This window comes from Cibotium barometz, chromosome 42, assembly GCF_041138505.1.
Source record: "Cibotium barometz isolate CiBa-2024 chromosome 42, ASM4113850v1, whole genome shotgun sequence".
Taxonomy (NCBI): domain Eukaryota; kingdom Viridiplantae; phylum Streptophyta; class Polypodiopsida; order Cyatheales; family Cibotiaceae; genus Cibotium; species Cibotium barometz.
The window spans coordinates 40,406,411-40,983,126 of record NC_141087.1 but is presented as its reverse complement, the minus strand read 5'-3'; the positions used below and the strand labels follow the sequence as shown (position 1 = coordinate 40,983,126).

Genomic DNA, 576,716 nt, shown 5'->3' with positions numbered 1-576,716 from the left:
TTTTCTAAAGAAGTCTTTGGTTAGGTCTTGGCTTTGCGTTTGAAGGAGAAGGTGCATGCTACCCGTAACGTCATGTTAATGATTAAGACACTGCAAACATCAAGACTTGGCACACTCTTCGGGTCCCAGGATAAGCGATGGATCAGAGGGATCAGAGATCCAAATAGCTGACTGACTATGTCTCGACGGATCAGAGATCCAAATAGCTTACTATCTCAGGCAAAGAGAGAGAGAGAGAGAGAGAGAGAGAGAGAGAGAGGCTCGTTATTGGCCATGGTTTCTTAGGTCTTGATTCGGCCTTTAGAGCATTGTAACGAATGGTGGTACTACCTCACCCACAACCCATTCCTTCTTTGAGTATGGTGAGCGATCCACACATTACGCAAGCAATGGATGCATCACATGCCTTTGGATTCACAAAACTAGAGGCACCCTCTTAAGACTTTACAAAACTGAGAAAGTGTTATGTTAGTACCTTTCCGTCTGTGCACTTGGGTTGTTGCCAGCCACTACATTGATGACAAAGTGCAGCTCCACATTTTTGAATCCCAATTGAATTCAAATCTCTGGTTGGGCATACCCTCAAAGGCTCCTTTGTAACCTGTAGCTCAGTACAGATTGTTTCCTCGTCTCCAATGTGGACATGAACGGTCATCCCTCTATGTTTCTCAGAATCTGCTTTTGCTTAACTTTCTGTCCCGCTTTGAACCCTTTCACTTGAGAACAGAGAGCCTGACTCTATGCTCTTGGTCTATTTCAGCAACAATGATTTCTGGCAGCAACACAGAAAATTGCCTTGTGTATTGAGGAGTTATTATGGCCTACATAACAAAGCGGCTCAACATACAGAAACGGCTAATTTACCCATATGATCTCGGAACTTCTTTTATTTACCTGATGACTCTGCCTTTTCAATTTACATAATCATCAATATTCATCATATTTTGTTCTGAAGTTCTGGACTGGATATTAAAGCTTCATAAGCATAAGTTCTATATTTGTCACAAATACATTTACCTTGGGTAGCCAGGTGGCCCATAGGAACCACCAGGGTAGGCCCCCTGAGATGGGTAAGCCTGCGGTGGATAGGTCGTCGGTGGGTAGGCCTGCGGTGGATAGGTTGTTGGAGTATAAGGCTGGTTATAGGCTGGTGGAGGATAAGGCTGACCATACGCTGGCTGGCCGTATGCAGGCTGGCCAACATAGCCTGGGGTATAGCCTACTGTTGGCGGCAGCGCTTGGTCTATACGTGACATTTGTTGGGTGGAAGGGGGTTGCATGGGCCCAAACTTTCCATCCCGCTTGTCAAGTTCAACTTTATGTTGTGTCTGCAGGTAGTGAAACATCAGCACAAATTAGCACCATAAAATTTAGATAGAGAATGTGCAGCCGGATAGTTGTTGATGAGGCAACACCGAAACATATACCTGCATGCATGCACAGACACTGCAAAGACAAACAAACAAAAATGAGAATCCTTTCTCTCTCGCTCTCTCTCTCTCTCTCTCCCCCCACACATGTTCATAGATCCATGCATTCCTTAATTGCAGCTACAAAAAAATGGAACCCACGATTCCACAGCAGGCACAAACTCGGCAGCAAGAGAAACCCACAAAGTGAAATGAAAAAATAATATAAAATAAAACCACAAATTCATCCCTGTTGGAGCACAAACTGGCGGTACAGGGTTTCAAGTTCATCAAAGAGCTGGCGCCTTCTCCTGAGCCAAGCCCGCCCCTTTGTGTGCCTTCTCCCAAGCTTTCCCACCACCTTCGCACCCCTTCCGCCTCCTACCGGCTTTTTCTAGCGCTCTCCAACCACATTCCTCCCTCCTTTCCCCATCAGCTCTCTTTCACGTCCTTACCGCCTTCATCTTCCACCCGCTACCTTCTGCCCCTTCTGCTTTTGCCCCGCTCCCCCAGCCTTCGCCCTCTTACCTCTATGCCCTTCCCCTTCCTCTTCCCACGTCCCACCCTCCTTCCCACCTTTCCCATCAGCTCTCTTTCACGCCCTTGATGCCTGCCGCAAGCATAAATACATATAAATTGCCAACCTGCCAGGAAATGCCCTCATGCTCCTCTTGACTACCTTGGGTAAAATCCCTAGCATAAATCCTCACTGGACAATGCCCAAAAAAGTTCTTAATCATAGCCAAGACTACAGATTAAGTATAATTAAGCATGTCCACATGTTGTGCATGTGACATGTCTCCAATGATGTCTTGCCACTGCCTCCTTGCGAACTGCGGACACTGAACTAGCCCCTCTGCCTCTCAATGCTCAGCTAGCATACGGTAGAAACCACTAAGGAATTGCTTCTCTTCCTCAATGGATTTGGAGAGAAAACTCTAGAACTCACTTGATGACTTCTCCTTGTCCTCGAAAACTAAAATGGACTCACGGATGGGTTTTCGTTCTCGCGCATGCACCTTGGGCAAGGCCTCCTCAGGAACACCTCCTTCTGTGATCACATTCACAAGAGCTACGTGTGATGTCCTGCAGCCTGAATAGGGCTACGTTTTTGCTAAATCTAGCTGACCTTATGCTCTCCCAGATCTGGCCCGTGAGTGCCCACCATTGGACCCCCTTGATGCCCCTTCTTCCACCCATGCCTCGCAACTGGTCACCTTGCTTTCTTGCTTTGCCCGCCCTCTCCTTGGTGATGAAAAAACCGCAAACCTGAGTGATGATGATGATCATGATGGGGTTCTTTGCGATGGATCTCCACACCCTTGCAAGAAAAACATTTGCAGCCCTTCTTCTGTCAAAACCTAACGCTCTAATACCATTGTAACATGGGTGCTTGTGGAAGCGTGTTTATGATTGATTGATTGCAATTAGCGCTTAATCTAAGACTTAAACCCATTCACAACAAATTGCTGCTGCTTCATGCTCGATACATAGTAGAGAGAGATGACCTAATCTAGATGAAGTATCAATGGTAGCACTCAATGACTCAAATTGCTACTTCATGCTCAATACACAATCGAGAGAGAGGGCCTAACCTACCATGTATTACTAACATGAAGTATATACAATGCTGAATAGAGATACTCAATGATAGCACTGCTCCTCAATTCTCAATGACTCAGTGATGCCAGACTAATCAATGAATGAATATGATTGAGACCTAGACTCCTATTTATAGTGTCTAATGTTGGTGAGTTGGCTACTAACCATACCAACCTAATAATAATATCTCACTAAGTGTGTTCACACAATAACCCCATAACCCTATCCACACTGGGTTGCTCATTGCACACCTGGACAATAGCCCGCCAATGAGATGATAGCTAAAATGATAAACGTGTTTGTCTAGGACCACGAGGTCTTGGGTTCAAAACCCACAAGGTGCTTCCTCGGAGGCATCACCTACAAGTGGGTAAAAAAGCCCATGTGAGCGGACATCTACATGTGGTGAAAAACAATAACTACAGGAGGATCTTGGACCTAAGCCCATCCATTTGTGTGTGTGTGTGTGTGTGTGTGTGTGTGTGTGTGTGAGAGAGAGAGAGAGAGAGAGAGAGAGAGAGAGAGAGGACTTGCCAAATAAATAAGAAGAGCTCCCAAACTTGCCTCAAATGTGTGTACACCTCATAATGCCACTTGTCAAGCTAATGCATACACTTGTCCCAAATGTGTCTACACGTCATAATGTCACTTGTCCACATATCTATCTTCAATTTCCACCCACTTGTATAAATAGTGTGAATCTTATTACTCACGAAGTGCCCATTTAATAACTTGTCCACACATCAACAAGTGAGTGTGGACAAGCCAATGAGAGCTTGTTTCTGTGCTAAATCCTTCTCCAGATTCTCGTGCGCCTACCAAGTATGCTTCCCATAGGGCTTCACATCGGACACCTAGGCTAAGTGACTATCTCCGCCTCCAAGGAATTGTCTCCAGCACCTAAACTAAACTCTAGGCACCTACACCAAATCTTTTCCCACGTGACACCTGGACCAAGTGACTATCTCTACCTCCAAGCAACTGTCTCAAGCACCTAATCCAAATTCCTTCGAATAGAATTGCTACAACACAGCCTGTAGGTGCTAGGAGCACAAATGGTGAAGGAAGAGGAGACGTAGAGAGGGCTGATTTTTCATTCCCAACATGAGTGTGTAGAGAGCCCATCCATTTGTGTGTGTGTGTGTGTGTGTGTGTGTGTGTGTGTGAGAGAGAGAGAGAGAGAGAGAGAGAGAGAGGGCTTGCCAAATAAATAAGAAGAGCTGCCAAACTTTCCCCAAATGTGTGTCTGCACCTCATAATGCCACTTGCTAGGCTAATACACACACTTACTCCAAATGTGTCCGCCTCATAATGTCATTTGTCTACATATGTGTTTTTAGTTGCTCAAACCACCTTGTATGAACAATGTGAATCCTATTACTCATGAAGTGTCCTACTTATAAAATGTCCACCCTATTAAAACTTGTCCACCGGGGTGTCCATTTAATAACTTGTCCACCCATACGAGCTTGTTTCCATGCTAAATCCTTCCCTATTCTCAAGCACCTATAAGGCGTACTTTCCACCCGACACCTCGGCGAAGAGACTATCTCTACCTCCAAGAAACTGTCTCGGGCACCCAAATCAAACTCCAGGCACCTAGCTCTTTGTACTAGATAATCCTCCATCCAAAAGCTTATACTTATTGAATATTCGGTCATCCTGGAGTCCACCAGATCCCTTTCACACTCGAACATGTTCCATAATATGAAATATCCAAATCTTCTTCTCAATGGGAGAACCGTCGCTCGCATTCCAAGACCACGCACAACACCAGTGCTCCTACACTAGGACCAACCTCTCTCAAGACACACACAAGCAATGTTCAAATATGTGCATCTCTATATGGAGCAGGTGCTTGTATTAAGGCATATGTATTTTTCTCAAGTTTACTAATCGTGGGCTGTTTTCTGCTAGTCGGCCAGCTTCATGATGCTAGTTCATGATGCTAGAGTCAACCAACTCTCCTGCCCTTCTATATAAAGACTTGTTGTATTCATTCAATCCCAACGCATATGTACGTTCACCCATTTGTTGGCTGTACTACCCCTTTAAAACCTCTGCTATGATAATGGAACTTGATCATTGCTTACTCTCTCTCTCTCTCTCTCATGCTTCCGCCTATGCCCACTCATGGTATCAGACGTCTAGGCGACCCCTTCCCTACCTCATCTGTGTTTGCTTGGAGCAAGAAGTGCTGCTACGTTTTTCAACAGCTGGCTGCGTTTTTCTTCTCCTAAGTATCTTCCACATCAGCATTTCTTCTATGGGTTGTCCCTACTGCAAAGCTTCCAGCTAGGTATCAAGGGGCAAGCTACAAGCAGCTGCGCTTTATTCCTTTGGAGGCTGCATTTTGTTCTTCTTCGGGCTCCTCTCCCCATCATCATTTTTCATCTTGCGGTGCTCATGCCACTGCATCAGTTGTGCCTCTAGGCAACCCCTTCCCTCCTTCATTTGTGTTTGCTTGGAGCAACAAGTGCTGCTGCGTTTTTCAACAGGTGGCTGCGTTTTTCCTCTCCGAGGTATCTTCCACATCAGTGTTTCTTCTATGGGTTGGTTGTCCCTACTGCAAAGCTTCCAGCTAGGCGTCAAGGGGCAAGCTACGCTGCGCTTTTTCCTTTGGAGGCTGCATTTTGTTCTTCTTCAGGCTCCTCTCCCCATCATCGTTTTTCATCTTGCGGTGCTCATGCCCCTGCATCATTTGCAAGGCATCGCAGTGCAACTTTGGTGGGCTGCATTTTTTGCTTCTTCAACTAGTTTCTGCAGCAGCGGCTGGTGGTGTTTGGTTTGATTTTTGCAGCAAAGACAGTAGTGGGAAGCTGGTGTGTTTGTGTATGGTGCAGCCAGACAAGTGGCTTCAACGGTTCGTCTTCTTCTCCCTTCCTGTTGGGTGTTTCCTGGAGGTTTTTCAATGCTGTCCAGCCCCTTCTTTCATCAGTTTACTAAGGGGGCTGATTGCTCCTTGTGCTCTTATCCGTTGGATGTGCTTAAGAGAAGTCTTGGAGTGTTGAGATTCGAGGTTTTCAAGCAGTTTTCTTGCAGCAGTGGTGAAGATTGGTAGTTGTCAAAACCCCAAAGGATCACCTCATAGAACGCTCCTGGTACACGACTCAAAACCTGCAAAACAAACCAAGCCACCTGAAGGGGGTGCAAGCCTGACTAACCTCCCAACCTTGACAGCCATGGGCAAGCCCACAAGTCTTGGTTGTCCCCACCGAGCCACGAGCTAAGCTAACCAGTTGGACGTACTGACCAATCTCTACCTCGTGACGTCCCATACTGCCACAAAGCTACCCTCGCGGGCCTCGAGACTGCCAGCGGCCTTGGCTCCATAAAGCAGGTGCATGTCTGCACTAGATTCAAGCTCCTGACCATAGAGCTCTCACAAAGACTTGCCACACTCTATGAACTATTGCCTAACCTTGGCCACCCTTTTATAGGCTCTTGGCCGGTCACCGGGCGTCCACACTTGGGCACTTGCCCGTCCATACTTGGGTGCCCGCCCGTTAGTTTATCCCTAGCCTAGCTCGCCAATCAACCTGCCTAGCTCCAAGCTTCCCCAAGCCTCGAAGCTAGTCTTGTGTGCGTGTAGCACACGGTAGATACACACTGTGCACATGACATACTCCCCTTTCTCTAAGAGCTCACTCTTGAGCTCACTAAAAACCCAGGGTAATCCCTCTGAAGGGTAGTCAATGTCTCCCATGTAGCGTCCTCCTCAACACGATCCTTCCACTTGATCTTGTATTTCGTGAGAAGTGTATTACGCAATCATCTTTCACGAAATCCAAGGATCTTTTCCAGTTCGTGTGGAACAAATGACATATCCTCAACATCTATGATTTTTTGAGGAGTAACTAACTAATCAGTTCCACCCAGTACTTCCTTAGTCTACTGACTAAAACACGGGATGAACTTTCACATGAGAAGGTAAATCGAGTTCATATGTAACTGAACCAATCCGTCGTGTAATACAAAATGGTCCACAGTATCTAGGGGATAATTTCGGAGATCGACCTATTCGTAAAGTCTCGAAATCTTTCGGAACTCGCAAATACACCATTGTTCCGTCAGAGAATTCTCTGGGTGAACGATGTCTATTAGAATAAAATCTGTCTCTGTCTTGAGCACTTCTAATAGATTCCTTTGCAACTTGTGACATTTCTTGCATATCTTGCAAAAAATTACGTGCTGCATCATTTTGAAATCCTGAAAATCCCACTGTAACAGGTGATCTAGGTTGAAAACCATACATAAACATGAAAGAACTAAAACCTGTACTCGTATGCTTAGTACTATTACATGCAAATTCTAACATAGGAAGATAATCCTCCCATGAACTCTATCTTTTGGAGACATGCACGAAGCATATCCTCAAAAATCTGATTCACTCTTTTAGTTTGGCTATCAAATTGAAGATGATCTGAGAAACTCAAATTCAAAGTTGTTTCTAACTTCTCAAAAACAAGCCTCCAAAAGTCACTTGTAAACTTAGAGTCCCTATCACTGACTGTGTCATGCGGTAACCCGTACAGTCTAAACGATTGCTCGATAAACTGCCTTGCTAATTACGTAGCTCTAATGGTCTTCCGTGCCGATAAAAAGTTAAAAACCTAGCCATTTTTGTCAAGCAATCCATCACAACCCAATAGAATCGTAGCCTTGACGTATTCTTGGCAATCCAGTAATAAAATCCATGAAAATACTTTCCCATTTATTACCTGGGATTTGCAAAGGATGCAACAGCCCAACCTGTCTAAAGCGTTCAGCTTTATTTGCTTGACAAACTTGTTGACACTTGAAGACATAATCTTCTACATACCCTTTCATCTTTGGCCAATAAAATGTGTGTTTTACTAAAGCTAATCTTCTACATACCCTTTCATCTTTGGCCAATAAAATGTGTGTTTTACTAAAGCTAATGTCCTGTGTACCCAAGGGTGTCCAACAGAAGGGGCGTCGTGACACTCCTTAAGAATCTGGGACCTAATGTCCGAGATCTGTGGTACAAAAATTTTGTCATTACGGAATAGTAAACCATTTCGAATCATCCACCGATCTCCTGCAGCCTGAATGGTAGGCTGCTCAGTCATTGAGTCTTGGTCAATCAATGAGCTCCCGTTCTGGATCTTCTGCCAAAATCGACCAAAATAACTATCAGTCTTTAAAGCCCTCTCAATGACTGAAATAAGTCAGTAGAAATCTCGGTGAACGACAAAGTATTCACCTCTCTAATTCGACTAAGCGCATTTGCTACACTATTCATGGACCCCTTTCGATAACGAATCTCAAAATCAAAATCTTGCATTAACTCAGCCCATCGAGCTTTCCTTCCTCTCAAATCATCTGCATCACACACATACTTAATTGACAGATGATCAGTCAATACCACAAACTTGGAGCCATATAAATAATGTCTCCAAACCTTGAGAGCGTGAATCGCAACATAAAGCTCCTTCTCAAGGATTGGCCAACGAGATTGAGTGTCGTCTAGCTTTTTACTCTCGAAAGCAACAAGTCTACCATCTTGAAATAGAGCAGCCCCGATTGCATAGTCACTGGCATCAATCTCAAGAACATAAGGCCGGCTAGGATCGGGTAATGCTAAGATAGGTGCTTCCTTGACTTTATCTTTCAAAAGTTTGAAGGCCATATCGAGATCGTTATTCCAAGTGATAGACTGATTCGACTTATGTCCACGACCTTTCAATAGGTCGGTCATCGGTAGTGGGAGCTAAGAGTACTCCCGCACAGATTTCCGAAGAAAAACAACAAAATCAAGAAAAGAACGAAGTTGTTTCACTGTGCGCGGTATAAGCCAGGCCACCATCCCCTTCACGTTGCTTGGTTTGTTTTGCAGGTTTCGAGTCTTGTACCAGGAGCGTTCTACGAGGTAATCCTTTAGGTTTTGACAGTGGTATCAAAGCAAGCCTTGAGAACGAGCAAGTCAGTAGGTAGAGAAAAAACAGGTCAAAGAAAAGGTATGAGTTCGTGCACATTGCTGTTTTTTCAGATTTAGCGTGTTTTTTTTGCATTGTAGGAACCCATGATGGGGATTATGGTCTTGTTAAGGGTTGTTTTGCTTAGCAAGAAGAAGAGTTGTGTTTTCTGAACAAGAGAAAGAAAGAGAAAAGAAGTCTGTCAGCTGTAAATATGTGAGAGAGAGAGAGAGAGAGAGAGAGAGAGAGAGAGAGGTATCGCCGGTTGTTAACCTTGGAGGGCTGGTCGGCGTTTATGTGGCTGTGTGGTGCTTGAGTGGCTGCGCAGCCCTTATGAGGGAAGAAGCAGCAGAATAAGCTCTTGCACCAGTCACGCATGGGTGGTGCACGCAGGCGGGTGGTACACGCGGGCGACGTCCGGCGCACGCAGGCAGGCAGGTAGGCGCACAGGCGCGGCAACTCCAATCGGCACTTGCAAGCGGGCACGTCAAGTTGCGCTGAAGTTGGCGCCAGAGTTGCAACAGAAAAACGTGAAAAAAGCACTCGACAGGTGACAGTTTTTTTGATATTTTTAGCTTCCGTTTTTTTTTAACTCCATGCCTTGCTTTCGTTTTTTTATTAACCTTAGAAAAAAGAGTTTTAAAAACCCAAGCCTTGCTTTATGCGTGTTTTTTTTTTAGTGTGTGTATATATATATATATATATATATATAACACAAAAGCAAATGCTACATATGCTTTTGGGGAAGCCTATAAATTCCCCTCAAGAAGGCTTCTTGCCACACATCTCTCAAGCTCTCTAGCACTCTTCCTTGTACAAGGCCAAGCTTTTCTCTCATCTTGCCCTCTTCAAGGTGTCGACCCAAGAATCCGAGATGGAACCCATTCCCGAATTTGTAGACCTGTCGGCTACGGAAGCCACTGATGGCGATCTTTTCGACGATTTTGTTTCAAAATCTGATTTCCAAGAGTTTAAAGTTACTTTCGAAGCTTCTTTCTCGGAACATCAAGCACAACTCGCCACGCAGATGCAGGCTTTATAGAACTCCATCTTTTTATTGACCACTACCCTATCTACTCTTTCGGATATGGATACTTTGGCTTCTGCTTTAGGCCCCAACATTACTCTGGAACAATTTGGGAGCAAGCAAAAGCAGCGTACCAAGGAGATTGTGGACACTTGGCTACATAAGTGGCAAGTCCATTTCCAGTTTCATCCATATGACGATGGCAAAAAGATTCAGTTAGCAGCAGGTTTCCTCTCAGGCAAAGCTTTGCTTTGGTGGAAAGAACTCGAACCTAAACCGACAACCTGGGCACAGTTCAAAGAAGTCTTCAAGAAAGAATTCCTCAAGAAAGAGGATGACTATGATATCGTTGCTCAGTTTGCCAGTTTAACCATGATATCGCAGAACCTCACTTATGAGGTCTACCTCCAGAAATTTAGAGACTTGCAGATGAAAGCCACGAAGATGGATTCTACTACTCTCTTGGGTTTCTTCATAGCCGATTTACTCGACTCGTACCGTTTACAAGTTCAAGACAACAAATGCAAAACTTTGGACGAGGCCATTCATTCCACTCGTATTTATGACGATACAATGGTCTCTTCCAAATCTAAACTCGTAACCGAGCGGGGGAACAAGCACAAAAAGAAGTTCTCCGCACCGATGGCTAGCACGACAGAAGGAAAGTCTTCGCACCGATACTCTGGAGTGTTATATTATGCATCTAGATGCATGTAGACATGTTATTAGAGATTGAGTGGTTTAAGACTCTTCAGGTCCAGATAGATTGGTCTAGTCATACTTTTTCTTTTAAACATAGGAACACCCAGTTCTGTATCTTAGGCGATTGTATACATCCCTCTCAGGGACCTCTTGTAAATATAGTTAATTTTGAAAATATAATGGATTCTTCTTTGTATAATGCTTTCCATTGTGTCTTGATTTCACTTTCTTCATTTCTCATACCTACTATGGATGTTAAGGAATTGAGTGTGTTTGAAAGCAACGAATTAAAGAAGATACTTGATTTGTTTCAAGATGTATTTTCTAGGAAACTGCCATCAAGCTTACCACTTGAAAGGACAGTATATCATCGTATTGACCTGGTCCCTGGTGCTCAACCTGTTAGTATTCCACCTTACAAGATGAGCCAAGCTAAGGAAGATGAGTTGGCTAAACAACTCAAAGATTATTTGCGGATGGACCAGATCCGTCCAAGTAAATCACCTTGGGATGCACCTGTGTTACTCAGAAGAGAAGAACAACACCTGGAGAATATGTATAGATTACAAGAGATTGAACAAGCTGACAATCAAGAACCGTTATCCTCTCCCTAGGTCAGATGACCTGATTGGCCGGTTAGCCGGAGCCATAGTCACAGGGGACGGAAGGGACAAGGACTTGGAACGGAGGGACGCCGAAACGGGACGTACCGGCGACCGGGACGACGGGGGACGAACGGACGTCGCCTAGAAATCGTCACTCACAGGGAATGGGGACAAGGACGCCTTCAGGAACGGGGACGCAGGTGGGGGACAGCTCTATGGGGGGACAGCAGGAAGCCGTTGCGCGATTTTCTGCCCGTTTTTTTACCCGTTTCTAGCCGTTTCGTTCGTCGTTTCTAGCCGTTTATGGCTGTTGGCTTGGCCGTTCGGGGATGGCTTGGGCCTTGGCCCTTGAGGCTTGAGGCTTAGTCTTCTCTCTCTCTCTCTCTTGCCCTTGAGGCTTACCTCTCTCTCTTACATATCTATATAAGAACAAGCCTCTGCAAGGCTACAAGCACACACGACTTTCAAGCTTTCAAGCTTCTTCTAGATTCCAACTTCCAAGTTCCAAGCCTCTCACACAAGGCCCGCGAGCCGCCGCCCTACTATCTAGACTCTCTCTTTCTCACCTCTCTCTCTCTCAAGCCTCTTGAGTCTTCCAACTTCCAAGCCTCTAGGCTCTCTCTCTCTCTCTCTCTCTCTCTCTCTCTCTCATTCCTCAAGGCTCAAGAGTCAAGCCATCTTCAACCATAGCATCCTCCTCACGTGCCGGGGCTTCTCGTAGAAGGACAACAGGATGAACATGGTGGGAGGAGGTTAACTACACCCCATCCGCTCATAGAGGCGGTTCTCGGCCATAGGCATGCAAGCTTTGCCCATACCGGTGAACGGGTGGCGCCGACAAAGTGCGAGCCCACCTCTTGCATGAGAGTGGACATGAGATGAGGTTTTGCACGAATGTCACGCCCGAGAAGAGACGGGAACTTCTTGACAAGCTTGGCGTCTACGAGGCGGTCGAAGCGACAAGGACACCACGAGTGGCCGTAGATCCCGCGACGATGGGGAGAGGAACTCAAGTCTCTACAATGGAGTCATGTGGTGGATCGGGATCATGCACACCATCACCTTCACCATCAAGTCGGAATGTTACTCCATCCACGACGCCGGCACCCTCCATCTCCACGGCCTCTCAATCATTACGTGGCCCACAACGACAATCTACACTTGGGGAGAATTAGAACCCCAAGTTGAAGGAGGAGGTGGATATGGCGGTGGCCCGCTTCTTCTTCCACGACCACATTGCCTTTCAAGCGGCTAGGTAAGTGCAATCGATCATTGCCAATTCATCATCCTAGTTCCCTTCTCATTAGTAAATTACATTCTTGAAAGGTCGGAATACTTCAAGGTCATGGTTAAGAAGATTGGGGAGTATGGCTCAACCTATACGCCCCCCTCATCCGAGAGCTTGCGCACTACATTGCTCGAGAAGGAGAAGCACATTGTAGAGCAAGCGGCCAACAACACAAAGCGGCAATGGGAGAGGAACGGAGTCTCCCTCATTGTGGATGGATGAAGTGACACCCGCAAGAGGAGTATTCACCGCGTGGTTGCATATTCCCGCGGAGAGATGTACTTCATCTCATCTCATGATGCATCCGGCACCGGGAAGAGCGCAAATGTGCCGGCAAAGTGTGCTACCACCATGGAGATCGTTGGCCCCAAGCATGTAGTGGGCTTTGTTGTGGATGGGGAGCCTTCCAATAGGGCGACGGGAGCTATTCTCCAAGGTATGTGGTATGTATGGACATGTCACGGTGTCCTTTTGTATGGCTCATTGCCTAAACAACCCCTCAAGGACATCGCGGCATTGCCATGGATCAACCCGCTCATTGAGGAGGCCAACACCATGGTCTCCTTTGTCCTCAACCACTAAAGACTTCGGCATGAGTTCAACAAGAGGTCCTGTCTCTCTCCTCAAATATTCCGACACCCGGTTTGTCTACAACTTTCTTATGTTGGACCACTTGAAGGATTGTAGCGGTGCTTTGAGGGGCTTTTCCTTAGCGACGAGTTTGTCGCCATGCAAGAGTCCTGTACAAACACTGGCCAAGAGTGTAGGCTACGGACGGATGACGCCTCTTGGTGGGAGCGTGTGAAGACCACAGATGCTATGGTGAGGCCCATAGTCCACCTATTAAGGATTGTAGACGCTATGCAACCATGCGTAGGCAAGGTCTACGAGGCCATGGATCGCATGATAGAGAAGTTGAAAGACTTCGTGCCTGACGAAGACACATACGAGGAGATCCATGCCTTGTGTCTAGGAAGGTGGTATTCCTACTACTCTCCATTGCATGCAGCCGCTTCTGTGGTGGACCCAGAATTCCAAGGCAACAAGCAGGAGAGCGACCGGGAGGTGAGCGCTGGATGGGGGATTATCTTGGATCGTCTTGTGCCTGATGCATCGGTTAGGCGCAAGATCAAGGACCAGCTTTCGATGTACAAGTCATTTCATGGCTCCTACGGCTGTCATGATGCACAGGTTGACCGCTCCAAAGTTGGTGTTGCTCTATGGTGGGAGGACTTTGGTTCGGATGGACCGGAGCTGCAACACCTTGCCATCCGCATACTTAGCTAGGCCATCAGCTTCTCTTGCTTGGAGCAACTTTGGAGTACCTACAGTCACATTGCCTCTAGGAAGAGGAACCGACTCGAGGTAGAGCATGCCAATGACCTTGTCTTCGTCAGCGCGAACTTGCGAATGCTTTACAAGAGCGTGACCAAGAAGGCCGATTTCTTCACCGAGTGAAAGATGAGTCAACAGTGGATGAAGCAGAAGTTATGGTTCCAGAACAGATCTTTCTGCACCGTTTCAAGCATGGCTCAGGCCGAAGACTACAACAATTCCTCACAAAGTTTCAGGACCGAGGAACTCATGAAGCGGCATGGCTCAACAAAGAGTTTTTCGAAGACTATCCAGCGTTATTGACGGATTATTTGAAGGCTATGCAGCTTCCGTCAAGTTAAGCAGAAGGGGATGTCACGTGCATCCCGCACTTGGATGCCACGTAGATATTTCTGTACAGAAGGTGCAGGACCTGGGATGGTGAACTGGTCCCATGTGAGCCCAGTCCGGGACGAGTTAGCCAGGGATCCATCTCAGATGTCCGAGGTCAGGTGTGCATTGTCCTGCGCAGGAGTCTAATGTCAAGTGTGCACTGTCCTGCACAGGAAACAGTGCCAATCCGCGCTGTGAGTCTCCCTCTAGAATGATGTCAGTGATACTCTGTATCGGGTATGGTACCGGATGCCAGATCACTGAGTAGTTAGTGTTTAGAACAAGGGGCCAGCCCATAGGGCTACCCCGGATCTTAGCGTGGGCATGGGAATGGTGTGGAACCACCCCCATGAGGGCCAAGAAGGCCCAAGCTGAACCCACCAGCCATGGAGGGGCTGTAGGGCAGCCCTAGGGCAAAGATAAGGCAATTTCCAGGAGTTTACAACCTTTATATGGCTGTAGGGCAAGTATGGGGCAGCCCATACGGGCTGCCCAGCCCTTGGATTGTGGGCAAAAGCTGTGTCCAAACCTTTGGAAGTAGGCACATCATGTCCAGCCTTTTAAGGAAAAAAAAAGCAACATTTTATGTGAATATTTTCAGCATTTTATGCTGAATTTCTCGTCGTGGGAGCATTTAGTGCTGGCCGACTGCTGTAGTTGGGCTAGTATAAAAGGGAGAGCCCATGTTCCCATTCATTTATCTCATCATTCACCAAGTGCTCAAGCAATCCAAGGGGCCAAGACAGCCAAGGGCTTGCTAATGCAAAGGGGTGAAAGACTGCAGGTCAAGGGCAGAGATTTCTCAGCCAAGAAAAGGTCCAAGATTGCTGTATTTTCTTTCAGATTTCTCATCATTCTAATAAAGCAAATACACCATCCGTACAGAGGGTAATTGGGACCCAATACTGTGTCCTCTCCCTCTCTCTCTCTATTTTCTGCACATCTCCTTTCAGTTTGTGCATTAATTTCCGTCGCGAAAAGAGTGTTGAATTCTGAGTTTTGAAGTTACTGATTCTTCTCTGAAGCTTCCGCATATTACACATCGTATCCCAATAAAGGGTGCCTTAAAACTATACATATATATGAAACCATAAGAGCATAAAGCCCAAGAATCACTTAGACAATGATAGCCATATAGATGCACCAAACTACCATCTCTCTCTCTCTCTCTCTCTCTCTCTCTCTCTCTCTCTCTCTCTCTCTATATATATATATATATATAAAGGGAGCCTTAAAACTATACATATATATGAAACCATAAGAGCATAAAGCCCAAGAATCACTTAGACAATGATAGCCATATAGATGCACCAAACTACCATCTCTCTCTCTCTCTCTCTCTCTCTCTCTATATATATATATATATAGAGAGAGAGAGAGAGAGAGATTTGTCCAAGGACTGGACTGTATGTATGGAGCATCCTTTACTTGAGGATATATATATATATATATATATATATATATATATATATATATGATTTGTCCAAGGACTGGACTGTATGTATGGAGCATCCTTTACTTGAGGATATATATATATATAATCCAAATGAAAACTGTATAAACCCCGCTATTCATCCGTTAATAGTGTTTTTCCTTGAGACAATTCAAGACAAACAACACACAATTCTCCTTATACGGACATACAAGGATAAAGTGTTCAAGAGCACTTACAATAAATTACAAACTACACCAACATTGCAAAACTCAAAGTATACTTAGCTTTTCTTTGCCAAGCTTAGTCTTGTGACTCACCATGCTTCCGCAATCAAAAATATAACTCTATACTAGTAGAGCCTTTGAACTTGATAATGTGATCCATGATACTTATATTGTAACATGCAAAAGAACTGCCAGTCTTGATGTTGCTGAAACAGTGTTTTTTGTAAATATGTATCAAGATGTACATAGATCCTAACCAATCATGGCTTCCAAAAGGTAACATCTATGCCTATAAACTAATTATCTCGCCTATGAGGGATTAGATGACTAACGACTAAACTGACCCTTGCTATTTATAGGCTCACGAAATTTCCCCTACCACAACCTAAGGTCAATGGGGGAAGCTTCACAAAGAGTCGTAGGCTCACAAAATTGCCCCTACCACTGTCTCCATAGTCAATGGGGGAAGCTTCACATAGGGTCATCAAATCACATGCATAGAAGGCGAGACGCTTTTCTACGCACACGGCCAGCCATGGAGTAAACTACCCTTCCCAGTTCCTACTTTGCCTCTTTGGAAGGCTATGAGCATGTACGTTTAGCCTATCGTTGTTTGATTTTTGACTAGAAGAAGGATCTCAATCTAGAAACATGTAGCTAAATCTACCACAAGATATACTAAAAGAACACTAAAGGGTGGTCCTAAATACATGTAAGATTCGCTTTCCTTGCTTTTTCCTTCAAAGCTGCAAGCCAACAGCTATCCTATTCCAAGAAGGGTCCAAACCATATTGTGTTTCACCCGCTCCTCAGCTGACCTCAGAAAACCACACGTACAATAAAAAGAGATCTTGGTGAGCACATGAGAGCCATATGTTATATTCCAAAATTGTTCGTTTCTACCATTTCCACTTCATTCCCCAACATCTTACATTTCCTCGCTGCATAGCCTATTAAATGACTTATTTTTCACTCTCTTTTCACCCACCTTTCTATCCCTCTCTGAGCATAGAGCACACTTGTGTAGAAATAGAAATGGCAGAAGAGGAGAAGAGAAGAAAAGGGGAGCAGGGAAGGGGTGGAGAGAGAGAGGGAGGAAAAAGGAAATGAAAGAGTGTAGGACAGTCACCACCAAAAAGAGTTAAGACTAGGAGCATGGTGCCGGCTCTGCTAAGCTTATTGGCTTAGTGATATCCACTGCACGTGCAATGCAAGAAAAGGCACCTTATCATTGCTGCAACCATTATCCCCAAACATGAAAGAATTGCATAAATCAAAGACGTTACCACGTCTAGACTCCACAGTTACATCCATGAACCCCTCAGTTATCCTCCACAACCCCAATGGTGATCTCATCCCATCCTCACAATGCCGATTGCCCCAAATTACATGTCCATGGTGCTGCCAGCTTTTAAGGTCTTGCAGACGAAAGAGTTATATATCAAATCCTATGAAATCTGCTTGCATTTTAGACAGAGCATCTGGCCCAGCCACTCATTGCCTATCCTCTCTTCATTGCAAAAGCAATCATGCAGCTGTCATACAACACATCATCGTTGTCACATATTTGAAGGACCTTCCGACGTCAGAATACATCCAATCTATTATTACATCCCTGAATCTGTTGTTTGCCCAACATTGCAGTCTGTTTCAGACTCCGAAAGTGCCTGTAACATGCAGCAGCTCTGGGATGTCTTGTTTCAGCCCTAAGTACTGCATAGGCACTCTTGATGCAAGTCACCAACAAAGACAAAGCGAGGAGAGAGAGAGAGAGAGAGAGAGAGAGAGAGAGAGAGCTCTGTTTTCAGTATATTATATAGTACAAAAAAGATGTAATAGTCTTGTACAAAAGTCTGTGGCCTTTGGGTTTTTTAAAAAAAATCGTGTGTGTGTGTGTGTTTTTTAATGTGCGAGTGTGTTTATTTTTTTGGTTTAGGTATATATATAGCTATATAAGAGAATTTTCGGGGATATATATATTTTTGGCCTTCCAAAAAGAGGCTATAGACCTACTCTAAACCTCAAGGATCCTATCCATGACCTGACCCCCAAGTGGGAGTGGGAAAGAATCATGGCCTAGCCTTCTATAGGCCCAAAATATGCCCAAGAAGCTGGCCGACCGGCAGTCGGCCAGAGGACAAATCCCATATGTGTATATATGCTGTCGAGATTCTTCTTAAGCCTTCATAAATCTGGCCGACTGGATCTAAGCCCTCCTGGTTGTCTTCTGTGCACACCTAAACCCATGCTAGAGCCCTAATCCAGATGTTTATCTGCTGCCTATCAGAATTAGCCTTGGATTAGGCATGTCCATGCACATGACAGTGCCAAAGCCATCATCTTTTACCCACTTGTGGACAAATACCCTTAATGGTGCTCCTTCGCAACTCTAGCAATTGCTAAAGTTTATCATATGTTCCTACACTGCCAAATATTTTAGCCTCAATAGTGCTAAAACCACTACAAATGCCCTCCTTTCACTGTCAAAAATTTTCTTTCCTGATCTACATAGAACTTGCTTTTGAGAGAACATTAGCACAACACACAACAACCACGTCCACTTTAGCTTTGAAAAAGACTTTTCTTGTCCATTTTAATGAAGTCTTAATCAAGTCACTGCTTACATGCAGATCAAACATCAGGAATTATAAAGATCAACAATGCAAGTATCTAGGCCAATACATACGTGCAGTATACAGCATTGGATAGACAGCTCAGCAATTGAGATGCATCTTCTAGATCAGGACTCCCAACAATAGCAGCTACAAGAGAAAATATGCATGCAACCTGTTGTAAGCAGAACATAAAACCCTGCACAATTCAAGCGACGACAAAGTCAAGAGCTGAGACGATATCAAAGACAGATATGAGCAACCAGATACTGGAATTACCACTTACAATTATGCAATTGTCACACTTAGTTGTCTGTATGTTGAATTCATCCTGCAATAAGAACCTTGTTGATTGCACAGAATTTCCAAAGCAGCACCACACCTGTGGCAAACATTGTGAACATTCGTTTATCATGCAGCTACCTGCTTTTCTACTCCAACTACTATTTTGACTTCAATTAGTACAAAATAGTACATGGCAAAGCTTTCAAGGCTTAAAGAAACACTTGATCATCAAATGAATGTAAGAGAACAGCTGAATCAGCATCCCGCATGGTGGAACCATACGTTAAATAATAGAGTACATGTACAATATGGAGTATGGAAAGTCCTGAACAAGTATGGTATGTGCAGCAAGGTGCCTTTTTTACATATAAGGATACTCACATACCCATATAAAATGTACATATGTTAGACATAGCTACTATATGCTGTTTGGCTAGCTATAGAATAACATTAGTATCCTTATATACCTAGATAAATCCAGGAACATGCCCAAATTCACCTTTTAGGAACGTGCATGTTATATACTCATGGTAATCAACCCACAAGACTATATAACTATCAACTCCATTATGCATAGTATGGACTAGATACTACAACATCCCCACTAACGTCATCAGTGCCCAATAGTGGGTGTAGAACCCTGTACCAAGATATGCTCTCACACATGCACTCTACACACACACATAAGAGCATATATTCACACAAAGCTCTTCGTACCAAGTTTCTGTCAAACTTCCGGAGATGCAGGCAGACTCAGCCATAATGAAGACTTAGTTTGAAAACTCAAAAGTGTAAATTCTGAGTTAAATGCAAACACACAGAGGCAAGAAGCAACAGGGAGCAAACAACAAAGAGGAAGTCTTTGAAAACCCTACATTTTCCACTGCAATAATCCATTTCCATACCCTGCAACAAGGGGTTTTCATGCATGTTCCAATGCCTGCTATGGTCAACTCATCACTTGGCACACCTGTGACTTCTGGCATTGATGAATGCCCACCGTCCATGAGACTAGAGTGGTTATCACAAACCATTGAAGCAAGATGATAACAGTTTCTCTCCAACTTAAAATTGGCACAGAATTGATGAAGGGCACGAGTCACTACATAGAAAGTTTTAGATAGAAATTCATACCTCCGTGCATAGGCAGAATTCTGGGCACTCACTTTCTCCACAGCTGCCACTGCAGGGCATGTATCCTGCACAGCAGACGTACCTGCAATCACACTACTTGCATGAAGTCACTCACAAAAACATCAAAGTATCAGAAGGAAGGGCAGAAGAGAAAGGGTGGAGGTCTAAAATAGCACAAGTTGAGGAATGTACCTGGACATGTCATCATATAGAGCTCTTTTTCGCAAGAGATATGAAGCACATGGTGAACTGCACAGCATGTCAAGGTTAGTTTCAAGTTTATCCATGCAGGATAATCAAGACAAAACGAACAGCACAGCTTGAATTATTAGAAAAAAAGCTGCCCTGTGACACAACGGCCAATGTAAAAAATGTCGAATTAGCATACAGAACATGACAGGGAAGAGATTCCATGCCACCCTGCATGTTCAGACAAGCCACAGTTATGACAACAATCATAAATTCTATCCAGGAATTAGGAAGACTTACCACCAAAGAGCAAAGCAGAAATCTGTTACACACACAAGGACAACAAAAAAACCCGAGTGAATTGAAGGCAAGGTAGCCGGCAGTACGTACAACGAAGTAAGGGCAATGCGTGTAAGCCGTGTCGTAAGCAAAAACGGTATGACGTACATGGGAGATCGGCGGTCATGGTTCCGATAAGATCAGTATGCCAGAGATTCCGGAAGTTCTGGCGAGCCTGCATTTTCTCCAATGCCTCCTGCTTCGACATGTTTACACGCCTTCCAAACGCTAACCCTATGGTGAGATATATCAGATCGTGGACGATACACGAAAAGAAGTAAACCCAAGATATTCGTCCCTAACTGTCAGCCCTAGCTCGAAGTCCTAGCCCTAGTCACATAACCCTACACCTCTCTCAACCCTAACCCTGGCCCTTTCTCGCACGCTAACTCTAGCCCTGACTGTGTCCCTAACTCCAGCCCTAACACTTGCCCTAGCCCTAACCCTAACCCGCCCAAAAACTTCACTGTTACGAGACGGTAAACAACAGCCCAAAGGAATAAAAGGCTTGAACGGGAAGATCAATGCTACTATGCACCTGCAAGTTGAGAAGGTCAAAAGGAGTGCTTCCAAGGCCCTGAATCAGATCAGATTAGGTTAGAGTGCGCTGCGGAGTCCGCAACCCACCCTTTGTTTTCCCGAGGAGCACATCTTTGTGTGAGACTCGAGAGAGTGAAAAAGGGAATGTAGCGGTCAAGTTGCAACAACGGCGCTTCTCGAGGTTTCCTTGAAATTTAGCAAGTAGACGTTGTTGATATAAAGTTTTGGTTGTATGCATAAGTGCATAAAGTAAATTAGAGTTTAATCTAATTTAGGTTAATTTAAATTAAATAAAGAATGATAAAAATGAGGAGGTTATGGCAAAAAATTTTAAAATTTTATGAAAAAAAAAGTTTGTTTTTATGTTATTTTAAAAGAGTAATTCTCATCATTTTTGTATTTAAAAGAAATATTCTAATTACTTCATGTACATATTCACCTATGAATATGCATGGATATCACTGATATTAATTATTAAAATTGATTTCTATGCATAGAAAGATGCATAATGAAAATTTTTATTATTATAAAAGTGTTATTCTTATTAAATTTAATTTCTATGCATAGAAAGATACATAAAAGAATTTTTTTATTACAAAAGTGATTCTTATTAAAATTGATTTTTATGCATAGAAAGATGCATAAAGGAAATTTTTTTATTATAAAAGTGTTGTTCTCATTAAATTTGATTTTTATGCATAGAAAGATGCATAAAGGAATTTTTTTTATTATAAAAGTGTTATTCTTATTAAAATTGATTTTTATGCATAGAAAGATACATAAAGGAATTTTTTTTAATTATAAAAATATGATTCTTATTAAATTTAATTTCTATACATAGGAAGATGCATCATGGAAATGTTTTTTTATGAAAGTGTTATTCTCATTAAATTTGATTTTTATGCATAGAAAGATCCATAAAGGAATTTTTTTATTACAAAAGTGTTATTCTTATTAAAATTGATGCATAGAAAGATGCATAAAGAAAATTTTTTATTACAAAAGTGTTATTCTTATTAAATTTGATTTTTATGCATAGAAAGATGCATAAAGGAATTTTTTTATTATAAAAGCGGTATTCTTATAAATTTTGATTTTTATGCATAAAGAATTTTTATATCAAAATTAGAATTCTCTTAAATTCTATGAGTTAGTGATAAATGAATAATTAAATACTCTAAGAGAGAGAAATTTCTATCTTTTATATTCACACGGTTTGTAAAAAGAAAATTTAGGAATCTATCGAGATCGAAATATTCAGATAAATGATTAATTTATTCCTCATTGGAATTCGTAACTAATTTAGAAATCAGTTAAGTGAATATTCAAAGAAAGAAATTCAGTAAAATAGTAACTGAATTATCAAACCTTTTCGAGAAAGATAGTTCAAGAAAAATTTTATCCGACTCGAACCTTGAATCAAATTATGACCAAGACCAAACTCTTTCGTCAATTTCGAGGAAAGAAGATGTGACCAGTTTAGAAAAATACACTCAAAACTCCCGCCAAATCTGAAACTAAGTTTGAGACCCTTCGAATTGATCTGTGGATCAAGGTTACTGAATTCGAGAAATTCTAGTATGAAATTCAGAATTCCGTTCAAGAAGTTTTGGGGATACTGATTCAAGAAATACTCATTATATTCAAAAGAAAATCAAACTGAAAACTTGCATATAGAAACTCTGTTTTCTTAAAGGACTGTCTTACGCCAGAATGCTGGAGGGAGCATTTGGTATATGTTTTTCTTAAAGGACTGTCTTACGCCAGAATGCTGGAGGGAGCATTTGGTATATGTTTTTCTAAGGGAAGTTAGGTTGCAACAGCTGCTGGCGGGGAGTGTTCAAAGGACAGCTCACGCGGCAAAGCGTGCCCAGGTCTTGACCAGCCTCGGTATGGTTGAAAAATGGTGCGCTTCTAGTACGATGGACGAGGGCCGACGAAGCGATCCTTGAGTGAAGTGCTAGGACACCTAAGGAAGATCTTGGAGGATTTTGACCAAGCGATGCACAAGCTCGCGGTGCCTAGGACACCCATGCGTATGTCGTGAAAGATATGTATGATGGACGAAATGATTATTGTAAATTGTTACTGGATCTCGTTGGCTGACCAGTTAGTCTTAACGGAGAGTCCAGAGAGTGATACTGTTTTTTGAGAAACAAGGGACTGGATAGAATTTTGGAGTTATGACATCTGTAACCAATAACTGTTTGTCAATGGATTATTTTATATGTTAAAGTTTTAAAGAGAAATGTGCGTATCTGTATTCGAAAGCAAAAGTTAAGAAAGGCATTCAATTATGGGTGGGTGAGTAATTGTTTGGTTCTACCGATTCTAGCGGTTGGGTGGTAGCTAACCCATGGATGGGTGAGTAATTGTCTGGTTCTTCCGATTCTAGCGGTTGGGTGGTAGCTAACCCATGGGCCGGATGGGGTTAGGCTAGAATCAGTAGAGTTTTAATAATTAAAATTAAAATAATAGAAATACGCTTAAAATTCGAGTAGTTAAATAAAACCCTGAAGAATTTCTCAAATGAGTAGATCAATGGCTATGCCAGCCTGACTTCGATTAAGAAAAAAGCGTTGATTTTCTCAAATGACTAGATCAATGGCTGTGCCTGATTTCGGTTAGGAAAAAAGCGTAGATTTCTTCAAATTAAGTCAAGGATAGTTTTTCCTTCTATTTGGTTTAATCAGGTGAAGGATAGTTTAGTCTCTTGACCCGTTAAAAAAATTCGTTAAGAAAATCAAAAAGGTGGAATCGTCCTCGTTTTTCGGGCAAGAGAAATTTTTCTGGTTTCGGTTTCGGAATGACCACCAAATTAGTCTCGTGTCCGGACATGCGAGGGCGAGGCCCCGAGTGTGGGAAACCGTGCCTCGTGCAAGAGGAAGCCACTTACGGTGCTAGCAACCGGGAATCCGGTGCGCAGAGGGGACAGAGGGGTCTCACACCTCTTCTTTTGGAAGGAGGATAGCGGAAATCCCCATAGCTTTCCTATTTTTTATCTAAGCATTGTATAGAGCAAGAAATTTTGAGCAACTTTTCTTTTTACAACTCCTAAATACGAGCTATAGTTTGACAGTTATAATGAATTCTTTCTAGCCCCCATGTATAACAGGTGTGGAACTAACCATCTTTACAAGGATTGTCCATCAAGAGGTAGGTCAAGCACTCTAGCAAATGACCCAAATACAACAAGTCTAAACTTTATGACTGTACAAAGAGGAGAAATTCAAATAATTCCTCTTAATGCGCTCACAAGGTTGTAAGCTAAAGCAAAGGCAACCTATTACACAAAAGGAAAAACCCCTCAACAAGGCACAACCACAACTGCTCAACTAGTCAAGGAAGAACAACCAAAGTTCAAGAGTACAAAGAAAGCCATTTAGGTGGGCAAGGGAAAGGAGAAGGTAGCCATCCAAAGTGGGTCAAATGAAGACATGGCCACAATAAGTTCATCTTTTAAAGCTTTAAGGAATGAATCAATATAGAAGGAGGCCTAACCAACCTTCATGAACTAGCAAGGGTCAATGAAAAAAGTGGACGATCAACAATAAAAGGAATTGGTGAATATCTTGACTCAATAATTGAAAAACAAAAGTTAGAAGAAGCCCAAGCCTTGGTCCAAGAATGCTAAGAAAACTTCAAGAAAAGGCTCCAAGCAAGCAAAGGTCGTGCCACCATCATCCACCCAAATTACACTCACATATTACCCTTAAGGAAACTTGTAGATACACTGGAGAGGGTACAAGAGAAGGTGTCCACCCCAGATTCAGATCCTAAATCAAATTTTCTAGCTAGAATGTTTCGTGAAGACCTAGTTATCCAAAGCTGGAAGAGCAAAAAGACAACTTGTCTTCTTATGGTTTTGTGTGGAACTAGAATTATTAACAATGGGACATATACATGAACCGAGGGACATTGCATGATTCACATCCTTCTTGTCTACTGAAATTAAGTTGTCCATAGCCACATTGTTGTGTCATAATACAACCTTATGGAGAGACCTTTCTAATTGGATTAATGGTAGGCTATATGCAATAGAAGTACATGAGGTGGACCATAAGGCTATCTCATAAACAAAACCCAATGTTGACAAGGATGTAAATTGGGGAGACCCTTCATGAGGGAATCCAAATTGGTGCATTATTGGGCATTAGATCATATGCATGTGCGTAGGGATTCGCAAATTTTAAAGATAGATCTGAGAACATGGAAAGCACATCCCATAGAAGGGCAATTGTTCAATAATGATTCAGTCACAACGGAACGGACCACATTTGTACAAATATGCCAGCCCTCGATGGGAAATTCTAAGGAAGAAGAGTAAACGGAAATGTATGTGTCACTTCCTCCTCCAGACTTCAATGAAAACTGGATGCGTGTGTTAGTGATCATATATGTGATGCAACCCAGGGAGACCCAATATGTGGAATTTGGAACTATCCCCACGACCTCTGTATGTATGGTTAATTGGCAAACCATTGATGAAGCATCATAAGAGGAGACCTCTAGTATGGAAGAAACCATAACACAAGGCCGTTACCAATGCTCAACGCCTCAGGAGGTGGCGAAAACAGAAACGATATATTGCCTGACGAAATGTCCTATTACGAAGAAAACCCATGGATACCCAATGGCTGAGATACCTTGAGGTCACTCAGGTACACAATAAGCTTTCTAAGGATTGGGGTGAGGAGTTAAGTAAGATATCATTGGAAGGAAGACACAAGGAGAGAGTAACCCTTCAAGAGCTAGAAACACCTAAGCTTACAAAAGCTGGGCGTCAAAAATGCAATAAAGCCTTGGTAGAAGTGGAACGTGAGGCTAGAAAGATCATGACTAAAACAAAAAGTGAAAATGAGGACAACCAGACTTGCTCAGTACCCGACCACTTCAAAACCTATACTGTTCATGAGCGAAGAGTGGTCCAACTGATGGCAACAAGGGTTAAGGAGGATGGGTTGTCCACATCATACGATGGCCTGATGGAAGTCAAGGAAGTTAATATTACATGACCATGGGAGGAAGCCAGACCCGTATACATTGCTAAGAACTTGACTTCGGCTGAAGAAGATTAGCTCGTTACTCTCCTTAAGGAATTTAAGGACTGTTTTGCCTGGAATTACAAGGAGATGAAGGGGGTACCACCTGAGGTAGTGTAGCATACGATTCCAATCATGGAAGGGTCAAGGCCAACTAGGCAAAAACCATACCTGATGAATCATAAACGACAAAATCACCGACAACTCGGGGAAACAAAGTTGTAGTACTCCAAAAAATCCTCTTTCTCAAGAGGGTTTTACAAGATTCCCTCTTCCTATGTTTCTATTGGTCTCGGGGGGGTCACCTTATAGTAGTCTTGTGTATAACGTGCGTTCATAGGGTACTTTAAAAATCCCTTTTTTAAAATTTTAGGTTACTTTTTATACCCCTTTTGTAAATTTTGAAAACAAATAAAAAATCCTTTCTGTAAATTTAAAATTTTAACAAGCAATGGATATTGACACTCCTTCTGTAACTTTCAAATTGAAATATGATCATGCATTGTCTCTTACTGACACAATGAAGCGCATAGAAAGCTTCATTAATCATGGGCATGAGAATTCGGTTAACAATGAAACCAGAGTAATCTTTGGAGCAGTTTACAGTCTTTCCAAACCTGTAACCAAGTATATAGCAACCGTCAGAAAAACCCGTTACTCAACTCCTAGGCTATCTCAGAAGGTACTGGAGGAGGCAAGAGCCAAGCACGAGGCCAGTACTGCCAAGGACGACAGCTTCATGCATCGAGAAAATACCCCTCCCCAAATTTGAAGGCCTCACATCTCTATCCCGTCCAGTTGAAGGCTCCCTGAAGGAGCTCTAATTGTTTGAAGAGGGTATGGGTGATTATCCCCCAAGTGTTTGTCACTATCTCTGTCGGTGAAGTGTGTATTGCAGCCATAGCTAGTGTCCAACGAACACATCATAAATACAATGTTTTCACACTACTGACCAACTCCCTCTTTGCCTTGTTGTAGTGCTCCATGCCACTGCACTGTTAAGTATAAACTGTCTCAACCATGACATGAGTCTCAACGTATGAAGCAAGACCTGTCCCTCAGTTCTCAGTAAGTCGAAAACTTGTTATCTCAGGGATCTGTTCTGCTTAGAGTACTGAGAACTGGTACGAGTCAGAATTCCTATCAGGTAATAGAGAATTGGGTAGTGTGTCCTCCCTAGTAATATGATAGGACAAGCTCAACTTATTTTCACGTCGGAAGCTATGATTGCCATCATAAGTCATCTCATATCCATTTTCACAAGGACGATCCATCCTGCTCTGCTTGTGAGTGCCAAAATGCAAGAAGGATCAGTGGTTGGCAATAGTACCAAGAATGAAACTCGAATGAAAAGGCTTGCTTCTTCCTCTAACCTCCTCAACAGCAAACAAAGTCTTACTAGATGATTTACTGTCTACAGATCCAAGAATTGTCAGAAATCTCTTCTCGACATAGGCTTAGGTAGAAATTTTTTATTACAAGCTTGATCAAAATCTCAAAGTTTGCATCATTTGGGTCTTCAATAAACAAACAAGAGCACAAAAAGAATAAAAACACCACTACCAAGTTCACCATATGCCTTTCTCCACAACTAGCTAGAACCATAACAAAGCCTGGGCATGCTTAAACAAGTACAAAAGCATAGAGGCCTTCTAGGTTACACAGTCTTTGCATGCTCAAATGGATACAAAAGTACAAAAAACATAGAGGGAATTAATTACACAAATATGTATTGAATAGCTTAATGCAAACACCAAATACATGAAAGGGCCGAGTAAAGTAAAAACAATATGTGTCACAAGTGCCGTGTTCCACATGCGTATCCCAAAGTGAAGGAGGACTGTATGCACCTTGTATGAAGCGAGGAAGAATCTGGTCTTTACTCGTCTGCAGTTGCAATAAACAAATGTATCACATAGCTGAGTCCACAAATCGCCTATTGTCCTTGAATGGATGTTGGGATGTGGCAGCACGCTGCTTTGATCTACATGAGGTATAATAATTCCTCATAGCTTGTCACAAATTGCTTCGAGTTCCATGATATGCACTAGTGCTTATTGCTGCCAGTATTAGAGACCAAAGCGAAAGCACACATTGTCAAATAGAAGTGCTATAACATATGCATAAAAGAGACATAAGAACTTACGTGCTTCGTTATGATAACGAAGTGTTTTGTGAAAGATACAACACAAACATGATGCCAAAACGCTGCCATTTTCAGAAACTTGTACCATACTTGTAAACTTATCATACCTCAGTTTCTTATCAAACCTCAATTTTTCTAAACGTTAAAATGTCGATACCAGCTATAGCGTGCAGAATGTCTTCTCCATTACCATAAACAGGAACACTTATTGCCAGGCTGAGCATAACCTGCACCATACTTGTAAACTTATCAAACCTCAGTTTTTCTAAACCTTAAAATGTTGATACCAGCTGTAGCGTGCAGAATGTCCTCTCCATTACCGTAAACAAGAACACTTGTTGCCGGGCTGAGCATAACCTGCACCATACTTGTAAAACTTATCAAACCTCAGTTTTTCTAAATGTTAAAATGTTGATACCAGCTGTAGCATGCAGAATGTCCTCTCCATTACCATAAACAGGAACAAGTCTTACTAGATGATTTATTGTCTACAGATCCGAGAATTGTCAGAAATCTCTTCTCGACATAGACTTGGGTAGAAATTTTTTATTACAAGCTTGATCAAGATCTCAAAGTTTGCATCATTTGGGTCTTCAAGAAACAAACAAGAGCACAAAAAGAATAAAAACACCACTACCAAGTTCACCGTATGCCTTTCTCCACAACTAGCTAGAACCAAGATCACTTGTTACCACTTGTTGCCGGACTGAGCATAACCTGCACCATACTTGTAACAATGCAAACCTTTACTCTGCTCGGGCTCTTGTTGAGACCATGCTGCCCTCTGCTGTTTGGACAAGAGTGATTGCTGTTGCTGCTGAAGCCACAGTGTATCCTGCTTCTTGGACCGCATTCCATCCTACACTTGAGACACCCCTATATTTTGTTCTGGAGTCCTTGCTGCCCCTTGCTGTTGCAAATACAAAGCCCGCTGCTGCATCCTGAATGTCTTTTGCTGTTGTGCTTGCATCCAGCTGTTGCACCCTCACTGCCTCCTGTTGTTGTTGCATCCTAAAAGCATCCTGCTTTTGTGCTACCTCCTACTGTTGCCTTGTTGCTTCCTCCTGTTGCACCCTCACGGTGTCCTGCTGCTGCAACCTCATCCCTTGCTGCTGCTTGAATTGCAATGCCTACTGCTGTTTGAACTGCAAAGCCTGCTACCGTAACAACTGCAACTCTGTCATTCCAAACCCTCTTGTCTTCTCCATTACCATAACATGCCGTTTGCTGCAGTATGTACAATGCTATCAGTCCTGAATACAGCTGCTGCTCATGTGGAGAGTTCTGATTCTTTGTACGCTCTTTTAAGAGCCAAACTAAAGCAGCCTTTGCTTCAGACTTTGTATGTGGGCTATGCAAAACTTCAAAAGCGTCGTACATGGCAAGTCAATCGAGCTAGGTACATCTGACAGGATAATTGTCACCAAATCATCCTGTCAATTTAAAAAGTCTCGTGGCTGAGACACTTCCTCAATAATATACATGAACATTTGCTGCAAAATTCTAGATAGCCACCAGCTAAAGAGTGTGGTCTGCACACTCGGTAGTCGACAAGCTAAGATCCTTCCACAACAACACATCATACCAACATCTCACATCCGCAAAGAGAAGACCACACCTCACAACCAGCATATTTCATTAAAGAAATACTTGGAAGCAAAAATATTGCATCAAAAAGTTGAAACTATATTGAACACGATGCCTACATTAATGATAGCAAGATAAATAGGAAGAACAACATGCTCCAAAACCGCGTGCACTTTTTACATGTTCATATGTATGGATTGTCGAACTGGTTACACAATATGCATGATTATATGACTCTGAAAACTTTACAGCATGCCGATAGAGCATCCCAAAATGATCAATCCACGAGATGACTGATCTGAAGACAACACATTTCCAAAATTGAAGTCGCAAAATGGGATAACCAAAACTCCCGCCAACTGTTACCTTGAAGGACCATTCACTGCAAGAAACAAAATTTGTAAATAATGGCAATAGGCAATACAAAGCTTACTGAAAAAAACAATTACTTACTTCAATACCTCTTTGAAAATTTTGCAGGTAAGTGCTACTCAACATGTTTAACAAAGTCGTTGAAGATTTTATAATCACTCTCATCAAGATGGTATTTTTCACTCGACACATTGTACGTCAAATTTGCCAATGCTAAAATTGACTCAACGGCAACCATATTCAAGTCCGTCAGGTCATATGTAAACATCCGTGATCCTTTAATTCTTTGATACCAACCAAGCTGTACTTCTATGCCTTGAGGCCGATTTGACAAGTCAAAGCTTCGTTTATAGTCCACATACCTACCTCCCACTTTCATCCTCATCTTTTGAACTCTTCCCAAGTACCACGTGCCTTGAGATACATCCATTTGGTTCAAGCTTGTGGGCTTCCCATTACGCTTTAGATGCTTGGTACTTGCTTGTCCTTGTGTGTCATCCACAAAATAGACAGCACAATCACTACCTATCCCAAAGAAATTTGCATTGCTTGAAGATTGTTGTTTTGATTTATGGGAAAAATAAACACCCTGTCTTACTCTTGTTAATCGATCCTTTGACAATGTTGAATTCCCATTTAATTGGCTAACCAATGTAGATTTGAAGATATACTTTCCATCAACTTCTACAGTGGGGTTAATCTTTTGTCTCGTTGTGATTGTCTTTGAGTCATTTGCCTCATCTAAGATACCATCAATTTCATGTCGTATCTCACTAACTGCAATGACCTCATCATTTTCATCCGGATCTCCTTGAAGTTGCTGGTCATCCTTTGTTGGCTGTTGAAAATCATCATAATCATCTGCTTCTCCCATATCAGCATCCAATTTTGACCATATCGATTCTGTATCCACCCACCAAGGTTGTGACCACCACTTCAAGCTCTCTCCTTTGTTGGCAGGTTTTAATCCCAATGGCTCACACAGGTTTTGAGCTTTTTGTAAGCCCTCTTTCAATGCATCCACTATTTTTTCATCCGAGGAAACCGCTTCATAGTCACCTAAATCTGCTTCTAAACTTCCTTCTTGCTTATTCAAACACTTCCAAATATGTTCTTGTTTCTTATGAGCTCGTGAAAAAGTCAACCCATCTACACTGCATTCGTGCATAGCAATCTTGTTCAAACTACCGATACTATGCAAGAGGTCTCCAAAGTCGAAGGCTCTTTCTTGTCCAATCATGCCTCCGATCTTACTAAAATAAATTTCAGCTGCATCTGACCCTGTGAGGTGTAATGGACACTTGAGAGATGGATAAAAGTCTCGAAACATCTTTATGAGAAGTACTACAAAATGGCAAGAAAGCTGAATATCTGTATAGACCTCTTTACTAATGAAATTTTGCTTCAAGCTGTGTGATGGATGCTGATGAATCCATAACCTCCAAAGCTTGAAAAAGAAAGTAACCTTGGCTGCTAATACCACACGTTCCCTCAAATTTAAGTATGAAGATAAAAAAATATCAATATAATCAGCGACAATCTCCAAATATGCCCTTGTCCCTTGCATGCTTCTCTCCTTCTTCTGAAGCTTCATTAGACAACTTTGCACCTGTCTGCTTGTAATCCTTTGAGCTGCCCCCCAATTTTGGCGATCATTTCTTTGTATATCCCCCTCTTGAAGTTTGTGTTGATCAATTGAAAATGCATGGTAAACCATTGCAACATGATTGAGTGTAATCCAAACCTTTCCTATGGCAAGTTGTCGAGTAGGACTATCAAGCGGACTAATAAGCTTCTTTCCACCATGTACAAAGTCTTGATCATGAAGACCATACACATGACCATCTACCATTCTCCCTCTTAGCTTCCAGCCACACCAATCAATAAAGAACTGGTCTTGGCTCTTTCCAAGGTAATCCTTGAGCATGAGCTTACGACGCCTGCTATCTCCATCTGAAGCATGTCCAATTATCGGTCCAATCACATCCTTTAGCTTTGCATTCCATATCCTCTCCACAAGATTCCACTGGTTTCTAACAAAAATGCTATCAAAGCGATTACATGTGGCTTGTACCATTAAAGCTAGTCTAGGGAGGCTATCGTGAAGAGGATTGACCATGAGAAGCCTGGCATAGCTCCCCACAACATGGTTCTGAAAAGCGTCAACTATCTCTTCATAGCCTTCTGATCCGTCTCCCACAATGATCATGTCGTTTGAAGAACATTGATGATATTCTCCTTTTTTCCCACAAAATCCAATAAGGGTATCATCCTTTGCATTCCATTTGCATTAGCACAAATCCACTTAAAGTTACTTCTTTCTTGCATACATTCTCTAAATGACAAAAAGAAAGGAAAATCCATTTACATGTCGAGATTATCTTACCTTATGCGACGTTTTATGGTTGTTTCATCTTCTACAATGATGATGGGAACCAATGAGGTTACTCCATGTTTGCTTTTTGCATCCATGTATATCTTCCCAACCGCATTGAAAATGTATTCATGCTCTCCAGAGACAAATTGGGTTGCCTTTTTGCCTTGTCTTCTTGTGGTGGACATGTATGGCCCTCCAAGGTTAGTACTCAAAAAGTCGTGTAAGCGTGGCCCACCCCATAGTTTTATGACCTCAAACATTGTTTTTGTGGACTCAGAGAATCTTTGTGCCTGCTTAGCTTTTAGTGCATTCTTTGCAACATCTTGAAAAAAGTCCCACAAGGCTGGTTTACCTCCGAATTTGCCTTGCCTATGGGCCTCAATTATGTTATTGCAAAAGCGTCGGACATCTTTCCTATGGATGCATTCAATATTTGCTTCTTTGAGAGACCTAATTCTCACAGAAAGCACAACAAGCCTTGCTTTCAACCACCACAACTTTCTTTTTGCCTCTTTCAATTTTGACTTTGACTCAAGTGCAACGCTCTTTAGCTCTTCACCACTGAGATAGTCTAATCTCCTTCCACCACCTGTGTTTCTGACCCCTCTCTTTTCTTTAGCAGTGGCTTCTCGTTGAATTCTCATACGAAAATCATGACAAGTGAGGACTTTTTTGCAATTGTCACAAGTAAAGGACTCAAATGGCTTGCCACAAGCTGAAATACGAAAGCAATTTTTGTGTCTATAGCACCCATCTACTTTCACTTCATTACATCCATCATATAGAGTAGCTTTTGTGTACGGCTCTGGATACCACTCACTTCCTATTTTTAAATCATGCAACATAGGTTTTATGTCTATCTCAATCCCTTTACAAGCCACAGTACTTTGCCATAATCCCCAACATAATAAATTTGATTTGCATGAAGAGAGCATATACGAGTCACCTTTCCGAGTAGAAGGTGTTTCTGAATGGGATGGTGTGCCACTTTCAATCGGCTTGAGAAAAGAACCCAATGATTTTTGACGATGATCTGCATCAAAAAGCTTCTTTGGCCGTCCAAATGTCCTTGCTGATCCATAGGGTGATTGGCTTGCTGATGTTTTGTTCACGACCATAATATGAGACTTGGAGTTGATGTGCTCGGTAAGAAGAGTTTGCAAATCTGGTCTTCGTGGACACAAGTGTAACCATTTGTTATCATACCTGCAGACAACTCTTACCCTGCTTTTATCCTTGTAATCATGTAAAGTTGCCTCAATCAGCTGAAAATCAGATCGTGCGAGATTTCGAACCCAGAATGCTTACACATTAGTCATCTCACAATTGGCAGTAAAGTTCAAAATGCATTTAGAAAAACTTTCGAAAGAGTAGCTGAAAACCGAAATAAAATGTAGCTCAACAAAATCTAACAAATCTCGAAAATGTATTATTGAAAGTTTATCATTCAAAAGATGAGCACTTGCCTTCATGAGTGCTATTGAAAGCATGCATCTCCTCAACCGCTAACAAAATTGCAGTCTTATGATCTTCACCACTTTCTCCTACGTCTTTGAAGCCATTTGTTGTATTCACATTCAGCCCCGATGAGCTAGATATTTTCTTTGATGAGCGTGACTTTCTAACACATGGGTTCGCATGAAGTTAGAGAGACATGAGTAAGCTGATTGCTTTCTAAGGTATCCTGACCCATAAAAGGTTCCACATTCATGGCACCATATTTGAATCAAAGCATTGCCATTGAGATCTTTCGTACTCAGCTCAAACCTATCATCTCTCGATGGATTTTGCTCCTTCAACTTCTTGCGTACCTTCTCACATTGTATCTGCCACATTTGTAGTGTGGACATTGAAATGGATGTGCTCTTTAGCATGTTATAATCATACTCCGGGCTGCCACATATATTGTCTTCACTTCCACCAAATTTATTGCTTTCTTTGAGGCCTCTATCTTCCATGTACTCCTCCAAATCTTCACATTGTCTCTTTGCAAGTCTGTCTTCATCCTGAGCTCCATCAACTTTGGTGTTTAAGCCTCTCTTAATACCTACAACTTTGGCATTCTCTACTTGCCATCGCTCTTCTTGTATTGGGTTCAATGCACAAGCTTCACCATCATCATCATCATCAATAATGAAAGTGAAAGAACCATCGACAAGCCCATCTGCTATAATCTCCTTTCGTAAATCATTGTATGTGGAATCAGCCGTAACTCGTATGTAACCAAGAAGCTTTTTCTCTGAAGACCCATAATCCAAAACTTTCATGCGATTCTTAGCAGCCATGAATGACCAGCTTAGATATCTAAAAAAGACCATAAGAAAAGAGAAATATACTGATATTAAGACGATTCTCATAAATATGCAAAAGTTATGGACAATTATGCAGAGCTTGTTACATAGGCAGTGTACAGACTGAACAGCTGGATTCCCTAACGGAGAATGTACAAATTGTATACATGTAGCATTCAATGATTCAAAGACTGGGGAGAGCCTTGAAGGGGGGGAGAGAGAGAGAGAGAGAGAGAGAGAGAGACCTCGTGGGCAATGGGCACAGAAGGCGGGGCGAGTCACGGACCTGAGAGTGAGAGAGAGATCCGACAGGCTTCGGTTCTTACCGGCGCAGAAAAACCACCGCAGAGCTTCACGCTATGGTCCAGAGTGCAGAGTACCGTCGCCCCCTCCTTTACGAGCTCCTTTATTTACTATTTGAAACCACATGCGTTGCCTTTAGAAACCCCCCCTCCCCCCACCCTTCTCTCTCTCTCTCTCTCTCTCTCTCTCTCTCTCTCTCTCTCTCTCTCTCTCTCTCTCTCTCTCTCTCTCTCTCTCTCTCTCTCTCTCTCTCTCTCTCTCTCTCTCTCTCTCTCTCTCTCTCTCTTTGTGCGTTCTCCAACACGAGCGCACATTACAAGTGCCCTGCATCTCTCTTTTCCCTAGCCCCCCCTTCCTTCCTTGAAAAACAGTAAAAGAACAGTAAAAGATATGGGATGAGCTATCTATCTATGGGATGAGGGCCTTGTGCGCTCTGTTCCTGCGTTGAGGGGACAAGCGGACTAGAGATTCAAATTCTAGAGGGTGGTTATTGACATCTTTAATGCAGGTTTAAAGACTAAGGATCATTGCTAAAGACTAGTATAGATGGCTTTAAAGTTTTACTTTCAACAATCAAATGACTGGTAGACGAAAAAGCTTTTAACTAGGACTACAAGACTACTTCTGAAATTTTTGGACTAAAAAAACCCATAATGTAAATCTACATATGATACATAGATATATAACCCTTTTGTTTATTAAAAACTGTAAATCCATGGACTAAAAATACCCCTTATTTTGAACTCACGTAGTATATTACACATCCTACTATGTGACCCCCCGAGCTATTGGTTTTCCATTAGTTGTACATAATTGTACTGATGTTGTCCTTTCTGTGGTATCAAAATTGTTTCCAAATAACCCTCCCTCCATGGGATGATTTTTCTATGTCCGCACATCTATCTTTAGGATTTGTGAGTCGAATGTAAAATGTATCCCAATCGTGAACTAGCTTAGCACTCCTCATAAAAGGTCTGCCCAATATCACATCGTACGAATCCACATGTCCAAGAAAGTTCATGATCACAAACATATGGCAGTAGCGAAATGAGAAGACTTTAATCTTCAAGTTCTACAAAACCCCCATAGGTCGTGGCATGGTATTATTTGCCATTTTCATAATGAGGTTTGTTTGCTCTAAGGTCGGTTTTCCCCACTTTTCCCAACATTGTTTCGTGATGATGCTCATTCCTACTCCACCATCAAGGATCACAAGAGCATGATAACCCTTATGCACCACTGGAAGTGTTTCATTCATGTCAGTACTCTCATAATACTTTCCCATTTGGTTGACCAAAACTTGAGCTAATTTTGGTAGGTCCTCCTTTCCTTTAACCAATTCCAAATCTTCCTCGACAGGCAAGGGTAACTATTCCTTGGTTGGTGGATTGGATTGCATTCTCCCTTCCACCAAGTCTTTTAAATCAGCCCATAGTTGGGGGTTTCCCTTTAACTAGGTTCCAATTGGAATTTTTATTTCTGTAGAGAGAAATGTTGTCAGCCCTGCCACATCTCTAGGAGTTTGGACTTGACCAAAATCATTATCACATAAGGCTCGGAGTCAAGATTTATCAAGTCATATAAAGGATAGTCTCCTCTATCCTCAAACATTCTTGAGAGAATGTCATACAGAGGATAGTCTCCTCTTTCCTCAAACATCCTTGAGAACAAATCGTTCTTCCCCTGTCCTTTAGGGTCAGTCTCACCCTTGTTCTATTCTTGCACAGGCTCTAGCATATTTAATTGTTTTGATTCCCACATAGTGTTTTGTCTAGGGTAGACCATTTTACTGGCCTGGCTGGCTTGCAACCATTCCCTCAAACTTCTGGCTCATTGTGTTCTTTCACAAGATTTCGCACATTCAATTGTTTTAATTCCCATATAATGTTTTGTCTAGGGTAGTAGACTATTTTAGTTAGCCCAACTGGCTTACAAAAACTTCTTTTGGATTTCTTAACTAGGGCTCATGCGACCTCCAGTTTCTCTACCTCCTTTTGAGCATTTGGGTACTCATCAATCGATCTTGGTGTTTTGGGTTCAATGGCTAGTTTGGCTTCTTCTTGTGACACCACTTTGTTTCTTCTTATATCAACACATTCTCTTGGCTTGACTAAGTGTGGTGGATGCAGTATCGATTGTACCCTCATTAGAACCATCCTATATCACCAAATGATAGAGTCTCCTCGTCCCAATTTCTTAGCCCTTCTTCTTCTCCCTGATGTTGTAGGAGCATAAGACTTAGCTAGAGATTCTACATCATTTCCTGGGGTCTTTCATTCTTGCACATGTGTTATGATGTTAAGTGGTGTCACTGCTACCGTTTGATGGCACCCCAATCATTCAAAGTCCTATGATTGGGTCAGTGGTGACAAAGTTTCTCTTGTTCTTTTATAAGAACAGTCCTTAATTAGGTGGTCAATTTTGCATTTCACACAACTCAATCCTATGTGTGTACTTACTTGTGTAGTTTGCATGTTTATTATATTGACCGTGTGAGGACACTCAGCCACATGGTGAGGTCCTTTGGCACAATGGTAACATTGTACTGGTGGGCCCCTCTTTGTAGTATTAATATCCTTGCCCTTCCATTGCATTATAGTCTGGAACACTAGTAGTGGTGTGTTTCCTTGTATCAAAAATATTTCGGGGTTACCTCCCAAAGTCATTTAAATACTCCATGTTTTGTTAAGGTTCCTGTACATAATCTCCTTCTTCTGACACCTCTTCAATGGTCATTTGATTCAATGGAATTACTCTAGGTACCAGTGGTTTTGGTGGTAGGACAAGTGGTAGTATAGGCACTTCACGTACTCTATACATTCCCCTCATTTGGTTTTTCACATTTGACACACTTGCCCTTGGAGCATTCCCTTGCCCAAGTGGTTCTAGTAATGCTAACGTACTCTATACATTCCCCTCATTTGGTTTTTCACATTTGACACACTTGCCCTTGGAGCATTCCCTTGCCCAAGTGGTTCTAGTAATGTTAACGTATAAGAGGCAACTCAGGTAATTTGCTGATGTGGGGTATAAATGCTGGTATCATGGTTCCTAAGTCACATACAATGCATGCAATACATCAAGGGGCGAGGCCTCAACTGAGGACACTCAATGCTCATGTGTTTTTGTTAGCATATATATCGAACACCCTACCAACTCCCGTCTCGGGTACAGATGCTAGTTAATAGGCACATCCCTTAGCTTTATTTTATCTAGAAGCGTTGTACTTAGCTCATCTAAGTTCATATCCTTAATTCATCTCTTTGACATTATCGTGCTTGTTCGGCTTGACACATGTGACATAACTACTGAAGTGATGTATTTAGAATCATCAAGGTGAGGCAATTCAAGCATGTTATCCTTGAAGTCGATGGCTAATTAACAACAATCATCTAGCAGTGTTGTACTTAGCCAATCTAAGGTCATATCCTTAATTCATTCGTGCTTATTTGGCTCGACACATGTGACAGAACTATTGAAGTGATGGATTTAGCATCATTAGGTTGAGGAAATTCAAGCATGTTATCCTCAAAGTTGATGGCTAATTAACAACAATCATCAAGTGACGTTAGCTTAGCCAATAGCAATTAGTCATGCATCCTTGTATCTCTTACTCCCCTATGAAAGCAAGGTAACAATTGCTCATATGTTAGCCTTTGTCTAGGGTTTACACCTTGAATTCAAGTTTTTTAGACGCGAGACATAATCTCTTGATAGATTTGTGCTCTTCTTGCTTAATGTTGTATAATTGAGATATAGGGCTCCACTTGTCTCTACTTCATGTAAAATTTGGTATGAAGACATTTATAAGCCGTATAAAGTTAATCCTATCTCAACAGACTTAAGCAAATGATACCATTGGTTTGCTTTCCCTTCAATGTAAGAGAACACAAATATTTTTATTTGGTCACTAACAAGCCCACAAGTTTTGCACACCAATTCAAATATCTCAAGGTGTTGTATGGCACTGCCATCACCTGAGAATTTCTGCATCAATCTCACCACATGCATAGGCTTGACTAGTGTTGTCGTTTGTGGTGCTGGTGTGGTACCTTACTCCCAAGAAACCCCCCTACCTATTTCTTCAACCATTCTTAATAGGTTGGTAGGTATTGAGACTCCCTTGTGAGGGGTCACTTGATTGGTTCCCTTGGTGAGGCCTTGTGCACTAACCTTCCTATGGCTGATTCACCCTTACCTTGGTCTCTAGCAGCTCTAGCATGTCATGTATCCTTAGGTCAGGTGGTATTGGAATAGCTCTCACATATTTATTAATATCATAATAAAAATTTGCTTCTCCCTGGCTTCCTTCCTAGGAGAAGCATGTTAATGGTATTGGAATAACTCTCACATATCTATTACTATCATTCAAAAACTACTTCTCCTAGGCTCCCTTTCCTATAACAACATGCCTCTCATATACTCTTGGAACTTTGGGGTCCTCATCATCATGTCTACTTCCACCTTGGTGTAGGTTTTCTCTCAAGATAAATCATCATTGCTTGTTGAGATAGGTGATGTGAAAGTGGTCAGATCTTCCTGAGAATCCTTCGGAATAGGTTCTAGAGGTTGAGTGCCTTCTTCCTTAATTGCCCATTCAATCTCTTTAGCACTGTCTCATGTGACCAAGTCTTCCTCATGTCTCAATCCACTGAGGGTGGACGGCCCTTCCCCACACATTATCACGTCAAAGCACATCTCTCGGCCAATTCCCTAATGGAGATCTAGGCTCACTTTCACATGTTCAAGCTTCTTCAGTTGGGCTTGTGCTTCCCTCAAATTTCTTCAATTTCTAGCTCCTTGGAAGTAGGAAAATACATTTTACCCATCCTTTAGGCTCTTGAGTCCCTTCTAATTCTGGGAGTAAGTTATATAGCAGGTTGAGGATTTCTCTCCCTTTGGTAATAACCATTCCTTTGCCGATTGTTGCCCTGGACACTTATAGAGTCCCTTCTAATTGTAGGGGTAAGTTGTATTGTGGGTTGAGGATTACTCTCCCTTGGTAACCCTTCCTTTGTCGATTGTTGCCTTTTACTCTTGGGTCTTCTAGCGTCTATTTTCCTATCTAAGCTTGATGGCTATCCCATGCTAACTTGTGGAGCTTCTCTTTTAGGCTCATAGTTGTATCTTAGCCCATGATCCAACAGATAGTGTTGGAGAAGAAGTACTCTTTTCCCTTGCCAATTCCTTATTAAGAGGGGTTTCCATGCTTTCCTCACTACTTGATGGTTTAATAGAATTTAGTCTCTGCAAACCAAACACACCCCTTTGTACACTGACTGAGCGAGCTGACCCTAGGCTTCTTTGTTGGTAGGAGGATCCCGATTGGTTTGATGTACTATCATCCCGATTGGTTTGATGTACTATCATCATGATTGGTTTGATGTACTATCATCATGGGCAATGTCATCACCAACAAGTCTTCCTAAGCTTAAGTGCATGAAAAGGTTTTACCTGGAAAAAAATTCTATATGCAAATAGTTGAAAGCACTCAAATCTGTAATTACTAGATTCTTGTAGAATCACAAGCATGATCATGTTAGGAATCACAGTAAATTTTCCTTGCAATTTCAGTTGTTTGAAGCTAACCCTAGTGTCAAGGTGTCCTTAGGAATACCCTTGAGAACTCAACTTGATAAAACTTAAAGTCTCAGTAGTAGTTGACATGATTTTGCAGGGTCTAGAATCATGACTGTGATCCTTTGCAAAATCATGGCGATGATTTTTACCCTAACAAGTTCAATGGTGGTACATCTAAGTTCCTTGATGTCCCTAGTAACTATTTCAGTAGTTAGAACTCCAATTAGATTGCCAACTAGATCAAAAGGCCACCAATGGAATAGACCATATCCACATCATATGTCCTCTTCGTCTTCTTTCCCTCTCCATATCTAAAATCAACAAATATACATAACCACATTTAAAGTAAGTAATGTTAAACTCTTATATAAGTGAAAATGCAATCCACAATTACACATGCATAAATTGCAAGGGGAAATGAATGTACTTTGTGTCTCCAAGTTCTTATTCTTTGGCTGGCCTTTGTATCCATGTGCCTCAACATCAACTTTCTTTTGCTACTCTGCTAATATTTTTTGCTCTTCCTCTAATCTCTTTGTTTCTTCATCATCATTTACATTATCAATAGGCCCAGAATTTAGACTTGCATTCTCCCTTCTCCTCTTCAATGTAAGTTCCCCTTTTATGTCTAATCACCATGAGAAATGCTTTATTTTCCAATTAGAAAGCAAGAAGGTTCATGTGGGAGATCTATTTTCCCTAAACACAAGAGAGGTTTACATATAATATACAAGAGGACTCAACATCGGCATACATCACCCCCAAAGACTCAACTATCTACTCCTTTTTAACCTTATTCAAGATTTACAAAGAAATTCCCATCTTTCATCCTCACACAAGAAATAAGACTGATCCCACGAGATCTAATATCCCAGTAACAAGCAAGCCTCCATCATGGCCTCAGTAGTGCAGCCCCGGGGGGATTGTTTTTCTAACATACCTCCGATGCTTTGACCAAACCTTGATAGTAGGTCTAGTGCCAAACAACCGGATTCTCAATGAAGGCAAAAAAAGTGTGATCCATCTGTTTTTCCTTGTGGTACCATCTGTGAGTTTTAGGACCAAACCTTGGAGGCTGTTTCTTCTCAATCCAACACCTCGCCTGCAGCCAACACTCCATTATTAGGGAAAGAACCCTAGTATGCATGAAGCTCAGCCAAAATTAGGGAAACAATCAAGGCAGCTTCTGAATTAACAAATCCAATTCCAGAGATCTAATTTTATTTACATTACATACAGACACCAGCACATGCATATACATTTATACATCAGCTCAGTATCCTGCAATCCTGTACATGTAGTCCTCAAAAACACAATTTCATTTCTGCTAGTCTAGATTTCCCATAAGATGCAAGTTCTGACAATGTTAAACACCAACCCACTATGCTCATCTCATTAAGTGCCCACTTCCCAAGTAACTAGTCCTCCAAAAAGTGGTTTGAATATTCAGACCCCTCTCTATCCACTTAGTCAAGGTTGGACATTCCCAAAACACATGCTTGCCACTTTCTATTGAAGTCCTGCATCTAGGGCAAATGGCACTAGCCATGTTCCTTTTCTATAGCTTATAACCAATAGGTAATTCCCACATGCTAACCTTCCACAAAAAAACTTGAAATTTCCTAGGGACTTGGCAATTCTGGATCAAGTGCCATCTCTTTTTCCAACTAGAAGCACTCCACTTTACATTCCATATTTAATTGCAATATAGAACATTATCATCCCGTTTTCTCGTTAATGCATAAATATCCCTAGTTTTGCCCTCCTTCAATTTGACACCATTAATCCAAGTCCAGTCCTTGATCTAGACTGAAGTATCAGTAGCTGTGGAGCATAATTCACTATGCAACATCTCCATCACCTGAGTCATCAAGTCTCTCTCTCTCTCTCTCTCCTAGTTAACCGAAACTCCTTAGATAAGAGGTTCACCTCTTTCCACCTAGCCACATCCCTGTCCCAACAGTCAGCTAGATATCTAATACCTTTGTTATTGAGAATCTTTGCCACATTAGTATCAAGTGCAACTAGGGGGGATTAAACTTATGAGTCCCATAACCCCAAGGACAGCATGGAGTTCCCAGTTACCCTCCCCCCACCATCCCAAGCTATGAAAGCCAAATTATCTTTCCAGCAATTATTACAGAGCATTTTGTAAAAATCTGAACATGTGACTTTCAGAGGAGCATGTGAAAACAATTTGTCTTTCCGGTTTAAGTTCCCCCATTTGCCCTTGGTGGCCAGCACATCAGCCATTTCCACCAATTCCCTTATGATTAAGCCCAAGTAGAATTTTGAGATAGCACCCTAGGCAGCATCAAAGTCCTTCTGGTATAGCAAAATGAGTGGGCAAATGAATGATACCAATGCCCCTTTCCCTTTTAGGCACTGACACCTTCTCCCAAGCCAACCAAGTAGGAACTCTTTTCTTACCAATGCCATTTCTCCATAGAAAGTCTCTGATAGGGCTATGATTTTCTTCCAATGACACTTCCCAAATTTTAACACATGACTTAGAAACATGATATAAGCATTCAACACCCAGTTGCAGATATCAATTCCATTATGGAAAGGAAGTTTCAAACCTTCCCACTTTTTCAATTTCTCCACAAATCTATTAATGGCCCACATTACCAGCTGTTAATTTTAGTAAGTCCAACCCCAAAAGGAACCCCAAGTAGTCTGACAATATGACCCTTTTGCACCAACTCACATTCCAACCTTTGAAGATCAAAATCATTGTCTTCAGTCAGGCTTATGATCCTAGACTTCAGAATATTACGTTTAGAACTTGATGCATTGGCATACTCCTGTACAAGCTCTAGGGCCCATCTCACATTATTGTTCTCAGCCTTTAAGATTAACAGAGAGTCATTAACAAAACATTGAATTACCAGATGCTCACTGTGCTTGAGTTTTAAACCTATAACCTTCCCTTCACTGCATGCTTGCTCTAATTACAAAATTAAAGGGTGAGGCAATATAAAAAAGTAGGGGTGCTAATGGGCAACCTTGTTTGACTAACCTGTTGATCTCAAATCCCCCCTACAACTCTTCCATTAAGAAGTACTTTACAATATCCACCCAAGGAGAGAGTATAAATGCATGTAACCATTTTAGCTCCAAATCCCATTTTTTCCATCACCCTAGCAACAATGAATGACCACCGTATCCTATCATAAGCCTTCTCTAGGTCCAATTGCATCATAATGCATTTCTGCTAAGTTTTAATGGCCACATCTCTACCTAGTAGAGCAGCAAAAATATTGTCATAAGCTATGCTATTTTTTTGAGATCACCTCTTGCAACATAGGAGTGATTCTGAGGGCAATCACCTTAGCTATAATTTTTTACATCACAGTTAATAAAGTAACAGGCCTCCAATGCCCAAACCTACTACAAGTAGTCTATTTAGGGATGAGTTTCACAAGTCTTTCTTTAACGACCTTGTCCCAAAGACCCAATTTTAAAACCTTTCTTGCAGATGTCAGCCACCACCTTTTTTAATGAAGGCTAGAAGGCTATAAAGAACTCAGTTGAGAGACCATCCCAACCAGGAGATTTCTTCATACTTAGCTTTAGCAAAGCACATCAACACTCATCAACCTTAATATCTCTTTCTAACCACTTAGCTTTGTCAGGGTCCACCTTTTGACTTAGAAGGCAAAGCAATCTGTTTTCAGGTTGAAATCTCCTCAAGGAGTAGTCCTCTTTCAGACTCAGGGTTGATCCCAAAAACTTAACCCATTTAAGAGCAAGTGATTTGGTGTCCTTTACAGGATTACCATCCTCATCCAAGATGTTCCCCACAATCTCTCATGATGATTGAAGGAGAAGATGAAAGTGATGATGAGGAGGAGGAGGAACACACGGGTCACTGCTGTGTATGGCTTGTGAACTTTGAAGTTTGAAGGAGGTTGAGTTTCTGTTCAATACCAGGGAGGGGCGGTCAGTGGCGAGCGCATATACAGTGCTAGGTTGCACCCCGTTTTTTTTTCCACTCAATGCTTATCTTGGGTCAGTAATGTTCATCATGTTAATGTAGTTTCCGGGACCATTTCCACTTCCTCTCCGTCCCTCTAGCTAATCTGAACAAGACCAATATCCTTTCTTGTTTCATTCAGTACCCGTTGAGAAAATTGTTCTATCTCAACATAGAGTTACCTCTCAAGCAGTGGACTATAAGGGTTATAAAAGATGATAGAATTCAGATTCTCACCACTCGCATTCTTCCTACTCTCATGACCTCGACTACTTTGGGCCTTCCTAGCCTCAGCCTTACTTTGCCTAACATTGGCTTTGGTTTTAACTTTATCCCAGTCCCCTTGTCTCTTGTTCTCCCCAATTTCTAACACTACTTCCTTCCCTTTAGATTTTAACTTCTGAGTCTCCAGAGGAACGCTTTCCTTGTTGCTTCCCCCTCTCGATTCACCACTTTAGCCTCCTCCCTCGTGGATTCTAGAATAGGTTAATCTTTTGCAATATTCCCAAAGGCCCCACATCTGAAGCATGCACGAGGGAATGCACCAAACTTGAGGCCTAACTCCAGTTTACCCAGTTGGCCTAGGTCTACTTCCACGGATTTCAAAGTCTCGTTAGTTGGGTTCCATGTGATGCACATGCTATTACCTGTTTTCCTCCTACCTCATCATCACGAGGAACATATAACACCAAACCCAGGAACTGGGCTATGTTACACAACGCAGGTCTAAGCCAAGGGGGGGTAGTCCTATCGCTTCAACCCAAACCGGACATGCATTCTGTAAACTTTTATTGACATCAAACAAAGGATCAAACGGAAAGACATGCACCAACCTAGATAGAAAATCTTAGACACAGAGCAGTCTTGCAAGATACTTTCCTGGAGCCATTTGCCTAATTCGCCGTTCGACGGAGGCTTTTGCCCGAGTAGAAAAGAAGCACACTACACATAGAAAATAACCCTACCTAGCTTCTAATAAACTCTTGGCTCAGCTTTAGGCATACCTTACTTTTCACCTGGTTATAGAGTCTTTTGTTTAGCCAGTCAGGAGGAATGCACTTCCTCTTGACGCACTCCACCTCGACCTCCTCACCTTTGCACTTCATCTCCTCCTCCGCCTCTGGATCCGAGTCCCCCCATCTAATTGACCCCTCATCCTCACATAGAAGCCATCCGCTAGAGGTCACCACCATGCAAGACCCAATACATCGACCACTCGTCGACGTACGATGGGCATGCACCCACATGAGAGGATTAAACACTCCACTAACCCACTCCCCTTTTGCATGTGTGACACTAGTAGGATCCGATTGCACTCAACCTATTGATTGAAGCCCCGCCTCTTGTTCCATATTAAGTTTACCCCTTTTTATGATGGAGTAAGACTTAGTTGTAGCTGTAACACCCACCAAAAACACACCTCAAGCTTTATGTATGTTGCATAATGCTCATACATGATGTATAACATGTAATAAGTGTCTTAACCACCACAATCATCCATTGAAATAGTTGCCACTCCTAAGGAGAAAAGGGAGAGCTTAAAGTGTTTCGTGTAATGGGGGACACCTGAACACCTTCCACTAAAGAACGAGTGGGAAAATCTATTACACACATCTGATCACTCATTGCTTTGCCTAAAAATGGCCTATACTGTCCAAGAAAATCCCTTTTATAAAATTCCCATTTGCCTAGAGGTATGTAGTCATAATCCCAAACCTCCATAGTCTATTTTTATGCTAAGAGTGGGCCACCAATGGAAAGGCTGGAATGGGAAAGTGGCTCATATCCACATGATATCTCTTCTTCCTCTTCTTGCCCTCTTCACATCTGAAATCAACAAATATACATGACCACATTTGAAGTAAGCAATGTTAAACTCTTATATGAGTGCATGTTTAATCTATAATTACACGTATCAATTGCCAAGTGAAATAAAATACTTTGTGTCTCTAAGTTCTTATTTGTTTGGCTAGCCTTTGTAGGATGTGCCTCACCATCAACTTTCTTTTGTTGCTCTGCCAATATCTTTTGATCTTTCTCTAATCTCTTTGTTTCTTCAGCATCATTTACATTACTAATAGACCCAGAATCAGACGCATTCTCCCTTTCTCCTCTTTAATTGGGCAAAAACTAGCCCATTCTTTTAATTGATTCATGATAATTATTCATTTGGATGTTTGCATGGTAGAATAATCATCCTGGAACAATTGCTAAGCTAAGTACCAAGCAACCAAGCAAAAAACCCAAAAAAAGTAGGAAAAAGCGAGGAAAACAATTTGCTAACTGATCTTATGACTTGTGTAATATCATTTGATTAGTATTTTATCGAGTTTAGGACTTGTGTAAGGCTAGTGATCTTTATACTACTTAGAACATTAGTATTATTTAGCTTTTAAGCCTGGACATTCCTTGAGTGGTTGGACATTATACATGTGAGGCTTTATATGTCATTTTTGAATAATATGAGGCTAAGTCTTTTTTTCCTAGTGAGAAATCACATAATTACAATTGAGTCTAATTCTTCTTATTCTTTTGTGGTGATAACTTGTGTGTTTGTTTGCTTTCACTTTGATGCTTATATGCTTGTGGATATGTACCCCCACACCACCTGAAGAGGTCTGCTCTCATGACATATGTGCTTATACAACGGAAATAGGGAGGGGGAAAACGATTGGGATAGCACCAGTATCATCACTAAGATAATTTAACAAGATAAAGCCAATCCACATATTAAAACTAGTGTTTAAATTTGACTGGACTAGAGTTCCCATTTCTCTTCTAGTAGAAATGTTTGATCAAATGTGTGAAACATGTGGTTGGGCAAAGAATAAAGTGAAGTTGAGTGCATTTGGCCTCACAATGGAAGGATAAGCTAGGCAAACATGTGGTTGGGCAAAGAATAAAGTGAAGTTGAGTGCATTTGGCCTCACAATGTGGAAGGATAAGCTAGGCAATGATCACATTGAAACCCAAGGATAAGGTAGCGTTTAATGCCTAAAAGATATCTTTCACAATTGAGTAAGTGATACCTACACTCTTATTATGCTAATAGAGATAACGTCTCTGATAAAACATTGAGTGTAAGATTCTTGTAGGGACTCCAAGATGCATCCATACCTTACATACACAAAGACATAAGGCCTTTGAGCCATGTTTCTAACACCATTGAATTTGACGATAAATTCATCAAAACCCTCTCACAAAGAGCTCCCTAAAAGGAACCACATTAGAGACACCATTGTTAGATATATGGTAGTACTACATTGTGAAGACATGTATGTATATGCCATGGGAACTTTTACCCCACTAGTTTTTTCCCATCACCATCTAGGTGTGGATGATCACATTAGAGTTAGCTAGTATATAAGCAACCTCATCCTCAGTTTAGGATTCTACTCATTTGTACTTTCTATTTGTACTTGTAGAGAGCTTCGTTTCTCTCCTTTGATCTTGCCAATTTCTCTCAAAGTCTACACCTATATGTTCTCATCTTTGAGCATTGTGTGTGTGCGAGTCTAGCTCCACTCTATGAGCTAACAATGGTATCAGAGAAAATCTTTCCAGCTTGTTTTTTGGTTCAATCTTCATAGTCCAAGATTTCTATAGCCTTTTTTTCTTTTTGGATTATTCCATCAATTTTTGTGTAACTCTTCTCCAACAATGGATTGTGAACTGTAAAGAGCAAGATATGCTTTCCATAAACTTTGGTTCATAATAGTACTATAGTCTCTTGCAAGTGATTCATCTTAAAAGACCAAGATCTTTAGCCTTGAAACCTATAATGAAATCCTCATTATTAGTGCCTATTACTAGCATGTCATAAATAATAACAAGCAAATCCTGCTTGTCCTTTTTCACATATAAAGTGCTTTTTGTTGGACTATTTTGAAATCCTTGTCTAGTCGAATAGGCATGAATCTTATGGTACTAAGCTATGGGAGCTTGCTTCAAACCATATAAAGCTTTATTAAACACCTTCTATTCTTAACTAGGTTGGGAAAATCTAAGTGGTTGACTCACATAAACTTCTTCCTTTAAGTCACCATTTAAGAATTGTTTCGATGTCCAATTGGTACACTTTTTAACCATGATGGGCTACCAAAGCAATAACAAATTGGATAGTATGGTCTTACGGGAAGTGGGATCAAAAGTTTCATCATAATCAATCCCTTTCTATTGGGCATAACCTTTTGCAACAAGTCTAGCCTTAAATTTGTTAATGGATCCATATACCTTTGTCTTGACTTTGAAAACTCACTTAGTATTAATAGCTCTCTTTCTAAGTGATAGATCCACTAAACCAAAGTACCATTTCTTTGAATGGCATGAATTTCATCATGCACGGCTTTCACCCAAGTTGGATCTTCTTGAGCCTCTTGTAAAGACTCAAGTTTATCTACATCATGTAGAGAACTAAGAAATGCAAACTTAGCAATAGCACTAGATCTACTTCTACTCTACAAAGGAGTAAACAATCTGCTATCTTGCAAGAGATGCTTCTAACCCATCTAGGCATAAGCCTCAATTACTGATCTTTTTGCATTTACTACATCATCCAACTCATATGAAGTTAGTGTATCAAACCCTTGAGCGTTCCCCGCTTACAACAATAAGGATCAGTAGGCAAAATCTAATGAGAATTAGCAAATACTGACATAGGTAACCCATCAAAGATGTCCAAAGAATTAGCATATGCATGCTTATTAAATTCCATCATTGGATAGATAGATTCCTTTGTAAAACTAACATCCCTATTGATAATAATCTTCTTAGTGAGAGGTTGTAGAGACAATAACCTTTGCTTTCAACACTATAACCAAAAAATGCATTTCACTACCTTTGTGATCAAGCTTAGTTTTGCTTTGTGGTGGCACGTGCATATGCCAGACAACCAAAAGTACCCATGTGCTCAATCTTAGGTTTTAAATTGAACCAAACCTCATAAGGAGTGATAGTCTTCAAAGCTTTAATGTGCTCAATCTTAGGTTTTAAATTGAACCAAACCTCATAAGGAATGATAGTCTTCAAAGCTTTAATGGGGCACATGTTCAGCACATATGTAGCAACAAGAACTGCTTCCATCTTGTGTGGAAGCTGCTAACTTTTAACCATGCATCTAACCATTTCCATGAGTCATGTTTCTCCTCTGGGTATACAATTTATATAACATTTCCATGCATCTAACCATTTCCATGAGAGTCATGTTTCTCCTCTAGGTATACAATTTATATAACAAGATGATGTATAGTCATTAAGCAGATAAAGTACATTAAGGCACTACTCAAGAGGTTCAATATGGAAAGTTACAAATCAATCTCTACACCAATGGAACCTGATGTAAAGCTTAGTCTGTAGGATGTTGGTGACCCATTCGACATAACCACTTATGATCAATTATTGGATGCCTAATCTATTTGTGCAGCTCATCGCGGAAGACATTGAATATGGTGTGTAGTTTCTCTTCACCTTGTCCATGCTATTTTTTGTGGAAAGATGCCAACCATAACTCTATGGTTCTTCTTATTTCATGTGTTATTGATCAATGACTACAATAAGAATATATGGGTATTTAAAAAAAATAAGGTTGAGGCTTTTGTAAAGTTCAAAACATGGCTACTTTAAGTGGTTAAGAATGAGAAAGGAATTAAGATGAAGTTTCAAATTGATCAAATTAGAGAATGCACTTCAATAAATTCATTGGCAAAATCACACTTCAAGGAGCAAAGAATGGTATTGCAAAAACATAAAATCACACAGTTGTAGAGAGGAGTATAGTCAAGGGGGAATAATTACCTTATCTCATATGGGACAAGTCAATTTATAATGTGGTGCATATTTTAACATGAGATTACACCAAAGCAATCAAGGGGGAGGACTCTTAAGAAGTCTACTTTGGTAAGGGACCTTTGATTACATATTTTAAGACTTTTGGAAGTGACTATTTCATGCGAGAAAAAATTAGACAAAAGAGACCAAATTAGTGCTAATGCTTGCTAATTAAGGCTTAATTGCAGTGAATTAAACATAGATTTAAGTCAAGGCAAGTCTTTAGAATACTAATACCACTCCAATTAGTCTAATTGCAATTAGACTAATTTTTAGTTTTTTGAGTTTAATTGCAAGCAATTAGACTCAATTTTTAGTTTTTTGCTCTCTTTAAGTCCACTAATCACACTAACTAGTAGGTTAGTGATAATTAGTGAAAATTAAGGGATAGTTATGGTTTTTTACGTTTTTTTATTTGATTAGTGCTCTATCTAGTAATGCTAACCCTTCATGGCTACCCTTGATTCTCTCACCAGTAGATTCCTCTCACCTTTTCACTGCTACTACCCACTTAATTACAGACTCCCTTTTATAGTCTCTTGCTAGTAGGACTTGTTCCCGCACACACCCATTCACTTACATATTTTAACACCTCCCCTCAAGTGAATAACTCTAGCACACTTAGACCCTATACCAAGTTTCCCTCTTACTTGGTAGCCCGCGACGACGACCAGTGCCTCAAGTCCCTAACTCATAGTCCTTGTTGACACTCTCTCTCTATGTGTCCAAGGCTACTACAAGTGCCCGTGACCTTGACTAAAGTGCTCACACATACATCTACCACTTGGCCTATATCATCGGTGGCTCAGAGGTGGTTTTACTCTATTGGGGCAAGTTACATTGGGTTGTGGGGTTTCTCTCTCTTAGAAAAGATGTCCTAACTCCTCTTCCTTTTAGGAGTCTCCATGAAGTTTGCCGATGTCGATCCTTCTTCATTTGGTTTGCTGGAGCAGTAGCCATGTGTCTTGGCTTCCCACAATTGTGGCAAGTGAAGGTCCTTCCTCCTCCCCTGCCTCTTCCTCATCCTCGTCCTCGTGCGAGGCCTCCTCAGGTGTAGAATGCTTTCTCCTCTCCAGTTGTTGGATCCAATCCTTTCTTCTCTTTGACTTTGTTCTCTTTCTCTAGTAGATCTCCTTCTATCTCATGCAGCTTCAAATCCGGTACATTCTTTAAGGTTGCTGCAATGTTCTCATACTCTCCCTTATCCACACTCTTCACAGAAGCACTACTAGTGCCTCGTCATCTTGATGATCCTTTGGAGCAGCTTCTTCTTGATGAGGTGGCTCATCTTGTTCTTTGTTGATGTAGCTTTGAAGAGCTTGTCGATGGCTCATCTCCTTTGCTTCTTCTCCTCTTTGTTTGATGAAGTTCTCAAATGGGTTCATGGTAAAGTGTACTTGTATCATGTGCACAAGCATGATCAATATTTTCATGATAAACATGAAGGCTAATGAGATCCCAAATCCATTATTTCCAAGATGGAACTTGAAGGCTAATGGTTGCCTCAATGACTATGATGCATGAAGTACATTTTCATCAATGAAGAGTGCCATAAGAGATGTGAGAGGTCTTACTGACTGCATAAAAGCAATGGCAGTGTCTAGCTCACTTGCATGAAGTGTAGGCATGTAGTGATGCACGTGATGATGATGATATGAAATGGGTTGGTACATCATACTGAAGCATGAGCTTATTACTCCTTAAATCTCCCCTTAATGAGATTAGGTAAGTACAATGAAGTGCAAAACCCTAAAACACTTAGAAATGAGCATGTGAAAATGATGTAACTTTGTGTACCAAAATCTCAATGATGCCCAAGGATTTTTTCAATGTGGAGCTAGGACAAGATTTAGCAGTGGGTTAGCATTACTTTAAGCACCATAAATTCAAGATTAGAAATAATAATTAGTGCTTAATCTTAAGATTACCAAAATTGCTCTGTGAGTACCATAGAACTGAAATTGGTTGCTAGCGATGATTTTACGTGATTTTGACTACACAGGCATGTTCGCAGCATTAGAAAACCCATGGGACTAGCTCCATTTCTCCCAATTCCAAGGCATGAAGGTAATTTTACAGTTTTACTCTGAAAAAAGGTGCGTGCAGATTTGTGATTTTTGGCTGCTCCTAGCGGGTGATTTGATGACTTGAAGTGGCACGCCTAAGCGTTGGAGTGTTGGCAAGAAGATGTGTGGGTTTTGTAAGCAATGGATCTATATGGAGGGAGAGATATACGCTCCAATGAAAGTGGGTACTGCAAAAAGTGAAAACAAGGTTTATAAAGCTATTATCTCCTAATTAATAATTAAGAGAGTGATTAAGCTTAAACATAGTAGCTGAATGCTAAGCTGGCTCTGATACCAAGTTGATTTTGCAGCAATTGTGATGAGCTATAGTGGATCAAATCTAAGGATAATTTATAGGTTTTACATCCACAAGATGCCAAGCATCTAATCCCACTGATTTCTCCTTGATTTGTGCCACCTCCCTTACATCTAGGGGCACCTTTTCCTAGAATCTTTCCACACCCCTATATTCACTCATGCTACCCTTGATTCTCTCATCAGTAGATTCCCCTCACCTTTTCACTGCTACCCACTTAATTATAAACTCCCTTTTACAGTCTCTTCTTGCTAAGAGTTTGTTCCCGCACACACCCATTCACTTGCATATTTCAACAAGAGGAACTCATTCGGGAGGCTTTGTAAATTCCAGCTGCAGTCAAGGTCCACGCACATGCCATTGACAAGATGCCTCTGAATACTATGCTCAAGAAAATTTCATACAATTCAAATGGGGCCGAGCATGAAAATATCCAAGATGAGGCTACAGAGAAAGCTTGCAGGGCCATGTCCTTGATGATGCAAGTAAAGCCAGTGGACAGATACAACAGAGTTGGTCTCAATAGGATTGCAAAAGCACATGAGGTGAAAGAACACGATTGGGCATACTATCTACATAAGGAGATGGAGAACTACTTGAAAGCCCACCAATCTAAAATATGTAACCCATACCTCCTCACACAGGTTCTCAATCACGTAGAAAAAAAGCCTCTCAAAGGAGCCCGAACCAGAGGAACACATGCAGTTGGCACCGATACTAGACCAGCCCAAGTTAACAGCTGAAGATGTGTAAGAAGGGCATGTTATCTCTTAATGGAGGCCAAAGAAATCATAAAGCAAATCAAGAAGAAAGAGTGCAAGAAGAAAACAGATAAGAAGATAAGGGGAGTGCTTCCGGATGTGGTTGTTGTGAGGCATAGAAATTAGAGGTAGAAGTGGCCAAGGAAATCCACACTTCCACCAAGAGGCACTTCAAGAGAACATTCTCAGCCATACAACACAGGGGCCCCTACAACAAATCACTCCTTCGACAAGCCCATCACAACTCATATTTACAGATCTATCTCCTCTCAAAGAATCAAATCTGGTGAACAAGCAACACCAATACAGGCTGAGGAAAGACAAGGTGTTGAGGGGGCCACAACTCTAGTACAAGATCTAGAGGCCCCAATGGTGGACATAGACAAAAGACAAAGAACTCCAGAGCCATCCAATTCAAGCAAGAGAAGAAGATTGGAAGATGAAGAAAGACTACCCCAGCTAGCCTCCCTGCTGCTGCAGAACATAGACTATCAACAATTCTTGCAAGAGACCATGGAAGGACTTGACGAGCTGCTCAACCAACCACAGAATCGGTTGGAAGTCGAATCAAGCACAAATGCAATGTGGGAACAAGAACAAAAGGTTTGGCGGTGTCACCTCTTGACAACACATGCTACACAATCGTAACATCGCCCTCTGAAGAAGCAGGTAAAAGATGCATCCACACAGGTACAAAGGTTAAAAGCCAACTTGTGGGCAGCTGAAACTACCCACAAGGATGTCATCATGAAGAGTTTGAAAGCTACGGAGGAGCAAGAGAAAAGGTACAATGCCTTGGAAAATAATAACATGGTCTTAAGCCAAACAATAGTGCAAAGAATGGAGAATGTTAACCTCAACACCACTATTGGAACAAGCGAAGGAGCAGCTCCAGAAAGAAGTCACCCACACAAAGGAGCTCAGTACACTTCATGCACAACAAATACAGGAGTTACAAGCCAATGCCAGGGCCAAAGAAGAAGAATTGCAATGCCAAATCCAGCAGCTCTAACAGCACAGCTAAAAGCAGAGGAGGAAAGGGCAAACCATTTACAACATGAAAGGGAAAAAACAAAGTTCAAGGCCCATGCAGAAAAGATCAGAGCACTTAATGAAATAATAAGTGCAAGCCAAGCCGAAGCATAAAGAAATGAGCTGGCACACCAAGAGACAGTGATGCAGCTTACACAACAACTACACGACACTCAGAGGCTGGCTGCCCAAAGGCTCCAATAGATTACTGAAGCTTAGGAAAGGGAAGCAACGGCCCGACGGGCCCAAGAAGATGCAACAAGAAGATTCAAAGAATTAGATGCTGTAAGGATGGTTAGAGAAACGTCAATTTCAAACCTCCTTTAGCAACACAGACTCCCACCTACACAAGAGTTAGAGCGTCAGTGGCAATCCAAGAAAGAAGTCAGCACGGCCGGAGCCTAGCGATGATCTTTGTTTCCTCCTTAGCATGCCTCCGAGTTGGGTCAGCTCTGCCAATAACTCCTCGGGCCCCTCCTTAAACTCTTTCCTTGTTTTTGTTTATACTAACACTCTCTCTACTTCAGTATGACATAAATCTAGCTGAAGATATAGGCCTAGGAGAACTAAAATTAATCAAACAAAATATTGAAAGAGATGCTGATCCTACCATAATAATGGGAATTTTGAGGGGAGACATAATATTAACTAATCCCCAAGACATCTTTTTCTACCCTCTACATCCTATAGTGCTAAACCTTTGTGTTGGTGTTGCGTTCTCCAAAATTCAAAAATTTTGGACAATAGTATCAAAAAATTAGACCTGTTTGTCCCAAATGACATTCCAGAGACGCCCGCCAACTATGAGGTAGTAGCACATAGTTACCAATGGGTTATAAGTCATGGGTGGCTAGAGGTATATAACACTCACCAACATCTAAATTTATGTGAGTCCACTCTATATCATCCTTTTGGCATTCTAAAACTCTACTCTAATATCTACAAACATTTAGAAGCCATGCTAACAAATGTACAATACAATTTTGATGCTACTCACATAGAATATCCCACTATCAATGCCGAAGAAATTCCATACTTTACAAGAATTTATTAAGTCTCATAAGCCTAGCCACCCACCCCCTAGCACAGGAGGTCAGGGTCAAGAAGAATCCTCTTCTTCATTTTCAAAATAAACTTACCCTGTCTATTCTAATGTCGCTCTAGTAAGCTACTTAATCCATATCCTAACACACCACCTACTAACACCTCTCAAGCTGACTGCATTTTCTCATCTTTCCATCCTCCTGAGATAGATTTTCCCACTAACCCCCTCGCCCCTGAGGAGGTACTGGCACCTCACCCATCTCCACCACGGGACTCTCAAGAGGTATGACATCATATCCCACAAGATAATCTTGAAGCATTTACTGATGATACCATTTTGGATTCTTTATTAGCCTTGCAGAGTACGAGGGGTTCATTCGTGCACTGGCAACCCTCTGTTTGAAGCCAAAGTTAATGTTCAAAGTCCTCATGCAGATAATTCCATTTGAGCCCACAAGACGAATCATGCTAGAAGCTTATTCAAAAATCACTCCAACAAAATAGCATAATGTACTATACCCTCTCTGTGCTCCATGTCCTGACTTGGAAGAACTACTTCCATTGGCTGGAGAGGGTACATTAGGGGTGAATGTGGCAAAGCACACAAAGCTGGCAAATCCTCAGTTAGCTGATTTGCTGGAGGTACGGATCATTACATTTATGATCAGCTACTGTTTTCAAAGGTGGAGGAAAGCAAACCCTGTGCACACTAGAGGTGGCATGCCACCATAGTCACCAATGAAGAGCATCCCTGACTGGAAGACTTTGGAATATAGCCAGACTCGTGGAAGGAGTACCTGGCAATTCCGAAATATAGCCAAGTGTATATGGGCATGCCACCAACACTGCGGGTCGATCCTTTATACATGCTAGTTAAAAGAAGATGGACATTGCTGGAATTTCAGGAAGCCAAGAGGCACGACTCGCATGTGTGCTACAACTTCCCCATTTTCATACCAACAACATTTGCAAACATTCAGGAGCAAAGACAATAGATGCTTACATGGATAAGGGCATGGCACAGAATTCCACACCCCGCTATTGTGGCTCTAGCGTCAGATTTTTGAAATTGGTGGTGGTGCTAATAGAGCAACCAAAGGAGCCCTACGACGGCTATGAAGCAGAACATCTGAAGTTCGACATAAACCAAGGGCCATCCACCACCGACTGCGATGTCTTCCTGGCTACATGCATATCACTTTCGAAGACATGGTAGATATAGGATTCTGGAGATCACACTTAGCATTCCGAAACGAACACTCAAAAAGCTTTAATCTAGGAGGAACTTCTATCGACATGAGTTCAGCGACCAGGTCTTTAGACCTCGGTAAACAGGTTCTGCGAATAGAACCTACATTAGGAAGGGGGAGATGTTAATCTCATTTTGGATTAATAAACATGATCCTCCAATTGAGGACATTAATAAGTGTCATGAAATGGCACTATAAAAGTTGTACATTCTGAGATATTGGCCACCCAAGGCGTAGTAAGTAAGTTTTTGGGTGCCCAAGTGTGAATAAGGACCAAATGTATATAAGGTATTTTCTCATATAATGAAAAGACACAATCCCCTTTGTGCTATAGAGAGCTCTCCCTTGTGCCTTGAGAGAGATTAAGGGAGAGAGAGAGCATTCTAGCATTGTTCCTCTTTTATGCTTGTGTGATTCATGCTTCTGTGAGAGAGTGAGAGAGAGAGAGAGTGCCATTGCCTTATGCGATGGTGTGAGCGACTCTACAGTGACAGTGTGGAGGTGGAGCTTAACAAGCGAGCTTGGAGGCCTCAAGGGACTCAAGTTCGAAGCATTGGTAAGTGCCCTATGACAATTTTGTGATCTATTGCTCATCCTTTAGGTGAATGTGTTGAGTTCCCTCTTGGAGGTGTGGTAGCCCATAACATTATGTGAATGTGAATGGAGAAGAAGATATGTCGAGCTTGGAGGCCTCAAGGGACTCAAGTTCGAAGCATTGGTAAGTGCCCTATGACAATTTTGTGATCTATTGCTCATCCTTTAGGTGAATGTGTTGAGTTCCCTCTTGGAGGTGTGGTAGCCCATAACATTATGTGAATGTGAATGGAGAAGAAGATATGTCACTCCGTGCTTGTGTGAATGAGGTGAGAATGAGAGCAAAATGTGATTCTTGTATGAATAATGCTTGTCTATGAATAATGGTCATGTCTAGTGGCTAAGTGTGGATAGCTTATCTAGTATTAGCTTAGTGTGAACATCATCACTTATAGCTATTGTGGGTTTGTGTGAATGAGAATGGAGAAGAAGATATGGCAATCCATGCTTGTGTCTGAGTGAGAATGAGAGCAAAATGTGATTCTAGGATGCATGTGTATTTGTCCCCTCTCTCTTTTCATGGTATCAGAGCCTAGGTGCTCTCACATTAGGGTTTTGTTGAAGCATTGGAGTGAAGCAAAGGGAAACTATGAAGTGAAGCCTGTGAAGCAATGGATAAGCCGTTGGAGAAACCGTTAAAGCTATTTCAACACTAGATCTGAAGCTTGGCTAAGAGGTGAGTGTACTTGTGAATTTGCAGGACATTGGAGAAGATTCAAGCAAGAGAAGTTGGCTACGTGTGATCTGTTGTTGGGAAGCTTTGTCCTTGTGGATAAGGTGAAGCATTTGCAACAAGCAATTGTGAACAAGCAATACGTTGGCAATATATTGAGGACTACTATGTATGCATTGGAGTATGTTTAAGCAAGTGGTTTGTACATTAGAGCTCTAAACTATACACAATAAAGCAAAAGGGCTATGCCTACTAATGTAACAAGGGCTATGCCCTTCTTAACTATACACAACAATGTTGAAATATACAAGTGAATAGGGTGTGTGTGGGAACAAGCTCTTGGATAGAGGCTGTAAAAGAGGAGATGTAATTGTGAAAGAACCTGTGAAAAGGTGAGAAGAATCTACTGGGAGAGAATAATGGGTAGCATGAGGGAATTTAGGAGTGTGGAGATATTCTGGGAGATATTCAGGGAAAAGAGAAGAGGTGGAGAGAATCAGGCAAAAGGTGGAGATATTCTGGGAGTGAATCATGGAGAAATCAAAGGGATTAGATGCTTGATGTAAACTCTATAAATTGAGGCATAGCCCTAATGAGAATTTGCTGGTTTTTGAGTATCCATGCCTACATTAATCTATTTGCTAATTATTCACTAATTACGTCTTAATCATTTGCTAATCACTTTGTTAATGATGTTGATTCTAGTGTATGATCCACCATAGCTCATCATTATGCTCAAATTTCAACATGGTATCAGAGCCATGCCTAGAATCAATCAGATTTATGAGCCCATTAGTTAATTAATTAGGATTAGTAGGTAATTAGCAAAAAAAATCAATTTTTAGTGAGTTTTTCACCTTCCTCTTCACCCCCAGCCAGTGGAGGATCTCTAGCACCTAGCACATATCAAATTAGGGCAAAAGCTTCTAACCATAGCTAGCTAACATCCTTAGCTTCAAGCCCATCAAGAAAACACAGCAAACCGCCGGCGGGTTCAGGAGAACTTCACGTTTTTTCCAGCGCTAATTTTTCTGAGTAAATTGCAGATCTCCACTTCATCAGTTCAAATTGATTCAATTCCTCCTAGCCCAAGGGGTAATCAAGCATGCTCTACAAGCTGGTGAAGACAGAATTCAATTTCATCAAGTCTACATTGAGATCAAAGCTCTTCATCAAATCTGTAGGTGACTTTGGTAAAACAGAGATTAAGCTTTCATTATTTGGTCAAATCTTATGGTTCTTGGCTTAATCCTCTACTAGACTCATTGCTATTGATGCCTTTGAAAGCATTTGAGCTCTTTTGAAGTGGAAGGCACCAGATCTGGACTCCCCGCATACTCTGTTTTCTGCACACAAAACAGAGCATTAATTTGCTAATCAGTGATTAATCAGTGCTAATCACTGTATTTTGGTGCAATTGAGGGTTCAAATTAACCATTAGGTATCTGATACAGATCCCTATAGCTTCAGATTGCAAATCGGAGTTGGTTTGATACTCCAACCATCCCGTACAAATTGGTTACCCTTGATTTAATGTAATTTCTATGAAAATTGTGCTGATAAAATTGTGAAAATCATCATTTTGCATTTAACCCTTGGTCAATGCCTGTAAATCTCACTCAAATTCAAGATTATTCACAGCCAGAGTTGCATTTGGAATGTGCATGAGAATGAATGCTATACGCATTATGTATTGGGCACATTGCATCAGTGTAAAAATGGAAACAGACACTGCCCTTGTCCAGATTAAGGCAAGAGGTAAGACCTCCCGCATAAATTTGGGTCTGCATTGCATAATGATAAAAGATAAACATAAAAAGCCCAAAGGAATTGTCAGCAAAACATTGAAACATGTTGCTCACATGGAGCAAAATGACCTGAGACGGAGGAGCTCATGGCCCCAGCCATGAAAGAAGAAGAATATCTCTTCCCAAGAAGAGGATCCACACCAAGAAGAAAAGCTGAAGGAAGACATGGACACAAGAAGAGAAGCTGCCCCAAGAAGACTGAAAGAAGAGACGGACGCGTGGAGAGATGCTGCCACACGACAAGAAGACTGAAGACAAGAGAAGATGTGAGGCTCCAAAGAGTGAGGAGCCATGTGAAAATCTCTGAGAGAGAGAGAGAGAGAGAGAGAGAGAGAGAGAGAGAGAGAGAGAGAGAGAGAGAGAGAGAGACCCCACAACCCAATGTAACCTGCCCCAATAAAGTAAAACCACCTCTGAGCCACCGATGATGTAGGCCACGTGGTAGATGTATGTGTGAGCACTTTAGTCAAGGTCGCGGGCACTTATAGTAGCCTTGGACACATAGAGAGAGAGAGAGTGTCAAGGACTATGGAGTTTAGGGACTTGAGGCACTGGTCGCGGACTGTCAAGTAAGAAAGAAACTTGATACAGGGTCCAGGTGTGCTGAGATAACTTGAGGGGAGGAGTAGACACTGGTCGCGGACTATCAAGGCAAACTTGGTATAGGGTCTAGGTGTGCTAGGATTATTCACTTGAGGGGAGGTGTTGAAATATACAAGTGAATAGGGTGTGTGTGGGAACAAGCTCTTGGATAGAGGCTGTAAAAGAGGAGATGTAATTGTGAAAGAACCTGTGAAAAGGTGAGAAGAATCTACTGGGAGAGAATAATGGGTAGCATGAGGGAATTTAGGAGTGTGGAGATATTCTGGGAGATATTCAGGGAAAAGAGAAGAGGTGGAGAGAATCAGGCAAAAGGTGGAGATATTCTGGGAGTGAATCATGGAGAAATCAAAGGGATTAGATGCTTGATGTAAACTCTATAAATTGAGGCATAGACCTAATGAGAATTTGCTGGTTTTTGAGTATCCATGCCTACATTAATCTATTTGCTAATTATTCACTAATTACATCTTAATCATTTGCTAATCACTTTGTTAATGATGTTGATTCTAGTGTATAATCCACCATAGCTCATCATTATGCTCAAATTTCAACAAACAAAGCAAAGGGGCTATGCCTACTAATGTAAGAAGCTCACAAAGTGTAATAGTAGTAGTAACAAGCAATGGTAGTACCAAACATTAGCACTGATTTTTGGTCATTAACAATATGTACTTGAAGCTTATTGTGGCTAAAAAAGGTAGAGAGGATTTCTAGCAAAGTATAATAATACTGGCTAGACTGCTTACTATACAGAAGAGCACAAACAGCTATTAAGCTCCCTATGTGCAAGGTATGAGCACAAACATCAACTATGTGATATACTAAAGCTACTAAAAGATACCTTGGAGGCTTGGAAGGTGGTAGTAGAGCACAATGATTTAAAAAAAACGAGCAGCATAAACTCAACATAAATTTGAATAGAGGTTTCTATGTGCAATTATAAGTTTAATTGAGCTATTGAGGTGATTAAATAGTAGTGTTTGATGCTACCAATACTCTGAAATAAGTATATAAGCTACTTGAGGTCATATCTAGCCTCCCTCAGCAAAAATGAGTTCTTTATTTGATTGCCCAACCACCTCTGTAGACCTATAAATGCAAAACAGAGAACTATTTTCCATGGGTTTTGATCATTGCAAGCCCTGGTGAGCTTACATATGGACATGGACATGATATAAGGGAAATGGCTCATACACTAGAACCCTTGGAGAATGCATAGATAATTAGTTGGTGAATTTTTTTTGAATGCAAATGTGTTATAACTCTGCAAATAGAAAACAAAGAGATATTTGTGTGAAGCATACAAGAGCTTGGGTCTAAATGTACACATGGAAGCATCTATTATGCAAGCATTCGGGAGTATGCATACATGGACATGATGTAAGGGCAATGGGTCATACACTAAAATCCTTGGAGAATGCACTGAGCATTGCTTGGTGATTTTTTTTTTAATGCAAACATGGTAACTCTACAAATAGAAAAGCATACAAGATCTTGGGTCTAAATATACACATAGAAGCATCTATAATGCAAGCATATGCATTTGAGAGTATGCATACATGGCATTGCGGACATGTATTTGAGATATAGCATGCATTCTAGAGGTTTTTTTTTGTCGAGAATGTACAGTTGGCATTATCTTTGACAACAATTACATTTGCATGTGGTGAAGTAGTTTGCATCTATACCACATTGGATGGCATTGGATAGGCCCTGTGTTCATTGAAAGCATTATGACTAGCAGAGATGGGTGATGGTCCCATACCAATTGTTGGAGAGAAGCTTGACAGGAACAATTTTCAGATTTGGAAATATTGCACGATAAACTTTGTGAAAGGCAAGGGCTATTGGAGCTTGGTGTTAGGTGATGACACAGGAACTAGGGTTCTCGTGGTTAATGTAACTCTAGCACAACTTATAGCATATAGAAATTGGTTAGAAAGAGCATTCAAGGTGAAGTCAAACCACTTGCGTGGTATGGGCAATTCTTGATCAAATGATCAATCCCACATTTAGTACAAGTGAGTACTGACATGTCATTGGGCGAGCCACCACTTGTTGGGGTTGGTGTGTATGAACTCGGTGACTCGATGCGGCCCTCCGTAGCCAAAGCATTATAGCGGTTCTCTTCTCAGGCTTGAGTTCATGTCCTTGCCCTTCCATTGTACTATGGTTTGAAACACAAGTACTGGCATGTTATTCTGTAAGAGGACGTAATATTCCGGTGTGACCTCCATTGTTTCTTCGTAGTACTCTCCACTAAGTTCTACTTCCTGCACCATATCAACATCTTTTGACGGCTCTTCAATCAATATTTGATTGATTTTAGCCTGTGGTGGTTGTGGTGGTAGAACTGGTGGTGGCAAAGGTGAAGCATCTTGTACCCGAAACATCCCCCTAGGTAAGTAGGAAGAGTTGGGTTGTCCAGCAGTAGCGGTGATATGTACAGGTGGTGCAGGTAAAGCCAATGGGGCTCTAAGTGCTGGTAGCTGTGCAACATTTTAAAATCTTGGATATTTGCACATTGAAGTGTCATGATTTCCTAATTTTACATAGTAGGCACAATAGAGTAATGGCCTTGCTCTTAACTGTAGACACTCGGTGGTAGTGATTTAATTTGCACATAGAGCACCATACCAATTCCCTGCAAGGGTAAAGATGATTATGCCCAGATGTTTCTCTTTCCTCTTTTACTTTCAATTTCTCTAATATGGCATTACTGAGCTTATCCATCGTCATGTTTTCGACTTGCTTGCTTTGAGTTCCAATTTCTTGGTGGCTCGAGACGACACGTGAAGTCGTAGTTGTTGTTGAAGATGTTTAACATCTTCTAGTTGTGGCAATTCCAACATATTATCTTCATATTCGATTGGCAGTTTGTGCATCAAGAGTAGAAGGTCAGGCTAGTACCAAGTAATCATGCATTTTGTGGTCTCTAACCCCTCTCCAGGCAATAACTGATCATCAGTTAACCTCTCCCAAAGTTTTCACCTTGAATTTAAGTGCTTAAGAGACAAGACAGTCTCTCATCGAGTCAACTTCCTTTTGTTTGATATTATATAACTGTGCCACATGGCTCCATCTATCACCACTACGGGCAAAACTGGGCAGTTCTTGAGTCTTGTGAAGTTAACCTTATCCTCATGCTTGAGGGTTCGGAACCACTGATGAGCTTTTCCTTCCAAGGTCAGTGAGAAGGCATGAATCATTATCACATCACTGACTATCTCGTAGGTTTCACATGTGGATTTAAAAATCTCTACATGTTGGATAGGAACCTCGTCCCCAGAGAATTTTTGGACAAGTTTGGAAATGATATGTGGTTTCATCTGGGAGGGTCAGGATTCTAGAGCAATGCCTAGTTCTCTGACTATTCCCCGGCCCATCTTTGCCACCATATTTAGCAGGTCAGTCCTTGTGGTGACTGCATTAAGGTCCATGGTTGGATCTATCCTAGGCCTTTGAATTGCTCCCCCCCTTCCTAGACCTCACCCCTTCCTATATTGGCTCTTCTAGGTATTTCTGGTCCATGGGATGGTCCAGTTGCTGTACCTTGGAGTGACTTATCTCATGAGTTGCCTCCGTACATCTTTGCAAAATCAAAAGTCCCATGTTTTGTAGGAATGTAGGGTGATTGATCATCTGCTCAATATCCTTTTTGGTGTACAGACGGTCCTCTACTTCACTCGCCACTCTTGCTAGGTTATCCTCCTCTTCTATGGTTGTAAACCCTTCCTCCGCTCTGGATTTCTCATTTATGGGTTCCAAGTTTAGAATTTCTCCCTCACTTCTTTCCATAACCAATTCTGGTTCCTTCCCTCGTGATTGGAGTGGGTTAAAACTTCCCGTTTCCGTTTGCTCAGCTCTCGTCCTTCGAGTATCGAGCTCTTGTTTCCTTAAGCTCAATTCTCGTATAGCTGTCGTTCCACCTCGCTTCGTTTGAGGTCTAGCTCTACTTCCTCAGTGGTGGGGAAGAATATTTGACCCGTCTTGGCCGCACTATTCGACAACCTAGAATTCGACGTTTGGATGGGCACTTCTTATCGTGGACCGAGTCCAGTGCACTGGTTGACGGACCCATGCCCGTAGATTGCGCTTCTTCATGATTGGTTTGGAGACTAAAAAATCCCCGAGCGATATCAATGATACCACTGGACCTGGTTGGGGAGGGTGGTTTCTCCTCTTCCCCCCAAACCTAGGGTATCTTAGCCCTTCTTCCATGGACTCTTCGCTACTAGTTTCAGTGGTGTGGGGGGGTTAGGTTTATTAAAACACTTAGGTGTGTGCTTGCAAAATTTCATGATTCCACACTTCTTTGATAGGAAGATCCTGGGTGATTCGATGCACTATGTCAGGTGTAAGATCGTCTCCGATGAGTTTTCTAGATCTTAAGTGCATGTATGTACGATTTGATAAGCTACTTGTCGACCCAATTTGATTTTTCTTCTGATTCTATCTCTTTGTTTCTGAAGCCGTGAAACTGTAGAGAATGGTTCATGGCATGAACGTTATTCTGCACTTTCACGTGCTCAAAGATTTTTGCCTTTCGGGTCAGATCCCCTCTCTTTGATATAGGCTGCCCTCTCTTATCGACCTTTGTGGCCTTGGCTTGATTATTCATTGGATTTGGCCAACCCATGAGTCTACAAAAAAGGTTCACATCGTGAACAAAAAAAGGGTTCACGCTGTGAAGAATTTCAAAAAAGGGTTCACACCGTGAAGATTTTCAAGAAAAGATTCACGTCGTGAACGTTTTGCTGAACTTTCCTGTGATCAAAAATTTTGGCAGGCTTCGTGGCGTCAGAGGTGTCAGGATAAGCTTGCCTATTTTGGCAAGGTAATCCCATGATTTTCAGCATTAATTGTGGCACTGATTTTGCGAGCGTGAAGTTGCAAAAAATGTTGATGGCATGAAAGTTTTTCTGCAGTTTCACGTAGAAATTTTTGCGTCGAAAGTTATGATTTTGGGTGCGTAATACTTATCTGTTAACCCATGGCGGACATTGCGACATACTATATTTTACGTCATTAATTTAAATATTCTGAGTCATGGGCCGGGCTTGTCGGCACCATATGTTAAGGATGAAGGGATTGGGTGATCGCCGATGAGAGGCGCACCTTGGATATCAGTAGGATAAGGGTTAGGGTCGGCCGACCATGTATGGGCGCCCAAGTGTGAATGGCCAAGTCACCTATATGAGTCAAATGTAACCCTAAAATCCTCATTCTCATGTGTTGTGAATACAAGAGTGCTCTTGCCTTATCTCTTTGGTTTCCTTCTCCTGCGTTTGTGAGAGAGAGAGAGAGAGAGTGAGTGAGAGAGCGATCGAGCACTGTGTAGCGGCACGGCGGCGGCGGAGAGGCGGTAGAGCGGCGACGGCGGCTCCTCCTTCACGGCTGCGACGCGGGAATCCTTCAAGGCGGCAGTTAAGCGGTGAGTGACACACCTTTTGCATTCTGTTTTGAGCTTGCCTTCCTGGTTGTATGCTTGCAGCCATTCGTGGCTCGCATACGGTGTCCGGCAAGTCCCCAGCTACGACTTGTGCGACAAAAGCGCACATTTTTGGCGCCGCTGCCGGGGAGTTGCCCTGCACCAAGCTCCAGTTTGCAGCTCGGCTGCTGCTGCGTGAAGTTTAATTTACACTACTGTAGGAAAGGCGTCTGTGTTGCTGTTGTGGTGTTTCTGTGGTTTTCAATCTCTGTTTCTGCAAGTTGTCTTCTGCATTTCTGTTATCTGGTTTCTGCGTGTGAGAGGGATTTCTGAATCCCCAGATCTGTGCTGTGTGTGCGAACTGCGCCGCGGCCAAGGTTGAACCGTAAGGAAACCCTAGAAAACTTATTCCACAAAAAAAACAGAAAATAAAAAATAAGAAAATTATAAAAAAGAAAAAAGAAAAAATTAAATTTTATTTTCAAAGAAAGAACCAAACGTGTGGAGAGGAAAGCTTTTCTAATTGGAGAAAATTTTTTTGAAAAGAAAGAACCCAAACGACCCACGACCCACGACCCCGGTCTCGGTCTCGGTCTTTTGATATATATATATAGGAGAGTGAGCCTCCATAGCTTTCTCTCAAGTGAGAGCTTATGGGAAGTCGTGCCCTATATGTAGCCCACTCCCCAAGGAGTAAAGTGAGCATGTGGGATAAAGCCCTCACCCTTTCCTCCACAAGCAAATAGGCTTTTGCCCCTTTCCCCCCAAAGGAAACGGACTATTTTGAGGATTACAGGAGCTCTAGATAGGCGAACACGGTGCTGTAAAGCACACTAGGACCCTTTAAACGATACGCTCGTTTTGAGCTATCACACGCCCTAGTCCAAGTTCGACCGTAAGTAAGGGGGTCAAAAACGGGTTAAAAACAACACAAAAACAAGTAAAAACGGGGTGCGAAACACCTAAGAAACCACTTGTGTGAGTTTCAAGGGTAGTTACCAACGCACGTAGGGTACCCACGTCACATGCATCTACGCTCTGGTCGGGTGCTGGAGTCTGAGCCACTAGAAAGCGTTTCAGTCTACGCAGGCTCACACCATCCCTCCACGTTGGCATCTTGGCCTTCGGCTGGAACCCAAGGGAGTGCAACCCAAGATCCACGAATAGTGGATAGTGACTCATCCTCCGACTCAGAAGCCATGGAAGGGCACCCTACCAAGAACCCTGAGGAGACAAGCCAAAACATGCCAGTGTGGGCCCCACAGCCCGGATCTAGCATGTTTAGTCGTTTAATAGAGACCTTTAGTAGAGCTACACGCTCTGAGCATGCGACAAGCGAAGTAAATGAGGAAGGAGGGGTAGTAGATTCGCCATTCACATCTTATGTGGACCCTACCCTCCCAAAGAGTGTCCATGTGGATATTCTACCCACTTCGTTTAATGAGGGCCCTACTGAGCTACCACATTCCGATGCTCTTCCTAAAGTAGAGGTCCCTAGAAGCCAATCCATAAGAAGTGACATTGCGTCCACTTCAAGAGAACCGTTTGGCACACCAAGTCTAGATGGGATATTTCTCAATGAAAATTGGGAATATGATCTACACACAGAGACTCTAACGGACCTATACACGGGTTACACATACCATGTAGGTTGGTTAGAAGTCCTACGATCTACATCTAGCGCCACTAATCTAGAGGAGCAACAATACATGATATGTGAGGTGATTCATAGAATTATCCAAATTGAGAGGCAAAATAGGGGAGTGGACCTAGTTTCCACTGGCCCTATGAGGTTTTTGGATACGGGCAAGGCCAAACAACCAACCCTATCACAATTGGAGACTCCCTCGGTGAGTCCCATAGACCCTTCATATGTTGTTTCGCCTGGAGTCTCAATGCAGGTTGAGCCCACGAGTAGTAACTTTAGTTTTCCAACCTTGGCTCAACTTTCCATTAAGGAATCCGCAATGCCTACCCCAATGATGAGCATGACAGAAAGCGCACCTGTTACCACTGTAGTTAGTACGACACCACTACCTAGTGGAACAGTACCTACAACAGTGCGTGCCAGTGCCTATCGACCCTATGTACCTATCGCTACTCATGCTCAGGTAGCTCCTACGCCTCTTAGTATGCCAATGGCGTATGCTCCACGATCGCCTTATCATAACCATTATCCAAGGGGAGCTAGGCCTAGTCACATATCATATCCTACGTCATTTGCCAACTTACTCAGACCAACGCCAACTCCTATCAGCCAGGCTATCCCAGAAGTGCCTCCACCAACTATGCCTGCTCACTTAGGTGATCTCGCAGCATTTGCTCAGACGATCGGACGATCCATTGCAGAAAACATGCGGGGTATGCCTGAGAGAGAACCTAGAAGCAAGGCAGTACAAGTGGCTAAGCTCACTCAAAACTTCAGTGGTAACGAGGATGTTAGGAAGCACATTGAAGTCTTTGAACACGTGTGTGATTCCTTGGAAGAGCACAATGAGCTGCATAAGTGTAAAGCTTTAGGCTTAACCTTGAGTGGGAAGGCCGGAGATTGGTATCGAACCTTAAGGATTGAAGAGCGCACTCACTACCCCACTCTCAAGAGACTGTTCTTGAAAGAATACATACGCGAGGGTGTGCTTTGGGGGGTAGCATCTCAACTCCAAAAAGCTGAACGCGAGGAAGGGGAGTCAGTGAGAGACTTTATAAGTCGATTGAAGCATCTAAATTCTCGCTGCACTCCCGATGAACGCTTCAATAACAAACAACTCCTCGATAGATTCATCCGAGGATTGCGCCACGAGGACATTTACAATGGCCTAGTCATTAGAGGTCTTACAACGTGGGAAGCAGTCACTGCCAATGCAATCCAGTTAGAAGACAACTTGATGATTGCAGGTAAAAAGGTGTCTTCAGAAACAAAATCCGTTAGTTCGCAAGTATTTGGGCACGAGCCAATGACGGTAAAACCAATTGCCAATGAGCCCAAGATATCTGAAATGTCTGTGATCGACCTTACTAAGGCTCTCCAAGAATACTTTAGGGGTAATCAAGCTCCTCAGAATAGCCATATGTACCCAAGAAGAGAGCAACAATGGTGTTCGGTGTGCTTAGGACCACATAGCACGAGTGAATGTCCCACATTTAGAGTCAAATTCAATGGGAATTGCAATGCATGTGGTAAGTATGGCCATCAATCTAAAGATTGCCTAACACTTAAGCGAATGTTGGCAAACCAGGCACCACTGGCTTGGTCAAACACACCTCAAGTACCCGCGCTAATGCCTGCACAACCTATCGAGCAACCGTCACAGCACATAGTTCCAAGGAATCCGAATGTAGTCCAGTCTGTGCCGTTACCACCGCCAGTGCTAGGACCACAACCTCCACATCCAAGGATTACTCCAATAAACCAGATGGGTTGTGAGTCACATAGTGCATGTGGGGATTATGAAGAGGAGATAGACCCCACTGCTCCATACGGGATTGATACGTTTGAAATGATTCCCCAGTACTACATGGAGGATCATTTCGGGCAAGTTAAGCCTGTATATCAAGCGGCTGCTCTCGCCACAAGAGGGCAAAACCTTAATACCTTGGCGAGGAGACCACCTCTTCAATGTTACGAGTGTGGTGGACCGCATCGTATAGCGGAGTGCCCTAATAGGCTACAGAAGATCGCTACTCAGATGCAACCAAATCAAGGGAGCACATCAGGAATGCCGGTACTTACATGTAATCGTTGTGGCATAGATCATTTGATCGCTCAATGTCCACATAATCCTAATGCACCCAAGATTACGCCATTGAATTTGGTTGAGGTCACCAACCAAGCACGAGGAACCACACCCATTGTACCCGTGAATGTAGTTACACGGTCAATGCTTCAAAATCAAAACTACATTCTTGAAGAGAGGGATACTGCATCAATCGCTCAGGCAAAGAAAAAGAAAACACGGCGAAAGAGATCGCTTAATGCCACGAGCTCCAAGCCTAGTTCAAAGACTAACATAGGGACAGGAGACGACCCCGTGTATATGAATGATCCTGAAGATGATTCCGATTCAATAGAAACCATGGGGACCAAAGCCACTACCTTAAGGGAGGAACCCACTCGGGAGCTCAATGAAGGAGAATCAAGCGAGTACAAAAATAAGGGAAAACGGAAGGAAACTTCCTCGGCCCCACAACCAAGTCAGTTAATGCCCCCTCGACCACCCAAACTAACTAAGACTCCCCAAGACAAGCCACGTGGGCCAAAAACCCTCAAGAAAAAGATTGGAACTTACCCAAACCCAGTTGAGGAGATTGAACAAGTGCAACACTTAAGGGGTTTGGTGGAAGAAACACAAAGAGAACTGGAGCCAAACCCGAGAAAAATCAAAATTCCAGACACAGTGTTTCCTACGCAAGTTCAGCCTCACCGGAACCATAAACCGTTAGCTATACCTAGTATCATTCGGGAAGAAAGTGAGGATAGGACATCTGGAAGTGGGCAAACACCCTTCTTGCTGGAAAGAATGTTTAGTGAGGGAATCCCTGACCCCATTGAAGAGGAAGTGATTCCATCTTCACCAGTCCCTAGTCAAGGGGCGATGTCTCGAAAAGTACCGTTGAATGTGTCTAAGCTAATGGATTTCATGTCCTCTGAGATTAGAACCACGATTATATCCAAATTATACGGAGATCCTGAGCTATTCTTAGCTCTTCGGGCATTTCTCAATGGAGAACTAAAGGCGGGGCTACCACAATTTGCAAATATGGATAGACCCGACACGCTTCAAGATGAAGGGGGACATTGGGATCTACAACCCAACTTTGATGAAGATTCGGTCGTTGAAATACCTGTGAACAAGTTGGGACAGTACTTTGAAGGTGACGAATCTAATGCCACCCTCCCCATTACTACCAAGGGATTAACTCTAAAGGGAATCCTTGATGGTGGTGCTGGAGTGAGCATTGTGACTAAAAACTGTTGGGAATCTATGGGAAGGCCTCACCTCGAAGTCACAAACATAGTGGTTAAGATGGCAAACGGAACCATAGCCAAACCTATTGGAATGTTAAGGGACCTCAAGATCAAGGTCCTGGGATACAAGGTAAAACATACCTTCATTGTAATGGATTTCTCCAAGCATCCTATGTCATATCAAATGATCTTAGGACGTCCTTTCATGAGGGAAGCACAAATGGTGCATGACTGGTCGAAAAACCATGTCTATCTACAATTCCAGGACTCTGTCATTCGAGTTGATCTTGAGAATGGTCGTGCGCATCCTTTAGGAAGCAAGGTTATCATTGATAATCGATCAGATACCACTATTCACTCCGCCCCATTAAGGTATTGCTATACATGCAAAAAAGAGACTGATGATGGAAAAGATTCTCCTTACATGGATGTCCGACTGAGTCGGATAACGTGGATTGGGTACACCTAGCGGCAACCATAGACACATGGGGAAATAGAGGCACAAGTTGGGTAACACCTGAGGGGCAAGATATGCCACCGTTAGTGCCAATAAACATGATAGGTGTTATGCACATGACTCCTGATGGCGAGAACGTGGCAAACTCCACCGACACTGAAAGTAGCGAAGACTCTGACCAATGCAACTCTGAGTATGAATCTCAAGAAGAAACTGACCCTGAGCCTGATGGAGAAAATGAATCAAATATTCACCCAAATGTGGAAGCAAGGTGCTCAAGGCCTAGGACAGTGGCCTCCTGCAGTTCATCCGAAAGTGAAGATCGACCAAGTGAGTCCGAATCGGATAGAAACAAAAATCAAAAACTTGGTAAGAAGAAAACGAGACATAAGCGCCAACGCTATCGAGCTAATGTACGAACTGCAATAAACAAGGAAAGATCCACTGCAAAATGGCTTAGTTATGTAGGAGCCATTGTTGATGCTCATCGGAAGATAGCGGATAATTGGGGACAATACCTCCAAAGTGTCATGTGGTGTATTCCGCAACCTCATGACGTCGCCCAATTAGAAATCGAAGAGAAGCCGAAACTAAGTCGTACTGCAAGAAGGCGGCAAAACCAAGAGTTGGCTCAACAACAAAAGGAAGCGGAATTGAAAGAAAAAAGTCTGGCACAACAAGAACCAGTAGACTTACACCCCGCACTCGGGCATTTCAAATCATTCACCACAGGGGAACGTAAAGTAGTCTACACAAAAGCCCAACGAACGCCTACCAATGGGAGTAGCGGTGTCTACGATGGCCCTGCGGTAGTTAAGGAGATAGACCTAGCAGATCCGGGTGAGGAGTCTAAACCAGTTTATATTGCTCAAGACCTCACCAAGGCGGAAGAAGCTGCACTTACGAAGCTTCTTAAAGAATTCAAGGACATATTTGCTTGGACATATCATGATATGAAGGGTGTTCCACCCTCGGTGGTGCAACACACGATTCCAATGATTAGCACTGCTAAACCAGTCCAGCAACGTCCCTACCCAATGAATCCTAAGTACGCAAAGATTGTACAAGAGGAAATTGAAAAGCTGGTAAAATGTGGATTCATATACCCAATTGAGCACTCAGAATGGGTTTCTCCGATAGTCATCGTGCCAAAGAAGAATGGGAAACTCAGAGTGTGCGTTGATCTCAAAAAGGTTAATGCAGCCACCAGAAGGGATCATTACCCCTTGCCATATTCTGAACATGTTCTTGAAAGAGTGGCAGGCAAGGAGGCATATAGCTTTTTAGATGGGTACTCGGGTTACAATCAGATCACAATTGCAGTCGAGGACCAAGCTAAAACAGCATTTATCACGGAGTTTGGAGTGTTTGCCTTTCGCGTCATGGCTTTTGGCTTGACCAATGCACCTGCAACATTCCAACGATTGATAAACACGGCCTTTAAGGAATATCTAAGGGACTTCTGTGAAGCTTTCTTAGATGATCTTTGTGTTCATTCCTCTTGGGACGAGCACTTGATGTGTTTACGAAAAATATTTGAAAGGTGTAGATTATATCGCATCTCCTTGAATCCTTTCAAATGCCAATTCTGGGTTAAACACGGAGTTATCTTAGGGCATATAGTGTCCAAAAATGGGATTTCCACTGACGAGAGTAAAATCAAGGTCATTCTGGAATTACCCCCACCCACCAACTACAAGGGAGTCCAACGCTTTATGGGCCACGTTGGTTATTATTGAAGATTTATTCTCTTCTTCGCCGAGATAGCTCGACCATTGTATAAGCTTCTCATCGAGTTTATTTGGACCGAAGAATGTGACCGTGCCTATGAGCTATTAAAGAAGGCCTTGGCGAGTGCTCCAATCTTGAGAATGCCTAAGTGGGATTTACTCTTCCATGTGCATATTGATGCATCAAACTTTGCTATTGGGTGTGTGTTAACTCAACCTGGAGAACATAAGCTAGACTACCCCATTAGCTTTGCCAGTCGCCAGTTGAACGATGCTGAGATGAACTACACCACTACGGAGCGAGAAGGGTTGGCAATGATATATGCAGTAAGGAAATTTCGTTATTACCTCCTTGCCACCAAGTTTGTTTTCTATGTGGATCATCAAGCATTGTTGTATCTGGTAAACAAACCATGCTCCACAGGAAGAATCACACGATGGCTATTGATTCTTCTTGAGTTTGATTTCACGGTTGTTGTGAGACCTGGCAAGAAACATGTTATGGCTGATCATTTGTCTCGCATACCTAATGGTGAGGCTCCTACGGGGGTTGATGATGACTTACCTGACACTTCCCTGTTCATGGTGGAGACAATGCCTGAATGGAGTGAGAAAATTGTTAACTTTTTGGTTAATGGCTTTCCACCCAAGGAGCTTCGTAAAGATCTAGCTCGGAAGCTGATCAAAGAATGCGAACCCTATTGCCTGATAGCCGGGACTCTTTATAAAAGAGGAAAGGATGACGTTCTTAGGCGTTGTGCCCGAGAAGATGAGTATCTATACATTTTGCAAGAGGCACATATGGGCGTAGCCGGTGGTCACTTCTCTGGAGACTTAACTGCGCGAAAGATCTTACAATCAGGGTATTGGTGGCCCACTATGTTCCAAGATGCATCACTCTTTGTGAAGGGTTGCGATGAATGCCAACGATATAAGAAACCCCAGAGGAAAGATCAGATGCCCCTACATCTAATCAAAGTAAACCAACCATTTGAAAAGTGGGGTTTAGACTTTGTAGGTCCAATTAGCCCAGCGGCCCGAAACACACAATCTCGCTATATTATTGTGGCCACTGACTATATGACCAAATGGGCTGAAGCGAAAGCGACACGTAAGGCAGATGCGAGGACAACAGCCAAGTTCCTCTTTGAAAATATAATCACACGCTTCGGTTGTCCTTTTGAACTTGTGAGCGACAATGGAACGCATTTTATAAATGACATGATTAAGGAGCTCACAACAAATTTCATGATATCCCATCACAAATCTACTCCTTATTATCCGCAAGCGAATGGCCAAGCCGAGAGTACAAACAAGACATTAATCTCTGTTTTGACAAAGACAGTTGAAGCTCATCGCACGGATTGGGATCTAAAGCTCACGACAGCTTTATGGGCCTATCGTACTGCGTACAAAGTGGCTATTAATTGCACACCATTCAAAATGGTATATGGCCAAGAAGCAGTCATGCCGTGGGAATTTGTCATTCCTAGTCTTCGTGTTGCTACTCAAGAGGGTTGGGATGGTAATCCCTTAGCAGAGCGTCTGTATATCCTTGAGCGACTAAACGAAGAAAGACAATTGGCTGTATACAATGCCCTTGTGGAGAAGGATAGAAGGAAAAAATGGTTTGATCGCCATCTAAAGGACAAGGACATCAAGGTTAGGGATAAAGTACTGATGTATGGAGTGCGAAACGAAAAGAAGAAGCTCAAATATGCTGGTAAGGGACCATATAGAGTATGTGAAATTACACCGCAAGGTACCATCAGAGTGGAGACTCTCGACGGAGTTGAAACCATTGGATTCCTTAATGGGAGTAAATTCAAAAGATACTATGACCCCCTGAGCCAGGAGGAGTTACACGCAATCCATCAAAAGAAGGCAGCTAAAGAACAGGCTGAGCTTAAAAAGATACAAGCAAGAGTCGAAGCCAAAGAACGTCAACAGCGTGCTAGGCGACAACGAGAAGCCAACTTGGGAATTACGCAAGTATTTTTCGAGGAAGCAGAGGAGGATGCACTGGAATCTGACCCACCTCTAAGATACCCAATTGAGTTACAGAGTCCTTACGGGGAGGTGCTGTATAATGCATTATTGGATACAGGAGCTCAACACAATTTGCTATCATATGGCATGTGGTGTCAACTGGGAAAACCACCTTTATCCAAGAGTTCTATCCAAGTTCAAGGAATCAACAAGAAGAAAACCCCTGTCTCAGGAATTCTGCACACTCCGGTTGCTTATGACAAGGGAACCATAATTCAAAGCTTTTTGGTTATGCCTGCTGGTACCATGGGAGGGACTGTAATCTTAGGGCGCAAATGGATGATGGCCACCAAGTGCAATATCGATTGGGCAACCAGACAAGTCACAACGCAAGAACCAACACTAGGTCTGACCGCTCAAAATCCCGCACCTAAGTCATCCACTCAAATATTAGATAACGAAAAATCACAAAGTCCAGTGGCAAAACCATCTTTGATTGTTGGCCACCCCTCTAACGCTTCAATGCCAAGAGTGGAAACAGGCAACGTGGTCCCTAAAGCTTCACTTACTATGCCAAAGAGTACATACAAATGGGTCCCCAAAGCTTCGTTAACAGCTACTTCCCCTGCTCAATCTCGTTCAGCCACCAAGAAGCCTCGTAAAAGGAAAGTAGCTACCCACCCGAGAAGGGCAATGTAACATTGCGGTGGATCCCTAAAAAATTATTAGTAGCCCAAGGGTACTACGAGGGGAATGACCAGATTTGGGTTCCTAAACATAAGGTGAATCCCTCTACATCACCTATAAAACCTTGCAAACCAATTGTTGCCACCCCAATGACAATTCAAGACCGTGGTAAGGGAAAGGTAACAGAGTGCTCCGCACCACTTCTAGAGTTAGTTTGGATTCCCAAACGATATCGATCATTACCACCTAGCTCAGGAAGGGGGGAGCCACATGAAGCTTCTAGCTCCTCATGCCAGGCACACAATCATATAGAAGTTTCTACATGCTCTACACCTACTCTTGTCAACACCCAACAAACCGATGAGTCTACGTCTCCCCTTGTAATAGTATCGTCGGAAACCATTTCCTCCATTCGTCAATGGGAGCGTACACTACCATCTCTACAATTGGATGTGGCCACAAGGGTCATAAAAAGCTATTTGCCCACATCACAACCTATGACCCACTGGACAAATTGGTTCCAAGAGGCTGCAACATCATTGCAAATAATATGATCTACCCAAGGAAAGGGGGAGCATGTACTCACGCTCGACATTCTAATGCTTCCTCCTTAACCTTCTCCCCTGACCATGTAATTGCCAAATTCAAGGGGATGTATATATATAGCTTCATACATAAACAAAACAAAGAAAACAAAATAAAAAAATAGTAAAAAGAGCAAGAGCACGTTAAGAGCAGAGATATCCGTATACAATCAAGAACTAGATTGTCCTGTCATAAACCTACTGATGCTATATCTGTGTTTGCAGATATGGTAGATGCCCGATCATCATACACTTCATCCACTCCTACCTTTGGTGAGAGGTATCATCTGTACCTTTCTCAGATATTCCACATGTGCTATCCTGTAATTGAAACTGAATGGGATCATATAGATGTACTAGCCAGAGAGGAAAATATTGAGGAATTAGAATGGCTAATTCGCCTATTGACCATGACCGACCCCTACTCCGTAGAGGACATATCCCCGATAGCCCAATGCTTTCCTTTTCCACAAGATGACTATCCTCGCATGGTTACATTTTTGATGAGTTTATGTGGATGGGAAAATGAAAAGGAAATATCTGACAATGATGAATGGACGGATGAAACTCATGGCACTACTGAGGTTGATTTTATTTATTTGGATGATGCGGATAGAGGCTTAGCCTTAGGGCTAGAGCCAGGACTCTACAACATCCTCTTACCGTATCCTCAGTAGTAGTGTGGTGACTGGTAGGTAGGTTAGCGTTTCCAAGTTTTTTCTAGTTTAGATTCCTTAAACAAGTCTTGAAATTTTCACACTGATGTGCCTCTCGAGGTATAGTGCTTGTTAGTTGATTGTACAGGTTAAAAAGTTTGAGGTGGGTTCGCTTCCAAGTCCAGAGACTGCCGCAACGTTCATCAAAATATATCTACATCAAATTGCAAGCTGTCTCGTCAAATCAAGGAGATCTCCAATTACAGGTGTAATTCTTCCATACCCACTCTCTTTCGTTTTTACTGTTCAATCAATTGCATAAACTATAATGCATGACCACATGGAAATTATCAATGTACTACTTAGTTTTTGAAGTTGCTTGCATGCTAGTGTAAATCATTAATGAGCTTAACTTTATTGGAAATATTCCTAGGCAGCATGACGTCTTTAGTTAACCTTGGAATACGATTGTCTTAGGTCTAGGGTCAAACCATCTTAATGTTTGAACACCTGGCTGTGTGTGTGTTGACCTCTAGGACATAGATTTTACCCCTTGTCGAAAAGATGTAAGAACACATTTTAGTTCAGGAGCGAAGATCAAAACAAACTTAAAAAAAAAAAAAAGCCTACAATAAATGGCAATACAAGTCTATGATGTGCTTTAATGTTGGCCTATCGCCTTATTGATACTTGGTAGGCGAGGAGTATTCTACTCCAGACCGATGCCTTGGTTGGTAGGGGGTAGCCTTGCCTAAAGTGAGCTAATAGGTTCCTGGATAATGCCTTGTGTTAAACATGGTACCAGGATCGATGTTAGTTTTGCCTTAGGAAGGTCGCCATTGTGTATAAAAATTGTCATGTGCAAAAAAAAAAGAAGGCAAAAGGCTCCTGTAACTCTGATGTTTCTTGTGTCCCTAGGCTCGTGGTAACTACTTGTTCTTAGAGTAGACACAGTATGGTCATCTGTTTATTTATTAAGCTTGGTTATTTTCCTTGCCTTAGGCCAGTTATAAACCTTGATTAATCTTTGACACCTTGCTAACTCTTGAATTCCTTTCAATAATTTTAAACTCCTATTAATTTGCTACACTAGCTCACTCATGTACCCTTAAACTAAGTTCTAATAGCAACATCCATTGTGGTCTCACACGCTTGAATTTATACACTTTATATCTTTTGAATTCCAGCATACCTTCACTCTACTTCCCTGTTTTGCAGACGGTCTACCACAACAACCCTCTCGAGCTTACCATACCATAGCTTCCGAGGACGGAATCTACATCAGGAAGGGGGGCATGTTAACCCATGGCGGACATTGCGACATACTATATTTTACGTCATTAATTTAAATATTCTGAGTCATGGGCCGGGCTTGTCGGCACCATATGTTAAGGATGAAGGGATTGGGTGATCGCCGATGAGAGGCGCACCTTGGATATCAGTAGGATAAGGGTTAGGGTCGGCCGGCCATGTATGGGCGCCCAAGTGTGAATGGCCAAGTCACCTATATGAGTCAAATGTAACCCTAAAATCCTCATTCTCATGTGTTGTGAATACAAGAGTGCTCTTGCCTTATCTCTTTGGTTTCCTTCTCCTGCGTTTGAGAGAGAGAGAGAGAGAGTGAGTGAGAGAGCGATCGAGCACTGTGTAGCGGCACGGCGGCGGCGGAGAGGCGGTAGAGCGGCGACGGCGGCTCCTCCTTCACGGCTGCGATGCGGGAATCCTTCAAGGCGGCAGTTAAGCGGTGAGTGACACACCTTTTGCATTCTGTTTTGAGCTTGCCTTCCTGGTTGTATGCTTGCAGCCATTCGTGGCTCGCATACGGTGTCCGGCAAGTCCCCAGCTACGACCTGTGCGGCAAAAGCGCATCCAATTGATCCCAAATTGATTGTGCCACACCTAAGGAATGGAATAATGCAAGTTCTTGGCACAATCTCAATGATTCCTTATGTTTTTGATTTTTGTGAATTTTAAAAAAAGAAGAAAAATAGAACACTAACCTGCTCATTCACATTGGTGCTTTCAATGATGCAAATATCAAAATTAACAAGAAAAAATAGTGAAGCTCTATCCTAAGACCACTCCACCACAAACATACACAACATCACAACCAATTTCTCACGATTTCTTCCTACCACACTTATCCATTCATTTTCCACACAATGCACTACCAGAATGCAAGGGAAATCATGAATCTTATGCAATGGGATCTGAAACTCCAAGAGGATGGAAGAAACAAAGGTGTTTCCACAAACATACACAACATCACAACCAATTTCTCATGATTTCTTCCTACCACACACATCTTATCCATTCATTTTCCACACACATCTTATCCATTCATTTTCCACACAATGCACTACTAGAATGCAAGGGAAATCATGAATCTTATGCAATGGGAGTTGAAACTCCAAGAGGATGGAAGAAACAAAGGTGTTTCCTCGACAACAATGACGCCAAAAATGTTATGGGCTACCACACCTCCAAGAGGGAACTCAACACATTCACCTAAAGGATGAGCAATTGATCACAACTGAATGCTTCAAACTTGAGTCCCTAGAGGCCTCCAAGCTCGCTTATTAAGCTCCAACCTCCAACCTCCACCTCCATGCTGTCATCGTAGAGTCGCTCGCACCGTCGCATAAGGCAATCACTCTCTCTCTCACTCTCTCACACAAGCATGAATCACACAAGCATAAAAGAGGAACAATGCTAGAATGCTCTCTCTCTCCCCCCGCAATCTCTCTCAAGACACAAGGGAGAGCTCTCTATAGCACAAAGAGGATTGTGTCATTTCATTATGAGAAAATGCCTATTATACATTTGGCCCTTATTGACACTTGGGCACCCAAAGCTTACCTACTAGGCCTTGGGTGGCCAATATCTCATAATGTACAACTTTTATAGTGCCGTTTATGATACTTATTAATGTCTTGAATTGGAGAATCATGTTTGTTAATCCAAAATGGGATTAACACATAAACCCAGAATAGCTACAAGTGATAATGTTCACACCAAGCTACTATTAGATAAGTTGTCCACACTTGTCCACTAAACACGGGCATTATTCATTACACACATGTAATCTTATAATGTCTAATTACACTCTATCATCTATCATCTATCATCATCTTGATGAACTTGCATTCTCAATAATCCTGTAGGAAAAATGGCATCTTCCAAGCTAGATTCCATTCACCACCATTCGGTGCTGATGAAATGGAGTAATCATAAAGCTCAAATTAGGGATAAATCATCATGGATTAATATAAGATTAAGGATAATCTCATACAATGGCCATGATGCCTAGGTGAGTTGACCTCCCACCACCAAGAGGATGGCTACTATCAAGCTTGCCATGAGCCCTAGACCATGAAAGGCCATCTTCATGAAAGAAGCCAAGATGTTAAAAGGTAGAAAGGTACAAAGTATAAAGGTAAAATGATAGTCCATGAGACCCCTTTTATACTTGAGCCTATGACCAAGGTCCTAGACCTAAACTAAAGGTGTTGCTTCATTACAAACCATCCCCTCCTATAATGATTTCATCCTCAAAATCAAAGGGTGGTTATGCCCCCAAAGAAAAGACATATACAAGTGGCTATGTACAAAAGCCAAAAATCACATCCATGATGGAATGTCGATGTAGCGAAAGACCCATACATGAATCATATAACCCCCCAGGGTCAAAAGGAAAGGATGAAGGGCTCCCGTCCAATGATGAGACATCTATGCAACCACTTGGATCGAAAGGAAATCCATGGCATGCAAAATCCAACGGAATGATCCCTCGATAATCTGGTGCAAGTGGAAAGGATAAGGAACCACTGTCGATGAGACGAAGCTAGTTGAGTGTCCCAGGATCAAACGGATATGTATGGTATACACCCCAAACTGTCGAAGCTGAAATGGTAGTAGCTCCTGGGTCGAAAGGAAAGCTCAACTCCGAAGCTGGAGTAATGGTAGCTCCTGGATCAAAAGAAAAGCTCGACTCCAAAGAAATAGTAGCTCTAGGGTTAAAAGGAAAACTCAAAAGCTCGTCCTTACGACCACAGTGTGAATCTGGAATGAAAGGTATCCACCGAAAAAGCTCAAAACTCCTGGCCAGAATGTCAAATGGTCCTGGTGGCAAAAAAGAACCATCGTGTAGGCTAAGACTAACATACGTCGTAGATGCGTGTCAAGCCACATATCCAAAAACTATGCTCCTTAAGTAGCAAAGAATGCATCCAAAAGAAAATGTCATGGCTCCAAAGAACATAGGGTTGTGTCGACATCCATAGGAGCCAAAAGAACATATCTTAAGGTCGGCATCATACAAAGGTAAGAGTGCACCAATGTTATCATGCCATGTCGTATCACTCAAAATGTCAAAGACATGATCCACTGCATCAATAGGTATATGGGCATGAGCCAAACCATGCACTACCTCCTCATGTGCAAAACCCTCTATGTGTGTATGATGATCTAAGATATCAATATACTCATCAGCATCATCATAATCATCACTGAAAATCCTCACATGAAAGATAAATGATATCATCCCCTAAATCATCATCTGTGACATGAGTTTGATTTTTTTGCGAGCTTTATTTGGCGAGCTTGTTGGAGATAAGATAGTTTTATGTGAGCTTGTAAGAAAAATGATGCATTTAGGTGAGCTTTTATATAGTAAGTATTTATGAAAGAGAAATAAATACATTCACATACATACATACATACATACATACATACATACATACATACATACATGCATATTCTCAAACATACCTACCTACCTACCTACCTACCTACCTTCCTACATATATACATACATACATATATACACACATGTGTACACTACATACATACATACATGCATGCATGCATACTCCCAAACATATACATGCATGCATACATACATACCTACATACCTACCTACCTACCTTCCTACATATAAACACACATTTTATGTCAAAGAAACTTAAATATAGGCACAAACATATTGTTGGAAATAGGGTTGCAGGAATGCACACACAACTTCAAGAAGATGAGGAAGCTTGAGCACAACACTGTAGTGTATTATGAGTGCCAAAAATGAAAGATTCCCAGCCCTAGAAGATAATGGGCGTATATACAATGCACGGGGGAAAAAACCTCCTAGTGAGGGAAAAGGTGCCCCGGCGGTCCTAAGTGTGTTCACACACATCACTACTATAATATGGTAACAAATCCCCCCTGGAGTGATGCGGTGAACAAGAGCTAGCACTCATGTATAGGGAAGTGTCTAGCTATGTGGACGAATCCACAAAAGGGAGTAAGCCCAAAGCTTTGCGAAAAGCTTCGAACTTCTCACGAGGCAGAGCCTTTGTGAAAAGGTCTGCAAGGTTATCCTGTGTTGGCACATAAGCCAAACTGATCTCTCCTGCAGAGAGTCTCTCCCTGACATAATGGTAGTGCACCTCAATGTGCTTCGTACGAGCATGGAACACTGGGTTCCGCGCAACTGCCAATGCGCTCTGACTATCAGTGAAGATGGTGGTGGCAGATGGCTGCCCAACACCCAAATCAGCCATAAGGCGTCTGAGCCACACACACTCAACCGTAGCTGTGAAAGCTGCCCTGTACTCAGCTTCACAACTAGAAGTGGCCACAGTAGGCTGCTTCTTGCTCAACCATGATATGCATGAGCTTCCAAGCATGAAGCAAAAACCACTCGTGGACACGCGTGTGTCATAACAACCAGCCCAGTCAGAATCTGAAAAAGCATGTAAATCTGGCGGCAATGATCCCCCCTTGGGATAAAACAACCCAAGATGCCGAGTACCACTCAAATAGCGAAAGATACGCTTCACTGCCTGCCAATGCTTAATGCCTGGGCTATGCATAAATCTGCTCACCTGTGAGACTGCAAACTGAATGTCTGGCCTCGTAATGCATACATAAATGAGGCAACCAACAGCTGTCTGATAGAGTGTGACATCAAAGTGATCTCCAGCATCATGAAGACTCAACTTCAAACCTGTCTCCATTGGAGTAGCAATAGGCTTGCAGTCTTCAAGGCCAAATCTCCGCAACAATGTTTCAATATACTTTGTCTGACACAAAGCAATACCTCCATCACACTGCTTAAATTGTATCCCCAAATAATGATGCAAATGCCCCAAATCTGACATCTCAAAAGAGGCATTCAAATCAGCCTTAAAATCAGCAATATGACTCTCATTTGGTCCTGTGAGCAGCATGTCATTGACATAGAGAGCAATGATTAGATGTACACCATCCACACGTTTAACATACAAAGTGCTTTCTGTTGGACTATTCTGAAACCCATGTGCAGTCAAATATGCATGTATTTTTTCATACCAAGCTCGTGGAGCTTTCTTTAAACCATATAAAGCCTTTTTTAACCTGCACACTTTGTTTTCCTGCCCTCTTTGAACAAAACCACGAGGCTGCGATACATACACCTCCTCATGCAAATCTCCATTTAAGAACGCAGTCTTTATGTCCAGCTGATGTACATTCCAACCATTATGAGCTGCTAATGCACAGATGCTACGAACAGTGGTCATACGACATGTGGGAGCAAAAGTCTCATCAAAATCAATGCCCTTCTCTTGAGCATAACCTTTTGCAACAAGCCTAGCCTTATGGCGATCCACTGTGCCATCAGGCTTACGCTTCAATTTGTATACCCACTTAGTGCCAATGGCCTTCTTGCCAGGGGGCAAGTCACATAAAGACCATGTACTATTCTTCATAATAGCATCGTATTCTGCTTGCATAGCAGCCATCCAATTTTCTGAACTTTGTGCCTCATCAAATGAAACAGGCTCACTTTCATCGCACATACTAGAAACAGCCAATGCATAACAATCTGACGCATAAGAGGCACCATGAGAGCCAGAACGAGTGCGACTAGACAAAGGGGCATCCAACTTGCTGTCACGCAAAGTCTGCACCAGCCATCTAGGCATGTTCCTAGAGCCCTCAATCTCTTGTCTCTCATCCTCAAGTGCATCATGCACATCTGCATCAGATATAGGCTGATCTGTGCCATCATTTAAAACCTGCATAGGCTGAAAAATTGCCTCATGAGGTATTGCACTTGACTGTGCACCACTGAAAAGAGGCAACAATGTATCATAGACATCACGTGAGCTGATATCTGTCTCCTTAGTACATGAAACCAAGGGCTGAACTGCATCTTCCACAAATACAACATCACGGCTAACCAAAATGCGCTTTGTCTGTGGATGATACAAACGATAGCCTTTGCTCTCAGCACTATATCCAACAAAAATACATTTGACAGCTTTGTCATCCAATTTTCTGCGATGTTGCACAGGCACTAATGCATATGCCAGGCAACCAAAAACACGTAAATGGCCAACAGATGGCTTGCGGCTATGCCAAGCCTCATATGGAGTGACAACCTGTAATGCTTTGGTGGGACACCTGTTTAGTACATAAGTGGCACACATGACAGCCTCAAGCCAAAAACCATGTGGTAGACTTTGACTCTTAACCATACATCTTGCCATTTCCATGAGAGACCTGTTTTTTCTCTCAGCCACACCATTTTGCTGTGGTGTATACGGCACTGTACATTGGTGTTTTATCCCACGCTCAGCCAGAAATGCATTAAATTTTGAAGACATATACTCCCCCCCTCGATCTGAACGGAGGGTGCCCATCTTACTTTCTGACACATTTTCAGCCATAACCAAAAACTGTTTGAAGCACAAAAACACTTCGGACTTTGCCTTCAAAGGATATACCCATGCATGCCTGGTAAAATCATCAATGAAAGTCACGAAGTAAAGGTAGTTTCCAAATGATGGAGTTTGCATGGGACCACAAACATCACTGTGAACAAGCTGCAATCTGCGTTCAGCTCTCACTGATCCATCTTTGGGAAAGGAAGCACGCTGCATTTTACCCAATATGCAGCCCTCACAAACATGCTTGACAGGTGCCTCAAGCTTAGGCAAAGAAGACACCATTTCAGATTTCTGCAGGCGCAGCAAACTTGCAAAATTCAGATGACCAAAACGTGCATGCCACAGTTTTGCATCTGAAATAGCCTGCGTATCCATAATAGCACATGCTGAATCCTCTACACATTTGCCATCCATATTGAGCTTATACAGCCCTCGACATAGTGAACCAGATGCTACAATGATGTCACCACAAGAGAGATCATGAACAGTACATCTGTCATCCACAAATTTTACAACCAAACCTGTTTTGGCAAATGCGGAGACTGACAGCAGATTCTTTTTGATCCCTGGCACATACAATGCATCAAAAAGTGTAAAGGTGTTGCCATTTGCAACATTCAGCACAATCTGTCCAACTCCTTCAACGGGATAAGAGGAGTTATTGGCACAAGTGACAGTATTCCCTGTGGGAGCAGACTCAAGGAAAGTGAATAAACTGCGCTGCGAGGTGATATGCTTAGTGGCACCACTGTCAAAGTACCATACATCTGAATCTACTGCAGACATACATGTGTCATGCAAAGATGGGTCATAACTGCACTGCGCATTGAATGCCCATTCTGTATCTAGCACAACATTAGCAGATTCATTGTTAGAAGGAGAGGCATCTGCAACAGCCATACCAGCCTCTTTCTTCTTAGCCTCTTTCGCAGCCAGCTTAGGACACGCTTTGATGACATGATCATTTCCCTTACAGTACTTGCAAAATGTCTTCTGTTTGTCACCCTTCTTCTCATCTTTGTCTTCCTTCTTTGGTTGCGCAGCATTTGCAGATTTCTGCTTACTAGAAGAAAAGCCAGCTTTACCTTTCCCGCTTCTCTGACTAGCAACGAAAGCTTGATCTGCGACACGCATAATATTCCTGTTTTGCCTTGACTGGTCTTCTTGCAGCAAAACAGAAACTAACTCCTCAAATGATAAGGCATTGGGATTGCCTTTCATCATCAAGCGAAGAGTGGAAGCAAAACCCTGATAAGAATCTGGTAGACCATTCAAAACAGTCTGCACAAGTGAACTGTCTGACAGGATTTCATCTGCAGAAATGAGCTGCTCTTTGAAATCCTTGATCTTTGTCAAAAAGCTATCCATAGAATCACCTTCATTCATATGCTCACTCTCCAACTGTTTTCGGAGATAAGCAACACGAGCCTCATTTCTTGCCTGATACAATGTGGCAAGTACATCCCAAGCATCCTTAGAAGTCCTGCAGGAGCGAATATGTGGGATAATGGTACGTTTGACAGACAGCGCAATCAAGGCATGAGCCTGCGCATCTCTACCATCCCAACGAATCTGCTCTGCTGAAAGTGGTGGTTCTCGAACAGCTGCTACAGCACTTGTGCCTGCACCATCATCAACAGTACCTGTTTCTGATGTGTTTGCAGCATTCCCAGCCACAATAGGACGTGCATCAATACCCTGCACAATGTTCCATAACCCCTTTGCTACCAATACATGTCGCATCATATATGCCCACAATGGATAGTTGGTGCCATCCAACTTATCCTCAGCAGCCAACATGCGGAATACATCATTGTTGTCAGCCATGGCCAATGACTGTACTACTAGATGTAAATGCTGTCTGTAAGAGGTAAACCTGTATAAAATCGACCTGTGCTATGTAGCACAGCCCAAAACAGACGAATGGGCACCTGTCCTGCAGATTTTAATCTTGACAGAAAATCTGCACAGTAGGACGATTTTGCCTGCGCAGTACTTGGAATGCAAAAACGGAGGGCGAAATGACTTCAGATCAAAATTCTGAAACGAACAAGCCCTACGGGCTTGCCCACGGCATATACTAACCTGCAGACGCTCGTGAAACCTCGTCGCAATCGGAGGAGATGAAGCGGCAGGTGCCGGTGATGCTGCCCGGGAGGAGGAAGCCTGCTCTGATACCAATTGTTGGAAATAGGGTTGCAGGAATGCACACACAACTTCAAGAAGATGAGGAAGCTTGAGCACAACACTGTAGTGTATTATGAGTGCCAAAAATGAAAGATTCCCAGCCCTAGAAGATAATGGGCGTATATACAATGCACGGGGAAAAAAACCTCCTAGTGAGGGAAAAAGTGCCCCGGCGGTCCTAAGTGTGTTCACACACATCACTACTATAATATGGTAACACATACGTATTTATGTACCTTTCTTCCAATACATACAATTTATGACAAGGATACTTCAACTTTTCATGCATACTCAAAGACCAATATTTATTTCAACACAAGTAAAAACAAGTATACCCGGTTCATATTTTCTTACAAAAAGATTGAGTTCACATTTCCTTACAAGAAGATATATGGTTGGTACAACTCCTTTACCATAGCGTCGCAAGCTACCTACAATAAGACTTTAGAGTACGTGACAATATACTCCATCCCAAATCAAGACAAAAATATTGGGTTGATTAAAGCTTAAGTATAGGCACAAACATCCTTGATTTGAGGACGTGATTAAAGCTTAAGTATAGGCACAAACATCCTTGCTTTGAGGACGTGATAGTATATTGCCCACATCCGCTGGTGATAGTGTCGGTCGATGCATTACCATATCCTCATTCTTATGTAATCCCAAAACTCGCAAGAAGACAAAATAGATATGCTTACATGCAACGTAAGACTTTCCTCTAGATTCTCTTTGCATGAAATCAGGACATGTACACCAAGGTTGTACCTTGATGTGTATAAAATAGTCCTCTCCACTCTCACATGCCAAATGAAAAATAGAGTAGGGGGACGACTGCATTGCACTCTCATTAAGGACTGTCGCTGTCATGGCCTCTCGGCACTACCAATCCTTTTTTCTGCCTCTTTGGAAATCCAATGCCGCCACTTGGTTGATCTCTTTGTATTCTGTGTATCATCATGTGGCCTCTTGTCACTTTCTTTGTTGCCCGCTGCTTGTGTGGACGTTTCTCCCACCCTTTACACAAAAGGTTCTTCATGAGTAACATCTAACTTGAACCCTGCCTTTACTAATTTCTCTACCTCTTGGCTGGTTATGTTGGTCCCAATATCCACTTTCCACATATCTGGATATGATGGCTTGTATATGTTGAAATATACAAGTGAATAGGGTGTGTGCGGGAACAAGTCCTTGGTTAGAGGCTGTAAAAGAGAATCTGTAAATGTGAGAGAACCTGTGAAAAGGTGAGAAGAATCTACTAGGAGAGAATAAAGGGTAGCATGAGAAGATTTAGGAAGTGTGGAGATATTCTGGGAGAGGTGGAGAGAATCAAGCAAAAGAGGTGGAGTGAATCAAGGAGAAATCAGTGGGATTAGATGCTTGGATGTAAACTCTATAAATTGAGGAATTGGCCTAATGAGAATTTGCTGGTTTTTGATTATCCATGCCTACATTAAGCTATTTGTTAATTACTCACTAATCATGTCTTAATTATTTACTAATCACTTTGTTAATGATATTGATTCTAGCATTTGATCCACCACAGCTCATCACATTGCTGTAATTTCAACAGTATATTATGTTTGGATCTACATGCCATGTGTGTGAAACATCTGAAGGACAAAACCACATCATTTGAGCCTTTGGCCCTCCCGGACCAGGATGTCGTTGCACTGAGTAGAAGGTAGGGGCAACAACTCCAATAGAGCTTCCCTGTATGTATGAGTTACACTTAAGTCTTCCATCAATACCTCCCAAACATTTGACTTTTGAGTTCAACGGGGTTCGTCTAATGGCCCACATTGTGCGTCCAACGGCCTCTTCCTTTACATGCATTTGTCCTCCGCTCATTGTGCCATAATGTTGTTTAGGCTCTTCATGTCCTACATCTTTGTTTCCTCCAGTCATTGGACTTTTTGGTCCTCCCCTTGAAGCGTGACTTGCGCACTATTTGTTCTAGATCTATCTCCAATACTTACTCTTCTTGCCGTTCCTCGGTTTTGACGATGTCTGCTCTGCATGACATAACCTGACGATGTGAGCATTGGTCTACTTTCGTTGTCCTCACCCTCTTCCATTGAATAGTCTCCTTATCTCCATGTAGAGGCCTTGATTCCTCATACATAGGAGTATTAGCTACTGTTTCATGGACCATGCGAGCCACTTGTAGTGGTGTCGGTCTTGACCTTACTGCCACGCTATCCAGCAACTTGCTCAAGCTTAGTCCCTCACCTTTGTGCTTCCCCATCTGATATGCATATTGCTTTGCACTTTGTAGTAAATCATTTGCCATATCTGAAATGCATGTATCATACAAGCTAACCTTTTCCTTATATCCTTCACCAGCAAGCCAACTCCCATGTACACTTTCAGATAAGTTTGTTTGAGGGGTTTGTGCTAAATCCACCGAGCTTAAGACCACCTGTACTGTCCCTTTCAGCCCCTTGAGGGACTCCTCCCATCCCCGCCATCCCCCTGAGGGGCCCCCACAGCCAGCCGCCATGGCCGGCCCGAGAGAGATGTACTGACCTTTCGTCTCCTATCTGCCATTTAGCTCAAAGTGTTTGCTACTCATATTCAAGGCAAAAGAGAGAGAGATGGCTCCAAGAAAAGCAGGAAAAAAAAAGGCAAAGACTAAGAAAGGTATATAATGTGAATAGCCAAGATTCTACTGAGATTGTGTTTTTATGTTTTTAGATATACTTACTTGGGCTTGGTGTGTGTGTCTTACAGACAACAGGGGATACTCACTTAGATCTGGGCGTGTTTGTTTGACTCTTAGGGAGGAAGCTCAATCACGGACACCTGTGTCCTTACATGTATCTCCTGTTAGAGAGGAAATAGAAGCGCATAATTCTCTTGTTCATGAGGAAGAAGCACTTGTGTTGGAGAATGAAATTGGCTCAATGAGCTCACCTCCTCCAACTCACACGGAGATGCCTGAATCTAGTACTGGTCAAGGGGAGACCCATAGAAGGCTTCTTGGAAAATCTATTGAATTGGGATTGCTTGGTGATGTATTCACTAAGTTTTTTGTGCAAAGAAATTCCTCTACCCCATTGGTCCCTTTATGCAGGTTGATTCCAAATGAAGCCGTCCATACAATTTCTAGCCAACTTGAGGTGTTTCGTGATTCCTTTGACTGCCATGGCTATGTCAAAGCATCTCCTCCTTTTTTAGTTTCACTTACACGTCCCGGAAGCTCTGTGTATTTCGCGGTCATAAATAGACTTGCAAGAATGGGGACCATACTGGGTGGTACAACATGACAGATTTGAGGATGAAATCAGAGGAACTGAGTGGGAGGATCTCAGTGGTAAGAAGTTTCTTGTTTGGGATGGCAATCATCGTGTGAAGGCATGGATGAGGTGTATGAATTTAGGTAGATATATGTATATATATAATTATATCAATAAGTATGATGTGGATCAAAAGACTTTATAATTGAGATTTTCATGCTTTAGAACTTTAAAGATCGGTATATACATTTTTTTTATCTTTAAAGGATTGTTTTTTATATTTAAGTAAGTAAGAAAGTATGTATGCATATATGTTAGTATGTAGGTAGCTCTTGCATGTATGTATGTATATGTATATTTTATATGTGTATATGTATGAGGTGCATGAATTTAGATAGGTATATGTATATATGTAATTATATCAATAAGTATGATGTGGATCAAAAGACTTTGTAATTAATATTTTTATGGTGTAATTAATATTTTTATGGACTAGATCTTTAAAAGACTGAAATTTATATTGTTGATCTTTTAAAGCTTGTTATTTATATGTAAGTAAGTTCTTGGTCCTTTACAAAGCTCATAGTAAGTTCTTGGTCCTTTGCAAAGCTCGGATTACTTGTTCATTGCTCCAAAAAGCTCGACAAAAAAAGCTCGCAAAAAAAAAACCCCCCTATGACATCCCCAAGGCCTCCAAGGTTATCCTCATAAACATGGTCTATCTCCGTGTCCTATATCTCATGATAAATCTATCTCCAACAATATATGATCTAAGGAGATGTCTAGACCAAATGAAAATCTCTCAAGATCTATACCATATGATATACTATGGATATGATCATCATCCATCAAATCACTGACCATGTCATTGTCACAATCTCTAAATCATCATCATGATCATGGTCTATATCCATCAATGGAATCCATATATAACCTATATCCAAAGATAGGTCAATCTCTCTAATCACTGGATCTAGGAAAATACCCAAATCAAATGCAAAGCTCTCTAGATCCATATGTATAATCCTCTCTCTCCTATGAAGCCTCACCTCAACAAAATCATCGCTATGCTCATGTGCAATGCCTGACTGCCCAAGTATATACACTAAACCCAAGTAAATGCTGCAAGGAATGCTATGAGAGCTATGAGAGCTATGAGAACTAGGAGTAGAGATAGAATCATAGATATCACCCTACATAGAATATCTAAACGAGTACCCTTAGTCATATAGCACTAGAAACTTAGGTCTATGCTCCTCATGCACTACCATATGCTCATCAACATGTGAAGTATCATCATCCCAAATCTCATACACTACAATGGATACATCACTAGTAGTCAAGAGCTGATCCCCATGATAGTCTAATGTACCACTATCTCCTAATGCATCCCTATGATCCGCTGGAAGGTAGTAGACATAGGCATATCATTTATCACAATACTCGGAATGCTCGCTGCCATCCCTCTTATATCAAGCCTTCATGCCCACATGATCTAACTCACACACATCACTCTCACTATCACTATCACATACATCATCATCATGTGCATATGTGTTAGTGTCAACATGTGCACGTGTATCACTATCATCATGTGTATGTGTGTGCGACATCAATATCATCATGTGTATGTGTGCGATACATCAATATCATCATGTATATCTGTGCACGATACATCATCATGGGTATGCGATGTGATAGATCAATGTCATCACATGTGTGTGTATGATCATCACCATGTGTACATGTATCAACATCAATATCATCAACATGATGATCATCATCACTATCCACATCATCACACCCACTGAATGCATGTCATCATGATACTCATCCTTGAGTATATAGTCATCTCTACTCACGAGTGTAGAGCACTCGATCAAGTCCCCACATACATCATCCCATGCAAGTAATGTCGAACCATCCATGTAAAGATAACCACATAGATCCGCAACAAAATCACCATGTGTAGAGCGTCTATCTGGCACACGGACATCCTCCTCATTAAATAAATGTCTAAACTGGCTAGGCAACAACATCTCAAGCTCAAATATCCATATGTGACATGAATATGATGTGTCATCATAGCATGATGTCGGTGAAGAAGAATCTAGAGGTCGAAGCCGCGATGTGCCAAATGTATGTATGAACTCAACAAATGATATGTATCTCCACACTTGAAATGGTAAATCAAGATGACAGGCATGGAGCCAGAGTGATATGATACGGGCGGATGCCATGCGATCAACATCTGGGATGGAGTCATAATGATGTCAACGACGATGATGGTGGGTAGCACGGAGATCGTAGGTGGGGTAGAGGTAGTAATGGGTCCCCATGTCATCCGCCACCAATACCCGAGAGTTAGAACCCCCCCCCCAAATGTGCTCAAGAATGCCACACCGTGTGTGGAAAAAAACACCAATATACTCAAATAGCGACCTGCACGTGAACAAGGGCCAAAACTAAATGCTTATCACCACCAAACATCCAAAATAGAGCAAAATCAATCCACAAGCTAGGGCTCACACTCAAATGCACTAAAGTGGCCAAAAATACCGTGTGAATGCCCAAAATACACAAAACGACCAAAAGTGTGTGCGTGAGTGCCCAAAATGCCTGAGAGTTAGGAAACACCCCCCTCCTGCCCCCAAATGTGCTCAAGAATTCCTGAGAGTTAGGAAATACCCCCCTCCTCCTCCCCCCCTCCCCCCCCTAAATGTGCTCAAGAATGCCACGCCGTGTGTAAAAAAAACACCAATATGCTCAAATGGCCACCTGCACGTGAACAAGGACCAAAACTAAATGCAAATCACCACCAAATGTCCAAAATAGTGCAAAAATCAATCCACAAGCTAGGGCTCACGAGTGAAAATCCTCAAATGCACCAAAGTGGCCAAAAATGCACGTGTGAACGTCCAAAATACACCAAACTACCAAAAAGTGTGCGTGTGAATGCTCAAAATGCACCAAATCGGCTACGAACCACCTCCACAAAGATCAAAGCATGTGAACAAGCCCCGAATACATGTGAACATGCCAAAATGGTCACCAACACACTCAATGTGTGCACCACAATGGCCCCAACTGCATCAAGACATCCCAGACCACATCACATGTGAATACACCCCAAGACATGTGTGACCAAACCTCTCTGTAACTCTGTGTGTGAACACTAGCCTTCGTGAGAGAGTGTCCAAGGTAAAAGTGCCCGTAAATGAAGTGAAGATGTGGACGAAGAAAAATGAGCAAGGAACTATGGGCAAGCCAAAGATAAATGGCCGCCAGTATGAAAGGACCAAAGGTGAGGGTAGGTTGGACGAAAGGGGAGTGTGAAAGGACAAAATGGGAAAAGGGTTCCAAACCCTAGCTCAAGAAAACCTCTCAAAATAACTCTTAGGCTGGCGGCTCCCTTTGCTTACTATACTTATATTTTTTTTCTTTAAAAAAATATATTTTAACCTTAGGCACACAACTTGAGAACTTGACACCCCTCATCACCTCTCTCCTCTCGCAGGTCCCTCTCTGTCTCTCACAGCATGGCGGATCCACCACCCCTCATCACCTCTCTTCTCTCGCAGGTCCCTCTCTGTCTTTCACAGCATGGCGGATCCACCTGTCTGTAGCTCCGTCAACCTCCGTCTGTATATCCTTACAGATTGCTTGTTGTGTGCGCTGCAGTTTGCTTGCTGTCGCAGACACTGCCATGCGGCACTCCAGTTTGCTTGCCGTGGACACTGCCGTGCGCTGCAGTTTTTTTTTAAAAAAATCTTCTTGATATACGCTACAGATCTGTGCATCTTACATTGTTGTCTGCACCGAGAGCATAGGGAAACTTATGATGAACAGCACAATGAAGACTGAAAGTTGTCCTCTGTCTGCTTGCCTTTTCACTGAATGGCTGCTCTAAACGACCTCACGCGTGCTGTTCTGAGATGCTGCAAAGGCTTAAGATGGAGTTAGTTGACTGCTTGTCAATAGACAAATTTTTTTCCTATTTTGTTGCTTGTTGCTTACTGCTTCAACTTGGACTCTCCTTGCTTGCTTTCTGTGAATGTGCACCTTCTGAGTGGCCAAATCAAAGGAAACATAAGTAGATGATGGTGGGATGAGCTTAAACTGAATGTTGGATGCATTCCATCCAAGCTATCTGAACCCCTCTCCATTCTATTTTAAAAAAAATCAGTTTAGTGCACAAGCACTGTGCAAAGACTGCTTTCTTGTTTTGTTTTGTTTTGTAAAAATGTTGGCTGAGCCTTTAGAGAACCAAGCAATGAAGCCCTTGACTAAGCCTTCAGAAAATAAGGCAATGAAGATTTGAACTATCTGTCAACAAGATCATTGTAACTTTTGCATGTACTTAAGTTTCCTTTATTGTATGGGTGATGCCTGATTGTGTTGGTTGTCTGATCTCAGATGGTGTAGCAGCAAAAGAACAAAATCCGTGCTCTTCAGACCTATCCCCATTTTGTATTGCAATCCAACTCATATGTGCTTTGTGTAGAGAATAGCCTGTCTCTTTTGCTACAAAGGAATTCTTCTTGTAGAGCAGCACCTTCTAGAGTTTAGTTTTGTATCACACCATTTGTACCATCTGAACTACACTTGCATCATGTGTTTGTATGTTAGTGAACCCTGTGGTGTATGGTGTACACTGGCTCACTCTAGTGGATTGGGTTCAATTCCCAGCAGGGCCATTCTTATAAACACAATGTTAATCAACAAACTTTTTGAATTTCTGCACTCGAAATTGTAAAGCTTGTACACTTTTGTATCAACTAGTTATTAACATGCTCTTTGTATAATATTGATGTCTAGATCTCTAATAGAACAACATGCTATACATATTCTTGATGGAAATATGCTAAAATGTTATAATCCAAGGTATGTGCTTGTAAACAGTGTTTTCTCAATACTTTTCTTGCTTCCTTTACTTGTAATACATCTAGATTTATATTAATATGTGAAGATTTGTACTACTACAATAGATTTATAATCTTTGTCCAACGTCTTTGCAAGAAAGTGATAAGATCTGAAAGATTTGATCAAGAATCACTTACTGTTCTGTTCTGCATCAAGATTTGATTTCAGCACATTAAACTTTGCATTATCTATAAATTGCTCTATTTTGCACTACTGTAGATCTGCAAACAGAATTGTACTCTACACTATAATCTTCAACTCTATTCTTGAATCTACACAGTAAAGTGTATTCTGCACACTTATTGAAACTGCACCAAGCTTCTGTACACTTTCTTGAAACCGCACTAAGATTTATATACAACAATTTGAAATCTGCACATCAATCTGAAAACTTTGCAAACAACCTTGATTCTCTGCACAACAATCTTCTTCTTGTAATCTTTCTCCAAGAATTCAAAGATTTGACAATCTAGGGTTTGATTTTGAAGAAGTAAGGGCTTTAAGGATTGATATTTGAAATTGTAGGCTCTCTAATAAAGACAATTCAAGAAAATCATTCAAAATTTGTTGCTAAAATCTCTACAAACCTTAATTTCAAAAATCAAGAAAATTTTCAAGAAAATCAAGATCAAGAAGTTCAAGAAATCAAAAAGTAAAGTGGATTAGGGTTTTGAAAATATTGATTAATATAAGTTCAAAAATAATTAACATAAATTTCATTGCTAATACAAGAAATTAACAAAGCTGAAAACTATGTAAAAATCAATTTAAAAAATGATTAACACTAATCAAAATCAAGAAAATGCCTTTCAAAAAAGTTAGATTAACAATAATTTAAAAATGATTATCATTAATCAAGATCAAAAAATGCATTCTAAAAACTAGATTAAGCATAATCCAAAAATTATTATCACTAATCACTCTCTACGCAAGGATCTAAGCCAAGAGCTCTGATACGAATTGAAATGGAGTGATCATAAAGCTTAGACTAGAGATAAATTATCATGGATTAATATAAGATTAAGGATAATCTCATACAATGGCCATGATGCCTGAGTGAGTTAACCTCCCACAAGAGGATGGCTATCAAGCTTGCCATGAGCCCTAGACCATGAAAGGTCATCTCCACGAAAGGAGCTAAGATGTCAAAAGATTTCAAAAGGTATAAAGGTACACAGTATAAAGGTACAATGATAGTCCATGAGCCCTCTCTTATACTTGAGCCCATGACCAAGGTCCTAGACCTAAACTAAAGGTGTTGCTTCATTACAACTGATGGAAAGCTTGGGCTAGCATGTCCTAGGTCAATGGTTCATAGTAACTCTTTAATTTGCTATTGTTGATATACCCCTGGTGGGTCTCCACACCATCAAGGGTTTAATAATCCTTATAGAACTTGTAATCTCCTGATTTTAAACAGTTCCATTCCCCTCAGTTTCAACTTCTTTTTCTTATTACTACTCGTCCCTCCATACACAAAGACTACATTCCCCTTGTCTTGACATTTTGGTCAAACCACATTTTCCACCAGAACTTCTACACCATTAGGCTATACAAGACCATGGTTTTTGTCTATTTTTCTAAGTCAATTAGCCTTTCAACCATGGCATTCTTGGTCATTCTCTCTGTGAATATAATACTCAAGCTAGATACTAACCATTGGCATCATAGCATCAACTATGTATATCACAGTTGAAATGGTGTATATCCATTTATAACTTTGTAAGATGTACGATCATCCTAGAGTGCAGTTGCCTACAAGCTTATGCTTTCAATCAATTTGGCCGGCTCCTACTATTTTTATCAATATGGGACACAACGTCCTATTAGTGCTCTTAGCTTAGCCATTCTCTTGTGGGGGTAGTAAGGCGAGGATTTGTGATGTACTATCAAAAGGCCTTTCAACAAATGTAAGGCGAGGATTTTTGATGTACTACCAAAAGACCTTTCAATAAATGTTCGATGACCTCATTGACAAAGTGGTACCCTTGGTCACTCACAATCTCCAATGGGCATCCAAATTTTAAAAATACTTGCTTATATATGGATTTAGCAGTGTTATGAGCACCGCCTTTTCTAGTGGCTCTAGCTTTTCCTCACTTTGTGAAGTATTGTACACCCACCACTATAATGTATCTTCCTTGGGTCTGGTCGGTAGCAGGACTTATGAGTCCTACAAAGTCAATTTCCCATTTCTCAAAAGGTTGTCACACTATAATAGGAGTGATTGAGCAACATCTTTTCTTTTTCCTATGAAAGAACAAAAAATCTTTGACATTCATCGCAACCTTTGACAAAGTCTATGGCAACAAGGTTGGCACCGTAAGCCTACTTATAGAACTTTGTGTGATGCAACCTTTTTGACAAAATATCCTCTAGTAATTCTAGTGTCCAAAATATGTATAAACTTGTCCTCATGCATAGGACATCATCTTTTCCAAGCTTAATGTCGCATCGTATCTTTATTTAGTAGTGGGTGATCTTCTAGAAAACCATAAGCAAGGTATCGTCATATTTTATCACTCCAATCAAGCACCATAAGCAATCTTCTAGAAAACTATAAGCGAGGTATCACCATATTTTATCACTCCAATCTGGCACCATAAGTGAGGTATCGTCATATTTTATCGCTCTAATATTAATTAGTGGGCGATCTTCAGAAAACCATAAGCAAGGCATCGTCATATTTTATCACTCCAATCAAGCACCATACAATTTTAAATAAGCATGCATAAGAGTGCATTACCAAGTGCATGCATCTTGAGACCTCACACCTGGGACCTAATCATTTATGTGCACATTGAAGCTTCAAAGTTTTCCATTAGATGCGTGTTGGCATAACTAGGGGAGTATAAGATGGATTACCATGTTTGTTAACTTGTTTGTTAACAAGAACCTCATTGATGCATAGATGAACTATATAATAGCTGAAAGAGAAGGGTTGACCATGGTTTGTGTTGTGAAAAAGTATAGACATTATTCATTGGACCAATAAGTTTATGTTCTTTGTGGTGCTATTTGTATCTTGTCAACAAGCCTTGCACCATAGTAAGAATTACATGATTGTTGCTTTTACTTATGAAAGCTGACTTTAAGATCACTGTAGGAAAGGAATTGCAATAGAAGGTTACATATCACAAAATACTAATGGCAACCTATCACTGGAATTGATGATCTTCCATAACACTTTGCTCTCATCTATGTATATCCCATTTTTGGACACTATGTGTCCCAATGTAACTCCATGCTTAACATAAGTTATCGATGAATACCTCCAACCATTTCTCTAGATAATACTTGAAGACTGTACACATCAACCTACTGAAATATTACTAAAGCATTCCTTAGTCCAAAGGGCACACCCTATAGGTAAATGTGCCTCCCATGGTCGTAAATGTGGTTTTGTACTAATCTTTTGGAGCAATAGCATGACAAACCATCCAAGAAGCTATAAGCTTTGATGACTCTTTCCAACACATGTTCAGTGTAAGGTAAGGGGTACCAGTTCTTATGAATGTTTATATTAACATTCTTTAAGTCCACACACACCCTTTCCTTCCCATTCTTCTTGGGCACCGTGATAATGAGTGGTACTTAGTTAGTATATTAATTTCATAGATGATGAATGTTTATATTAACATTCTTTAAGTCCACACACACCCTTTCCTTCCCATTCTTCTTGGGCACAGTGATAATGAGTGGTATTGAGTGATACTTAGTTAGTATATTAATTTCATAGATGAACCCTATCGCAATAAGTTTGTTGATTCCCTCACAAATTGCTAAATATTTAGAGTTCATTTGGTTTAGGTATTTACTTGGTTGGTCTTGAATCTTGAATGGTAGGAATAGTATGTTGCACCACTTTTGATGGTATTCCTTTTATATCCATATTTTTTTCATTACGGCATTTTATTTCATCTGTTGTAGGATAAAACCCTATTCACATGAAATCGGAGCCTAATAGACTTAGATTTCATTACTTTGATCCAAGAATTAGCTTAGCAATTGTGATTAAGAGTGGAATCCACTTCGAAAACAAGCATTGAGCTCCATTAGGTTGAATTAGAGTGAAGTTGTCAATTTTAGTTCACACATTTCATAGATTATTCATGCATTATCAAATTAGAGAGTAGAAGCATGCAAAATCATCAAAAGTCAATTACTTGCATCCTAATCCTTAATTAGGATTAAGAATACTAAACACACCCATTGTCCAAAAAATCACAAAAAGTACAAAAAACTAGGCCAAACCAACTCTGAGTAGGAGACGCAAGTCCATAGTCCCATGCGAAAAAATCATGAGGTCGTAAGCTTGGAGACATGAGCCATGAGTCATAAGCCTGGACATGTGAACTTATAAATGTGAAGAACCTAGAGATAGGTATACCTAATATATTATGGACCAATTATTATAGCTATAAAAACTCATAAGGCATACCTACCCATGTCCTTGGAGGATTTTCTTGCCATACAATTTGTATCAGCGATAAATTCTAAGGAAAATTTTTGTCCTTAGAATTATGGACCAATTGTTATAGCTATAAAAACTCATAAGGCATACCTACCCATGTCCTTGGGGAGGATTTTCTTGCCATACAATTTGTATCAGCGATAAATTCTAAGGAAAATTTTTATCCTTCGTAATAATTATTAGGGAATTAAATAAACTTATTACCCAATAAGTGCACACCAACCCTATCATAGGCCCCATTCCTAGATTTATATGCCCTAGATAGGCTTATTTCAGACTAAGAAATTACGTGAGTTGAGTTCATATAAAAAAGGTGTGAGCAAGACATGAACTTGGACACGTGAACCTAGATACATGAGCCAATAGATGTGAGCATAGACAAGTGAGTCTAGAGGTATGAACTTAGAGACGTGAGCCTAGAGACGTGATCCTACATACATGAGTCTAAATACGTAAACATGTAGATATAAGCCTACAGATGTGAGCCTAGAGACATGAGTCTTGAGGCATGAACTTGGACATGTGAGCTTAACGGGAAAAAAAACAAATTTATCAAACAAACAACTTGTATGTAACCATTCTCAAACTTGATCTAGAAGCCCCTAGGACCTTTGATGTGAATCGATCTCTGAACTAATTATTGAAAACAATAATACATTCAATTACATTGCATCAAACTAGACCTCGTCAAATGTGCCAAGCCTTTGGTCCTAGCTAAACCAACACTCTCTGCAGAGTGCTCCCTAATTAAAGAAGGCTAAAATCCTTCAGATCCACGACCTGAATCAACGATATACATGCGTGAGTGGAGGACAAATGGAGCACCAAGAAACATGAGCTAGCACGTTTTTAAAACTTTGGATTCACTAAGTGGTGCCTTAAATTTTATGAAGAAGGCATTCAATCGCTCTATCTTTGGCGTAGCTTCAATGAAGGTGCAGAACCAGGACCTGAAACCTCAAGGTTCGCTCCCACAAAAAGTGGTTAAACCATGTCCAATGCCACAATGTTTCAAACATTTGGTGTCAATCGTGAACTAGGTTTATCCCAAATAGACCATGACTAGTAAGTAGCCCAATGACCACCGTTATGGCAAACAGGACATGTCTCTTTTATCATACCACAAGGGATAAATATTCCACAATACAAACAATAGTAAGCATCCATAGCGCAAGCAGGAGTCTCGCCAGAGGAGACCACTATAGAAATGCCTTTACCATAAGTAGGGTTTTGGATATCCAGAGGAGACACTATAGAAGGGCCTAGATTCCTGCTATCCAGAGAGGAGACACTATAGAAGCCTTTACCACAAGCAAGAGTCCTACTACCTAAAGGAGGCAACTATAAAAGTGCCTTTACCACAAGCAAGAGTCCTACTACCTAAAGGAGGCAACTATAAAAGTGCCTTTACCATGGAACCAAGTCTTTATGGACAAAGAATAAAGAATGTGGGAAAGGGTAAAGATCCAATGTTAGGGACTACCTCTTGAAAAAGAGAACTACAAAGACATTCATAGATAGTGTCCTCAGCACCGTGCAGAAGAGCAGCGAGCCTGTAGCCTCAAAGCTAGGTCATTGTTGATAAGTGCCATTGGAAATTGTGTGGGCCAACCCTATAGGGTAGCAAGAGATCACATATCCTAAAGCATAAGGTCTTACGCAAACACCTTCTTATGTTGCACCACCATCATGTAAATACGCTAAAGACATGCTTAGGATGGAATTCAAAATGGGAAAGGGGGTTGCAACCAACATAGCATCTAGAGGCTTAGATTCGGGCAAAACAAAGCCAATCCACATCTTAAGGATGATGACCAAATTTGATGAAATGGAAGATTCCATTCAGTACCTAGAGAAGTTCAATCAAATTTGTGAGATCATGAGAAGAATGAATTAATAATCCCATGAAGATATGCTCATTTGGACTTTGCCTTGAAGGCAAAGTAAGCTAGTGGTTTAGGTCACTAAACCCAGTTCAAAATTCTAGCTACAAGGTCCTGAGACACATTTTCATAGTGGGATTCTTGCCACCCAGTTGAGCCAAATGGAGCCCTATTACATAGATATATAACCTCAAGCCTAGGAGGAATGAACTATCTATGGGACTAAATTACTAGAACCAAGTATATCCACATGAGATGCAACACCTGTAAAAGACTAGATGACTTATCGCTCATCGATTAATTTATGATTGGTCTTAAGATTAAGAGGCTTCATGACCATCTCTATAGGTCTAGGCACTACATCTTTGATGAGTGGTGTCCCAAGACAAGGATGTAGAAGTCATCCACCCAAACCAAGAGATAAGGGACGCATCATCCAAAGCCTCATCGTCAAGGCCAAGGGTACTGAACTAGTACCAGCTATAGCCCTTGTTAATAAGGACATGACCATGGATGAGTTGGTAGAAAATCTACTCCATTGTTTAGGTGAGCAGTGAGCAGGGCCAACCCCAAGGGCAACCTCAAGGGGTGAGCCCCAGGCACCTCACAAAAACTTTACGTAGAATCAAAGGAGATATTCCTATGAAGAGTTATGGTTTGGTGTGTAATTCGCCGTGCTTAAATCATACAAGTTTAGTGTTCAATGTGTTGAGACCTAGATAACAACAGTATTGTGCTCATTTCCACATGGACACCATGACACATCTCATTGTTGGTACTAGGGAAACCCAACACCACAATCTATGCTCCTAGTGCCAAAGAAACCACTATCCCTTCTGGCCATACCAAATGCTTATCAAGTGGTGAATAATCTATAACCCATTCATCAGAATCTTGTACTGTAAGGTTTTCCACCAATGCCATACCCACTTCTAGTATTACCACCCCGACTAGTTCCTCCTACAACTATGCGAGTATAATAGTACTCGGTGACTTTGCCACAACAGACTTCGAGAGTTCAAAACAAGAGAGATATGAGTCATATGAGAAATATGAATCATATGGATATCCAAAGCAACCCCTAGCCATTGGTGCAATAAAGAGCGAGGGACCTCAACAATATGGAATGCATGCCACCTCTTTCCAATGCAAGGTCCCACATCATGTTACTGATTATCCACATAGACACATTATACCTAGTGCCCCAACTTCATCCCCAAATCCAATGCCAAATCCTATTGTCATTCCATATGGGGACCTTGTATATACGCCCATCCTTGTAGGGCTAACTTATCTTTTGTACATTGACACAATCTAATACTTTGTGTTGTGTGCATTCTTGCTCCTTCTTCTCCAAGCTTTGTGTGCTTCCTGCAACCCTAATTCCAACAATTGGTATCAGAGCAGGCATCGGCTCCTAGGGCTACGCTGCCAGTACCCTCCGACTCACGTTCTCCGATTGAGGTGAGCTTTCACGAGCGCTTCCAGGTTCCTATACTCTGCAAATTGTTCTCAGAAATCGCATCTGAGATCGTTTCGGGCTCCGTTTTTGCATTTCAAGTTCTGCATAGGTGTTTTCATCATTTTTTGCAGAAATTTTGACAGTGCAGTTTTCTGCAAAAAACAGGCATACATACTCTATTGTTTGTGGACCGTGCTACATAGTACGAGTTGTTTTCTGTTCAGTCTTTGCTTCATTACAGGTAGCTTTTGCATCAGTTTCAGTCAGTGGCCATGGTTGATAACAGCAATGATGTATTTTGCATGTTGGAATGATGACAAATTGGATGGAGACAACAACTACCCACTTTGGGCATACATGATGCAGCATGTTTTGGTTGCAAAAGGAGTGTGGAACATTGTGCAGGGTATGGATATACGTCCAGGTTTTGTGGATGTAGGATCTGTTGAGGATGTTGCAGGTTCTAGCAGCTCTACTGTTGCTGCTATTTTACCCACTGCTGAACAAGCTCGTTGGGATGGTAAAGATGCGCAGGCTCATGCCTTGATTGCACTTTCTGTCAAACGTAACATCACCCCACATATTCGTTCAGCTAAAATAACAAAACAGGCTTGGGATATTCTAGCTGGTTTGTATGCAGGTCGTAACGAGGCAAAAATCGCTTACCTGCGTAAAGAGCTAGAATTGAAGATTATGCAAGAAGATGATGACATGAATGTTTTTCTTGCTGAGATTAAAGATCTCAAAGAACAGTTGATTTCTGCAGGTGAGATTATTCCTGATCATTCTCTTGTGCAAACTGTTCTTGATGCTTTACCTGAGACATATCAGACTTTTACTTCCACATGGAGACTTCTTACTGAGGACAGACCTGATGCTGTCAAGTATGATACTTTAGTCAACAAGCTCTTGTAAGAAGCACAGTCCAGGCAAAACAGGGCCAGGCAGCATGCAGTTGATCAAGCATTTATTGCTGCCCAGCAGCAAAGAAGAAGTGGTAAGGCAGTCCCTTCCACTGTTTCTTCTCCTATTAGTAGGTCTGCAACTTCTTCTCCTTCCACAGGTAGCAACAATAAGTCTGACAAGTTGATAAAGGCAAGAAAAAGACCAGGTGCAACTATTGTAAGGCAAATGATCATGTCATTAAGAATTGTCCTAAGCTAAAGGCTAAAGAGGCAAAGAAGAAAGAGTCAAATGCAGCCACAATAGCGAATGCTTCTACAAATGTAGATTCTGCAAATGTTGTGCAGGATACAGAATGGGCGTTTAGCGTGTATTGCCAGTATGACCCATCTGTACATGATGCATGTTTGACAGTTTCTGTTGACTCTAATGTATGGTATTTTGATAGTGGTGCTACAAAGTACATTACCTCGCATTGTGATATGTTCACTTGTCTTGAGGCTGTCTCTAATGGGAATACTGTCACATGTGCCAATAATGCTTCTTACCCAGTGAAGGGCGTTGGTAAAATTATGCTTACTGCTGCAAATGACAGCGCTTTCACACTTTCAGATGCTTTGTATGTGCCAGGCATAAAGAAGAATCTATTGTCTGTCTCTACACTTGTTAGACTTGGATTTGTAGTCAAATTTGTGGATGACAGATGTACTGTTCATGATTTGACTTCTGGTGATACGATTATTACATCTGGCACCTTGTTTCGTGGGCTGTATAGGCTCAATTCTTATGACAAGTGTGTGGAAGATTCAGCAAATGCAGTTTCCGATGAAAAGACAGTTTCAGATGTAAAACTATGGCATGCTCGTTTTGGTCATCTGAACTTTGCTAGTTTGCTGCGTTTGCAGAAATTTGATATGGTTGCTTCATTGCCCCCTCTTGAGGCACCATTGAAACATGTTTGTGAAGGCTATGTTTTGGGCAAAATGCAGCGTTTTGCATTTCCAAAGGATGGTTCTGTGCAGGCCACTCGCAAATTGCAACTTGTACATAGTGATGTATGTGGACCTATGCAAACTCCGTCATTCGGTAAACACTTGTACTTCGTGACTTTCATTGATGATTACTTGAGGCATGCATGGGTATATCCACTGAAGGCAAAGTCTGAAGTGTTTTTGTGCTTCAAACAGTTTTTTCTTATGGTTGAAAATGTATCCAATTGTATTGTGGGCACCCTCCGTTCTGATCAAGGGGGGGAGTACTTGTCTAAAGAGTTTGATGCATTTCTGGCTAGTCGTGGGATAAAACACCAATGTACAGTGCCGTATACCCCTGAGCAAAATGGTATTGCTGAGAGGAAAAACAGGTCACTTATGGAGATGGCACGATGTATGGTCAAGAGCCAAGCTGTGCCACATGCGTTTTGGCTTGAGGATGTCATGTGTGCTGCATATGTACTCAACAGGTGTCCCACTAAGGCCTTGCAGTCTATTACTCTGTACGAAGCTTGGCATGGCAGGAAGCCTTCTATTGGTCACTTACGTGTCTTTGGTTGCTTGGCCTATGCTTTAGTGCCTGTGCAACAATGTAGAAAATTGGATGATAAGGCTGTCAAATGCATTTTTGTTGGTTACAGTGCTGAGAGCAAGGGTTACAGATTGTATCATCCGCAGTCAAAGCGTATCTTGATTAGTCGAGATGTTTTTGTGGAAGATGCTGTGCAGCCTTTGTTATCATGTACCAAAGAGACAGGTGTGAGCTCACGGGATGTATTTGATACATTGTTGCCTTTGTTTACAGGTGGGAATTCAAATGTAAGTCCTAATGAGGCAAATATTTAGCTTATGCAGATTTCAAACGACATCATAGATCAGTCTATTTCTGATGTAGATTTACAGGATGTAATTTTTAAGGATAGGGCTGAAAATGAGCAGGCTAGAGGTATGCCTAAATGGCTGGTGCAAACCTTGCGTGATAGTAAAATTGATGCGCCTATATCTAGTCGTACTCGTTCAGGTTTTCAGCATGCCTCTTATGCATCAGATTGTTATGCTTTGGCTATGTCTAGTATGTGTGAAGAGGAAGAACCTCTTTCATTTGATGAGGCACAAAAATAGAAAATTGGTTGGCTGCAATGCAAAGTGAATATGATGCTATAATCAAGAATGGTACATGGTCTTTGTGTGATTTGCCTATTGGTAAAAAGGCTATTGAATTTAAGTGGGTTTTTAAGTTGAAACGAAAGCTAGATGGCAGTGTTGATCGCTATAAGGCTAGACTTGTTGCAAAGGGTTATGCTCAAGAAAAGGACATTTATTTTGATGAGACCTTTGCTCCTACTTATCGTATGACTATTCGTAGCATTTGTGCATTAGCAGCTCATAATGGTTGGAATGTACATCAGTTGGACATAAAGACTGCGTTCTTGAATGGAGATTTGCATGAGGAGGTGTATGTATCGCAGCCTCGTGGTTTTGTTCAAAGAGGGCAGGAAAACAAAGTGTGCAGGTTGAAAAAGGCTTTATATGGTTTAAAGCAAGCTCCACAAGCTTGGTATGAAAAGATACATGCATATTTGACTGCACATGGTTTTCAGAATAGTCCAACAGAAAGCACTTTATATGTTAAATGTGTGGATGATGTACATCTAATCATTGCTCTCTATGTCGATGACATGCTGCTCACAGGACCAAATAAAAGTCATATTGCTGATTTTAAGGCTGATTTGAATGCCTCTTTTGAGATGTCAGATTTGGGGCATTTGCATCATTATTTGGGGATACAATTTAAGCAGTGTAATGGAGGTATTGCTTTGTGTCAGACAAAGTATATTGAGACATTGTTGCGGAGATTTGGCCTTGAAGACTGCAAGCCTATTGCTACTCCAATGGAGACAGGTTTGAAGTTGAGTCTTCATGATGCTGGAGATCACTTTGATGTCACACTCTATCAGATAGCTGTTGGTTGCCTCATTTATGTATGCATTACGAGGCCGGACATTCAGTTTGCAATCTCACAGGTGAGCAGGTTTATGCATAGCCCAGGGTCTCAACATTGGAAGGCAGTTAAATGCATCTTTCGCTACTTGAGTGGCACCATACATCTTGGGTTGTTTTATCCCAAGGGGGGATCGTTGTCGCCATATTTACATGCTTTTTCGGACTCAGATTGGGCTAGTTGCTATGACACAAGAGTGTCCACAAGTGGTTTTTGTTTCATGCTCGGTAGCTCATGCATATCTTGATTGAGCAAGAAGCAACCTACTGTGGCCACTTCTAGTTGTGAAGCTGAGTACAGGGCAGCTTTCACAGCTACGGTTGAGTGTGTGTGGCTCAAACGGCTTATGTGGCTGACTTGGGTGTTGGACAGGAGTCTGCCACCTCTATCTTCATTGACAGTCAGAGCGCATTGGCAGTTGCGAGAAACCCAGTTTTTCATGCTCGCACAAAGCATATTGAGGTGCATTATCACTATGTCAGGGAGAGACTCTCAGCGCAGGAGAGATCAGCTTGGCCTATGTGCCAACACAGGACAACCTCGCCGATCTTTTCACAAAGGCGCTTCCTCGTCGTGAGAAGTTCGAAGCTTTCCGCAAAGCTTTGGGCTTGCTCCCCTTTGTGGACTGATCTACTTCGGGCATGGCACTCCCCTATACATGAGTGCCAGCTCTCGTTCACACCATCACTCCCAGGGGAGATTTGTTGCCATATATATATAGGCAGTGATGTGTGTGAACACACTTAGGACCGCCAGGGCACTTTTTTCCTCTTTAGGAGGTTTTTTCCCCCCCGACTTGTATATACGCCCATCCTTCTAGGGCTAACTTATCTTTTGTACATTGACACAATCTAATACTTTGTGTTGTGTGCATTCTTGCTCCTTCTTCTCCAAGCTTTGTGTGCTTTCTTGCAACCCTAATTCCAACATCTCACACAAAGACTCATAAACTAGTTCCTAGTACACACTAGAACACACTCTTTGACCATCCCCCCCCTCAGAGCAAAGAGTGTGAGACCCAATACGCAAGGAGTAAACCGATCCCCCCTCCACTGCAATACTGCAAAAGAGCCAGTCCAACTGACCAACACCTCTCTCGTGTGTCAGTGACTACTCACTTTGTAGAGATATCGAGCTCATCTAGTGAGGCGGTGGACACTGATGACCCGCCTGGGGGATAGGCCCCACACTTACATCACTGGCATGGTTGGTGAGATCTTGGGTGATATGTGGCCAGTGGGATGACAGGCTGTGTGACAGCCATTCTAGAGACTGGCATAGTTATAGCGCCAGCTCATTTAGTCGGGTTCACACTATAGAGAACCCGTATATGTATTGGGTTGAGTACCTTTCATATAGTGTGTACTCTTATTCTTGTATATGGTGTGTCTAGTGTTGAGTAGAGAAGAAGAAGATTTTCAGCCTCTCACCTTGTGTGTTCTCTATTAGGGTTTTGTGAGTGTGTGTGTGCTTGCAAGAGCTCAAGCTCTCTTCCCCCCTGCATCTTTTCATGGTATCAGAGCCTGGTTCGTGCTAAGGGCTGAGCTGCAAGCAAGAGAACCACAGGAAGCGGTACGAGGGTAAGAGCTTCAACTACTCTTCCCTATTTGTGTTGGTGACTACACCCTTGTCGGGAGCTCTACGGGAGGCACCGGCAACGATCTCTGATTGAGGAGCTTTCTTCGCGGGAGTAAAGCTATAGGGCAACTATACTGTCCTATTGCCTTGTCGGGAGCTCTACGGGAGACACCGGCAACGATCTCTGATTGAGGAGCTTTCTTCGCGAGAGTAAAGCTATAGGGCAACTATACTGTCCTATTGGATGAAATTTTCTGGGCTGAAAACGCGTTTCGGGCACGTCTGGACCTCTGTTTTTCAGAAAGCAGGCAATTTCGAGCACTGAGGGTAAGTCATCGATTCTCTGCAGAACTCTGTTTTAAGAACTGCAGGAAGATAGATTGACTGTGCAGACACTGTGGGTGCTGCAAAGAGGTCTACAGTTGCCATTGGGTATATGTATGTGCATTGAAGTCACTGGTTGTGACATTTGAGAGTACTACAGTACCGCTGTGCAGAAAATATAGCATTTGTGCAGAAAAACCAGAGTGCAGTTTCTGGTAAAGTTGTGTGTTTGGCAAGATGTCAAATGATGGGATAACTCAGATTGTGGCTGAGAAGCTGGATAAGAATAACTTCCATGCTTGGAGGTTTAGGTTGACGAATTTCCTGATGGGAAAAGGCTATTGAGACTACATAGAAGGTGAGCATGAAGAGGCACCGGAGATACCGGATATAAATCCGACTGCTGCAGATGTGAAAGAGTTTAAAGACTGGAACCAAGGAGCCAGGAAGGTTATGTATTGGCTATCTATTAGTATACAGGACACCATGATTGGGCACATTCAGGATGCCAAGTCTCCCAAGGAGGCGTGGGACACCTTGGTAAAGCTTTATGAAATAAATACCAAGGCACGTAAGATACAGTTGAAGAATGAACTTCATACTGTGGAGAAAAAGAGCATGTCTGTGAATGACTATATGCTGAAGATAAAGGGTATTGTGGAATCCCTTGCATCTATTGGTGTGTCAGTAGATGATGATGACAAGGTGGAAGTCTGTCTACGTGGTCTCGGGCCACAATACAAGGCGTTTAAGACGTCTATTCAGACTCGGGAAAACATTCCCAACTTTACAGATTTGGTGTCTATGCTGATTATCGAAGAGAAGAACTTGGGTGAAGACCAACAGTCTTCACAAAGCAAAAACAGTTCAGAGCAACAGGCCTTCTACACGAGTTCAGGAAGAGGACGAGGTAGAGGAGGCCGTGGACGTGGTCAAGGAGGTGGCCGAACAGGTAATCAGAATTATGGCCAGCAGCAGCAGCAGCAACAGTCCCAGAATCAACAACAACAATAACAACACGCAGGTGGAAGAGGCAAATTCAGAGGCAGGGGGAGTCAAAGAGGCCGTGGAAATTGGCAAAGGCAATATAATGATGCACGTGAATGCTATTATTGTGGTAAGCCTGGACATGTGCAGGTAGAATGTTATAAGAAGCAGGCTGACATGCAAAATGGGAAAGTGCAGCAAAACAACTATGCATCCTCAAGCAGAAATAATGAGGATAATGAAAGGTTGTTTGTTATGCAGCATGTCGTGAATGCCACGTCTGAAAATGTTGATGCAGCACAAAAAGATAATGTATGGTATGTGGATTCAGGCGCTTCGAACCACATGACAAGTCATGGGGAGTGGTTCAAGGAGATGAAAAACCCAGAAAGACCAGGTTTTGTGGAAACAGGGGATGACACTGCTCATCCAATTGCCCACGTTGGAGATGTGCCATTGTCTATGCAGGATGGCAAAGTGAAGTACCTTGCAGATGTACTTCATGTACCGAACATAACAAAGAATCTGGTTTCAGTTGGCCAGATGATTGAGCAGGGTTTGCAGGTTCGGTTTAACCCTGATGGATGTTATGTTGAAGATTTTAAAGACAAGTGCAGGTTGGTTGCAAAAGGCAACAGAGTGGGCAGAATGTTTATATTAAATGTAGACATGCCTGAAATGAGTGCTGCGATGTTTGCAAATGGTTCAAGAATTGTTGCAGACACAGACATTTGGCATAAAAAGATTGGACATGTAAATGTGCAGAGATTGAAGTCTATGCAGACAAAAGGAATTGTGACAGGGCTGCTAAAATTTAAAGTGGAAGGTATGCAGAAAATATGTGAAGCATGCCAATTTGGAAAGCAAACAAAGCATGTGTTTCCACGTAACAGATATGTGAGCAGAAATGCACTAGATGTTGTGCATTCAGATGTATGGGGTCCTACGAAGACCATATCTATGGGAGGCTGCAGGTATTATGTGACTTTCATTGATGACCACACAAGGAAAGTGTGGGTATATTTCATGAAAGAGAAGAGTGAGGTGTTCACTCACTTTCAGAATTTCAGAGTTTTGGTTGAAAAGCAAACAGGGAAATATGTAAAGTGCCTAAGATCAGATGGAGGGGGAGAGTACTTCTCCAATGAGTTCTCTGAATTTTTGAAGAAGAATGGTATTCGGAGACAGTTTACATGCAGATACACTCCGCAGCAAAATGGAGTTGCTGAGCGGAAAAACAGGCACATTGCTGAGATTGCGCGAGCATTGATGGAAGAGAAAAATATACCGCATTGCTATTGGACTGAGGCTGTTTCTACAGCAGTATACATCATGAACAGGACTCCAACTGCAGCCATACATGATGTAACTCCAGAGGAGAGGTTTACTGGCAGAAAACCAGATTTGTCTCATCTCAAAGTCTTTGGATGCATTGCATATGTGCATGTGCCAGATGAGCTGAGAACTAAGCTGGATCCAAAAGCTAAAAAATGTGTGTTTATTGGATACTCCCTTGAGCAAAAGGGATACAGGTGTTATAACCCTGCTACACGTGAGTTGAGGGTAAGCAGGGATGTTGTCTTTGATGAGATGAGCAGCTGGTATGCTGCTGAAAAAGAAGCTGTTGGGGCTGATGTGAGTGGAAATGTGGTTGCACAGAATGCAGGTCAGCAATCACAGTCTTTGAGTGGATCAGGAGAGTCCTCATCTAGTGGGTCTGTTGATAGACCATGGAGTGGCAGGCTACGTCATAATACCAGTCCTACAAATGTGATTAGTACATCACGTAAAGGAAAAGAGAAAGTGGTTGAGCCCCTTGGTATGCCTGACATTTCTGCAGGGCATTCTCATGTTGATGGAGAGTCTAGTGGTTCAGATATGAGCCTTGATGAGGAGCTTGGGATCCCAGCTATGAGAACACCTGGTGTAAAGAAGGCTATGGAAGCCATGAATGAAAAGCTGCGAAGATCTGGTAGAGTGAAGAACCTTGTGCAGAGGTTTACTTATGATGGTTATGTGGCACATCACTATGCATATATGGCAAAGGTTGTGCAGGTTGTTGAGCCCACATGCATTGATGAGGCTGTTGGAAATGTGTGTTGGGAGAGAGCTATGGATGAGGAGATGGATGCACTATATGGAAATGAAACTTGGGATTTAGTGCAATTGCCTGAAGGCAAGAAAGCCATTGGATGCAAGTGGGTGTACAAAGCTAAACATAACAGTGATGGGAGCATAAACAGGTACAAGGCTAGATTGGTAGCCAAAGGATATGCGCAGACATATGGGATTGATTATGAGGAAACTTTCAGCCCAGTTGCCAAGATGGCAATTAACTGCGTCAAAGCAATGGTCTTTACATCAGATGGATATAAAGAATACATTCTTGCATGGGGATTTGCAAGAAGAGGTGTATATGTTGCAGCCACCTGGTTATGAGGATGTGGGTCACCCCGAGCATGTTTGCAGGTTGAAGAAAGCCTTGTATGGCTTAAAGCAAGCACCAAGAGCATGGTCTGACAAGATTTCTGAATATCTTGTCACTATTGGCTTTCATGTAGCCAATGCAGATTTCTCGCTGTATGTGAGACATGGTGATAGAGGGGTTGTGCTTGTTGTCATCTATGTAGATGACTTGATCATTACGGGGGACCATGATGCAGAGATCTTTGATGTAAAGATCTTGCTTAGACAGAAGTTCGAGATGAAGGATCTGGGGGAGCTCAGATATTTCTTGGGCATTGACGTGATTAGGTCACCACATGGTATTGGATTACTGCAGAGACAGTATGGCTTGGACATGTTGTCCAAGTATGGTATGACAGGCTGTAAGCCTATTTCTGTGCCATTGGATCAGAATGGCAAGTTGAGTGCAGATTCAGGAGAGATCTTGGAGGATCCTACTATGTACAGACGCATAGTAGGAAGTTTGATCTACATGACGATCACCAAACCAGATTTGAGCTATGCTGTTGGGTTGGTGAGTCAGTTTATGCAGGTTCCACGGAAACCGCATTTGGATGCAGTGAGACGCATACTGAGGTATGTGAAGTCTACTTTGCATTGTGGACTATTCTATGAGACTGGGACAGAGATATGTGTACATGGGTACACAGATGCTGATTGGGCTGATAGTATCTCAGATAGAAGATCTACCAGTGGATTCATGTTTTCTTTGGGGAGTGCTGCTGTGACTTGGAGCAGCAAGAAGCAGCCTACGGTTGCTCTATCCAGTACAGAGGCCGAGTACAGAGGAGCTGCTATGGCAGCATGTGAGGTAGCTTGGTTGAGGAAGCTACTTGCAGATTTGGGTCTATCAGTGGATAGACAAGTTGTCATTTTCTGTGACAACATTAGCAGTATACAGTTGGCCAGGAACCCAGTCTTTCATGCTCGTACGAAGCACATAGAGGTCCACTACCACTTCGTCAGAGAGAAGGTCTTGGCAGGAGACCTTGACCTTGTTTATGTCAGCACAGAGGATCAGGTAGCTGACATCTTCACCAAAGCATTGGGTACAGAGAAGCTCCGCAGATTCAGAGCTTCGCTTGGTGTACATGAGATGGATTTGAGCTCGAGGGGGAGTGTTGAGATATCGAGCTCATCTAGTGAGGCGGTGGACACTGATGACCCGCCTGGGGGATAGGCCCCACACTTACACCACTGGCATGGTTGGTGAGATCTTGGGTGATATGCGGCCAGTGGGATGACAGGCTGTGTGACAGCCATTCTAGAGACTGGCATAGTTATAGCGCCAGCTCATTTAGTCGGGTTCACACTATAGAGAACCCGTATATGTATTGGGTTGAGTACCTTTCATATAGTGTGTACTCTTATTCTTGTATATGGTGTGTTGAGTGTTGAGTAGAGAAGAAGAAGATTTTCAGCCTCTCACCTTGTGTGTTCTCTATTAGGGTTTTGTTAGTGTGTGTGTGCTTGCAAGAGCTCAAGCTCTCTTCCCCCCTGCATCTTTTCACACTTAGCTTGCGACTGGCAGTGAGAACCATCACTCGTCATCCCCCTCTTACTCTGAATTGGGTATCAATACATCATATCAAAGAAAAGAAATCAATACACATTTTTGGGGGATAACCCAAGGTAGAGGACCCTTATTGACCATCACACATCACACTGTTTATTTCATCCATTTTATGCATAATGCAAGGGAAGAGCACCCATACACACATAGAAGAAGTTAGAAACAATAATCTTTGTCATCCTCGAGGGTGACATGGAAAAAAAGTGCATGATCTTTGGGAAGCTCGTCTGGTGGCTCATCACAGCAACAAGATTAGCATGGTGTTGTTCTTGTTCTTTCTCCTTCTTCTTGAAGCAATTGGCTTCAATATGACCTTTTCGCTTACCGTATTTGCATATGATGTTCTTGTTGGTTTTCCATCTGCTGGTGGAGATAAGCACCTCTTCAGTGCTTGAGAGGTCAAGGATATAGAAATAGTTTCCTTGTTCCGACGGTCTTTCTCAATGAGAAGAGCAACCAAGTCATCATATGTAGTAGCGGCCAGGCGTAATACTTCAATGGTCTGCTCAAAGCGAGAAATGCCTTACATGCTTTTGATTAGTACTGCCATCTTGTCCTCATCATCTGGAGAACACTTCAAACTTGATAATTGTTGATGAACAAGAGAATTAAATTTGGAGAGATGACCACTTTGCTCTTTATTGTCTTGCATTTTCAGCTCATAAAACTTCAATTTCAGAAAAACTTTGGAATTAATGACCTTGTTACCAAAGATGCTCTCCAATCGATGCTAGATCTCCTTAGCCGTGGATGTAAAGTCGATGTGATGAATGAGAGAGTCCACAAGCAGAGACCAATGAGGGCAATGGCTTTTGCATTTTGCTACTTCCAAATTTGCCTTTGTGGTTGATCAAGTGCATCAAATGTGTCGTTCTCAACAACTTCCCAGACTCCTTCACGCATAAGTAGCAGCTGCATCTTGGTTTGCCATGTGGGAAGAAGCTGCTCTCACTTTATGGGTTATCAGACTGTACACCTATCTCTTGTCCCATAGATCCCAATGCCAAGTTATCCAAGGAGGACGATACACCCTTGGTGGATTCCACGGAGTACCAATAGATTGTTGGCTCATTGCTTTACCTTGCCAACACCCGTCCAGATATCTCCTACCCCATGAGTATTCTCAACTAGTTCTCATCAGCCGCTCGAAGATCTCATTGGCAGAAGACAGCTTTGAGAGTTCTTCGTTATCTTAATACCTAATGATGATTAATATTTATCAAATCTATCCCACCTAAGAGGTGTTCACACGAGGGAGAAGGAAAACTCAGATTTGAGAGATGGAAAAAATGCCACGCGGGAGAGAACCCGATGCATCGAAATGCTGTCCTTACTGCATTTCAGCAAAAAATCGACAAAAATTTGGTAGCATGTCCATGGGAAATCCGTAAAAAATACATAGAAATATTTTTTTAACCATAAAATATTCATAAACATTCTTAAATAATTAAAAAAATTCTTAAAAATTATAAAAATTTAGGGAATTCATTCTACCAAAAAATACCCACAATAGCATGTGTAATATTTTGATAAAAATTTTATAAAATGCTTATTTTAATCATAAAAATAGAGAAAAATAGCATTTCTACTCATGAAATTTTTTCGCAACATTAATACATCCATTGAAATTGAGAAGCATGTGTTTCGACCGCCATATTGACATTCCACACACATAGGTTACAAAAAATAACATTTTTTGCTTAGTAAATGTTAAAATTTACTTTTAAAAAATGCTAAAATTTTGACATAATGAGAGAAAAAACATCAAAAATTAACTAGAGACTGCTTTGATACCACTGTTAAAATCTCATAAATCTCTCTAGTTAATCACTATGCATAAATATGCATAAACCAAGCATATACTCATTCACCCGACTATCCCTGAGCCCAAGGTTGCACACATAAATACAATGAAGAACCACATACCTTACCTTGGTGTCCCATACTACCAAGAGATATGACTTCATTCCAGCAGCACATAGCCCTCGCATGAAATGACAAGAGAGTAGACACAATGCTCTATACAAGAGTACATCCCTTGAGAGTGCCCCATGTCTCTATTATATAGGAGGGCCTCAAGTGACTCTTGACTCTCCATTTTCATGTGTGACCCTTGGTTGCTTGACTCTTAACCTCAACCCAAGATTAGACCTAACCCTTGCCCACTAGAGCATGTTCCCATGCTCCCATGTTCACATACCTAGGTTGGGTTAGCCTCCTAGTATATGCACATATAATGTGCACATAACACTTTTGCTTATATAGCTTCATGCTAAACATTGCTCTTGTTTGGCTCTCAACTTACTCGCACCACATTTCTCAACATCACACACATGATCAAATAGATCAAATATTTTAGCAATATTAAACTTGCGAAGAGTGCTTTTGATCTTCCACATATTTTCCCTCTCCTAAAGAAACCATATTTTTCTCAGCCAGTAGTGGAAATCATCAAAGAAACTTACAATTTTAGATATTGTAAGGCTAGTAATACAGGTCAGACCATTTTTAAGTTTGGTCAGTCTACTGTGGAAACTAGTATATAAGTCATTTTTGACAGTAAGCAATACACAATCACTCCCTTGTAATAATTTTCTTGTGATCTCTCCTCCTCTCCTCGCTTACTTGCATGCTATTTTGATCTTACTTGCTTGATAGATGCTTGTTGGATAGGTGTGATTGTAGGTTTTCATCTTGCATTAGCTTCTTCTTTTCTCGTCTTCTATGCGAGAGGACCATCTCTTCTTGACTCCATCTTGGCATTAATAAGAGCTCTCCCTTCAGGAGCACGCCAGCGTGACAACGGAGTGAGGAATACGAGTGGATGAGCTAGCGCATCCACACAGAAAGTTGCAGATGCGGCTCAAAGGTAAGACCCAATGACACATGCATCTATAAGATAACCTCTTGACTTGAACAAGAGCATTCATCTCAAGAGAGGATATAGTGTGGCGTGACGATGTCATATTTGAGGAGGTCAAAATGATCTACTACCCTGCAATAGAGAATTATGGTGATATGGTTATCAAGGCCCTTAACAAAACCCAACTAGAGCAGAATTGACATCAACTCAGTATCATGCCTTACACAGTTCATCTGACGTGTTCATTGACAGGGAGGTGTTAGATATCAATGTTTAAAGTCACTCTATTTTGTAAATGCAATCTGTAAGTGCTCTAGGTTCACACCCCCATTGTAGCTTAGCTTACATTAGGTTAGAAAAAACACCTCTCAACTATGTGCACAACGTTCCACGTGTGAGATTGAAGAATGCCTAGTGTCTCAAAGGATAGCTTACAGATGGCAAGTATGAATATCTTAGGAGGTGATGATAACATACCTCATAGACTGCATAGCTACTCAAGTACTGTAAATGTCATCTTAATCTCTTACAAAGGTGAATTAATGCACTAACGAAGGGATGATAAAAGATAAACCGAAATAAATGTTGAGATGTATAAGGTGAATTTTAGATTTGGGGAAGGTTCATCTAACATTGTTAGGCTAGAGGCTTAGGCTAAAGAAGTTGGGCTGAATCTCAAGGCCTAGAATTAATTGGAAACCAAGGATAGGGATAATCACACACTACCCAAGGCAGAACAAGAGATTGACTTGAGAACCATAGGATGGCCTAAGCGAAAAAGTTGGCCTAACACAATTTTGTGACTAATTAAAAACTAAACCGAATCATTATTTAGCAAGTCATGGATTCAAAAAACCTTGTGAACATAAAAAAGATTTGCAATAAATTCACTTAAGATGGCCACAAATCATTAAGTAGAACCTAATACTTTTTTAGTTTGACAGGGTTTACAGTGACACATAACTCGAGCATCAAGGCATGGGTGGCTTTAAAGAGATGCATTTTTAACCCATCTCCTTGAACCCATCTTAAAGACATGGGTGGCTTTCTTACATTTTGTTCTGTACTTTTTGCAACGTGTAGTGGCCATAAGGCCCCCAATTATGCACTCTCTGAGCTTTAATCTTATCCAATCACATGCAAAACCATCTAGCATGTGCATGTAATCAGAGAATTACCTACTTTTGTCAGAATCACACTTGATGCAATGACAGTTCACACATAAATAGAACAGTGAATGAAACAACAGGACAACTGGCTACATAAAAAATTCTGCTATACAAAATATAGAAGCATTTTGTGTGTACAAGAGCAATGAGGAGAAAATATTTACATCATGAGAGACCAAAGCATTATACAAAATCAATGATACATGTATCACGTCTTGGAGAATTGAGCTCTTTGTCCATCACCTGCAGTTCGGAACAACGGAAAGTTACAGCATAAAATTTATGTTGCATAGCAGTGATTGTTCCTAATAGTATGTTGAAAACAGATATTTACTCACCATAACACGTGGCAACAGTAAAGCAAGAGTTTTAGGGAGTTTCTTTACCTGTACCTCGAAAAACCACTCAGCCAAGCAGGTCCAGCTCTGATACTATTTTTTTCCCCGGAAAAAAGATCCTTCTATTAGTGAGAACGGGTGACCACTAGGCATCCTGATGCGGCGGTTCCAGATCAACGACTCACGGAGTCTTCCTCATTCGAGGCCACCCGCGTGCGCGTGTGCGCGCGCCGGGGGGGGGGGGGGGGGGGGTGTGTGTTGGGGGGTGTTGTTGGGGGGCTGCTTAAGGGATGGCTTGAGGTGATCCCAAACTCTCATCAAGCAGGCTACAAATCTGTCCTCAAAAATGGTGCTCAGGCCTCAGGATCGGACCTCCGTGGGAAATCCATTGTACACTGGGAGTCCATGGGACAGCAAGTGCGGGGGTTTGAGCTAAGATCCGGTCAACCAGAAAAGCCTTTCAGAGCTTACATTGTGGCCAAAGGCCTCTAATGATCAACTTACCCAGTTGGGCTTTGCTCTGGTAGTTGGGTCTATGATGCCCAATCCACCACGAGTCTGCAGCTAAGTAATCACCCTCCAAGCCACCTTGGCCCAAACCAGCCGACCGTCGGTCCCGGCCCACAGACAATTTCGGATTAGACAGAAATAAGCATGCTGTGGAGAATGCCCAGTAAGATGTAACGTACCACATGGTGGCAAGGAGCACATGGTTGGCCTAGTGTTGCCAGGTGGTTCTGAAACGGCAGGTATGAAACAGGTTTCGTACGTTTTGAAACGTTTCCTAAAAGGTAAGAAATGGGTCCAAAAAGGTTTTAAACAAAATAGAAAAAAATATGTCTATTTTTAACTTGGAATATACAAAAAAAATATGTATTTACCCCTATGACATAACTTATAAGAGACCACATTGAATTCATTTCGATAAACAAACAAAATACATGTAAGATATCACAAATCACGATTGATCATTGGGCCACTACCCACTACCAAGAAAAATCAATACTTCATTAATAGTGATCACTAAACAAAAATCAAAAGGATCACCACGTGGGTGATGAGTCATGACTCATAATGCATGATCCATGGCATAAATTGCGAATGAAGCTAGATGCTAGCAGTTAGAAAGTATCACAAGAGTACATAAATATATGATGTAACATGTCCAAACTAAATAACAAAGTTCAAATAAAATGATGTTGCTAGGTGCTATCTACTTCATCCTCCACCTCATCTGCATCCTTTGCCACTGTAGCCTCACTCTCACGGTCACTACCGGTAGTTGAGTCCTCAAATGTCTCATCCTCTAGACGTGCGGGTGCGGCGCTAGTACTAGCCTCATGACGAGATCGTGTAGTGCGAGCTGGAGCCATGATCTCCTCATAGAGCATGAAATAGATGTCTCTCTCCTCTTGAGGAATGCCCGAAATCTTCTTGCACTTCGTGATGTAAATCTTATCAGGATTCACTTGGCAAGGCTCAATGGGATGACCCTTTTGCTCTAGCAATCGAAGATTGCAATGGCAAAAGACAAGTCTCTTCAATTGTGCTATGGAGAGTATCTTTCTCTTTTTTTGTGTGAAAAAGAGCCCATGTACTCCAGTTTCTCTCACAAGGCCCTGAACTACAATCTTGTGAGAGAATTCTCAATGTAATCCGTCACGACATTGTACAAAAAAGAATGTAAAGTTAAGAGTCAAAGAGAGTAGCATTTGAATATAGATTTAGAAAGAATAGCAGACAAAGATACAAGATTCAAGAACCTTACCAAGTTGGGTATACCAATATCATATTTCTCCCACCAAGACACTACCTCCAACTTTGTCTCCCTGAGCAATGCAGTAGCTCGCCCAAACATATAGCTAGCATTACGGTAAATGAGAAGCTCATCCTCGAGCTTCCTCATAAGCTGTATATCACCTCCCACCAACTTGGTAATGTACTCGGTCCATCCTGACTCTAGCTCCTCATTCCTCCAAAGGGGATGCAAAATGTGAGCAACAGCATGGATTGGCCTATGAAACCAATCCCAGTGCTAATATCTTGAACTCTACATGTGACATATGTAAGAGATCCAAGATTTAGGAAGCACCAAGGAAGCTGCAAATCTAGACTCTATACATATATAAAATAACTTATAGAAAGAGAAAGAGTCAAAGACGAAAGTTAAGGTCCAAGGGTGAGCACCTGTTAGGCCACAAGGTAGTACAAGCATTGAGAGCTTCACCAATCCTATCCATGAACTCATAAAGCAACCTAATGGTACTCCCCTCCATGTCTGTGAGCCGAAGGACACTATACATGGGTTGAAGTGCCTTCACAAGTCCCTCTGCATCCGGCCACCAATATCTCTCATGACCAAATGAGAGAATGCTGTACACTTGGGCTTGTCCACCTCCCATGCTGTCCACTCACGACACACAACAGTGCGCAATAAGCCATGTCGCACTCACACTAGTCTCTCCACCACAGTAAACATATATGCGAGCCAAGTTTTAAAGGGCTTTAGAAGCTCAAGATCACTATTGGCCTTGTACATGCTCAAACCCTTTGGCCTCTGTGACAAAGTTCACCATGCTAGATGCAACTGAAAATACATGGCTCATCCAATCAAGTTTCCCCACATCCTCAATCATCAAGTCAAGGGTGTGTGCTGCACAAGGTGTCCACACAATCTTGGGGAACTCTTCTAACATCCTGCCCATGGATACACAATTGGACCATTGTCCATGATCACCTGCACAATGTTATCAGGGCCAATTTCATTGATTGCCTGGCGCATATGGGACATAATGAACTCCCCTGTAACCATTGTTCATACCACCGATGCATCTATGGCACGAATGAACATTGTGCCTTTGCAGGAGGACACAAGAATGTTGTACACATTTCTCTTCTGCACATCTGTCCATCCATCACAAAGCAAAGTACAACCATACTTTGCCCAAGTGGCCTTCAGAGGCTCCATCTCCATCTCCACAGCTAGTTGCTCCTTACGAAGCTCAATGGAGGGGCCATCCCACTCACACCCAATGCAGGAGATAGCTCTCATTGCCTTGATTCTGGTGAGTCCCATGCCTGTATGCAATTCTGGCTTGCCTCTTTCGACCGCATATGATCTAACGGCCGCCCCACCTTTTCCATCAATAGGTACTCCTAACGCATCAACTACACAACCTCTTTCATTGAGGAGTCCTGACAATGTGGAAGGACAATCCACATTGAATAAACAATTTCATCAACTCCCTTGTTGTCTCTTTCATGGCACCCTTCTCCATCCTTGCCTGCACATGTCCTTTCTTGAACACTGGAAGACTGTTCTTTTGGCTCGAGGTGGTGAGATAGAACCACTTGCAACATCACATTCAGTGGTATCTTCCTCTCCGATAGTGCAAGCCCTCTTGGAGACACTTTGATGTGCTTCACGCTCTCCCAGATTGGGGATATCCTCAAGGGTGATACCTAGCTGCTTGGCCTTCCAAGCCTTTAGACTATCATAGATTTCTTTTGGCACATGCTTACATGGCCCAACAAAACCCTTTGTTTGTGACAAATGTGCCTTCAACCTAGTGGCATTGCCATGGTGCTTATCTGAACAAAAGTTGCATTTCCACTTTTCAGAGCCCAAGCCACCATATCTAGACTCGAAGGTGACATTGTTCCAAAGAGAATCACTTGTTCAAGGCATCCTACAAGGTGGGGATAAATGTAGATCCTTAGCCCTGCAAGTGCGACACATAACATTAAGAAATCTCATTTTTTGAATATGAGAGAAGTCTTGGCCCTGTAAAAACGCTCCAAATTCACCTTATATTGCCTAAGGCAAGTAGCCTTTGGCCCCAATAGAGCTAGGGGAGGAAGTTATGCAAGAAATATTGAGCACAGAGTAAAAAATGTGCTTCTCTGTGAGCTCTATAGAGAAAACGTACATAAAGCACAAAAGAAAATTACCCCTCGAATAGACCTCCACAGGGCCCAAGGACACCAAGGAGCACACGGGGCTGTTCACGGGCGCACTATCACTAGCCAGCTTGTATACACACTGTCAAGAAATGTGCAGGGAACCGCCTCTGGAAAATGTGCATGGAAAAAACGTACGAAGAGAAAGTGACGTGGTCTCTGCGGCATTATTAAAATTGGGCTAGAAAAAAAAACGCGTTTCATACAAGGCAAAACGTTTCATACGTATCAAGGAGGTATGAAACACGTTTCTATGTAACACTAGGTTGACCACCATCACGCCGCCGGCAAGGGAGAGGCGGATGGTGCTCCAATAGAAAAGCTTCTTCCGAATGCTCAGAACAAGGGGGGCTAGCTACTCCTCCGATGAAATGTCAATCCCAACCTGGCGCCCTAAGTGTTTGATCGGGGTGCCTGGAAAAACTCAACTGTGCGCAAAGCCGGGGTGGAAGGTCCTACCCCAAAACCACATGACTTGTGCCAGTTGATCTGAGCTCCGGAGGCTAAGCAAAAAGTCTCGATAGCGAGGGAAAATCAATGGAGGTTTCCCTCTTCTCCTCAGAGGTAGGCGGCTGTGTCATCTCTGAACTCCAAGTCGAGAAGCTCCTCCTCGGATCTTATGGGAAGACGGAACCCCTAGAGTCCTGTCTCCTGTGCAGAGAGAAAATTGCTCATCGCCTAAGCTGCAAAGAGAAAGAGGAAAGAGGTGAGGGTCTAACTAATCTGGAAATCGGAAATCTATCTCCCCTTGGCCCCCTAGATGATGACCTAGCTATGAGCTGCCACATAAAGGGTAGATGAAAACCGGCCTCAGTCTTCGGACAAAAGAGAAGGGCAGTGTGAAAAAACAAACTTGCACACAAAACACTCCAACACCATTGAGGATCTAGAAAAGGAAAACAAATAGGGGGAGCTAGAGTGCCTCTGCAAAAAGTACACGGACACCGATTGGACCCAAAACGCAGTGGCGCCCCTTGCGGTATTTCTTTAATTGATTATACGAGCTTTGATTACAACAATAAGGCTCGAAACTCAGTAGTCATAGTAGAACTCCTGAAGCCTGCAAAGACCTTGCATCATGGCTTCATATCCACTCGGCATCCACAAACAAGTCCAGCCATTGTTCACTTCAAAAGACTCTTTCACATGAGTCCTGCATACAAAAGCTTTCTCCCATGATCAGGGCTGCCACAACCATCCATAGCCTCTCACCCTATGAACAACATCACACCCTGACACATCCAGTGCTTCTGCATCACAACAAAGACTCCCAAACTGTTTCCCAAAAGAGAACTCGCATCACAGCACAGCATACCATACAGTAGACACACCTGTACACTCCCTCTCTACCTTCCAAGGGTACTATCCATCTCAGTCATGGATTCCCTGTCCCCTGTCCAATCAGTAGCAAGGCTGTACCAAACATGTGTCCATTCCTGTGACTGTTGCCTGCATGTGACCTATGGCTTGGAGAAACCCAATTACATGTTTCCATATGAAACAAAGACCTGTTTCAGCAAACATTGGGTGACCTGTTTCCCCATGAAACATCTAGTCTAGCCCAGCATGAAACCCATGTCCTGTTTCCACCTGAAAACATTCTTGGCACATACTCAAATGCAGTGCCAACACAACACACAATAACTGGGACTGCAAGGTTGGGATAGCCAAAATCCGAAAGTGGGTGAGCTGCAGGGCAAGGCTGGTGCCGCCGTCCTTGTAAAGTAGGGTTGCGCCCTCCTCCATAGCCCAAGCAATGGTGCTCCACCACTGTATGACCCGAGATGAATCAGGATTTCCCAAGGTTGTTGATTCTTAGTTGTGTGGTTGATTACTGATTGTATTACTGCCATAGAGCTTATTGTGGTCTTCCTCTTTGGTGACCTCATGTACTCTGGGTGTACTGAGTCTGCTTGTATCAGTCTTTCATTAAAATATGTTTCATTGATTTTGATGTCTTCTTCTGTGTAGTTAAGTGTGTTCCATGCCTATGGGGTGTTCCTTTGGAAAATCGTGTGTGACACTAGTGGAGAGACAGTATCCGTGCATCTCCCTTGCATGTGTCGACTCCTGAGGGTATACAGCCCTAGAGTGAAACCACTTTCTTTTGTGATGCAATCAATGTTCCTACTTAGTGTGCCTGGGCAATCAAGTCTGCTACAATTTCTCCTACTTTACAAGGGTCATTTGCCAATATCAACTTCCTGACTGTTAGTAACACGGAGAGTGGATTTGCTACTTGTTTTATGTGCTTGAATCCCTAGTTATGGCAGACCTTTGTACTATTTTGTTACTATCGCATATGCTCTAGAGTAGTAAGAGGCAATCGCACAATCCACAAATCTTCAAACTCGGAGCTGAGCGAAGTGCTTTAAAATGATTGCATTTTCAATTATAAGAATCAAGGAAACTGTTACAACCTGGATGATCCTACTTATTCATTTGGTGGAGGCAAATGCATGCTGCTGATCTTGGCAATTCTATGTTTTCTCATCCTTTCCTGGAGCAACAGAAATACACAAATAAAGTTAACAATCTTCTTGATTTATTGCCTTCCTGACAAAAAAGGAAACTGGATCTGGTACAATGGGTGGAAGGGCAAAAAACTGAGAAATAATAGGCTGATGCCACAGATTGAGCCTTGAGGAGTCTTATGTTTACAAAAGCAATGACTTCAGGGTCAGTTACAACCTTGGAGAGAGGAGTGAAAATACGGGTGTTTCAAGGCCTCTTCAACTGTGATGCGATCCTCCTTCACATTCACAAAAAGGAAACACAAAGGTGTAAAAATTCCATGCTTAAACTTGAGAGCCTGCCTTACACAATAAGCAAACTCGTCATAAGGCACCCTTTTATGAGAGAACCAGTAAATCTCTTATAATCTTGCATGCCAGGGACTTGGCTCCCAGCAAGCTCTACTTGTCAGGTGCCCTTTAATGAGCAAACCAATATAGTGGCGAGGAATCTTGATCTCAGTTTGGACGTCGTGTTCGCAATCAGATCAACTCTGTTTGCAATCAGTTCACACCCATCAAAATATGTAGACTTCAAACATCCACGTTTCAGCTCCTGAACACTCTTACACCAAAGTATGGCAGGTTCATGACTAAACTGGCAGCAAAATAAGGGTCCGATCCTCTCATTTGGAAGGGGTCCTGCAATATGCTACCAGAGGAGCTGCAGATGCCACTATCAGCTGCAAAGTTGCTTTCAGTGCCGATAAAAAAGAAAAGGGCTAAACCAACCGTAAAGACACAGGTAACCATGGTGACTTTATGCGAATCTCGTATATGGCAGTACTTGATTTAACCTCCAAGTTAATGCAGCCTTGTTTAAGTGGTGATAAGTGGAGAAAGTGCATGTGACAGACATGGAGAGGAAGCATATATAAGGATTTGCATTTGACAAAGAAGAGGAGGTCAGGAAATAAGACCTAGCGTCATCAAAGACAAGAAGTGGATAGGATGGCAAAGAAGGATTTCTGGACAGGGTTGACAGACTTTACTCAGTGCAATTGAAAGAGGTAAAGTAGGTAAGATGGAGAAAAAGGTAGAGCATAGAAGTTAAGATTGTTAAGTATGGTGTGTGTACAGTACAAGATTTTGAAGTCCTGATTGTGGAAAAGTACATTAATGCTACCTTTTCACACACACACACACACACTCCCACTGTACACAAAACTTAAACTCATAGTCAGTTTTTAATTTTAAAAGACCTATTGATTGACCCAAATTAAGCATGAGATTATTATGAAGTCTATATTGTTTAAACTGATATGTATAACTTGTTCACACCCCTCCCATCTAGCCACCCACAGAGACAGCATCCCCCAAAATGCACAGGGATGCTGGACTCTACGTACTTCTCAGGCCTTTATACGCCACCATAGGAGTGCAGATCATAATGAGATATTCTGATGCCTGCCCCAACAAAACCATGGGTATAGAACATTCCATTCAGTACTGTACGCACAGTATTTATCAGAGGGTTGAGTAGGAGTACTGTACGCAACAATGGATAAGGAGAAGAGAATAAGAAGTCCACCAAAATTCATGATACTTTGACATGATGACAATAGGAAAAAACTGATGATGTGATAATGATTAGAGAGATGGCTGTATTAGGGTGTCGCTGTTGTTGTGCTGGGTTTCGTGGTCATCATGAGAGCCTTGTGCCGGCACTCTAGAAATGAGTGTCAAGCGAGGTTCAACCGTCAATGGGTTGCTATGCTAAGTTTCATGGGCCTTATTCCCACCCATCCTCCTCCAGACCAAGCCCCCCCCCCCCCCCCCCCCCCCCCCCCCCCCCCCTCCCCCCAAAAAAAAAATAAAAAATAAAAAATAAAAAATAAAAAATAAAAAATAAAATAAAATAAAATAAAATAAAATAAAATAAATCTCCCACCATTGAAAAAAAAGTATTATCATAATCAGTACAATCTATACCTGGCAAATAGAAAGAGTGCCCGTTGTATCATATTGAGATTGTTTTTCTATTAAAAAAATTTCCAAACTTTGAGGTTTTGAGATTTCAATTACTTACAGGATACCATTGTAGGAGTCCACGTAGAAGACGCATAGCCCAAACATCCTCCAGACTATGCACAAAAATTTGACTGATGAGTACAAGTACTGTAATGGCTAAGTAGAATGCACAGATTTACTACTCATCATGAACATTTCTTCATTGTTATCATATCAACATTTCTTTACCACTTCAAACATGAAATTCATGTCACAAAGCTTAGTTCAAATACCTTTTGTGTGTGAAGGAAAAGTTGAAGAAGATTTCAAAGTTTCAACTCTCCATTTGCACCATATGTTGTTTAGGGCCTTGATTACCAAATTGACATAAAGACCATGAGTTTCACAGTTGAGCTTCACAAATGTGAAGCTTGTGCTCAGGAGGGGTCACCCTCACGCTGAAAGAAGCCGATTGATCTCATGGACCTTTAATTCTTAACAGGAACTGATCCATCACTTCCCCTTTGTTCAGCTTCTCCCTGGAATTCATTTCCCCAAGCTTTCGTAACTAAGGAGACATGCTGAAGTCTTCTAGCGAGGCGAAGTTTTGATACCGTAAGGAGACACAACTTGTGATGTACACAGAATGCAAGATCTTTCCCAGCTCAAACCTTTACAAAAAGACTCTTGGAAAATAATTTTGAATTGCTCATGACTCTGTTGCAGAGTCTGGCTTTAAGCTCCATACCCCTAGCGCCCCTACTAGCCTACATGTTCAATAGAGCCCTTTGTGAAGGATTTCCACCCTCTTGGTCCACCAACACCATCACCCCCACCCTCAAAGCCGGAGATCCACTTGATCCTAATAACCAGAGGACGATCATGATTGGCCACACATTGGCCAAACTCTATGGATCAGTTCTAGAGGCGGAGGTCAGTTCATTTGCAGAGAGCCAGGGATGCAGAGCCTCAGGACAGGCTGGCTTTCGGAGGAGCACATCTTCACCCTCTGTGCCATCATCGAGGAGGGTAGAGCACGACACCAGAGGGTTTACTAATGCTTTGTGGATTTCCGCAAAGCTTTTGATACTGTACCCCGAGCCCACCTCTTACACTGTCTACAGAAGATCGGAGTCCCATCTGACATGGTTTGGAGCATCATCGCCCTCTATGAGTCCGTCTCACCGGACGAGTGAGAGCCCCAAGAGGTACATCACAGGAGATTTCCAGCACTATTGGGGTGAAACAGGGCTGCCCTCTATCACGCACTCTTTTCGGTCTCTACATTGATGAGATCTCGAGCTTCATTGATGGATTAGGCGGGGATGGACCCACACTGGCAGGCATATTGATCCCCATACTACTTTATGCAGATGACATCGTCCTCCTCTCAGACTCAGCCGAAGGGCTTCAGAGACAATTGGATGCCTTACATGACTTTTGCACTCAGCGGGACCTCTATTAACCTTGGTAAAACCAAGGTAATGGTCTTCAATACCTCTCGCCCCGTCACATCCAGATTGAGCTTCACATATAGAGGGGATCCTGTGGAGCTTGTCTCATCCTATGTCTACCTTGGTGTCACTTTCAGTGGCCCACGCGTTACCATGCTTCCCGCAGCACATCCCAGAGTGACGCGGGGATATGCAGCCTTGAGCTTACTTGAGTGGCAGTGCTTCCAGGCACATTTCCAGGAGCCCAGGATGAAGGGCTGGCTTTTTGACACCCTTGTCACACTAGCCTTGATGTATGGAGCATCTTTCTGGGGGGCAGATTTATCCGATGAGGATTGGCAGCGAGTTGAGAGGCCCTAGGTCATGATGTTCTCCCGTATGATCCGCAGCGAACAATCAGTCCCACACCAGATTATCCTGGTAGAGTTTGCTGCAGCCCCGATGGTAGTGGAGGCACTCTTCCAGACAGTCACATACCTCCATCTCATCAGTCACATGGATCCCCATAGGTACCCGAGGCTTGCCCTGGAGTCCTCCAGACAGCTAGCACTTGAGGGGCATTCTGGAGTATGGTATGCACTAGTTCCACTTGGTTCTCAGTATATGGGCTCTACATGGACCGCCTACCCCCCCTTCAGTACAATTTGGACTCCCCTTTTTTCCGACTGTGTCACGAGGATACCAATTGGATTATCCGGTCATATCTTCGTCGCCTCTACACACATTGCACATGGATCACACCCCCGGAGCTCCCCACGAAGATGCACTTTTACAGAGACCACTTCCTCACACTCACTAAGGATTGATTCATCCAGCAGCCGGGCTACTTGAGTGTCACATGTCCCATGCCATGCGGATTGCGATTGGCCAGATACGGGTTTCTTCCCACCGCCTTAGAGTGGAGACAGGTAGAGCTAAGCGCATCTTCAGAGCTGGGAAGCTCGTACGGACACCTAGAGAGGAGAGGATTTGCCAACTATGCCACACAGAGGTTAAGACGGAGGAGCATTACATATGTGGCTGCCCAGTATACTATGAGATCCGTGGGAGGTTTCACTGTCTATTTCGTGAGGGATTCGGTCCACTCTCCAGGATCATTGACTTCCAGGACCAGCGTTGCTTGGGCCTCTTCCTGCTTGAGCTCCGCAGACACAAGGACACCTTCTTGAGACACAGGCCCCGCCACCCGCCCCCTCCCTCGACAGCCAACCATCACCAGTTTCTTCTGGACCCAGGAGGTGGAGGACACTGACACACTGGATCTTGTGGACCCTCCACGGGCTGCTCTGGACCTACCTCGCCCGAGAGGAGTTACCTTGGACTGAGCCTCTGCACTCCAGCGTGCTCGACGCCCTCGACTGACCCCCCCCTGACCCCCCCCCCCCGGTCGGCCCAGCTCCAAATCCAGGACATGCTCCACCGCCATCGAGCTACCTTTCCACGTGACATAGTTGAGGGAGACCTCTCGGCCATACTCGTCAGCCCCATGCTTGACATTTTGGAGAGTGGTATACCATCTACTCGGAGCTGATGTTGCTCCCATTATTTTTATGTTCTCAGTATTCCATGACGAGTTTGCATGGACAGTTTTGTATCACCCCAGTGAGATAGCTATATTTATGTTTTCATTCTGTTTTATTTTCCATTCCATGATGAGATATGCCATGAACAGTATTGTATCACTTTGGTCTCATAGGCCCATTGGGTCTTTAGTAGACGCTTAATATATCTTTCTTTCTCTCCTTCTTTCTCTCTCTCTCTCCCCCCACTAGCTCAGTACTTTCATAGTTTATTTCATGTTCATTTTGTCCTTTTTTTTTTTGGACATCTAGAAGACATTGACAGTTGTACATTGATTTGTCTCATAGGTCGAGTTCAGCCTCTAGTAGACGTTAATACAGCTTGCTTTCTTTCTTTCTTTCTCTCTCTTTCATCACACCAACTTGAGATTGAGGTAGGTAGGGCAGCACTTGTTCAGGAATAGGTATTGATTGCGAGGTTTTGGCATTGAGCTTCGTTGGTGAGGATAGAGTTGAATTGTCCGAGTTGGTCATTGACGCAGATGGTAGGTCTTTGTGTAGGGGGGCTTCCGAGGAAGAGGCTTGTAGCTTTTTGCATTCAGCATCATAGAAATCCATTAGGATTGGATCCTCTTTCGTGCAATATGGTATTGTCAACTTTGTGTCATTGACCATTATGATGACCCTATCGCTAGCAAAGCACAGTGGTGCTTGGGCAGCAATAGGCCATTTATGCCCCAAGATCAAATCTGCTTCCAACACATACTCAACCACAAAAAACTTACACGTAAGGGGGTTAGATTCTATATACATTGTTTTTTCAAAGTACCCTAAACATGGCATGTTCAAGTCTTGTGTGAATGGAATTCTTTCAGGATGAGCCGTGAGTGTTGGTTGACGTAACAAATCCCATAACTCGAGGGTCATAAGATTGTGCTCTCGTTGTGGATAAAGCAATGCTTGGATTGTGGTGATTTTATTGGAAAGTTCCAATCCGACCATAAATCTTGGGATATTCTGAGTAAGATATGTTAGAAGTTCTAGCTCCTCCAAGGTCTCTTCCTCCCATAATAGCATTTAATGCCTGCAGCAGGAGTGTTCAAGGTGATTGTTTGCATGAATTTGTTAATTGAATACCATGAGTCACGTACCCAAGTTCCACCTAGGATGACATCATACTCAAGGGGATCTGGGTTAACATGGAATCTAAATTCCACATTTCCACCGATTGTTTAAGTAACATAGCTAAAGCAACCTGGAACTTCAATGTTTTGTCCATTGGCACCTCTTGCAAGACCATTGTCTTTAGAGATGATTTTAGGTTGTCCTAATGACACCCAAGTGTCTATTTTCATGTTATTATGACTAGCTCAAGGACTAATCAATGCGCGCTTGCGCTTAACATCATTGCCCATAGGAAAATCTAACCATACCATGATAGAATCTTCAAGTGCAACCATGGATGTTCCCGTATCCGATTTAGTTTCAATTTCCCTACGGACTCATACCACAGGGAGAGGTAGGCGACAGCTCCAACTCACTGATTTCTTCCAGAGATCTATCCCAGTGCCTACCCTGACACAGGAGGGGGTTACACTTCAGCGTGCTGTGGACCTCCGAAGCCAGACAGAGACCGAGAGCACCAGGCTACCAGACTCCCAGACTACATCAGAGGGAGATCACAGAGATACGGGCTCGACATCAGCACCATATCCAGGAGCGGCTCGCTCACTTACACTCACACCCAGAGATCATGCTCCGAGCGATTTTTGCCTCACCATCGTCTATGTATTACATATTACACCCCCATAATGGTACTGGTTGGAGCTAGATAGATCTCCATTGCATTCTTGTATATCCTACACATATAGGTTGCATACTAAGCCTCTAGTAGTAGTGCTCCATCCATCACACCCCCCCACTAGCTCAGTACTTTCATAGTTTATTTCATGTTCATTTTGTCCTTTTTTTCTGGACATCCAGAGGACATTGACAGTTGTACATTGATTTGTCTCATAGGTCGAGTTCGGCCTCTAGTAGACGTTAGTACATCTCTCTCTCTCTCTCTCTCTCTCTCTCTCTCTCTCTCTCTGCTAAGATGACTTGTGCGCCTCTTCTCTATGCGCACCCACTTGCACGCCTCTGCCCGCCTCCGTGCGCACCTCTGTAGGCTGCCTCGCTACCCTGTGCGCAGGCCACCTTGCTGCTCTGCTCTGCCCGCCGCTGTAGGCTGCCTCGCTGCACTATGCGCAGGTCGCCCTCCTTTTTCCCACCCACCCTTGCTCGTTGCTTTGCTCTGCCTGCCGCTGAAGCCCTCCTTTTCCCACCCACCCTTGCTCGGTGCTTTGCTCTGCCTGCCGCTGAAGGCTGCCTTTTCCCACCGACCCTTGCTCAAGCCCCCAAGGCAGCAACTAGTAGGGGAAAACATGTCTCAACCCCTAGAGGGGGAACAGGATGGTGAGACAACCTTTCACACCCCCACGAAGGCACCAAATGCCTACCGCAGAAGACTGAGGAGGGAAGGAATCTTGTCCCCTGGCTCACAAAGGATTACGAAGATGGCCCGACGAGATGAGGTCCTTTATGAGGAGATGCAACTTCACATAAGGACAGAGATGAACACCATGCGACAGGAGATTGTGATGAAAAGCTTGTGCTCCCACAACTCCTGAAAACCGTAGCTAAATGCTTGATGTGTTCCACGAACACAATGATGTCATGAAAGAAAGTGCCTGCATACTTGTGATCCATCATGCGGTTGAAGGTAGCTAGAGCATTTATGAGTCCAAAAGGTATCACCAAATACTAATACAATCCAAAAGTGGTACGGAAGTCCTGTGAATATCCAGTGGTTGGATTCGAATCTGATGATAGCTACTCTTCAAGTCATTCTGACTAAAGAATGACGCACCTTCCAACCAATCCAATATATCAACCCTCGGTATAGGAAACCAATTCTTGATTGTAATCTTGTTCAACGCTCTGTAATCCACACATGAAGAATGAGCCATCCTCCTTCTGCACTTGAAGCACTAGAGAACAAAAGGGTATAGGAAACCGATTCTTGATTGTAATCTTGTTCAAGGCTCTGTAATCCACACATGCAGAATGAGCCATCCTCCTTCTGCACTTGAAGCACTAGAGAACAAAAGGGTGAAGAACTAGGCCGTATCAACCTCTTTGATAGCAAGTCATGTACTTGTGTCATAATCTCTTCTTGTTGTACATCACTCACACGGTAAGGAGGTCGATTTAAGGGTGAACTCCCCTCAATCAACTCTATCACATGATCCTCTAGTCGCTTAGGAGGCAACTCTCGTGGAATAACATCCGTGAAGCAAATATCCTTGTATCCCTCTAGAAACTGTAGTCTCTCCCTCTCAAGAGAGTTCAAATCTTTCACTAAGTCTTCACTCTTATGCTGTACAAAGTTCATATACGCAATGATGGAAGACTTTATTGCTTTGGAAATAGATACATGGGATACAATAGTAGGTATCCCAATACATCACAATCCCACCAACCACTGGTTTAGACTATTCCTTCAACTTCTCTTGCTCTCTAGGTCCCTTAGGACGATCTGGACATTGGGCCAACATGTGCCCCTCTTTGCCAAAGCTAAAGCATTTCCCTTCCTTGTGGTAGGACTCTATTTGCTCATTGGTCCAGTTGTGCTTTCCTTTGTAGGAGTTTGGAATACCCCTTGGCTTCATAGGTTGAAACCTATTACTAGAGTTCTCATGCTTCTCAAGTACCGAAGACTTTTGATGTCCAATACTTGTCTTTTTCTTTGGTTCATGTACCATGTAGACCCTGGCAGCAACTAAAGCTGAATGCATCAAATCTTGGATGACTCTGAAGAGTTTTCGGAACCAAAAGAAATACCAAATTGACAGATAAAAGTGAGGGCTTTGCTTGTGTAACCATAAGCTCCATCATATGGTGTAAACCGCACCGCTCTTTCTCCTTCTTTGAACTCCTTAGCTTTGCGCTTTCTTCCCTTTCTTTTCATGCCATGGAGAGGGTAACCCAGAAGGGGAAGAAGAAGAAGAAGATGATGATGATGATGATGATGATGATGAGGAAGATGAAAGGCTTGATGAAGAAGACGGGCTCCTAGACCTTTTCTGACGATGTCGGCTTTTCCCACGATGAGAATGGGCTGATTTGGAATGGCTCCTCTTTCTTCCACGAGAAAGTGGAGGACTGGGTGATATCTTTGAGGGAGACCTCTTTGATGAAGACTCTTGATTTTCAACCGCATCCTCCTTTGTTGGTTGCTCATCCCCTTTCTTCATTTACTCAATCTTCTTAGATAGTTACTCAAAGATTCTCTTGAAGTCCAAATCTTGCACAATAGTGTCCAAATTGGTCATAGTTTCTTTGACCATGTGGGCTCTTCGGTCTTCTTGATCTCCTTTCTACTTTTGGTGGCTTGGTCCTCTTGGCGGTGAGTGCTTCCCATTGCTTGAAGAAAAAGCAAAAAGCACCACGTGTAAAGATCGTTATCCACAATAGCAGACCTTCATAAGGGCCATGACATGGGGACCTAGCTTTTTTTTTTCTGGAAACAAGATCCTTCTGTTAACAAAAAACAGCCTCCAAAGGCTAGATATAAACTCGCTTCTCTGTACGGAGCGAGGATCAAAGAACCAAAAAGAGGAGGATGCACTTCTCCTTTGGTTGGCCGCTCTATGACTATCTCATACAAGGGGTGGGGGGAGGGAATAACCACACCGGTGGTGTCAAGTGGGCTCACCACCACTATCTGTGACAAAAGGACTAGGTCACCAATGCTTCCACATACAGTCAGAACCACCTTGAAGCTTCCCCCACTAGCCTCGGAGGGTATGAATGATGTCGAGCTAGATGCTCCCGATGGACTCTGCAGGCAGGGTGTGGGTGCCTTTGATGGCTTTGCTGCATTGAGCTCTCCAGATGTGCCATGAGGCAATGCTACTACAAATCTCCCATCTCTGGTTCGAACCAAGAGTCTAGTGACCAGTAGATGGGGCTGGGACTGTCACTACCCGAGATGCAAAGGTGTGACACCGGACGAGCTAGCCCCCACCTTCCTCCTCATAAGCCATGACAACCTCGGCCTCAGTGGCCCAAGCAAGAGTGCCCCATCTAATAGTATAGGAAGAAGCCCTACCCATAATAAAGATGTGGAGAATCCGTTGCCATACCTACTGAGCCTTCACGCAATCCCAGACTCCTAGGGATGGCCACATCTCAGACATGTTGTTGGTCTACCTCCAATGGCCAACCATGTGCCAACCGCCAAACTTCTATGTGTCAGGCATCCACAAAAAGAGAGTGATCTTCCGAGGTCGAAAACTATCCCAAAGCCTCTTCCAGAAATCTGAGAGAAAGTGTAGTGAGAGGCCCTGAGACTACCAGTGTCCTGCTGTTGGAGTACCCTCGACCTCGGGATTCTCGATCCTACGGCCAAGCTATGCCATGTATGCAAAAAATGGGGTACCCGGAGTCTCCTCCTTGTCTACAAGATCACACTAAGTGTCATGTGCACAAAGTGTATCTACCGTGTCATAGTTGTTAGGTACGAAGGTACGAAAACGAGACGAAGGTACGAAAAAACGATACCGGTACGAGACTTTATTTTTCTGAAAAATAAGTTTGATAGAGGTACGATCAACTTTAAAAAGCGCTTGAAAAATAGATATTTGTACACATTTAAAGATGCAAAGTTGAGAGTAGGTGGCAAGGTAGAAAGTCCCCATTGTCCAAATGGCCATAAAAAACAGTAAAACAAAACAAGAAGAAAAAAAACAAGCATAAAAAAAAGTAACCCAAAAAAAAACGGCCGTAAAAAAAAAACAGTTTCGCATTAGTTTCGCTTGCATAGTTTATACCATACCGTTTTTTACATACCTCATGAGCGGGACTAGTTTCGTAGGCAACTATGTACCATGTGCAACACACACACAAGACTAGCTTCAAGGCTTGGGAAAGCTTGGAGCTAGGCAAGCTGATTGGCGAGTTGGGCTAGGGATAGAGACTGACTAACCTTGGCCACCCTTTTATAGGCTCTTGGCCGGTCACCCAGCGTCCACACTTGGACGCCCGCCCGTCCATACTTGGGTGCCCGCACTGGTTTGGAGGTTTCGAGTCTTGTTTCAGGAGCGTTCTATGAGGAGATTCTTGGGGATTTGACACCGAGTCCACTCCCCCAAGTCCCACTCGAGGCGCGTGATGGGCCGGCTCTCCCAAATTCATAAACGCAGGTCTCTCCCTGGCCACGTTGGCTGGTGGTGGGTCAATGTGTCACTCATGTACAGGGAATCCTATCACCCTCACCCTTTGTAACGTGCATCCCCTGAAGTCCTCCAAGGGGAGCTCTGATCTCACTAATCTGCCATGAGGTCCAATCAAAAAGGTGAACAAGGTAGAACTCTCATCCGTGCCATGAACTGCCAGAAGAATACCATGCCTAGTGAACACTCCCAACCACTGCAGGGGAATAGGATCAAGGATTGGGGTCAACCACTCCGGAGGAATGGCAAGGCCGATGTTGAGGCTGAGTCTATCCCTGCACCGGATCCCAGTCAGGCCCCTCTCCTGAGCCACTGGGGGAGCTATCTTAATGTATGCCAATCTTCAAGGGACCTTGCAGGGCCCATGCTCAAAGCTCCCCAAGATACGTGAGGCCGAGCCCCTAGCATGTGACCAATAGGTAAACAGATCATGGGCTTCCAAATCAAGGGTTGTCGGAGACGCTCCTCGGAGGCTACTGGAATAGACTATTGGAGGGTCGTCCTAAGGTGATCCCAAGCTCGCAAATCTATCCTCAAAAGCTGGGCTAAAGCCACGGACCCGCATCTCCATGAAGATCCATCTAGTGCTCTGCGGCCAAGGGCCCCCTAGAGTCAGTGTACTGGTGGATATCCTAGCCAAGAGGAAATCCTTCCATGGATCGCCACCTGGAAAAAGTCCTCTAACAATCAACTTGCCCATAAGAGCACGGATCTAAATGGCGGGGTCGATGATGCCCATGCCCCCTCTGTGGTGCGGCTGTATGATCACTCTCCAGAGGGCACCTTGGCCCAGGTAGGCCTCCCATCGCTGCTAGCTCATAGAAAGTTGTGGATCAACTGAACTTGAGCAATGCAGGCCCGTGAGAAGGCCTAGCAAGAAGTAATATACCACATGGTGGAAAGAAGAACCTGGTTCGCAACCACCACGTGGCCGGCTAAGGAAAGCCTCGTTGAACTCCAGTATAGAAGCTTCTTCCAAATGCTCAGAAAAAGAGGGGCTAACTGCTACTCTGGGAGGATATAGATGCCCCCCTGGCATCCAAGATAACGGGCTGGAGTGCCCCTCGGGATCCACTAGAAAGCCTCACCTGGACGCCAAGTCCGGGGAGGCGGAGAGCCAACCCAAAATCCACACGACTTGTGCCAATTGATCTGTGCTCCTAATGTGTGACATAAGATCTCTAAGAAAACAACAAATTCACTCCTAAAACATTGAGAAAATCTGAAAATAAACAAAAGACGGAGAATAGAGAGTGAAGACACCACACTAGGGGTCGGAATAGCCTTGGGCCGACCCCCCCTCCGAGTTATATTAGATAAAACCCCTTGGAGGAGTCTTAAGTACAAGTTCTTAGAGCTAGAGAACTCTGTTGTCTTTTTACATGTCTCAACAATGATAAAACAGCTTAATATATAGTTCTTGCCCAAAAGCACTTGAGAAAAGCGCTTTAAAACTCACTTATAGCCCAAAAGTCATCCTTTTAATAATAAAAGCTCTTCTCTTTTTAGTGTTTAAAAAGCTTTTAATCTTTTGCTTTCCAAAAGCTGGTCACATCATTCCAACCAGTGCTGCTGTCCTGCCACATCATCAGTGCCACGTCAGAACTGCCACTTTCTTTTGTTGCGTTGCGTTTTTGCATGTCAACAACCTGTATTTTGATGCTTTGCTGACATTATGATCTGGAGTTTTTGCCTAAGAAAACCTTGCAATGATATACAGATAAGTTCTCTAGATTTTGTATGTTCTTTTGGTTTTCCTTTGGCTCCTTTGGCTATGGAGTAGCATTAAAAAACCTTGTAAAGCAGGAGTTTGAATGAAAAGAATCACACCCTATGCCAAGCGGGTCGTGCTCCTTTATTTGCTGCATGAGATTCTCTTCAGTGCACTTCCATGATGCTAGATTGAAGCTATCCTGCATTGACACAATTTTTTTTAAAACTTTTCAAAAAAATGTTTTTACAGAGTTATTGGACCAAAACACAATTTAGAAAAAGCTTAGAGTTTCTGTAGGAACGCCTCAAGGTTGAAACCCTTAGTTTGTATCTTTGCATATGATGCACAATGGGTATACACAAAAGTGCATACATACATGGATGCACATATCTATGCATTCAAACTCCATTCCGGTGTATGAAACATATTGCCAAGTATAAATTGAATACAGTTTCGTGACTTCTTTTTTCAGAAACTAATCAGTTGTACCAAATTTGTGATGCGCCGATGGTGCCCACTGTTCCCAGGATAAAGGATGCACATTTCCATCAATGCTCGAAGCCTGATTTTAGAAAAGGGAAAAAAAAAGGAAAGCATCTTTAGTAGAGAAACAACTGGTCGCTCTTTTTTTTTTTTTCAAATTGCTCTGAAAACTGTAGCACACCAAGATGGAGGCAGAGTGTGAGACTGTTATTAAGAAAGCAGCACAGAAACTGGTAACCATTTTTGGATTTTCGAAAAGAATGAGTACAAATCATTAGTTTTCTGCTGGGTGTTGAACTATACGTAAAAGATACAGATATACAACTTCTTTTCCCTTTAACAATTCCTCTTGCTACGCCACATGCACCATAAGCACTCAAATTCTTACGTAGACATTACGACACTGATACACTTGTGGAAATCAAACATTCACATCAGTGCAGACAAGCTATAATTTTACCCACTTAGCTACAGCTTCAAACTTCTTCTTATATATGTTACATCTAAGATTGGTCACTACGCTACGACTAGAAAAAGAGGAGAAACGAATCAGACATGTGGGTAAGTAAGGACTTGCAAGGAATCAGGAAAACAAAGACGATCATTTCTACCTTGTGGAAATCAATCTGTCATGAAACCTTTGTGTAAAGTTCCCGGCCTGTCAGAGAGGCATGGCTCAGCTAAACACTAGAAGAGAAGTTATCACAATGCTGTGGTGACCTTAGAGCCCCCCTTCAGCAGGTTCGAATCATTGACTCTCACAGCCACACTTGGCAGAACAATCCCACTGTTTTTGTGGTAGCAGAAAACCAGCCCCAGCCTCTCTGTAATGGGACCAACCTCACAGCTCGTCAGTCCTACCCCAGTTTCTCTTTCTTTTTGTATGCTCAGTCTGCCTTGAATTCCTTATTCAGCTACACCATAAAGCTAGAGATTAGGGGGCTTATAGACATGCCCCCTCACCCTGTGGAGAGCCCACGGGTTTCACTCTTAAGAAAACTCCCATATCACATGCGTACAAAGAGTACTAAAGAATAGGTCTGTACACACGGTTTATGGAAATATACATATCATTTATTTTATTTTATTTTTCAGAAAGAGGCTTCTATTAAGTATGAGAAAAACACACAACAATCACGACTATAAGCCGGAAAAGAATAGAATCACCCCAATATGTAAGGTGATTTCAACCACTGAGGAGCATCATGATGCCATGTAAGACCTGTGGGATTAGAGGAAAAGAAGATGCCATGGTCCCACTCCCGCATAAATATCACGCGCTTTGCCTGCGTAGAACAAGAGGACCCCTGAATACGAGCCCAAGTAGCCATAAGAGTATGGATGATATCACCCCATATAGTACTAATGCACTGAGACCCAAAAATCTGGACACCCTCAATAGCCTCCGTGCATCTTGCTCTCCAGATCTGCCATGCTGTAATACTAGCAACAATCTCCCAATTGGTGTCAATCCTCTGTCTGGGGGGTTTACAATCAGAGTGAGGGACATCCTGCAATAATCCAAGCTGGGCAATACCACTACGAATGAATATAGCAGAATCTGTACCACTGCCCTTATAAAAGAGCTGCAGACCAGACTAGGAGAGCCAAGTAACTGCCCCCCAAGTCACGTGCATGGCTCGGCCACTCAATTTGCCCATAAATTGGGCTACAGAACCCCAAATCTGTTGCATCCCCGGAAGGAAGATAATCAAAATCCAACGCTCGCTGAAGCTCCCGCTCTCCCCCCCCTGCTCGCGCTGCCTGCACGCCCTTCCCCCCTTCCCTCCCACGCGCTCTCTCCCTCCCGCCTGCCCTCGCTTATGCGCCCCCCCTTCGCCTGGCCCTCTTGCGCTGAAGCGCCCGCCCCCATCTCCTCGCCTTCGCGCCCCCCCTCCCCTCTTCAGCGCCCCGTCCCCCCCTTCGCTAGCCCTCTCATTCCCCCCGCCCCTCCTTTCGCGCTGCTTCCGCCCCCCCCCCCCCAAGGGTTTTTTCTTCGCCGCCTTGCCCCTCCCTCCCCGTCTTTCTGGTTTTTTCTGCCCCCTGGGGTTTTTTTCCTTTTTTACCTTCTGCCTTCCCCCTCCACCCTTCGTGTGCAGCTCGGTTCTTGCAGGTCTCTCCGCATTCGCTCCGCCTTCGCCATAGCTTCAGACTCTGATGGAGGCTCCTCCCGCCCCACATTAGAGGGGCTCTTCCGCAGCCCCCTCGCCCGCCCCTGAGGATACCCCCATCAGGCTTTCTCTTTCGCCAAAAGAGGAAGCGAGCCTCGCCGCAGAGGTGGAACGCCTCCAGGCACATTCCACCATCTGCCGTATAGTCGGCACTCGCCCCAGCAGAGGGGAGATCCGAGATCTTCTCCAGGCCCGCCTGCTTGCAGATGTGGGCAATATCCTGGACGTTCAGCTACTGGGCCGTGGACAGTACCAGATCGAGTTCGAGACAGCCCAGAGTGTGGCCCAGGTCCTTGCCATGAGTCCCCTTGACATCAGGGGCGCTCGAGCATTCTTCAGACCTTGGCAGCATGGCTTTGACCCAGCAGCAGCCGAGCAGGGAGAGCGCCTTTTCCATGTTACAGTTTGCTTCCCTGGACTCCGTCGCGAGTACCTTCCGCTCCTTTCGAGGCTAGGAGCACTGGTGGGCTCGGTGCTCGAGACTGGCCCCACAGCAGCTTCAGTGGTGGCTAGAGCAGCTGGGCTACCTTCGGTCAGAGTTTTGGTTCCTGACATCTCCTCCCTTCCGAAGGTCATTCAGCTACCTAGGATAGGGGGGGGATGGATTGATCAGAGAGTGGAGTTCTCGGGGCTCCCGAACCAGTGCTTTATTTGCAGGCAGGTCGGCCACCTGGCCAAGGCCTGCCCTCGCAGGAGACCCCGACCTTCACCGCAACAAGAGGCCCTTGATGGCCCGCCCACAGATGCGGCTCGGCAAGCAGCCTCCGGGACACGTGCTCAGCCCACAGAGCCCTTGGAGTGGCAGCTTGGACAGGGGCACCGTCGAGGGAGACAGCCACAGCAACACGCCCAGAGACTGATGCAGCAGCATCCACAGTCTCAGCATCACTGGGTTCCCGTGAGGAACAGCTTTGCTCCCCTCCAGGAGGAGACCCCAGCGCCGACTGAGGACCAGGAGATGCCAGCACCCCCTCCTTTGCCCCCGTCCCCACCTCCCGCCTCGCTTCCACCTTCGCCTCCTCCCGTCCCCGCTCCGGTTTCGGCAGCGGCTTCTTCTCCACCCCCTTCTCCCCCCCCCGCCCGCCTCAGCTCCCCGGGAGGCTCTGGCAGTCCCCTGGCGTTCACCTGCAGTCCGGAGGGCTCTGAGCACCGACCTTGCTCGAGCACCGCAGAGGAGACTTACCATGCCGATTCGGGCTTCACGGGTATCATCTATCCGCAGTCGGCTGAGTCATCTCGGCACTAGACAGTGCTCGGAGGCTTTTGATTACTCCTTCACAGCTTTTTGGAGCAGAGGGCCCCCATGAGCCAGCACCCATCAGAGTGCATGTAGTGATACCTCCGGCCCGCGGGGAGGAGGCACTTGATTCAGCAGTGGCCTTCTCATTCCCTCTCTATGGCCCATGCGACCGGGAGTGGACTCTGGAGCTCGCTCTTAGCACTTTGAAGACTCAAGCAGTTGAGTTTTCTCACCATGTGAGCGATCTGGAGGTGACAGATGTGATAGGCCGACTATGGGAGTTGGCTCATTTTTTCTTGGATCCCGGGAGTGTGGATGCCTCAGGGATTCGTCATTTGGTCGTTCGCATAGTGGCAGACTTAGCACGCGACCCTGGATATGTATGCATACACGAGGTTGCTCTGTCTGAGCGGGAGGCAGTCGCCATGGGACAGCCACTGGCGCCTGATCCGTGATTCTTGCAGCACACCGGGTGGGCAGATTCGTAGCCGCTTGGATGGGGACTATTCTCCATCCAAGCCGCTAGCGAAGGCCCGCCGTACGGCCGAGACAGCATCCACCTCAGCAGGTCATCCATGAGGATCATCTCATGGAATGTACAGGGCCTTGGCGGAGCACATTATATACGTTATCGTGGTTGCTTGAGGCAGGAGCTTCAGAGATGCCTGGTTGGGGGCAGTATTGATATTTTGATGATGCAGGAGCACCACTTGGGTGAGAGCAGGATCCGGAGATATGGTTCGGTGATGCCTGGTAGATGGGACACCTTTTGGTCGGCAGGGTTTGGCCCTTTGGGTGGGAAGGGAGGAGTATGTATGGTCATTGCGGATGTATGGTAGCAGGCCATTGTGGATCGCAGGATCATTGTGCCTGGTAGAGCACAGTATGTCATTCTGAGGACGCATGATGAGCTCTATGGCGTGCTCAATGTCTATGCGCCCAACCATGCTAGTGCCAGAGCAGAGTTCTGGACCCAGGTTACGGATGCATTGCCAGAGGCCGCACATTGGTGTGTCGGGGGAGACTTCAACATGCTTGAGGACCCGGCCGATAGGGTGGGAGGCAGTCATGTTACAGTGCACGGCACAGAGCTTGCAGCTTGGGAGCGATTTTTCATGTCACTGAGAATCACTGATGCATGGCAGCATGGGGCCTTCTCCCGCTCTCAGGACAGTCTTAGTTTCTCTCGGTCGGATCGCCGGCAGGGAGGGACTAATCTATCACGGATTGATCGCTTCTATGTGGGTGACAGGTTAGGGGGAGCGAGGGGGCTCCGTTGGCATTCTCGCTGGCACCTCTTTTTCAGACCATGCGCCAGTTATTTTGACACTAGAGGAGAGGACACAGGAGACCAGCTTGCAGTTGAGGATCCCAGAGAGCGTTCTTACAGATCCTAGTCTCGCTGAGGACATTGAGAGGATATGGCATGATAGTCAGAGCTCCGACCAGGATGCAGCAGGCCAGTGTGCCCAGGGACTCATCGAGCTTAGCTCTTTTCTGCACGCTGCAGCCTTGACACGGCTGGGAGAGACTCGCGAGCGGGAGCATCGGCTGAGACGCAGCCTTGCTTCGCTTCAGCGCCTTCAGGAGCAGTAGCCTGCATGTGAGTGGGTGGCGTCCCAGCTAAGCCAGGCACGCCAGGAGGTTAGAGAGGCAGAGGAGCAGAGACATGAGTTTTACTATCGTCGCCAGGCCTCTCAGTGGACGCAACTTGGTGATAGAGTGATTGGGGAGTTTTTTGAGATTACTGGACCCCGCCATGCTCGAGCAGGAGTCCGCCAGCTTGGGAGGCCGGACGGATCGGTAGCTACTGAGCCCGAGGAGATCAGAGCCATTGCCACTGGTTTCTATAGAGACCTGCTTTCAACGGAGCTAGCCACTGAGGCTCGGGATGCTTGCAGACAGACTGTGTGGGCCCATGTGCAGAGGAGGGTCACAGATCGTATGCGTACAATTCTGGTGAGCCTCTTTCAAAGGTTGAGCTTGCTGAGGCCTTGAGGGTCCTTCCGCGCCATAGTTGCCCAGGAGAGGACGGATTGACGCCTGCCTTTTTTATGCGCTATTGGGACCTTTTGGGGCCAGGCCTCCGCAGGGGCTTTTAGTATGTTTTGGACACTGGGGTGATGCCACAGAGCTTTTCAGAGGGCTTGATCTTTCTTATCCCCAAGGGGGAGGGAGTATCAGATGATATTCGGCATTGGAGACCTATTATGATCCTCAATACTGTCTACAAGGTCTTAGCAAAGGCCTTGAGTTTGAGGATCCAGCCCTTCCTGGGGGAGTTGATTCATTCGACCCAGACAGGATTTGTCAAGGAGCGTAGTATCCTTGACAACATTTTCACCTTCTGGGAGGCGACGACCCGAGCTAGATTCCTTGGTGAGGACTTGGTCATGATGCTTCTCGATTTTGAGAAGGCATACGATAGAGTAGATTGGGGTTTCTTAGAGGGCACTATGCTTCGCCTGGGCTTTGAGCGAGGTTGGATTCGAGGGGTGGCGGCTCTGTATTCCACAGCTCGTAGCCAGGTGCTGATTGCAGGAGGACGGGGGCCGAGTTTTGAGCTGACCAGACCAGTCCGTCAGGGGTGTCCTCTCGCCCCATTTCTGTTTCTCTTCTTTGCTGAGGCTATGAGCATGTATCTGACGGCAGAGGAGGTTGGTTTGAGAGGACTCCAGCTCCCAGTCCGGGGGGAGGACCTGCTCGATGCTGAGTTTGCTGATGACACGGGCTTATTTTTGCATGGCCAGGAGGCCAATCTTCATCGGGCAGAGCAGTCGCTCCAGGTTTTTAGTGTAGCTTCGGGAGCATTGATCAATTGGCGCAAGACAGTGGCCTTTTGGATCAACAGCGCTCCCACTCCGGCATGGAGCCCAGACCCGGGTTTTAGATGGATTCCTCCTGGCACAGCAGTGCGATATTTGGGATGCCAGATTGGACTAGATTTGTCACCTGAGCAGCAGATTGCCCCGCTTCTTCTGAGCATTCGGAAGAAGCTTTTGTATTGGAGTACAGCTCGGCTATCCTTGGCTGGGAGGGTGGTGGTGGCAAATCAGGTGCTTTTAGCGACCATGTGGTACATTACGTCTTGCTGGATCTTCTCGAGCTCTTGCATCAACCAGGTACAGAGGCTGATCAGGAACTTTCTTTGGTCTGGGCGGGATGGTCAGCCAGCCCGGGCAAAGGTTGCTTGGGCAGTTATTACACTTCCGCTGGCCCAGGGAGGCTTGGGCATTATAGATCCAGTTGATTAGAGTAGAGCCTTATTGGGGAAGCTGATTGTTCGGGGGCTGCTTCCAGGCGCTGAGCCTTGGAAAGAGCAGCTTTTGCAGGCTGCAGGCTCGAGCTCCCCCAGCAGGGGGCACTTGGGCACCAGAGATACGATGGATCTTCATAGAGATGAGGAGGACAGGCCTCAGTAGAGGATGGGAGGACAGATTTGCCTTGAGCATCCTGAGAGCTTGGGAGTTGCTGAGACCGGGGCTCTCTCAGAGACCTCCTTCTTGTGTTGAGGAGCGGGCTAGACAGCCGCTCATCTGGAGCCCAGCGGTTCGCACAGAGCAGGGTCATATGCTGGGTTCTCGGCCTCGTCTAGCCTGGGGACCATTGGCGGCAGGCCCAGCACGTAGTTTTGGAGATTGGCAGGCCTTCTGTAGCCTCCCAGAGGAGATCCAGGTGGAGAGGCTGAGTCACTTCAGAGGGGGGTTGATTATGAGGGATGACATTCAGGAGGCACTCACAGAGGAGTGGTTCACGCCTCTCGTGCTAGTGGCCCCACGGTGGATGGGAGCCTTTACACAGTTGGAGATCCTGATTGCTGTCACAGCTTGCACTGAGGATGGCAGATGCCTCTACTATGAGATCCAGGGATGAGGGCAGACTTTAGAGAGTGGAGGTGGAGTCGCCTTTGGTTGTAGAGTGCATCTTTCAGAGGATACGGGTAGTGGCCGCCGCTTCTCGGAAGTGGCATATTGACCCAGACCTTGCAGATGTGCTCCCTGATTGGCGCATATGGGCATATGCAGCGCGCCCCTTGGCCCGGCTCCAGTGGGACCCTGGTGAGTACGAGTGGCATGATCCTTATGCATCCCTTGAGGCCACAGAGATCACCTTTTTCCAGTATACTGTTCGGTTGGGGCGACATATTTTGACGGCGAGGAGGATGGTCTCTCCAGCTGCATCGGGGCACTGGCGGCTACAGGGACTCTCACAGGAGTTCCTGGAGGATTTTTGGACTCGGCTCTGGGCTAGTTGACAGGCACGCAAGATCTCGACTTTCCAGTGGCTGGTCGCCCACAGGGGCTCAGCAGGTGGCACCTGGCTTGTCTATAGCGGTCTTCCGACGGCCTGCGTCCGATGTGGCCACCTCTAGAGACACAGAGACATTGCCTATGGGACTGCCCTCAGGCGCAACAGATTTGGCTGGGGATGCTGCGCATTCTGGCCCCCCTCTCTCCAGAGGGTATGTATACGTGGGGTGCCGCTGCTTGGTCGACTTCGTCAGGGCCTGCTATGGGCTATGAGACGGAGCAGGACAGCCAGGCCATCAGATTCATTAGGGGCCAGCCTCGCCTTGTTCCTTCACCGGATTTCTCGTCCGCCAGCTAGACACAGGAGAGGGATCTACGATGGGAGCTCCTTAGCAGCCTCACCATCTGGTTCACCTGGAGGGCCCGGTGTTTCAGGGCCTTTGAGGGGAGGCTGGACCCACCAGCAGAGACTGTTCGGGGGATTTGGCAGGAGTTGATCCACACCCTGCGAGGACAGTATGACCGCATCCGAGGCGATCTTGCGGCGCCAGGCTTTTCACACCACTTGGTGCAGCGGCCCCTTCTATACCCTACACGCGGGGTCCCCCCGTTGGCACTACAGGCCACCTGTTTGGCTTTTCCCCCCTCCTATTGTATGATATAGCCCCTCAGTTCTTTGTACTAATACTTGTACTTTTCAGCACCTAGGGAGAGTCTCCCTGGCTGCCTTGTTTTGTTCTCTGATCTGTTTTCTTATGAGCAGGAGAGGATCTTTTGTAGCCCTACGGGCGTTTTTATATAACTAATGAAAGGATCTTTTCTCGGAAAAAAAAAAAATCTGTTGCATCCCCATAAACAATGGTGTACAGTCTTAGAATCTGCTGCACACCTAGGGCAGGAAGGTGCTACACCGAAAATCAATCTCCATTGATTGGTGGGGAGACCACCATGTAAGAATAACCAAAAGAAATGAGAGATCTGGCTCCTTCTGTATGAGTGTCAAAGTCTATGCTAATATCTGCACTCTATCACTAGAGAAATATCATAGCTCTCCCAATGAAGCCTGAGAGTAGAGATCCTATGTATCTATCGAGTGAGGAGAAGCCTAGCATCCTGGATGGTGAAACTGATAAAAGGAAGGCTTTTCAAAGGATCGAAGGCATCAACCCACTCCCACTCTCCTCGATCCCACTGAAGATATTTGATAGGATTGCCACCATATAACCACAAACACCAAGAGTCACTATCTGAGGAGAAGGGTCAATGAACCAATGTTTCCCCGAACGACCAACAATCCTCACTGGACTAAGCCTAGTATCTAGGATGATCTCCTCCATACTACATCTCCTCAATCTCCCTCCAGGCATGATAGAGTAAATAATGCAATACAGCCTCCTGGCCTAGGAGAGCAATGACCTGGAAAAAACTCCGAGCCAACTCGATGATAGTCTCCATGAAAGGTCCCAGAGAGCCACCGATGCGGAATAGCTACATCAATCCGATCAATATGAATGCGAGAGCCCCTAAGATGCTGAATGGATGTAGCTCTCTGATACTCCGGAAGACACTTAAAGGTCTTCCAACCAAGAACTGTGTATGCATATCTCTCCCATCCTGACCACTACAAATAACGAGATGAACCAAGTGGCGGACCGGCCTCGCTCATTCCACATAATAGGTTGTCGGTCAGCCTCATCCAAAGACCTAGGAAGCCTTTGTCGCAAAAAAGATCTCATGCTTTGACAATGGCTGCAATAAGAGGGGAAGATGGTGCCATGATATCAGCCTCTGTGAACAAAAATTGTGCGCTAGGCATCCAGTCTCTCCCGACCCAAGGTGTATATCCGAAAATCTGAGACAAGAAAAAATCCTTCCAAGGCTCAGGGCTTTGTAGGAAACCTCTGACCACAAGTTTGCAGAGCAACGCCCTGCATTGAACATCCGGATCGATAATATTCAAGCCCCCCTTCTCGTTTGGGCTGAACAACTGTGAGCCAAGATACCTTGGCATGAGTGTTTGAGGCGCCATCCAAACCCGACCAGAGAAAATTGCGGATCAATCTCCACAGTTGACCAATGCACGCACGAGAGAAGCATCAAGAAGAGGCAATAAACCAAGCTGAGGCAAGCAATACCTGATTAGCAACCAAAGCTCAGGAAGCTAAATCTAAATTGTTGGAGCTCCAATAAAAGAGCTTCTTCCGGATACTCATAAGTATCGGAGCAAACTGCTGTAAAAGAGAAATATCAAACCCAACCTCGCATCCCAAATAAATAGCAGTGCATCCTCTACTGATCCAAGTAAAACCAAGCTCTACACCCCAAGCAACTCTCTCTGAGTCACTAATCCAAAAACCAACAAATTTGTACCAATTAATGAGTCCCTGCTGCCAAACAAAACTCTTCCACTGCTACCCGGAAGTGACATAAGCATATGTGAGGCCTCCAAGAACATGGCTGTGTCATCAACTAACTCAGAGTCAACCAATTCCTCTTGGCTACGAAGAGGCAACCTCAATCCAGAAATACCAGCAGTGAAGCGGAGAAAGATGCTCATGGCCTCTACAACTATGATATATAATAATGGGGCTAAATGGCAACCCTGCCGTACTAAGCAAGAAATCTGAAACCGCTCTCCTCTATCACCACAAGCGAGCACTCTACTGTGGGCATCACGATACATGCATGAAACTCCCTTGATCCATCTCCGAGCAAAGCCCATATGGCTAAGAGTACCCTCAAGAAAGTCCCAATCCACTCTATCATAGGCCTTCTCAAAATCCAAGAGCAGAATGGCTAAGGGCTGATTGCTCGCTTTAGCCCATTCGACGGCCTTCCAAAACGAGAAAATGTTATCAAAGATGCTCCTGCCGTGTAAGAATCCACTCTGAGTATCATGAATGACATCTTGCAAAATTGGCTGCAATCTGATGCTCACTGCCTTAGCAAGAATCGTATAGGCAGTCCCAAGTAAGGTGATAGGTCTCCATTGGCCAATCAATGTCTTATCCCCACTCTTAGGAATACGATAAATAAGCCCCTTAGTGAGAGAAGAAGGCATAGAACCTGTGTCCCACATCTCCTGGAGAGCCGATGTGATCTCATCCCCAATCTCATCCCAAAAAGTAATGATGAAAACAGGGGAGAGGCCATCCTCCCCTGGACACTTAAGCATGAGGTAAGGCATGAAGAGCATGACTGAACTCTTGCATAGAAAAAGGGGCATCTAGAGTGGCACACATCTCCTCGGTGATCAAATGTGGCAATGCATTCAAAACCTTCCTCTGTGCCCTGTGTCTCAAATCAAAGTGCAGCTCAGCACTAAGAAGCTGGTGATAGAAATTAGTGGCAATCTGTCTAACCATAAGATGATCTGAGTGAAGAGTGCCATGTGAATCCTGCAACTGCCTGACACTATCTCTGGCATGAGATGGGCCGTGAGTAGCAAAGAAATGTTTTTTGCGTCCGCCACCCATCTATGTCCAAAAGGATTCTTGGGCATGGAAACGATACTCCACACGCTGCTCAAGAGAATGATGAAGTTCTGCCATAACAATACATAAAGAGTCTGCAACCCATTCAGCATGAGGATGTTTCTCATGCTCTTCTGTAAGGCAGCCAATCTACGTCTAATACCCCTTTCTAAATCCAAGGCCTCTTGCCTCTTAGTCAGGGCACATGTGTGATAAAAGTCACTAATATCACAAAGAGTAGAGGGTAGGCTTTGAGAGGCTTGTGAGAAATCATGAGATCTCCAAATATCAAGCATACGATGTGATAGCTCTACATCTGAAAACAAATGATCAGGGATGCATACATGGGGTGCTAATCCATGGCAATTCGGATCTCTAATACATAAAACCACTGGAGAATGATCCGATTTAGAGGTACTTCCAGCAATAAAAGTATGCCCCCCCTCTGTCCAGCACCCAATCATCCACATAAAATCTGTCTAACCGTGCATAAATACATCATGCATCCCTTCTCTTGTTAGACCATGAATAAAGAAGAGTGGATGGTCTCCTCGAAATGTCATCCTCATGCCAACAATCTCTGCCATGAATGGAGAGTATAAACCTCTCCCAAGATGCTCTTTCAAGAGGATGCACCAAGCCCTCATGTTCGCCTCTTTTATCCGTTGGCATCTCAACCATGTTAAAATCCCCACCAATAATCCAATGGTCGGCAAGAGGCATCAGTGTAGTGAGAGATTTCCAGAAGGCAATCCTCTCACCTCTATGGTTAGGAGCATACAGGTTGAGAATACCAATGTGTGTAGTACCCTACATAAGAAGGATCCACTGCGCTCTCGTAGGCAAAATGACACCATGTCCAATGATGTAAGGCAAGATAAAAGCTGAAACAGAGATCCAGACACCACCCTTGGTACCAACAGATGGTGACCAAAAGGTGTGTCCTGAGAGAAGCTTGCCTGATCTCCCACACTGGCTAGCATCCAGTTTATTCTTTTGCAAGAGCAACACATCAATAGGTCCACCTGTGACTACAAAATGAAGCTGGGTTTTTACAATTTGTTTCCGCTGACGTGGGAAAAAACCCCCAAGACCCTGAATGTTCCAAGAGACAATCCTTATAAGGACTCAGAGTAGGAACGACTAGATCTCATGGTTGACGAAGGACCCCCTTTAGAGGCAGAAGTACGTCTCGCATAGGTAAGGGAGGGAAAATCTGACGATGTAAACCTTACCTCTCTCTCCCACTCCGGGGAAAAGCGAGGGCTAGTCCTCAAAACTGGAGAGGTACCATGACAATGCGAATGCGCAACATCATCCTCAAGGGCACAATCATCCTGTAATTGTAATGCAACATCCTCTTGCGAAGGATCCAGATCATGTGCCTGCAAAGCCTCATCCTCCAAAGAAGGATCAACATCCTATGAGCCAAGAGCTGCATAAGAGTTAGGGTGCTCCACAAGGGGTGTGGGTGGAAGGGGAAGGTATAGGGGTCTGAGGGTGCCTGCCATCCCTAACCACAACCCAATGTTGTGTGGTTTGCTGTGGCAAAGGAGCAACTGGAGTCTCGGCAACTGCAGAAGGCATCTGATGGATAGGAGCATGCTGCCTCCTAGCATGGCCCCTCGATTTGGGACAATCTCTAGCCATGTCGCCCTATCGACGACAAATCCGACGCTTGTCAAGTTTGCCCCTGCAATCTCCATCCTCTGGAGGAAATGAGATCCGTCGGGTCTTTGAAGCATAATATGATCGTCAGTACTCGATGGATCAGGAACAAGCACAAGGAGTGGCGGTAACAGCCGGGGAAGCTAAGGCGGGAGAGCTCGGAAGGACTGGTACCTCTAGAACCTGGCCAAAGGATGCCCCTATGGAAGCTAAAAGCTTTCAATAGGACTGAGGAAGAGCAAGGAACCGCAGTGAGACCGGGGTAAGGCACTGATCCTCTGCCACTGGATCAAAGCCCATCTGGTACTAAAAGAAGAAAATCTTCCTAGGGCCAAGAGGGAAGGGGCTACCAGCCAAAACTTGAGAAGTAGCTTCTGAAGAATGAAAATCCCCCTGGAAGAAGCCTCGACCAAGCAAACGAGTATCCTGAAAGTGCCAATCAGCTCCGAAGGGAGAGTTGCTAGAAGCCATTCACGGGCCTGCGAATGAGAGGGGTGAGAACCATAAACTCTCGCAACAAGGGTAGTCTGGACCTCAAGGTCAATGTCGTGCTGAAGAGAGGTGAGCTCGTCTTGTGAAAAATTGATGATTCTCCCGGCGAGTGGGGGTGACGAAAGATTGGCTGCGGCAGAAGAAGCCATAAAGCCAATCGAGAAAGTGTGGGCCGCCGACTTGAATCCAAATCAAAAAGCTGCTGAAATTAAATCAATGACATTTGAAGACTCTAGCTGTGTAAAATCATCAGACTGACAACAATCCCACATGCTAAATCAACAGCTGAATTAAGATCGTCTCAAGGTACCTGTGCCAAAATCAAAATCTGAACTGCATTGCATGCACTAAAAGAGCACAATGCATATAGGTGCCCTTACAGAAACCACCATTATGATTCTGTGAGCCATGCAAGTCATGAATAAATGTCAAGAAATCTTGAGCCATACTACGACATTTTTCTCTACCATTCCCAATTCAGAATAGCAAAGGAGGCCCATAACCTAGAAGGAGATACCTGTGTGCAAAATGACTTCAAGCTGGTCAAAGAAAATGACTGAAATGAACAAAATCCTCCCCCCAAGGAGCTCTAGGGCATGTGATCTTGTCATGGTCTACAATATAAGCAATATGTTCCATTTCTGTCACATAACACTCTCCGGACGTAACGTAACCATGTGTTACTCTCTGGATTTCTCGTTTGAATACCATTTTGCAAAAACCAAGTAATGACAAATTGACTACCACATCTCGTTTTTTCAGCTCTTGAAACTGTGAAACCTATAACAACGTTATTCAAGCAAGGTCACTGGGCTTACAATTTTTAAACATGACATAAGTAAGAAAACGAACACTTACATATATGCAGTATTTAGAGCTGAACTGCCCCACCCCTCCAAATGCTGATCAAGTAAAGCCCTTGTTCGAGCAGCAATTTGAAAGACATGAGGTGTCCCAAGCACAAGCTCCAGCATAACTACCCCGACGCTCCACATATCATACCTAAAAGCACATGCCAATCATCTATACCATAATGAACACGTTCATTGTGTTATTGCTTATGGATGAAGACAGTCAGTTACGTTTTAATTATCACTCTATGCCAAGCTATAAGAACACTGTGATTTGATTGTGAACATGCTGCTCTCAGGGAAGCATTGATAGAAAACACACAGAAGGTTAACACTGAAGTGAACTGCTTCGTTCTGCATTAACAGCATAATTTCTACCAGCGTGTTCATGTCTGGAAGGGCCAGGGTCCAGGACAGCCTGCCTGCATGATTTCAAATAAATTGTAAATTCAAAAATTTGACTTATAACCACTGTATCTCCCCCAAGGATGTGATGTTGCAAGCTTTTAAGTGAAAAATCCAACTTCCCCAACTGACCCCATGGGTTGTTATTTGAAGCAGCCATAATTAGGGGCTTTTGTCCAGCCTTCTTGGACTGCATGTATCAGATCCTTTACTAGCTGGAGCTCCCCATGCACTAGCGCTCCCCCTCCCTCCTGTATTCTCCTTCAAACCAGCCTTTTGCCCCCCTCTGCTGCATACTCTGCCCACACTTCTTCCCATGCCTCCCCCAGTCCTTCACACTTAAGAACCAAGTCCTGTGCTGAAGAGGAGATTGCCCAAGGCATGAGAAGGCATGAGACTGGACTCGGATATGCCTCTGATGTGGATTCCCTTGCTTTGTAGTTAGCTGGCAAAGGATCTTAGTCCCTTCATGAACACATTTGTTTCATCTTTGTTTTTATCATACTGTACTGGGAATTTGATGATCTAGAGATCATCCACATGCTAATTCTACAAATACTCCTTGGCAATGAACATCCGGATCGATAATATTCAAGTCCCCCTCTCTTTTGGGCTGAATAACTATGAGCCAAGCTACCTTGGCACGTGTGTCTGAGGTGCCATCCAAGCCCGACCAGAGAAAATTGCGGATCAATCTCCGCAATTGGCCAATGCACGCAGCACGAGAGAAGCACCAACAAGAGGCAATAAACCAAGCTGAGGCAAGCAAAACTCCTGCATAGAAAAAGGGGCATCCAGAGTGGCACACATCTCCTCGGTGATCAAATGTGGCAATGCATTCCAAACCTTCCTCTATGTCCTATGTCTCAGATCAGAATTCGGCTCAGCACTAAGAAGCTGGCAATAGAAATCGGTGGCAATTTGTCTAACCGTAAGAGGATCTGAGTGAAGAGTGCCATGTGAATCGTGCAACTGCCTGACACTATCTCTAGCATGAGATGGGCCATGAGGAGCAAAGAAATGTTTGTTACATCTGCCACCCATCTATGTCTAAAAGGATTCCTGGGCATGGAAACGGTACTCACCGCGCTGCTCAAGAGAGTGATGAAGTTCTGCGCTAGTAGTACATAAAGAATCTGCAACCCATTGAGCATGAGGATGTTTCTCGTGCTCTTTCTGCAAGGCAACCAATCTACGTCTAATAGCCCTTTCTAAGTGCCTCTTAGACAGGGCACATGCATAGTTGTTTCTCGTACCGGTACGAATGGGTTTGTACCGTACGGTTCGTACGGTACGATACCGCACGATATCGTACGCTACGAGTTTCCCCCCCCCCCCCCCAAATTTATTTTTCCTTGAAAAAAAAAATCCAAATGCTTTAAAAATATATATAAACCCTGCTTAACGAAGATCCCAAATGCTCGCAATACTTCGCAACTTTCGTGTCCACTCACTATTCCATATGGGGTTGTTGAGAGACCTAAAAACTCTGGCGAGGTAGACTGGTAGTGTACACTTGATTGGTAGGATGAGAGAATCTTGCTACATCACTTGGAGATCCCTAGTATAGGTAGGCTAGACAATTAGATTCTCAAGTTATGTACGAGGGAGAAGATTTGGACATGGCCATTTTGATCTAGAGAGGAGTCCCTAAACCTATCACCCTAGATGCACTGCTCGTATTTGTGCAAGGACGGTCCCTTAGTCATAAACGCTACATTGGGAGACCTTTGGTATTGCATTACCCATCCAGGTTCTTTTTTGGAGACAATCGGGAGATCCAACTGGGAGAGACACATATCCATGTTCTCATTCCTCAAGCACTGTAGACTCCTCCCCTCCCAACCTTCTCTCACATTCAAGCTTGAAGCTCCATAGGTTTAAGTGTAAAAAATAAAAATTGTATTTTATCGTACGGTATCCGAAAATTTCATATCGTATCGAAAATTCCCGTACGGTATCGTATTTTCGTATCGTGACAACCATGGACACATGTGTGATAAAAGTCACTAATATCACAGAGAGCAGAGGCCACGCTTTGAGAGGCCTGAAAGAAGTCATGAGATCTCCAAATATCAAGCATACGATGCGATAGTTCTGCATCTGAAAACAAATGATCAGGGATGCGTACTATCCGAATGAGACACCAAATGGAGACACACGAGAGGCTAGCTCGCTTTCATTCCGACTCAGGGTACATGTTCACGCCATTCACAGCCTCAGCATCGGCGATGTATGATATCTTATATCCCTCTTATGGCACTGGATGGAGTTAGACATAGATCTGCATAGCATGCTTGTACTACCCCTTCAGCATATAGAGATGCATCTTGCCTTAGCACTCCATCCACATCCCCACCCCCCCTTATATTGTTTGTATATGGGCTCCACCGATCCATGATGATTCACAGTTGTATCCAAACACATGCACACTTTTTCTTTTCTTTCTTTTCTTCTGATGACCGGAAGAACACAGTTGTATCCAAACACATGCACACTTTTTCTTTTCTTTCTTTTCTTCTGATGACCGGAAGAACACAGTTGTATTATTTTTTTTCTCATAGGCCGACTTTGGCCTCTCGTAGATGTTAATATATCTTTCTTTCTTCTTTCTTTCTTTCTTTCTTTCTCTCTCTCTCTCTCTCTGCTGTTCGCTTCCTTCTCTGACTTCATCCCCTTTCTCTTCGCCCCCTTTCCCCACCCACCCTCTCTCTCTTCGCTTCTCTGTCTTCGCCCCCCTTTTCCCCACCCGCCCTCTCTGTCTTCGCTTCTCTCTGTACGCCTTCTCTGTTGTTCGCTTCCTTCTCTGTCTTCGCCTCCCTTTTCCCCACCTACCCTCTCTGTCTTCGCCTTCTCTGTTGTTCGCTTCCTTCTTTGTCTTCGCCTCCCTTTCCCCACCCGCCTTGTCCCTCTTCGCTTCTCTCTCTGCGCCTTCTCTGTCTTCGTGTCTTCGACCCTTTTCCCCACCCGCCCTCTCTCTCTGCTGTTCGCTTCCTTCTCTGTCTTTGCCCCCTTTCTCTTCACCCCCTTTCCCCACCCGCCCTCTCTCTTCTCGCTTCTCTGTCTTCGCTCCCTTTTCCCCACCCACCCTCTCTCTCTTCGCTTCTCTCTCTGCACCTTCTCTGTTGTTCGCTTCTTTCTCTGTCTTCGCCTCCCTTTTCCCCACCCGCCCTCTCTCTCTTCGCCTTCTCTGTTGTTCGCTTCCTTCTCTGTTTTCGCCTCCCTTTTCCCCACCCGCCCTCTCTCTCTTCGCTTCTCTCTCTGCACCTTCTCTGTTGTTCGCTTCCCTCTCTCTCTTCACTTCTCTGTCTTCGCCCCCTTTTCCCCACCCGCCCTCTCTCTCTTCGCTTCCTCTCTCTGCGCTTTCTCTGCTGTTCGCTTCCCTCTCTCTCTTCGCTTCTCTGTCTTCACCCCCTTTTCCCCACCCACCTTCTCTGTTGTTCGCTTCCTTCTTTGTCTTCGCCTCCCTTTTCCCCACCTGCCCTCTCTCTCCTTGCTTCTCTCTCTGCGCCTTCCCTAATGTTCGCTTCCTTCTCTGTCTTCGCCTCCCTTTTCCCCACCCGCCCTCTCTCTCTTCGCTTCTCTCTCTGTGCCTTCTCTGCCGTTCGCTTCCTTCTCTCTCTTCGCGTCTCTCTCTACGCCTTCTCTGTCTTCGTGTCTTCGACCCTTTTCCCCACCCGCCCTCTCTCTCTGCTATTTGCTTCCTTCTCTGTCTTCGCCCCCTTTCCCCACCCGCCCTCTCTCTCTTCGCTTCTCTCTCTACGCCTTCTCTGCTGTTCGCTTCCTTCTCTATCTTCGCCTCCCTTTTCCCCACCCGCCCTCTCTCTTCGCCTTCTCTGCTGTTCGCTTCCTTCTCTATCTTCGCCTCTCTTTTCCCCACCGCCCTCTCTCTCTTCGCCTTCTCTGCTGTTTGCTTCCTTCTCTGTCTTCGCCTCCCTTTTTCCCACCCGCCCTCCGTCTCTTTGCTTCTCTCTCTGCGCCTTCTCTGCTGTTCGCTTCCCTCTCTGCATAGATCTGCATAGCATGCTTGCTTGTACTACCCCTCCAGCAAATAGAGATGCATCTTGCCTTAGCACTCCATCCACATCCCCACCCCCCTTTATATTGTTTGTATATGGGCTCCATTGATCCATGATGATTCACAGCTGTATCCAGACACATGCACACTTTGTCTTTTCTTTCTTTTTCTTTTCTTCCGAGGACCGGTAGAACAAAGTTGTATTATTTTTTGTCTCATAGGCCGACTTTGGCCTCTCGTAGACGTTAATATATCTTTCTTTTCTTCTTTCTCTCTCTCTCTCTCTCTCTCTCGCAGCCCTCGCTTCACCTCCCTCTTGCTCGCCCTTCACCTGCCTCCAGCCCTCTGCCTCTAGCCCTATCGTCTTCGCCATCTGTCTCGTGCCTCCCACCTTCCGCCCTTTCGCCTCCTGCCTCCTCACCTCCCGCTTCCCTGCATTCTGCCATCTGCCATCTGCCTTCAGCTTCCTGCCTTCCGCCATCTCTCGGCGTTTTCAGTCCCGCCATCTCACTCAGATATTGATAGAGACGCTTCATGCTGCAGCATCAGAGGCATATCCCCATAGTCAGCCTACACGGAGACGATCTGGTAACATGCCCCAGAACAGTTGGTATGATGAGGAGTGCAGAGAGATGAGGATCAGATTACAGAGAGAGGTGCTCATGGGTGTTACCACTCACAGACAGTCACGGATTACCTTCCGGCACCTAGTGCGACGGAAGAAGAGGGCTTATCTTGCTCAGTTAGAGAGGGATTTGTACCAGTTATTTATGAGTCAGGACTCAAGCGAGGCATGGAGACTATTCCATGAGCATTCACCATCACCGGCCATTACCTCCACAGAGATTTGGGGTGAGTATGCAGCATCCCTGTACACAGCACCAGGACAGCCGCCCCTGCCAGACCCATCGGAGCCGTTGGAGCCATGCCCAGAGACATGTGCTTTCTTTACTGCTGAGATGGTAAGGAAAGCTATTGACAGGATGAGGATTGGAAGAGCATATGATCATGATGGTGTGGTAGCAGAGCACTTTATTCATGCCAGAGATATGCTTGCACAGCTTATTGCTATGATGTTTAACCGAGCCATGTGTGAGGGTTTTCCTAAGACTTGGAATATGTCCACGATTGTGCCTATCTTCAAATCAGGGGATCCCATGCTTCCTGGGAATTATCGTACCATCATGATTGGTCACACATTGGCTAGATTATATGCATCTATTCTTGAGCAGGAGTTGAGTAGATGGGCAAAGAGAGAGGGCATACGTGCATCAGGGCAGGCAGGGTTCAGGAGAGGTCTTGACCATATCTTGACACTCAGGGCTATTATTGAGGAGGGCACATTATATGGCAGGAGGATTTATTGTTGCTTTGTGGATTTCCGCAAAGCTTTTGACACAGTACCGAGAGCCAGACTGATGCGCAGACTACAGGAGATGGGAGTGCCCACAGAGCTGATTTGGGGAATCATGGCTTTATACAGGACAGTTGTGGGGTAGGTACGTACTACTCAGGGTATATCTGAGATGGTTCACTCCACTATTGGGGTGAAACAGGGCTGCCCCCTTTCTCCCACCTTATTTGGGATGTATGTGGGTGAGGTTTCGGACTATGTAGAGCGGGAGGGTGACAAAGGAGCACAGCTAGCAGGGACATGGATTCCGCTATTATTGTATGCTGATGATATTGTGCTGATCTCAGATTCTCCAGAGGGGATGCAACGTCATTTCGATGCATTGCACACGTTTGCAGAGGACAGTGGATTGTTTGTTAACCTTGGTAAAACCAAAGTGATGGTGTTTAACACCACAACACAGTGGGTTAGGAGGTCAATACCCACCTTTACATATGGTCAGGAGACAGTGGAGTATACAGATGCATATACTTACCTTGGTGTGGTTTTTAGTGGCCCACTATTTTCCTTGAGGAGAGCAGCGGAGACCAGATTGACCAGAGCTTATGCAGCATTGGGGAGACTAGAGAGGATGTCTTTGCAGGTTCAGTTTCAGGAACCTCGAACAAAGCTTTGGCTCTTTGACCCTTTGGTCACTTCAGCCATGCTGTATGGAGTGGAGATATGGGGACCCTCAGTGGATCACCACAGCCGAGCTGGTAGCAGTGATGGATGGAGACGTATGGAGAGGTCCTTGGTTTCTATGATTTCCCGGATGATTAGGGCCAAGGTCTCCGTACCACATGATATTATCCGTGTAGAGATGGCTGCCCCCCCATTGGTAGTAGAGGCACTCACTCGATCAGTCTCCTTTATACATAGCACTTGGGCTCTCCCTAGAGACAGATATGCTCACTTAGCCCTGGAGTCTTCACGACAGTTGGCATCACAGGGAGACGGATCATGTTGGTATGCACAGATGACAGCTTGGTTCCAACTGCATGGCTTTAGTATGGACAGGCTACCTCCATTTCAGTACTCCCTGGATGCACCCTCCCTCTCTCTCACACGGGCAGAGATTACCAGACTTATCAGGCAGGACTTGACTTAGTTGGACACTAGGAGGACATGGATACAGCCGACACACGAGCTTGGTACGAAGATGGCTTTCTATAGAGATCATCTTCTCCAGCTCACGGAGGATGGGTTTGTGATTAGACCTAGCTACATGGATACTCATCTTTCTCATGGGGTACAGTGTGCTATTGGTCAGATGCGCACATCCTCACACCAGCTAGAGATTGAGACTGGCAGATTCAGAGGAGTACCAGCTGAGGCCAGGATTTGTTAGTTGTGCCAGATGGAGCCAGAGACAGAGTTACATTACATATGTCACTGTCCAGTAGATTATGAGATACGAGGCCGTTTTCACTGCCTGTTCAGAGAGGGCTTTGGACCACTTTCTAGAGTCATGAGATACCAAGATCAAAGATGCCTCGGATTGTACTTGCTGGAGTTGCGTAGACATAGAGAGGGTCTCCTGAGAGGGAGGGGATCAGAGAGGGAGAGACACCTACAGAGACAGATCACAGACTTCTTTCGACCAGAGATTGAGCAGTCAGGCCAGCAGGCATTGCAGCTAGCCCCAGAGTACAGCCGCTCCAGAGGTACACTGATTGATCGGGCTATAGAGCTGGGGCGGTCCAGGCGCCCCAAGATGAGAGGCCCATCTCGACACCGGCGGAGACTACAACAGAGGATCAGGACCATACTAGCACAGCATGGGAGACGTCCAGTCAGAGTATTCACCATGGAGGACATTGAGGATATCCGCCATCGACCAATGAGAGACATCTTTGGATAGTGATGTGTATGATGCTTACCTTTGTTGCTGGAGTTTTCCTCCCAGATGTTATCCATTAGGAGCTCCTAGTACCGTACTTTTCCTCATAGTTGTTTCAGTTTCAATTAGTTGTTTAGTTGTTTTTAGCTTTCCTTACACAGACATTGTATCAAATCCACCAATTGTTGTAACCTTTTTGGTCTCATAGGTCATTTTGGCCTTCTGAAGAAGTTAATATATCATTTCATTTCATTTCATTTCATTTTATTTCTCTCTCTCCCCCTCTGCATTTTCAGAGCCCTGCCATCCCTCCCCCGCCCCTGCATTTTCAGCCTCCCGCCATCTCTTTCTCTCTCCTCGTAGCCCCCTCCCGCCACTCTCTCTCTATTCCGTCTCATCGCCTGTTGTGCCCGCACTGCTCCCATCGCGCTGCTGCTACCCGCGCTGCTCTCTCACATCGTGTTGTTGCTGCCTGCGTTGTTGCTTCAGCCCACGCTCTCTTCCTCCCTCTGCGTTTTCAGTCCTGCCCTCTCTCTCTCTCCCCCTCTGCATTTTCAGAGCCTTGCCATCCCTCCCCTGCCCCTGCATTTTCAGCCTCCCTCCATCTCTCTCTCTCTCCAGAGCTAGACTGATGTGCAGGCTGCAAGACTTGGGGGTTCCATGTGAGCTCATTTGGGGTATTATGGCACTTTATGAGACAGTAGTTGGGCAGGTGCGGACTTCAGAGGGTCTCTCCCAGCCGGTACACTCCACTATAGGGGTGAAACAGGGCTGCCCGCTCTCTCCGACTCTATTTGGACTATACATTGATGAGATCTCTGATTATATTGGGACACGAGGGGACAAAGGAGCCCAGTTGGCTGGCACTTGGAAACCTCTGCTCTTATGCGCTGATGATATTGTGCTTATAGCAGACTCACCAGAGGGTATGCAGAGGCACTTGGATACTTTACATGCTTATGCACAGGACAGTGGGCTCTCAGTTAACCTTGGTAAGACCAAGGTTATGGTGTTTAACACTACAGCTCAGTGGGTCTGGAGATCAGTGCCTATTTTCACATATGGGCAGGAGACAGTGGAGTATGTTGACTCATACACATATCTTGGAGTGGTGTTCACTGGGCCCACATTTTCCATGAGGGGGGCAGCAGAGGCCAGATTGACTAGAGGAACTAGGAGGTCTAGAGAGGATGTGCTCACAGGTACAGTTTCAGGAGCCACGCACTAAGCTGTGGCTTTTTGACATGCTCACATCGGCTATGCTATATGGAGTACAGATCTGGGGGCCTAGCAGAGATCGTCACAGTCGATCAGGACGCACATACGATGGATGGAGATCGATGGAGAGACCACTTGTGTCCATGATCTCCAGGATGATTCGGGCTAAGGCCTCGGTACCCCATGAGATTATCCGAGCCGAGATGGGAGCACCACCGATCGCAGTCGAGGATCTTGCTAGATCAGTGTCCTTCATTCATAGCACCTGGGAGCTTCCCCGACACCGGTATGCACGACTTGCTTTAGAGTCCTCTCATCAGCTAGCCATGGAGGGAGACACTTCATGTTGGTATGCGTAGATAGCATCCTGGTTTGAGCTCCACGGGTTCAACTTAGACAGACTTCCACCCTTCCAGTACTCTCTAGATATGGGGACCTTCAGTGGGCCATCACAGCGCAGGCGGGTGGAGAGGTATGGAGAGGCCTTTGGTATCTATGATTGCTAGGCTTATTAGAGCCAAGGCTGTGGTACCCCATGAGATTATTCGAGCAGAGCTGGCGGCTGCCCCTCTGGTGATTGAGGCTCTTACGAGATCAGTCTCCTACATACATGGCTTGTGGGATCTCCCCCGAGACAGATATGCACGCCTCGCCCTGGAGTCCTCCCGACAGTTAGCTTTACAGGGAGACACGGCTTGTTGGTATGGACAGATGACATCTTGGTTCCAGGCACATGGTTTTAGCATGGACAGATTGCCCCCCTTCCAGTATTCTCTGGAGGCACCCTCTCTCACTCTTACACGGACAGAGATTACCAGACTCATCCGTCAGGATTTAGTTCAGCTGGACATTAGGAGGACATGGATACAGCCGACTGAGGAGCTGGGCACGAAGATGGCTTTCTACAGAGAACATTTTCTTCAGCTCACAGCAGATGGTTTTGTGATCAGACCCAGTTACATGGATGTACACTTGTCTCATGCAGTACGATGTGCTATTGGTCAGATTCGCACATCCTCACACCAGCTTGAGATTGAGATTGGCCGATATAGAGGTATACCAGCTGAGGCCAGGATATGCCGAGTATGCCATGGGGAGCCAGAGACAGAGCTGCATTATATATGCCATTGTACTGCATACTATGAGATACGTGGTCGTTTCCACTGTTTATTCAGAGAGGGTTTTGGACCACTTTCCAGAGTCATGGGGTACCAGGACCAGAGGTGTTTGGGATTGTTCTTGCTTGAGCTGCGGAGACATAGAGATAGCCTGCTTAGGCGCACAGAGAGCCAGACTCAGAGGCATATTACAGACTTCTTTAGTCCGGCCATCACTGCGCCAGATGGACCACAGCAGCAGCAGGACATGGATACCGCCCACACCAGGGGTACACTGATTGATCGTGCGATTGAGCTTGGGTGGTCCAGACGCCCACGACCACGGAGGAGGGCATCCCAGCATAGACGGAGGTTGCAGCGGCAGATTCGGATTATTCTTGCGAGGCATGCGAGACACCCAGTCAGGGTGCTGACCACAGAGGATATTGAGGAGATCCGCCAGTGTCCGATGCGGCACATATTATGAGATGGAGGTACCTCCATAGTGTACCTTCCAGTTCCAGTTTCATTTTCTAGGTGCCAGTAGTATCATCTTTATTTTTCATTTTCTGGGTTTTTTTTATCCAGACATTGTATCAGATCCACCATGATGTAACTTTTGGTCTCATAGGTCATTATGGCCTTTTGAAGACGTTAATATAACATTTCATTTCATTTCATTTCACCTTGACACATTCTGAGATTAGTAGGGTCATCAGATAGGACCTCATTCAATTGGACACTAGGAGGACATGGCTAGAGCCCTCACAGGAGTTAGGGACGAAGATGGCTTTCTATAGAGACCATCTTCTCCGCACCACTGAGGATGGCTTTATACTTAGACCGAGCTACATGGATACCCATTTGTCTCATGGATTGAGGTGCGCCATTGGGCAGATCCGCACCTCTTCACATCAGTTAGAGATAGAGACAGGCAGATTTAGAGGCATACCTCCAAGGGACACGATATGTCAGATTTGTTGGATAGAGCCAGAGACGGAGGAGCACTACATCTGTCTCGCTGCACAGCATATTATGAGATTCAAGGGCGCTACCATTGCCTTTTCAGAGAGGAATTTGGACCACTGGCTAGAGTCATGGACTATTGTGATCAGCGATGCTTGGGTTTTTATCTCCTGGAGATCCGTAAGCTCAGAGAGTCCATTATGAGGAGCAGACGCCTGACTGGCAGGGAGTCCACATAGAGACAGATTACTGACTTCTTTAGAGAGACTACCCGGGAGGAGACATAGCCGACAGCCCAACAGTGGGCACCCCGTGGGACTCTAGTTGAGAGAGCTATCCAGTTGGGCAGATCCAGACGCCCGAGGGTTCGCGGATCCTTACATCAGAGACGGTGCCTACACTGGAGGATTCAGAGCATCATTGCGAGGCATCGGGCTCGTCCGACCAGGCATCTCACTATGGCAGATATCCAGGCCATCCGGCAGAGACCCATGCTAGAGCTTCTAGGATGATTACCACTCCAGCCATATACTGTTGTACTCACTGTCACTTTTGTACTCCCCCATATTCGTGTATTCATGTATCCATGTACTCATGTACCCCATTTTGACTAGTAGCATTAGCTTCCCACTCTCCCTAGTTGCTGCTTCCGGATGCTCCCTACTGATGTATTGTAGGGCTAGATACTTACCTTCAGTCCTTTCTTTTCTTTTTCCAGATAGTGTATCAGATGTCACATGGTTGTAATTTTGGTCTCATAGGTCACTTTGGCCTTTTGAAGACATTAATATAACATTTCATTTCATTTCATTTCTCCTCGTAGACCCCTCCCGCCACTCTCTCTCTGTTCCGTCTCATCGCCTGTTGTGCCAAGCACACCTCGCCATCTCTCTCTTTCCGTCTCTTTGTTCGCTACTGCTGCCCACTAGTCCCTCCGCCTCGCTGCCCTGCTGGCCCGTTTGGCTTTTCCCACCCACCCTTCCTCAGGCCCCCAAGGCAGCAACATAACTCTCTCTCTCTCTCTCCTCCCTGCTTGTGGGAAGGGCTGCAGAGTAATCTCGAGGAATGGCCCCGAGTCTCCAAGAGAAACTCGAGGCCCTCGAGACGGCAATGAAGGCACTAATCAAGGAGAACAAGAAGACATCCGATTCCAACCTCAATGAGGTGGAGAACAAACTACACCGGCACATCATGGCCCTCGAAGCACGCGTCACGGACCTTGAACAAGAGAACACAGCACTCAAGGAGGAGGTGAGTGCATTGAAAGTGGAACTGGTAGCCGTCAAGAACACTGAGAAGGAACAAGGGGAGATCAATGACAACACTCTCACGACCATCAAAGAAGAGATCTCCAAGCAGATCACAAACGACATGAAGGGAAAACTCGAAGCCAAGCAGTCAGGATGGGTTGAGGTGGTGAAGAAGAACATCCGTAAAGAAGTGAGGGAGGAGACTCAAAGGGAAGAACATCAAATCATTCACACCACCATTGAGGAGGAGAAGATGAGGCATGCCCGCCGCCTCAACATTCGAGTCATAGGTATAGCCGAGACACCCAACTCCACTTCCGAGAAAGATGGACAGCTTCTATGCATGAAGCTAGGCTACAGGGAAGAGGACCCTCTCCCCTTCACCAAAGCATGGAGAGCCGGGAAAGACTCAACATGCAAGCGAGCCCTCATCCTACAGTTTGCAGGAGAGATAGAGAGGGTCACCTTCATGAGGAAGAGGGTCATACTACGAGGCTTAGAGGGAGCTTCTATTTTCTTGGATGATGATCTCACGAGGATGCAGCTAGAGCATAGGATAGCTTGCATGCCACGAGTCTTACACGCGAGGAGAGAAGGCAAGAAGGCCTTCTATTGAGATGGTCGGGTCATCATTGATGGCCCATGGATTAGCAGTTTGGGGCCTATGGGACACAGACCAGGCCACTGACAGAGCTACACATGGCACTATGGAACTGTAATGGTTCACTATGGGTGCAGCCTGGACGACTCGAGCATGTTATGGTGAGGAGAGACATCATACTTCTGACAGAGACACATCAGAGCCCAGAGAGAGGCCTACCTTGAGTAGAGGGATTCCAGTGGGAGTTAGCATACAGAAGGACCACACGCCAGGGTACCTCGAGAGGCTCGGGGGGAGTAGCAGTTCTATTCAGACGGGAGCTACAGGGGAGACTGAGAATGGTAGCACAGGATCCAGAGGCCAGATACATGTGGATCAGCTTACAGCTCTCACAGGACAGGGTTATATACATAGCCCTATGTTACTTTCCTCCATCACGATCCTCCTATGTCATTACGGAGAACATGCCACAGGAGGAGGAGACAGGAGCCTCGCCATACACTTGTGTGTCAGAGGAGATTATGCATTATTCTACACTAGGGGAAGTATTTCTTACGGGTGACTTCAATGCCCACATAGAGAGCAGACAGTGTGAGGTGTATGATTATGATGACATGGAGATCCTCCACCCTGTGGATCTAGAGGAGATAGGGCTAGTCAGGCATCAGAGGACACTGGACCAGACAGAGGACATTATGGGGACCACTTACTAGAGTTGGGAGCCAGGCATCGTCTCGTTATTTATAACGGGATGCTACAGTGGCCGGGATCAAGAGGGCTGACATGCGGCGCTGACATGCGGCGGGCATGCCTCATCTTCTCCTCCTCAATGGTGGTGTGAATGATTTGATGTTCTTCCCTTTGAGTCTCCTCCCTCACTTCTTTGCGGATGTTCTACTTCACCACCTCAACCATCCTGACTGCTTGGCTTCGAGATTTCCCTCCATGTCCTTTGTGATCTCCTTGGAGATCTCTTCTTTGATGGCCGTGAGAGTGTTCTCATTGATCTCCCCTTCTTCCTTCTCGAGAGAAAGAAAGAAAGAAAGAAAGAAAGTCATATTAACGTCCACGGAATGCCTTGAAGGCATATGGGACCAAAAACCGGTACCTCACAGTCATTACAATCCACTTCGGGGTGCACTTAGGCACAAGCAAAAGATTAATGAAAACCCTAGGATGACAAACAACTATCTGTGATACAAAGAATGCCGATGGCACATTAGAATGCTAGTCAATTGGGTTTAGGCTTATGGAAGTCCTCGATTATTTCCCTTCTGTCACGGTAGACTGCCCACTTTCCAGCTAGGCGGGCTGCTTGACGAGAGAGAGAGAGAGAGAGAGAGAGAGAAAGAAAGAAAGAAAGAAAGATTTTATTAATGTCTTCTAAAAGACCGAACTCGGCCTATGAGACAAATCGGTGTACCTGTATGGGGTATCCTCTGTCATCCCAACAAAATGAAATGATATATTAACGTCTTCAGAAGGCCAAAATGACCTATGAGACCAGAAAGGTTACAACAATTGGTGGATCTCATACAATGTCTGTGTAAGAAAAGCTAAAAACAACTAAACAACTAACTAAAACTGAAACAACTATGAGGAAAAGTAAGGTACTAGGAGCTCCTAATGGATAACATCTGGGAGGAAAACTCCAACAACAAAGGTAAGCATCAAATACATCAATATCCAAAGATGTCTCTCATCGGTCGATGGCGGATATCCTCAATGTCCTCCATGGTGAGTACTCTGACTGGACGTCTCCCATGCCGTGCTAGTATGGTCGTGATCCTCTATTGTAGTCTCCGCCGGTGTTGAGATGGGCAAATTGACCTCCATGGTGAGTACTTTGACTGGACGTCTCCCATGCCGTGCTAGTATGGTCCTGATCCTCTGTTGTAGTCCCCGCCGGTGTTGAGATGGACAAATTGAGGAAGAAAGAAAGAAAGAAAGTTATATTAACGTCTTCAAAAGGACAAATTGACCTATGAGATCAAAATGTTAGTCTCGAAGAAGTCAGTGAGAGCTCTCTATGTTGGTCCTCAGGCAGGTGCAGCTGATATGGGTCGCAGTAGGGATTCCCTGTGTTTGCAGAGATCCAGAAGAAAGAGCCCCTAACGTCTTTGGTTCCGAAAATCCATGATCCTAGAAAGTGGTCCAAATCCCTCTCAGAAGAGACAATGGAACCTCCCCCTAATCTCATAGTATACTTGGCATGTGCATATATAATGAGCCTTTGTCTCAACCTCTGTATGACAAAGCTCGCATGTCTTGTCCTCTGGTGCAATTGCTCTTAGCCCATATCTAGCTGTCTCCACTCTCAACTGGCGGGATGAGGTACGGATCAATCCAATCGCACACCACACCTCGAATGAGAGATTTGTATCCATGTAGTGCGGGTGTATGATGAAGTCGTCCTCTGTCATGTGAAGAGGGTGGTCTCTATCGAAAGCCATCTTTATCCCTACGGGTTGGAGGGGTGGATGCCAGGTCCTCTGAGTATCCAATCTCACAATGTCCTTCCTGATCACATTGTTTAGTTCTGCACAACTGGGAGAAAAGGAAGGGGCCTCTATGCTATACTGAAACGATGGGAGTTTCCCCATTTGCATGCCATGCATACCAAACCAAGTGCTCATCTGTGCATACCAACACTGCATGTCTCCATCAAGTACCACCTGTCTCGAGGACTGTAGGGCAAGCCAGGGATATCTACCTGGTGGGAGCTCTCATAATCTTTGTGCCAATATGTCACTGTCTGGAAAAGAGCCTTTGTCACAATAGGGGCAGCCCCCATCTCCAATCGCACACATCTTACTCCTGATCATGTGCAAGATTCTCATCACTAGTGGCCTCTGGATTGGCTTCCACCCATCATATACCTCTCCTATATCAGCCACAACTGACTCCCTTCTCCGTCCAATGGATGCACGCTATGCAAAATGAGTATGACTCCATACTCAAGAATGACACATGGTATTTGGTAGATTTGCCTCATGGCAAAAAGGCCATTGGTACAAAGTGTGTTTACAAGTTGAAGAGAAAAGCAAATGGTACCGTAGACCACCACAAGGTAAGGCTTGTTGCCAAAGGTTATGCTCAACAAAAGGGCATCGATTATGATGAGACTTTTGCACCCACGTCTCGTATGACCACAATTCGGTCCATGATTGCATTGGGAGCACATCATGGATGGCATGTACATCAGTTGGACATCAAAAATGCTTTCTTAAATGGTGACTTGCACGAAGAGGTATATGTATCTCGGCCTCGTGGTTTTGTGCAAAAGGGACAAGAAACCAAAGTATGCAGACTCAAGAAAGCCTTATATGGCCTTAAGTAGGCTCCTAGGGCATGGTATGAAAAGATACATGCATATTTAGCTGTACATGGTTTTTGCGACAGTCCTACTAAGAGTACCCTCTATGTACAAAGGACTCACGATAGTTTCTCGGTCATCGTCTTGTCCGTTGATGACATGCTGCTCAGAGACCCTGATGAGGAACAAATTTCAGCTTTCAAAGCTGAATTACATTCATCATTTGAGATGTTAGATCTCGGCTAGTTGCATTTTTATTTGGGCATTCAATTCTTACACCGTGCAGATGGCAGGGTCATGATGCAGTCAAAATACGTACAGAGACTGCTTAAAAGGCTTAATCTTGAGGATTATAAGTCTGTGTCTACACCAGTTGATACAGGTGCGAGCATTCAGGATTCTAGAGAGCCTCCTGATCTGACATTATATCAGTGATTCAACAGGCTGTTGATTGCTTGATTCACTTATGCAACACGAGGCCAGAAATTCAGTTTGGGGTCTCTCAATTGAGCAAGTTTATGCATAGCCCATGCTCCAGGCATTGGCAGGCTATCAAGCGGGTTTTCTGCTACTTTTACAAGGCATTCACCACCTCAGATTGTTCTATCGCAAGGGGTGATTCACAGTTGCATGCCTTTACAAATTTGGATTGGGCTGGATGTCACGGCACGCGAGTGCCCACTAGTGGCTTTTGCTTTCATCTTGGTGATTCGTGTATAGCATGGTTGAGCATGGAGCAGCTAGCAATGGCCACTTCCCGCCGTGAAGCAGAGTACGTGGAAGCTTTTACGGCTACAGTTGAGGTGTCTGGCTTAGACACCTTATGGCTTATTTGAGTGTTGGACAGCCATCCTCCACTACCATTTTCACTGACAATCAAAGTGAATTGGCAATTGCGAAAAGCTCAGTGTTTCATGCTCGCCCTAAGCACATTGAGGTGAACTATCACCATGTCAAGGAAAGACTCTCAGCAAGAGAGATCAACTTGATATATGTGCCTACACACAATAACATGGCAGATTTATTCATGAAGGCTCTTTCTTGTGAAAAGTTCAAAGTTTTTTGCAAAGCTTTGGGCTTATTGCCTTTCAGGGATTGATCTCACCTATCCCTGTACATGTTCAGATCATCACTGTAGGGGGGTTTGTTGACATCTGTGTCACAGGCAATGGTGTGTGAACACCGTAGCATAGCCACGGCACTTTTTACTCTCCTTAGGAGAGGGGTTTTTTCCCCCATGCACAAGAACACACCCTAAGCCATTAGTGTATGTTACCTTATCATTTCATTGTACTTTCGTTTTTTAAACACCAAATATCATTGTGTTACGTGCTTTCTCTCTGTTATGGCTCAGCCCAGTCTCATTCCCTCTTTTCAAGATTTTATGGTAGGCACTAGGCCACTTGGAGTAGCAGTGGATCATGCTATCTTGTCCTTCACTCTCACATTTCAGTTCAGCATAGCTCCATTGGGACAGGTCTCCACACACATTCGTTATACCTTTATGAGGGAGACTGACACCGTGTACACGGATGAGATATACAGGCGCTTATGTGCCGAGGAGCCGGGACGGCCATTAGATGAGCTCACTCAGATATTGATAGAGACGCTTCATGCTGTAGCATCATCAAAGGCATATCCCCATAGTCAGCCTACATGGAGACGATCTGGGAACATGCCCTAGAACAGCTGGTATGATGAGGAGTGCAGAGAGATGAGGATCACATTACAGAGAGAGGTGCTCATGGGTGTTACCACTCATAGACAGTCATGGATTACCTTCCAGCGCCTAGTGCGACGGAAGAAGAGGGCTTATCTTGCTCAGTTAGAGAGGGATTTGTATCAGTTATTTATGAGTCAGGACTCAGGTGAGGCATGGAGACTATTCCATGAGCATTCACCATCACCGGCCATTACCTCCACAGAGATTTGGGGAGAGTATGCAGCATCCCTGTACACAGCACCAGGACAGCCGCCCCTGCCAGACCCATCGGAGCCATGCCCAGAGACATGTGCTTTCTTTACTGCTGAGATGGTAAGGAAAGCTATTGACAGGATGAGGACTGGTAGAGCATATGATCATGATGGTTTGGTAGCAGAGCACGTTATTCATGCCAGAGATATGCTTACAGAGCTTATTGCTATGATGTTTAACCGAGCCATGTGAGAGGGTTTTCCTGAGACTTGGAATATGTCCACGATTGTGCCTATCTTCAAGTCAGGGGATCCCATGCTTCCTGGGAATTATCGTACCATCATGATTGGTCACATTGGCTAGATTATATGCATCTATTCTTGAGTAGGAGTTGAGTAGATGGGCAGAGAGAGAGGGCATACGTGCATCAGGGCAGGCAGGGTTCAGGAGAGGTTTCTCCGATCAAGATTGTTAAAATTGTTAATAATTTCTCATTGTATTTATGTCTATATTCAAATTTTAGGAGTACTCAACCCTCAAAACTCTCCATGAGAGACCGAAATTAGTAAAACATCAAACCAACTACACTCAAGAGATTATCATGCCAAATTTTCTATGTTTATAACATTATGACTCGACCATCACCTCACGATCCTTACCCACCTTTGGAGCTCTTACAACTCATGGCACAATGTACCTGCTTAGCGCATTTGTTCGAACGGAATCGTTGGTATGACATCGATAGCTACGAGCATAATCTTGTTGTTATAACATTTTCTTTTACAACCATATCTTGACACTCAGAGCTATTATTGAGGAGGGCAGATTATATGGCAGGAAGATTTATTGTTGCTTTGTGGATTTCTGCAAAGCTTTTGACACAGTACTGAGAGCCAGACTGATGTGCAGACTACAGGAGATGGGAGTGCCCACAGAGCTGATTTGGGGAATCATGGCTTTATACAGGACAGTTGTGGGGCCGGTACGTACTACTCAGGGTATATCTGAGATGGTTCACTCCACTATTGGGGTGAAACAGGGCTGCCCCCTTTCTCCCACCTTATTTGGGATGTATGTGGATGAGGTTTCGGACTATGTAGAGCGGGAGGGTGATAGAGGAGCACAACTAGCAGGGACATGGATTTCGCTGTTATTGTATGCTGATGATATTGTGTTGATCTCAGATTCTCCAGAGGGGATGCAGCGTCATTTGGATGCATTGCACACGTTTGCACATGACCGTGGATTGTTTGTTAACCTTGGTAAAACCAAGGTGATGGTGTTTAACACCACAGCACAGTGGATTAGGAGGTCAATACCCACCTTTACATAAGGTCAGGAGATAGTGGAGTATACAGATGCATATACTTACCTTGGTGTGGTTTTTAGTGGCCACTATTTTCCTTGAGGAGAGCAACGGAGACCAGATTGACCAAAGCTTATGCAGCATTGGGGAGACTAGAGAGGATGTGTTCGCAGGTTCAGTTTCAGGAACCTCGAACAAAGCTCTGGCTCTTTGACACTTTGGTCACTTCAGCCATGTTGTATGGATTGGAGATATGGGGACCCTCAGTGGATCATTGCAGCCGAGCTGGTAGCACTGATGGATGAAGATGTATGGAGAGGTCCTTGGTTTCTATGATTTCCCGGATGATTAGGGCCAAGGCCTCCGTACCACATGATATTATCTGTGCAGAGATGGCTGCCCCCCCATTGGTAGTAGAGGCACTTGAGGTGTACATCTTGAGGTGCCACTCTCACTTGATGATACCCACTCTTGAGGTCTATTCGGCTGAAACATGCCGAACCTTCAAGCTTGTCCAAGATGTCATCAATACGCGGAATGGGAAACCGATTCTTGATGGTTATCTTATTGAGAGCATGGTAATCAACACACATCCTGTAAGTACCATCCTTCTTTTGAACAAGAAGTACCGGCGAGCAATATGGCGAGGAACTAGGCCGAATCAAACCCTTTTCCAAAAGTTCATTCACCTGAGCCATAATCTCTTCTTGTTGACTAGCATTCACCCTGTATGGTGGCCTATTAGGTGGAGAGCTACCGGGAATTAGATCTATGCAATGATTTTCCGGCCTCTCTGGTGGCAACCTTGCTGGCAAAGCATTCGCAAAACAATCTTTGAACTCATTCAAAAAGTTAAGCTTGTCTTGATCTAATGTACTAACATCAACACTAGAATGTTCAATGGTATCACGTATAAAAACCAAGTAAGAACAAGCTGATTTCTTTATTGCCTTATTAATTTGTATATGGCTTACAAGAGGTATGGTACTTCCAGTAGTACCAGCATCTATAGAGTGCTCACGACCTCTATGTACAAAGTTGATTTTCTTCTCTTTGTAAGCCTTAATAGGCTCTAAACGGTGATGCCAGGGCATCCCCAACAAAACATCACAACCTGTAAGAGGAGCCACTAGAAAGCTCTCATAGTCGAGGTAGTCCTGTATTTGTACACGGAGCTTACCAATGACTGGAGTTACATCAACTTGTTTGCCCTCAAAGGCGGCATCTGCATTCATTTGCATTCCCATGTCTTCCACATTGAGACCTATGGCGGCAGCCATCTGTACGGATATAAAGTTATTTGTGGAAGCATCATCAAAAAGAAACAAAGCGGGCTGATCCTTCAATTTGCCCCAAGCCTTGCATATGACTCTACTCTTGGGCTCATGCCCTGTATTACCCTGCACATCGGGCACAACATTCACAAGAGGCTTTTCCACATTAGACTCAACATTCTTAGGATTCTGTGGGCATTTAGGATATATATGATCTTTACTGCCACACTTAAAGCATTTACCAGCCTTCCTGTACTCTTCCAATTGCTGTTTTGAGAGCCCAAAATTGTGGCGTTTACCCCCCGGCTTCTTTTCGGAGTCATCCTTTGCATCTCGGCCATCTTTGGGAGCATTCTTAGGTGGCTGTCCACCCTTTTTCTGGTCATAACCAGCCCTGAATTTGCTCTTGTTTTGACTTGCAAATGACTTATTTGTGGGTACTTTTATGTGCAAGTTCTCCGCAATCATGGCTGAGTGTATAAGCTCTTGTATGGTCTTATTTGGGTACACTCCCAAGCTTTGTTGAATGATGTGATGGAGCCCCGATTCAAACTTTCTCTTCTTCTCGTCCTCTCCAATATTCATGAAGGGAGTAACCTTGAGAAGGACTTTCCAAAACTTTGCTATGTATGAAGCAACGGACTCTCCCTCATCTTGGGACAGCCAATCCCACTCCTTGCGTATATCCTTTGCAAAGTTTGGTGGTAAGAATTGATCATAAAACTGAATTTTGAAAGAAGACCAAGTTGGGGCAGCACTTCCATAAGTATTTTTGCAAGCCACCAATCACTTGCCGTATCCTTGAGATGCATTCCCACATGCCTGAGCATAGACTTTTCCGAAAAGTCTTCATTGCAAAAAGCTATCTCAAACTGTCTAATGAAAGCAAGTGCTTTGGTAGAGTCCATCCGTCCCTGAAAGTTTTCAAATTTTACATCCTTGTCACCGGACTTGAACTCTCGAGGCTTCTTCCTTCTATATGCATCCCTATGTACATCCTGTTCATCTGCATGATGATGATGCCGCGATGAAGATTCACGATCCCTCTTCGTACTCTCTTGAGCCACACTCTCCAAATGAGTGGAAAGCTTAACACGAGAACGGATATGTCTTCTTGGAGCAAAGCGGGAATGAGTAGAGGATCCCTCATCCTTACTCTTCTCTTGACCTGCATCAAGCCTAGCACCAGGGACTCTTGTCCTTTCAGCATTTGGCACTTGCTGTGCTCTTTCTGCTTGTTGTGCATCATGTGCATCACCACGGGCAGCCATGAGGGGTGGCTTCTTGAAAGCCAAACTACCATCTGCTTCAGTGTATACATCACCCTTAACCATTAGGTATGCAAGTGCAAGCTCTCGGGGTTTCTCAACATCCATTTCCTTTGCAATTGCTTCAAAAGTGACTTCATGGACCGAAGCCTTTGCCTTCGCAACCAACACCCTTTGTACATCCGGGTCATTTTTCAATGACCTAAGCTCTTCGGTTTCAGTCCTATAGCGTCGCACTTGACGCCTCAAAGATTCCAAATCAGATTGCATAGTGTCATGAGTACCTGCATCTCCATAGACATCATTGCCTGCAGCATCTCTTGCATCCCTTGTACCATGAAATTCACGGTCCTGTGTGTTCTCCACACTGTCAGAAATGTGGCTATCCATGACACTCAAATCAGGTCACCACTTATGATTCCAAGCCTCAGACCGTTTTCCAATGAGGGAAAAAACTGAGCTCTGATACCAATGTAACGGGAGGCGGACGCGTGTATTGGAATCGTATAAATGTGAACAAGATTTTGAGCACTTAACACTTGAGCATTACAACCACAAAGCTGAAAATGACAATACACCACATAAAGGGGCCGATGATAGGCTGACCCCCCCCCTTTAGGTTATATTACCAAAAGAGTCTGCAACGTACAAGATTACGGGTGCCTGGGGATTCACCACCAGCCTTTCTTCCAAATACATCATGAATGAATACATTTCAAACAAGAGAATCTGTAGGTACATCCGCCCTACACACAGGTACATCCGCCCTACACAAGCCTCTTCACAGGTACATCCGCCCTGCACAAGAGTATCACAATTCTCACAGGTACTCCGCCCTGCACAAGATGTAAATGGATCTTTAGGCCCTGTTTCCACGCGAGAAATTGATCCAGAAACCTGTGTTCTCCGCGAGCAAGTGTCCCCAATGCTTGCCCTAAGCACCTGTTATACCAGGAACTTTGAGACACATCCATGCTCACATATTCCATTGCTGTCCGGCCTGTTTTGTGCAATAACCAGTCCAAAACAGCAACTTTCTATCGCGAGAATTCCACCTGTAAAGGGTCCTACAGCCCTGTGGAGGTCCCTAGAGCTGTCCTGTACTGTCCAAGTTGACTTTGGACACCTGTAACCAGCCCAAAACTCGCAATAACCAGAAATTGCAGGTCTGAAATTTACCAACCAGCCCTTTAGAAGAGTGTGGGGATCGATATCCAAGCTTGTGTGAGTCCGGGAAGCAAGCAACCAGCCCTGTAGCAACTCCCAAAGCTCCAACCAGCTCTCCAATGTGTTGAATAATGAATAAAACAGCCCAAAAGGCCTCTTGAGGGAGGCGCCTTTTTCCAGTGCCACCTAAGGGGCTTGGTGGGTACACATACTGGCTGACATGTGTCCCCATAAGGTGTCCAGGTAGGTGTCCAGCCCATAGTGCTCCATTTGTCCTGTTTGTATAAGTTTAGGTCCAACCAAATGGGAAATGGTCATAAGCTGTCCGGACTTCATTAATTTTGGTCCAACCAAATGCGAACGCATTATAAGTTGTCCGGCCACTTATTAATTAGTGTGGACCTGCAAACCAATAAACTTTAGTAGTAAATGAAATAAGCTGTAAATTGAGTGTGGACGCACTTACCACCTGCGAAACCCATAAGCCCACAGTCTTAGGCCCAAACAGGAGTGCACACACGTGTCCACAAGGTGCCCGGGCGTCCCCGGTCCCTCGGACTTTACAAGCCAAAATAACAAGCATTGTCCAGGCAGCAAGACAATGTCACACAAAGTAAAATAAAGTTATGGCATGCATCATTTATGCATTGTGCACATGTAAACTTGGAGAACCACCTATCATCATTCTTGTACTTGAAAATATTCCGCCTGCCATCATAACACACCATGTGTGCATGGCCGGAATCCACACGGGCACCGCCCGAAAGTCCACAAATGTCCTGCCATGTCCTTGGACTCATATGCATCCACTCATATGATCCATACACATGCCCAGGTATAATACATACACGCATCCGCATGTCCCTAGAATATAGGGGTTTGTGACAGTTTTCACTGCCGGTTCAGAGAGGGTTTCGGACCACTTTCTAGAGTCATGAGATACCAGAATCAGAGATGCCTCGGATTATACTTGCTGGAGCTGCGTAGACATAGAGAGGGTGTCTTGAGAGGGAGGGGATCACAGAGGGAGAGACACCTACAGAGGCAGATTATAGACTTCTTTCGACCAGAGATTGAGCACTCAGGCCAGCAGGCATTGCAGCTAGCCCCAGAGTATAGCCGCACCAAAGGTACACTGATTGATCGGGCTATAGAGCTGGGGCGGTCCAGGCGTCCCAAGATGAGAGGCCCATGCGCCCCAAGATGAGAGGCCCATCTCGACACCGGCGGAGACTACAACAGAGGATCAGGACCATACTAGCACGGAATGGGAGACGTCCAGTCAAAGTACTCACCATGGAGGACATTGAGGATATCCGCCATCGAACGATGAGAGACATCTTGGATAGTGATGTATATGATGCTTACCTTTGTTGCTGGAGTTTTCCTTCCCAGATGTTATTCATTAGGAGCTCCTAGTACCTTACTTTTCCTCATAGTTGTTGTTTGGGTTTCACTTAGTTGTTTAGTTGCTTTAGCTTTTCTTACACAGACATTGTATCAGATCCACCAATTGTTGTAACCTTTTTGGTCTCATAGGTCATTTTGGCCTTTTGAGGACGTTAATATATCATTTCATTTCTCTCACAAGCTAACACAACAGTGTACTTGCTTCTCTCTCTATGTGTGTGTGTATGTGTTGTTGCTGCTCCCCTCTCTACCCAACAGATTTGCCAAGATATGGCTGATCTTGATGGTTATGTAGTTATTAGGATCCATGGGGTCTCCTACCTTATGGATACGCACAATAATGTGTGATGACCAAGTGCGGCTAAATCCCTCTAAGAGGGCCCTATTAAACATATGGGCTAGGAGGGGTGATAGGGTAGAAAGAAAGAAAGAAAGTTATAACGTCTACAAAAGCCCAAAATGACCTATGAGAACAAAGAAATTACATCATGTCCATGCAATACATCATCATGGCTACTAAAAATAAAAGAGAGGAACAAGAGCTGAAATGTCAAAGCTGATCCCAATACAAAGAGCGTCAAGCTCTCACATCACACTAAAATAAACATCACCCTAAATATTCCCACATAGGGTGTTGCATCATGGTACCCAATATAGTAAGGCTGAGCCGGCAGGAGAAAGACTTGTGGTGGTGGGAAATGATGGCTCGGATCCTCCTATGGTGACGTGAGCGTGAGTAGTGGCCACGAGGTCAGGGGCGTCGGGCTCTGTCTAGTGTCACTCCTCTCAACCGGGCTCCTACATCAAACTGGAGGTTGAGGGAAAGGTGGATCTACTCTCGCAGCTCTAGTCTGGAAGAAGTCAATGAGAACTCTCTGTGCTAGTCCTCCAGCGGGTGCAGCTGGTTTGGGCCGCATAAGGAGTCCCTGTGTCTGCAGAGCTCCAGAAGGAAGAGCCCCAAGCATCTCTAGTCTAGGAAATCCATGATCTTGGAAAGTGGTCCAATACCATCTCGGAAGAGGCAGTGGAACCTCCCCTGGTCTCATAGTATACCGGACATCAGCATATATAGTGGGCCTCTGTCTCAGCCTATGTATGACAAAGCTGGCATACCCGGTCCTCTGGTGCAGTTTCCCTCGACCCATATCTGGCTGTCTCCACTCTCAATTAATGGGATGAGATGCGGATCTGTCCAATCCCACATCGCATCCCAAATGACAGATGTGTGTCCATGCAGTGCAGGCGTATGAAGAAACCGTACTCCTCTCTCTCAACCTCGGTGTGGCATAACCGGCGGATCTTCTCCTCATTGGGTCGCCGTATGAGCTCCTCAGCTCTAAAGACGCGCTCAGCTCTCCTTGTCTCCACTCTGAGGTAGTGGGATTAAACTTGTATCTAGCCAATTACAATCCGCATGGCTTGGGAGATGTGAGCATTCAGGTAGCCCGACTGGTGGATGAATAATCCTCAGCAAGCATGAGGAGGTGATCTCTCTACAACTGCATATTTGGTGGGAGCTACGAAAGAAAGATATATTAAGCGCCTACTAAAGACCCAATGGGCCTATGAGACCAAAGTGATATAATAATGTCCATATCTCATCCTGGAATGGAAAATAAAATAGAACTCAAAACTATCTCACTTAGAGAGATACAAAACTGTCCATGGAAATCTCATCATGGAATTCCAAGAGCATGAAACATGCAGCAAGAGAAGCATCAGCCCCCAATAGACTTTCCAAAATATCAAGCATGGGGCTGATGAGTATGGCTGAGAGGTCTCCCTCAGTTACGTCACGTGGAAAGGTAGCCCGATGTTGATGGAGCATGTCCTGGATGTGGAGTTGATGAGGCGATTGTGGTCAATGTCTAAGGGACCAGGGGCATCAGGCACGCTTGAAAGCGGAGACCGAGTCCGAGGTAACTCCTCTTGGTGCACGAGGTGGGTCCACGGGATCCATGGTATGGGTGTCCTCCTCCTCAGTTTGGAGGTAGCAGGTGATGGCTGGCTGGCACGAGAGAGAGAGAGAGAGAGAGAGAGAGAGAGAAATGAAATGAAATGAAATGTTATATTAACGTCTTCAAAAGGCCATAATGACCTATGAGACCAAAAGTTACATCATGGTGGATCTGATACAATGTCTGGATAAAAAACCCCAGAAAATGAAAAATAAAGATGATACTACTGGCACCTAGAAAATGAAACTGGAACTGGAAGGTACACTATGGAGGTACCTCCATCTCATAATATGTGCCGCATCGGACACTGGCGGATCTCCTCAATATCCTCTGTGATCAGCACCCTGACTGGGTGTCTCGCATGCCTCGCAAGAGAGAGAGAGAGAGAGAGAGAGAGAGAGAGAGAGAGAGAGGGGGGGGGGGAGAGCAACATGATGCTGAATGTATTAGAATTGTGAGTACACAACCACAAGTACAAGGCATGATAATAAAATGCTATCCATATGGAGTCCTTTCACACCAGGTGTTCCTCCGCTCATCCTTGTACCATGGTGGCTGAGTTGAGCATCTGGGGGCTTCATACCCCATGATCCCCACCTGGGAGCTCTTGTAGAAAAAGGTTATGCACAAGAAGAAGAGATTGATTATGAGGAAACTTATGGTCCTACAGCGGCAATGTGACCTCTAGTCACATCCTTATCTTTAGTTTTGAATGTCTATCTCTCTTGTAAGATTTGAATCGTCATGGTGGAACTCTTGCTTGTTAGCAGCACACAAAAACAGTCATAGTGCTGTGACTTGGCATCATCTCATAAGCCATGTCAAAGAAATAGAGATGTACCTAGTAGCATATTTTTCATGAACCTTCAACCAATTTCTCTGCAGAAATGATTCCGGTGGAGTATATTCTTCAGTCTGCTCAGTCCTGCACACACAGAGCCTAAGAATCTCCTAGAAAAGCATGAATAAAGCTCTCAGTGTTTTCTTTATATATTTGCAAAAATCCTCTTTTTAAAGACTTCTCGTATGATTTTTCATCAAACTCACCAAGTGGAGAAAATGAGTGTGATTTTAAAGCATCCAAGAAGAGAGCAGATAGGCATACCTAGAGGGTCCATGAGGACCATACAAATTTTGGAGTGAATATGTATCAACTGCACTTCCAAAGTCAATTATACGCCTGAAGAACTTAGCAAAAGCATACAGAGAGTCAACTTCAGGCCTCCTCTATATTTACCAATTTTTGTAGTAAAAGCAAAAACAATTTCACAAACTCTAGCTTTGATGTCTAACTCAAAACAGTGAATTGAGCTTTTATTAGACCTGATCATAGTAGTCGTGCTTGCACACTTTCAATAGAAATAAAGAAGTTCTACAAATGATCAAAACAAGACAGCATTCCACATAGTAGAACCGCAAGCAAACTGGACCATTGCAAAAAGTAAGGTACTAGCCTTGAGGTGGATGACCAGCAGCACAGATTGGTCATCAATCAGTGAAGAGAATTTGGCTATAAAACGGCCTCAGAACTAGGGTCTTGGCTATATAAATATACTAAAATTGTCTCCCAAAGAATGCTTGGTTACGTAGTTTACATATCTTCTAGACACAATAACATGATCCACCTACAAAGCAGTTTTTACGAACAAAGGCACACTCATACTGACTCCTTAGCAAAATCGTCAGATTGACGCAACCGGGCATGGGTGGTCACAAGACATGAATTAAAATTTAATACCATACAAAATTATATTTTGTTTTATACCTTAGACAGACACAAATAATGAGTTTCATGGGATTCTAGACGCACACACACATGATGCTGCCTTGCTACATGAGAGTACAAGCTGTAGAGCTAACCGCAAGGATGACACCCAGACACATAATTATAGTTGTTGTCCATATATGACTACTATCACACTCCAAAAATGTATATATTATGTAAAGTAAAATCGCTAAACTACAAATATAAGCCAATTTGAATGAAAAAAATATATCTAAATTGAATTCTGAAGCACAAAATCTAGAAATTTATATGCTCAAATTGCAAGGCCAGTGCAAACTGAATTCCAAAGCACAAAATCTAGAAATTTACATGCTCAAATTGCAAGGCCACTCCCTGTGCAGCTGACTTCCTTCCCCAGCAACCGAACACCTGCCTGTTGCTCGAACCATCATGTTCTCTAACAATCACACATCAATCAAGTGAAAGGCAGCATTGGACTAACTTGAAATTATCCCTCTCTTGCACAAGAAAATCTATTTGGAATTAAAACCTGAGAAAATTACAACTCTCTAAAACAATGCAGCTGGAAAGTTGTACAAATAGCAGTGCCCTACAACAGATTCAAACAACTAACGTAAGTTTTAAAATTTGAATTTTCAAAATCCTGACCAATCTTCTTTCAGAAACATCAAGGATTCCACATACGGTTAATCATGCGTTATCTTGACTAAATAATGGGCATACGATATGTTATATGTATCCATGAGCCCCGGCTTCTTTTTTTAAAATACGTCTATATAATGTATGGATATGAGCGAAAAAGTCGTGAGCATGAGCTGGAGCAGCCCTCGCGAACCTGCACCCTCTTCTCCTATCTACCTTCGCGCTGCCCCTGCCTCTCCCCTCTTTGCCTATTCACCCGCCTGCGCCCTCTTCCGCCCTTCCCCGTATCCTGCGCGCTCCCCCCCCCCCCCCCGGGGGCGTTTTCTTCCTTTCCGCGTGCTGCCGTTCTCCCACCCTGCCGCCCCTTGTTTTCTGGGCTTTCCACCAGCTGCACTCTCCCTCCCTCCCCTTTCTCCTACGCACTGCCACCCGTGGCCATTTTCGTTTTTTCCTTTCCACCTCCTGCCCTTCTTCCACCCCACCACCCCCTGTTTTCCCTGTTCTCCGCCAGCTGCCTTGTTTCCTCCTTTGCCTTCATTTTGTCCCACCCCCTCCTTTGAGTCCCACTGCAGCCCTTCCTCTCCGCTGTCTCCCACCCTTTGCTTGCCATCCCCTTCAGCGCTTCTCCTCTGCAGTTCTTGCATACGGGTAGTCTCCATTTCAACAAGTTTCGGTAACTTCTGGTCTTCGAACCCCCGAGAGGCTCCATGGCAACAGCCGCTCCATCATCCCCGACCAAAGCCGCCATTCCTTGCCTCTCTTTTTCAGAAGCGGACCTCCGATTCCTCGCTTTGACAGTGACAGCTTTAGAGGCCTCCACCTTGGTATACAAGATTGTGGATTAGCCGCCCGTTGGCGGTGGGTGGACAGCTCAGGGATATGTTAAAGGCTACCTCCTTCGCGCGCGTGGAAAGTTCACTGATAATCATCCTAAGCCCCGTCGCACTGCGTACGGCCAAGGCCTCCTTTGCGAGGTGGCAGCACAACTTCGACCTAGCATCCGACCCTGTGGTAGCGTTTTAGGCTTTCCCATGACAGTCTGCTTCCCAGGTCTTAGGAAGGAATACCTTCCTCTCCTCCCAGTGATAGGCGGTGCTATCACGAGAGTGATGGAATCCCCCTCCACTGTCGGTTCAACTCTTGCTCAAGTGGCCGGGGTTCTTCAAGCGGGTGGGAGGGAAGCTGGCCCCCACGCAGCAGAGCACCAGGATCTGGCCACGGCTGCCATTGATGCAAGAGAGTGGCAAACCGTTGGCCCGAGATGGAGCCACCAGCCGACTTCCAGAGCAGAGTGGCGCCACCAGGCTCGTAGGGCACAGGAGGATACGGTTTCATCGCAGAATTGTTTAGAGCATTTATCTCAGCAGCCCCCGATGGTGATGCAACCCCCCCCCACCCAAACAGCCCTAGTTACCTTGAAAAGCCCACATCCGGCCCCGCCTTTTTGGTGGTCGTTACCTCACCGAGCTCTCTCTCTCTCTCTCTCTCTCATGTTCATTTTGTCCTTTTTTTTCTGAACATCCAAAAGACATTGACAGTTGTACATTGATTTGTCTCATAGGTTGAGTTCGGCCTCTAGTAGACGTTAATACAGCTTTCTTCTTTCTTTCTTTCTTCTTCTTCTTCTCTCTCTCTCTCTCTCTCTCTCTCTCTCTCTTTTCTTTTCTTTTCTTTTCCAGACAGTGTATCAGATGTCACATAGTTGTAACTTTGGTCTCATAGGTCACTTTGGCCTTTTGAAGACGTTAATATAACATTTCATTTCATTTCATTTCTCTCTCTCTCTCTCTAAGGATATGACACGAGAGCGACCCCTCATCATTAGATTCGCTGATGCCACCTGCAGACAGGCCTTCTTAGACAGGCGGGCTGCCCTCAAGGGCACACAGGTGTACATGGGAGATGATCTCACTCCAGCACAGGTGGCACACCGGCGTGAGGCGATGGTGACTATTCATGAGGCCCGCAGAGCAGGCAAGTGGGCTATCTACAGGGATGGTAGAGTCATTATCACTGAGCGCCGTCCCAAATAGGGACGCGGGGTCTATGAGACCAAACACCTGTGGTTGGCAGTATGGAACTGCAATGGCATGCTATGGTCGAATCCAGGAGGCTTGAGTGAGATTCTCACAGGCAGGGATGTCATTTTTTTTAGAGAGACTCATCAGAGCCCTGAGAGGGGCTTACCATACATAGCCGTGTATGAGTGGGAGTCAGCTTTTCGAGGCGAGACCCGCACATCAGGAGGAGTACGTGGCTCTGGGGGGGTTAACTGTCCTTTTTAGATCCCATCTCCCACAGATTCTCAGCTATCTTTGGGTGCGGCTACAGCTTAGCAGTGAAAGAGTCATCCACATTGCTGTGTGTTATTTTGCACCATGCCACTCCCCTTACGCCGCACAACATGGCCAGTCACCGTACTTACCATTATATGAGGATATCATGGAGTTCTCACAACTCGGGGAAGTCCTCCTACTCGGGGATTTCAACCCCACGACGATAAGTCAGCACGTCCCACTACTCAATCTAGACGACCCTATCAGACTACAGGAGTTGGACATCAATGACACAGGGCTGCAGCGATCATCACAGGACTGTGAGGAGGTCACAGTGTCTGGGAGATATTTCTTAGAGCTGGGAGCTGCACATGGTCTCGTTATCTATAACGGGATGTCCCGATGGGCCTCCTCTGACGCCCTCACCTCCTTTCCTCGCTCAAGAGATACTAGCACTGTGGACTACCTTATGGGATCTCCGGCTTTGGCACACCTTATTCCCGACTTCTCCATTCCGCCACCCCCTTTTGAAGCTGACCATGCCTACCTCTCTTTCACTCTTACCTGCACACCACCCGTCCCTCCACCTCCCCCCATCTCATATTACACTCAGCTCCTCTTTGATCACAAGCTTGACCTTGTTTACTCCAACCACATCTACCGCCAACTCCAGGATGTGGAACCTACTGTCCCCCTATCCACCCTCACAACACAACTCACCACCATACTCCACACATCCGCCACAGCTTCTTTCATATGCACGCGGCCGTCTACCACCAAGCCACCTTGCGGTTACATGCCCCAGAGAACTGTTGGTATGATGACGAATGTCGCGCCACACGCTCCCGTCTTAAGCATGAGGTACGGATTCGGCAAATCACGAAGCACCAAACGCAACGGATTTCTCAATGGCTCACCCACAGAGCAAATTGGCTAATAAGGATCAACTGAGAAGCCAAGAATGTCAAAAATTTATGACGAAGCAGTAAAAGGTTGTAATTGTGCGATAAAATTCATACAAATTGATATTCAAACTGAAATTCGTAATTTGGAAATTGGGTCTTCAGATGGAAGTACCGCAATTGTATGGAATCCCTGACTTGCTTGAGGCCTAGACATCATAGTATTTACCTCTAGTTCCAAGGACCGTGACTACCCGTATATACTGAGGGTATAACTACAGCTCTTTACTAGCAGTATATACAAGTAAATCTAAGACTTGAAATTATAAGTATTAAAAATCCTCCTAGTGTCTAAAATGGATTCCCCTTAAACAAAAGTTCAAAATGAACTTTCAAATGTGTATTAGAAATTAATTGAAAATGGTATAAGGGACCTTAGCCTAAGGGTCTACATTTTCAGAAATTTTTGGATTATGGTCCAATTAAGGTTCCAATGGGCCAATTGGATCGAGCTACCTTTCCACGTGACATAGCTGAGGGAGACCTCTCGGCCATACTTGTCAACCCCATGCTTGACATTTTTTTCGAGAGTGGTATACCATCTTCTCGGAACTGATGTTGCTCCCATGTTTTTATGTTCTTAGTTTTCCATGGATAGTTTTGTATCACCCCAGTGCGATAGCTATATTTATGTTTTCATTCTGTTTTATTTTCCATTCCATGATGAGATATGCCATGGACATTATTGTACCACTTTGGTCTCATTGGCCCATTGGGTCTTTAGTAGACGCTTAATATATCTATTCGGAGCTGATGTTGCTTCCGTGTTTTTATGTTCTTAGTATTCCATGACGAGTTTCCATGGAGAGTTTGTATCACCCCAGTGAGATAGCTATATTTTTATGTTTTCATTTTGTTTTATTTTCCATTCCATGATGAGATATGCCATGGACATTATTGTACCACTTTGGTCTCATAGGCCCATTGGGTCTTTAGTAGACGCTTAATAATAGGACTATCTGATAGGGTGACCAGCACGATAGGGGTGAAGCAGGGATGCCCGCTATCGCCCACCCTCTTTGGAGTGTACATTGATGCGGTCTCCGATTATGTAGACAGATTGGCAAGCCCAGGGGCATGCCTGGCAGGGGTGTTGATACCCATCTTGTTATATGCTGATGATATTGTTCTAATCTCAGACTCTCCCGGAGGACTACAGAGACACCTGGATGCATTACAGGCTTTCTGTGCGGATAGAGATCTGATAGTGAACCTTGGGAAAACCAAGGTTATGGTGTTTAACACCACACAGGCATGGGTGACGAGATTAGAGCCTCAGTTCACTTTCCGAGGGGAGCCGGTAGAGTATGTCAGGTCATATGTCTACTTGGGAGTTACTTTCATAGGACCGTGTTTCTCCCTGAAGGAGGCAGCAGCAACTAGATTAGCTAGAGGGCATCCTTAGGGGCACTTGAGAGGCAGTGTGCACACATACAGTTTAAGGAGCCACACACCAAATTGTGGCTATTTGATACGCTTGTCACACCGACTCTTCTGTACGGAGCTCCAATTTGGGGACCCAGTATACATCACAAATCTCAGAGAGGGACAGATGAGGAATGGAGGCAAATGGAGAGACCATTGATTATGATGATTGCCCGCATGATTCGGAGCAAATCATCAGTACCACATGAGATTGTTCGGGCTGAGCTGGGTGCCCCACCAGTAGTAACTGAGGCCCTATTCTAGGTAGTTACCTTTTTATAGCAGCTATGGGAGCTCCCTCAGCAAAGGTACTCCCGTTTGGCATTGACCTCATCCATACATTTGGCAGAGGATGGAGATACTCATTGTTGGTACGCTTAGATGAGATCATGGTTTGACCTACATGGTTTGCGGATAGAGGCACTACAACCCTTTTAGTACAGTTTGGATTGCCCATTTTTGGATCTCACCCGCTCAGAGCAAAACCGCGTGATCAGGATGGATATCATCAAAGTGGACACAGAGAGGACATGGACTAGCCCCCTTGAGCCCTTGGGCACGAAAATGACTCATTACAAGAGCCATTTTCTACACCTCTCACCGGATGATTTTATCACCCGCCCGGCGTACATGGATGTACACCTATCACATGGGATACGTTGTGCCATTGGACAGATCCAGACCTGATCACACCTGCTGCGGATTGAGACAGGGCGATATGTGCATCAAATCGTGGATGACCGCATTTGTCAACTATGCTACCAGGAGGTAGAGACAGAGGAACACTACATTTGCCGATGTACAGTCTATTATGAGATCCGAGGGAGATATCACTGCCCTCAGTGGACCACCACAGCCGAGCTGGTAGCACTGATGGATGGAGATGTATGGAGAGGCCCTTGGTTTCTATGATTTCCCGGATGATTAGGGCCAAGGCCTCCGTACCACATGATATTATCCGTGCAGAGATGGCTGCCCCTCCATTGGTAGTAGAGGCACTCACTCGATCAGTCTCCTTTATACATAGCACTTGGGCTCTCCCTAGAGACAGATATACTCGCTTAGCCCTGGAGTCTTCACGACAGTTGGCATCACAGGGAGACGGATCATGTTGGTATGCACAGATGACGGCTTGGTTTCAACTGCATGGCTTTAGTATGGACAGGCTACCTCCATTTCAGTACTCCCTGGATGCACCCTCCCTCTCTCTCACACGGGCAGAGATTACTAGACTTATCAGGCAGCACTTGACTTAGCTGGACACTAGGAGGACATGGATACAGCTGACACACGAGCTTAGTACGAAGATGGCTTTCTATAGAGATCATCTTCTCCAGCTCACAGAGGATGGGTTTGTGATTAGACCTAGCTACATGGATACTCATCTTTCTCATGGGGTACGGTGTGCTATTGGTCAGATGCGCACATCCTCACACCAGCTAGAGATTGAGACTGGCAAAGTCAGAGGAGTACCAGCTGAGGCCAAGATTTGTCAGTTGTGCCAGATGGAGCCAGAGACACAGTTACATTACACATGTCACTGTCTAGTATATTATGAGGTATGAGGCCGTTTTCACTGCCTGTTCAGAGAGGGTCTCGACCCACTTTCCAGAGTCATGAGATACCAGGATCAGAGATGCCTCGGATTATACTTGCTGGAGCTGCGTAGACATAGAGAGGGTCTCTTGCGAGGGAGGGGATCAGAGAGGGAGAGACACCTACAGAGGCAGATTACAGACTTCTTTCGACCAGAGATTGAGCAGTCAGGCCAGCAGGCATTGCAGCTAGCCCCAGAGTATAGCTGCACCAGAGGTACACTGATTGATCGGGCTATAGAGCTGGGGCGGTCGAGGCGCCCCAAGATGAGAGGCCCATCCCAACACCGACGGAGACTACAACAGAGGACCAGGACCATACTAGCACGGCATGGGAGACGTCCAGTCAGAGTACTCACCATGGAGGACATTGAGGATATCCGCCATCGATCGATGAGAGACATCTTTGGATAGTGATGTATATGATGTTTACCTTTGTTGCTGGAGTTTTCCTTCCCAGATGTTATCCATTAGGAGCTCCTAGTACCTTACTTTTCCTCATAGTTGTTGTTTTGGTTTCAGTTAGTTGTTTAGTTGCTTTAGCTTTTCTTACACAGACATTGTATCAGATCCACCAATTGTTGTAACCTTTTTGGTCTCATAGGTCATTTTGGTCTTTTGAGGACATTAATATATCATTTCATTTCTCTCTCTCTCTCTCTCTCTCTCTCTCTCTCTCTCTCTCTAATCTCTCTCTCTCTCTCTCTCTCTCTCTCTCTCTCTCGTAGACTCTCCACGCTGTACGCCGCCGCCGCCGCCGCCGCCACCCTGCTCTCTTCCCCCCTCCCCGCCATTTCGCCTGCCCGCCTGTTTCGCTCGCATCTCTCTCTCCCTGTTCGCTGTACGCCGCCGCCGCCGCCACCTCGCTTCCCCCCTCCCCGCCATTTCGCCTGTGCCTCTGCCCACCTCTCCCTCCCCGCCATTTCGCCTGTGCCTCTGCCCACCGCTGCCCTGTTCGCTGTACACCGCCGCCGCCGCCACCCTGCTCGCTTCCCCCGCCTGCTGACCTGTTCGCTGTACGCCGCACAGGTCTGCTGGCAATGGCCACCCTTGCTCTCCGTTAGGCTGTGTGCCCTTTCCCCACCCAGCCTTTCCCCACCCACCCTTGCTCAGGCCCCCAAGGCAGCAGCATAACTCTCTCTCTCTCACTTCTTCCATGGCTTCACCCTTGCGCAACCCGACGAAGGCGACCTTTATGGTCACAAACAAGAGGATAACAAATGTGGAAAAGGAAATGAAGGAATGGAAGGCAGAGATGGAGGGATGGTGGAAGGAGAAAGCAAACTTTCTCCAAATGGTATTCAATGAGGGTAAGCGGTGGAAAGAGGAGAAGGAGGACCTCATAGCGGAAGTCAAAGACCTTCGCGGGGAAGTCAACACGCTCAAAGGCATAATTTCAGCTCTTCAGAGGGAGCTTGCAGAGGCCAAGGCAAATGGTGGACTTGAAGAAGGTGAAATTCAGCCATCCATGATAGAAGAGCTCAAGGTTATCAAGGAACAAGTACGGGCAATTAAGGAAGAAGAGAAACAACAGGAAGCAAAGACTTCCTCATGGGTGGAGGTCATCACCAAGACGCAAAAGAAGATGGATGAAGCGGAGAAGTGGATAGAGGTCGCCAAGAAGGGTAAAGGTAAGGAGATAACAACCCCTACACCTACAATCATTAATATGACTTTGGAAGAGGAACAACGAAGACGTACACGTGCTTTGCATGTGAGGATTACCGGCCTTAAAGACGGGGATAAAGTTGAAGAGGAGGTGAAAGAGCTTATGGTGTTGATGGGGATTGACAGTCCGACACACGCAAAAGCCTGGAGAGTGGGCAAAAAAAGCGGAGGCAACGGGGAAACATCAAAGGAAAGAGCTCTCATACTTCGCTTCCCTTCTATTGAGGCGAAGAAGGAGTTCTTGAAAAGACGACCCACTTTAAAGAATACAGGCATTTTTCTTGGTGATGATCTTACTCTTTCACAGCTTGCACATATGAAGGAAGTCATGCCAGAGATTAGAGCAGCAAGAGAAAAGGGTAAGATAGCATTTTATAGAGAAGGGAGGGTGGTCATCGTGGAGCGACGCTCTACATGACGGTGCGAGACCTATGGGACCAAATTAAAGCTGGCAGCCTGGAACTGCAATGGATCCCTCAGACTTGATGTAGGTGCCTTTGAGGACAGCTTTACAGATAGAGATATAGTCTTCTACTCGGAGACTCACCAGGCCCCTGGTCAGATGATGCCACAGGTGACAGGATACAGATGGGAGACAGCTTGCAGAGTAGGGACGAGATCGGTACACAGTAGTAGAGGATCAGGAGGGGTGGCAGTTCTTTTCAGGGAGGAGCTGCAACCGCTTATACACATAGTTCGGAGAGATGATTAGGCCAGATATATGTGGGTGAGACTGAGGGCCGACACAGGCAGATTCCTGTATATTGCCATATGCTATTTTGCTCCTAGTACATCGATATATGCAGCACCTAGAGGGCAGTCTCCTTTCTCTGTGCTAGATGATGACATATGGGAGTTCTCTAGGGATGGAGACATCATCCTGCTAGGGGACTTTAATGCCCGGACGGGCAACCGCCAGACAGCCTTTTATGATACCTCGGAGGAGATGCTGAGAGAGTTGGACACTCTGGATATGGGATTAGACAGAAGCTCACAGGATGTGGAGTGCACAGAGTATGGGAGATATTTGGTAGATATGGGGACTGCGCATGGGTTGGCCATACTTAATGGCTTGCAGAGGTTTCCGTCAGCAGCTGGATTTACTTGCTTTCCACATAGACATGGTGCTAGCACAGTGGATTATGTTATGGCTATGCCCAGCTTTGTTTCATGCATTGAGGACTTCACAGTTGGATCTCGGCCCATTGGGGTAGTAGTGGATCATGCATTGTTGACATTGACTATCTCTTTTCACTTTACCACAGCTCAGAGGACACGAGGGGCAGATCACACTCGATATACTTTTACCTCAGAGACTGATGCTGTCTACACAGATGGGATTTATAGACGTCTGTACACAGAGGAGCCAGGGAGACCTTTGGAGGAGTTGACCCATATACTGACAGAGACTTTACATGATGCAGCGAGAGAGGCATATCCACATACTCGGCCTGGACAGAGACAGCATTCTAGATGTATGCCCCAGAACAGCTGGTATGATGAGGAGTGCAGAGAGACCAGAGCCCGACTGCAGCGGGAGGTTGCTTTGGGAGTCACTACTTACCGACAGTCACGTATTGCCTTCCGACGCCTTGTGCGAAGGAAGAAGCGGGCCTTCCTTGCTCAGCTAGAGCAGGAATTATACCAGCTGTTCTTGAGCCAGGATTCGAGGGAGGCTTGGCGTCTGTTTCATGAGTCCTCCCCTGCTTTGGCCATCACTTCTACAGAGGTCTGGGGTAGTTATGCAGCATCTCTATATACAGTTCCTGGACAGACACCTTTTCCTGACCCGCCAGCACCATGCCCACAGACATGTACTTTCTTTACCGCAGAGATGGTAAGGAAGGCCATTGATAGGATGAAGACTGGGAGAGCATATGATCACGATGGATTGGTTGCTGAGCACTTTATTCATGCGAGAGACATGCTGGCAGAGCTTCTAGCAGTGATGTTCAATCGTGCTATGTGCGAAGGCTTACCTGAGACTTGGAGTAGGTCCACCATCGTGCCTATCTTCAAGTCAGGGGACCCTATGCAGCCAGGGAATTATCGCACTATTATGATTGGTCACACACTAGCACGATTGTATGCATCCATTCTTGAGCAGCAGTTGAGTAGATGGGCAGAGAGAGCTGGCATTCGAGCAGAGGGACAGGCAGGGTTCAGGAGAGGTTTCTCTACTCTTGACCACATCTTGACTCTCCGGGCCATTATTGAGGAGGGCAGGTCGCATGGGCGACGGATTTATTGTAGCTTTGTGGACTTCCGCAAAGCATTTGATACAGTGCCCAGAGCCAGATTGATGAGGCGATTACAGGAGATGGGGGTACCCACAGAGCTCGTATGGGGAATTATGGCTTTATACAGATCAGTTGCAGGACAGGTACGCACCCCAGAGGGGGTCTCTACTTTGGTTCACTCCACTATAGGAGTGAAGCAAGGTTGCCCGTTATCTCCTTCACTGTTTGGTATGTATGTGGATGAGGCTTCTGACTACATTGAGAGATTGGGGGACAGAGGAGCCCAGCTAGCAGGTACATGGATCCCACTATTGTTATATGCTGATGATATTGTGTTGATCTCTGACTCTCCTGAGGGTATGCAGCGTCATCTGGATGCTTTACATGAGTTTGCACATGATAGTGGATTGTCTGTCAACCTTGGCAAAACCAAGGTTATGGTGTTTAACACCACGCCACAGTGGGTTAGGCGATCAGCTCCCACATTTACATATGGGCAGGAGATTGTGGAGTATACAGATGCATATACATATCTTGGGGTAGTATTCAGTGGGCCAGTGTTTTCGATGAGGAGAGCAGCAGAGACTAGATTGACTAGAGCACATGCAGCCCTGGGTGGTTTGGAGAGGATGTGTTCGCAGGTTCAGTTTCAGGAACCTCGAACAAAACTCTGGCTTTTTGACACTCTAGTGACATCAGCTATGCTTTATGGAGTGCAGATATGGGGACCTTCAGTGGGCCATCACAGCGCAGGCGGGTGGAGAGGTATGGAGAGGCCTTTGGTATCTATGATTGCTAGGCTTATTAGAGCCAAGGCTGTGGTACCTCATGAGATTATTCGAGCAGAGCTGGCGGCTGCCCCTCTGGTGATTGAGGCTCTTACGAGATCAGTCTCCTACATACATGGCTTGTGGGATCTCCCCCGAGACAGATATGCACGCCTCGCCCTGGAGTCCTCCCGACAGTTAGCTTTACAGGGAGACACGGCTTGTTGGTATGGACAGATGACATCTTGGTTCCAGGCACATGGTTTTAGCATGGACAGATTGCCTCCCTTCCAGTATTCTCTGGAGGCACCCTCTCTCACTCTTACACGGACAGAGATTACCAGACTCATCCGTCAGGATTTAGTTCAGCTGGACATTAGGAGGACATGGATACAGCCGACTGAGGAGCTGGGCACGAAGATGGCTTTCTACAGAGAACATTTTCTTCAGCTCACAGCAGATGGTTTTGTGATCAGACCCAGTTACATGGATGTACACTTGTCTCATGCAGTACGATGTGCTATTGGTCAGATTCGCACATCCTCACACTAGCTTGAGATTGAGATTGGCCGATATAGAGGTATACCAGCTGAGGCCAGGATATGCCGAGTATGCCACGGGGAGCCAGAGACAGAGCTGCATTATATATGCCATTGTACTGCATACTATGAGATACGTGGTCGTTTCCACTGTTTATTCAGAGAGGGTTTTGGACCACTTTCCAGAGTCATGGGGTACCAGGACCAGAGGTGTTTGGGATTGTTCTTGCTTGAGCTGCGGAGACATAGAGATAGCCTGCTTAGGCGCACAGAGAGCCAGACTCAGAGGCACATTACAGACTTCTTTAGTCCGGCCATCACTGCGCCAGATGGACCACAGCAGCAGCAGGACATGGATACCGCCCACACCAGGGGTACACTGATTGATCGTGCGATTGAGCTTGGGTGGTCCAGACGCCCACGACCACGGAGGAGGGCATCCCAGCATAGACGGAGGTTGCAGCGGCAGATTCGGATTATTCTTGCGAGGCATGCGAGACACCCAGTCAGGGTGCTGACCACAGAGGATATTGAGGAGATCCGCCAGTGTCCGATGCGGCACATATTATGAGATGGAGGTACCTCCATAGTGTACCTTCCAGTTCCAGTTTCATTTTCTAGGTGCCAGTAGTATCATCTTTATTTTTCATTTTCTGGGTTTTTTTATCCAGACATTGTATCAGATCCACCATGATGTAACTTTTGGTCTCATAGGTCATTATGGCCTTTTGAAGACGTTAATATAACATTTCATTTCATTTCATTTCATTTCTCTCTCTCCAACACAGAGAGCTCTCACCAACTTCTTCCATAACAGCACTCAAAGGGTTGATCCACCAACCATACCCCGACCACCACAGGCTAGTGCAGGAGCTCAGCCGAGAGGTGTGACACTCGACAGAGCCACTCAGTTATGCACAGCTCAACGCCTCAGTCCCCATGGCCCTCGCCTACGGCCACACCACCACCGGAGAATCTGGGCCATCATCCCCCATCATCGCAGGACCTTCTCGCACCGGCTCAGTTTTACCACCTTGAGCATCATGTCACAGCAGCCCATGAGGGATGTGTTAGGGTGGTATGAGAGCTCTCTGCTCATGTACCTAGATTAGATTTTACCACCTTGAGCACCATGTCACAACAGCCCATGAGGGATGTATTAGGGTGGTATGAGAGCTCTGTGCTCATGTACCTAGATCAGATTTTATAGTTCTGGACTTTATACTATGAGATCCGCGGGAGGTTTCACTGTCTATTTCGTGAGGGATTTGGTTCACTCTCCAAGATCATTGACTTCCAGGACCAACGTTGCCTGGGCCTCTTCACACTTATCAGGCAGGACTTGACTCAGCTAGACACTAGGAGAACATGGATACATCCGACAAATGAGCTCGATACGAAGATGGCTTTCTATAGAGATCATCTTCTCTAGCTCACGGAGGATGGGTTTTTGATTAGACCCAGCTACATGGATACTCATCTTTCTCATGGGGTACGGTGTGCTATTGGCCAGATGCGCACATCCTCACACTAGCTAGAGATTGAGACTGGAAAATTCACAGGAGTACCAGTTGAGGCTAGGATTTGTCAGTTGTGCCAGATGGAGCCAAAGACAGAGTTACATTACATATGTCACCGTCCACTATATTATGAGATATGAGGCCATTTTCACTGCCTGTTCAGAGAGGGTTTTGGACCACTTTCCAGAGTCATGAGATACCAGGATCAGAGATGCCTCGGATTATACTTGTTGGAGCTGCGTAGACATAGAGAGGGTCTCTTGAGAGGGAGGGGATCAGAGAGGGAGAGACACCTACAGAGGCAGATTAGAGACTTCTTTCGACCAGAGATTGAGCAGTCAGGCCAGCAGGCATTGCAGCTAGCCCCAGAGTGTAGCCGCACCAGAGGTACACTGATTGATCGGGCTATAGAGCTGGGGCGGTCAAGGCGCCCCAAGATGAGAGGCCCATCCCAACACCGACGGAGACTACAACAGAGGATCAGGACCATATTTGCACGGCATGGGAGGCGTCCAGTCATAGTACTCACCACGGAGGACATTGAGGATATCCGCCATCGACCGATGAGAGACATCTTTGGATAGTGATGTATATGATGCTTACCTTTGTTGCTGGAGTTTTCCTTCCCAGATGTTATCCATTAGGAGCTCGTAGCACCTTACTTTTCCTCATAGTTGTTGTTTCAGTTTCATTTAGTTATTTAGTTGTTTTAGTTTTTCTTACACAGACATTGTATCAGATCCACCAATTGTTGTAACCTTTTTGGTCTCATAGGTCATTTTGGCCTTTTGAGGACGTTAATAAATCATTTCATTTCATTTCTCTCTCTCTCTCTCTCTCTCTCTCTATTGCTGCTTTGTGGATTTCCGCAAGGCATTTGACACAGTACCACGAGAGAGGCTCTTTCAGCGCCTGCAGTCTCTTGGCATACCAGCAGATATGACATGGGGCATCTATGCATTATATGAGCAGGTTTTTGGGCGAGTCAGATGTCCAGGAGGTATGTCTGAGACTATTGCTAGCACCATTGGTGTGAAGCAAGGATGCCCACTTTCCCCCACGCTATTTGGGTTATACATTGATGAGGTGGCTGACTTCATTACACGGGGAGGCGGAGATGGAGTTGATTTAGCAGGTACCTCAGTACATATTATGCTCTATGCTGATGATATTGTATTAGTGTCTGAGTCCCCAGGTGGTCTACAGCAGCATCTACATGCACTCCATGATTTCTGCACACAGAGGGGTCTTACTGTGAACCTTGGGAAAACCAAGGTTATGGTCTTTCATACATCGAGACAGGGCAGGAGTCAGTTGACATTCACTCTCGCCGGATGCCAGGTGGAGGTGGTGACATCATACGTGTACCTAGGGGTTACCTTCTCTGCAGCAGCCACACGCTTTACCATGGGTTCAGCAGCCAGAGCTAGATTGACACGGGGATATGCAGCATTGGCTATGCTAGAGAGACAGTGCCACCAGGCGCATTTTCAGGAGCCCCGGACGAAGGGGTGGCTATTTGACACATTAGTCACACCGGCATTGATGTATGGAGCAGCGGTATGGGCGCTAGGCCTTGCTACCCATTGGTGGACACAGATAGAGAGACCACAGGCCCTCATGATGGCACACATGATACGCAGCAAACCGTCAGTACCTCATGACATTATCCGAGCAGAGTTTGCTGCGCCTCCTATGATGGTAGAGGCCATATTTCAGACTATATGCCTGCTAGACAGATTCAGAGAGATGCCACAGGACAGATTATCACACAGAGCTTTTCAGGCATCTAGACAGTTGGCTGAGGCAGGAGATAGAGGATCATGGTATGCACAGGTCACACATTGGTTCTCACAGCATGGCCTAGACATGGATCATCTACCACCATTCCAGTATGACAGGGATGCACCACATATCCGTCTCTCTCATAGTGAGAGGAATAGAGTATTGAAACAGGATCTATGGCAGCTCTATACACGAGAGACATGGATATCGCCTACACAGCCTCTTCCACCGAAGATGCTATACTACAGAGATCACTTCATGAGTATCACTGATGATGGATTTATAGAGAGGCCTAGATACATGGAGGGCTTTTTACCACACGGCTCCCGAGTGGCTATTGGTCAGCTCAGAGTTTCATCACACCGATTGGAGATTGAGACTGGCAGAGCAGCACGGATCCCCCGAGAGGAGAGGGTATGCAGATTGTGCAGAGAGGAGGTGGAGAGTGAGGAGCATTATGTATGCAGATGCAGAGCATATACAGCCATCAGAGAGAGATATCCCATTTTATTCAGAGAGCCACATTCCCTACGCCAGATCTTTGAGACAGCAGACCAGCGCATACTGGGGAGATACATTCTAGACATACAACGCCACAGAGAGACATTATTACAGGCTCAGACAGCTCCAGAGGGGGGGCGATAGACAGATTACTACATTTTTTCAGAGATCCATACCCCTCCCAGCCCCTACACGGCAGGGAATTACTCTCCAGAGAGCAGAGACACTTAGAGCCCGCAGGAGACAGAGGACACCTGGCTTTCGGACACCACGCCTATACCAGAGAGAGATGACAGAGATCAGAGCTCAGTTTTACAGAGAAGGTGCGGAGCGATTGGCTCGCTTCAGAGCACACCCAGGCATGTTCTTCAGGGAGCTGTGGACACCCCCTTCACTGATGTATACCATTTTATACCCCCAATATGGTACAAGATGGAGCTAGCTAGGTTGCATATCATGATTGTATACTCCATGCATATAGCTTTGCATTCTCCTAGTAATAGAGCTCCATCCCCTGCACACCCAGATTCAGCTTTTTTATTCAGTACTTTTTCATTTTGTTGGGATGACAGAGGATACCCCATACAGGTACTCCGATTTGTCTCATAGGCCGAGTTCGGTCTTTTGGAAGACGTTAATAAAATCTTTCTTTCTTTCTTTCTCTCTCTCTCTCTCTCTCTCGACTATGCCACACAGAGGTTGAGACGGAGAAGCATTACATATGCCGCTACCCAGTATACTATGAGATCCGCGGGAGGTTTCACTTCTATTGCGTGAGGGATTCGGCCCACTCTCCAGGATCATTGACTTGGAGGACCAGCGTTGCCTGGGCCTCTTCTTGCTTGAGCTCCGCAGACACAGGGACACCTTCTTGAGACACGGGACCCAACCACCCCGCCCCCTCCCTCGGAAGCCAACCATCACCAGTTTCTTCCGGACCCAAGAGGTGGAGGACACCGACAGTGTGGATCTTGTGGACCCTCCACGAGTTGCTCTGGGCCTACCTCGCCCGAGAGGAGTTACCTTGCACCGAGCCTCTGCACTCCAGTGTGCCCGACGCCCTCGACCCCCCCGTCGGCCACGATCACCTCATCAGCTCCAGATCCAAGACATGCTCTACCGCCATCAAGCTACCTTTCCACGTGATATAGCTGAGGGAGACCTCTTGGCCATACTCGTCAGCCCCATGCTTGACATTTTGGAGAGTGGTATACCATCTACTCGGAGCTGATGTTGCTCCCATGTTTTTTATGTTCTTAGTATTCCATGATGAGTTTCCATGGACAGTTTTGTATCACCACAGTTAGATGGCTATATTTATGTTTTCTCTCTCTTTTATTTTCCATTCCATGATGAGATATGCCATGGACATTATTGTATCACTTTGGTCTCATAGGCCCATTGGGTCTTTAGTAGACGCTTAATATATCTTTCTTTCTTTCTTTCTTTTCTTTCTCTCCACTTCTCTGGAGCATTCGCACCACCCTCCGGCTGCACCAGACCCAGAGCAGTTAGTCCACTGCCTGATTCATCATTTCTCGAAGCCAGTAGAGATGACGATTGCTACCTCTTCGTTGAGGGCTCTCCCTCCAGAGTCGCCAGGTGGCCCCTCTCCCCTCCCCGGGTTCTGGGGCAGCCAGTGGATCACAGATTCTTCTGATGTCTCCCCGTCGAAGGAACTCGTATGTTGGAGGAGACTGTGGTTCCCATTCGGATTTGTGTGGTGTTTCATCACTCTAGGCCCTCCACGCCGCCAGAGAGTGGCGCGATGATCCTCTCCTTCTCCTTGAGTGCAGCACCACAGATGGAATGGGATATGGAGTCGGTGTCTCTGCCACCATCCAGGGGTAAGCAGTCGAGCTCTCTCATCATTTGCATGATTTGCGCATCACCAATGTGCTTACCCATCTTTGGCCCTTGGCTTGGATGGATTTGGGAGGCTCGGGCCATAGAGATCAGGATGGGGAGGTGGTGTCCTCAAGCTTAGAGGTGTTGCTTTTTGTGTTCCTTCATATCTCAAAGACAATACCCCTTCCCTCCTCCTACAAAGACCGGCATTGCGACACGTGGAGCCCAGATTATCCTCATTCCCGGGCTCGGACAGAGTGGCGCCACATGGAGGGCAAGATCCACGCCCACCTAGCACGTTTTCGCCCCAGGACCGACTATGACTACTCCCCGTCTAAACCCATGCCCAAGACTCTTTGAGTGGAAGGCAGTTCCAATAGTTCCTCTTCTAACACAGATTAGATATGCAAACTGTCTCATGGAACATTCAAGGTTTTGGCGGGCCACGTGCTCTTTGAGGCGTGGTATCCTTAGAGGAGAGCTTCATAGAGCAGCAGTTGAGGGACCCATTCTCTTCCTCCAGGAGCACCATCTTTCAGAGGGCATACCCGCCGATGCGGGAATATCCTACCGGGCAGGAGTCACACTCTTTGGTCCCACTCTTTTGGCCCCTCCAACACACGGAGGGGAGTGTGTATTTCTGTCAGTGAGTAGCCATTGTGTTGTCAAGCGTTCCAAATCTTTTATACTCACTAAGCTGAGTGTAGGTGAGTGTGGTTGTAATTGGTAAAGCTATCTGTACTTAGGGTCTTTAATGTGAGGAATTTGAATTGTACCATCCACCTCGATTTCATTGGTATCAGAGCCATGTTTCCTTGCTCATACGTTGGTGGAATACTAATCGAGTTTCAAGGGATAGCTCCACATTAATGTTGCTAATTGAAGATGGATGACCGTTCACCCTCTCATGTGAGAACTTCTCAAGGGAGACACCCAACGGTTCAGGTGCTTTACTCTTGGGAAGCTCTTAGACTAAAAGAGAAAGAAGTGGAGGAACTCCCATCGTATATGTATTCTTAAAGTGTTATTTTTCATTCTAGGTATAGAAAAATGCATACTAAAAATATTTTATTAAAAAAGTGTTACTTTCTTTAGAAATTAAATTCTATGCATAGAAGGAAGCATATTGAATTTTTTATTTTGATTATAAAAGAGTGATTTTCATCATAAATGATTTGTATGCATAAACATATGCATAAAAGATTTTTTTATATTAAAAGTGTGATTTTCATCATAAATGATTTTTATGCATAAATGGATGCATAAAAGAAATTCTTTTATATTAAAAGAGTGATTTTCATCATAAATGATTTCTATGCCTAAACATATGTATAAAAGATTTTTTTATATTAAAAGTGTGATTTTCATCATAAATGATTTTTATGCATAAATGGATGCATAAAAGAAATTCTTTTATATTAAAAGAGTGATTTTCATCATAAATGATTTCTATGCATAAACATATGCATAAAAGATTTTTTTATATTAAAAGTGCGATTTTCATCATAAATGATTTTTATGCATAAAAGAAATTCTTTTATATTAAAAGAGTGATTTTCATCATAAATGATTTGTATGCATAAAAGATTTTTTTATATTAAAAGTGTGATTTTCATCATAAATGATTTTTACGCATAAATGGATGCATAAAAGAAATTCTTTTATATTAAAAGAGTGATTTTCATCATAAACGATTTGTATGCATAAACATATGCATAAAAGATTTTTTATATTAAAAGTGTGATTTTCATCATAAATGATTTTTATGCATAAATAGATGCATAAAAGAAATTCTTTTATATTAAAAGAGTGATTTTTATCATAAATGATTTGTATGCATAAACATATGCATAAAAGATTTTTTTATATTAAAAGTGTGATTTTTATCATAAATTATTTTTATGCATAAATGGATGCATAAAAGAAATTCTTTTACATTAAAAGGGTGATTTTCATTATAAATTATTTTTATGCATAAATGGATGCATAAAAGAAATTCTTTTATATTAAAAGAGTGATTTTCGTCATAAATGATTTTTATACATAAATGGATGCATAAAAGAAATTCTTTCATATTAAAAGAGTGATTTTCATCATAAATGTTTTTTATGATGATAAAAGTGTGACTTTCATCAGAATTGAATTTTATGTATAAATAGATGCATATAGAATATTTATATTTAAATAAGGATTCTCTTTAATCCTCTCTTTAATTTTCGCAAAAATTGAAAAAATGAATAAGTAGATAATCTGTGAGAGAAAATTCTACCGTTTCGTATTCACTAAGATGGTAATGAGAAAATTCATCTAAACTATCGAAGTCGGAGATCGAGATAAATGAATATTTTATTCCTCATAGGAAATTCATGTTTAGTTTAGAAATCTATAAGCAAATATTTAACGAACGAAATTTAGAAAAAGAGAAATTGAAATATTACCTTTCGAGAAAGATAGTTTAGAAAGAACCTTTCCAGACTCAAACTCTGATTCAGACCATTGACCAAGACCTAATTCCTTCGTCAGTTTCAATCAATGACGATGTGCCTAGTTCACGAAAAATGCACTCAAATCACCCACCAAGTTAAGACTTTTGATTTTGATCTGAGGATCAAGTTTACAGAATTCGAGGAATTCTGTTTGGAATTCAGACCTGGATCTAGAAGTATTGGGATACGGATTTAAGATTTATTCATTGTATTCAAATAAAATCAAAACTAAAAACTTGCATAGAAAACCTGTTTTTTTTAAGGACTATCTAAGGCTGGAGGGAGAATTTGGCATACGTGTTTATCTAAGGGAAGTTCGGTTGCAACAGCTGGCGGGGACTGTTCAAAGGACAGTTCACGCGGCAAAAACCTGCCCAGGTCTTGACCAGCCTGGGTATGGTGAAAAATGGTGTGCTTCCGGTGCGATGGGCGAGGGCCGACGAAGCGGTCTCTGAGTGAAGTGCCAAGACACCTAAGGAGGATCCTGGAGGGTTCTGACCAGACGATGCACGGACTCGCGGTGCTTAGGACACCCATGTGTATGTCGTGGAAGATATATATATGTATGTTGATGAAATGATTATTGTAATCTGTTACTGGATCTCGTTGCTGACCAGCTGGTCCCAACAGAGAGTCCAGAGTGGTACTGTTTTTGTGAAACAAGGGATTGAATGAAAATTTTTAGTTATGAAATCTGTGACCATATCTGTTTTGTCAATGGATTATTTGTATATTAAAGTTTTAAAGAGGAGTGTGTGCGTATCTGTTTTCTAAAGCTAAAGTTAAGAAAGGCATTCAATTATGGGTGGGTGAGTACTTGTTTGGTTCTACCGATTCCAGTGGTAGGGTGGTGGCTAACCCATGGGCTAGATGGGGTTAGGCTAGAATCAGTGGAGTTTTAATAATCAAACTGAAAAATCTTAGGATTACGCTAGGATCCGAGTAGTTACTTAATTCCCTGATAAATTTCTCAATTGAGTGGATCAACGGGCGGCTGTGCCTGATCTTGATTAGGAAAAAAGCGTTGAAATTGCTCAGATGATCAAATTATATCAGTGATGATAGTTTCCTTCTATCTGGTTTATTCAGGTGTGAAGGATAGTTTAGATTTGATCTCGTTAGAAAAATTCGTTAAGAAAATTCAAAAAGGTGGAATCGTCCCCGCTTTCCGGGCATGGGAAATTTTCTCGGTTTCGGTTTTTGGAGTGACCACCAGTCTGGTCTCGTGCCCGGACATTCGTGGGTAATTACTCTCTTTGAATTAAAAAAAGGTAAAACTTATTTTACACAATTTTAAAAAATTTCTCCATAATTTCCTTTGTATGGCTGACTATTTTTCAATTTTTAACTCTCTAAAATTAATTAGAAGTTCACCAAGAGTATTTAAATCATTCTAATGTAAACATTTTCTACTTATTTAAGAGAAACATTATGAAAAACTTGATTTTATCCATTAATTATTCATCTAGGATAAAGAACGGTCAGATTTACTAAAGAAGAGACCGGAATGTCTTTTTTCAATGAGGCATAACATCATATTCATTTTAGAGAAGACAAAAATCATAAAAAACCATAAAATGAATAGAAAAAGAGAGAATTTCTAACTTACGAAGGAATTTGAGAGCTTTCCTTTGGCTTGATGGTTTGAGGGATCTACTCTTGTTTGAAACAAGAGTGGCCATGAATCTTTAGAAGAGGGAAGGTAAAAAACTAATTAGTTATGAGTAAATTCACAGTTTTAGGCTCTTGGGAGAAGTAGGGTAACGGTGCAAAAAACACTATTAAGCTTCAACAAAGGGAAAGGCTTCTATTTATAGGAAAAAGTGAGCTTCTAACCAAGCCACCTGATTCTTAAACCAAGCTATGTGAAAAGAATGCAGAAGTAGTTTGGGAATAAGGAGTTTCAACAAAATCAAGAGTGGCTCTCACAATTGCACCCATTCTTCATCTATTAGCAAACTCCTCTCACAAAAAGGGAAACTAGTTGGAAACCAATAGCTTACACTTCAAGGGAACTCTAAGGATTCTTATTGGTCCATAATAGGAACCTTAATTTAAAATTTTTCGAAAATCTGGACCCCTAGGATAAGGCCTCTTGGACAGATTATACTTGATTTTTAATGCACCTTCTGAAAATCTTTTTGAACTTCTGTTTCGGGGGAACTTATTTTAATAAGAAGAGATATTTTTCCATCCACAAATATTTAAAATCTGAATATCCTCTCTCTAGAACATTTTCTCTCTCTAAGTCAAACCAGGTAGAAGCAAGATCTTTTATATTTCTGAAGAGGGATTTGATTACAAGGGAAGATGCTGGACATCTTGAGAGGCTGGGGAGGAATCTTACACAATTGCAGGTAAACCCCAGAGATTTAGCCCTTTCCTACCTTGTAAGTAAAGGTGAGGTGGTTCGGGAAGGATGCCAACCCTGTATTCGTGATAAGCAAGGGAGTGAGGCTGCCCCGACAGGTCAGACATAATACCCCTGGAAAGAGCTCTCTCGAAAGCCATATGTAGCTGCTATTTCAGCCGCATCACATATGATACGTAATGCTTTTTTTTTTCCCGAGAAAAGATCCTTTCATTAGTTATATAAAAACGCCCGTAGGGCTACAAAAGATCCTCTCCTGCTCACAAGAAAAACAGAGCAGAGAACAAAGCAAGGCAGCCAGGGAGACTCTCCCTAGGTGCTAAAAAGTACAAGTATCAGTACAACGAACTGAGGGGCTATATCATACAATAGGAGGGGGGAAAAGCCAAACAGGTGGCCTGTAGTGCCGACGGGGGGACCCCGCTTGTAGGGTATAGAAGGGGCCGCTGCGCCAGGTGGTGTGAAAGGCCTGGCGCTGCAAGATCGCCTCATCCGAGTTGCCCCGGGATGCGGTCATACTGTCCTCGTAGGGTGTGGATCAACTCTTGCCAAATCCCCCGAACAGTCTCTGCTGGTGGCTCCAGTCTCCCCTCAAAGGCCCTGAAACACCGGGCCCTCCAGGTGAACCAGATGGTGAGGCTGCTGAGGAGCTCCCATCATAGATCCCTCTCCTGTATCCAGCTCGCGGACGAGAAATCCGGTGAAGGAACAAGGCGAGGCTGGCCCCTAATGAATCTGATGGCCTGGCTGTCCTGCTCCGTCTCATAGCCCATAGCAGGCCCTGACGAAGTCGACCAAGCAACGGCACCCCAAATATACATACCCTCTGGAGAGAGGGGGGCCAGAATACGCAGCATCCGCAGCCAAATCTGCTGTGCCTGAGGGCAGTCCCATAGGCAATGTGTCTGTGTCTCCATAGGGTGGCCGCATTGGACGCAGGTCGCCGGAAGACCGCTCTAGACAAGCCAGGTGCCAACTGCTGAGCCCCTGTACTGGAGAGTCGAGATCCTGCGGGCCTGTCGACTAGCCCAGAGCCGGGCCCAAAAATCCTCCAGGAACTCCTGTGAGAGTCCCTGTAGCCGCCAGTGCCCCGCTGCAGCTGGAGAGACCATCCTCCTCGCCATCAAAATATGCCGCCCCAACCGAACAGTATACTGGAAAAAGGTGATCTCTGTGGCCTCAAGAGATGCATAAGGATCATGCCACTCGTACTCACCAGGGTCCCATTGGAGCCGGGCCAAGGGGCACGCTGCATATGCCCATATGCGCCAATCCTGGAGCACATCTGCAGGGTCTGGGTCAATATGCCACTTCCGAGAAGCGGCGGCCACTACCCGTATCCTTTGAAAGGTGCACTCTGCAACCAAAGACGACTCCACCTCCACTCTCTGAAGTCTGCCCTCATCCTGAATCTCATAGTAGAGGCATCTGCCATCCTCAGTGCAAGCTCTGACTGCAATCAGGATCTCCAACTGTGTAAAGGCTCCCATCCACCGTGGGGCCACTAGCTCGAGAGGCATGAACCACTCCTCTGTGAGTGCCTCCTGAATGCCATCCCTCATAATCAACCCCCCTCTGAAGTGACTTAGCCTCTCCACCTTGATCTCCTCTAGGAGACTGCAGAAGGCCTACCAGTCTCCAAAACTACGTGCTAGGCCTGCCGCCAAAGGTCCCCAGGCTAGACGAGGCCGAGAACCCAGCATATGACCCTGCTCTGTGCGAACCGCTTGGCTCCAAATGAGCGGCTGTCTGGCCCGCTCCTCAACACAAGAAGGAGGTCTCTGAGAGAGCCCCGGTCTCAGCAGCTCCCAAGCTCTCAGGATGCTTGAGGCAAATCTGTCCTCCCATCCTCTACTGAGGCCTGTTCGCCTCATCTCTATGAAGATCCATCGAATCTCTGGTGCCCAAGTGCCCCCTGCTAGGGGAGCCCAAGCCTGCAGCCGCTGCAAAAGAAGCTCTTTCCAAGGCTCAGCGCCGCCTGGAAGCAGTCCCCGAACAATAAGCTTCCCCAATAAGGCTCTCCTCTGATCGACTGGATCTATAATGCCCAAGCCTCCCTGGGGCAGCGGAAGTGTAATAACTGCCCAAGCAACCTTTGCCCGGGCTGGCTGACCGTCCCGCCCAGACCAAAGAAAGTTCCTGATCAGCCTCTGTACCTTGCTGATGCAAGAGCTCGAGAAGATCCAGCAAGACGTAATGTACCACATGGTCGCTAAAAGCACCTGATTTGCCACCACCACCCTCTCCCAGCCAGGGATAGCATCCCAAATATCGCACTGTTGTGCCAGGAGGAATCCATCTACAACCGGAGTCTGGGCTCCATGCCGGAGTGGGAGCGCTACTGATCCAAAAGGCCACTGTCTTGCGCCAATTGATCAATGCTCCCGAAGCTGCACTAAAAACCTGGAGCGACTGCTCTGCCCGAAGAAGATTGGCCTCCTGGCCATGCAAAAATAAGCCCGTGTTGTCAGCAAACTCAACATCGAGCAGGTCCTTCCCCCGGACTGGGAGCTGGAGTCCTCTCAAACCAACCTCCTCTGCCGTCAAATACATGCTCATAGCCTCAGCAAAGAAGAGAAAAAGAAACGGGGCGAGAGGACACCCCTGATGGACTGATCTGGTCAGCTCAAAACTTGGCCCCTGTCCTCCTGCAATCAACACCTGGCTACGAGCTGTGGAATACAGAGCCGCCACCCCTCTAACCCAACCTAGCTCAAAGCCCAGGCGAAGCATAGTGCCCTCTAAAAAACCCCAATCGACTCTATCGTATGCCTTCTCAAAATCGAGAAGCATCACGACCAAGTCCTCACCAAGAAATCTAGCTCGGGCCGTCGCCTCCCAGAAGGTGAAAATGTTGTCAAGGATACTACGCTCCTTGACGAATCCTGTCTGGGTAGCATGAATCAACTCCCCCAGGAAGGGCTGGATCCTCAAACTCAAGGCCTTTGCTAAGACCTTGTAGACAGTATTGAGGATCGTAATAGGTCTCCAATGCCGAATATCATCTGATACTCCCTCCCCCTTGGGGATAAGAAAGATCAAGCCCTCTGAAAAGCTCTGTGGCATCACCCCAGTGTCCAAAACATACTGAAAGCCCCTGTGGAGGCCTGGCCCCAAAAGGTCCCAATAGCGCATAAAAAAGGCAAGCGTCAATCCGTCCTCCCCTGGGCAACTATGGCGCGGAAGGACCCTCAAGGCCTCAGCAAACTCAACCTCTGAAAGAGGCTCACCCAGAACTGTACGCATACGATCTGTGACCCCCCTCTGCACATGGGCCCACACAGTCTGTCTGCAAGCATCCCGAGCCTCAGTGGCTGGCTCCGCTGAAAGCAGGTCTCTGTAGAATCCAGTGGCAATGGCTCTGATCTCTCCGAGCTCAGTAGCTACTGATCCGTCCGGCCTCCCAAGCTGACGGACTCCTGCTCGAGCATGGCGGGGTCCACTAATCTCAAAAAACTCCCCAGTCACTCTATCACCAAGCTGCGTCCACTGAGAGGCCTGGCGACGATAGTAAAACTCATGTCTCTGCTCCTCTGCCTCTCTAACCTCTTGGCGTGCCTGGCTCAGCTGGGACGCCACCCACTCACATGTAGGCTGCTGCTCCTGAAGGCGCTGAAGCGAAGCAAGGCTGCGTCTCAGCCGATGCTCCGCTCGCGAGTCTCTCCCAGCCGTGTCAAAGCTGCAGCGTGAGGAAAAGAGCTAAGCTCGATGAGTCCCTGGGCACACTGGCCTGCTGCATCCTGGTCAGAGCATTGACTATCATGCCAGATCCTCTCAATGTCCTCAGCGAGACTAGGATCTGTGAGTACCCTCTCTGGGATCCTCAACTGCAAGCTGGTCTCCCGTGTCCTCTCCTCAAGTGTCAAAATAACTGGCGCATGGTCTGAAAATGAGGTGCCAACGAGAATGCCAACGGAGCCCCCTCGCTCCCCTAACCAGTCGCCCACATAAAAGCGATCAATCCGTGATAGATTAGTCCCTCCCTGCCGGCGATCCGACCGGGAGAAACTAAGACTGTCCTGAGAGCGGGAGAAGGCCCCATGCAGCCATGCATCAGTGATCCTCAGTGACATGCAAAATTGCTCCCAAGCTGCAAGCTCCGTGCCGTGCACTGTAACATGACTGCCTCCCACCCTATCGGCCGGGTCCTCAAGCATGTTGAAGTCTCCCCCGACACACCAATGTGCGGCCTCTGGCAATGCATCCGTAACCTGGGTCCACAACTCTGCTCTGGCACTAGCATGGTTGGACGCATAGACGTTGAGCACGCCCAAGAGCTCATCATGCATCCTCAGAATGACATACTGTGCTCTACCAGGCACAATGATCCCTCGATCCACAATGGCCTGCCGCCATACATCTGCAATGACCATGCATACTCCTCCCTGTCCACCCAAAGGGCCTAACCCTGCAGACCAAAAGGTGTCCCATCTACCAGGCATCACCGAACCAAATCTCCGGATCCTGCTCTCACCCAAGTGGTGCTCCTGCATCATCAAACTATCAATACTGCCACCATCCAGGTATCTCTGAAGCTCCTGCCTCAAGCAACCACGATAGCGTATATAATGTGCTCCGCCAAGGCCCTGTACATTCCATGAGATGATCCTCATGGATGACCTGCTGAGGTGGATGCTGTCTCAGCCGTACGGCGGGCCTTCGCAAGCGGCTTGGATGGAGAATAGTCCCCATCTGAGCGGCTACGAATCTGCCCACCCGGTGTGCTGCAAGAATCACGGATCAGGCGCTAGTGGCTGTGTCCCAGGGCGACTGCCTCCCGCTCAGACAGAGCAACCTCGTGTATGCATACATATCCAGGGTCGCGTGCTAAGTTTGCCACTATGCGAACGACCAAATGACGAATCCCTGAGGCATCCACACTCTCGGGATCCAAGAAAAAATGAGCAAACTCCCAATGTCGGCCTATCACATCTGTCACCTCCAGATCGCTCACATGGTGAGAAAACTCAACTGCCTGAGTCTTCAAAGTGCTAAGAGCGAGCTCCAGAGTCCACTCCCGGTCGCATGGGCCACAGAGAGGGAACGAGAAGGCCAGCGTTGAATCAAGTGCCTCCTCCCCGCGGGCCGGAGGTATCACTACATGAACTCTGATGGGTGCTGGCTCATGGGGGCCCTCTGCTCCAAAAAGCCGTGTGAAGGAGTAATCAAAAGCCTCCGAGCGCTGTCTAGTGTTGAGGCGACTCAGCCGACTGCGGATAGATGATATCTGTGAAGTCCGAATCGGCATGGTAAGTCTCCTCTGCGGTGCTCGAGCAAGGTCGGTGCTCAAAGCCCTCCGGACTGCAGGTGAACGCCAGGGGACTGCCAGGGCCTCCCGGGGAGCAGGAGCAGGAGCAGGGGACGGCGGGCGCTACAGCGCTGGGGCGCGCAGGACAGCCAGGCGGGGCAAACGCGAGGGCAGGCGCGGGGGGGGGGGGGGGGGGCGACGCGAGGGCGGGAATGGGGGGAGGGCGAGCAGTCAGCGCGAGCAGGGGGGGGGAGCGTGAGCTTCAGCGAGCCGATTGCAGTCTCTAGTCTTATCAGAGACAAGATGATACGTAATGCTTATGCTACAGATGATGATTTTGTATCTTTATGGGCTGATTTGCAATCCGGGAAAGCACATATGCCATATGTATGTAAAGATGGATATCTCATGTATACTAATAGATTTGCAATCCGGGAAAGCACATATGCCATATGTATGTAAAGATGGATATCTCATGTATACTAATAGATTATGTGTTACCAAAAAGTTTTGCATGAATCTCTTGCACCACCTTATGCAGGGCATAGAGGAATTTTGCCAACCACTCAGTTTATTGAGAGGTATTTCTTTTGGCCTACTATGCGCAAGGATATTGAGGCATATGTACATCAATGTATTACTTGCCAAAAAGTAAAGTTCAGCAAACAAAGGAGCCCAAGGTTACTTCAGCCCTTACCCATGCCAAATGAACCTTGGCAAAGCATAGCCATGGATTTGCCTCGTACACAGTACGGCAATGATGCCATATGGACTATTGTGGATAGATTTAGCAAACAGGCTCACTTCATACTAGTGAAGAAGACCATTAAACCAAACCATATGGTTCAACTTTTTCTCTCTCAGATTTTTAAGCATCATGGAATGCCAATGTCCCTTGTGGGTGATAGAGATCCTAGGACTACTAGCCTGTTTTGGAGAGCTCTCTTCGACAATATAGGCACGAAACTTAACTTCTCGTCAGCTTTCCACCCTGAGACGGAAGGACAAAGTGAAGATGCGAATTCAGCCATTCTTGATTTGCTTAAATGCTATGTTGCCGAGCAAAAGATCATGTGGGAGAAGTTTTTATCATTGGTAGCATTTGCCTACAACAATACCGTACACTCTTCTATGCGCAAATCACCATTTGACGTTATATACACCAGAGTAGTCTTGCCTCCCATTTTGCATACAAAAGATGAAATCTTTGCAGCAGATGAATATGGACGTGATTTGCACGATGCTATTGCAAATGTACGGACAGCCATTCAAAAATCCCAAGAAAAGCATAAAAAGGCTGCAAATAAGCATAGACTACACATGGATCTCAAAGAAGGAGATTGGGTATTGCTAAAATTTGATAAGGCCAGACTTTGTAAAAGACCTGGCAAGGAGGGTGCTTGTCACCATTTGGCTCCCTGAACAACAAGGTATCCTTAAATAAATGCAAAGATACATTCTCACCGGATCTTTCTATGTATTTGGACATCAGCTTGACTAGTGAAACACCCTCGGGATGTCCAATATTTGGGCTTTGCTAATATAATCAATAGTCCTGGGACATGGACTGGTATTTCCACATGGTTGGGAGCTTTGCTGATATGATCAGTAGCACTTCTGATAGTGCTAGTGTGACTAGTAGGCCTAGAGGTGTGACCAATATGACTGCGAACACTGGTGCTCGGGGTCATCTAGTATGACTAGACCCCTAAGTGAGATACATGGCTTGAGAACGGGGGATTTTCAACGTATATTTGCATATGCATTTCATTTTGTGTATATGCGGAGATAAAAAGATTTATTAGAAGCATGAAATGTTTTTGTGTTTTCAATGCTTGCTTTTGTCCAATCTCGTAGCATTGGGGATGCCCATAACTACTGGCTACAAGGTTGTGTGGATGCCTTTGCTTGTTGATTTGCAATTGGCTTTTTGCAGGCACCAAAACTGGCCATTGAAAGTCTCAAAAACCATGTCTAAGACTTTGTTACATTTTATAAGGTGGAGTGTTCACACCCACATTAAAAATGGGTGTGAACAATCATTTGTAAGAGAAGGACTTGATGGACACAACATCATACACGAGGGCTTGTGATATTTTAAAACAAAATAAAATAAAAGATCGTAAACAGGGCATCGATGTCCATGTGGGTAAGTTCTGGAGCCATCGCATGCTTACAACATGGTGGCCGATATGGGGAAAGGAGGATTGCTGGCTGGCAATGGAATCGGGCATCTTTCAAGGCCAACGTCTTGCTCTCTCTCAAACACCGACAAGCTAGAAGCATTCGAAGTACTCCCTTTCTCTCACACGCCAGCTGACGAAAGCATTCGAAGTTTTCCCTTTCTCACAGGTGGCTTGAAACCTTCGACATTCTTCTCTCTCACCGGCGGCAAGAAGCATTTGACGCTCTCTCTCTCTTTCTCAGGGGGGAACTGAAGCGAAGAGAATCCTATCTTTTTCTCACCCAATGGACTGAAGCAAAGCAATGCTTTCTCTCTATCTCTCTGAAGAACTGAAGCAAGGAGGTCCCCTCTCCCTCTTTCCCTTTCTCACCCTGTGGACTGAATCGAAGGGATTCCCTGTCTCTCTCCCACTGATCGACTGAATCGGTTGCACCATAGAGAAAGGGGGAATAGCTGGACACAAACTTTGTTTTTCCCTCAGGGCAGTTTGCTGCACGCTGGCTGCATTCAGAATCTTCATTTGTCCACCAGTACCATGCCGTATACAGGCTGATACAGCAGGCCATCATCTTCAACTCCTACTCATATACCAAGGCTGCATACAGGGAAGAACAGTTGATTGTCAGCTTAAATCTATCACATACAGAAGTGGGTGGAGAACCATTCATAAAATTCAAGTGTAGAATCTGCTGAGGGCTCTTCATCGAATACCTCACTTGATACAAGTACTTTGAAGAAGTATCCAAAAGGAAGGTACGTGTTAGAAAGTGATGTTGCACAAATGTTTCAACTTCAGATTGAAGGCTAGATGAGCAAGGCTCTCTAGGAGCATCCGGTATAGTGTGAGATCCACATAGCTGACTATGTGAGACTGGGCTCCTCCTGCGAGATCCACACTAGACTGGTGTGAAGCTGGAAACACCCCTTGCCTTGGGCTTGGGCGGAGGACTTGTTTTATTTTGTTTTCATCCTTGGTACTTGGAAATCTGGTGCAAGAGCACCCTCTACATGTATCTGTAAATACTCCCTCTAATAAAGTTTTTTTTTTTTTTGGGGGGGGTGGGGGTGGGGTGTACGTTCCAGACCCATTGTGTTGTCAAGTTTTCCAAATCTTTTATACTCACTAAACTGAGTGTGGGTGAGTGGTTGTAACTGGTAAAGCTATCTATACTTAGTGTCTTTAATGTGAGTGTCACCATTTGGCCATCCGAATGGTTCACTCTTGCTTTCACACTATGTACATATTGGATTGGTGTCTATGGCTTATGGAATGTGCCTATGCATGTGATTGACACGTGTCATGCTGTATAGTTGGATATGATATTCCGCTAGGACTTGATGTTATCATGCCCGGAATATCCGGAGGAATTGGCTTTCCGCTGGGACTTGTGCCTTTGTGTACATGCCCGGAAACGCTTGGAGGACTTGGCTTTCCACTGGGACTTGTGCCTTTGTGTACATGCCCGGAAACGCCTGGAGGATTGGCTTTCCACTGGGTCTGGTATTGCGTATACTTGCTTGGAAACGCCTGGTATTATATGGTTTCATGAACGGAAATTACTCATGCCAATGCTGCATTGCATAGCATCTTTATGTGCTTGCCTGCAAATGAAATTGCATGCTGTTTTCATGCCTGCATGACCTATGTGTAGTTCCGGGTAAGGGGACGCCCGCCCGTGAACCGTGTGTGTGAAACTGTCTGCTGACATGGTTGTGTGGCATGTGAACAGGTGGTAAGTATTTCCCGATCTAGGGTCAAATAGCCCTTAGGACTTAGCCAATATTTATAAGTGAGTGCGTTCCCATTTCATTAAAGTTTGGGCGCTCAAAAGTCACTTATAAATTATGACCTCTTTCAAGTTCACACTCACTGAAGTCCCGAGGCGGACAAGACTCAATGTCCAGGACCTGATCCTCCCCTTTTACTCATAAATGGGAATCTCCCCATGTCCCTTCACCTGATTGGACCCCAATTCACTTACTTATTAAGAGAAATTCGTGTTTTCTCTTCATGAGGATTTTTGGAGGCTGAAAACTCTGTTTTCCCACCATTTCTCTCCATTTCCAAGCTCTCCATAGCCATACCCAACTTGCTAGGGTGTTTTCCAAGCTTCCAAGAGTGTTTCCAAGTGCTAATCACTCTCCTACTCACTCCCAATGACTGAAATTCAGCAAAACAGCTCTCATTTTTGCTGTAATTTCTGGTCTTTTTGCTGAAAACCCTAATTTCAGCCTTCCTTTCTCAAGTTGAACCATAGGGAAAGCTTTCCCAAGGTTCCCTTCATCCTCTTAAAGACTTTTGTCGCGAAGGATTACGGCAAATCGAAGATATCAACACTTCTAAAGCTTCCAACGCGAAGGCTTCCGCTTGCAACAACTTCTATGAAGACTGGTAAGGTAATTGGACAATGTATTGTCATTACTTACTCAGTAGAGGGGCATGACTCTTTGTTTAGCCGCCCTGTGTAGTATTTCTCTTGTCCTATGTGCTCTTGAAGATGTTGCTACCTTGCTTGGTAGAACATAGAGCCAATGGTAGAGAATATGGGCACTGAAGTCGGGCCGGGCATCAAGGCAGCTCCTTAGTGATCTACATCGACATACCATTGTTTTCCAAATGCTGAATTTCATATGCATTGGCATGGAGGATTTGGCAATGGATGCCCGTGAAACTATGTATTGAATTTCTCCAATAGTAATACAATTTACTCAAAGGAGGGGTCGGCCGTTCCGGCTCATTGTGTGCCTCTTGTCAATTCAGCAATTTACTTCTTGTATTTGAGCAAGTGTTCTTCAAATCTTAGTGTATTTAAGTGTATTGATTATTTACATTGGTATCAGAGCATACGGTTCTCTTTCACTTCTATCGTGAGAGACGATCACCGTGAACACTAGCTATCTCTACACTTAGAACATTATGGACAGCCATACAATGAATGTTGGAGATGCTAATACAAGAGGCAGGGACAATGAAATGCATGCCTCCAATGCTTTACAGGATGAGCAAACTCATGTGGTGCACAATAGGGAACATGAATATGTGGGATAGCCGTCTCGTGGCAAAGAGAAGATGCAAGAAGAAGAGTCGATAGTCTTGAGGGCTGAACTTGTATGCAGGCTCTTCTCCAAGCACAACAAGAAGAATTGAATCTCTATCGCCGCGAGGATCCATTGGTACATAACCGTTTGAAGACCAAGAAAGCTGAATCTTATATGGATCATGCAATGGCAATGATTGCTCAAGAGTTGCACATGCAACCAAGGGATGCAACAAGTGCATACTTGGCTTGTACCGAGGATGCCTATGCAGAAAAGGCAACCATCCCACATGTCTTGGAATCCCCACAAGTGCCCGAACAAGAAGTTATGTCTAAGAGGATGAATCTCCATGCTATGGGAGAGGAACAATCAGTGACTTCACACCATGCAGGAATATCTCACGTAGCCCGTGAAGGATACAATGTTTATGGCAGTGGTCAAAATGTATGTCAAATGCCATTGGCGGCTGAAAATGTACATGCACAACACATGCAACATGGGCTGCAATTTTCTGTTGGTGCAGGTATTCCGCGTATCTCTCATGCCACTCATACCTTCGAGTGTGCTCGTGAGGGAGAAGCTATGGCTGAAAATGTATCAATGCATGTTGAGGGGCCAGCCATGCCTCATGCTTACAGGGCACATGTATCTATGCCTTATGCATCACCTTTTGGTTCAAAAATGATGCCAGTCATAGGAGCTGTCCCAACGGACAAACATGGGGGAAAACATGTTGAGATGCACACACATGCATCAAAGTCTCGAGACTTCAAAGCCGGAGACAAATCTGTGAAGTTTGACACATATCATGGAGAATATGATGCATCAAAGGCACTTGCTTTTATTGCCCAGTTTGATATTGCTTTTAGTGATGAGGATTTCACTCAGAAATCCATGATCCGGCATGTAAGCATGTTCATGAAAGGCACTGCTGCCTATTGGTGGCTCACGGAGAAGCTCTCACCGAATCCTGTTAGATTATGGAAAGAGTTCAAGGAGAGGTTCTATGCTCAATTCTTCCCTCCCAATGCATTGAATGAGATAACAATGAAGTGGGATTGGGTAAAGCAAAATGAGGGGGAATCGGTAAATGCATATGTACAAAAGTTTTGGAAAGTGCTCTTGGAGGTGTCTCCATTTATGCATGTCACCGAGGCGGAAAGGAAGAGAAGGTTTCAATCGGGATTGCAACCCGTGTACAAAGCGGGATTACAAATGTATCCTGGTCATACCTTACACCAATTAATCACAGCCGCCACCACCACTGAGCGATTGGAACTCAAATTGAGTCGATCCAATAAGGCTAAACCCTCATTTCAAGGCAAAGAGAGGGCTGTCCAAAACCTGCAAAATGATGGACAGCCACCTAAAAGGGACCAAAACCAAGCCAAATTAGGTCCAAAAGCTGAAAATAAGTTTGCTAAAAAGCGCCCTTATAAGCCGGCAAACTTTGGTCTTAGTGCTGAGAAGAAGGAGCAATATATGCGTGAAGGCAAATGCTTTACTTGTGGCAGCACTGAGCACATGGCAAAAGCATGCCCAAATAAGAAGAACAAAGCTGAAAATGCTAATGTACCGAAGCCTAATGTGCATATAGTTCCGGATGTGCAGGGCAACACTTCACATGATAACAAAGATAGGGTTGTATGTAAAGCTTGGGGACAGCTCAAAGATCAACCCGCTTTGTTCATGTTTGATGATTGTGCATCGGAGAATTTCATATCCACTCAGATGGTAGCTGCTTTGGGTATTGAAGTGGAGGACATGGGTCCTCAAATTGAAGCAGGGACTGCCTTTGTTGGTAGAGAAGTGCAGGTCATGCCTATTTTTGGCAAGTTGCGCATACACATTCAAGGCTTTGTGGATCATGAGGATTTTCTTGTGGCGCCTTTGAATGGCTGTGATGTATTGCTTGGAAAACCTTGGCATACACGTATTGATCCGTGCAAGGCTTACAAGACTAACAGGATCACCTTCATGCATAAAGGCCGAGAACATGGTGAAGAGGGTGATACCATTCCCCTTGTATCTCATGTACAAATTAAGAAAGTAATGAAAAAGAGTGTTTTTGCGTACTTGATTTTTGTACGAGATCCTATTGAGAAAACTAATGTACATGTAAACACTCTTTGTAATGATAGGCTGAAATTTTTGCAAGAGCACAATGATTGTTTTGCTGATGAGTTACCAAATGAGTTACCACCTGTACGACCGGAAGATCATCGCATTGATCTTGTGCCGGGTAGCTCACCACCTAATAGGCCAGCCTATCGTGTAAGTGCATCCCAAAAAGAGGAGATCATGAAGCAAGTAAATGAGCTTCTTGAGAAGGGTTTGGTTCAGCCAAGCTCTTCCCCATATTGTTCACCCGTCCTCTTGGTTCAAAAGAAGGATGGATCCTTTCGTATGTGTGTGGATTATAGAGCTTCGAATAAGCTTACCATCAAGAATTGGTTTCCGATTCCACGCATAGACGACATCCTTGACAAGTTGGATGCATCGGCATGCTTTAACCGAATTGATCTCAAGAGTGGATATCATCAAGTGCGTGTAGTGCCTCAGGATGTACACAAAACTGCTTTCAGGACAGCATTTGGGCTTTATGAGTATCTTGTTATGCCTTTTGGTCTTACAAATGCCCCGGCTACATTCAATAGAATGATGGATCGCATATTCCGTGGGTACAGGAAATTTACAGGTGTCTTCTTTGATGACATCCTAGTCTTCTCGAAGACCGAAGAAGAGCATAAAGCTCATTTGGCTATTGTTTTTGAAGAGCTCCATAAGCATAAACTCTTCATAAATGCAAAGAAGAGTGAGTTCTTCTTGTCAGAGATACATTATCTTGGGCATATTTTGTCCAAAGATGGAGTGCGGATGGATCCTGCAAAGATTGATGCAATTCGGAATTGGCCCGAACTGAGTTCGGTGCATGAGATCCGTAGTTTTCTTGGATTATGCTCTTACTACCGCAGGTTCATTCGGCACTTTGCATGGATTGCTTCTCCTTTGCATGATTTGACAAAGAAGAAGGCCGTGTTCAAATGGACTAATGTAGAGAGAGATGCATTCCTCAAATTGAAAGATGCAACTACTCATGGTCCAGTGTTGATCGTTCCGGATTTGCAAAAGCCTTTTTGTGTGGAATGTGATGCATCTGGAAATTGCATAGGGGCTGTCCTTAATCAAGAGGGACATGCCGTGGCTTATGAGAGTCGTAGATTGCATGATGCAGAGCTATCTCTTGGCATTTATGAGAAAGAGCTCTTGGCTGTAATTCATGCACTTACTATATGGAAACATTACCTTCTTGGGGCTGATTTCACTGTGAAGACAGATCACCAAAGTTTGAGACATTTTCTTACTCAAACTAAATTGTCAGAGAAGCATATGAGGATGGCCAATTTCCTCTCTATGTTTCATTTTCAGATCTTGCACACTCCGGGAAAGAAGAATGTAGTGGCCGATGCATTGTCACGAAAGCCGTATGTAGCATCTATCTCGGTTGCCTCTCATGGGGACTTGTCTACCATGCGTGATTTGTATCATACGGATGCTGATTTTGCCACTATTTGGGCTGATTTGATGGCTGGTCATGCACATGCCTCATATGTGATCAAAGAGGGTTATCTCATGAAAGATAATTGCCTATGTGTGGTGTCTGACATGAGGCAAAAGGTTTTGGATGAGTGCCATGCTCCTCCATATGCTGGTCATAGAGGCATAATGCCTACTACGCACATGATTGAGCGGTATTTCTTTTGGCCAGGTATGCGGAAGGACATAGAGGCACATGTACGTGCATGTATCACCTGTCAAAAGGTCAAATTTAATAGGCAAAAGGCACCAGGTTTGCTTCAGCCATTGTCTATTCCCACGCAGCCATGGGAAAGTATTACAATGGATTTCATTATGGACTTGCCACGTACCCAACAGGGTAATGATGCAATTTGGACAATTGTGGACAGGTTTAGCAAGCAAGCTTATTTCTTGCCGGTCAAAAAGACCATCAAAGCTGAGCATATGGTTAAAATAAATATCTTGCACAAGTGTTCAAACATCATGGAATGCCGAAGTCCATTGTGCGGGATAGAGATCCCAGGGCTACAAGTCTCTTTTGGCGGGCCTTATTTGATAATATAGGCACCAAATTGGACTTCTCATCAGCTTATTACCCTCAAACGGATGGGCAAAGTGAGGCTGCAAATTCAGCCGTGTTGGATCTCTTGAAATGTTATGTGTCGGATCAGAAGTCTTCTTGGGAGAAGTACTTACCGCTTGTGGAATTTGCATACAACAACACGGTGCATGCATCTACAGGAAAGGCCCCGTTTGAGATTGTTTATGGTAAGGTGGTTTTGCCACCCATCCTTCGCACAAAGGATGAGATATTTGCACCTGATGAGTATGTAAGAGACTTGGATATTGCTTTTGCTCAGGTGCGGACAGCCATTGCAAGGTCACAAGACAAGCATAAAAAGGCTACCGACAAGCATAGAAGGCAATTGGATGTTAAAGAGAATGATTGGGTATTGCTGAAATTTGAGAAAGCAAGACTTGCAAAAAGACCTGGCAAAGAGGGTGCATATCCTAAGCTTGCAACCAGGTACTATGGGCCTTTTCGAGTGATCGAGAAGATCAATGAAGTGGCTTTCAGATTGGCATTACCTAGTCATTGGCACATACACAATGCTTTTCATGTGAGTCTCCTTCGCAAGTATGTAGGGCCGGAGCCCTGTGAAATGGTCATTGAGGATCCACCAGAAGTGGATGAGCTTGAGGAGATCTTGCAGCCAGAACAGATTGTGTATCACAAGGAACGCAAGCTTGCTACAGGCAAAGTTGTGGGGCGTTACCTTGTGAAGTTTAAGAACTATCTTCCCATTGATGCTAAATGGGTAGATGAAGAGTTCTTTGGAGATTGCCCGCAGTTACTACATGCATATTTGGATGCATTTCAGTTGCGGACAACTGTTTAGAAGCGGGGGGGAATGTCACCATTTGGCCATCCGAATGGTTCACTCTTGCTTTCACACTATGTACATATTGGATTGGTGTCCATGGCTTATGGAATGTGCCTATGCATGTGATTGACACGTGTCATGCTGTATAGTTGGATATGATATTCCGCTGGGACTTGATGTTATCATGCCCGGAATATCTGGAGGACTTGGCTTTCCGCTGGGACTTGTGCCTTTGTGTACATGCCCGGCAACGCCTGGAGGACTTGGCTTTCCGCTGGGACTTGTGCCTTTGTGTACATGCCCGGAAACGCCTGGAGGATTGGCTTTCCACTGGGTCTGGTATTGCGTATACTTGCCTGGAAACGCCTGGTATTATATGGTTTCATGAACGGAAATTACTCATGCCAATGCTGCATTGCATAGCATCTTTACGTGCTTGCCTGCAAATGAAATTGCATGCTGTTTTCATGCCTACATGACCTATGTGTAGTTCCGGGTAAGGGGACGCCCGCCCGTGAACCGTGCGTGTGAAACTGTCTGCTGACATGGTTGTGTGGCATGTGAACAGGTGGTAAGTATTTCCCGATCTAGGGTCAAATAGCCCTTAGGACTTAGCCAATATTTATAAGTGAGTGCGTTCCCATTTCATTAAAGTTTGGGCGCCCAAAAGTCACTTATAAATTATGACCTCTTCCAAGTTCACACTCACTGAAGTCCCGAGGCAGACAAGACTCAATGTCCAGGACCTGATCCTCCCCTTTTACTCATAAATGGGCATCTCCCCATGTCCCTTCACCTGATTGGACCCCAATTCACTTACTTATTAAGAGAAATTCGTGTTTTCTCTTCATGAGGATTTTTGGAGGCTGAAAACTCTGTTTTCCCACCATTTCTCTCCATTTCCAAGCTCTCCATAGCCATACCCAACTTGCTAGGGTGTTTTCCAAGCTTCCAAGAGTGTTTCCAAGTGCTAATCACTCTCCTACTCACTCCCAATGACTGAAATTCAGCAAAACAGCTCTCATTTTTGCTGTAATTTCTGGTCTTTTTGCTGAAAACCCTAATTTCAGCCTTCCTTTCTCAAGTTGAACCATAGGGGAAGCTTTCCCAAGGTTCCCTTCATCCTCTTGAAGACTTTTGTCGCGAAGGATTGCGGCAAATCGAAGATATCAACACTTCTAAAGCTTCCAACGCGAAGGCTTCCGCTTGCAACAACTTCTATGAAGACTGGTAAGGTAATTGGACAATGTATTGTCGTTACTTACTCAGTAGAAGGGCAGGACTCCTTGTTTAGCCGCCCTGTGTAGTATTTCTCTTGTCCTATGTGCTCTTGAAGATGTTGCTACCTTGCTTGGTAGAACATAGAGCCAATGGTAGAGAATATGGGCACTGAAGTCGGGCCGGGCATCAAGGCAGCTCCTTGGTGATCTACATCGACATACCATTGTTTTCTAAATGCTGAATTTCATATGCATTGGCATGGAGGATTTGGCAATGGATGCCCGTGAAACTATGTATTGAATTTCTCCAATAGTAATACAATTTACTCAAGGGAGGGTTCGGCCCTTCCGGCTCATTGTGTGCCTCTTGTCAATTCAGCAATTTACTTCTTGTATTTGAGCAAGTGTCCTTCAAATCTTAGTGTATTTAAGTGTATTGATTATTTACAGTGAGGGTACAATCCACCTCGGTTTCAGTGGCCGCTGACACATAGGAGTCCTGTAGTAGGCACGTGGTTGGCCATTGGAGGTAGACCAGCATCATGTCGGAGATGTGGCCATCGCCAAGAGCCTCAGCGACATTGTCTTTGGGATTGCTCGAAGGCTCAACAGGTTTGGCAGTGGACTCTCCACATCTTCACTATGGACACAACCTCTTCTCATACTATTACGTGGCCTAGTTCGAGCAAGAGATGGGAGATTTGTAGCAGCATGGCCGCATGGCACATCTGGAGAGCTCGATGCAGCGAAGCCATCGAAGGCACCCACACCCCGCCAGCAGAGTCCATCAGAAGCATCTCGCTAATAATCATTCATAGCCTCCACGGCGAATGGGGGAAGCTTCAAGGTGGTTTTGACCGTATTCGGAAGCATTGGGAAACCTTCCTGAGGCTCTCGTTGCATGAGATAGCCTTCCCCTCATAGAGCGGCTAGCCGGAAAAAAGTGCATCTTTCCCCCTTTTTGATTCTTTGATCCTCGCTCCATCCATGGAGGCGAATTTGTACTTAGTCTTTTAAGGCTGTTTTTTGGTAGCTAAAATAGGATCTTGTTTCCGGGAAAAAAAATGTATGGATATGAGCATGTATAAGAGTGAAATACACAATGAAAAACTTGTACAGTTTGCATAGTGTGCAGATCATATTTAAGTTTCTTAACAGCTACGATCTCTTTTGGCTTGTACCTTGCTCTAAAATAAGATCCAGCTAAAGTAATTCAAGAGCATAGCTGATTGGGCAAAAGCACAGCTTAAGATAGAAAGAGTAGACCTTTTTCTTTGCAACATTTGGGATATGTATAGGCGCTTAAAGAAAGCCTAACTTGATGCACCTAATGATTCTGAAAGAGAACAAAAGGTGCTTCTCACATTAAGAACCCTCTTGAACAATAATACCCGTACGAGAGCTAGAATTCAATCTAGGGTATTTCCAAGAGAATGTGTTACTGTTTGGAGGCAGTGATTGTCAGCCATTATGATTGCAAACTCCAAGCTTGGATGGGGAGAATTGGGTTACATGCTGAGGGGGAAAATGGGTTGCATTTTCCCGCACACGCAAATGAAAAGAATAAATCGTGAAGGGAAAATGGCATTTTCTTCATTTGATATCAATAACTGCAAAAATTACCTGGCTTAATGTCCCGATGAGTAATGTTACGATCGTGACAAGCCTTCATCCCTAATAGCTGCATCGTTTTGTGAAACAACAACAACAAGGTCAAACTCTTCTCCCAGAATTCTCAACTGCCACACACGTATGGAGAACTACTCATTGAGTAATGGAGGAACTTCACCAGCTGATATATGAGACTACGCATCTCTCTCTGTCCATCCTTCGTGGTCTTCAACCATCTCCACCAGTTGGACGGTTCTAACACCCGTAAATGCCCCCCTGCATAGGATTCTTCATTGTTCTCAACTGTTGTGTCTGCTGTATAAAGCATGCTTGAGAGGGGGTACCCTTCATTAAAAAACACCAGCCACAAATCTCCTTCCATGTTGACCTGAAAACTTTCAACATATCGTGCTATATGGTTTAGTCCATCTTCTATCTCCGGAAAAGGCTTTCTTTTGTGTATCCCCTTAGTCCTCAAGTTCACAAGCTTTCTTGCACTCGAGAAAATTTCGCCAAAATATTTTTCACGAATTCCACTCAAGTAAACTGCATTCCCTTTTTCCACCTATTCAAAGTGATTGGATTGTGACACAAGCCATCGGAATAATGATGAAATTCTAAAGCAAGGAAGAGAAAAGTAATGGTCTATAGTGCATACCAAGATCCTTTTCAAGACAAAAAGCTCTTGCCGGGTATCAGAACCAGTTTTTGTTACAGTTGTAACTGAGTTTGTAAAAGGATGTACAATCCGTTCATGCTTAAGCTGACGTGATTCCAAAAATCGAGCAGGCACCTTCTTTGAGTGTGCTGCCCCGCCTGTGTTTCCATCATTGGAACAATTCTTTGACACTGCAAACCATACCTCTCCAAAACCTCCACGTCCAATATTTTTTGTGAGCACATACCTGAAGGAGGGAAACAATCCAGAATTAGAGGTGCAACATGTGAGCATAGTTGTCAGGTACGAAAAGTTCGATTCGGTACGGTACGTTCAAATACGGTCTCAGAACGCACCGGTAAATTTTGAAAATAAAAATACGGTGGAGGTACGGTCCATTTAAAAAATACTTAAAAATAAAAAAATGCGGTGGAGGAAGAGGGAGATGATTGAGAGAGTCTAGAGGGGAGAGAGTCTTGAGCCTTGAAGGAGAGCTCAAGGGAGAGGATAGACTTGAGCAATGAGCACTTGTGAGTGAAAAAAAGATCAAAAAACAGCCCCAAAAAATGGTCAGAAAAAAGAAGGGCAAAAAAACGGTTGAATCCTAGTCGACCGTACCGAACCGTACGTATCGACCGTACTGAACCATACCTCCTAGGCGGTGCACGAACCAGGTGCCACTATGCATGTGAGGACTCTAACAATGGTATGCATGACCAAGCAGGGAAAGCATAACAGGATGCTTGTTGAGTATTTTGTAATGCCAGACTATGCTTAACATGCTTTGAACATAGGTCTTCAGCACTCTTTCCATTAATATACAAGGAAAAGCACCATAACAAGCTTAAACAACAGCACAGTAGAAAGATATCATTTTTTGTGGACCAGAAACCATGCGACCTCTTTTACCATGCTAGTTTCCCCTGCAGCCCCCACCGTATTATATTCATTTCAAATAGCCCATTCATCAACAATAGAGTAGATTTCTGATGCTTGCAACCTTATGGGCTGTGATGAAGGCTCATGTTCATTTTTGTGTTTGATGTGGTGCAGAACACCTGGTGGATTCCATCAAAGTCCTTTACAAAAGAGGTTGTAAATCTAGGATTTTCCTTTCAAAGAGTGAGTTATTACGTACCTAACATTAAACCTTGGGAGGATTAGGCCTTAATCGGGCAGGGTAAGGGGACCCTGCGATTAGGGAAAGAGCTGGCAGATACGAGTGGCTAGGGTTACTTATTAATAAATGCATGTGAACTGGCTATTTATGACTGGATGGTTATTTATGGCAGCAGTTACCACTATATAAGTGAGGCCATGGGTTGGCAGTTATCGCCATATAAGTGGAGGCCATGGATTATTATTGTCATGGACTGTTATTGGTCAAAGCCTGGACTAGAGTAGTCATACTCCTGCCAAATGCAAAAACCCTAAAAAATGCAGAACCCTAGATTTTCTGTTGCTAAGAAACGTTTTTTCATTTGCTAGGCTGTAGAAGGGCTGTAGATGTACGCTAAGCACCTGTCAGAGTCACTCCTCCCACGTACATTAAGTTGCAGAAACGTTTTTGCTTTTGCTAGGCTGTAGAAGGGCTGTCAATGTACGCTTAGCACCTATTGGAGTCACTCTTAGCGGGTACGAGGTGGGAACATGGGTACACAGGCTGGCCAGGCTGTACACCCAGCCAGGCCGTACCGCAGCAGGCTGGAAAACAGCCTTTGCAGGCTGTATGAAAGGCCTGATTCAGGGGATGCTGGCCGTACAGAGGTCAAAGTTGCTGGCCATACAGAAGGGAGGCCAAAGAACAAAGACAGCAGCAGGACAAGAGGGGTGCAAGGCAGCCGGCGGACTGGAAAAGCAGGCAAGGATGCATACAAATTTAGGGGTGTTGTTTTTTTTTAGCAAAGCACAATGCTATGTTGATTTTAAAAAAGCACATGTTTTCTTTTTTCTAACATGCATGGAGGCTATATTTACCTTGGCGCATCATAAAAAAAAGGCCCTAAAGTTTTTTTTAAGTGAAAAGTACAACATGTGTTTTTTCAACTTATAAAAACAAGGTCAGGGGAGTTAAAAATGTACTATCATACTCCGGGCATGACGGAAAGTTTTGAAAATAGTATGTTACATGGATTCACAACACCATTTCCATCTCTCATGCATGGAGCATCAGCAGGTCATGTTTCTCACAGATTTTCTCATCTTTTCACGCATGAACGCATAGTTTTCTCTCTTTAAATTCTGAACTTCAGAATCGGCACATTGTTTTTTTGCAACAGTAGACGCTTTACTGCTTTTCACTTCATCCACAGCCAAAGATCTCCAGTTTGATCATACCCTCTCAGACCATGAGGAGCATCCTCAACCCAAAGGGGATCAACCGGAAGAGGTCAAAGGGTAGAAAAACTTACTTGGAGGAGCAGATACCCAAACTTCGGGCTGAATTACAGGCTGATATTCAGCAGTTAGGGGATCATGTGTTACTTCTCCAAAGGACAGTGGTTGGTTCGGCCAATACAAGTACAGTTGTTGCAATTGTTCCTTCGTTCATGCCGGACACTTTTGGAGGTGAGAAGGAGACAACACAGGAGGTTGTAGACTCTTGGCTCAACCGTTGGAATGTTCTTTCACCCAAGATCGGAAGATTCAGATGGTTAGGGGTCTCCTCAAGGGGAAAGCCTTGACATGATGGAAAGCTCAGGAATAAACCCACTACTTGGGCAGAATTTGAGAGGATGTTTCGACACGAGTTCCTCCGGGCAAAGGATGAGTTAGATGTAGTGGCCAAATTTGTGGACTTGGATATGAAGAACATGTCTTTTGGCACGTCATTACAAAGATTTAGAGAGTAATAATCACAGCAGGACACAGCAGGATGCCATCCGGTATGCTAGGATTTATGAGGAGATGATGGCTGGCCAGATTCAAAGGAATGTCTCCCAAAAACCTCAGTCCATTCCGAAGAAGGATCAGAAGCACCAGCAGAACTTTTGGGAGGGCAAGTGTTTCACTTGCAATAAGAAGGGTCACATGAAGGTGAGTTGTCCGCCACAAACCAAGACCAAGACCAAGCCCAAGGCAGCTCATTTGACAGAAGTCACATGTAACCCTCACATTGCTAGGATGACGTGATGGGCGATAAAAGGGCGATGTCTTCATCACAAGAATAACTAAATGGGAAGTATCTGCAGCGAAGTAACACATTGAATAGGCCAAATCGAGACTGCATGAAGGTCTTAAGAATGCATATAAAAGACAAGATAAATGGAGCTGTTAGGCCGCAAGATGTCCTTGTTCCCAATCGGTTTGTAGCCAAGCACGTATCTATCTACGCCTCCTATGGCCTTCTGCTCTGGCAATGAGCTTGGGGTAGGGTCACTATTGGAAAGAACAGGGCTGGGTAAGGGGAAGGGCGAGTCACAACAGAAGTCAACAGAAAGCTTCTTCATATATTGATGTGTTGGTGACCATGGAATACAGAGACTTAGATTGCTTCACCTGTATGCTTGTGTGTGTGTCACTTTGGTAGGTGTAATTCTTTTTTTTTTTTTTTGGGGGAAAAACGATCCTTCTATTAGTTAATGAGAAGACGTCATAAGGCTACAAAGCTCACCTCACAAGGAGGGATAATAAATACAGTGAACACCGGAGCTCCACCCCCGTGGCTGGCCGCTCTCTGGGGGGGGGCTACCTAGTAGTATGCGGGAGGTGAGAAGAGCCAAACTGGAGGCCTGTAGTGCCAAGTGACATCCTCGCCCCTCGCGGTGAGGAAAGGGCCAGGCTACCAAGTGCGGAGGAACGCCTTGCGGCGATCTCTCATGCGATCCGAGTCGCCATGAAGTTTCCCCCAGTGTCCTCTCAAGGTGTGAATGATGTCCACCCAGAGAGCCTGTATGACCTCCGCCGGTGGAGTCGCCTGGCGGTCTATGGCCTCCCTGCATCGGGCTCTCCATATGTGCCAAGCCGTCATGCTGCTGATCATCTCCCATCTGTGCCCGTCCCCCTCCTGGGAGACTGCCAAAGAGAAGTCTGGCGTCAGAACCACCGCCATCGCCCTGTCAGAGACCTGAATGGTCACATTGCCAGGGACGTCCTCGTATCCAAGGGCCGGGCCGCTGTCCGTAGCCCAAGCCACCGCACCCCACGTCACCATCATCTCACTTGGCGAGCCTGCAAAAACCATCCTGAGAGCGCGCTGCCAGACCTGCTGTGCCTGTGGGCAATCCCATAAGCAGTGCCGCTGCGACTCGTGTGCATGGCCGCACCGAGGGCAGGACGCTGGGTGTCTGCCAAAAGCTAGCCAAGCCCCCAAAGCCAGCCCTCTATGCGCTGTAAGCCAGAGAAAAAGCGTCACCTTCCAGGGCCGGAAGCTGTCCCAAAGGCGCTGCCAGAAGTCCCTAAGGCAGGCAGAGGAGAGCCCCTGTCGCCGCCAATGCTCGGCCGCCGCCGGGGTGCCCGCTATCCTGTGCCTCTGGATCCGCCGCCCCAGCCTCGCTGTGTACTGAAAAAAGGGGGTGCGTGGGCTGGTAGGGGCCGAATAGGGATCTCGCCAAAGCCACTCGCCTGGATCCCACTGAAGGCGAATAAGAGGCCTGCTGTCCCAAGCCCATAATCTCCAAGAATAGTCCTCCCCTATCGAGGCTGGTGAGGGGTCTACATGCCACTGTCTCTGATGAAAGCCGACCACCCGCACCCTCTGAAAGATACAACCTTGGAACTCATCCAAATCTAGTCGGGTCCTCTGAAGCTGGCCTCCCTCTCCCACCTCGAAGGTGAGTGGGGCGACTCTCTCTGCTAAGCCGCATACCACTAGAAGGATCTCATGCCGAGTAAAGACGCAATCCACTGTGGAGGTGGAGAGTCCTGTACTAGAGTCCGCCACTCCCGGGGGATGGCCGCCTCAATGTCCTGCCTCATCAACTCTCTGCCCCTCATCCCGCTGAGTCTCCTCTCCTGAACCTCTAGAGGCAGCTGCTGAAAACATATCCAGTCGTCTAAGGACTGGGCTGGGCCGGAGCTCAACGGGCCCCACGACACATGAGATCGCGATCCAACCATATGACCACTGGGAAGTCGGATCAAGGGGTTCCAGATCAATGGCTGCCTCAGGCGCTCCTCATCGGTACCCGGGGGAGTCTGGAAGAGTGACGGCCTCAAATGCTCCCAGGCCCTCAGAAGGCTAGCTGCAAAACGCTTCTTGAAACCAAGGCCCACTCCTCTGGATCGCTGCTCTGTAAAGATCCACCTGATGCTGGGGGTCCAGGGGCCGCTAAGAGAAGGAGTGCAGCTGAGATTCCTGGAAACAAGAAACTCCTTCCACGGCTCAGCGCCTGGTAGGAGGCCACGAACCACCAACTTGCCAAGCAAAGCTCGGCTCTGACAAATAGGATCAACTATGCCCAGGCCGCCTCTCTCCCTCGGCTGAGTGATCACAGCCCATGCCACCTTGGCCCTGGCGGGCCGCCAGTCGCCACCGGACCAAAGAAAGTTCCTGATGAGCCTCTGCACCTGGCCAATCCACGCTCGAGAGAAGGCCCAGCAAGAAGTGATGTACCACATGGTAGCAAGCAAAACCTGGTTGGCCACAACCACTCGGCCAGCCAGAGATAAACGAGCGGTACTCCAATACAGAAGCTTCTTCCGAATGCTCAAAAGAAGGGGGGCTATCTGCTGCTCCGGAGATATGTCAATGCCCACATAGCATCCCAAATAGCGCACTGTAGTGCCGGGGGCCAGCCACTGAAACCCATCAACTGGCCTCCAAGTCGGGGGGGGGCACAGAACTGACCCACAACCCACACGACTTGTGCCAGTTGATCAAAGCGCCCGAGGCTCTGCAAAACCTGTCCATGGCTGAGGCGAAGCGGCGGAGGTTCTCCTCCCCTCCCTGAAGATAGAAAGCAGTGTCATCCGCAAACTCCGAGTCTAGGAGCTCCTCCGAGGTGCGGATGGGGAGCTGGAGGCCCCGCAAACCTGTATCCTGTGCCGTCAAGAAAGTGCTCATGGCCTCCGCCACAAAAACAAAAAGAAAGGGCGCCAAGGGGCACCCCTGCCGCACCGAGCGCGAGAGCTGGAACCTCTCTCCGCGCACGCCCTGTATCAGCACCTGGCTATGAGCCGATGTGTAGAGTGCAGAGACCCCACGGATCCACTGAGGGGGGAAGCCCATCCTCTCCATAGTGCCTTCCAAGAAGGCCCAGTCCACCCGATCATATGCCTTCTCGAAGTCGAGAAGGAGCACTGCCAGATCCTCCTGCCGAAATCTAGCCAAAGCCATAGCCTCCCAGAAAGAGAAGATGTTATCCAGGATGCTCCTATCCTGGATGAAGCCTGTCTGCGTGGAGTGGATGATGTCCGGAAGGTGAGGCTGAAGCCGCCTGCTGATCGCCTTAGCTAGGACCTTGTAGGCCGTGCCTAGCAAGGTGATCGGTCTCCACTGTCTAATCTCCAGTCTGTCTCCTCCCTCTTTGGGGATCAAGTGAATCAACCCCTCTGCCATGCTGTCCGGCATGTCTCCCGATTCCATGATCTCCTGGAATGCCAATCTGAAACCCCTATGCAAGAGACCCCAGTACCTCTGGAAGAAAGCCACTGAGAGACCGTCCTCTCCTGGGCATTTGCCCCGAGGAAGTGCCTGAAGAGCCGCCTCCAGTTCCGCATCCGAGAAGGGGGAGAGAAGGGAGTGCTGCAAATGGGCCGGCACAACCGGTCTCGTGAAGCTCCAGACTGCCTCCCGAGCCTCTGTCACCCTGTCATCTGCTAGCTCAGCAGAGAGCAGATCCCTGTAAAAATCTGTGGCGATCGCCCGAACCCTGGGGGGATCCACCATTACCTGGCCATCAGCCTGCCGAAGACGCCTGAGACCCTCTCGTCTGAAGCGAGGCCCTGTCACCTCAAAGAAATCCCGAGTCACTCTGTCTCCAGCCTGTGTCCAAAAAGATGCCCGAGCATGGAATCGGAACTCCACCTTCCTCTCCTCGATGGATCTGATCTCTGTGCGAGTTGACTCCATCTGCTCTGAAATCCAAGGGCTCGTAGGATCCCTCTCCTGAAGTCTCTGAAGGGAAGCTAGACTCCTCCGCAGGCTCCTCTCCTGCTCTCTGAAAGCCTCCAGACGGTCCAGGGCAGCCTGTCTGAGCATCCTACTGATCTCCTGCAAACCCCTGTCAAGATAAGTGCGGGTAGGTGCCTGGACGCCAGCCGGAGTCGCCTGTCCGCCAGCCTGTGCTGCCTGCTGGCGTCTGCGACGGTCCCTGCGGGCCGGGCGTTTCCGCCGGCGAACCTCCTGCCATCCGCCAGCCTCCTGGGTCTGCGCGGCATCCTCCGCCGGGGCCTGCTCGTCAGATGATGGCGCCTGCTAAGACGAGCCAGGGATGTCCGGTCTCTGAGGTGGATGGCCACCCCTCGGGCCTCCTGAAGGGGGTCCAGAGGCGGTAGAGCGTGAAGGATGAACCCCCTTGCGGGGACAGGCGCGTGCAAGGTGGCCCATCTCCCGACAGATGTAGCACTGGCCGGGGAGGCCCGAATACTCTACGCGCTGTATCAGAGGTCCTCCAGAAAGACAAGGGAGGAGGATCGTCTTCGGGAGGGACTCCGGTGACGGAACCACAACACGAATGGCCGGGAGTCCTGCTGCCCGAGCTATCACTGAAGCCGCTGTCTGAGGCGTCTCCACCACCTGCCCAAACGCCTTGCCAATGGATGACAAGAGGGGCAAGTACTCCCTGCGGAGTCCAGGAAAGCAGATAGTGATGGGGAAACCTGTCGCGCCTGCTAGCGGGTCAGAAGCGGGGTCGAAACCGTGAGTCCATCGCGCCAGGAACGCCCGGGATGAGCGGAGGGCAATGGGGCTGCAAGCCAGCACCGTCTGAGCTGCCTGGGGGGACTCGAAATCCACCTGGTAGTAGCCACGTCCCAAAAAATCGACGCTGACGATCTTGGCAGGCACGTCAACGAGGCTGCCTTGCAGAAGGTCGCGAAGCTCTCTCCACATCGGACAGCTACCCACTATCTTGCAAACCAAGGAGGGGATACTGTGGAAACAAACAACTGATGATCTGCATCTGTAAACTCCAGACAGAGACCGGAATCGGCAGGGGTAGTCGGAGCGGCTTCCATGGAGTCCTCCAGAGGGAAAAGGCCAGAGACCGGGGTCACCAACGGGAGGGACACAGCCCTACGAGGAAACGGCGAGGCGGAAGGAGAGAGGATAGCGCGGGCGGAGCGGGGGGGGGGGGAGGGGGGAGCTGAGGTGGGGGAGGAGAAGGACTTGTGAATGCACAATCATGGTAGGTGTAATTCTTTCTTTGGGGTGCTTCACAAACTACCTTCCGCAATGTTGAAATACGCATAAAGAGCTATTGGCTCCTGCTACAAACTTAGCACACACCTCCCATGCCCATGCGAGCTCCTCTTGGGCCCTGTGTCACGAAGTGATTTTAGCTACACATGCACATGGGGGGATAGGCCTAGGCACATGGGCACTTAGGGTCAATTATACACGGGGCACAAGCGCCTTGGGACTATAAAAGACAAACGTCTTGTGTATTTGGTACCTCATTACCTTTTTGACATATTGTACACTTTACCTTTCTTGGAGCTATTAGCTTCTTGGACAAGCTTTCATGGCTTCCTTCATGAACCTATGGCTACTCTAGGCATTAAGGTGCTAGCTATGTGGACCATAGTTCATATCATAGGTTTCATACTGCCATACGTGAGGGAGAATGATAGGTATGATAAAGTATGATTCAGCTTCTGTGGAGTTTCATACGTGGCCTTAAATTTGGGGCTATATATGCATGTGGGAGTTGGGACTTAAAACGACAATTTGACAGTTGAAAGTGCAAACTTGAAGGGTGAAACTTGAAACTTGAAGGTTGAAGGTTGAAAACTTGACTGTACGTAGTACATAGTACATACTATGTACTAGTAAGTATGTGCCCTACATTGATACAGTGTAGGGATATTTCATAGTATAGTGTCTACCATCCAACCTGAGGCTCAGGTTCTTAATAGCCCGAGACTAGTACCTACAGGGTGCAAACCAGCCACGTTGTCACTTTCAACAAAAAAAGTCTCAAATCTTTTATTTTTAAAAAAGGTTTTACACAATTTTTCAGATTTGTTTTGATCTTTGTTGAGAGTGGATTAGCAATGGGGTTAATGTTAATCATTTTCGGGTACATGCTAATCACTGGTTTCAAAAACCCTAATCTACATTGTTTCTTGATTAGAGTTCTTCTTTGGTTAGATCTTAATTTTCGTCACTCTATAAACCCTAATTTCTGCACAGTAGTCTTGTGCAAATCTTAGTGAAAAAAGATCAAGAAATGGGTATGTGCAAGTCTTTGGAAGATCTTGGAATGTTAATAGAAAATCTTGATCAAGAAAGTGTGCAGAGTTGAAATCTTCAAGTGCTGGTTGCAAATCTTGATCAAGGAATTGTGCAGAGTAGAATCTTGGAGTGCTAATTGAAAATCTTAATTAAGAAAGTGTGCAGAGTTGAAGTTCTGATACAAAGTCAGCCTACAACTTGGATTCGGAGTGCAATACATTAAGTACTTAGTCTTTCAACCGTTATCAGTTCTTGGTTGATTTGGGCTCTCAAATCACGAGCAATCCAACTATCATGGGCGATCCAGGTTTACCACGATTCAGACAATCCCAGCGTTCTAACAATCCAATTATCCTACTGCTTCGATGATTTCAGTATTCTACAGGTTCGCAAACAAGGCTCTAAAATCGCCGACGATTCCAGATCACCGACAACGATTCTAGCCAAGGTGATCCGATGGCTCTAGAGCAGAACAGCGTGAGAGAACGCGTTCAACCTTCAACAGCAGTTCATTTCGTCTTTCATGAGCCTTCTCAGTTTGGACCAGCAGTAGCCGGCCTGTGCACACCTCCAAAGGCACGCTTGTAGAAGCACGTAGCCTTCTCAAAGCAACCGGTCTGTGCTTACCAACAGCAACACACAAAACAACATAAACAGAGAAGAAGCACAGCAGAAGCTAAGTGTAACATTGAAGGTCACATCTGTGCGCATCATCGTTGCTCTCACAGAGAAAGTAGCTTGAGAGAGAGAAGAAGAGTTCAATCAACAAATGGATAGAGCCAAAAGCACACGACAAAGGAAAAATTTGAGAACTTCAACAGCTTTGGCCATCATTGAGCTTGAAGCTCCAGTCTACATTTTCCAGGATCATCATAACTCGAGTGGGAGGGAGAGAAAGTGCAGCCATGTGAGAGGGAGAAGAAGAAAGTGGAAAGAGTGTTCTAGCCCTCCACCAAAGGCCCTTATATCTTTAATCCTTACGGTTCCAACTCCCCTTTTCACACTCTCATAACCCTAGCCCAATTGGTCTATTCACATTGGCCTTGTCTAGCACACCTTGTCTCGTCCATAACTTATGGCCATTTCCCATCTTCCATTTCACTTGTGCATCCTACATTTCACACACCCATACGTATATTCACATGGCTTAAGTTTTGTGGACATTGTTCACATGTTGGCATTGATACTGAGCTTTTTTGTGAATTGTTTTAACATCCATCGATTTCCATCATCAAGGATTCATGATGGGAGATTTGGCCAAGACCAAGGATTTTTGTCACATGCACTGTGCACTGTAGTGCATGGTAACAAGATGGCTCATCATCATCAGTGCAATATTGTACAATATTAGTACCCTTTAGGATGATATTTGTCGTACGCCGTGACCCCATTGTAATCCTCAGTCCAGGATAAGTCAAGCACGAGCTACGTAGGTCATTCCTCAGCCATAGACAGTCAGTCAGTCAGTCAGTCAAGTCCCTTAACCCACTTAAAGAGATTCATTCATGCATGTAGAGTCAGTAGAAACCTTAGGGTTTGCATTAGAAAGCACTCTGCATATTGCATATCATTCATCCATTGCATATAGACCATTGCAGAAGCCTTCAAATAACATCTAGTATTTTTAGAATATTTATTAGCATTTATTTGGCATTTTTTCCATAATTTACAGCATTTAAAATCATTATTTTACATGAACAAGTCGTGTAGCATTTTTTGCTACAGTCGGCCAACATTAAATGCCACTCGACCAGCAACTTGTGCATATAAATAGGCATGCTTTGCATCATTCCATCATTCATATCATTCTTCAGCCAAGCGTTGCAGTCCTCAGCCCCTAGAGCTTCATCGCTTGCATCATCAGCCACCCAACAGCAAAACGCAGCATATTCAGCAGCCGGCCAGCATCAGGTCATCTTCATGCTTGCGTTTTCAATCCGTTCAACAGCCGGCCAGCATCAGAGCACTCTCAGCCTTGCGTTTGCAACCCTGAAGCTGTTTTCAGCATTGCATAGCATCCGCCTTTGCTACAGCCCCTTTGGTGAAGGTAACACGTATGCATACATTCATTTTCAGCATTCATACATAGCCTAGAACAGTCCCAAACAGTCCACACCTCAGCCTCAAATTTGCAACCTTCCCTCATTCCATTGGGAAGAGTGCATAGGCTCAAGATTAGTCATCATTGGTGCCTCTACAGCTGTGTACAGTTCAGCCTGACTCTTGGTCCTCCGAGATCTTGCATTTGGCTTATCGTTAGTCCAAAGTCAGTCTCTTCAAAGTAATAAAGCAAATACTATTCCGGTAATGGGATAGGGAGCCCTTCAGTAGGTAATTCGGGACCCCATACGGTGTACAGTTTCTATCTCTCTCTCTCTCTCTCTCAAATCTCTTAAAGTTTGAAGTCATAAAAGTGGATTGCTAAACTCGTGAAACTCAGGATACATAAGGCGGTGTGAGACTTGTGTGACAGGATCCTTAATTACAAATACTTCCGCTGCATGTTACAATTTTTATGCCCCATGGAGGTGTCTCAAGATGTGGGCGACGTTGCCACATGACTTATCATGAGTTTTGCGATGGATGGATAAAGCCATGTCATGATCTTGGAGTTGTTGATGTGCGTGGCTACATGGCAAATGATCATCATGATTTTCACTCGTGGAGAGCAATCTAGGAGTCATGGTGTGACAAGACCGGGTCCTCGGAGGACGTGTGCGCTACATGCTTACACATATGTCGCTATCACAGTGGTGTTCGCATGGGCCTCGACAATTTCTATGACTCATCCATGACATCTACTAGCCATCATCTCATTGATTAACATTCACCTAGACAGACGCATTTATTGTATTATGGTGCAGATTATGATGATGATGATGATGATGATGTGTCACATACACATGCACATGATGATATTGATACACATGCACAGGATGATACAATGCACATGATTATATTGATACACGTGCACAAGATGATACACATGTCCATGATGATACTGATATACGTGCACCTGGTGCTGATATTGACATATATGCACATGATGATGATGTATGCATAGTAGTTAGGGGGTTGTTTGAAACGGGTTTCCTAAAAGTTTCAAATGCGTTTCAAACGGGTTTCTTAAAATCAGTCCAAAGTTTCCTACAAGTTTCCTACCTACAGATTTTTGCATGTACAAAATTTCAAATATATATTGTATAAAATATGTAAAAATAGCACTAAATGCATAGAATACATGGAAATATCAATTTGAAGCCTGTAGTCTTTGAATCACAAATAACCAAAGAGTTGCACATATTTCGACGTTAGATTTGGGACGAAAAAAAAAGGTCAAAAAATTTGCTTGAAAAAAACGTGTTTCCTACAAGGAAACATTTCCAAGTTTCCTTCCCAGTAGGTACTAGGAAACACGTTTCCTAACTACTATGGATGTATGTGGTATTAGGGTGCAAGTAAGCTAATTCAACCCGATGTCAGGGATTGAAGAAGTTGAAAGGTATGCGTTGGTCAAACCTCAAGGGAAGCATTAATCCCATGTTTTATCATCATTTAAGGTGATTGAAACTTTGATTCCTAAAAGGTTAACTCAATTAAGCATCCTTGTGTGCTATGTAACATTATGAAACTAGAACGGTTTGCAGTATATATGATGCTATGGCTTGAACAGTTTGCGATGCTTGCTATGGCTTGCACAGTTTTCAGTGTATGAGGCAGTGAAGAGAAAGGAGTAGGAAAAATTGGATAAAATCCCAAATGGCTTCCAGGTGTTCCTCAAAAAGTGCCGGTATCAAGAGTCTCTGGGTCTGCAGCCATCCACATTGGTGGTATATCCTTTCAATACCTTGATGGATCACCTACTTCTTCAGGTAAATTTGAAATGTATTTCTCTTAGCACTTATTTTGTAATCGCCCAAAAGAGGAGGAGGTGATCCTTCTTTACTCTTCTTCTTGCACAGCCAAGTGAGTACTCATCATTATGGGGGAGTGCATCAAAGGTGATCAAATAGAATGGCATAAGTGAGCTATATAGGGGGATCATTCCAGCCATAATCACAATGATACCACAGGCAGTGGTGAGCTTCTACACATATGAAACTGTCAGAAATAAAGGACGCTCGACAACAACACAAGCAAAAAAAAAACCGTCATGTCCACAGCGGCCTCCATCAGTACGGGTACCGCCGTAGGCCTGGTAGCAGCAGCATTGGGTGTCCTATCAGATACCTGCATTGGGACCCTGCTGAGTGGGGATGGAGGGATGCTCTTAACCCCATGAAAGTATGCCCTTCTTTAGTTACATCGGGCGGAATGACAGACACTTGGTTCTGGGACAAATCCAGAGAGTCCCTACTTTTAGACCTCATTGGGATGCTTATGGGATCACCCTCAACATTTAAAGAGCTTTTTGGCGAAGGTGGCACTCATAGAGGGAAACGAAGATTTCCTCTTTTATTTGGCTTTCTCAACATGGTGCTCTTGCCACCAACTAGTGGAGATCAATCGTTGGTGCTAGCCCAACTTGTCTTAGATGTGCAAGAGCTTCAAAACACTCTACCATTGCTTATGGGTGTGAAGGCAGTCTACCATTTCTTATGGGAGTGCAGGAAGGCACAGAGGATTTGGATTGCAATAGCACATCTTTTTGGAAGGATGAGAAGGGATGCCTACATTTGTTTTGGTGCTATTGCTTGGTTGACACAGTTGGGCCTGCAACTCAGGTTTGAAGGAAATGACAGAGATATGGTCATGATGATTACCCAATAGGGAGTGGGTCATCTTCAAGACGTGCTAGAGTCATGCTACGTATCACTAGCACAGAGGTTGGACACTGCCATGGGAGATCATTGCTACCATCATAGCTTAGCACATTTTGAAGGCTAGATGCACTAAGGCCATGGAGAACACTTTGGTTTATGATACGCAGTGCATTTGCAAGATCTGGGGTGATATTATCCACATGCTCATGGTTACTTGGGCCAAGATTCAAGGATCGAGGGCTGTAGAGAGAAAACCTAGCCAATTCATGACACACGGGATGGTACAGACACATGAAGACTCGGAATACCCAACAATCCCCCCTTCGGAGTGAAGACCCAACATGAAAGAAAGACACCACCTTCTAACCCCATCATCACATGCTGTGTCGGAGCCGACTCATCATGCACACCTCCTATGTCATCATAGCCCTCTGATCACATAATGAAATCAAGGTACCAAGGCCAGCACTTTAGTCACCCCCTAGCTCCTATCTAGGGTTTTCTAGAAATATCAAAAAAGTCTATTATAACACAAGGCAGTACAAACAAATATGATGAACATTTGTTACATATCTGTTTAGGGGGAACGACCTAGACAGAGGACCCATGGACCATGACTTAACACACACAAAAAAAACAAAAATTAATGGGACATTAGATTCCCCCCTCGAACAGATCTCGTTTGCAACACCGGCACCAAGCTTCAATGCTTGGCCAGTCATTTTAGGCCCGATGGCCAAGGCAGAGAACCCGGAAGACTCTCATGCATTGTATGAGGCTGTAATTAGTTAATTTTGTCCAAAATTTTAGAAAAGCCCGAATTTTTAGGGTTTACAAAAGCTTCAATTTGATGTTAATGGATCAATTTTGCTGAAAGCCCCAAATTAATTGAGCGTTGGAGTGTTTAATTAGAGGATTGTCACCTTGATTTGAAAAAGGCCCAAAACTGAAAAACCCTAAATTTTCTGAATCAGCAGGTACAGCACTGACAAGGCTATTGATGGTGAAGATGTAGGTGGGTGGCGTGTGTAGCAAGATGCTGTTGAGCAAGTAAACAGCATGGACGCCGTGAAGATGGCGATGTGTCATTTGAATAAGGCAGGCGAGGAGTTGATGAGGCGGAGTGGAGACCTGTGCACCAAAGGCGCCCATTTGGTTTATTTGATTATGCCAAGTTTCTCTTTACAATTGTCTTTTATGCTTGGGGTCCTCCTTTCACACTGTTTGGCCAAAAGATGGGCACCCTAAAGCATATGTGAGAACATGGTGTGCGAGAGCTGAGATGGCAGCACTGCCGACAGCAACGCTTCACTCAAGGACAGTGACTATAGGGGTGTGTAACATTGGCAACTCGTGTCAACTGCCTGGTGAAGACTGTGGCGAGGTGGCACAGCCCACGATGTGGCGAAGTGGCACAGCGCATGCTGTGCATGGAGAGAAGCAGAGGGAGGCCGGCTAAGCGGCAAGCGGCGGCTCTACAGTCGATAGGCAGAGGCAGGCAACTAAGTAGTGGCTAAGTGGCAGCGGCGATGTGTGCACTGGAGGTGCTGGCCGGGGAGAACAAACTGCGCAGGTGTCAAGCTTGGGAGAGCTTGGCTTGAAGGTGTTCAATGCTGCGTTTGAAGGCAACTGCACGGCAATCCGTGGCAACAGACGGCAGCAACAAGAGCAGAGCAGGTCATCGAGACTGGTAGCAAAAAAAGGCAAAGAGCAGAGGGCACAGAAACGCAAGTACTAGGCAAGCAAGCTCTAACACCAAGTGAAGAAAACGATACAGTGAGGTTAGGGTTAGCACAATGGATAGCAAGCTTAAGGAGGCTTAAAGATCTCCATGGTTACTGCACAATGTGTGCAAAGAGTTAGAGAGAGAAGAGAGATAGAGAGAGCCAATGCTCTAGAGAGAGGAACAATGCACAACTCAATGATCAATGATTAGATTCATGTGTTAATCATCAAGTACAATGCCTTTTTGTACGTTTACAACCTTATCTGTTGACCTAGACAAATCACACTTACAAACACACACGATACATGTCATATTTTATCCAGGTATAAGGGGGTGTTCACACCTAAGCAGGTGTATACACACACATACACATGAATAAGTTTACACATACACACAATCCTTTTAGGGTAGTTCACACACAGACACGAGCAGGTACACAAACAAGATGGACACACATGGGACGGTTCACACACATGAAGACTCCGAATACCCAACCATATTGACTCACACAAAGGAGGCAGTAAATCCCCTTCTTTCGACTTGTAGCAGCCCCCACAACCCACATGAAAACCCCCTTATCACCAAATTGATCTGAGCCTGGCTGGCTTCTCTCACATGGAGTGCCGGTTGACAGAAAGCCTGTCATCAAAGAAAGACTTGTGCTAGGAATCCACTCACGTTTGCAGAGATTTTTAGGAACCCTATCCTGAAAACTCTGTTTAACGTTCACTCTATTTAACGTGCATATATCCTCACCAGGTGAAGACAAGCTGTTTAAGCTTAGAAAATACCGATAAAGATCAAAGCCAAAGCACAACATGATAACATGTTTTCTTATCGCTAATAAGGTGGTAGCTCAAGTGGTGAGATGTTTGTCTTGGGACCAACAGGTCTTCGGTTCAAACCCCCACTGGGTGCTCCCTCGGTGGCATCAACTAAGGCGGCAAAAGCGCCTACGGGCTGTGAAATGTGCCTACGGGCCGTGAAAAATGGTAACTATGGGAGGATCTTGGGCCTAAAGCAAATCAGAAGGGGAAAAAAACATGTTTTCTTATCATAATGATATCGTCCACATCCACACAAGCCAGCGAGGCATGTGAGTGTAAAGTTTTGAAAAAAAGTACACACGACACTCACAATGCCCCTCCCCCTCTCCCATCAGGCAGAATGATTGCTTTGCTAGTATGAAAGCAATAAAATTTTTTGATGACACTGAATGAACTGAAGATCCCTCTGATATATTATCTATGCTCCCCTTGTTGCTCTCTCTCCCCTCGGGTTGCTGAAACCCCGGGATGTGATGAGTCAAAATATCAAGGTGCCCAACAACCTGAAAATATCCATGTGCACTCATCAAGGCTGAGTTGCCTCACGAAAATGTTGGTGCCAAAGAAGAGAGCGAGGGAGCCTTGCAACCCCGCTCCACTAAAAAACATGTTGAGTGCAACCACATGTTTCCAAACCTCAAGCGATTTTACAAGCACAGGTGAAGGGGTATTGCATTTTAGCTTCTGATGTACTTCTTCTCTCTCTATAACCAAAGACCTTCAAGCATATTTGGATGTTCTCCAAAGTTTTTGGGTCTCTACACACTGAAAATTAATTGACCTCTCAAGAAAGTGAGAGCTTGTAAAGGTCTTTACAGGAACAACCCACACATATGAAAAGGAGAGATCTCACCCACCTGTCCCTCTTAAGCAGGGCATCTCCCCCATCCATTGTATGGGCTGGAGATCTGTCTTTAAAGACCCTAATTTCTACTAGCAGCATGAGGCAAGAAACACAAATAATATCTTCCTCTATCCATCATAGAGGCAGAGTTTAACTTTTTTACCAGAAGAAAAGGATAACTCGGACCTTTCATGAATCCTTTTGTACAGATAAAAGGCAGTTGGATCCATGCCATTGGCCTTGTCCCAACCAGCTGCTTTTGAGAAATTATTTTCAACCAATGGCACAGCTTCAATCAGTCTCAGATAAGTAGAAAACATTTCCGGATTTAGGCAAACCTCATCCTCATCTGAAAGCAAAGGCCGCTGCAAGCACACTAGATGCTCATGATATACCTCTAATGTTCCAAGAGGTCCTGCAAAAAGGCCAAGAGAAAAACCCATAAAAACCATCATTTATGATTAGTCACATCTAAGAGATGTGGGGTCCAAGTGGCTGTAAGTGTCACCCACCATCCTATGTATGTATGTGTGTTAGCATGTGCGCATATGCAGGCCCATGCATGTGCGCATATGCAGGCCCGTGCATGTGCACATGTACATGAGTGCGAGTGCACATCAATGTGTGTAGGAGTGCATCTGCACACGTGCGTGCGTGTGCGTGCACGCATGCTCGCTCTGTGTGGGTTTCCATGCCAGAAGGGCAAATGCTATTCTGTTAATCCATATCATTAAGGTTGTATCACTTTACATTATTGTAGCTTGCAAAGTGCTTATAAATGCACAATAGAAATGTCACCTGTCCTCTGACCATAAGGAAGGTTGATCGCAACTGGGCCTTCAACTTCGGTCTTGTTATTCTTGACTTCACCTGCAACAACAGTAGATGCAAGATCTACTGATGTTTGCAGTGGTAAAACAACTCCACTTGGAACCCTTTCAATAAGTTCATAACAATACGCTTCTTCTTTCCCTGCAAACTGCAATTACAAGATGCCTTCTTTAGTCAAAGCCAAAGCCATTATCTTAAAAGGTAACATTATTGTCCATCTATGTATGTCTCGATCCTTGTAGAAGCATACCAATACCCTATCTTGATCATCTTCAATCTCTTTCTTTGAAGTGGGGAAGCCCCTCATAATCTCAGAGTGTTCAGAGATGCTTGACCCCAAATCTGGAAAAATCAGAAAATAAACGTCACATTTCCTCCTCACAAAATTTTCCTATCTTTGGGTTTATACATTTTGAGTTCAAGCTGTATAGACACTAGCTCATTAGTCAAATCAGCATTCTTGAATGCTAATAAACACAACAACCATCTTGGCACACACATTTCAAAAAGAATTCAACCATCTTGGCACACACATTTCAAAAAGAATTAACTAATCTGTATTTTCTGTTTACTTGCATTGACTTTGAAGACATGCATGCCACATTTATTAGGCTCAGGATACATGTGCAATGGATACCGAGGCCATGTGCAAGGGTAGACTAGACAATATTAGCCACTTGTGAACACTTGATTAAGGGACAAGGCCACTGACTGACAATAGAGTTGCACAGAGGTAGAGTAGGATTCATGCCTGTGATGCAAGATACGATACCTGAAGGCATTCGCCTATGAGAATGGTGAAGAACTAGACGCAAGTGCATCAGAGTGTTTCCCCTTCAGTATGACAGTTTGGTGACCTTACTCAACACACTGGTGCATGACTCACCTCTTACTTTTGAGGAGTTTGATGCAATGCTGGTGCACGAGGAGATGTGCTTTAAAGCTAGCGCTGGTAGTGATGTTGCATTGTCCAGAAATGCAAAGAAAGGTAAGGGGAAGGGCTGTGGTAACCCCAATGCTTCTGAGAAGAAGAAGAAATCAAAGGTAAAGTATTTCTACCGTGACAAGCCTAGTCATGTGTGTATACATATACATCTCACTATACATATAAAGGACGAGGCCCACTATCTGTTCAGATGCCCAACATAATATGACATATGGGAAAGATTTCACTGCCTCTTCTTGGAGGGGTTTGAACCACCGGTACGGGTGATGCAGTATGAGGACCAAAGATGTCTTGTGTCAGACGACATAGGGATAGAGTATTGAGAGGACATGCAGAGAGACAAGGCCAGCCTATACAAGATGTTGCCAAGAGATACATCACTGATTTCTTCAAGGCACGAGCATCCTCATCAGCCACTCATGCCAACATCGCCGCATCGACATCATCTCACTCCAGTCATACATTGGGGCCATATTCACATTCCAGAGGAGTCCTAACTGGGCAAGCCTACTCCACCCTACATGCCAGGTGCCCCCAACCCAAAGCACCAAGGATCTCAACCACACAGAGACACATCCATGAGATTCTCAGACGACATGACATGCCCTCACCATAGCCAAATCTGCCATCAAGAGGCCTACAGAGTCATGTTTCAGTTTTCAATTTTCGCTTCCTTTTTTTAGTTATTCCATAGCACTGTATTCCCATAATCTCATTGTACTATTCACCACAAAGGGGGGCTCATCCACTAGATTTGTCAGGCAATGCCTTTTCCAGTAGCAGCCCAGCCGCCCACACTCAGGTTCCCAAGAGTAGCCATTGAGAGAGCATTCCAGCTGCAGGGAGCCAGACGACCGAGACCGGCGAGAGTCGAGACAGAGAGCACACTCCCCTCGTCAGTCTCACATCTTGGAGATACTCCAAAGACACCGCAGTACTTTTCCACAAAAGGTGGAAATTGAGGAGCTCTACATAGTTGTTGAGAAGGCTCGGTCTCCACTCTCCAAGATGCCCCATGTACCTTAGTCTCTCTAGTTGTACAGGCCATACCTCAGTTAGCCACTACTTACTTGTATGCAGCTGATGTTGTCGCCGGTGTTCACGCTGCAGCTGTTCGCCTGCTCATGCTGCACATAGAGCTGCTGCTGTCACCCCTCTGCTTGCCTTATTCCACCCAGCCTGCTCAACCCTCCAAGGCAGCAACTTGGGGGAAATAGCGAGGATGAACCTATAAGAGCTGGAGGCATACATCAACACCGTGGAGGACAACAACAAGAAGGCGTTGGTTGAGCAAAAGAAGGTGTTGGACAGGGTCTTGAGCCAACATGAAAAACAATTGGAAGCCCTCCGCAAGGAGATGCGGGGCAATAATAACAAGATTGAAGAGCTGGAGGCAAAGGTGAACCACCAGGAAGAGGAGATTTGGATGCTGAAAGAGACACAAACGCAACAACAGGAAATTGCAGGCTGCCCCACTGATATGGAAACTCTGGACAGAAATGGAAGCCCTAAATGCTACTGCCAAGGACCATACAGTCGAGGAAGGGGAACTGAATATTCAGAAGGGTCTAAGGACGGACTTGGAGCAGCTGAAGGCTGCAATTGATTAGTTTCTGGAAGAACTGCAGACCACCAAGAAAGATTGGGTGGAGGTGGTGAAAAAGCACAACCCCACAAAGCCAGGGAAGGATATGACACGAGCGACCCCTCATCATCAGATTCCCTGATGCCACCAGTAGATAGGCAGGCTTAGACAAACGGGCTGCCCTCAAGGGCACAAAGGTGTACATGGGAGATGATCTCACCCCATCACATGTGGCACACCAGCATGAGGCGACGGCGACAGTTCATGAGGCCCGTAGAGCGGGCAAGTGGGCTATCTACAAAGATGGCATGGTCATTATCGCTCATCCCGTCCCAAATAGGGACGCGGGGTCTATGAGACCAAACAACTGAGGTTAGTAGTATGGAACTACAATGGTAGCCTGTGGTCGAATCCAGGAGGTTTGAGCGAGATTCTCTCAAGCAGGGATGTCATTTTCCATACAGAGACTGTAATTGGTTGAACACAATGCTAATCAATACACTTAAATACACTAAGATTTGATGGACACATACTGAATACAAGAAGTAATTTGCTGAATTGACAAGAGACACACAACGAGCCGGAACGGCCGGCCCCTCCCTCAAATAAAGTATATTGATCTTGGGAGAATCAAGTACACAGTGTCATGGGCATTTCTGACCAGATTTCCATACCAATGCATATGAATACAGTATTGCAAACAAGTGGTTGTCGGTGTAGACTTGCAACTCACACTACCCTCTCAAGTGCCCATGTTCCCTACCATCTGCTCTCTATTGTCCCACCAACACATGGTAGCAACAATATGCAAGAGAGCACATAGGACAAGAGAACACTACACAGGGTATGTGATCTTGTAATCCGGTTCCTCCCTTCTGCTACTTGCTTCCATATTTAAGCATTAAAGCTTACAAATTGCAAGTAGAGTCGATGAGACAGCGGAAATCTTCACGATGGAAGTCCTTGGAGTGATGAGATCTTCGATTTGTCGCATTTCTTCGTGGCAAAAGTCTTCAAGAGGATGAAGAGAAGCCTGGGAAAACTTCCCCTATGGTTCAACTTGAGATAGGAGTGCTAAAATTAGGGTTTTCAGCAAAAAAACCAGAAATTACAGCAATAAAGAGAGCCGTTTTGCTGAATTTCAGTCATTGGGAGTGTGTAGGAGAGTGATTAGTATCCGGAAACACTCTTGGAAACTTAGGAAACACCTTAGCAAGCTTGGATATGGAGTTGGGAAGGAGAAAGTGAAGAAAATACAGCCCAAATGCCCTCATGAAGAAGGCGCCTATCTCTAGAGAGAGGAGGAGTAAGGTGGTGAGTTGTCCAGTATAGGTGGCAAGCAAGTGCTTTGTGGAGCAAGCTAGAGAGGACACATGGCTGGTTACTCCCTTTGTACAAAGGGGATAAGGTCTGGGCGGTAAAAATTGGGTTTTGTCCACCTCGGGACATCAGTGTGTGTGAACACCGAGCTGGTCATAATTTATAAGTGAGTTTTGGTCGCCCAAAACTTAATGAAGCCTGTACACACTCACTTATAAATTAGTGTTAACTCCTAAGGCTAGGTTTATGACCAATACTTACCACCTGTCACATGCCACACAACCATGTCAGCACACAGTTTCATATGCACGGTTCACGGGCAGGCATCTCCTTACCCGGAGCTACACATTGGTTAAGCAAGCATGAAAACAGCATGCAATTTCAATTGCAAGCAAGCACATAAAGATGCTATGCAATGCAGCATTGGTATGGACAATCCCCGTTCATGAGACTACCAAAATAGACGTGCTCCAGGCAAGTACACGAAGTACCAGACCCAATGGAACACCAATCCACCAGGCGTTTCCGGGCATGTACACAGAGGCATAAGTCCCCAACAGAAAGCCAAGTCCACAGTATCACATGAGTGGCATCAATCCCCGGCATAAACAACTGCCATGGACACCAATCCAATGTACATACATGATAAGAAAGCACGGGTGGACCAATTGGGTGGCCAAATGGTGACAGAGACCCATTAGAGCCTTGAGAGGGTTTACCATGCATAGCTGGGTATGAGTGGGAATGAGCGTTTTGAGGCGAGCCCCACACATCACGAAGAGTACACGGCTCACGAGGGGTAGCTGTCCTTTTTAGACCCCATCTCCCGACAGATTCCCAACATCATCATGAGAGACGAGTTACCAACATTGTGGACTACTTGATGGGATCTCCCTCTTTGGCACAACTTCTCCCCGACATCTCCATCCCGCCACCTCCCTTTGAAGCTGACCATGCCTACCTCTCTTTCACTCTTACTTGCACACCACCGTTCGCCCCACAGCCACTCCAAATCTCACATTACACCTCGGTCCATTTTGATAACGAGCTTGACCCTATTTACTCCGACCACATCTACCGTCAACTCCAAGATGTGGATCCTACTGTCTCCCTACCCACCTTCACATCACAGCTCACCACCATACTCCATAAATCTTCCACCACTTCTATCATCTGCACACGACAGTCTACCGCCAACCCACCTTCCGGTTCCATGCCCCAAAAATGTTGGTATGATAACGAATGTTGAGCTTGCCACACGCTCCCATCTTAAGCAAGAGGTATGGATCGGGCAAATCACGAGTCGCCAAGCAAAACGAATTTCGCAACGCCTCACCCAATGCAAGAAACAAGAGTTCTGCGCTCGGAAAGAGGATGAGTTATACTGACTCTTCTTAGGGCCAAACTGCAAAGAGGCATGGAGGAAACAACGAGAACATCACCCCCCCACACATATCACTTGCCTGGACACATAGCACTCCTATGCATCACTCCCTCTATCATATCCCCCATCAGCCACCTCTACTCCCACCACCTCCAACTTCTTCACAAAGGGCATGGTCCTAAAGCCCATCCGTAGTAGACTATGTAATGGGCGAGCCCAAGATCAGGAGGGACTCGTTGCCGACTACATCTCATATGTACTCACTCCCAAGTACATCTCACATGCCGATGATACCCTGGCGCCCCTACTAGCCTACATGTTCAATAGAGCCCTTTGTGAAGGATTTCCACCCTCCTAGTCTACTAACACCATCATCCCCATCCTCAAAGCCGAAGATCCACTTGATCCTAATAACTACAGGACGATCATGATTGGCCACACATTGGCAAAACTCTATGGATCGGTGCCAAAGGCGGAGCTCAGTTTGTTTGCACAGAGCCATGGATGCAGAGCTTTAGGACAAGCTAGCTTTCGGAGGAGCTACTCTACCCTTGACCACATCTTCACCCTCCGTGCCATCATCGAGGAGGGTAGAGCATGACATCAGAGGATTTAATGCTTCTTTGTGGATTTCCGCAAAGCTTTTGACATTGTACCCCAAGCCCGCCTCCTACACCATCGACAGGAGATAGGAGTCCCATCTAACATGGTTTGGATTATCATTGCCCTCTATAAGTCCATCACCAGACGAGTGAGAGTCCCAGGAGGTACATCAAAGGAGATTTCCAGCACTATTGCGGTGAAACAAGGCTGTCCTTTATCACCCACTCTTTTCAGCCTCTACATTGATGAGATCTCGAGCTAAATTAAAGGATTATGCCGGACCCACACTGGCAAGCATATTGATCCCCACACTACTTTATGTAGATGACATCGTCCTCCTCTCAGACTCAGCCGAGGGGCTTCAGAGACAATTGTATGACTTACAGGACTTCTGCACTCAGCGGGACGTCTCTGTTAACCTTGGTGAAACCAAGGTAATGATCTCCAATACCTCTCACCCCTTCACATCCAGATTGAGCTTCACATATAGAGGGGATCTTGTGGAGATTGTCTCATCCTATATCTACCTTGGTCACTTTCAGTGGCCCACACTTCACCATGCTTCCCGCAACACATGCCAGAGTGACATGGGGATATGCAGCCTTGAGCTTACGTGAGCAACAGTGCTTCCAAGCACATCCCAAGAGCCCAAGACGAAGGGCTAGATTTCTGATACCCTCGTCACACCAGCCTTGTGGGGGGCAGATTTATCCGATGAGGATTGGCACCGAGTTGAGAGGCCCTAGGTCATGATATTCTCCCATACGATCCGCAGCAAACCATCAATCCCACACCAGATTATCCAGGCAGAGTTTGCTACAGCCCCAATGGTAGTTGATGCACTCTTCCACACAGTTACATACCTCCATCGCATCAGTCACATGGATCCCCACGGGTACCTGACGCTTGCCCTGGAGTCCTCAAGATAGCTAGCACGTGAGGGCCACTCTGGAGTATGATGTGCACTAGTTTCCACTTGGTTCTCCGTATATGGACACTGCATGGACCGCCTACCCCCCTTCGGTACAGTTTGGACTCCTTTTTTCTCTGCCTCTCTCACAAGGATATCAGCCGGGTTATCCGATTAGCTCTCCTTAGCCCCTACACCCATTGCACATGGATCACACCTTCAGAGCTCCCCACATAGATGCACTTCTACAGAGATCACTTCCTCACACTCACTGAGGATGGGTTCATCGACCAGCAAGGCTACTTGAGTGTTCACATGTCCCATGCCATGCGGATTGCGATTGGCCAGATACGGGTTTCATCCCACCGCCTCAGAGTGGAGTCAGGTAGAGCTGAGCGCATCTTTAGAGCCGGGAAGCTCATACGGAGACCCAGAGAGGAGAGGATCTGCGGATTATGCCCCACAGAGGTTCAGAGGAAGGAGCATTACATATGCCCCTGCCCAGTATACTATGAGATCCGCGGGAGGTTTCACTGTCTATTTCGTGAGGGATTTCGTCCACTCTCTAGGATCATTGACTTCCAAGACCAACGTTGCCAAGGCCTCTTCCTACTTGAGCTCCGCAGACACAAGGACACCTTCTTGAGAGAGATTCGGCCCCAACCACCCCGCCCCCTCCCTCGCTAGCCAACCATCACCAATTTCTTCCGGACACAAGAGGTGGAGGACACCCACCGATATAGTGGATCTTGTGGACCCTCCACGAGCTGCTCCGGACCTACCTCGCTCGAGAGGAGTTTCCTTGGACCAAGCCTCTGCACTCCAGCGTGCCCGACGCCCCCAGCCTCCCTGTCGGCCACCACGATCACCTTATGAGCTCCAGATCCAAGACATGCTCCACTGCCATCGAGCTGCCTTTCCACGTGGCATAGCTGAGGGAGACCTCTCGGCAATACTCAATAGCCCCATGCTTGATAATTTGGAGAGTGGTATACCATCTACTCGGAGCTGATGCTCCTCTCATGTTTCTAAGTTCTTAGTATTTCCATGGTGACTTTCCATGGACAGTTTTGTATCACCCAAGTGAGATAGCTATGTTTATGTTTTCTTTCAGTTTTATTTTCCATTCCATGATGAGATATACCATGGACATTATTATATCACTTTGGCCTCATAGGCCCATTGGGTCTTTAGTAGACGCTCTCTCTCTCTCTCTCTCTCTTTAGCAGCAGCAGGACATGGATACCGCCCACACCAGGGGTGCACTGATTGATCGTGCGATTGAGCTTGGGTGGTCCAGACGCCCACGACTGCGGAGGAGGGCATCCCAGCATAGACGGAGGTTGCAACGGCAGATTCGGATTATTCTTGCGAGGCATGCGGGACACCCAGTCAGGGTGCTGACCACAGAGGATATTGAGGAGATCCGCCAGTGTCCGATGCGGCACAGATTATGAGATGGAGGCACCTCCATAGTGTACCTTCCGGTTCCAGTTTCATTTTCTACGTGCCAGTAGTATCATCTTTATTTTTCATTTTCTGGGTTTCTTTATCCAGACATTGTATCAGATCCACCATGATGTAACTTTTGGTCTCATAGGTCATTATGGCCTTTTGAAGACGTTAATATAACATTTCATTTCATTTCATTTCTTGTAGTTGTTGTTTCAATTTCAGTTAGTTGTTTAGTTGTTTTAGCCCCGATCGCTGTTCGCCAGCCTTGCCTGCTGACCGCTTGCTTCCCTCTCTCTCTCTCTCTCTTCGAACCTGTGTCGCCTCCCTCTCCCGCCTACTGCCCCGCTCACTGTTCGCCCGCCTCGCCTGCTGACCCGCCTGCTGCCCTCTCTCTCTCTCTCTCTCTCTCTCTCTCTCTCTCTCTCTCTCTCTCTCTCTCTCTCTCTTCGAACCTGTGTCGCCTCCCTCTCCTGCCTACTGCCCCGCTCGCTATTCGCCCGCCTCGCCTCGCCTGTTGACCCACCTGCTACCCTCTCTCTCTCGCCTATACCAGAGAGAGATGACAGAGATCAGAGCTCAGTTTCACAGGGAGCGCGCGGAGCGACTGGCTCGCTTCAGAGCACACCCAGGCATGTTCTTCAGGGAGCTGTGGACACCCCCTTCATTGATGTATACCATTTTATACCCCCAGTATGGTACAGGATGGAGCTAGCTAGGTTGCATATCATGATTGTATACTCCATGCATATAGCTTTGCATTCTCCTAGTAGTAGAGCTCCATCCCCTCCCCCACTCATTGTACTTATTGCACACCCAGATTCAGCTTTTTAGTTCAGTACTTTTTCATTTTGTTGGGATGACAGAGGATGCCCCATACAGGTACACCGATTTGTCTCATAGGCCGAGTTCGGTCTTTTGGAAGACGTTAATAAAATCTTTCTTTCTTTCTTTCTTTCTCTCTCTCTCTCTCTCTCTCTCTCTCTTCGTTGTCCTCCCTATTCCTACCCGCCCACCCACGCACCCATCCTTCCTCAGGCCCCCAAGGCAGCAACATAACTATCTCTCTGCTGAATCTCTTCTCTTTTCTCTACATGGCTTGAACCCCCCTCCCCCCCCCCTCTGCTGCTGCTGTTGTTTCGCGTTGCGCGCAGGGGTCATGGATTAATTTCCAGTCCATTGGCTGTGGGAAGTACTGCAAAAGGTCATGGCCAAGACTGGAGTTAAAGAGGAGCTCGTGAAGGTGGAGGACAAGCTCAGCACAATTATCAAAGAAAACAAGAAGATGGTCGACTCTTCCGTTACCGCAATCATAAACCGCCTCTCCAAACTCGAGAAGGGATTTGACAAAATCCAAGAGCTCGAAGAGAGAACATCCAAGCAAGAGGCTGAGATTTCAGCCTTAAAGGAGGAACTAGTGGAGGCCAAATTGCATGCTAAAAGTCAAGCGGCTGAAATCTCAGCCCTCAAAAAGGAGTTGGAAGCCACTTCACAAGGCAAGCTTGAGGATGGAAAATTTCAGCCCTCCGTTATTGAAGAGCTGAATACCATCAAGGAACGAATGAGGATCATTCGAGAGGAGGAGGAGCAACATAAAGAGAAGACATCTTCATGGGTGGAGGTGATCACAGAGACACAAAAGAAGATGGACGAGGCGGAGAAATGGATCGAGGTCGACAAGAAAGGGAAAGGGAAAGAATCGCCACCCATCCCCACTCCCACCATCATCAACATGACCCTTGAAGAGGAGCCAAGGAGGAAGACCCGGGCCTTACATGTAGGAGTGTCCGGTCTAAAAGACCGTGATGATGCGGAAGGGGAAACCAAGGAGCTCTTCTCTACATTGAAGCCACACACACAAAGGCATGGAGAGTGCGAAAGAAGAGAGAAGGTAGTGGCAAATCTTCTAAGGAGAGAGCACTTATCATTCGTATCCCCTCCATGGAAGCGAAGGACTTCTTGAAGAGACGTCCTACACTCAAGAAGACGGGAATATTTCTTGGAGATGACCTCACACTCTCGCAACTTGCCGTGTTTTGCCTATGGGACTGTCACACCATAGGGAGACTCGTGCCTGGAACTGTGTCTTACCTATGGGACTGTCACTCCATAGGAAGACCAGGTTTTTATGTTTTTATGTCGTGCCAGTTTTGTGCCGACAGATATTTTGTACTTGTTCCATGAACGGGAGATATGTCCATGTTACTATTTGCACATGCACACATATTTTGCATGTTTGAAATTGTTTTCGCATGACATGTATTTGTGTGTTTGCCTATTTTGTACTTGTTCCATGAACGGGAGATATGTCCATGTTACTATTTGCACATGCACACATATTTTGCATGTTTGAAATTGTTTTCGCATGACATGTATTTGTGTGTTTGCCTGCTTGACGTGTTACTTACTGAGCGGGGACGCCTGCCAGTGAGTCGTGAAGTCTGCTCTGTATTCTGACAAGTTTTGGTGCATGTGAACAGGTGGTAAGTATGTCGCACTTGTTGTTTTAATGTTTTATATTCTAACCCTTTATTTTATAAGGTTAGGTGTTCACGTTTATTTAAAAGTGGGCACCCACTTAGGGGCCAAGGTGGGGAGCCCCACTTAAGTGAGTGTGGGGGTGGGCATGGCCACCTACCCACACTAGTTTCCCCCACATGCATGCGTGGAAATCTTTAGTTGTAACTTCACCTTAATTTCTATTAAAAAGGACTCCCTCCTTCAAGCGTGGGCACCCCATCGCCTTTATCTAGTTTGCTCATCAACCGGCGATCACCTTCGCTGGCTGCTCTATCGTCTACAGCATCTGGCGGCTGCTTTACCACCCATACAAGCGACTGTTTCTCCCTCTCCTACCAGGCGGATGTACTGCTGCACCTAACCCTTTGAGACGACTCTGAAGTGCTGCAGCTGCTCCCACAGGCGGCTGAATTCCAGCAGGCTGCGCTGTCCTCACCTCCACGTTGAAGTTACCTGCAGACTACCCATCTTCTACCAGCTGTCACCTCCGATAGGTTGAGCTGCTGTACAGGCCAGAGGCGGCTGCCTTTTCCTCTGCAGGCGGCCATAACAAGCAGGTTGTGCAACCTCTCCTTCTCCTCCTCTGCACAGTAGCTACTATCAACAGAAGGATACAATCGGCTGCACCTCCACGCCATCTTCCTTCCTCCACGCTGCAGCCCGGCCTCTCCGCCCTTGCAAGTGGATATTTCTTCTCTCACAGCAGGCGGCTGTGGTTTTCTTGCGGTGGTACTTGCCTTGGTGGTTCACCACGGCAAGGGGACTTCACACCTCCTGGGTAGCTTCATCATACTACGAGTATGGGTTTTCTATCAACCATCCACAAGTAAGTGAATTTCAGATTTCAATAGAGTATTTTTTGTTTAAATCTGATAAGGGATTCATCCCGCTCGGCCAACACCCGTTCGGTGCCGGGTTGTCCAAGCTATATTGGCGAACCTCGGTCCAAAGGTGCTGAGATCGGGAGAGCCAGGCGTTAGTACGAGAGCGCCTGTTTGTGCGTGGTCTCGGAACACCAGTGAGGCGCTCTCCGCGGAGTCCAGTGAAAGCACAGGACCCTGGAGATTGGACCACACTAGTGGTCGTTCTGCTTCGAGCTTCTACATCAAGTTTCGACTTCGAGCATATTTGTTTGGTACTGTTTTCATATGTACATGGACATTATCTGGTTCTTGGAACCCATGGAGCATTGTATTTATTAAATACTCCCAATAAATATATCATATATTGAGGGGGGGGTCGGCCCATTCCGGCCCCAGTGCTGGTGTCCATCTTTCCATTTCATTTCATTTAAATTTCAAGTTGTATTAAGTTGTCCATTTCAAATTTGTGGTTTTAAAGTTGTGCTATTAAGCGTGTGGGTGTCCAACGGAGTCTTTCCCACTTGACAGGATCGGTTTCAGGTGGACACAGATAGAGAGACCACAGGCCCTCATGATGGCACGCATGATACGCAACAAACCGTCAATACCTCATGACATTATCCGAGCAGAGTTTGCTGCGCCTCCTATGATGGTAGAGAACATATTCCAGACTATATGCCTGCTAGACAGATTCAGAGAGATGCCACAGGACAAATTGTCATACAGAGCTTTTGAGGCATCTAGACAGCTGGCTGAGGCAGGAGACAGAGGATCATGGTATGCATAGGCCACACATTGGTTCTCACAGCATGGCCTAGACATGGATCATCTACCACCATTCCAGTATGGCAGGGATGCACCACATATCCGTCTCTCTCTTAGTGAGAGGAACAGAGTATTGAGACGGGACCTATGGCAGCTCTATACGTGACACACATGGATATCGCCTACACAGCCTCTTCCACCGAAGATGCTGTACTAAAGAGATCACTTCATGAGTATCATTGATGATGGATTTATAGAGAGGCCTACATACATGGAGGGCTTTTTACCACACGGCTCTCGAGTAGCTATTGGTCAACTTAGAGTCTCATCACATCGATTGGAGATCGAGAATTGTAGAGCAGCACGGATCCCCCGAGAGGAGAGGGTATGCAGATTGTGCAGAGAGGAGGTGGAGAGTGAGAAGCATTATGTACAAGATGCAAAGCATATACAGCCATCAGAGAGAGATATCCCATTTTATTCAGAGAGCCACATTCCCTACGCTAGCTCTTTGAGGCAGCAGAACAGCGCATACTGGGTAGATTCATTCTAGACATACAGCGTCACAGAGAGATCATTACAAGCTCAGACAACTCCAGAGGGGGGACGACACACACAGATTACTACATTTTTTCAGAGATCCACCCCACTTCTAGCCCCTACACAGCACGGAATTACTCTCCAGAGAGCAGAGACACTCAAAGCCCGCAGGAGACAGAGGACACCTGGCTTTCGGACACCACGTCTCTACCAAAGAGAGATGACAGAGATCAGAGCTCAGTTTCACAGAGAGGGTGCGGAGCGACTGGCTCGCTTCAGAGCACACCCAGGCATGTTCTTCAGGGAGCTGTGGACACCCCCTTCATTGATGTATACCATTTTATACCCCCAGTATGGTACAGGATGGAGCTAGCTAGGTTGCATATCATGATTGTATACTCCATGCATATAGCTTTGCATTCTCCTAGTAGTAGAGCTCCATCCCCTCCCCCAATCATTGTACCTATTGCACACTCAGATTCAGCTTTTTAGTTCAGTACTTTTTCAATTTTTTCGGATGACAGAGGATACCCCACAGAGGTACACTGATTTGTCTCATAGGCCGAGTTCGGTCTTTTGGAAGACGTTGATAAAATCTTTCTTTCTTTCGGATTCGGATTATTCTTGCGAGACATGCGGGACACCCAATCAGGGTGCTGACCACAGAGGATATTGAGGAGATCCGCCAGCGTCCAATGCGGCACATATTATGAGATGGAGGCACCTCCATAGTGTATCCCCCCGTCCCACATGATATTGTATCCCCTCACTGTACTCCACTCACCTCCATAGCGTGCCCCCCCCCCCCTTACTATATTCACACCCTATAAGGATTTCTGTTTACCTTCGAGTTCCAGTTTCATTTTCTAGGTGCCAGTAGTATCATCTTTATTTTTCATTTTCTGGATTTTTATCCAGACATTGTATCAGATCCACCATGATGTAACTTTTTGGTCTCATAGGTCATTATGGCCTTTTGAAGACGTTAATATAACATTTCATTTCATTTCTCTCTCTTTCTTGCAAGGGACTGTAGGGAGGCCTGGAGGATCTTCCAAGATCATCGCCTTCCAACTCCGATTACTCCACCCAGCACCTGGCACACCTATGCCACCTCTCTCTACCATGTCCCCGCGAGCAGTAAGGAGGCCTGGAGGATCTTCCAGGATCATCGCCTTCCAACTCCGATTACTTCACCCAGCACCTGGCACACCTATGCCACCTCTCTCTACCATGTCCCCAAGCAGCCACCTCTCCCCCATCCACCCAAACCTCGTCCCCCACACTCTTCCTTCTTTCACCTCAGCATGGTGAGAGATGCTATTGACAGGATGCAGACTAGGAGAGCACAGGATCATGATGCACTCCTCACCAAGCATTTCTCCCATGCTAGGGACATGCTAGCCCCTTTACTGGTTCACATGTTTAACAGGGCTTTATGTGAGGGCTTCCCCGTCACCTGGTCATCGAATACTATTGTACCTATCTTCAAAGCAGGTGACTCCATGGACCCCAACAACTATAGGACTATCATGATTGGTCACACCTTGGCCAAGATTTATGGTTCGATTTTGGAGCATGAGGTTAATAGATGGTCCGAGGAGCAGAGACTCAGAGCACCGGGGCAGGCAGGCTTCAGGAGAGGGCACTCCACGCTAGATCATATCTTTACACTACGGGGGATCATTGAGGAGGGGAGAGCTCACGAGCAATGGATATACTGCTGCTTTGTGGATTTCCGTAAAGCTTTTGATACTGTCCCATGGGCCAGACTGATGAGGAGACTGCAGGATATGGGAGTGCCAGCAGAGATGCTCTGGGGGATCATTACACTCTATGAGTCAGTCACAGGCAGAGTACGGGCTCCAGGAGGTGACTCAGAGATCATACACAACACTATCGGGGTGAAGTTGGGCTGCCCCTTTTCACCTACTGTATTTGGTCTATACATTGACGAGATCTCGGATTACATAGACAGACAGGAAAGGACCAAGAGCACATTTGGCAGGAGTCCTGATACCGATCCTCTTGTATGCAAATGATATTGTTCTTATTTCTGACTCACCAGAGGGGCTGCAGAGGCATTTGGATGCATTACGGGCCTTTTGCAAGGACCAGGACCTTACTGTGAACCTTGGAAAGACCAAGGGTCATGATCTTTAACACCTTCTCACAATGGATAAGTAGACCTGCAATACAGTTTACACACAGTGGAGAGCCTGTGGAGTATGGTACCTCATATGTATACGTTGGGATCACTTTTGCTGGACCTCAGTTCTCGATGCGCAACGCGGCCGACGCTAGATTGACGAGGGGATATGCAGCCCTTCGCTCGCTAGAGATGCAATACTCACAGATACAATTTCAGGAGCCGAGGACAAAGCTTTGGCTATTTGATACTCTAGTTACACCTGCACTACAGTATGGTGCCCAAATCTGGGGTCCTAGCTTATACCAGAAGAGGAGACAGGAGAGAGCCGACCGAGACAGATACAGAGGAGGTATATAGTGGGTGGAAGCCGATAGAGGCCCCTAGTGGCGATGATCTCAAGCATGATTAGAAGTAAGCCATCAGTGCCACATGAGATTGTGCGGGCAGAGATGGGCACTGCACCGATAGTCACAGAGGCTCTATTCCAGACAGTGACATACTGGCATAGGCTATGGGAGCTTCCACTTGATAGATACCCCGGCTAGCCCTGGAGTCCTCGAGACATTTGACATTTGAGGGAGATACAGAGTGCTGGTATGCACAGATAGGCACTTGGTTTGGCATGCACGGTATGCAGATGGAGGCACTCCCCCCCTTCTAGTACAGCATAGAGGCCCCGTCATTTGCTCTCAGCCGCACAGAGCGGAACAAGGTTATCAGGAAGGACATTGTCAGACTGGATACTCAGAGAACATGGAGTTCACCTAGTCGTCCACTAGGGACGAAGATGGCCTTCTACAGAGATCACCTCCTATGCCTGACAAAAGATGGGTTCATCATCCGTCCACGCTACATGGACATACACCTATCCTTTGGGTTGAGATGTGCGATCGGCCAGATCCGCACCTCGTCCCACCAACTGAGAGTGGAGACTACTAGATATGGGCCTAGGGCGGCCGCACCACAGGACAGGATATGCCAGCTCTGTCACACACAGCCCGAGATAGAGGACCATTACATATGCCGATGCCCTGTATACTATGAGATTCAGGGGAGGTTTCACTGCCTCTTCTGAGCTGGGTTCGGACCACTTTCCAGGATCATGGACTTCCCGAATCAGAGATGCCTAGGACTTTTTCTTCTGGAGCTCCGTAGACACAGGGAGTCCTTAGTGAGATCCAGATTAGCTGTACTTGCTCGAGGACCCGCACAGAGAGCTCACACCGACTTCTTCCATACGAGCGATCCGAGGGCCGATCCACCCACCATACCCAGACCACAGGCTAGTGTAGGAGCTTGGCCGAGAGGTGTGACACTCGACAAAGCCACTGAGTTATGCAAAGCTCGACCCCATGGCCCTCGCCCACGGCCACGCCACCACAGGAAGATCCGGGCCATCATCTCCCATCATCGCAAGACCTTCTCATGCCGGCTCAGTTTTACCACCTTGAGCACCATGTCACAGCGGCCCATGAGGGATGTATTAGGGTGATATGAGATCTCTCTGCTCATGTACCTAGATCAGATTTTAAAGTTCTAGATTTTTGTTATCTTTCTTTATTACTATTTTGCACCCAGGATCAGAGATGCCTGGGACTTTTTCTTCTAGAGTTCGTAGACACAAGGAGTCCTTAGTGAGATCCAGATTAGCTGTACTTGCTGGAGGACCAGCACAGAGAGCTCTCACCGACTTCTTCCATACTAGCACTCAGAGGGCCGATCCACCCATCATACCCAGACCACAGGCTAGTGTAGGAGCTCGGTCGAGAGGTGTGACACTCGACAGAGCCACTGAGTTATGCAAAGCTCGACGCCCTAGACCCCATGGCCCTCGGCCACGGCCACGCCACCACAGGAAGATCCGGGCCATCATCACCCATCATCACAGGACCTTCTCACCCCAGCTCAGTTTTACCAGCTTGAGCACCATGTCACAGCGGCCCATGAGGGATGAATTAGGGTGATATGAGATCTCTCTGCTCATGTACCTAGATCAGATTTTAAAGTTCAAGATTTTTGTTATCTTTCTTTATTACTATTTTGTACCCAGGATTATGTACCTCATGGATATGACGTAACCTTTTGGTCTCATAGGTCATTTTGCCCTTTTGAAGACGTTAATACAACTTTCTTTCTTCTTTCTTTCTTTCTTTCTCTATTCAACGCCAGGACGGGAAGTCAACAAGCCCCACTATTCGATCTAGACGGCCCTATTAGACTACAGGAGCTGGACATCACTAACACAGGGCTACAGCTAAAATCACAGGACCACGAGGAGGTCACAGTGTACGCGAGAGATTTCTTAGAGCTGGGAGCTGCACATGGTCTCGTTATATATAACGGGATGTCTCGATGGCCCTCCTCCGGCGCCCTCACCTCCTTCCCTCGCTCAGCAGGTACTAGCACTGTGGACTACCTTATGGGATCTCCGGCTTTGACACACCTTATCCCCGACTTCTCCATTCCGCCACCATCTTTTGAAGCTGACCATGCCTACCTCTCTTTCACTCTTACCTGCACACCACCCCCCCCCCATCTCACATTACACTCAGGTCCTCTTTGATCATGAGCTTGACCTTGTTTACTCCAACCACATCTACCGCCAACTCAAGGATGTGGAACCTACTGTCTCCCTATCCACCCTCACAAGACAACTCACCACGATACTCCACACATCCGCCACAGCTTCTTTCATCTGCACGCGAGAGTCTACCGCCAAGCCACCTTGCGGTTCCATGCCCCAGAATTGTTGGTATGATGACGAATGTCGGGCCACACGCTCCCGTCTTAAGCACGAGGTACGGATTGGGCAAATCACGAAGCGCCAAGCGCAACGGATTTCTCAACGGCTCACCCAACGCAAGAAACAGGAGTTTTATGCTCGGAAAGAGAATGAGTTATACCGACTTTTCTTAGGGCCGAACTGCAAAGAGACATGGAGGAAACTCCGAGAACATCGGCCTCCCACACCTATCACCTTCCCGGACACATGGCACTCCTATGCACGCTCCCTCTATCATATCCCCCATCAGCCACCCCTACCCCCACCACCAAACCCCCGCCCCACCACCTCCACGTTCTTCACAAAGGGCATGGTCCTCAAGGCCATTCATAGACTACGCAATGGGCCAGCCCAAGATCATAAGGGACTCACTGCCGCAAGTACATCTCGCATGCCCATGATACCCTAGCGTCCCTACTAGCCTACATGTTCAATAGAGCCCTTTGTGAAGGATTTCCACCCTCTTGGTCCACCAACACCATCACCCCCATCCTCAAAGCCGGAGATCCACTTGATCCTAGAAAAGTACAGCACGATCATGATTGGCCACACATTGGCCAAACTCTATGGATCAGTGCTCGAGGCGGAGCTCAGTTCATTTGTAGAGAGCCAAGGATGCAGAGCCTCAAGATAGGCTGGCTTCCGGAGGAGCTACTCTACCCTTGACCACATCTTCACCCTCCGTGCCATCATCGAGGAGGGTAGAGCACGACACCAGAGGATTTACTGCTGCTTTGTGGATTTCTGTTGATACTGTCCCCCGAGCCCGCCTCTTACACCGTCTACAGGAGATCAGAGTCCCATCTGACATGGTTTGCAGCATCATCGCTCTCTATGAGTCCGTCACCGGAGGAGTGAGAGCCCCAAGAGGTACATCACAGCAGATTTCCAGCACTTTTGGGGTGTAACAGGGCTGCCCTCTATCACCCACTCTTTTCGGCCTCTACATTGATGAGATCTTGAGCTTCATTGATGGATTAGGCGGGGCTGGTCCACACTGGAAGGCATGTTGATCCCCGTACTACTTTATGCAGATGACATCGTCCTCCTCTCAGACTCAGCCGAAGGGCTTCAGAGACAATTGGATGCCTTACATGACGTTTGTACTTAGCGGGACCTCTCTGTTAACCTTGGTAAAACCAAGGTAATGGTCTTCAATAACCCTCGCCCCGTCACATCCAGATTGAGCTTCACATATAGAGGAGATCCTGTGGAGCTTGTCTCGTCCTATGTCTACCTTGGTGTCACTTTCAGTGGCCCACGCTTTACCATGCTTCCCGCAGCACATGCCAGAGTGACGCGGGGATATGCAGCCTTGAGCTTACTTGAGCGGCAGTGCTTCCAGACACATTTCCAGGAGCCCAGGACGAAGGGCTGGCCTTTTGACACCCTCGTCACACCAGCCTTGATGTATCGAGCAGCTTTCTGGGGGCCAGATTTATCCGATGAGGATTGGCAGCGAGTTGAGAGGCCCCAGGTCATGATGTTCTCCCGTATGATCCGCAGCAAACCATCAATCCCACACCAAATTATCCAGGTAGAGTTTGCTGCAGTCCCGATGGTAGTGGAGACACTCTTCCAGACAGTCACACACCTCCATCGCATCAGTCACATGGATCCCCACAGGTACCCAAGGCTTGCCCTGGAGTCCTCCAAACAGCTAGCACTTGAGGGGCACTCTGGAGTATGGTATGCACTGGTTTCCACTTGGTTCTCAGTATACGGGCTCTGCATGGACCGCCTACCCCCCCTTCAGTACAGTTTGGACTCCCCTTTTTTCCGGCTGTCTCACGAGGATACCAACCGGGTTATCCGGTCAGATCTCCTTAGCCTCTACACACATTGCACATGGATCACACCCCCGGAGCTCCCCACGAAGATGCACTTTTACATAGACCACTTCCTCACACTCACTGAGGATGGATTCATCCAGCAGCCGGGCTACTTGAGTGTTCACATGTCCCATGCCATGCGGATTGCGATTGGCTAGATACGGGTTTCTTCCCACCGCCTCAGAGTGGAGACAGGTAGAGCTGAGCGCATCTTCAGAGCCGGGAAGCTCGTATGGACAAAGAGAGGAGAGGATTTGCCGACTATGCCACACAAAGGTTGAGACGGAGGAGCATTACATATGCCGCTGCCCAGTATACTATGAGATCCGCGGGAGGTTTCACTGTCTATTTCGTGAGGGATTCGGTCCACTCTCCACGATCATTGACTTCCCGGACCAGCGTTGCCTGGGCCTCTTCCTGCTTGAGCTCCGCAGACACAGGGACACCTTCTTGAGACACAGGGCCTAGCCACCCCGCCCCCTCCCTCGGCAGCCAACCATCACCAGTTTCTTCCGGACCCAGGAGGTGGAGGAACCCGACATAGTGGATCTTGTGAACCCTCCACGAGCTTCTTGAGACCTACCTTGCCCGAGAGGAGTTACCTCGGACCAAGCCTCTGCACTCCAGCGTGCCCGTCGCCCTTGGCTCCCCCGTCGGCCACGATCACCTCATCAGCTCCAGATCCAAGACATGCTCCACCGCCATCGAGCTACCTTTCCACGTGACATAGCTGAGGGAGACCTCTCGCTCCTCAACCCCATGCTTGACATTTTGGAGAGTGGTATACCATCTACTCAGAGCTGATGTTGCTCCCATGTTTTTATGTTCTTAGTTTTCCATGGACAGTTTTGTATCACCCCAATGAGATAGCTATATTTATGTTTTCATTCTGGTTTATTTTCCATTCCATGATGAGATATGCCATGGACACTATTGTACCACTTTGGTCTCATAGGCCCATTGGGTCTTTAGTAGACGCTTAATATATCTTTCCTTCTCTCTCTCCCCCGTTGCCCTTTGCTCTGTCTACCGCCTACCCTCCCCGTCCTATCCTCGGATGTGGCTACAGCTTAGCGGTGACAGAGTCGTCAACATTGTTGTGTGTTATTTTGCACTGCGCCACTCCCCTTATGCCGCATAGCATGGCTAGTCCTTCTACTTACCATTATATGGGGATATTATGGAGTTCTCTCAGCCATGGTTGTCACGGTATGAAAATACGATACCGTGCGGGAATTTTTGGTACGATATGAAATTTTCAGATACCGTACGATAAACTACGGTTTTTATTTTTTACACTTAAACCTATGGAGCTTCAAGCTTGAATGTGAGGGAAGGTTGGGAGAGGAGGAGTCTACAGTGCTTGAGGAACCAGAACATGGATATGTGTCTCTCCCAGTTGAATCTCCCGATTGTCTCCAAAAAAGAACCTGGATGGATAATGCAATACCAAAGGTCTCCCAGTGTAGCGTTTATGACTAAGGGACCGTCCTTGCACAAATACGAGTAGTGCATCTAGGGTGATAGGTTTAGGGACTCCTCTCTAGATCAAAATGGCCATGTCCAAATCTTCTCCCTCGTACATAACTTGAGAATCTAACTGTCTAGCCTACCTATACTAGGGATCTCCAAGTGATGTAGCAAGATTCTCTCATCCTACCAATCAAGTGTACACTACCAGTCTACCTCGCCAGATTTTTTAGGTCTCTCAACAACCCCATATGGAATACTGAGTGGACATGAAAGTTGCGAAGTATTGCGAGCATTTGGCAGGGTTTATATATTTTTTTAAAGCATTTGGAATTTTTTTTCAAGGAAAAAAAAATTGGGAAAAAAATAATTTTTAAAAAAAACGTACCGTACGATATCGTACGGTACGATATCGTACCGTACGAACCGTACGGTACGAACCCATTCGTACCGGTACGAGAAACAACTATGCTCACAGCTAGGAGAACTCATCCTTCTCGAGGACTTCAACGCCATGATGGGGAGTCAGCAAGTCCCACTACTCAATTTGGACGGCCCTATCAGACTCCAGGAGTTGGACATCACTAACACGCGGCTCCAAAGATCATCACAGGACCGTGAGGAGAGGTCATGATGTATGGGAGATATTTCTTAGAGCTAGGAGCTGCACATGGTCTTGTTATCTATAATGGGATGTCCCGATGGCCCTCCTCGGATGCCTTCACTCAAGAGGTACTAGCACCGTTGACTTTTCGGCTTTGGCACACCTTCTCCCCCACTTCTCCATCCCGCCACCCCCCTTTGAAGCTGACCATGCCTGCCTCTCTTTCACTCTTATCTGCACACCACCCGTCCCTCCAGCACCACCCCCCATCTCACATGACACCCAGGTCCATTTTGATCACGAGCTTGACCTTGTTTACTCCAACCACATCTACTGCCAACTCCAGGATGTGGAACCTACTGTCCCCCTACCCACCCTCACATCACAACTCACCACCATACACATCAGCCACCAATTCTTTCATCTACACACGGTGGTCTACAGGTCCATGCCCCATAACTGTTGGTATGATGACAAATGCCAAGCCACACACTCCCATCATAGGCATGAGGTACGGATTGGGCATATCACGACGTGCCAACCGCAATGGATTTCTCAACGGCTCACCCAACACAAGGAACGGGAGTTCTATGCTCGGAAAGAGGATGAGTTATACCGACTTTTCTTAGGGCCGAACTGCAAAGAGTCCTCGAGGAAACTTTGAGAACATCGCCCCCCCACACCTATCACCTGCATGAACACATGGCACTCCTATGCACGCTCCCTCTATCGTATCCCCCATTAGCCACCTCTACCCCCACCAGATCCCCGCCCTACCACATCCACCTTCTTCACAAAGGGCATGGTCCTCAAGGCCATTGGTAGACTACGTAATGCGCGAGCCCAAAATCACATGGGACTCGTTACCGAGTACATCTCACATGCCAATGATACCCTCGCACCCCTACTAGCCTACATGTTCAATAGTCCTTTGTGAAGGATTTCCAGCCACTTGGTCCACTAACACCATCACCCCCATCCTCAAAGCCAGAGATCCACTTGATCCTAATAATTACAAGACGATCGTGATTGACCACACATTGGCCAAACTCTATAGATCGGTGCTAGAGGCAGAGCTCAGTTCATTTGCAAAGAGAGAGGGATGCAGAGCCTCAGCACAGGCAAGCTTTCGGAGGCGCCACTCTACCCTTGACCACATCTTCACCCTCCGTGCCATCATTGAGGAGTGTAGAGCACGACATCAGAGGATTTACTGCTACTTTGTGGATTTCCGCAAAGCTTTTGATATTGTACCCAGAGCCCGCGTCCTACACCGTCTACAGGAGATAGCAGTCCCATCTGACATGGTTTGGAGCATCATCGCCCTCTATGAGTCCACCACCGGACGAGGGGCAGCCCCAAGAGGTATATTGCAAGAGATTTCTACCATTATTGGGGTAAAACACGACTGCCCTCTATCACCCATTCTTTTTGGCCTCTACATTGATGAGATCTCAAGCTTCATTGACGGATTAGGTGGAGCTGGTCCCACACTGGTAGCCTTATACTACTTTATGCAGATGACATCGTCATCCTCTCATATTCAGCTAAGGGGCTTCAAAGACAGTTCGAACCTTACAAAACTTATGTACTCAGCTGGACATTTTTGTTAACCTTGGTAAAACCAAGGTAATGGTCTTCAATACTTCCCGCCCCTTCACATCCAGATTGAGCTTCACATACAGAGGGGATCCTGTGAAGATTGTCTCATCCTATGTCTACCTTGGTGTCACGTTCAGTGGCCCATGCTTCACCATGGTTCCCACAGCACATGCCAGAGTGACACAGAGATATGTAGAGCTTACTTGAGTGACATTACTTCCAGGCACATTTCTAGGAGCCCAGGACGAAGGGTTGGCTTTTTGACACCCTTGTCACACCAACCTTGATGTATGGAGCAGCCTTCAGGGGGCAGATTTATCCACTGAGGATTGGCAACGAGTTGAGAGGCCCCTGGTCATGATGTTTTCCTGTATGATCCGCAGCAAACCATCAGTCCCACGCCAGATTATCCAGGCAGAGTTTGTTGCAGCCCTGATGGTAGTGGATGCACTCTTCCAAATAGTCACATACCTTCATCGCATCACTCACATGGATCCCCACAAGTACTCGAGCCTTGCCGTGGAGTCCTCGACACCGCTAGCACTCGAGGGCCATTCTAGAGTAAGGTATGCCTTAGTTTCCACTTGGTTCTCAGTATATGGGCTCCGCATGGACCGCCTACCACCCTTCAGTACAGTCTAGACTCCCCTTTTCTCTGGCTCTCTCATGAGAACACCAACTTGGTTATCCGGTTAGATCTTTTCAGCCTCTACACCCACTGCACATGGATTACACCTTCGGAGCTCCCAACCAAGATGCACTTCTGCAAAGATCACTTCCTCACGCTCACTGAGGATGGATTCATCCAATAGCCAGGCTACCTGTGTTCACATGTCCCATGCCATGTGGATTGCAATTGGCCAAATACGGGTTTCATTCCACCACCACAGAGTAGAGACAGGTAGAGCTAAGCGCATCTTCAGAGCCGAGGAGCTCATATCGAGACCCAGAGAGGAGAGGATCTGCCTTTTATGCTACACAGGGGTTGAGACGGGGGAGCATTACGTATGCCGCTATTTGGTATACTATGAGATCCGCGGTAGGTTTCACTGTCTGTTTCATGAGGGATTCGGTCCACTCTCCAGGATCATTGACACTCGGGACGACTGTTGTCTGCTTGAGCTCCACAAACACAGGGACACTTTCTTGAGAGAGCTTCGTCCCCAACCACCCTAACCCCTCCCTCGCTAGCCAACCATCACCAGTTACTTCCAGACCAAAGATGCATAGAGGGTTGAATATTCCCAATATTCATTATCATGTTTTAACAAGAAAACCAATTCTCTTGTCGACCTTTTTTGCCCAACAGCGGCCTTGGACAGTGATGATTGCAGCTATGTGTACTGCACTTAAAACAGATTCTTTTGGCCTGTACAAATTGGGATTTGCTCCTTGGAACGCTACAAGGGAAGATACCAGGCTGTCCTTTCACTACTAGACTGATAGGTGATTGGAAAAAATTCCTCCAATACTTGCATTGGTCTAGAAGACTTTCAAGATAGGTAACTCACTGAGACTGGAGAGTATGCACTGGAAAGCAGAGTTTTTATGGAACCTCTCGCAGTTCAGGAGCCAAGGAAAGATTATTCCCAAGCTGTGGATTGCTGCTCATTCGAACAGGCTCTGGAATATGGATAAGACAACCAAGTGGTGGAAACTAAATCTCCAAAAGATTTGGAACAATGAATTGCGATTAAAGCAGAGTGTTTTCCTTTGGTGATGCCTAGTGCTACATGTTGGTGAAACACTAACCAAAAGAAGGATAGCATCTGCCTCTTGAGCTAGATGCTCACATTGCAATGAGACTGTGCCTCAATTACTCTAGGCTTGTTTGGATACCAGAGACTTCTTGCATAGATTATCTATTTCTTTGGCTGCCGAATTTCCAGGATGTCGCTTCTCCAAGCATTTCTAGATCTTTGGGAGCTGATTATGCATGTTTCCTTGCTTGGACACGCTTTTGGGCACTCTGGACACTCTGGTTTGGCCGCAATCATGTTGACAAGTACTCGTATTTTTGCCAGTCCTTGCACCAATCTCTTTATGAATTCCATAGACTACAAGAGATGGACCAGCAGCAGTTGGACTTGTTTTTCCACTATTCCTGATCTTAAAGAAGTTTTCCTCACTTTTGAGGGCTTCTTTCCTTGTACAGTGATTTAATAGAACACTGGTTTTTATCTTATTTTTAATGTGTGTGTGTATATATTTATTTATTTGTATACATGTATGTATGTGTGTGTGTGGTGTGTTTTGGTGTTTGGGTGTGTGTGTGTGTGTGTGTGTTGGGGGGGGGCGGGGGTGCGGGAAGTACCTGTTTACAATTGGGCTCTTACATTGGCTAAAGCTGCCCACTTCATGTGACACAGGTTGTCGCCATGGAGCAGGCAACACTTAATTTGCATCAAGTACAGCCACCGGGCATCACTGGAACCAACATGCACAAACGTAATTGTAACATGAAAATATGTATTTACAGATAACAGCACATTCTCAATGCTGACACAGGTTGTGGCCATGGGGCAGACAACACTTAATTTGCATCAAGTACAGCCACCGACCATCACTCCAATTCATATGTACCAACATGCACAAACTTAAATGTACATGAAAATAAAGCTGTTGCAAATCATGGGCAGCCACTTCAGCACACAATGTATGTGAGCATGATGAGATACCAAATAGGACTAAAATTTTGATATCTTCTTAGTGTCTTCCATTTCAAAAAGTTTGATTAGTGAGACCTCTCATATAATCTCATATACAGAGGCCTTATAAGTGCACAATTGTTAGTTTAATAAATCAGCAGAATGACCAGGCTACTAAACAGCTCTTTGCACAACAAGTGTTAATACTTAACTAAACTATGTTTTACATTACACGCATACTTATTTCTGCATTGCAATGGAGTTTACCAGAAGACCTAAGGGGATACACCACCACAGCCAAGTTGTCCAAGCTTCCACTCTTAAAAGCTGAGTCAACAATGGCGTCAGCTAGAGTTTGGCAATCTAGTTTTGCATCTGACGCTTCATCCTTTGAAAAACTTGAGTTGATAATTTTCTCATACTGTAGTAGGTTGCAAACATCTCGTGGCTTCAATCTCTCAAATATACCATCTGAAGTGATGATTAAGTAAGAGTCCTCAGCAGTTAATTCTTGCCACTCTGAAAACTCCGGTTCAGCAATGACTCCATACCTATTAAACACCAAAACAAAAGCATATATCATTGAGATAACAAAGAGCGGGTGCATGCATGCATGTGCACACACACGCATGCGCAAAGAGATAAACGTACACACGCTTGTGTGAATGCCCGCTTACACCAGGAGATGAGGCGATTAGGCAATTTAAGATACCCCAAGATACCTTCCAGTATGAAGAAGATCTCCGCTAGCCCAGGACACTTTCCACGAATGCCCATCAGAGTAATTTTTCACAACAGCTCCACAAAGCCACCTACTTAAGTAAAGATACCTCATCACCAAACACCCTAGGCCCAAAACAAAGCGTCCAAACACTCCCAGGCCCAAAATAAAGCGTCCAAGCAAAGAGCACACATCATGGCCCATCCTCATTCTGAAGGAACTTAATGCTGAGGCTCATAACTAGAGGATACATGGTTATATCTAGGAGACATGCTAACATCCGTAGTTCAAGGTACTTATTGCCGAGAAGGATAATGTAGATACCACTTACTCAATGTTTCAGTCACTCACTGAGCAGAAAAAACCATCATATGATTGTGAAGAGTGCAGAGTGAGGAGCTCGGAGCACCCCCACCCTACCCCCCCCCCACCCCCGGCGGCCGTCTTGCCCTGCATGCGTACTCCTACACACCCCTCTAATGTGCACCCCTCCCCCGCCCTGCAGCATGTGCCCTTTGTGCACTCCTCCCCCTGTGCTTCTCTGCTTGGCGCTTGCCTAGACCTCCCGGGCTGCAGCCCTCACCATCCCTCCTTTTTCTTTTCCACCTTCTCCCTCGCTCTCCTTCCGACAGGTTCCCGCCCTTCCAATCTGTGTTTTTTAATGCTGACACACTGAACCTGAACCTTTACCTTTCAGAGGACTCAATGACAGTTTCTCCACCACCCCTGGTCGACGCCGCTCCCAGCTCCTTTTTCTCTAAAGCAGACCTCCACCTCCTAGCCTAGTCAGTGTCTTCCCTGGAAACGACCACCCTTGTCTGCAAGTTCGTCCGCAGCAGGCCAGGGCACCAGCCAGATCAGAGACCTCCTTCAGCCAGCCCTTGTTGGGGACCCCAGGCAGATCACAGACATCCAGTTCCTAGGCACCAGATACACCGGGATCAAGTTTGACACACTGGCTCTGGCAGAAAGTACTTTGTCATGGAGCCCAATTACCATTCAGAAGGCACAGGCATTGTTTGCACATTGGAGTCATGACTTCGCTCCTAAGTCGGATCCATTGGCCGGAGTTACTGGTTTCCTAGTCACCGTATGTTTTCCATGGCTTCTCAAAGAGTATTTGGCGCTCCTCCTGTGCTGATTGGCCGCACACTTGACCAGGTTCTTGAGTCCCCCCCCAGCTGCGGCATGGGCTGCTGGACTCTCGTCCCTGCGAGTGCTCCAAGCGTCCCTGGAGAACCTTCCACGGCACTTCGCTATTCCTCGCCTCAATGGCTCTTCCTTCCTTCCTTCACAGGGTGGAGTTCTCAGGCCATAGACCCTTTTCTAACACCTTTTTTGGGCACTTTTTGTTCCCATGATTATGACCTTTAGTTTGCACATAGACCTTTTTCTAACACTCTTTGGTCTCATAGACCTAATAAGTCTTTCTTTCTTTCTCTCTCCCACGGACGTCAATTACCTACTTCGGTCATCACCTGAGGGCCCAGGAAAGATCAGCTGGAATAGATGGACCAAGGGAGAGTTAAACAAACCCACAGTGTAAGTACGCCCCAGCCTACAGCATGGAGTCCTTCATAGAGCCAGGCCCTTCAGAGAGCCAGATCCCCTTCAGAGAGAGAGCAAAAGCCCTTCACAGAGCCAAATGCCCCTGCCTCCAAAGATCCAATCCTTCTACTCGTCAACTCCAAATACAGGACAATCTCTAGCACCACCAAGCGGCTCCTTCACCAGTGGTGTGGACACTGGACATTCCTTCCATGTACACAGTTTTAGGAGAGGATGGCACATGATGAGTCCCGACACATGAGGTTTTGCTGCCAACTCCATTGTATACACAGGGTTTGCGTAGTATGTTGCCTCTGTCTTTCTTTTAGCCATTTGATTTTTCTTTTTCCTGTATCTTCTTCTTTTGGTTTTTTCATGAGCAAGAAGGAGAGGGGTGAAGAAGATGGAGAAGGTAACCTACTCCCTTGCCCACTTCAAGAAGTTGTTACTCATGCACCAAAAACGGAGCAGAAAGACAAGTTCATGAATGGCATAAAAAAGTTCTTGCACAACTTTGTTCAAGTGCGTCAGCCCTGGATTCTGTAGTTTGTGTGGCAAAGATTGAGACTTGAAAAGGTCCCAAGCCACAGACACGACACCACTAGCATGAAGGCAAGTACCATTCCAACAAAGGAGCTGTTGAAGGCACAAAGAACACTTGCAGCTGGAGCTCCCGTTAGCCCAAAGCAGCTGCATATAACCCCCCACCCCGCGCACCCCTATGCAATGCGCAAGCCCCTCATTCTTCTTTCCCGCCTTCCTTTCTGGTTCCCACTGCCCCTACGTGCACTCCTTCATTGTTGTGTTGCTTCCGCCTCCCCTCTTGCGTCACCCATTGGCCCTCCACACCCTTGCATTGATTGCGTGCTCTCCCTCCTCCGGCCTGCTCGTTCGCACCCTCGTGCTGGCCCCACCCACCCATCTTGTGCCACCTTTCTTGCCATAGACATGTAACCTTACGAGCCACCATAGCTGTGCCCTTGTCTCCCTCTCCACTCTTACCAATAAATGTATATTCACTTTACTCATGGATCGGATGTAACATCTCTTTAGTCTCATAGATCCTTCTGGTCACACGTGTAGCAAATACCGTATCACACGATCACGTCTTTTGCATAGCTACCAGCCAAATCCAGAAGCGTGAAGCTCAATGGACTAACCAGTACCTTACTCGCCGCAAGAAACAAGCACATTGTCGTAAACAGCACAAGAACTTATACGAGCTCTTCCTGTGCGAGATTTCAACGAGGCTTGGCGTAGGATCTGAGAACGCCATTTACCCACCCCCATCACAAACCCACATCTGGCACTCATATGCACACACATTATACCATATACCCCATCAAACCCCCCTCCCACATCCACCTCACGCACGTCCCACCACATCCACCTTCTTCATAGGAGACATGGTGGTGAAGGCTGTACACAGGCTTCAGAACAGCCGATCACAGGATCATGAGGGGCTTATGGATAAGCACCTCTCCGATACCCCTCCTAGCCCATATGTTTAATAGGGCCCTCTCAAAGGGCTTTCCCCCCACCTGGTCATCACACATTATCGCACCTATCCACAAGGCGGGAGACCACATGGATCCTAATAACTGCATAACCATCATGATTGGCCATATCTTGGCAAAGCTCTGTGGATCTGTACTTGAGTTCTAAGCTCAGCACACTGGCAGAGATAGAGGGATACAATACACGGGGGCAGGCAAGATTCAGGAGGACCTTCTCCACGCTGGATCACATATTCATGCTTCAGGCTATCATCGAGCAAGACAAGGCACATGGCTGCCAACTATGTTGCTGCTTTGTGGACTTCCGCAAAGCTTTTGATACAATGCCTCGGGCCCATCTCCTACAGCGCTTACAGCATCTCAGGGTCCTATCTGACATGATCTCGGCTATCATTGCCTTTTGAGGTCTAGACGGACCATGAAAGTCTGAAATGGCTTTCAAGTCAAAGTGAACTGAAGGGTAGAAAAGCTCGGTGGGCGGAGATTCTACAAGAGTTTGACCTTCAGATACGTTACCAGAAAGGTAAGTATAACGTGGTGGCAGATGCACTTAGTCGCATGCCAGAGAAAAAAGGAACTTAGTTTCACAGTCTTCAAGAATGATTTCTTAGAGTCCCTACGTGGTTTATGTGAGCACGATCCATCTTTTACAGAGGTCTGGCGCGCTGTACGCGTACGCACTTCTTCACAGACGCGACCACCTCCCTCGTTGGCACGGATTGCTAGTCCGGAGAGACTGGCCGAAGGTGCAACGGGAAGGGAAGCGAGAGTTAGTCCGGAGAGACTAGCCGTGTCTTCCGGGTATAGTTTGGAGCCGGAGAGCTCTGACGTAGGCCCTTCATCACCTTTGACTGCCACGGCTTCAAAGGGGGGTGATAAACTTCGTCGGGGGGGGGGAGAAATATGCTAATTACTCCATCGACGACGGGTACTTACTCTACAAGGGTAGAGTATGTGTACCAACTATTGGTGACTTTCGGGTCCAAATTCTTAAAGAAAGTCATGATAGTCCAAGTGCGGGTCATCCCGGGATTCAGAAGACCTATGCACTAGTAAAAAGACAGGTTTGTTTAAGGACGTCCAGACTTATGTGCTGAAATGCAATAAGTGTCAGGTCAATAAACACGAACGTCTTAAGGTTGGAGGACTACTCCATCCGCTGGAGATTCCTCAGGGGAAATGGGAAAGCATTTCCATGGATTTCATTACGCCAGAGTTGGCAAAACTCTTTATTGAACATCTCTACAAGCTATATGGCCTGCCCGCAAATATAGTGTCGGATAGAGATAGAAAGTTCAACAGTCATTTTTGGAGGGAAAACTTCAAAAAGTTGGATACTACTCTGAGTATGAGTACGGCAGATCATCCGGAGTCTGATGGTCAAACTGAAAGAGTTAACCAAATTCTAGAGGATACGTTGCGTTCTTATGTTAGTAAGAAGCAATCTAATTGGGAAGAGTACTTGCCCTTATTGGAGTTTGCCTATAACAGCTCCAAACACTTAGCGACTGGATTTACACCATTCATGTTAATGTATGGATTCCAGCCGAGATCTCCGATGGCTGTAGGCCTAGAAAAGGAGAAGATTCAATCTGTCAAGGACTTTCTTCAAGATATGAATGATATGCTCATAGCCGCACGTGAGAGCATTCATAGTGCTCAGGATCGCGCTAAAACTTATGCGGATAAAGGATGTGGAAAGGTGACCTTTGCAGAAGGTGACTTTGTATTCCTCAAGGTTCCTACGCAGTCAGAAACCATGAAAACGGGAAAGTGTGATAAACTTTCTCCGAGATATTGTGGTCCTTTTAAAATCCTTAAGAAGATTGGGGACGTAGCATATAAACTTGAGTTACCGGAGAGTTCTCAAGTCCATCCTGTCTTCCATGTCAGTAAACTGAAGAAATCAGTTCACGGGTTAGAGAACGCAGTTTCTCCAGAGATTTTGGTGGACTTGATAGTGCCACCAAAGATACCACATGAACTTGAAAAGATTCTAGGGTATCGTGACAGACAAACCCCACATAAAGTGTACCAAGAGGTACTTGTTAAATGGACAGACAGGGATGAGGAGGCAGCTACTTGGGAACGCCGTAGTGCAATTTCCAAGAGGTTTCCCCAGTTTGTTTTCGAGGACGAAAACTCTTCTTAAGGGGGAAGTAATGTCACGTAGGCTGTAATGCCTGTGACCGACGGCAGACCGGATGGCCAGACGGGGCTTTAGCGTCAACGCCTCAGCCGGAGCGCCGACGACGTGGCCATCCGGGGTTCAGTGGGAGAGGACGCCCATGCGGAGTCATGTGCGGCCAAGCTAGTGTGGACGGCAGGCCACACACTATATAGCCTGGGGGATGAGGGCAATCCTCATTCTTCCTCTACGGCTGGGTGGTGAGCCAGAGGCCGTCCCCTCCTGTGGTAGCACCCGTAGCGGCGCTACGGAGATCTAACATTAGGGGGGAGTAATGTCACGTAGGCTACTGTAACGCCTGTGACCGACGGCAGACCGGATGGCTAGACGGGACTTTAGCGTCAACGCCTCGGCCGGAGCGCCGAGGACGTGGCCATCCGGGGTTCAATGGGAGAGGATGCCCATGCGGAGTCATGGGCGCCCAGGCTAGTGTGGACGGCAGGCCACACACTACATAGCCTGGGGGATGAGGGGCAATCCTCATTCTTCCTCTGCGGCTGGGTGGTGAGCCAGAGGCCGTCCCCTCCTGTGGTAGCACCCGTAGTGGCGCTGCGGAGATCTAACATTGAGATGTTCAGCAGGACTATCTAAAGAGGTCTCTAACACCATCAGAGTGAAACAAGGATGCCCACTATCTCCGAGCCTCTTTGGACTTTACATAGATGAAATTTCAGATTTCATTGACGGAACCGGAGACAGAGGATCTTCTCTAGGAGGTATTCTTGTTTCCATTCTTTTATATGCTGATGATATTGTGCTCATTGCAGATTCTGAGGAGAGGCTACAAAAGAACATGGATACTTTAGATGATTTTTGCACACAGAGGGGACTCTCAATCAACCTTGGGAAAACCAAGGTTATGGTAGTCCACACCTCCTACCCAATTGCAAGCTGTTCACTCACATGGGTAGCAATGTTGAGGTGGTGCACTCATATGTTTATCTCGGAGCTACCTTCACGAGTCCACGCTTCTTTATGAGACAGGCAGCAGAGGATAGACTCACTAGAGGATATGCAGCTCTAGCCTTATTGGAGCCGAGGACAAAGGGTTGGTTTTTTGACACCCAAGTCGCCCCGGCACTTATGTATGCAGCTCCATTTTGGGCACCAGATTTATCCCTGGCAGATTGGCAGCGCATAGAGCGTCTTGAGATCATGATGCTATACACAACAAGCCATCTGTTCCCCACCATATCATCCAAGCAGAGTTTGTTGTGGCTCCTATGTTGATGAAGGCCTTGTTCCAGACAGTCCCTTATATACAATGGGTGAGAGAGATGGATCCAGTTCGACTCCCCCAACTTGCAGTACAGTCATCACTGGAGAGAGCGGCTAGAGGAGAGCATTCATCTCGGTATGGCACACTCACCTAGTTTCAGGCACATGGCTTTCTGACGGACCTGCAGGCTGCTCCCTCCGTTTCAGTATGATCCAGATTCCCCATACATTAGGCTTACACATGAGGATAGGAACCGGGTGATCTGATACGATCTACTGGGGCTATACACACGTAATACATGGATCACACCGGTAGGCCCATTGCCTACCAAGATGCACTACTACAAAGATTATTTCCTGAGATTCACGGCAGATGGTTTCATACAGAGACCAAGTTATCTTGATGCCTTCATGTCCCATGCTATGAGGATAGCCATTGGCCAGCTTAGGGTATCATCCCATAGACTGAGGATAGAGACTGGCAGAGCTGAGCGGATACCCAAAGAGGACAGGAGAAGTAGACTCTGTCAGACGAGGGTTGAGTCAGAGGAGCACTATGTTTGCCAGTGCCAAGTCTATTATGAGATCAGAGGGAGATTTCACTGTCTATTCAGAGAAAGCTTTGGACCTTTATCCCGGATCATGGAGTACCCAGATTAGGGGTGCCTTGGACTCTTCCTACTGCAGCTCACCCGACACACAGTCACTATTCAGAGATCCTCACCCCCCACAAACCCTCCTCTCAGCTTACCATCACCACTTTTTTCCAGCCTGTGATGAGACAGGACATGGTAGCGCTACATACAGGAGACATGGACAGCACCACGGAGCCCACTACCACCGAAGATGCTGTATTACAGAGACCACTTTATGAGCATCTCCTGTGATGAGACACGACATATGGTAGCACTACATACAGGAGACATGGACAGCACTACCACCGAAGGTGCTGTATTACAAAGACCACTTTATGAGCATCTCAAGGGATGGGTTTATACAGCGACCGCGGTATATGGATGTATACATGCCCCACAGCTCTCGCGTTGCTATTGGACAGCTACAAGTCTCATCACAACAGCTAGAGATAGAGGCTGGGAGAGCGGCACGGGTTCCCAGACCCGAGCAGATATGCAGATTGTGCCGCGAGGAAGTGGAGACTGAGGATCACTTTGTATGTAGATGTAGAGCCCACCAGGGGGTCAGAGATAGATATGTAGGATTGTTTGAGGAGCACTCTTCACTACATCAGTTGATGGAGGCCTCGGACCAGCGACAGCTTGGCAGACTACTACTAGAGCTTCATAGTTCTCGAGAGAGACTCCTCCAGACACCCGCTCCCACTAGGGGTGGGAGATAGTCCCAGCTCAGATTTCTTCCAGAGAGCTATGCCAGTGCCAGCTGATGTACCACGTGGGGTGACCGCACAGAGAGCAGAGGAATTGAGAGCCAGGAGGAGACCTAGACAGACTGGACACAGAGCACCCCGACTCCGTCACCGAGAGATAACAGCTATCCGGATGAGACACCAGATGGAGACACAAGAGAGGCTAGCCCGCTTTAATTCAGACTCAGGGTACAGGTTCACGCCACTCACAGCCTCAGCATCGGCGATGTATGATATCTTATATCCCTCTTATGGCACTGGATGGAGTTAGACATAGATCTGCATAGCATGCTTGCTTGTACTACCCCTCCAGCATATAGAGATGCATCTTGCCTTAGCACTCCATCCACATCCCCACCCCCCTTTATATTGTTTGTATATGGGCTCCAGTGATCCATGATGATCCCCACGCACCCTTGCTCAGGCCCCCAAGGCAGCAACATAACTCTCTCTCTCTCTTCTCCCTGCCTGTGGGAAGGACTGCAGAGTGATCTGGAGGAATGGCCCCGAGTCTCCAAGAAAAACTCGAGGCCCTCGAGATGGCAATGAAGGCACTAATCAAGGAGAACAAGAAGACATCCGATTCCAACCTCAATGAGGTGGAAAACAAACTACACCGGCACATCATAGCTCTCGAAGCACAGGTCACGAACCTCGAACAAGAGAACACGGCACTCAAGGAAGAGGTAAGTGCATTGAAAGTGGAAATGGTAGCCATCAAGAATGCTGAGAAGGAAGAAGGGGAGATCAATGACAACACTCTCACGGCCATCAAAGAAGAGATCTCCAAGGAGATCACAAAGGACATGGAGGGAAAGCTCGAAGCCAAGCAGTCAGGATGGGTCGAGGTGGTGAAGAAGAACATCCGTAAAGAAGTGAGGGAGGAGACTCAGAGGGAAGAACACCAAATCATTCACACCACCATTGAGGAGGAGAAGATGAGGCATGCCCGCCGCCTCAACATTCGAGTCACAGGTATAGCCGAGACACCCGACTCCACTCCCGAGAAAGATGGACAGCTTCTATGCATGAAGCTCGGCTACAAGGAAGAGCACCCTCTCCCCTTCACCAAAGCATGGAGAGCCGGGAAAGACTCAACACGCAAGCGAGCCCTCATCCTACAGTTTGCAGGAGAGACGGAGAGGGTCACCTTCATGAGGAAGAGGGTCATACTATGGGGTTTAGAGGGAGCTCCTATTTTCTTGGATGATAATCTCACGAGGATGCAACTTGAGCATAGGAGAACTTGCATGCCACGAGTCTTACACGCGAGGAGAGAAGGCAAGAAGGCCTTCTATCGAGATGGTCGGGTCATCATCGATGGCCGGCCCATGGATTAGCGGTTTGGGGCCTATGGGACACAGACCAGGCCACTGACAGAGATACACATGGCAGTTTGGAACTGTAATGGTTCACTATGAGTGCAGCCTGGACGACTGGAGCATGTTATGGTGGGGAGAGACATCATACTTCTGACAGAGCCATCACAGAGCAGGAGTCGAGGAGAGAGATGAGGAGACTTACTCGCCGCAAAAGGCGGGCCTTCACAGAGATACAGGAGTTAGAGATCTTTCATTTCTTCATGAGTAGAGATAGCCCTGTCTCATGGCGGCACTTCAGAGAGCCCCGGACCCCGACACCTATTGCAGACCCACAGACATGGCACACATATGCAGAGGGCCTATACCATGTCCCACAGCAGCCACCTATACCTCAGCCACAAGAGCCCCGACCTACCACAGCTAGCTTCTTTACCCACTCGATGGTACAGGAAGCTATCCGCCGCCTACAGCATGGACGGGCCGCCGACCATATGGGCTTGTAGGGTGAGCATCTCATATATGCAGTAGATTCTTTAGCTCCTTTTCTTGCACACCTGTTTAACAGGGCACTAGCAGAGGGTTTGCCTGCGGAGTGGACGATGCACACCATTGTGCCGATTCACAAAACAGGGGATATGCTCGATCCGAGCAACTACAGGACGGTTATGGTTGGCCACGTGCTGGCCAAACTCTATGGTGCAGTGCTGGAGCAAGAGCTTAGCTTATATGCTGAGCGAGCAGGTTTACGCTCATCAGGGCAGGCAGGCTTCAGGAGAGCTTTCTCTACCACTGACCATGTATTCACTTTGAGATGTATGATTGATCAGGCCAGAGTGAGGAAGAGAAAGCTCTATTGCTGCTTTGTGGATTTCCGCAAGGCATTTGACACAGTACCACGAGAGAGGCTCTTTCAGCGCCTGCAGTCTCTTGGCATACCAGCAGATATGACATGGGGCATCTATGCATTATATGAGCAGGTTTTGGGGCGAGTCAGATGTCCAGGAGGTATGTCCGAGACTATTGCTAGCACCATTGGTGTGAAGCAAGGATGCCCACTTTCCCCCACGCTATTTGGGTTATACATTGATGAGGTGGCTGACTTCATTACACGGGGAGGCGGAGATGGAGTTGATTTAGCAGGTACCTCAGTACATATTATGCTCTATGCTGATGATATTGTATTAGTGTCTGAGTCTCCAGGTGGTCTACAACAGCATCTACATGCACTCGATGATTTCTGCACACAGAGGGGTCTTACTGTGAACCTTGGGAAAACCAAGGTTATGGTCTTTCATACATCGAGACAGGGCAGGAGTCAGCTGACATTCACTCTCGCAAGATGCCAGGTGGAGGTGGTGACATCATACGTGTACCTAGGGGTTACCTTCTCTGCAGCAGCCACACGCTTCACCATGGGTTCAGCAGCCAGAGCTAGATTGACACGGGGATATGCAGCATTGGCTATGCTAGAGAGACAGTGCCACCAGGCGCATTTTCAGGAGCCCCGAACGAAGGGATGGCTATTTGACACATTAGTCACACCGGCATTGATGTATGGAGCAGCGGTATGGGCGCCAGGCCTTGCTACCCATTGGTGGACACAGATAGAGAGACCACAGGCCCTCATGATGGCACGCATGATACGCAGCAAACCGTCAGTACCTCGTGACATTATCCGAGCAGAGTTTGCTGCGCCTCCTATGATGGTAGAGGCCATATTTCAAACTATATGCCTGCTAGACAGATTCAGAGAGATGCCACATGACAGATTGTCATACAGAGCTTTTGAGGCATCTAGACAGCTGGCTGAGGCAGGAGACAGAGGATCATGGTATGCACAGGTCACACATTGGTTCTCACAGCATGGCCTAGACATGGATCATCTACCACCATTCCAATATGACAGGGATGCACCACATATCCGTCTCTCTCATAGTGAGAGGAACAGAGTATTGAGACAGGATCTATGGCAGCTCTATACACGAGAGACATGGATATCGCCTACACAGCCTCTTCCACCGAAGATGCTATACTACAGAGATCACTTCATGAGTATCACTGATGATGGATTTATAGAGAGGCCTAGATACATGGAGGGCTTTCTACCACACAGCTCCCGAGTGGCTATTGGTCAGCTCAGAGTTTCATCACACCAATTGGAGATTGAGACTGGCAGAGCAGCACGGATCCCCCGAGAGGAGAGGGTATGCAGATTGTGCAGAGAGGAAGTGGAGAGTGAGGAGCATTATGTATGCAGATGCAGAGCATATACAGCCATCAGAGAGAGATATCCCATTTTATTCAGAGAGCCACATTCCCTACGCCAGATCTTTGAGGCAGTAGACCAGCGCATACTGGGGAGATACATTCTAGACATACAATGCCACAGAGAGACATTATTACAAGCTCAGACAGCTCCAGAGGGGGGGCGACAGACACAGATTACTACATTTTTTCAGAGATCCATCCCCCTCCCAGCCCCTACACGGTAGGGAATTACTCTCTAGAGAGCAGAGAGACTCAGAGCCCGCAGGAGACAAAGGACACCTGGCTTTCGGACACCAGGCCTATACCAGAGAGAGATGACAGAGATCAGAGCTCAGTTTCACAGAGAGGGTGCGGAGCGACTGGCTTGCTTCAGAGCACACCCACGCATGTTCTTCAGGGAGCTGTGGACACCCCCTTCATTGATGTATTCCATTTTATACCCCGAGTATTGTACAGGATGGAGCTAGCTAGGTTGCATATCATGATTGTATACTCCATGCATATAGCTTTGCATTCTCCTAGTAGTAGAGCTCCATCCCCTCCACCACTCATTGTACTTATGGATACTCAGAGGACATGGAGTTCACCTAGTTGTCCACTGGGGACAAAGATGGCCTTCTACAGAGATCACCTCCTATGCCTGACAGAGGATGGGTTCATCATCCGTCCACGCTACATGGACATACACGTACCCTTTGGGGTGAGATGTGCGATCGGCCAGATCCGCACCTCGTCCCACCAGCTGAGAGTGGAGACTGCCAAATATGGGCCTAGGGCGGCCGCACCAGAGGACAGAATATGCCAGCTCTGTCACACACAACCCGAGACAGAGGACCATTACATATACCGATGCCCCGTATACTATGAGATTTGGGGGAGGTTCCACTGCCTCTTCCGAGCTGGGTTCGGACCACTTTCTAGGATCATGGACTTCCCGGATTAGAGATGCCTGGGACTTTTTCTTCTAGAGCTCCGTAGACACAGGGAGTCGTTAGTGAGATCCAGTTCAGCTGTACTTGTTCGAGGACCAGCACAGAGAGCTCTCACTGACATCTTCCATAGCAGCACTCTGAGGGCCGATCCACCCATCATACCCAGACCACAGGCTAGTGTAGGAGCTCGGCCGAGAGGTGTGACTTGACAGAGCCACTGAGTTATGCAGAGCTCGACGCCCCCGACCCCATGGCCCTCGCCCATGGCCACGCCACCACAGGAAGATCCGGGCCATCATCTCCCATCATCGCAGGACGACCTCGCGCCAGCTCAGTTTTACCACCTTGAGCACCATGTCACAGCGGCCCATGCGGGATGTATTAGGGTGATATAAGAGCTCTCTGCTCATGTACCTAGATCAAATTTTAAAGTTCTAGATTTTTGTTATCTTTCTTTATTACTATTTTGCACCCAAGATTATGTACCTCATGGATATGATGTAAGCTTTTGGTCTCATAGGTCATTTTGGCCTTTTCAAGGCGTTAATCCAACTTTCTTTCTTTCTTCTCTCTCTTTTTTTCGTGAAATGGTGTTTTATATTATATGTAAAAATGTACATCAACCACATGGCTCACACAGAACCTATGCCCCCCCCCCAAAAAAAAAAAAAAAAAAAAAAAAAACCCACAAAAGATCCTCTAAAGGATCATGACTATGCAAACCTATACAATAATAAGAAAGCCTCCTAGCCAAATAAGCATCCCAGATAAAAGCATCAAAGATGAGCCAGCCGAGCCGCCGTAGACCATAATGAAATAACATCTGCATCTAGTAGCTGAGCTGAGAGAAGAGAAGAAAACTGCCAAAGCAGCAAACCGCGGATACATAGAATGTGCCCATGTATTCCAGACAAGAAATCAAAGATGAACCCATTCCGTGTAGTCCAAATATGCCAAAGTCTTGTCCATCTAAGGAAATGGAATATCACAAGGTGACTGTCCGAAGTAATGACTTGAGGACAAATCCCAAATATCCACTGATGAGCCGAAACAGTAGACCTCTCTACTGCCTCCCAAACGCGAGAGACAAAAGACCAAATCTGACCGGCCACTGGACAACTCATGAACAAATGCATAACTGTTTCAGTGCATGTCGTGCAGAAGAAGCAAGAGGCCAATGTAATTTTACGACGGCTGAGCTGATCCCGTGTAGGTAACCCTCCCACCAACATCCTCCAAATGAAAACTTTACCTTGGTAAGGGAGTTTAGACTGCCAACCACGCATAAGAGTTTTCTGCCACCATGATTTAGACTTGTGCAATCCCCACACCTTATTGGCCTTGGCTGAAACCCAATCTTTTTTTGATACGAGCTTATGATAGACCTGGTTAGCTAAAAGTGATATCAAGTCACCAGATTTACATAGTGCCCAATCAAGCCAAGGCTGATCTGCAGATGGCCGAGGCAATGGAGTAAAAGGCTCAACTGCATGCATGATGTCAACCCATAGTGGCTGAAATGTCCGAGAATCCGTAAAGTGCTGCCGAATACGACGAAACGAATATGGCCTGTCACGACCAGGTATCACAGCATCTCGGATTCTAACCAAGCCTAATCTGACCATGCGGTTGAGTCGTATGCGTGAAGCATCTCTGTCTGGCCAAACAATGACACGCGACTCCACAAATGTTTCGAACTGCAAAGAGTTCAAAAGTAGTCTTTCATGACCAAGATCCCACCGAGCCAATAGTAGAACTTCACGCCAAGAAAGGAGAATATGCGATAAAATGTGAGATGAGTGAATACGGACAGGCTGAGCCGCATTCACAATGTCCCACCATGAAGCCTGCACAAGTGTTCGTCCATGTGACAATCCCTCCAACTCAATCAAGTCACGAGCCATGAATACCCAAGGCTGCTCCAGCAAACACATATCCTGAAAAAGCGCCCACCTACGTGCCACCATATGCAAGCGGACATCCAGTAAAGCAACCCCACCCATTCTTTTGGGCGTCGTAATGTGATTCCAAGCTATCCATGTTTGACCCATAATATTTCCTTGCCTCTTCCACAGCATAAACCGAATGGGAGCAACCAAACAGAGAAGAGATTTGTGCGTCCAAGGTAGCGAAGGCAAAAAATAGGAAATCATGCTAAGCATAATAACGTGAGCTACCTTAACTCTCACGTGCATAGGCCACCCTTGAGCTTTCCAATACACAAATTTATCCGAGATCCGAGCAGAAATCCAAGCAAAAAGCGCTTGGGGGACTTCATTCACACCCACCGGATACCCAAGATGACGAACAATGTCTCCTGTATGCACCACACGACCTTGCCATCCTAATGCCTCAAGATCAAATTCCGTGCATACAATGAGGACTGATTTTGTTGAATTTATTTTCAGCCCAGAAGCCAATGCAAAATTATTCCAAGCTTCCATTGCTCCATCTATATTGGCTTTTTCGGCCCTGAGAAACATAAAAGTGTCATCCGCAAGGGCTTGAGCAACCAATTGCTTGCCATGAGGGAGATGCAAACCAACCACTTCACCATGCGATGCCATAGCATCTAGGCGAGATAACATAGGATGAGTGGCAATGACAAAGAAAAGAGGGCTAAGAGGACAGCCTTGCCGGAGAGAACGGGTGAGAGAAATACCATCCGAAAGTCCTCCATTGAGCATAATCCGCATGATAGAGCCAGAGCCAAGTAAATGCACCAAATTAGCCATTTTGGGACCAAAGCCCATGGCTATCATTAACTAAGAAAGGAAAGACCAGCTGACATGATCAAAAGCTTTTTCAAAATCCAGCTGCACCATCACAATCTCTTGCTTCTTTGCCTTGGCATAATCCGCTCCAATTTGAACATTGAGACTCTCTCTCTCTCTCTCTCTTTTTCTCTCTCTCTCTCTCTCTCTCTCTCTCTCTCTCTCTCTCTCTCGCCCCCCCCTCCCGCTGCCTGCCTGCGCCCCCCTTCACTCTTTCTCCCGCTGCCTGCCTACGTCCCCCTTCGCTCTCTCTCCCGCTGCCTACCCTTCGCCCCTCCCTCCTCCTGCTTGCCTACGTCCCCCCCCCTCACGTTGCCTGCCCTTCGCGCCCCCCCCCCCCCCCCCCCCCCCCCCCCCCCCCCCGCGTTTCTCTCTCGTGCACATCTCTCCCTCCCCTCCTCCCCGCCTGTGCGCCCTCTTGCCCGCCTGCACCCCGCCCTTTGTCCCCTCCATCTCTCTCTCTCTGCCCGCCAGCCCCTGTACCCCTCTGCCCGCTACACCCCCCCCCCTTCTCTGCGCCTCCTGCCCTCTCTGCCCACCAGCCCCTACGCCCCCCCTCCTCCTGCCCGCCAGCCCCTCGCCTCCTCTCCTCTCTCTCTCGTCTATCTGCCCGCTTATCTCACCCGCTTATCTCACCTGCCCATTTCGCCTGTGCCCCGCTTCAGCACTGTTCGCCATTTCGCCTCTCCCACTCTTCGATTCAGTTCACCGCTCAGCCGCTTCAGCACTGCCATTTCGCTTGCGCCCCTTTCCCGCCTCCTGCCCATTTCGCCTGTGCCCCGCTTCAGCACTGTTCGCCATTTCGACTCTCCCACTGTTGGATTCAGCACTGCCATTTTGCTTGCTGCTTGCGCCCCTTTCCCGCCTCCTGCCCATTTCGCCTATGCCCCGCTTCAACACTGTTCGCCATTTCGCCTCTCCCACTGTTCAATTCAGCACTGCCATTTCGCTTACTCAGGCCCCCAAGGCAGCAACATAACTCTCTCTCTCTCTCTCTCTCTCTCTCTCTGCCTGTGGGAAGGACTGCAGAGTGATCTGGAGGAATGGCCCCGAGTCTCCAAGAGAAACTCGAGGCCCTCGAGATGGCAATGAAGGCACTAATCAAGGAGAACAAGAAGACATCTGATTCCAACCTCAATGAGGTGGAAAACAAATTACACCGGCACATCATAGCTCTCGAAGCACAAGTCACGAACCTCGAACAAGAGAACACGGCACTCAAGGAGGAGGTGAGTGCATTGAAAGTGGAAATGGTAGCCATCAAGAATGTTGAGAAGGAAGAAGGGGAGATCAATGACAACACTCTCACGGCCATCAAAGAAGAGATCTCCAAGGAGATCACAAAGGACATGGAGGGAAAGCTCGAAGCCAAGCAGTCAGGATGGATCGAGGTGGTGAAGAAGAACATCCGTAAAGAAGTGCAGGAGGAGACTCAAAGGGAAGAACACCAAATCATTCACACCACCATTGAGGAGGAGAAGATGAGGCATGCCCGCCGCCTCAACATTCGAGTCACAGGTATAAACGAGACACCCGACTCCACTCCCGAGAAAGATGGACAGCTTCTATGCATGAAGCTCGGCTACAAGGAAGAGCACCCTCTCCCCTTCACCAAAGCATGGAGAGCCGGGAAAGACTCAACACGCAAGCGAGCCCTCATCCTACAGTTTGCAGGAGAGACGGAGAGGGTCACCTTCATGAGGAAGAGGGTCATACTACAGGGTTTAGAGGGAGCTCCTATTTTCTTGGATGATGATCTCACGAGGATGCAGCTTGAGCATAGGAGAACTTGCATGCCACGAGTCTTACACGGGAGGAGAGAAGGCAAGAAGGCCTTCTATCGAGATGGTCGAGTCATCATTGATGGCCGGCCCATGGATTAGCGGTTTGGGGCCTATGGGACACAGACCAGGCCACTGACAGAGATACACATGGCAGTATGGAACTGTAACAGTTCACTATGGGTGCAGCCTGGACGACTGGAGCATGTTATGGTGGGGAGAGACATCATACTTCTGACAGAGACACATCAGAGCCCAGAGAGAGGGCTACCTCGAGTAGAGGGATTCCAGTGGGAGTCAACATACAGGAGGACCACACGCCAGGGTACCTCGAGAGGGTCGGGGGGAGTAGCAGTCCTATTCAGACGGGACCTACAGGGGAGACTAAGAGTGGTAGCACAGGATCCAAAGGCCAGATACATGTGGATCAGCTTACAGCTCCCACAGGACAGGGTTATATACATAGCCCTATGTTACTTTTCTCCATCAGGATCCTCCTATGTCATTACAGAGGACATGCCACAGGAGGAAGAGACAGGAGCCTCACCATACACTTGTCTGTCAGAGGAGATTATGCATTATTCTACACTAGGGGAAGTATTTCTTACGGGCGACTTCAATGCCCACACACAGAGCAGACAGTGTGAGGTGTATGACTATGATGACATGGAGATCCTCCACCCTGTGGATCCAGAGGAGATAGGGGCTAGTCGGGCATCAGAGGACACTGGACCAGACAGAGGACATTATGGGGACCACTTACTAGAGTTGGGAGCTAGGCATCGTCTCGTTATTTATAACGGGATGCTACAGTGGCCGGGATCAGGAGGGCTGACATGCTTCCCACATGGGGGTCATACACGAACAGGAGGCACGGTGGTAGACTACATTATGGGGTCTTTGGAGGCATCACAGCTTGTCACCTCATTCTCCATTCCACCTCGTCCTATTGGGGCAGATCATACATACTTGGCATTTTCACTAGCCGGATCACCAGTATCACCAGCCCCCCACATACCGATGCCACACACTACCATCTACTTCACACATGACATGGCAGACATATACATTGGCAGAGTAGAGGATGGGCTCCTACTCATGGATCCCCTGGCACCTATGGATACCATCACAGCACAGCTGGCATCACTCCTACACACGGGTGCATTACAGAGCTTCTCACATCGTGTACACTCAGGAGAGCCTACGAGACCTGGGACTATGCCCCAAAACAGATGGTATGATGACGAGTGCAGAGCCCTATACTCACGGCTCCGCATACAGAGAGCCTTGGCAGCCATCACAGAGCAGGAGTCGAGGAGAGAGATGAGGAGACTTACTCGCAGCAAAAGGCGGGCCTTCGCATAGATACAGGAGCTAGAGATCGTTCATTTCTTCATGAGTAGAGATAGCCCTGTCTCATGGCGGCACTTCAGAGAGCCCCGGACCCCGACACCTATTGCAGACCCACAGACATGGCACACATATGCAGAGGGCCTATACCATGTCCCACAGCAGCCACCTATACCTCAGCCACAAGAGCCCCGACCTACCACAGCTAGCTTCTTTACCCACTCGATGGTACAGGAAGCTATCCGCCGCCTACAGCATGGACGGGCCGCCGACCATATGGGCTTGTAGGGTGAGCATCTCATATATGCAGTAGATTCTTTAGCTCCTTTTCTTGCACACCTGTTTAACAGGGCACTAGCAGAGGGTTTGCCTGCGGAGTGGACGATGCACACCATTGTGCCGATTCACAAAACAGGGGATATGCTCGATCCGAGCAACTACAGGACGGTTATGGTTGGCCACGTGCTGGCCAAACTCTATGGTGCAGTGCTGGAGCAAGAGCTTAGCTTATATGCTGAGCGAGCAGGTTTACGCTCATCAGGGCAGGCAGGCTTCAGGAGAGCTTTCTCTACCACTGACCATGTATTCACTTTGAGATGTATGATTGATCAGGCCAGAGTGAGGAAGAGAAAGCTCTATTGCTGCTTTGTGGATTTCCGCAAGGCATTTGACACAGTACCACGAGAGAGGCTCTTTCAGCGCCTGCAGTCTCTTGGCATACCAACAGATATGACATGGGGCATCTATGCATTACATGAGCAGGTTTTTGGGCGAGTCAGATGTCCAGGAGGTATGTCCGAGACTATTGCTAGCACCATTGGTGTGAAGCAAGGATGCCCACTTTCCCCCACGCTATTTGGGTTATACATTGATGAGGTGGCTGACTTCATTACACGGGGAGGCGGAGATGGAGTTGATTTAGCAGGTACCTCAGTACATATTATGCTCTATGCTGATGATATTGTATTAGTGTCTGAGTCTCCAGGTGGTCTACAACAGCATCTACATGCACTCGATGATTTCTGCACACAGAGGGGTCTTACTGTGAACCTTGGGAAAACCAAGGTTATGGTCTTTCATACATCGAGACAGGGCAGGAGTCAGCTGACATTCACTCTCGCAAGATGCCAGGTGGAGGTGGTGACATCATACGTGTACCTAGGGGTTACCTTCTCTGCAGCAGCCACACGCTTCACCATGGGTTCGGTTGCCAGAGCTAGATTGACACGGGGATATGCAGCATTGGCTATGCTAGAGAGACAGTGCCACCAGGCGCATTTTCAGGAGCCCCGAACGAAGGGATGGCTATTTGACACATTAGTCACACCGGCATTGATGTATGGAGCAGCGGTATGGGCGCCAGGCCTTGCTACCCATTGGTGGACACAGATAGAGAGACCACAGGCCCTCATGATGGCACGCATGATACGCAGCAAACCGTCAGTACACAGCATGGCCTAGACATGGATCATCTACCACCATTCCAGTATGACAGGGATGCACCACATATCCGTCTCTCTCATAGTGAGAGGAACAGAGTATTGAGACAGGATCTATGGCAGCTCTATACACGAGAGACATGGATATCGCCTACACAACCTCTTTCACCGAAGATGCTATACTACAGAGATCAATCACTTCATGAGTATCACTGATGATGGATTTATAGAGAGGCCTAGATACATGGAGGGCTTTCTACCACACGGCTCCCGAGTGGCTATTGGTCAGCTCAGACTTTCATCACACCGATTGGAGATTGAGACTGGCAGAGCAGCACGGATCCCCTGAGAGGAGAGGGTATGCAGATTGTGCAGAGAGGAGGTGGAGAGTGAGGAGCATTATGTATGCAGATGCAGAGCATATACAGCCATCAGAGAGAGATATCCCATTTTATTCGGAGAGCCACATTCCCTACGCGAGATCTTTGAGGGAGCAGACTAGCGCATACTGGGGAGAATCATTCTAGACATACAGCGCCACAGAGAGACATTATTACAGGCTCAGACGGCTCCAGAGGGGGGGCGACAGACACAGATTACTACATTTTTTCAGAGATCCATCCCCCTCCCAGTCCCTACACGGCAGGGAATTACTCTCCAGAGAGCAGAGACACTTAGATCCCGCAGGAGACAGAGGACACCTGGCTTTCGGACACCACGCCTATACCAGAGAGAGATGACAGAGATCAGAGCTCAGTTTCACAGAGAGGGTGCGGAGCGACTGGCTCGCTTCAGAGCAGACCCAGGCATGTTCTTCAGGGAGCTGTGGACACCCCCTTCATTGATGTATACAATTTTATACCCCCAGTATGGTACAGGATGGAGCTAGCTAGGTTGCATATCATGATTGTATACTCCATGCATATAGCTTTGCATTCTCCTAGTAGTAGAGCTCCATCTCCTGCACAGCCAGATTCAGCTTTTTTTGTTCAGTACTTTTTCATTTTGTTGGGATGACAGAGGATACCCCATACAGGTACTTTGATTTGTCTCATAGGCCGAGTTCGGTCTTTTGGAAGACGTAATAAAATCTTTCTTTCTTTCTTTCTCCATCTCCTGCACAGCCAGATTCAACTTTTTTTGTTCAGTACTTTTTCATTTTGTTGGGATGACAGAGGATACCCCATACAGGTACTCCGATTTGTCTCATAGGCCGAGTTCGGTCTTTTGGAAGACGTTAATAAAATCTCTCTCTCTCTCTCTCTCTCTCTCTCTCTCTCTCTCTCTCTCTCTCTCTCTCTCTCTCGCGGTCTTTTGGAAGACGTTAATAAAATCTTTCTTTCTTTCTTTCTTTCTTTCTTTCTCTCTCTCTCTCTCTCATGGAGATGTGTGTGTGCGTTAGGACTGCTGCCCACACAAGCGTGCCCATGCTGCCATTTAGGTTTCTAGCTGTGTTTTAGGGTTCGCGTCTGCATTTTTTAGGGTTCGCATCACTTTTTTAAAAAAAAAATTACACTGCCGGCCGCAGATCTGCGTTTTAGGGTTTGGCTGCACTTTCTGAATTTCAGATCTGCAATCTCTCTCTCTCTCTCTCTCTCACAGAGGATATTGAGGAGATCCGCCAGTGTCCGATGCGGCACATATTATGAGATGGAGGCACCTCCATAGTGTACCTTCCAGTTCCAGTTTCATTTTCTAGGTGCCACTAGTATCATCTTTATTTTTCATTTTCTGGGTTTCTTTATCCAGACATTGTATCAGATCCACCATGATGTAACTTTTGGTCTCATAGGTCATTATGGCCTTTTGAAGACGTTAATATAACATTTCATTTCATTTCATTTCTCTCTCTCTCTCTCTCTCTCTCTCTCTCTCTCTCTCTCTCTCTCTCTCTCGCTTCTTCCATGGCTTCCCGCTTGCGCAACCCGACGAAGGCGACCTTTATGGTCACAAACAAGAGGATAACAAATGTGGAAAAGGAGATGAAGGAATGGAAGGCGGAGATGGAGGGATGGTGGAAGGAGAAAGCCAACTTTCTCCAAATGGTATTCAATGAGGGTAAGCGGTGGAAAGAGGAGAAGGAGGACCTCATAGCAGAAGTCAAAGACCTTCACGGGGAAGTCAACACTCTCAAAGGCGTAACTTCAGCTCTTTAGAGGGAGCTTGCAGAGGCTAAGGCAAATGGTGGACTTGAAGAAGGTGAAATTCAGCCATCCATGATAGAAGAGCTCAAGGTTATCAAGGAACAAGTGCGGGCAATTAAGGAAGAAGAGAAGCAACACGAAGCAAAGACTTCCTCATGGGTGGAAGTCATCACCAAGACTCGAAGGAAGAAGGATGAAGTAGAGAAGTGGATAGAGGTCGCCAAGAAGGGTAAAGGTAAGGAGATAACAACCCCTACACCTACAATCATTAACATGACTTTGGAAGAGGAACAACGAAGACGTACACCTGCTTTGCATGTGAGGATTACCGGCCTTAAAGACGGGGATAAAGTTGAAGAGGAGGTGAAAGAGCTTATGGTGTTGATGGGGATTGACAGTCCGGCACACGCAAAAGCCTAGAAGGTGGGCAAAAAAAGCGGAGGCAACGGGGAAACATCAAAGGAAAGAGCTCTCATATTTCGCTTCTCCTCTATTCAGGCGAAAAGGGGGTTCTTGAAGAGGCGACCCACTTTAAAGAATACAGGCATTTTTCTTGGTGACGATCTTACTCTTTCACAACTTGCACATATGAAGGAAGTCATGCCAGAGATTAGGGCGGCAAGAGAAAAGGGAAAGATAGCATTTTATAGAGAAGGGAAGGTGGTCATCGTGGAGCGACGCTCTACATGACGGTGCGAGACCTATGGGACCAAATTAAAGCTGGCAGCCTGGAACTGCAATGGATCCCTCAGACTTGATGTAGGTGCCTTTGAGGACAGCTTTAGAGATAGAGAGATAGTCTTCTACTCAGAGACTCACGAGGCCCCTGGTCAGATGATGCCACAGGTGACAAGATACAGATGGGAGACAGCTTGCAGAGTAGGGACGAGATCGGTACACAGTAGTAGAGGATCGGGGGGGTGGGCAGTTCTTTTCAGGGAGGAGCTGCAACTGCTTCTACACATCGTTCGGAGAGATGATCAGGAGGCCAGATATATGTGGGTGAGACTAAGGGCCGACACAGGCAGGTTCCTGTATATTGCCATATGCTATTTTGCTCCTAGTACATCGACATATGCAGCACCTAGAGGGCAGTCTCCTTTCTCTGTGCTAGATGATGACATATGGGAGTTCTCTAGGGATGGAGACATCATCCTGTTAGGGGACTTTAATGCCCGGACGGGCAACCGCCAGACAGCCTTTTATGATACCTCAGAGGAGATGCTGAGAGAGCTGGACACTCTGGATATGGGATTAGACATACGCTCACAGGATGTGGCGTACACAGAGTATGGGAGATATTTGGTAGATATGGGGACTGCACATGGGTTGGCCATACTTATTGGCTTGCAGAGGTTTCCGTCAGCACAGCTGGATTTACTTGCTTTCCACATAGACATGGTGCTAGCACAGTGGATTATGTTATGGCTATGCCGAGCTTTGTTTCAAGCATTGAGGACTTCACAGTTGGATCTCGGCCCATTGGGGTAGTAATGGATCATGCATTGTTGACATTGACCATCTCTTTTCACTTTACCACAGCTCAGAGGACACGAGGGGCAGATCACACTTGATATACTTTTACTTCAGAGACTGATGCTGTCTACAGAGATGGGATTTATAGACGTCTGTACACAGAGGAGCCACGGAGACCTTTGGAGGAGCTGACCCATATACTGACAGAGACTTTACAAGATGCAGCGAGAGAGGCATATCCACATACTCAGCCTGGACAGAGACAACGTTCTGGGTGTATGCCCCACAACAGCTGGTATGATGAGGACTGCAGAGAGACAAGAGCCCGACTGCAGCGGGAGGTTGCTTTGGGAGTCACTACTCACCGACAGTCACGTATTGCCCTCCGGCGCCTTGTGCGAAGGAAGAAGCGGGCCTTCCTTGCTCAGCTAGAGCAGGAAGTATACCAGCTGTTCTTGAGCCAGGATTCGAGGGAGGATTGGCGTTTGTTTCATGAGTCCTCCCCTGCTTTGGCCATCACTTCTATAGAGGTCTGGGGTAGTTATGCAGCATCTCTATATACAGTTCCTGGACAGACACCTTTTCGTGACCCGCGAGCACCATGCCCACAGACATGTACTTTCTTTACCGCAGAGATGGTAAGGAAGGCCATTGATAGGATGAAGACAGGGAGAGCATATGATCATGATGGATTGGTCGCTGAGCACTTTCTTCATGTGAGAGACATGCTGGCAAAGCTTCTAGCAGTGATGTTCAATCGTGCTATGTGTGAAGGCTTGCCCGAGACTTAGAGTATGTCCACCATCATGCCTATCTTCAAGTCAGGGGACCCTATAGGGAATTATCGCACTATTATGATTGGTCACACACTAGAACGATTGTATGCATCCTTTCTTGAGCAGCAGTTGAGTAGATGGGCAGAGAGAGAGGGCATTCGAGCAGAGGGACAGGCAGGGTTCAGGAGAGGTTTCTCTACTCTTGACCACATCTTGACTCTGCGGGCAATTATTGAGGAGGGCAGGTCGCATGGGCGACAGATTTATTGTAGCTTTGTGGACTTCCGCAAGCATTTGATACACTGCCCAAAGCCAGATTGATCAGGCGATTACAGAAGATGGGGGTACCCACCGAGCTCATATGGGGGATATATGGCTTTATATAGATCAGTTTGCAGGACAGGTACGCACCCCAGAGGGGGTCTCTACTTTGGTTCACTCCACTATAGGAGTGAAGCAAGGTTGCCCGTTATCTCCTTCATTGTTTGGTATGTATGTGGATGAGGCTTCTGACTACATTGAGAGATTGGGGGACAGAGGAGCCCAGCTAGCAGGTACATGGATCCCACTATTGTTATATGTTGATGATATTGTGTTGATCTCTGACTCCCCTGAGGGTATGCAGCGTCATCTGGATGCTTTACATGAGTTTGCACATGATAGTGGATTGTCTGTCAACCTTGGCAAAACCAAGGTTATGCTGTTTAACACCACGCCACAGTGGATTAGGCGATCAGCTCCCACATTTACATATGGGCAAGAGATTGTGGAGTATACAGATACATATACATATCTTGGCGTAGTATTCAGTGGGCCACTGTTTTCGATGAGGAGAGCAGCAGAGACTAGATTGACTAGAGCACATGCAGCCCTGGGTGGTTTGGAGAGGATGTGTTCTCGCAGGTTCAGTTTCAAGAACCTCGAACAAAACTTTGGCTTTTTGACACTCTAGTGACATCAGCTATGCTTTATGGAGTGCAGATATGGGAGCCATCACAGTGCAGGCGGGTGGAGAGCTATGGAGAGGCCTTTGGTATCTATGATTGCTAGGATTATTAGAGCCAAGGGCTTGGTACCTCATGAGATTATTCGAGCAGAGCTGGCGGCTACCCCTCTGGTAATTGAGGCTCTTACGAGATCAGTCTCCTACATGCATGGCTTGTGGGATCTCCCCCGAGACAGATATGCACGCCTCGCCCTTGAGTCCTCCCGACAGTTAGCTTTACAGGGAGACACGGCTTGTTGGTATGGACAGATGACATCTTGGTTCCAGGCACATGGTTTTAGCATGGACAGATTGCCTCCCTTCCAGTATTCTCTGGAGGCACCCTCTCTCACTCTCACACGGACAGAGATTACCAGACTCATCCGTCAGGATTTAGTTCAGCTCGACATTAGGAGGACATGGATACAGCCGACTGAGGAGCTGGGCACGAAGATGGCTTTCTACAGAGAGCATTTTCTTCAGCTCACAGCAGATGGTTTTGTGATCAGACCCAGTTACATGGATGTACACTTGTCTCATGTAGTACGATGTGCTATTGGTCAGATTCGCACATCCTCACACCAGCTTGAGATTGAGATTGGCCGATATAGAGGTATACTAGCTGAGGCCAGGATATGTCGAGTATGCCATGGGGAGCCAGAGAGAGAGCTGCATTATATATGCCATTGTACTGCATACTATGAGATACGTGGTCATTTCCACTGTTTATTCACAGAGGGTTTTGGACCACTTTCCAGAGTCATGGGGTACCAGGACCAGAGGTGTTTGGGATTGTTCTTGCTTGAGCTGCGGAGATATAGAGATAGCCTGCTTAGGCGCACAAGAGCCAGACTCAGAGGCACATTACAGACTTCTTTAGTCCAGCCATCACTGCGCCAGATGGACCACAGCAGCAGCACGACATGGATACCCGCCCACACCAGCGGTACACTGATTGATCGTGCGATTGAGCTTGGGTGGTCCAGACGCCCACGACTACGGAGGAGGGCATCCCAGCATAGACGGAGGTTGCAGTGGCGGATTCGGATTATTCTTGCGAGACATGCGGGACACCCGGTCAGGGTGCTGACCACAGAGGATATTGAGGAGATCCGCCAGCGTCCGATGCAGCACATATTATGAGATGGAGGCACCTCCATAGTGTACCCCCCCGTCCCACATGATATTGTATCCCCTCACTGTACTCCACTCACCTCCATAGCGTACCCCCCCCTCACTATATTCACACCCTATAAGGGTTTATGTTTACCTTCCAGTTTCAGTTTCATTTTCTAGGTGCCAGTAGTATCATCTTTATTTTTCATTTTCTGGTTTTTTATCCAGATCCACCATGATGTAACTTTTTGGTCTCATAGGTCATTATGGCCTTTTGAAGATGTTAATATAACATTTCATTTTATTTCATTTCATTTCTCCCTCCACTGGGCCATCAGAGCACCGACGACGCTCCCAGGGAGTCACCATTGATAGAGCAGTTATCTTATGTCGTGCTCGTCGGCCACGCCCACCAGGATCCCGACCACGGCATCCTCACCATCGCCAGATCAGAGCCATTATTGCTCGGCATCGGAGGCACCTACCTCGCTTCTACGACCTCTCCATTCTAGAGAGCCCCATGGTGGAGATACTTGATCTAAGGAGAGGGCAACACTTCATTTGATCAGCATACATGGATCTACCTGATATACATTTTCCAATATTTTCTACTCAGTATCATCTCGGAGTCTTGCAGTTCTGTTCTTATAACTGTAGGACAATCAGTTTATTGTACTTTTTAGTCTTGTTCTCTTTGATGAGACACCAACTTCAGATGTACTCTCAGTTTTGGTCTCATAGGCCATTATGGCCTCTTAGAGACGTTAATATATCATTTCATTTCATTTCTCTCTCTCTCTCTCTCTCTCTCTCTCTCTCTCTCTCTCTCTCTCTCTCTGTGCTGCTCGCTTCCTTCTGTGACTTTGCCCCCTTTCCCCACCCGCCCTCTCTCTCTTCGTTTCTCTGTCTTCGCCCCCTTTTCCCCACCCGCCCTCTCTCTCTTCGCTTCTCTCTACGCCTTCTCCGCTGTTTGCTTCCTTCTCTATCTTCGCCTCCCTTTTCCCCACCCGCCCCCTCTCTCTTCGCCTTCTCTGCTGTTCGCTTCCTTCTCTATCTTCGCCTCTCTTTTCCCCACCCGCCCTCTCTCTCTTCGCCTTCTCTGATGATGTTCGCTTCCTTCTCTGTCTTCGCCTCCCCTTTCCCCACCCGCCCTCTCTCTCTTCGCTTCTCTCTCTGCGCCTTCTCTGCTGTTCGCTTCCCTCTCTGCATAGATCTGCATAGCATGCTTGCTTGTACTACCCCTCCAGCATAGAGATGCATCTTGCCACCCACCCTTCCTATTCCCACCCACCCACCCACCCACCCACCCACCCTTCCACCCTTTCTCATGCCCCCAAGGCTGCAACATAACTCTCTCTACTGAATCTTTTCTCTCTCTTCTCTCTTTCTCTTTTCCCTACATGGCTTGACCCCCCCCTGCTGTTGTTTCTTGCTGCGCGCAGGTGTCATGGATTAATTTCCAATCCATTGGCTGTGGGAAGTTCTGCAAAAAGTCATGGCCAAGACCGGAGTTAAAGAGGAGCTCGTGAAGGTGGAGGACAAGCTCAGCACAATTATCAAAGAAAACAAGAAGATGGTCGACTCTTCTGTTACCGCAATCATAAACCGCCTCTCCAAACTTGAGAAGGGATTTGACAAAATCCAAGAGCATGAAGAGAGAACATCCAAGCAAGAGGCTGAGATTTCAGCCTTAAAGGAGGAACTAGTGGAGACCAAATTGCATGCTAAAAGTCAAGCGGCTGAAATCTCAGCCCTCAAAAGGAGTTGGAAGCCACTTCAAAAGGCAAGCTTGAGGATGGAAAATTTCAGCCCTCCCTTATTGAAGAGCTGAATACCATCAAGGAACAAATGAGGATCATTCGAGAGGAGGAGGAGCAACATAAAGAGAAGACATCTTCATGGGTGGAGGTGATCACAAAGACACAAAAGAAGATGGACGAGGCGGAGAAATGGATCGAGGTCGCCAAGAAAGGGAAAGGTAAAGAATCGCCACCCATCCCCACTCCCACCATCATCAACATGACCCTTGAAGAGGAGCAAAGGAGGAAGACCCGGGCCTTACATGTACGAGTGTCCGGTCTAAAAGACCGTGATGATGCGGAAGGGGAAATCAAGGAGCTCTTCTCTATGATGGGCTTTGAAGCCACGCACACAAAGGCATTGAGAGTGGGAAAGAAGAGAGAAGGTAGTGGCGAATCTTCTAAGGAGAGAGCACTTATCATTCGTTTCCCCTCCATGGAAGCAAAGAAGGACTTCTTGAAGAGACGTCCTGCACTCAAGAAGACGGGAATATTTCTTGGAGATGACCTCACACTCTCGCAACTTGCCCACATGAAAGAAGTTATGCCCGAGATAAGGGCAGCCCGAGAGAAAGGGAAAGTGACCTTCTATAGAGATGGTAGAGTGGTGATTATGGAGAGGCGCTCTTCATGACGGCGCGAGACCTATGGGACTACACTCAAAGTTGCTACTTGGAATTGTAATGGATCTCTACACCTTGATGTAGGGGCTTTTGAGGATAGTTTCACTGGGAGGGACATTATCTTCTAGTGTGAGACGCATCAGGCTCCTGGACAATCCATGCGACATGTTAGTGGATACCGATGGGAGACAGCTTGTAGACAGGAGACTCGTTCAGAGCATAGAGGACGGGGCTCAGGAGGAGTGGCAGTATTGTTTAGAGAGGAGCTGCAGCCACTGATACATATAGTCCGCAGAGATCAGATGGCTAGGTACATGTGGGCTAGACTGAGGGCAAAGATGGGCAGATATCTCTACATTGCTATATGCTATTTTGCTCCTAGTACATCAGTGTATGCATCACCTAGCGGGCAGTCTCCCTTTTCTATTTTGGATGACGACATTTGGGAGTTCTCCGGGGATGGTGACATCATTCTCCTTGGGGACTTCAATGCCAGGACCGCCCATAACCAGACAATATTTTATGATACCTCAGAGGAGATGTTGAGGGAGCTTGATGTTAGGGATATGGGCCTATCTAGACTCTCACAGGATGAGGAACATACTGTGTATGGGCGGTATTTGATAGACATGGGGACTGCACATGGATTGGCCATCCTGAATGGCCTACAGAGATTCCCGACAGCGGGCGGTTTCACTAGCTTTCCACATCGGCATGGTGCTAGTACAGTGGACTATGTTATGGCTCAGCCAAGTCTCATTCCCTCTTTTCAGGATTTTATGGTAGGCACTAGGTCGGTTGGAGTAGCAGTGGATCATGCTATCTTGTCCTTCGCTCTCACATTTCAGTTCAGCACAGCTCCATTGGGACAGGTCTCCACTGTTAGAAATCTAGCATGGTATCATACTAAACTAAAACATGAGGAAGACTACAAAGGAATGAAGCAAAACTGAGAGATACTTTCCATTGATGTGACCCCTGAATAAATAGGGCCAAGTACAAGACCATGAGCGAGAGTGCTTATGGGATAAATGTAGAGGTGCCACATGGCACACACTCAAGACTCAAGACAAAACTGAAACTAGACAAATGTAGACTAGAGAAATAGTACACCTAGTGTGCACTTATTTCCAACACCCTCCTTAAGTGGACACTAGGAGGAAGACAGAAAGACAAGACTAGAAGACAGACATAAAGACCGATAGACTGAGAGACAAGACAGAAGACGTGACAGACAAAGATCCTGAGACACCCCTCCTCAAGTGATATCCTCATATGGGTCCACAAGGGTAGGGACAAGAGTGGATCATAGACAGACAGAGAGAGAGGCAATCAGCCTGTAGAGTGGTCCCACAGAGAGAAATGAAATGAAATGAAATGATATATTAACGTCTTCAGAAGGCCAAAATGACCTATGAGACCAAAAAGGTTACAACAATTGGTGGATCTGATACAATGTCTGTGTAAGAAAAGCTAAAAACAACTAACTGAAACTGAAATAACTACGAGGAAAAGTACGGTACTAGGAGCTCCTAATGGATAACATCTGGGAGGAAAACTCCAGCAACAAAGGTAAGCATCATACACATCACTATCCAAAGATGTCTCTCATCGGTAGATGGCGGATATCCTCAATGTCCTCCATGGTGAGTACTCTGACTGGACGTCTCCCATGCCGTGCTAGTATGGTCCTAATCCTCTGTTGTAGTCTCCGCCGGTGTCGAGATGGGCCTCTCATCTTGACATGAGAGAGTCTGACAAATAGAAGATAAATGGGGACATTGATAGAAAATGCCAAGAGAATGTGGGTAGCTAATCCACAAAAGAGAGGCATATAGACTGATAGACAGAGTGTCAGAGACATGTGACTGTAAGATCACACAAGATAGACACATAGACAGAGAGACTGACTGATTGTAGATAGACAGAGAGATGGACCTTGATAGATAATCCCTCCTCAAGGGCAATCCTCCTGCTAGAGTGGGTAATGCAGGGGTGCCTCTTGGATAGGGACAAAGATAAGTCCATGTAGACATGACATTACCCCATGATCTACATCATTGGTGATCAATGGTGGTAGATAGCATGAAAGCATAGACAAATATGAGAGAGATGGGAAGGTCTTACCATATTTGGCAGTGTCTAATCCCGTACAAGATAGAGAAGTAAATGAGGGAGAAGGGAAGGTCTTACCACTTGCTGAGGATGTGAGGCAAGGGCAGTGTCTTTGTAGTTTGATATTTTCGAGAGGAGATAATAATAAAAATTCAAAACTGAGATTTTTAATTTTCAAGAGATAGAAAGTAGACTGAAAATACTTCTTAGTTGGAGTGTGCCTTGAGCTGCTGCTGTAGAGGTTGCTGGAGTAGAAGATGGAGACATGGAAGTTGGAGTGGAGGCCGGAGGAGAAGATGATGAGGCACAAACTTACTGAACAGCAGCACCCGGCCTGGTATAGACAGCAGCTCCACGAACACGCAGCAACGAGAGAATGGCGGGGCAGACAGGAGCGGCCAGAGGCTGAGGAGACAAGCGGGCAGTTCCAGCAGGAGATGGCGGGGCAGATGCAGCACAGGCCTTGCTGGAGATGAAGAGGCAGAGGCGTAGAAGGGGGCGCGGTCCAGGGGAAGATGGCGCAGATTTGCAGCAGGCTGAAGCTGAATCGTGGCAACAGAAATATGGCGGGGCAGAGATTGCGCAGGAGCAGGAGCAGGAGCAGCACGAACTGCAGCTGAAGAGGTGTGGCCAGATGTAGAGGCCAACAGGAGCAGCCGGTGGGCAGAAACAGGAAATGGCGCGCAGATTTTTGGGGCAGATGTCGGAGAAGGATAGCGGGGCAGAGGTAGAGGATATCTGGGAGAGGTAAACTGAAAGGAGAAGATGGAGATGACGCAGCTATGGTTGCAGCAAACTGACAGGAGACGAGGGATCTTCATGGCTCTGATACCATGTTAGAAATCTAGCATGGTATCATACTAAACTAAAACATGAGGAAGACTGCAAAGGAATGAAGCAAAACTGAAAGATACTTTCCATTGATGTGACCCCTGAATAAATAGGGCCAAGTACAAGACCATGAGCGAGAGTGCTTATGGGATAAATGTAGAGGTGCCACATGGCACACACTCAAGACTCAAGACAAAACTGAAACTAGACAAATGTAGACTAGAGAAATAGTACACCTAGTGTGCACTTATTTCCAACATCCACACACACTCGTTATACCTTTGAGGGAGACTGACACCGTGTACACGGATGAGATATACAGACGCCTATGTGCCGAGAAGCCGGGATGGCCATTAGATGAGCTCACTCAGATATTGATAGAGACGCTTCATGCTGCAGCATCAGACGCATATCCCCATAGTCACCCTACACGAAGACGATCTGGGAACATGCCCCAGAACAACTGGTATGATGAGGAGTGCAGAGAGATGAGGATCAGATTACAGAGAGAGGTGCTCATGGGTGTTACCACTCACAGACAGTCACGGATTACCTCCGGCGCCTAGTGCGACGGAAGAAGAGGGCTTATCTTGCTCAGTTAGAGAGGGATTTGTATCAGTTATTTATGAGTCAGGACTCAGGCGAGGCATGGAGACTATTCCATGAGCATTCACCATCACCAGCCATTACCTCCACAGAGATTTGGGGTGAGTATGCAGCATCCCTGTACACAGCACCAGGACAGCCGCCCCTCCCAGACCCATCGAAGCCATGCCCAGAGACATGTGCTGTCTTTACTGCTGAGATGGTAAGGAAACCTATTGATAGGATGAGGAAACCTATTGATAGGACTGGGAGAGCATATGATCATGATGGTTTGGTAGCAGAGCACTTTATTCATGCCAGAGATATGCTTGCAGAGCTTATTGGTATGATGTTTAACAGAGCCATGTGTGACGGTTTTCCTGAGACTTGGAATATGTCCACGATTGTGCCTATCTTCAAGTCAAGGGATCCCATGCTTCCTGGGAATTATCGTACCATCATGATTGATCACACATTGGCTAGATTATATGCATCTATTCTTGAGCAAGAGTTGAGTAGATGGGCAGAGAGAGAGGGCATACGTGCATCAGGGCAGGCACGGTGTTCAGGAGAGGTTTCTCCACTCTTGACCATATCTTGACACTCAGAGCTATTATTGAGGAGGGCAGATTATATGGCAGGAGGATTTATTGTTGCTTTGTGGATATCCGCAAAGCTTTTGACACAGTACCGAGAGCCAGACTGATGCGCAAACTACAGGAGATGGGAGTGCCCACAGAGCTGATTTGGGGAATCATGGCTTTATACAGGACAGTTGTGGGGCAGGTACGTACTACTCAGGGTATATCTGAGATGGTTAACTCCACTATTGGGGTGAAACAGGGGGGCTGCCCCCTTTCTCCCACCTTATTTGGGATGTATGTCGATGAGCTTTCTGACTATGTAGAGTGGGAGGGTGACATAGGAGCACAGCTAGCAGGGACATGGATTTCACTGTTATTGTATGCTGATGATATTGTGCTGATCTCAGATTCTCCAGAGGGGATGCAGCGTCGTTTGGATGCATTGCACACGTTTGCACAGGACAGTGGATTGTCTGTTAACCTTGGTAAAACCAAGGTGATGGTGTTTAACACCACAGCACAGTGGGTTAGCAGGTCAGTACCCACCTTTACATATGGTCAGGAGACAGTGGAGTATACAGATGCATATACTTACCTTGGTGTGGTTTTTAGTGGCCCACTATTTTCCTTGAGAAGAGCAGCAGAGACCAGATTGACCAGAGCTTTTCCAGCATTGGGGAGACTAGAGAAGGATGTGTTCGCATGTTCAGTTTCAGGAACCTCGAACAAAGCTCTGGTTTCTTTGACACTTTGGTCACTTCAGCCATGCTATACGAAGTGGAGATATGGGGACCCTCAGTGGATCACCAACAGCCGAGCTGGTAGCACTGATGGATGGAGATGTATGGAGAGGCCCTTGGTTTCTATGATTTCCCGGATGATTACGGCCAAGGCCTCCGTACCACATGATATTATCTGTGCAGAGATGGCTGCCCCGCCATTGGTAGTAGAGGCACTCACTCGATAGTCTCCTTTATACATAGCACTTGGGCTCTCCCTAGAGACAGATATGCTCGCTTAGCCCTGGAGTCTTCACGACAGTTGGCATCACAGGGAGACGGATCATGTTGGTATGCACAGATGACAGCTTGGTTCCAACTGCATGGCTTTAGTATGGACAGGCTACCTCCATTTCAGTACTCCCTGGATGCACCCTCCCTCTCTCTCACACGGGCAGAGATTACTAGACTTATCAGGCAGGACTTGACTCAGCTGGACACTAGGAGGACATGGATACAGCCGACACACCAGCCTGGTACGAAGATGGCTTTCTATAGAGACCATCTTCTCCAGCTCACGGAGGATGGGTGTGTGATTAGACCCACCTACATGGATACTCATCTTTCTCATGGGGTACGGTGTGCTATTGGTCAGATGCACACATCCTCACACCAGCTAGAGATTGCGAGTGACAAATTCAGAGGAGTACCAGCGAGGCCAGGATTTGTCAGTTGTGCCACATGGAGCCAGAGACAGAGTAACATTACATTTGTCACTGTCCAGTATATTATGAGATACGAGGCCGTTTTCACTGCCTGTTCAGAGAGGGTTTCGGACCACTTTCCAGAGTCATGAGATACGAGGATCAAAGATGCCTCGGATTATACTTGCTAGAGCTGCGTAGACATAGAGAGGGTCTCTTGAGAGGGAGGGGATCAGAGAGGGAGAGACAACTACAGAGGCAGATTACAGACTTCTTTCAACCAGAGATTGAGCAGTGAAGCCAGCAGGCATTGCAGCTAACCCCAGAGTATAGCCGCACAAGAGGTACACTGATTGATCGGGCTATAGAGCTGGGGCGGTCCACGCGCCCCAAGATGAGAGGCCCATCCCGACACCGGCGGAGACTACAACAGAAGATCAGGACGATACTAGCACGGCGTGGGAGAGGTCCAGTCACCGTTGCGCCTGCCTGCCCCTTTCTAGCCGTTTATGGCTGTTGGGCCTTGGCTGGTGGGCCTTGGCTCTTCTAGCCGTTTATGGTTGTTGGGCCTTGGCTCTTTGAGGCTTGGCCCTCTCTCTCTCTCTCGCACTTGAGGCTTTCAAGTTTCCTCTCTCTCTCTTGCCTATGTATATAAGAACAAGCCTCTACAAGGCTACAAGCACACACAAGTTCACAACTCTCAAGGCTCATTGCTCGAGCTTTCAAGGCTCAAGCTTCTTGAATCTTCTCTCTTCCAACTTCCAAGTTCCTTGAGTCTTGACTCATCGAGTCTTCCAACTTCCAAGCCTCTAGGCTCTCTCTCTCTCTCTCTCTCTCTCTCTCTCTCTCTCTCTCTCTCTCTCTCTCTCTCTCTCTCTCTCTCTCTCTCCCCGCCATTTCGCCTGTGCCTCCCTCCCCGCCATTTCGCCTGTGCCTCCCTCCCCGCCATTTCGCCTCTGCTCCCTTTCGCCTCTGCCCAGCATTTCGCCTGTGCCCCCTTTCCAAACATTTCGCCTGTGCCCCGCATTTCGCCATTTCGCCTCTGCCCAGCATTTCGCCTGTGCCCCCTTTCCGCCATTTCGCCTCTGCCCAGCATTTCGCCTGTGCCCCCTTTCCGCCATTTCGCTTGTGCCCCGCATTTCGCCATTTCGCCTCTGCCCCCTTTCCGCCACCCACCTGCCCACCCACCCAGCCACCCACCTGCCCACCCACCCTTGCTCAGGCCCCCAAGGCAGCAACATAACTCTCTCTCTCTCTCTCTCCTCCCTGCCTGTGGGAAGGACTGCAGAGTGATTTGGAGGAATGGCCCCGAGTCTCCAAGAGAAACTCGAGGCCCTCGAGATGGCAATGAAGGCATTAATCAAGGAAAACAAGAAGACATCCGATTCCAACCTCAATGAGGTGGAAAACAAACTACACAAGCACATCATAGCTCTCGAAGCACGGGTCACGAACCTCGAACAAGAGAACACAGCACTCAAGGAGGAGGTGAGTGCATTGAAAGTGGAAATGGTAGCCATCAAGAATGCTGAGAAGGAAGAAGGGGAGATCAATGACAACACTCTCACGGCCATCAAAGAAGAGATCTCCAAGGAGATCACAAAGGACATGGAGGGAAAGCTCGAAGCCAAGCAGTCAGGATGGGTCGAGGTGGTGAAGAAGAACATCCGTAAAGAAGTGAGGGAGGAAACTCAAAGGGAAGAAAACCAAATCATTCACACCACCATTGAGGAGGAGAAGATGAGGCATGCCCGCCGCCTCAACATTCGAGTCACAGGTATAGCCGAGACACCCGACTCCACTCCCGAGAAAGATGGACAGCTTCTATGCATGAAGCTCGGCTACAAGGAAGAGCACCCTCTCCCCTTCACCAAAGCATGGAGAGCCGGGAAAGACTCAACACGCAAGCGAGCCCTCATCCTACAGTTTGCAGGAGAGACGGAGAGAGTCACCTTCATGAGGAAGAGGGTCATACTACGGGGTTTAGAGGGAGCTTCTATTTTCTTGGATGATGATCTCACGAGGATGCAGCTTGAGCATAGGAGAACTTGCATGCCACGAGTCTTACACGCGAGGAGAGAAGGCAAGAAGGCCTTCTATCGAGATGGTCGGGTCATCATTGATGGCCGGCCCATGGATTAGCGGTTTGGGGCCTATGGGACACAGACCAGGCCACTGACAGAGATACACATAGCAGTATGGAACTGTAATGGTTCACTATGGGTGCAGCCTGGACGACTAGAGCATGTTATGGTGGGGAGAGACATCATACTTCTGACAGAGACACATCAGAGCCCAGAGAGAGGGCTACCTCGAGTAGAGGGATTCCAGTGGGAGTCAGCATACAGGAGGACCACACGCCAGGGTACCTCGAGCGGGTCGGGGGGAGTAGCAGTCCTATTCAGACGGGAGCTACAGGGGAGACTGAGAGTGGTAGCACAGGATCCAGAGCCCAGATACATGTGGATCAGCTTACAGCTCTCACAGGACAGGGTTATATACATAGCTCTATGTTACTTTTCTCCATCAGGATCCTCCTATGTCATTACAGAGGACATGCCACAGGAGGAGGAGATAGGAGCCTCGCGATACACTTGTCTGTCAGAGGAGATTATGCATTATTCTACACTAGGGGAAGTATTTCTTACGGGCGACTTCAATGCCCACACACAGAGCAGACAGTGTGAGGTGTATGACTATGATGACATGGAGATCCTCCACCCTGTGGATCCAGAGGAGATAGGGGCTAGTCGGGCATCAGAGGACACTGGACCAGACAGAGGACATTATGGGGACCACTTACTAGAGTTGGGAGAGCCAGGCATCGTCTCGTTATTTATAACGGGATGCTACAGTGGCCGGGATCAGGAGGGCTGACATGCTTCCCACATGGGGTCCATACACGGACCGGAGGCACGGTGGTAGACTACATTCTGGGGTCTTTGGAGGCATCACAGCTTGTCACCTCATTCTCCATTCCACCTCGTCCTATTGGGGCAGATCATACATACTTGGCATTTTCACTAGCCGGATCACCAGTATCACCAGCCCCCCACATACCGACGCCACACACTACCATCTACTTCACAAATGACATGGCAGACATATACACTGGCAGAGTAGAGGATGGGCTCCTACTCATGGATCCCCTGGCATCTATGGATACCATTACAGCCCAGCTCGCATCACTCCTACACACGGCTGCATTACAGAGCTTCCCACATCGTGTACACTCAGGAGAGCCTGCGAGACCTGGGACTATGCCCCAGAACAGATGGTATGATGACGAGTGCAGAACCCTATACTCACGACTCCGCATACAGAGAGCCTTGGGAGCCATTAGAGAGCAGGAGTCGAGCAGAGAGATGAGGAGACTTACTCGCCGCAAAAGGCGGCGGGCCTTCGCAGAGATACAGGAGCTAGAGATCTTTCATTTCTTCATGAGTAGAGATAGCCCTGTCTCATGGCGGCACTTCAGAGAGCCCCGGACCCCGACACCTATTGCAGACCCACAGACATGGCACACATATGCAGAGGGTCTATACCATGCCCCACAGCAGCCACCTATACCTCAGCCACAAGAGCCTCGACCTACCACAGCTAGCTTCTTTACCCACTCGATGGTACAGGAAGCTATCCGCCGCCTACAGCATGGACGGGCCGCCGACCATATGGGCCTGCAAGGTGAACATCTCATATATGCAGTATATTCTTTAGCTCCTTTTCTTGCACACCTGTTTAACAGGGCACTAGCAGAGGGTTTGCCTGCGGAGTGGACGATGCACACCATTGTGCCGATTCACAAAACAGGGGATATGCTCGATCCGAGCAACTACAAGACAGTTATGGTTGGCCACGTGCTGGCCAAACTCTATGGTGCAGTGCTGGAGCAGGAGCTTAGCTTATATGCTGAGCGAGCAGGTTTACGCTCATCAGGGCAGGCAGGCTTCAGGAGAGCTTTCTCTACCACTGACCATGTATTCACTTTGAGATGTATGATTGATCAGGCCAGAGTGAGGAAGAGAAAGCTCTATTGCTGCTTTGTGGATTTCCGCAAGGCATTTGACACAGTACCACGAGAGAGGCTCTTTCAGCGCCTGCAGTCTCTTGGCATACCAGCAGATATGACATGGGGCATCTATGCATTATATGAGCAGGTTTTTGGGCGAGTCAGACGTCCAGGAGGTATGTCCGAGACTATTGCTAGCACCATTGGTGTGAAGCAAGGATGCCCACTTTCCCCCACGCTATTTGGGTTATACATTGATGAGGTGGCTGACTTCATTACACGGGGAGGCGGAGATGGAGTTGATTTAGCAGGTACCTCAGTACATATTATGCTCTATGCTGATGATATTGTATTAGTGTCTGAGTCCCCAGGTGGTTTACAGCAGCATCTACATGCACTCCATGATTTCTGCACACAGAGGGGTCTTACTGTGAACCTTGGGAAAACCAAGGTTATGGTCTTTTATACATCGAGACAGGGCAGGAGTCAACTGACATTCACTCTCGCAGGATGCCAGGTGGAGGTGGTGACATCATACGTGTACCTAGGGGTTACCTTCTCTGCAGCAGCCACACGCTTTACCATGGGTTCAGCAGCCAGAGCTAGATTGACACGGGGATATGCAGCATTGGCTATGCTAGAGAGACAGTGCCACCAGGCGCATTTTCAGGAGCCCCGGACGAAGGGGTGGCTATTTGACACATTAGTCACACTGGCATTGATGTATGGAGCAGCAGTATGGGCGCCAGGCCTTGCTACCCATTGGTGGACACAGATAGAGAGACCACAGGCCCTCATGATGGCACGCATGATACGCAGCAAACCGTCAGTACCTCATGACATTATCCGAGCAGAGTTTGCTGCGCCTCCTATGATGGTAGAGGCCATATTTCAGACTATATGCCTGCTAGACAGATTCAGAGAGATGCCACAGGACAGATTATCATACAGAGCTTTTCAGGCATCTAGACAGCTGGCTGAGGCAGGAGACAGAGGATCATGGTATGCACAGGTCACACATTGGTTCTCACAGCATGGCCTAGACATGGATCATCTACCACCATTCCAGTATGACAGGGATGCACCACATATCCGTCTCTCTCATAGTGAGAGGAACAGAGTATTGAGACAGGATCTATGGCAGCTCTATACACGAGAGACATGGATATCGCCTACACAGCCTCTTCCACCGAAGATGCTATACTACAGAGATCACTTCATGAGTATCACTGATGATGGATTTATAGATAGGCCTAGATACATGGAGGGCTTTTTACCACACGGCTCCCGAGTGGCTATGGGTCAGCTCAGAGTTTCATCACACAGATTGGAGATTGAGACTGGCAGAGCAGCACGGATCCCCCGAGAGGAGAGGGTATGCAGATTGTGCAGAGAGGAGGTGGAGAGTGAGGAGCATTATGTATGCAGATGCAGAGCATATACAGCCATCAGAGAGAGATATTCCATTTTATTCAGAGAGCCACATTCCCTACGCCAGATCTTTGAGACAACAGACCAGCGCATACTGGGGAGATACATTCTAGACATACAGCGCCACAGAGAGACATTATTACAGGCTCAGACAGCTCCAGAGGGGGGGCGACAGACACAGATTACTACATTTTTTCAGAGATCCATACCCCTCCCAGCCCCTACACGGCAGGGAATTACTCTCCAGAGAGCAGAGACACTTAGAGCCCGCAGGAGACAAAGGACACCTGGCTTTCGGACACCACGCCTATACCAGAGAGACATGACAGAGATCAGAGCTCAGTTTCACAGAGAGGGTGCGGAGCGACTGGCTCGCTTCAGAGCACACCCAGGCATGTTCTTCAGGGAGCTGTGGACACCCCCTTCTGATGTATACCATTTTATACCCCCAGTATGGTACAGGATGGAGCTAGCTAGGTTGCATATCATGATTGTATACTCCATGCATATAGCTTTGCATTCTCCTAGTAATAGAGCTCCATCCCCTGCACACCCAGATTCAGCTTTTTTATTCAGTACTTTTTCATTTTGTTGGGATGACAGAGGATACCCCATACAGGTACTCCGATTTGTCTCATAGGCCGAGTTCGGTCTTTTGGAAGACGTTAATAAAATCTTTCTTTCTTTCTTTCTCTCTCTCTCTCTCTCTCTCTCTCTCTCTCTCTCTCTCTCTCTCTCTCATTCCTCAAGGCTCAAGAGTCAAGCCATCTTCAACCATGGCATCCTCCTCACGTGCCGGGGCTTCTCGTAGAAGGACAACGGGATGGACATGGTGGAAGGAGGTTAACTACACCACATCCGTTCATGGAGGCGGTTCTCGGCCATGGGTATGCAAGCTTTGCCCGTACCAGCGAACAGGTGGCGCCGACAAAGTGCGAGCCCACCTCTTGCATGAGAGTGGGCATGAGGTGAGGTTTTGCACGAATGTCACGCTCGAGAAGAGACGGGAACTTCTTGACAAGCTTAGCGTCTACGAAGCGGTCGAAGCGACAAGGAGGACACCACGAGTGGCCGTGGATCCCGCGACGATGGGGAGAGGAACTCAAGCCTCTACAATGGAGTCATGTGGTGGAGCGGGATCATGCACACCATCACCTTCACCATCAAGTCAGAATGTTACTCCATCCACGACACCGGCACCCTCCATCTCCACGGCCTCTCAATCATTACGTGGCCCACGGCGACAATCTACACTTGGGGAGAATTGGAACCCCAAGTTGAAGGAGGAGGTGGATATGGCGGTGGCCCGCTTCTTCTTCCACGACCACATTGCCTTTCAAGCGGCTAGGTAAGTGCAATCGATCATTGCCAATTCATCATTCATGTTTTCATCATCCTAGTCCCCTTCTCATTAGTAAATTACTTTCTTGAATAGGTCGGAATACTTCAAGGTCATGGTTAAGAAGATTGGGGAGTATGGCTCAACCTATACGCCCCCCTCATCCGAGAGCTTGCGCACTACATTGCTTGACAAGGAGAAGCGCATTGTAGAGCAAGCGGCCGACAACACAAAGCGGCAATGGGAGAGGAACGGAGTCTCCCTCATTGTGGATGGATGGAGTGACACCCTCAAGAGGAGTATTCACGGCATGGTTGCATATTCCCGCAGAGAGATGTACTTCATCTGATCTCATGATGCATCCGGCACTGGGAAGAGCGCGGATGTGCTTGCGGCGGAGTGGGTGGAGATCGTTGGCCCCGAGCATGTAGTGGGCTTTGTTGCGGATGGGGAGCCTTCCAATAGGGTGGCGGGAGCTATTCTCCAAAGTATGTATGGACATGTCACGGTGTCCTTTTGTATGGCTCATTGCCTAAACAACCTCCTCAAGGACATGGGCATTACCATGGATCAGCCCGCTCATTGAGGAGGCCAACACCATGGTCTCCTTTGTCCTCAACCACCAAAGACTTCGGCATGAGTTCAACAAGAGGTCCTGTCTCTCTCTCTCTCCTCAAATATTCTGACACCCGGTTTGCCTACAACTTTCTCATGTTGGGCCGGTTGAAGGATTGTAGCAGTGCTTGGAGGGGGCTTTTCCTTAGCAACGAGTTTGTCGCCATGCAAGAGTCCCATACAAACACTGGCCAAGAGTGTAGGCTACGGGCGCATGACGCCTCTTGGTGGGAGCGTGTGAAGACCACAGATGCTATGGTGAGGCCCATAGTCCACCTATTGAGGATTGTAGACGCTATGCAACCATGCATAGGCAAGGTCTACGAGGCCATGGATCGCATGATAGAGAAGTTGAAAGACTTCGTGCCTGACGAAGACAGATACGAGGAGATCCATGCCTTGTGTCTAGGAAGGTGGAATTCCTACTACTCTCCATTGCATGCAGCAGCTTATGTGGTGGACCCAGAATTCCAAGGCAACAAGCAGGAGAGCGACCGGGAGGTGAGCGCTGGATGGAGGATCATCTTGGATCGTCTTGTGCCTAATGCATCGGTTAGGCGCAAGATCAGGGACCAGCTTTCGATGTACAGGTCATTTCATGGCTCCTATGGCTGTCATGATGCACAGGTTGACCGCTCCAAAGTTGGTGCTGCTCTATGGTGGGAGGACTTTGGTTCAGATGGACCGGAGCTGCAGCAGCTTGCCATCCGCATACTTAGCCAGGCCGTCAGCTCCTCTTGCTTGGAGCAACTTTGGAGTACCTACAGCCACATTGCCTCTAGGAAGAGGAACCGACTCGGGGTAGAGCGTGCCAATGACCTTGTCTTCGTCAGTGCGAACTTGCGAATGCTTTGCAAGAGCGTGACCAAGAAGGCAGATTCCTTCACCGAGTGGGAGATGAGTCAACAAGAAGAGCAACAAGAGGATGAGGTGCAGGAGCAGCATGCCAGTGAGGATGAGACTGAGGATGAGCTTGATGCTTCTTTGGCACAAGCTACCCATGACCATGAGGCGAGCACTTCATGTGGATGATCATTCATGGATCATGATTCATGGGCCTTACTACTTAGCTCTAGCCTCTAGCCTCTAGTCTTCAGCACTTTTTTGTCATTGACTCATTTGAGTCCGTCCATGTATTTTGCCTCCTTAAGGCTTAGTCCTGACTCCTGAGTCCTGACTCTTGAGTCATGACTCATTTTGTATCTACTTAATTATTAATATGACTCAAAAGCTTACCATTTTAGTGTAAATTTGTGCTCATTTTGATGAGCTTCCAAAGTAGAATAAGTGTAGAGTAGAAAAATTTTAAAAAAAAGTATTTTTTGAGTGCCGTTCCCTCCCCCGTCCCCGTTCCCTACTTATGGCCGTCCCCCGTCCCCGTCCCCGTCCCCGTCCCCCGTCCCTTGTGACTATGCGGCCGACGCTAGATTGATGAGGGGATATGCAGCCCTTGGCTCACTAGAGAGGCAATGTTCACAGATACAATTTCAGGAGCCGAGGACGAAGCTTTGGCTATTTGATACTCTAGCTACACCTGCACTACTGTATGGTGCCCCCATCTGGGGTCCTAGCTTATACCATAGGAGGAGACAGAGGAGAGAGCCGACTGAGACAGATACAGAGGAGGTATCTGATGGGTGGAAGCCGATGGAGAGGTCCCTAGTGGCGATGATCTAACACATGATTAGGAGTAAACCATTAGTGCCACATGAGATTGTGCGGGCAGAAATCGGGGCTGCACCGATAGTGACAGAGACTCTATTCCAGACGGTGACATACTGGCATAGGCTATGGGAGCTTCCACTTGTTGATAGATACCCCCGGCTAGCCCGGGAGTCCTCAAGACAGTTGACACTTGAGGGAGATACAGAGTGCTGGTATGCACAGGTAGGCACTTGGTTTGGCATGCACGGTATGCAGATGGAGGCACTCCCCCCCTTCCAGTAAAGCATAGAGGCGCCGTCATTTGCGCTTAGCCACAGAGAGCGGAACAGGGTTATCAGGAAGGACATTGTCAGACTGGATACTCAGAGGACATGGAGTTCACCTAGTCGTCCACTGCGGACAAAGATGGCTTTCTACAGAGATCACCTCCTATGCCTGACAGAGGATGGGTTCATCATCCGTCCACGCTACATGGACATACACCTATCCTTTGGGGTGAGATGTGCGATCAGCCAGATCCGCACCTCGTCCCACCAGCTGAGAGTGGAGACTGCTAGATATGGGCCTAGGGCGGCCGCACCAGGGACCGCACCAGGGACCGGATATGCCAACTCTGTCACACACAGCCCGAGACAGAGGACCATTACATATGCCGATGCCCCGTGTACTATGAGATTCGGGGGAGGTTCCACTGCCTCTTCCGAGCTGGGTTCGGACCACTTTCCACGATCATGGACTTCCCGGATCAGAGATCCCTGGGACTTTTCTTCTAGACCTCCCTAGACACAAGGAGTCCTTAGTGAGATCCAGTTCAGCTGTACTTGCTCGAGAACCAGCACAGAGAGCTCTCACTGACATCTTCCATAGCAGCACTCTTGAGGGCCGATCCACCCATCATACCGAGACCAGAGGCTAGTGTAGGAGCTCGTCCGAGAGGTGTGACACTCGACAGAGCCACTGAGTTATGCAGAGCTCGACGCCAACGACCACATCGCCCACGGGCACGCCACCACAAGAAGATCCGGGCCATCATCTCCCATCATCGCAAGACCTTCTCACGCCAACTCAGTTTTACCACCTTGAGCACCATGTCACAGCGGCCCATGAGGGATGTATTAGGGTGATATGAGAGCTCTCTCCTCTTGTACCTAGATCAGATGTTGAAGGTCTAGATTTTTGTTGTCTTTCTTTATTACTATTTTGTACCCAGGATTATGTACTCATGGATATGACGTAACCTTTTGGTCTCATAGGTCATTTTGGCCTTTTGAGAGCAGTGACACTCAGAGCCCGCAGGAGACAGAGGACACCTGGCTTTCGGACACCACGCCTATACCAGAGAGAGATGACAGAGATCATAGCTCAGTTTCACAGAGAAGGTGCGGAGCGACTGGCTCGCTTCAGAGCAAACCCAGGCATGTTCTTCAGGGAGCTGTGGACACCCCCTTCATTGATGTATACCACTTTATACCCCCAGTATGGTACAGGATGGAGCTAGCTAGGTTGCATATCATGATTATATACTCCATGCATATAGCTTTGCATTCTCCTAGTAACCTACCAGGGGACCCCATCTACTTTGATGATGACCTAACTTGGATGCAGAGACAACATAGGAAATCATGCATGCCACAAATTAAAGCAGCACGTGCTGAAGGGAAAAAGGCACATTACAGAGACGGCCATGTATACATAGAGGGCAAGATGGTGGCATAGCGCCATATGGCCTATGGGACACAGGAAACTATCAAGAAGCACAAGGAGATATATGCAGCAGTTTGGAACTGCAACGGGGCTCTATGGACACATCCAGGTAGACTAGAGGAGGTTATGGAGAACCGGGACATCATGTTTCTGACAGAGACACATGAAAGCCCAGAGAGAGGCTTACCACGGGTAGCAGGGTACCAGTGGGAATTAGTGTATAGACAAGGGATGCGACGGGGCACTTCCAGAGGCTCAGGTGGGATCACTATACTATTCAGACGAGCACTACACCAGCGTATCAGGGTGGTGTCGAGAGACCCAGAGGCACGCTACATGTGGATTGGCCTACAGCTCTTAGAGGTGAGAACAGTTTACTTGGCAATATGCTACTTCCCGCCGAAGGGGTCGAGATTCAACACAGGTCACATGGAGGACCAGATTGGAGGAGGAGAGGAGAGAGGAGCCCTTTCTAGTGAGTCTCCATATGTGTCATGTGCACAGTGGGTATCTACCGTGTGCTATACGCATGCAAGACTAGTTTCGAGGCTTGGGGAAGCTTGGAACTAGGCAGGCTGATTGACGAGCTGAGTTAGGGATATACTAACGGGCGGGCACCCAAGTATGGGCGGGCGGGCGGCCAAGTGTGGACGCCCGATGACCGGCCAAGAGCCTATCAAAAGGGTGGCCAAGGTTAGTTATTGTATTATAGAGAGTCTCGCGAGTTTGTGAGAGCTCTATGGTCTTGGAGCCTGGATCTAGTGCAGACATGCACCTGCTTTATGCAACCAATGCCGCCAGCAATCTCGAGGCCCGCGAGGGCAGCTTCATGGCGGTATGGGACGTCACGAGGAGGAGATTGGTCGGTACGTCAACCTAGTTAGCTCAGCTCGTGGCTCGGTGGGGACAGCCAAGACTGTGAGCTTGCCCACAGCTGTCATGGTTGGGAGGTGAGTCAGGCCTGCACCCCCTTGCTTGTTTGTTGTTCGTTTGTTTGCAGGATTCGAGTTTCGAACCAAGATCGATCACGAGGGGATCCGTGGGGATTTGACAGTGGTATCAAAGCATACCTCATGAACGAGCAAGTCGGTAGGTAGAGAAGAAGAGGTCGAAGAACGGTATGTGTTAAAAAACTTGCTGTTTTTTCTGTGCACACTGCAGTTTTCAGTTTGGTATGTGCTTTTTCTTCATCAGAGAAACCCATGTTGATGATGGGAGATGGTAGTTTTAATAGGGTTGATTGCTTTTGCAAAGAAGAGCCTGTTTTGTTGTGCAGTCGCATAACCTACAGGGAGAGAAAACAGAAAAAAGAAGAGAAAAGCATGATGCTTTTCGTTGCTTTTTTGGCGCACGAGAGAGAGAGTGAGAGAGAGAGCGTGCAAAGCGTATGCTGTCCGGCTGATTATGTGCGTTGGCCGGGTGTTGTTCGTTGCTGGCGGGTGTGCTTTTTGGGCCGCAAGAAACCCTGTAGGCAGGCGCCTAAGGCCATGTAGGCCTGCGTAGCCAGGCCTACGCAGCCCAGGCCAGGCCGGCGCCCAGGCCAGGCCGGCGCCCAGGCCAGGCAGCCGGCGCCCAGGCCACGTCCAGCAGATTGGCGCCCAGGCCACGCACAGCAGGCTAGCGAAGCGCACGCTGGCGGCCAAGTTAGGCGCTCGAGCGAAGGTGCAGCCGACAGCAGGTGCACGTCAGCAGTCCACGATGGCAACCGGCAGCTAATCCAGGCGCTGGCAGATTAATCCTGGAGGAAAAAAAAAACACACAAGGCAAGCACGTTTTTTTTTTAGCTTTAGTTTTTTTTTAGAATTTAAAACTTTCAAAGTTTTAAAAGATTCCTCCAAGGTTTCAAGGGTTTCAAAGGTTTCAAGATGTTTTTTTTTTTTTAAGAAAAGCAAATATATATATCCATATATATATATATATATATATTAAAATATATATATATATATATATATTTTTATTCCCAAAAAAAAAACACAAAAGCTAAAGCAAAAGCTAAGCCTAGCTTTTCGAGTTTTTTTTGGCTTTTGGGAAACCTTTATAAACCCCTCTAGTGGGCTTCTTGCCACACATCTCTCGAGTTCTCAAGTTCTCAAGTTCACAAGTTTTCAAGCTCTCAAGCTCTCAAGTTCGCACGCACTTTTGTTGTGCAAAGACCAAATTTTCTCTCCACGTACCCTCTTCACGATGTCGACCCAAGAATCAGAGTTGGAGCCCCTCGTGGAACGCGAAGGCTTGCCGGCTACGGAAGGTACCGATGCCGATCTTTTTGACGAGTTTGTGTCAAAATCAGATTTCCAAGAGTTCAAAGTAGCTCTCGAAGCTTCTTCGACGGAACGTCAGGCACAAATCGCAGCCCAGATGCAGGCTTTGCAGAACTCCATCGCTCTCTTGACCACTACCCTCTCTACTTTCTCGGGAATGGATACCTTGGCTTCTGCTTTAGGCCCCAATATTACTCCGGAACCGTTCGGGGGCGAGCAAAAGCAGCGAACCAAGGAGATCGTGGACACGTGGCTACACAAGTGGCAAGTTCACTTTCAGTTTCATCCATATGATGATGGAAAGAAGATACAGTTAGCAGCAGGTTTCCTGTCCGGTAAAGCTTTGCTTTGGTGGAAGGAACTGAACCCAAAGCCAACGACTTGGGCACAATTTGAAGACGTCTTCAAGAAAGAATTCCTCAAGAAAGAGGATGACTATGATGTTGTTGCCCGGTTTTCAGCTTTGACCATGACCTCGTAGCACCTCACTTATGAGGTCTACCTCCAGAAATTTCGTGACTTGCAGATGAAAGCTACAAAGATGGATCCCACTACTCTTTTGGGATTTTTCGTAGCTGGTTTACCCGACTCGTACCGATTACAGGTTAAAAATAACAAATGTAAAACTTTGGACGAGGCCATTCATTCAGCTCGTATCTATGATGATACGATGGTCTCTTCCAAGTCAAAACCCGTTACCGAGCAGGGGAACAAGCATAAAAGAAAGTTCTCCGCACCTCTGGCTAACACGAATGAAGGCAAGTCTTCGGACCAACCTTCAAAGAATTCCAGTTCGACACCAGCGAAGAAGAAACAACTCCTTAGGGCTTTGAAGCTCAAGAAGGAAGGACGTTGTTTTATCTGCGAAGAAAAAGGACACATGCGTAATGAGTGCCCAAAGCAAAAGGGTACCAAGACAAACGCAGGACCCAAGCCAAAGGCAGCTAACCAGTTGTCTTTGACAGGTACGTCAATTACTGTACTTTCTCGCCCTAGTACTTGTTCTGATTGTCTGTTCAATTCTAAGGTATTTGGCATACATGATCTTCTCCGAGTTTATGGAGAAGTGAATGGCCATAAAATTCACATTCTGTTAGACCCTGGCAGTTCGCATAACTTTGTTAACTACAAACTTGTGCAGAAATTGAGTCTTGATACGACACTCAGCGACCATACCTATGAGGTACGCCTACCTGCGGGCAGACAAGTTTGGGATCGCAAGGTGGAGATGCTTCCAATCCAGATTCAGGACTACAAAGACACTCTGGAATGCTATGTTATGCATCTGGAAAATGTAGACTTGTTATTAGGGATTGAATAGTTTAAGACTCTTGATGTCCAGATAGATTGGTCTAGTCATATTTTTTCTTTTCAGCATAGGGACACCAAGTATAGTATTTTAGGTGATTGTATTCACCCCTCTCAGGGACCTCTTGTAAATACAATTGATTTTGGAAATATAATGGATTCTTCTTTGTATACCGCTTTCCATTGTGTATTGATTCCACTTTCTTCTTTTCTCATCCCTTCCATGGATGTGAATGAATTAAGTGTGTTTGAAAGCAAAGAATTACAGAAGATACTTGATTCGTTTCAAGATGTATTTCCTAAGGAATTGCCATCGGGTTTACCACCTGAACGGGCAGTAGATCATCGTATTGACTTGATCCCTGGTGCTCATCCTGTCAGTATTCCACCTTATAGGATGAGCCAAGCTGAGGAAGATGAGTTGGCTAAACAACTCAACGATTATCTGAGGATGGGCCAGATCCGTCCAAGTAAATCACCTTGGGGTGCACCTGTGTTGCTTAGGAGAAAGTAGGACAATACTTGGAGAATGTGTATAGATTACAAAAGATTGAACAAGCTGACAATTAAGAACCGTTATCCTCTCCCTAGATCAGATGACCTAATTGACCAGTTAGCAGGAGCGAAATATTTCACGAAGATAGATTTACGTACTGGCTATCACCAGATACGTATTCATGAAAGGCATGTCGAAAAAACCGCCTTTCGGACTAGGTATGGCCATTACGAGTTTCTCGTATTACCTTTTGGGTTAACCAATGCTCCAGCCACTTTCCACCAAATGATGAACGATCTTTTTCGTGAACATTTGGGGAAATTTGTGGTGGTGTTCCTGGATGATATTTTGATACATAGCCGTACTCTTGAGGATCATGTCAGACACCTCACGATTGTCTTATCTATTTTAAGACAGAATCGACTATATGCTAAATTGAGTAAATGTGAGTTCTTTATGACCGACATCATTTACTTGGGACACAAGATCACTAGAGATGGATTGAGCATTGACTATGACCGAGTTTAGAAGGTTTTGGATTGGCCTATACCGCGAACAGTGAAACAACTTCGTTCTTTTCTCGGTTTTGTAGTTTTTCTTCGGAAATCTGTACGGGAGTACTCTCAGCTCACACTACCGATGACCGACTTATTGAAAGGTCGTGGACGTAAGTCCAATCAGCCTATCACTTGGAATAACGATTTGGATATGGCCTTCAGACTTTTGAAAGATAAAGTCAAGGAAGCACCTATCTTAGCATTGCCTGATCCTAGTCAGCCTTATGTTCTTGAAACTGATGCCAGTGACTATGCTATCGGGGCTGCTTTATTTCAAGATGGTAGACCGGTTGCTTTTGAAAGTAAAAAGCTAGACGACACTCAATCTCGTTGGCCAACCCTTGAGAAGGAGCTTTATGCTGTGATTCATGCTCTCAAGGTTTGGAGACATTATTTATATGGCTCCAAGTTTGTGGTATTGACTGATCATCAGTCAATCAAGTATGTGTGTGATGCGGATGATTTGAGAGGCAAGAAAGCTCGTTGGGCAGAGTTAATGCAAGATTTTGATTTTGAGATCCGTTATCGAAAAGGATCCATGAATAATATTGCAGATGCGCTTAGTCGGATTAGAGAGGTGAATACTTTGTCGTTCACCGAGATTTCTACTGACTTATTTCAGTCATTGAGAGGGCTTTGCAGGACTGATAGTTATTTTGGTCCATTTTGGCAGAAGATCCAGGACGGAAGCTCATTGATTGACCAAGACTCGGTGACTGCGCAGTCTACCATTCAGGCTGCAGGAGGTCAGTGGATGATTCGGAATGGTTTGCTATTCCGTAATGACAAAATTTGTGTACCACAGATCCCGGACATTAGGTCCAAGATTCTGAAGGAGTGTCACGACACACCTTCTGCTGGACACCCTGGGGTACACAGGACACTATCATTAGTGAAACACACTTTTTATTGGCCGAAGATGAAACGGTATGTAGAAGATTATGTTCTCAAGTGTCAGATTTGTCAGGCAAATAAAGCTGAACGCTTTAGACATGCTGGGTTGTTGCATCCTTTGCAAATCCCAGGTAATAAGTGGGAAAGTATTTCCATGGATTTTATTACCGGATTGCCAAGAACACATCAAGGCCACGATTTTATTTGGGTTGTGGTAGATCGCTTGACAAAGATGGCTAGATTTTTACCGACCCGGAAGACTATTACAGCTACGCAATTAGCTCGGCAGTTTATCGAGCAATTGTTTAGACTGTACGGGTTACCGCAGGACATAGTCAGTGACAGGGACTCTAAGTTTACGAGTGACTTTTGGAAACTTGTTTTCGAGAAGTTGGAAACAACTTTGAATTTGAGTTCCTCTGATCATCCTCAATCTGATGGCCAGACTGAAAGAGTGAATCAGATTTTGGAGGATATGCTTCGAGCATATGTATCCAAAAGACAAAGTTCATGGGAGGATTATCTTCCTATGTTAGAATTTGCATATAACAGTACTAAGCATACGAGTACAGGGTTTAGTCCTTTCATGCTTATGTATGGTTTTCAACCAAGATCACTTGTTACAGTAGGATTCTCAAGACTTCAGCATGATGCAGCACGTAATTTTTTGCAAGATATGCAGGAAATGTTACAAGTTGCGAAGGAATCTATTAGAAGTGCTCAAGACCGAGACAAGTTTTATTCTAATAGACATCGTTCACCTAGAGAGTTCTCTGAAGGAACGATGGTGTATTTGCGAGTTCCGAAAGATTCCGAGACTTTACGACCAGGTAGATCTCCGAAATTATCCCCTAGATACTGTGGACCATTTCGTATTACACGACGGATTGGTTCAGTTGCATATGAATTGGATTTGCGTTCTCATGTGAAAGTTCATCCTGTATTTCATGTCAGTAGACTTAAGGAAGTACTGGGTGGAGCAGATCAGTTAGTTACTCCTCAAGAAATTATAGATGTCCAAGACATGACATTTGTTCCGCACGAACCTAAAAAGATTCTTGGCTTTTGTGAACGAAGATTGCGTCATACGCTTATCACGGAATACAAGATCAAGTGGAAGGATCGTGTTGAGGAGGACGCTACATGGGAGACATTGACTTCTCTTCAGAGAGATTACCCTGGCTTTTTAGTGAGCTCAGGAGTGAGCTCTTAGAGGAAGGGGAGTATGTCATGTGCACAGTGGGTATCTACCGTGTGCTATACGCATGCAAGACTAGTTTCGAGGCTTGGGGAAGCTTGGAACTAGGCAGGCTGATTGACGAGCTGAGTTAGGGATATACTAACGGGCGGGCACCCAAGTATGGACGGGCGGGCACCCAAGTGTGGACGCCCAATGACCGGCCAAGAGCCTATAAAAGGGTGGCTAAGGTTAGTTATTGTATTATAGAGAGTCTCGCGAGTTTGTGAGAGCTCTATGGTCTTGGAGCCTGGATCTAGTGCAGACGTGCACCTGCTTTATGCAGCCAAGGCCGGCAGCAATCTCGAGGCCCGCGAGGGCAGCTTCGTGGCGGTATGGGACGTCACGAGGAGGAGATTGGTCGGTACGTCAACCTAGTTAGCTCAGCTCGTGGCTCGGTGGGGACAACCAAGACTGTGGGCTTGCCCACGGCTGTCATGGTTGGGAGGTGAGTCAGGCCTACACCCCCTTGCTTATTTGTTGTTCGTTTGTTTGCAGGATTCGAGTTTCGAACCAAGATCGATCACGAGGGGATCCGTGGGGATTTGACAATACGCCACTCTATCCGCAGATATCCTACACTATTCGACCATGGGGGAGGTTCTTCTGATGGGGGACTTCAATGCACGCACACAGAATCGACAGTGTGAATCATTCGACTTCACAGATCCCCTCATCCTACAGGCACTAGATGATGTAGGTGCAGGGATCACGAGGATGTCAGAGGACAGTGGGCCAGGCAGTACAGGTTATGGGCAACACCTTCTGGACCTAGGAGCTAGACACCATCTCATTATTTATAATGAGATGTCACAATGGCCAGAATCGGGAAGACTCAAATGTTTCCCATCATCAGGAGGCAGCAGCAGCACTGTGGACTACATATTGGGCTCGCGGGAGAGCACAGACCTGATAGACTCTTTCACTATCCCTACATGCCCCATTGGTGCGGACCATACTTATTTGGCTTTTTCTCTTAGGAGCTCTCTTGATCTGCCACCCCCGACCACTCAGGCATCTCGTACCATCTTCCACTTTACCCAGGAGCTTGCAGACGTTTATGATTCAAAAGTACATGATGGCCTCTTTGGTATGGACCCTACAGCACCCATCGATGTACTGACGGCCCAGCTTTCACACATACTGCACACAGCAGCTAGCCACAGCTTTCCACACCATCTCCAAAGAGGGAAGCCACCTAGATCCGAGGACATGCCCCAGAATAGATGGTATGATAATGAGTGCAGATAGCTTCATCGACATCTCCGAGTCCAAATAGCGAAAGGGGAAATAACACAGCAGTAGGCCAATAAACAGATGCGGTCTCTTACACGCCGTATGCGACGCACATATGAGGAGGCTCAATACTGGGACATCTACCACATGCTCATGAGCAAAGATGCAGCCACTGCTTGGCGACGACTCAGAGAGCCACGCCCCCCCACCCCGATTACTGATCCTCAATGCTGGCAGAGTTATGCAGAAGGGCTTTATGATGTTCCGCACCAGCCACTCATTCCTCGCCCCACCGAGACTCCACCGGACAGGGCTACAAAGGCATCTACAGGCCCTGGATACTTTCTGTGCGGAGCAAGGACTCACAGTGAACCTTGGGAAAACCAAGGTTATGGTCTTTCATACATCAGCAGCAGTCAGATGCCAGACTATCCTTACACTAGCCCGGGGACAGGTAGAGGTGGTGGGCTCACATGTATACCTTGGGGTCACATTTACCAGCTCATCAGCAGGGAGATTCTCTATGGCACAGGCAGCCAAAGACAGAGAGACACAAGGGTACGCAGCACTAGCAATTTTGGAACGCCAGTGTCACCAGGCACACTTCCAGGAGCCTTGACTAAGGGGTGGCTGTTTGATACACTAGTTACTCCAGCATTGATGTATGCAGCAGCAGTATGGGCACCAGGTTCGGCTACATCCTCATAGACACAGATAGAGCGCCCTCAGATTTTGATGCTCTCACGGATGATCCACAACAAACCTTCAGTACCACATGATATCCTTCAAGCGGAGTTTGCTGCACGGTGCACCACCTATGTTAGTAGAGGCCATGTTCCAGAGTCCAGACTATATCTTTTATACACAGGATGCGGGAGCTCCCACTAAATCGGGTATCTCGGGCTGCTTTTGAGGCATCCAGACAGCTTGCTGAGGAGGGACATACCTGGTCATGGTACTCCCACGTGGTACAGTGGATATCATCACACAGGATTGATATTGACAGATTACCACCCTTACACTATGACCTAGCTGCACCACACAGATGCCTCTCTCAGACAGAGAGGAAGAGAGACATGAGACATGACATTTGGCAGGGCCACATACAGGAGACTTGGCTATCTCCCAGTCAGCCACTCCCGAGGAAGATGCTCTACTACAGAGACCACTTCTTGAGCACCTCCACAGACGGCTTCATCCAGCGACCACGATACTTGGAGGTCCACTTATCACATGGAGCCAAAGTAGCCATTGGGCGACTAAGGGTCTCATCACACTAGCTAGAGATCGAGACTGGGAGAGCAGCACGCATCCCTCGAGCAGAGCGCATTTACAGATTATGCCAGACGGGGGTAGAGACAGAGGAGCATTTTGTTTGCCAGTGTAGTGCTTTGCAGGAGATCAGGGCATGCTATCCTAAGGTTTTTAGAGGGACCACATCACTTAGACAGATCTGGCCCATCTCGACATCGGCGGAGACTACAACAGAGGATCAGGACCATACTAGCACGGCATGGGAGACGTCAAGTCAGAGTACTCACCATGGAGGACATTGAGGATATCCGCCATCGACCGATGAGAGACATCTTTGGATAGTGATGTGTATGATGCTTACCTTTGTTGCTGGAGTTTTCCTCCCAGATGTTATCCATTAGGAGCTCCTAGTACCGTACTTTTCCTCATAGTTGTTTCAGTTTCAGTTAGTTGTTTAGTTGTTTTTAGCTTTTCTTACACAGACATTGTATCAGATCCACCAATTGTTGTAACCTTTTTGGTCTCATAGGTCATTTTGGCCTTCTGAAGACGTTAATATATCATTTCATTTCATTTCATTTCTCGGTGAATTACGAGGGTCGCATCGTCGTTGTGTCCGAGGGTAGCATCGTCGTCGTAGAACAGGTCGAAGTCAACGTCGACGTTGTTGGCGGTGATGCACCAGGCGAGCCCTCCCGTGAGCTTGTCGAAAGGGGAGAGCGAGGAGATGCGCGTGCGGAAATAACCCCCAGCCACTAGCAGATTGACGATCCTCTGCAGCAACTGGCTGATCCTCTCCTTGGGCACACAGTCGGCTGCAGCACACGTGGGTGGTTTTTCTCTAAAAAAGCTAGTCGGTTGGGAACACAGGACAAAAACGATCCTCTCTCTCTTTGGCGACAGGTCTGGACTGCACGTGGTAAAACTTTTTGGTGTGAGAAGGTTGACGGGCTTGACTTGTGCGCCTACTCTATGCGCACCCACCTACACGCCTCTCTGTTGTACTCTGTGCGAAGCCAGTTTTGAGTTTTGCACTGTTTTTCCACCCACCCTTGCTCAGACCCCCAAGGCAGCAACTAGTAGGGGAAAACATGTCTCAACCCCTCGAGGGGGAACAGGATGGTGAGACAACCTTTCACACCCCCACGAAGGCACCAAATGCCTACCGCAGAAGACTGGGGGAAGGAATCATGTCCCCTAGCTCACAAAGGATTATGAAGATGGCCCGACGAGATGAGGCCCATTATGAGGAGCTACAGCTTCACATAAGGACAGAGATGGACACCATGCGACAAGAGCTTGAAAAGGAATGGACCGAGCAGATGGATGCCCAAAGGAAAGTGACATACGAAACGCTGAAGGAAGAGATATATGTCCAATTGAAGGGAGAAATGCAAGTCCAAGTACGGGTTGAGATGGAATTAGCCCAAGCCTTGATGCACACGGAAATGAAAAAAGAGATGCAGAAATGGAAGGATGACATGCTCCAAGAGATTGGCACAACAGTTGCATCGTACGAAGGCACTTTGAAGACATGTATGGCTGACCGGGAAAAAGACATCACAGAAATGCAAAACACTTTGGAATCATGTAAGGCAAAAGTGGCTGCAGGTGAGAAGGAAATGCATTCATGGGCTGAAATTGCCAGTGCCACAAAGAAACAAATTGAGGAAGTCAACCCATGGATTGAAGTAGTAAAAGAACAGAAGGATACACCAGTCAATAAAGTAGAGGTGATGAATGCTACATTGGAAGAGGAAGCCAAGAGACAGGCACGTGCCTTACATGTACGTATAGTTGGGTGGGAAGATAAGGGAAATCCCCAAGAGGATGCAAAAGCTCTTGCAACAAAAATTGGAGCCACGGATGTACCCATTACCGGAGCATGGCGAGTAGGCAGAGATGAAACCAGGGCAAAGATATTGATCATCAGATTTGGTGACTTGGAGAAAAAGAAGGCCTTCCTCTCCAAAAGGATGGCCCTTAAGGCGGAAAAGATTTATTTGGATGAGGACCATACACCCGCACAGACAGCACACCGGAAGGAACACATGCCGCGTGTGCTTGAGGCAAGGAAAGAGGGGAAATGGGCGGTATACAGAGATGGCTGAGTCATCATTATGGAGAGGAGGTCCGCTTGACGGTGCGCGGCCTATGAGACCTTGCTATTCACGGTGCGGAATCGCAACGGAGCCCTTAGAACAGATGCAGGATACTTTGAGGATACTTTCAGACACAGTGATATTGCTATGTATACAGAGACCCATCAGTGCACAAACAAGAGACTCCTTGACGTCCGGGGTTATACATGGGAATCAGTTTTCCACCCTCAGCCACGCACAGTGGGAGGTACCAGAGGATCTGGAGAGGTAGCAATACTTTACAGGGAGGAGCTTCGTGACAAAATACATGTGATACATAGAGATGCAAATGCGAGGTACATGTGGGTCCGAATATGCAAAGAGGGGCTCCACGAGCTATATGTGGCAGTATGCTACTTTCCCCCAGTCCACTCCAGGTTTGCACCATCAGGGGAGTCACCCTATATACCACTATATGATGATATCATGAGGTTTGCCAGCATGGGAGACATATTACTATTGGGAGACTTTAATGCACGTACAGGCACAGAGCAAACAGTTGTATGATACTCAAGAGGCTATGTACCAGGAGATCACGGCAGAGGATGTAGGGTTGCAGAGATCAGCACAGGATGAGGGGGAGATTACACATTATGGCAGGCATTTTCTCACACTCGGGAGTGCACATGGGTTGGTCATATACAATGGCTTATCGAGATGGCAAGGATCAGATGCTCTCGCACACTGGAACTCTAAAGGGGGAGCGAGCACAGTGGACTACTTGATGGGATCTCCTTCATTGATACCTGATGTGCGGGGTTTCACGATTTCCAGTAGGCCCATTGGCATAGCAGCCGATCGTGCATGCCTGAGTTCCACACTAGTAGGTAGATCCCCAAGAGATTGGCCAGCCACTCATCTACCTAGGTACCCGAGATATCAGTTTACATGTGAGACAGTTGGGGTTTATCGAGATGCAGTATCTGATGGCTTGTTCGCTTTAGACCCGCATAGCCCTCTGGACGAGATCACGAGAGGATTGGTAGGTGTACTACATGCATCCGCCTCATATGCGTTTCGCTGCACTATGATCCCTTCCACCCACCCCCGCAGCACTGCCCCACAGAACAGTTGGTATGATGATGAGTGTCATGAGACATGAGCACAGCTACAGCGTGAGATTGCCATTGGGTCTCACACACATAGACAGGCCAGGATGATCTTTCAGCGCCTTGTGCGGAGGAAGAAACGAGCCTATCTGGCTAAGCTAGAGGAGGAGATCTACCAACTCTTCCTAGGGAAGGACATCAAGAGGGCATGGAAGATGTTTCAGGAGAGACAGCCTGGTACTCCGATTACTACACATGAGGCATGGCATACTTATGCTAGAGAGCTATATGATGCACCAGGACAGCCCACCACCCCCCCTCCACTGGGAGATAGACCGGCTAGCATCACCTTTTTTACTATGCGGATGGTGCTAGATGCGATAGACACGTTAAAGAATGGAAAGGCACAGGATCATGATGGGCTAGCTGGAGAGCACTTCTCATATGCACGAGACACTTTGGCTCCGCTCATCGTACATGTGTTTAATCGTGCTATTTGAGAGGGTTTCCCGACAAGCTGGACAGAGCATATCATTGTACCACTCTTTAAGAGTGGGGACCCCATGGTACCGATGGGCTCCATATTGGAGTCGGAGCTGAGCCAATGGGCAGAGGCATGGTCATCGAGCACATGGACAGGCTGGCTTCAGGAGCGGATTTACTACCTTGAATCACACACTGACACTTCGGGCACTTATTGAAGAGGGCAAGGCACAGAAGAGAAGGATATATTGCTGCTTTGTGGACTTCCGCAAAGCCTTCGATACCGTACCACGTGCCAGGCTTATGCACAGATTGCATGACATTGAGGTACCCAAGGATATGCACTGGGGGATAAGGAGTCTGTGACAGGCAGAGTCTGCGGACTATCTGATAGGGTGACCAGCACGATAGGGGTGAAGCAGGGATGCCCGCTATCGCCCACCCTCTTTGGACTGTACATTGATGCGGTCTCTGATTATGTAGATAGATTGGGAGGCCCAGGGGCATGCCTGGCAGGGGTGTTGATACCCATCTTGTTATATGCTGATGATATTGTTCTAATCTCTGACACTCTGGAGGGATTACAGAGACACCTGGATGCATTACAGGCTTTCTGTGCGGATAGAGATCTGACAATGAACCTTGGGAAAACCAAGGTTATGGTGTTTAACACCACATAGGCATGGGTGACGAGATCAGAGCCTCGGTTCACTTTCCGAGGGGAGCCGGTAGAGTACGTCAGGTCATATGTCTACTTGGGAGTTACTTTCACAGGACCGCATTTCTCCCTGAAGGAGGTAGCAGCAGCTAGCTTAGCTCGAGGGCATGCAGCCTTGGGGGCACTTGAGAGGCAATGTGCACACATACAATTTCAGGAGCCACACACCAAATTGTGGCTATTTGATACGCTTGTCACACTGACCCTCCTGTACGGAGCTCCAATTTGGGGGCCAGTATACATCACAGATCTCAGAGAGGGACAGATGAGGGATGGAGGCAAATGGAGAGACCGCATGATTATGATGATTGCCCGCATGATTCAGAGCAAATCATCAGTACCACATCAGATTGTTCGGGCTGAGTTGGGTGCCCCACCAGTAGTAACCGAGGCCCTATTCCAAGCACTTATCTTTTTACAGCGGCTATGGGAGCTCCCTCAGCAGAGGTACTCCCAATTGGCATTGACCTCATCCATATAGTTGGCAGAGGATGGAGATACTCATTGCTGGTACACTCAAATGAGATCATGGTTTGACCTACATGGTTTGCAGATAGAGTCACTACCACCCTTTCAGTACAGTCTGGATTGTCCATTTTTGAATCTCACCCGCTCAGAGCAAAACCGCGTGATCAGGATGGATATCATCAGAGTGGACACAGAGAGGACATGGACTAGCCCCCTTGAGCCCTTGGGCACGAAAATGGCTCATTACAAGAGCCATTTTCTACACCTCTCACCGGATGATTTTATCACCCGCCCGGCATACATGGATGTACACCTATCACATCGGATACGTTGTGCCATTGGACAGATCCGGACCTCATCACAACAGCTGCGGATTGAGACAGGGCGATATGTGCATCAAATCTTGGATGACTGCATTTGTTAGCTATGCTACTAGGAGGTGGAGACAGAGGAACACTACATTTGCCGATGTACAGTCTATCTATTATGAGATCCGAGGGAGATATCACTACCTCTTCCAAGAGGGTTTTGGGCCGTTACGCAAGGTCGTGGAGTTTGAGGATCAGAGATGCCTGGGATTGTTTCTACTTGAGCTAAGGAGACACAGAGAGACCCTCTTGGCAAACAGGAGGCCGAGCCATGATGTACCTAGACAGAGGACCCTGACAGATTTCTTCGGCACCAGCACCAGCACTAGCAACCCAACCCACACACCTCCTGATACCTCCTCCATTGGGCCATCAGGGCACCGACCACGCTCCCAGGGAGTCACCACTGATATAGCAGTTATCTTATGTCGTGCTCGTCGGCCACGCCCACCAGGATCCCGACCACGGCATCCTCACCCTCGCCACATCAGAGCCATTATTGCTCGGCATTGGAGGCGCCTACCTCGCTTCTACGACCTCTCCGTTCTAGACAGCGGCACAGCCCCATAGCGGAGATACTTGAGCTAAGGAGAGGGCAACACTTCAACTGATCAGCATACATGGATCTACCTGATATACATTTTCAGTATTTTCCAATATTTTCTACTCAGTATCATCTCGGAGTCTTACAGTTCTGTTCTTATAACTATAGGACAATTAGTTTATTGTACTTTTTAGTCTCATTTAGTTGTTCTCTTTGATGAGACACCAGCTTCAGATGTACTCTCAGTTTTGGTCTCATAGGCCACTATGGCGTATTAGAGACATTAATATATTATTTCATTTCATTTCTCTCTTACCGCACTTTCTTTAGGGAGCCCTACTCATTGCGCCAGATCATGGAGTCGCAGACCAGCGCCGGTTCGGGCAGTTCCTAATAGAGATACAACGACACAGAGAGACACTACTACAGACACAGACGACACAGGGAGGTAGGTAGCAGTCCCAGATTACAGATTTCTTTCAGAGAGCTACGCCACCACCCCCCCCCCCACAACCACAACAGGGAGTCACACTTCAACGCGCAGAGGATCTCCGAGCTCGACGGAGACAGAAAGAAAGAAAGAAAGAAAGAAAGATTTTATTAATGTCTTCCAAAAGAACTCGGCCTATGAGACAAATCAGTGTACCTGTGTGGGGTATCCTCTGTCATCCCAACAAAATGAAAAAGTACTGAGCTAAAAAGCTGAATCTGGGTGTGCAATAAGTACAATGAGTGGGGGAGGGGATGGAGCTCTACTACTAGGAGAATGCAAAGCTATATGCATGGAGTATACAATCATGATATGCAACCTAGCTAGCGCCATCCTGTACCATATTGGGGGTATAAAATGGTATATATAAATGAAGGGGGTGTCCACAGCTCCCTAAAGAACATGCCTGGGTCTGCTCTGAAGAAGCGAGCCAGCCGCTCCGCACCCTCTCTGTGAAACTGGACTCTAATCTCTGTCATCTCTCTCTACTATAGGCGTGGTGTCCGAAAGCCAGGTGTCCTCTATCTCCTACGGGCTCTGAGTGTCTCTGCTCTCTGGAGAGTAACTCCCTGCTGTGTAGGGGCTGGGAGTGGGGTGGATCTCTGAAAAAATGTAGTAATCTGTATTTGTCGTCCCCCCTCTGGAGCTGTCTGAGCCTGTAATGATGTCTCTCTGTGACGTTGTATGTCTAGAATGAATCTCCCCAGTATGCGCTAGTCTGCTGCCTCAAAGAGTTGGCGTAGGGAATGTGGCTCTCTATATAAAATGGGATATCTCTCTCTGATGGCTGTATATGCTCTGCATCTGCATACATAATGCTTCTCACTCTCCACCTCCTCTCTGCATACCCTCTCCTCTTGGGGGATCCGTGCTACTCTGCCAACCTCGATCTCCAATCGATTTTATGAGACTCTAAGCTGACCAATAGCTACTCGGGAGCCGTGTGGTAAAAAGCCCTCCATGTATCTAGGCCTCTCTATAAATCCATCACAAGTGATACTCATGAAGTGATCTCTGTAGTACAGCATCTTCGGTGAAAGAGGCTGTGTAGGCGATATCCATGTCTCTCATGTATAGAGCTGCCATAGGTCCTGTCTCAATACTCTATTCCTCTCACTATGAGAGAGACGGATATGTTGTGCATTCCTGTCATACTGGAATGGTGGTAGATGATCCATGTCTAAGCTGTAGGCGATATCCATGTCTCTCGTGTATAGAGCTGCCATAGGTCCTGTCTCAATACTCTATTCCTCTCACTATGAGAGACGGATATGTGGTGCATCCTTGTCATACTGGAAGGGTGGTAGATGATCCATGTCTAGGCCATGCTGTGAGAACCAATGTGTGACCTGTGCATACCATGATCCTCTGTCTCCTGCCTCAGCCAGCTGTCTAGATGCCTCAAAAGCTCTGTATGACAATCTGTCCTGTGGCATCTCTCTGAATCTGTCTAGCACGCATATAGTCTGGAATATGGCCTCTACCATCATAGGAGGCGCAGCAAACTCTGCGGGGTCCTCTTCCCTGTAGCCTAGCTTCATGCATAGAAGCTGTCCATCTTTCTCGGGAGTGGAGTTGGGTGTCTCGGCTATACATGTGACTCGAATGTTGAGGTGGTGGGCATGCCTCATCTTCTCCTCCTCAATGGTGGTGTGAATGATTTGATGTTCTTCCCTTTGGGTCTCCTCCCTCACTTCTTTACGGATGTTCTTCTTCACCACCTCAATCCATCCTGACTGCTTGGCTTCGAGTTTTCCCTCCATGTCCTTTGTGATCTCCTTGGAGATCTCTTCTTTGATGGCCGTGAGAGTGTTGTCATTGATCTCCCCTTCTTCCTTCTCGGTGTTCTTGACGGCTACCAGTTCCACTTTCAATGCACTCACCTCCTCCTTGAGTGCTTTATTCTCTTGTTCAAGGTCCATGACGCGTGCTTCGAGGGCCACGATGTGCCGGTGTAGTTTGTTCTCCACCTCAATGAGGTTGGAATCGGATGTCTTCTTGTTCTCCTTGATTAGTGCCTTCATTGCCGTCTCGAGGGCCTCGAGTTTCTCTTGGAGACTTGGGGCCATTCCTCGAGATTACTCTGCAGCCCTTCCCACAAGCAGGGAGGAGAGAGAGAGAGAGAGAGAGTTATGTTGCTGCCTTGGGGGCCTGAGGAAGGGTGGGTGGGAAAAGGGAGGCATGGGGGCGGTACCGGACAGGCAAACGGGCCAGCATGGCGCCAGCAGGGCGGAGGGGCTAGTGGGCGGCAGTAGCGAACAGAGAGACGGAAAGAGAGAGATGGCGAGGTGTGCTAGGCACAACAGGCGATGAGACGGAACAGAGAGAGTGGCGGGAGGGGGCTACGAGGAGAGAGAGAGAGAGATGGAGGGAGGCTGAAAATGCAGGGGCGGGGGAGGGATGGCAAGGCTCTGAAAATGCAGAGGGGGAGAGAGAGAGATATGGCGGGACTGAAAACGCAGAGGGAGGAAGAGAGCGTGGGCTGAAGCACAGGCAGTGGACAGTTTAGGCAACAACGCAGGCAGCAACAACACGATGCAAGAGAGCAGCGCGGGTAGCAGCAACACGATGGGAGCAGTGCGGGCACAACAGGCGATGAGACGGAATAGAGAGAGAGAGTGGCGGGAGGGGGCTACGAGGAGAGAGAAAGAGATGGCGGGAGGCTGAAAATGCAGGGGCGGGGGAGGGATGGTGGGGCTCTGAAAATGCAGAGGGGGAGAGAGAGAGAGAGAGAGAGAGAGAGAGAGAGAGAGAGAGAGATGGAGGGACTGAAAACGCAGAGAGATGACGGGACTGAAAACGCAGAGGGCGGAAGGCGGGAAGCTGAAGGCAGATGGCAGAAAGCACGGAAGCGGGAGGCGAGGAGGCAGGAGGCGAAAGGGCGGAAGGTGGGAGGCACGAGGCAGATGGCGAAGACAGTAGGATTGGAGGCAGGTGAGCAGGAGGGAGGCGAAGCGAGGGCTGCGAGAGAGAGAGAGAGCACCAGGCTACCAGACCCCCAGACTTCATGAGAGAGATCACTCAGATCCGGTCTCACCACCAGCTTTATGTCCAGGAGAGGCTCACACATTTTCGATCAGATCTAGGGAGGGGGAGGATCCTACAGGAGGTCTTTGCCCCTCCCCCACTGATGTACACCATCCTACATCCCCAGTATGGTACTGGATGGAGCTAGCTAGATTTGCATAGCATGATTGTATACCCGATGCATACAGTACTGCACAATGAGCCCCAAGTGATAGAGCTTCATCCATCCCTTGTCAGTCTCCCATCGATCCTTAGCTTTTCAGTTTTTAGCTTTTCAGCTTTGTACCCTGTACTTTTTTCTATTATCTGGATACCCAAAGGACATTGACAGTTGTATATTGTTTTGTCTCATAGGCCGACTTCGGCCTCTAGTAGACGTTAATAAAGCTTTCTTTCTTTCTTTCTCTCTCTCTTTTTGTAATGGATGGCTGATTAGATTACAAAAATGTGATACGAAGATGAAAACATTTCGCATGACCCAATTATGCCAAAGACCCAACCTTCGAATCTCTCTCTCTCTCTCTCACACACACATAGAGATAACTGTACACATGCATGTGTCTATGCGCTCTTAAACCAGGAGATGGCAAGCATGTAAACTTTGTGAGAAACAAAATCTATCCTTTTGTTTCTAGAAGGTAATCAACATGTTTTATACTAAAGCTTTCAGATGATTTTTGTCCTTTAGAGACAACGGATGTCAATGTATGTGCTTCAGGTCAATAGGGTGAGCTTGAATGTGTGAGACTAAGCAACTATCCAATCCAACTCCACATGACACTAAATAAAATACAAGTTTTCTAGCAAACAGCTGACAAAACATAAACCATGTTATTGGCAAAAGTAAGAAGGCCCAAATAAGCTCACTTTTTTAATGTAACATCACCAATGGCTCTAGAAATTGCAAGTTGACCGTTCACCCTCGCCACCCCGTCCCATGTTGATACAAAACCACCTGCAGCTTCAATTCGTTTCCTCTCATCCAATCTGTCTGGACGATGGTCAATGGTGAGCTCCTTGACTGAGAGTGAGTTTTGAGCGCCTTTTGCATCAACTGCAACCTTAACAGTTTCTTGGCATTTACTATGATCTCTTGCAACATCTGCATAAATCAATAATAGTTTTTTATGAATGAAAGAACTGACATATGAAACAACACCATTACTATGAAACTTTGCAAAACAATACAATTTTTCCCCGCAATCATATTGTTCTAGAGAATTTTACATATAAGAACCACCAAGCTTGGCCAGAGGATGGAGATTGCAGGCAGACCTAACTAGTGTCGGATTTGTCGTCGACAGGGTCACATTCCTAGAGATTGTCCCAGATCGAGGGGCCATGCTAGGAGGCGGCGTGGTCCTGCTCATCAGAGGCCTTCTGCAGATGCTGAGACTCCAGCTGCTCCTTTGCCACAGCAGACCACACAGCGTTGGGTTGTGGTTAGGGATGGCAGGCACCCTCGGACCCCCGTACCTGCCCCTTCACCCACACCCCCTGTGGAGCACCCTAACCCCTATGCAGCTCTTGCCTCACAGGATGTTGATCCTTTTTTGGAGGATGAGGCCTTGCAGGCACATGATCTGGATCCCTCACAAGAGGATGCTGCATTACAGTTACAGGATGATTGCACCCTTGAGGATGATGTTGCACATTCGCATTGTCATGGTACCTCTCCAGTTCTGAGGACTAGCCCTGGCTTTTCCCCGGAGTGGGAGAGAGGGGTAAGGTTTACATCGTCAAATTTTCCCTCCCTTACCTATGCGAGACATACTTCCGCCTCTAAAGGGGGTCCTTCGTCGACCACGAGATCCGGTCGTTCCTACTCTGAGTCTTTATGAGGATTGTCTCTTGAAACATTCAGGGTCTTGGGGGTTTTTTTCCGCGTCGACGGAAACAAATTGTAAAAACCCAGTTTCATTGTGCAGTCACAAGTGGACCTATGGATATATTGCTCTTGCAAGAGCATAAACTGGATGCTAGTCACTGTGGGAGATCAGGCAGGCTTCTCTCGGGACACACCTTTTGGTCACCGACTGTTGGTACCAAGGGTGGTGTTTGTATCTCTCTTTCAGCTTTGATCTTGCCTTGCATCATTGGACATGGTGTCATTTTGCCTGCGAGAGCGCAGTGGATCCTTCTTATGCAGGGTACTACACACATTGGTATTCTCAACCTCTATGCTCCTAACCATAGAGGTGAGAGGATTGCCTTTTGGAAATCTCTCACTACATTAATGCCTCTTGCCGACCATTGGATTATTGGTGGGGATTTTAACATGGTTGAGATGCCAACGGATAAAAGAGGTGGACATGAGGGCATGGTGCATCCTCTTGAAAGAGCGTCTTGGGAGAGGTTTATACTCTACATTCATGGTAGAGATTGTTGGCATGAGGATGACATTTTGAGGAGTCCATCCACTCTTCTTTATTCATGGTCTAGCAAGAGAAGAGATGTAGGATGTATCTATGCACGGTTAGATAGATTTTATGTGGATGACTGGGTGCTTGACAGAGGTGGACATACTTTGATTGCTACACGCACCTCCAAATCGGATCATTGCCCAGTAGTTTTATGTATTAGAGATCCGAATTGCCATGGATCAGCACCCCATGTACGCATCCCTCATCATTTGTTTTCAGATGCAGAACTATCACATCGTATGCTTGATATTTGGAGATCTCATGACTTCTTACAGGCCTCTCAAAGCCTCTGGCCTCTGCTCTCTGTGATATTAGTGACTTTTATCACACATGTGCCTTGTCTAAGAGGCAAGAGGCCTTGGACTTAGAAAGGGCTATTAGACGTAGATTGGCTGCCTTGCAGAAAGAGCACGAGAAACATCCTCATGCTCAATGGGTTGCAGATTCTTTATGTACTGTTAGAGCAGAACTTCATCACTCTCTTGAGCAGCACGGTGAGTACCGATTCCATGCCCAGGAATCCTTTTGGACACAGATGGGTGGCAAATGTAACAAACATTTCTTTGCTCCTCACGGCCCATCTCATGCCAGAGATAGTGTCAGGCAGTTGCACGATTCACATGGCACTCTTCACTCAGATCCTCTTATGGTTAGACAAATTGCCACCGATTTCTACTGCCAGCTTCTTAGTGCTGAGCCGCATTCTGATCTAAGACATAGGGCACAGAGGAAGGTTTGGAATGCATTGCCACATTTGATCACCAAGGAGATGTGTGCCACTCTGGATGCCCCTTTTTCTATGCAGGAGTTTAGTCATGCTCTTTATGCCTTACCTCATGGTAAGTGTCCAGGGGAGGATGGCCTCTCTCCTGTTTTTTTCACTACTTTTTGGGATGAGATTGGGGCTGAGATAACATCGGCTTTGCAAGAGATGTGGGACACAGGTTCTATGCCTTCTTCTCTCACTGAGGGGCTTATTTATCTTATTCCTAAGAGCGGGGATAAGACATTGATTGGCCAGTGGAGACCTATCACCTTACTTGGGACTGCCTATAAGATTCTTGCTAAGGCAGTGAGCGTCAGGTTGCAAGGATGTTATTCATGATACCCAGAATGGATTCTTACACGGCAGGAGCATCTTTGATAACATTTTCTCGTTTTGGGAGGCCGTCGAATGGGCTAAAGCGAGCAATCAGCCCTTAGCCATTCTGCTCTTGGATTTTGAGAAGGCCTATGATAGAGTGGATTGGGACTTCCTTGAGGGTACTCTTAGTCATATGGGCTTCTCTCAGAGATGGATCAAGGGAGTTTCATGCATGTATCGTGATGCCCACAGTAGAGTTCTTGCTTGCGGTGATAGAGGAGAGCGGTTTCAGATTTCTCGCTCAGTACGACAGGGCTGCCCATTAGCCCATTTATTATATATCATAGTTGCAGAGGCCATGAGCATCTTCCTCCGCTCCACTGCTGGTATTTCAAGATTGAGGTTGCCTCTTCGTAGTCATGAGGAGTTGGTTGACTCTGAGGTAGCTGATGACACAGCCCTGTTTTTGGAGGCTTCACATATATGCTTATGTTCCTTCCGGGTAGCACTAGAGGAGTTCTCTTTGGCAACAGGGGCACTCATTAATTGGCACAAATCTGCTAGTTTTTGGGTTAGTGATTCACCGAGAGTTGATTGGGGTGCAGAGCTTGGTTTTACTTGCATCGGCAGAGGATGCACTGCTAGATATTTGGGATGCCAAGTTGGGATTGATATTTCTCCTGCACAGTAGTTTGCTCCGGTACTTATGAGTATCCGGAAGAAGCTCCTCCATTGGAGCTCCAGGAGATTAGATTTAGCCTCCAGAGCTTTGGTGGCTAATCAAGTTTTGCTTGCCTCAGCTTGGTTTATTGCCTCTTGTTGGTGCTTCTCTCGTGCGTGCATTGGCCAATTGCGGAGATTGATCCGCAATTTTCTCTGGTCGGGCTTGGATGGCACCTCAGACACACGTGCCAAGGTAGCTTGGCTCACAGTTATTCAGCCCAAAAGAGAGGGAGACTTGAATATTATCGATCCAGATGTTCAGTGCAGGGCGTTGCTTTGCAAACTTGTGGTGAGAGGTTTCCTACCAGGCACTGAGCCTTGGAAGGATTTTTTCTTGTCTCAGATTTCCAGATGTACACCCAAGGTCGGGAGAGACTGGATGCCCAACACACGTTTTTTGTTCACAAACGCTGATATTAGGGCACCATCTTCCCCTCTTATTGCAGCCATTGTCAGAGCATGGAGAAGCATGAGATATTTTTTGCGACAAAGGCTTCCTAGGTCTTTGGACGAGGCTGACCGACAACCTATTATGTGGAACGAGTTCATTAGGGATGAGGCTGGTCGGCCACTTGGTGCATCTCGTTATATGCAATGGTCAGGATGGGAGAGATGCGCACACACAGTTCTTGCTTGGAAGACCTTTAAGAGTCTTCTGGAGGATCGGAGAGTTACATCCACTCAGCATCTTAGGGGCTCTCGCATTCGTATTGATCAGATTGATGCAGCTATTCCGCATGAGTGGCTTTCTGGGACCTTTCACGGAGACTATCATCCGAGTTGACTGGGAGTTTTTTCGAGGATAGGCATACCTCTGCAGGTCATTGCTCTGCCAGGCCAGGAGGATACAAATTTCCTCATTTATTCTATCATGCTTGGTGGGAGATTGAGGAGAGGTAGTATGGAGGAGATTATACCAAATACTAGGCTTAGTCCAGTGAGGATTGTTGGTCGCTCGGGGAAGCACTGGTTCATTGACCCTTCTCCTCAGATAGTGACTCATGGCTCTTGGTGTTTGTGGCTATATGGTGGCAATCCTATCAGATATCTTCAGTGGGATCCAGGAGAGTGGGAGTGGATTGATGCCTTCGATCCTTTGAAAAGTCTTCCTTTTTTCAGTTTCACTGTTCGGAATGCCAGGCTTCTCCTCACTCGACAAATGCATAGGATCCCTACTCTCAGGCCTCATTGGGAGAGCTATGATATTTCTCCAGTGATACAGCGCAAATATTGGCATAGACTTTGGCACTCATACAAAAGGAGCCACATCTCTCATTTCTTTTGGTTATTCTTACATAATGGTCTCCCCACCAATCAGTGGACATCAGTTTTCGGTGTAGCACCTTCCTGTCCTAGATGTGCGGCAGATTCTGAGTCCGTACAACATTGTCTATGGAGATGCAGCATTGCATAGTAGATTTGGGGTCCTGTAGCCCAACTTATGGGCAGATTGAGTGGCCAAGCCATGCATGTGACTTGGGGGACAGTTGCTTGGCTCTCCCAGTCCGGTCCGCAACTTTTTTATGAGGGCAGTGGTACAAATTCTGTTTTTTTCATTCGTAGAGGTATTGCCCAACATGGTTTATTGCAGGATGTTCCTCACTCTGATTATACACCCCCTAGACAGAGGATTGACACCAGTTGGGAGATTATTGCCAGTATTACAGAATGGCAGATCTGGAGAGCTAGATGCACGGAGGCGGGCTCGCATTCAGGGGCCCTCTCGTTCTGCGCAAGCAAAGCGTGTGATATTTATGCGGGAATGGAACCATGGCATCTTCTTTTCCTCTAGTACCACAGGTCTTACATGGCATCATGATGCTCCTCAGTGGTTGAAATCACCTTACATATTGGGGTGATTCTATTCTCTTCCGGCTTATAGCTGTGATTGTTGTATGTTTTTCTCATACTTAATAGAAGTCTCTTTCTGAAAAAAAAAATCTATGAGACATCAGCACATTGACATCAAGGCATCATAACATTTCACAGAAAAAGTCACGCACATATAAGAAGCATGGCTTATGAGAGATTCTCCTCCTCCTTAAACTCTACTCCACTTGAAAATAGATCTTCAAGAGGTCTTTCTGTTTTATATTGTTGAGCAAGATCAAGCTTCAAATTTCTTGTCTTGACTAACCATGAGTCAATCATGTATTTCTATGATAGACCTAAGTTGAGGGGAAAGAAGGCGCAGTGAGCAAAGTTAATGCAAGATTTTTGATATGGAAATTTGGTATCGGAAGGGTAGCTTAAACAAGGTTGCACATGCATTGGGTTGGATTGGGGAGGTGAATCTTTTTAGTTTCACCAAGAATCAGGCTGACCTTTATGATTCCCTAAGAGGGCTATGTGAGACCGATGGATATTTTAGTCGGTTTTGCTTGTTGTTCATATATAATTCTTGTTACCTTTTAATGTAGGTTGAGTATCAATTAATATTTGTTAGGTTCATCAAAAAGCTCATAAGATATATGCATATGCATAAGCTTACTCCATTATTACAAACCAGAGCTCAAGCTGTCAAGGTGGCTGGAGGTCAATGTCTTATTCGGAACGGGTGGTTGTTCTGAAATGATGAGAGTTTGCATGCCGAATAGTGCTGAGATTAGGAGGAGAATCCTTTATGATTGTCATGACGCTCCTACAGCACGTCATCGGGGAGTACAACGAACCTATGATTTGGTAAAATTATGTTTTACTGACCCAAAATGAGGATGGAAGTCCACAACTAAAGTGTCGTCATTGTCAAGTGAACAAGCCTGAGTGCCTTAGGGCTAGAGGACTCCTACATCCTCTGGAGATCCCTTATAGTAAATAGGAGAGTATTTCCATGGACTTTATCATTGGTTTACCATGCACTCGTAGAGGGCATGATGCCATTTGGGTGGTGGTAGACAGATTGACAAAGGCAGAATTTTTACCCACAAGGAAAACAGTAACAGCCCTTGATTTGGCATGGCAATTTGTTGAGTAGCTTTTCCGGTTATATGGTTTACCTTGTGACATAGTGAGTAATAAGGACTTGAACTAGACACTTGTAGAAGCTAGTCATCCAAAAATTAGAGACCAAGCTGAGTTTGAGTTTCTTTGATCATCCTCAATCCGACGTGCACACGGAGAGGGTGAATCACGTTTTGAAGGATATGCTTCGGGCATATCCTTCAAAACTAGGGAAGACACATCCAAGAGACCATAAAACTAGGAAAGACACATCCCGATGATTGAGTTTGTCCATAACACTACTACGCATCCGGCCACTGGTTATAGTCCGTTTATGCTAATGTACGGATACCAACCTAGATCTCCGGTAGCTATGGGACTTCAAGGTATTCAGAATGATGCGGCTAGGGATTTCTTGGCAGATATGTGGGAGATGTTAGCCAAAGCTAGAGATTCTATCATGAGTGCTCAAAACATGTGAGGACTTCTCAGCCTCTTAGTGATTTATAAGACATTATTAAAGACATAACACTGAAACTAAGATGCTTAGAGCGGATAGTTGCGTGTTGTTGCATTGAGACACAAGGCCGTGTTAAATAGGGCCCAAAGAGGTACAAATGAAGAGACACATCCCTAATGAAAGGGTGTACCTCTTTAAGGAATAGCTATGTCCTTTGGACATAGAGATGTGTCCTTTGATCAATAGATGTGACCATAGTAACATGGTCTTAACTTCGAAAAATTGATTTCATAGTTTTATGTCGATGAGGAGCAACGAACAAAAGAACCATATCACCTTCTTAAAATTCATCATGTCGACGACAACCGTTAGTTGTTTGTTGATATTATTCTTGAACTCGAATCATCTGATCTCGAACTTGAATAAGAATGTCTTGCATTTCTTGAACTAATGGATCCACTAATGCCACCTTGTGTTCAAGAACAATGTTGGTGTTAGAAGTCTATCTCCTATATGTACCATATTACACCTTAGGGAGTGAGGGCCTCTGTTGTGGGTGTGCTAGCCCATATATGAGATTTCTCTGTTTTCTTGTCCTTTCCCAGTTTTGCACCACGTAGAGTTACCCATTTTTGCTAGCAAACTTTGTCTTTTGCTGGCCGACTAGATTTAATCTACTCGTGGGGCTCCCATGGGGCTATCGAACAGTTCTTGCCCTTGCCTCTTCTCAGTGGTGGCCATTGTATCAGATGGATGTAAAATCTGCGTTCTTGAATGGTGACTTGCAGGAGGAGGAGTATGTTAAGCAGCCTCCAGGCTTTGAGGTTCCAGGATCAAAGGGTATCGTTTACAGGTCTTGTATGGTCTTAAACAGGCTCCCAAGGCTTGGAATCAATAGATTGATTCCTTCTTTCTGTGAAAGGGTTTCCAAAGATCAGTTTTGCAGATCCGAACTTGTATCCCTTTCGGGAACGTAGTATGGTCACCTTGATTATCCTCTATGTGGATGATCTTATTCTCACTGGCGGTCATGAGGGTTTGTTATTATTTATAATCCATAGATACTAGCTATTTATAGCTGGATTGTTATTTATTGTGACAGTGGTCATTATATAAGTGACTTATAAGTTATTATGATCCATTCAGTCATAGAGTTGGTCGATGGCCTGTGCCTGAACCAGACTCCTCCCATGGACACGGCGATTCACTGGCGGTCTTGCCGAAGGTCACTTAGGACACGCTCTGGTGGTATGGCTCCAGGGTTGACTAGCTTGGCTTGTCTAGTGGTATGGCTCCACGGTTGACTAGCTTGGCTTGTTTGGAGTGGAACCTTGGCCCCTGGTTCAGGGAGATTCCAGATGGAATCATGCACCCTTCTATATGTACTAACCTTGTGTGTTTAGCTTGTGTATCAGGTCGTCCTATGGGGACTTTACAAGAAACCAGCCCTCTAGAGAAGAGAAAATGGCAGCTCTCGTAATGGAGCTATATTTATTTTTGTTTTTGTTTTTTTCCCTTTTTTCGAGGGAGAAGGAGAAGGGGTGTGGGGGTTGGTGGTTGGAGCCTATAGTGCTGTACAGCCTTTCTCCAACTGTGGAGAAAGGCTGTACAGCACTCTTGTATGAGCCCTGGAGGCATTCCGAGTTGCCGCAGAGAGTATGTATGAATCCGTAGAAATGAATCTGACGGACTCTGCCAAGGGAGTGGCTATGACTTTTATGACCATGCTGCACCTACAATGCTGATGATAAGCTCCCGAGCCCAAACAATTGTGCCCCAAGTAATGAAATAGGACTCGTGGCAGCCCATCATGAAAAGTTGAAGGATCTGCTGCTGCCAAACCTGCTGACCCTTCAGGCAGTCCCAATGCAAGTCCCAATGCAATGTCACTGGATCTCCTTATGTGCTCCACAATGGCAACATCCTCCCAAGCGATTTCAAGAAGTTAGAGAAGCCTACACTACTGATCATAGGATTACACATAAGGATGAGATATGTATTTCCTTTTAAATTCTTCATGCAATGTTGGTCCTTGTACCAAATCTACATAAAGAGTACATCAAACAGCTTTTTATAATCAGCATTTAAACCTACTATGCACTGACAAACCTTGGAGGGTAAAGTTGAACTTAAGATCCAATGTTGCACACCATGAGCAAACAAAGGCTTTAGAATCCCCAATGTTTGCAACAAGCAGACGTTCGTCTACCTTCAACACCACGACTGCTGTTGATCCGCTCTGCCAGTCCTTCCCAAACTCCTGTAAAATCTACAATTCTTAATATTTGAATGAAACATGGCAACACCCAACTTGACTTTCTTGTCCAAACTTTCCAGCAACCAGTGATACTTTTTACTCACATTAGTGAATGCCGAGTCTATTTCAGACAAAGCCCTTGAAAGTGCCTCTTTCAATATCACCCTGTATAAAGAAACAGAAAACCGCATTTGCTTGCATTTGCTGTGAATCCTCTCTTCAATTAAACCTACATGTCCCTGCACTCTTTTGTCAAAACCATCATGGTGAAAAGGTGAAAATTCTGTCAACCACCCTCCATTGTGCCCAAATTCTAAACAAGTTGCATCATGCTCCTGGTTCATCTCAAGCGTTATGATAGACCATGTATGATAGCGGAGTAAATGAGGCAGGTACACGGACGCAAGTTCACTAGCTTCAGCACCATTATGCCCATCAAAAACTCCGAATAGGCCCACATGAAACCCATGGTCAAGGCAACCACCTGCCCATTAAAGTAAAAGAAGAAAAAATGATAGTGTCAACACGCCACAAGACAATAGAAGCTAGTAGCCTATATGCAGTTGTAGAGAATCCTAAAATTAATATATGTTGTGTATCTTTTTAATTTATTACACTTTAACATAAAGCCTGATAGAGGTGGACAATGAGGTCGTATGGCCAACAGTCATCCTCTATTATGTTCATCTTACTTGCCAACTACATACCAGTATATAACACAATTGGAGTGAAACAAGGCTGCAATCTTTCTCACAGAAATCGACAACAGCACCTTTTCTTAGTCTTCCACCAGCGGTCCAAACTCCAGGGAAACTTACAGCTCTCTGTCACCATTCAGTCCCTTCACCACTCTTGCCCAGTGTTTCACACACAGAGCGGAACCAAGGTGTGAACGGAGATTTTCCACAAAAGAAAGCTCGAGCATTTGCTGGCAAAGTTGGGCCTGAAAGATGGCTATGCAGCATGAGCACCATGGGATTTTTATTAATAAAGTAACTTATAATATTTATAAGTCGGTGTTTTCACACATCATTAATGAAGGGCTCGACATATTATTATTTTGGGCATGGAAAGGTGGACAAAAGGAGGCGCCTAGATGAAACTTGGGCATCAAGCCAAGACAAGCATAAAAGTTGATATTTTTGGGCTAAAACTTGACGTACAAGCCAAGGAAAGCATAAAGTTGATATTTTTGGTCTAAAACTGGGAGTACAAACCAAGGAAAGCATAAAGTTGATATTTTTGGGCAAGTTCACCTATTTTGGGAAAAAAGGGAAGAGCACTTCAAATATAGCCAATTGACTCTATTTAAGCAAAGCTTGGGGGCTGTTTTTGATCAAGCGCATCCCTCTGGTGCCTTCTCTCTCTCTCCTCTGCTGACTGACTTGCTCCATATCTCCTACAAGGCTGGCCGACTTGCTCCATACTTCTAGAGAGCTGGTCGACTTCTTCTAGGGCAGCCAGACAGTTGCTTTCTCCCAAATCCTGACAAGGCTGGTCAACTTGTTTTTTGGGCTGATTTATGGACTGTTTATGGAGCTGCTTTTGGGCTGATTTGAGAGCTCTTCTGGGACTGTTTATGGCTCTGTTTTGGGGCTGATTTGGCACGGAATTCAGGACTGTTTTTGACTCCGTTCCGGGCTGATTTGTGGACTGTTTATGAGTTGATTATGGGACTGTTTTGAGGCAGTTTTTGGATTGCTTTTGGTGCTGTGTTTATATCTTGGCACTGGATAGTTATTTGGGCAAGACTTGTGCTCATGCTTTGTGAAAAATCCAGTGCTAATTGCACCCGCACCTTGGTTTATTGTAGAAGCTTCTCTCTCTCTCAATAAAGAAGTTCCTATGGGGCGCCGGCCATTCCGGCTCAATGCATTGTTATTGTATTGTTTATGGTTCTTCCACTATGTCTTCATACTATCTGTATGTATTTGAAGTGTTGACTATTATTGTTCCAGGTCCCCTCCTTCTGACATTAGTATCAGAGCCAGGTTTCGATCCTAAGACCTGTGGCTAATGGGCCCACCATGCTTCCGCTACACAAGAGCATAGGCTTTCTCGGAAGCAAGAGGCTTCCTTCCAACAATGAGAAAAAGAAAAGATCAGAAGTGGGGACTACACTAACCAACAGTTTTGCTATTGAGCTTATGGAAGCAATCATGAGCATGAGCAGTAGACAGCTTGGTCTAAGGATTTATGGATTCACAGATTTTATCCTCGGAATATGGAGTTGGTTTTACGTGTCCATGTTCAGCACTCTTTCCATATGGATTATTGTGGATTATAAATCAAGTTTACGAGCAAGCTACATGGAGCTATATCTCAAGATTCCTTATGTGTATGCTAAGGAGATATTTCTTTTGGCTTCATGACGAACCTAGCAAAGATAAACTAACTATACTTTGAGTTTTGCAAAGTTGTTGCTTTTTGAAATTTTTGCAAGTGTTTTTGGACACTTAACCCTTGTATGCCTGTACAAGGAGAATCGTGTGCTGTTTGTTTGCCTTGAACTGTTTCAGGTAAACATAATGATTGAAAAGCCTGGTTTATATGGTTTTTCTTACGGATATGTCCAAGGACTATGCACAAAGTTTCTGGCATATCTTTGCCCGAGGATTTATACATATATGATGGTTCGACGCATCTATATGGTTATTGTTAGCACATTCATCCCCAGTTTTTGCTCATATTTGGAGACTCCTTTTGGTCCTTTTCTTGGCCCTTGGTTGTGGGCTGGCCACCCTATTTTTCTGGCATTTTTCCCAGGTTGGGTGCTTTATGCCCAGTCGGCCAGCTACATGGTGTCCAGTTGGCCAGTCCTATTTACCTATAAATAGGTGGGCTTGCCTCTTTCAATTTTCATAGTCTAGTCTTCCTTTTGCTTCCCTCACTTATGAGACTATTTATGTCTCTTGCTTGGGACTGTTTCATTGCAATATATTCAGTATAGTTGCTTCATATCTCCAAACTCTAGGGAAACTTACAGCTCTCTGTCACCATTCAGTCCCTTCACCAGTCTTGCCCAGTGTTTCACACACAGAGCGGAACCAAGGTGTGAACGGAGATTTTCCACAAAAGAAAGCTGGAGCATTTGCTGCCAAAGTTTGGCCTGAAAGATGGCTATGCAGCATGAGCACCATGGGATTTTTATTAATAAAGTGACTTATAATATTTATAAGTCGGTGTTTTCACACATCATTAATGAAGGGCTCGACATATTATTATTTTGGGCATGGAAAGGTGGACAAAAGGAGGCGCCTAGATGAAACTTGGGCATCAAGCCAAGACAAGCATAAAAGTCGATATTTTTGGGCTAAAACTTGGAGTACAAGCCAAGGAAAGCATAAAGTTGATATTTTTGGCTCTTGTGCCTGTGTCTGGTTATTATCAGAGTTGTTGACTCAGAATATGGATACAGTTGGCTCTTGTGCATGTGTCTGGTTATTATCAAAGTTGTTGACTCAGAATATGGATACATTTTGTTTCTTGATACGGTTGGCTCTTGTGCCTGTATCTAACTTGGGATCGTGGATCTGGATTTACGGCTTTGATGTAGGAATCATGAAATATCATGGATTGGCAGTGCATCTGCTATATTTGAAGGATATCTCAATGATATCAAGTTTATACAGTTGTGGACAATTGCTTTATAAGACGCAGGTGATGTCACCATTTGGTCCCTTCACCAGTCTTGCCCAGTGTTTCACACACTAAGCGAAACCAAGGTGTGAACGGGGATTTTCTGCAGAAGAAAGCTAGAGCATTTACTGGCAAAGTTTGGCCTGAAAGATGGCTATGCAGCATGAGCACCATGGGATTTCTATTAATAAAGTGACTTATAATATTTATAAGTCAGTGTTTTCACACATCATTAATGAAGGACTCGACATATTATTATTTTGGGCATGGAAAGGTGGACAGAAGGAGGCGCCTAGATGAAACTTGGGCATCAAGCCAGGAAAAGCATAAAAGTTGATATTTTTGGGCTAAAACTTGGAGTACAATCCAAGGAAAGTATAAAGTTCATATTTTTGGGCTAAAACTTGCAGTACAAGCCAAAGAAAGCATAAAGTTGATATTTTTGGGCAAGTTCACCTATTTTGGGCAAAAAGGGAAAAGCACTTCAAATATAGCCAGTCAAGCCTATTTAAGCAAGCCAAAATGGCCGGCCCCCCGTAAGAACTTCTTTATTGAGAGAGAAAGAAGCTTTTACAATAAACCAAGGTGCGGGTACAATTAGCACCAGATTTTCCACAAAGCATGAGCACAAATCTTGCTCACATAACTATCTAGTGCCAAGATATAAACACAGCACCAAAAGCAGTCCATAAATCAGCCCGGAACGGAGCCAAAAACAATCCTGAATTCCGTGCCAAATTAGCCCCAAAACAGAGCCATAAACAGTCCCAAAAGAGCTCTCAAATCAGCCCAAAAACAGCTCCATAAACAGTCCATAAATCAGGCCAAAAACAAGTCGACCAGCTTGGGGGCTGTTTTTGATCAGGCACATCCCTCTGGAGCCTTCTCTCTCTCTCTCATGAGCAGAGATGCAGCCACTGCATGGCGCAGGATGAGAGAGCCTCGCCCTCATACCCCGATTGAGGATCCACACACATGGCACACACATGCAAAAAGCCTCTACCATATCCCTCAACAGCCGCCCATACCACAACCACAGGAATCCCACCCTACCACCTCTACTTTCTTTACCGCCTCGATGGTAGAGAGAGCTATCCGCTGGTTACAGCATGGGAGATCGGCTGACCACACAGGTATACATAGTGAGCATCTTATTTATGCAGCTGACACACTCGGACCCTTTGTTGCTCACCTCTTTAATAGGGCACTAGTGGAGGGCCTACCAGCTGAGTGGACTATGCACACCATCGTGCCTCTCCACAAAGCGAGAGACATGCTAGACCCCAACAACTACATGACTCATGATTGGTCATACATTGGCCAAACTTTATGGCACAGTGTTCGAGGCAGAGTTGAGCTCATATGCAGAGGAGGAGGGACTGCGAGCACCAGGGCAAACTGGATTCCGAGGAGCTTTCTCCACTATTGACCATATATTCACTCTGAGATGTCTGATTGACCAGGCTAGGGCGCGGGAGAAGAGATTATAATGCTGCTTTGTGGATTTCCGCAAAGCATTTGACACGGTGCCACGAGAGAGACTCTTCTAGCGCCTACAATCATTGGGGATCCCATCAGAGATGGTTTGGGGCATCTATGCTTTATATGAGCAGGTATTCGGGCGCATACGATGCCCCGGGGGGGCTATCTGCTGATGTTATTGCTAGCACCATAGGTGTGAAGCAAGGATGCCCACTCTCTCCTACACTATTTGGGCTATACATCGATGAGGTGGCTGACTTCATTGGTCACGGTGGTGGGGACAGGGTAGACATCTCAGGTACCACAGTCCACATTATGCTATATGCAGATGATATTATTCTGGTCTCTGAGTCTCGGATGGGACTACAGCACCATCTCCATGCACTCGATGACTTCTGCACACAAAGGGGGCTTACAATGAACCTTGGGAAAACCAAGGCCATGATTTTCCACACCTCAGGGCCGGTTCGACGATAGGCCATCTTCACACTAGCAGGAGGACAGGTAAAGATGGTAGACTCATATGTGTACCTGGGGATTACATTTACGACTCCGCCAGGAAGATTTACTATGGCACAAGCAACCAGGGATAGACTCACACGAGGGTATGCAGCTCTGGCCATGCTAGAGAGACAGTGTCACCAGGCACACTTCCAGGAGCCCCGCACGAAGGGGTGGTTGTTTGACACACTAGTCACCCCTGCTTTGATGTATGCTGCAGCAGTATGGGCACCTGGGCTCGCCACCTCCACATGGTCTCAGATAGAGAGGCCTCAAATTCTCATGCTCTCACGGATGATCCGCAGCAAACCCTCCGTCCCACATGACATTGTCCGGACAGAGTTTGCTACACCTCATATGCTAGTAGAGGCCCTCTTCCAGACGATCTGCTTCATACAGAGGATCAAAGATATGCCATCAGTTCGACTCTCACACAGAGCTTTTGAGGCGTCCAGGCAGCTCGCAGAGAGTGGGAGATAGGAGATCATGGTATTCACAGATGATACAGTGGCTCACTCAGCGTGGTCTTGACATAGATCACCTGCCACCTTTCCGGTATGATATACATGCACCACACATCCAGCTCTCTCACAGTGAGAGAAACAGAGTCCTTTGGCAAGATTTATGGCAGCGATACACTCAAGAGACTTGGATTACACCCAGTCAGCCTCTACCGCCGAAGATGCTATACTACAGACATCAGTTTATGCGTATCTCAGCGGATGGATTCATACAGAGACCTGGATACATGGATGTGTACATGCCTCACAGTGCCCGAGTGGTGATTGGCCAGCTCAGAGTGTCATCACACCAGCTTGAGATTGAGGCAGGTAGGGCAACACGGATCCCCAGAGCAGAGAGGATATGCAGACTCTGCCAGGAGGAGGTTGAGAGTGAGGAACATTATGTATGCAGATGCAGAGCATATAGTGTCATTAGAGAGAGATACACCACCATCTTCAGTGGACATCCCTCACTCCGCCAGATCATGGAGTCCGCAGACCATCGCAGATTTGGCCAGTTCTTGCTAGAGACACAATGCCACAGAGAGACACTGCTACGGACTCATACCACAAGGAGAGGCGACAGCTCCAGCTCCAGCTCACTGATTTCTTCCAGAGATTTATCCCAGTGCCTACCCTGACACACGAGGGGGTTACACTTCAGCGCGCTGCGGACCTCTGAGCCAGACAGAGACCGAAAGCACCAGGCTACCAGACTCCCAGACTACATCAGAGGGAGATCACAGAGATACGGGCTCGACATCAGCACCATATCCAGGAGCGGCTAGCTCACTTACACTCACACCCGGAGATAATGCTCCGAGGTATTTTTGCCTCGCCATCGCTTATGTATCACATATTACACCCCCATTATGGTACTGGTTGGAGCTAGACAGATCTGCATTGCATTCTTGTATACCCTGTGCATATAGGTTGCATACTGAGCCTCTAGCAGTAGTGCTGCATCCATCACACCCCCCACTAGCTCAGTACTTTCATAGTTTATTTCATGTTCATTTTGTCCTTTTTTTTTATGGACATCCAGAAGACATTGACAGTTGTACATTGATTTGTCTCATAGGTCGAGTTCGGCCTCTAGTAGACGTTAATACAACTTTCTTTCTTTCTTTCTCTCTCTCCTCTGGTGGCCAACTTGCTCCATATCTCCTTCAGGGCTGGACGAGTTGCTCCATACCTCCAAAGAGCTGGTCGACTTCTTCCAGGGTAACCAGATGGATGGTCGCTTTCTCCCAGAGCCTGGCACCGCTTCAGTGCAGTGTTATTGTATTGTTTATGGTTCTTCCGTTGTGTCTTCATACTATCTGTCTGGTATTTGAAGTGTTGGTATGAAAAGATAAAGCATTGCATGGCACACTTATAGATGCATGAAAAGATAAAGCATTGCATGATGCATGCATGTACTCCGAGAGTTTTCAGAACTTTACAAATTCTGATTTTTATTTAAGGGCACTCACGTTACATCAAGCAACTACTATCGAAGGAGTTGTTGGTTGTTGCCGCGTTGCTGATTGAAGTCATGCCGCGTTGCTGATTAAAGTCATAGTTGGTGGCTACCACGTTGCGGATGCCTTTGCAACCTTATAACCTTAATAGGTTATTAAAATTGCAAAAAGATGCCTTTGCAACCTTATAACCTTAATAGGTTATTAAAATTGCAAAAAGATGCCTTTTCAACCTTATAACCTTGACATGTTATTAAATTATTGTTCCGGGTTCCCTCCTTTTGTGACACTCTCCGTCTTGTGAGGAAACCCCCTCTTAGACTACTTCTGGTCCGACTGCTAGTAGGTAAACTCCCTCACGCTGAGATTCAACCACTGGTGCAATTACCATTGTTGTGCGTTTGTCACTTGCATATGTTGTCAACCCTGTTACGTAGCCTTGACTTGGTCTTTGAAAAGCTGCCAACCGGTACACCATCTGCCCAGGATAGCAGTCCTCTGTAACTTCCGAGGTGCCCCCAGGTTTCGCAAAACACTTGACCATTAATGCAATTAAACACATCCTTAACAAGTTAACACATATCCATCATCACTTTGCATAAAACACACAAGCTGGACAAAACAACCACAAATGCGAAAAGTGGAGCTTGAACATGTGACACCGCATAGAGGCCAGAATGGGTCGCAAACCCCCCCCCCCCCCCCCCCCCCCCGCCTCTTGGAGTATTTTATTACCCAAGGAGAATAATATCATGTACAAGCTTTGAGGGCTTAGTCTCCCCACAGGAGATGCCGGATTATCCATATACAAATGCCATAACATAGCCCAACACGAGGAAACCATAAAATTCAGCCGGCACATAGCTGTAGAAATGCCAAGCCAACAATATAACCCATATACCTCTGTGTGGGTGCTGATTCTTCCCCAAAAACCACAGGTCTTCGTGCAATAGAGCTCGTACAGCGAGTACAACTCTCCATTCAGCCGGTACAAGTACAATGGCTGGTACGATAGGTACAATGGTTGGTACAGCTAGTACAGTGGCTGGTACAATGGCTGGTACAACTAGCACAGTGGCTAGTACAGCTAGCACAATGGCTGGTACAGCTAGCACAATGGTTGGTACAACAGGTACAAGTACAAGGGCTGGTACAACAAGTACAATGGCTAGAAATCATAATAAAATGATTAAATACCCTCGTCGCAATGGAAGCCTCCAAAACAGTCCCCAACAATCGGTATTCTTCATGGGCAACCTTCAAGAGAGAGAGAAAGAGAGTAGCCATCATTAGGGCAGCCTGTAACAGTGGTAGAGGCTAGTGTGCAGCAAGAGAGCCTCCTTTAATGAAGAGAGAGGACTCCAACTTATAGATTTGGGGCTCCCATGAGCTAAAATGGCAAGAGAAGGCTATAATAACAAGTGTGAGGCCACTTGTCTCACTTTGATCCACTTTCTTGAGAAATGTGAGGCCATTGTCTCACTTCGATCCACTTTCTTCCCACGTGTCCCAATCTAAGACATGGGTTCTCCCATAATCTTTAACTCTAAAAATATCCCAACTGGTAGCCCATTTGTCATAGGTACTTTGGCAACTCTTGGTATCAACTCAATTCCAGACGTGATGACGCAAACAGAATTTCCATTGGAGTTGGGCTAAAAATAGCAACTCTCCTAAATTTTAGGAGTGTGATCCTTTGTATTTCAAGATAATCCCCCATTCCCAAAGCTTGTTCTTTCCGAATATTTGGACGTCCTTGAGTCCACCAAACCCCTTTCATACTGGGAAATGTCTAGGCTGGTGACATCTTCCTGGCCTTTTTAAACAGTTGACCGCAACTGTGATAGTTCCCTTGCGGGAAATCAAGGTTGTTCTCATCCAAAAGGATGAGCCCGGATCTAGTCATACTAGAGTCCTCAAATGAAGGCCATCCAGCCATAAACAGTGACTATATACCAGTTAACTCCCAAGTGGACATCTATTGCACTCTGCAGAGAAAGAGATGGGCTCAAGTCACATGTCAAGTTACTGATCATATCAGTACTCATTCACTGATCACATTAGGAAGGATAACATTGGTTATGGAGCCTCTCGGACCATTACCGAGTCTCACGCATGCCTTGCTTGAGTGGAACTCCCAGGTCAATATCCAATTTCACAACCATACACCCAAGCCACTTCGCAAGGGAAATAGTATAACAAATATTGTAGATATAGCCAAGGTATGAGAAAGATAACTGAGTCAAAACAAATCCACTGAATAGAACAACTCCACTTGTCCATATAGAGAATTCTTGATATTTTGGATAGAACATTCTTCCAATAGAACAATGCATAACATATTGAGTGATACTTTAGGATTTGGCTTTAAACCCTTGTGATAACGTTAACCCTGCATAGACATGCACAAGGAAAATATCCAAAAAGATTATTCATTTACTAATTGGTCACACCAGTTGGTTATCCAAAACGAAAGATTTAAGGTACTTTTCAGACTACTAGATGAAGCTGAAAATTTTAAAAAGGATACAATATCTTGGGTTTTATCTAAACCCATGTAGATATCCTCCCCAACTTCTTGAAAGTTTTCCGCAACTTTAAGCTTCAAGCCATATATCCAAGATATAAGCTTGTGCTATCAAGTGGGCAAGATGAGACAGTCTCAAAAATCCAATATAACTGAAAGAATCCATGTCCCAAATAAATGGGCGAGACAAAATAGTCCCATAAGTCCAGATTATAATTATGTTTCTTTATCCATACTCCAAATCGAATCCAACTCTAAGGAACAGTTACTCAAAAGTTTTACAGGCATTTCGGCCCAGCAATAGAAATCCTTGATCCATGAGATAACCATGAGTTCCGTAAGTCCAATGCATCCCAAATAAAGGAAGCCAAAAACATAATCCATCCAATAAAGAGAGCCATAAACAATGTTTCCCTGAAACCATCTCAACACAAACAACAACACACTATTCTCCTTGTAGAAGCATACAAGGGTTAGTGAACATCAAAAGCATTTCATAATAAGTAGCAAAAGCACCAACTTTGTAAACTCAAAGTATACTTAGCTTTTATTTTCTTGATTCAATCTTGTGAAATGAGGATTATGAACCCACCATGCCAATCAAAAGATATTTCTCCATATCGGTTGCCTTTGAGCTTGATAATTAGATCCATAAATCAGGCATAAATGGCCAATTCTATATAGAAGAGAATACAGGCAATAAAGCCAAAACCACGATTCTGAAAATCCATGAATAAGATTGTCTTTTGCACATGCCTTGATACATGACTGCTCCCATAAGTGGATAGGCCAGGTGTATTTTAACTACGCTAGTAGCCAGTGTTTATAACCCAACAAAATCGTCTTCACACAAGAGTGTGAAAGAGCCAATGCTCTGATACCAATGTAACTTTCGGGATGTCCCGCGGTTTCACAAAACACTTGACCATTAATGCAATTAAACACTGAACCTTAACACATATCCATCATCACTTTGCATAAAACATAAAAGCTAGACAAAACATCCACAAATGCTGAAAGTGGAGCTTGCACATGTGACACCACATAGTAGCCGGAATGGGCCAACCTCCCCTTGGAGTATTTTATTACCCAAGGAGAATAATATCATGTACAAGCTGTGAGGGCCTTACTCTCCCCACGGGAGATGCCGGATTATCCATATACAAATGCCATAACATAGCCCAACATGAGGCAACCATAAAATTCAGCCGGCACATAGCTGTAGAAATGCCGAGCCAACAATATAACCCATATACCTCCGTGTGGGTACTGATTCTTCCCCAAAAACCACGGGTCTTCATGCAATAGAGCTGGTACAGCAAGTACAACTCTCCATTCAGCCGGTACAACAAGTACAATGGTTGGTATAGGCGGTACAATGGCTGGTACAATTGGCACAGTGGTTGGTACAGCAAGTACAAGGGTTGGTACAACAAGTACAGTGGTAGAAATCATAATAAAATGATTAAATACCCTTGCCTTCAGTATTTCGTCGCGATGGAAGCCTCCAAAACAGTCCCCAACAGCCGATATTCTTCATGGGCAGCCTTCAAGAGAGAGAGAAAGAGAGTAGTCATCATGGGAAGCCTTCAAGAGAGAGAGAGAGAGAGAGAGAGAGAGAGAGAGAGAGAGAGAGAGAGAGAAATGAAATGAAATGAAATGAAATGTTATATTAACGTCTTCAAAAGGCCATAATGACCTATGAGACCAAAAGTTACATCATGGTGGATCTGATACAATGTCTGGATAAAAAAACCCAGAAAATGAAAAAATAAAGATGATACTACTGGCACCTAAAAAATGAAACTGGAACTGGAAGGTACACTATGGAGGTACCTCCATCTCATAATATGTGCCGCATCGGACACTGGCGGATCTCCTCAATATCCTGTGTGGTCAGCACCCTGACTGGGTGTCTCGCATGCCTCGCAAGAATAATCCGAATCTGCCGCTGCAACATCCGTCTATGCTGGGATGCCCTCCTCCGTGGTCGTGGGCGTCTGGACCACCCAAGCTCAATCGCACGATCAATCAGTGTACCTCTGGTGTGGCTGGTACAGTGGCTGGTACAGCTGGCACAATGGCTGGTACAACAAGTACAAGGGCTGGTACAACAAATACAGTGGGTAGAAATCATAATAAAATGGAACAAGATAGACATTGTCCAAGGTTGCCTGGTTGGGGATTGTGTTGTCAAATAAAACGGTGCCAACAGATTTGATGCGCATCAGGGTATTGTTGCCACATCGAACTTCACCGTTAGTAGAACGCTGAGAGATGAAAATGTCGGCATTGCGTGCCATATGGTGTGTAGCTTCACTGTCCACTATCCAATTGACTGGACGGCCACAAGGAAGAGTTGGGTGAGCTTGGGTGATGGGCACAGGTGGATCATCAAGCAACTAACAGGTCTGAACGAGGGAAGGAGGTTCCACACGCTGACTGCCTCGTCTAGTCCATTGTTTCTTCTTCCTTTCGGAAGAGTGGCCAGAGTCAACCTCAGATGTGGCCTAAGCGACATTGGCGGAGGCAACGAGATGTGGTGTAAGACCAATCAGACATCTCTTCCAGGGAGGCAAAGGAAACTGATTAGGGGGCTAGACCTTGAGCGACCTAACCAGTGGTTCACCACTGAGAAGATCTAGGCCAATTCGTACCAGTGCCTTGTTGATGGTTCCCTCGTGGGGAACCTTGTAGAGTAGGTATTGGAGTATTACCCCCTCTCGACCGCCAATTTGGGGCATTGCTGCCACCTTGGTTGTTTTGGCGATTCGAGTTGTTGGTGTCACGATTGTGACTAACTCTCTTAATCTCTCCTTAATTACTCCTTAATCCCTTATTAACTGAAAGGACACGTGTGAAGGGTCACACCCTTACACATGGGTCCCTACCCCTGTGTTGGGTGTTGGACTCACACACTCACACACAAACCTGCACATTAGGGTTAGGTGCAGGGTAGAGAAGCTCACACACAGAAATGAGAGAGAGAGAGAGAGAGAGAGAGAGAGAGAGAGAGAGAGAGAGAGAGCCAAAAGTGTGGTATTCACAAAATGCAAGTCAACCCTTGCATGTGTGCCACATCCATATAATATAGAAGTACAAAATATTATATGTTAGAGTGTCCTTTCACACTTGATGTCCAAGGGAAAAAACCACATGGGAAAAAGTGCAGTGCCCTTGGTTAAGCCCTGTTCACACATAGCACTACCATGGTCCATAGGTGAGCATATGCCTACAAATCCCCCCTGTAGTGAAAGTGTGAACCTGTACAAGGTAGCAGAACACTCTCTGTATGAGAGTAAGCCCAAAGCTTTGCGGAAAGCTTCAAACTTTTCTCGAGGTAAAGCCTTTGTGAATAGATCTGCAACATTATCCTGTGTAGGGCAGTAAGATAAACTGATCTCCCCTGCATGTAGCCTATCTCTGACATAGTGATAATGAATCTCAATGTGCTTGGTACGTGCATGAAATACTGGATTTCGTGCCACGGCCATAGCACTCTGGCTATCAGTGAGAATGGTGGTGGGTGTTTGCTGACACTCACGAAGATCAGCCAATAGTCTCCTCAACCATACAGAATCTACTATAGCTGTAAAGACTGCCCTGTACTCAGCCTCACAAGTAGATGTAGCAACAGTGGGTTGCTTTTTACTCAACTAAGATATGCATGAACTGCCAAGAAAAAAACAATTCCCACTGGTGGATTGCCTGGTATCATAATCACCACCCCAATCTGAATCACTATATGCATAAAGCTGCAAGCTGCCCCCCCTGGGATAGAACAAACCAAGATCCAGGGTACCCTTAAGATAACGAAAAATGCGTTTGACTGCTTGCCAATGCTTTGTGCCTGGGCTGTGCATGAATTTGCTCAACAAAGACACCCCAAAAGATATGTTTGGCCTCGTGTTACACAAGTAAATGAGGCATCCCACTACCTGGCTGTAAATGCCGGCCTCAAAAGGCTCTCCAATATCATGCATAGTAAGCCGTACACCTGGTTCTACCGGAGTAGAAATGGGCTTACATTCATCCATGTGAAACCTTTTTAGCAAACTTTTTATGTACTTAGTTTGCTGCATAACAATGCCATCATCTGTATGCATACACTGTATGCCGAGATAGTAGTGTAAAGGCCTCAAATCTGACATATCAAATTCAGCTTTCAAATCAACTTTGAAATCTGAAATTTGTGCTTTGCTAGTACCTGTAATGAGCATGTCATCTACATACAAGATGACTATGAGAATATCGGCATCGATTTTCTTCACATACAATGTGCTTTCAGCTGGACTATTCTCATAACCTTGGCTGGTTAGATGAACATGTATCTTATCATACCAAGCTCTTGGAGCTTGCTTTAACCCATACAATGCTTTGCGTAACCTGCATACTTTATGTTCCTCACCAGGAACTACAAAACCAATGGGCTGATTTACATATACTTCCTCCTGTAAATCCCCATTTGAGAATGCAGTTTTGATGTCCAATTGATGCACTTTCCATCCTTTATGTGCAGCCAATGCAATCACTGATCTTATTGTGGTCATTCTCAAAGTAGGAGCAAAAGTCTCTTCATAATCTATTCCCTTTTTCTGGGAGTAGCCTTTAGCCACAAGTCTTGCTTTGTACCTGTCAATAGGACCATCTGACTTTCTTTTGACTTTGTACACCCACTTTGTTCCAATGACATGCTTGCCTTTAGGCAATTCCACAAGATCCCATGTATTGTTCTTCATTATAGAAGAAATTTCAGCTTGCATAGCTTGCAACCAATGCTCATTCTCATGTGCTTCTTCATAAGAAGAAGGCTCTTCTGAATCAAAGAGACCACCCATTGCTAATGCAGACTCCCCACGATGTATATTCAAGGCATGGCTGGAACTAGCCCTTGTTCTACCTGTGATGAGTGGAGCTGCAAGTTTGCTTTCTTGCAAAGTTTTCAGCAACCATCTTGGCACTGACTTGGCTGTGTCCATGGCTGTTTGCTCTTCCCTGACAAGATCTTCCACTTCTTCCATAGAAGGGGGCTAAATGGCTGGCTGTTCCACATGTTCTACATGAGGATTTTCTTGTGTGGGGGCTGGCTGATCTGAATCCCCCCTAATTGCAATGGGTAAAAGTCCATCAAACATGTCATGTATGACTGTATCATTGTTTTTATACAGGCTGTACATGGGCTGTTCTGAATTTTCAGCAAACACCACATCTCTACTGACAAAAATCCTTCGTGTAGTTGGATTATAAAGACGGTATCCTTTGCTCTCATTGCTGTAGCCCACAAAAATGCATTTAATTGCTTTGTCATCTAGCTTTGTTTGGAGTTGTTCTGGCACATGTGCATATGCCAAACACCCAAATGTATGCATATAATCCACTGTTGGCTTTCGGCTATACCAAGCCTCAAATGGTGTTATGGTTTTCAAAGCTTTTGTTGGACACCTGTTCAACACATGAGTTGCACACATTATAGCTTCCATCGAAAATTTGTGAGGCAACTTTTGTGCTTTCACCATGCATCTTGCCATCTCCATGAGAGACCTATTTTTCCTTTCAGCTACACCATTCTGCTGCGGTGTATAAGGCACAGTACATTGGTGTTTGATGCCCTTTTGAAGCATATAATCCTTGAATGCATTTGACATGTATTCTCCACCTCTATCTGAACAGAGTGTTTGGACTTTACATCCACACATATTTTCAGCCATTGCTACAAAGTGTCGAAAGCATGTAAACACATCTGCTTTCGCTTTCAAGGGGTAAGCCCAAGCAAACCTAGAGTAGTCATCAATGAATGTGACGAAGTAAAGATGCCCCCCTAGGGATGGTGTCCGCATTGGACCACATACATCACTATGTATGAGCTGTAATTTACTTTCAGCTCTAACAGCTCCATCTTTGGGGAATGGTTTTCGTTGCATCTTTCCTAAAATACACCCCTCACATACATGTCTTGGTGGAGACTCAAGAGGCGGCATATTATCAACCATATGATGCTTCTCAAAAGCATCAAACTCTGAAAATTTACATGCCCAAAACGAGCATGCCATAGCTCTGCATCATGCATAGCAGGAGTGTGGACAGCCACTGTATTTGCATCATAAGTGTGCTTGTCATAGCTGTCCAGCTTATACAAGCCTTTGTATCGTGTTCCAAAAGTGACTATTTCATAACCCATTCGAGCGGGTCCTCCGTAAGTAGTTCATACCTGCCAATGCGGATTTCCAAGCCCGTACTCGCTTACGCCATTTGGACCAAACTGGTTCCTTGGCCTCTTATATCTCCCAATTGACCAACTTGATACTGGAGATTGACTCTCTGTCCCCGGCAGACGAACTTCATGCCTTCGTTGAAGGTCTTAACCCCACACTCCGTGCCGATGTTCAGAAATATAACCCTGTCGATCTTGCCGATGCCATACGATACGCCAAGCGCACTACAGACATTAATTCTCGAAATTCGGCCTCTTCCGTTCGAGCTAATGCCTTTCAGAAAGCCAATGGATCTCGTATGTGTTGGAAGGTTGGCGATTTCGAGCATGTGATCTATGGCTAGAAGGTGCCTTGGATTATCCCATAAAGAGCCATATATAGGCTAGAGTGGCACCTTGTTTTAGTCATCTCCTCCGGCCGGTGTTTTGGGCAGCTCACCGGGAGATGGGAGCCCGGTGGAGGGATGCTGCAGTGCCCGTTGTTGGGGGTGTTCGTGGTGCTCGATGGTGATGCGTCTCCTACGTGCGTGAGTCTTCCGCTGCGCATTCTGACATGGTATCAGAGCCCGGGCGTGTGTGGTCCTGGGCGCACGGCTCAGGCGTGTGTGGTCCTGGGTGACCCCCTCGCGCCTCGGTGGCTTGCGGAGCTCGAATCGAGGGAGGGTGTTGAAAGGTTGGCGATTTCGAGTGTGTGATCTATGGCTAGAAGGTGCCTTGGATTATCCCATAAGTGGAAGCATGGGAAGTTGAAGAGCCATATATAGGCTAGAGTGGCACCTTGTCATAGTCATCTCCTTCGGCCGGTGTTTTGGGAGGCAGCTCACCGGGAGATGGAAGCCTAGTGGAGGGATGTTGCAGTGCCCGTTGGGGGTGTTCGTGGTGCTCGATGGTGATGCGTCTCCTACGTGCGTTAGTCTTCCGCTGCGCATTCTGACAGTATGAACCGAGATAGTCACAGAGAATCTTCTGGCACTTCTTCCTCTCGGCCTAATCCCCAATGGAATAATTCTCAACACCCTCGCCGATCAGAAGGATCGTCCTCTTTTCAGTCCCAACGTTCTCAATCCTTCCAACCACGCAGTTCGGATCGTGGACGGGACCAAGGACGTGACCAATCTCGCAATCCTCGTCCTTCCACTATTCCTTCTGGATGGGATCAACAAAAGACAGGATTGTGCACAATTTGTAATGGACCTCATCGTTGGTTTAAGTGGCCCAAAAGACCAACCCATCAACAAAATTCTAAAGCTGAACCCTCCACTTCCGAGGAGAAACCCCTAGTTGCTAACAAAGGAAAGCATGCAGTTAATCACCATGCTATTGCAGATGCTTTAGTTGATCTTAAGTCTGGATATCATCAGATTCGCATTCGCGAAGGTGATGAATAAGATAGCTTTTCGCACAAAATATGGTCATTACAAGTACCTGGTCATGCCATTTGGGTTAATCAATGTCCCTGCAACATTTATGAGTCTGATGAATGATCTTTTTCGTCCTTTTTTGGACAAGTTCGTCATTATCTATCTTGACGACATCCTGGTGTTCAGTCGTAATATGGAAGAACACAAGGCACATCTTAAGATCGTTTTCCAGGTGCTTCGTGACAATGCTCTTTATATTAATCCAGGCAAAAGTAAATTCTTCAAGACATCATTGGAGTACCTTAGACACGTTGTTTTAGCAGACGGTATTTCTGTGGATCCAAAGAAAATACAGGTTATTGTCAATTGGCCAACTCCCACAAACATCCATGATGTTCGTTCTTTCTTGGGACTTGCCAACTTCTATCACACAAAGGTTCATCGATTTTCCGAAATAGCTGCTCCTCTCACAGAACTTCTAAAGTCCGCTCCTGCATTCAAGTGGACTGAAGCCGCAACACAAGCTTTTGAAAATTTAAAGACAGCTTTGACAACAACTCCTGTCATGGCTATTCCTGACCCTACTCTCTCCTTTGATGTTTATACGGATGCTTCTGATATTGTCACTGGTGCTGTCTTGATGCAACAAGGACATGCTATTGCATTTGACAGTCATAAGCACTATGCAATTCAAGTAAGATACCCGGTATATGACCAGGAATTTTTGGCTATTGTTCATGCCTATCGTGCATGGAAACATTATCTCCTTGGTGCGGATTCAGTGGTGAAAACAGATCATCATTCTTTGAAATATATCTTCACGCAGTCAGTTATGAATGCTAGGCAAGCGTGTTGGGTCGAATTCTTGGCCAATTTTCATATGACAATTGAGTATGTTCCTGGTCTTACCAATGTGGTTGCGGATGTCCTCAGTCGTATGCCGCCAGCTTCGGTCTTGGCTATTTCTACAGTTGAAATGGATATACCTCAAAGTTTCAAGGACCGTTATTCAAAAGATCGTGATTTTGGAAATGCATTTTGAATTCTCAGTTCTCAGAATGCAACTACTTCCGAATTGAAGATTTATGGAGTATATACAATAGTGGATGGTTTATTATATTATCAGGATCGTATTTGTGTACCTCATGATACTCATGTTCGAAGAGTATTGGTGAAAGAACATCACGAGGTCACTTATGCTGCACACCCAGGCATCAACAAGACATATCGTCTTTTGACAGCTACATACTATTGGCCTCAAATGAAGCAAGATGTTATTAAGTTTGTCACACCATGTCTCTCGTGCCAACGTATGAAAGCTAGCAGAGAAGTTCCAGCTGGTCTTCTTCAACCACTTCCAGTTCCCAATGAACGCTGGGAAAGTATTAGTTTGGATTTTACCACTTCATTGCCACGTTCTTCTAAAGGCAATACACAGATTCTTGTGGTAGTTGAACAGTGATTCTCCAGTTTTAGATATTTTGGATTATGTTCCAGAAATCGAAGATGAATACATACTCTTAATTCCAGAGACAATTCTTGATATCAAACAGAAAGAAACACGACATAAGCTCACTACAGAAATTTTTGGTTAAATGGAGAGATCTTGATGATTCCGACTCTACTTGGCAAAGTGATGAAGACTTACAAGAATATCCAGAACTTCTTCGGGAATTCTTTCAAAGACAACCATCTCTTCTTAGCCGAAGTCTTATTTTAAGTGGGAGGGAATGTCACGATTGTGACTAACTCTCTTAATCTCTCCCTAATTACTCCTTAATCCTTTATTAACTGAAAGGACACCTGTGAAGGGTCACACCCTTACACATGGGTCGTATCAAAGGACATGTCTATTCATTAAAAGACACACCCCTAAGCCCAAAGGACATAACCATTGATTCAAGAGCCACACCCCTTCCCAAGGATGTGCCTCTTCATTTGTACCCTTTCGGCCTCTATTTAAGAAAGGCCCTTGTCTCAATCCAAAAAACTCAGTCTTTTCCTGCAATATTTGTCTTATGTTCATTAATTAAGTCCTAATCATGTTAATAAAGCTACAAAAGCTTTACAGTTGGTGTTGGGATTATTACCTCTATTTTCCCTAGCTTTAATGTCACACTCATCATCAACATGTCCAAACATTTGGCAATGAGTGCAGTATCTATTCTTTTTGGGAATATTCTGCTAGCAAGGAGTGGGTGTCAAGGCAAGGTTTTTGGGATCAATGTTGTTGCCTTGGGTTTTGTCTTGATTACCTAGGTTGCTATTTCCCTTCCCTTGCTGCCCTTTTTTAGTAGAGATGGTATTGGACACAAGGGCCCCCTCTTGAGTAGAGGTGGAAGAAGATGACTTCTTGGGATAAAACTGGTCATGCAACCGAGCAAAGCGCAGGAGTTGGCACTCACACTCATATAAGTTAGGCATAGGTTCTAAACTGATGGTCTGTGTGACAAAAGTAAAGAAACTAGGTGGCAACTTGTTCAATAATGTGATGACTTGGTCTTCCTGAGACTTGGCGGAGCCATTGGTGGCATACTCTGTGTTAAGGCGCCGGTACTCAGCAACCTTGACGTTCAGGTCATCCCCCTCTTTGATAAAGAATATTTGAATTTGATGCTCGAGATCAATGTGACGCATGCGATCATGTGCTGCATATCTCTCTGCAAGGTGTGCCCATCTGTCAAAGACATAAAAGAACTGCTGGAGTTGTGAATGAAACTCCAGCAGAAGGCCTTGCATGAGCTCCACTATGGCAATGGCATTCCTAGCTTCCCAATAGCGGATGACTTCAAGAGGTGCTAGTGAGGGGTGGTGTTTCAGTTCAAAGCCCTTCTCCAAGTTCCAAGAACCTTGGGAAGTGAAAACCTGTTCCATAAGGTTAGCCCAAGTCGTGTAATTAGACTCATTGAAACAAGTCTTTTCTGTGAAAGCATTTCTGGACATAGAGACATGAAGGGAAGGAGGTGGTAGGGTCTAGGATGGCTAGTACCCATATCCGGAGTGTAGAGGGTTAGGTGGAACTCTAAAATATCCACTAATACCCGAGACAGGTGTAGGACCTAGCGAGGGTACTCCATAAGATGGGATATAACGTTGGGCACTCGGCATTGGTGGAATACCTGGCTGAGGCACAAAACCTTGAGTAGGCACATAAGCTGGAACTGGGGTAGTGCCTGAGATGAGTTGGTAAACTACCTAATAGCCTGGAATGCTAGGTGGCGGCAGTGTGCTGGGAGGCATAGTGTTGAGAGATCCTTGTGTTGGGTAAAACCCATACGTAGGTCCCTATGGAGGTGCGGCCGGTAATGGCTACATGCCAACACCAGTAGGAAAAAACATGGGCTGGGTTTGTGCTCGTGGTTGTGCAGTATTCCAAAACACATTACGAGCAAGAATAGAAGGTGAACCAGAAGAGAAAACAGTGTCACCTCCTAGTACACCAGTAGTCTGGGAGCGTACTCTGCTCCCAGACCCTCCTCTATTCGGGTTCACATTACTCTAGGAATCGAGGGTAGTTGATGGTACTATATATTGAACCTGTGCTGGCGAAGAAGACACCGAGGTAGTGTTAGGTACATATGCACTCAAAGGTACATATGAACCTGATGTGGTCTCCGGCTGAGTTGATGATAATGGATCTCCGAACGACCATGGTGGTACTTGTCCTCCTTGAGAGAAAGAACCAAACTGAAGTCCAGACTGTCAGCTAGACTGCACAGCAGAGCTTGAGTCAAGATACTGGGATCCAGCACTAGCACACTGCATGTATCCCCCTCTGCAAGCAGAGTCTGATAAGCTCGAAGAGGAAGGGTGAGATGCCAAAGGTGTAGAGGGTCAGTAGGTGTAGATAGGCTAGTCGTCTTCTGATGTAAGACCTCAAACGGGGCTCCCAATAAGTAAGAAGTCCCATCCGCCATGTGGTCCAGATCTGAGTAAGGAGAATCAAGATATGGTGACAAAGGCTGGTCCTCTGGAATCATGAGTAGAGAATCCATGCTGTGTGCTCTCGAGGTCTTCAATCCCTTTGCTCATGATAGCTTTGATACCATGTGAGGGCAAAATAACGAAAGGACGAGATGTGCGAGAGATCACAGCAAATCAACACAGCATGAAATGTATGAATGAGTGTATGTACAATGATGAATGAAGTTCAATACAAGAGGCCCTCTGATGTGAGGTGACTCTGAGGAGTAGACCGTCGAAGAAGCAAAGACGAGGTCAGAGCTGAAGCACAGTCGGTGACGAGGGCTCGAGTTGATGTGAGGAAATGGCACTCCGTCAAACGCAGATCTACAAACGAAAATGGACTGCAGATAAACGCAGATCTGAAGAGCAAAGAGGGATGCTGTCCTGGGCAGATGGTGTGCTGTCATCACAAGGTAAGGTACCTATCAGATGAGCAGAGAGGGCTACTGTCCCGAGTACTGTCACATGCACCCTGCACTAGGGTACAGGGTGACACACTGGCATGATCATCAGTGCAGCATTTGTACAGAAGTAGAACCTTTTTCAGGAATATTTGCCATCGTGACTCCATTGTGAGCCCTCAGTCCAGGGTCAGTCAAGCACGAGCTACATAGGTCAGTCTCTCAGCCTTAGAGGTCAATCAGATGTCAGTCCTCTTAACCCACTTGGAGAAAGCATCATTCAGAAGCATGTAGTTGTCAACCTTAGCATTAGACGCATGTAGGCATGTTTAGGTTCATTCACATAGAAGGGGCCTTCCCCAAGGCAGCCCCAACTTGGGCTAGCCTTTGCAAAAGGCATCCAAGCCTTTGCCAAGCAGTCGGCAAAGCCCCTTGGTGGGTTTTGTGCCCAGTCGGCCAGCAGCCAACTAGGCCTACAGCCCGACCAGCATAATGTGGGCAGCCGACAGGTATAGCAGCACCCAACCAGGCATTAAATGCTGCCGACTGGCATTATCCAGTCGGGGGAAACTTTTACAGCAGCCAACTGATAATTACAGTCAGTCGTGGGATTTTTCATCAGCCGACAGCCCTCTAAGGCAGCCGACTGCAGTCCAAAGGCAGTATAAAAACATGACCTCAGTCCCACACAAAAACCATTCAGGTATTCAGCAAAGTACAGAAAGTTTGCAGCATCCTATCAACTCCATGCAACAAGGAAGCTCCTCTTCACATTCAGCCAGCATATGTGCAGTCCTACAGCTATCTGGACTTGCATCAGTGGCCAGAAGAGTCTTCAGCAGAGCCTCGGACTAGGTGGATACTCAGCCGACGTACTGTCACCAATTGGCCGACCATCTGGTCCATATCCAGATTTGTGTCTCGTCCACTTGAGGCCAGGCCGGTGTCTCATGTGAAGGGGCCTTTTTTTTTTTTTTTTGCATAACATGGACGGGAGCCAGACTGGTGCCACCTGTGTGTTAGCAGGATGGTGTCGTATGGACGGGAGCCAAACTGGTGCCACCCGTGTATGACCTGGACTGTGTTCTATCCATGGGATTGTCACGCCATGGAAGAGCCAGAATTTGTGCCGTGTCTTGCCTATGGGACTGTCACTCCATAGGGAGGCTCGTGCTTGGATCTGTGTCTTACCTATGGGACTGTCACTCCATAGAAAGACCGGGATTTATGTTTTCTGTCGTGCCATCATTGTGCCCGACAGATGTTTAGTACTTGTTCCATGAACGGGAGATATGTCCATGATACTGTTTGCACATGCATTCATGTTTTGCATGTTTGGAACTGTTTTCACATGACTTGTATTCTTGTGTTTGCCTGTTTGACATGCCACTTACTGAGCAGGGACGCCTGCCAGTGAGTCGTGAAGTTTGCTCTGTCTTTTGACGAGTTTTGTTGCCTGTGAACAGGTGGTAAGTGTATTGCACTTGTTTATTTTATAGCATTCTTTTTAACCTTTGTTTTTATAAGGTTGCAGGTTCACACTCATTAATGAGTGGACACCCTCCCCAAATCTTACTTGGTGTCCTTGGTAGGGTGGGCACCCATTTTTGGGCACCCACGTTTGAGTCATGAAGGGTAAATGGAACCCCTTATATGTGGGGGTGGGTGCATGGCCACCTACCCACCCCCCACCTTGGAACTGGCCGCCTCCATGCAAGCTAGGGGGGCCAGCCAGCTGTTGGACGTGTGCCCTCTCCAACACCTACATAAGAGCAACCACCTCACCAGCTTGGAGACGACTGTGCACGCGACCATCTCTTCTCCGCTTGACCTCAGGTTGCTGCACTTCCCTCTACACGCGGCTGCGCTCTGCACAGCAGGCGACTGCGCTCCTCCCCTCCATAGGCGGCTGCGCTCCCTTCCACAGGCGGCTGCGTAGGTGGGGCTGCGTTTCCCTTCCACAGGCGGCTACAGGTGGCTACGCTCCCCTTGCAGGCGGCTACAGCGACAGCGCAACCCTTGCAGGCGACTGCGTTCCTTCTTTGCGGGCGGCTGCGTTCCTCTTCAGGCGGCTACGCCCTCCTCCACAGACGGTTGTACAGGCGGCTGCGCCCTCTTCCACAAGCGGTTGTGCCCCCCAGACCTCCACAGGTGGCTGCGCCCAGGCCTTCTCTCCATTCAACAGGCGGCTGCGCTCAGATCTCCAGGCGATTGCGTACTCTTCCTTCTTGCCAGTAGGCTGCTGCGCCCTGGTGTCCATCTCTAGCAACTGCACTTAGACACCTCGGGTATTTGTCTTCCATTAGCGAGCTACGAGTAAGTGGATTGAGATTTAAGTAAAGGACTTTGATGTAAATCTGATAAGGGATACTCTCTACTACTAACACCCGTTCGGTGTCGGGTAGTCCAAGCTTCTGGAGAACCACGGTCCATGGGTGCCGAGATCGGGAGAGCCAGGCGTTAGTACGGGAGCGCCGCTTTGTGCGTGGTCCTGGAACACCAGTGGGGCGCTCTCCGTGGATTCCAGTGAAGGCACAAGACCGTAGAGACTAGACTACTCAAGTGGGTTGCTCTCCTTCGAACGTCTACTTCGAGTCTCTTGTTTGGTAACTGTATTCATCTTAATTGTACATGGACATCATCTGGTTCATTGAACCCATGGAGCATTGTATCTTTTAAATACTCCCAATAATATATCATATATTGAGGGGGGGGTCCGCCCGTTCCGGCCCCAGTGCTGGTGTCCATTGATCAACATTTCAGCTGTCCATTCAAATTGTGATATATAAGTTGTGCTATTACTTGTGTGGGTGTCCAACGGAGTCTATTCCCACTTGACGGGATCGGTTTCGTTGGTATCACAGCATGGTTATTTCCCTCTTCTTAGTGGGGAAACGAACCTATGTATTGGACACCCTGCTTCTAGCACACTTAACACAATGGACAGCCAAGGCAACCCTTTGGAAGTGCCTAATTCGAGGGGCCCATCAAGTGCCTCGCGTGGTTCTGATGCTTTACAGGGAAGGCACAAGTCCCTTGAGAGGGTAAATGATAGTGATTCAAGGGGACAACTGTCTCGAGGAAAGACAGTCATGCAAGAAGAAGAGCCTGATGCAATGAGGGCTGAATTGGAGCTTATGAGAAAGCTTTTGCAGGCACAAGAGCAAGAGCTGAAATTTTTGCATGAAGATCCCCATGTGCAAAGTGCCATTGAAGCAAGGAAAGCCGATGCAATGGTAGACGTGACTTCTGAGTCCATGGCACGGGAAGTGGGCAAGAAGCCAAGGGAGTTGGCACTTTCCTACCTCCTCCGCAAAGGTGACATCAAAGAGGGGGAAGATGGAGAGCTGAAATCCAGAAATCCACCTCGCCGCCTGAAGCATGGAGATCCCGCATCTCAAAGGTTGAGGTCATTTATGCAAAAGGAAGAGGTGACAGTCACCTCTCGTCATGCATCTTCTCCACAAGACACAAAGGCTGCCAGGTATGTGTATGCTAGTGCTCATGGAGGGCATGATGATCACATGCATTCAAGACATGTATCCCATGGAAGGGGTGACAGGTCTGCCACTAGAAGAGCTTTGCCTACTGAGTTGTCTCATGGAGAGACATTGCCTTATGCAGGAAGGTCGCATGCATCTGATTCTGAGGTTCGTGGAGCACATGCCACCGTGCTTCACGAAACTTCCATGATGGCCCATGGAGCCCATGGAGACACCCACATTAGATCATTGATATGGAGAAGTATTTTCACACGTATCCACATGCTCACTATGATGCTCAATATGATGATGATGGTGAGATAGACACACAACTAGTCTATCCCTTTGAATGAGTCTTTTTAGTTTCTTTGTGTCTTTTCCAAGGCTCAATATCCTTGTACACTTTTGGTCTCATACACCCATTGGATCTTTTGGAGACAATAAAATAACTCTCTCTTCTGGATGTACATCTTTTGGGGACAATAAAATAACTCTCTCTTCTCGATGTACATAAATGACATTGGTTAGTATATTTGGATGGATCCAGCTATCTATCTATCTATCTATTATATATATATATATATATATATATATATATATATATATATATATATATATATATATATATATATATACATCTAATAAGTGTAGGGTCATCCTATTGCATCAGAGTGTAGCTTTATGGCTTACCGGGGCCTGGCAGCAGGAGCTCGGGCATGCAGATGACCCTGTCTTCTTGGTGGGGCCGACGGCCCTGTCGCTGAGCAACCCCACAGTCGCCGCGCCCACCCATCCAACCCTCCTCGTTTCCAAAGGCCGTCCTCCCGCCTGCCTCTGATTCCGAGACCACCACCACCATCATCATCATCATGCCGGGAACCAAAAGAGCCGTCCATCGCTGCAGCTGCAGCGGCGCCTTGCCCATCTCTCACGCAAAATAATCAATCACGCTTCGATGATCCATCCTCACCATCATTCCATTTCGGGGCTTGATTTTTAACGAGCACGCTTGCCCTTCAATTGGTGAAAAATAGCAGTATTCTAATGGAATTTTTGACGGGCACTTTTAAATTTTTGCAACCATTTAATGCTCAAAAACGAGCGTGACCCACCTCAAAAAGCAATTGTTCTCTCTCTTATCCGTCTAGCTTAGCTTAACATGTAAGCCTATAGCTAGCTACCTATACCTCTAGGGCTCATTACGGTTAAGTTGACCTTGATCCGCAAAGGAAAAATGCCGTTTCCAATTTTTCCAAGAATAGTAATAATTGGATGAAATTAGGAAAAAAAATGCCTGGTCAAAATTGCCTTTTCCTTTTCAACCCATGGGATGAGAAGGATTCACGCTCAAGAATGTTTCCCAAACACAGTCATCGTGTATCTTTATGGACATATGAAGTTGTGCATGTGTGTGTGTGTGTGTGTGTGAGAGAGAGAGAGAGAGAAGGAGAAAGAGTGTGTGTGTGTGTGTGTGTGTGTGTGTGTGAGAGAGAGAGAGAGAGAGAGAGAGAGAGAATATTGCATTACTTTGCCAATAATTTCTATAATTAAAAAGGGTACCATATCTTAGGTAATGGAAGAAGCCATGGAAGGCTTGCAAAGCAAATGACATGCACTAATTGGATATAAAAATATCTTAAGTACTAAGCTGCTTACTTTCAAGGTCAAAGATTCATTTTTTTATAAAAATGCTATTATAACTCTTTGCAACCTTCCATGTCTCCTCATGAATAAAAACAAATATCCTTGTTAAATAAGAAAGAAAAAAATCAATAGATTTTGTCTAACTTTCAGCTCTTGTTATGTGCCTATAGCATGGCATCATCCTTGGAGAGAGAGAGAGAGAGAGAGAGAGAGAGAGAGAGAGAGAGAGAGAATGTAAGAATTATTTCTTCTAATGTATAATTATGGGAATGATGGAAAGCCTCTTCTTGGAAATTTTTGTTCCCTCACGTAAAATCCCATAGAGTCATTCCCATTCTATCATAGTGTCTTAAGCATGGCAAAGGACTAACACGTTCTTTTGTAAATATAATCAAAAAGAAAGGTGGGGCCTTTGTCTAATTCTTTCAAAAGTCGCATAGAGACATTTCTCCTCCATGATAAGAAGGATAGCAATAGTTGAGGACTAATGAAGGAAAGAATATCTTTTTTTGGAAAGGGTTACTCCAATCATTAAACTTAGATGGAGCTATATATTTACATTTTAGTTTCAAATGGTAGGATTAAATTGATGAAGTTGAGAACTCTCAAAGTAGTCCTAGAGCACCACACTTCCTAAAGACGTGTGTATCTAATTAGATACAAAATCATCTTGTATTCGTTAACAGGACTTATGTCTTTTCCCAGAGACCCATTTACTCAATTGATTCCAAAGAGCTCTAATGGGAGGACACCCCCAAGCATCCTTAAGTTGTGTCATGCACCTCATGAGCAACACCTTGATGGCCAAGGGGAGAGCACCCATACATACCTTCCATAAAAAGATTTTCTTCATAAGAGGAATTTATTTATCCTAGAGGCTTTTGGGTTTGGCACTCCACACCTATTTGTCGGTCCATCTTAGATTCCACACTTTGTTAAGCTGGTCCGCAAAGTTCCATATGAATCAATCAACAAGGCATACATGGTGGTAGTCTTTGGCTTCACAAGATGTAAGTCCCCTTTCTTCCAGACCCAATCTTTGTACTAGCCCTCACCCCTTCTAGAAGTGCTGATTATTCAAGCTTTTTCTAGGACCAAAGTAAGTAGACAATCCCTTCTATCAATATTAAACATAACTTTGAGCTATTGCACCTCCTTCCACCCCAGTAGGGGAGCATCATAGAAGTCATTCAAAGGTCTTTGGAATGTGTCACATATTTGTTGTGAGCATCTTAGCTCCTTTGATATCCATTGGGAGGAGAGAAAATCATAGACCACAAAATATGAAAGCTAAACATAGGAGTCCCTAGTAAACCACCAGATATGATAGCTAAACATAGGAGTTCCCTAGTTTAGACCACCAGATATGATAGCTAAACATAGGAGTTCCCAATAACTCCTTTGTTTCCATTCAATTAGGTGAAAGACTTATTTCCATTCAATTAGCTAAAGACTTCTTTTCAAGAGTTCAATAAGAATTTGTAGAAAAAGAAAGAACATTTAGTTGGGGCTAATGAGAATATTTTATCTAACCATGTTAAACCATATTAGACATTCAACCTCAAAGTATCCAAAGAGCTCCTCAAAGTATCCAAAGAGCTCCTCAAAGTATCTAGAGAGCTCCTGAAGTATACAAGCCCCCAAGGTTTCTCCATATTAACAAACTTGCCAATTTGGAAAGAAATCCATGCCTCAACATGTAGATTCAATATTCCCAATCCATATTTCTTTAAATTACAACCTTTTTCCAAGAAACCCAATGACACGATTTCTTCTGAAATCCATTCCTCCAAAGAAAGGCTTTCATAGGCTTTAAGATTTTGAGCCACTAACATTTTTTAAGGTCTATAAAGGGAGTGTCAAACTAAATGTATGCATGTAGGATGAAATAAAAGTCACTCTGGAAGTAGGGTCAAGAACCACTTCTTTAGCTTGAATGTAGGATAAATTTAATAACAATCACTCTAGCATTGAAGGAAAGTGATAGAGTGTGCACAGAGCGGAAGCAAGGGGAGCACTAGAATGTGCTAACTTGAGAGTGCAAGAGAGAGAGAGGGAGATATGATGCTCATAAGCTGAATATAATGCAGTGAAAGCAATTCCAAGCAAGAGACCAAAGAGTTTCATAAGCTGATTATAATGCAGTGAAAGCAATTCCAAGCAAGAGACCAAAGAGTCTCATAAGTGAAGGATACAAGAGAGGGAGTGTGTCAACACATGAACCACACAACTTAATGATCAATGAATGAAAAAGGGGAGAGGCCAACCCACCTATTTATAGGTAAAAAGGGGCTAGCCATTTGGAGCATAAGGATCTGGCTGATTGGGACATGATCACCTGACTTGGAATAAATACCATGAAAATACGAAAAATAGGGGAAAAAATAAAGGGTGGCAAGCCCACAACCAAGGGCCATAAAAGGGAACAAATATGGACAAATCCATAGGCAGCATCTAGGGATGAATATTCTAACACCCGCTCTCATCACCAGATGCTAAACAAACTCCAAGAAGCCGAAGATGAGGAGCCAAGGAAGCTTGAGACACCAGCTTGGTGAATAAATCTGTTCTATTTTTAATGAAGGACAATACTCCAAATGTAAATCTCTAGTAAGAACCTGCTCGATCACAGCTCTCGAGTATGCCCAAATGCATTGTTGGAGTAGTTTGAGGATGTATAACACAAATGGCTCAAGCAAAAGAATGCTCGTGATACCGATCGCCTTTTGAAGAGTAAAAAGGAGCTAAAGCAGTTTCTCAAAGTGTGTTGTGCATGGGTTTGATGGCTAAGAAGAAGGGAAAGATGAGCAGTACCGTTTACGCTTATAGCCCAACTCCTACGAGCTTCTTTGAGGATAGCATGTGGTGGAATGTATCGCCGGAGGATCTATTCAATCCCTTTCTTGTATAACATGCCAGCTATGACTTAGAAGTGCTAGCTATGGACCGTAATCCGTTTTTGCTGATCTCTGGAAATATTATCCTCCATCAATCCTGTGGCAACAAATGTTAGCATTTCATCATGCCAAGTCTGAGGAGTTGGGATGACTACTGCAGTTTTGGATCTTGATTATGTTTGGAGTAGAAATGTTCTTCCAAGTGCCAAATCCTTCAACAAGCATTACAATTTCTTTTTGGCTTATTTTTTAAACAACTATTTGTAAAGATGTGACTAAGCTTGCCATAGTGATTATATCTAACAACTTTTCCTATTTCAACATACAAAGGATCGTGACTGATTCCTTGAGTGACATTTGATGTGTTTTGAGTTCAGACTCGTGCTCGAGTAGTGAAGACTCAACTTCAGTTAGAGTTTTATCAACATTTTTTAGTTTAGACACAAGAACATCATAGGGAATTTTGTTGACGTTGTTGAGAGGAGAACAACAACTACTTCATCTTCTTCTTGATTCCCACTAGTTGTTGCTTGAGTGCCTTGAACTTGTTGATGTGAGCCGCCATTGTGTCAGATTCTTCTTTGTCCAATCGATAAAACTACATTAAAAGATTAATCTTGGAGCTCTTGGTTTCACTTCCAAAGACTTTGTTGAGTTCCTCCCATGCCTTCTTACAATCTTGTATCCTTGCAATGTGATGTATAACTTTATCTCCCAAGCTCTGAGAGCTATTATGCCAAGCGCTTTGTGATTGTTGAATGTGTTAAGTGACGTGCTATCACTATCAACATGTACATGTTTCACTAGGCTCAATTAGATCTTGTAGCCCCTCTTCTTATCAACGTGTACATGTTTTTCAATTGCCAAGAGTAAAAGTTATCCGCATTAAACTTATTTTACACTAATGTGAGTATCTCCATCATGTACGACAAGTGGGTCTTATCGATAGTATCGACAATGTCTATTATGCGATGATGTAATGCAAGAGAGAGATTCCTACAGTGAATTTACACCCTAACTTTTTAATTTTCAATTTTAATTAGTCTAATTTTTGCTAATACTACACGAATGATAGTGAGGGATTTTATTGTTTATAAGATTTTCAAACCTTTGATGGCTTAAAATATTATTATATTTTTAAAGCATGCGTTTTTAATCTCTGCTTTTGGCGTTTTTTTGAGGAAAAAAGCGAATTGTTTTCTTTATAAGGTGAAGGGTGGCGAGCAAGAGGAGGAGATTGCCGTATGGATCATTAATGTGTGGTGGCCGGATGGTTTACGCATGGGCGCTGTTGCACATGGGGCTGCTGCTGCTGTTGGGTGATGCCGTCGTCGGGAACTACTGTTGCTGTTGCTGTTGCCGCCGCCAGGTGCTGTGCTGCCGCCAGGTGTTAGTGCTGCTACGTATGGACTACAGCCGGGCAGCATCGGGTAGCCAAACAGGCAACCAGACAGGCAACCAGCAATGGGCAGCCAGGCAAGCGGTGCTTAATCAAAAGCGATTAACATGGCTGAATATTGGGAGGCTTCAAGTGACCTCAATAGTGAGAGATTTGATGAGGCTTTTGGCATTGAATTCTTCCTCTTGATAAGGAGCTTTGGACAAAGTTAAAGAACCAGCTCAAACTTGTCAAAAATGGGCATAACTTACTAATTCGGGGTGACTAGTCATGTGCTTGCCCCGGCCGCTATACTACACCAAACAAAGAACCCTTTGGTCAAGTTAAAGCTTAGATCATAGGCTATATTTAGCTAGAAGCGTTTAGCCCAATTTGTAGCATACGCAGAGAACTGGCGAAAAAACTAGTCAAGAAGGAAGCGGCGATTTTTAGCCGTACAGTGCGAAATTCGTCAAAACCTCTGGGCTATAAGTTCACCTAGGTTGACAACCTCCTAGAAGATCTTGGCTAATGGATAAGAGAATGAGCAATGCCAAGCATTTGAAATTTGGACCACAAATGGAAAGATTGGATAAGGTTAAGATTACTGGGTAATTAAATAATTAATAAAGTAATTAACCTAATGTGAGTTGGGATTAGTGATGTGGGGATAGGGAAGGCACCGATACCAAGTTGAGAATCATGGGTACCATGTGCATGGTTATGGTGATTAGTCATAATCTTATGTTAATTTGATGATTAAGCTAATCTAAGGTGGATGATGTATGATTAACTACTAAACTAATTAAGCTTAGACTCAAGCACAATTAGGTTACAACATTGAGACTTGTACTCATAAAGAGACTTGAGAGCTTGCTTCATATTTCATTGATTGAAATGGTCCCCTTTTATATAAGGAGGTATACCCTTGGACTTCTACATCAATATGGGATAATTCTTAGCTCTTATCACATTCTCTCTAACTCTCATGTCACATCAAATCTCAACACCCCCCTTGATGGTGACTTAACTTGTCTTTGAGGCGTGGAGGTTATCTCTAAGAGTGAGGTCCTCCTCTTGATAGAGAATTGACCTATCTTTGAGGTCTAGAGGTCTCTTCTAAATCTAGGGTTACAAATTTTGGCTATTTCTCCTACCTCGACTACATCATCGATGCTAGTGGGTAGGGGATACAATGTTTTTAGAGGCAGTTTTGGAGCTAGAGGCATCTTGAATTGCATTTTCTGCCACAAAGTGATCATCTTCCATATAGTTGTTTTCTTGATTCTATTTGGAGTAGCAATGTTATTCCAAGTGTCCAATCCTTCCACAAACATTATAAATTCTTTTTGGCTTGTTTTTGAAATGCAATTTGCAAAGATGTGACCAATCTTGCCATAGTGATTACATCTAATAGTTTTTCCTTTTCCAACATACAAAACATCTTGACTAATTTCTTGAGTGACATTTGATGTGTTTTTGAGTTTAGACTCGTGCTTAAGTAGTGAAGACTCAACTTCAATTAGAGTTTTGCCGACATTCTTGAGTGGACATAAGAACATCATAGGGGATTTTGTTGACACTGTTGAAACTCATTCATCTTCTTCAATCTTCTTCTGGATTCTCGCTAGTTGTTGCTTGAGTGCCTAGAACTTGTTGATGTGAGCTGCCATTGTGTCAGATTCTTCTTTGTCTAATTTGTAAAATTGCATCAAAAGGCTGGAGCTCTTGGTTTCACTTCCAAGACTTTGTTGAGTTCCTCCCATGCTGTCTTGCAATCTTTTATCCTTGCAATGTGATGTATAACTTCTTCTCCCAAGCTTTGAGCTATTATGTCGAGCGCTTTGTGATTGTTGAATGTGTTAAGTGACATGCTATCACTATCTTCACTAGGCTCAATTAGATCCCATAGCCCCTCTCCTCATCAACGTGTGCATGGTTTTCTTTTGCCAAGTGTAAAAGTTATCCCTATTAAACTTATTATGCTCTAATGTGAGTCTCCATCATGACAGTACGACAAGGGGGTCTTACCAATAGTATCAGCAATGTCTATTTTACGATGATGCAATGCAAGAGAGAGATTCCCAAATTGTATTTACACCCTATCATTCTAGTTTTAAACTTTAATTAGCTTATTTTTTGCTAATACTACACTAATGATAGTGATTAATGATTAATCATAGCAATCAGCATGGCTGAATATTGGGAGGCTGCAATTGAGCTCAATGTTAAAACTTAAGAGCTTTGATGGGGCTTTTGGCATTGTATTCTTCCTATTGATAAGGAGATTTGGATAGAGGTAAAGAACGAACTCAAACTTGTCAAAAAATTGTAAAAAATGGACACAAATTGCTGATTAGGGGCGATTAGTTATGTGCTTGCCCCGGCCGCTATATTGCACCAAACAAAGAACCCTTTGGTCAAGTTAAAGTTTAAATCATGGACTATCTTCAACTAGAAGGGCTTGGACAAATTTGTAGCATATGCAGAGACCAGTAGAAAAACAAGTCAAGAAGGATGTGCCAATTTCTAGCCGTACAACGTGAAATTCGTTAAACCCTCTAGCGTGTGAGTTTGCCTAGGTTGAGCAACAACCTCCTAAAAGATCTTGGCTAATGGATGACAAAATGAGTAATGCCAAGCATTTTAAATTTGGACCATGAATGGGAAGATTGGATAAGGTTGATATTAATGGGTAATTAAATGATTAATGAAGTAATTAAACTAATGTGAGTTGGGATTAGTGATGTGAGGATAGGGAAGACTCAAACTAATGTGAGTTGGGATTAGTGATGTGGGGATAGGGAAGACTCTGATACCAAGTTGAGAATCATGGGTACCATGTGCATGATTATGGTGATTAGTCCTAATCCTACATTAATGTGATTATTAAGCTAATCTAAGGTAGATGATGTCTAAGCTTAAACATGATGATTAACTACTAAACTAATTAAGCTTAGACTCAAGCACAATTAGGTTAAAAGATTGAGACTTGTACTCATAGAGAGGCTTGAGAGCTTGCTTCATATTTCATTGCTTGAAATGGCCCCTTTTTATATGAGGAGGTACATTCTTGGGCTTGTACATCAATGTGGGATAATTCTCACCTCTTATCACATTCTCACTAGCTCTCATGTCACCTCAAATCTCAATGCCCCCCTTGTTGGTAGTGACTTGGCCTATCTTTGAGACCTAGAGGTTATCTCTAAGAGTGAGGTCCCCCCCTTGACAGAGACTTGACCTATCTTTAAGGTCTAAATGTGTCTTCTAAGAGTAGGGTTACAAATTTTGGCTATTTCTTCTACCTTGGCTACATCATCGGTACGAGAGGGTAGAACATACAATGTTTTTATAGGACAACTTTGGAGCTAGAGGCATCTTAAATTGTATTTTCTGCCACAAAGTGATTTTCTTCCATATAGTTGTTTCCTTGATTCTGTTTGGAGTAGCAATGTTCTTCTAAGTACTCAATCCTTTCACAAGCATTACAAATTCTTTTTGGCTTGTTTTTAAAACTACAATTTTGCAAAGATGTGACCAAGCTTGCCATAGTGATTACATCTGATAGTTTTTTCTTTTCCAACATACAAAGCATTGTGTGACTGATTCCTTGAGTGACATTTGATGTGTTTTTGAGTTTAGACTCATGCTCAAGTAGTGAAGACTCAACTTCATTAGAGTTTTGTCGACATTTTTAAGTGTGGACACAAGAACATCATAGGGAATTTTGTCAACGTTGTTGAGGAGAACTACAACTACTTCACCTTCTTCAATCTTCTTCTTGATTACTAGTTGTTACTTGAGTGCCTTGAACTTGTTGATGTGAGCTGCCATTGTGTCAGATTCTTCTTTGCCTAATCTGTAAAATTGCATCAATAGGTTAATCTTGGAGCTCTTGGTTTCACTTCCAAAGGCTTTGTTAAGTTCCTCCCACGCCTTCTTGCAATCTTTTATGCTTGCAAAATGTGATGTATAACTTCATCTCCCAAGGTCCAAGCTATTTTACCAAGTTCTTTGTGATTGTTGAATGTGTTAAGTGATGTGCTATCACTATCTTCATTAGGCTCAATTAGATTTCATATTCTCTCTTCTCACATCAACATGTACATGGTTTTCAATTTCCAAGTGTAAACTATTGGAGAGAGATGTGATTGTGGTGTTGTGTGTATGTGGGAAAGCATCCTAGAGGTGCAAGATATTGTGGTAAGAATGCCACATGTAATATTGTATGGTGTGTGAGTGTTGACCAAAAGAGTGGAAAAGGGAGTGCCACATGGATGATAATGTGGGATAAGGCTAGAAAGCCTATATCATTGTATGGTTCATTGTGAATGCAATAGAAGAAAGAGAACTAGTATTGAGTGTGCAATCTCTCTCTCTCTCTCTAGTCATGGAGTTTTCAGTGTGGTATAACCCACCTTAAGTTTTATGCTTAATCTTTTGTCTATCACCATGATCAATCCCATTTTAAGATTGTTAACATGGTATCAGAGCTTGGGTGGGCTCTTGGTCATGGTGAATATCTATATATAGTTTTCTTGGTTGATTAGGCATTAATTTTTAATTTATTATTAAAAAAAAGTACACTCATTATCAGTAGTATTGCATTTGGAGAGAGATTATGCTCATGGAGATTTGGAGATTATGGTGTTGCCCAAAGAAGCTGAAAATGGAGATTTCAACAAGTATGAAGACTATGGAGTCTTCGGTGTCAACAACAAGGAAGCTGCACCAAGGAAGCTTTGTGAAGGTATTTTGGTAATTTTGCCTCAAGTTTTAGTGTTTAGAGCATGAATGGATGCTCCTTGGAAAGGGTTGCTATGTATGAGATTTGTGGATCTCATGGCTCTTGCATTTTAGGCAAGGAGGATATTGAAGGTGCATGCTTGTCTATGTCAATGGCAAGTGATTATGGGCTGGATGCAGTCTATATTGCATTTTAGGCAAGGAGGATATTGAAGGTGCATGCTTGTCTATGTCAATGGCAAGTGGTTATGGGCTGGTTGCAGTCTAAAGTGGAGCATGTCAATTGAGGCATGGCTCATGGTATGCTCATGAAGGTGAGCATGAAGTGGTGTAAGTGACTAGGGCTTTCAAATAAATATTTGGCACCTTGGTTTCTTATGGGAAACTATTTGGATAAGAACCCTTGAATTGTTGCATGCAAATTTGAGAGCTCAATGGTAAGCTCATAGAAGCTATAGGATGGTTGGCTTGTGGCCTTAAACTAGGCCAAGAATGAATCTATGAAACCAATATGGAAGAGGCAATCAAGGAGCTCAAAATCTCCATGTTTATGGTGATTGAGTACCTCAAGATGGAGGTACGTCTTGCTAAGGCATCTGGCAACACAAAAGAATTATGGCAAGAGATGAAAGAGGAAATTTGCAGCAAGCAAAGAGCTACAATAAGGCAGCACTGGAGTCGTCACTGTAGACAAAGAGAGCTCTAGTAAGCAAGTGTAATTGCTTGAGCAATAGCGGTGGGAAGAACAGCTTGAGTGGAAACATAAGTGACGGAACAATCAGTGCCAGTAAACTTAGTGATGGAGCAAAGACTGCCATTGATGGCAGAAAGATCGATGAAAGTGGCAAGAGCAACCTCAGCAGGCCAAGCACAGGCAGTAAGGTGAGTGATAGAAATGAGAGCAACTGCAGGCGACTTCAGTGCTACTCTGAATAAGCCCCACAAGGCGAATGACTCAAGATGGGAGGCCATCACTTAGGACAGCAGCAGGCAAATACAATAAACATGAGGTTGAAGACGATGCAGCACACAGTTATGGTGCCTGTCCAATCTCTTGACAAAGCGACTAGCATTGAAGACGTCTTTCGAGATGCAGCGACGTATGTCCCTATATCGAGAAACATGCAAGCTTGCAGTCTTGGTAAATTGCAAGCACCGTCAGTAGAGGAGTTGATGGTGGCAACAAAGCTGTAGATTGGAGGTCGCTATTAAACATAGTAGAAGTGTGAAGGAAGCAAGAGGTTGCACAGAGAAATGAAGGTCTCCATGAAAGCTCAAAGAGTAGTAGGAGAAGACCCTAGCAAAGGAGATGACCTTAGTGGGGTTAGCATCTATAAAACAAACGAAAGCTGTAAATGGTGTAGTTGCAGATTAGCAGAACACGCATAATGGCTCTAGTAAAAGGAAGTGTGTGGACAGCTGGCAATGTTTGGAAAATTGGTGTGTTGTACAAAGTGGCCAAGTAGGCCACGTTCGATTGCAGCACAGAGTCGTGGGAGTGGCCCCAAATTTTTCGTGCTACACAGAGAGGTTAGAACGCCATTTCAATTGCAGCAATAGCTAGGCGGTGACAGGTGCCATTCTTTTACAAATTTTTACTCAAGTTTGACTCTTAGTACATTTAAAGAATACATTCACACACATTGCCTTGTGTTGATAAGAGACCATTCACATGCTTTTAAAGCATTGTTGACAAATTGTGAAAAGAATTTTAAGAGTTTTTCACACACACACACAAAAACAATTCCATGCCCGCGACAGTGGTCAAAATGGATTTATAAAAGTGTATTCACCCAAATTTGATGCGAGTAACCGTATCCGAGCATTGATATGCAAAATAAGACTTTGTAAAATTTCACCCATGGTATGAGGCTTGCCTTGCCCGAGCTCACTGAGAAGTTCAAAATGATTATTGTGATGTGTGCATGAGCAATTCACGTGTGAGCTGCATGTGCATGGGTTGGTTCCCTCCCAAACTTCTATGTTCAAAATGGACTGAGTAGTTCCGATGTGAGCGAGTCGGCTCAAACTGGACTATGTGTTTAAGATGGTAGACATGCGCACACATGTTCGTTTGATGGACATTCCAATAATGTATCATTAAGGGGGAGTGTTGAGAGGTAGCAATTGTGGTTGTGCAATACTACATTGATATGAGTGATGGGTGAGTTGTGGAACACCTTGATTAAGAGGGGGTGTTGATAGATGTAATCATGGTGTTGTGTGTATGTGGAAAAGCACCCTAGAGATGCAAGATATTGTGGTAAGATAAGAATGCCACATGTAATATTCTATGGTGTGTGAGTGTTTGACCAAAAGAGTGGAAAAGGGAGTGCCACATAGATGATGATGTGTAAAGTGAAATAAGGCTAGAAAGCCTATATCATTGTATGGTTCATGGTGAATGCAATAGAAGAAAGAGAACTAGTGTTGAGTGTGCAATCTCTCTCTCTCTAGTCATGGAGTTTTTAGTGTGGTATAACCCACCTTAAGTTTTATGATTAATCTTGTGTCTATCACCATGATCAATCCCATTTTAGGATTGTTAACATAAACATTATCCCCATTAAACTTATTTTATTCTAATGTGAGTCTCTCCATCATGTACGACAAGGGGGTCTTACCAATAGTATAAGCAATGTCTATCCCTTTTACAATAGGCAATAGTGCAATGCAAGAGAGAGAGATTCCCACAGTGGATTTACACCCTAACTTTCTAATTTTGAACTTTAATGAGCCTAATTTTTCATAATATGGTACTAATGATAGTGATTAGTGCTTAATCACTAATGATAGTGATTAGTGCTTAATCATAGTGATTAACATGGCTGAATATTGGAGGCTTCAATTGAGCTCAATGGTGAGAGCTTTGATGAGGCTTTTGGCATTAAATTATTCCTCTTTCTAAGGAGATTTGGATAGAGTTAAAGAACCATCTCAAACTTGTCAAAAACGAGCACAAATTGCTAATTAGGGGCGATTGGTTATGTGCTTCCCCTAGCTGCTATACTACACCAAACAAAGAACCCTTGGTCAAGTTAAATCTTAAATCATGGGCTATCTTCAACTAGAAGGGCTTGGCCTAATTTGTAACATACGCGAAAAATCGACAAAAAAATCAGTCAAGAAGTATGCGCCAATTTTTTGCCGTACACCGCAAAATGCATAAAAGCTTCCTAGCTATGAGTTCGCCTAGGGTTGAGTAACAACCTCCTAAAAGATCTTGGCTAATGGATGAGAGAATGAGCAATGCCAAGCATTTGAAATTTGGACCACAAATGGGAAGATTTGATAAGGTTAAGATTAGTGGGTAATTAGATGATTAGTGAAGTAATTAAATTAATGTGAGTTGGGATTAGTGATGTGGGGATAGAGAAGGCTCTCATACTAAGTTGAGAATCATGGGTACCATGTGCATGATTATGGTGATTAGTTTTAATCCTATATTAATATGATGATTAAGCTAATCTAAGGTGGGACATGCCTAAGCTTAAATATGATAATTAACTACTAAGCTAATTAAGCTTAGACTCAAGAATAATTAGGTTACAAGATTGAGACTTGTACTCATAAAGAGGCTTGAGAGCTTGCTTCATATTTCTGTGCTCGAAATGGTCCCCTTTTATATGAGGAGATACACCCTTGGTCTTGTACATCAATGTGGGATAATTCTCAACTCTTATCACATTCTCTCTAGCTCTCATGTCACCACAAAGCTCAACAGGTCAAGGGTTTACTAACCATCAAGGCACTAACTTCTGTATGTTCCTCTTGTTTACAAGGGAAGCAACACCCAAGCCACCTTTTTCGAAGGAGGTGACAGACAGATCTTTGAGAGCATCTTCTCTCTTGTTCATGTAGACTTATGTGGTCCGATGAGTACCACGTCTTTGATTAAGGCATTGTACATGCTTGTGATGGTGGATGACTTCTCTAGATTTACTTGGGTTTTCTTTTTGAAGACCAAGGATGAGGCTTTCAGCACTTTCATGATTGGAGGACTAAGGTGGAAAAAGAGGCCGGGTTTTCAGTCAAGGTTCTTAGGACTCATTAAGGGGGTGAGTTCACATCCAAGGAGTTTGAGCAATATTGCAAGGATTAGGGCGTTTGGAGATAGCTTACTATAGCATATACATCATCATAGAATGGAATTAAGAGAGGAAGAATCGGACTATCATGGAGATGGCATGTGCTATGCTTGAGCACTCCTCTTTACCTCGACGTTTCTAGGTTAAGGCGGCTTCTACTATTGTATAAGGTCTCCTACTACTACTTTTCCAGATAAAACTCCATATGAGGCTTTCCATGGTGAGTAGCCCTCTGTTGTTCATTTGTGGGTTTTTGGTTGTTCGGTGTATGTACATGTGCCTGAGGAGCATCACTCCAAGTTGGACTCAAAGTCGTAGCGTATGACATTTTTTGGATATAGTTATGTGTCCAAGGCATATTGTCTTTATGATTAGCAGGAGCATGTACATGTGCCTAAGGAGCATCACTCCAAGTTGGACTCGAAGTCGTAGCGTATGACGTTTTTAGATATAGTTCTGTGTCTAAGGCATATTGTCTTTATGAGATGAGCAGGCTAGCAAAATTGTGAGTCGTGATGTGGTGTTCGATGAGACTCCTGCATATTCTAAGGGGGGTGGTGAGCTTCTTCTTCTCCTGCCTCCTCCTTCTCCTCTCCCTACTTATGTTACACCTCTAGTTGTGGATCCTCATTCAGATGATGATGATGATGACTCTGCTCCTTCTCTAGCAAGCTCAAGCAGACCGGTGCCTGGATGGTATTTTCAAACAGTTCATGATTCTAGGTTAAGAAATCTTCCTTCTGCTCCTCTGCCTAGTTCTCTCAGGTGATCTTCTAGAGTTATAGGGAAATAAATTAATGAGGGCAATGTTTTTGTTAACTATGCTCTTATGTCCTCTATTATTCATGGTCCTGATCCCACTTCTGTGGACGAGGGTTTTTTACATGAGCCTTAGCATTGTGCTATGCAAGCACAATTGGATGCTATAGAATGGAATGGCACTTGGATTTTGGTACCTAGGCCACATCGGTGCATAAGGTGATTAGTGTGTGGTGGATCTTCAAAACAAAGTACAAAGCTGATGGCAGCTTGGACAAGCACAAGGCGAGGTTGGTTGTTGCCAAGGGCTATGTTCAGCACCTTGGGGTAGACTTCGATTAGACCTCGCTCCGACGGCCCAGATGACTACCATTTGCACCATTCTTGCTCTCACATGACATCATAGATGGCACGTATTCTAGATGGACATCAAGTTGGCTTTCCTGAATGGAGAGCTTACACAGGAAGTGTATGTTAATCAGTTGTGCTAGGATGTGAGGTTCCAGACAGACACGACCAGGTGTATTAGCTAAAGAAATCCTTGTATGGTCTTAAGCAAGCTCTGCGAGCTTGGTACGAGCAAATTGATCAGTTCTTTTAAAAGCTTGGCTTGCTCCATTCTCATGCAGATTCAAACCTTTATATCCTCCTTGAGTGAGGATTAGTTGTTATCATTGTGGTCTATGTTGATGACCTCATTTTTACAGGTTCTTACTCCATGAGGATCCTTTCAGTCGTCATGGATGCTTTGGAGAAAGAGTTTGAGATGATGGATGTTAGCCTTTTCCATTACTTTCTTGGCTTTCAGATTTGGTAGACCCCTTAGGGCATTTTCTTTTCTCAATAGAAGTACGCACGGGAGATTCTTGATAGGTTTTAAATGACTAGGTGTAGACCAGTATCTTCTCGTATGGATACTAGTGAGAAGCTTTCTCTTCTTGATGATTTGGGACAATATCGAGTTCTCGTCAGATGTTTGGTATGGTTGACCTACTCCCGATTGGACATTTGTTTCATAATAAGCTTATTGAGTTCTTTCACATCTAAGCCCAGTTAGCTGCATTGGTAGTGTGCTCTTAGGGGCGCTTCGGTACTTGAATGGTACTTTGGATTTTGGCATATTCTATGGGCCAGGGGTGCACTCTTCTTAGATGGATTGATTCAGATTGGGTTGGAGATCTGGATACTCTGATGTTCGACCATTGGTTATGTTTTATCACTTGGGTTAGGAGCCATTTCATGGAGTAGTAAAAAGCATCCTACTATGGTGCTTTCCTCTACAGAGGCAGAGTATCTAGAAGCTTGTTATGTCGCATGTGAGGCGATTTGGTTGTAGAGTATAATCAAGGAGCTTGGCTTTCCTCGAGCGGTTGTACTCTTCTTTAGTGTGACAATCAGAGTTGCATTGCCATCGCCAAGAACCCTGTGTTTCATGCTCATATGAAACACATTGAGATTCAGTATCACTATGAAGCAACTATATGGAAGAAGATCACTTTGTTGTAGAAAATACAATCCAAGATGTCTCTAGCTCCAAAATTGTCCTTTAAAAACATTGAGATTCAGTATCACTATGAAGCAACTATATGGAAGAAGATCACTTTGTTGTAGAAAATACAATCCAAGATGTCTCTAGCTCCAAAATTGTCCTTTAAAAACATTGTATGTCCTACCCTCTCGCACCGATGATGTAGCCAAGGTAGAAGAAATAGCCAAAATTTGTAACCCTACTCTTAGAAGAGACCTCTAGACCTCAAAGATAGGTCACGTCTCTATCAAGGGGGGGACCTCACTCTTAGAGATAACCTCTAGGCCTCAAAAAAGATAGGTCAAGTCACCGTCAAGGGGGGGTATTGAGATTTGAGGTGACATGAGAGCTAGTGAGAATGTGATAAGAGGTGAGAATTATCCTACATTGATGTACAAGCCCAAGGGTGTACCTCCTCATATAAAAAGGAGCCATTTCAAGAGCAATGAAATATGAAGCAAGCTCTCAAGCTTCTTTATGAGTACAAGTCTCAATCTTGTAACCTAATTGTGCTTGAGTCTAAGCTTAATTAGTTTAGTAGTTAATCATCATGTTTAAGCTTAGGCATCATCCACCTTAGATTATCTTAATCATCACACAGTAATATAGGATTAGGACTAATCACCATAATCATGCACATGGCACCCATGATTCTTAACTTGGCCAACCCATCCTTTTAAGTAGCTCGTTGAAGAAGTTGATAGCTTCTTAAAGGGCCAAACTAAGCATGCTAAAGAGTTGAAGAAGAACCATGAGAGAGCAAAGTGGTGAACTTGTATAAGCCATTATCCTAGACTCCCTAAGCCAAGATGTTGTGAGTCTCCTTATCATGAATAGTAATATTCATGATGAGAGAAGATCACCTCCGTACCCTGAGTTGTAAGAGTACTCACTAACAAAAGGTTAAATGCCAAATCTGGAACGTAAAGAAAGTTAGAGAACATCCATGAACTGGCACGGAATAAGAATCGCCCAAAGTGATAGTTCCTATCATGGCAGTAAAGTCCTTGAACCAATCTCGATGAGATGTGATGTGAGCAGTAGCACCACTATCCACAATCCAAGACCGAGACTGAGAAGTCACAAGTGCCAGTGTATGAGAAGGATTTATGGCTAATACAAGAATACCATCATCCTTCTTGATCTCAGACACCGCTATAGAGGTAGAGTCCTTTCCTTCTTCATCCCACTTCTTCTTGTAACATTGGGGTTGTTTATGACCCTTCTTGCTATAGTAGTGACACTCTATGTCCTAGTTTTTTTAGAAGATTTATCTTTGTCTTTGTTGTTTCCTTCGAGTTCTTGTTGTTGAAATTTGAGCTGAATGATGAGCTATGGTGGATCATACACTAGAATCAACATGATTAACAAAGTGATTAAGAAATGATTAAGACGTAATTAGTGAATAATTAGCAGATAGATTAATGTAGGCATGGATACTCAAAAACCAGCAAATTCTCATTAGGGCTATGCCTCAATTTATAGTGTTTACATCAAGCATCAAATCCCCTTGATTTCTCCATGATTCACTCCCTGAATATCTCCACCTTTTGCCTGATTCTCTCCACCTCTTCTCTTTTCCCTGATTATCTCCCAGAATAACTCCACACTCCTAAATTCCCTCATGCTACCCATTATTCTCTCCCAGTAGATTCCTCTAACCTTTTCACAGGTTCTTTCACAATTACATCTCCTCTTTTACAGCCTCTATCCAAGAGCTTGTTCCCACACACACCCTTTTCACTTGTATATTTCAACACCTCCCCTCAAGTGAATACTCCTAGTACACCTAGACCCTGTACCAAGTTTGCCTCCCTTTACTTGGTAGTCCGCGACCAGTGTCTACTCCTCCCCTCAAGTTATCTCAGCACACCTGGACCCTGTATCAAGTTTCTTTCTCTTACTTGACAGTCCGCGACCAGTGCCTCAAGTCCCTAAACTCCATAGTCCTTGACACTCTCTCTCTCTCTATGTGTCCAAGGCTACTATAAGTGCCCGCGACCTTGACTAAAGTGCTCACACATACATCTACCACGTGGCCTACATCATCGGTGGCTCAGAGGTGGTTTTACTTTATTGGGGCAGGTTACATTGGGTTGTGGGCTCTCTCTCTCTCTCTCTCTCTCTCTCTGAGATTTTCACATGGCTCCTCACTCTTTGGAGCCTCACATCTTCTCTTCTCTTCAGTCTTCTTCTCGTGGCAGCTTCTCTCCACGCGTCCGTCTCTTCTTTCAGTCTTCTCTGGGCAGCTTCTCTTCTTGTGGCCGCTTCTCTTCTCATGTCCATGTCTTCCTTCAGGTCTTTTTCTCGGTGTGGATCCTCTTCTTGGGAAGAGATATTCTTCTTCTTTCATGGCTGGGGCCATGAGCTCGTCCGTCAGGTCATTTTGCTCCATGTGAGCAACATGTTTCAATGATTTGCTGACAGTTCCTTTGGGCTTTTTATGTTTATCTTTTGTCATTATGCAATGCAAACCCAAATTTATGCGGGAGGTCTTACCTCTTGCCTTAATCTGGACAAGGGCAGTGTCTGTTCCCATTTTTACACTGATAAAATGTGCCCAATACATAATGCGTATAGCATTCATTCTTATGCACATTCCAAATGCAATTCTGGCTGTGAATAATCTTGAATTTGAGTGAGATTTACAGGCATTAACCAAGGGTTGAATGCAAAATGATGATTTTCACAAATTTATCAGCACAATTTTCCCAGAAATTACACTAAATTGAGAGTAACCAATTTGTACGGGATGGTTGGAGTATCAAACCAACTCCGATTTGAAATCTGAAGTTATAGGGATCTGTATCAGATACCTAATGGTTAATTTGAACCCTCAATTGCACCAAAGTACAGTGATTAGCACTGATTAATCACTGATTAGCAAATTAATGCTCTGGTTTGTGTGCAGAAAACAGAGTATGCGGGGAGCTCAGATCTGGTGCCTTCCACTTCAAATGAACTCAAATGCTTTCAAAGGCATCAATAGCAATGAGTCTAGTAGAGGATTAAGCCAAGAAACACAAGATTTGACCAAATAATGAAAGCTTAATCTCTGTTTTACCAAAGTCACCTGCAGATTTGATGAAGAGCTTTGATCTCTCTGTAGACTTGATGAAATTGATTTCTGTCTTCACCAGCTTGTAGAGCATGCTTGATTACCCTTTGTGCTAAAAGGAATTAGCTCAATTTGATTTGATGGAGTGTAGATCTGCTTTTTCCTCAGAAAAAACAGCGCTGGAAAAAACGCGGATTTCTCCTAAACGCCTTCGCGTTTTGCTGCGCCGCTTGATGAGCTTGTAGCTAGGGCTAATGACTAGCTTGTGTTAGAAGGGCATAGACTATTGTTGACTATGCATGGAGAATGGAGTCCTCCACTGACTGGGGGTGAAGGGGAAATGAAAAAACTCACTAAAAATTGATTATTTTGCTAATTTTCTACTAATCCTAATTAATTCACTAATGGGCTCATAAATCTGGTTGATTCTAGGCATGGCTCTGATACCATGTTGAAATTTGAGCTGAATGATGAGCTATGGTGGATCATACACTAGAATCAACATGATTAACAAAGTGATTAAGAAATGATTAAGACGTAATTAGTGAATAATTAGCAGATAGATTAATGTAGGCATGGATACTCAAAAACCAGCAAATTCTCATTAGGGCTATGCCTCAATTTATAGTGTTTACATCAAGCATCAAATCCCCTTGATTTCTCCATGATTCACTCCCTGAATATCTCCACCTTTTGCCTGATTCTCTCCACCTCTTCTCTTTTCCCTGATTATCTCCCAGAATAACTCCACACTCCTAAATTCCCTCATGCTACCCATTATTCTCTCCCAGTAGATTCCTCTAACCCTTTCACAGGTTCTTTCACAATTACATCTCCTCTTTTACAGCCTCTATCCAAGAGCTTGTTCCCACACACACCCTTTTCACTTGTATATTTCAACACTTGTCAGAACCCCCTTTCCCTTTCTTATGTCGATTCTTCCCTTTATCTTAAGAAGCCAAAGCTCCATTAGAGTGACCAGAAGGTTCTGGTCCACTCCTTAAAGCGAGACTCAATCTGTATAATGGAGGGGAGAACTTCCTCTCCCGACAAGTAACTGGAACAGTACGAGGAGAAAAAACAAGAGATTGAAAGAAAGCATCAAACCTCTCTAGAAGCTTGGAGAGAAGCCGAATAGCCATATCATGTGTAGAGATATTCTTGCCACATATAACAAGCTCATCCCAAAGATCTTTTATCTTCGTGATATGAAAGCAAATAAAGATGGAAAGGCAGAAACCAACAGATTCATAAGCTGATTTTCCAAACCCAAAATCCGACCCAGAGACTTAATATCATAAAGATCTACAAGGGCCATCTAAACTTCATGTGCCGCATCAACTGTACACACATGAAAGAGAACAAAATCTTGCTAATTATGAGAAAGGAGAACAAAATCTTGCTTATTATGAGAAACTTCATGTGCCGCATCAATTGTACACACATGAAAGAGAACAAAATCTTGCTAATTATGAGAAAGGAGAAGACACGATGATCATTTGCTGCCCAAGTATTAACCTGTGTCTGAGTCACACCAATTGTAGAAAGGGTGGGAGGGGTGGCATTGGCAGTTGTAACAAGCCATCCCCAAAGATCCACTCCACGTAAGACTTATTGTAATGTACATTGAGGAGGCACCCTACTTTGTATCCTTTTGCATCTACCTTAGAGCACATGTTTATCACTTGATACATTGACCCACGATAATAAGTTCCATTGTCATCAAGTACAATGGATGCAAGGTCAAATAATATATGGCTCGTTGCCCTCTGTAATGTAGTTTGTAAAAACTTGTAAGCATGGTGAAATATTCTTTCGATGTAATCTACTGTCTTTAAAAGGACTCATCACGAATCTCATTCCATGTAGGGGTTACATCTATATCAATAGCAAACATGGGCCCCACTATTAGGTAGCTTCACAATCATCATATGAAATCCTATGTTTGAATCGATTCCTTGAATTCTAAAGGGTGTCTGTGATAGTAGCATTACCTTGAAGGGCTTCGTGTAAGTTAATATATTCTTCATTTACTTCCATATTTCTAATGACCCATCCCATTTTCATAGGGTTACTAATCAACATCTTTATTTTTTCATATGTCCATAGTTTTGAAGTAAAGAAAGGCCACTTTGTAAAGTGATTGTGCTGAAAACTCAATTGTTATTAAAATAGATATTATTATGTGTTTAGAAGCAAACATACTATTTATTTCTCGGAATGGATTAAGAGAGGGATATTTTTGTACCATATGTTAGTATGTGTTTAATGCCCACCTCTCATCATGTATCTCACATTGATGTGTGGTGCACATTTGTACGGCCCCCATTATGAGGAGAAGCATTGGTGCACATATCTTTAGTGGGAACCCCAGCGAGACCCCAGCTTAGATGCTGAAAGGGGTCGTAGTTGTGATCGTTGATGGTTAGGAGATGATGAGGGATACAAGTGTTAGCTGGGGTTCAGGAATATTCCCTCGGATACTAATTTCATCATTAGTGGACGGTGGGGATGCATTATGAATACGCGAGCAGTGAATGCATCAATGCAATGTAGCTGCCCAAACGACTTGGACGCATCCACCAGTGCACTACCTCTGCAACACTATAAATGGACATAGTTGGTACAAGCAAAGGCATCCAATGCTTGTAAGCATATATTTCCTATACTCTCAGTACACCCTCCATCCAGAGTCTATCTAGATCGCCATCTAAGCTCTATACTAGAGCGCACGGGTGGACAACACCATCATATTGTACCTATCTCTTGTTTGGTATAATTAGAATTTTAAAATTCTCTCCATTCTCTCTATTGGATTGTCTAGTGTACTTTCTCTTGCTGTATCTATTTCTACTATGCCATATTCTTACACCTTCCTAGAAACACTTTCACTACTAATGTATAATGTATGCTAGCCTTCCTCTGTGGACAATTAACTTTTGGTAGATTTACTATGCATTATATATGAATCCATTATACATCAATAACATTCTCAACAGTACCTGGTTAGTTCAACATGCTTACACCGGGTCTCTATATCGATGGGTATATTTTATAGATGAGAGACTAGGACACTTGGAATGTATAATATGTATTAGACATCATACACAAAATTTAGATAAAAAAAGGTCAATTATCAAGATATTACTAGTTGAGATTAATTACCTTCTACAACATCAAGAAGTGTTCATTCCCCCCGACTTCGCTCGTTTGTTTCTCTCCTATCGAAATCCATCTTGTAAAAAACTATGATTGACTAATACTAAAGTTTGCATGTGAATACTTGGGATGTTGAACTTGATTGGTGTCAAAGACACCGATGAAGAAAGTAGCTTCACTCCACAATGGAGCTATAGGAGGTTTACCCCTCAACACCATCAGTTGTGTATATTAAGTTAGAAATTATTATTTTATGTGAAGAGAAAAATCTAAGAAATCAGTCCCAGCTCTTAAAGACAAAGGTATGTCAAGAGAAAAAATCTAAGAAATCAGTCCTAGCTCTTATAGACAAAGGTAAAGACAAGTTACCTTTAAGTGAGCATGCAGAGGAAGAAATGAGAAAGATGCCAAGGATCAAGACAAAGAAGTTGTTTCCAGTGTGAGTATGAATCAAATGAAGATGGTAGTGATGGTAACCCACCATCTCCCTCTTAGCATGTAGCACATGGATCACACATCCCTACTTAGGCAAGAGAAAAATTTCACTTTTATTTCTCATAGTCACAATACCATGATTCTAAGTAAGAATGATATAATGTTTTGTATACGGGCGGTTACAAGATGAGGGTACTCACTTTCGTTCACTCTCTCTAAAATTGGGACATCCACACATCTCGGGCGGAGTACCTCGATCGTGATATCTCCACCATCAATTAAAACACAACACGTGCCTCCCAAGCCTAAAGTGACATATCTCGAACGAGATACCAACTAATGCCACGCTAGCAGGTCTGGATTTCCAGTCATCATCCATGTCACCAATACAGGTCACCGCCACAACACTATCTCGATCGAGATATTCATGCCACTTGGATCCACATCAATGCCATGCTATATCCCCCTAGGCATATTTGACTAGCCCATCTCCACCATCCACGTATCTCGAACGAGATATTGAAATAAAATCTCGACCATTCATTGTTCGAGGTATAGGGATACAATCTCCACTGTCCACATATCTCGAACGAGATATTGAGATCAAATCTCGACCATTGAAATACCTCGTTCGAGGTAAAGAGATGCAATCTCCACCGTCCACATATCTCGTTCTTCGAGGTACAGAGATGCAATCTCCACCGTCCATTCACGCACATTGGAAGATGATGCGATCCTAGCCGTTTAAATATCTCAATCGAGGTATTTAATGAATCTCGACCGTCGACATACCTCGGTCGTGGTAATGACTTAAAATCTAAGTCGTCCATGTACCTCGAACGAGATACTAATATCAAATCTCAGCCGTCGATCCTTCACCAACCCTAAAATTAAGTGTGTATCTTGGCCGTTTGTTTCACTAACCCTAAAATCCAGAGCGTACATCTTGCAAACCCTAAAAAGCATGATGTCACCGAACCTCGTTCGGTGGTTATAAAACCGAAAAACTTTTTTTTTTGCCTCATTGTGTTGCCTCATTGTCAGAAGTCGTTTTCACTCTCCTTACTCTCTTGATTTGGATTAGCATTAGTAGGTCCATTAGCATTGTTTTATAGCTTCATTAGTGCTACTTAGCACTAAGCATTGGACCCTTCACATTGGACCTTTGTGTTAGGCTTAGGTTTTAGCATGGAGTCACACGAGGAGGGCCGCTCGTCTATTGTGGACCTCATCATGTGGAGACACATCATCTACATTACATATCGTGGCAGACTTGGAGGCGATGCTTTCATCCCTTCGTAGCCTTCACGATATTGTTTATGTAGATGAGTGGATATTGTTTATGTAGATGAGTGGACAGCTCACCATCGCACTGCTCCTGTGTCACATGACCTGACATATCAGCAGGTCTGTGATCTTGGTCCGATTAGGGATGGAGCCTACTTAGATCTTTTTCTCGATAGTCGTGGGATGAGGCTTGGGGCGAGCAAGCCCCTTACTATTTCGTGGTGTTCGCATCCTCGTATGGCGGCACATATCTATAGTTGATATGTTGCCGCATATGGGAGGATGCCGAACAACCGCCAGATTCCCATATACTTCGCAAAGCAATTATATGCGGAGTTTGTCTTAGGGGAGGAGGTGGATTACACTAGCCATCAGCCGGGTGGTGGTGCATGCTGGCCGAGGCCGTCTCCAGGACCAGGGTAGGCGGCCTCCACCAGCAGCCCTTCGTGTAGCTCCTACAGATCCTTCATTTGTGCCTATGTTAACAGTCGAGGCTCTTAGCACCCAGGTTGGTATCGACGTACGGAGTACCACGGAGAGCATCCAGCACGTGGTGCGCTTGTTCTCACGATCTATACTGACGACAGATGTCGAGGTATTTATATATTTATTACTTCTTAAGTTTTTTTAGTCATTTATTCATATGTTTATATGTACTTTTCTATATTTTTACATGAGTGACATGGTTGATTGTGTCACGTAGGATCCCACACCTACCACTGAGAGACTCACTCAAGAGTTGGTAGAGGCGAGAATGGAGATTGACTGCCTTAGAGCTACATTACAGATGGCAGGGGCAGCTGCAAAGGTACGACATGTGAGAGAGTCTGACATCCAGCAGGTAGGTTTCTCTTACACGTAAAAGAGTTATAATTAAGGTCCTAAGTTATAAATGTCTTTAAGTAATACCTAATGAGAGAGACTAATCAATTATTTTTATGCTTTACTTTTTTGCGTAGGCTCGGACTGAGGTAGAGAGTTCTAGAGCTGAGGCGCAGCATCACATGATTATGGAGCGGATTGCATAGCATAGGGCAACGCAATTGATGCTGCATGTTCGAGAGTTCCGCAGATCCTTAGACGTGATAGTCCCCTACTGCCTTTATATCCATGGCCTGTTTACAGAGGTTTTTTGACGACCTCTCCCTTAGGATGCACCACCATTCCTACGTGATGCCTGCTGCGCTCTATGTATCGAGAACATTGACAGTACTCGTGGATATACCCTGGGATGTGGACATTTTTTCCATTTGTCTTACATCACCCAGGAGCTAGTACGCTTCTCAGCATGTCCCTCTTGCCGTGCACGCGTCGACCTAGCAACATACAGAGTTTTGGGCATTGATGATCTTCACCCAGGCCTCGTTCGAGTAGATGCTAGGACTGGCAGGCCTCTTGATTTTACCTCACCTCTACTGACTTGGGACTCGACGCCGCCGATGACAGAGATCAGGAGCGTGAGATGCCTCCAGAGATTGAGTGGAGTGCACATGAATTTGATGCATACCAGAGAGTCCTTCACGAGAGCCAGATCCAACTTACGAGCGTGTGGGTGTGGTGCTGGTCCTAGTGGCACCTCGGGTGATGGTGCTAGCAGCAGTGCTACTTCTCATGAGCAGCGTGTCCTTACAGAGCAGCAGAGGAGCTTACACGAGCAGAGTGGCAGACACGCACCATTGTTGATTATATATTTAGGGTTTACAGATAGAGACGTCTCGCAGTAGCACGACGTAGAGAGAGGGAGAGGGCTATAGCAGCTTATGGGACTCGTGAGCTCCCGAGTACACCGGCACCAGCTCATGATCCTGCCTTTGAGGCAGACCTCCCCGCGGATATTCGACGACCCCCGTAGCCAGCACAGCCTCCTCGACGTGCATAGCAGCCTCGACGCGCACGTCGACCAGCAGTTAGAGATGATGATTTTGATTGGGTTGCTGTTGATAGTGACTAAACTCAGACTAGCTGGGTTAGCTCACTTACATTGTACTTAGATTTATGGGCAATGACTAAGCTCATTTTCATTCTGATGTACTTATTTGATGTTTATATCAGTATGAGTTTTTTAATTATTGAGTATCATTATATTTTAGTTGATGTTCTTGATTTTTTTTAAATTTTTTAACACTTTGGCTATCATATTTTTTGTTGAAAATCTCCATGCCATCGTACCCAAACATGCTCCGATGGGAGGAACCACACTTTGCAAGCATGTGGGGGGGAGCCCACCCCCACATGCTTGCAAAGTTTGGTCATGATCGGAGCATGTTTGGGTTAGTAATTAGTGCCCACTGTGGATTTTTCAAGTCTCTTGGTGCTTAAGAGGCCATGGAAAATCCGGGCCTTTCCCATACCATCGTACCCAAACATGCCCCGATGGGAACCAAACTTTGCAAGCATGTGGGGGGAGTCCACCCCCACATGTATGCAAAGTTTGGTCATAATCGGAGTATGTTTAGATTGGTAATTAGCGCCTAGTGCGGATTTTTCAAGTCTCTTGGTGCTTAAGAGGCCATGGAAAATCCGGGCCTTCCCCATACCATCGTACCCAAACATGCTCCGATGGGAACCAAACTTTGCAAGCATATGGGAGGGGCCCACCCCCACATGTTTGTAAAGTTTGGTCACAATCGGAGCATGTTTGGATTGGTAATTAGTGCCCAGTGCAGATTTTTCCAGTCTCTTGGTGCTTAAGAGGCCATGGAAAATCCGGGCCTTCCCCATACCATCATACCCAAACATGCTCCAATGGGAATCAAACTTTGCAAGCATGTGGGAGGGGCCCACCCCCATATTTTTGTAAAGTTTGGTCACAATTGGAGCATGTTTGGATTGGTAATTAGCGCCCAGTGTGGATTTTTCAAGTCTCTTGGTGCTTAAGAGGCCATGGAAAATTCGGGCCTTCCCCATACCATTGTACCCAAACATGCTCCAATGGGGACCCAACTTTGCAAGCATGTGGGAGGGGCCCACCCCCACATGCTTGCAAAGTTTGGTCATAATCAGAGCATGTTTGGATTGGTAATTAGCGGCCAGTGTGGATTTTTCAAGTCTTTAGTGCTTAAGAGGCCATGGAAAATCCGGGCCTTCCCCATACCATCATACCCAAACATGCTCCGATGGGAACCAAACTTTGCAAGCATGTGGGAGGGGCCCACCCCCACATGTTTGCAAAGTTTGATCTCAGAATCGGAGTATGTTTGGATTGGTAGTTAGCACCCAGTGTGGATTTTTCAAGTCTCTTGGTGCTTAAGAGGCCATGGAAAATCCGGACCTTCCCCATACCATCGTACCCAAACATGCTCCAATGGGGACCCAACTTTGCAAACATGTGGGAGGGGCCCACCCCCATATGCTTGCAAATTTTGGTCACAATCAGAGCATGTTTGGATTGGAATTAGCGGCCAGTGTGGATTTTTCATCAAGTCTCTTGGTGCTTAAGAGGCCATGGAAAATCCGAGCCTTCCCCATACCATTGTACCCAAACATGCTCCGATGGGGGAACCACACTTTGCAAGCATGTGGGGGGGAGCCCACCCCCACATACTTGCAAAGTTTTATCATGATCAGAGCATGTTTGGATTGGTAATTAGCATCTAGTGCGGATTTTTCAAGTCTCTTGGTGCTTAAGAGGCCATGGAAAATCCGAGCCTTCCCCATACCATCGTACCCAATCGTGCTCCGATGGGAACCAAACTTTGCAAGAATGTGGGAGGGGCCCACCCCTGCATGTTTGCAAAGTTTGGTCACAATCGGAGTATGTTTGGATTGGTAATTAGCACCCAGTGCAGATTTTTCAAGTCTCTTGGTGCTTAAGAGGCCATGGAAAATACGGGCCTTCCCCATACCATCGTACCCAAACATACTCCGATGGAAGCCAAACTTTGCAAGCATGTGGGAGGAGCCCACCTCCACATGTTTGCAAAGTTTGGTCACAATCGGAGCATGTTTGGATTGGTAGTCTCTTGGTGCTTAAGAGGCCATGGAAAATCCAGGCCTTCCCCATACCATCGTACCCAAACATGCTCCGATGGAGACCCAACTTTGCAAGCATATGGGAAGGACCCACCCCCACATGCTTGCAAAGTTTGGTCACAATTGGAGCATGTTTGGATTGGTAATTAGCAGCCAGTGTGGATTTTTCAAGTCTCTTGGTGCTTAAGAGGCCATGGAAAATCCGGGCCTTCCCCATAGCATCATACCCAAACATGCTCCGATGGGAACCAAACTTTGCAAGCATATGGGAGGGGCCCACCCCCACATGTTTGCAAATTTTGGTCACAATCGGAGCATTTTTGGATTGGTAATTTTCAAGTCTCTTGGTGCTTAAGAGGCCATGGAAAATATGGGCCTTCCCCATACCATCGTACCTAAACATGCTCCAATGAGGACCCAACTTTGCAAGCATGTGGGAGGGGCCCACCCCCACATGCTTGCAAAGTTTGGTCACAATCGGAGCATGTTTGGATTGGTAATTGACGCCCAGTGCGAATTTTTCAAGTCTCTTGGTGCTTAAGAGGCCATGGAAAATCCGGGCCTTTCCCATACCATCATACCCAAACATGCTCCGATGGGAACCAAACTTTGCAAGCATGTGGAAGGGGCCCACCCCCACATGTTTACAAAGTTTGGTCACAATCAAAGCATGTTTGGATTGGTAATTAGTGCCCAGTGTGGATTTTTCAAGTCTCTTGGGGCTTAAGAGGCCATGGAAAATCCGGGCCTTCCCCATACCATCGTACCCAAACATGCTGCAATGGGAACCAAACTTTGCAAGCATGTGCGAGGGGCCTACCCCCACATGATTGCAAAGTTTGGTCACAATCGGAGCATGTTTGAATTAGCGCCCAGTGTGGATTTTTCAAGTCTCTTATGGTGCTTAAGAGGAGGCCATGGAAAATCCGGGCCTTCCCCATACCATCGTACCCAAACATGATCCAATGGGGACCCAACTTTTCAAGCATGTGGGGGGGACCCACCCCCACATGCTTGCAAAGTTTGGTCATGATCGGAGCATGTTCGGGTTAGTAATTAGCGCCAGTGCTTGCAAAGTTTGGTGATTTTCAACAAACAATATGGTGATGGTGATTTTCAACAAACGATATGATAGCCAAAGTGTTAAAAAATCAGAGAGCCATGAGCATCAACTAATATGCAATGATCCTCAATAATGAGAAAACTCATAATGATATAAACATCAACTAAGTATATCGGAATGTGAGCTAACACAGCCACTCTGGGTTTAGCCACTAACTCAAAAGATCAAGGTATTTTGAAAATGAGCTACCCCAACTATTCTGAGATTAGTCACTCCCAAAAAATCTAAGTACAATGTAAGTGAGCTAACCCAGCTAGTCTGAGTTTAGTCACTAACTCAATGTAAGTGAGCTAACACAGCCACTCTGGGTTTAGCCACCACTAACTCAAAAGATCAAGGTATTTTGAAAATGATCTACCCCAACTATTTTGAGATTAGTCACTCCCAACTATTCTGAGATTAGTCACTCCCAAAAAATCTAAGTACAATGTAAGTGAACTAACCCAGCTAGTCTGAGTTTAGTCACTATTAAGATAGAGATCTAGTCAGCAGCACCCTCTCTAGCTCTCAACTGCTCTAGAATACTCTCATGGTCATTCACTCGAAGCCGAAAACGAGGGTCCACTCGAAGCCGAAAACGAGGGTGAGAACTGTGTTTTCGGCTCTATACTCGACCAAGAGTGAGCCTGGTAGCAACCACTAGATGAGAGAACTGAAATGCTTCTAACTCCCACTTCCACTACTGGAACACAAGAATCCCCCCGATGAAGTCAAATCTGCTAGTAGAACCGGCCTGCCACAATCATGCTATGGGTGTCAAAAGAAAACCCATGATCATCCACTGTATCCTGGTCAAGGATGCACTTTGGCCTAGTGCAACTCATCAGATAGTAGTCTACTCCTTCGCTATTTCCCTCACTGGCAATAACATCAAATACATCACCCTCATGTAGCAAATGTGTCAGGTCATCATAACTGAACCATGAACGCAGAACCTGTGTGCTCATCAGACAACACTGGATGTGCAGGATGCTCAGGGGAGAGGAATGTCTGTATCCATGCATCTGTCCATCCTCTCGAGGCAGCACAATGTGACCAATGGCCATCCATACATGCTCCACAGAAGCATGCAAATCGTCGTGTGTAAATCCTGGGGGCCGCCATGCACGTGCTGCTGATGGAATGTAAGCCCAAGGTGCCAGGTACTGTGTCACAATCATGGGAGGCTCTATGGTCAATCATGCCACCATCCACATGCCAAAAAAATCTCCTGACAATCTGAGCATCACGTTTGGGATACGATGATGCTACACTCCCACACAAATGTTGGGAGCACCACTCGACTACGTGGCCTACATCTCTGAACTGCTGAGCATCCTGTCGCAGTTGATGACGCCTCAGGGCACGTTTCACACACGCGTTTCACACATGCACCCGCACCATCATGCTCTCCCTTCCCGTAACCAGTCTCAAAGAATGACCAAATCACTGGGATACTAGACTGCACATGCCACCTATAAATCCATAAAAGATAGTCTTAGTTATTGTTTTCTTTAAGATGTTCTAGTGAATTTAGTTTAATTGCGAATATAAGAGAACCATAAGTACTACTTGTAGAGCCAATAGAATTCTCGTGACGACTTGACCTGTGTGCCACAACCATTCGACCAAACCCATCGCTGGCCACGTATGATCCCACAATCTCCTAAAAAATCATCATGGAGACGAAAACAGTGTTGCACAAAATGTGCATTATGTGAACGATCATCACTGATATAGAAATGATACTCTCAAATAATGACACGGGTCTCGGGGGTACTCGCTATCCCATCTACATGAGCCTCTGCATGTCGATAGCTAATGTGGACCATAATAGCAACCTGGTGAGGTAAGCAATACAGACGTTTAGGACACAAAAAATCAAATAAGTAATATAGCTCAAACACGAAACAAATAATATGAAATATTGGATCCTCACTATAAAGAAGCCCAAGCCTATGCAAGGACTTAAATGAATGGATAGGTATAGGGTTAAAAGTGGTTATGGAAGAATAACTGATTCAAGACTCCTTTGATGAGTCGAATAATGACGAACCTGCTAAGGAAGAGGTAGTTCACCAAGCCTTTCCAAAGGTACTGGTGAATAAGTTAGGCCACTGCTTTGAGAGAGTGATGACATAAATGCCATCTTCCCTATAAAAAGTACAAGGATAGCCAAGTCACAACCATCCTAGATGGAGGGGCTAGGATCAGCATTATTACCAAGTAGTGATGGGAGAAGTGGGGGCAACCATCACTTAACACTACCAGCCTAATAGTCAAGTTCACTAATGGGGCCACAACAAAACCTATGGGGCTATTGTGAAATCAAAGAGTAAAATCAGGGAATCAAGACTTTTTTTAAGTTTCTACCACTCTTTTGTGGTGATGAACTTTTCACAATAGCCCATCTTTTATGATTATATCCTTGGCAAACCCTTTATAAGGGAGACCTGAATTAGTCTAAGTTTCTACCACTCTTTTGTGGTGATGAACTTTTCACAATAGCCCATCTTTTATGATTATATCCTTGGCAAACCCTTTATGAGGGAGACCCGAATGGTCCATTATTGGGACACACAGACCACATCTATGTTCGAAAGAGGAATGAAACCCTTAAAGTAAACTTAAAAACATGAAAAAATCATCCTAGACACCCTCAAAGTAAACTTACATATCAGTGGTGGACCTTTGTCACTCCAAAGCCAGAAGACTCTAAAAATTGGGTGCACATTCTTGCAACTATGGACATTCTTCTTAACAAGAACATGCACAAGATATGCCACAGTAGATGGCAAGGAAATCGCTTTGATATATATGTTGAGCACTACAGCAATGCAACAGGTGCTAGAATTTGAAAGCAATATCCATGACTAGGAGGTGGTAGCTTGGGGCCCAAAAAGATTACAAATAGATGGCCTATGTACACAATACTGCTAACATTTCTAACCTTGTAGAATCACGACCACATCAGTGCCACTCATCAATCCCTAGCAACACCAATGTTTCCATGATAAGGGCGACAAATGGTGGGTACCAAAAGTAATGCTCCAGACATAAGGTTACTATGAAGGGAAAAGGAAAATCTAGGTACCCAAGAGGAAGGTCCAACATATACACCAATCAAGAGGAAAATCTGGGTACCCAAGAGGAAGGTCCAACATATACACCAGTCAAAGCCATGCCACTAACTAGACCATGTAGAAAAATAGTGAACCCCAATCCCAAACCAAAAACAAGGTTCATCATAAAAAGAAGTTGTTGGAATCCTAACGGTACTATGCCAATTACACACAAATATGACTACCTAAGGCAGTGAAGTTAAAAACAACCATTCAAAGACAACAACCTTGATGAAGGAGCACTACTACCCAAAGGTGGTGGATACCTGACACTCTTCTACTGGCCCAAGGGTATTATGAAGGCAATAAAATAATTTGAGTCCCTAAATTCACAACAATTTTTTCCCCAACCTCTACAACAAAAAGGACCAAGGCGAGATGGCAATGGCAACCCAAAGCTACTGACACCACAAAAACCCCATGTGAAATTCTAGCAAAGGGTAAGGCAAAGATTGAAGAATTCATGGAGCCCCATGACCACTGCCAAACGAGCGCCAAACACACCATGAACGAGATATTCCTTCCACCTCGAAGTTAGAAGCCTATAATGTAGTTGAAGGCCTTGAACCACGCATTTCCCTGCTGCTAGCCACAAAGGGGCTTATTAATGAGGAAGCTTGGTGGAGGGAGCTTTTCTTGACTACCTCTCTCTCTCTCTAATTTGAACACCCTCTCTCTCTAACACTCTCCACCATGTCCTCCCACCACCACCACCTCCTAACCTAACCTAGCTCCTCCTCCTCCCTTTCTCTATCTCTTCTCTCACTAGATCAACATATTACGTTTGTTTATGTAGTCAAGTTATGTATGACATTTGTTCTTATTACAATTTTGCTTTTTTACCCTCACATGAAGATACTAAATTATTTTAGCAAAGCAAATTCATTTAAATGATTTTCACATTAAAGAAAACAAAGACAAAGTGAGTGTCCAAGAGTGATGAATACCATCATTATAAAAACCACATGAATTGATAACGATTATTACCTCCCTTGGCATCCATAGAAAAAAGGAGTAGGGTCACCATGGCCATAATTATGAATGATCTTTTTACACTTGCCTTCTTTTCTACTACACCATGTAGAGAGATAGAGGGATAGTGTTCATGATACAACTGAATTTGCGAGAGATCGATAAAGAAAAGGAATTTCACTTATGCAATGAAAAACATGAAACTTTTGAATGCTACCAAATTTCAATTAAATAAAAAGTGTCTTATAAACTTAATTTATCTAGAGAAAATTTAAATACTTCTTCATCCGGATCTACATAGACTAAATGCAATCCTCTTGAACAAGCCTCTTGTGCAAAATATTTACCACCAACATATAGGTCAAGCACTAAATCTGTTTCTCTTACAAAGGTATTTAGAATCAATGTCCATAGCTCTCTACCTCATTGCATCCCTCCTACAAATATCACCATCATGTTAGTGTGAATATAGTGCCATCAAATAAATGTAGTGCCATCAAATGATACATTCCTACAATGGGTATTTTTAAATTCCTTCAAGTCGTACCTCACAAAACCCTTCCATCTATTGATTCTTCCAAAGGGTAGGATGGCTAGTGTTATACACAAAATCTAACTTGGGATGCTCAAATTTGTGATCTCTTAAGGCTTGTCAAATGGACATATGTGAGACTATAGGCTTGCTCAAACGACATGGTTATAGTGATTATAATTACAATTATGCATATTTATTAAAGCATGCAGAAAATATTATGGCTCATCTCATAGATCCATGAATGTTCACCACTTTACTATTATAATATACACTAAGGAGGCACCCTACTTTGTATCCTTTTGTATCTACCTTAGAGCACATGTTTATAACTTGATACATTGACCCACGATGATAAGTGTGCCATTGTCATCAAGTACAGTGGATGCAAGGTCAAATAAATATGGCTTGTCGCCCCCTATAATGTAGTTTGTAAACACTTGTAAGTATGGGAAAATACTCTTTCGATGCAACCTATTATCTTTAAAAGGACTCATCACCAATCTCGCTCCATGTAGGGGTTACATCTGTATCCATAGCAAACATGGGCCCACTAGTGGGTAGCTTCATGATCATCGTAGTAGCTTATGTTTGAATCAATTCCTCGAATTATGAAGATGTCTGTGATAGTAGCATTACCTTGAAGGGCTTCGTAGAGGTTAATATATTCTTCATTTACTTTCATATTTCTAATGGCCCATTCCATTTTCATAGGGTTACCAACCAACGCCTTTATTTTTTCATGCGTCCATAGTTCTAAAGTAAAGAAAAGCCACTTTGTAAAGTGATTGTTGCTGAAAGCAAGCTTACTATTTATTTCTCGGAATGGATTAAGAGATGGATATTTTTGTACCATCCTAGCAACACCTTCACTACTAATGTATAGTGTATGTTGGCCTTCCTCTATAAATAATTAACTTTTGGTGGATTTCCTATGCATTGTATATGAATCCATTATACATCAATAATGTTCTCAACTATATTTGGTTAGTTCTCTACATCAAAGCAAGGCATGCAACAACCCTAAGGTAAGCCCGTAAACAAAAGGCAAGCATATAATTTTAACCACTACACAAAGTGTTGACTTTTTATTCCCTAGCTTATTTAGTTTTCTATGTCTGTAGCATAGACACTTGTACTTTGGGAAAGCTTGAGGTTGTCGTCGGTGATTCGATAGAGATTGGCTTGGCACTATAGGGCGAAGATACCCCAAGCTTTTGTGTAGTTACATAATAGTCTAGGGAGGTTGACTCCTCCTCTCCCCAGGTCGTAGATTTGATCTAAATAACAATAATATACTGTGCTTTCTCTCTAATGCTTTGTAGAGTCCCAAAATAGGAGGATGGGTGCACATGGTTGGTGAAATTGTGCCTTTGTGGAATAATTACAATGTTGGAGAGGAGAAAAATATATGGGAGATTGTATAGGATGGTTTCTAACAATATGATGGTGCTCTTATTAATAAGCAGCTTGTTCTCGATCACTTATTAATAAGCAGCTTGTTCTCGATCACTTATGCTCTTATTAATAAGCAGCTTGTTCTCAATCACTTATGCTGTTGGCAATAGTCATTTATACAGATAAGAGCTTATAATGATGCACACCTTGAGGTGCAAAAAAAAGTTGGCATAATCCACTAGAGTTGCCATCATGTAAGTAGGCTTTCCAATGCGTAGTATCTAATCTCAAAAACTACAACAATAATAGTTTTGATTTAGAGCTTTTGCAAGCTTGCAATCTCGCATGCTCGGAGTTTAAATTATTACAATCTTGCATAAGGACTTGATGCTCTCTCGGGGTCGCCAGACTTCGATATGCACAAAGATGGTGGAGGCCATAGAAATTCTGAGTAGGAGAATCGTTGAGACTCAACAGGTAAGATCTTAGTTTTCCTACCTTTCCACTTGGTAAAGGAAAGCCTTTATTCTTACCAGGCCAAGGATCTTATTGGCCTTTATCATGGGCTTAGACCACCGGTAGATATCTTGAGTGGGCGGATCAGAAACAATTGACTCTCAAGAGGGGTGATTATGGACCAGATTCAGTACTTGCCTAACAATTATTTCAGTTTCATGTTTAGAGACGAGGGCATGGCCCCTCACATCCTCGGGGTAGGACATTGGATGAAAAAGAACTCTCCTCTCTCCTTGTTAAGATGGACCCCCTAGTTTTCCCCAAATGGCCCAAAACCGACAAGAAGCCCGGTGTGGGTAGAGCTATCGGACCTCCCCCTCCACCTGTACCCCTTACTGAGAATAATTGTGGATCCAATAGGCAAACTTCTTGGTTAGAGACCCCACCTAGACCTTCTTAACCCCCGATGGCATCCGCAAGCACTAATTGAAATGGATTTGAGCTCTAACCTCCCAAAAACCCTCATCATCCACCTGCGGAGGGAGGACCTGGTCATAGAACAACCCATTGTCTACAAGAATCTCTCGAATTCCTGCTTCCACTGCAAAAACTAGGACATGTGATCAGGAATCGCCTAAAGAGAGCTCCCCCCTCCAACTTTGGTAAGGATAACGCCCCTGTAGAAGGAAGTTAACAGGGATAAGGAAGGGTTCTAGAGCAAGTCAACAAACGCAGTAGAAGTAAGGCCATGCAAAGGACTAGGGATGCCAAAAAGTTTGCGCTCCTTTTGGTGGACCTAACTAACCCCACCCAACCGAAAGACAGCCAAGAGAGATAACACAGTGAAGAAGAGGCCGACCCAAGCACCCAATATGCGGAAGGCATCCCTAGAAACCTTGAGAGGGAAATAGACAACATGGATTTTCAGGAGGAGCAGCCCCTTCTTAGCCCCACTTGTGAAGAAGATAGACTACCTAGCGCTATCCCCCATATCAGGAAGCCCTTGCACCTAAGATGGGACAGAAGACAGTGGAAATTTGAATTCGGCAAAATATGGAGTAGAACCATCCCCCCAAGATGTCTTGGGATGATTTTTCACCAAGAACTTTGGGCTAATGAGAAATCTCATAGGATAGGATTAAGGATGGATAGTGTCCAGGATGTAGGGGAGGACCCGAAACAATCCCTCACCTCTTTATCTCTTATCCAACCAACTCAGAGGTGGTTAAACTCATGTCCACCTTAATTGCCCCCACCCACTCGAAGGACCTTAACTGGAAAGAGTTGCTTCTAGGTAAAAGTAGTGGCATGCCCTCGAATTTGTGGAATGCTGTTAGGGCCACATATCTCTAGACAGTTTGGATTAATAGAAATATGTTGGTCTTCCAATGTGTACAATGTGATATGATTCATGGCCTAAAACAATGCTTGTCTATGTAGATGAGGATGGCCTTGAAGGAGTCCAAGACAAAGCTACTGAAGGAGATCGTAGAACTCAAAGTAATCCAAATGGAAAGCATGTATTTGGACCTAATCAACATGAACAAAAATGAGGTGGTTGAAAGATAAAGAGATCGAGTTCAAAAAGAAAGAGCCCATGGCACTAAACACTAGGGACAATAAGCTGATCTAGCTCATCTTAGAACTCGTAGAACTACAAGCTATACTATAACAAGTTAAGCTTCTTTGTAAAAAAAAATCTTCTCCTTTTTTATAATCTAATTTCAATCTTTTCAAGAGAGAGAGAGAGAGAGAGAGAGAGAGAGAGAGAGAGAGAGAGAGAATTAGAAAAAACAAAAACAAAAATCAAGCCCCATCCCACGTGATGAGCATCACCACTTAGTATTGGGGATTTTAGTTTTTTTTTTTAATGAGAGAGAGAGAGAGAGAGAGAGAGAGAGAGAGAGAGAAGGGAAGAGAGAGAGAGGGGGAGAGTGTATGTGAAAAGTTAAAAAAAAAACACAATCCCAAGTGGTAAGCTTGCCACTTATGGGGCTGTCAAATTTTTTTTCAATTTTGAGAGAGAGAGAGAGAGAGAGAGAGAGAGAGAGAGAGAGAGAGAGAAGAGAGTGAAAATTCAAAAAAAAAAGGAAAAAAAGCCAAGCCCCATCCCAAGTGGCCACTTGGGATGGGGCTTTCAGTCTTTTTTTAAAAATATTTGAGAGAGAGAGAGAGAGAGAGGGAGAGAGAGAGAGGGAGGGAGGGAGTGTGAAGAGTGGAAGAGAGAGTAAAGAGAGTGAGAGAGCGTGAATAGGGAGATCTATCACTGTCTCTCTCTTTCCCACTCATTTTCACTCTTCCTTCTTTTCAATCTTGCTCTCTTTGGATTGTTCCTATGATGTTATAAACTCTCTCTCTCTCTCTCTCTCTCTCTCTCTCTCTCTCTCTTCATGTTCTCTCTCTCGTGTCCATGTTATCTCTTGCATCTCTCTTTCTCTTCATGTTCTTTCTCTCTTGTCCTCCTGATCATTTGAGCCTACAAACTTATCATTCATTTATTTACATAGTACACCTAACTTCATTTAACCTACAATTCAATTATCCCCTAAAGGTCCTTTAAGTCTACAAACTTAAGACTACCTTATTCATCTACACAATACACAGAATGTCATTGCTTTATTAGTTTATTTGATATGTTGGGCACAAACATTGTTGAACCTCTCATTATTATTTTGTTTTAAATCCTAACACGCATCTCTCTCTCCCTCTCTCCCTCTCTCTCTCTTTATTCATATGTAAAATAAGATCGTGAGATAATCATAACAACTGTTAAACCCAATCACTTGAATATTTGTAAACAACTACATCTTCTTCAAGATAGCCTTCACAACCTCCTCTTTGAGATCAATACAAACTATGTTCATGTCTAATTTGTGGGCTACCATAATACAATCTCCACATTCTACATAAAGCTCTACAATCACTTGCCCTTATTTGGTTCTTCAAGAGGCTATCCCAAAACTCTTTTCCATGTTGACATGCACCTACAAAGAAAACATTTCTCTAAATTCCACATAATGTGCAACACCTATAATTTGGAGTACTCATATGTTTATGCATTACCTCGCCATGTAGTCTCGTTTAGGCATCTTCCCTAGTGCATAGTGGAGTAAGGATCAATGAAATAATCAGGCAAAAATGGTTGTGCATGGTTTGTTCCAACTATGCTCATGATGAGGGTATGTGTCTGCACAAGAGTATTAAAAGATCTATTGTAATAAAAAGTGTTGTTGAATGGCAACCTTTTATGAGAATCATAAAGCACCTCTATGGTTAGTCTTACTCACCTCTTGTCCAAATGCTTTTCCAATCTTGGTTGTACACTACTGCACATTTAATAGTGCGTCCAATATGAAGCCATATTGCTCGGCCTTAACTATCATGGGGTTGTCACTTGATACATTGTACTAATAACAACAATAAGGGAGCCATTGTCCATCAAGGATGATCTCACAAATCTTGAGCAACAAAGGCTTGTCTCCATTTACGTGACATTGACGTGCCAACATGAGAATTTGTGCCTTAGCTTACATAGTAACACATAAGGTTTTATTGCTGTACGATTCCTCCTAATCACTCACATGTAGAGAGACTCTAGGAAGCCATAAATGGAACCTCAAGTAGGCAACCTCACTATAATACAATCACATCATGTGCTTGTATTGATACTTTTAATATTAAAGGTCTGATTCGCCTCTTTCACACTTTGTAACATTTCTTGAAGATGTGCTAGCTCCTTATGGACTCTCTTGATTTTGAATTAGACATCCTATCTTGATAGGATCCCCTACAAATTCTCTCACCTTCACAAAAGTATCTCCTACTACACCATGTTAAGAAGAGTTTATTAAAAATGATATAAAAGACACACATTACATGTCATTATACATGTGATGCATAATTGATTAGCATACTTGTGAGCGTAGAGACTCCTAGAACAATAGAGGAACTTGCACTTTGATGTTGTAATACGCTTAGAACACCAAGGACTAATGTGTGACACATATTTTTAGTAGTAAAAAAATTTCATTTTACATAATGTAAATTAATGTGATAAAGACATAAATCCATACTTACCATTAGTTATAGGTGCATGTAGTATATTTGTTGTACCACGAGATAATGTACTTATCATACCATGAGACACTCCTACAAAGCATACATTTTGTAAGTACATTCACTTCACATATACATTACATTGTCATTACTATTTAGTAAAATCATACTTGGCAAATTCATTTGGATTAGCTTTAAAACACCTAGGGCAGGTGGATTATTGTGTTGTAATAGTGAATTTGGTGCTTCACCTCTAGCCAAGCTTATCTGCATCCATAACCAGATCATGTAAGTTAGTAGTCCAACTATTTATTAATGAAAGTAATTAATTACGATTACAATAGTGGCCTGCTTGTGTTGTAGCATTATCTGCTTTCTCATTTTTTGGTGTTGTCTCGATGGGCCAAATGTCATCCTCAGAATCGCTTAGAATCGTTGTCGTATACTCTGAGATGCAATGTCAGCATCCTCGTCATCTTCTTCCCCCTCTTGCATTTTCTTCTTCCTCTTTATTTATGGCATCCCCTTCTGTGGCACTTCTCCCACTTAATTCTCTTGATCTTCCCATAAGCTCTTTGCTCTTTTCTTTAAAATGTGATTGGTTATGTAGAATTCGAGTCTTCACAATATAAAATCATGAATCAATATAATATTAGATATTTACCCAAAAATCTAATTACAAGCATGAGTAGATATATAGTATATACCATCTTGGATTACTTAAATTTACAAGCTCGAGAATACATATCCTTCTTGTGTCTAGGAAATTTTCTACTTGGAAAGTCAAGGAATAGTGGATATCTCTTGTACACCCCTGCATCCAAAGTTCTCGAACTTGTTATTATATGTACATTGTGTTTTCGTGCCCTAGATCTCACCACTTATTTATGATAGCTAGCACAACTGTAATATAATTCTCAGCATGGCACTTACGAATCCATCTACATACAATTGTTTCCGTTCAAGTTAAGAATACAATAACATTAAAAAAGTAATGAGAATGGTCTTTCTAGATTATTACCACTTGAATACAACATGCTTAGTAGCTTTAATGACATTAGGGAGTGAAGCTACCATGCTTTTTTTTAAAGGGACCCCATCATTTCCTCAAATAACTTTTCAAAATACAATATCTTGAGATCAAAGATGTCTTCCTTAAAAGTATTTGGAAATTGTATTTGGTACTTATCTATAATTTTTGTAAGGATTGCCACACCTTGTGCTCCAATCTGGTGGCGTATCACTTCTCATCTTAGCTAATCTCTAGATAAACTTGCATTTGTTGTGTTGCCATTGAAAGTGTTATTAATACAAGATACAATGCCTTGTATATATGAAGAAAATAGAAAAAATAATAATTACTTACTCTTTGGGATTTACAAGTCTTTTAGACTCTGAGAATCTCTGTCAATTAAGATATTTAAAATTATAGCTTTTTGGTCATTTGCTAGTATGTTGTGGATGCCAAGCTATAGAACCTATCCTCCGTTAAACAATCTGGTATGTCATCTCCTAATTTACTTGCACTAGTCGACTACAGCACACAACATCAAAATTCAAACCAAAACATCAAAATCAATTTACTTCGTTGCCTATCCAAATGACTAAAAGAGAAGAACATAGGTTTTCTTACTCAAAGAAACCATCTCCTTGGGTAGGGTTTGCAACCACGGTTAACTGTCTACGTAGCATGCCTCCACTTTCTCTCATCTTTATAAAAAGTATTTCTCCATTTATCTTCAAACTCCTTTGCAGGCAGGGTATCTACAAGGCGGTCAATCTCTCTAGTGGCAGAGTGAGGTACTCATCCTATATTTCACAGGTTACTTCATTAGTATGAGAATATATGGATGTTAATCTTATATTTCAAATGTTACAATTATTTATTCCACTACCAAACCATATAGAGAATGTACCTGGAATACTACTTGGTATAGCTTTAAAAGTTCACAATTGTACCAAGATGGGCGACCTGTTTCCATTATGAAAAATTACCTTATATACAACTGGCCCTTATTCAAACTTGGGCCTAAAACTTACTAACTAAAGCCTTGGTTGGCCAGTATCTCATAATGTACAACATTTATAGTGCCTTTACATAACACTTATGAATGTCCTCAATGGGAGGAGAATCTTTTTTAATCCAAAATGGGATTAACACACAACAACAACAAGGGTGATGATGCAAATAAGAAACAAGATCTTGCCCCTCGAGTTGTGATATACTACAAAAAAGGTCATATTACACCCAATTGCCTAGAGAATAAGAAGAAAAAAACCACATGACCAAAGGATAAAAACTAATGACAAGAAACTAACCTATGGTTAAGTTAGCTCCTAGATTTTATACACCTTTCAAGATTATAGAAGAAGAACATCTTGTCCCTGAATCTATCATTAACCACCATGAGACCATCACTACATGCACATGTAACATTTATGTTGAGTATCTTATGACTTTCAAGAACCATCCTATTGAAGATGCCAAATGGATGCCAAAAAAGTTTTTCATTTTTGCCAAAATCTCCTATCCACTCTTACCATCCATGTAATTGAGGTTAATTATAACTCGAGCAAGACGGAATGTTAGTCATAACCTCTATAGGGATGCGCATTATTTTATTTCAGGATACTTTATTTTGGATGTGCCTTTTATTTATATCATCTATCAAGATTAATGTGTTTAATTAGTTGTGTGCACTGGTATGATATCTACTAGGATTAATATGTTTAATCAGTTGTGTGTGGCACTAGTGTAATATAGTCAGGATTAATGTGTGTAATCAATTGTGTGCTCTGGTATGATATAGTCAAGATTAATGTGTTTAATTAGCTATGTGTACTAACTAATATTATTCTAGATATAGGTGATGATTGAGTGGCGGATTATGTGTTAATCACTGGTGGAACATGTGTTGGACCATTATGAAATATTTTGGAAGACATGTGAACACTTTTATGGCTTCATAGTTTGGCATTAATATTTTGTAAGGATAAGGTCTCAAACCTTTGTACATACCAATTAGTATTTTATAGTTTTGGTAGACCTAAGAGTTTATATTTGTAGCTTGCTATATTTTTGTAGAACTTTTATGCTCAAAAAATCAAAAACACTTGTGCTTTGATTTTGGGGTTATCTTTTTTAAAAGGGAGCTTTCTAATCATATGAATATAGGTGAGTGGTACAAGGACCACACTCAATCCAGAGGAGATTCAACCCACTCTTGTATCGATGGTGTTTTTCTTGTTCTCTAGCTCTCTTATTTATTTAAATTTTGTTTATTAAGGTTTATGCTTTTAATTTGTGCAAGTCTACGTTATGCTCTAATTTTTATGTTGAGAATTAGAGTTTCTTCTCCAAGTGTCTTAAAGGGCCTAACACTTAAATTTTGGGAGTTTGTTGTAACTTAAAAGGTAAGAAATGGTGTCAAAGTTGCCATAGGTTGAGGTGCTTGTCAAACATGTATGTGAGGGATTTATTTTGGGCAAGATGCAACAACGAACATCATTTCTAAAAGATGGATCAGTACAGGCTATCCAAAAATTACAGCTTATATATAATGATATATGTGGTTGGCCACCATCGATTAGGGGTTATCTCTATTTTGTAACTTTTATTGATGACTACTCTAGGCACCCAGGTATATTCATTGAAGGCAAAGCCAAAAGTTTTACATTGTTGCTATGGTGGCTGAAAATGTGTCTACATGTAAAGCTAGCATCCTTTGTACACATCAAGGAGGGGAGAATGAATCAAAGGAGTTTCATGCATATATAGTTGAAAGAGAGGCATAAAACATCAATGCATAGTGCCTTAGACACCTTAGCAAAATGGTGTGGCTAAGAGAAAGAACGGATCTCTAATGAAGATAGCACATTGCATGGTTAAAGGGCAGGGGCTGTGTCATGCTTTTTGGTTAGAGGCAGTTATATATGCCACTTGCGTGCTAAACAGGTCTTGTAGAAAATCACCCTTTATGAAACTTGGAATGGCAGAAAGTCATTTACATGTTTTTAGTTGTCTTGCTTATACTCTTGTTCCTAAGCAACAATGTAATAAGTTAGATGATAAGGTCCAGCCACAAGGTGGATTTTAGTTAGTAGAGATATCTTTGTTGAGAACTCAGTTCAACTCATGCTTTTATGCAAAAATAACAAAACGTATGCTCACATGACTTCTTTGATACACTCCTATGTTTGTACAATGCCGTACAACGATATGTGGAGCAAATAAATACTCAACAAGGTGTGTTGTGAATCAGTCCATAATATTAGCTAAAAATCAACTCAAATTTCAACCCATAGATCAGCATATTGATAATGCAGTGTGGATGAGGAAAGGGTAGCATGTACACCAGACCAACTCATGTCTAGTGTATAGATGTTGTTGACCTATCTTGTCTTTTCTTACCCCAACCTTCCACTGCTCAGTGATTCGCTACATGAGCGCAGGGCTAGGTCTTTTATGGCTGGTACAGCTTGTGGATCTTTCTCCTTATCACCGACCTTTGAAGGCACCATGCCAAAGGATGCTTTTGATGGGATTCCTTCATGAAGATTCCTTGAAGAAGTTTCCATGATCATCATCAAAATCTATGCAGTATGGCTCAAAGTTTTTATGCTTTTCAGATTACAAGGCGTTATACAATGTTGAATCGAGGATTCCTTCCAAGAATCTCAAGTTAGCTGCTCGTCGGAGAATTTGTCATGTTCAGAGCATTGAGATTAGAGGTATCCCACTCTGTTGATGTAGTCTCTGATCAAAATTTCTCCTAGTCAGAGCATTGAGATTAGAGGTATCCCACTCTATTAATGTAGTCTCTGATCGATTCTTTCTCTTACTATTTGACTGTTGGAATTAGGGTTGCAGGAATGCACACACAACTTCAAGAAGATGAGGAAGCTTGAGCACAACACAGTAGTGTATTATGAGTGCCAAAAAATGAAAGATGACAAGCCCTAGAAGATAATGGGCGTATATACAATGCACGGGGGAAAAAACCTCCTAGTGAGGGAAAAAGTGCCCCGGCGGTCCTAAGTGTGTTCACACACATCACTACTATAATATGGTAACAAATCCCCCCTGGAGTGATGCGGTGAACAAGAGCTAGCACTCATGTATAGGGAAGTGTCTAGCTATGTGGACGAATCCACAAAAGGGAGTAAGCCCAAAGCTTTGCGAAAAGCTTCGAACTTCTCACGAGGCAGAGCCTTTGTGAAAAGGTCTGCAAGGTTATCCTGTGTTGGCACATAAGCCAAACTGATCTCTCCTGCAGAGAGTCTCTCCCTGACATAATGGTAGTGCACCTCAATGTGCTTCGTACGAGCATGGAACACTGGGTTCCGCGCAACTGCCAATGCGCTCTGACTGTCAGTGAAGATGGTGGTGGCAGATGGCTGCCCAACACCCAAATCAGCCATAAGGCGTCTGAGCCACACACACTCAACCGTAGCTGTGAAAGCTGCCCTGTACTCAGCTTCACAACTAGAAGTGGCCACAGTAGGCTGCTTCTTGCTCAACCATGATATGCATGAGCTTCCAAGCATGAAGCAAAAACCACTCGTGGACACGCGTGTGTCATAACAACCAGCCCAGTCAGAATCTGAAAAAGCATGTAAATCTGGCGGCAATGATCCCCCCTTGGGATAAAACAACCCAAGATGCCGAGTACCACTCAAATAGCGAAAGATACGCTTCACTGCCTGCCAATGCTTAATGCCTGGGCTATGCATAAATCTGCTCACCTGTGAGACTGCAAACTGAATGTCTGGCCTCGTAATGCATACATAAATGAGGCAACCAACAGCTGTCTGATAGAGTGTGACATCAAAGTGATCTCCAGCATCATGAAGACTCAACTTCAAACCTGTCTCCATTGGAGTAGCAATAGGCTTGCAGTCTTCAAGGCCAAATCTCCGCAACAATGTTTCAACATACTTTGTCTGACACAAAGCAATACCTCCATCACACTGCTTAAATTGTATCCCCAAATAATGATGCAAATGCCCCAAATCTGACATCTCAAAAGAGGCATTCAAATCAGCCTTAAAATCAGCAATATGACTCTCATTTGGTCCTGTGAGCAGCATGTCATCGACATAGAGAGCAATGATTAGATGTACACCATCCACACGTTTAACATACAAAGTGCTTTCTGTTGGACTATTCTGAAACCCATGTGCAGTCAAATATGCATGTATTTTTTCATACCAAGCTCGTGGAGCTTGCTTTAAACCATATAAAGCCTTTTTTAACCTGCACACTTTGTTTTCCTGCCCTCTTTGAACAAAACCACGAGGCTGCGATACATACACCTCCTCATGCAAATCTCCATTTAAGAACGCAGTCTTTATGTCCAGCTGATGTACATTCCAACCATTATGAGCTGCTAATGCACAGATGCTACGAACAGTGGTCATACGACATGTGGGAGCAAAAGTCTCATCAAAATCAATGCCCTTCTCTTGAGCATAACCTTTTGCAACAAGCCTAGCCTTATGGCGATCCACTGTGCCATCAGGCTTACGCTTCAATTTGTATACCCACTTAGTGCCAATGGCCTTCTTGCCAGGGGGCAAGTCACATAAAGACCATGTACCATTCTTCATAATAGCATCGTATTCTGCTTGCATAGCAGCCATCCAATTTTCTGAACTTTGTGCCTCATCAAATGAAACAGGCTCACTTTCATCGCACATACTAGAAACAGCCAATGCATAACAATCTGACGCATAAGAGGCACCATGAGAGCCAGAACGAGTGCGACTAGACAAAGGGGCATCCAACTTGCTGTCACGCAAAGTCTGCACCAGCCATCTAGGCATATTCCTAGAGCCCTCAATCTCTTGTCTCTCATCCTCAAGTGCATCATGCACATCTGCATCAGATATAGGCTGATCTGTGCCATCATTTAAAACCTGCATAGGCTGAAAAACTGCCTCATGAGGTATTGCACTTGACTGTGCACCACTGAAAAGAGGCAACAATGTATCATAGACATCACGTGAGCTGATATCTGTCTCCTTAGTACATGAAACCAAGGGCTGAACTGCATCTTCCACAAAAACAACATCACGGCTAACCAAAATGCGCTTTGTCTGTGGATGATACAAACGATAGCCTTTGCTCTCAGCACTATATCCAACAAAAATACATTTGACAGCTTTGTCATCCAATTTTCTGCGATGTTGCACATGCACTAATGCATATGCCAGGCAACCAAAAACACGTAAATGGCCAACAGATGGCTTGCGGCCATGCCATGCCTCATATGGAGTGACAACCTGTAATGCTTTGGTGGGACACCTGTTTAGTACATAAGTGGCACACATGACAGCCTCAAGCCAAAAACCATGTGGTAGACTTTGACTCTTAACCATACATCTTGCCATTTCCATGAGAGACCTGTTTTTTCTCTCAGCCACACCATTTTGCTGTGGTGTATACGGCACTGTACATTGGTGTTTTATCCCACGCTCAGCCAGAAATGCATTAAATTCTGAAGACATATACTCCCCCCCTCGATCTGAACGGAGGGTGCCCATCTTACTTTCTGACACATTTTCAGCCATAACCAAAAACTGTTTGAAGCACAAAAACACTTCGGACTTTGCCTTCAAAGGATATACCCATGCATGCCTGGTAAAATCATCAATGAAAGTCACGAAGTAAAGGTAGTTTCCAAATGATGGAGTTTGCATGGGACCACAAACATCACTGTGAACAAGCTGCAATCTGCGTTCAGCTCTCACTGATCCATCTTTGGGAAAGGAAGCACGCTGCATTTTACCCAATATGCAGCCCTCACAAACATGCTTGACAGGTGCCTCAAGCTTAGGCAAAGAAGACACCATTTCAGATTTCTGCAGGCGCAGCAAACTTGCAAAATTCAGATGACCAAAACGTGCATGCCACAGTTTTGCATTTGAAATAGCCTGCGTATCCATAATAGCACATGCTGAATCCTCTACACATTTGCCATCCATATTGAGCTTATACAGCCCTCGACATAGTGAACCAGATGCTACAATGATGTCACCACAAGAGAGATCATGAACAGTACATCTGTCATCCACAAATTTTACAACCAAACCTGTTTTGGCAAATGCGGAGACTGACAGCAGATTCTTTTTGATCCCTGGCACATACAATGCATCAAAAAGTGTAAAGGTGTTGCCATTTGCAACATTCAGCACAATCTGTCCAACTCCTTTAACGGGATAAGAGGAGTTATTGGCACAAGTGACAGTATTCCCTGTGGGAGCAGACTCAAGGAAAGTGAATAAACTGCGCTGCGAGGTGATATGCTTAGTGGCACCACTGTCAAAGTACCATACATCTGAATCTACTGCAGACATACATGTGTCATGCAAAGATGGGTCATAACTGCACTGCGCATTGAATGCCCATTCTGTATCTAGCACAACATTAGCAGATTCATTGTTAGAAGGAGAGGCATCTGCAACAGCCATACCAGCCTCTTTCTTCTTAGCCTCTTTCGCAGCCAGCTTAGGACACGCTTTGATGACATGATCATTTCCCTTACAGTACTTGCAAAATGTCTTCTGTTTGTCACCCTTCTTCTCATCTTTGTCTTCCTTCTTTGGTTGCGCAGCATTTGCAGATTTCTGCTTACTAGAAGAAAAGCCAGCTTTACCTTTCCCGCTTCTCTGACTAGCACCGAAAGCTTGATCTGCGACACGCATACTATTCCTGTTTTGCCTTGACTGGTCTTCTTGCAGCAAAACAGAAACTAACTCCTCAAATGATAAGGCATTGGGATTGCCTTTCATCATCAAGCGAAGAGTGGAAGCAAAACCCTGATAAGAATCTGGTAGACCATTCAAAACAGTCTGCACAAGTGAACTGTCTGACAGGATTTCATCTGCAGAAATGAGCTGCTCTTTGAAATCTTTGATCTTTGTCAAAAAGCTATCCATAGAATCACCTTCGTTCATATGCTCATTCTCCAACTGTTTTCGGAGATAAGCAACACGAGCCTCATTTCTTGCCTGATACAATGTGGCAAGTACATCCCAAGCATCCTTAGAAGTCCTGCAGGAGCGAATATGTGGGATAATGGTACGTTTGACAGACAGCGCAATCAAGGCATGAGCCTGCGCATCTCTACCATCCCAACGAATCTGCTCTGCTGAAAGTGGTGGTTCTCGAACAGCTGCTACAGCACTTGTGCCTGCACCATCATCAACAGTACCTGTTTCTGATGTGTTTGCAGCATTCCCAGCCACAATAGGACGTGCATCAATACCCTGCACAATATTCCATAACCCCTTTGCTACCAATACATGTCGCATCATATATGCCCACAATGGATAGTTGGTGCCATCCAACTTATCCTCAGCAGCCAACATGCGGAATACATCATTGTTGTCAGCCATGGCCAATGACTGTACTACTAGATGTAAATGCTGTCTGGAAGAGGTAAACCTGTATAAAATCGACCTGTGCTATGTAGCACAGCCCAAAACAGACGAATGGGCACCTGTCCTGCAGATTTTAATCTTGACAGAAAATCTGCACAGTAGGACGGTTTTGCCTGCGCAGTACTTGGAATGCAAAAACGGAGGGCGAAACGACTCCAGATCAAAATTCTGAAAAAAACGAGCCCTACGGGTTCTCCCACGGCATATACTAACCTGCAGACGCTCGTGAAACCTCGTTGCAATCGGAGGAGATGAAGCGGCAGGTGCCGGTGATGCTGCCCGGGAGGAGGAAGCCTGCTCTGATACCAATTGTTGGAATTAGGGTTGCAGGAATGCACACACAACTTCAAGAAGATGAGGAAGCTTGAGCACAACACAGTAGTGTATTATGAGTGCCAAAAAATGAAAGATGACAAGCCCTAGAAGATAATGGGCGTATATACAATGCACGGGGGAAAAAACCTCCTAGTGAGGGAAAAAGTGCCCCGGCGGTCCTAAGTGTGTTCACACACATCACTACTATAATATGGTAACATTGACATCATAAAGTTGATCGGTTGGGTTCCATCAGGTTCCCTAGCGAGAGTATCTAATTGTGAAAGTAGTCTTTTAGGGTGTCAAATTCAGCTTTGTCTTCTAGTTTCAGTGATCGAGAACCATTGATCACGCATCCTTACAAGGTCATTAGGCCAACCACATGAGTCGCACATTCAATCAAACAATTCCAAGTGCATAATGAGATCTCCAATCCCATTAATAGGATCTCCAGTCCCATTGAACCTGGGCATCAATTTTGTAATTTGCATAGGTTTGATATTATTTTAATGTCTAGGGTTTGGTTTAGTTGTTGTAGCTAGTGTGGTGGTGTTGTGCTAGCCCCATTGCTACCCCCTCCCTATCTACTATCCTCAAGATATCTTCAGTGGTTTTGCACATAGTGGTGTAGGTGGGGGTTAAGGCAGTTGGTTGTCAGTGATAATATGGGTATGGCTAAGTTGATGGCATGGCATATGCTAGGTATTGCCCTTGCCCTTAAGACAAGTTGGGGTATTGTGGATGGTAGCCATGTAAGGTTGGGTCGTATTGTTGTGTGTATGCTCCTCCCAATGTCGGGTCTAGCCCGAATCTCCCTGCTTCGTGCCATAAGGTCCCCATAATCATGTACCCAACAGCTTGGATTGACTTTTCAACACTAGTAGCTAGGTTGTTGATGTAGCCTCTATGGTCATATTGAACCTGAAATCCCCCTGCATTGCTTGTGTCGAGGTCTGGTACTACGAAGCCAGAAGATACGACAGCTCTAGGCTATTCCAAAACACTCCAGGGTTCGTGTTCTGAAAGCTAGCTAAGCCAAAAGCTACCGGTGTAATCGATGTCTTTGGCGACCATTCTAGTTATGGTTCTAGGAAGGATTACTCCTTCTCGCATGGTTGGGGCTTCCCGTTCCCAAACCAGATTGGTTAGGACTAAAATCGGGAATGGAAGCCTCCATGCTTGGTCTTTTTAGTGGAAGGTCTCTTGCTACTGAGTAGTTTGACAATTCTTTGACTCCCACTCATCATCAACTGGACCTCCTGTGATGATGTCACTCGCTCAAATGCTCAGTCTCACTAGGGTTGTTTGGCTCGTGTGAGTCTCAAGGATTATGAAGCGTGCAGAGATTCCTCTTGAGAAGATGCTCTTGATTCAGCGTCATTTGAGGCACTATCTTCAAGAAAGAGATTGATCCCAAATAACCTTCCTGACCTTGTGTACATGTAAGGGTGGTCGGCTTAGAGCACACCCCTCCCGCCGACACAAGTCAAATGATTGTCTTGGATATTCTAGATTCAGCTTTTTTTTCCTTAGTCTCTGTTAGACTTGTGAACATGCGTTCATAAGTTGAGAATGTGTGTTCCCACATGGGTACATGCATGGTTAAGTGAGTTGGGAATATACGTGACCAAGCCCTAGTTAGACTTGGGAACATGTATTCACAATCTTAGGAACATGCATCGAGAACTGAGAATGTGTGTGGCTAGATTTGGGAATGCAAGTTTGTGTGAACATGTGTTCAGAATTAAGAACATGCATTCCCACTTTGGCACATGTGTGTGGCTAGATTTGGGAATGCAAGTCTGTGTGAACATGTGTTCAGAATTAAGAACATGCATTCCCACTTTGGCACATGAGTACATAATTCTGATGGGTCTACCAGTTGTAGCGGTGGAAATCGGAGCCACGTGATGGTAACTTTTTTGCCGTTTTTATCATTATGGTCATTAATGGGAGGAATATTATCTTGACTTCTCCTTAATGAGAATACTGTGCACATCTTTCCTGTCAGACTTAGGAATGTGCATTCCTACTTCTGAACATGCATATGTAGACCTATTCGAACACGTATGTAGATAAAACAAAGAGCAGTTTTTTGTGTTTTGATCAAAAAATCTAGATTTTGCTCTCTATTTTCTCCTTAATGATACATGTTTTTGGATTTTTTATTGGATAGAATGTTTTGGCTTTCTCACAAGCAACTTCAATCACAAGTTTTTAATGTCATTGTAAGCTCGGAGATTTTCCATAATCATTTTATGCAAAAATATCTTGAAAGCATGTTTAGAGTAATGTTAGCCAATGTGGTAACACAGTGTGTCTTACATACCATGGCAAAATGGTATGACTGAGAAAAAGAACAGAAATCTCATGAAGATGGCACATTTTATGGTTAAATGTTGAGATTTGCCTCATGGTTTTTGGTTGGAGGCAGTTAGGTATGCCTCTTATGTGCTAAACAAATGCCCCACCAAGGCTTTATAGACAACTACCCCTTATGAAATGGCAAGAAGCCCTCTGTGACTCATTTGCATATTTTTAGTTGGCTTGCTTATACTCTCGTCCCCGCGCAACAACGCAATAAGCTGGATGATAAGGCAAGAAAATGCATTTTATGGGATATAGCTGAGAAAGCAAAGAGTATAGACTCTACCATCTGACCAAAATAGTAAAATGTATGCTCACATGACATCTTTGATACAATCCTACCTTTGTATAATGCCGAACAACCATATGTGGAGCAAAGGAATGCTCAAGTAGATCCTATAAATCAATCCATACCGATTGAAATCAGCTCGAATTTCAATCCATATATCAACCTATTGATGAGGAAATTATGGATGATACAATGGATGAGGAAAGGGTAGCCATACAGGCATCCAAGTGTGTGCCAAAATGGCTAAAGATATTAAATTAGCTACTCCTTTGTCTAGCAAGACACTTGCAAGTTCTTATCATGCATCTTATTCTTTTGTGGTCCATGCTCTCATTGCTAGTATGCAATGAAGAGGAACATCTTTCCTCTACGAAAGCACATGAAAATGATTATCATATACAAGCAATGTAAGGTGAGAACAACTCAATCCTAAAAATTAACACTTTGTATTTGACAAATTTACCTTACGGTAAAAAAGCCATTGCTACAAAATGGGTTTATAAGCTCTCTTATCCCAACACTACATCTTTCCCATAGGTGGATGTGCTTCCCTGTACAATTGTATAATCCACTCAGAAGCAGACTTACCTTGCATTCAAATTTATAGCCCTTCATATGTAGCATGAAAGAACATAACCTTGGTCATTCCAAGATTCAAACTTGGGTCCAATTCATAAGCCACACACACATCGATTAAAACTTCTTTCCTTACTGAGTGCTTGCTGAGCACTAAGCAATTAAAATTAAAAAAACTGTCTGATATATTCACTCACTACAAAAATTACTTGCAACTTTTTTTGATTGTATTTCTCAAAATATATATATGTTTCCCAATTCATCTGTTCCGTTCAATCATTATTCCAACCATACATATGTTTCTTATTTCCTTACAGCATTTAAGAAGCCAATCAACGCAACATACAAGACACTCAACACCATTGGTACCAACGGTTATTTTCCCACAATTCAATTGGAATTTCCTTCCATTTTCTGGGCATTTTCTAGTCTACAGCACCCTTGCACATTATTTTTTTAAAAACAGCTTTGATTCTGCCGATGAAATTAAAATTTCTGGCAGCTTATACACAGCCCACAAAAGTGGCCTGCTTTGAATTAGCATCAAATGAAGTCTCCACATGTGATTCCTAACAAAAGGAAGAACGGCCATGAACGTAACATGTAGTTACAGCTCATATTTAGCGTAAAGCACCAAGATCTCACAAATATAGAGATATACAATCAAGAGAAATCACGGTCAAAGTGAAGTAAAAAGGAAATGGGCTGGAAGGGAATCATATATAAGGCATTGCTAGTCTTATACACAAGCCATCTCTTATCAAGTGACCGACTACTTTAATGACATTGGCTCACTAATTCTGACAGCAGTATGTCCAGATACCATTTTTCATCTGAGCATGAGCTAAGGGGAAATTTCCCTTGATCTTAATGATACAACTAAGGTCATACAGTGAACCCTACGCAAGAGCAAGCTTCTTATCCACTTTTTTACAAGAAGCCATGCCATCCACCAGACGAATTCCATGAACGAGACCTCTTTCTGACCATAAAATCACAAAACGCTGTAGGAATAACAGAAAAACAGACAATGATGATGATGCAAAATAGCCATGCTCATGTGCTTTTACTCAAAATCGCCTTCAAGTCACCATAATAGCAAAGCAAAATACACAAACGTAAATTGATGTTGCTGTAACCACGTCTTCCACTCTAGACATTTAAAAAAAGGCATTCTAGTAAAAGCCCCTTTTAACAGCTCAGAGGCACATTCTTATAAATCAAATCTAACTCTTTTCAACAGTCAGGAATGCCTGCACAACTTAAGACATGCCCATGTTGTGCGCATTGAGGTACATACTTTGACAGCGAACAGAAGAAACTTCCATGATAGACATGCCCATGTTGTGCGCTTTTGAGGTACATACTTCGACAGCCAACAGAAAAATCTTCCATGATCACTCAAGGAGGCCACTCACTCAACAGGAGCATGCCACAAAACTACGCCTTTTCTACATGCCATACGCTGTTACCTTGAGGTGAAATATTTGACAGCAGACAGAAAAAACTTCCATGATCACTCAATTAAACTCACAGAAGTCCAAAACATCTCAAACAGTATGTTTGAGAAGTAACAATGCAAAGCTTCCACACTATTTCTGTAAAATCCACATACTGACAGTTTAGTATTAATTAAGCTATAAAGCGTTCATAACACGTCACGGCCTTGCACAACCCCACTGTAGCAAAGTCTTGAGCAATTTGCCTTCAGTAGCGAACCTGCAGAGAGAAGAGGCTCATTACCATGATCCCTCCACCCCACGTGTTGGGTTGTGAAAAGCCTTGTAGTCCCAGTGAGTTTGCAAAGCATAAGGCTTAGAGATATTGATGCCCTCCTCGGTGACATTTGCTATCTGTTGAAAAAACAATTGTTTTGCTTATTATCAAGTAATCGTACTACAAGAGTTTCATGGATACAAGACATAATTAATCCCTCAAATCTGAAGCCAAAACATGCAGATCATATTCATAAGAGCATGCTGAAACCACGCAACTTAAAAAGAATCAACAAGGCCACTCAAAAAACGAGCAAAGGCTTCAATTCAGCCTCAGCAACATCATCTATAGCATAGACAACATGCTCCAACCTGAATTTTGTTGACTGCTGTGCGGTCCCGATACAGCAGCACCCGGAGGCACTTCTCAAGCAAAACAATGCCTTCTTCCAAAGTTAAATCTGCTCTCCATTCGTCCCTAAATATAGGTTGTGCCAGATGATTTCCAAAACCTGACGCCACATGATTTTCTTGAAAATGAACACCAATCATAGAGACCTGATTTCGTGGACATCAACCAAAACAAGAACGGATCAGAACTTGTGAGTTTAACTGGAATGATCCCAAGTCCTCGTTAATTTGTTTCAACCAAGAACTTAGGCTACTGAACACGACGCTCAAATGTATACCATGCCCAAATACTTCACACCCTTCTTAACACCCCCAAGAATAAGAGTGTTCCAAAGAGGGTCGAACTTGTTGCGCCGATTATACATCACACGACTAAGGTAGTTGTGAACTTCTTTTGGGCCAAGTGTGTTCCCATCATCCCACATTCTATCGTTCAGCCTGCACAGGATTTAAAAAACACCCTCCTAAACTTAGATATCACTTGCACACATGTGAGCTAGCACACTTTCTTGATTTCTTTAAAAAAACATGCTCCACACTAGGCACAAAACTGTTTGCATCCATTTAGTCCACTTGAAAAGACAGCCCTGAGATACATTGTTGTAACAAATTGAACCTGATTTCCAATGGATGTGTCCCTTATCATCAAACACCTTTCAGTAATATGCTTCTCAACCATGCACGAGAATTCCATAGCAATCTCATTGGCCTTAATTATGTTAACCCATGCAGTTATCCAGACACTTAACCAATCAACAATCCCAACAAGGAGCAAAAAGCACATAAGATAGGATACATGAGTTCATCAAGGTAATGCATGATTTGCTGAAAATCACTAATCTCTCCACTTCCTCCTATGACTGAGCTCTTGCCCACTGTCTTCAATCTCTCAACACTCTTATAACGCAAGGTGGAGCCGTAAGAACCTGCAATTTTCCAGACACAACTTTACACCTCTCTCTCTCTCTCTCTCTCTCTCTCTCTCTCTCACAGAGCAATGGACACATGGCAAAATTTCAAGAGGTACTGGAACAAATGCAGACCATAGTCACAGGAAAGGAAGGGGAGACCAATCCACTTGAACAACTCACATGGGAAGGGATGCATGCCCTGACCACCATTATGTTAAAACACGACAACCACACTCCCGGCTCCAGTGGAATCCCTCTGCAAGGAGATAACGGAGCTCTCTTGACTTGATCTCATCTCTGAGTCTCTCTCTCTTGGCTGCTTCCAGAAGGCTTGTAGAAGATGTTTAAAATGAGAGAGGGGGTTCCATTTACAGAAAAAGTATGCCAGCTAAGCTAGCCAACTAGCTAGGTAACTCTGCATTTGTTTGCACTAACTTGTGCAAAATTTGCAATTCACACATAGCTTCTTCCGTCCCTTTTTAGATTAGGGCTCACAACATGGGTTGATTCTCTACAAAACCCTAACCCTAACTAGTGGCCTATTGATAACCATGTATGACACATGCATCCAAGGATTGAGGACAATGCAAGTGACACGCCAGGTTTGTGGCCCATATACAGGGTACCTTGAGGTAGGTTCTATGTTGCTTAGTATATGCCATATGGCCACCCTCGCAGTAGCAACCTATCAATTCATTGTTTACTAGAAGGCCACCTTTTCTTCCATCAGAAGGCTAAAAAGCCTTTTGTTCTCTAGCCCTAGTCCAGTATCTTCACATTCATTTACGTGAGGCGATGGTTAAGCTGCTATGGTCAACCATTCCTCTTCTCTGATGCATCCACATCTCCCCTCCCAGACACAGATTCTGTTGCTTTGACGCAATCAGGCAGAGACGCATGTTCTTGATTCTACCTGAGGGTCGGTAGCTGCTCTCCCTAGCTCCTCTCAGCCAGTTCTGTCTTCCAGGAGATCTGTGGGTGGGGGTTATCACGAGGGAATCCACCTAGGCTTCTGCTTGGGCTCCTGGCCTCACCAGTTTTGGACAGGAATGGAGGTGGATTCTGTACTCCTTGACTGACTCTTAAAAGATGATACTCTAGTGAGATGATATGAGCGTGTTCATGATCTCGGAGTTTTAGCCCACTCAAAAAATAGTGTTTTACATAGAATCTAGCATGCTTTCTTCGTACTATTAGGTTTCGTCACAATGTATCGCTTGCTATGAGCGTGTTCATGATCTCGGAGTTTTAGCCCACTCAAAAAATAGTGTTTTACATAGAATCTAGCATGCTTTCTTCGTACCATTAGGTTTCGTCACAATGTATCGCTTGCTAATGCAATGTGCTATGTGGAGAGGGTAAGCTAGATAGGTGTCTTGCTCTTTTCAAAATTTATACTTTAAAACACAGGAGCAAGTGATTTGAAAATTCATTTTTTGGATCTTTTCATCAAATTTTGGGGTTATGTTTTTTAAGTTTAGGAAGCTAAGTGCTAGGTGGCTGTTTTTTCTCTTTTTCAAAGTAGGGAAGTTAAACATACCTCCACAGTCTGCTGCTATGAGGATGCCATCTTTATACTTCAAGCCCAAGACTGATGATCCAGTCACATAAGGATACCTGTATTATAATTATTAAGATTTAGAAAATTTAGGAGGAAAAAAAGGGGTTTTAGGAGGGAGCTTCTTACTGTGTGTGCGTGATGGGGGACTTGACAAGGCTGATGCCGACGGAAGGCAAAGCCGATGATGCCAGGTCCTGTTGGCGCTGGAAGAACAACTGCTGCTTCTGCGAAGCTTCCTCCTGCTGCTGCTGCAGAAGCAACACCATCGCCATAGCTGTGCAAATACAGATCACAGATGATGACCTTTCGTGTCTTGATATCTCTCTTTCTTGTGGCTGGCACGTTAAAAGCCTCCTCTTCTTCTTGCTCTTTCTCTCTCTCTCTCTCTCTCTCTCTACCGAGAAAAGCTTCGTCCTAGAAAACCTCCCTTCCACGCTTCGCCTGCGCTTTGCACACAACGCTTTGTGGACGTTGCGGTGGGCGGCGGGCCCTTTACACACTTGTGACTGGACAATGCTCGTGTGGAAGGCTAATAATACAAGCATACACATTTTAAAATAAACGCAAGGTAAATGTATTTCTTTTTTTATCAATAAAGTATTTATATTAACTATTCAAAATCAGTTATACATCATACATCACCCCCAAAACCCGACTATCAAACTCTGTCATATATCACCCCCACAACCACAACTATATACTCCTTTTTTATCTCATTCAAAATTTTACAAAGAAATTCCCATCTTTCATCTTCACATAAAAAACTAGACTGATCCCATGAAATCTGATATCCCAATAATAAGTAAGCCTCCATCATGGCCTCAATAGTGTAGCCCCAGGGAGATTGTTTCTCCAACATTCCTCCATGCTTTGACCACACCTTGACAATAGGTCTAGTGCCAACAAGGTTCTTAATAAAAGCCAAGTATGATCCAATTGTTTTTCCTTGCAGTAACATCTCTGAGTTTTGGGGCCAAATCTAGGGGACCTTTTCTTCTCAAGGTAAATGTATTTCTCGTCAACAAAGAAAACAAAATACATTCTTATGTTACGTTTATTTCAATAAGATAGAAGCAAAAATGAAGATGGAAAGTTAGCCGCGAGAAGTTAAGCGTTAGCATATATTACTACTCCAGTATGGTCATCATGGGGGCTCTAAGATGAGATATTACGTCCTCTCCCCAATTTCACGCTATATTTACAAAGACCTAAAAGCCTAGTTATAAAAAGGAACCAAGACTTAAAAGCCTAGTTATTTACCAAGACTCAAAAGACTAGTTTAAAAAAGGAACCAAGCACACTAATTGATTATTGACAAACAATGCTTGGTTAATGTTGGTTAATGTTCTCCTAGACTTTTGTTGAACTTGGACTCCCAAGGTTAGTTATTAGTGGACCATTTGCATACAAGAAAACCAACAAAGTTATTAGTCAACCTTGTTGGGCAAGTTAGTGTGTATTTCACACTCGTTTAAAGCAAGCACTACATATTTTGGGAAGGGGTGGATTTCAGTTCTCCCTAGAAAGACAATTCCTATTTAAGGGATTGTTAGAGTTGCTTTGTAAAAGCCAAGAGCCCTCTCTTATGAATCAAAGAGCATGCTCTCTCCTCTTACAAATTGCACTCTAGAATGCACCCACTTCCACCATTATTATAGCCAAAAAAACTTGTGTCCCAACTCCAACTATAAGGTTCCTCCCTCCAGCTTTTGAGGTGTGCAGGTGTAAGAACCTCCCCTCCAGCTTTTGAGGTGTGCAGGTGTAAGAACCTCCCATTCTGATCTTATAATTATTCCCCTCTCTGAAATAAAAGAAAGATCATGTTTTACCCTATTTTGGTCTAGAGAGAGAAAATGTCTAGAGAGAGGTAATTTAAAATTGAGATATTTTTTGATATAAAAATCCTCCTAGTGTCTAAAATGGTTTCCCCTGAAACAGAAAGTCAAAAAGAACTTTCCAATATGTAATTGGAATTAATTGAAAATAGGTAAAAAGGACCTTAGCTTAAGGGTCCAGATTTTCAGAAAAAGTTGGATTATGGTCCAGTTAAGGTTCCTATGGACCAATAAGATTAATCCAAATGTAGGGAGGAGATAAATTGAAGAATAAAAGAAAAACTCCCAAAAATAAGTAAATGCTCACATAAGATGAAGAGTTGACTAAGGACAAGGTTTATTAGTTAAAAAAGAAGAGATATTTAGATGAAATGATGCATTTTTGACACCTCAGTGTGGGGATCCCCCCTCATGAAGGAGGCGCCTATTTCACATGTGTGGAGGAGTTTAAACTCAAAAATAATGAGATATTTTTATCTCTCCTCTCTCCTGTTTCAACTAGATATTTTTATCTCTCCTCTCTCCTGTTTCAACTAGATCCAAAAAGTAAGCTAAACTGACCTAAAAATGATCAAAATTTGACCAAACTGATCTGAAAAATTCTAGAATCAGTTTACTTGGTTAGAGGCTCACTTTTTCCTATAAATAGAAGCCTCTCCCTTTGTAAAAGGTTAATGGTGTTTATGCACTATTACTCTACTCCTATCCAGAACTAATTACATTGAATTTTCTTGATAATTCAATGGTTTTTGGCTTAATCCTCTCCAAAGTAATTGGTGGCCACTCTTGCTTTAAACAAGAGTAGAACCCTCAATCCCTCAAGTCAAAGGAAAACTTACAACTCTATGTAAGCTAAATTCTTCTTACTTTTAATTTTAAATCTATGGTTTTCTTGATTTTTCTTGTTTTATAAATGATTAAAGTAAATTCTGATGCTATGCCTTGATGAAAAGGCCATCCCCTTCTCTTCCTTACAATTCAGCCTTTCTTTATCCTGGAATGTTTAACAAAAAGCATAATTAAACTTTTCTTATTATTTACTCTCTTGGAAAGTAAAAATTGAGTAGATTAGAGTCCTTTACATCTCATTGAGGTTAATTTAAATTGAAAATAGAATGTTAAAAATGAGAAATGGTCAGCCATACAAAGGAGGTTATGGCAAAATTTTCTAGAATTTTATGGAAAAGAAAGTTTATTTTTATGTTATTCCAAAAGAGTAATTCCCACCGTTTGTGCATTCTAAAAGAAATATTCTAATTTACTCCATGTACATATTCACTTATGAATATGCATGGATATTACAGATATTAATTATTGAATTTAATTTCTATGCATAGAAAGATGCTTAATGGAAATTTTTATTATAAAAGTGTTGTTTTCATTGAATTTAATTTCTATGCATAGAAAGGTGCATAATGGAAATTTTTACTATAAAAGTGTTGTTTTCATTGAATTTAATTTCTATGCATAGAAAGGTGCAGAATGAAAATTTTTATTATAAAAGTGTTGTTTTCATTGAATTTAATTTCCATGCATAGAAAGGTGCATAATGAAAATTTATATTATTAAAGTGTTGTTTTCATTTAATTTAATTTCTATGCATAGAAAGGTGCATAATGAAAATTTTATTATAAAAGTGTTATTTTCATTGAATTTATTTTTTATGCATAGAAAGATGCATAAAGGTTTTATTTTTATTTCAAAAGTGTTATTCTCATTAAAATTGATTTTAAGCATAGAAAGATGCATAAAGGATTTATATTTATTTCAAAAGTGCTATTCTCATTAAAATTGATTTTATGCATAGAAAGATGCATAAAGGATTTATTTTATTTCAAAAGTGTTATTCTCATTAAAATTGATTTTATGCATGGAAAGATGCATAAAGGATTTATTTTTATTTCAAAAGTGTGATTCTCATTAAAATTAATTTTTATGCATAAATAAATGCATAAAAGGATTTTTATAAAAGTGTTATTCTCACTGAAGTTGATTTTTATGCATAAATAGATGCGTAATCTTTATATCAAAATTATAATTCTCTTAAATTCTATGTTTAAATTCTATCAAATAGATGTAATGAGATGTGATGAGAATCAGATAGGTGTGAATGAATGGATGGGTGGATGTGATGTGAATAGAGGTGATGAGATGTGAGGTGAATAGATGTGATGAGATGTGATGAGAATCAGATAGATGTGAATGGATGTGATGAGAATCAGATAGATGTGAATGGATGGATGAATGGATGTGATGTGAATAGAGGTGATGAGATGTGAGGTGAATAGATGTAATGAGATGTGAGGTGAATAGATGTAATGAGATGTGATGAGAATCAAATAGATGTGAATGGATGGATGGATGGATGGATGTGATGTGAATAGAGGTGATGAGATGTGAGGTGAATAGATGTGATGAGATGTGAGGTGAATAGATGTGATGTGAATCAGATAGATGTGAATGGATGGATGGATGTGATGTTGAGATTGGATGGATGTGGATGAATGAGATGAGATGTATATGAATGAGATATGATGTGGATAGAAGTGATGTGATATAATGGTGATAAGAATGAATGTGATGGATATGAATGAATGTGATATGATGGGATGTGAATCGGGATAGATATGAATGAATGAGATGTGAGGTAAAATGAATGAGATGTGATGTGAGTGAATGTGATGTGATCTGAATGGATGAGATGTGAATGAATGTGAATGAATGTGAATGTGATGTGATCTGAATGGATGAGATGTGATCTGAATGAATGAGATGTGAATGAATGTGATGTGATGAGATGTGGATATGGGTAGATGCGAGTGGATGAGATCTGATGAGGTTAAATTGTTGAAAGATGTGATTAGATGAAAATGATGTGACTGAATGAGAATAGGAATACTTATGAAATGGTTGTGGAATTAAATAATGTGGATTAATGGTGGAACAATGTGGAAAGAGGAGAGTTCGTTATAAAAACTGTATGTATGACCTGTTTTTAAATGACTGTTTTATGTCAAGAATGCTGGGGAAGTATTTTGACCATTTTGTGAATGAAATCGTGGTGGAGACCTAACTGTTAAAGTTGCAACAACTGACGGAGAGTCAATGGAGGACGTCTCGCATAGCAAGGTCACCCGAGGTCTTGACCAGCCTCAGTTCGATTAAAATGGTGAGCTTCCGGTATGGTGGATGAGGGACCAAGGAAGCGGCCTATAAGTGAAGCGCTAGGTCACCTGCGAAAGATCCTAGAGGGTGCTGACCATACGGTGCTCGGGCTCTGGTCGCCGACGATACCCACACGTGCATCGAGGAAGATATTGGAACAAGGAGTAAGAGTTGTTTTTTGAATTCGGGCATGGTTCTGGTTGATTGAACTTGCTGGTTCTCAACGGATGAGTCCATGGCTCTTTTATATGGATCCATTGGTTGATCTTACTGATCTTCAATAGAGATTCCATTTTGATATATGAATATATTGCCGAGTACTATGAGTTAGGAACCATCGAAAAGGCCCCTTGTAAATATTTGGAAATAAAATGATTTCAATGTTTTACTCTCCAAAATAAGCGTTGTGCAAATATGAATCTTGTAATCTTAAAATTGTTTTTACAATGATGACCACAGGACGATCAACCTCCACTTCCGAATGCGCTTTACACTGATATCTAGGAGAAGAAGCTCCTGCTCAAGCAAATGCAACCTCCCTCCTTTAAAGGAGAAGGTTCAAAGATTGAGAAGGATGCTGAAGTCTGGATTGAAGCGATGGACGATTATTTCTCTGCTGCCAATACTGGAGTAGCAAATCAGTCTATGCTTGCACGGTTTCACCTCATTGGAGATGCTAAGGTGTAGGAAACCTTGATTTTGAATTGGGTAATGAGCAAACTCATGGCAACTTTCGAGTCTTGCCATTAGGAATTTATGATGGAATCCTTGAGATGGATTGGTTAATTGCAAACAAAGCTAGCATTCATTGTAGCCAAGGGAGTATCACTTTTGAAAATTGGTCTCCTCAACATTTATGCACCAAACGGGGCATGGGACTGGCCCCCCTTAGGCTAAGACATGGTGTTTCAGAGGTGATTTCAAGCAAAGTGGCAATGTGGACTCCACGACACAGCAATAGAGTGCCCCACCATGGATAAGTTGATCTTACCCATTAGGAACCACGATACCTAGCACCTTGTGGAGTAGGGCAACACCCCCCACAGCCTCCTCTCAAACCATTAAGGCTGAGGTCCCAATCTAGCTCGGCTAGACCACTTTTCCCTTGATGAGAGCATGCAATCACGGGCAAACTTCATCGACATCCTTGCCGACATTATCTTCTCTGACTATGGCCAGGGGAGAGAGGGGGAGAGGAGGGAGAGAGAATCACTCTAGAGACATAGAGAGAGAGGAAGATGAGAGAGATAGAGAAATGAGAGAGGAGAGGGGGGGAGATAGAGAGTATGAAAGAGGGGGAGAGAAAAAGGAGAGAGGAGAGATAAACTAGAAGAGAGAGAGTGGGGAAGGCTGAGAGAGAGAGGAAATAGGATATATATATATATATATATATATATATATATATATATATATATATAAAGCATCTACTAAACACCTAATGGGCCTATGAAGACCAAAGTGATACAATAATTTCCATGGCATATCTCAGCATGGAATGGAAAATAAAACATAAAGAAAACATAAACATAGCTATCTCATTGGGGTGAAACAAAACTGTCCATGGAAACTTATCTTGGAATACTAAGAACATAGATACATGAGAGCAGCATCAGCTCCGAGTAGATGGTATACCACTCTCAAAAATATCAAGCATGGGCCTAATGCGTATGGTCGAGAGGTCTCCCTCATCTATGTCACGTGGAGAGGTAGCTCGATGCAAGGGGAGCATGTCCTGGATCTAGAGTTGATTAGGTGATCATGGGCAATGGCCGAGGAGCTTGGGGGTGTTGGGCACGTTGCAAGGTGGAGGCCCGGTCCGAGATAACTCCTGTCGCAGGAGAGGTAGGTCCGGATTAGCTCATGAAGGGTCCAAAAGATCCACTTTATCAGTGTCCTCCACCTCCAGGGTCCGGAAGAAACTGGTGATGGTTGGCTGGCGAGGAAGGGGGTAGGGTGGCTGGGGCCAAAGCTCTCTCAACAACGTGCCCTTGTGTCTGCGGAGCTCAAACAGGAAGGGTCCTAGGTAACGCTGGTCTTGGAAGTCAATGATCCTAGTAGTAGCAAGTGGACCAAATCCCTCACGAAATAGACAATGAAACCTCCCGCGGATCTCATAGTATACTAGGCAGCGACATATGTAATGCTCCTCTGTCTCAATCTCTATGTGGCATAATCAGCAGATCCTCTCCTCTCTAGGTCTCCATATGAGATTCCCGACTCTAAAGATGCGCTCAGCTCTACTTTTCTCCACTTTGGGGCAAAGGGATGAATTCCGTATTCGGCGAATCACAATCCACATGGCATGGGACATGTGAACACTCAAGTAGCCCAGCTGCTAGATGAATCCATCCTCACTGAGTGTGAGGAAGTGATCTCTCTAGAAGTGCATCTTCATGATGGTTGGGGAGCTCCAGAGGTGTATGGGTGTAGAGGCTGAGAAGATCTACCCGGATTACCCAGTTGTGGTATCCTCATGAGAGAGCCAGAGAAAAGGGGAGTCCAAACTATACTGAAGGGGGGGTAGGCACAGTCCATGCAGAGCCCATATATTGAGAACCAACAAGTGGGTATGTGACTGTCTGGAAGAGTGCATCCACTACCATCAGGGCTACAACAAACTCTACCTTGATAATCTCGTGTGGTAATGATGGTTTGTTGCAGATCATATGGGAGAACATCATGACCTTGGGCCTCTCAACTTGCTGCCAATCCTCAACAAATAAATCTGGCCCCCATAAGGCTCGCCCATACATCAAGGCTAGTGTAATGAGGGTGTCAAAAATCCAGCCCTTCGTTCAGGGCTCCTAGAAATGTGCCTAGATGCACTGCCACTCAAGTGAGCTCAAGGATACATATCCCCTTGTCACTCTGCCATGTGTTGCAGGAAGCATGGTGAAGTGTGGGCCACTGAAAGTGACACCAAGGTAGACATAGGATGAGATAATCTCCATAGGATCCCTTCTATATGTGAAACTCAATCTGGATGTGAAGGGGCAAGAGGTATTGAAGACCATTACCTTGGTTTTACCAAGGTTAACAGAGAGGTCCTGCTGAGTGCAAAAGTCATGTAAGAGCATCCAACTGTCTCTAAAGCCCCTCGCCTAAGTCTGAGAGAAGGATGATTTCATCTACATAAAGTAGTATGGGGATCAATATGCCTGGGCCACTGTGGGACTAGCCCAGCCTAATTTGTCAAGCTTGAGATCTCATCAATGTAGAGGCCGAAAAGAGTGGGTGATAGAGGGCAGCCTTGTTTCACCCCAATAGTGCTGGAAATCTCCTATGATGTACTTCCTAGGGCTCACACTCGTCCAGTGATAGACTCATAGAGGGCGATGATGCTACAAACCATGTCAAATGGGACTCCTATCTCCTATAGACGATGTAGGAAGCAGGCTTGGGGTACATTATCAAAAGATTTACGAAAATCCACAAAGCAGCAGTAAATCCTCTGATATCATGCTCTACCCTCCTCGATGATGGAATGGAGGGTGAAGATGTGGTCAAGGGTAGAGTAGCTCCTCTGAGCGAGCCTGTCTTGAGGATCTACATCCTTGGCTCTCTACAAATGAACTGAGCTCCGCCTCTAGCGCACTGATCCATAGAGTTTGGCCAATGTGTGGCCAATCATGATCGTCCTGTAATTATTAGGATCAAATGGTTCTCCGGGCTTTGAGGATGGGGGTGATGGTGTTGGTGGACTAAGAGGGTGAAAATCCTTCACAAAGGGCTCTATTGAACATGTAGGCTAGTAGGGGCGCTAGGGTATCATCGGCATTTGAGTTGTACTCGGCAATGAGTCCCTCATGATCCTAGGCTCGCCCATTGCCTAGTATACGAATGGCCTTGAGGACCATGCCCTTTGTGAAGAAGGTGGAGGTGGAGGTGGAGGTGGTGGTGGTGGGACAAGGATCTGGTGGTGGGGATAGGGGTGGTTGATGGGGGATATGATCAAGGGAGCATGCATAGGAGTGCCATGTGTCTGGGCAAGTGATAAGTGTGGGAGGGCGATGTTCTCAAAGTGTCCTCTCGGCCTCTTTGCAGTTCGTTTGGCCCTAAGAAAAGTCTGTATAACTCATCCTCTTTCCAAGCGTAGAACTCTCGTTTCTTGCATTGGGTGAGCCATTGAGAAATCCATTCTGCTTAGCGCTTTGTGATTTTCCCAATCTATACCTCATGCTTAAGATGGGAGCATGTGGTCCGACATTCATCATCATACCAACAGTTCTGGAGCATGGAACCGCAAGGTGGCTTGGAAGTAGACCATCATGTGCAGATGAAAGAAGTGGTGGCGGATGTGTGGGGTATGGTGGTGAGCTGTGATGTGAGGGTGGATAGAGAGAGAGAGAGAGAGAGAGAGAGAGAGAGAGAGAGAGAGAGAGAGAGAGAGAGAGGAATGAGGGGCTAGGCTAGGAGGAGGGAGGAGGAAAGAAGAGAGAGGAAAATTATGGAGGTATGGGTATAGAAAGAGATTGGTTGTTCAAAAAATCTCACTCTAAGCTCACTTGAAAAATCTCTCTCCAAACTCACAGTCTAGGATCCTATGTCCGTAACTCCTTAGGGATGAGAGTGTTAGTGGGAATCTCAGAATGAATAGGAGAATGAGAGATTATGTTAGTTGTGTCAATGGCATTGACACTCGTTAGGGACTAGGGGGGTTGTGATGGTAACAATTTTGAAGTTAGAGGGTTGTTAATTGGATATATATAATGGTATCTATTAGAAATACCCTCCCTTTTCTCCCCCAATTGCAGGTGGTGTGGAGGCTTTGTTATGCGTATGAATTTATCTATTTCCTCCTTATCTATTTGACCTACTATAGAAGAATATTCTATATGCCTATTGATAGTGAAGTCACTAAGTAAAATTATTAGCATGGCTTCTACATATTTATAAATTTTTATAGTTTCAATATGCTATGTGATGATATAAATCACTTTCATGTAGTACAAGGTCCTTATGGGTATTATATGCCTCCAACCACCACCCACACGGGTCTAGAACCAATCAAAATTGTTAGTGATAGTCTCACATGTGGCTGGTAATGTGATGAAGGGAGACCATCTAGCAAAAATAGATCTATCATCTCATCCATATCATCCATAATGGTGGATTCTTGCAACACTCTGCACCAAAATCTGAAGTTCAAGACTACGGGGTGCATTGTATAAATATACATGACCATATAATCTCAATAAGTCATTATAATTAATAAATCAATAAAATCAATCTAATGTTTAAAAATATGGGGTGCACTGTATAAGTATACATGGTTGTATAATCAATAAATCAATCTAATGTTTAAAACTATGGGGTGCATTGTATAAGTATACATGGTCATATAATCAATAAATCAGTATAATTAATAAATCAATCTAATCAATCTAATGTTTAAAACTATGGGGTGCACTATATAAGTATACATGGTTGTATAATCAATAAATCAGTATAATCAATCTGATGTTTATAACTAATGGGTGCACTGTGTAAGTATACATGGTCGTATAATCAATAAATTAGTATGAAAATTTGCTATTAATAAATTAGCATAATCAATAACTCAATAAATCAGTATGAAAATTTGCTATTACGATAGTTGGGTCAACATCTTGATTTGTATTTTATTGTATTAGTACTGCATCCCCCCATATTGCAAACAAAGAGAGGGTTAGTCTAAGAAAGTATAAAGTTAAGGTTTGAGGAGGGGCCCTTAGAGTTACAAGTAGAAAAGTGAATTGATGCTCATCCAATAAGATGCTTCATCTTGTTTTGCTACACGTGGCTTTACTCTTTGTGCAAGCTACATCTCTAAATTACAAAGTTGGCATCTTTTGCATTTAATACATCACAACAATTGTTTCTTGAGTGGCCATTTTGGTTTGGAGAACTACATTTTGAGATCTTTGCCTCTAGCCTCTTCTAGGTTCTTCTTTGCTTGTACAACTTTTGCTTTAACTATGGGTGTTTCCTCTAACAACAGGACCTGCAAATGCAAGAAAATCACAGAAAGTTTTAGCAAATAAGTGTAGCTTAAACAAGGAAAATTGGACCTTATGCAAGCAAAGCTAAAGCCAAGAGAGGATGACCTATAATTATTTAAAGAAAATAAACCAAAACAAATCGAGGATTTCAGAATCCAAGAATCCGTCCTTTAAGAAAAGGTCAAACTACTCCAACCTTATAGGGAAGCACTAAACAAAGCATATGCACAGGCCATGCGAGAACTTTATGAAGAAATACAAGCAAACAAAGAGGAGATTGAGTTGACACTTAAGAGACACTCCAATCTTATAATAGGGAAGAAGTATACAAAGCATATGCCTAGGCCATCTGAGCACCTTATGAAGAAATACAAGCAAACAAAGAGTAGTTGGAGTGGACACTAGTGATGTAAATGTCGAGCGGTCATGCAGGGCACTGAAATGATGCAGGCGAGAAGAGAGCTTAAGCTCTTATAAAAATACACACACTCACACAAACCCTAGAAGAGAACACACAAGATGAGAGGCTGAAAATTCTTCTTCTTCTTCATACAACAAAAGAGGTCTACAAAGAAGATAAGTGATTAACACAAATAATAGAGTATATACAGGCGGTCCATAATGTGAACACGCTAAGAGGAGTGGGTAGATGCGGACTAGTTGGTGTAGTCCAGTTGTAGAATCTCTGGTGAAGATATAACGGTGCCAACTACCAAACCTGCCAGTGATGTAAATGTCGAACGACCATGCAGGCGCCTCGTGAGTGTCAACTCATGTTGAGCTTGACATCTCAACAATCCCCCTCAAGCTCAACTTCAGCTCATGAACTCCAAGCATATCTCGAAATCTATGGAGCTTCTTAGCTCCCAAAGCCTTCGTGAAGATGTCAGTGACTTGATCCTGTGTGCTGACATAGGCCAAGACTCTCTCTCTCTCATGAAGTGGTAATGCACCTCAATGTGTTTCGTCCGCGCATGAAAAACTGGGTTTCTAGCCAATTGTATACTGCTAAGATTGTCACAATATATGACAATATTTCTCTCCACATGTAACCTTAAATCAGCAGTAGCTTGCGTAACCAAGTTACCTCACATGCTACCACCACAACTCCTCTGTACTCGACAAGACAACTATGGGCTACTTCTTGCTGCTCCATGTCATATCAGCACTCCCCAATGAAAACATAAATCCACTAGTAAATCTCATGTCTAAGATGCTACCTGCCCAATCTGCATCTGTGTACCCATATAACTCCAATGGTACACCTGTTTTGCTGCTCTGCTGCATAAAATAATGCATAATCAATAGTGGCCTTCAAGTACCCAAGTGTGCATCGCACACTGTCAAGATGTGGTTTGCATGGAACCTGCATAAATTGGCTCTCTAAGCGAATAATGTAGCTCAAATCTGGCCTGCTGATCATGACATAGATCAAACTCCCCACTATCTTCCTGTACATAGTGGGATCCTCCAACACATAACCTGTATCCACACACTAAGCTTGCCATTTTGATCTAATGGCACCAAGATTGTCTTATAATCAACCATCCCATACTTGGACAACATGTCCAATGCATACTGTCTCTGTGATAGCCAAATACCCTCAGGTATGCGAATGACCTCAATTCCCAAAAAGTAGCCCAGATCTCCCAAATCCTTCATCTCAAACTTCCTTTTGAGAAGACTTTTCACATGCCCAATCTCATCCAAGTTGTCACCCCCAACAATAAGATCATCTATATATATGGTGATGATCTCACAATACCCTTATCACTCTTGCGCACATATAAATAGTGATCTGCATCTGCCATATGAAAACCAATAGTGATAAGATACTTAGCAATCTTGTCATGCCATGCTCATGGAGCTTGCTTCAGACAATACAAAGCTTTATGAAGCTTACATACATACTCTAGATCACGTGTATCCTCAAAACCTGGTGGGCTGATCCAAATACACCTCTTCTTGCAAGTCACCATGCAAGAACACATTTTTTACATCCATCTAATGTAAAAAACCTGGTGGGCTGATCCAAATACACCTCTTCTTGCAAGTCACCATGTAAGAACACATTTTTTACATCCATCTAATGTAAAAAACCTGGTGGGCTGATCTAAATACACCTCTTCTTGCAAGTCACCATGCAAGAACACATTTTTTACATCCATCTAATGTAAAAACCAGCCTTTAGCTGCAGCCACCGCAATCACAACTCTCACAGTTGCCATCTTTGCAACTGGGAAAAATGTCTTCTCATAATCAATCCCATGTGTCTACATATATCCTTTGGTTACCAATCTAGCCTTGTACCTGCTTATGCTACCATCATTGTTATGTTTCACCTTATACACCCACTTACAGCCAATAGATTTCTTGCCTTTAGGTAATGGCACCAAATCCCAAGTCTCATTTCCATACAATGCATCCATCGATCCTCATCCATAGCTTTCTCCCAACACATTTCTAATAGCCTCATCAAAACATGTGGGTTCTACAACCTGCACAACTTTTGCCATATAAGCATAGTAATGTGCCACATAACAATAATTCAACCTCTGCACAAGTTTTTTGACTCTTCTAGATCTTCGTAGCTTTGCATTCATGGCTTCCATAGCCTTCTTCACACCAAGTGTCCTCATTGCTGGAATCCCAAGCTCCTCATCAAGGCTCATCTCTGAGCCACTAGAATCTCCATCAACAAGAGAATGCCCTGCACCACTAAGGGGCTTAACCACTTTCTCTTTGCTTTTATCTGATGTACCAACTACATTTTTAGGACTAGTACTATGGCGCAGCCTGCCACTCCATGGTCTATCAATAGAACCAATGGATGAGGACTCTCCTGGTCCACTCATTGACTGTGATTACTGACTTGCATTTTGTGCATGGATTGTATCTACATGTAAATTGTCTCTGAATGCCATTATTTCACAAGAATTCAGAGAGAACTCATTGGAGAAGTATTCTCCCCCTCCATTTAACCTTAGGCACTTTACATACTTTGAAATTCTGAAAATGAGTGAATACTTCACTCTTCTCCTTCATGAAGTATACCCACACTTTCCTCGTGTGGTCACTCAATCATCAATGAATGTTATGTTGTACCTGTAGCCACCTATAGACATAGTCTTTGCAAGACTCCATACGTCTGATCTAGTACATTCCACATTTCCACTTACATCAGCCCCAACATCTTTTTCAGTAGCATACCAGCTACTCATCTCATCAAATACAACATCCATGCTTACCCTCAATTCATGTGTAGTAGGTTTATAACATCTATATCCCTTTTGCTCAAGGGAATACACCTTGAGAGGGGTTTACTATACATAGCCGGGTATGAGTTGGAGTTAGCTTATTGAGGTAGTTTTTAGATGTTGCATGCGTGCATGTGCCAGATGAGTTATGTACCAAGCTGGATCCAAAAGTAGAAAAATGTGTGTTTATTAGGTATTCCCTTGAGCAAAAGGGATATAGATGTTATAATCCTACTACACGTGAATTGAGGGTAAGCAGGGATATTGTATTTGATGAGATGAGTAGCTGGTATGCTACTGAAAAAGATGTTGTTGGGGCTGATGTAAGTGGAAATGTGGAATGTACTAGATGTTATGCATTCAGATGTATGGGGTCCTGCGAAGACTATGTCATGGGGTGGCTGCAAGAACTACATAACATTTATTGATGACCATACGAGGAAAGTGTGGGTGTACTTCATGAAGGAGAAGAGTGAAGTGTTCACTCATTTTTAGAATTTCAGAGTTATGGGGCTAAAAAATAGACAGGAAAGCATGTGAAGTGCCTAAGGTTAGATGGAGAGGGAGAATACTTCTCCAATGATTTCTCTAAATTCTTGCGAAAGAATGGCATTCAGAGATAATTTACATGTAGATACACTCCGCAACAAAATGGAGTTATTGAGCGAAAAAACATGCATTTTGCAGAGATAGCACGAGCATTGATGTGAGATAAATCAGGTTTCTTGCCAGTAAACTCCTCAGGTGTTACATCATGTATGGCTGTAGTAGAGTCTTATTCATGATATAAACTACTGTAGACACAACCTCAGCCCAATAGCTATGTGGCATATTCTTCTCTGCCATCAATGCTCGTGCTATCTCTGCAATGTGCCTATTTTTCCACTCAACAACTCCATTTTGATGCGGAGTGTATCTACATGTAATTTGTCTCTGAATGCTATTCTTTCGCAAGAATTCAGAGAACTCATTGGAGAAGTATTCTCCTCCCCCCCTCTATCTGACGACCTTAGGCACTTCACATGCTTTCTTGTGTGTTTTTTAGCCATAACTCTAAAATTCTGAAAATGAGTGAGTACTTCACTCTTCTCCTTCATGAAGTACACCCACACTTTCCTCGTGTGGTCAATCAATGAATGTTATGTAGTACCTGTAGCCACCCATAGACATAGTCCTCGTGTGGTCAATTAATGAATGTTATGTAGTACCTGTAGCCACCTATAGACATAGTCGCAGGATCCCATATATCTAAATGCACAACATCTAGTACATTCTTGCTCACATTTTTATCATGTGGAAATACATGTTTTGTTTGCTTTCCAAATTGACATGCTTCACAAACTTTCTACATACCTTCAACTTTAAAACTTAGGCAGCCTTGTCACAATTTGTTTAGTCTCCATTGACTTCATTCTTTGCACATTTACATGCCCAATTCGCTTATGCCAAATGTCCGTATCTGCAACAACTCCTGAACCATTTGCAAACATTACAACACTCATTTTAGGCATATTTACATTCAATGTAAACATTTTGTCCACTCTGTTGGCTTTTGCACAACCAACCTGCACTTATCTTTAAAGTCTTCTACGTAACAGCCATCAGGGTTAAACCGAACCTGCAAACCCTGCTCAATCATCTAGCCAACAGAAACTAGATTCTTTATAATGTTTGGAACATGAAGTACACCTGCAAGGTACTTCACCTTACCAGCCTACATAGACAATGACACATCTCCAACAAGGGCAATCGGATGAGCAGTTTCATCCCTTGTTTCAACAAAACCTGGTCTGCTGCATCATTTCCAAACACAGCATTAACCACATGTTGCATTAAAGACAACCTCTCATTATCCTCATTATTTCTACTAGAGGATGCATAGTTATTTTGCTGCACTTTTCCATTTCTCATGTCACTGCTTCTTATAGGAGTCTTCTTGCACATGCCCAGATTTACCATAATAAAAACAACCGTGTGTATCATTATGCTGCCTTTGCCAATTACCACGACCTCGTTGACTCCCCCTGCCTCTAAACTGGCCTCTTCCACTTGTGTGTTGTTGTTGTGAATCCTGGGACTGTTGCTATTGCTGACCATAATTCTGATTACCTGTTCGGCTACCACCTTGGCCACGTCCATGACCTCTATCTTATCCTCTACCTGAACCTGTGTAGAAGGCTTGCTACTCTGAACTGTTTTTGTTTTGTGAAGACTGCTGATCTTCACCCAAGTTCTTCTCTTCAATAATCAACATTGACACCAAATCTGTGAAGTTGGGAATGTTCTCCCGAGTCTGAATAGACATCTTGAACACCTTGTATTATGGCCCAAGGCCACGCAGACACACTTCCACCTTATCATCATCAACAATAGAAACACCAATTGATGCAAGGGATTCCACAATACCCTTGATCTTCAAAGCATAATCATTCACAGACATATTCTTCTTCTCCACAGTATGAATCTCATTCTTCAATTGAATCTTTCGTGCCTTAGTCTTGGTTTCATACAGTTTCACCAAGGTGTTTCATGCCTTCTTAGGTGACTTGGCATCCTGTATATGCCCAATCATAGTGTCCTGTATGCTGATAGAAAGCCAATACATGACTTTCCTTACTCCTTGATTCCAATCCTTAAACTCTTTTATATTTGTAGGCAATTGGATTAATCTTCGGTATCTCTGGTGCCTCCTCAATCATCATGTTCACCTTCAATGTAGTCCCAGTAACCTTTTCCCATCAGGAAATTTGTCAATCTAAACCCCCAAGCATGGAAGTTGTTCTTGTCAAGCTTCTATGCAACAATCTAGTTTATTCCATCATTGCACATCTTTTATACAACACAAATTTACCCTGTACTTGCCCTGTAGCTTTGCTCCCATGAAGAAAGCTCCTCAATCGGAGTTCGTTTGCCGGTGCCTCCAGACAAGGGTGTAGTAGCCAACACAAACGGGGAAGAGTAGATGAAGCTCTTACCCTCTAAACGGGGAAGAGTAGATGAAGCTCTTACCCTCTAACCACTTCCTATGCTTCTCTTACTTGCTGCTCAACCCTTAGCATGAAGTAAGCTCTGATACCATGAAAAGATACAGGGGAGAAGAGAGCTTGAGCTCTTGTAAGCGCACACACACTCACACAAAGCTAGAAAAGAACACACAAGGTGAGAGGCTGAAAATTCTTCTTCTTCATAAAACAAAAGAGGTATACAAAGAAGATAAGTGACTAACACACATAATAGAGTATATACAAGTGGTCCATAATGTGAACATGCTAAGAGGAGTGGGTAGATGTGGACTAGTTGGTGTAGTCTAGTTGTAGAATCTCTGGCGCAAAGATATGTCGGTGTGCCAGCTACCAAATCTGCCAATGATGTAAATGTCGAACGATCGTGCAGGCGCCTCATGAGTGTCAGCTCATGTTAAGCTTGACATCTCAACATATGCCTCGTGAGTGTTAGCTCATGTTGAGCTTGACATCTCAACATATGAGACTAAAGTGCCCGACCTCCCGTCCAAGTTGTAGGTTTGGACACAATTGCTTCATATCTTGAATGTATGACCTTTTGGTGTATCCAACTTGACTCCTTGATATAAGATAATGGTAGGAGATCTTGTTAACCCTAGGAATGGGTTAACAAAGTTCCCTGGAAGTTATCCTCGAAGTCCATCGCACTCCTGCAATAGTGCTCGAAGGAGGTATAGTCCAAGGCATACAAAGAATTATGTAGGGGCACATCATCTAGGCCTTCTAGAAATATCCCAATTAGCCTTTCATCAAAGAACTTATCTTTGGCATTACAATGGGAGTGGAGATATCTTACCCTATTGATGTAATCCTGGATGGTTTCACCATCCTTTTGTTTGACATTGTGTAACTGCTCAACGGGACTCATCTGGTTCCTTGACAGGAATATCCAACCTTGAAAGCCTCTTTCAACGCTTCAAAGGTGGCCTTATCTTCTATCATCAATGACCTAAACCATTGGCCTTGGCTTTACTATCTAGGGTGAGGCCAAAGGAACTCACCTTGACTTGGTCATCTACATGGCCGAAGGATTTGCAGATCTGATTAAACATCTCTAAGTGTGGTATGGGGTCTCTGGTCCCATCGAGCTTAGTGATTAGTTTAGAGATGTTAGCAGGTTTGTTCCACTCTTGTCTGGGCCCTTGTACAGGCTGGGGGTGTGATACCGGCAACTAATCCCCTCCCTATTTCCATGGCTATCCTTAACATTTCAGGGGTTAGCCCTACCATGGCTAGAACGGGTAATTTGCTTAAATATCGAGGACTCCTCATGGTAGCTACGTCAATGGAAGTACGCCAAAGTAGCTCAACAAGGCTACCACCACCACCCCTCAAGTGTAGCCACCGCTCTCTCTCACTCCCTCTCACACACACACTCACACAAGCATTGAAGGCAAGTGATTAGCAAAGTAGAGACTCACACACATACACACAAGTAATGAAGCAAATGATAGGCAAAGTAGAGAGAAGAATAGAGCACTATATTCACTTGAGAGCATACAAGAATGAGGATTTAGAGTTACAATTTGACCTTTATACTTGGCTTATAGTGTTTACACTAATGTTAAAAACAAGGTCCTAGTGCATCCAAGACCACTACACTAGTGCAAACACCTTGTCCTAGCTAGTAACTCTAACCTTATTATCTCGTGGCATGCCTTTAAAATACAAGCAATAATCGCACATGCATAATAATCCATTACAAGAGAAATATGAATTCTCTAGTGCCTAGGCCAATGAATGTGAAAAATATGTGGTGGTCAACTACAGTGCCATAGAAGTCTTGGACAACAATTAACACACTGCAAAAAGTAGGGACATTTTATTAGGAACTACCCAAAGAGAACTCCCCCCTCTGACTCTAGTAAGGAGAATGCCCCCCCAGAAAGAAGCTAATGGGAACAAGGAAGGGTTCTAGCAAGCCAACACATGTGGTAGAAGTAATCATGCCCCATTCCCAAAGCCCATGCAGAGGACTAGGAATGTCAACAAGTTTGGACCCCTGCTGATGGACCTAACTAACCCCACCCAACCGAAAAAGCTAGGAGAGGGAACATAGTGAAGAAGAGTCTGTCTCAAGCACCCAACACACAAAAGTCATCCCTAAAAACCTTGAGAGGAAAATAGACAACATGGATTTTTAGGAGGAGTTTCCCTTTCTCAGCCCCACTCTCACGAAGAAGGGAGACCGCCTAGCACTATCCCCCAGATTATGAAGCCCTTGGAGAGTGGTCAAGCACATATGCCAATGAACTATTTGGACACCCCCTCCTTAGCCCTATCCCTCACCCCTCGAGATTTCCTCCTCAAAGAGGGTGGGCGCTAGTGCCAAATCTCCAATACCGATCGAAAAGGCTCTAGTGGTTAGAAGTAAGCCTATCCCCAAATCCCAAAGAAAATAGTGTTTAGACAAATACTCTTAACACGTAGGGTCTCACCGACCCCCAGAAGGCAAACCAATTTAGTAATTGGTTGTTCAAAGAGAAACTCCACCCAAAGAGAATTGGTTGTTCAAAGAGAAACTCCACCCAAATTGTCTATGCCTACATAAGGTGAAAGATACAAGCACTCATCTAAGTTTCCACCTCAATAAAATCTCCAAGGAATACATGTGGTTCTCCATTAAACATACCCACCAAAGTGGGGGGCTACATTGGGAATCTAAAGAATTGGGAAAAGGAAATAAAGGGTTGCATTAGAGACCAAAACCATTGGGTATAGCAGTGAAAATGGAAACTGACCACCCTTGGTATGTGGTGTCTCTCTATGTTTCGGGGCCAGCTAGCCCAGCCCTTTAGAATACACTCATGGTACTAGACATCCCAATGATCATGATAGGTGATTTCAACATGGTGGAATCTGTGCTCGACCGATTTCAAGGACTTGAGCGAGTTATTAAAGGCCAGGAGCTTGAAGCATGGATGAAGATGAAGACCTTCCATGATCTAGGACATGGAACCCCCTCAAGAGTTCACATGGTCTAACGGCAAGACCGTCGGCCCCCAACTTTGCAAAGCCAAACTAGATAGATGCTATGGTTAACGGATCACTTGTAAGGGAGATGAGAAATTCTAGAGTGACTATCATGCACTCTACACCATGAGTCACCAAGATTTTATCATCTTCAAAATAGACTTTGACAAAGCCTATGATAGGTTAGAGTGGGATTTTATCCTTCAATCACTACATAATATGGGACTCGGTCCAAGGTTCATCAAGTTGGTGTCTACTCTCTTTGGGACTGCTAGGGCAAGGGTAGCCCTTAATGAGAAATTGTTTGGACCATTTGTTCTCAAGAGATCCATTAGACAAAGATGTCCCGTTGCTCCTTTATTGTTTGCCATTGATGTAGACGCTCTAGGCTAGCTGATTGAAGACAACATCCAAAAGAGCTTACTCACAGGGGTTATCCTTCCCGAGACGGACATGACCAAATGTGTCTATGGCAGTTCACTGACGACATGAACAGTATGGTTCATAATGATGACCACTCCCTAAAAGCCTTTTCGAGTTGTCTTCAAGCATTCTATCTTGCCTCTCAGATCAACCACCCCAAAATAGGCATTAGAACCATGGTGATGGTTGCTAGTTGAAGGTTGCAAAGTTATCCTGGAAGGAAGGATATTTAAGCTATTGGGTATTCTAATGGGTTTCAAAGTTAGCCAAGCCAGCAAAAAAGATGGGAATGGGTGCTATCCAAGGTGAAGCAAAAGTTTGACAACTGGAAAGAACTGCAGCAAAACTTGGCCAACAGAAACACATCTTAATCCCCTCGACTATTTATTATCTCTCCTGCTGGGGCTACCCTCGAACATTGAACTCAAAGTCCTAGAAGCCCTATGTAGGAGCTTTTTGTGGGGTGGTGATGCCTAGGTGTTCAAAGTAGCATGGAAAGTCTGCTCCATGCTAAAAAAAAAGGAGGACTTGGCATCCCAGACATGGGAAAGCTAGCAAACAAGATGGCTACCAAATGGATCATCAAAAGCCTCTGCAAAAAGGAGGCGGATTAGGCCCAGATTCTACATAGAATAACCCCCTCTTCTTGGTAGAGCTGAGCTCCCTAAGTGGAACAGATTGCCTGTCATGACCATATTCTTTAGCAGTCTATAAATAAAGCCTAATGGGAGCCCTCTCATCAAGGGTTTCTGGAGAGCCTAGAACAATTTGAAAGCCCTTTTGTTGCAGATCACACCTAACATAAGGTTCAAGATGCACCTCTTTCATCTAGACTCAGTCTGGTTCTCGATGATATTTCAAAACAGTATCCCGAATGAAAAATTCACATCATTCCATAAACTCTCAAAAAAAGAGATAGAAACCTAGGGGACCTACGGAGCTTCCAGGACAAAGGTTGGTTGTCCCAAGAATCTATGAAGAAAAAGTTCCGACTGAATGATGAAGATGTAAACCTTGCGCTAACTAGAATCGCTTTGTGGGATAGTAACTATGCATTCTTCATTCAACACAAAGGTACATTTAAGATAGTAACTATGCATTCTTCATTCAACACAAAGGTACATTTAAGATAGTAACTATGCATTCTTCATTCAACACAAAGGTACATTTAAGATAAGGGCTATAGTAGAGGAAAAGACTCACTTTTTCCCGTCCCCCATTTTAAAAAGCTTTTCTTCCCCTCCACATCAAGCTAAACACAAGATGGCACCTAAGAAGTGGGAATTCAGATTCGGTAAAATATGAAGTAGAACAATTCCCCCCAATGCTTGTTATGATGTGGCTGATTCTCCACCAAGCACTTTGGACTAATGATAAAGCTCATAGGATAGGAATCAACGGGGATGAGCACTGTCCAAGATGTAGGGGAGGACGTGAAACCATCCCTCACCTCTTTAACTCTTGTCCAACTAACACTCCTATCCACCTTAATTTCCCCTGCCCACCCAAAGGACCTCAACTAGAGAGAGTTGCTTGTTGGTGAAAGCAATGGAATGTCCTCGGATCTGTGGAATGCTATTAGGGCCACATATCTCTCGACAATCTGGGTAAACAGAAACCTCTGGGTCTTCTAATGTGTAAAAGGTGATATGATCCATGGCCTGAAACAATGCTTCTCTATGCAGATGAGGATGGCCTTAAAGGAGTCCAAGATAAATTTGTTTAAGGAGATCACAAAACTCGAAGTAATCCAAATGAAAAGGATGGATTTAGACCTGATCAACATGAACAATAATGAGGCGGTTGAAGTAGCCAAAGAGATCGAGTTAAAAAACAAAGAGACCATGGCACTGAACATCAGGGATAATAAGCTAATCCAATTCATAGTAGAACTACAAGCTATACTGTAACAAGTTAAGCTTCTTCTAAAAAAAATTAGAGAGAGAGAGAGAGAGAGAGAGAGAGAGAGAGAGAGAGAGTGCGGATTTTTATATTAAAAAACAAGCTCCATCCCAAGTGTTAAGCTTGCCATTTGGGATGGGGGCTTTTAGTTCTTTTTTTCTTTTTTTAAGTTTTTTTTATATTTGAGAGAGAGAGAGAGAGAGAGAGAGAGAGAGAGAGAGAGAGAGAGAGAGAGAGTGCAGAGCGGGAGAGAGAGTGGGGCTTTCAATCTTTTTTCTTTTTTTTTGAATTTGAGAGAGAGAGAGAGAGAGAGAGAGAGAGAGAGAGAGAGAGAGAGAGAGAGAATATAAATAAATAAAAACAAGCCCCATCCCAAGTGAGATGGGGCTTTTTGTTTTTTTAAAAAAATAATTTGAGAGGGAGATAAAGAAATAAAGTTATATTAACATCTACAAAAGGCCAAAATGAGAGAGAGAGAGAGAGAGAGAGAGAGAGAGAGAGAGAGAGAACTTAAAAAAAAAAACCCCAAACCCCATCCCAAGTGGCAAGTTTGTCACTTGAGATGGGGCCTTCAGTTTTGTTCTTTAAATTAGAGAGAGAGAGAGAGAGAGAGAGAGAGAGAGAGAGAGAGAGAGAGAGAGGATGGGGCTTTCAATTTTTTTAAAAATATGAACCAATTGATTCGACACTTTACTCACCGAACTTAGTTGCATGGGGTACAAGTTTGGGATGTTTGTGTTGGAAATATACAGTCCCGGGCTCGTCAGTATGGGAAGAGTTGTGCATCGGCTTGGCGCGAGAATTTGCAGGAAGTGCAGGGGCTATATGAGCGGGTGCAATCTTGTATAATGGGTGGCATACAAGCTCCTGAAATGGAAGCTCTTTCTATTTGGCTAGCAAAATACTTGAACTCCCTTGGGGACAATGAATATGTTCAATACAAGCTTTTGGCTAGGCAAGAGGCCTTCCTAGACAATAATTGTCAAGGCCATGATTTTTATGCTGCTAAAACATCTAGAATACGTGCCATCTATGATCTCATGTAAGAGCAAGAATGGTGCAAATGGTAGTCATCTGGGCCGTCAGAGCGAGGTCTAATCGAAGTCTACCCCAAGGTGCTGAACATAGCCATTGGCAACAACCAACCTCGCCTTGTGCTTGTCCAAGCTGGCATCAGCTTTTTACTTTGTTTTGAAGATCCACCACACACTAATCACCTTATGCACTGATGTGGCCTAGGTACCAAAATCCAAGTGTCATTCCATTCTATAGCATCCAATTGTGCTTGCATAGCACAATGCTAAGGCTCATGTGAAACAACCTCGTCCACAAAAGTGGGATCAGGACCATGAATAATAGAGGACATAAGAGCATAATTAACAAAAACATTGCCATCATTAATTTATTTCCCTATAACTCTAGCTTGAGAGAACTAGGCAAAGGAGTAGAAGGAAGATTTCTTAACCTAGAATCACGAACTATTTGAAAATACCATCCAGGCACCGGTCTGCTTGAGCTTGCTAGAGAAGGAGCAAAGTCATCATCATCATCATCTGAATGAGGATCCACAACTAGAGGTGTAACATAAGCAGGGGGGAGAAGGAGGAGGCAGAAGAAGAAGAAGCTCACCCCCTTAGAATATGCAGGAGTCTCATCGAACACCACATCACGACTCACAACTTTGCTAGCCTGCTCATCATAAAGACAATATGCCTTAGACACAGAACTATATCTAAAAACGTCATATGCTACGACTTCGAGTCCAACTTGGAGCGATGCTCCTTAGGCACATGTACATGCTCTTGCTAATCATAAAGACAATATGCCTTGGACACATAACTATATCCAAAAAATGTCATACGCTACGACTTTGAGTCCAACTTGGAGTGATGCTCCTTAGGCACATGTACATACACCGAACAACCAAAAACCCACAAATGAACAACAGAGGGCTACTCACCATGGATTGCCTCATATGGAGTTTTATATGGAAAAGTAGCAGTAGGAGACCTTATACAATAGTAGAAGCCGCCTTAACCTAGAAACGTCGAGGTAAAGAGGAGTGCTCAAGCATAGCACATGCCATCTCCATGATAGTCCAATTCTTCCTCTCTCAACTCCATTCTATGATGATGTATATGCTATAGTAAGCTATCTGCAAATTCCCTAATCCTTGCAATATTGCTCAAACTCCTTGGATGTGAACTCACCCCCTTAATGAGTCCTAAGAACCTTGACTGAAATCCCAGCCTCTTTTTCCACCTTAGTCCTCCAATCATGAAAGTGCTGAAAGCCTCATCCTTGGTCTTCAAAAAGAAAACCCAAGTAAATCTAGAGAAGTCATCCACCATCACAAGCATGTACAATGCCTTAATCAAAGACGTGGTACTCATCGGACCACATAAGTCTACATGAACAAGAGAGCAGATGCTCTCAAAGATCTGTCTGTCACCTCCTTCGAAAAAGGTGGCTTGGGTGTTGCTTCCCTTGTAAACAAGAGGAACGTAACAGAAGTTAGTGCCTTGATGGTTAGTAAACCCTTGACCTGTTGAGCTTTGTGGTGACATGAGAGCTAGAGAGAATGTGATAAGAGTTGAGAATTATCCCACATTGATGTACAAGACCAAGGGTGTACCTCCTCATATAAAAGGGGACCAATTCAAGCACAGAAATATGAAGCAAGCTCTCAAGCCTCTTTATGAGTACAAGTCTCAATCTTGTAACCTAATTATTCTTGAGTCTAAGCTTAATTAGCTTAGTAGTTAATCATCATATTTAAGCTTAGGCATGATCCACCTTAGATTAGCTTAATCATCATATTAATATAGGATTAAAACTAATCACCATAATCATGCACATGGTACCCATGATTCTCGACTTAGTATGAGAGCTTTCCCTATCCCCACATCACTCATCCCAACTCACATTAATTTAATTACTTCACTAATCATCTAATTACCCACTAATCTTAACCTTATCAAATCTTCCCATTTGTGGTCCAAATTTCAAATGCTTGTTGGCATTGCTCATTCTCTCATCCATTAGCCAAGATCTTTTAGGAGGTTGTTACTTAACCCTAGGCGAACTCATAGCTAGGAAGCTTTTATGCATTTTGCGGTGTACGACCAAAAATTGGCGCATACTTCTTGACTGATTTTTTTGTCGGTTTTTCGCGCATGTTACAAATTGGGCCAAGCCCTTCTAGTTGAAGATAGCCCATGATTTAAGATTTAACTTGACCAAGGGCTCTTTGTTTGGTGTAGTATAGCAGCTAGGGGAAGCACATAACCAATCGCCCCTAATTAGCAATTTGTGCTCGTTTTTGACAAGTTTGAGATGGTTCTTCAACTCTATCCAAATCTCCTTAGAAAGAGGAATAATTTAATGCCAAAAGCCTCATCAAAGCTCTCACCATTGAGCTCAATTGAAGCCTCCAATATTCAACCATGTTAATCACTGTCATCCAGAGATTTACCTAGAAGTTATCGATGGTGAGGCTTTGGTGCAAATGTCCTCTAGTGCATGAGTATGGATATGTACTCATGGAGCAGCTTCTACATTAACATAGCCAAAAAGAATAGTAAGATATAAGCTTAAAACAAAAATGGAATGGCTATTTAAGATCCTTGGGAGTTGTTTGTGATATTCTACCACTTTTAGGTAGGCCATATTTGTAACTCCCTTGTTTTTTTTTGTTACCACCTTACGAGCAACAGGTTCTTGTGGTGGCTACTCTCCTTTTTGAGAGAATAGGTTCTTATGTCTACCGCGTAGCTTCTACACTTACGCTTCACATCCAGAGGGGTAGAAAGAGCATTATGAGTTTGTCTTTGATGTACTCGTAAGTCTCCGTTTACAAACATGGGAATTGAGTCTTGAATTTTTGGCTCAAATGTTCTCGAGGCGGTAGGTAAGACTGTTGGTCGGTTACCATTGGGGTTGCTTGAACATACAAGCTCTTGTGTAGATGCTGAAGGGTTGAGTGACTTGCTTGGTGTTGCTTGGGTTTCCATTCTTATCGAACTTTAGGTGGAGTTGTTGGGGTTAAAGGCGATAGCAAGGCTATCTTCACTTTGTTCGATTTTGGCAACCATATGATGGGATTACCATCAGAGTATTCTTGTTGAAGCACGAGCACAAGCACCCACCTTTGATAAACATTAGAAATTGGTGGTGGCTGATGCTTTGGTGCTGAGGTTTCTTTCTTTGTGCAGGCTTAGGGAAATTTTTAATGCGCTTGGAAATCCAAGCATTGGTATTTCCTTGATAGTACCCTTGTGCTTGCAGTAATCTTTTGGGTATCTACACTTGCTGAGATGTTAGAGTTCGATGAGGAACTTGCATAGGCTTTTGTGGACAATGTTATGGAGTACTTTTCTTTTTCCTTGGCCCCTGAGTGCTACATTGAGGAAGAGGCTTTGACTGTCGAGGCACCCAAATTTGATCGGCACCTTCGTAGTACCCTTGAGCAAAAAGTAGTACCCTTGAGCAAAAAGTAGTTGCTTCTCCACCCACATTTTGATACCATTAAGATACCTTAATTTTTGTTGTCTTGGTGGGTTTTTCTTTTTGGTTGAAGTGGAATGTTGTGAGCCCTCCTTCACATTAGTTGACGTTGAGGCTATAGGTTTGGGACTCGTGTGCATTGTTGACGATGATAAGGCTAGAGCCTCGTGTGGAGTGGTTGTCGATAATGAGACTTTCGAGCATGCAGTTGTCTCCTTTGGTGGGGTTTGTCGATGAAGAGATATAGACTCCGGGGTTTTCCTTTGAGTTCCTTGTTAGAGATAGATGGTTGCACGCGGGAACTTCTTCAAGAATAGCTATTGATTGTTTGCGAGGTTTTGGCATTGAACTTCATTAGTGAGGATGGGGTTGAAGGAGTAGATGCTTTATCGGAGTTGGTCGTTGGCGCAAATGGTAGGTCATTATGTAGAGGAATTTTCGTGGAATAGGCTTGTAACTTTTTGCGTTCAGCATCATAGAAATCCATTAAGGTTGGATCCTCTTCCTTGCATTATGGTATTGTTAACTTTGTGCCGTTGACCATCATGTGTTGACCTTATCTCGCTGGCAAAGCACAATGGTACTTGGGTAGCAATAGTCCATTTATGCCCCAAGATCAAATCTGCTTCCAACACATCGACCACCAAAAACTTGCAAGTAAGGGGGTTAGTTTCAATATACATTTTATGGTCAAAGTACCCCAAACATGGGGTGCTCAAGTCTTCTGTAAAGGAAATTATTTCAGGATGAGCCGTGAGTGTTGGTTGACCTAATGAATCCCATAACTCAAGGGTCATGAGATTATGTTCTCATGTGGGATAAAGTTGTGCTTGAGCTATGGTAATTTTATTGGAAAGTTCCAATCTAACCAGAATCATAGGGATCTTTTCAGTAAGATATGTTAGAAGTTCTAGCTCCTCCAAGGTCTCTTCCTCCTGGCGAATAGCAATTGTACAATGCCTGCAGGAGTGTTCAAGGTGACTGTTTGCATGGATTCATCAATTGAATACGAGTCACGTATCCAAGTTCCACTAAGGACGACATCATACTCAAGGGAATCTAGGGTAACATGGAATGTAAATTCCACATCTCCACCGATTGTTTGAGTATCATAGCTAAAGTAACTGGGAACTTCAATGTTTTGTCCATTGGCTCCTCTTGCAAGACTATTGTCTTTAGGGATGAGTTTAGGTTGTCCCAATGATACCCAAGTGTCTATTGTCATGATGTTATGACTAGCTCAAGGGCTAATCAATGCGCGTTTGTGCTTAGCATCATTGTCTATAGGAAAATCTAACCATACCATGATAGAATCTTCAAGAGGAACCATGGATGTTTCAGTTTGTGTTTGAGCTTCAGATCTCGTTTCTGTTTCATATTCCCATTCACTTTCGTTTGCTTTTTGGCTCTCAACTTTTTCAATAGTACCCAATGTGTACAATGGCACACTTGGTCCTCTGACAATTCTAAATGAGCTCTGTTTGGAAACTTGTGAATCCTCATAGTCCTGTTCTATGGAGCTCTTTATGTCTTGGTATAACTCATGTTGAGCCCTTAAACATGCAAGTGTAGATGCTATGTTAGCTTCACCATGAGAGAAGAGCATTCCTCCAAATGAGGTTTTGAGAGACTGCTTTGATTTTGTAAGGGAATTATTGAATTCCTCACGTGCTTTCTCAACCGCATAATTCGTGCAATCTGTCTCTAATGACTCTTTTGTAGAGAGTATGTCTTCCTCTTGAAAGGGGAAGTAGTACTTCTCTGGGTTTTGTATTTTGGTTACTTTTTTAAGATCGGCATTATTAGGTTTAATCACAACCCAGAGAAGTAGTACTTCTCTGGGTTTTGTATTTTGGTTACTTTTTTAAGATCGGCATTATTAGGTTTAATCACAACCGGTGATCCTATAAGAGATTGAACCATGCTAAGCATGCTCTCCTAAGCTTGCTTTTTTCATTCCCCCTCGATTCACCACTTTAGCCTCCTCCCTCGTGGATTCTAGAATAGGTTAATCTTTTGCAATATTCCCAAAGGCCCCACATCTGAATCATGCATGAGGGAATGCACCAAACTTGAGGCCTAACTCTAGTTTACCCAGTTGGCCTAAGTCTACTTCCACGGATTTTGGAGTCTCGTTAGTTGGGTTCCATGTGATGCACATGCTATTACCTGTTTTCCTCCTACCTCATCATGAGGAACATATAACACCAAACCAAGGAACTGGGCTATGTCACACAATGCAGGTCTAAGCCAAGGGGGTAGTCCTATCACTTCAACCCAAACCGGACATGCATTCTGTAAACTTTTATTGACATCAAACAAAGGATCAAACGGAAAGACATGCACCAACCTTTGTCCAACCTTTGTCCAAAAAACAAGGGTCCCTTGGCAAACAACTTAGACACAAACTTCCCTTAATGCTGCATGCATCTACAAGTGAGGAGCGAAATGCCTTGTGTTCAGTGCAATCACTATGACCATCCCAATCCCCATTGTACATACAAGGTGCCTGTTTTTTTGTACTGCATATATTGTAAATCCTTTGGTCATGATACTACAAAGTGTCCCAATTCATCAACAATTGACTCAAAACCTCCATATCCTGTGCACCAAACAGAAACAGTCCAAAGGGTAGAAAATGCTCAAGAAGCAGTTAATCGAACACTTTAGTGTTTCTATTGTCATGGACCATACAAGGTGGCTAATTACACAGTTTGGAATACTTCCATACCCACAGTCATTGACATTTTGCAAGCCATGTGTGAATGATGTGGCATTGATCACATGTTCCAGGATTTCCCAAGGCGAGTTCCTTCACTACAACCTATCTCACAGAATACAATTCTAAACATCTTAAGTGTACAAAACGGGCAATTGTCCGTGGTACCCTTAAATATGCTTACACGCTTGCAAGTCAAGGCATGAGAAACAGTAAAAAAAATGCAAAAGATAACACTTCGAAATAGGTAGAAGAACATGATTTAAAGAAGGAACCAAAACACAAACCAAAACCTTCAGAATAGAGTTCTTTCACTGCACTCCACTGATCACCTTGTCTTGAAAAGCCGTTCAAGGTTCTGAAGTTGGTCTTGATTGCCGGCATCAATGTGTTTAACCATCGACTAGCCTTTCCCACTACGCATAGATTCAACGCATATACCTTGGTGGGGCAGTTTGGATTTCCAAAGGCTTCACATCTCTGTTTAAACATTTGAATGAATTGAACAGGATCACTTGTTCCGTTGTATTTGCCCATAATTTTGGAGATCTGTACGGCCATATTTTTGTATGTCACTGAGGCCGTATGTGAGTGCTCTTTGTGGTAGGGACTCACTGAGTCCTTGGGCAACCCCCCTTCCTAGACTAGTTAGTATGTCTAAGGTGTATTTGCCCATAATTTTGGAGATGTGTCCAACAGGATCACTTGTTCCGTTGTATTTGCCCATAATTTTGGAGATCTGTATGGCCATATTTTTGTATGAGTCACTGAGGCTGTATGTGAGTGCTCTTTGTGGTAGGGACTCACTGAGTCCTTGGGCAACCCCCCTTCCTAGACTAGTTAGTATGTCTAAGGTGTGGGCATCCAAGGGTTGAAAAGGGTTGGTACCTATAGGATTTATGGAAATGTTAGGTAAAGGATCAAGGCCCAGTGGGATTAAAATGACAGGGGGTGCAAAACTCAATGACACTCTTGTTGTTGGCATGGCAAATGGGATTGGGAGGTGCATAAAGTTGTAGTACACCAAAAATACTACAACTCTCTCATACATAGTTTTTCCGCATTCCTTTTGGAACACCCTAAAAAACGTGCTGCAAAATAGGAAAAAGTCTCAAAAAAAAAAATCTTGAGACAGTGATGGAAAATAGGTTTTATGACCTCCTCTTCCATTTAGGATTTATTGTCATGCACTTTTTTCGGAGAAATATCTCAGGTCATTCACATGCGTGTAGCGCCTAAGCTAATTAAAGCAAACGGACACTCGTTTGACCCAACGAAAAGTATGCCAGGCTTCCTAAGGCTATAATAACGGACTGTGAGAAAATATAAAAAGAAAAAAAAACACCACGTGTGCTTACTCATTTTAAGAAGCAATTAGGGACTACATGGGCCGACACTCTCACTGAAACCAATAGCTGACAGCTTTAAGCCATTGAGATCCATGCCACAGAGTTGTTCGTGATTTTGTCATTTAGACCTTAAAAAAGTAGCCCAAATATGATTCGAAGTCGTTTTCATGCTATTTTTTTTTACGATTTTTCGTGCTTTTTTTTCCCTCGATTTTCAAGTCAAATTTTGAGGCTGCTGGTCGGAGGCCAAAACGATATATTTTAACTTCGGATGGCCAATCTTGAACCTGTTGCTTAGTGCTGTCTTTAATCCATTCTCAGTCATATCAAGATGTGGAACAGCAACCCTCAATGACTCCTCATAAGCCTGTACCAGGTCCTTGCATCCCCTTTCAAGCAGATGCTCAGTAGCCGCAACACCTGTACCGACTCATTAATATGGTTGCTTATGCATGCAACCTCCATTCTTTCCAAGAAATCTGCCCCACAGCCTCATTAGGGCTACCATAAAACTCTGGATAAGACATCATTTTAACCCCCAAACTTCACCTCAAATCCAAAAAAAACCTTCCCTGAAACTCTCCACACCTAGGGCCTACACCCTGGTAAACTAAAGAAAATAGCAGAGCTATCCTCAGTCAAACAATGCCAGAGCAATCCTCAGTGGGGGCACCAGAAAGATGTGAGGCAGCTCAAGAACACAAGAAGGCCACTATAGCTCGCCGACTCACCACCTTCGGAACACTCACAAGCACAAGGGGCACCACCAACTTCTCTAGTTGGAAAGAAAAATCTCTCTCTCTACCACCCAGAGATACCCAAAGAAAGGCAGTTTCAACAGCTCACATATCTCATTATCAAAGCCTTTTATCTGTCAGCAAGGCTAAGCCACTCATATATCATCAACACAAACCCTATTGTCCATTTACAAGGGGTGATCCATCACCATAGATTTTATTAATTGACAAACTTCAACCCACTCTTCCTCGCACTCTCCTTTTATCACACACTCACAGCAAACAACTCACACACACACTGCCCAAGCTTCTCTTGGTCTCACACCAGAGGCCTCAACTGAAGGCAATTCTCTTGCACTACCAGCAAAACTGCCAGCTCCCAAACAAAAAACCAGCATTCCCTCTTCAAAAGCGGCCACAACCAACACCTATTTCCTGCTTTCTCTACAGCAGCCCACCTCCTCGTGTTCTCTTGAGTAGCCAACCTGTAAGTGCCCGAGAAATTCCTTCTTCGCTAGCTCTACCTGCTCACGAGCTCTCTTCCTTCAGGACGACTGCACCAACAAAGCCCTGGCTACCTTCTCTGTATGCCAGCAGCTACCCGCTATCTCCACCAGACTCACCTCTGTCTGCTGTGCATAGCCACCCGAGAGGTCTTCCACAGCCAAACGGCCACCCTCTACACGTTGACTTCTCTCACCATTTACGTGGATTGCCGAAACCCCAGCCCCTCTGTCCACTCCAGTCGTGAGCTCTCTGACAACACCTGAGTCGCCTTCTTGACTGTCTTCCTCTCTGTGCAATCACCAGCTACTCCAATCTCCACTTCCGTCTGCAGAAGCTCCAACGCCTCCACTAGGCCTCTGTCTGCACAAGCACCCTGCACAAGCACCCTGCACACCAAGCGTTTTCTCCTCTACCAGGTGGCCAACCTTTGTCGTTGGTTCCCCTCAGCACCTGGACGCTCACCAGGGCAACCTTCGTATCTCCTTTTGCTCTTGCGCTACCCGCCACCCTGTTTCTTGCGACTGCAGTTGTGCTTAGCCACACACTAACAAAACAAGGTGGTCTTTACACTTGTGTCTCCAGCAGCGCCAACCTTCTCTGTCGCCAGCACCCGTCGTAGCCAGCCCGTCGCCAAGTCGAACAGCAGCAGCCACACCCTTTGGCGCCTTCTGCGCTACCCTTCTCCTTTCGCCAGCAGCTCCCGTCTCTTTCCCACAGGCAGCGCCCCACCAGCCTCTGCCTTCTCCAAGACGGCTCCTAGCCACTCTGGCTCTCTCTCTCCAGGCCTTCGTTTGCACACACGCCTCTACAAGGGCGACTCGATCTCTCTACTTCGAAGCTGCTCCTGCTTACCCGACGATTCTCTCCTTCTGGACCCCGGAGGCCCTTTTTTTTCTTTTCCACTCGCTCCCCCACCTTCCAGTGCTTTCGCACCTTCTAGACCCTCGCCAGCCTTCGAAATGTTGTACGCTGGCAGCCACCAAGCCTTCCATGTGGCTATTAACATTATTGGCCACATTTATTATATATATATATATATATTTTCCTATCTCAAAGCTTCAATTAAATGGCCACACTCTACTAAAAGGGCTCTTTCTTTTCTTGTGTTTTTCTAGAAGAAACGGCGCCCATACTTTCCTTCCAAAACAATGCTGCCAGAGCTTTGAATCATCGGCATCATCATTACCAAACCCGACATTTGCCCATACTCCGTCAACCTCAGCACACGCTTGCTAAAAATGGAGCGCCCTCTCTGCATCCAGAATCATCACATCGGGGTTCCCGTAACACCTTCACGTGCAGGCATCACCATCAGCTCGTAAAAAAAACCATAAAACCACCCGACCTGTACATTTGCGAGGGCAAAGTTTTATTGCACACCATGCATCCCATATGTACACGGACTCAAAACACCTTTACAGAAAAATGCCTGACAACGGCGTGAAGCCGACTTCACCAATTTTATCAAATTTGTTTTTTTTGTTGTTTTTTTTGTGCAGACTGTTTCACGCCGTAAACCGAACTTCACAGAAAAATTAAATTTGATTTTTTTAAACGCAGAGATTATTTCACGCTGTGAAACACTTAAGGGTTCACGTCGTGAACCACTAAGGACATGAGCCGATTTTTGATTTTATTTATTTTTTGGCACGGACCCTTAGGACGTGAGACCTTAAGGCGTGAGTGCAAAAAACGGTTCACGCGTGAACCCTTTTTTTTGGGCACGGACCCCTAGGATGTGAGACCTTAAGACGTGAGTGTAGAAAATGGTTCACGTGTGAACCATTTTTTATTTTATTTTTATTATTTTTATTTTTATTATTTTTATTTTTTTAGCGCAGACTCCTAGGACGTGAGAGTACAAAAAATGGTTCACGCATGAACCATTTTTTTAAATTATTTTTTGGGCGTGGAACCCTAGGACGTGAGACCTTAAGGCGTGAGTGTAGAAAATGGTTCACGTGTGAACCATTTTCTAAATTATTTTTTTACGTGAACCCTTAGGACGTGAGAGCTTAAGGCGTGAGAGTGCAGAAAATGATTCACGCGTGAACCTTTTTTATTATTATAAGCTAGTGGGAAATTCGAATTTCCTTGTTTAGGGGAATATTTTTTAAATTTTAAATTAAGGACCCCTAGTGAACTGCAATTGTCGTGAGGATCTTTCCAATAACCAAGCTCGTAAACCCTAGAGGTCTCCAAGCTCTACAACTCCTTGAGAAGCAATTCCACCACGCCTCCCGCGAGCGTTGTCACATCGCCGTATTGCACTACAGGTGCTCGTCTCTCCTCTCACCTCACTTCACTCACACACACTCACTAGCATGCATTAGGGAGAGATTAGCAAAAATGAAAGCCCCTTTCTAAGTGGCAAGCTCACCACTTGGGATGGACTTGCTTTTTTTTTTTTTGAATTTTCACACTCTCCCCTCCCCTTCTCTCTCTCTCTCTCTCTCTCTCTCTCTCTCTCTCTCTCTCTCTCTCTCTCTCTCTAGCTCACCACTTAGGATGGGGCTTGGTTTTTGTTTTTATTTTTCGAATTTCACTCCCTCCCCCATTGCACATGTTCCCCCCCCCTCTCTCTCTCTCCCTCTCTCTCTCTCTCTCAAATTCAAAAAATTAGAAAAAATTTGAAATCCCCATCTCAAATGGCAAGAGGGGGCTTGGCTTTACATATATGTACATATGAATTTTCACTCACTCTCTCTCTCTCTCTCTTCTCTCTCAAATTAGAAAAAAAGAATTGAAAGGAAGTGGCGAGCTCGCTACTTCGGATAGGGCTTTGTTTTGGTTTTTTTATTATAAAAAATTCACTCCCTTCCCTCCCCTCTATCTCTTTTGTTCTCTCTTCCCTTCCCTTCTCTCTCTTTTTTTTCGTGGATATGTGTGTATTATGGACAACTATCTACAAGAGCCACATGGCTGCCATCTCAAAGTCCAAAGTCATATGCAAGAAAGAAAGGAGGCTAAGCAGCCCCTGCCACCAAGAATCTAGAATCCTAGAAAGGAGTAGCTCGTAATGCTCAAATCCATGGATCAGCTTTAAGCTAATCAATCACATGTCCCTTGACCATGGAAGAAATCTGCCAAAGCATAAGACCCCGAATGCAGCCAAGGTGAGCACGAATGCTCGTCTCGCAACATCAAAAAAAGAAAGCATTCCTTGTCAATCATATATGCCATGCCCCAATCCATCAGAAAAAGTCAAAAATCACATCATGCTTTGGCTTGAGCAATCCACTTTGGGCTTGATCGAAGACCCAAATAGGTGCCATCACCTCGGCATGCAGAACTGTTAACCCGTTTCTAGGGTTAACAAGAGCTACCACCATTATCTTACATCAAGGAGTCAAGGTAGATACACCAAAGTGTCATACATTCAAGATATGAAGCAATGGTGTCCAAATCTACAACTTGGATGGGCGCTCATAATGGTGTGACGGAGTATTTATGGCGCTCATAATGGTGTGACGGAGTATTTATGGCGATTCCCGCTTCAAGAGCGTGTGGTAGCATGTAGGATGAAGTCCCAAGTGATGTACTTCATCGATATATTATAAGAGTAGTCATTGTAATAGCATTAGGCCTCTTATGAGCCTAAAGTGCTCGGTCGGCCATAGTTTAAGTGAGTGTGAACACTTATGGCCATGTATATAAGTGAATTTCTCTCATAATACAACACACTCTCCCATTGTGCAATAGAGTCTTGCTCTTGCTATTTTGAGTTTTTTTAAATATGAGAGAGAGAGAGAGAGAGAGAGAGAGAGAGAAAATTCCACAAAAAAAAACCTAAGTCCCATCCCAAGTGGAGAGCTCACCACTTAGGATGGGGGCTTTCAGTTTATATATATATATATTGAGAGAGAGAGAGAGAGAGAGAGAGAGAGAGAGAGAGAGAGAGGGTCATATTAACGTCCGCGCAATGCCTTAAAGGCATATGGGACCAAAAGACATAGCATCACAATCCACTTTGCGGCTGCACTTAGGCACGAGTGCGCATAAGCACGAACATTGAAAATAAAAATAAAAAGCTAAGGGTCAACTACCATGTGTAATATGAAATGCTTGTGGTACGTAGGAGAGAGCCAGTTAGTGGGGTTTAGGGTTCTGGAAGTCTTCAATTATTGCTCTTCCTTCGCGCTAGATAGCCCACTTTCCAGCTTGGCGGGCTTCTTGAACTTTAGAGAGAGAGAGAGAGAGGGACCAAAAGACATGACATCACAATCCACTTCGCGGTTGCACTTAGGCACGAGTGTGCATAAGCGCGAACATTGAAATAAAAAACAAAAAGCTAAGGGTCAACTACCATGTGTAATATGAAATGCTTGTGGTACGTAGGAGAGAGCCAGTTAGTGGGGTTTAGGGTTCTGGAAGTCTTCAATTATTGCTCTTCCTTCGAGCTAGATAGCCCACTTTCCAGCTTGGCGGGCTTCTTGAACTTTAGAGAGAGAGAGAGAGAGAGAGAGAGAGAGAGAATGTTTGCGCGCGCGCGCGCGCACACACACACACACACACACACACACACAAAAGAGTGCAAGACAAGAGAGATGGATGGCTGAATTTTCTTCTATCTGCTTCTCTTCTCTACAATAACATAGCTAAAAGATAAGAGTACATACATAAAGGGAAAGTACTTTCCTACAACATACAACGTGGTCAGTCTATAGTGTGAATCCGACTATATGAGTTGGCATTATAACTATGCCATAACTCTAGTACTCAAAAGTGGCTGCCACACAGCCTGTCATCCACTAGCGGCATATCGACCATAATCTCACCAACCATACCACCAGTGACATAAGTGAGGAAGCTATCACCCAGGCGGGTCATCAATGTCCACCCCATAGCACTAGTTGAGCTCGGTATCTCAACACTCCCCTTGAGCTCAACTCCATACACTGGACTCCAAGTAAGCTCCTAAACCTGTGGAGCTTCTCTGTGCCCAATGCCTTCGTGAAGATGTCAACCACCTGATCCTCTGTGCTGACATATACCACATCTACATCACCTGTTAGAACCTTCTCCTTTTGAAAGTGATAGTGCACCTCAATGTGCTTTGTTCTAGCATGGTATACTGGGTTATTGGCCAACTGTATGCTACTCATGTTGTCATAATAAATGACAAGTGCCCTATCCACAGGCTCACCTATATCACCAAGTAGCTTCTGAAACCAAGCTACCTCACAAGATGCCATAGTAGCACCCATGTACTTTGCCTCTGTACTCGACAAGGCAACTGTTGGCTGCTTCTTACTGCTCTAACTCACAGCAGCACTCCCAAATGAGAACATAAAACCACTAGTAGATTTCCTGTCTACAACACTACCAGCACAATCAACAGCTATGTACCCATGTAGTTGTATCTCTATACCAGCCTCATAGAAAAGTCCATAATCAATTGTGGACTTTATGTACCTGAGAATCCATCTAGCCACATCCAAGTGTGGCTTCTTAGGGGCCTGCATAAACTGACTCATAAGTCCAACAGCATAACTCAAGTCTCTGGCCTAGTAATGGTCATGTAGATCAAGCTACCCACTATGTGCCTGTATGTAGTGGGGTCCTCCAAAAGCTCACCTGCATCTGTGGAAAGCTTTGTGTTATGCTCCAGTGGCATTGAAATAAGCTTACAGCCATACTTGGATAACATGTCTTTTCGATATTTCCCATTTGGTGATGGTTGTCCAACCCTCCAAGCATCATGCACAATAAGGCCGAGTTGATCAAATTTATCTCTTAGTATGTTTTGCAAGTTTTTAAGAAGGGTGGTGCGGTTCATTTGCTCCACGCGAATGACCAAATTAGAGGCCCTTTGAGCTCTTTCTTGATCCTCGTACATGAGAAGATGCATTTCTCTAGCAATGGTGGCAGAGAGAGAGAGGGGAGTCGTAACCATCGGGGGCCTTGTGGCATGGGTGAGCGAGAGAGATGAAGACGTGGAGATTCTAAATTTCTAAAAAGCAAATATTTATTAAGACGTAACTAATAAAATATTCAAGACTTCAAGCAGATCACGGAATACCTCGAACACTTTAAATACTCATGAGCCATGTGATCAAAGGTCACATGATTCAGGATAAAGGATGGGCACGTGGCATAATCTGGTGGTTTTGGTCCTGTCCAGGTGGAGAGATGAAAATGGTGGGCTGACGTGGAGAAAATCAACGGCGCGCTGAAGAGTTTGCTTTTCCACGTGGCCAAAAGGTCGTTCTGTTTGGGTATGTGAAGGTGTTCGATCTTCTGCGTTTCATCATCGCCAAGCTTCCATGGCGCTACTGTGGCAGGCTTCCCTGCCTTCTTCTCTCTCCATATCTTCTGCATTGTCTTCTTCTCCTCCCCGTCCCTTCACCCCCTTCCTAGCCGTTCCCTCCCTGTCTTGGCGCAATGGCCTTCTTCACCATGGCTCCCAACTGGCCCTCTCTCCCTCCTCCTCCCCCGTTACCTTCCCTTCTACTGGTCAGAAACTCATCCGAGCCAGCTCTGCATCCCCCACTATCGTTGAACATGAAGGTTTCCAGGTACGCTTCTGCAGAATCTAAATGTGTCCATGGTATTTTTTCTGTTTTTATAGGGTTTCTGAAGAAAACTATACCGTTGCGGTTAAAAATGTGCATCGCTGCTTTAATGTGCATCGTTACCGAGCGCCATGTGTTCATTGCTGCATTTCTAGGGTTTCACGGAGCTGGTATCAAGTTAGCATACGCGGGTTAAATGTGCATAGTCATGGATGAGTCATAACCGCGGTCAAATGTGCGTGATCATGGTTATTTGTGCATAAGCAGGGTTATATAGCCATAGCCGTTGATTGTGCATGACCATGATCAATAGGGTTATATGTGCATAAACCATAGTCGAATGCTCATAACCAAGATAACCAGGTCATAGTGTATAGCCATAATTTTTTGTGCATAATTATGATAACCAGGGTTATCTGTGCGTTACTGGGGTCAAATGGGCAACGGCCACTAAACATATGTAGTCAGTCATGCTATCATGTGTTAGCCTGGATTTTGAAAGAGGTCATGCAGCTAAGGTTTCATTGTTGTTGGGTACTAACTGCAAACGAACTGGTGATGCAACAGTCTGCACTTCATTTCTTGATTTTGCTTAAGATGCTGATTACTGAATTTTCTGCACTTTTAAATTTTATGTGCATAGCCTAGGGTTTAGTAGATTGAATTTTGATATACCCTTGCCATTTTGGCTGTAAAACCTCTCTAGGGCTCCGTTGTCGTTCATGTTTTCTTAGGGACTTGCCAGTGCAGACTTCAAAATTTACAAATTTTCCCTTTCGTGCAGGTTACAGCAGTTCCAACAAAGCCCATTGAAGGGCAGAAGACTGGAACTAGTGGTCTTCGCAAGAAGGTAAATGGTTACCAGGCCAAGAGCACTAGCTTCTGTGTTGGAAATTGCCACATAGGGGATTCACTGTATGTTTAATGCAGGTAAAAGTGTTCATGGAGCCCAACTACCTTGCTAATTGGATACAGGTGAAAGTTACTTAGATAATCCAATCCCTAACTTTTGAATGAAGAAGTTGGACACATACCAACATGACGTTTGCATTTTCTCTGAGCAGGCCTTATTCGATTCTTTGTCTTCAGAGGACTATAAGGGCGGTACATTGGTGTTGGGAGGCGATGGTCGATACTTCAATAAGGAGGCTTCACAGGTTTTGTAATCAGAATATCTGCAGGACTCCTATGCAACAGGTTGACAGTAACCATATGATTGTGCTAATAGGTTTCATGTCTTGCCAGATCATTATCAAAATTGCTGCAGGGAATGGTGTTGGAAAAGTCCTTGTGGGGAGGTAGTACTGTATGCTAAGTTTTTGAATTCGTGCTATCCTTGAGAAATACTCAAGGACACCTTGGGTTGATGAAATACTCTATATGATTTCAAAAAGATAGCAAACAAGGTTTATGAATTTTGTGCCAGGGATGGAATGATCTCAACTCCAGCAGTCTCTGCTATTATTCGTAAGCAGAAGGTACAAATGTTCTCAAGCAATCTTCTTTTGAATTAGCCAATATTGTTGTAGGCTTGTTTTCGAGCTAACCATTGATTTTTGCATGTAGGCCAATGGAGGCTTCATTATGAGTGCAAGCCACAATCCTGGAGGTCCAGAGAATGATTGGGGTATTAAGGTAAACTCTGATGGTGAATTTTAGAAGCTGAATTCTGGGTTTGTACACCAATGCGTCATGTGGGTTTGATGTAATTGGTTGCTTTGCTGGTTGCAGTTTAATTACAGTAGTGGTCAACCAGCACCTGAGTCCATCACTGACAAAATTTATGGTAACACTCTCTCTGTAAGTAAATTGATCCATTACCATATATGATGGCCTCGTACTCAAGTGTAGTGGTAACCATTTCCAGTCGTAAGTATGTAATTTCTAAGTTGGATAAGGTGAAAACACAGATCTCAGAGATCAAAACAGCACAAATCCCAGATGTTGATTTGACAAAGCTGGGTACAACAAAGTTTGGAAACTTTACTGTGGAGGTGGTCGATCCTGTCTCAGATTATCTTGAATTGCTTGAGGTACTTGAAGCAGCAGACACATAATTGTTTTTCTTTTGGTCTCTTTCTGTGTTTCTTAAATAGTGTTTTATAAAAGGTGCAATACTGTAACTTATGTAACCTGTGGCTGTAGAGCGTCTTTGATTTCAGCTTGCTCAGAAGCTTCTTGACACGCCCAGATTTCAGGTACACAATTACAATGTTTGCTTTACAATCTAAGAAGAGTCCATCATGACGCTAAAAAAGAAAAAGAAAAATGAGGTTGACATTATTTAATTTCTGCTTATTCTAATTATGTCACTAGGAGGGCAGGGCATGGGTGTGTCTGTGTGTATCCGCGTGTGTGCGTGTGTGTTTGCGTATGTAGCCACTTGCCGCATGCAGAAAGCTTTGTGAGTCTTCTTTTAGCCCTAAACACCATCTTGGAACATGCTGATGCAAAACACAATCAGAAGAGAGAGAGAAAGAGAGAGAGAGAGAGCTGAGTATTCAGTATATTCATAATGTACAAAAAGGTAGTACAAGTCCTACAGCCATAGGTATTCAGTATATTCATAATGTACAAAAAGGTAGTACAAGTCCTACAGCCATAGGCTGTCTGAAAAGGTATATTCATAATGTACAAAAAGGTAGTACAAGTCCTACAGCCATAGGCTGTCTGAAAAGGTAGAAATACCTCGTCTATGACCAAGTCCTTGGCTGGACTAAATGATCTAAAACGATGAGCCAAGTTGCCTTAAATAGGCCTTGGGAATCGCTAGTGGACGGGCTGACTGCTGGTCGGCCAGGTCCTCGACAAATATTCCTGGAAATGCTGCAGCCAACTGGTCATAATTCTGGTATATGCTGGACAACAGCCCTTCCAAGTCCTCCACCGGTCCTTCCCCTGCCATTAACAGCAACAAATGCTCCCAATCTAGTTCTAACCTAATTCTTTATCTTTTTACTCTTCAGGATTAGGCTGGGGATCGGCCGTGCACATGTCTTGCACATGACATCACTGTTTTGTGTGTGTAGGTTTGTTTTTTATTTTTATTATTATTTTGTGAGTGTGACCATTGTTTTTGTGTCACCAAGACAGTTCAGCCTTCTCCTAGATACTGATAGGTTTGATTCTTGAGATTAGTCCTGCATCGGAGTAGATTTTGGGTACAACAGCAGATATTTTTCTAAAGACGCAGGTCATCCAATCTAGACTTAAAGGTTCAAATATATATAATGGCATTAACGGCCATAGAAAGCCGAAACAAAGGAGGCATGCACTGCACCTTTAAGTTCCAAATTAGTGGCAGGGGCTGTCACATACGACACCACACACAAGCCTACTGATAGTACCTATGAATGGAGTGCAACACACGTCACATGCAGAGGCTTGTTGCTCACACATAAGAAAAGTAAAGCACAATTTTCCATTAAACAAGAAAGCTCCACTATTAATCATTTGAGTAAAGAACTTGGGCAACTTTTTTGTGATATACTTCTGAGTCAGGAGCCTTCATGGAAAGTTGAAGCTTCAACTAAAGATGGAGATGGGAAGCAGGATCACCAAAGAGGAAAGTTAGTTTACATAACATAAGTGGATGATGGAGTTTAAGATGTGGAAAACGGGGATGGGAAGAGTGACACACCGGCATAATATCTGGGCCAATGTTCAAGGCACCTAGCACTGGACGGCTGGTCGGGCACAGCACAGAGGCAGTTAGGCAGCAGATGAGTGGTCAGCAGCATTAACACGTGTGAACACCTTTTTGGAGCAAGTTGTGGAGCAGGCCGGCTGTGGTAAACTAGCTGACCAGGTCAGCTCCCCCTATACAAGGGGTACTTGTTTCCATCTCAGCTTTCTTGAAGCGTTTGGGCCTAAAGCGACTCTCTACAAGGCTGATCGTTGGAAAGGGATTTGCAGCTATGGGCTGTCACAAGAGTACCACATTTGCAGGCAGGTTGTTCCTGAGTGCAAACAGAGTATACCGTAAACAACAAGCTCACTGCCGAGCTTGACAGGCAGGATACGTGGATACACTATAGTCGGGCACTGTTGCTAGCTTAGTTTGAGAGCTGAGGGTTAGCCTAGGGAACCTGCAAATTTTTCTTATCCATGACCAGTGTGCTTGACTGCATACATAGGGTAGAGCCCCTAGGTTTAGAAGTGCACAAGGTCGGGTTTGGGGAAGATTTATTAGGGTTCTGTCATTGATCTGTGGTCTCTAGCTATCATCATGGATGTAACACAACTCACAGCTATGATGGTCCGCCATGCGGACCATCTTGTAGTTCTATCCAACTGCCTTGACAAGATGGACATGGCAGTGGGCACCCTGGTTATCTGCTGCTCCTGATTTGGCATTGGCTCAGGCTCATCATTCGCAGCAGGACAATTACTCCGAGCCTAACGTGGAGCAGTTAGCACCTGTCATATCGCTGGTAATGCTTGCGGACGATCTCCTCCATGAAGCTCTTCTCCTCCGGATTCCCTAGATTGTTCCCGCTCTCCTTCAACGGCGTGGGCTCATGGGACTTTTGGGTTACCGAGTGTAATTGAGACGCTCGTTTATCGGAGAACTTATTTATTAAACTTGATTAAGCACAGAATTAAAGACATTTAACCAAAAATTTTAGACACGCCACACTCAGGGTCGAAGATTGGTTTGAGTCCCCCTTAGGTATCTGTATTATCGAAAAGGAGTTTTGACTTGTACAAGATGCATGTGCCCAAGAGAGTCCTCGTCCTGTGTGCACCGGATTTTTCGAATACATCAAAAAATAGCATGTACACAAAACAAGCCGAGGATTTGGATGGCTACTAGCTATGAATCCCTTGACCACGTATATATATGCACCAATGCTTCTAGTTGGCCAATAGTATTGCTGTTAACCACCTATACTCGATTGCCATGTCACCATTGCACTCGTAGGTGTGTCACATTCTCCCCTACCTGCATTGTAGCTGTTCTCAGCTGCACGGTGTCCATTTAAAGTGTCCTTTCATAAAAGGAAAAGATCCAAGCGAAGCTCTTCCAAGATACGTAAGATCTTGGACATTGAGAGACCACTTTGCGTCGATTGCAAAGGCTCACCTTAGCTGCACAGTGTCCATTTAAAGTGCCTTTCCATAGAAGGAAAAGATCCAAGTAAAGCTCATCCAAGATACGTAAGATCTCGAACATTGAGAGACCACTTTGCGTCCATTGCAAAGAAACCTGTGGATGATCGCCTTCCACCAGATTGAGCACTTTCTGTTTGTCCAACCGTACATGAAAAAACACTGCAATCCATTGAGTATCTTCTAGTGGCCCACGAGAAGAACACTCCAGAGGATGGCGGAGCAAACTCTGCCACCTAAACTCTAGCCACTAATGCATCAGCTCAAATGGAGCATAGGAATTGCTTTCACAAGCTCCAATGCACCTTGAAGGAAGCTGAACCTAGAACAATACTCCTCAGAAACGCTGCATCAAATTTGTATCCATCAATACTTCGTGGCACTAGGATGTCTAAACCACCCATGTCTTGTGGAACATACTCCAAGTAATACATCCGTTGATACACTAAAGTCAAAACCCATGTTGTCACTACAGTCTCCAAGAAATCAGTGTACTGTGAAGATACACCAAGTGGTCTATCCTCCCAGGACGAAGACAAATCCGATGACATGTTCTCTTGAGGTGCCTCCATGACATCAGACACTAAAGATACTCCACCCAATGCAAACGGCAGGTGAGAAGAGTCCTCTTGAACAATCCCAAAAAATGAAGAGATTGCTACTGAAGCCAAAGATTCTCCACCCACTGAGTGTAAATGGCAACTTTGAAGATTCCCTCGAAGGTCTAGCTGAAAACTTCCTTTGTTCATACCTATGGCCTGATGCAATGAAACACCCTAGGTGTGTGCTCGGTCGACTCGCGAAATGAAAAAAGCTAAGACGCGCACACATGCATCTCCTTCACACACATCCTTCGGTTCTGAAGCAGCCTCCTCTTCGGACTTTTCCTCCGGTTCTGAAGAAGCCTCCACCCTCCTTGGATTGCACCTCTAAGGTCCTCAGACAATCCTTTGCAATGTGCTCATTGGAGTCGCATTAAAAGCACTGTCCAGCAACCATCTTGGTACGACGGCCTTCAGGGGTGAGGCGAGTCACCAAGGCTCCCCCACTTGCCTTGTCCTCATCATCCTTGGCCTTGGACTTGCTACCCTTGTCTTTGCTTTCTGTTGTCCCTATTGTACTTTGAACTGTCGTGCGCCTTGAGGGTTGTAGCAAGACAAACCGCATCTAAAAGGTCAAGGTGGCAATGTGCATGAACGTTTGCGTGCTATGGACTGGATGTGTTCCAAGTCTATTGCTTGGTGTAGCAGAGATTATGGATTGGATGAGTTCCAAGTTCATTGTTCAAGGTTTTTTGGATGTGATGTGTTCACCGTTTATTGTTGGGGGATGATGGGCGCAATGTTTTTCTGCAAACTCATAATTCTATACTTGGAGCTAAGTAGATTTCTTTGCTGTTCAGGGTGGCATTTTGTTTTGAGAAGTCGGTATGGTAGGTGCTCTTTTCGAGGTGTATCCGGTATATGCAGTATTGGAGTGTCCATTGTTGCATCTTCATCAACTTATCTTCTAGACTTCTTTAGACTTATGCACACTATGAGCTGCAGAGGGAGTGTTAGAATTTGTGCATCTCGTGTTGTGGGATCAGGTCCTTTTATTGGCATATTCGTATTTTCTCATGTCTGATCTAGCTGTGGGGATTTATGGGTTGTGGGCTGCAGCTCCTTGAGGGCAGTTGGCCAGCTACATACCTGCTGGCTGGTATTGCCATTGTAAAGCCTCATGCTACATTATAAAGATGTTTTATCTGAGCAGGCCAACAGCATGAAGGGCAAACCAACTAGCATGTTGGGGCTTATAAAAAGGCAAGGGCAGAATCAGCCTATTCATCTGACCCTTTGGGGCAGGTCAAGAGTCAGTCATCATTAGGTCATGTCATGTGCATACATGTAACATGAACATGGCTATTTTCCACGCTAATCCCTGATTAGGCAGTACGTAACAGCAGGTTAGGGCAATAGCAGCCTTAGGAAGAGGCAGGACCCTGTTAGACAACGTAGGGAGCAATCAGCCAACAGCAGATGCTCACATATGAAGGCACCTCAATTTCTACAGGGGACAGCAGTCATGAGCAGGCCGACAACATGAAGGGCAGACTGACCAGCATGTTGGGGCTTATAAAGAGGCAAGGCCAGAATCAGTCTTTTCTTATGACCCTTTGGGGCAGGTCAAGAGTCGGTCATTAGAAGAACTTTAGATTTCCTTTTTTGGAAGGCCAAAGTGATAAAGTTGCACAATGCGGAAGCAAAACATAGGAGAGAGGGAGAGAGGCACAGAGAGAAACATCAGGCGCATGAGTAGGCACACTTCTTGAAATTTTTCCGCTGAATCATCATGAGCAAGGAAAACGGCCTCACTCACACGACAACATCCATTTGACCCTTGCAAGTGAAATAAGCTCTTGCATGGGTGCACCATGCAAGACATCTCCACAATACTTGCACGCTACACATTTGGTGCTGGAGGTCCCATACTTGGGGACAAATATGGTGTCAACCCACACATTCAGGGTATGGTCATTTCTGTTACAGCGAGGCATTGTGGAATTTGAGGCTAGAAACATAGATTTATGGGATTAAAGGGGAAATTTGGAAAAGGAGAGGAAGTGGAAGAAAAGAGGAAGGAGAAGAAAAGGGGAGGAAGTGGAACAAGGGAAAAAAGGGAGAAAAAGGGAGGAAGTGGATGAAGGAGAAGAAGGGAGTAAGGAGAAGAGGAGGAGGAGAAGAAGAATGGTTAATAATAGAGGAAGGAGAAGCAAGGGTAGTCGGATGGAAGGCGACTGTCGACCTGGTGAGCAGGCGGCTAGCAGATCCTGGGCTAGCGAACATGTGGCAAGTGGCGAGCAGCGAGCAGAGGCGGATCAAAAACACTGGAAAAAAAAGAGAAAAATGGGACTTCATATTTGGGCGAAACGTCCTTTATGGAGAAGTTTCGAGGTTTTGTAGAAACGTTTCGCAGGTTTTGAAATTGGGAAACGCTTTTTGTTTGTGACTATGGACATAGATATTAAAAGGGCTGACATTGGGGCATGTTCATCCTGGGCTTTTTGCTTCTGGCGAACTTGGTGAAATCAAGCACCTTCAGCCCCTGACAAAGATGTTTGATCTGGCTCCATTAAGACAATTTTTATTTCAACAAGGTCTACTTGGCTCTTTGGGCGTCTTTTTGCTCTGTATCGCATGTTCATCTCTTTGTTTTATTGCATGTATCATTCCTTAAAGAGTGTGTTCTCATAGCTATGGGCATGTTTTCTGTGCTTCATGCATTTTTCTATATGTTGTGGCATCCATGGCATGCTTATTGCTTGTCTTGTTTTGTACTCACTAAACAATGAGTTTGACAACTACCTTCTTACTCTCCAATTGTGTAGATTCAAGTTTGATGCCATGCATGCTATCACTGGGGCTTATGCCAGGCCCATTTTTGTGGAGAGTTTGGGAGCCAAAGAGGTTAATATCAGATTTTCTTCCTTTGGTCTTTGACAGGTGTCTTGTATGTTGTTTGTAAAACTCTCAGTAGTCAAGCAATTGTAGTGACGGAATCTGTGATCTCGTTCAGGATTCAATTGTCAATGGAATACCTTTAGAAGATTTTGGAGGGGGTCATCCAGATCCAAACCTAACGTAGGGCTCTCAAGTGTATTTTAAGCCGCCTGTAAATCTTTTTGATTTTTTTTTTCGGCTTTCTTTCACATTTTTTGCTCTAAGTCCTACTTTGTGCATTAGGTATGCAGAAGAGCTTGTAGAGATGATGTATGGATCAGATGCCCCAGATTTTGGAGCAGCTAGTGATGGTGGGCCTAATTTTAAAAGCTTATTGACTCAACCTAACATGATTGTTTACAAGAAATCCACAATTTACTACCCTCAAGCAAATGGGCAAGTTGAGTTTTTTTTCTGTTTATGGATTCAAAGGTTTTTAAAAGTAATCCATGGTTATGCAGGTGATGGTGACCGAAACATGATTCTAGGAAACCATTTTTTTATCACACCATCAGACTCAGTAGCCATGATTGCAGCAAATGCTGAGGCAGCTATTCCTTACTTTGAGAGTGGACCAAAGGTAAGAACTACGTATGCACATTAAGTTTCTTGAAGATGATATGTCAGATGCGTAGTAGTACAAAGTGTCGTCCTCACAAGATACAAGGTTGTTTTTGCTGGATTTTTTTTGTTTGTTTTACTTTTTTCTTTTTCTCATTTAGGGCTTAGCAAGGTCTATGCCTACAAGCGCTGCACTTGACCGAGTGGCTGAGAAGCTGAACCTTCCCTTTTTTGAGGTTAATACTTCTTTAGTTCAAGCAAAATCTTATTTGATTTAATGAGATATCCTTGACCAATCCTTATTTGAGGTGCGCAGGTGCCCACTGGTTGGAAGTTTTTTGGTAACCTTATGGATTCTGGGAAGCTTTCTATTTGTGGGGAAGAGAGCTTTGGAACTGGGTCTGATCACATTCGAGAAAAGGATGGCATATGGTAATCCATGATCAAAGCAAGCAGTTTTGATTAGGATATAAATCTGTAGTGCTAATATTATGAGTTTAATAGTTAAATTGAAGCTCAATTTCTCTCTTTCCAGGGCTGTTCTTGCGTGGCTATCCATATTAGCTCATAGAAACAAGGATAAGAAAGTTGGAGAAACTTTGGTTTCAGTTGCTGATGTTGCTAAGGAGCACTGGAGAACCTATGGCCGGAACTTTTTCTCTCGATATGATTACGAGGCAAGTTGTATGGCTGCTGTATGACATTTCTACCACTTAGTTGGATCTCACTGCTCAAGTCTGCCTGAACTTAAATCTCCTTGCAGGAATGCGAATCAGCTGGAGCTAACAAGATGATCGAGCATTTACGATCTATTATCTCGAATAGCAAGAGCGGTGATATCTATGGTATGATCCTGCTGTCCCACCTACATAGCTGATTGTATGCTAAGGGTCTTTATAGACAGACCCCCCCACCATCAGATGGGTGGGTGTTGGACGAGAGAGATCCTCGTCCAGAGATGGACGAGGGAGATCCTCCACCATCAGACGGGTGGGTGTGTTTGGGTGAGATCTCCCCTTTTCACAGGTAGGGCTATGCATCTCAAGTAAATACACACCTTGCTACACCTCATTGACATGGCATCTATGCATGGTTTGGGAATATCAATTTATGCTGTTCTTCATAGTTCCAGCATGAAGAAAGCATGATCACTAACACAGTGCATTGGAGTGCTTTTCAGGAAACTACACTCTAAAGCTTGCAGATGATTTTACTTACACCGATCCGGTAAGTCTTTTTTCTTTTTGTTTATGAGAAAAGCATTTTTCGATCCTAACGCTATCTGAGATTTGTACTTTGGCTATGACTTCAGGTTGACGGGAGTGTGGCTGCCAAGCAAGGGATTCGCTTTGTTTTCACAGATGGTTCACGTATCATTTTTCGTCTGTCTGTATGTTCTCTCGATTGCCTCGATTTTTTGAACCTGAGTAGTCTTCAAACTTGGGAACATGGTTCAAGCCCCTTCTCACAGAAGCTTCCACGAATAAGGGTTTAGTTTCTGATGGGTCGTACTGATTGTTTTCTGTCTGGTTTGCAAGGGGACGGGGTCTGCTGGTGCAACCATCAGGGTATACGTGGAGCAGTATGAACCGGATGTTTCCAAGCATGATTTAGATGCACAGGTTGCATTGAAGCCTCTTATTGGTAAGCTTCTATAAGGGTTCAATGGGGGCATCATTATTAGTCTTGTAAATTTTTGGTTTGCAGGCATGCAACCCAGATACTGCATTCAAGCCTCATGGGCTATATTGGGTTGTCTCTATGCAGATGTTGCCCTGTCTTTGTCAAAGCTTCAAGAGTTCACGGGTCGCGAGAAGCCAACCGTTATCACTTAAGGAGAGCCTATAATTGCTCAGAATGTCGCATCAAGCAATGTGCTTTTGGTTGTCTTTTTTGTGTGGTGCGCAACTAGGCATTCTAAGGTGGACAGGATCTTGCAGCCCACCACCAGAGCGTTCACATCTTATGTAAAAGAGAATGCTGTGAGGTGTAGATGCCAACAGTTTTGTAAGATGCCAGCAGTATTCTCGTGTGTAACAAGACACTGTAAGCAAATATGAATAATGCCATGATTCTCTGCATTGCAAGGCAGCTTTACAGCACAACTGAGGGCAAAAGTTTGGTATGTTTCTAGCCCAGCCGCTATGTTAAGTTGCATAGGACTGATACGGCATAAACTGATGATTACTCTTCATCATTGGACTCGCTGTAAATCGATGATGAAATATAAGAGTAGAAAACAATGAAACACTTTTTTAACAAGCCTTTGTTTGTGCCTTGAAGCGAGTCTTATCTATCCCCTTTTCTCTCTCTCTTTCTGAGTTGTAAAGTACCTGAGTTGATAGTTCTAATAGTTTGTTTTGATACGATGGTTAATAAATTGATAGTTTATGTATTGGATATATGGCAATCCTAAGGTTAGGTGTCAATGCTTTAGCTTTTTCTGTGTGTGTGTGTTTTTTTTGGTAATGCTCAAGTAGTAAAGCTCTTGCAAGTCTTAAAGAGCTTAATGAAAAGAGTCTTAAGAATGACGTGCTTGCATCCAAATTATGAGAGGCTGTATAAAGATGGTTCGTGAAGGTTGCCAATAGCATTGATTTTTCCAAATCTCAGATTGTGAATCTCAAAAGCAAAGAAAAAAAGAAAGTGGAACACCAAGACTCTCTCTCTCTCTCTCTCTCTCTCTCTCTCTCTCTCGTCCACCCGAGTTCAAGTCTCACCCTTGGTTGTATATGCCCTCGTGTTGCATTCTACCGAGGTTAATACCTCTCTCTCTCTCTCTCTCTCTCTCTCACACACACACACACACACACACACACACACACATGCATATAAACCATACACACATTCATTGAGATTGTATGTTCTTGCCCTAATTTCAACCCTGTAGCTTGTGATCCTAATCCTAATCTTGTCCCCAATCCTAAACCTTCTTATGCACCTTTCAGCTCTTACCCTCATCTTATAACTTTCAACTGTAGTTCTAAGCTCTTGTTGCAGCATACAAAGGTGAGCCACATGCATAATAAGTGTGTGTAAACTTGGGCATGGGCATAGGTTATTAAATGTGAAAGGAGTCCAAAGTATATAAGAAATTTATGAGGCGTAAATTTCAATTAATCAATGTACTAAGAGCATTTCATTAATACACTTTCTAGGAGTGTCCATGGAACCTTGGCTATGTAGAAGCATACTTTTTTCTATCTTGTGCCCATTCAAGTTGCAATGGGAATCCCCCTCCTTGCATTGGTATTAGAGCACATGCGTTCTGCTTAAAAACTTAAAAAACATCTCAAAAATAAGAAAAATGAATTCTTGAGAATACCTTGTTATATCTAAAAATTTCTGGATGGTTTCTTTTCCAAACCCTAGATCTTCCAAGGAAATCTATGCCTTGTGGAAGCTTTGTGAGTGTCTTGAGCATTATGGGGTGTTTATTCAACATCTTAGCAATGGCAAGGAGGCAAGAAAAACACATCGAACATACGATACAAATTAGCAAGTTGATGGTGCGAATGACACGAATATGAGTTTGGCCGCTTGTTTTTCTTGTATGAAAAGCCCTAAGCATGGGAAGAGCTTCCATTAGGGTTTGAATCAGCGTGCTATTTGAAGGTATTAAAGGTTTCTTGATCAAGTTTTGAAGATTCTTCTGTATCACATGTAAAAACCCTAGCTATGGAAGACATTAGCAAGCATTGGGAAGCATTTGGAGTATTTGCCATGATATCTTGCCAAGATTTTTCTCTTCCTTGAATTGCCCCTCCGACGGTGCTCTCCAAATCAGGGTATTCTTTTCTCAATCAACAGAAAATCGCTTTCACTAATACTGTGAGTAGTGCTAATCATCTAAGGTTTTCATTTAAGTGTTGTTAAACCTCTATAAAGTATCGAATCAAATTTGCCTCTTGATTTGAGTGTTTAATTTGTTAATCCAAATTTGGGTATAAATCTGTATCAGCATTGTTTGGGACAATGGGATTTCTGAGCTTATATGCTTCGTGTACCTCATCTATCATACTCATAAATGAGTTGTACACGGGCAAGAAACTGGCCATTGATAAGGCTAAGACCTCCTTAAGAAGATTCAATGCATTATCATTTGGAAGGAACATGCATCATCATCATGTCAGGCTTTATGAACACATTGAGAATATGATCCATCTTTGCCCGACATTACGGGCTACATCAAAAAGATCTTCAGCATATTACTAATTTCTATTTTATTTTGAGTCAAGGGTTCTTTGTGCGTGTCGTCCCCCAAAATTTGAATCTTTTGGACCTTTTTGGGTTTATTATATAGCCTTAATAAAATCAAAGGCATAGGTGGCTTCCTAAACTAGCCAAGGCTAGCCCACCTATGATCACCTCTCTATCCTAAGTGAAATGTAATCGTAATTACATGTCTAGTATATGTCATGATTGACTAGCATTGTAAACCACCATGAGTAAGACCTCTACAAGCACTTGGATGGTCATCATAAATAGCTTTGTAATCGGAGCTAACATTGATGTCATAGTAGCCATGGATATTTGTTAAAACCCTAAGATCTCTCTAGATAATTGTTATGCATAAACATGCATAAATCAGGCATAAACTCAACCACCCAACCACCCTCGAGCCCAAGGGATGCACAGATGAATAATAAATGAAATACATCATACCTCTATCTTGATGTCCCATACCATCAAGAGGTATAACTCCAATCCAATAGCATGTAGCTAAAGTGTGAAATGGTAGATGAGTAGATATGGACCTCTACACAAGAGACCATAGCCCAAGCCTCCAAGCCTCCAAGCCCCCAAGCTCCCTTGAGTGTGCCCCATGCCCCTATTATATAGAAGGACCCTCAAGTGACTCTTGACTTTCCATTTCTCATGTGTGACCCTTGGTGGATGCCTGACCCTAACCTTAACCCTTAAGGTTAGTCCTAACCCATGCTCCACTAGAGCTTGTTCCCATGCTCCCATGCTCACAAGCCTAATGTGGGTTAGCCTCCTAGTATATGCACACATAATGTGTATATAACATAGCACACATAATGTACATATAACAATATTTTGTTGAGGGAGGACATTAGAAACACACCAAAATATCATGTGACATTGGGGATACGGATCACCAATTTCACTGAGCCTATTTCTTACCAAACTATTTAAGTCATATTTGGATGTGACATGAGCTAGGTAGACGAGCCAACCATACGTGATGTGAATCCAGCTAGACAAGGTACGCACCCACATAAATTATGGTGGACGTGAGACAAAAAAAAGGTTAAAAAATAAAAAAGCTATCCTTTTTGCAATGCACCAGTGTTTTGATTCTACTTAAACATGGTTAAGTTATCAAATTTCAAAACCGGTGTTTTTACATTAATTTTTAATAACGTCATTACTGAGCTTGCTGGACTAGCCAGTCGCCAACCACTCATCAGGAAGCGATTAAACTTGTTGGTAAGACAACCACCAACCACCCAAGAAGCATTAGAAGTTGACTCACCTAGGAGAAACTCTTTTATGCAAACTCGGTCTGGAAAAAATAATTTGATCGATCCATCAGAACCACCTACCCTTCGGTGCCATTAACACTTACCATAGTGCTTCCCTGATAAGTGTTGAAAATATAAGTGATTAAGGGTGCAATAATTTGGCACTTAAGGGGGGATGCAACCTTAGGATATAATGGAGGTGGATTTGACGTAGCATACATGCATAAAAAAAGGAGTGCAATGTGAACAAGAATCATCCCCAAACTAGCTCAAAAGTAGGCGTTGCTAAGTGGATTTTGAGAACCCTAAAATGGATAAAATAACACTTGGATTTAATAAAGATAGAGTATGTCAATGTCATGTTTTTTTAATATTGGCAGCCAGTTGCTGTAAGGTCTTAGCTAGGATGCATTCTTTTGCTATGTTATCATCATCTTTGTACATATGGCATGGTGTGACTGCATTATTAGGGGCATGAAGCAAAACACAAGATGAAATTTTAACTTGGAAGAGTGTGGTAGTGGCACATGATTTCTTCACCATTAAACTCAAGAATGGGTTATTAGTAAAAGGCTTGGATACTAATGGCAGCTAATGCCTTGAAGATATTCATTGTAAAGGCACTTACATCATCGCCAAACCTTTAGCCAAACCTTTAGTGGCCATCAGGCTTTAAATTTGGCACCTAAGTCTAGGTGCCATAGAAAATCTAGTGGCACTTTTGCCATCAACCAGGGGTGTCAAAATGTCACCTTTGGCTAAAATTTTGAGTGCCCCTTTTAATAACAAACCACTTTACTTTGAGTAATGAAAACATATTAGTTTTGTAAGTGCATTAAGCTTTCACAATTCAAACGACGTCTTCTCATCACACAAAATACATTATAGCAAGAGAATTTTTAAAGGCATCATAAATTATTGAAGACTTTCAAGTTATTCCAATCAAAAGCATCATAATTCAATCATTCTTCTTATACCTTCCACCTTTAAAGTATAAGCTAGTTGGCACAACTTTTCAAACTTTCTGATTGCAAGATCTTCGTCACCTGTGAAATACATCAGCTTCATGCAAGTGATCACCCTTTCTTTGTTTCTATCTTTAATTACCACAGCATGCTGTGGAAGTGTAGTCCCCTTTGTTTCATGATAGTTTCGCATTGCAGCCCATTTGTGCTCCCGTGATCGCATGTGCTTTCTTATTGCATCCCTCTTCATAGTCTTGCACCCTTGGCCAACACCCCATGGCCCCTTAACTCTAAACTTTTCACACCATTCACACTTCATGAATTCTCGTTCACCTTTAACAAGTCGAATGAGAAACGGATACTTTGATTTCCACTCTGTACGAAACTTTCTCTGCCTCACTTGTTTCTTCTTCTTACTTGTTGAGGGATCTTCATTATTGGTTGGCAAATCATCTTGGGGCATACCTGAAAGGTCCATGTCTTCAACGACTTCGTCTTCACTTGATTCACTCTCTGAGTCCTCATCAGACTCACTTTCGGAGCCAAATATATTGTGCAAGGTTTCTTCTCGTTCTCTCTCTTTATCTTGCTTACTTTGAAGCACTTCAAGTAGACTACGTTGGCGGGCCATCTAATTAAAAACAATTTTCTATTATAGTACATTGTTTTGTATTTCATCTTAGCTTGAATTAATGTTAATCTCTTTCATTTTATAGACATTGATGTCATGCTACAACCATATAAATTATAGATTCAAAAGAAAGATAGGGACATGCATGAGAATCATGCATTTCTTTTAGCTATTCAGATGAGTGTAAATAAGCACCAAAGATGCATGAGAATCATGCATTTCTTTTAGCTATTCAGATGAGTGTAAATAAGCACCAAAGATGCATGAAAATAAGAATACAATGATTGTAAATAAAAGTTTTGGTACCTGGAATGTGAAGCTTGGAGTCGCTAACTTGAAATCCAAGATGGCACACAAGCAAGACGATGTAGGAAATTAGGGCTCTTGCATTCTAAAACCATAGAAAGATCACGAAGTTAGACATGAACATGCATGAATTGATCTCAACAACTAGATACTCATAAACCTAAATATACACTTAATATGAAATAAAACTTGATATGATTATTACTATTAGATATTACCTAGTAAAAGACTAAGAACCAAGAAGCTTGAGGCGTTTAGATTGCTTGTGTTCAAAGTGGTAGAGATCTCTCATTATATAGCGCGGCTCATCAACCTTTGAAATACCCTTGGAAGTTCAAAAGTAGAGGTCTTTTGGTGCTCTAATTTCAAAGACTCTTGAGCCCTTTAATGCCCAATTTCAATTTATTTTAATGACTGAGAAAAAACCCATCACGCCTAAAGGGAGGAAGCAAACTTCTATGTCAAACAAAGAGAGAAAGAGGGAAAGAAAGGCATGCCTGACGATTGTGCATAGCTCCGGGGCTGCGCGCAATCGTGTATAACTCCTTGATGCTCCCGCGCTTGATGCAGGGGACTGGCCGCTGCTTGCAATCGTCCATAGCTACTGGCAGGTGGCTGCTCTCGAGCCTCGCTTCTTGTCACACACAGAGATACAAGCAGCTGCGCGCGCTCTTTGCCTGTTTAAACTTTGCGTAGCTTAATTCTTTTTGCCCTATGTATATTATGTTGGCCTTTTCATATTAGTCCTGCTCCAGCTTGTGTATAATATTTGACCTTTCCATATTTATTATGTATTGTGTACTATATTATATATATTTATTATATTATATATATTATATAGGATATATACCCTTGGTCACTTAGACCCCTAAGGCTAGGTGCCATGCCACGTTGGCACTTTTACCAGAAAACGGAGGTGCCATTTGACACTTGAAATTGTGAAAGGCTCCCGTATGGGTGCCAAATTTAAAGCATGTGGCCTTTTTTCTCTACATATATTGAGGATATGGACTAAGGCGCCTAGTTATATGGGCCGTGTAAATATTTGCTATTTTCCAAAAGCTTTGACTAAAAGCCTTTGGCTTTAAGCTTTTAAAAAACAAATGATTAAAATAGAGGGCGATGTCAATGCATGTAAAAAGCTCAGGGAATTGCGCATCACGTCTAAATGGAGGAGCTCGCTTAGGATTGTGTGGACATTGCAAGATAACAGACTGTCATCAACCAAAGCAGTGGTGGAGAGGCAGGATATGCAGTGTTGGATGGAAAGGAGGAGATTAAAATTATGGTGGCATGGGCGCGTACCACAGCCGTGGTGGCTGAATACACGGAGAATGGTTGTATGAAGAGATAACGACGATTGTGAGGTGAAGGGAAAAGAAGAGGTGGAGATCAATGACTACATGCCGGCTGAAGAGCTCACGTGCGCTATGAAGAGCTCCGAGTGCTGCAGAAATCGTCTTTTGTGTTTGTGAGTGAGGCACCGTGTGTGCTGGGTAAATTCACAATCTTCCCCACCCAGTATCTTTGAAAGGTGCCGTCTGTGCTGAATTCTCCTTGTGTGTGACCGTTTCAGTGATTGTAGAGAAGAGGAGTGTGTACTATGAAGATCTTTTCTTGTGTTTTTTTGGAAGGCGCCGTGTGCGCTGTGATTCTCGTTGTGTGTGTTTTGAGACCGCCTCAGATTTCACAGCGGTAGTTGAGGGAAGGAGATTGGTCTGTTGTGAGAGAATATGTATCTCATATCTGAGAGATTCTCACACATCCTAAGAGATAGATCAGTGGGCTGCTATGAGGCAGTTCTTGTGTGTGTGTGTGTTTGTGAGGAAAGCACTAGGTGTGGCCATGTGCGCTGAATTCTCCTTGTGTGTGGGCGTTTCAGTTATTATAGAGGAGGAGTGTGTACTGCGAAGATCTTCCCTTGTGTTTTTTGGAAGGCGCCATGTGCGTTGGGATTCTTATTGTGTGTGTTTTGAGACCACCTCAGATTTCATAGTGGTTGTTGAGGGAGATCGGCCGCCTCAGAGCTTGCAACTGTTGTGAGAGAATCTCTCTCTCCTATCTAAGAGATTCTCACACATCCTAAGAGACGGATCAGTGGGCTATGAGGCAGTTCTTGTGTGTATTTGTGAGGAAAGCACTGGGTGTGGCCGTGTGCGCTGAAGGTCACAGTATTGTCGAGAGAATCTCTCTCTCATATTTGAGAGAGACTCAAACATCTTGAAGAGACAAGTCAAAGGGCTGCCAGGATCACCTTGTGTGTGTTGTGAGGTATGGGCTAGTGCTGCTCAGTTTTATTATTGCAACTCTGAAATTTGTTTATGAAGGAAGGTGGTAGGTGTGCTGGGCCAACTCAAAGATTGCAGTTGTTGTTGGTAAGAATCTTTTTCTCATCTTTCAGAGACTCTTAGATACTTTGAAGATCTAAAGCTAGAAGAAACCTCGTGACAAATTGTACGGAGGAGGAACCGGAGTTTCATTTGATTTGTCTCTAAAGTAGTTGTGAAACCAGTGTATACATCCCCTACTTGTTCCCTTGTGTGCTGTGATTACATCTCTATCCTTAGTGCTGGGTCTTGAAATCACACAAGTCACATCTCTTGGTTTCCCATTCTCGGTGGTGTTATCATATGATACTATGAATGGTTTATCTTATTGCGTGTGCCTGATATAGTGAAAATCAGTAAAAATACGAGCCTTGAAGTTCTTATTAAAAGGAAGTGAAGAACCACAACACTATTCAAGGAACAAGCTCCCTGCACTACAAGAAGCAGAATTGGATAGGATGCATGCTTTGGAACACTATCAAAATCAACGGAGGGCCAACAAGAAGATCAAACACAAAGGCATTGGTAAAGGTGATCTTATGCTCTGATATAATATCAAGGTGGATAATACTTTGCAAACTAAGTTTCAAACAAAATGGGAAGGTCCTTTCAAAGTACAACAAAGATTGTCCAATGGCTCATACCAACTAGAGGATTTGGATGAAACCTTGCACCAGAGAAGAGTTAATGGGTATCGGATAAAGAAGTATGTAGCGAGGATGATGATGATCACCACCAGTCAAGAAGGGTGGAGCAAGTTCATATGAAGGCAACCAAGAAGAGGATGATTCCATGTATTCAATACATCAACTATTTGAAGACTGTAGGACATGAATGTCCGCCGCAGGCTAAGGGGTGGGCAAAATATGTTAAGTGGATTTTGAGAACCCCAAAATGGATAAAATAATACTAGGATTTAATGAAGATAGTGTTAGACTATAGTCAATGTCATGTTTTTTTTTAATATAGGTAGATAGTTGTTGCTATAAGGTCTTAGCTGGGATGCATTCTTTTGTTGTGTTATCATCATCTTTGTACATGTAGCATAGTGTGACTGCATTATTAGGGGCATGAAGCAAAACACAGGATGGAATTTTGACTGGCATCACTTGGGAGAGTGTGTTATTGGCACATGATTTCTTCATCATTAAAACTCAAGGATGGGTTATTAGTAAAAGGCTTGGACACTAGTGGCAGCTAATGCGTTGAAGATCTCCATTGTGAAGGCACTAGGCACTTACATCATCGAGACAAGATGCGCCAATTTTCTTTACATATATTTAGGATATGGAGTAAGGCGCCTACTTGTATGGACCGTGTAAATATTTGCTATTTTTTCAAAAGATTTGGCTAAAAGCCTTTGGATTTAGGCTGTTAAAAAACAAATGGTAGAAATAGAGGGCGATGGGTGGTGCAACCGTCGCATGGAAAAAGCTCAGGGAATCACGCATCACTGAATCGAGGAGGCTCACTTAGGATGGTGTGGACATTGCAAGATAATAGACTGTAACCAACCAAAGCAGTGGTGGACATGCAGTGTTGGATGGAAAGGAGGAGGTTAAATTGTGGTGGCATGAGCGCATACCATAGTCATGTGGCTGAATACACGGAAAAAAGTTGCATGAAGAGAGAATGACAATCATATGAGGTGAAGGGATGCGATTAACTGGGAAAAGAAGAGGTGGAGATCAATGACTACATGCCAGTTGAAGTTAGAAGAAGAGCTTATGCGTGCTATGAAGAGCAAGTGCTATAGAAATCCTCGTGTGTGTTTGTGAGTGAGGCTCCGTGTCCGCTGGGTAAATTCACGCTGTGAAAATCTTCCCAAGTGTCTTTGAAAAGCATTGAATTCTCTTTCTGTGTGGCCGTTTTAGTGATTGTAGAGAAGAGAAATGTGCACTGCGAAGATCTTCTCGTGTGTTTTTTTGGAAGGCACCGTGTGCGCTGTGATTCTTGTTGTGTGTTTTGAGAACGCCTTAGATTTCACAGCGGTTGTTGAGGGAGATTGGCTGCCTCAGAGCTTGCAACTGTTGTGAGAGAATCTCTCTCTCTCATATTTGAGAGATTCTCACACATCCTAAGAGAGAGATCAGTGGGTAAGAACTGCGTGTGTGTTTGTGAGGAAAGCACTAGGTGTGGCCGTGTGTGCTGAAGGTCATATTTGAGAGATACTTAAACATCTTGAAGAGACAAGTCAAAGGGCTGCCAAAATCATCTTGTGTGTGTTGTGAGGTATGGGCTAGTGCTGCTCGGTTTTATCATTGAAACTCTAAAATTTGTTTGTCAAGGAAGGTGGTAGGTGTTCTAGGCCAACTCAAAGATTGCAGTTGTTGTTGATAAGAATCTTTTTCTCATCTTTGAGAGACTCTTAGATACTTTGAAGATCTAAAGCTAGAAGAAAGCTCGTGACAAATTGTACGTAGGAGGAACTAGATTTTCATTTTATTTGTCTCTAAAGTGGCAGTGCACAATTGTGTTGCTAGAAGAAGAATCTCCAAGTTGTATACAATTCAAAACCATCTTTGTGTAGTTGACATCCCCTACGTGTTCCCTTGTGTGTTGTGATTGCATCACTATTCTATCCTTAGTATTGGGTCTTGAAATTACACAAGTCATATGTCTTGGTTTCCCGTTCTCGATGGTGGTATCATATCATACTGACTATGAGTGGTTTATCTTATTGCATGTGCCTGATATGGTGCAAATCACCCAAATCGAGTCCAACTTTCCTGAGAATTTTGGTAATTGTGAAGTCTGTAAGATGGATGGATAGGTTGCATTCAAAAGGCTTTAAGGCCACGTTAATTAAGGTAGAATGCTGATGATGGATAGGTTACCTTGTAAAGTTCTATTGGAAGGCTTTAAGGCCACCTTAATTAAGGTAGAATGCTGATGATGGATAGGTTACCTTGTAAAGTTCTGTTGGAAGGGTTTTGAGGCCCACTTAATTAAGGTAGAATGCTGATGATGGATAGGTTACCTTGTAAAGTTCTGTTGGAAGGGTTTTGAGGCTCACTTAATTAAGGTAGAAGGCATGAATGCTGATGATGGATAGGTTACCTTGTAAAGTTCTGTTGGAAGGGTTTTGAGGCCCACTTAATTAAGGTAGAAGGCCAATGGATAGATTACCTTGTAATGGTTCCCTAGGGTGGTAAATGTAGATGATGACTCCACTAACCTTGTAGAGCCTTTCCACATATAGAGAGAAGATGACCTCTTTTTTTGGTGAATGGATTTAGAAGATCCATAAGCCGTATCTTGAGCTCTTGTTTGTTTAGGGATGAGGTTGAGGTCACACCTTTAGCTATGGTTTTGGAGACCCTAATTTTCCTTGTACAAGGGTAAAGATTTTTTTATCTTTTTAAGTGTTTAGGTGGTTATGTGCCATGTAATGCAAGAGAGAGGGTTGGACTTAGGAAAAAGCAATGAAATTGAGGAGGGGCTACATAAGAAGTAGGTTAAGGGTATGCAACGAGTAGTAGGTTTAGACTTTCCTAGTCTATGTGTACCTCTAGGACAAGTTTTTCTCTCCCCACTCAGTGGTGGTGGGATGCCATATTAGCAATCAAAGGAAGGAATGGGAAGATTACCTCACAAACCTAAACTTGCTTTCCCCACTCAACAAGGAGCCATATTGGGAGTAAAAGGAAGGGATAGGAAGATAACCTCACAAACTTGTTGCTTGAGATGATTTTAATGCTTATGGGATGCTAGAGTGTTATGATCAAGGGTGGCTATTGGTGTAGGGGTAGAATGCAGATACACATGGATTGCCAAAGGATGGTGTTAGTGGGCTTCTCTTCAAGGAAGGCTTGCCAAATAGGGATATATTGGTGGTTTGCTTTGATGTTTATCGGAGTACCGAGTTGAGTTTCTCTTTCTTCCCCTTCTTACTCTACTCCTCCTGGCTTCTATTCTCTTCCCCACTTCGGTTGCTTTTCAAGGGTGGCTATTGGTGTAGGGGTAGAATGCAGATACACATGGATTGCCAAAGGATGGTGTTAGTGGGCTTCTCTTCAAGGAAGGCTTGCCAAATAGGGATATATTGGTGGTTTGCTTTGATGTTTATCGGAGTACCGAGTTGAGTTTCTCTTTCTTCCCCTTCTTACTCTACTCCTCCTTGCTTCTATTCTCTTCCCCACTTTGGTTGCTTTTCTTCTTTTTCTTTTATCCTTCTTCTTATTGACATTCTTCTCCCCTTGTCCTCCTTCTTATTGACCTTCTTCTCTTCTCCTTCTTTTACTTTTTCTCTTCTCCTTCTTGTTGACCTTCTCCTCACTCTTCTTCTTATTCACTCCCTTCTTCTTCTTCTTCTTCTTCTTCTTCTTCTTGACCTTCTTCAGGGATGCGTTCACTATATGTAGAGGTAGGCAGGTGTGTGCTAATACATACGAGGCAGGCGAGCATGATAACGATGGGCAGGCCAAACAAACTGGGGAGGTCAATGAGGCAACAAAGTGGCTATCACACAAAGGCAAGCGTGTGGTATTACATAGGAGGTGCGCAACACGATAACGGTGGCCAATGAACTGGGGAGGTCAATGATGCAATAAAGTGGGTGTCATATAGCTTGTATACTAGTGGCTGTATATCACCAATAATCTTCCAACTTTGCCAGTGTGGCAGAAGTGCGGGGATGTCATCTTGGCGCGCCATCTATATTTGCACTTGTTGAGCTTGATATCTCAACAGTTCCCCTTGAGCTCAACTTTATACATTGCACTCCAAACTAAGATCTTTAACATGCAGAGCTCTCTATACCCACCAATGCCTTTGTGAAGATGTCACCTATGTGATCCTCTGTGTTGATATATACCAAATCCACATCAAGTGATAGAAACCTCTCCCTCACAAAATGATAATGCACCTCAATATGCTTCATTCCTAGCATGATACACTGGGTTACTATCTAAATGTATGTTGCTCATGCTATCACCATAAATGACAATTGTCCTATCCATGGGCTCACCCATATTTGCAAATAGCTTCTACAACCAAGCTACCTTACATGCTGCTGCCACATAGCATCGCCCTTGTACTCAACCTATACTCGATAAAGTGAATGTTGGTTTCTTCTTGTTGCTCCATCTAACAACAACTAACAATAACACTCCCAAAAGAAAACATAAAATTGCTAGTAGATCTCTTGCTTCTTGTTGCTCAGCTAACAACAATACTCCCAAAAGAAAACATAAAATCATTAGTAAAGCTTCTATCAGAGAAATTACTAACCCGATCTGCATCTATATACCCATGTACCTATACTTAAACTATATCCTGATACGTACTATGGACTTTATACACATATGTATCCTTCTAGCCGCATCCAGTGTGGCTTCCTTCGGGCCCGCATAAACTGACTCATTAATTCAACATCATAGCTCAAATATGGCCTAATAATAGTCATGTAAATCAAATTTTGTATAATGCGCATGTACATAGTAGAGTCCTCTAGAAGATCACCTGTATCTACAACCCATTTTGTGTTATACTCCAATGACATTGAGATTGGCTTACAACTTGTCATCTCATACCTAGACATCATGTCCAAAGAAAACTACCTCCGTAGAAGCCAAAACCCATTAAGTGATCTAATTATCTCTATACCACCCAAAGCATGATCCATAAAAGAATAAGATACACGATGAGAACCTACACATGTCATGCTAGGTAAAGGAGGAGGTAATTTGTTATCCCATAATGTTTGCACCAAAAAATTTGCATTAGGAAAATTCTGGACTCAAAAGAGGGCTGTTTCAACAATAATATAATAATAGACACATAGATTGAGTGACATGTAATCTACGAACGAGATTCACCGGTGGTGGGACCTCTGTACAAACCCACCCAAAACGTGGAGAAACTCTTATCTTCATGAAATATTAAAAAAAACCATCACCTTGTCTTAAAATATTTAAAACCGTTTTTTTGTCAGAAACTAACACAATAAAAGAATGTTTTCCACATTCCTGTGTTAGACGTGGAGCACTAAAAAATTCTTTCCACCACCCCTAGAACTAATGAAGCTTGAATGCTTGGAATAGATAGATACACATTCTCCTGGTTATTCCCTCAACTTGGTTCCACTTTTGAATCTCGAAACATCTTTGGCGCCCAAAAGAACACACCGTCCCTCATTTCTTCTTCCCTCCTTGATCCACAAAAGCGGTTAGCCCCCCAGTCATCCACTTTCTGCTACTTCTTCTTTCTCATACGTCTGTTAATCTATCATGGCACCCGAAAGTGGACTGAAACGAGCAAGGAGCAGTATCTCATCTGTTGTGTTGTATAACATAAAAGACGAGAACGAAGAATGGATTCCCCAAGTATACAGGAAGTACTCTTGGGTCACTATGCAGCTAGGAAAACAAGGCCACTACCGAGTGAAGGGAAAGGCATCTGAAGACTTGGCCAAACATTGGAAAGGAAGGATCCTTGACTTTAAGATGGCACCAGGAGGGAAAACTGTCAAAGAAGTGTTGATCCAGCATGTATTCATGCAAAAAGAGATCAACGTGGGACCATTGGAAGGACTTCCAAGACACAGACCACATTGTAAGTGCTTGTGTTTTGTATTTCAATGTTGCAAATAAGGTGATTGATATACATTTTTCTGCCTTGCACAGATTTGTACCCATCCAATCTTCAAGAGTGGGAGCCTGCACAATGCTTGACGGGATTCTTGAATGTCGTACATGGTGAGGTGGGGGAACTTCAATATGAAGGTCATGCACCAAGTGATCTCGCAAGAAGTAGAACATATTTCTATGACTCATTTTATACCTTGCCCACTCAATCGAGTCGACATGGAAAGTTGGAACGTATTCCGTTGCCCGCACTTGATAGTCCTGAGTGGCCATTGCTTGACACAGAAGTGATAGAGTCATACAGGACCAAAATGTTTAATGATATTAAATGTGCTATGAAGCCTAGCATTGGTGCAAGAAATGTGCACTTAAGTTTGTTTGTTCCAATTGCATGCTTTGTTCATTTATTTTCTGATTGTAAACAATTGAGAAAAACTAGAACAACTTTTGTGTGCAAAGATGTAGATGAAGCCTGGTGGCTTGATCATTTGTTTGACAAAGGTTGGAGAGTGAAATCATCAAAGGGAGATGATTTGATCAAATGTCGATTGAACACCTCCGACATTGCATTTCGGTGAGTGTTATAACATTATAATATATTTTTGTGAAACAGGTACAACGCTTATTTGATTATACTCAAAAAATTATCCTAATGATATTTTGGAATCAGATACTATATTGCCAGGCAACGTCTGTGCATGTCATTTACTTATAGAAGGTGGCAATGGATCAACAACAACTGGGAAAGCATGGACCAAGATACAAGAGATGGCAGCCACTCTTGCTTGATAGATATAGTTATGATTCGACAGGGTCACCCATCTTTGACATTGGAAGTGGAAGAGAATTGGACTCTCGAATATGTTAGGAAGGAATTAGAAGTAGCTATTCAGAATCCTCCAGATCAATTTTGCTTCAAGCTCGATGGTCGGAAGCTAAGTAAAAGAAGAGAGCATCAGATCATTTGTAAAGATGTTACAGCCCCACATGAATTGGAGGCACTAGAAGATATATGATGTGACCATGTATACGGTGACAATGTATTTTCCATATGCAATAAACTTATCTATTCAGAACATTGCTTTTGTAATGCTTTATTGTTTAAAACAATGTAATGAAGGCAAGAATTCCCCAATTGAATTTTTATGTACACAAAAAAGGCTTAAAGTAAGAAAGCAAGCAGTGAAGGAACACAGTAGCAAATTTGGTCCTCTGATTTTCAAATGAAAAGTGTATTTACAATTGATGTTCTCTCTCCAATAACACTAGATCTGTGCAAAAAAATATAAATGTACATGTATAGCTGCATATTTACAAACGTACATTTGTTGGAAGAAGGAAAAAACTATTTATTACTGGAATCCATAGGTATCGGCTTCAAGATGGAGCCATGGCTCTTCTCCCAAGTATGGAGCCCATGTAAGAGGCTCAGGGGGGCCTATCCCCCCTCGTGGATTGAGCGGGATGAAGTCCACTGGCCCGTCTGGAGGCATAACTTCAGCGACCTCGATCAATTTCGCAATCGTTTCCTCCCTAAACGTTTGGACGTCTAGGTCCACGTAGCGAGACATTGATGGAAACTGCCATCACAATTCATCAAGGCATAAATAAGATCAACATGACAATATATAAGAAGATAAGCAAGAGCACGCATGCGTATGGGAGCTGAAAATGCTTACATCCTCTGAAGGGAGTTGTTTGGGGACACTAACCCTTCGGATGGTCGATCGATCCAGGGTGTCGATGTCCATGCTGAGGCTCTCGTAAGCTGCCATTAGTTTCCTGACACCACTGTAAACAGAGACCAATCATTATCCTGATCAATCCGGACTTCTAACTCAAACAATAATATGTATCTTAATGATTTTTACTTACAGCAAAACATTTCCATGGACACCAGATGTCGAATTTGCAAGGTAAATGACATTTTCTTGCACGTCGACTAGTAGAAGACTCCAATGGGAACTGCACAATAGATTTCTATTAGTTTCAATCCAAAGGAAGCACTATATAACTCGTGTACGGTGATTCCTATAAACATCATGCAAGAGAGATAGAGAGACAAACTCACTTTTCATGATATGCCAAAAAAAATACTCGGGCATCGTCCAGCTGGACCTCCCGAAACCAGTTCAGCACATCGAGGTACGGAACTGACTCTACTAGCAACAGTGTTGAGACCAGTGAATCAATCTGGAACACTCGTTGCTGTACATCCTCGGGCAATAGCGAAATAACAAAACTTCACAAGGAAACATATCAAGAGTGAGGCATAAACTTTAAGAGCCAAGAATGAAAAATTATGGGAGGACAGAGAAAAGAGTATACCTTAAAACACATCTGAGCACTTTGTCGTTGACTTCAGTTTTAGGATCAAACAAAATGTTGATTTCTTCAGCATGAATCGGAAAATAACATCTATGCCCTCTAATATTAAAGGGTACATAGAACTCCGGCAACAAAAATTGCAGCGCCTCCCGATTCATGGCGTGGAGTGCGCGAACATTTTCCCTTTTTGTTTGCAATGCAAGCATTGCAGCTTGATGTTCCCTTTGAGCGCTTGTCATTAAATTTGCCCGAGTCTGATGTTCATGATCTGGACCTCCCTCGGTCACCTCTTCAATTCTCACTTTTTGTACAAGACGGACATCCAAAATTTGTAACATTCGTTCATCAGTAAACGTAACTGGTCTAAGTAACTTATCGTATCTGAAACGAAGGGCTATTAGGCTGAAAAAATCTTTGTTCATTACTGTCACCCTGTGTGCATGGGCAGCAAGAATGTAACTGTCCAAAAAAAATTCGATCATCCAATCTTCTGTGGCCTCCTACAAGCAAAACAGGGCCGATGCCTTCCACCTAAACAAAATTCCATTCTGCTCACAAATTCTCCTGGCAAGCCTCTGGAAAGGCAATCTGGAAATAGCAGCTGTCGGGTGCTTCATAAACTTTTTGATTTCTCGCAGGGCTGCCGAATGCTCTGCGAAACGCCTTAGTCTAGGCTGCGTTTTGGACAATCGGGAAGGACTGCTTGATTTCCTGGATCTTGAGGCTTTCAGAACGCCCATCTTCTTCCCAGTAGATGAGGGAGCTGCATTGTCAATGGGTCTAGCTGTATGCCTTACACGAGCCATCTGAAAACGCAAGAAAAAGCAGAAAACTTTGCTATTCAGTAGTACACGATTAACAATTCACCATAAAGCGAGAGAGGGTGGCCAAGAAAGCAATATGCACTTCCTCGCGTTATGGTGAATCCATTCACCATAACGCGAGATGAAGGCCCACAGAAACACAATAATCCTTCTCGCATTATGGTGAATTCATTGACACCAATAAGAGGCGGATTATCGTGCATCCTTTGAGCTTTGATCTTGCGTTATAGTGATTTGATTCACTATAACGCGAGAAGAGGAGCCAGTCAAAGCAAAACAATCCTCCTCGCGTTATAGTGAATCGATCTACTACAACGGGAGGAGGGTTCTCCCGAATCTCTTACCATTCCGTCTTGCATTTTGGTGATTCGATTCACCATAACACATAGAGCAGTATTGAGATTCTAATGACTCGTCGTCTGTTTTACGGTGAATCGAATCACCATGACATAGGGCAAGCAGTCGAAGAGAAAACAATGGCAGAGGGCAAACAGTCGAAGGAAAAACAAAACAATCAAGGATTATACAAGAAACTCACAAAACAATCAAGTAATACACTTTCATCACATTCTATGAGTGGGAATGGATGGAGACTGTCGTGTAGGAGGTGAATTAATTGACACCAATAAGAGGTGGATTATCGTGAATCCTTTGCCCCTTGGTCTTGCGTTATGGTGAATTGATTCACCATAACGCGAGTCTAAGGGCCAGTCAAAGCAAAACAATCCTCCTCGCATTATAGTGAATCGATTTTCTACAACGGGAGGAGGATTATCGCGAATCTCTTACGTTTGCCTTCTGCTATGGTGATTCGATTCACCATAAGACATGGAGCGTATTGAGATTCTAATGGCCCGTCGTGTGCTTTAAGGTGAATCGAATCACCATGGCAGAAGGCAAACAGTCGAAGAAAAAACAATGGCACAGGGCAAACAGTCGAAGAAAAAACAAAACAAACAAGCAATATACAAGAAACTTACAAAACAATCAAGTAGTATACAAAAACTTACATTTCTTGCGTGAGAATGGATGGAGACTGTCGTGCAGGAGGTGGAAAATCGGTTCAGTACTGTGGCGGTAGTCGGAAGTCACCTGGAGGCAAGCAGGAGGACGGACAAGGCAAAATCGATAAGAGGACGAAAAGGTGGCGTGATTAACGGCTTTGATTAGTCTTTAGAGCGAACACACGTGCTGGCGGGCTGCCAAGGCGACTAGGCGGTGCTGACGTGTTGCATAGCATTAAAAAGGGCTTTGATTAAACTTTATAGCTTGTACACGTGCTAGGTACACGGCGGGTTGCCATGTGGCATTCATGGAATCGCGGGTGAAAACGCGACGCTGACGTGTCGCGTAGCATTAAAAACGGATTTTCTAGGATACTCATCTCATTTATTGCCTCTCTTGGAGTTCGTATTCTCATTTATCTCCCCACCAACGGCCTTCATCTCCATCAACGACTGACTATCTCCTCCAACCCTCCTTCATCAATCATCCTCCTGTATCCAACGTCAAAGACAAACCTCCAACCTCCTTCATCTCCATCTCCTGCGACGTTTGTATACAATTCGTTTTCCTGGTATTTTTATCTCTTTTGTGCTTTCTTCTTCTTTTGTTATTTCGTTGTTTTGGTTTCAGTCGTGGAGAACTTCTTGCTTTTTTTTTTCATCGCGTTAAGGTGAATTGAAAACCTATGACTCCTCGCCTTATGGTGAATTGACTGCGAATAAGAGTATTTTAATTCGTTTGACACCTCCTCTCTCAGTATGGGTACTGGAGAACTATCTTTATTTGTAATTCACCATAACGTAAGAGGCGTTGCCAAAGGATGACAAAGTCGTCATGTTGCGGTGAATAAATTCACCATAACGCGAGCGAAGGTCCCACATAGGAAGCACAATACTCCTCCTCGCATTATGGTGAATCGATTCACCATAACGCGAGAAGAGGTCCTTGACTTAGCTGCAATTTTATTTGCGTTAGGGAAAATAGATTCACTACAACGCGAGGAGGAATACCTGGATTCCTCTGGCATCTCCTCTCGCGTTATGTTGAATCCATTCACATCACACAGAGATTTGTTGTTTAAGATCGAGTGTCTCTTGATTCATTGCTTGAACTAATATTTTCCATGTCTTATCTACACCCTTGAATTCAGCCATGGCGCAAGCTCAAGTCGAGTTTGATGTGGACGAAGAGATTAAAGAAACACCTGCAACTCTGTTGTATGACTTCCTCTACAAATGTCGACATCATGATTTGCACCCTACAATTTCGTTGATGTTCAATTGCGATTTTTCTCTGGAGGATGCATTTTCTAGCCATCATGGATACTTTGAAGAGGCAAAGCAAGAGTTTGACGAGCTCACAAATGAAGAACCAATGATGATTGATGGGAAAAATCACATTCATTTTAATCTCAAGGTGTTGCCGGAGAAGAAGCAGAGGTTAAACAGGGATTGGCACAAGGTACCATGTGATAAGAAGAGAGCTTTGCTATGCCCTTTTCACAAAAGAAAATGCCGCTTGATGGAATACTCTTATGCCTTCTTATGCTTCTTGCACATGAACGTGCAATTAACAGATGAAGAATGTACAGAGCCGCATGCAACAAATGAAAGTGAAGACACGATTTCTCGTCAGGCTAGTCCCACCGTTGAGGATGTTGCTAAAGAGGAGGACACTCCTCATGTGATTGAGGAGTTCAATGTTGAAGAAGAGAAGAAGCTCAGTTCGGCGGTTGATATTGAGGCAATTAGAGAACAAAACAGTGATATAGGTCAGCTTGTGATTGAATCAGATGACTCCTCCCCCATTCCAACGCCATTACTCCCCTCCTACCAAGTAGGAGATTCAGAGTATATATTGCTGACAGACATACATGTATTTAACTTAAGGGAGGACCATTGCATAGCTTTCATAGCCCTGGAGGTCGATGACAATTTTGTAGATGACGATGGGATAGATAAGTACTTACTAGTGGATAGCCATGTGAAAGACACTGAGTTCCTATCTGCTGCAGCAACACTAAAGATGATCTATGCTGATGCCCTTAGATATGAAGGAAAAAATACTAAAGAGGAAGAGCTACAAGAAGCAAGGGACAGACTGAATATCACCAACATGGGAGGGTTTAGGGATGTGCTAAATAAGTCAGGGAAAACCGTTCCTAGTTCGAGCACTAATTTATGGCAAGACGCCTTGCTTGAAGCAGATGAGAACCAAGAGGTTAGTTTTTTTTTGTTGTGGATTTAGCTTTATCAACTTTGTCCTGAAATGTTTGGTGATGTTGTTTCTGGCTAATGCTCCTTTATTTTTTCAGTTGGAAATATATGAAGACACATTCCTCAAACGTGCTTCAGGCAAGCGTATGGCGGGATTGGGCCACGATTCGACACTAGGAACATATATACATCGCCTAAAATTCCCTCAAATTGTGATATTTCACGCTAGCTTCTCCAAGGACAATGCAAGTTTTCCTCTGATGGCGATAAAGACTCTATCCAGGTATTTAGGTGGCTATCACTTAAGGCTGAATGCAAACAAGGCAATACTTCTGGAGCGGCAAGCAGCTGTTCGAATTTTTGGAGAGGGACCTGGAGTATATTCGTTAAGATGTAAATATTATTTAACATATGTTGCTTACGGGTTGGCATGTGGAATCACAGATCCTAATCTGGAAAGAGCTTAGTGGTAAATCCTACTGTATCTGGTGAGTTTTGACTTAACCGGAGTGTTAAGAAGTAAACTCAAAGTCTGGGGCTGAACTGGAGTGTTCGGAGGCAGACATATCTTTTGTTAAATCGGAGAATTTAGCAAAAGATGAGCTTAGGTGAACCATGGTACCCAGGAAAAAAGCTCTTCACACTAAAATAGTGCACAATGATTTTAGGGTGATAAAAATCCATCGCAGGAATGTTTTACAACTTTCCATAGATGTGAATGAAGACCATGTACTTTACGGAGTTAAAGTACATAGGTGGTGACTTCGGCGCCACATTTTTTGTAGGAAGTCACCAGTGGTGTGGTTAGGTCAGCCGAGACTCCACAAGACCTATGCACTAGTTTTTAAGTTGACCTCTATGATAAGAACGTCCAAAAATTTGTGTTGTAATACCAGAAATTGTACTGCAATGTGCAATGGAGGGGTCAATTTGTGTAGTCACTTCTTAGCAGCAAGTGACTTAATCATCTTGTTATAGATGGTTGTATATGGTACTCCCACTCGGGGGAGGTACGCCATTGGGTACGGAGTTACTCACAGACTAGTATGGAGCTACTAGTGTGATGATAGTGGGTACATAGTTACTCACTACTAATACATAGCTGCTAATAAAATTAAGATCCTCGAGTGAAAGATACTCTAGATCAACATTTTAAATTACAAAACCACAATCCATGAGTATCGAGGTACTCATAAATATGTTGACGTTGCTCAAATCGAGGGACCGATTTGTTCGATGGTATGGAATAAGCAAGGAGAATAGAGTAACTTAAAAGTTACACATCACTAGTCCTAGTGAGTTGTCGAGGTCATCCGTAGTTTGATGATCCCCTCTACCTATCAAATAACATTCAATTTTGCAAGCCCTGGCATTTAATCCGTAGTGATTATGAGTTTGGTGCGAGATATGGTTATGAAGAACTTACAAGAGTACTCATTTATTTGCTTGTCATTGGTTATAGCTTGGTAGAGATTGCCACCTGTGATGGGTAGGTAGCTTTGCCGCTATAATGAGGAGGCAGCAAATAATGTTCTCATAGTTATACTTCATACCAACACCAATGTGCGCTTTTGCCGCACAGGTCGTAGCTGGGGACTTGCCAGACACCGTATTGCGAGCCACGAATGGCTACAAGCATACAACCAAGGAAGGAAGCTCAAACCGAATGCCAAAGGGTGTGTCACTCACCGCTCAACCGCCGCCTTGAAGGATTCCCGCTTCGCAGCCGTGAAGGAAGAGCCGCCATCGCCGCTCTACCGCCTCTCCGCCGCCGCCGCCGTGCCGCTACACAGTGCTCGATCGCTCTCTCACTCACTCTCTCTCTCTCTCTCACAAACGCAGGAGAAGGAAACCAAAGAGATAAGGCAAGAGCACTCTTGTATTCACAACACATGAGAATGAGGATTTTAGGGTTACATTTGACTCTTATAGGTGACTTGGCCGTTCACACTTGGGCGCCCATACATGGCCGGCCGACCCTAACCCTTATCCTACTGATATCCAAGGTGCGCCTCTCATCGGCGATCACCCAATCCCTTCATCCTTAACATATGGTGCCGACAAGCCCGGCCCATGACTCAGAATATTTAAATTAATGACGTAAAACATAGTGCGTCCGCCATGGGTTAACATGCCCTCCTTCCTGATGTAGATTCCGTCCTCGGAAGCTATGGTATGGTAAGCTCGAGAGGGTTGTTGTGGTAGACCGTCTGCAAAATAGGGAAGTAGAGTGAAAGTATGCTAGAATTCAAAAGATATAAAGTGTAGAAATTCAAGCATGCTAGACCACAATGGATGATGAGAACTTAGTTTAAGGGTTACATGAATGAGCTAGTGTAGTAAATTAACAGGAGTTTAAAATTATTGAAAGTAAATCAAGAGTTAGCAAGGTGTCAAAGGTTAATCAAGGTTTATAACTGGCCTAAGTCAAGGAAAAGAACCAAGCTTAATAAATAAACAGATGACCACACTGTGTCTACTCTAAGAACAAGTTAATACCACGCGTCGAGGGACACAAGAAACATCAGAGTTACAGGAGCCTTTTGCCCTTTTTTTTTAAAAAAAATGCACGTGACAATTTTTACACACAATGGCGACCTTCCTAAGGCAAGACTAACATCGATCCTGGTACCATGTTTAACACAAGGCATTATCCAGGAATCTATTAGCTCACTTTAGGCAAGGCTACCCCCTACCAACCAAGGCATCGGTCTGGAGTAGAATACTCCTCGCCTACCAAGTATCAATAAGGCGATAGGCCAACATTAAAGCACATCATAGACTTGTATTGTCATTTATTGTAGGCTTTTTTTTTAAAATCTATTTCTTTTGATCTTTGCTCCTGAATTATAATTTGTCTTGCATCCTTTCGACAAAGGGGTAATAGCTATGTCCTAGAGGTCAACACACACATGGCCAGGTGTCAAACATTAAGATGGTTTGACCCTAGACCTAAGACAATCGTATTCCAAGGTTAACTAAAGATATCATGCTGCCTAGGAATATTTCCAATAAAGTTAAGCTTATAATGATTTACACTAGCATGCAAGCAACTTCAAAAACTAAGTAGTACATTGACAATTTCCATGTGGTCATGCCTTATAGTTTATGAATTAATTGAATAGTAAAAACGAAAGAGAGTGGGTATGGAAGAATTACACCTGTAATTGGAGATCTCCTTGATTTGACGAGACAGCTTGCAATTTGATGCAGATATATTTTGATGAACGTTGCGGCAGTCTCAGGACTTGAAAGCGAACCCACCTCAAACTTTTCAACCTGTTCAATCAACTAACAAGCACTATACCTCGAGAGGCACATCAGTGTGAAAATTTCAAGACTTGTTTAAGGAATCTAAACTAGAAAAAACTTGAAAACGCTAACCTACCTACCAGTCACCACACTACTACTGAGGATACGGTAAGAGGATGTTGTAGAGTCCTGGCTCTAGCCCTAAGGCTAAGCCTCTATCCGCATCATCCAAACAAATAAAGTCAACCTCAGTAGTGCCATGAGTTTCATCCGTCCATTCAACATTGTCAGATATTTCCTTTTCATTTTCCCATCCACATAAACTCATCAAAAATGTAACCATGCGAGGATAGTCATCTTGTGGAAAAGGAAAGTATTGGGCTATCGGGGATATGTCCTCTACGGAGTAGGGGTCAGTCATGGTCAATAGGCGAATTAGCCATTCTAATTCCTCAACATTTTCCTCTCTGGCTAGTATATCTATATGATCCCATTCAGTTTCAATTACAGGATAGCACATGTGGAATATCTGAGAAAGGTACAAATAATACCTCTCACCAAAGGTAGGAGTGGATGAAGTGTATGATGATCGGGCATCTGCCATATCTGCAAACACAGATATAGCATCAGTAGGTTTGTAACAGGTCAATCTAGTTCTTGATTGTATACGGATATCTCTGCTCTTAACGTGCTCTTGCTCTTTTTACTATTTTTTTATTTTATTTTCTTTGTTTTGTTTTATGTATGAAGCTATATATATACACCCCCTTGAATTTGGCAATTACATGGTCAGGGGAGAAGGTTAAGGAGGAAGCATTAGAATGTCGAGCGTGAGTACATGCTCCCCCTTTCCTTGGGTAGATCATATTATTTGCAATGATGTTGCAGCCTCTTGGAACCAATTTGTCCAGCGGGTCATTGGTTGTGATGTGGGCAGATAGCTTTTTATGACCCTTGTGGCCACATCCAATTGCAGAGATGGTAGTGTACGCTCCCATTGACGAATGGAGGAAATGGTTTCCGATGATACTATTACAAGGGGAGACGTAGACTCATCGATTTTTTGTTGGGTGTTGGCAAGAGTAGGTGTAGAGCATGTAGAAACTTCTATATCAGCGTGTGCCTGGCATGAGGAGCTAGAAGCTTCATGTGGCTCCCCCCTTCCTGAGCTAGGTGGTAATGATCGATATCGTTTGGGAATCCAAACTAACTCTTGAAGAAGTGGTGGGGAGCACTCTGTTACCTTTCCCTTACCACGATCTTGAATTATCGTTGGGGTGGCAACAATTGGTTTGCAAGGTTTTACAGGTGATGTAGAGGGATTCAGCTTATGTTTAGGGACCCAAATCTGGTCATTTCCCTCGTAGTACCCTTGGGCTACTAATAATTTTTTAGGGATCCATCGCGATGTTACATTGCCCTTTCTTGGGTTGGTAGCTGCTTTCCTTTTACGAGGCTTCTTGGTGGCTGAATGAGATTGAGCAGGGGAAGTAGCTGTTAACGAAGCTTTGGGGGCCCATTTGTATGTACTCTTTGGCATAGTAAGCGAAGCTTTAGGGACCACCTTGCCTGTTTCCACTCTTGGCGTTGAAGCGTTAGAGGGGTGGCAAATAATCAAAGATGGTTTTGCCACTGGACTTTGTGATTTTTCGTTATCTAATATTTGAGTGAATGACTTAGGTGCGGTATTTTGAGCGGTCAGACCTAGTGTTGGTTCTTGCGTTGTGACTTATCTGGTTGCCCAATCGATATTGCACTTGGTCGCCATCATCCATTTGCGCCCTAAGATTACAGTCCCTTCCATGGTACCAGCAGGCATAACCAAAAAGCTTTGAATTATGGTTCCCTTGTCATAAGCAACCGGAGTGTGCAGAATTCCTGAGACAGGGGTTTTCTTCTTGTTGATTCCTTGAACTTGGATAGAACTCTTGGATAAAGGTGGTTTTTCCAGTTGACACCACATGCCATATGATAGCAAATTGTGTTGAGCTCCTGTATCGAATAATGCATTATACAGCACCTCCCCGTAAGGACTCTGTAACTCAATTGGGTATCTTAGAGGTGGGTCAGATTCCAGTGCATCCTCCTCTGCTTCCTCGAAAAATACTTGCGTAATTCCCAACTTGGCTTCTCGTTGTCTCCTAGCACGCTGTTGACGTTCTTTGGCTTCGACTCTCGCTTGTATCTTTTTAAGCTCAGATTGTTCCTTAGCTGCCTTCTTTTGATGGATTGCATGTAACTCCTCCTGGCTCAGGGGGTCATAGTATCGTTTGAATTTACTCCCATTAAGGAATCCAATGGTTTCAACTCCGTCTCGAGAGTCTCCACTCTGATGGTACCTTGCGGGGTAATTTCACATACTCTATATGGTCCCTTGCCAGCATATTTGAGCTTCTTCTTTTCATTTCGCACTCCATACATTAGGACTTTATCCCCAACCTTGATGTCCTTGTCCTTTAGATGGCGATCAAACCATTTTTTCCTTCTATCCTTCTCCACAAGGGCATTGTATACAGCCAATTGTCTTTCTTCATTTAGTCGCTCAAGGATATACAGACGTTCTGCTAAGGGATTACCATCCCAACCCTCTTGAGTAGCAACACGAAGACTTGGAATGACAAATTCCCACGGCATGACTGCTTCTTGGCCATATACCATTTTGAATGGTGTACAATTAATAGCCACTTTGTATGCAGTACGATAGGCCCATAAAGCTGTCATAAGCTTTAGATCCCAATCCGTGCGATGAGCTTCAACTGTCTTTGTCAAAATAGAGATTAAAGTCTTGTTGGTACTCTCGGCTTGGCCATTCGCTTGCGAATAATAAGGAGTAGATTTATGATGGGATATCATGAAATTTGTTGTGAGCTCCTTAATCACTTCATTTATAAAATGCGTACCATTGTCGCTCACAAGTTCAAAAGGACAACCGAAGCGTGTGATTATATTTTCAAAGAGGAACTTGGCTGTCGTCCTCGCATCTGCCTTACGTGTCGCTTTCGCTTCAGCCCATTTGGTCATATAGTCAGTGGCCACAATAATATAGCGAGATTGTGTGTTTCGGGCCGCTGGACTAATTGGACCTACAAAGTCTAAACCCCACTTTTCAAATGGTTGGTTTACTTTGATCGGATGTAGGGGCATCTGATCTTTCCTCTGGGGTTTCTTATATCGTTGGCATTCATCGCAACCCTTCACAAAGAGTGATGCGTCTTGGAACATAGTGGGCCACCAATACCCTGATTGTAAGATCTTTCGCGCAGTTAAGTCTCCTGAGAAGTGACCACCGGCTACGCCCATATGTGCCTCTTGCAAAATGTATAGATACTCATCCTCTCGGGCACAACGCCTAAGAACATCATCCTTTCCTCTTTTATAAAGAGTCCCGGCTATCAGGCAATAGGGTTCACATTCTTTGATCAGCTTCCGAGCTAGATCTTTACGAAGCTCCTTGGGTGGAAAGCCATTAACCAAAAAGTTAACAATTTTCTCACTCCATTCAGGCATTGTCTCTACCATGAATAGGGAAGTGTCAGGTAAGTCATCATCAACCCCCGTAGGAGCCTCACCATTAGGTATGCGAGACAAAGTATCAGCCATAACATGTTTTTTGCCAGGTCTCACAACAACAGTGAAATCAAACTCAAGAAGAATCAATAGCCATCGTGTGATTCTTCCTGTGGAGCATGGTTTGTTTACTAGATACAACAATGCTTGATGATCCACATAGAAAACAAACTTGGTGGCAAGGAGGTAATAACGAAATTTCCTTACTGCATATATCATTGCCAACCCTTCTCGCTCCGTAGTGGTGTAGTTCATCTCAGCATCGTTCAACTGGCGACTGGCAAAGCTAATGGGGTAGTCTAGCTTATGTTCTCCAGGTTGAGTTAACACACACCCAATAGCAAAGTTTGATGCATCAATATGCACATGGAAGAGTAAATCCCAGTTAGGCATTCTCAAGATTGGAGCACTTGCCAAGGCCTTCTTTAATAGCTCATAGGCACGGTCACATTCTTCGGTCCAAATAAACTCGATGAGAAGCTTATACAATGGTCGAGCTATCTCGGCGAAGAATAGAATAAACCTTCGATAATAACCAACGTGGCCCATAAAGCGTTGGACTCCCTTGTAGTTGGTGGGTGGGGGTAATTCCAGAATGACCTTGATTTTACTCTCGTCCGTGGAAATCCCATTTTTGGACACTATATGCCCTAAGATAACTCCGTGTTTAACCCAGAATTGGCATTTGAAAGGATTCAAGGAGATGCGATATAATCTACACCTTTCAAATATTTTTCGTAAACACATCAAGTGCTCGTCCCAAGAGGAATGAACACAAAGATCATCTAAGAAAGCTTCACAGAAGTCCCTTAGATATTCCTTAAAGGCCGTGTTTATCAATCGTTGGAATGTTGCAGGTGCATTGGTCAAGCCAAAAGCCATGACGCGAAAGGCAAACACTCCAAACTCCGTGATAAATGCTGTTTTAGCTTGGTCCTCGACTGCAATTGTGATCTGATTGTAACCCGAGTACCCATCTAAAAAGCTATATGCCTCCTTGCCTGCTACTCTTTCAAGCACATGTTCAGAATATGGCAAGGGATAATGATCCCTTCTGGTGGCCGCATTAACCTTTTTGAGATCAACGCACACTCTGAGTTTCCCATTCTTCTTTGGCACGATGACTATCGGAGAAACCCATTCTGAGTGCTCAATTGGGTATATGAATCCACATTTTACCAGCTTTTCAATTTCCTCTTGTACAATCTTTGCGTACTTAGGATTCATTGGGTAGGGACGTTGCTGGACTGGTTTAGCAGTGCTAATCATTGGAATCGTGTGTTGCACCACCGAAGGTGGAACACCCTTCATATCATGATATGTCCAAGCAAATATATCCTTGAATTCTTTAAGAAGCTTCGTAAGTGCAGCTTCTTCCGCCTTGGTGAGGTCTTGAGCAATAAAAACTGGTTTAGACTCCTCACCCGGATCTGCTAAGTCTATCTCCTTAACTACCGCAGGGCCATCGTAGACACCGCTACTCCCATTGGTAGGCGTTCGTTGGGCTTTTGTGTAGACTACTTTACGTTCCCCTGTGGTGAATGATTTGAAATGCTCGAGTGCGGGGTGTAAGTCTACTGGTTCTTGTTGTGCCCGGTTTTTTTCTTTTAATTCCGCCTCCTTTTGTTGTTGAGCCAACTCTTGGTTTTGCCGCCTTCTTGCAGTACGACTTAGTTTTGGCTTCTCTTCGATTTCTAATTGGGCGACGTCATGAGGTTGCGGAATACACCACATGACACTTTGGAGGTATTGTCCCCAATTATCCGCTATCTTCCGATGAGCGTCAATGGCTCCTACATAACTAAGCCATTCTGCAGTGGATCTTTCCTTGTTTATTGCAGTGCGTACATTAGCTCGATAGCGTTGGCGCTTATGTCTCGTTTTCTTCTTACCAAGTTTTTGATTTTTGTTTCTATCAGATTCGGACTCACTTGGTCGATCTTCACTTTCGGATGAACTGCAGGAGGCCACTGTCCTAGGCCTTGAGCACCTTGCTTCCACATTTGTGTGAATATTTGATTCATTTTTCCCATCAGGCTCAGGGTCAGTTTCTTCTTGAGATTCATACTCAGAGTTGCATTGGTCAGAGTCTTTGCTACTTTCAGTGTCGGTGGAGTTTGCCACGTTCTCGCCATCAGGAGTCATGTGCATAACACCTATCATGTTTATTGGCACTAACGGTGGCATATCTTGCCCCTCAAGTGTTACCCAACTTGTGCCTCTATTTCCCCATGTGTCTATGGTTGCCGCTAGGTGTACCCAATCCACTTTATCCGACTCAGTCATACCCGGTAGGACATCCATGTAAGGAGAATCTTTCCCATCATCAGTCTCTTTTTTGCATGTGTAGCAATACCTTAATGGGGCGGAATGAACAGTGGTATCCGATCGATTATCGATGATAACCTTGCTTCCTAAAGGATGTGCACGACCATTCTCAAGATCAACTCGAATGACAGAGTCCTGGAATTGTAGGTAGACATGGTTTTTCGACCAGTCATGTACCATTTGTGCTTCCCTCATGAAAGGACGTCCTAAGATCATTTGATATGACATAGGATGCTTGGAGAAATCCATTACAATGAAGGTATGTTTTACCTTGTATCCCAGGACCTTGATCTTGAGGTCCCTTAACATTCCAATAGGTTTAGCTATGGTTCCGTTTGCCATCTTAACCACTATGTTTGTGACTTCGAGGTGAGGCCTTCCCATAGATTCCCAACAGTTTTTAGTCACAATGCTCACTCCAGCACCACCATCAAGGATTCCCTTTAGAGTTAATCCCTTGGTAGTAATGGGGAGGGTGGCATTAGATTCGTCACCTTCAAAGTACTGTCCCAACTTGTTCACAGGTATTTCCACGACCGAATCTTCATCAAAATTGGGTTGTAGATCCCACTGCTCCCCTTCATCTTGAAGCGTGTCGGGTCTATCCATATTTGCAAATTGTGGTAGCCCCGCCTTTAGTTCTCCATTGAGAAATGCCCGAAGAGCTAAGAATAGCTCAGGATCTCCGTATAATTTGGATATGATCGTGGTTCTGATCTCAGAGGACATGAAATCCATTAACTTAGACACATTCAACGGTACTTTTCGAGACATCGCCCCTTGACTAGGGACTGGTGAAGATGGAATCACTTCCTCTTCGATGGGGTCAGGCATTCCCTCACTAAACATTCTTTCAAGCAAAAAGGGTGTTTGCCCACTTCCTGATGTTCTATCCTCACTTTTTTCTCGAATGATACTCGGTATAGCTAATGGTTTATGGTTCCTGTGAGGCTGAACTTGCGTAGGAAACACTGTGTCTGGAATTTTGATTTTTCTCGGGTTTGGCTCCAGTTCTCTTTGTGTTTCTTCCACCAAACCCCTTAAGTGTTGCACTTGTTCAATCTCCTCAACTGGGTTTGGGTAAGTTCCAATCTTTTTCTTGAGGGTTTTTGGCCCACGTGGCTTGTCTTGGGTAGTCTCAGTCAGTTTGGATGGTCGAGAGGGCATTAACTGACTTGGTTGTGGGGCCGAGGAAGTTTCCTTCTGTTTCTCCTTATTTTTGTACTCGCTTGATTCTCCTTCATTGAGCTCCCGAGTGGGTTCCTCCCTTAAGGTAGTGGCTTTGGTCCCCATGGTTTCTATTGAATCAGAATCATCTTCAGGATCATTCATATACACGGGGTCGTCTCCTGTCCCTATGTTGGTCTTTGAACTGGGCTTGGAGCTCGTGGCATTAAGCGATCTCTTTCGTCGTGTTTTCTTTTTCTTTGCCTGAGCGATTGATGCAGTATCCCTCTCTTCAAGAATGTAGTTTTGATTTTGAAGCATTGACCGTGTAACTACATTCGCGGGTACAATAGGTGTGGTTCCTCGTGCTTGGTTGGTGACCTCAACCAAATTCAATGGCGTAATCTTGGGTGCATTAGGATTATGTGGACATTGAGCAATCAAATGATCTATGCCACAACGATTACATGTAAGTACCGGCATTCCCGATGTGCTCCCTTGATTTGGTTGCATTTGAGTAGCGATCTTCTGTAGCCTATTAGGGCACTCTGCTACACGATGCGGTCCACCACACTCGTAGCATTGAAGAGGTGGTCTCCTCGCCAAGGTATTAAGGTTTTGCCCTCTTGTGGCGAGAGCAGCCGCTTGATATACAGGCTTGACTTGCCCGAGATGATCCTCCATGTAGTACTGGGGAATCATTTCAAACGTATCAATCCCGTATGGAGCAGTAGGGTCTATCTCCTCTTCATAATCCCCACATGCACTATGTGACTCACAACCCATCTGGTTTATTGGGGTAATCCTTGGATGTGGAGGTTGTGGTCCTAGCACTGGCGGTGGTAACGGCACAGACTGGACTACATTTGGATTCCTTGGAACTATGTGCTGTGACGGTTGCTCGATAGGTTGTGCAGGCATTAGCGCGGGTACTTGAGGTGTGTTTGACCAAGCTAGTGGTGCCTGGTTTGCCAACATTTGCTTAAGTGTTAGGCAATCTTTAGATTGATGGCCATACTTACCACATGCATTGCAATTTCCATTGAATTTGACTCTAAATGTGGGACATTCACTCGTGCTATGTGGTCCTAAGCACACCGAACACCATTGTTGCTCTCTCCTTGGGTACATATGGCTATTCTGAGGAGCTCGATTACCCCTGAAGTATTCTTGGAGAGCCTTAGTAAGGTCGGTCACAGACATTTCAGATATCTTGGGCTCCTTGGCAATTGGTTTTACCGTCATTGGCTCGTGCCCAGATACTTGCGAACTAACGGATTGTGTTTCTGAAGACACCTTTTTACCTGCAATCATCAAGTTGTCTTCTAACTGGATTGCATTGGCAGTGACTGCTTCCCACGTTGTAAGACCTCTAATGACTAGGCCATTGTAAATGTCCTCGTGGCGCAATCCTCGGATGAATCTATCGAGGAGTTGGTTGTTATTGAAGCGTTCATCGGGAGTGCAGCGAGAATTTAGATGCTTCAATCGACTTATAAAGTCTCTCACTGACTCCCCTTCCTCGCGTTCAGCTTTTTGGAGTTGAGATGCTACTCCCCAAAGCACACCCTCACGTATGTATTCTTTCAAGAACAATCTCTTGAGAGTGGGTAGTGAGTGCGCTCTTCAACCCTTAAGGTTCGATACCAATCTCCAGCCTTCCCACTCAAGGTTAAGCCTAGGGCTTTACACTTATGCAGCTCATTGTGCTCTTCCAAGGAATCACACACGTGTTCAAAGACTTCAATGTGCTTCCTAACGTCCTCGTTACCACTGAAGTTTTGAGTGAGCTTAGCCACTTGTACTGCCTTGCTTCTAGGTTCTCTCTCAGGCATGCCCCGCATGTTTTCCGCAATGGATCGTCCGATCGTCTGAGCAAACGCTGCGAGATCACCTAGGTGAGCAGGCATAGCTAGTGGAGGCACTTCTGGGATAGCCTGGCTGATAGGAGTTGGCGTTGGTCTGAGTAGGTTGGCAAATGACGTAGGATATGATATGTAGCTAGGCCTAGCTCCTCTTGGATAAGGGTTGTGATAAGGCAGTCTTGGAGCATACGCCATTGGCATACTAGGAGGCGTAGGAGCTACATGGGCATGAGTAGCAATAGGTACATAAGGCCGATAGGCACTACCATGCACTGTTGTAGGTACTGTTCCACTAGGTAGTGGTGTCGTACTAACTACAGTGGTAACAGGTGCACTTTCTGTCATGCTCATCATTGGGGTAGGCATTGTGGATTCCCTAATGGAAAGTTGAGCCAAGGTTGGAAAGGTAAAGTTACTGCTCGTGGGCTCAACCTGCATTGAGACTCCAGGTGAAACAACATATGAAGGGTCTATGGGACTCACCGAGGGAGTCTCCAATTGTGATAGGGTTGGTTGTTTGGCCTTGCCCGTATCCAAAAACCTCATAGGGCCAGTGGAAACTAGGTCCACTCCCCTATTTTGCCTCTCAATTTGGATAATTCTATGAATAACATCACATATCATTTGCTGTTGCTCCTCTAGATTAGTGGCGCTAGATGTGGATCGTAGGACTTCCAACCAACCTACATGGTATGTGTAACCCGTGTATAGGTCCGTTAGAGTCTCTGTGTGTAGATCATATTCCCAATTTTCATTGAGAAATATCCCATCTAGACTTGGTGTGCCAAACGGTTCTCTTGAAGTGGACGCAATGTCACTTCTTATGGATTGGCTTCTAGGGACCTCTACTTTAGGAAGAGTATCGGAAGGTGGTAGCTCAGTAGGGCCCTCATTAAACGAAGTGGGTAGAATATCCACATGGACACTCTTTGGGAGGGTAGGGTCTACATAAGATGTGAATGGCGAATCTACTACCCCTCCTTCCTCATTTACTTCGCTTGTCGCATGTTCAGAGCGTGTAGCTCTACTAAAGGTCTCTATTAGACGACTAAACATGCTAGATCCGGGTTGTGGGGCCCACACTGGCATGTTTTGGCTTGTCTCCTCAGGGTTCTTGGTAGGGTGTCCTTCCATGGCTTCTGAGTCAGAGGACGAGTCACTATCCACTATTCGTGGATCTTGGGTTGCACTCCATTGGGTTCCAGCCGAAGGCCAAGATGCCAACGTGGAGGGATGGTGTGAGCCTGCGTAGACTGAAACGCTTTCTAGTGGTTCAGGCTCTAGCACCCGACCAGAACGTAGATGCATGTGACGTGGGTACCCTACGTGCGTTGGTAACTACCCTTGAAGCCCACACAAGTGGTTTCTTGGGTATTTTGCACCTCGTTTTTACTTGTTTTTAGATTGTTTTTAACTCGTTTTTTACCCCCTTACTTACGGTCGAACTTGGACTAGGGCGTGTGATAGCTCGAAACGAGCGTATCGTTTAAAGGGTCCTAGTGTGCTTTACAGCACCGTGTTTGCCTATCCAGAGCTCCTGTAGTCCTCAAAACAGTCCGTTTCCTTTGGGGGAAAGGGGCAAAAGCCTATTTGCTTGTGGAGGAAAGGGTGAGGGCTTTATCCCACATGCTCACTTTACTCCTTGGGGAGTGGGCTACATATAGGGCACGACTTCCCATAAGCTCTCACTTGAGAGAAAGCTATGGAGGCTCACTCTCCTATATATATATATCAAAAGACCGAGACCGAGGCCGGGGTCGTGGGTCGTGGGTCGTGGGTCAATTGGGGTTCTTTCTTTTCAAAAAATTTTTCTCCAATTAGAAAAGCTTTCCTCTCCGCACGTTTGGTTCTTTCTTTGAAAATAAAATTTAATTTTTCTTTTTTCTTTTTTATAATTTTTTTATTTTTTATTTTTTATTTTTTTGTGGGATAAGTTTTCTAGGGTTTCCTTAGGGTTCAACCTTGGCCGCGGCACAGATCGCACACACAGCACAGATCTGGGGATTCAGAAATCCCTCTCACACGCAGAAACCAGATAACAGATGCACGCCCACACGCGGAGCGAAAATATAACAAAAGAAACAGAAATGCAACAGACAAATTGCAGAAACAGATTGCAAAACACAGAAACACCTTAACAACAAACACACAGTCGCTTTCCTACAGTGTAGATTAAACTTCACGCAGTAGCCGAGCTGCAAACTGGAGCTTGGTGCAGGGCAATTCCCCGGCAGCGACGCCAAAAATGTGCGCTTTTGCCGCACAGGTCGTAGCTGGGGACTTGCCAGACACCGTATTGCGAGCCACGAATGGCTACAAGCATACAACCAAGGAAGGAAGCTCAAATCGAATGTCAAAGGGTGTGTCACTCACCGCTCAACCGCCGCCTTGAAGGATTTCCGCTTCGCAGCCGTGAAGGAAGAGCCGCCGTCGCCGCTCTACCGCCTCTCCGCCGCCGCCGCCGTGCCGCTACACAGTGCTCGATCGCTCTCTCACTCACTCTCTCTCTCTCTCACAAACGCAGGAGAAGGAAACCAAAGAGATAAGGCAAGAGCACTCTTGTATTCACAACACATGAGAATGAGGATTTTAGGGTTACATTTGACTCTTATAGGTGACTTGGCCGTTCACACTTGGGCGCCCATACATGGCCGGTCGACCCTAACCCTTATCCTACTGATATCCAAGGTGCGCCTCTCATCGGCGATCACCCAATCCCTTCATCCTTAACATATGGTGCCGACAAGCCCGGCCCATGACTCAGAATATTTAAATTAATGACGTAAAACATAGTGCGTCCGCCCATGGGTTAACAACCAAACAGGGATAGGATGAAATTCCTAAGTTCATCATCACGAAGTACTGTGATGTTTGCATTTATATTGAATGTACGATGGAATGGGACATTGGGCTTGTGTAATTACCATCAATTATCTAGCAACCTATGGCTTCGCAGCAAGCTCAGTCATTATCTGTGGATTGATAATGTGGTTATTAGTAGTTTGGAATTTTTCTTGATAGATGGTACAACCCACCCAAATAATTCATAAGTGTGTAACCGCTTATGAAGGGTAATAATATGCAACAATGAAGCACTTTGTTACAAGTGTGAAACCACTGATCTGTTGCAAAGCAGTTTATCAATAGTACCACCATATGTGCGTAGACACTATACCACATCTTCGTTGCAAGATGTTTAAAAGTTTCTTGGAAGGACTCAAGAATATAACATATGATATTAAACACGGTCTAGATTTGTTCTTGGACCTATGACACTAGTGCGTAGTCCACTTGAGAGTAGAGTTTTTGAGGACAAAAACCTTTCTTGAGGGAAAGGAGGGATATCCTCAAATACCACATAAACTCGAATAGTTGTGTGAGTCCAGACAATACTTGAAGGGATGTGTCTAGTAATAGCAACAAAGAGTTGTAAGTGATTGGATGTAACTCCAGACACCCGTAGTGGTGCAAAATCTTTATCAAACATCTCCACAAGTAATACTATATGGTCCTCGCAAAGATAGTATGGCATAAGAGATAGGAAGTTTGATTGTTATATTTGAAGGGAAATTTTCAAAAAGTTACATCTACTCTGAGTTAGAGTGGAGTTTAACCATCCGTAGATTGATGGTAGTTAGAAACTCAACAAGATTCTAGAGCATATGCTTGTGCAATGATGTTACTCTAAGAGAGAAAGTATATCTCAGCTTTGGAACTAATCCTTGTGATGCATGATTAGATTGGCTCTAGTTTATTTCTCCTATGGCCGTAGAGCTTTCCAAGGAGAAGTTTTAACAAGCTGGTAATGCAACATGGTAGCGTAGTCTACAAATATCTAGTAGCATAGTCTGAGAACTTGCGCTACTAGAGTGCTCTCCAGTACATTAGCTTCTGTGCTAATGACATGATGCAAAATCAAGGTATGAAATTTGCCTTAAGGTTTTGGTTGAAATACCAAATCATGGCTTGTGTGAGCATGATCATGGCTTGTGTGAGCATGATCCTATCTTTACAGAGGTCTGGCGCGCTGTACGCGTACGCACTTTGTCACAGCCTCGCCCACCTTCCTCGCCGGCACGTAATGCTAGTCTGCAGAGACTGGCCGTAGATGTGGCGGGTAGCGAAGTGAGAGTTAGTCCGAAGAGGCTAGCCGAGTCTTCGGGGTATAGTTTTGATAGTCCAAGTGCGGGTCATCCTGGGATTCAGAAGACCTATGCACTAGTAAAAAGACAGTTTTATTGGCCTAGTTTGTTTAAGAACGTCTAGACTTATGTGCTGAAATGCAGTAAGTGCCAGGTCAATAAACATGAATGTCTTAAGGTTGGAGGACTACTCCGTCCACTGGAGATTCCTCAAGGGAAATGAAAAACATTTCCATTGATTTCATTACCGGTTTACCCAAGACGAGTCAAAGGAATGACTCGGTGTGGGTGGTAGTGGACAGGTGAACTAAACTGGCAAAGTTTATTACCACGAAAAAACTGTTAAAACACCAGAGTTGGCAAAACTCTTTATTGAACATCTCTACAAGCTATATGGCCTGCCCGCAGATATAGTATCGGATAGAGATAGAAAGTTCAACAGTCATTTTTGGAGGGAAGTCTTCAAAAAGTTAGATACTACTCTGAGTATGAGTATGGTAGATCATCCGGAGTCTGATGGTCAAACTGAAAGAGTTAACCAAATTCTAGAGGATATGTTGCGTTCTTATGATAGTAAGAAGCAATATAATTGGGAAGAATACTTGCCCTTATTGGAGTTTGCCTATAACAGCTCCAAACACTCAGCGACGACTGGATTTTTACACCATTCATGTTAATGTATGGATTCCAGCCGAGATCTCCGATGGCTGTAGGCCTGGAAAAGGAGAAGATTCAATCTGTCAAGGAGTTCCTTGAATAAATGAATGATATGCTCAAAGCTGCACGCGAGAGCATCCGTAGCGCACAGGATCGCGCTAACACATTTGCCGATAAAGGACGCAGACAAGTGACCTTTGCAGAAGGTGACTTTGTATTTTTAAAGGTTCCTGCACAGTCAGCAACCATGCAAACAAGAAAGTGTGATAAACTTTCTCCTAGATATTGCGGTCCTTTCAAGGTCCTTAAGAAGATTGGGGACGTAGCCTACAAACTTGAGTTACCGGAGAGTGCTCAAGTTCATCCTGTCTTCCATGTTAGTAAACTGAAGAAATCAGTTCACGGGTTAGAGAACGTAGTTTCTCTAGATATTTTGGTGGAATTGATCACTCCACCAAAGATACCACCTGAACCGAAAAGGATTCTTGGGTATCGAGAAACAGACAAACCCGACATAAAGTGTACCAGAAGGTACTTGTTAAATGGATAGATAGGGATGAGGAGGTAGCTACCTAAGAATGCCGTAGTGCAAGGGAGAGCTCTCCATCAAAGCTCTCTATTATGCTTTCTATGTAAAAGCTAGGGTTTATGAATTAGGATTAGGTAAAATAATCTCAATAATTTATGCATTAGGATTAGGTTAAAGAAACTCGCCTTGTTTTTCTCCTCTTTCACTTATCCTCTTGCTTACTAATATGTTAAAATGAAGTATACTTATTAACTTTTTGTTTTATTTTGTTGCTATTTTGTAGGCTTATTCAAGTCAATAACTCACAACTCTAGCTTCTTGAGGTAAGAGATCTCTCTTTTCTATTATGTTTTTAATGGTTTTTTGGGGTTTAGGGCGTTTAGGGTTTTGTGAATTTTTTGGCTCTCTATGCATGTTGAGAGCTCTCAATGCTTGAGCTCCCAATGCATGCATAGAGCTTTTAGGGTTTTGTATGTTTTTGTGTTTTAGTCCTTAATCTCATGTTTTATCTACTAATTACTTTGTTTAATCTTTTGTTTTGTAGGTCTTTCACCAATCCTCTCCTTTGGCTTTACTGCATAGGCTATATGCATAGGGCTCTATGCATAGGGCTCTATGTGTAGGGCTTTATACATAGAGCTCTATGCATAGGCTTTATGCATAGAGCTCCATGCATAGGCTTGCTTAAAGCTTATGCGTAGGCTTGCATAAAGCTTATGTTTAATCTACTAATTATTTTGTTTAATCTTTTATTTTATAGCTATGCACTAATTCTCTCTTTCAGCTTCACAGAAAAGAGGTAAGCTCTCTTTTTCTTTCAATTGCTTATGTAAGTTTTTCTTTTATTGCACCCTTGGGTGCTGGGATTAGGTTTAGCTTAGGTTTAGCTCTATGCATAGACTTTATGCATAGAGCTTTATACATAAGGCTCTATGCATATAATAGAGGCATAAGGCTCTATGCGTAGGCCTCTATACGTAAGGCTCTACACATAAGGCTCTATGCATAAAGATTTATGCATAAGGCCTTTATAAATAACTTCTATTTTCGCTGCTACACCTTCATTCTGTTACAATGTATTAGCTCCAACTATATAAACAATTTTAAAGATGAGGGTTTGTCAGCACACACATAATGTGGCTTTTATTAAAATCAATCCCTTTAAACTATAAAGTATTGTTTTTAACTTCTCACCCTAGCATAAATCATTAAAACAGTCCTAATACATGAACTCAACTTGCTACAGTTGCATTATTTGAAGGCTTTAATGTTTGCAACTCACCTATCTATAAAAGAGAATTAGTATATAAATTACATCATATCATTCTAGAGCCTACTAGTTTGGATATTGATAGTTTTGGGTTGTGTAGAAAAAAAATGTTTATTGAAACAAAGTTTTCCATCTAAATAAAATTATCTAGTTGCTCCAATCATTGAATTGACTAGATTTCCCTTTAGTATTAAACTTCATGGAGACTAAAATCTCTTACACGAGTTTAGTGAGAGATGTCAATAGAATACGCCTTCATTAAAATTAGAATAGAGAAGTGTTTTAGATACTGATGGCTTTCCAAATAGAAAACTAGCCTAATTGTGTGGTTCAAGAAGACAGTACTAATGTTTGTGGTAGCACATCTAACCACTGAGCTTGTATGAGTGTATATGTTAGATATTCGTAACGCCGCTATGGGCGTTACCACAGGAGGGGACGGCCTCTGGCTCACCACCCAGCCATAGAGGAAGAATGAGGATTGCCCCTCATCCCCCAGGCTATATAGTGTGTGGCCTGCCGTCCACACTAGCCTGGTCGCCCATGACTCCGCACGGGCGTCCTCTCCCACTGAACCCCGAACATGGCCATCCGGTCTGCCGTCGGTCAGGCATTACAGCCTATGTGACATTACCCCCCCCTTAAGAAGAGTTTTCGTCCTCGAAAACAAACTGGGGAAACCTTTTGGAAATTGCACTACGGCGTTCCCAGGTTGCCACCTCCTCATTCCTATCTGTCCATTTATCAAGTACCTCCTAGTACACTTTATGTCGGGTTTGTCTGTCACGATACTGTAGAATCTTTTCAGGTTCATGTGGTATCTTTGGTGGCTCTATCAAGTGTAGCTCCTGGTACACTTTATGTCGGGTTTGTCTATCACGATAAAGTGTACCTCCTGGTACACTTTATGTCGGGTTTGTCTGTCACGATACTGTAGAATCTTTTCAGGTTCATGTGGTATCTTTGGTGGCTCTATCAAGTCCACCAAAATCTCTGGAGAAACTGCGTTCTCTAACCTGTGAACTGATTTCTTCAGTTTATGACATGGAAGACAGGATGGACTTGAGAACTCTCCGGTAACTCAAGTTTATATGCTACGTCCCCAATCTTCTTAAGGATTTTAAAAGGACCACAATATCTCGGAGAAAGTTTATCACACTTTCCCGTTTTCATGGCAACTGACTGTGCAGGAACCTTGAGGAATACAAAGTCACCTTCTGCAAAGGTCACCTTTCTTCGTCCTTTATCCGCATAAGTTTTAGCACGATTGTGAGCGTTACGAATGCTCTCTCGTGCGGCTCTGAGCATATCATTCATATCTTCAAGGAAATCCTTGACAGATTGAATCTTCTCCTTTTCTAGGCCTACAGCCATCGGAGATCTCGGCTGGAATCCATACATTAACATGAATGGTGTAAATCCAGTTGTCGTCGCTGAGTGTTTGGAGCTGTTATAGGTAAACTCCAATAAGGGCAAGTACTCTTTCCAATTAGATTGCTTCTTACTAACATAAGAACGCAACATATCCTCTAGAATTTGGTTAACTCTTTCAGTTTGACCGTCAGACTCCGGATGATATGCCATACTCATACTGAGAGTAGTATCCAACTTTTTGAAGATTTTCCTCCAAAAATGACTGTTGAACTTTCTATCTCTATCCGACACTATATCTGCGGGCAGGCCATATAGCTTGTAGAGATGTTCAATAAAGGGTTTTGCCAACTCTGGCATTTTTACAGTTTTCTTCGTGGCAATAAACTTTGCCATTTTAGTTAACCTGTCCACTACCACCCACACCGAGTCATTCCCTCGACTCGTCTTGGGTAAACCGGTAATGAAATCCATGGAAATGCTTTCCCATTTTCCTTGAGGAATCTCCAGCGGATGGAGTAGTCCTCCAACCTTAAGACGTCCATGTTTATTGACCTGGCACTTACTGCATTTCAGCACATAAGTCTGGACGTCCTTAAACAAACTAGGCCAATAAAACTGTCTTTTTACTAGTGCATAGGTCTTCTGAATCCCAAGATGACCCGCACTTGGACTATCATGACTTTCTTCAAGAATTTGGGCCCGAAAGTCACCAATAGTTGGTACACATACTCTACCCTTGTAAAGTAAGTACCCGTCGTCAATGGAGTAATTAGCATATTTCTCCCACGTGTTCGGTCGAGCTTGACCGCCGCTATACGGGCAATCCGACGTGCCATTAACTGGGAAAGTCATTGGTAAGCAAATGTCTAGTAGTACTCACGCAAGCCGTGATTTGGTATTTCAACCAAAACCCCAAGGTAAATTTCATGCCTTGATTTTGCATCATGTCATTAGCACAGAAGCTAATGTACTGGAGAGCACTCTAGTAGCGCAAGTTCTTAGACTATGCTACTAGATATTTGTAGACTACGCTACCATGTTGCATCACCAACTTGTTAAAACTTCTCCTTGGAAAGCTCTACGGCCATAGGAGAAATAAACTAGAGCCAATCTAATCATGCATCACAAGGATTAGTTCCAAAGCTGAGAGATACTTTCTCTCTTAGAGTAACATCTTTGCACAAGCATATGCTCTAGAATCTTGTTGAGTTTCTAACTACCATCAATCTACGGATGGTTAAACTCCACTCTAACTCAGAGTAAATGTAAGTTTTGAAAATTTCCCTTCAAATATAACAATCAAACTTCCTATCTCTTATGCCATACTATATCTGCGGGCAGACCATATAGTATGTGGAGATGTTTGATAAAGATTCTTGCACCACTACGGGTGTCTGGAGTTACATCCAATCACTTACAACTCTTTGTTGCTATTACCAGACACATCCCTTCAAGTATTGTCTGGACTCACACAACTACTCGAGTTTATGTGATATTTGAGGATATCCCTCCTTTCCCTCAAGAAAGGTTTTTGTCCTCAAAAACTCTACTCTCAAGCAGACTACGCGCTAGTGTCATAGGTCCAAGAACAAATCTAGACCGTGTTTAATATCATATGTTATATTCTTGAGTCCTTCCAAGAAACTTTTAAACATCTTGCAACGAAGATGTGGTATAGTGTCTACGCACATATGGTGGTACTATTGATAAACTGCTTTGCAACAAATCAGTGGTTTCACACTTGTAACAAAGTGCTTCATTGTTGCATATTATTACCCTTCATAAGCGGTTACACACTTATGAATCATTTGGGTGGGTTGTACCATCTATCAAGAAAAATTCCAAACTACTAATAACCACATTATCAATCCACAGATAATGACTGAGCTTGCTGCGAAGCCATAGGTTGCTAGATAATTGATGGTAATTACACAAGCCCAATGTCTCATTACATCATACATTCAATATAAATGCAAACATCACAGTACTTCGTGATGATGAACTTAGGAATTTCATCCTATCCCTGTTTGGTGTTGGTATGAAGTATAACTATGAGAACATTATTTGCTGCCTCCTCATTATAGCGGCAAAGCTACCTACCCATCACAGGTGGCAATTTATCAAGCTATAACCGATGACAAGCAAATAAACGAGTACTCTTGTAAGAACTTCATAACCATATCTCACACCAAACTCATAATCACTACGGATTAAATGCCAGGGCTTGCAAAATTGAATGTTATCTGATAGGTACAAGGGATCATCAAACTACGGATGACCTCGACAACTCACTAGGACTAGTGATGTGTAACTTTTAAGTTACTCCACTCTCCTTGCTTATTCCATACCATCGAACAAATCGGTCCCTCGATTTGAGCAACGTCAACATATTTATGAGTACCTCGATACTCATGGATTGTGGTTCGGTAATTTAAAATGTTGATCTAGAGTATCTTTCACTCGAGGATCTTAATTTTATTAGTAGCTATGTATTAGTAGTGAGTAACTACGTACCCACTATCATCACACTAGTAGCTCCATACTAGTCTGTAACTCCGTACCCAATGGCGTACCTCCCCCGAGTGGGAGTACCATATACAACCATCTATAACAAGATGCTTAAGTCACTTGCTGCTAAGAAGTGACTACACAAATTGACCCCTCCATTGCACATTGCAGTACAATCTCTGGTATTACAACACGAATTTTTGGACGTCCTTATCATAGAGGTCAACTTAAAAACTAGTGCATAGGTCTTGTGGAGTCTCGGCTGACCTAACCACGCCACTGGTGACTTCCTACAAAAATGTGGCACCGAAGTCACCACCTATGTACTTTAACTCCGTAAAGTACATGGTCTTCATCTATCATCTATGGAAAGTTGTAAAACATTCCTGCGATGGATTTTTATCACCCTAAAATTATTGTGCACTATTTTAGTGTGAAGAGTTTTTTTCCTGGGTACCATGGTTCACCCCAAGCTCATCTGTTGCTAAATTCTCCGATTTAACAAAAGATATGTCTGCCTCCGAACACTCCAGTTCAGCCCCAGACTTTGAGTTTACTTCTTAACACTCCAGTTAAGTCAAAACTCACCAGATACAGTAGGATTTACCACTAAGCTCTCCGGCTTAGCCTCCTATCCTAACTCAGCCCGAGTTTATGTACACTACATATGTCGGATCCGATACTAACAACAACCAGACTCGTCTGGAGTGAGATACTACTCACTATTGCCATGTAAAACCTTATTAAATCCTAGAAATGCTCCACTCATTCCCCAGGGGTCATACGACTTATAGGGTTTACACGCACATGAACTTGTAAGCAAAATAGCCTGTCATGCAATATTACAATTGCTTATGTAGGAAAGTAATATATTTTCCAAATTCATATGGTAACAACTAAAATGTGCTCACAATCGCACACTTATGTTGAACATAGGCAAGACTACGCTTGCAAAATGCTATAGGGCGTCCCCCATGCATGAAACTGTCCAACCAAACTAGTCTTACTGCTAACCTCTAGATTTAGATCACTCCGAAACTAAATCACTCTGTTAGCACTAGTACACCATCATGGTCTTGCTACCTAGAGCTTTCCAAACTCTGTAACTGGGTTTTATCCCAACTTATGGCTATATTTGGTAATTTTCAAAGTTCAAATTTTATCTTGCACACTTTATCACTACAGACAAGTGTACATACAGACCTGCCAAAGAGTCAAGTTACATGCACAAGCCTTGGCGTCCCATTCCACCAAGACTACAATCTATTCCGTGAGAATTTGATGTCCCATACCATCAAATTACCACCAAACCAATTGATGTGACATATAAAAAGGCTCTTTCCCCCCTCGAAAGATCACCACAAACTCTCGAGCAGTGGGATGTCGACGCATGGCAATAAAAAGAAGAGAAAACCATGCTAGTAAGTTTAAGAACAGTTCTCTTCGATCAACTTGTATAAGGGCATTGAGCATTACATCTCAAGACTATACCCCTTCAGATTTACCTTTGATTTCTACAAATCAATCCTAAATCTGCTATTATTATCTAGGCGTATGCTAATCCCTCAGATTAGTACTCCTAGATAAACCATTCAATTGAGTACTGCTAGCAGCACTGCTCGCCCCTTTATCCCAAGTAATACACACCTTAGGGATTACTTTTACAAGGCAATCTACGTGACTAAATCAAACTAGTCACTACTCTCTAGGCCCAAGTAGTGACACTATTTTGTTACTACCAACAAGGGCCAGCTTGCCTCTACGGGCCAAGGCTCTCTTGTTGCTACAAACAGTAAGCAACTTGTTTGGACACAAGGCATAACCACATCAAGACTACGCTTGTACATGGTTCTCATTTGCCAAAGTTTATCACAATCTTCTAGCAACTGTTAAAAGATTGTGAAGGGTTATGAGCACTACGGCTCAATTAGGCTTACCTTGATTTCTCGTGATAAGCACTTCGTCTAATTTGGGCACAACTGACGCCATTGCCGGTCCTCTTAGCCCAAGTAAAACACACCGCAGTTTTAGATTTACACTATAGTCAAACTACGTGACTTTGATGGTCAATACTAAGCCTATGCTCAGCTTAAATTTAGTCTCTCTGAACCAAATGTGTGATCACCACATGTGCTACCCTCAATTCACTTGAACTAGGACCAAGTCACTCCGGACTAGACCTGAGCGGTGACACTGCAGAGATGGTCAATACTAAGTCTATGCTCAGCTTAAATTTAGTCTCTCTGAACCAAATGTGTGATCACCACATGTGCTACCCTCAATTCACTTCGAACTAGGACCAAGTCACTTCGGACTAGACCTAAGTGGTGACACTGCAGAGAAGGTGTGTCTACAGAAGTACACATTTGTTTGTCACTACAAAACAAACACAAATTTGTCCGAACAAAAACTTTAACTCTAGCAAGACGACGTTCGCAAAAGTGGAAATTGAAATCTGGCGAGGCTACGCTCCCAGAGTCTTCATAACAAAAATAAAAATGATTGAGAGGCTGTGCCTTGCCGTGATTATTTCTTGCGGGGATTATCCCTCCTCCCCATCCGAGAGAGAGGATTTGTTTGAATTTAGTTCATTTTTAATTTCATTAAAAATGAATAATAAAATATGTATTAAGAAAAATAAATATATTTTTCTTTCTTTTTTCTTTTTTCTTCTCCTCTCGCTGGTGGCCGCTGATGGCTGGCCGGCCCCCTGGCTTGGCTGGCGTTGTGGCTGCTTTGGCCGCCGCCGCCCCTGTTGGCTGGCCGCGTTGGCTGGACAGTGGGGCTGGTGTTCGCCCCCCCCACACACAAGCTTCAACAAATTTTTGCAGACAGTGGGGCTGGTGCCACCCCCCCACACACAAGCTTCAACAAATTTTTTTTTGCAGACAATTTCAACGCAGAGAAAAAAAACAAAACGAAAATTGCTTTTGCTTACCTACGTTTTTGCTTGCTGGTGTGACGGAGAGAGAGAGAGAGAGAGAGAGAGAGAGAGAGAGAGAGAGAGAGAGAGAGAGAGAGAGAGAGAGAGAGTTCTTCCCTTCAATTCTTCTTGGCCGCCTCCCTCCAACCACTCCATTGTGGAGATAAGGGTGAGAAGATGAATGGTTGAAAACCATCGAGTGGAGATAAGGGTGAGAAGATGAATGGTTGAAAACCATCGAGTGGGCTCCGGTCCCCCAGTCACGCGCGGACTCTGACGATCCCATCGAACCACGCTCTGATACCAGTGTTAGATATCCGTAACGCCGCTACAGGCGTTACCACAGGAGGGGACGGCATCTGGCTCACCACCCAGCCATAGAGGAAGAATGAGGATTGCCCCTCATCCCCCAGGCTATATAGTGTGTGGCCTGCCGTCCACACTAGCCTGGCCGCCCATGACTCCGCATGGGCGTTCTCTCCCACTAAACCCCGGACATGGCCATCCGGTCTGCCGTCGGTCAGGCATTACAGCCTACGTGACATTATATATTCACAAACTCAATGCTACAAGAGTTAAGGAACATGCTATTCAAAAATGAAGGTGACTTGTTTGGGATTTTTGGAAAACATTGGCTAGAAAGTTATTGTGGTACTTATGAAGGATTGATGTATGAGGTATGTTTAATTGAGATAAAGGAGGAAATCAAATCAAGTTTTTTTTAATGGTTAAGAGAAACTTCATTAAATATACCTCAAGTGACATATTCATTAATTAGTGCCTCAAGAAGGCACTAATTAATGAATGACTAAGGTTCTAGACCTTAGGTTTTTACAAAGAGAAAGGTATTTTGGCAAAATTTAAATTTTGTATTATTTGCATACGTCACTTACATAGTTACAGCACATGGACATGATTTACACACATTTACATAAATATATAGTGAGGGAAGTATTTACAAAAATTTATAAATTTACAAAACGGCATCATCAACAGTAGGAGACTGCGTTTCTTCCACTTCCAGGTGTTATCCATGCAAGAAGTAACGTGCATGCTCTCCTTCAATGTAGTTATGATGGAAGAAAAACTTACGCACCATCAAACAAATCAGCACTATGCACTTCCACACATGAATCTTGCCTTGGCTGAGCTCTTGCCATTTCCTGTGTGGGAAACAATCCAGGTATATGTAATTCAATAAACCAAAATCATTCGTTTAGAGTTTTCAAGTACCTGTCGATCGTATGATCTCATGGCCATCTCAAACTGCGCGTCCGTAATACGTCCCTCGGCTCTGAAGAGGGCCCACGTGTCACGTCTGCTATGCCGGCGAGCATACCCAATATCGTGGGCTGTGGGCTTCCTCCCCATAACCCGTCGTTGTATCATAAATCAACACAATTTGTAAGATTAAAACAATCATAGAATCAATGAATTAAGTAAACGATCAAATAAAGTGGCAAGATACTTACGAACTCTGCCTCCCATGACTCGACGCCGCCAGATCCGAAATGCGAAGATCCAATGGTCTCCATCTGGATCCGTCGTGCCTCCACATGCTGCCTGCTCTTCATGCCACCCTCTGCTCGTTTCTTTGCCTCCTTCCACTCGCGTTTGTGCGCAGTGGGTGGTAGGTTTCTCAGCAGGATAGCCACCCGCGCAGCTACATTTAGCCCATCATCGTACGCGAGTTTCTTAAGGTGAGATCTTTTATTACTTAAGATCTCCCTTATTCGCGTCCTTCCCCATACATCCGAGAATGTCGCATGTGGGGGATTGGAGTACCGACTATATACAGCATCTATCATCTCCCCAACTAATCAGCTATTTTGATCTTTAAATCTAATAAAACAATTTCTATGCAAGTTTGAAACTACCCCACGTATGTACTCCATTACCTCTTTCCCCCCTCGCATCCATCACTACCCCGCCCCTATTCGTCACATCATAGCAGATCACTCCCTCCACCTCTCTCACCTCCTCCTCATCCTCACTATCTCCTCTAACTCTTCTCCCTCTGTCTCCTCTCTCACCGTGTGCCCTACTACCTCCCCCACCAAAGCACCCGCCGCATCCTCCACTCCCACTCTTCCTACTGCGGTGTTTGCTCTCCTCTGTACTGCGGGTGGAGTCACGACTGGGGGATTGTCTACGTGACTGTGGCTGTGAGAGAGTACGTGATGGTGGCTGTGAGCCCTGACGTGACGGTGCCTGGGAGGGTGTGCGTGAGTGTGTCTGGGAGGACGGGGTATGTCTCCTCGGTGGGCGTGGAAGAGGAGAAGCTGCATGCCATCTCATCGGACTCGCAGGCATAGACGGCAGTGGAGTGACATGGATACTCGGGGGTGGGGTATAGATACCAAGCAATCCAAGAGGGGATGGGCATACATGTACTCTGTAAGCTCAACTGGAGCAGGATGGCGCTCAAAATGATTTAGCATCTCCATCATCCAAGTACCGTATGCAAATGGATCGGATGAAGAACCTGGATCCATGAAGAATCTACAAAAATAAAAGTATATACATGATGATTGCATCAAAGCACAAATGCAAGCTAGCACATATGATTTTGTGAAGGCAAGCCATATGCAGATGGGATCATCTCTCTGAAGAACCTGGATCGCAAGCATGGGTGAAACATAGTCGCGTGTATACACCCGTCCAAAAATGCGTGTATATGCGCGTGAACGTCTGTGCAAACAGGATACACGTAGAAATACATGCGGCCTGCGCAAAATTTTTTTTGAAAGTGACTGACCTCCGACAAATCGTCCTTATAAAAAAAGCCCACTGTCACAATCGTTCACAAAAGTACTACCAGAGAAGGACGGAGACAATCGCATAAAGAAAAGAGACAATAGCGTAAACAAATGGAAAGAAAGAGACTGGACAAAGGACAAACTGACTCACCTCTAAAAAAGTGAGTCTTCTTTTTGGCTGGTTTCCTTCACCCGTGTGTGCTCCATGTCTATTCCTTGCACTTAGGTTTAGTGCTCTGTTGGAAGAGGCAACGACGAAGGAGAGGAAATCTTAGTTTGAAAATGTTTATTTGGAGAAGGCGGGTTATTTTAGGTATAGACAGGTCGTCACGTGTAACAACGCGTGTATTTTCGCGTGTATAATAAAGCAGCCGCGTTTATACACACGATTTTAAGGATGTAGTCGCGTATATACACGCGATTTTCAGGATGTAGTCGCGTTTATACACGTGATTTTAAGGATGTAGACGCGCTGATACACGTAATTTTAAGGATATAGACGCGCTGTTATACGCGATTTATAGAAATTTTTATATTTGCCCTTCGTTAGTACGAGTATGCTGACGGTTTGTGTAAGACCATATTCGATAATCATCATCGATTTCTCCCGTCAGATCATCCTAAATATGTTGCTAGTGAGAGTAACATTCCTCCACAAACACTTCGTGCAAAAGATTGAAAGCGTATTTGGGAGTCTACAAATATTCTTTCTCCAGATGGCATGAACAGGTATAGTAATGTTTTTCAATCTTGTTTTGTGTAGTCTCTAATTGGATTAAAGATCACATAGAGCAATCCCTTGTGTAGGTACTCCATTTCTTTCGGCTACCATATTGGACCCATCTTAAGATCAACCATCTTCTTGATCCCATGCACATCTGCAAGAATGTGGGATCTGGTATTTGGGAACATGTTATTGGTGGAGGACTTGTGGGTCGCAAGACGTATGTATCAAGCTTGGCCATGAGAGGAGGGTGGGCACGTTCGTCTTCCACTTGCACCATGGATTATATTAAAGAGGAGAAGCAGGTAAAGCAGGCCATGACCACTTTGCATACTCCCACTGGAGAAGAGGAGAAGCAGCTAAAGCAGGCCATCACCACTTTGCGTACTCCCACTGGATGCATGAGATCATTGAAGGGAGCCTTTACAACCACTAAGAAAAGAGGCGTTGAGCAACTATATGCGTTGAAGTCCCACGATTGGCACAAGATGCTCCAAGTAAGTGTTTTCCAAGTCTTGTATACGTTGAAATTAAATTTTGTAATGCTATAAACCATACATACATGTGCTCTTATGTGCGCAGTTCATACTACCTACTAGCATCGACCATTGTGCAAATAAGAGTTTGAAAAAATGTATTTATAAGATGGGCGGGCTTGTGAGGTATGTAAAACCCATGTATGATCACCCTCCATTATACCTTGCAAAATGAACGTGCATGAGGTATAACGTAGTATTCATTTATTTTTCAGATATGTTAGAATCTAACATTGGCCACTATTACTGGGTCCGGGATACGGCATCATGCCTGTATCCAATTTAGCATTTGTTTTCTTTGTTCCCTTATGTTTGTAAATGTAGCTAACATGGAGATTGGGAAGTTATAACAGACATGTGAATCTCACTCCTTGGCCTCTTGAAATTCTAGAGGTGTCCATCTCCTCTTTAGTGGCATGTACAAGGGATCAACTCGTTGAGTTGGTGGCGCACACATATATACATGGCTATATTCTGGAATTGTTAGGAATCCTTTCTCCAATCTAGCTGTAGGCCAAAATCTTCCGACTTGGGTTGTGCATCATCTGTGAGATAATTGTTGCGTATCCCCCTCTGGTGTGGGGGTGAGCCTTCCTCCACCTATCGTGGAAGCAATAAACGATCATAACCATTTCTGTTCCTTGACTCCCTTTTGAACCCTTCTTGTTGTTTCCTTATTAACCTCCTTCTCCTTCTTATGGAGCTGGTTTCTAAGTTGAACCTTAGGCACACCTTAGGCACCCACCAGTGCTGTGTACCATGTGACTTGGGATGATTTTTGTGTAGGGATTACGGAATTGCTGCCTTTTTTGCTTCATAAGTTGATGTCACCGTGCTTGGTGTTTTTATCTCTTCAATTATGGCCTGCTTCCTTGCGTTTATTGTGCTCCATAAGAGTCACAGATATGACATTGTCGTCCTCGTTCAACAGTGTTGTCCTCTTCTCCCATTGGATATTACATTTGCTTGCGCAAATCCAAGATCGTCCTAGGATCATTTCCTCTTCCATGGAACCTGCAAGCATGACAAACACCTTCCCAACCAAGGAATTATTTCTGGTGGTTAAGTTCTATACTATGTGAGCATCTAAGGTCCAAAGTGGGAATCTCATATGATTTTATATGTAAAAGATATTAGCGTTTTATGGAATTAGTCCAAATTTCCAGTTTGAACAAACAAGCATCAGGGAGGTCATCTCATCAACACCAGTTGTTGGTTCCCCATTTGGAATTCTTGACATATGATCGACCAACACATGTTGTGTCCCCTTTCTCACCGTAACAGTAAAGTCAAATTCGTGTGATTCTTCCCGTGGTGCAAGGTTTGTTCACCAAATATAATAAGGCTTGATGGTCCACGAAGAATACGAATTTGTTGGTGGCCAATAGGTAATGTCGATACTTCTTGACTGCATAAACCTTGGCCAACCTTTCTCCCTCTGTGGTGGTGTAATTCACCTCTGCATCATTTAGTTGACGAGGGAAGCAGACTGGATAGTCCAGTTTGAACTCACCGGGCTGTGCTAGTACACATCCAATATCAAAGTTTGATGCATCGATATACACATGAAATATGAGGTCCCAATTAGGGGGTCTTAAAATGGGTGCGCTATCCAATACCTGCTTCAATCAATCATATGCTTCCTGGCATTCCTCAGTCCATTCAAAGACAATGAGTAGCTTGTACAATGGCCTAGTGATTTCAGCATAGAAGATTATGAAGCGGTGGTAATACCCAACGTGGCCCATAAATCTTTGCACACCTTTGTAAATAGTGGGTGGTGGTAGTTCCAAGATCAACTTGACCTTGCTGTCATCCGTGGATATACCGTTCTTTGAGACAATGTGTCCCAATATCACACCATGTTTGACCCAAAATTGGCACTTTAAAGGGTTTAGGGATATACGATATAATCAACATTACTCAAATACCTTCCTTAAGCAAGCCAGATGGTCTGCCCATCAAGAGTGTGCACACAGATCATCAATGAATACCTCCAACCACTTCTGCAAGTAGTCTTTGAAGGCCGTGCACATCAATCATTGGAATGTTGCTAGGGCATTGGTGAGACTAAAAGGCATGACTTTGTATGCAAATGTCCCCCACATTGTATTGAAAGCTGTCTTATGCTGGTCTTCTGGTGCTATAGACACCTGATTGTGGCTTGAAAATATGTCTAAGAAGCTGTAAGCTTCTTCACCCCAGCCACTCTCTCCAAAACATGTTCCGTACAAGGTAATAGATAACGGTCTTTCCTAGTAGCTACGTTGACCTTTTTAATATCAACACATACCCTAAGTTTCCCATTCTTTTTTGGCACTATTACGATTGGTGACAACCAATCTGTATGCTCTATCTCATAGATAAAATCTGTAGCACAATGAGTTTTTTAATTTCCTCCTTTACGATTGCCGCATATTTAGGATTCATCTGGTATGGTTTCTACCTGGTTAACCTTGATCCTCCCATGATTGGGATCATATGTTGCACCATCTCAGGTGGTACACCCTTCATCTCCTTGTAGTTCCAGGTGAAACAATCCTTAAATTCCTTAAGGAGAGTAACAAGCTCATTTTCTTCAACTGAAGTCAAGTCCTTAGCGATATAAACAGGTTTGGCTTCCTCCCCTGGTCCCACAATATCAACTTCCTTGCCATCGTATGATGTGGACAGCCCATCTTCCTTAACCCTTTTTGCCGTCAGTCGGACCACTTTCCGTTCGTTCAACAGTGTAGGTTTTGAAGTGGTCTGGTACTAAAAGCAAGTCTAGTTTATCCTCATTTCTCACTTTTTATTTTAGCCATGACATTTTTGGCCTCTTGCTCGGCTTCTACCAAACCTTTGTTTCGTTTTTTCGATGACCAGCTTTCGTAAGCTTAGCGAGTTTCTGGTTCTTAAGGGATGATTTTCTCCTCATGTTTCCATTCAAGTGATATCTTACTCAATTCCTCACCCCAATCCTTAGAAAACTCATCATGTACCTTAGTGGCTTCGAGGTATCTCAACCACTGGGCATCCATAGGTTTTCTTCGTAGTAGGGCATTTCGTCGATCAATATATCGTTTTTGCTTTCGCCATCTTCTAAGGCGTTGGGCGCCAGCCTTGTGATCCAATCCCTTCTATGCTTGAGGCTTCCTCTTCTGATTCCTCATCAATGGTTTGCTAATTGACCATACAGATAGAGGTAGTGGGAGCAATTCTAGATTCCACATATTGGGTCCCTCTGGGTTACATCACATCTATGGTAGCTAGCACATGCATCCAGTTTTCACACTGAAATCCGGAGGAGGAAGTGATGCATACATTTCCGTTTCCTCTTCATCTTTGGAATTTTCCACCGTGGGCTTGCATATTTGTACGGATGTGGTCCGCTCAGTTGTTGTGAGTGACCGAATCGTGGACGTGAGCACTACTCATCGGACATTCCGACCGATGTGAGCTCATCTGATCATGGAGGGAGCAGCGAGTCATCATCTGGGTCTGAGTAGTACTCAGACTTATAGTATCACATTCCATATTGAGGATGTGGTTGTATATATATTTTTGTAACTGATGCCATGGGCTACTTCGATATATGGACTCCCTTGTATATATGTGTACACATAAAATTTTGATAGTAATATTGAATCGTGAATTGATAGTATTGCATTCATGTCTATCTTGAATCGTGTATTAACAATGTATGCATTCATGTTGTTCTTGTCTTAAATCTTCCTCGTGGATGGTGCAATGCACCCAAAAAAAAAATCCAGAGAGTGCTATTGGGTGCTGAAATGTTGGAACAGCATTCAAGTACCAAATAGCACTCTCTGAATTTTTTTTTTTGCTCTCTGTTCGCGTGTATAGACGCGTCAACTCTGCAAAATTCGCGTGTATATATGCGGATACTCTGTGAAATGTACGTGTATAAGCGCAGCTAAACTGACAAAACGTATGTATACACCCTCATATTAGCGCGTCTAAGCGCAGCTAAACTGACACAACGCGTGTATACGCCCTCGTATCAGCACGTCTAACTGCTTCTATACACGCGCTTTTACACGCATGTCTCTGGCCGCGATGATACACGCGCTGATACACAAGCCCGTTACTTTTTTCCACAAGTCATTTTTAGCGGCTAGGAGCGCGGGTATGAGCCCGATCCCTTGTAGTGAGTGAGAGAGAGTGATTGCCTATGCGATGGTGCGAGTGACTCTACGGTGACAGCGTGGAGGTGGAGCTTGACAAGTGAGCTTGGAGGCCTCAAGGGACTCAAGTTCGAAGCATTGGTAAGTGCCCTACGACAGTTGTGTTCTATTGCTCTTCCCTTAGGTGAATGCATTGAGTTCCCTCTTGGAGGTGTGGTAGCCCATAATAATGTAACCCCTTTGCTTTGTGATTTTAGGTTGTGTTTCACACTGATTGAATTGATCCAAAGTGGTTGTATATTATACAAGTTTTCATTTGTTCAAAACATATCTTTCAAGATCAAGATGTTGAGGCCGAATCTGGATGAGGTGCAAGTACTACCTCAAATTGACTCATTGGAAGAACACGATGATGAAAATGAAGAAAATAATTTAGAGAAGGCCGATCAAGAGCACGAGGAACATCAATCCAAAGAAGATAATGATAGTGATAACGATATTGATATGGAATCACATCTTTTCATTGAGCTTCCATTAGATATAGACATTCATGAAGCAACACAAATGGATCTATTACAAGATGGGATAGATTTATGATTTTTGTAACTATTTACCTCAAAAGTTTGCAACTATCTTCAATTTTGATTTTCAAACATGGCTTTAAAGGTTCTGGTGGGTGTTTTATTAAAACTATCATCATTTTTTGTATGTATGTCACATGTATAATCTAATTTCAATCTTCAACAACTCTTTGGAAATTTAAATCTCAGTATAGCAGTGAAATTTTGCTACTGGAATAGTGAAATTACAGTCTAGCAGTGAAATTTCGCTGCTAAGCAATAAAGTGAAATTTTGCTGCTATAGTAATTGCTCAGCAGTAAAATTTCACTGCATAGTTACTGCAGCAAAATATCGTTGCTTGTTGAGTAGTGACATAATGCCCCTGACATCCCAAAAGCCTAAACACTATTGTAACACTGCTAAGAAATGCTGCTATGCCCCCGACGTGTTGTAGTGATAAAAGCACCTTTTGTTTTTTGATAAGCCTAATTCTATCTCTTTTCTTGATTAAAACATTTCTTAATATGTATGACATTTTTAATAATTTAAGGTATCTATCACACATTCTTAATTGAATCTCTAACTATGAAAGCATTATTTTATAGGAAAGCCATTAAGATAGAAAGCAATTGTCAAATTTATTACTTATAATAATAATAATAGGTTAGAGAGCATTTATATAGGTAACATTTTTAAATTTACAGAGGTGGTGATAATCTCTCTCTCTCTCTCTCTCTACTCTCGCTCTCTCGTGCATATGTGTGTGTGCATATACATGTTTATGTGTGTGTGTGAGCATGCAAGTGTGCAGAACTTGGGGCTAAGTACCAATGGCAAATTGTAAGGATCGAGGGGGGATCGAGAATGTATCAACCTTAGACTTATCAAAGCCAATGGGTGAAAGGTAAACTCGATGATACTCATTTCACAGACAGGAGGTGGAGATGATTAAGGCGAGTAATCATGGAGATGTTCTTGGAGGCTACAAAGTGAATCTTAGAAGTAATGAGATGAAACTTGGAGGTTACAAAGTCAATCTTAGAAGTTATAAGATAAAACTTAGAGAAACTTTGGCATAGGCTAAGGTAAGCTCTTATCTTAAACATATTTGGCACCGTCGATGGTAGCTTTAATTTCCATCCATTCTTGGCTGTTGGGTTTATCCAATATCACGCAGTCACACCACGAAAGATAATTGAGGTCACACTGTAGCCATTTATATGGTAGTGATATGTGGATGTAGGTTAATAGAATATAAAAGACCATATTAGGGAGTTTGGTAAAATCTCAATTCCCATTTTGCAAGATCAAAAAAGGGGGGACATGGCCACTCCCCTTTTAAGATTTTTTTCAAAACCCCCTCACATGACATATCGTTAGAAAACTCCTGAAGAGTAGATTCTAAATCCATATTCTCCGACAACTTTGGAATTGCTATGCTCAGGATATGCCAAAAAGTAGATTGAAAAGCAAATTTTCAAAGTAATGGGATTTTTTCAAACTCCCTAATATGGTCTTACGAGGTACTTTTTCTTTCTTAGGTTGTTTTTTACCCTAGTATGTATACACAATCTTACGAGAGTATAGAAGTGACCCTATCATGTCACTTCACTTGTACTTCACTCATTGTCATCAATCTACTTTGAGTGTTGTGCCTCTTTCTATCTCTCCTTGCTTGCTTTTTACCTGCTACGGAGTAGTGGTGGATGTGGAGGGTATGTCCTCCTCTTTGGTGCCATTATGTTGGCAAGCATGGTAATGGTGTTTTCAATCTTCTAATTTTGAGATCCCACAAAATTCCACAATGGATTTTACAATGGCTCCAATAGCCCATCAACCAGCTTCATTAGACTATTGTTAGTTAAGTCCCCATTCCTCCTAGCAACACAGCTTGGTAATGATATTGACCCCAACACCACCATCCTGGAAGCTTGTTGTGATTTGTAAGACCTTGTATATTTCATTGATAGTGCTACATTCATATGAGATTCATATTGCCACTCTCCAAAGAGTGATAGAGTTTTTATAGGCACCTTGGGGAGTGGTTGCTTGAGTTTCATGACTTCCCCCTACTGGCTCTTCTCCTTCAACCTCATTTGAGGAATTAATTCCATGTATCATTTTATCTATTTGTCCATCAAGTTTTTCAATGAGCTTGGGCTTCCTTGGAGCAAGGAGTTGATAGCAATGTGGACTTGCGAGGAGAGGAAGGTGGAGAGACTAGCAATGTCTTGGAAAGTGTTAGAGTTCGAAATGGTGTATGGGATATAGCCACTACCTAGGATGATAGCAGGTCAACTCTTAGGTCATTTTCCATAACCTTGGAGAAAATGGTATTGAAGGTCATATCCAATGGTTGGTTCTAAGGCTCTTCTCTAATTTCAAAGAAGGAAGAGGTTCCTTTCCTGGTTGGACTAGATTCCGCAGTTCGCACTCTGCTGGAAGCTCCCCCTCACTCTTCACACAAGCTTTGGCCAACTCTTGAGCGGCTTCTAGCCTACTGTTTTCCTCAATGTGGTTAGCCTATTCTGCAAATTTCTTTTGCACATTGTTTAGGTCACTCAAAACTTCCTCTAGCTCAAAGGCTTGGTTGTAGAATCATCTCCTCCTTGAAGGAGAATAATGATGAAGCATTCGGGGTGGCGTCCTTGCTTTAGCCATCTTCTGAATTGTCACACAGTCTTCCCCTTTCCCTATCTTTTTGGCTCTACATCTTCGAGTCCTTGGGGTGAGTTTTTCTTGTTTTAATATTTCATCAGATAGCAAGACTTGTGCTTGCGCTTTAGCCTTCCGCGATCGAGAGGTGAAATCCTCCCCTACTACATGAGTAGCTGTTCTTCTTACGTATCACTGCATTGAGAGGGACTATCTAAGCATATCCATCTCACACTTACTTGTTGCCAATGGTTTAGGGTCTTGGGTTGGGGTCATACTGAGGAGTTAACTACAAATACACTCTCCTTGAATACCCATCTATGAAAGTTTCCCGTGATGTAAATTTTGGAGCCTTTACACACTTGTAAGTGCCTATCCTTTTAAAACCACTAGCTTTGTGGAAGAGGCAAGCGTTGTGAATCGTGTATGTTTAAAGGACCAGCAAGAAATGGTGTATGCAACATACCATTAAACCTCACTAATAAAGAGAAGTGTTTAATCGTGTAATATGTTAAAGGATTTCCTTCCATGAAACATAAACAAGGTGTACCAAACTTCTTAGTGTAATGTTCAATGTGTCGTATGAAGAGTGTATCTTGTGCTAAGTTCAACAATACAATTGCAGTACTAGGCAACTTATGGCATGCCTATAAGTACCAATGAGAGCAAAATTCATGCAGAACAACCTCGGTAAATCACATGCCAAGTACATGTCGTATGCAATGACATCCAGTAAACCATGTTACAAAAATGAGACTAAGTAAAATGTTAAAAAATGATACTAACTAAAATTGACATAATTAGAAAGTAATTATTAGTCAAGGTATCCAATCGATGAGTGTGCATATCACCTTAATAGGTTAGAGCCTTCTTCTCAAGTATTTAAAAAGGTTGATATACAAACAATAGGTAATCCTTGTATCAAAAATATAACACGAACAAGAACTAGATCAACAGACCCCATTGGTTTTATGCAGAGCATTCTTCTTCCACACGCTGAATGCCTTCTTAGAGCGTAGGGCCTCGCCAAACACAGACAAAGATTGCAGAGTTTGTGGTTCTACACCTTTCTTGAGTTCGGGCTCCTTCTGAGCTATGGCAACTGCCACAGCCTCAACCAACTTGGGTGGTCGTGCATCCAAGTATTCAAGCACCCTGCGGATGTCACCTACAAGGCGTTGTGCTAAGGTGCAGCTAAAATCCTCTCTGATCACCACCCTCAGTAGGCTTATATTTTGTGCATTTGGTGCCATGGTGTAGGCCGGAACTATCCATCCAAACCTGCAATTAATGTGCATGTTTCATATGAAGATAAGCTACCAATCCAGGAGCTTAAGTGTAAGACGCTTCAATCATAAGAGGAGTCTACGCATGCATGGTGTGTGATTGATCGACAAAGAATGCAACCAAGATAACCTGCGAAGGTTGTCGGCGATTTCATATTCATCGTGTTGGCTCTTGTCCTTGAGTGAGAAGGCCACAACTGGCACCCCCACATCCTTCGAGAGGATCTCAAACCTTTCCGTTTCACGTATCCCATCACATAGAACTTTGGCATTGGATCGGCAGTTCTCCATTATGCTCTTATAGCCCTAGTGCATCAATGTCAAAGAAGCTCCATTAGCAAAACAAGCTCATTCAACACAAACTGCATGCTTGAGAGCAATATTGATGTGTGTGTGTGTGAAGTGACCAAAGCAAGCATACATGTGTGTGTGCACAAAGTGCTTCCACATACATATACTTTTAAAGATCGATTCTATCTTTGTCTTGCATGCAATCCTAACTGCAAAGACCCTAACAAGGGTCATTGCACGGGTTCAACTTTGGATCAATAAAGTGATGGGTTCAACTTTGGGAACAATAAAGTGGTGGGTGTCTGCATGCTTCCATGTAGGCACCCTTACCACCTCCTATGTGTTTATATATATATATATATATTATATTGAGAAAAACATTACATCCTTTGAATCCAACCACTGCCAACCAACAACAGCTAATTTATCATCCTCTATTAAGCAAGTTACAAACCAGCTCCCATCTATAAAGTGGTGGGTGTCTGCATACTTCCACGCAGGCACCGTACCACCTACCTACTATGTTTTGCAAGCTTGTTCTACAATAAGGACAACAAGAGTATGGTTTGCGAGCATGGGTCTAAAACTTAGGACTCCATCAAATGAAGTCTTTGTTTGGACATTGTGAAAGAGGGGGAAGGGGGTGTTTTGGTTCTTCTTGGAGGGCATGGGTTAACAAAAGCCCACCTTATTATTGATATCACAAGTACATGGTCAAGTACAAAAAAAAAAGAGAAGAGAAAGAACCAACCTCAAATCCGAGCCGAATGAGTTGATAATACTGAGCAATGATTTGGCTAGCTCCTGCAGCCAGGGGCATATGAACAACTCTTGCCTCATGTTTATATTGAGATTTTGATTATTATTATCATTAGTATTTTTTTGTAATGAAGGGGATCAAGAGAACCTTTGGAGAAGTTGAGGGTGAAGGTAGGCTGGTCGGCACCGAGGTAGTTGACGTGGAAGATGAGCTCCTCGGGCAGGTCCTGCTTGCTCTTCCAGACGACCCACCCGATCCCGGCGTACACCAGCCCGTATTTGTGCCCGCTCACGTTGATGCTCCGCACGCAAGAGAGCCGAAAATCCCATTCGATCTCCGGATACAAGAAGGGCGCCACAAATCCACCACTCGCCGCATCCACATGGATTGGGGTGTCCCACCTGTAATATATATCAAACCGATCATTCATCGTTGATCGCATCGGCAGTTAAGCAATAATTACGCCCACCTTGAGCCCTAATGTCATTAAATTCAGGTCTGTGTGTGTGTGTGTGTTTGAGACGCACACACAGAGCAATCGACACATTCATGGTGTCTAGAAGCTCGCACTGTCGTCTACCCTGGATAATGCACGGTGAACGCAATGTAATCGCTAAGATCCGTTGTAAACAATATAATTCAGGCACTCTAGTAATACTGTGAATCAATATATATTTACCCCGTTTGCTTGTTCTTTTCTGCGAGTAGCTCGTTCAAGCGCTTCACATCTTCGAACTCTCCATTGTAGGTCGAGCCCAGGATGGCGCACACGCATATCGTGTTCTCATCCACCAGCTCCACAGCCTTCTCTGGATCCATCACGTAGTAGTTCTCCCTCAGCTTCACATCTTTCAGCTCCACTTCGAAGTACCTTGCGAATTTCTCCCAGCAAACCTGCACCACTCATTCATAATGATCTAATTATGTATTATATAGCACGATTTTTATTTACAATAATAGAGGTTGTTGTGCTGCAGAGTGACTCGTGGACTAATTATTAAATCAAGCTCTAGATTATGCCATCGGATGGTCTATTAGAATCATCTTCTCATGTGCGATGGCTTGATGGTAGAGCTTATGGTCATATCGGATGGTCTATTAGACTCATTTTCTCATGTCGGAAGTAGAGATTATGGCACATAAATAGGGGCACACAATGAGCGATTAATAAAATATGTAATCTACCTATGTCTTAAGAAAACAATAATATTTCCCAACCAATCACAGCCTTCTAGAATTGAGCTTGGCCCCCTTTCTGAATTGTTGGCGAGACACTAAGAGTAAGACTTTGAAGCCTATGATGTAGGTCACTTTTAGTTATAAAAGGCACAGTGCATTTAAGAAAAGGAGAATGGCGGTACAGAAGTAGGGCACATGAAACACGTGCATCCATCTGATTTCGGTGGGGTGAACTCAGGTAACAAGGATTGCCGATTTCTATGGGGTGAACTCTAGGTGGCAGGGATTGAGTTATAAGCAAGTCATGTCCCTTGAACTTGTGAAACGCGTGCACCGCAACGGGAGAGCATTCGTGCGGCTACGCGAGGCCATAGGATCAAAACCCGACGTGGGGTTGAACTCGAACGAAACTCGAGCAACCTTGATTAAATTAGGGTCTTTTTAAATCTCGGGAGTAAAAAATGATTCGAGATGCCTGCCTCACTTCCACAAAATAGACACCATGCCATGCTCCCCTAGGCCACCAAAATATTGTTTTACACCTCCATTAAATATATTCTGTCGATATTTTTTTTTCCACTCATTGTAGGCCGCTATTCGTTGAGTTTTTAGTAGGTGGGACACTGCTGCGAGTGTTGGAGTGAAAAGTAATCTTGATTTTGGACATTTACCAAATCGTATTCAAACTTCAAAGGTGATAATGATGTGTGTATTCTTGTGTGTCACGATGCAGTCTTGATTTTTTCGCCTTTTGGTAGGTGTAGTTTTCCCCCATTTCCTGTATTAAAAGAACCCTGATTTTCAACGTGCTGTCTAATAAATCTAATTTCTCCCCATATTCTGTTTAAAAAATCTGCTTTTCGACAGGCAAGGCGACATTGCTCTCTCTCTCTCTCTCTCTCTCTCATATAATGGACCTGAACGTTGGCTCCTGTGACGATGTTGGGTCTGTCGAAGGGCTTGCCCTCGGCCTTGCGCTTATTTTGCCACCTTCTCTTGAACGCCAGGCCGGCCAACATGATGGCCTCAGAGGACCCCACTGTGCCTGCCCCCACCGCCTGCTCCCCGTCTTTGAGGGGCGCATTGAACAGCCTGGCTATCATGTTCACGCACCGATCCTGCAGCAACAACCACGACCACATCTAAATTAAGCCTAAACCATCGTTGAATTAACCATAATCATGATTCGCATCCAATGTCATCTACGCAGTACAATCATACCTTAATCTAGGTCATGGCACCCTAAAACAAGCTTAATTAGATCCGATCCTAGAAGCCTATTCGTTAAAATTCAACATTAAAGGGAACCTATGCAGTGCAATCTTAACCTAATTCAGGTCTGGTTAATGATAAGAGCTGCAGCCTGTATCAAGCTTAATCAAGCCCACAAAGGGAACCTATCCGATCAGGTCCGGGTAATCATAATGTCAAGCTTAATCAAGAGTTTAGATCCAGATCCTAGAACCCTATCCAACCTTCACAAGTAATTCGTGCGATAATACAGAGCTAGATCCAGATCCTAGAAGCCTATTAAACTTCACAGGTAATAATGCAGCAACTAATTCCGTGCATCATTCAGCTGTATAAATCTAGGTTTGATAGCAATAATGAATTGCTGAATGGTTAAATAAAGTCCAGCTAGACGTGAAAGCTAAATCCAGTGACAACGTGTGAAGCTAATTAAGTGAAGATAAGGGATCTTGAGGTCAATGGTGCTTAATTGGGTTAATTATTACAAGGCTTGCTTGATCAGACCTGGAGCTCGGTTGTGACGGGGTATTCGTCCATGTCGATATAGTTCTTGTTGAGGGAGCCCAGGATGAGCTTGTCGCACTCGGGCTCCATCCAGGTGGTCACGAAAGAGGCCAAGTTAAGGCGGGGGTTGCCATCCAGCATCAGCTCATCGCTGATTATCTGGTACGCGGCCTCCTTGGAGGTCTCATACTCCGGCATACGGAACCTGCACCCACATACAATCGTCTCTCATTTCTTCAACCAGCAATTAATCAATGAAGTCGTCAATCACAGCTAAATGATATAATCAGCTTAATAGAATCTATAAACCAATATCATTCGGTTAATAAACAACTGATCCGAACGATACATATCTAGTATTAACGAGATCAATGAGAATGATCCGTCCTTTCGAGATTAAAGTATAATGTGCAGGGGAGGCACCTTGGCAACGACGTCTGCACGTAGCGGGAAGCGAAGGTGGAGTGGAGGCTGCCGTCTCCACCATGGTGAGATTCTGAGGTAGTGCTAAGCACCATGGCTATCTCTGTACTGTGTGTGGGGGGAGGGGGGGTGTGTGTGAGAGAGAGAGTGAGAGAGAAGAGAAGAGAACTTTTTAACGTCGTAGGAAACTATCCCAAGAGTGAGAGAGTGAGGAGGGGTGGTTATGGGAGGGGCGGCAGGAAATCAAAGGGTGGTTATGGGAGGGGCGGCAGGAAATCAAAGGGACACAATGTCTTCGAATTCGGCACAGCTTTTTCAAAAGAGTAAAAACCGTGTCACAAGCACCCCCCGCCGTGTCCCTACCTCAAAATGGGTGTGGTGAGACTCGAGCACCATAACCAATTTCATGTCGAATGCACGACTTAAAAGTCTTTGTCAGTGGGCGCTTCAGGTTTTCCACGTACAGCCGTGTTCACAGAAAACCTCCAGAGTCCAAACTCTCTTCACAATGGGCATATGTAACATTTTTGCTGTCTAAGTGGTGGCACTCATGGGTGTCTGTTATGATGTTATGATACTTTCTAATTCAAGTTAATTCAATTTTTTTTAAAAAAAATTCGCTTTTATACTAGACTTTATTTCTTTAATTTTGGGAAACCTACAAACTTTAAGATATTTTAATTTTGGAAAATCTACAAATTTTAATATTATTCTAGCTATATGTAAGCTGAAGATTTAACAAATTTGAAAGGCCCAATGTGATTTTTTTCGAGAAAAATGTGAATTTTTTCCCGAATAAAATGTGACTTTTTTCAAGAAAAATGTTTTCTAGAAACATTGATCTAGCCTCTGTAAGTAAATATTATATTCATGGGTGATCTTTTTTGCTCACTTTATAAAGGTTATTTAAGATCATTTGCCACATTTGCTCAGTTTTTAAAATGTGTGTTTACTCATTCTTATTGAAATTTGGAAGGTTTGGCTATTTCAAGGTTAGATGAAAGGTTGAAAGTCAAAAATAGTTTTGCATAGCAATTTATAGAAGGGTACAAGAAGACTCTAGAAGAGTCAAAAGGTTGTGAATGAGATGAGGAGGCCATATAATTAGAATGCTATGGGCCACACATTCTGTGTGTGGTGCTTGATTGTGTATTGAAGTTAGATGGTAACTTATTCATAACGTTTTCACCCTTTGCTGTCTATCGCATCATTCATATAAGGTTCCTTCTCCCTCTTTAATTAATTAATGCCAAAAACAATTTGGTACACATATTCATTGATCCCTACCATATATATTCAAGCTGAGCCTAAACAATAATTATTGTGCCGCCCTAAGGTTTCAACCTTAGAATTGGAATCAGCCTAAGCACATAGCATAGGGCAAAAAAAGGGGATTTTTAAACTCACAGTCGGAGCACACAACACAGGCCAAAAAAACACACAGAGTGCAGCGTATAATTTCTAATCGTCTCTCTCTCAGGTAACGCGAACCACCAAAAAAAAATGTTGTTCATTGTCATTGCTCTCTCTCTCTCTTAAAAAGGCCATGATCCACCCGAGTTGCTCTCTCTCTCTCTCTCTCTCTCTCTCTCTCTCTCTCTCTCTCTCTCTCTCTCTCTCTCTCTCTTAAAAAGGCCATGATCCACCCGAGTTCAAGTCCAACCATTGATCGTATATGCCCTCGAGTTGCATTCTACCAACGTCAATACCTCTCTCTTCTATAGTGTGTGTGTGTAATAAAAGAAGACCCTTGCACTACCTTTCTGCCATCCACAAGTGGGGCAGATTGGCTAGTGCAAGGGCCCTTAAAAAGACCATGATCCACCTGAGTTCAAGTCCAACCGTTGGTCGTATATGCCCTCGTGTTGCATTCTACCGATGTTAATACCTCTCTCTCTCTCTCTCTCTCTCTCTCTCTCTCTCTCTCTCTCTCTCTCTCTCTCTCTCTCTAATGGCCCACATCTTAAACTGGAGCTCTTGTTTAGCATGCCTATTTATACTTTTCCTAGAACACTCTAGATCTCGAATAGTCCAAAAGCCTCCAGCTCTATCCATGCGTCATCTTCACGATTTTTTTTAAAAGGGCGATAAACCTTTTACCTAAGGTCCCATCACTTTTCCACTTCCAAACTAATTAATTAATTCCCAAACGATATTGGGGACTCATATATATTTATACCAATATTACATGGGCTTTGAGGAGAGATATCTAAATTATTAATTCAGTATTATTCTAAGCTTTGAGTTAACTATTATCATTAGCTGCTCATTGCTTTAATATATTATGATAAAGTTGAGTAGATTTGATCCACCATGATTTCTCACAAGGAATTAGAACCAACTCTTTCTAGTTAGTGAGATAAAAGAGAATAACGGTAGATTAGAATATGATTACAATTAGTTTAAGTCTAGATCAATGAAAGCATGCGTAGTGTTCTTACCATGTATGTCTTCGCACTTGATTCTTTCTCGTAAACAACAAGCTTTCATAGCGGTAAAGTGTGTGTGTGTGTGTGTGTGAGAGAGAGAGAGAGAGAGAAGCACCTCGTGGGTCATAACCCCGTGGTGGTACTGTCTGCACCTTCCAACCTGGAGGTGTCGGCTTCGAATCTATCCACTCCTTAGTCCCTAGGAAAGGAAGTTATGGTAGGTAATTTCGACACTTATCCTCGCCACCTAAAACCCATTAATTATTAATAACCCAAATTAACGTGGTCACGCATGCAACTTGATAAGGTAAAATTTACCTATTTTTTCCAAGATTCTTGTTCAATCTAGAAAAAAAAGTGCTATTCTAAGTTTGTGCATTATATAGTACATCTTCTAAATAATTTATGTAAAAAATATAAATAAAATTGCACAAATGTGAGGAGAATGTGAGAAACAAACATTGCAATCTAAGCCTTTGTTTAAGAAAAAGTTAATGCAGAGATGAAAAACCTGTGGATTTATATGCTTGTGATCGTGTTCAATTCAATAAAAGTCCTTCAAGTATCCTAGCAGCCCTTATGTAAAAGCTACAAACAAGGAAATTGTGTAGCATAAGCTTATATATATTATTTCTCTCTTTCTATATCTTCATGGTGTGAGCATGGTGTAGGCCAAGTTCAGCAAGAGTCTCTTTCTATATCTTCATAGTGTTGGGTTCATCAAGAGTCTTGCAAGGATCTAATAGCCCTTCTGTAAAGTTACAAACAATGCAATTGTGTAGCATACTATTATATGTCTATGCTTTCTCTCTCAAAGTCCATATCTTCATGACGCTAACGATTAATTCCAATAAAAGAAGAGGATTGTGTTTTCAATATAGATCATGTTATAATTACTTTTTATGAGATTGGTATCTTTTGTTTTTTTTTTAAAGTTCATGATTAATGAGAATGTTGTAAACATAACGAACTTCACTTAAACACTGCATGCCCTACTTATTCCTTGCTAGTTATTAGTTACATAAAGAAAAAGCTAGTTATTAGTTACATAAAGAAAAAGCTCATGATATTCAAGGAAGTTATATAAACCTTAAATAATCACATAGCTTATAAAAGTTTTTATTTTGAATAAACACTTAAAATTTAAAATATTTATTCCTTGCTAGTTTTTACTTATTCCTTGCTAGTTATTAGTTACATAAAGAAAAAGCTCATGATATTCAAGGAAGTTATATAAACCTTAAATAATCACATAGCTTATAATAGTTTTTATTTTGAATAAACACTTAAAATTTAAAATATTTATTTGTTTTCTTATGTGTTGGACAAAACTACTTTTGTGTACCTTTGAGACAAACAAAAAAAGGGGCCACAAGTACAAGAAACTTCTCTCTCTCTCTCTCTCTCTCTCTCTCTCTCTCTCTCTCTCTCTCTCTCTCTCTCTCTCTCTCTCTCTCTCTCTCTCTCAATGATCGTGCCCTTTTTTAATATATATACAAGAGTGAATTCAATGCCACTGATATCGAAAGAGAAGTAAAGCAAAAAAAGAAGAAGAAGATAATCTCTAAAGAATATCCAACAAAGGTGATATATGACTTAGTTTAGACATTTACCCAAAACTTTATCTTTATTCCTTTATCAAATAGATAGTTAAACATAAATTTCCTTCTTGGAGCATCTGTGCACTATGAATGATGCATGGACTTCACTGAAGGACACAATGAATGTGATGAACATAAAAAAAGAAGACACTTACAAGTGGTTCTTTAATAAGTAACTAGTGGCATGACCCATCTCTGACAGGCAAGAGTATGCTTGCATATGCATAAAAACATAGACTCGTCCCTCTCCCCAGGGGGAGAGTAGAGATAGGTCTTATATTTAAAGCCCATTTTGGGCCTCATGGTCTTCAACTTGGCAAACTATATGTATGAACACACCATGCTTGCCATATATATCCATGTAGAAGCTCTTAAAGCACTTTGTTTTCTTTGAATAATGCACCAAACTTGGGCAAAAATTTACATCTAGCATTCCAACAAAATGTAGTGGTGACAATCTTAACACACATGAGCAAAGCATTAGAACAATCTTCGGGTGACTCGATTCTCTCTCCTTGGAAGCCTATACTCCTCGCCTCCATAAAAATATTGCAAGATATAATTTTTAAAGAAAAAAAAGCTTAAAGATAAAACCTTACAAAACTCATTTGGTGGATCAATATTTGAGATGAATGGTGTTTGAACAAGCTTGTAAAAAGCAAATCGAAAAATTTTGTAATGTCTAGTGCCTACGCACCGAAAATCTAATTTATTAGGCTAAACATTACATATACATGAAGTTGATCTGCAATCTTTCGCAATCTTAGATTGTAAATTTTAAGGAGCCCAAAGCTCTTGTTGTTGTAAGTGTCTCGTCCATACAAACCTAGCGATAATCTAGGCTCAAAAAATTAAAGATATTCGCTGTTTCAAAAAATGTATCAATAATAATTTATATTTAAAATTAAACGCACAAACTACATAAAAAAATAAGTTTTTATACCATAATACACTTGTGCTCTCTAATAGTTTGATCATTAGAGATGTTGTTGCTTGTCCTTCCAAGACTGGGTCTACAATTGAGCCATGAAGATTAAAAAAGAAGACACTTACAAGTCGTTCTTTAATAAGTAAAGATCCTACATCTAGATAGAAATGTCAACAACTACGGGGGATACCATGTGGTTTGAGTAGAATAAAAAAGAAGACATTTAAAAGAGGGTTTTTAATAAGTAAAGATCCTACATCTAGATGAAAATGACAACAACTAGGAGGGGTTTCAAGTAAAGTAAATGGTTGAGCCAAAAGCAATATTATATAATCAAATAACATTGAACTCTACAACTTGTGTCAATGTGGTCATTGTATTTATGTTTAATGTGTTTAATAGATTGAGGTGAGTAGTCTAAGATAGATGTGGCCTCCCAATATCTTAGAACATATTATATAACAATAGTGTAATATTATATATATGGTGCAAATTTTCTTGAGAGATGAAACGGAGCGCGGGGGTGAACGGCGCGCAGGGAGGGGCAGTAGTGGGTGGTGGTGGTTTTTTTTTGGAGGAAGGGGCGGCAGGCGCCTGGCGGGGGCGCGGCGGTTCGGTTTGTCGCCTTTTTATGAACCATGAAAAATAAGGGTGGCTCAAAGAGGTTAAATTTTCAACCGATTTACTAAAGGGAAGAAATTTCGACCGGCCTTATAAAAGGGGCTATCTTTTTTAATGTAAAGAGTCCTTTGATTTATATATATATAACTATTGGTCCCAAACAAAAATAAAAGCATACACTCTCACAGAACCTTATGAAGAAAAGGATTGTCAAATTTATTATTAGACACTACAACCTCAACGTTACAAGGGAAATGTTTACTCTACACAGCCTACTTAAGACAATGTCTACTGTGAACAACCTAAGTTCTAACTACTCTCTACTAAAAAAAACTTCACCAAACATTATTATTCTCCACTTTCACTTTTCAATTTGAACAAGTGCTAGCAATGTCTGCTCCGACCAACCTAAATCTCTAAGAAAAAGAATTCACCAAACATTATGATTCTCCACTTTCACTTTTTTTTTGAACAAGTGCTAGAAGAATGATTAACTCTTATCCTGCTTCCACATGTAAAGTTCATGTAATATCTTTTTATCAAATTATGTAAGGTGCAAACTCACATGAGACCAAGATAATCTTTTTATGTGACAAACATGGCAATATTCTACATAAGACTCACATCATCATTGGGACATGACTTTCTAGTGTACAAGTCACCAATTGGTGAGAACATGATATATAACATGTCTATTTACTTTGCACACATAATAGACATCTATACAGGATTAAGGACAACCCCACCCCCCTCCACGTGGGCAAAGGAGGTGGGGCTAATTCAAAATAACCACTCCTCCTACAAGCATGAGGAGGAGCCAAATCTCACATCTTCCAATGCAATTTTGAATTTGAATCTAAGAAGATCTCATCTCACATCTTTCAATGAAATCTTTGTATACATGCTTACATACCTATAGATACACACACTTATATATATTATGTATGTATGTGTATCTATAGGTATGTAAGCATGTATATATAAATAGATTTATATGTATGTCGACGCACACACACACACAACACACAGACACCAGTACATGATACGTACACACACGCATACAAACACACATACACACACTTGCACACATACTCAAGCTTGCACATACACACACAAACATATATATTATGTGCATGTGTAAGAGAGAGAATATACATACACACACACGTATATATATTATGTATGTATGTGTATCTATAGGTATGTAAGCATGTATATATAAATAGATTTATATGTATATCGACGCACACATGTATGTTCATACACACACACACACACATAACACACAGACACAAGCACATGATACGTGCACACACGCATACAAACACACATATACACACTCGCACACATGGACACACATGCAACATATAGAGATATGCACACTTGCACACATACTCAAGCTTGCACATACACACATGTGTATACATGCACACAAGCACATAAATACACTCACATACACAAGTACATGTGCACACACATGGACATGTACACACTCACACACACACACATATGCACCTGCACGTGCACACACATAGATGTACACACGAGTATATTCACATGCTCACACACATGTACATGCAGACACTCGCTATATGGATACACATATATAAAAACATACACACCATGTACACACACACACACACACACACACACAACAAATACACACTAATACATACACACAATCAAGACGCTTACACAACACATGCACACATGAAGACATTACACAATCACACATACGTGTGTATGTGCACACACAATCACATACATATGTATGCAAAAGAGAAGACAAAAGACATTGTATATAAGATACACTTATTTAGAAGTGAACACACCTCATCATGCATCCCCACGTGTTAAAATTTAATATTAATTAAAAATATATGTGTATATGTGTTTATTTATTTTATAAATGCACATGTATATATAGGTATACGTCTCTAAATATAATAAAACATAATATTATAGATAATATATATTTACAGGATTAAGGACAACCCTACCTCCCTCCACGTGGGCAAGCATACACACACACACATAACACACAGACACAAGCACATGATACGTGCACACACGCATACAAACACACATACACACACTCGTACACATGGATACACATGTAACATATAGAGATATGCACACTTGTGCACATACTCAAGCTTGCACATGCACACATGTGTATACATGCACACAATCACATAAATACACTCACATACACAAGTACATGTGCACACAAGTACATAAATACACTCACATACACAAGTACATGTGCACACACATGGAACTCACACGCACACATATGCACCTGCACGTGCACACACATAGATGTACACACGAGTATATTCACATGCTCACACACACGTACATGCAGACACTCGCTATGGATACACATATATAAAAACATACACACCATGTACACACACACACACACACACAACAACAACAACAACAACAACAAATACACACTAACACATACACACAATCAAATACACACTAACACATACATACAATCAAGACACTTGCACAACACATGCACACATGAAGACATTACACAATCCCACATACGTGTGCATGTGCACACACAATCACATACATATGTATGCAAAAGAGAAGACAAAGACATTGTATATAAGATACACTTATTTAGAAGTAAACACACCTCATCATGCATCCCCACGTGTTAAAATTTAATATTAATAAAAAATATATATGTATATGTGTTTATTTATTTTATTAATGCACATGTATATATAGGTATACGTCTCTAAAGTTGGTGAAAGAGTATTTCTTCCACGGATTACCTTTATATGCAGAGCACACCTCATGGCCCAACTACCATTCACCATGAGGCGGAGACAGTTTCCCGTGCGGCTGGCATTTGGCATGTCAATAAACAAATCACAAGGCCAAACCCTAAATGTCTTGGGGTTGTATTTGGTGACTCCAGTGTTTACTCATGGGCAATTTTATGTCGCGTTGTCACGAGCACGGTCTCCTCATGCTGTGAAGGTGTTACTTGAGGATAACGCTAATGTGGAGTGTTCATTTGATGATCTTCAAAGTTATACACCTACAACAAACAATATTGTTATAAGGAGAGCTTGATGACTTTAGAGTGACAAGTCAAGTTTCTTATTTAAGTTCTGTAATTTGATTAATTTTGTTGTGATTTCTTTTTTTATATGTCCATGATAAAAGTACCTATTTTTGTTGTTTATGTTTTGACAGACATGTCTAAGATTACCTTTACATTGGACATGTCTTTGTCAAGGATAGTAGGTGAGTTATTCTCTATATTTGCATAACTTTTCTTGATTACAAAGTATGGAACATGACATTCTATACTGATGTCTATCTGTACAGAGCCACCGCTATGGTCAGCTCCTATTACTACAGGCCACGTAGCAGGGATTATGATTGATGCTTATAGGGATGGGTAAGTATAAGTGTAATTGTTAGGCATTGTATAAATATTTTTTGAACCTATATATAAATAATTGTATAACCTATTTGTTATGCGTTGATTTTAGGATATTGCATGACATTGATATGTTTATGGTAAGAGTTGTCGACGAAGGCATCGAGATGTACGAGATCGGTGTTCCTGATGATGAGGAGTGGGGTGTCTATTTGTTTTGGAGAGAGATGGACAGATGCTTTGCATTTCAGTACCCGATGACTGGTTGTTTCTTACATCCATCATGACCATTGGTATTCGTTATGGGTTTTATACTAGAGCTCCTCATGTACCATCCACTCGATGTTCTATTGTACGAGGTAATTTTGATTATGTTTTTCTATTATAAGATTTTTTTGAGATTTTATGTGTCGTTATGTGCAGGTCCTTTTGAGATTTGATTTATCGTTGTTTTGTTTGTGCAGGTCCTTTGCATTCATCGATTGTAGAGCATGTGTGGGATGGATCACCGCTTTACAATAGAGAGCGTATTGTGAGGAGACAAATGAATGATCCTTCTCATAAGAGAAGAATTCAATTTCTTGATTCTGACATTACTGACTGAGAATACGTATTTTGTGGTGCATTTTGAGAATATGTAATATTGGTCCTTTTTTTGCATCTTCGTATGCTACATTACTATGATATTTTTGTTTTCGCTATGAATCTACGAGACATGGATGTTATTTTGAGATATGTATATATGAAGTCACTTGAAATAATGTATTGTGTTTACTTAAAACATGACCTAAATTGGAGAAACTGAGCCTATTTTTTCTAGAACTCTACTTGTCGCGCAGCAACGCGCGGGTCCAATACTAGTTGCTATTATAATCCTTATTACACCCTTCACCTAAAGAATGCAATTGATAATCTTAACAACCGAAGACTATGAAACTATGGTTCTATGCAAAACTCAATTCCAACAAGATTAAGAACAATGATTGCCACCAAAAAGTTTTCTAACTTATAGCAATGATTGCCACCAAAAAGTAATCTTCTTACTTATAACCCAAAAATACACATTTGTCTAGACATATATAGACAACCTATACTAAGAAGTTAGAACAATGCTTGCCAAAAACCTAATTCCAAAACATTACAATGATGTTTATGCCTCCTCTTGGAACCCATACCTACTTTTAGACCAGCCTCCTCTTGGAACCCATACCTACTTTTAGACCAGCTTCATATGAATTTTACATTCCCTTCATAACTTTGATGCAGCCACCCAATGGTGGAGCCAAATGCTAGCTTATTTGTGCTGCATTATCATGAACGAGTGCATATATGACTATGTATTGGTAGTTTCAATTGAGAGGGTTGGTTGTGGACATATGTAGCATAGAGAGGGTTACGGAGTATTAGTAAAAACGTAGAGGGCTAGCTATGGACATATGCAACATAGAGAGGGTTGGCTATGGAAATATGTAGCATGGGCATAGAGACAAGGCTAGTTGTGACATGCAACATGATTGATGTGTAACAAAGAAAGCTATGGCCTTTAGAGGAAGAGAGGTGACTTAAATAGAAAATTGCGTGAATGTGTATTCTTTGATGATGTTGAAAGAGATGACCAGGTCCTACACACACCTACACATAACACAATGTGTTTACGTAAGTGCATATGGATAAAACAACTTACCAAACTATCATGATAATGTATAAACTGAAATAGCAAATAATTCGCCATGTTACTTTATAAGGCTTGCATGGCACAACTATAGCTTACACATGCAACAAAGCCCATGGAGGTAAGCCTTATGAGTGGCCAAACCCTAGGCCGCACTTCTCATGCATACCCTCAACATATCTTGCGAAAAAACTTTGAACTTTAGTTTGAATTATCTAAGATGTGAACTAATGTTAGCACGCGTACTTGACTTAGAGTATATTTAAATAGAAAGGTGCACTTAAATCAAGAATTGAGAATGAAAACAAGGTAAGAGAATTTAACATTGATATATTAGATATCAAAATAAACAAGTAAGCTGATACTTCACCTTTCTAGCACTCAGAGCTATCTCTATCGCCAAGTATATTATGATTTGCTATGTATATATACCTCTGGTATGCTTATTTTGAAAAAAATGAATGGTAATATTCATAACTTTAATTAGAATTTTTTTGAACATTTTGATGTAATTTGCTTTGGTAGACTTGTTTTGTGTATACTCAAGTCAATATCTGAGAAAGCATCAATAGACACTAACCACGTCGGATCTTGTCTACAAGCTGCACTTCACCTTGAGTCACATGTCTTCTTGAATTGGATCAAGGAGCCCTTCTAGGAGAAGAAAGAGGATCGAGAAGTGTGTAGTACTTTGTACTACAGGTTTTTGGTCATATTTTTGTTTCAGGCGTGTTTTGGTGGCCATTCGTGTGCGGTCTTTGATTTTTGCAAACATCTTTGGGGATCGGACATGCACTATTCTTCGTCGGATTTTGGATTAGTATTGTTATATCTCTGCTACAGACGGGAGTGAAAATATCTGAGAAAGCATCAATAGACACTAACCACATCGGATCTTGTTATAAGCTACACTTCAACGACATCGATCTCTACATCTTACGAGTAAAATTTCTATCACTTTACATCTTTGTCATATACCTTGTAAGTCTCCATTGTCGTAGGCCTTATTAAGCAACCACCTTGGTTATATCAAAAGAGCACTTAACACTTGCAGGTTACGTGATTACTTGCTTGGGTATTATAAAAAATGACAAACATTGATGTATTTCAGATGTGATCCACTTAGGATAAGCTTGACGGGACCAACTACCCATTATGGTCCTTTATGATGTGGCATGTATTGGTAGCCAAAGGGCTATGGAATGTTGTGGTTGGTATTGAGAAACGTCATGGTTCCTTTGATGAACATGATGCAGAAGGCACATCTGCAGACATAGACTCAATTTCACATGGTGTAGTACCACATAATAGCATGCCTCCTACGCACGAACAAACAAAGTGGGATGGAAGAGATGCACAAGCACAAGCGTTGCTTCAGAAAAATGGTGTAGCTGAATACAAAAACAAGCCTCTCATGGAGATGGCACATTCTATTTAAAAAATCAAGAGTTACCTTATGGTTTCTGACTAGAAGAAGTCATGTGTGCAACATATGTTTTGAATAGGTGTCCTACAAAGCCTTTGCATACAATTACACCTTTTGAATCTTGGAATGGCTAAAAGACCTGTGGCTCACTTACACATTCTTGGTTGTCTTGCTTATACATTTGTTCTTGAGCAAATTCACAACAAGCTTGATGATAAAGCTGTTAAATGTATTTTTGTGGGATACAACTAGGAAAGTAAGGGTTATCATCTATATCATCCTGCCTAACAAGCAGATTCTTGTGATTAGAGATGTTGTATTTGTGGAAGATGCAATGTAGCCCTTGCTTTCATGTAAAAAATAGTAAAATGTATGTTCGCAGGACATATTCAACACTCTCCATTAATTGTTCAATGCAAGACACATTGATGTAGAACATTTGGGTAGTAAAGGGAATGCTAAAAGGTAGCCCACATAGGTTACAAATCAACAGGTGCTTCAGCCCACAGATCAGCCTATTGATGAGGTAAATGTGGATGAGAGGTGGATGATTAGCCTATTTATGAGGTAAATGTGGATGGTGCAGTTGATGAGATAAGAAGGAAAATTAAGGAGTCAAAAATTATGCCAAAATGGCTAGTGCAAACACTAAATGATAGCAAATTGGCCACTCCTTTGCCTAGCAAAACATGTGCAAGTTCTCATCATGCATCTCATGTTGACACAGGTCATGCTCTTATTGCCCATTTATGTAATGAAGAGGAACATGTCTCCTTTGATGAAGGAAAGGAGTATGAAAATTGGATGAGTGCTATGTAATCTGAGTATGATTCGATACTCAAAAATGATACATGGGATTTGGTAGACAAGAATAAAGAGAAAATTTTTTTGTCACCGTTTTATAGGTTGATGATATGTGATGCTCAGAGGCTCTTATGAGGAGAAGATCTCAACCTTCAAGACTGAATTACACATGTCATTTGAGATGATAGAGTTAGGCTTGTTGCATTATTATTTAGACATACAGTTTATGCAATGTGATGATGGTGTTATGATGTTACAATTAAGTACATACAGAGGCTACTTACATGGTTTGGTCTTGAAAACTATAAGCCTATTGCTACACTAGTAGTAGAGACATGTGCTAGGCTCTTGAAGACTGTAAGCCTGCTACTATACTAGTAGAGACAGGTGCTAGGCTTGGTCTCCAAGTTGCAAGTAAACCATTTGATGCATCACTTCATCAGCAGGCTATTGGGTGCCTCATCTATGTATGTAATATGAGGCAGTTTGGGGTATCCCTGTTTAGCATGTTTATGCGTAGTCTCAGAAGTAAGCATTGACATGCTGCTTCCAAGCGAGTATTCAAATACTTACAGGGCACTCGGTCCCTTGTATTATTTTATGATAAGGGGGGTGATGTTCAATTACATGCTTTCAGTGATTTCAATTCGGCTGGATGTTATGGCATGCAAGTGTCCACTAGCAACTTTTTCTTTCACCTTGGTGATTCATGTATATCATGGCTCAACACAAGAAGCAATCGGACAATGACCACTTCGAGCTGTGAAACTGAGTACAGGGTTAATTTTATAGTGACTTTAGAGTGTGTGTGTGGCTTAGATTCCTTTTGGCAGATCTTAGTGTTGGATTGTAGTCCCCCACCTTCAATGGCCAGAGTCCATTACCCATTTGCGAGCATGCTCACACAGAAAGCATATTGAGGTGCATTATCATAATGTTAGGGAGAGGCTTAGTATAGGAGAGATTATCCTGGCTTATTTCTCTACACACGACAATGTGGCAGATATGTTCATGAAGGCTCTCTCATGAGAGAAGTTCGCAGCAAAGCTTTGGGCTTCTTACCATTTGGGGGTTGATCAACCACATGATCCCTATACATGTTCACATCATCTCATCATAGGGGAGATTTATAGTCATCATGTCACTTCGCTTGTACGTCACCCATTCTCATTAATCTACTTTGAGTATTGTGCTTCCATCTATCTCTCCTTGCTTGGCTGTATCTATGTGTGTGTTGCTACGTTGATCTCCACTTCAATAAGATGCAATCAAGAGGTGAGCATGTGCATAAGACATTGATAAGATTGTGAATAACATTGCTACCTTGTTTTGTAAAAGTTTTGATGAGGAGTGCTTTGTTAAAGAGCTTAGAGGTAGAATTTAGGTGTGCTGACTAGCATATGAGTTGCATCCATAAAGTGAGACAGTTGATTAGAGCTTTTGCCATTTATGGAGTTTGTGAATCTTATGAGCCTTGCATTTCTGAAATCTAAGAAGGTAGATTTTTTTGCTAGAGTGAGCAATTTTTAGTTCTCATCTACAACATTCATTTCATAGTGTAGATATCCTAGAGAGTTTGTCCATACATAGTAAAACCTTTTAGAGTACTTTTGTTGATATAGCACATATGGTTGGGCTTAAAGAAATAAAAGTACATCTTAAGTATTTGTATATAATTAATGCCTCTACTTGGGACAACATCACGGGTACCACATTATTCTTGACCATGGACCTCTGGATGGCCAACTTGCTACCTTTTGATTCAGTCTTCATGGCAATAGGTACATGTCTGTCTTGATTCAAAGAAAGCTTGATGGCACTAGTATGGAGAAATCCATAGAACTCTTGCGAGCATGAAAAAATGGATTCATTGCGACTGCCATAGTACTATGACTGTCAGTGAAGATGGTAAGGACTTGCCAATATACCCAAATAAGGCACCTAAGCCAAACACACTCACTTCACATCTAGAAGTGGCCATAGTGGGTTGCTTCTTACTAAGCCATGATATACCACTCGTGTGTCATAACATCCAGCCTAGTCTGAGTCTGTAAATGCATGCAACCATAATTTACCCCCCTTGGGATAAAATAATCCAAAGTAATTAGTGCACTTTAGGTAACGGAACACCCGTTTGACAAACTGCCGATGCGTTGTGCCTGGTCTAAGCATAAATCTGCTCAATATTGAGACCACATAATGAATGTCAAGCCTAGTGTTACACAAAAAGATAAGGCATCCAATAGCTTCTTGATATAATCCAGCATCAAAAGGGTCACCTGCATCTTCAAGATTAGTCGTACTCCCGGCTCCATAGGTGTTGCCACAGGTTTATAGTTTTCAAGATTAAACCTCTTTAACAAATAGTGCATCTATGTATTTCCTCTATAGCATAACAATGCCATCATTACATTGCCAAAGCTCAATGCCCAAATACTAGTGCAACAGTAGTCCAAGATCCAACACAAATCCAACATCTTCAAAGACTTCTCTAAATCAATTATAAAAGCTGAAATATGATCATCAATAAGGCTTGTGAGAACCATGTCATCAACGTATGACACAATGACCAATAAGACATCCTTTATCCTCTTAATATAGAGGGTAATATCAGTTGGGCTGTTGCAAAAACCTCGTGCAACCAAGTATGCACGTATCTTTTCATACCATGCTCTGGGAGCCTACTTAAGACCATATAAAGCTTTCTTTAATTCGCATACTTTTGATTCCTGATTTTTTTGAACAAAACCATGCGGTTGAGATACATATGCCTCCTCATGCAAATCCCCATTCAAGAAGGCAGTTTTGATATCCAACAGGCATACATTCCAACCTTTATGTGCTACTAATGCAATGATACTCCACATGGTGGTCATACGTCATGTGGGTGCAAGGTTTCACCATAGTCAATGCCTTTTTCTTGTGCATAACCCTTTGCAAAAAGCCTTGCTTTGTGCTCTAAGAGCTTGCTTGAGACCATATAAAGCTTTTCTTAACCTACATACTTTAGATTCTTGCCCCTTCTTAAAAAACCATGAGGCTGAGATATATAAACCTCCTCATACAAGTCACCATTCAAGAAGGTGGTCTTGATATCCAACCGATGTATATTCCAACCATGATGCCCTACTAATGCAACAATACACCTAATCATAGTCATATGAGATGTAGGTGTAAAGGTCTCATTATAATCTATGCCCTTCTCTTGAGCATAACCCTTTGCAACAAACCTTGCCTTCTTGTGGCGATCTCAACACTACCATTAGCTTTACGCTTAAGCTTATAAATCCACTTCGTACTAATGGCACATTTTTACCATAAGACAAATCTACTAAATACCAAGTGTCATTTTTTGAGGACTGAGTCATACTCATTCTACACAGCTTGCATCCAATGATCATTTTCCTATGCTTCCTTAAAGGAAGCATGCTCCTTTTCATTGCATATATTAGAAATGAAGAAGTATTGCATCTCACCCAAATCTTTTATTTTAAGAATTTTCTTAAGGAGCATCTTCACCTCATGAATGTCAACATCATTGTCCCCTCTAACAATTAAGTTATCAACATAGATAACTACTAATATAACACCCTTGCCAATTTTTTTCATATAAAGTGAAAAATCAATTGCATAATGTAGCAATCCCAATCAATTATATAGTTACATATACTTGGTAATGCTCTATTTATCATTTTATTATTATTAAAAAATACCTCTCTCTCTCTCTCTCTCTCTCTCTCTCTCTCTCTCTCTCTCTCTCTCTCACACACACACAAATCACCCCCCTTCCCCGTGCCTTTGTCATTTAACCCCTCAATGTCTATTTGCCTTTAAAAAAAATATGTATTCTCTTCTTTAACTTCCCATCTGTCATTTTAATTTAGTTTCCTCATTTTAATTTTAACCCCCTCTCGCCCATTTTCAAAATCTTTCAACCTATTGTGTTATGTTTATCCCTCCCCCCCATAACGACCACAAATACAAAATTTACCCCTTCAATGTATATTTTTATGCTTTTTATGTGTTTTTTCTAATTTATTTTTTGAATCTCTTCTTTAATTTTAACCTCCTCCTCCTTTAAATTGAATCCCTTATTTTATTTTTAAACCCCTCCTTTATTAATTTTAACTGCTTACATTTTTCTCTTTTTTTAGTTTTCTTTAACTTGTTTTTTTTTTAAGTTCTTAGACCTCCTCCTAAATTATCCTCCTACTTTTCATTTTTAATATTTAAAATACAAATCTCCCTCTCTCTCTCTCTCAGTCGTATTTTTTTATCTTTTTAATTTATTATTAAAATTTTCTATTTTTTTTTAATTTTAAAAAACAAAAAAATAAACAAACAAAACTCATAAACAAATGTTGAGATATCGAGCTTGACTTGTACGAATATGGATAACACACTAGGATGAGAGCTCTACACTTATGTCACTAGCATGGTTACTGAGATTATTAGTGATATGCTACCACTGGTTTACAAGTTATGTGACAACCACTTTGATTCACTAGAGTTATGGCATGCTCATGTAATTGGGTTTACACTATGGATCCATCTTATGTGTTTTAGTATTAGATTACTTTCCCTTATAGTATATACTCTTATCTTTATGTTATAGTTATAAAGAAGATAAGAAAATTTAGCCATCTATCTCCCTTATGTGCTTGTCTACTCTTTTGTGTGTGTTTTTGCTTGCAAGGAGCTCAAGCTCACCCTCTCCCCTGCATTCTTCTTATGGTATCGAAGCACCAGTTTGCAAAGAGTGCTGAAGAGGTAAGTGTGTGGTACACAAAGTAAGGGTAACTTCATCTCTTTTCCTATCTCTGCAAGTAGCTGGTTTAGTCAAGAGCAGTAGGTAGGAACAACAGTATGGTGCATTGCGACATCTTGAGCTGTTGAGCCGGCATTTTATGGTGAAGTAAAGGAGCACTATATTATGGGGGTTCGGATTCAAGGCCATTTTGGCACCCGTTTGGTGGCTGCAAGTTTTCTAGAAGCACTTTGTGGAAGTGTCAATTTTGAATGTGTCTGTCGAATTTTTGGTTCTCTGCATAGTTGCAGAACAAATATGGTTGTAAGACATTATGGGTAGAGAAATTGAGATTTACAGGTTAATGGGTGGTGGATGTATATTTATGTGACTAATTCACATATATAGTGGAAGTATGACAGGTCTATGGTACCGCGCATGAGGTGACTATAGGTTTGCTAGTGTAGGATTGTTTGGTAAGTTGCTCTACAAGTAATCATGAAGTCTATACTAGATTATGAGCGAGAAGTTGGGGACAAGAACAACTTCCAAGCATGGATTTTTAGGATGAGAAACTTTATCAAACATATTGAGAGTTTTTTTCAAGTAACGAGGAGTCGAAGCTTCTAGAAGAAAATGCCACTCCTTAACAGGTACGTAGACCTTTTAGGAATCGCATGATCGACAAAGTGAAATACTCGCTATCTATTAGCATGTTAGATACTATGATCGGTCATATATACATGATGAAGTGACACCTATGAATGTATCAGATACCTCGGTTAATAAGCTTCTTGGTTAAGATATTTATGGCACAAGTACTACGCTAAGAAAGATGCAATTAAAGCAAGAGTTGTATAATGTGCAGAGAAATAAGATATTGGTGATTACTCATTGAAAGTGAATTGGCTTGTAGATGCCTTCACCTCTATTGGAGTTCCATTTGATGAGGATGACTTAGTGTCAGTCACATTGAATGGGCTTGGAAAAGAGTATAATCTGTTTCATATATCTATCTGAACTCAAGAAAACCTTTGAAACTTTGAGGACCTTATAGCCCTTCCAAAAATACACAAAAGTAACCCTTCTACACAGACATTGATAGAAATAAAAGTAATTCTCTTCATCTAGGGGCCACAGTGCAGGTTGTTTTGGAAATAAAAATCATAGTCAACAATCTAATGTACAAATAGGTGAAAGAGACCGCTTTAGAGGTAGGGTGGAGACAAAGAGGCCGCTCTAGAGGCAGGGAGGATAGAGAGGTTGAGGTGGATGGCAAACAAATGGGAGTGGAAATACCATGAAGTTCTATTATTGTGGCAAACTAGGGCATATAGCAAAGGACTCCTATAAAAAGAAGAATGACATTACAAGTGAAAAGTTGCAACAATAACTATGCATCTTAAAGCAAGGAAGCAAGTCAAGGCCAGAATTGAGCAGTTTTTTGTGATGCAACATCATATGCCTAGTTGCATGATTGCACATGTAGGGAATCCTAGAGATGTAAGATATGTTGATTCAACCCGGATGCTTTTATGCAAAAAAATAGCAAAACGTATGCTCACGGGTCATCTTTGACACTTCTACCTTTGTACAATGTCAAGCCATATGTGGAGCAAATGAATTCTTAAAAAGGTGCTACATATTAGTCCATATTGGCTAAAAATTAGCTCGAATTTTAGCCCATAGATTAACCTATTGATGAGGTAATTGTGGATGATGCGGTGGTGGATGGGGAAATGGTAGCCATACACGTGTCCATGTGTATGCCAAAATGGTTGGTGCACATTACGGGATAATAAATTACCAACTCCTTTACCTAGCATGACACGTGTATGTTCTCATCATGTATATTATTCTTTTGTGGATCATGCTCTCATTTCTAGTATATGCAATGAAGAGGAACTTGTTTCCTTTAAGGAAGCATAGGAAAATGATCATTGAATGCATGCTCTATAGGATGAGTACGACTCAATCCTAAAAAATGACACTTGGTATTTAGTAGATTTCTCTTATGGGGGGTAACTATAGATTTAGCTCAAATTTTAGCCCATAGATCAACCTATTGATGAGGTAATTGTGGATGATGTAGTGGTGGATGAGGAAATAGTAGCCATACACATGTCCAAGCGTATGCCATTAGGAAAAATTTGGACTCAAAAAGGGGCCTTGTAAGAGATCCCTTGGGATGGTGACGTGGACAAAGCAAGCCAATAAATCCACATATAGTATTGGAGGGTACGTGCATCATTTTTGAGTTCTTTATTCCATTAACTGACATGTAGGGTGTTTTTTAATTCAAAACAATGCATCTTGAGTATAGTTTTTTATTCCCACTATGGTGCCTTATTTTATTGAAAAAAGACACCACTCTCTTTCTTCATTACACTTTTGAATGTAACGAAGCCAACTTTACTAACCAAACTTGAACCGAACTTCGTCCCTGCAACCCATCATCTTGCATTGTCTCCCTCATTGTCTTCCCGACTGCACAACCACGACCACTCCAAATCCAAATTGTTTTGAGCGGGAGGTTTTTGATTTTCTCTTCTTCTCAAGGCGGCAAGTTTTGAAAAAGGATGGAAAAGTATTTGTTCTTCATGCGCCATACCTGCTTGTGCATGAATAACAATCCCATTTCTTACCTTTTTCAAGTGAGGGTTGTGCTTACAAGTACTCTGTACATTTTGGTTCATCCAGGATACCAACAAGTTTGTTTGATGGACAAGGAGGTATTATTTAGTGATGTTGTCTTTTGGTTTTAATGAAGCAATCTTCTTCACGGGAGATAAGTGTAATATCTTTGGTTTTTTTTGGTTAAAGTGTGAGTTCATGATGCTTTTTGGTGTTGTTAAAGCACAGAACAATGCAATGGAACCTGTGCAGCAAAAGAAGAAAAAGGTGGACATCCACTTCCAAGTAGAACCCGATTATGCTCCCTGCTATAAGAGAAATTGGTCTAGGCCAGCATGCGAAGCCCGCATTACTGAGCTTCGAAATGAAGGAAAGAAAAATATGGACCTATGGTTGGATGGTAGTATTTACCCACCAGATCCAACCTCCTCTCAATCTCCATCATTCTTTGGGTTGACAAGTTTCTTCAAGTTTGTGTGTGAGGGTGAAAATGGATTGCTTGGGTATTGCAAAAGACTGTTTGGCCAATGTCAAAGTATCTTTGAAAGACATTTGAGTGATAGAGATGCCAGGATAAAAATGCTTGAAGGTGCGAATTTTTACTTGGCATCGATCACAACAGCTTTGCAAGCTTCAAACAAGGACAAAGCAAAAGTTTGTGCTGGGTTACAAAAAGAGTTTGATCATTTGCAGCAGACTATTTGTAAGATGCAGGACACTATTAAGGAGAAGAATGAAATTTTGGCAGTTCGAGAAATCAACAATTTCACATTGGAGAGTGAGAATGCACATCTTCGAAAACAACTTGAAAAGTTCAACATAAAATTGCAATATTTGAAAGACACGCCATTGGGTGCTCGATTACGCAAGAGACAGATCAAACCATTGGAAGAAGAACTCAATGTTGGAGGTGGCCAATGGAAGCGTCGTGTAAAAGCTTGCAGGTATTGGGATCTACAATTTCTTTGAGCTTAAATTTCTTTGAGCACTCACTTTTCATTTTCATCTTTAGTTTCTTTTTTGGAGATGGGGGATTGGGTGTGGGGGTGGTATAGTTAGATGAATGGTGGACTGAAATAGCTATCGTTGTTGCTTCAGGATGGTCACAGATGTTGTGGGTCCAAAAGAGCAAGGTTCTGATATATTTGGCAAAGTTCTGACAAAAGACATCGTGGAGTCAGCAATACAGCATCCTAAGTTTGCAAGACTTCGATCAGACATAGCAAAGCAATCCTTGCAGGAGGTGAGTGAAGCATTCACGCCTGCAGATGCACAAGGTATATGTGACATGGCTGGTATAAGCACAAAGTCTTACAGGATGTTGTTTAATAAAGTTAAAGAGGATTTCAATTGTAAGCTTGGAAAAAAAACAGTAATTCCTATTCCAAAACCATTTCACGTGAACAAAGCTCGAAATATTCTCAACTTGGGAATGGTCGAACTTGTTGGAGAGCCTTGTCACGTGTCTAGCACATTGACAGTGACTAAAAAGAGCGGGGAACAGAAAATTATAGAGCTTACAAAGTTCAACAATTTCATCATGGATGTTCGAAAATTACAAATGGCTATGGTGAAATTTTATGACATCAGTGTACATGAGTGCAATGGAAGGCTGAAATTTGTTTTGAAACTTGATGAGAGTGAGGTGATCAAAGGACAGAAGCTGGAAAGGGTTAGCATTACTTTAATGAATAGAGCTTTGGATGCAAGTATCAGTAATGCTGATGAGAAGCACTTTAGTGTACAATCCGAAAATGAGATTTGGTGGCTGACTGCATTTGAGGTGACGTGCTATCCATTTTTAAAAAAAGAATATTATGTTGCTATCCTCTTGTTATGATGTTGTAGACAATCTAACAGTTGTTGTTAACAGGTTCCAACAGAGACCCATGAAATTCTAAAGTGGTACTTCAACCAGACTGAGCTTCCTTCCACTATCCAGCAGCAGTCGAATGGCGAAAAGCTTTATGTAGAAGGATATGGTGAATATGAGGTTGAATGGCACCTGGCTGCAGATCTTAAAACCTTGAAATGCATGTTTGGTATTTCCCAAGGAGCAATGGCCAAGTATCCTTGCCTATATTGCATGACCGAACGAGGTGTCTCCAAAGGAGGAAAAGAGAGAGAATGGAAATGCCTAAATGCAATCAGTAATAGGCGTGAACCCCCAAATCGTGATGCTCCAGGAGTGGATCCTAATTGGGATCCAATTCTTCCTATCCCTTTGATCAGAGTTCATATTTGTGTTTTGCATGCGCTGGTTAGAATAATTGAGAAACTAGTCTACATGTACATCAAATTTTCATGGAATATGAAACCAGCAGTAGAGAGTGAAAGAACTATTAAAAAAATAGAGCAAGTGCTTTCAGATGCAGGTTTACATTGTGGTCGAGTGAAGATTGAGAAGGACTTGAGAAGATCAGGGAAGACCGGAAATGTTCCTAGCAAACCATGTTTTGGAGGTGCAAAAGCCAGAAAGTTCTTATCTAATCATACCCAGAGAGGTCATCTGGGTACAGATTTTCAGGTGTGGAGGAAGCTTCATGCAGCTGTACCTGATCGAGACTCTTCAGGACAAGCAAGGGTGGCAAAGGCCAAAGCGTGGTTGGCACTTGATCGCCTAGCACCTTTGTTGCAAAAAGCAAGGTTTGAAGATGGGGATGTTGAGAAATTTGAGGCAGTTGTGACAGAGTTCTACACTAGCTATGAAAAGGCATGGGGTGCGACAAACTTGACACAATACATGGTTATTACTTGAAAACCTACAGCTTTTAGTTTTTTTTGTTATTCAAAAAATATTGTACGATACTAAATGTCTTGTTGTTGTTGAGCATTTGTAGCACATTTTGCATGCACATGGAACCCTTTTTTGCGGAAGAGTTTGGAAGCCTTGGGATTTGGTCTACCCAAGGCATGGAAAGATCTCATTGGCAAGCACGTTGTGCCTATCAAAGGGCCACTCAACATGGAGGAGGAATAAAGAAAAGTAATCCCATGAAGCAACTATGTCAGTGGTGGTATAGGCGGATTCAAGTGAGGGCTCATGTGAAGATCAAACATACTGAATCAGCTATGTCATGTGCAATAAGAAAGGTTCAGGCTGAACGGAGACGTTCAATATATGTCTCCTCACAGGGAAAGCAGAATCATGCTGAATGGCTAAGACAACGACAAAGACAGGGCAGAGTGTGGAAGAAAATTGATCATTGAAATACATATTGTAAAACAATGATGTAACTGTGAAAGATTTTAAAAGAACAAGAGCTTTCATCTATGTCCCATATAAATGTTTCCAATATATATACATTTCATAGTTTTTAATGGTAAACAAGAAGAGTATTGAGAAATATGACGAAACTTCTTAGCAACTGGAACAATCTAAATTTGTTATTCTGGAGCAGAGACTTCCCCCAGTCGAGCCTTTTTTGATGACGTTTCTGCATCATCTTCTTCATCCTCTATCAATGGCACAACAGGGACCTTTGGCCTTGCTGTTCTAAGAAGATGCTTCTTCCCGCAATCAGCCCAAGTTTATTTATATGTTGGATCCGATACTAACAACAACCAGGCTCATCTGGAGTGAGATACTACTCACTATTGCCATGTAAAACCTTATTAAATCCATGGAATGCTCCACTCATTCCCAAGGGGTCTTACGACTTATAGGGTTTACATGCACATGAACTTTGTAAGCAAAATAGCCTGTCATGCAATATTACAATTGCTTATGTAGGAAAGTAATATATTTCCCAAATTCATATGGTAGCAACTAAAATGTGCTCACAATCGCACACTTATGTTGAACATAGGCAAGACTACACTTGCAAAATTCTATAGGGCGTCCCCCATGCATGAAACTGTCCAACCAAACTAGTCTTACTGCTAACCTCTAGATTTAGATCACTCCGGAACTAAATCACTCTGTTAGCACTAGTACACCATGATGGTCTTGCTACCTAGAGCTTCTCCGAACTCTCTAACTGGGTTTTATCCCAACTTATGGCTATATTTGGTAATTTTCAAAGTTCAAATTTTATCTTGCACACTTTATCACTACAGACAAGTGTACATACAGACCTGCCAAAGAGTCAAGTTACATGCACAAGCCTTGGCGTCCCATTCCACCAAGACTATAATCGATTCCATGAGAATTTGATGTCCCATACCATCAAATTACCACCAAACCAATTGATGTGACATATAAAAAGGCTCTTTCCCCCCTCGAAAGATCACCACAAACTCTCGAGCAGTGGGATGTCAACGCATGGCAATAAAAAGAAGAGAAAACCATGCTGGTAAGTTTAAGAACAGTTCTCTTCGATCAACTTGTATAAGGGCATTGAGCATTACATCTCAAGACTATACCCCTTCATATTTACCTTTGATTTCTACAAATCAATCCTAAATTTGCTATTATTATCTAGGCGTATGCTAATCCTTTAGATTAGTACTCCTAGATAAACCATTCAATTGAGTACTGTTAGCAGCACTGCTAGGCCCTTTATCCCAAGTAATACACACCTTAGGATTTACTTTTACCAGGCAATCACGTGACTAAATCAAACTAGTCACTACTCTCTAGGCCCAAGTAGTGACACTATTTTGTTACTACCAACAAGGGCCAGCTTGCCTCTACGGGCCAAAGCTCTCTTGTTGCTACAAACAGTAAGAAACTTGTTTGGACACAAGGCATAACCACATTAAGACTACGCTTGTACATGGTTCTCATTTGCCAAAGTTTATCATAATCTTCTAGCAACTGTTAAAAGATCGTGAAGGGTTATGAGCACTACGGCTCTATTAGGCTTACCTAGATTTCTCGTGATAAGCAGTTCGTCTAATTTGGGCACAACTGACGCCATTGCCGGTCCTCTTAGCCCAAGTAAAACACACCTCAGTTTTAGATTTACACTAGCCAAACTACGTGACTTTGATGGTCAACACTAAGTCTATGCTCAGCTTAAATTTAGTTTCTCTGAACCAAATGTGTGATCACCACATGTGCTACCCTCGAGGTGCTACGGTCACATAGACGTGTTCACTAGGCACAACGGCCATAGAACGGCTCTCTCTCGAAGGACTTGGCACTACGGCCATGGGATTTATCTCTCTCTTAGCACGCGGCGCTACGGCCGTGTGCGGTGGGTCTCTTTCGTGGAAAACGGGCACTACGACCACACGACGCGACGGTCGTGTTGGGTTTGTTTCGTGGGGTGTACCATTGTTTTGTGTGTTTTGTTTTGTTTTTTTTTTTTGTTTAAAAAAAATAAAATAAAAAATAACGGGCCGGGCCGGCCCTCGCCGCTTCGGGCGTGGCCATGGGGAGTGTCCTTAGGGCCGAGTCTGGCCGCCGCCTCTGGCTGGCCGCCTGCTTCCTTTTTAGTAAATTAAAAATGAACAATTAAAATATATTTTTTTTTGTTTTAAAAAAAATAAAATAAAATAATAACGGGCCGGGCCGGCCCTCGCCGCTTCGGGCATGGCCGCCCGCCCGTGGGAGTGTTCGCAATAGGCCCTATTCTGGCCGCCGCCGCCTGGCTAGCCGCCTGGGCTGGCCGCCCGCTGGCATGGCCGCCCGCTGGGCTGGCCGCCCGCCCGCTGGCATGGCCTGGCCTGCCTGGGCGTTGCCGTGGGGCTGGACGGCATTGCACGCCCTTCCAAAGTCGGCCTGCTCAAGCATGGACAACACCGACGCCCTCCATCAACGACAAGACATGGCATCTCCACATGCTCACGCAGAGCGCAAATGATTTTCCCACCCCACACGCAAAAATCGTTTAGCTTTCAGCTATACTGGTTTTCGCTTCCCAACCCCACACACAGTCGAGAGAATGGTGACTTCTTTCTTGTAACAAATTCAACGCAGAAAGGAAAAAAAACGATATTCACTTACCTCCAATTCGCTTGCTGTGTGTGACCGGGAGAGAGAGAGAGAGAGAGAGAGAGAGAGAGAGAGAGTTCTTCCCCTCCATTCTTCCTTGGCCGCCTCCCTCCACACCCTCCATTCGAGATAAGGGTGAGAAGATTGTGGATGAAAACCATCGAGTGGGCTCCGGTCCCCCGTTCACGCGTGGACTCTCATGATCCCCTCGAACCACGCTCTGATACCAGTGTTTCATATCCGTAACGCCGCTACGGGTGTTACCACAAGAGGGGACGGCCTCTGGCTCACCACCCAGCCATAGAGGAAGAATGAGGATTGCCCCTCATCCCCCAGGCTATATAGTGTGTGGCCTGCCGTCCACACTAGCCTGGCCGCCCATGACTCCGCATGGGTGTCCTCTCCCACTGAACCCCGGATATGGCCATCCGGTCTGCCGTCGGTCATAGGCGTTACAGCCTACGTGACAGGTTGTTTAGAGAATTTAATCTATTTATAATTGATGTCAAATGGTTCAAGGTGATATACAAAGGTGCTCAAGCAACCGTGAAGAAACGTCCAAATGGGTTTTTTTAAATTTATTCCACCAAGTTTTGGAATGACGAGAAAGATACTTTCGTACTACCTCAACGCTGTCAACATGTTAGTAACCCAACCAATCACACCGGTAAATCTTGATGTAGTATAATAAAAGTATATGTTAATCCCATTTTGGATTAACAAGTATGCTCCTCCAATTGAGGACATTAATAAGTGTCATGTAAAGACACTATAAAAGTTGTACATTATGAGATATTGGCCACCTAAGGTCTTAGTTAAGTAAGTTTTGGGTACCCAAGTGTGAATAAGGGCCAAATGTATATAAGGCATTTTCTCATAATGAATAGATACAATCCCCCTTTGTGCTATTGAGAGCTCTTCTTTGTGTCTTAAGAGAGATTGAGAGAGAGCATTCTAGCACTTGTGCCTCTTCTATGCTTGTGTTGGAGAGTGAGAGAGAGTGATTGCCTTATGCGATGGTGTGAGTGACTCTATGGTGACATTGTGGAGGTGGAGCTTGACAAGTGAGCTTGGAGGCCTCAAGGGACTCAAGTTTGAAGCATTGGTAAGTGCCCTACGATAGTTGTGTTCTATTGCTCTTCCCGTAGGTGAATGCATTGAGTTCCCTCTTGGAGGTTTGGTAGCCCATAGAATTTTTGGTGCCGTTGCCAAGGAAACATCTTTGTTTCTTCCTTCCTCTTAGAGTTTCAGCTCCCATTGCATAAGATTCATGATTGCCTTTGCATTCTGCTAGTGCATTGTGTAGGAAATGAATGGATAAGATTTGTGTGGAAGTGAAAAATCGTGAAAAATTAGTTGTGTTTGTTGTGTATTTGTGTGGTGGAGTGGTCTTGGAAGAGAGCTTCACTGTTTTTTCTAGTTAATTTTGATGTTTGCATCATTGTTGGAATCATCAACGTGAATGAGCAGGTTGGTGTTCTGTTTTTGTTTCTTTTAAAAAATTCATAAAATTTAAAAAAATAATGAGCCATTGATTGTGCCTTGAACTTGTATTACACTCCTTAGGTGTGGAACACTCATTTTAGAAACAATTGGATAAGTATTTTGCACCCAAAGTCACCTTAGTCGACGCGGGAAGTTCCCACGTGAAACTGTAGGAAAATCGTTCATGATGTGAACCGTTTTCTACAACTTCACGCCATGAATTCCTCCCGACATCAACGCCACAATTAACGCTGCAATTCACGGGATTGCCTTGCCAAAAATAGGTAGCCTTATCCTGACATCTCTGACACCATGAGGTCTGACAAAATTAAGATTCGTGAATGTGTAGAAAATCGTTCACACGACGTGAACTATTTCAGAGCATTTCACGGTGTGAACCATTTTTAGTTCACGACATGAACCGTTTTAGAACCCCGGCATGAACCATTTTTAGTTCACGATGTGAACCAATTTTAGAATCCCGGCATGAACCATTTTAGAACCCCGGCATGAACCATTTTTAGTTCACGATGTGAACCAATTGCTTTTCACGACGTGAAACCTTATCTCTTAACGGCGTGAACTTTTTCTACAATTTCACGCCTTAATCAATTCCAACTCATGAACCTGATATTGTCGGATTAAGGCCAAGGAAGTCTTGAGAACATTGAAAAACATAACAAGGTAACGTGGAATTCTGAGTCTAAAAGCAAAAACTTTTCATACATGAAAGTGCAAAAAATTATTCACGATGTAAACTGTTTTCTGACACTTCACGTCGTGAACTGTTCTCTGCAACCTCACGGCCTTAGAAACAAGTAAAAAAAATCTGACCAAAATTTAATTGGGGTAGCAAAATAGCTTATCAAATCATATCCACATGCACTTGAGGTCTGGAAAGCTCATCGGAGATGACCTCACTCCTGGTGATGATAGTGTATCAAATCACCCAGGATCTTCCTATCAAAAGAGTGTGGGTTCATGCCACTCAGTAAGCACTCAATTGAGTGTCTTAAAGGAATTTGACCACCGTTGAAACTAGTAGTGAAGAATCCATGGAAGAAGGGCTGTGATACTCTGGGTTTGGGGAAGAGGAGAAACCACCCTCCCCTACTAGATCCAGCGGTATCATTGATATAGCTCGAGGATTTTTTGGTCTCCAAACCAGCAATGACGAAGAAGCGCAATCTGCGGGCATGGGTCCGTCAACCACTGCTAGACTTGGTCCAAGGCAAGAAGTGCCTATTCAAACTTCAAATTCGAGGCTGTCAACAACAGACACTGGCACCCCTCGAATGAGAAGAGACATGGAAAGTGCAGCCAGGATTGGTCAAGTATTCTTTCCAACCTTGGAGGAAGTAGAGCTAGATCTGAAAGGATCGAGGTAGAACGACAGCTACGAGAGTTGAGCTTAAGGAAGTAAGAGCTCGATACTCAAAGGGCGAGAGCCAAACAAAAGGATATGGGAAGTGTAATCTTACTCTAATCATGGGGTAAAGAGCTGAAAATAGTAATGAGTAGAAGTGAGGGGGAAATTCCAAACTTAAAACCCAATAATGAAGAGCCAAGAGCAGAGGAAAGGTTTGTAACCCTCCTAGAAGAAGAGGATAATCTACCAAGAGCAGCGGGTGAAGTGGAAGACCTCCTGTACACCAAAAAGGACATTGAGCAGATGATCAATCATCCCACGTTCCTTATAGGACATGGAACTCTTAATTCTACAGAGACATACACAGGCGGCTAATGATGAGCCATTCTAAAATGAAGTGGCCGGACCATCCCATAGACTGAAGATGCCTAGAAGGGCCAACATAGGAAGAGGAAGAGGTCTAGGTAGGGGGGGAAATCCCTCAAACACCAAGGGTGGATCCAACCATTGATCTTAATGCAGCCACAAGGACGGATCTGTTGAATATGGCTACGGAAATGGGCCGAGGAATGGTCAGGGAACTAGGTACTGTTCTAGAATCCCAACCCTCCCAAATGAAGCCATATATCATTTCCAAGCTCGTTCAAAAATTCTCTGGGGATAGGGATCCTATTCAACATGTAGAGATTTTTGAATCCACATACGAAACCTGCGGGCCAATAAGTGATGTAACAATGATTCATGCTTTCTCATTGACCCTAGAAGGGAAAGCACATCAATGGTTCTGAACCCTCAAACCTGAGGATAAGGTTAACTTCACATGACTCAAGAATGTGTTTGTGTCCAACTTTGCCAGAAGTGGCGACAGATGGAGCCCTGTGGTGGCACATCTGCACAATATCAAACAAAAGGAAATGGAGTCGATGAGAGACTACGTGTCTTGACTAAAGCACTTAAATTCAAGGTGCAAACTACGAGAAAGGCTAACTGACAATTAGTTATTGCCTTGCTTCCGAAGAGGAGTTAGAGACCACAAGATTCATGATTATCTGATATTAGCCTGACCGGCTACTCTAGATGCATGTTGCAAACTGGCAATTGAATATGAAGATAATATGTTGGAATTACCACAACCAGAAGATGTTATATCTTTGGCAGCAACGACTTCGCGTGTTTCAAGTCACCAAGAGATTGGAACTCATAGCAAGCAAGTCGAAAACATGATTGTGGGACGAGCTCAGTAATGCTATATATGAAAAATTGAAGGTAAAGGAGGAAAGAGAAACATCTGGGCATGGGCATATCCATCTTTACCCCCGTAGGGAATTGGTGTGGTGCTCTATGTGTAGATTGAATCACACTACCACCGAATGTCCGCAGTTAAGAGCAAGGCCACTACTCTATTGTACACACTATGGTCAAATTAGGAAATCATGACACTTCCATGTGTAGATATCCAAGGTTCCAAACAGTTGTACAGCTGCTTGCCGGCACACCTAGAGCTCTATTGGCCTTACCAGTACCACCTGTGCAAATCATTGCAACTGCAGGACAACCCAACTCTTCCTATTTACCTAGGGGGATGTTTCGGGTATAGGACACTTCACCTCTACCACCACCCATTCTACCACCACAACCACCACCACAGGCTAAAATCAACCAAGTATTGATTGAAGGGCCATCAGAAGATATGGAAATGGTGCGTGAGGTAGAACTTAGTGGAGAGTACTATGAGGAAGCTGTGGAGATTGCACTCGAATTCTATGTCCTATAGAATAACACGCCAGTACCTGTGTTTCAAACCACGGTACAGTGGAAGGGTAAGGACATAAACTCAAACATGAGGAGAGAACCGCTACAATGTTTTGGTTACGGTTGACCACATTGAATCACTGAGTGTCCAAACAAGAATGTGGTTCATACGCACCAACCTCAGCAATTGACCGCTCCACCCAATGATATGCTAGTACTTACTTGTACTATATGTGGCATTGATCATTTGATCAAGGATTGGCCATGCCACACAAGTGGTTCAACTTCCACTTCTAACTAGGCCACCGTCCAGAACATTAGAGTGCAACCTGGAAATATCACGCCACTCAATGTCTTGACACGAGTCTAGGCCCAATTGGGGGACAAGGGGAAGAACCGAGTAGATGCAACCACTTCCAGAACTGGTCAGAGAAGAAGAGTGAAGAAAGTGGGCAAGGGTGACACCAGGGTCACAATCCAAGATGGATCCGAAGAAGATATGATTGACACTGGATCCACCCAATCGAGAGAAGAAGGGGATCAAGCGGTCAACCCAAAAGAGCCTGACCTAGAGATGCAAGGGGAAAGACCATCAACCCCTAAAGGATTCGGGGAATATCCAAATACTGAAGAGGAGATAAGGGAGATTGAAGAAGCCAGGGCCTTAGTAGAAGATTATCAACAGCTTCATGAAGCCAAGTTAAGAGCTAACCGGGTTAGGGATACAATGTATCCAAGAAACGAGCCAACAAGGGAAAGAGAATTGGACGTACCTTCTCCAATTCCAAAAGAGACGGAAGAGGGATCTCGAGCAAACACAATGTCAAGAATGTTTGAGGAAGATGCGTGGGGTGAGTCCATCAATTCCTTCCCTAGGGATGGATACAAGACACACACATGGAAGGAACCCTCAATTGTCGGAGAACCTAGAGACATAGGAAGCCTCGCGCCGGCTATACTGTCCACTTCTGTGCAAATGCCATTGGGACAACTGCTACACAGTTCACCAACATTAGGGGCAGACATAAAGGAATGGGTAGAAGGCGGCGGCCGACACTACTACAGAGGATGTTCTGTCACCTCTGGCAGAAAGAACCTTAAAACACACAAGGGAAGGAACAACCAGAGTCGTCAAGATACCAATTAATCAATTGGGGCGTTATTACGAAAGTGACGACACTTATGCTACAATCCCAATTCATCATAACAGGTACTAGGCACTGGCTATCCTGGATGGTGGGGAAGGGGCTAGCATCATCACAAACGGTGTTGGGAAAACTGGGAAAAACCCGATCTAAAAAGAGCAGATCTAATCATTAAAATGGCAGATGGAACATCTTCAAGGCCCATTGGGCTTTTGGAGAATGTGAAACTCAAACTCTTTACATTTCACTACCATCATACATTTACAGTAATGGACTTTCTGTGCCAACTAGACTCATATGACATAATATTGGGGAGACCCTTCATGAGGAAATCCAAATTGGTGCACCATTGGGCAATAGATCATGTGTATGTGCGTAGGGATTCGCAAATTTTAAAGATCGATCTGAGAACGTGGAGAGCACAATGAAGTTCTCCATGAAAACGAATGCCCTCTCAAAGATGTTGAGAGAGGTCAAGAAAACTCAATTCTTCAGATCGCCCTCCTGACCATACTATGCATAGACAGTTCTGCCTTGGTTTATTTGATCAACAGAAGCATTGTGGAAAAAAACTCTAAAATGTAATTTGTGCATATCCTTCATGCAATTGCCCAACATACCCTCTAAGGTATGCATCTTCCCTTGATGAAGAGCACGACACATGACAAGGCCACGATCGGGCTTGCATTTGTCCCAATGCATGTACGACTTCAGTGCATTCGCGATAGCAATCAGAGAAGATGCCCACATCTTCACGACCATCTGACAATGGAGGTTGTTCATAGTCCCACCCTTCTCTAATGAAGTCAGGCCCTTGGTACACTCGTTCTTTATAAAATTACATATGGGTGCCCAGAAGGAACATCAAGATCACTACTTCCCACACTGACCGTATGGAAACTTCAAAATCCTTAACCTTCACAAGTTTTGAAACTCTAGACATTTCTCTCCTCTTGGAAGGTTCATCCATGGACTTCGATACACCTACAAAGAAGCATGCAAGCAACATGAAAAGAAACAAATCAAAAATATACATAAATATGTGAAAAAAAAAGCATGTAGGAAAACCTATATCTCTAGCTGTCCTTTTCAATGCCCTCAAAGAACAAGGAGCATTGTTCTGAGGATCTACGTTCTCTTTGCCTACGTAGGAGTGATTTTGAACAAGCATGTGCACAGAGTCATTAACAGCTTGTAATGGAGGAAGCAAGGAAACGAAAACTAGAGGCGAACGTCCGAGATAAAAGCAGGCACAAACCATCGAACCGCAAACAAGCGGCAAAAACCATCAGCCAAAAAAAAATGACGAGCACAAACCATCGGCCAAAACAGGCGAAAATAAGCAATCCACCACCTAATCAATTAAGGTCTAAAATATAAGGTCTCTACCACCCAATCAATTAACTTGAATAAAATTAACTTAAATCAAAATTTGGCACACATATTATGTATAACTTCTTTCTTTATTTATTTTTTCTTTTACGTAGTGATTTGTGCAGCCTTGCAACCAAAATTTTAAGAACAAAAAAAAAAACATTTGAAGCACACTCGTTGTTTTCCTTGTGAAGTGGGGAGGTAAAGACAATGAACTCCTTGATTATTTATCGTCCACGTCACGAGAAAATGGAAGGTGGCCACATTTCCATGGTCTATTGCCTAGCTGTCATGCTCGTTCACATCACCGGTCCGCATAATAATGCAAAGGCCTCGTCAATACATGCGTTTATACATACTAGACCCGCAACGTGTCCTCTGGACAGGAAAGGTTTGGATACCATAGAGTAGGGAATAAATTTGAAGACCATTTCAGCAATTATGGATGACTTTGAAGAGAGCATCAAAATTGGCATACTTGTATATCAAGGCACCATGCTTTGCATATATATCCACGAAGGAAGATCCTCAAGCACTTCATTTTCTTTGAACAGAGCACCAAACTTGGCATACATAGACACATAGAGAGAGATGTGTCCTCTTTTATATAAAGTAAGAAGTGGTGTGACCTATCTCCGAGATGGGAAGTAGCCATCTAATGAAACATAAAATTAAAAATCGACTCCTAAGCTTCCACCAAATTTATCCAAATATACATACACATATTATACATAAACACACAAATGCACAAATACACAAACATGCATACATTTATAAACTGATACAGCCTAAAAGTTACATACATAATTAAAACAACACTATATACATGTACATGTACATACATACATACATGTGTGTGTGTGTGTGTGTGTGTGTGTAAATACATGCATACTAATATTTATAAACGATATAAGTATATAATGTGTTCATCTATTCCCTCTCTTATTAAGAACAAATACACAATCTCTCCATTATTTGTGTGTATTCATGATCATACATGGGCGAACAAAGGAACTTAAGTGCAAGTGGGGTTTTTGTGTGACACGTGGTTGTAGGGGCTTTGAAATGTAGGACTCGTAAGAGCTTATATAATAATGTCAGTTAGGCGACTCTCCCAGCATACACTTCTAGTAGTCTCATACTACGAGAGCTTGGTGTAAACACGACACTTGCCATCCCCAGCAAGGAAGCCGACAGGCCAAGGCATTGTGTTTTTAGGCCAAGACATTGTAGTTTTTTTTCCCACAGCTAGACAAACTACCCGCCTTTAGCACCCATGCTTCAAACCCTTAACCACCTTTCCTTCCATGAATCACCAGCCCTTAGCCCCCAACTTCGCTTCCATCATAATGCAATCACCCCTCTCAAAGCATCTCCTCTTCATAGATTTCCTTCTCCCATAGCATCTCGTTTAGATTACCAACCCCCCAGTAATAGTAGCTTAAGCTCTCCTCTAGATAGATTATTATGCCAAATTGCCTCAAAAATCTTCCCCACCTCCCCTCTCCAACTGCCTCCCCATGAAATCCCCCCCTTCCCACATTCCAACACAAAGAGCAAAAAGCATGGAACCCTTTGCAAAAACTGGTGGCTCCAACTTTGGACAAAGTGGAGAGCACCATTATAGTAACACCCTTTAGGATGGATGGACTTAGTAATAAAATAGGCTACAACCTGTGTATCTATGCTACATATACTTTTTCTTTTCTCTTCCTTCTAATAAATTTAAGTGTTCCCTCTTTTAAAAAAATAAATAATAATACATGTGCTACAGATCATTATTCTTTTCCCTTCCTTCTAATAAATTTAAGTATTCCCTCTTTTTTTTCAAAAAAATAATAGGCTACTAGGCCGTGTGTAAAATATTGTAGCCCTACACATTTCCTTTGAAATCTCCCCTAGTCACTTAAAACTCACTTCATTAAAACCTTCACACGGAGAAAGGCATTTTTTTAGATAATTACACTTTATAGACCCTGCAAAGTTGCAAACATTCTCAAAAAGATCCAAAAACATTTCCGATTCTATGAAGAACTGTAAATTTTATTTTTTCAACCAATCAAAGTAAAGGTGCTGCTCTTGAAAGTAACAGAGATTGATTTTATACTAAAAATCAATCTAAAGTAACAGAGATTGATTGAAAGTAACAGAGATTGATTTTATACTAAAAATATAAAGTGTTGAGATTATAATTAATTTGTGTTCCTTGAGAAGACCTGCATTCCTCGGGAGCTTGCTTACCCTCCATTTGACAGAGTTCTCTTCTGCTCTTTGTTTCACATAGTCTCTTCGCTGTACACAATTTCATAAGTGCAGTTGTCTGGGAACTTCTTCCCCCTGTGCCAGAGAGCGCAGTTCAACATGAGCTTGAAGTTGGCTGGGAACTTCTTCCCTTTGCGAGACAGCAGTTCAACATGAGCTTGAAGTAGAGGGCAAGATACCTGAATGCATGGAAGGACTCTTGCGTGTCGTCCGCGTAGGCTTTCAGGTACTGATGTAGCTTGCTGGAGCAGTTGACAGTTCTGCTCTGTTGGCTGACTTTCATCTTGTCTTCCTTTTTTAACCTCAAGAGCTCTGCCAAGGCATCATCTTCGTGCGCTTTAGAAATAGCCATAGGTGCTCGCCAGCTTGGCTGAAGTCCTCCAGCCAAGGTAGGTGGGCAAGGATGCCTTCTGGAAGCCTCGCGAAAATCAGACGCGCCAGCCAGCTTTAAGACTTTAAATATCTCAAGTTCCACATGGCGAGTGCATACCCAATTTGATACTACTTGATGGACTCTTTTGCTCCAGCGCGTTGCTGCGGCGGCGGCAGGTAGAGTTCTAGAAAAAATAAACTCAATTTCCCCAATTTAGGTCATGTTTTAAGTAAACACAATACATTATTTCAAGTGACTTCATATATACATATCTCAAAATAACATCCATGTCTCGTAGATTTATGGCAAAAACAAAAATATCATAGTAATGTAGCATACGAAGATGCAAAAAAGGACCAATATTACATATTCTCAAAATGCACCACAAAATACGTATTCTCAGTCAGTGATGTCAGAATCAACAAATTGAATTCTTCTCTTGTGAGAAGGATCATTCAATTGTCTCCTCATCACAATACGCTCTCTATTGTAAAGCGGTGATCCATCCCGCACATGCTCTACTATCGATGAATGCAAAGGACCTGCACAAACGAAACAATGATAAATCAAATCTGCACATAACGACACATCGATAAATAAAATCTCAAAAAAATCTTATAATAGAAAAACATAATCAAAATTACCTCGTACAATAGAACATCGAGTGGATGGTACATGAGGAGCTCTAGTATAAAACGCATAACGAATACCAATGGTCATGATGGATGTAAGAAACAACCACTCATCGGGTACTGAATACCCCTCAAATGATGCAAAGCATCTGTCCATCTCTCTCCAAAACAAATAGACACCCCACTCCTCATCAGGAACACCAATCCCGTATATCTCGATGCCTTCGTCGATAACTCTTACCATAAACATATCAATGTCATGTAATATCCTAAAATCAAAGCATAACAAATAAGTTATACAATTATTTATATATAGGTTCAAAAAATATTCATACAATGTCTAACAATTACACTTATACTTACCCATCCCTATAAGCATCAATCATAATCCTTGCTACGTGACCTGCAGTAATAAGAGCTGACCATAGCGGTGGCTCTGTACAGATAGACATTAGTATAGAATGTCATGTTCCATACTTTGTAATCAAGAAAAGTTAAGCAAATATAGAGAATAACTCACCTACTATCCTCGACAAAGGCATGTCTAATGTAAAGGTAATCTTAGACATGTCTGTCAAAACATAAACAACAAAAATAGGTACTTTTACCATGGACAAATATGTATAAAAAAAGAAATCACAACAAAATTAATCAAATTGCAGAACTTAAATAAGAAACCTGACTTGTCACTTTGAAGTCATCAAGATCTCCTTATAAACAATATTATTTGTTGTAGGTGTATAACTTTGTTGAAGATCATCAAATGAACACTCCACATTAGCATTATCCTCAAGTAACACCTTCACAGCATGAAGAGACCGTGCTCGTGACAATGCGACATACAAGTGTCCATGAGTAAACACTGGAGTCACCAAATACAACCCCAAGACATTTAGGGTTTGGCCTTGTGATTTGTTTATTGACATGCCAAATGCCAGGCGGACGGGAAACTGTCTCCGTCTCATGGTGAATGGTAGTTGGGCCTCGCTGCATATAAAGGTAATCCGTGGAAGAAATACTCTTTCGCCAACTTTAGTACCAGTGATGATTTCAGTCTCCAAGACTTTAGAGTGAAAGGCCTTACATATCATCCGTGTACCATTACAGAGTCCATGTCTTGGATCCAAGTTACGAAGCAAAATAACAGGAGCTTCTAACTTTAAAACCAAGCAGTGAGGTGGATATCCGTCCTGAAGGTCGATTGTGTTAAAAAATTCTGTGGAATATAGGAATGAATTTTCATCATTTTCAAGAATTGAATCTGCACTAAAATATTGCTTAGGCTCACCAGGCATTGCATCCAAAGCTGTCTTATTCACAATATCCACTTGACTGTTTATCGGAGCAAGAATAGCACGCTCACTAAAGTATGAAGCATATGTCGTAGTGATAGCCAATTCAGAGTATACCCAATGTACCAAGTCTTTAAGAGTCGATCTTTGCAAGACCATATTACTTGGTAGTGTCACCATCGTATTATCATCGCTACAATCCACTCCATTCCCAATATTCATGACCCACTGTTTAAACTCATTGCATCCATTAGTATTGCTTGATTGAATACGCATATTTCCAGTTAACTTCAGAACTTTGATAGAGTTCCATAGAAAGGAACGACACAATGTTGCATTAACAATATCCTCACGTCTTCCCTTCATAATAACAGGCAAGATTTGTCTAAAATCTCCTCCCATTAATACAACCTTTCCACCAAATGGCTTATCTGAGAATAATACATCTTGTAAGCTCCTATCCAATGCTTCAAAAGCATAACGATGAATCATTGGAGCCTCATCCCAAATAATGAGCTCACAAACTCTCAAAACCTCAGCAAGTTGTCCATGTACAGGGATTTTGCAAGTTAAAGAATTGTTTAGCTCCAGAGGTATCTTGAATCTAGAATATGCAGTACGTCCATTCGCCAAGAGTAGAGAAGCAATACCTGACGATGCAGTGGCCAAAGCAACATACCCTTGTCCACGTACTCGCGCAAGCAAGCAATTATACAAATAGGTCTTGCCCGATCCCCCTAGACCATCTAGGAAAAAAATGTCACCTGCATCTGTCGCAATTGCATGCATTACAGCATCGAAAGCAACACGCTGGCTATCTGTTAATGTTGACTTCATAGCACTTGATAGGTTATATTGTTCCACAGTATCAAAAGATCTCTCTTCCAAAAGCAATGTATTTTCACCCAAGACTTCCAAATCCGTTCTGTTTAGTTCAGGCATTCCTTCAAAATCTGCCAATGTCCGTCTCTGAGCACGAAGAATTTCTTCTAAATGTAGTAGTGCATGAGTTTCAGCTAATTGTTCAATACCAATAAACTGACCCCTGCTTCTCGATAACTTGTATAGAAAATCTTCTATCATTTCTTCTCGAAATCTCTTCCACAATATTCCTGGACAGGAAGGCTCACAAAATAGCAATATAGTACCAAAAAGATATCTCAATTGCAAGGCATTTTGCATAGATGATGCTTCCTCCATACATGCAACCCATTCAGAATCATCTTCCAGTATTCCTCTGGCAATGCAAGCTGCCTTGAAAGAAGGATAGATGTGACCATTGAGCGAACGCAAATCTTCAAATGACTTAGATCCTTTACATATTGTAAGAAGTAGGCGAACATAGTATGCCTCACCTGCCAAAGGAGCTACAAAGTACATGCGCCCTATAGTGTTTCCAATCTTTCTTTTGGTCCATTTCTTCAACCTGGAGTTCCAAA

General features: G+C 44.1%; 6 protein-coding genes, 1 long non-coding RNA gene and 2 pseudogenes across 14 annotated transcripts; 4 read left to right on the top strand and 5 right to left on the bottom strand.

Annotated features, from left to right (window-relative positions):
• Window positions 1-869: 869 nt before the first annotated feature.
• Window positions 870-21,271, bottom strand: LOC147614482 (uncharacterized). Of its 2 annotated transcripts, none has more exons than XM_086781026.1 (9): window positions 21,036-21,271; window positions 20,606-20,731; window positions 20,459-20,480; window positions 20,162-20,218; window positions 19,970-20,051; window positions 18,837-18,932; window positions 18,625-18,749; window positions 1,428-1,446; window positions 870-1,328 (listed from the first exon to the last, which is right to left on the bottom strand). In XM_086781026.1, exons 2-9 carry the CDS (start codon window positions 20,703-20,705, stop codon window positions 1,014-1,016), a joined length of 816 nt encoding a protein of 271 aa, XP_086637152.1. In that variant the 5' UTR covers window positions 20,706-20,731; window positions 21,036-21,271; the 3' UTR covers window positions 870-1,013. The 2 variants fall into 2 exon arrangements, with proteins under 2 accessions (XP_086637152.1, XP_086637153.1); XM_086781027.1 differs by having other exon boundaries at window positions 21,125-21,239.
• A 96,713-nt stretch (window positions 21,272-117,984) lies between these two features.
• LOC147614478 (uncharacterized) lies at window positions 117,985-367,101 on the bottom strand. 7 transcript variants are annotated; one of them, XM_086781019.1, is made up of 22 exons: window positions 366,585-366,968; window positions 340,722-340,842; window positions 340,463-340,523; window positions 340,211-340,361; window positions 331,339-331,573; window positions 266,546-266,829; window positions 240,551-240,642; window positions 240,268-240,448; window positions 239,656-239,884; window positions 221,973-222,219; window positions 221,493-221,879; window positions 221,327-221,384; window positions 180,771-180,858; window positions 179,781-179,855; window positions 179,517-179,600; window positions 152,278-152,421; window positions 138,132-138,204; window positions 137,759-137,841; window positions 126,756-126,810; window positions 124,905-124,965; window positions 124,634-124,713; window positions 117,985-118,158 (listed from the first exon to the last, which is right to left on the bottom strand). In XM_086781019.1, the coding sequence occupies exons 1-21, from the start codon at window positions 366,817-366,819 to the stop codon at window positions 124,694-124,696; spliced, it is 2,964 nt and encodes a 987-aa protein (XP_086637145.1). In that variant the 5' UTR covers window positions 366,820-366,968; the 3' UTR covers window positions 117,985-118,158; window positions 124,634-124,693. The 7 variants fall into 7 exon arrangements, with proteins under 7 accessions (XP_086637145.1, XP_086637146.1, XP_086637148.1 ...); XM_086781020.1 differs by having other exon boundaries at window positions 340,755-340,842; XM_086781022.1 differs by adding an exon at window positions 341,131-341,301 and having other exon boundaries at window positions 340,463-340,842; window positions 366,585-366,702.
• Window positions 186,612-187,978, top strand: LOC147614481 (uncharacterized; annotated as a pseudogene).
• LOC147614480 (uncharacterized) lies at window positions 191,656-193,310 on the top strand (annotated as a pseudogene).
• On the top strand, window positions 294,859-295,866 carry LOC147614479 (uncharacterized). The gene has a single exon (XM_086781025.1). The coding sequence runs from the start codon at window positions 295,066-295,068 to the stop codon at window positions 295,648-295,650; it is 585 nt and encodes a 194-aa protein (XP_086637151.1). The 5' UTR covers window positions 294,859-295,065; the 3' UTR covers window positions 295,651-295,866.
• Window positions 367,102-420,974: 53,873 nt separating the features above from the next.
• LOC147614477 (proteasome subunit beta type-4-like) lies at window positions 420,975-424,504 on the bottom strand. The gene is made up of 7 exons (XM_086781016.1): window positions 424,471-424,504; window positions 424,199-424,435; window positions 424,052-424,128; window positions 422,397-422,526; window positions 421,879-422,038; window positions 421,562-421,747; window positions 420,975-421,327 (listed from the first exon to the last, which is right to left on the bottom strand). The coding sequence occupies exons 2-7, from the start codon at window positions 424,342-424,344 to the stop codon at window positions 421,214-421,216; spliced, it is 813 nt and encodes a 270-aa protein (XP_086637142.1). The 5' UTR covers window positions 424,345-424,435; window positions 424,471-424,504; the 3' UTR covers window positions 420,975-421,213.
• Window positions 424,505-462,666: 38,162 nt separating this feature from the next.
• Window positions 462,667-474,398, top strand: PGM (phosphoglucomutase). Its single transcript, XM_086781015.1, has 22 exons — window positions 462,667-462,967; window positions 463,749-463,814; window positions 463,895-463,939; window positions 464,029-464,121; window positions 464,210-464,262; window positions 464,391-464,442; window positions 464,531-464,599; window positions 464,696-464,764; window positions 464,875-464,997; window positions 465,110-465,162; window positions 471,447-471,525; window positions 471,635-471,699; window positions 471,802-471,869; window positions 472,020-472,138; window positions 472,281-472,355; window positions 472,436-472,551; window positions 472,655-472,796; window positions 472,883-472,964; window positions 473,300-473,346; window positions 473,432-473,509; window positions 473,658-473,763; window positions 473,887-474,398. Exons 1-22 carry the CDS (start codon window positions 462,716-462,718, stop codon window positions 473,952-473,954), a joined length of 1,920 nt encoding a protein of 639 aa, XP_086637141.1. The 5' UTR covers window positions 462,667-462,715; the 3' UTR covers window positions 473,955-474,398.
• Window positions 474,399-532,520: 58,122 nt separating this feature from the next.
• On the bottom strand, window positions 532,521-537,723 carry LOC147614475 (glutamate decarboxylase-like). Its single transcript, XM_086781014.1, has 8 exons — window positions 537,436-537,723; window positions 537,013-537,217; window positions 536,175-536,375; window positions 534,758-534,972; window positions 534,226-534,479; window positions 534,070-534,122; window positions 533,158-533,333; window positions 532,521-533,022 (listed from the first exon to the last, which is right to left on the bottom strand). Exons 1-8 carry the CDS (start codon window positions 537,528-537,530, stop codon window positions 532,692-532,694), a joined length of 1,530 nt encoding a protein of 509 aa, XP_086637140.1. The 5' UTR covers window positions 537,531-537,723; the 3' UTR covers window positions 532,521-532,691.
• A 35,981-nt stretch (window positions 537,724-573,704) lies between these two features.
• LOC147614474 (uncharacterized) lies at window positions 573,705-574,177 on the bottom strand. The gene is made up of 2 exons (XR_015263036.1): window positions 573,998-574,177; window positions 573,705-573,895 (listed from the first exon to the last, which is right to left on the bottom strand). It is a non-coding gene; the product is annotated as an uncharacterized LOC147614474 (long non-coding RNA).
• Between the last annotated feature and the right edge of the window lie 2,539 nt (window positions 574,178-576,716).

Bases quoted from the DNA above. Each gene is read 5' to 3' on its own strand.
- LOC147614477 (XM_086781016.1), bottom strand. From the start codon at position 424,344: ATGGCGATGGTGTTGCTTCTGCAGCAGCAGCAGGAGGAAGCTTCGCAG. The intron at 422,039-422,396 runs GTATCCTATCTT...AATCCTGTGCAG, and splicing joins CATTACCTTGATGAACTCAT to GCTGAACGATAGAATGTGGG. The intron at 421,328-421,561 runs GTTGGAGCATGT...TTTTTTCAACAG, and splicing joins CAGCAGTCAACAAAATTCAG to ATAGCAAATGTCACCGAGGA.
- LOC147614478 (XM_086781017.1), bottom strand. From the start codon at position 366,819: ATGGGCAAGGCGCCGCTGCAGCTGCAGCGATGGACGGCTCTTTTGGTT. The intron at 240,449-240,550 runs GTATGCTTCTAC...TTGTAATTGCAG, and splicing joins ATGATCAAGATAGGGTATTG to TTTGCAGGGAAAGAAGAAGC. The intron at 137,842-138,131 runs GTACAACTGATT...GTGTCAATGCAG, and splicing joins ATCGGCGCATCACAAATTTG to GATAGCTTCAATCTAGCATC.
- LOC147614482 (XM_086781026.1), bottom strand. From the start codon at position 20,705: ATGTCGAAGCAGGAGGCATTGGAGAAAATGCAGGCTCGCCAGAACTTC. The intron at 20,481-20,605 runs GTACGTCATACC...TGTGTGTAACAG, and splicing joins CATGACCGCCGATCTCCCAT to ATTTCTGCTTTGCTCTTTGG. The intron at 20,052-20,161 runs GTACATTCCTCA...GTGTGATTGCAG, and splicing joins CTATATGATGACATGTCCAG to GTACGTCTGCTGTGCAGGAT.
- LOC147614479 (XM_086781025.1), top strand. From the start codon at position 295,066: ATGAGGATCATTCGAGAGGAGGAGGAGCAACATAAAGAGAAGACATCT.
- LOC147614475 (XM_086781014.1), bottom strand. From the start codon at position 537,530: ATGGTGCTTAGCACTACCTCAGAATCTCACCATGGTGGAGACGGCAGC. The intron at 534,973-536,174 runs GTCCATTATATG...TGAGTGGTGCAG, and splicing joins TCACAGGAGCCAACGTTCAG to GTTTGCTGGGAGAAATTCGC. The intron at 533,334-534,069 runs GTTGGTTCTTTC...TTGATGCACTAG, and splicing joins TCATTCGGCTCGGATTTGAG to GGCTATAAGAGCATAATGGA.
- PGM (XM_086781015.1), top strand. From the start codon at position 462,716: ATGGCGCTACTGTGGCAGGCTTCCCTGCCTTCTTCTCTCTCCATATCT. The intron at 463,815-463,894 runs GTAAATGGTTAC...TGTTTAATGCAG, and splicing joins CTAGTGGTCTTCGCAAGAAG to GTAAAAGTGTTCATGGAGCC. The intron at 472,356-472,435 runs GTTAATACTTCT...TGAGGTGCGCAG, and splicing joins TGAACCTTCCCTTTTTTGAG to GTGCCCACTGGTTGGAAGTT.